The sequence below is a fragment of the Ornithorhynchus anatinus genome, chromosome 2 (genome assembly GCF_004115215.2).
Source record: "Ornithorhynchus anatinus isolate Pmale09 chromosome 2, mOrnAna1.pri.v4, whole genome shotgun sequence".
NCBI classification, from domain to species: Eukaryota; Metazoa; Chordata; class Mammalia; order Monotremata; family Ornithorhynchidae; genus Ornithorhynchus; species Ornithorhynchus anatinus.
Window position 1 is genome coordinate 140,706,920 of NC_041729.1, and position 560,494 is coordinate 141,267,413.

The 560,494-nt window shown below is 51.8% G+C and overlaps 7 protein-coding genes, 2 long non-coding RNA genes, 1 other non-coding gene and 2 pseudogenes across 19 annotated transcripts; 3 read left to right on the top strand and 9 right to left on the bottom strand.

The window, feature by feature from the left end:
- Nucleotides 1-545: 545 nt before the first annotated feature.
- On the bottom strand, nt 546-79,991 carry LOC114805667 (annotated as a pseudogene).
- On the bottom strand, nt 64,562-66,812 carry LOC114808837. Its single transcript, XR_003756605.1, has 2 exons — nt 66,706-66,812; nt 64,562-66,059 (listed from the first exon to the last, which is right to left on the bottom strand). It is a non-coding gene; the product is annotated as an uncharacterized LOC114808837 (long non-coding RNA).
- Nucleotides 79,992-84,140: 4,149 nt separating the features above from the next.
- LOC114808838 lies at nt 84,141-101,103 on the top strand. The gene is made up of 5 exons (XR_003756606.1): nt 84,141-84,269; nt 84,859-84,970; nt 98,442-98,468; nt 99,302-99,328; nt 100,482-101,103. It is a non-coding gene; the product is annotated as an uncharacterized LOC114808838 (long non-coding RNA).
- A 731-nt stretch (nt 101,104-101,834) lies between these two features.
- On the bottom strand, nt 101,835-241,244 carry LOC100085552 (cGMP-dependent 3',5'-cyclic phosphodiesterase). Its single transcript, XM_029056895.2, has 31 exons — nt 240,967-241,244; nt 198,845-198,905; nt 154,629-154,718; nt 150,965-151,053; nt 134,573-134,682; nt 133,649-133,704; nt 127,293-127,352; nt 126,913-127,087; nt 126,097-126,149; nt 125,773-125,847; nt 125,244-125,285; nt 124,686-124,754; nt 123,947-124,077; nt 122,928-123,039; nt 120,398-120,437; nt 119,965-120,028; nt 119,423-119,501; nt 118,835-119,012; nt 116,874-116,986; nt 114,698-114,775; nt 114,008-114,130; nt 113,388-113,458; nt 112,539-112,661; nt 110,613-110,700; nt 109,806-109,853; nt 109,206-109,280; nt 108,272-108,371; nt 106,970-107,082; nt 105,695-105,733; nt 103,456-103,562; nt 101,835-103,318 (listed from the first exon to the last, which is right to left on the bottom strand). Exons 1-31 carry the CDS (start codon nt 241,032-241,034, stop codon nt 103,117-103,119), a joined length of 2,832 nt encoding a protein of 943 aa, XP_028912728.1. The 5' UTR covers nt 241,035-241,244; the 3' UTR covers nt 101,835-103,116.
- On the bottom strand, nt 165,817-165,903 carry MIR139 (microRNA mir-139). Its single transcript, NR_034683.1, has one exon. It is a non-coding gene; the product is annotated as a microRNA mir-139 (primary transcript).
- Nucleotides 241,245-251,240: 9,996 nt separating the features above from the next.
- ARAP1 (ArfGAP with RhoGAP domain, ankyrin repeat and PH domain 1) lies at nt 251,241-341,389 on the bottom strand. Of its 8 annotated transcripts, none has more exons than XM_029057470.2 (36): nt 341,300-341,389; nt 306,210-306,322; nt 304,628-305,462; nt 282,414-282,541; nt 281,673-281,749; nt 280,916-281,031; nt 280,366-280,524; nt 279,921-279,990; nt 278,930-279,050; nt 278,288-278,487; nt 277,922-278,028; nt 277,555-277,754; nt 277,047-277,132; nt 275,323-275,505; nt 273,213-273,387; nt 267,471-267,602; nt 266,609-266,744; nt 266,037-266,139; nt 265,535-265,730; nt 265,110-265,155; nt 264,585-264,748; nt 264,221-264,433; nt 263,763-263,868; nt 263,300-263,447; nt 262,805-262,891; nt 260,979-261,047; nt 260,685-260,802; nt 260,081-260,194; nt 259,473-259,648; nt 257,757-257,789; nt 255,330-255,412; nt 253,675-253,725; nt 253,096-253,159; nt 252,618-252,773; nt 251,787-251,821; nt 251,241-251,580 (listed from the first exon to the last, which is right to left on the bottom strand). In XM_029057470.2, exons 3-35 carry the CDS (start codon nt 305,332-305,334, stop codon nt 251,804-251,806), a joined length of 4,542 nt encoding a protein of 1,513 aa, XP_028913303.1. In that variant the 5' UTR covers nt 305,335-305,462; nt 306,210-306,322; nt 341,300-341,389; the 3' UTR covers nt 251,241-251,580; nt 251,787-251,803. The 8 variants fall into 8 exon arrangements, with proteins under 8 accessions (XP_028913303.1, XP_028913305.1, XP_028913306.1 ...); XM_029057472.2 differs by lacking the exon at nt 341,300-341,389 and adding an exon at nt 322,787-322,865; XM_029057473.1 differs by lacking the exon at nt 341,300-341,389 and adding an exon at nt 314,917-315,007 and having other exon boundaries at nt 304,628-305,422.
- A 6,408-nt stretch (nt 341,390-347,797) lies between these two features.
- STARD10 (StAR related lipid transfer domain containing 10) lies at nt 347,798-360,212 on the bottom strand. The gene is made up of 7 exons (XM_029048595.2): nt 359,880-360,212; nt 357,961-358,240; nt 350,041-350,188; nt 349,668-349,771; nt 349,383-349,500; nt 348,538-348,590; nt 347,798-348,336 (listed from the first exon to the last, which is right to left on the bottom strand). Exons 2-7 carry the CDS (start codon nt 358,162-358,164, stop codon nt 348,091-348,093), a joined length of 873 nt encoding a protein of 290 aa, XP_028904428.1. The 5' UTR covers nt 358,165-358,240; nt 359,880-360,212; the 3' UTR covers nt 347,798-348,090.
- A 14,477-nt stretch (nt 360,213-374,689) lies between these two features.
- LOC100082682 lies at nt 374,690-384,714 on the bottom strand (annotated as a pseudogene).
- A 3,642-nt stretch (nt 384,715-388,356) lies between these two features.
- ATG16L2 (autophagy related 16 like 2) lies at nt 388,357-407,197 on the top strand. Of its 3 annotated transcripts, XM_029058474.2 has the most exons (18): nt 388,358-388,533; nt 392,133-392,226; nt 392,939-393,041; nt 393,828-393,901; nt 394,262-394,513; nt 395,260-395,325; nt 395,800-395,889; nt 396,506-396,571; nt 401,566-401,674; nt 402,160-402,265; nt 402,740-402,810; nt 403,395-403,466; nt 403,571-403,691; nt 404,047-404,152; nt 405,186-405,335; nt 405,753-405,800; nt 406,434-406,535; nt 406,853-407,197. In XM_029058474.2, exons 1-18 carry the CDS (start codon nt 388,413-388,415, stop codon nt 406,938-406,940), a joined length of 1,839 nt encoding a protein of 612 aa, XP_028914307.1. In that variant the 5' UTR covers nt 388,358-388,412; the 3' UTR covers nt 406,941-407,197. The 3 variants fall into 3 exon arrangements, with proteins under 3 accessions (XP_028914309.1, XP_028914308.1, XP_028914307.1); XM_029058476.2 differs by lacking the exon at nt 406,434-406,535 and having other exon boundaries at nt 388,357-388,533; XM_029058475.2 differs by lacking the exon at nt 396,506-396,571 and having other exon boundaries at nt 388,357-388,533.
- Nucleotides 407,198-412,857: 5,660 nt separating this feature from the next.
- ARRB1 (arrestin beta 1) lies at nt 412,858-467,845 on the top strand. The gene is made up of 16 exons (XM_029056687.2): nt 412,858-413,286; nt 434,123-434,153; nt 435,136-435,196; nt 438,227-438,271; nt 438,895-439,091; nt 442,865-442,924; nt 450,459-450,526; nt 451,805-451,940; nt 452,944-453,028; nt 453,348-453,420; nt 454,009-454,146; nt 454,634-454,717; nt 455,342-455,365; nt 463,186-463,256; nt 463,959-464,010; nt 464,705-467,845. The coding sequence occupies exons 1-16, from the start codon at nt 413,267-413,269 to the stop codon at nt 464,817-464,819; spliced, it is 1,260 nt and encodes a 419-aa protein (XP_028912520.1). The 5' UTR covers nt 412,858-413,266; the 3' UTR covers nt 464,820-467,845.
- Nucleotides 467,846-472,163: 4,318 nt separating this feature from the next.
- Nucleotides 472,164-486,905, bottom strand: TPBGL (trophoblast glycoprotein like). Its single transcript, XM_029047187.1, is given in 4 exon segments — nt 472,164-472,406; nt 472,905-473,945; nt 485,336-485,393; nt 486,775-486,905. Coding segments are annotated over 4 exon segments (1,473 nt in total).
- SLCO2B1 (solute carrier organic anion transporter family member 2B1) lies at nt 486,328-517,144 on the bottom strand. Its single transcript, XM_029058508.1, has 15 exons — nt 517,031-517,144; nt 504,952-505,058; nt 503,576-503,713; nt 501,932-502,094; nt 501,224-501,451; nt 499,898-499,996; nt 498,125-498,300; nt 492,627-492,717; nt 491,966-492,130; nt 491,215-491,407; nt 489,539-489,683; nt 489,146-489,315; nt 488,370-488,434; nt 487,996-488,116; nt 486,328-487,835 (listed from the first exon to the last, which is right to left on the bottom strand). Exons 2-15 carry the CDS (start codon nt 505,033-505,035, stop codon nt 487,658-487,660), a joined length of 2,016 nt encoding a protein of 671 aa, XP_028914341.1. The 5' UTR covers nt 505,036-505,058; nt 517,031-517,144; the 3' UTR covers nt 486,328-487,657.
- Nucleotides 517,145-560,494: the final 43,350 nt, after the last annotated feature.

Below are 560,494 nucleotides of genomic sequence, written 5' to 3' on the forward strand. Positions count from 1 at the left end.
AGAGATGCTTGGGGGGGGTGGGGCAGTGAGTGCCAAATTTCTGAGCGTATTGGGAGTTCTGGATGTAGACTTTTAAGATCGTCGTGGGGGGTGGGGGTGCCATGTTTCTGGGTGCTCTGAACACCCTGGCATACAGACATCTAAGTCCTTCCTTTGGCGCCCCCTATGGAGCCCAACTCTGCCTCCTCCACCCTTTTGTGTTCTCCCTCGACCCTCCCCATCTGGATCTCTAGCCTATCTCTAGGTGTGACATCCCATCACTCAGAAAACCCAGGAAGGAGGGGAGTGGGGGCACACGAAGGAACTACTGGGAAACACCTGGAATAGATTCCAACAGATTTCAAGATATCCACAAGCCGGTCTAGGAAGAGGAGGGGAGGGAGCCCTAGGACACTGGCCCCCACCCGCCTCCCCATGCCGTTTTTTTTGGAACAGAGAGGGTAGGGGGAGAAAGGGAAGGGGGATGTGGAGCTGGAGTCCTTTCCCTGGAGAGCCCAGAGGGGACGTGCGTGTAGGCATAACCCGTAAGGGGTCCCGGGGGGTGGTCAGGCTGTGTCCAGGCTGCAGTAGATATTGAACCGGCCGCGCCCATCCTGGAGGTCATACTCTGCATCCAGGAAGTCCAGAGAGTTGTTGCTGGGCAGTCCACACAGCATGAACCTGTATGACACTTTGGTCCACTGCTTGCGTTTAGTTGGTGGCCACCCGCTCGTCCAGCTCAGCAGACTTGGGGAACAGGTCCTGGAGCAATCTGGGGGTCAGCCCGAGGGATGGAGGAGGCTGTCACTCTGGCCCTGGCCTTTCCCATCCCTGTCCTCTCCTCCCTCCACCCCATCCCCAGTGGGAACAGGTGGGTCCTGCCTGGAGCTGGCGGGCGTGCACGCATACCTGTAGTTGAGCACGGCGATGTGCTCCATGAAGCTGATCTGCAGCTCGGGGAGGTAGGCTTTCTCCTGGTCCATCATCTCCATGGGCCTTCTCCGGTGGGGCAGCGGTTGACACCAGAGGGCAGGGTCAGAGATCAGGGCCAGCGTTCCCCCACCACCACCTTAACCTAGAGGCCCACGTGCATAAGACCTTCCCCACCGTAGCTCTCTGCCCGGGTATCACGAGATCATGGCCACTCGCCCCAGGCCCACCCGGAGGGGCTTGCAGGTCTCTGGAGGGATGGGGGACAGGGACTCGGGCTGGGCTGATCATGTCCTCTGTGAGTCTTCTGCTGCCTGATGGAGCAGGTGACTGGCTCCTCTTGTCCAAAATCCCCTCCCACCAATCAGGAGCAGGTGGGAGAAAGAAATAGACCCAGCCCATGAGGATAGACTGTCTGCCCTCAGAAGCAAAGCACTGGAACAACCAGTGCAGGTCACTGCCCCTCAAACAACTAATGGTATTTATTGAGCACCTAGTGTGGGCAGACCACTTTACTAAGCGCTCGGGATAGAACAGTATAACGTAGTTGGTAGACTAGATCCTTGTCCACAAAGAGCTTATAGTCTAAAGGGGAAAAGGCTTTAAAATAAAATAGGGGAAATAAATCATAGAGTTTAAGCTTACGTACATACGTAAGTGCTGTGCTCCTGTGCCCTCCCCCTTCCATCTCTACTTCATCCACTTCTCAGCTGCCTACGGCAGTCGACCACCCCCTTCTCCTGGAAACATTATCTAGCCTCAGCTTCATTGACACTGTCTGTCTCTTTTGGTTCTCCTATCTCTCTGGCTGCTCACCCAAATCTACATCTCCAGCCCTGATCTCTCTCCCACTCTCCAGTCTCATGGTAGCTCCTGCCTTCAAGGCATCTCTACTTGGATGTCCTCCTGTCACCTCAAACTTAACATGTACAAAACAGAACTCCTTATCTTCCCACCCAAACCCTGTCCTCCTCCTGACTTTCCCATCACTGTAGAAGACACTGCCATCCTTCCTGTCTCAAAAGCCTATAACCTTGGCATTATCCTTGAGTTCTCTCTCTAACTCAACCTACATGTTAAATCCTGTCAGTCCCACCTTCACAACACAGCTAAAATCTGCCCTTATGTTTCCATTCAAACTGTTACCACGTTAATTCAATCACTCATTTTATCCTGCCTGGATTACTGCATCAGCCTCCTTGCTGACCTCTCAGCCTCCTGTCTCTCCCCATTCCAGTCCATACTTCACTCTGCTGCTCAGATCATTTTGCTGCAAAAACTTTCAGGCCATGCTTCCCCACTCTTCAAAAGCCTCCACTGCATCAAACAGAAACTCCTTACCCCTGGTTTTAAAGGACTAGATCACCTTGCCCCCTCCAAACCGCCCTCACTACTCTCCTATTACAACCCAGCCCACACACTTCACTCCTCTGACACCCATCCGCCTCTCCCCTCCCCCCACCAACCCTCTCCCCTACTTTCCCATCCTTCCCTGCAGTATCCTCAGAGGAGATCTCCTCCCTCCTCGCAAGTGCCACCCCCTCCACCTGTGCCTCGGACCCAATTCCCTCTCACCTTATTAAAACCATCGCCCCTGCCCTCCTCCCTTCCTTAACTTCTATTTTTAACCACTCAGTCTCCAAGGGCTCCTTCCCCTCTGCCTTCAAACATGCCCACGTCTCCCCCATCCTAAAAAAACCCACTCTTGACCCCTCTTCCCCCTCCAGTTATCACCCTATCTCCCTACTACCCTTCCTTTCCAAAATCCTAGAACGAGTCGTCTACAATCGCTGCTTAGAATTCCTTAACTCCCATTCTCTCCTGGACCCTCTCCAATCTGGCTTCCGTCCCCTCCACTCTACCGAGACCGCTTTCTCTAAGGTCGCCTGTGACCTCCTTCTTGCCAAATCCAATGGCTCCTACTCCATTCTAATCCTCCTTGACCTCTCTGCTGCCTTTGACACTGTCGACCATCCCCTCCTCCTCCATACCTTATCTCAACTTCGGCTTCACAGACTCCGTCCTCTCCCGGTTCTCCTCTTACCTCTCTGGCCTGTCATTCTCGGTCTCCTTCGCTGGCGCCTCCTCCCCCTCCCATCCTTTAACTGTTGGAGTTCCTCAAGGGTCAGTTCTTGGCCCTCTTCCGTTCTCCATTTACACTCACTCCCTCGGTGAACTCATTCGCTCTCACGGCTTTGACTACCATCTCTACGCAGATGACACGCAGATCTACATCTCCGCCCCTGTCCTCTCCCCCTCCCTTCAGGCTTGCATTTCCTCCTGCCTCCAGGATGTCTCCACCTGGATGTCAGCCCGCCACCTAAAACTCAACATGACCAAGATTGAGCTCCTCATCTTCCCTCCCAAACCCGGTCCTCTCCCAGACTTCCCTATCACCGTGGATGGCACGACCATCCTTCCCGTCTCTTGGGCCCACAATCTCGGAGTCATCCTTGACTCATCTCTCTCGTTCACCCCACGCATCCTATCCGTTACCAAGACCTTCCGGTTTCACCTTTACAATATCGCCAAGATCCGTCCTTTCCTCTCCACCCAAACGGCTACCTTACTGCTACGGGCTCTCGTTATATCCCGGCTAGACTACTGTGTCAGCCTTCTCTCTGACCTCCCTTCCTCCTCTCTCGCCCCGCTCCAGTCTATTCTTCACTCCGCTGCCCGGCTGATCTTACTGCAGAAACGATCTGGGCATGTCACTCCCCTTCTTAAACAACTCCAGTGGTTGCCTATCGACCTCCGCTCCTAACAAAAACTCCTCACTCTAGGCTTCAAGGCTCTACATCACCTTGCCCCTTCCTACCTCTCCTCCCTCCTCTCTTTCCACCGTTCACCCCGCACACTCCGCTCCTCTGCCGCCCACCTCCTCACCGTCCCTCGGTCTCGCCCATCCCGCCGTCGACCCCTGGGCCACGTCCTCCCACGGTCCTGGAACGCCCTCCCTCCTCACCTCCGCCAAACTGATTCTCTTCCCCTCTTCAAAATCCTACTTAAAACTCACCTCCTCCAAGAGGCCTTCCCAGACTGAGCTCCTCTTCTCCCTCTATTCCCTCTACCACCCCCCCTTCACCTCTCCGCAGCTTAACCCTCTTTTCCCCCCATTTCCCTCTGCTCCTCCCCCTCTCCCTTCCCATCCCCTCAGCACTGTACTCTTTCGTTCAACTGTATATATTTTCATTACCCTATTTATTTTGTTAATGAAATGTACATCGCCTTGATTCTATTTAGTTGCCGTTGTTTTTACAAGATGTTCTTCCCCTTGACTCTATTTATTGCCATTGTTCTTGTTTGTCCGTCTCCCCTGATTAGACCGTAAGCCCGTCAAACAGCAGGGCCTGTCTCTGTCTGTTGCTGACTTGTTCATTCCAAGCGCTTAGTACAGTGCTCTGCACATAGTAAGCACTCAATAAATACTATTGAATAAATACTATTGAATGAATAACCTTCACACTGTACCTCAGTCTTGTCTATCACACCGCTGACCTCTTGCCTACATCCCGTCTCTGGCCTGGAACATCCGCCCCCGTCCCTCCGTTCATATCTGACAATTACTCTTCCCACCTTCAAAGCCTTATTTAAGGCATATCTCCTCCAAGAGGCCTTTCCTGACTAAGCCTTCCTTTCCTCTTCTCCCATCCCTTCTGAGTTGCCTTGACTTGCTCCCTTTACTCATTCCCCTGCCCAAGCACCACCCCCACCCAACCACTCCAGCGCGACAGTCAGTCAACTCAGTTTGTATTTCTTAAGCACGTACTCTGTGTAGAGCTGTACTAAGTGCTTTGGAGAGTACAGAACAACAATACGACAGACACATTCCACACTCACATTGAGCTTACAGTCTAGAAACCTACAGACTATAAATTCCATATATATAGCTGTAATTTTATTGTATTTGTTGTATTTATTTAATGTATATTAATATCTGTCTTCCTCTCTAGACTAAGCTCATTGTGTGTAGGAAATGTGCCTGGTTATATTGTTATACTATTCTCTCCCAATTGCTTAGTACAATGATCTGCACACAGTAAGCACTCAATAAGCACTCACTGACTGGCTGACTTCTATCTCCTCCAGGCCTTTCAGAGCCCAGACCATCCCTCCATTTCTCCCTCAAGGACCTAGGACCCCAGGCCTACCCATTTCCAGGCTGTCCAGTGCTCTCACTGGTACCCAGTCCCCATATAGCCCTTGCCCATCCAGATTTCAAGGTGAGATGGGAAAGAAGAGCTTTCCCATGCCCACCCCCAGCCTGACACATACCAAGTCTCCCTGGGAGAAGAACTCCTTGTAGATCAGCTCCTGGAAGGAAACAAAGCCAGTCTTGCATGACAAAGACTCCCCAGTCCTCCTAGTGGGAAATGGCCTAAGACACCCCACTAGATCATGGAACTGGGGAACACCCCAAACCTTCACCCTGGCTTTGACCAGAAAAGCAGCATAACCTAGTAGAAAGAGCACAGACCTGGAAGTCAGAGGACCTGGGTTCCAATCCTGTCTCTGCCACTTCCCTGTTGCGTGACCTTGGACAAGTCGATTAACTTCTCTGTGCCTCAGCAGCGTGGCTGAGAAGCAGCGTGGCTCAGTGGAAAGAGCACGGGCTTTGGAGTCAGGGCTCATGAGTTCGAATCCCAGCTCTGCCACTTGTCGGCTGTGTGACTGTGGGCAAGTCACTTAACTTCTCTGTGCCTCAATTCCCTCATCTGTAAAATGGGGATTAAGACTGTGAGCCCCACGTGGGACAACCTGATTCCCCTATGTCTACCCCAGCGCTTAGAACAGTGCTCGGCACATAGTAAGCGCTTAACAAATACCAACATTATTATTATTATTATCTGTCAAATGGGGATTAAGACTGTGACCTCCATGTTTAACAGGGACTGTGTCCAACCTGATTAATTTCTATCCAATCAACAGCTTAGTATAGTGTTTGGCACATAGTAAGTACTTACATTATTACCTAGCTCTTGCCTTTTTTTCAATGGTATTTGTTAAATGCTTATTATGTGCCAGCCACTGTACCAGGTGCTGGGGAAGATACAAGCTAATCAGGTTGGACACAGTCCCTGTCCCATATGGAGATCACAGGCTTAATCCCATTTTACAGATGAGGGAACCAAAGCACAAAGAAGTTAAGCGACTTGCCCAAGTTCACACAGCAGGCAAGTGGCAGGGCTGGGATTAGAATCCAGATCCTTCTGACTCCCAGACCTGTGCTCTATCCAGTAGACCATGCTGCTTCACCCCTTGGGTGGAGCAAGGGAAGGAAAGGACATCCTGGCTGTCAGAGGGGTCAGGCACTGGAACAGAGGAGTAAGGGAGAGGGTGAACTCTTGAGCAGAGGCAAGGAGTTGGAATGGATGATCCTAGGGTTGTAGAATCATCCTCCCTGTTTTACAGGTGGGGAAACAGATAGGGGTCCAAAACCTGACTGGAATGCTAAGGGTAGGAACCTGAAGACTGGGCCTCCAACCCTCCTTTCCCCACCCAGAACCTCAGCCCTCCCCACTGTTGACAAGTGTGCCCACGTGGGTGGGGAGAGGGTGCAGGTGTGGTCCCTCTCCTAACCCATCTAGGGACTCACCACAGTAATAATAATAATGATGGTATCTGTTAAGCGCTTACTATGTACAAAGGACTTTTCTAAGCGTTAGGGGGATACAGAGTGATCAGGTTGTCCCACGTGGGGCTCACGGTCTTAATCCCCATTTTACAGGTGAGGTAACTGAGGCACAGAGAAGTGAAGTGACTTGCCCAAAGTCACAGGGCTGACAAGTAGCTGAACCGGGATTTGAACCCATGACCTCTGACTTCCAAGCCCGGGCTCCTTCCACTGAGCCATGCTGCTTCTCTATAATAATGATGGTATTTGTTCAGTGCTTACTATGTGTAAAGTACTGCTCTAAACGCTGGGGCGGGGGAGGGGGGACGGTACAGGGTGATCAGGTTGTCCCACGTGGGGCCCATTTTACAGATGAGGTAACTAAGGCATAGATAAGTTAAGTGACTTGCCCAAAATCACACAGCTGACAAGTGGTGGACTTGGGATTAGAACCCACAGCTTTTGACTCCAAAGCCCACGCTCTTTCCACTGAGCCACGCGCAATCTTCCGTGTGTAGTCTTCCATCCCTTGGTCTGGTCGGAAAGGTCGCAGGAGGTCATGGGGTGGCAGTTAGCAGGAGGCCGTGGTGCTGCTTGTTTTTCGGATCGCAGTCCACTGGACACGGGGGAACAGATCGGGACGTCGAGGGGGAGGGATGATTGGAGCATTCCTGCCACCTAGTGGGCACGACGGAGAACTGCACGGGACCCATGGCTCCGGTCGGTGAGAACTGGACCCTGAGCAGAGTGGGACGGGGGACAAGAAGGTGCGGGGGCCGAGGGAGAGGGAGGGGGGAAAAGATTGGACGCCCAGGGACCGGACTGTCCTCAGATGATGCCCAAGCCCCTTGCCCCCTTCATCCTGATAAATGCCCCCCGGCACAATTCCCTTCCTCTCCCAGGTCCCCAAGAGTGACGTGGGTGGCTGGGAACTACCCATTGCTTGCCCAGCCTTGGAGAACAGCGCCTCGGGCAGACCAACAGGCAGGACACTCAGTCCCTGGGGATAGGGTTAATTGCCTCTCCTCAACGCCCCCCAATATTACAGTGCTGTTGCTGCGGCATGTGCAAATCATCGGTGAATATGTGACACATGAGGGCCATGTGTGCCCCCCGTGGGCTGGGTTGTACCATGAGCCGATTGGGTGCCCACAGCGGTCTGGGTACCATCAGCAGCCTCAATGCCACTGAGGGCTGAACCAGCAAGGGCCCAGTCTCTTCCAGCATCTTGAGGCCCTGAGCCCCCATCAGGGTCATAAACGGTTCTGGTCATCAGTGACAGTCTGCTCACATAAGCCATTTGGGTACCATCGAGGATCCAAGATCCCCCAAGGGTTTGGGGACCACCAGCAGGAAAGCCTGCCTGCCAGCAGGAAAGTCTGCCTGTCTAGAATGGTGAAAGAGCCTGGATTTCCAACCCAGAGGTTAAGGAATGGAGAAGATGAGCCAGACTGGGGGTCCCCCCTCCCTTTCCTGCTCCCTCCTCCCTCCTAGACCCCACCTTCCACCTCCCAGTTATAGGGACATTGCAGGTCTGCATCCATGCCAGGCTGATCCTGGATCACAGGTTGGGGACCCTCGGGCCGGGCTGGCCGTACCTTCAGCCATCCTCAGCAAGTCCTTGAAGATCCTCAGGTGGTGGGCCAGGTCGGTGGCCAGAATGATATCTCTCATCAACTCCAGCATTCTCTGGTAGTCCTGGGTGTGGGGAGGGCAATCAGGGGCCAGACTACTGCTCCTTGCCCCAGGGAGGTCCTTGCCATTCATGGGATTTGGTGAGCTGCGGTGTAGAGACCTCCGGGAGACTTCTGGGCATATCAGCCAGTCCAATGCTAGGGGCTGTCTGCTATCCTTCGTGGGTGGCCATACCCCCTCCCCCACAGATTGACCCAGTGGACCCCGATATCTGGTCCAGGATGTGTCAGGCTGGATGTGGCTGCTGAGGTCTGTGGGCCTGAGCTGTCTCTGACCCTTTTCTGTCCACAAGAGGAAGCAGAAGTTGAAACTGGCTAATTCAGGCAGCAGCTAGGGCACTGAGGCCATGACCCCTCATTCCCCCCCACCCTCCATTTGGATCCTAGGCTGGGAGCTGTGACTTGTCATGACCAAGCCCTCTCCACACACCATGAGAAGCAGCATGATCTAGTGGAAAGAACATGGGCCTGGAAGTCAGAGGACCTGGGTTCTAATCCTTGATCCACCTAGGTCTTCTGTGTGACCTTGGGCAAGTCGCTTAGTTTCTCCATGTCTCAGTTTCCCCAACTGTTAAATGAGGATTAAATCCTACTCCCTCATACTTAGATTGAGAGCCCCTTGTGGGACAGGAACTGTGTCCAACCTGGTTAACTTGTATCTACTCCCATGCTTGTACCTCAGTATCCCACTTGATACATAAATAAATTGTGGTATTTGTTAAGCGCTTACTATGTGCAAAGCACTGTTCTAAGCGCTGGGGGATACAAGGTGATCAGTTTGTCCCACGTGGGGCTCACAATTTTAATCCCCATTTGACAGATGAGGTAACTGAGGCACAGAGAAGCTAAGTGACTTGCCCAAGGTCACACAGCTGACTAGCGGCGAAGCTGGGATTAGAACCCGTGACCTCTGACTCCCAAGCCCACGCTCTTTCCACTGAGCCACGCTGCTTCTGTACATAGTAAGCATTTAACAAATATACTACTACTAATATTAATAATGATGATGAAACCCTAGTCCCCCAGCCCAAGAGGGCTCCCTTCCACCTCAACCCCGTTTACCTTCCTGGAGAAGTGGTCAAAGATATTGCAGCCCTGGGTGCTAAGGATGGCTATGGCCTGAGTGAAAGTGATGTCTCATGGAGAGGCCAGCCCAGAGAGCCCCCGGGCTCCATAACAGTCACTGCACCCATCTCTCCACCACCCTCACTCCCAGGGCAAGTTCTGAAAATGGGACGGGTAAGAGAAAATGAGATCGTACTGGAAAGGGAGGGATGCAGTTTAGTTCACAGATAGAACCATGAGTGCAGGATGCATGACAGTGGATCAAGGGGCCAGGTGGAGACCTCTTGAACCAAGGAGGGAATTTGCATAGGGCCAGAAGGCAGGTGGGATGAGCAAGAAGATTCCTCAAGGTCCCTCCCATCCCAGGGATTTTATTGAATCCATGCCCTATGCTGGGGAGGGAAGGGGCAGGACAGGGATGGGGCTGCCCTGACAGTGACCACCACTGGGCTGGCATGGGATCCCTTTCCGTGACCCCACTCCTTGCCAGGGCAGTCCACAGTGCTTCCTCAGGAAAAGTGGAGAGGGGTTGTTGGGAGCTCAGGATGCTCCTAATCCAATATTTCCATGACAGAGCTCTCTGAGCTGTACAGTGGTGCCAGCAAGGATTTCTGAAAGAGAACAAACACCTGACAGTCACCCGGGCTGGGGGTGGAGAGCAGAATATGCCAGGTCCTGCTTATACTGCGGGGTGGGAGGGGGAACATGAAGCTGAGGTGGGTGCTGTAGGCAGCAGGCATTGGGGTGTCTGAGCTCAGGTCTGAGTGAGCCAAATATAGGAGAAGTTCAGGTGATGCAGATCCCAACAGTTTGTAGAGACTGGTGGCCAGGGGAAGGGGCTGAGGGGGGCTTCTAGGAGGAGAAGCAGTGCTCAAACACAGTAGTCGGGTTCCAGTGCCCACCTGGGGTCTTTGCAGCCCCTCTCAGAAAATCCCATGCCTTGTCAGAGGCCTGGGGTGAGTGAAGCTGGAAGCCCCAGTAGCTGGGAGGAACAATGGCTTCTCCCCAGAGCAAGAAGTCCACGGGGGACGGTGGGCACCATTCTGCCTAGCAAGGGCAAGATGGGCACCTTCATGCCCAGGGAGCTGGTGGCTCTGCAGGAGGGAGGAACATGGGGGAAAGAGGCAGGCAGACCCTCCTGTGGCTTGCTGTCCCTTGCCCAGCTGGTCAGCCCACCCCCAGGCACAAAGGGCAGAAACTGGAAAAAATTAAGGTTCAGAGAGGCTGGAGTCCACAGAATCTGAGAGGAAGCAGTGGCAGCCTTGGCTCAGGTATTTGGTCCCCAGATTCCAGGTACATCCCGGCCCTGACCAGAACTGGCTTGCCCCTTCCCTCCTGGATGTCTGGATCCCAATTCCCAGCCCTGGAGAGGCCAGCGGGGGCCAAGTCTCACCAAGGCCACCTGGAAGCTGTTGTTGGTGCCTCTGTGGTCCAGCTCATGGCACATGCAGATGAACAAGGCAAAGATCTCGATGTTCCTGGAATGTGTGTGAGGAACAGAGGGGAGGGGTGCTGGGGTCAGAGAGGAGGATGTTCAAGCCACCCCCCCAGCCACCAGCCTGGACTTCTGCCATCTCTCTGGAGATGGCAGGGTCCAGTCTCAGTAAGTGGGAGGAGGACGGGACTGCTGGTCTCCCTTCCATCTAGAGCAGAGGAACTGGACGTGGGTTCCAACTCCTTTCACTGCAGGAACAACTTCCTGGGTTCATTCATTCATTCTTTCCTTCTTTCAATCATATTTATTTAGCGTTTACTATGTGCAGAGCACTGTACTAGGGGCTTGGAATGTACAATTTGGCAACAGATAGAGATAATCCCTGCACAACAACGGGCTCACAGTCTAAAACAGGGAGACAGACAGCAAAACAAAACAAAGCAAGTAGTCAGGCATCAATACCATCAAGATAAATAGAATCATAGATATACACACATCATTAACAAAACAAAGAGTAATAAATAATATATACCAATATGCACAAGTGCTGTGGGGAGGAGAAGGGGGAAGAGCAGAGGGAGGGAGGGAGGAAGCGAGGGGAGGAGGAGCAGAGGGAAAGGGAGGGTTCAGACTGGGAAGGCCTCCTGGAGAAGGTGAGCTTTCAGTAAGGTTTTGAAGAGGGGAAGAGAGTTAAGTTTGGTGGATGTGAGGAGGGAGGGCATTCCAGGTCAGAGGGAGGACGTGGGCCAGAGGTTGACGGCGGGCCAGGCGAGAAGGAGGGACTGTGAAGAGGTTAGTGGCAGAGGAGTGGAGTGTACCGGGTGGGCTGTAGAAGGAGAGAAGGGAGGTGAGGCAGCAGGGGACAAGGTGATGGAGAGCTTTGAAGCCAAGAGTAAGGAGGTTTTGCTTCATGCGAAGGTTGATAGGCAACCTCTGGAGGTTTTTGAGGAAGGGAATGACATGCTCAGAGCATTTCTGTAGAAAGATAATCCGGACAGCAGAATGAAGTGTAGACTGGAGCGGGGAGAGACAGGAGAATAGGAGATCAGAGGGGAAGGTGATGCAGTAATCCAGTTGGGAAATTATGAGAGCTTGTACCAGCAAGGTAGCAGTTTGGCTGGAGAGGAAAGGGAGGATCTTGGTGATGTGAAGGTGAAACCAGCAGGTTTTGGTGATGGATTGGATGTGTGGGTGAAAGAAAGAGCAGAGTCAAGGATGATCCCGAGGTTGCAGGCTTGTGAGACGGGAAGGATGGTAGTTCCGTCCACAGTGACAGGGAAGTCAGGGACAGGACAGGTTTGGGAGGGAAGATAAGGAGATCAGTTTTAGACATGTTGAGTTTTAGGTGGTGGGCAGACATCTAGGTGGAGATGCCTTAGAGGCAGGAGGAGCTATGAGCCTGGAGGGAGGGGGAGAGAACAGGGGAGGAGATGTAGATTTGGGTGTCATCTGCGTAGAGATGATAGTTGAAACCATGGGACCAAGGGAGTGAGTATAGATGGAGAACAGAAGGGGGCCAAGAACTGACCCTTGAGAAACCCCTACAGTTAGTGGATGGAAGGGGGAGGAAGAGCCTGTGAAGGAGACCGAGAATGAACGGCCAGAGAGATAAGAGGAGAACCAGGAGAGGACGGAGTCCATGAAGCCAAGGTTGGATAAAGTGTTGAGGAGAAGGGGATGGTCGTCAGTGTCAAAGGCAGCAGAGAGGTCCAGGAGGATTAGAGTAGAGTAGGAGCCGTTGGATTTGGCAAGAAGGGGGTCACTGGTGACCTTTGAGAGGGCAGTTTGGATGGAGTGGAAGGGACGGGAGCCAGATTGGAGGGGGTCCAGGAGAGAGTTGGAGTTGAGGAATTCAAGGCAGTGATTGTAAATGACTCAATCCAGGAGTTTGGACAGGAAGGGCAGGAGGGAGAAAGGACAATAACTGGAAGGGGAAGTGGGGTCGAGAGAGGGTTTTTTTAGGGTGGGGGAAACATGGGCATGTTTGAAGACAGAGGGGAAGAAGCCATTGGAGATTGAGTGCTTAAAGGTGGAAGTTAAGGAGGGGAGGAGGGAAGGGGGCGATAGTTTTTATAAGATGGGGGGATGAGAGGCGGAGAGATCATGGGGGTCTTTAAACTCAGGACAAACCCTTCATTCCCCACCAAGACTGTCAGGGGGAGTGGGTCTTCTGAGAGGCAGGGGGATGGTGATCCTCAACTCCTCCCTCTCTTTCAGCGTCCATAGTCAGTCTGGCCCCTGGTTCCTCCTCTGCGACATCTCCAGAATTTGTCCCTCCCTCTTCGCAGGTCCAGGAACTTGTCATTTCCCTCCCCACTACTGAATCAGCCTCCTCACTGCCCTCTCTGCCTCCAGTGTCTCCCCTCTCCAGTCGATCTTTCACCCTTCTGCCTGGATCATTTTTCTAAAACAGTGTTCTATGAACATCTCCCCACCCTTCCATCTGTCTCCACAACAAGTAGGAACTGCTGACCATTGGCTTAGCTCCCTCACTCCTAATTATCCTCACTATTCTCCCAATACACCCCAGTTCTCATGCTCAACCCAACCTACTCAATCTTCCTCTTGAGTCACCTGTTCTTCAGTCTTTTCTCTCTCTCGCCACCACCCTCTTGCTCATATCCTCCCTACATTCCCTTTCACAACTGACAAATCATTGCTCTTCCCATTTTCAAGGTCCTTCTGAAATTACATCTCTTCCAGGAGTCCTTCTCCCGTTAATCTCTCATCTCCCCACTCTATTTCTGTCCCATCTGACACTTCAGCAGTTCCTTGTCACATAGACAGTGTGACTTAGTGGATAGAGCACGGGTCTGGGAGTCAGAAGGACCTAGATTCTTATCCTGACTGCTGTTTGACCTTGGGCAAGTCACTTAACTTTTCTGGGTCTCAGTTACCTCATCTGGAAAATGGGATTAAAAGTATGAGCCCTATGTGGGACAGGGATTGCGTCCAACCTGATGAACTTGTATCTACCCCAGCGCTTAGAACAGAGCTTGGCATATAGTAAGCACTTAACAAGTACTATTATCATTGTTGTTGTTAATAATAATAATAACAATCATTATTAATATTGAGCACTTGGTAGCAACCTGAACTGTGGGTAGAGAATGTGTCTACCTACTCTGTTGTATTTTATACTCCCAAGCACTTAGTATAGTGCTCTGCACAGAGTCAGTGCTCCATAAATAAGAATGAATGAAGTGCTCAATATATACCATTGATTGACTGACAGTTTCACCCCCACTTTAGCACTTATGTAAATATTCCTATACTCCATTGCTTCCACCTACCTGAAATTTATTTTATTATCTGTCTTTCCTCCTAGACTGCAAGCTCCTTGAGGGGAAGGGATCGTGTTTACTAAACTCTACTGTACTCTTCCAAGTGCTTAGTTGAGTGCTCAATAAATACCGTTGGCCGAATGATTGATGGACAAAACCACCTTTGTACTGGTGGGCTCAGACTGCAGCATGGGCTAGGGAGACCGCAAACATAATAATGTTGGTATTTGTTAAGTACTCACTATGTGCAGAGCACTGTTCTAAGCGCTGGGGGAGATACAGGGTCATCAGGTTGTCCCACGTGAGGCTCACAGTTAATCCCCATTTTACAGATGAGGTAACTGAGGCACAGAGAAGTTAAATGACTTGCCCACAGTAATAATAATAATGTTGGTATTTGTTAAGCGCTTACTATGTGCCGAGCATTGTTCTAAGCGCTGGGTAGACATAGGGGAAGCAGGTTGTCCCACGTGGGGCTCACAGTCTTAATCCCCATTTTACAGGTGAGGGAACTGAGGCACAGAGAAGTTAAGTGACTTGCCCACAGTCACACAGCCGACAAGTGGCAGAGCTGGGATTCGAACTCATGAGTCCTGATTCCAGGGCCCGTGCTCTTTCCACTGAGCCACGCTGCTTCTCATCACACAGCTGACAAGTGGCAGAGCCGGGATTTGAACCCATGACCTCTGACTCCCAAGCCCGTGCTCTTTCCACTGAGATACGCTGCTTCTCCGCATTCTGGGGACACTGCTTAACCCTGCCCTGCCCCCACCTTCTATTCTTCTAGAGCTTTGGGTTGGGGACACTGGAGAGTCTCTCTCAGAACAAGATCCCTTTCCCATTTTGCCCACAGAGCTGGGATCCAGTCTCCTGTCTCCCTCTCCACCCCTACCCAAATCTCCCCAGGGGCGGGGCTTACTTCCCCCTCAGCTGGATGCCCGGCTTGGTGGGAAGGGGCTCCCTAGAGACACTTGGCCAGCTCCAGGTTCTTGTAGAGCAGGTAGCAGAAGTGGGAGACAGAGAAGGTGTGCATCCAGTTGTGGAAGTGGGAGCTGCGGAAACTCTTCTTCATCATTAAGCAGAAGCTGCAAGGGACACTACCCTCTAGAGCCGGACTTCTAGACTGCCTGCCCGCTCCCCTTCCAGAGGCTCACCCCCTCCAGAAGCCCACCCTGGATGACAACACCTCACTCCAAAGATCGCAGTCATTCTGTACCCCACCATGAGTGGTGTGGTTAGCCTGGTGTCTCTGCCTCCGAGGATCAGAGGTTGGGGGAGGGTGCTGTGGTTTCTAGAGGTGTTTCTGTTTCTTTAATGTGCCTTCTTGGATGCTTTTTTCAAGACCGGTGTTGCTGTGGCGCCGGGCTGTCCCATCAGACTGTCAGCCCCACAAGGACAGGGACGGTATCTTTTCCTCAGCCCTTAGCCAGTGCCCCAGTTAGCATCTGATGGGGCAGATAGAGTGGACACACACACGGACTGTCAGCTTCTTGGGGGTGGATCAGTCTGAGGTGGAGGTGGTCCTGAAGTATGGGGGAGGCTGGAGTAAGGTTGGGGGAGTGGTCCTTAAATCCAGCCCACCTGCAATGAGCATCTAGGAGGAGAGACTAGGTCTACCCTAAGAAAATGAAGTTTGGGGATTACCCCTGGCTTTCCATCTTCCAGGTCACCATGCCATTGATAATGGAGACTTGGCTTGACTGTGTGCTCAAGGGCACAGAGGGGGCACTGGGGAGGACAGGTGGGACCAGGACATGGAGGTGGGACATCGGGGGTGAGAGTCAAGGGGGAGCACTATGCCAATGTCTGCCGGTCAATTTTGTAATTGTTGATGAAGTTTATGTGCTGCTGCATGCTCAAGGTGGCCTGAGGGAAGAGGGAGGGGCCAATGCATCCGTCACTCATCACTGCCCTCAGCTGCCTTCCCCCTTCCTCCCTTGGTGGGACAAGAAAGGGGCTTTGACTGCCCTAAAATCACCCTGACTCCAGCCCCGGGGTTCCTCAAGGATCTCCCCCTGTCAGGCCTTTGGTCTCCAGGCCCCACCCCAGTAAGAATGTCTCTTACCCTTCTCTCTTCCCCTCCGTGAGTGGACAGAAGCTCCCCGAAGTGTGGGAGGCATCTGTTTCCAGAGCTCCAATCTGAGGGGACCCCCATCCTCTAGGCACAACTGACCCGCCTTCCCACATCTCTTGATCATCCATTCTGAGCATCTCTGTCTGACAGCTGGGAAGTCTCTGTGAGGTCTAACCCTAAACCCTCCTACTGCACCCCCTCTTGCTTCCACAAAGTCAGGTTTCCCTCAAGAGTATCTGCTTTCAGCCTAACCCTGGAGATGTTATGAAAGAGGGAGGAGGTTGGCAGGGAGAGAGGAGAAAGGATGGGGAAGAAGAGGGGCTGAGGCGAAAATGGGAAGGGGAACTAGGAGGCTTCCTCACCATGGAGGTGTCATCCTCGGGGAGAGAGCGGGGGGTGTAGGTGAAGCAGGAGAAGTTGGAGTCAATGTTGGCCACGGCTGGATTCCATCCCGGAGCAGGTTGGTGTATTCGTCGTCAGAGACCTGGAGGGGAGAGTGGTTAAGACAGGATGGGGTGTTTTTTACAGGCCAATATTCTCTTCCCCGTCCGCTCCACCCTATCTGAGCTGCCCCATCTGTTCAGCCCCACTTGCTCCTCCCCAAACTCTCCACCCCATCCCTTCCTCCCCACCCTATCTGAGCTGCCCCATCTGTTGAGCCCCATTTGCTCCTCCCCAAACTCTCCACCCCATCCCTTCCTCCGCATCCCATCCACCCTATCCCTTCTGTTCCGGCTGAGCTGCCCCATCCATTCAGATCTGTCCCCTCTGCCCTATTCGCACTGCCCCATCTATTCAGCTCCATATGTTCAGCCTCATCCCCTCTGCCCTAGCCACACTGTCCCATTCATTCAGCCCCATCCATACAGTCCCACCCTGTCTGCCTCATCCATTCAGCCCCATCTGTTCATCCTCGCCTCTGGCCCCTCAGCTTCATCCCCTCAGCCTCTCCATTCAGCCCAGTCTATTCATCTTTGCCTCCGGCCCCTAGCTTCTTCCCTTCAACCTCTGCAGCCCAGGGTTGCAGCCCTGGCTTGGCTCACTCCCTGGGCCTGTGGGAGGGGCTGGCTCCCCCAGCCACTCTCAACCCCTTCCTCCATGACTCAGGCCGGAGCCATAGCAGTGCCTGGGGGTGAGTAGGTCAAGCTGAAGCCCAGGCCCCCCTGCCCTGCTGAAGGGTCACCTTCATGAGGTACATCATCATCTCGTTCGCCAGGTGGCTGTGGTGCTGGGCCTCATTCACCTTCTTGTAAAGCAGGGACTGCCAGGGAGAGAAGGGATCGTGAGCCAGGGACCTCCGACCTGTCCCATTATATCTCAATCTTCTCACCCGTGCCTCTGTTTCCCTACCAAAGTCTCCACCTTCCCATCAAGGTCTCCATTTGCCCACTAATGTCTCTTTCTTCTCTCCAGTGTCTCCTTTCCCACCAATGTCTCCACCTTCCCACCAGTGTCTTCACCTTTCCATCAATGTCTTTGCCTTCCTGGCAGGATCTCCATTTACTTGACAATGTCTCTTCCATCCCTGCGCTATCTCTACTTCTGCCAGTGTCTCTACCTTCCTGCTAGTGTCTTACCTTTCCCATCAATGACTCCACCTCCCTCCACAGTCTCCACTTTCCTACCAATGTCTCTTCTTTCCTACCAGTGTTTCTATCTTTCTGATAGACACCATTTTTCTATCAATGCCTTTACCTTCCCTCCAATGTCTCTACCACCCTGCCAATATCTCCACCCTCCACCATTGTCTCCACCTTCCTGCCAGTTTCTCCACCTTCCTGGTAGTGTCTCCCCTTTCCTGACAGTATCTCCATTTTCCTACCAAATTTCCTGGCTTCCCGCTAATGTGTCTATCTTCCCACCAATATCTCTACCTTCTTGTTAGTCTCTCCACCTTCCCACCAAGTGTGGGCAGATCCTGTGTGTGACAATGACCAGACTCCTATTGGAGATGGAACTGAAGTCAAAGAAACTTGCAAGGCCTGCTGCCTATTAACTACATTTTCCAGAGGCCCAAGGCCTTCATTTCCCAGAATTATCTTGATATATGAGCCAATGAACAAGCCAGGCAGTCTTTAAATTCAGGAGCAGAATTTTTGCTCCCTCTCTTCCTGGATCCTGGGGTACACTCTGGTGTCTTGCCGGACATCCTGTTCCATGTGTTGACCTAGGGGTACCCATAATAATGATGATGATGATGATAATAATAATAATGATATTTGCTGAGCACTCACTTTGTGCCAAGCACTGTATTAGCGCTGGGGTCGATACCATAGGGTAATCAAGTCCCACTTAGGGATCACAGTCCAAGTAAGAGAGAGAACAGGCATTAAATCCCCATTTTACAGATGAGAAAATTGAGACTCAGAGAAGTCAAGTGACTTGCTCAAGATCACAGAGCAAAGACAGGATTAGAACCTAGGTCCTCTGACTTCCAGGCCCATGCTCTTTGCAGGGCCATGCTGTTTCTACCCATGCTTGGAACTTGGGGCATCACAGAGAGTATATCCTTTGATATATCTTTGGATATACTGAGACCTGAATAGCTAATACAGTGTAAACAGTGGTTTAGCTTTCCTCTTTCCCTGTGACTGGGTCTTAAATGAAACGGTATCAGAACTTTGAACGTTTATTAGATGTCTGGAGAGTAGAGTGGGGAGGTGCCATGGATTTCCTTCTGCTTCCTTCACATGGGCCTGGTAGCATCTGGTAGCCCATGGCTCCCTGTTTGCCACATGCCCAGTGATGTGAGTCCCGAGGCTTGGATTCTGGAGTTGAGACCCCCTTAAGGGACTCCGCTAACTTCCCCCCAGTCGTTTCCCTCCATTACCAATCACAACTTTCTGAATCTCAAGTAGCACAGGCTCCCTTCCTCAACTACAGCCCAGCCCTGGGTGGAGCATGGGGCTATTGTGACTGGAGGGTATGGGAAGGGAAGGGGCAGGAGGAGATGGTGGGCTGGGAGTGGGAGCAGAGGATTGTGGTGGTGGTGCAGAAGGAGGGGATAGGGGATAAAGGATAGGGATAGGAGGTAGGGGAAATAAGAGTCAGAAGGTAAGAGGCCATAGATGAAGAGATAAGGGACAGAGGACCTAGGAAAAGGTCAGGGATAGAGGTCAGGGACAAGAGAAAGGCGATGAGGAGAGAGGATAGAGGATATGAGAGAGGGGAAAGGGAAAAGAGAATGGGACAAGGGAAAGGGGAAAGAGTGCATGAGTTGGAGGATGGAGAAAGGGGATAGAGGATGGGTATGGGGAGAAGGGATGGGGACAAGGGAGAAAGGACAGAGGAGAGGGGCAGAGAGTGGGGATAGGGAAGAATGGATAGAAGAGAAGAGATAGGGGCTAGGGGTCAGGGGAGGCACTGGGGACGGAGCCCAGCCAGGGTTGTTCACGTGAGCGATGCTGATGCCACAGTAGATAGAGAAGGCTGTCAAACTCGCTGATCCAGAGTCCGTTGATCTTGTTCACCAGCTTGGCCACCCCGATGACTTCTGAGGGAGTCACAGAGTGGGAGCGGGAGGAGGATGAAGAGGGGTGAGTTTTTTTCTTTTTTTCATGCCGTTTGTTAAATGCTTACTATGAGTCAGGCACTGTCACTAAGCGCTGGTGTAGATACAAGCTAATCAGATTGGACACAGTCCATGTCCCATGTGGGGCTGGCAGTTTTAATCTCCATTTTACAGAATGGGAAACTGAGGCAAAGATAGGTTAAACAACTTGCCCCAGGTCACACAGCAAGCAAGTGCCCGAGCAGGGATTCGAACCCAGGTCCATGCTCTTTTCACTAGGCCACATTGCTTCAGGATCAGCAAAAGCCACTTCCAAAGTCTGCCTAGACTCTAACCAACTTGTGGGCAGGGAAAGTGTCTGTTATGATGTCCCAAATACTTAGTACAGTGCTCTGCACACAGTAAGCAATCAGTAAATAAGATTTAATGAATGAATGAATGAATGAATGAATGCTCCACTTACAGTAAGCGCTCAATAAATATGATTGACTGACTGCCCCTACTGGCTCAGTGATCCCCCGGCCGGCAACCAGGCAGGAGGGCCTAACCCACTGGACAACACTTTAGGGGTCAAGGGTTGTCTGAGCCTGGTGGGCACTGCCTGGCCTCTCGTGAGAGGGCTCTCACCTATGAGTCAATAAGGGCACGTGCCTCCTGGTCAGGTCGATCTCACATCCAGGCTAATCAACCTCTGGCCTCCCATCCCTAGCCCCCAGCACCCATCCTCCCCTCTTCCTCACCCCCAAATCCTGGTCCACCTCACCCCATGCCCTTGTCTTCCACCTGAGTAAAGCAACCTTGATAATTGCTACCTTTCCTCCCACAAGCAAGGGCCCCCGCTCCCAACATTCTCTGGACCTGCTGGGCCGCTCTAGTAAAAGCTGCTATTGTGTGCCAGCCCCACTGCCTCCTCGAGAAGCTGGCACTGGCTCTCCACCATGCCATCAAGGAGACCCTGTCTCATCCAGCCTCCCACTGGAGGGAAAGAGAAAAACACTCCCAGAATGAGGCACATCGTGAAGCCTTCATAAAACCCCAGCAAGTCTGGTGGCTGCTGTAGTGGTCGCAGTGGCTGTGGGTGTGTGCTGAACTGAGTCCCCAGGACCTTGAAATTCTGCTCCTGTAGCCGCAGGAAGCAACATGGCTCAATGGAAAGAGCACGGGTTTGGGAGGCCAAGGTCATGGGTTTGAATTTGCCACTTGTCAGCTGTGTGACTGTGGCCTCAATTACCTTATCTGTAAAGTGGGGATTAAGACTGTGAGTCTCACATGGGACAACCTCATAATAATAATAATGTTGGTATTTGTTAAGCACTTACTATGTGCCGATCACTGTTCTAAGCGCTGGGGTAGACATAGGGGAATCAGGTTGTCCCACGTGGGGCTCACAGTCTTAATCCCCATTTTACAGATGAGGGAACTGAGGCACAGAGAAGTTAAGTGACTTGCCCACAGTCACACAGCTGACAAGTGGCAGAGCTGGGATTCGAACTCATGAGCCCTGACTCCAAAGCCCGCGCTCTTTCCACTGAGCCACGCTGCTTCTCAACCCCTGTATCTACCCCAACGCCTAGAACAGTGCTCGGCACATAGTAAGCGCTTAACAAATGCCACCAGTATTATTATTATTACTGATTTTGTTTCTATTTTGCTTATCTGTGTCTGTGTTTTAGGCTGTTTGGGTCTTTTATTGTTTCATTAGTCATGCATGATGTGTCTGTCTCCAGTTCCTTCTCTCCCATTTCTGGTCACAGACTGTGAGCCCCAGAGTGAAGGGAACCATGGCCAATTCCACCTCCGCACACTTTTCCAGCACTTAGGACAGTGCTCTGTACACAGTAAGAGCTTAATAAATACTAAATTCTACTCTCTCCTATTAAGACTGTGAGCCCCATGTGAGAAAGGGACTGTGTCCAACCAGTTAACCTATTTCGACCCCAGCACTTAGAAAAATAGTTGACATATAGTAAGTGCTTAACAAATATAATAATAAGAATGACGGACATTATTCTTATTATTCTAATACTCCTCTGCAGACTTTGGCCGCCACCAAGTTCCTTGGCAGCTCCCTGCAGTTCCTCCAGTCCTCTCTGCCTTGGCCGGCCCTGTGGCTTTCCCTGCTGAGGCTCTCCCCCATTCTTCTCTGCCCTTCAAGCTCTGCAGCTCCCCCGGCCCTGGCCATCCCCCAGTCCTCCGCTCCCTGTCCCCTGTCATCAGAGTTCCCCTGTCCCCTGCCATCAACCAGTCCTCTCCACCCCCGCGGTCCACGCAGCCTCACAGCCCCACAGCCCTCTGCCCTTGCCCCAGTCCTGTCCTCCCCGACAGGCCCTGCAGCTCCCCCAGCCGAGCGCCCCACCATGGTTCTCGTCCTTTCTCCCCTTCTCCATTGTCACCTCCATTGTCACCAAGACAAAGGCCTTGTTTGAGAAGTTGGTATTGTCTCTAGCGCCACCCAGTGGACAAAGTCAATGTATGAGAAGCTAGGATCGTCCACCAGGTGGCGAGAGAGAGGCCGGGTCCCTGGGTGAGAAGGTGGGATTGCCTCTCTATCGCCATCTTGCGGATAAAAGTTACTCCTGAGGATCCGGGATGGCCTCTCGATCCCCAAGTGGTAGATAAAGACCTTGTACGGGAAGATCTTATGGCCTGTTTATCGCCACCCGATGGACAAAGATCTTGTATGAGAAATTGAGCACCTGGGAGGTTGGGTCTCTGGCTGAAGCAGTGATCATCAATCGCACCCTTTTCTCTCCATCCAAACTGCTCTCATGTTAATCCGAGCACCTATCCTATCGCATCTTGGTCCCTGTATTAGTCTCCTTGCTGACCTCCCTGCCTCCTGTCTTTCCCCTTTCCAAGCCTGCTTCACTCTGCTGCTAGAGTTATTTTTCTACAGAAAAGTTCAATACCGGTTTCCCCACTACTTCAAGAACCTCGAGTGGTTGCCCATCAACCTCCACATCAGAGACTCCTTACCACCAGCTTTAAAGGACTCAGTCACCTTGCCCTTTCCTATCTCACCTTACTACTCTCCTTCTACAACCCAGCCCGCACACTCTGCTCCTCCAGTGCCAACCTACTCGCTATATCTCATACTCGTCTATCTCATGGCTGCCCTCTCGCCCACATCCTGCCTCTGGCCTGGAATGCCTTCCCTTTTCGTGTGTGACAGACAATTACTCTGCCCCCTTCAAAGCCTTAATGAAGGCACATCTCCTTCAAGAGGCCTTTCCTGACTAAGCCAACAGTATGTGCTTCATAATCAAACTTATTTATTGAAGTTATGTGCAGAACACTGTACTAAGTGCTTGGGAATGTACAACTGTCCTTGAAAAATACCGTGAAAATGTCAGGGTGAAGATCGGCAATTCCGATCATAGGGTTCGATTAACCCAGGTGGTGATATAAATAGAAAGATTCAGAGACAGGAGTCGGGATAGCGCAGAAAGGAGGAAAGTGCTACACCTCCATTCGTCCCGGTGGAATACAAGTGGCGTGTAGCACTGAGCCTCCCTCAGAACATTGCCTTTACTGAAGCATACAGCCTCACAAGGAAGGGAGGAATGGGGAGTTCACAATCAGTTCCTGGGTTCAGTTCATATTTTCTGGAGATAAGCATATGTGCAGTTGACAATTAGCAGCTGCAGTCAGAGTTAACAACATGATAACGTTGGTATTTTTTAAGCGCTTACTATGTGCCAAGCACTGTTCTAAGCACTGGGGTAGACACAGGGGAATCAGGTTGTCCCACGTGGGGCTCACAGTCTTAATCCCCATTTTACAGATGAGGTAACCGAGGCACTGAGAAGTTAAGTGACTTGCCCAAAGTCACACAGCTGACGTGGCCAAGCAGGGATTCGAACCCATGACCTCTTGACTCCAAAGCCCGTGCTCTTTCCACTGAGCCACGCTGCTTCTCTAATGGATTCTTCACATGGGAGTCAAAGGAATGTTGTGGTTATCTTGTTCATTCATTCATTCAATAGTATTTATTGAGCGCTTACTATGTGCAGAGCACTGTACTAAGCGCTTGGGATGAACAAGTCGGCAACAGATAGAGACAGTCCCTGCCATTTGACGGGCTTACAGTCTAATCGGGGGAGACGGACAGACAAGAACAATGGCACTAAACAGCGTCAAGGGGAAGAACATCTCGTAAAAACAATGGCAACTAAATAGAATCAAGGCGATGTACAATTCATTAACAAAATAAATAGGGTAACGAAAATATATACAGTTGAGCGGACGGGTACAGTGCTGTGGGGATGGGAAGGGAGAGGTGGAGGAGCAGAGGGAAAAGGGGAAAATGAGGCTTTAGCTGCGGAGAGGTAAAGGGGGGATGGCAGAGGGAGTAGAGGGGGAAGAGGAGCTCAGTCTGGGAAGGCCTCTTGGAGGAGGTGATTTTTAAGTAAGGTTTTGAAGAGGGAAAGAGAATCAGTTTGGCGGAGGTGAGGAGGGAGGGCGTTCCAGGACCGCGGGAGGACGTGACCCAGGGGTCGACGGCGGGATAGGCGAGACCGAGGGACGGCGAGGAGGTGGGTGGCGGAGGAGCGGAGCGTGCGGGGTGGGCGGTAGAAAGAGAGAAGGGAGGAGAGGTAGGAAGGGGCAAGGTGATGGAGAGCCTTGAAGCCTAGAGTGAGGAGTTTTTGTTTGGAGCGGAGGTCGATAGGCAACCACTGAGTTGTTTAAGAAGGGGAGTGACATGCCCAGATCGTTTCTGCAGGAAGATGAGCCGGGCAGCGGAGTGAAGAATAGACCGGAGCGGGGCGAGAGAGGAGGAAGGGAGGTCAGAGAGAAGGCTGACACAGTAGTCTAGCCGGGATATAACGAGAGCCCATAATAGTAAGGTAGCCGTTTGGGTGGAGAGGAAAGGGCAGATCTTGGCGATATTGTAGAGGTGAAACCGGCAGGTCTTGGTAACGGATAGGATGTGTGGGGTGAACGAGAGGGACGAGTCAAGGATGACACCGAGATTGCGGGCCTGCGGGACGGGAAGGATGGTCGTGCCATCCACGGTGATGGAGAAGTCTGGGAGCGGACGGGGCTTGGGAGGGAAGATGAGGAGCTCAGTCTTGCTCATGTTGAGTTTTAGGTGGCGGGCCGACATCCAGGTGGAGACGTCCCGGAGGCAGGAGGAGATGCGAGCCTGAAGGGAGGGGGAGAGGACAGGGGCGGAGATGTAGATCTGCGTGTCATCTGCGTAGAGATGGTAGTCAAAGCCGTGAGAGCGGATGAGTTCACCGAGGGAGTGAGTGTAAATGGAGAACAGAAGAGGGCCAAGAACTGACCCTTGAGGAACTCCAACAGTTAAAGGATGGGAGGGGGAGGAGGCTCCAGCGTAGGAGACCGAGAATGATCGGCCAGAGAGGTAAGAGGAGAACCAGGAGAGGACAGAGTCCGTGAAGCCAAGGTGAGATAAGGTATGGAGGAGGAGGGGATGGTCGACAGTGTCAAAGGCAGCAGAGAGGTCAAGGAGGATCAGAATGGAGTAGGAGCCATTGGATTTGGCAAGAAGGAGGTCATGGGTGACCTTAGAGAGAGCAGTCTCGGTAGAGTGGAGGGGACGGAAGCCAGATTGGAGGGGGTCTAGGAGAGAATGGGAGTTAAGGAATTCTAGGCATCGATTGTAGACGACTCGTTCTAAGATTTTGGAAAGGAAGGGTAGTAGGGAGATAGGACGATAACTGGAGGGGGAAGTGGGGTCAAGAGCGGGTTTTTTTAGGATGGGGGAGACGTGGGCGTGTTTGAAGGCAGAGGGGAAGGAGCCCTTGGAGATTGAGTGGTTAAAAATAGAAGTTAAGGAAGGGAGGAGGGCAGGGGCGATGGTTTTAAGAAGGTGAGAGGGAATGGGGTCCGAGGCGCAGGTGGAGGGGGTGGCACTTGCGAGGAGGGAGGAGATCTCCTCTGAGGATACTGCAGGGAAGGATGGGAAGGTAGGGGAGGGGGTTGTTGGGGGGGGAGGGGAGAGGCGGAGGGGTGACTTTGGGGAGCTCAGACCTGATCGTGTTGATTTTCGTGAGGAAATAGGTGGCCAGATCATTAGGGGTGAGAGATGGGGGAGGGGGAGGAACAGGGGGCCTAAGGAGAGAGTTAAAGGTCCGGAACAATCGGCGGGGGTGACGGGCATGGGTGTCGATGAGGGAGGAGAAGAAGCTTTGCCTGGCGGAGGAGAGGGCAGAGTTAAGGCAGGAAAGGATAAATTTGAAGTGTGTGAGGTCGGCTTGGTGCTTGGACTTTCGCCAGCAGCGCTCAGCAGCTCGAGCATAGGAGCGTAGGAGGCGGACGGAGGAGGTGATCCAGGGCTGTGGGTTAGTGGCGCGAGAGCGGCGGAGGGAAAGGGGGGCGAGAGAGTCGAGATGAGTAGAGAGGGTGGAGTTGAGAGCGGAGACCTGATCGTCGAGAGTGGGAAGAGAGGACAGGGCGGCAAGGTGAGGCGAGATGCTATTGGAAAGACGGATGGGATCGAGAGAGCGGAGGTCTCTGTGGGGCAGTAGCGAAGATTTGCAGGGGGAGGGAGTGTGAGAGATGAGGCAGGTGAGAAGGTTATGGTCCGAGAGAGGGATTTCAGAGTTGGTGAGTGAGGAGATAGTGCAGCGGTAGGAGATGACAAGATCGAGGGTGTGACCGAGTCGGTGAGTGGGCGCGGTATGGTGGAGGAGGAGGTCGGCAGAGTCGAGGAGGGATAGCAGGCGGGCGGCAGAGGAGTCGTCGGGTACATCCGTATGGATGTTGAAGTCTCCAAGGATCAGAGTGGGCAGAGAGAAGGAGAGGAGGAAGGTGAGAAAGGGGTCAAGGTGGTTGAAGAAGTCGGAGGTGGGACCGGGAGGGCGGTAGATGACGGCGACAAGTAACTGCTTATCTGGGGGGTCAACCATTTCTTAAACTGAAGGGGTTCATAAAACAAACTGATAAGGGAGTCATAAAACAAACTGGAGGGGATCATAAAATGAAAGGAAGTCCTGGATTCACTAAAATGGAGTCACTCTTGTCCTCTCAGTTCTGCTCCATAGGCCTGGCTGCCAGTCAGGCAGTTCTTGTGGACAACAAGGACTAGTTGGTAGATACATTTCCTGCTCACAATCTAGAGGAAGAGACAGACATTAATATGAAGAAATTACAGACATGTACAGATATGTACATAAGTGTTTTGGGGCTGTGGGAGGGGTGAAGAAAGGGAGGAGATCAGGGTGAGCCAAGAGGGGTGGGAAAAGGGGAAATGAGGGCATAGTTAGGGAAGGCCTCTTGGAGGAGATGTGTCTTCAATAAGGCTTTGAAGGTGGGAAGAGTAATTTTCTGTTGGATCTGAGGAAGGCAGGACTTCCTGGCCAGAGGCAGGACAACGGCAAGGGGTTGGCAGTGAGATAGATGAGACTGAGGCGTAGTGAGTAGGTAGGCTTTAGAGGAGTGAAATGTGGTTGGGTTTTGTAGGAGAGCAGAGAAGAGAGGTAGCAGGGTATGTATTGAGCACTTACTAAATGCAGAGCACTGTACTAAGCTCTTGGGAGAGTGCAATACAACAGATTGTGTTCAGAACCCCTCCCTGTCCACTCAGTCTAACCCCACCCAATCCCCTTCATGCTCATTAAGAGGAGACAGACCAGTTGCACTGCCCCTTTAAGGCCCAGTGGCCTTTCAGCTCCTCTTTCCCCCTACAGAAGGCTCCTGCTGGGAAAATTAGGGCAGTTTGCATATGAAAGGGAAGACAGAGCATAGTTTGGGCAGGATTCTGTGAGTAGGGACTGTGGGCTCCTCTTGCTTTCCCCCTCCCTCTCCATCTCTACCCCAGTGGGATAGAGGCAGCTGATGGCTATTCTACTGATGTTATTGCTGCTGCTCAGGTGGGTAGTCTATGGGGCTGGCTTGGAGCAAGGATAGAGTGCTGGGGAGAATGTGGGCTGGCTGGTGGGGGCAGTATGTAGAGGGTCAGAACCGATTTTATTGGATGCGTGACTGAGCTGTGGGTGACTGGAGTTGGGCTCTCTGGACAAGAGGAACTTGTTTGTGCTGAGAGGTAGGCCATAGAGGTCAGAGGCTTGGGAGGGGCTCCCTTGGTTGGGGAGGCTGGGATGGTGTTGGCTTTTCCTGATAGTGCTGCTGGGTGGGTGGTGTTTGGGGGTTGGGTCTGAGAAGGGAGATGCTGGATTGAGGCTACACTTGTGACCATATTTATCAAGCACTTACTGTGTGCAGAGCACTGTACTAAGCATGGGGAATTAGATACCTGGTCCTTGAGGGGTTAACAATCTATGACTATAAGTGGGGGAAGTTGCATATATTAATTTCTTTTTCTTTCATTCATGCATTCAATTGTATTTATTGAGTGCTTACTGTGTGCAGACCACTGTATTAAGCACTTGGACTGTACAACTGGGCAATAGATAGAGACAATCCCTGCCCAACAACGGGCTCACAATCTGAAAGGTGGAGAGAGAAAGCAAAACAAAGAAAGTAGTCGGACATCAATACCATCAATAGATCAACAGAATCATGGATATATATACATCGTTAATAAAATACATGCAGTAATAAATAATATATACAAATATACACAAGTGCTCGTGGCTCAGTGGAAAGAGCACGGGCTTTGGAGTCAGAGGTCATGGGTTTGAATCCAGGCTCTGCCACTTGTCAGCTGTGTGACTGTGGGCAAGTCACTTAACTTCTCTGGGCCTCAGTTACCTCATCTGTAAAATGGGGATGAAGACTGTGAGCCCCACGTGGGACAACCTGATTCCCCTGTGTCTACCCCAGCGCTTAGAACAGTGCTCTGCACATAGTAAGCGCTTAACAAATACCAACATTATTATTATTAAGTGCTGTGGGGAGGAGAAGGGGGTAGAGCAGAGGGAGGAATTGGGGCAATGGGGAGAGGAGGAGGGGCAGAAGGAAAGGGAGAGCTCAGTCTGAGAGGGCCTCCTGCAGGAGGTGAGCTCTCAGGCAGCATGGCTCAGTGGCAAGAGCCAGGGCTTGAGAGTCAGAGGTCATGGGTTCTAATCCCTGTTCTGCCACTTGTCAGCTGTGTGACCTTGGGCAAGTCACTTCACTTCTCTGTGCCTCAGTTACCTCATCTGTAAAAGGGGGATGAAGACCGAGAGCCCCATGTGGGACAACCTGATGACCTTGTATCTACCCCAGCGCTTAAAACAGTGCTTGGCACATAGTAAGCGCTTAAATACCAACATTATTATTATTAGGGTTTTGAAGAGGGGAAGAGAGTTAAGTTGGCAGATGTGAGGAGTGAGGGAGTTCCTGGCCAGAGGTAGGACGTGGGACAGGGGTCGACGGCGAGGGGGACAGGAGGCAGAGAATGAGGCCCAGTGAGGAGGTTAGCACTGGCAGAGGAGCGGAGCATGTGGGCTGGGCTGTAGGAGGAGAGAAGGGAAGTGAGGTAGGAGGGGGCAAGGGGTTGGAGAGCTTTAAAGCCAAGAGTGAGAAGGTTTTGGTTCATGCGAAAGTTAATAGGCAACTACTGGAGGTTTTTGAGGAGTGGAGTGACATGCTTAGAGCGTTTCTGTAGAAAGATAATTCGGGCAGCAGAGCGAAGTATAGACTGAAGCGGAGAGAAACAGGAGGATGGGAGATCAGAAAGGAGGCTGAAGCAATAATCCATTTGGGATATTATGAGAGATTATACCAGCAAGGTAGCAGTTTGGATGGAGAGGAAAGGGCAGATTTTGGCAAGGTTGTGAAGGTGAGATCGGCAGGTTTTGATGAAGGAATGGATGTGTGGGGTGAACGAGAGAGCAGAGTCAAGGACGACATCAAGATTGCTGGCTTGTGAGAAGGGAAAGATACTTTTCGAGACTCTTCCTCTCAACAACCGTAATATGTGTGCACCTGGTCTGTCACATTTCCCCTCCCCAAATGGCACTGAAGCTTCTCGTGGTCAGGGTCTAAGTCTTCTCCTCAGACTGCTTCCTATTTCTTCCTCCTCACAATACTCATGAATAATTCTCACCTCTGACCATACCCTTAAGACGCAAGTGTCTTTCCCAGGTGCCTAACACTGTGCTGTACTAATAGCCTTGATGATATAGTGTACTCCCCCAGGTGCTCAACACAGTGTTTTGATACTCAGTAAATACTAGTAAATGCTTAAGTGACTGAAGCTCGGTCCTCCTCTCGCATGTTTCAGGAACATAGAACTTATGTTCTGGTGTCTGTCCTGTCTGGGTGATTTATCAGTCAATAGTATTGATTGAATGTTTAATACTTATTGATGCTTATTGATTGAATCATATTTATTGAGTTCTTATGTGAGGAGCACTGTTCTAAGCACTTGGGAAAGTATAATATAATGATAGACACATTCCCTGCCCACAACAAGCTTTTAGTCTAAAGGCACAGGCATAGATTGATATAAATAAGTTACAGATAAGTACATAAATGCTGTGGGGCTGGTAGGGGGGATGAATAAAAGAAGAAAGTCAGGGCAGTGGCGCAGAAGGGAGTGGGAGAAGAGGAAAGGATTAAGGCTTAGAAGGTGGGGAAAAAGGTGGGGGGTCTGTTGGAGATGAATTGGGTGGGAGTTCCAGGACAAAGGGAGGATTTTTTGTCTCTCACCTTCCTCTTATCCCTCCTTTATGTCACAGCTCAGGGGCACCTCTTCCAGGAAACTCTCTCCAGTGAGCCATGCCCCCTCTCCATCTTGTCCTCAATCACTGATTCATTCAATAATATTTATTGAGTGCTGGCTATGTGCAGAGCGCTGTACTAACCGCTTGGAATGTACAATTCAGCAACAGTTAGAGACAATGCCTGCCCAATGATGGGCTCACAGTCTAAACGGGTCCTCACCTTCCCTCCCAAACTCCCCCTGGGGATGTTTTTTAGGTTGGAGGGAACAGGATGGTGGGGGCTGAGTGGCACTTGAGGGGTTTGCACCAAAATCTGGATAGAGAAGCTCATGACGATGACCAAGAGGGAAGACTCCATGTCTCAGCCCTGGAAGAAGATTCAGAACAGTGAGGGTTGGGGGAAGGAGACACCAATTTAGCCCCATTTAATTTTCCCTTTTGGGAATGCCTATAACTGGCCCTTCTATTCTCCATATGCATCAACTCTCTTGGAGAAATCATTCACCCCATGGCTTCACTACTATTTCTCTGCAGATGACTCCCAAATCTAACTCTCCTCCTCTGTAGTCTCATATTTCCTCCTGCCTTCAGACATCTCAAGTTGGATCTCCTGCTGACAACTCAACCTTCATACTATGCCTTGATCTTGTCTCTCTCTTGCTGACAGCCCTTCTTCCTGCCTGAAATACCCTCCCACCTCATATCCAACAGACCACCACACTCTCCACTTCCCAAAGCCTTATTAAAATAATATCTCCTCCAAGAAACCTACCCTAACCAGACATCCTTCTAACCTGTTCTCCGTCACTTTTGCTTCATCTGTGCACTTGGTTTATACCCTTTAAGCATTTGGATAGTTAACCCACCCCCACAGCACTTATTTGCATGTGCTTATTCACTGGTGCTCCTGTAATTTGTTTTAAGTTCTGAAACCCCACTTGATTATAAATTCCTTGAGAACAGAGATTAGGCCTACCAATGCAATCATGCTGTCCCAAGAGATTAGTACAGTGCTCTGTCCACAGTTAATGCTCAGTAAGTAGCCTTGATTGGGAAGATGCAAGATAATTGGCTAAAACACAAGGAGAGATGCTGTCTTGCACACTGAGCCATGATAATGCAGTGAGGCAACTTTTCTGTCCCCATGGCATGGGAGATCCTCTCTTCAGCCCTTCCTCTTTTGCTGCCTCCTATTCCTATCCTATTCCTGAGCTCACCCCAGTTCTGCTCCAAAGCCTCAAACCATTTAACCTGCTGGAGAGCCCCAGCATCTGGGACTTGATTCTGTTACGGCTTTTGCACAGGAGAACCCCATTTCTCTGGGGCTAGGACTTTTCTTTCCCCCAGCTCACCTGCTCCTAAGGTGTCCTGCTCACTACTGCAAATTGGGCTCAGGACCAGTGGTCTGTTTCACAGATAAGGGTAGGGAGGAGGAGGATGGCAGGAACAAACCAATTGCGCTTTTGCTTTTAACAGGAAGAAGTGATAAATTCAGTGCCTGACCGCTTTCCATTTCCTGGCTAAGCAGTGAGATAACTTAAGCCCAGACTCAGCATTCTCCTCACCCTTTCTTGGGACTTGGGCTGAGCCAGCCAGTCCCATACAGGCCTCTCTGCAGACTTGCTCTTGCCATAAGGTCACATTGCTTCCCATCCACAATCACGATTAGAATTGCATCACCCATTATAATAATAATAATGTTGTTTATCACTTACTATGTGTCAAACACTTCCTGAGTGCTGGGTAGAAACACTATAAGAAAACCGGACACAGTCCCTCCATGACATGGGGCTCCAAATCAATAGGGGAGGGAGAGCAGATATGTTATCCCAATCAATCAGTCAATCAATGGTATTTATTGAACATTTACTTTGTGCAGACCACTGTACTAAGTTCTTGGGATAGTACAATGTAACAATGTAACAGAGTTGGCAGATGCATTCCTTGCCCACAATGAGTTTATAGTCTAGAGGGATCTTGTATGGGTTGTGGGGAGGGATAGTGATGAGGAAACTGAGGCACAAGGAAGTTAAGTAAAGATGCCCAAAATCATACAGCAAACCAGAGGTAGTATTGGGACTGAAATCCAGGTTTCCTGACTCCCAGATCTCTGCACTTTTCATTAGGTCACAGCAGTGGAAAGGAAACAGAGACCTGGGAGAGAGAAAGCAAGGGTAGCCAGTGGCCACCAAGCCACAAATCTCCCTGTTGACACAGTGTGTTGGCTCAATCTGGTTGTAGAAATAAATATTTAGGCTCCTCTTGTAGGCAGAGTCCTTCTTAAAGGGAGAGAGAAGCTTATAATTGATTTCCTCCTCTCTGAACTATTCTACCCAACACCAAGGTGGACTTGGTCTCCTAGCATGCTCTGGGAGACTGATCAAATGAGCCTCAAGTAGAAAATGCTCACCACTAAATTTAAGGCACTCATCATTTCTCTCCCCCTCCTACGCTGAGAAGCAGCGTGGCCCAGTGGAAAGAGCATGGGCTTTGGAGTCAGGGCTCATGAGTTCGAATCCCAGCTCTGCCACTTGTCAGCTGTGTGACTTTGGGCAAGTCACTTAACTTCTCTGTGCCTCAGTTCCCTCATCTGTAAAATGGGGATTAAGACTGTGAGCCCCACGTGGGACAACCTGATTCCCCTATGTCTACCCCAGTGCTTAGAACAGTGCTCGGCACATAGTAAGCGCTTAACAAATACCAACATTATTATTATTATTATTACCTAATCTCCCTCAACTTCCAATATGTCCCAGCCTACACCCTTTGCTCCTTTGACACCAACCTATTCACCATATCTGTCTCACTGATGACACTTGCTCACACCCTCCCTCTGGCCTGGAATTCTCTCACCCTTCATATCTGACAGACCAACACTATCCCCACCTTCAAAATCATACTAAAATCATAACTCCTCCAAGAGGCCTTCCCTCACTAACTTCTTATCCCGCCCCCCCACTTATTCCCCTCTCTGTTGCCTATACACTTTGGTCTGTTCCCCTTATACATGTTGATAATCACCCTACTCTCAGCCCAACAGCATGTATGTACAGAGAAGCTGCATGGCCTAATGGTTAGAGCACAGGCCTGGGACTCAGAAGAACCTGATTTCTAATTTTGGCTCTGCCACCTGTTTGCTGTGTGACCTTTGGCAAGTCACTTCACTTTTCTGTATCTCAGTTACCTCATCTGTAAAATGGAGGTTAAGTCTATGAGCCCCATTTGGGACAGGGACTATGTCCATCTTAATTTGCTTGTATCTACACCAGCTTTCGGTACAGGGCCTGGCCCATAGTAAGTTCTTAAAAATACTACTATTACTATCACTACTGTTAATAGTATTTTCATAATTCCTATTGATATGAATAATAAGAAAGCCAGAAGAATATTTCCATTCAGGAATGGAGGACATTCAGTTCCCTCTCTTCTCCTGTCTCCTCCACCCCTGAAGGCCCTATAGCTCCCCTGCCCCTCATCCCCCTTGCTCCATTTCTCCCTTTGGACCTTCCAGCTCCCCTTGCTTAGTGATGCCCATAGCCCCCTTCTCATTTTCCCCAAATGAGCAGTAGGTGCCAATTCCAGGGAACAAAGTCTCAGGGAACAGGTCTACCAACTCTGCTGTACTGTACTCTCTCCCAAGCACTTAATACAGTGTTCTGCATATAGTAAGCACTCAGTAAATATCATTGATTGACTGATTTGTCATCCACCACCCAGTGTGTTTTTGAAGGGTTTTCGATAGAAGCACAGAGCAGCCTTGTCCTGCCTCAACTGTGTCCTCCAGGAGGGTGAGAGAAAGTGAGAATATCAGGGGGTGGTGTCCTGGGAGTACCCAGGAGGCAGGACTGACCAAGGGGCTCTGCTCTGGAGATGGACACTTTTTTTTGTTGGTATTTGTTAAGCGCTTACTATGTGCAGAGCACTGTTCTAAGCGCTGGGGTAGATACAAGATAATCAGGTTGTCCCAAGTGAGGCTCACAGTCTTCATCCCCATTTTACAGATGAGGTAACTGAGGCACAGAGAAGTTAAGTGACTTGCCCACAGTCACACAGCTGACAAGTGGCAGAGCTAGGATTTGAACCCATGACCTCTGACTCCCAAGCCCAGGCTCTTTCCACTGAGCCACGCTGCTTCCCCTGACACTTGGGATCCTGGACAATGGAGACTAGGCTGTGTCCATCAGGAACTCTCCTCTCTAGGGCCTAGAGGAGAAGGATGAGGCAGACTGGGTGAATCAGGAGGAAGAGGCTATGGGGGAACAGGCGGGGAGGGGATTTTCTCCAAAACAGGTATAGAAGGTCCATCTTTTTTTAGTCTGTTTCAGATTTTAAAAAAGCCCAATAACCTAAGTTTCATCCAGATAAGATAAAACATCATCCCATCAACTTCCTTCCATAGTCACCTCTCCCTGACCCACTTCTGGAGAAAGGACTGTCCACTCTGCATGACCTCTGAGCCGGTTTTCTGAACTCTAAGTGGCTGGGAATTGCTTTTTTTTTTTTTCCAGATCGGGGAATGAGATGACATGGACACAGACTCTTTACTGTTGATTCTGAGCTGGTGCAGAGGAGGGACCGTCTCCCTGCAGAAAGCAGCAGTGTGTTTTTTTTATCTGCTGTGGGTGTTTCTTACTTTCACCCTTCGATTTTCTTCTCAGGACCATGGTGACTCAGAATGCATGTAACTCTTTGCCCCATCTCTGCTGACCTTCCTGGTGCTTAGTTTGGCTCTGCTCACTGAAAAGCAAATACCACTGATGATGAACTGTACTCGCTCATGAACTCAGCACAACAGTTGGTTGGGAAACAGTGTGGCATACTGGATAGAACCCAGCCTGGCAATCAGAAGGATTTGGGTTCTAATCCCTGCTTTGCCACTTTTCTGCTGTGTAACCTTGGTCAAGTCACAACTTCTCTGGGCCTCCCTTCCCTCATCTGGAAAATGGGGATTAAGACTGAGCCCCATGTGGTACACAGACTATGTTCAATCGGAATAATTTATATCCACTCTAGTGTTTAGAAAAGAGTCTGGCACATAGTAAACGCTTAGGAAATACCATAAAAACCGGGGTAAATACCACTGATTTTTTTTCTTTTTATGGTATTTGTTAAGTGCTTACTATGAGTCAGGCACTGTTTTAAGCACTGGGATAGGTACAAGGTGATTAGGTCAGACACAATAATCCCACATGGGATTTACAGTCTAAGTAGGAGGGAGAATGGTATCTCCATTTTACAGTTGAGGAAACTGAGGTTCAGAGAAGTGAAGTGACTTGCCCAGGATTGCACAGCAAGCACCCGCAGAGCCGGGATTAGAGAGTAGGTCCTTCTGACTCCCAGGCCTGTGCTCTCCCAGTTGATAGATTGGAAGCTGTTCCTCTCCCCCTGCTTTGACTCATCACTTGTTTCAGGCATGTTGAACATGAGTCTGGAGGCCTGTCCTGTGAATGCCACCTGTATGATGATTAGGTTCGATCCTGAGCCCTCTGGAGGGGATCGCTGTGCCAAAGTGATGCTGCCAGTCTCAGTCCCCGAGAGCAGTGGCAGCATCAACCTTTCATGTGTCTGACCAAGACTGCCCCTGAGAACAAGGACATGAGAATCTGTCTAGCAACAGAGCAGCTGTAGTTGGGGGTGGTGGGACAGGATGTGGTGATCAGGCAGCTGTTAAACTGAAAACCCACAGAGAATGGGGACTGTGCTTCTTGTCTCACCCCAGAGCATAAACAGGGGCTATACAGCACTCTCTTGTCACTGTCAACTGTCTGGGTGCTGTGATCAGTTGTAGGTGACAGTACTTTCACACCCCCTGTCCATCGAATAATTAACCAGCGGTGCTAATTTGGCACTTTCTATGTGCAGAGCACTGGCTGACAACTTGGAAGAGTACATTGTAATAGAGTTGGTAGACACAACTGTTGCTCATAGGGAACTGATAGCCTAATGGGGGAGGAATGTAATTTCTGTCAGCCTGCCTCTCCCATTAGGTAGAAACCCCCTGAAGGGTAGAGAGCCTGGCTTCTTCTCTATTGGATGGCACTGAATCTATGAAAAACTTTTAAGCCCTAAGGTTAAGAATTCAGTAAACTCTTACATATTACATATTCAACCATTTAGGATGAAAAAAAGGAACAGCTTCTGTAAATCCTTAGAGTTGCCTAAAGACACCTTCCTAGTAATAATAATAATAATGTTGGTATTTGGTAAGCACTTACTTTATGCCAAGCACTGTTCTATGCGCTGGGGTAGAAACAGGGTAATCAGGTTGTCCCACGTGAGGCTCACAGTCTTAATCCCCATCTTACAGATGAGGTAACTGAGGCACCAAGAAGTGAAGTGATTTGCCCAAAGACACACAGCTTACAGGTGGCGGAGTAGGGACTAGAACCCATGACCTCTGACTCCTAAGGCTGTATTCTCTCATACTGAGCCACGCTGCTTCTCACTGAGCCATGCTGCTTTCAAGTGTCTCAGCTCCTGGATGGTGAAAGAAGTTTCATTGAAAATTGGCATTTAAGTGCTCATTCTATGCTAATTTTTAAAGTTCAGATATAGGTTACCACTTTAGGCAAATTCTGCCACTTGTCTGTTGTGTGACCTTGAGCAAGGCACTTTCACTTCTTTGGGCCTCAGTTTCTTCATCTGTAAAATGGGGATCCAAGACCTGTTCTTCTTCCTTCTTAGAGAAGCGGCATGGCTCAGTGGAAAGAGCCCGGGTTTGGGAGTCAGAGGTCATGGGTTTGTATCCCGACTCTACCCCTTGTCAGCTGTGTGACTTTGGGCAAGTCATTTCACTTCTCTGGGCCTCAGTTTCCTCATCTGTAAAATAGGGATGAAAACTGTGAGCCTCACATGGGACAACCTTGTTTCCCTGTATCTACCTCAGTGCTTAGAACAGTGCTCTGCAAGTAGTAAGCACTTAAAAAATACCAACATTATTATTATTAGTCTATGGGCTCCATATGGGACAGGGACTGTGTCCAACCTGATTGTACTGTATAATAATAATAATGATGGTATTTGTTAAGTGCTTACTATGTGCTGAGCACTGTTCTAAGCACCAGGGTAGGTAATCAGATTGTCTCACGTAAGGCTCACATTTTTTAACCCCCATTTTTAAAGATGAGGAAACTGAGGCCCAGAGAATAATAATAATGTTGGTATTTGTTAAGCGCTTACTATGCGCAGAGCACTCTTCTAAGCTCTGGGGTAGATACACGATAATCAGGTTGTCCCACATGAGGCTCACAGTCTTCATCCCCATTTGACAGATGAGGGAACTGAGTCATAGAGAAGCAAAGTGACTTGCCCACAGTCACACAGCTGACAGGTGGCAGAGTGGGAATTCGAACCCATGATCTCTGGCTCCCAAGCCCGTGCTCTTTCCACTGAGCCACGCTGCTTCTCTGTGAAGTGAAGTGACCTGCCCAAGGTCACACAGCAGACAAGTGGCAGAGCCAGGATTAGAACCCACGACCTCTGACTCCCAAGCCCATGCTCTTTCCACTAAGCAATGCTGCTTCTCTATCTACCCCGGTGCTTAATAATAATCGTTGTATTCATTAAGTACTTATTTCATGCCAAGCATTGTCCTGAGCATGGTGGTAGATACAAGTTAATCAGTTCACACATGGGGCTTACATTCTAGGTAGGTGGGAGAACAGATATTGAATCTCCATTTTGCAGATGAGTAAACTGAGGCAGAGATAAGTTATGAGTTGCCCAGGGTAGGTAACAGAGCTGGGACATGTACGAAACTGAGCTCTTTATCTTCCCTCCCAAACTCTGTCCTCTTCCTGACTTCCCTGTCACTGTGGATGGCACAGGTCACTCAGCTCTTTCATTCACCCCACACATCCAATCCGTCACCAACACCTGGTGGTCTCACCTTTACAGTATCACCGAGATCCACCCTTTCCTCTCCATCCAAACGGCTATCGTGCTGGTACAAGCTCTCATAATATCCCAGCTGGATTACTGTGTCAGCCTTCTCTCTGATCTCCCTTCCTCCTGTCTTTCCCCAATCCAGTCTATTCTTCATTCCGCTGCGCAGATCATCTTCCTACAGAAATGCTCTGGGCATGTCACTCCCCTCCTTAACAACCTCCAGTAGTTGCCTATCAACCTTCGCATGAACCAAAACCTCCTCACTCTTGGCTTCAAAGATCTCCATCACCTTGCCCCTCCTACCTCACCGCCCTTCTCTCCTTCTACAGCCCACCCCGGACACTCCACTCTTCTGCCGCTCACCTCCTCACTATCCCCTGTTCACACCTATCCCGCTGTTGACCTCTGGCCCACATCCTACCGCTGTCCTGGAATGCCCTCCCTCCTCACCTCTGCCAAACTAAACTCTCTTCCCTTCTTCAAAGCCCTACTGAGAGCTCACCTCCTCCAAGAGGCCTTTCCAGACTGAGCTACCTTCTTTTCCCTCTGCTCCCTCTCTGCCCTCTGCTCCTCCCCCTTCCCCCTTTACCTCCCCTCAGCTAGACCATCTTTCCCTCTGCTCCTCCCCTTCCCCCTTCCCCTCAGCACTGTGCTCATTTGTATATAGTTTTTATTACCCTATTTATTTTGTTAATGAGGTGAACATCCCCTTGATTCTATTTATCGTGACAATGTTGTCTTGTTTTTTTTTCGTTCTGTTTTACTCTGCCATCTGTCTCCCCCGATTAGGCTGTGAGCCTGTCATTGAGCAGGATTGTCTCTATCTGTTGCCGAATTGTACATTCTACAATGTACAGTGTACAATGCATTTAGTACAGTGTTCTGCACATAGTAAGCGCTCAATAAATACTATTGAATGAATGAATGAATGAGTGAAAGGTCTTCTGCCTCCTAGGCCCATGCTCCTTCCCAGTATGGTGTAGAGTGTAATGAACCGAGAATGAATGGCCAGAGAGATAAGAGGAGAACCAGGAGAGGACCGAGTCCATGAAGCCAAGGTGAGATAAGGTGTGGAGGAGAAGGGGATGGTCATCAGTGCCAAAGGCAGCTGAGAGGTCAAGGAAGATTAGGATAGAGAAGGAGCCATTGGATTTGGCAAGAAGGAGGTCATGGGTGACCTTAGAGAGAGCAGTCTCGGTAGAGTGGAGGGGACGGAAGCCAGATTGGAGGGGGTCCAGGAGAGAATGGGAGTTAAGGAATTCTAGGCAGTGAGTGTAGTCAACTCGTTCTAGGAGCTTGGAAAGGAAGGGTAGTAGGGAGATAGGGCGATAACTGGAAGGGGAAGTAGGGTCGAGAGAGGGTTTTTTTTAGAATGGGGGAGACATGGGCATGTTTGAAGGCAGAGGGGAAGAAGCCATTGGAGAGTGAGCAGTTAAAGATAGTTAAGGAGGGGAGGAGGGCAGGGGGGATGGTTTTTATAAGGTGAGCGGGAATAGGATCCGAGGCACAGGTGGAGGAGGTGGCACTTGCGAGGAGGGAGGAGATCTCCTCTGAGGATACTGCAGTGAAGGATGAGAAAGTAGGGGAGAGGGTTGTCGGGGGGGAGGCAAGAGGGGGAGGGGTGACTTGGGGAGCTCAGACCTGATTGTGTTAATTTTCGTGATGAAGTAGGTGGCCAGATCATTGGGGATGAGGGATGGGAGAAGGGGGGGAATGGGGGCCTAAGGAGAGAATTAAAGGTCCGGAACAATTGGCAGAGGTGACGGGCATGGGTGTCAATGAGGGAAGAAAAGAAGTTTTGCCTGGCAGAGGAGAGGGCAGAGTTCAGGCAAGAAAGGATAAAGTTGCAATGGATAAGGTCGGCTTGGTGCTTGGACCTTCGCCAGCAGCGCTCAGCAGCTTGAGCATAGGAGTGTAGGAGGCAGACAGAGGCAGTGACCCAGGGCTGTGAGTTAGTGGAGCGAGAGCGGCAAACGGAAAGGGGGGCGAGAGAGTTGAGATGAGTAGAGAGGGTGGAGTTGAGAGTGGTGACCTGATCATTGAGAGTGGGAAGAGAGGAAATGGGGGCAAGGTGGGGAGAGATGCTTTTGGAGAGATGGATGGGATCAAGAGAGCGGAGGTGTAGTACTACTCCATGGGGGAGTATTATAGGTTTGCAGGGGGAGAGAGTGTGAGAGATGAGGCAGGTGAGAAGGTTATGGTCTGAGAGAGGGATTTCAGAGTTGGTGAGGGAGGAGATAGTGCAGAGGTAGGAGATGACGAGATCGAGGGTGTGACTGAGTTGGTGAGTGGGCGAGGTATGGTGGAGCAGGAGGTCAGCAGAGTCAAGGAGCGATAGCAAGTGGGCGGCAGAGGAGTCACCGGGTACATCCATGTGGATGTTGAAGTCTCTGAGGATCAGAGTGGGCAGAGAGGAAAGAAGAAAGGTGAGAAAGGTGTCTAGGTGGTTGAAGAAGTCGGTGGTGGGACCAGGAGGGCGGTAGATGACGGCTATAAGTATCTGGAGGGGGTGGTAGAGGCGAATGATATGGGCTTCAAAGGAGGGGAAGGAGAGGGAAGGGGGAGAAGGGATAGTGCGGAAGCGGCAACGGGGTGAGAGGAGGAAGCTGACGCCTCCTCCCTTTCCGGTGAGTGTGGGGGAGTGGGAGGAGAGGCCTCCGCTGAAAAGAGCAGCGGTGGAGACCATGTCTTCAGGAGTGAGCCAGGTTTCCGTAAGGGTGAGGAGGAGGAGAGAGTGGGAAAGGAAAAGGTCAAGGATGAAAGGTAGTTTACTTGTAATGGAGCGGGTGTTCCAGAGGCCACACTTGAAAGTAGCTGTGGGTGCAAGGTGGGGGGGAATCGAGGGGAGGGGAGGGGAGGGTTTGGATGGGAACGAGGTGGCGGGGCCCTGGACGGGGAGAGGGGGCGGAAGGGTAGCAGTGGGACTGGAGGACTGGGATAGGGCGTGGGTGGGGAAGAGGGAAGGGGGCAGGAGGGGAGGAGGGGGTTAGGTGGGGAAGAGCGTGGGGGGAGGGGGAAGAGGGGTTGTGTTGGTATAGTGGGGTTCTAGGGCGGGGGGGCGAGGAGGCAGAAGAGAGAGCGGGAAAGAGCTGGGTGAGAGAGGGGAAGGGGAAGGAGAGGATTGGGAGGGGCAGATGGGAGGAGGGGGGTGGAAGAACATGGTGAGGCCAGAGAGGTAGGCGGCAGCACTGAGAACAATTAACGATAACATGCAAAAGCAGTAATATAGTAACATGATACAATAAAATAGTATTAATAAGCGGGTGATGACCAGGGTCGGGGGTTGACTTGACTAAGGGTCGACCTGATCAAAATCAAAGTCAAAAGGCCAGCAGCAAGGAGAGTCTCGGGGCTCATGTCCAAATGTCTCTGAGGCGGCGACGGGAGCCCTGAGGATGTCCGGGGTGGGTTGCGGGCGTAGGTGATGGCTAAGGTAAGGTAACACAGTGGGAACAAAGACATCGTTGCCTGGGGCGGGGGAGATCAATCACCTCACAGGGGAAGAGGGAGTGAGGGCTTCCCAAAATGGCCGCTTTGGGCAGAGTAGGGGGAGGGTGGTTGGGGACCGCAATGTCCCCAGGCCCGAGCAGGGGAGCACAATGTCTCCAGGCTCGAGCAGGGGAGCACAATGGGAGCTGGTGGCTGGGGAGTCTGCGGGGCCGTGGGGGGGGAGATCCTTAGTGTTGGAGCCCTTGAGCGGGGGTGCAGAGGTCCGAGTTGCAGGGGCCTGGGGGCAGGTCATAGAGGACTGATAGTGCGGCTCCAAGGAAGCAGAGGTCTCGAGTCGACGTGGCGGCGATGCCTGGAGGAGAAAGGCTCAGCCGGGCGTGGGGTCGGGCGGTCCAAGGCTCAGCTCCTCGGGAGAAGGGGTCCCGGCACAGATGAGTCAGCGATCGGCAGCCAAAGGGCTTGCCAAGAATAGGGGCCGGGCAGTCCAAGGCTCTGCTGCAAGGGGGAGGAGCTCCCGAGTCCATGTGGCAGCCAGTTCAGTCGGGAATAAGGGGACCGGCGGTCCAAATCTCAGCCCCAAGGTAGCAGAGATCCCGAGTCCACGTGGCGATGGATCCAAGGGGCCGGGCGGTCCCAAGGCTCAGCCATCCCAGCTGAGACCATCTGAGACCTTTCAGCTGCTTTCCTTGGGAGCTTCACAGCTGGGCATCCGCACCTCACACCTGGGGCTCCTCGATAAGCGACCTCCAGGCAGGGGGGCGAGACGCCTGAATCTTGGTCCTGTGATGGGCGGGTTCTCTAGCTCTCTCTGTCTCTGCCCCAGGACAGAGTGGGGTGACAGGATGCAGGTAACTCCCCGTTATCTGAGGTCAAGGGGACAGGGAAAGTCTGCACAGCTGGAATCACAGATATCCCCTGTTATCCAAAAGCTTCGACTCCTTCCCCCAATCCTCCTCAATCGCTCAAGCTGCTATCAGCGAAGAGTATTGTCCCCACATCTTTGGTTCCTTCTCCACTGACTTTCTTGTGGTATCTGCTAAGTGCTTACTGTGCACCAAGCACTGTACTAAGCACTGGGGTAGATTCAAGCTAATCGGGTTGGACCCAATCCATGTCCCAAGTGGGGCTCATAATTGTAATCCCCATTTTACAGATGAAGAAACTGAGACACAGAGAAGTAAAGTGACTTGCCCAAAGTCACACAACGACCAAGGGGTGGAGCCAGGATTAGAACCCTGTCCTTCTGATCCCAGGCCAATGCTCTATCCACTAGGCCATGTTGCTTCTCCTGCTTTGTTATGCAGGGAGGGGATTCGTTTCGTTATGCATGGATGGTGGGCCCTTGGATAATGGGGAGCTGAATATCTCTGGACCTGCTGTGCCAGAGGAGGTGGCGTGTATTTTCAGGGAAACAGAGATCCAGGTTATTGGTCTGTGACCCTCTGAGTCCCCAGGTGGATCAGGGCAGGAGGTACCAAGTCGACTTGTTAGCTCCCTGATTGCCTCCATGGGAATCCTGGGGACCAGGCCCATCTGGGTCATTCTCCCTCAGACCCAGTTCCTGGGAACATGACCCCTGGAAGTCCCTTCTCCACCCTGGGGGAACCTTCCACTCCCATCCAATGGTGAGGGGAAAACTTCATCCCATCAGTCAAGGCTTGGGGGCAGGAGGATGTCCCCAGTGACCTCGGGGCTGCTCTGTCCTGCCTGAAGGGTCTGGGTCTTCTGTCTCCTAACGGCTCTTCTGCAAGTGGCCAAGAACCTCTTCACTCACCTGGGTGAGTGTCCTTGCTGCTGTGTCCAGCACACTGGGAGGCTGGGGAGGGCAGGGAAACTGAGGAGGCATTGTGGGGTCCCCCAAGAGCCTCACCCTCATAACATCCTACCTGCTGGACTAGGCCTCACCCATACCCCATTCCAGGAGCCAGGTTGGTTGTACTGATACCTTTGCCCTTCGCCTGGGAAAAACGACCTGAATGACTTACAGAGAGACTGTCTGTGCCTCTAAAGTGTCCTCCAGGCCATTCGGTCCCTCCTCCTCCTCCTCCTCCTTCTCCGCCTCCCCTGCCTACTGCTGCCCTTCCATCCCAGCCTCTCACTTTCCTCTCTCCGCTCCACAGATATGTCAGTGCTGCTGCAGGAGAACATCACTGAGGCCAGAAACCTCAGCAATACAGAGATGTGAGTTGCAGAATTCTCCATGAAAGATCCCCCAGCCCCATACCCCCGTCCTCCCTGGTGCCTCTGACCCTGTCCCCCTCCTCCCAGAATGCCTCCACCCCTAACTCCTTCTCCTCCCTAATAGCTCCGGCCCTGCCCCCCTCCTCCCAAAACCCCTGCTCCTCTCCTCCCTGTTGCCTCAACCTTTGCCCCTCTTCCGTTGCTTGCCCCTCCAGTTCTGCCCCTTCCCCAGGTCCCCTCAGTAGATTTCCCTAGGATGGTCCAGTTCAGTCTTAGGCCTCAAGTGCCATAGGTCAGATCCAGAGGCCTCTAGCTCCCTCTTTGCTCAGATCTGGGCCCCATTCCTCCCCTTCCACCCCCACGGACCTCTTAGAGGAGGAATTCCCTGCCTGTGGGGAGTGGCCTTGTTCTGGGAGGTGTTATTGTTCTGGGAGGTGTTATTCCCATCCCACCCGATCCCCTGACTCCCACCATCTCTCCTAGATGCTCTTTGTTTCTGTTGAACAGACTCAATCATGAACTGGTGGACAAAGTGTTTGATGGAGGCATGGTGGACGATGAGGTGGGGGCCACTGGGAAGGGAGGGAAGTGGGTGTTCTATCATGAGAGAGGGCAACAGAGGTAGGGGCTTCTGGGGATAAGGGACTGGGCACTCTGTGAGGAGGGAGGAGAGGAGGTGGTGGGGGCTACTGGGGGGAAAAGGACTGGACACTCTGGGGAGGGAGAAGAGGGTGAGGAGGGTGGTGTTTGGGGGAGGGGTCCCTGGGTGGGTGAGGGAAGAGGATGGGGTAGGACACTACAAGATGGGAGCAGAGGAGAGGGGCCACAAGCAGGAGGTATTAAGGGTCTGCTTGGGTAGAAGGGTAAATTGAAGAGGCTGGGGTTGTGGGCTGGATTCAACCTTAACCCTGGGGTGATCAGCCACCCGTGACTGCTCCCACTCCCTTGCCTGCCCTACCCCACCCCTCACTGTGCACTCAGAGCCAGGGGTTCCGCATCCCCGCTGACCAGGGCATCGCTGGCCATGTGGCCACCAGGAGCACCATCCTCAACATCGAGGATGCCTACTCCCACCCACTATTCTACCGTGGGGTGGACGACAGCACTGGCTTCCGCACCCACAACATCCTCTGCTTCCCCAACAAGGACGAGAACCATGGTGGGCGGCTCGGCTGGGGGAGTTTCAGGGCCTGTCGGGGAGGACGGGACTGGGGCAGTGGCAGAGGGCTGTGGGGCTGTGGGGACTGTGGGGGTGGAGAGGACTGGGTGATTGCAGGGGACAGGGGAACTCTGATGACAGGGGACAGGGTGGGGAGGCCTGGGAGTAGGCCAGGGCCGGGGGAGCTGCAGAGCTTGAAGGGCAGAGAAGAATGGGGGAGGGCAGGGGCCGGGAAAGCCGCAGGGCCTGCCAGGGCAGAGAGGACTGGAGGAACTGCAGGTCTGCTGCCAAGGAGCTTGGTAGTGGCCAAAGCCTGCAGAGGAGTATTATAATGATAATAATGACTATTATCATTATTATAATAGTCATTATTATTATTATATTTGTTAAGCACTTACTATATGTCAACCATTTTTCTAAGTGCTGGGGTAGAAACAAGTTAACAGGTTGGACACAGTCCCTTTCTCAGATGGGGCTCACACACTTAGTAGGAGGGAGTAGGATTTTGTATTTATTAAGCACTTACTGTGTACAGAGCACTGTACCAAATGCTGGAAAAGTGTGCGGAGGTGGAATTGGCCATGGTTCCCTTCATGCTGGGACTCATAGTCTGTGATCATAAGTGGGAGAGAAGGAACTGGAGACAGATACATCATGAGTGATGAAACAAACACCCAAACAACCTAAAACAGACACAAATAAGCAAAATAAAAACAAAATCAGTAGAATGCTGTGGCTACAGGAGCAGAATTTCAGGCTCCCGGGGTCTCAGTTCAGTGCACACCCACAGCCAGGGCGAACATTACGGCAGCCACCAGACTTGCTGGGTTTTTATGGAGGCTTCACAATGTGCCTCATTCTGGGAGTGTTTTTCTCTTTCCCACCAGTGGGAGGCTGGATGAGACAGGGTCTCCTTGATGGCATGGTGGAGAGCCAGTGCCAGCTTCCCAGTATGGCAGTGGAGCTGGCACACAATAGCGGCTTTTATTTCAGCGGCCCAGCAGGCCCAGAGAATGGTGGGAGCCGGGGCTCTTGGTCGTGGGAGGAAAGGTAGCCGTTATCATGCTTGATTTGCTCAGGTGGAAGACGGGCATGGGATGAGGTGGACCAGGATTTGGGGGTGAGGAAGAGGGGAGGATGGGCGCTGGGGGCTAGGGATGGGAGGCCAGGGGTTGGTTAGCCCAGATGTGAGATGGACCTGACCAGGAGGCATGTGCCCTTATTGACTCATAGGTAAGAGCCCTCTCACGAGAGGCCAGGCTATGCCTGTCAGGCTCAGACAACTTTTGCCCCCTAAAGTGTTGACCAGGGGGCCGGCCCTTCCTGCCTGGTGCCAGGCCTAGGGGAATCACTGGGCCCGTAGGGGCAATCAGATAATCATATTTATTGAGTGCTTACTGTGTGCAAAGCACTGTACTAAGTATTTGGGAGAGTACAGCACAACATCATAACGGACACATTCCCTGCCCACAATGAGTTTATAGTCTAGGGGACTTTAGGAGTGGTTTTTGCTGATCCTGAAGCACCGTAGCCTAGTGAAAAGAGCATGGACCTGGATTCAAATCCCTGCTCGGGCACTTGCTTACTATGTGACTGGGGGCAAGTTGCTTAACTTTTCTTTCCCTCAGTTTCCCATTCTGTAAAATGGAGATTTAAACTGCCAGCCCCACATGGGACATGGACTGTGTCCAATCTAATTAGAATGTGTCTATACCAGCGCTTAGTGACAGTGCCTGACTCATAGTAAGCATATAACAAACGTCATGAAAAAAAGAAAAAAACTCACCCCTCTTTATCCTCCTCCCGCCCCCACTCTGTGACCCCCTCAGAAGTCATCGGGGTGGCCGAGCTGGTGAACAAGATCAACAGACCCTGGTTCAGCAAGTTCGACGAGGACTTGGCCACAGGCTTCTCCATAAACTGCGGCATCAGCATCGCTCATGTGAGCACCAACCCTGGCTGGGCTCCGTTCCCATTGCCAGCCCCTGACTCCTAGCCCCTGACCCCTAGCCCACGTTTCCTCTCTTCTATCCCTTCTTCCCTATCCCTGCCCTCTGTCCCTCTCCTCTATCCTTTGTTCCTCATCCCCTATCCCTTCTCCTTGTACCCATCCTCTACCCCCTTTCTCCCTCCTCCAACTCCTGCACTCTCCCCTTTCCCTTGTCCCATTCATTCGTTCATTCAGTAGTATTTATTGAGTGCTTACTATGTGCAGAGCACTGTACCAAGTGCTTGGAATATACACAGCAACAGATAGAGACAATCCCTGCCCAGTGACGGGCTCACAGGCTAATCGGGGGAGACAGATGCACAAAAATAAGACAACATAATCATGATAAATAGAATCAAGGAGATGTACACCTCATTAACAAAATAAATAGGGTAATTAAAATATATAGAAATGAGCACAGTGCTGAGGGGAGGGGAAGGGATGTGGCGCAGTGGAAAGAGCACGGGCTTTGGAGTCAGGGCTCATGAGTTCGAATCCCAGCTCTGCCACTTGTCAGCTGTGCGACTGTGGGCAAGTCACTTAACTTCTCTGTGCCTCAGTTCCCTCATCTGTAAAATGGGGATTAAGACTGTGAGCCCCACGTGGGACAACCTGATTCTCCTGTGTTTACCCCAGCGCTTAGAACAGTGCTCTGCACATAGTAAGCGCTTAACAAATACCAACATTATTATTATTAAGGGAGAGGGGGAGGAGCAGAGGGAAAGGGGACTTAGCTGAGGGGAAGTGAAAGGGGGAAGGGGGAGGGAGCAGAGTGCAGAGGGGGAGCAGAGAGGAAGCAGAGGGAGCAGAGGGAAAAGGGGAAGCTCAGTCTGGGAAGGCCTCTTGGAGGAGGTGAGCTCTCAGTAGGCCTTTGAAATGGGGAAGAGAGTTAGTTTGGCAGAGGTGAGGAGGGAGGGCATTCCAGGACAGCAGGAGGACGTGGGCCAGAGGTCGACAGCGGGATAGGAGTGAACAGGGGAGAGTGAGGAGGTGAGTGGCAGAGGAGTGGAGCATGCAGGGTGGGCAGTAGAAAGAGAGAAGGGATGTGAGGTAGGAGGGTGCAAGGTGATGGAAAGCCTTGAAGCCCAGAGTGAGAAGTTTTTGTTTCGTGCAGAGGTTGATGGGCAACCACTGGAGGTTTTTAAGGAGGGGAGTGACATGCCCAGAACGTTTCTGCAGGAAGATGATCCGGGCAGCAAAATGAAGAGTAGACTGGAGTGGGGAGAGACAGGAGGAAGGGAGGTCAGAGATAAGGCTGACACAATAATCCAGCCAGGATATTATGAGGGCTTGTACCAGAATGGTGACCGTTTGGGTGGAGAGGAAAGGGCGGATATTGGCAATATTGTAAAGGTGAGACCGGCCGGCATTGGTGACAGATTGGATGTGTGGGATGACTGAGAGAATAGGTAGACACATTACCTACCCACAGTTCAGGTTGCTACCAAGTGCTCAATAATAATAAAAAACCCTCTCTCGAACCCACTTCCCCTTTCAGTTATCACCCTATCTCCCTATTACCCTTCCTTTCCAAGCTCCTAGAATGAGTTATCTACACTCGCTGCCTAGAATTCCTTAACTCCAATTCTCTGCTGGACCCCCTCCAATCCGGCTTCCGTCCCCTCCACTCTATCGAGACTGCTCTCTAAAAGGTCACCCATGACCTCCTTCTTGCCAAATCCAATGGCTCCTACTCTATCCTAATCCTCCTTGACCTCTCAGCTGCCTTTGACACTGTCGACCATCCGCTTCTCCTCCACACCTTATCTCACCTTGGCTTCACAGACTCCATCCTCTGCTGGTTCTCATCTTTCTGGCCATTTATTTTCAGTCTCCTTCGCAGGCTCCTCCTCCCCCTCCCATCCTCTAACTGTAGGAGTTCCTCAATGGTCAGTTCTTGGCCCTCTTCTGTTCTCCATATGCACTCACTCCCTCAGTGAACTCATTCGCTCCCACGGCTTCAACTATCATCTCTATGCAGATGACACACAGATATACATCTCTGCCCTTCTCCTCTCCCCCTCCCTTTGGGCTCATATCTCCTCCTGCCCCCGGGACGTGTCTACCTGGATGTCTGTCTGCCACCTAAAACTCAACATGGCCAAAACTGAGCTCCTTATTTTCCCTCCCAAGCCCTGTCCTCTTCTTGACTTCCCTATCACCGTGGATGGTACAACCATCCTTCCTGTCTCTCAAGCCCGCAACCTTGGTGTCATCCTTGACTCGGTTCTCTAATTCACCCACACATCCAATCCATCACCAACATCTGCCGGTCTCACCTTTATAATATCGCCAAGATCCGCCCTTTCCTCTCCACCCAAATGGCTATTTTACTGATACAGGCTCTCATAATATCCTGGCTGGATTATTGTGTCAGCCTTCTCTCTGATCTCCCTTCCTTCTGTCTCTCCCCACTCCAGTCTATTCTTCATTCCGCTGCCCAGCTCATCTTCCTGCAGAAACGCTCTGGGCATGTCACTCCCCTTCTTAAAAACCTCCAGTGGTTGCCTATCGACCTCTGCACGAAACAAAAACTTCTCACTCTAGGCCACAAAGCTCTCCATCACCTTGCCCCCTCCTACCTCTCCTCCCTTCTCTCTTTCTACTGTGCACCCTGTAGGCTCAGCTCCTCTGCAACCCACTTCCTCACCGTCCGCCGTTCTCGCCTATCCCGCCGTCGACCCTTGGACCACGTCCTCCCACTGTCCTGGAATGCCCTCCCTCCTCACCTCTGCCAAACTAACTCTCTTCCCCTCTTCAAAGCCCTACTGAGAGCTCACCTCCTCCAAGAGGCCTTCCCAGACTGAGCTTCCCCTTTTCTCTCTGCTCTCTCTGCTGCCTCTCTGCCCCCCTTTCACCTTCCTTCAGCTAAGCCCCCTTTGCCCCCTACTTTCCCTCTGCTCCTCCCCCTCTCCCTTCCCCTCCCCTCAGCACTGTGCTCATCTGCTCATTTGTATATATTTTTATTACCCTATTTATTTTGTTAATGAGATGTACATCTCCTTGATTCTATTTATTGCTATTGTCTTTGTCCATCTGTCTTCTCCGATTAGACTGTAAGCCCATCAATGGGCAGGGATTGTCGCTATCTGTTGCTGAATTGTACATTCCATGTGCTTAGTACAGTGCTCTGCACATTGTAAGTGCTCAATAAATACTATTCAATGAATGGAGAGTTGCTCACTCTGACTTTGTTTTTCACTCATTTCTTTCCCTCGAAAGTGAAAATGCTGCTCTCTCTCTCCCCACCCCTCAAAAAACAGAAATCAGGTCCTGGAGGCAGTTTACAGACTCCCCACCTCCAACCCGGGGCCTGAGGTGCTAGCCAGGCAGGGAGCCGAAGAAGGTTGGTTGTTGGTTGGGAGGGTGGGGGAACTTTCTGCCTTCAAGAGGTGGGGGTCTCTTGGGCATGGCAGGGCTGGGCCCAGACCCCGATTCTAGTGCTTCCCAATGGGTCGGGGTTTTGAAGAAGAGTTGGGGCTGTGCCCAGCAGAAGAGATGAAGGTAGCATAATGGGAGAGTGTTTTCCTAGCCCCCACTCTGTGGGGTGGTCCCCCCTCCCATCCTTGGGGAGAGTATATGTGGGGAGGGATCATAGGGAGCAGGATCCTGCACCAGGCTTGCGAGTGGAGGTTCAGCATGGGGGAAATGACTAGGAGGTTCCCAGGGTTGGGGGCAGGCCCTGGACTTTGAAGCCAGAGGTCACTTCCCTTTATCCCCTCAGCTCCCTGCCCGCCCGCCCCCCAAAAATAAAAGCACTCTCATTGTCTTGCCGGGTTTCTTTGCAGGGCACTGGCACCGCAAAGCTAGGAGATGGGGCAGGCTCACGTGGTCATGATCGCTGCCCTCTGGGTCCAGATCCTGTTGCAAACACCTCAGGTACTCACTCTCCCCCATCTTCCTGTACAAACAATCACTAAAAGATGAGGTGTTTTTTTTAATCAATCAATCAATCAGTGGTAGTTATTGAGCACTTAATATGTGCAAAGCACTGTTCTAAGTGCTGGGAGGGTATGATACAAGAGAATTAGCAGACATGTTCCTGGCCCTTAATGTGCTTACAGAGTATTTGGTAAGAGCTTTTTTTATGGTATTAGTTAAGCTCTTACTATGTGCCAGGCACTGTTCTCAGCACTCTGGTAGATACTAGGTAATCGGAATGGATATAGTCTCTGACCTACATGAGGCTCACCATTTTAATCCCCATTTTTCAGATGAGAGAACTGAGACACAGAGAAGTTTAGGATTTGCCCAAGGTGTCAGAGCAGACAAGTGGAGGAGGTGGGAGAAGAACCCAGGTCCTTTTGACTCCCAGACCCGAGGTCTATCCAATAGGCCATACTGCCTCTCAGTCATTGTACTAAGTTCTAGGGTACATGCAAGCTAATCAGGTTGGACACAGTCCCTATCCCACATGGTACTCGAAGTCTTAAACTACATTTTAAAGATGAGTTAACTTAGGTACAGAGGAAGCTCTCCGTCACCTTGCCCCCACATCTCACCTCCCTTCTCTGTTGCTACTGCCCACCCCATACACTCCGCTCCTCTGCTGCTTACCTCCTCACTGTCCCCCGTTCACGCCTATCCCACCATTGACCCCTGGCCCATGTCCTACAGCTGTCCTGGAATGCCCTCCCTCCTCACCTCCGCCAAACTAATTCTCTTCCCCTCTTCAAAACCCTTCTGAGAGCTCACCTCCTCCAAGAGACCTTCCCAGCCTGAGATCCCCCCTTTTCCCTCTGGTCCCCCTCCACCCTCTGCTCTTCCCCCTTGCTCCTTCCCCTTCCCTCAGCACTGTGCTCATTTATATATATTATTTATTACCCTATGTATTTTGCTAATGAGGTGTACATCCTCTTGATTCTATTTATCATGATAATGTCATCTTGTTTTTGTTTCATTCTGTTTTGCTCTGCCCTCTGTCTCCCCCGATTAGACTGTGAGTCCATCATTGGGCAGGGGTTGTCTCTATCTGTTGCCGAACTGTACATTCCAAGCGCTTAGTACAGTGCTGTGAACATAGTAAGCACTCAATAAATATTATTGAATGATAGTGAAGTGACGTACTCCAGGTCACACCAGTTCCTGAGATGTGCATATCCCTGTTGCTCTTGGGGCAGGGGCAAATGGGGCCAGGGGCGGGAGGGAGCTTTGGGTGGAGTTGAAAGTCCGGGAGATGGTGGCAAGTTGGAGAGTGGGTGGGCTTAATGAGGGAAGACTTCACAGTTGTGGTGGTCTGTGTTGTGCTATAAAGGAAGGGAGAGCGATGTGGAACTAGGAAAAGAGTTTTCTGGTTTCTGCAATTTCTGTAAGGTTAACAATATTATTATTATGATCATCATCATCATCATTATTGTTATCATTATATTCGTTAAAGGCTTACTATGTGCCAAGCATTGTTCTAAGTTCAGGGGTAGATACAAGCTAAACAGGTCAGACACAGTCGTTGTTCCATATGGGGCTCACAGGAGGAGCAACAGGCATTGAATTTCCATTTTATAGATGAGGAAACTGAGGCACTAAAAGTGAAGTGACTTACCCAAGGTCACATAGCAAGCAACTGGCAGAACCAGGATTAGAACACTGGCCCTCTGTCTCCCAGGCCTGTGCTCTTTCCACTAGACCACGCTGCTCCCCAAAAGGATCACCCCCGATTCAGAATCTCTGCTCCCAGAATCAGCTTTCCAAAGCTGAGGTTCTCCCTGGCCCCCTGGACCTCAAATCCACTGGCATCTGGTATGCTGGATCCAGGGCATTGCCCTCAGGAAATGTGTTGCACCAGCCCCTATCACACTACTCTCCACCTTCAAATATATTTCAGAGATGTCAGCAAACCAGGAACAATGGTGGATAGCAAGGGAGTCCAGAGTGGGCCAGGGAGGGGTCAACGGCATTGTCCCACTTGTGCTTTCCATCTCTTCCCCAACCTCAGCTATTCTCTCTTCCCACACAAGCTTCTTTACTGTCCTTTGGTTGTGTTCCCCCCTCCACTCGCCACCTGGAAACCCATCCCTGCTCAGATCTGCTAAACTACATTGCTCCCCAATTCTAGGCCTTCCTGGAAAGTCACCTCCAGGAAGCCATCCCAGAAGGCTCTTAACTTTTCAGCTACCTCAGAACTCATGTGTGTCTGTTTATTGATTAGTTAATCACTGATTTATTAATTCACTTTATGAGTCCTTTCTATCTAGTCTCATGTTTAAGGTCTTATTTTCATTATTTCAACTCAGATTCTCATCCTTCTGCCCCTTGGCTGCCCTAAAGTGCTTCTCCCACCTAATCCTAGGCTTCTGAATGGCCCTAATCACTAACCATCCGAGGATTTGACAACCTTGCCTGGCCCCCAGATCTCTGCCCCTGCTCCATCTCTGACAGGGGGAGAGGAAGGGTCTAGGCTTGGTGCCCAGGAGGCCCATGTCTCCCCTCAGGTGCCAGCCCCATAATCCTCTTTGCCCAGGTGGGAGGCCAGCAGATCGAGATGACCATGGAATATGGTGCTTTTGATGACCAGTATAAAGGATGTGAAAATGACGTGGATTCTATAGCCCCCCAACTCCTGCAGGACGAAATGAGAAACAATGCATTGCTCGAAGAAGTGGAAGAATGAGACCAAGCAGAAGGTGTCTCCCCTCCCCTCAGGCTTCAAGGATGAGTATGGCATAGCGGTCATGATGTACACCAATCACCGCCTTTATCTAGACTTCAACAAGGCTGTGAGGAGAAACGGGATGTCTCTGGAGTACTACAAGAATAACTTTTGGTACAAAGCCTTCCACTTCTACCTGACCAGGGCCCTGCAGCTCCTGCCAAAGGTCAAACGCACCATGCAGCTTTTTCGGGGCTCTAAGAAAAAGTTCTATCACAGAGGGATGGGCCTCATGCGCTTTGGGCACTTCGGCTCCACATCCCAGAATTCGGTAAGTGAGATGTTCGGTACGAGCACCTTCTACACCATCAATACCTCCTTGAGAGTGGATATCCAAAACTTCTCCTTTTATGAATATCAACGAGAAGTGCTGAGCCCTGTGAATGAAGTCTTCAACATCACTCCAGGGAAGGAGGGAGTCCACTTCATCCTCAACTCAAGGAAGACTTTAGCCTGTTTCAACTGTGCCTACAAAGGAAGTGATTTAGTGGGTAATATCTCGGGGTTAATCCTTGAAGGGAATTCCTTGGGGTGAGGGGAAGAGGGTCCTCTTTGATGTCTTCTCTCTAATTCAAAACCATCCAAATAAACATTTTTTTAGAGAAGGCCTTTCCTGACTAATCCTCTCTCATTGCAAACTAAGTGTAGTTATTTCTTCAGTTCATTCAATCGTATTTATTAAGCACTTACTATGTATAGAGTACTGTACTGAGTGCTTGAGAAAGTACAATAAAACAACAAACAGTGACATTAGCAGCATGGTTTAGTGGATAGAGCATGGGCCCAGAATTCAGAAGGACCTGGGTTCTAATCGCTGCTCCGCCACTGGTCTGCTGTGTGCCTAAGTTCCCTTATTTGTATAATGGGGCTTAAGACTGTGAGCCTCATGTGGGACAGGGGCTATATCCAACCTCATTTTGCTTGTATCCACCACAGCACTTAATACAGTGTGTGGTGCACAGTAAGTGCTGAATAAATGCCACAGTTATTATTATAAACAGTGATAGAGATCAGGGCTGGCGATGTAGATTTGGGAATCATCCGCAGAGAGGTGGTAGTTGAAGTTATGTGAGTGAATGAGTTCCTCAAGGGAGTAGGTGTAGATGGAGAATAGAAGGGGACCCAGAACTGAACCTTAAAGGACTTCCAGAGTTAGGGGGTGGGGGGCAGAGGAGGAGACCTCGAAAGAGACTGACCATGAGCGGCCTGAGAGCTAGGAGGAGAACCAGGAGAGGACAATGTTGGTAAAGTTGAGGTTGGATAATGTTTCCAGGAGAAGGGGGTGGTTGACAATGTTGAAGGTAGCTGAGGGTTCGAGGAGGATGAGGATGGAGTAGAGGCAGTTGGATTTGTCAAGGAGATCATTGGTGACCTTTGAGAGGGGCTTTTCTATGGAATGAAGGGAATGGAAGCCAGCTTGGAGAGGATCAAGGAGAGAATTGGAGGAGAGGAACTTGAGACAGCGGGTGTAGACAAGTGGTTCAAGGCATTTGGAGAGGAATGGTATGGGGCAATAACTGGAGGGAGACATGGAGTCAAGAGAGGGTTTTTTGAAGATGGGCATGGGCAAGTTTGAAAGCAGTGGGGAAGAAGCTATAGAAGTGAGAACAGTTGAAGATGACAGGGAGGAAAGAAAAAAGGGGACAAGTGTTCTGATAGGGTGTGAAGGAATGGGGTTGTATGGGCAGGTGTAGGGAGTGAGGTTTGAGAGAAGACAGGAGATCTCTAGAGATACTACTGGGAAAGATGGGAGAGTTGAAGGAAATGCAGCAGGGAAGAGGGACTGCGGGAGGAGCAGGGGCGATTTTAGGGAGATCATGCCTGAGAGTATCAATTTTCTCAATAAAGTAGGTGGTCAGGTCATTATGGGCAAGTTACTGGGGAGGCGGGGGGGATGGGGTTTTGAGAAGGGAAATGTCTGGAACAACTGGTGACGGTGAGGGGCATGGGTGTCAATAAAGATGGAGAGATAATTTTGCTGGATAGAGGAGAGGGAAGAGTTAAAGTACAGAAGGATAAACATGAAGTGGATGAAGAGTCAACCTGATACCTAGATTTCTGCCCACAGTGCTCTGTGGCTCATGCACAAGAGCGAAGGAGGTGGATCGCGCAGGTGATTCAGGGCTGTAGGTTAGCGATACAAAATCGATGAAGGGATTAGGGGGCAAGTGAGTTAAATAGAGAGTGTGGAGTTGAGAGCGTCAATTTGTTCATCAAGGGATGGTTGTTTGGGTACAGAAACTAAGCGGGGCATGATGAGTTGAGAAAATTGGATGGAGTCAAAAGATTGGAAGTCTCTATCGGGGAACAGTACAGATTTGCGGAGAGGCTTATGAAAGAGAAGGCAGGTGAGGAGGTTGTGGTCAGATAGAGGGATTTCAGGGTTGGTTAGAGTAGAGACTATGCAGTTGCTAGAGATAATGAGATGGAGTACGTTTCTAAATTAGTAAGTGGGCTAGATGGGGTGAAACAGGAGGTCAGTGGAGTTGAGTGATGGAAGGCAGGTGACAGAAAGGTCATCAGGCACATCTGTGTGGATACTGAAGTCCCCAAGGATCAATGTAGGCAAAGAGAAAGAGGGAAGGAATGTGAGAAAGGGATCAAAATGGTTAAATTTGGAGGTGGGACCTGGGGGGGAGGTAGGTGACCATTATTAGAATCTGGAGTGAGTCATAGAGGCAAATGACATGGGCTTTGAATGAAGGGAAAGAAAGGGATGGGGTAGGTGGAATGGTGTGAAAGCGACATTGTGGTGCGAGAAGGAAGTCAACACTTCTTCCAAACTCTTTTGCATTGTGCTCATTCATTCATTCATTCAGTAGTATTTATTGAACACTCACTATGTGCAGAGCACTGGGCTAATTGCTTGGAATGTACAATTCGGGAACAGATAGAGACAATCCCTGCCCAGTGACGGGCTCATAGTTTAATCAGGAGACACCGATAGCAGAGCCAAACAAAACGAAAAAAAACAAGACATTATCACGGTAAATAGAATCAAGGGGATGTACACCTCATTAACAAAATAGGGTAATAAATAATATATACAAATGAGCAGAGTGCTGAGGGGAGGGGAAGGAGGGAGGGGGAGGAGCAGGGGGTGGGGTGGGGACGGAAAAGGAGGGGGAGCAGAGGGAAAGGGGGCTCAGCTGAAGGGAGGTGAAGGAGGAAGGGGGAGGAGCAGGGGATGGAGGTGGAGCAGAGGGAAAAGGTGGGAGGTGATTCTGGGAAGGTCTCTTGGAGAAGGTGAGCTCTCAGTAGGACTTAGAAGAGGGGAAGAGAGTTAGTTTGGCAGAGGTGAGGAGGGAGGGCATTCCAGGACAGCAGGAGGACGTGGGCCAAGGGTCGATGGGGGGATAAGCGTGAATGGGGGACAGTGAGGAGGTGAGCGGCAGAGGAGCAGAGTGTACGGGGTGGGCAGTAGAAAGAGAGAAGGGAGGTGAGGTAGGAAGGGGCAAGGGGATGGAGAGCTTTGAAGCCAAGAGTGAGGAGTTTTTGTTTTTTGTGGAGGTTGACAGGCAACTACTGGAGGTTTTTAAGGAGGGGAGTGACATGCCCTGAGCGTTTCTGCAGGAAGATGATCCGGGCAGTGGAATGAAGAATAGACTGGAGTGGGAAGAGACAGGAGGAAGGGAAATCAGAGAGAAGGCTGACACAGTAATCCAGCCAGGATATTATGAGAGCTTGTGCCAGCAAGATAGCCGTTTGGACGGAGAGGAAAGAGTGGATCTTGGCGATATTGTAAAAGTGAGACTGGCAGGTGTTGGTGACGGATTGGATGTGTGGGGTGAATGAGAGAGCCGAGTCAAGGATGACACCAAGGTTGTGGCCTTGAGAGATGGGAAGGATGGTCGTACCATCCATGGTGATAGGGAAGTCAGAAAGAGGACAGGACTTGGGAGGGAAGATAAGGAGCTCAGTTTTGGACATGTTGAGTTTTAGGTGGCGGGCAGACATCCAGGTGGAGACGTCCTGGAGGCAGGAGGAGATACGAGCCTGAAGGGACGGAGAGAGAACAGGGGAGGAGATGTAGATTTGGGTGTCATCTGCGTAGAGATGATAGTTGAAGCTATGGGAGCGAATGAGGTCACCAAGGGAGTGAGTATAGATGGAGAACAGAAGAGGGCCAAGAACTGACCCTTGAGGAACCCCTACAGTTATTCATTCAATAGTATTTATTGAGCGCTTACTATGTACAGAGCACTGTACTAAGCACTTGGAATGTACAAATAGGCAACAGATAGTTGCCTGCCCATTGATAGGCTTACAGTCTAATCAGTTAGTGGATGGGAGGGGGAGGGAGAGCCCGCGAAGGAGACCGAGAATGAACAGCCAGAAAGAGGAGAACCAGGAGGGGACGGAGTCCATGAAGCCAAGGTGAGATAAGCTGTGGAGAAGGGGATGGTCGACAATGTCAAAGGTAGCTGAGAGGTCGAGGAGGATTAGGATAGAATAGGAGTCATTGGATTTGGTGAGAAGGAGGTCATGAGTGACCTTTGAAAGAGCAGTCTCAGTGGAGTGAAGGGGATGGAAGCCAGATTGGAGGGGGTCTAGGATTGGATTTGGTGAGAAGGAGGTCATGGGTGACCTTTGAAAGAGCAGTCTCAGTGGAGTGAAGGGGACGGAAGCCAGATTGGAGGGGGTCTAGGAGAGACTATTCTCCGAAGCATTTGCTTGACACACAGTAAATAATAAATAGCACTGATTGATTGATTGATTGATTGATCAAAGGCCTCGGAATCAGAGGGCCTGGGTTCGCCCCATCAACGTGGCCTTGGCAAAGCCACTTTAATTTTTCTGTGCTTCAATTTCCTCAACTATAAAATGGGGATTCACTATCTGCTCCTCTGCCTACTTAGACTATGAGCCTATTATAGGTCAGGGACTGTGGTCTGCCCAGATTTTCCATTATCTTTCCCAATCAATCAATCAATCTATCAATCCTATTTATCGTGCACTTAGCATGTGTAGTTCACTTTACTAAGCACTTGGGAGAGTACAATATAACAGAGTTGTTAGACAAGCTTCCTGCCCACAATGTTGCTTTGAGAAGCAGCATGGCCTAGTGGACAGAGCATGGTCCTGGCAGTTAGAAGAACCTGAGTTCTAATCCTGGCTCCATCACTTGTCTGCTGTGTGACCTTGGAAAAATCACTTCACTTCTCAGTGCCTCAGTTACCTCATCAATTAAATGGGGATAAAGATTATGAGTCCCATGTGGGACATAGACTCTGTCCAACCTACTTAGCTTGAATCTACCCCAGTGCTTACTACAGTGCCCCGCACATAGTAAGCACTTAACAAATATCATTTAAAAATATGAGCTAACAGTCTAGAGGGGGAAACAGATATTAATATAAACTACAGATTTGTACATAAATGTAGTGGGGATGAGGAAAGGGTGAATGAAGAGTGCATTACCAAGGGTAAAGGAGACACTGAAGGGAATGAGAGAAGAGTCACTTCAGTTCTCTGGGCCTCAGTTACCTCATCTGTAAAATGGGGATTAAGACTGTGAACTCCATGTGGGACAGGGACTGAGTCCAACCTGATTAGCTTGCATTTGCCCTAGTGTTTAGAACAATACTTGAGTCATACCAAATGCTTAACAAATATCATTATTATGATTACTATTATTGATCATAATAATAATGAGGAAATGAAGGGTGAGTCAGAGAAGACATGTTGGAGGAGATGTGCTTTCAATAAGGTTTAGAAGGTGGGGAGAGAGATTGTAGGATATGAAGAGGGAGGGTGTTCCAAGCCAGAGGCAGAACATGGGCAAGAGGCCAGCAGCCACTTAGGTGAGACTGAAGTACAGTGAGTAGGTTGGCAGTAGTGGAGCGAAGTGTGAGGCCTGAGTAGTGGTAGCAAATCGAGGAGGTAAAGTAGGAGGGGGCTAAGTGATTGAGTGCTTTAAAACTGATGGTAAGGAGTTTCTGTTTGATTCAGAGATGGATGGGCAAACAAATGGGCATTCTTGATAAGGTGTGCTTAGTACAGTGCTTGGCACATAGTAAGGCAGTTATCACATTCCACCATAATAATAATATTTAGTAATATTATTGTTGTTATTTCCGGGCACTGCACAAAACAGATGCTCAGTACACAGTCATGACTGACTGACATGAAAGTGCTTAGTACAGTGCCTGGCATGTAGTAAACACTCTAATTCACCCCACATATCCAATCTGTCACCAAATCCTGCCAGCCTCACCTTCACAACATCTCCAAGATCATCCTTCCCTCTCCATCCAGACTGCTTTCTCTTTAGTATAATCACTCATCCTATCCTGTCTGGATTACTGCATCAGCTTCCTTTCTGACCTTCCAACCTCCTGCTTCTCCCCACTTCAGTCCATACCTCACTTGGCTGCTTAGATTATCTTTCTACACAAAGGTTCAGGGCATGTCACCCACCTCCTCAAAACTCTCCAGTGATTGTCTATCAACCTCCATAACACCAAAAACTCCTCACTATTGGCTTCAAAGCTCTCCATCACCTTGCCCCTTACCTCACCTCCCTTCTCTCCTTCTAGATCCCAGCCCGCACACTCCGTTCCTCTGACGCTAACCTTCTCACTGTGCCTCGATCTCACCTGTCTCACTGTCTGTCTGTCTCGCCTTTGGCCCATGTCCTACCTCTGGCCTGGAATACCCTCCCTCCTCTAATCTGCCAAACAATCACTATTCACCCCTTCAAAGCCCTACTGAAGGTGCACCTCCTCCAAAAAGTCTTCCCAGACTAAGCCCCCTTCTCCTCACCTCCCCCCTCCCTTCCGTTTCACCTCAACTCGCTCCTTTTGCTCTCCATCCCCCACCCCACAGCACTTATGTATATATGTATATATCTATAATTCTATTTATTTATACTGATACCTGTTTACTTGTTCTGATGTCTGTCTGCCCCTCCTCTAGACTGTACAGATGGTGTGGGCTGGGATTGTCTCTATTGCTGAACTATACTAAGTGCTTAGTACAGTGCTCTCCACACAATAAGTGCTCAATAAATATGATTGAATGAATGAATACCATAATTATGATTATTATTGTATCATGGGGAAAGGGGTGGAGAGTCTTGTACTAGATGGGAAGCAGCATGGTGTAGTGGGTAGAACATGGGTCTGGTATTCAGAAGGTCATGGGTTCTACTCATGGCTCTGCCACTTGTCTCCTGTGGGAACTTGGGCAAGTCCTCTCACTTCTCTGTGCCTCAATTACCTTATGCGTAAAATGGGAATTGAGACTGTGAGCACCACATGGAACAGGGACTGTGTCTAACCTGATTTGCTTGTATCCACCCCAGCACTTAGTACAGTTTCTGGCACATAGTATAAGCACTTAAATACCACAATTATTATTATTATTATGGATACCAGGGCAGTGTCCATCAGGAATTCACTCCCTCACCACAACCCCATGTTTCTGTGGGAGATTTGTAGGCGCTGATGGAATGCTGTTGGAGTGGAGTGTGGAGGACCAGAAGAGGGGAGGAGGAGCCAGAGTAGCCAGGTGGGGACTGACCTTCTATTTTCTTTGTGTTTCAGATGAGAAAAATGCCACTTGCAGTTCAGGTGAGGGGCCATCTCTTTTCCCATCCCTGCCCCTCCCTCGTCAAGGTCCCTGACTCCCAGCCCTGTGCTCTATCCAGTACGCAAAGGACCGTGGACTGGAGGGAGACCAGGGCTGTGTCCACCGAAAACACAGGAGAGAGGACAGAGGGGATGTTGCTGTGGTGTTTTTGGCAGGGGGAGGGGTTAGGGTTGAATATTGTTTTGAAGGTGGGGAGGGTGATTGCCTGTTGGATATGAAAAGGGAGGGTGTTCCAGACCAGAGGCAGGGTGTGGGCAAGAGGTCGGCAGCAAGATAATTGAGATTGAGATATAGTGAGTAGGTTGGCATTAGAAGAGTGAAGAGTGCAGTCTGGGTTGTAGTAGCAAGTCAAGGAGGTAAGGTAGGAGGGGGCTAGGAGATTGAATGCTATAAAGCCGGTGTGGTAAGGAGTTTGATGCAGAGGTGATGGGCAACCCACTGGAAGTACTTGAGAAATGGTGCTGAGTACAGTGCTTGGCACATAGTAAAGCACTTACCACATTCTACCATAACAACAATATTATTATATTATAATATTATAATTATATTATATTATATTATTGCACAACAATATTATTATTGTATTACAGGGCATGACACTGAACAGATGCTCAGTAGACATTCATGACTGACCTATAAGGGGCTTGTGCCAAGGGGAAGGGGACCAAGGGTCCTGAACTCGATGGAGACCAGGGCTGTGTCTATCAGGAATTCATATCGCCACTCAAACCCCATGTGGCTGGAGAAGATTTGAGGGACTGATGGGGTGCGTTGGAGTGGAGTGTGGAGGGCCGGGAGAGGGGAGGAGGTGCCAGAGCAGGCAGGAGGGGTCTGACCATCTACTCTTTTTGTGTTTCAGATGGGAAAAGTGCCCCTTGGAGTTCAGGTGAGGGGCCACCTCTTCTCCCATCCTACCCCTCTCTACCAAATTTCCTGACTCTCTGGCCTATGCTTCATCCAGTACGCCAAGGACCCTGGATTGGAGGGACATCAGGGCTGTGTCCATCGAAAACACAGGAGAGAGGACAGATAGGGTGTTGCTGTGGTTTTTTTGGTGGGGGGAAGAGTTAGGCTTGAATACTGTTTTGAAGGTGGGGAGAGTGATTGCCTGTTAGAAACGAAAATGACAGCGGTGTTCCAGGCCAGAGTCAGGACGCAGAAGAGTAAAGTGAGCAAGATGGACATGAATGAGATACAGTGAGTACGTTGGCATTAGAAGAGTGAAGAGTGTAGGCTGGGTTGTAGTAGTAAGTCAAGGAGGTAAGGTAGGAGGGGCCTAGGCGATTGAGTACTTTAAAACTGGTGGTAAGGAGTTTGATACAGACACAGATGGGCAACCCTTTGGAAGTTCTTGAGAAATGGCTCTGAGTACAGTGCTTGGCACATAGTAGAATGTTTATCACATTCTACCATAATAATAATATATTTAATATTATTATTACAGGGCACTGCACTAAACAGATGCTCAGTAGACACTGATGAATAACTGACTTATAAGAGGCTTGTACCATGGGGAAGGGGACCAAGGGTTCTGCACTAGATGGATGCCAGGGCTGTGTTCATCAGGAATTTGCACCCTACCCCACCCCTTGTGGCTGGGGGAGATTTGAAGGGGCAGATGGGGTGCTGCTGGAGTGAAATATGGAGGGCCAGGAGCGGGGAGGAGGAGCCAGAGCAGGTAGGAGGGGACTGACCTTCTATTCTGTTTGTGTTTCAGATGAGAAAGATGCCCTTTGCAGTTCAGGTGAGGGGCCATCTTGTCGCCCATCCCTGCCCTTGGCTGCAGCCCCCGAGGCCCTGGTTACCCCGCTGGCTGAGACAGACAGTCACCTCTCTGCTCTGCCTATCCCATCCACCTCCTGTCCTGGTAAGTGGGTGTGGGGAAGGGCCCAGGGGTCATGACCAGAGAGACTGCCAAGGCTCTGTCTCTCCCTGGGTCTTTGAGGCTTCAGAACTCTACCTGGGCTGTTGGGGACCTCGCTCTGACCCGATACATGAGGGCGGTGCGGTGCGGTGTTGGGCAGGACTCCAGAGGTCCCTTGTTTCCTGGTTTCTAAATAACAGAAGTGTGGGGGTGGTGGTGGGAGGGACTTCTGTTTCCGGTTGGTTTCCCCTGTGGCCCCAGTATAACCCCTTCCCTCCTCTCTCTGCACAGCACCCAGCATGGTGGCTCCCAGCTGTCTGACCCTGCTGCTGTTGCTCTCCGGCCTCCTCATCCTGCTCCCCAGCTCTGGGCTGGATCTCCCGACCCCCCATCTGTGACAGCCCAGAGTCTTTCAGTTCAGGCACATTCCCCCCCAGCACTGTCACCCACCAGGATGGCTCTAAACCACCTGCTGCCCACCCAATCCCTCATTGCCCCTGCAGTCTCCCTCCTCTCTCTAAGCACCAGCTCCCTGCCTTCACACTCACCCCCACCTCCCCTGCCCACCTCGACCCCTGCAACTCCCACTCCTCTCTTCCTTGTCCCAGTCCAGCATCTGCCTTCCCAAACCACCAGAGAAACCCTGGGGTGTCTTCTCAAATCTCCCCCAGCTTCTTCTTTATGCAGTCTCCTCAATTATTCACCTATAAGAGTGCCTTATACACTGTAGACTCCTCAGCAGCCACCAGTTATAAAATGTATTTTTAGATAGATGAAAGAGGTGGTTTTCCAAGCCTCCCTGAAGGAGAGAGACTCTAATTCCCCACCCCTACACCTTAATTCTCGCCCAGCACTTAATGGAGTTTACTGCACACAGTAACTACTACTACTACTCAGTTATTACTACTACTTGTTCCATTGTTCTTGGCAATTTATTTTTCTGTTTGCTTTTTCTAAATGAGAGGGAGTGTCACTCTAGACTCAGGACAGAGGCAAAGGGCAAGGAGATAGTGGGGTAGGGGAACAGGGGCAGAGAGACAGAAGATCCCTGGCAGGCTCAGGATGTGGCTCCTGGCTGGGTGGGGAGAGAGGGGAGGTCGGTGCTTTTGGGACCGAGTCCAGTCCCAGGGCAGGGCCGATGCGGGGTCAGAGGTTGGGAGTGTGGTTGGTCTTTACTGTTGGAGTGATGAGTGGGTAGAATTGTGGAGATCCTGGATGGGGAGGGGAGGGGGCGATAGGCGGACAGACGATCATCAGGATTGGGATTGCAAATTTTTCCTCTCAGGGTGTTGGAGACCACAGTGCCACCAGAGAGACAGGGGAGGGCGCCGGGTTCCCGGGTCCACGGAGGGAAGTGCTCCTGGCCCGGGGCCGGAGTCGGGTGGGGGGAGTGAGGGAGACCACCTGCACTCTGGCTCACGTGGACTATCACCCCTTCGGTCCTTCTGTGATAGGGGCTGTTCTGGGTGACCCCTGCTCCAACCCTATATACACCCAGAAAGATCAAGTTCGTGCCATGCTTCTCCAATCCCCCGCTGAGTGCATAGCTGGGAATTTCCCTCCCCAAGAGTGGACCTCTCGGCTGAGCAGCCCCTTCCCCTTCCCCATGCTGCTCGAGCCCCGTGGGATCCATTAGAAAGAAAAAGATTTATTCTCATGTACAAAGCCAGCAGTCCACAGGACCATGGATACGGCGGTGAGGGGCTCAGTGGAGTTGGGACCAAAAAATGTCTCCATGCAAAGGCCACGCGAGTGGGTAAGACAAGGCCCTTAGCCCAGTCTCCCAGGCCAGCCCCATGCACAGCCTCCCTCCCTGCCCCTCACCCCCCCATTGAGGTGGACTCAGAGACACGGATGAGGGAAACACTAAGGGAAGGGTTGGCAGCTCCCAGCTCCTGTTCTCTGGCCAGTCCAGGGAATTCAGGGGCCTGGGGTACAATGACCTGAGAGCAGGGGTTCAGAGGAATGGGGAGATGGGGAACTGGGGCCAGCAGGACCCGTGGTTTCTGCCCGACAAGCATTGTTCTGCTTCCTCTCCTGGACTTGGCTGAAAGGTGGACAATGAGGCATAGACCCCACTGGCCCAAGCTGGGATGGCCTGGGGATGGGTGGGGGGAGCTGACCTAAATCCCCCTCTGCACTTTTGTCCTTCCCAGAGATTGGGGTGTCTGGGCTCCACCTGGAGGGGTTCAGGGGCTTGGGTGCCAGGGTGGTCTCTGGGAGTCCTAGGGGCTCCAATAAACCTTGTCCCTCCTCTCTACCCCAACAAATGTGGCCCTGATCCCTGCACCTCCACCCTCTGCTCCCTTCCCAGCTCTGTGGGGGATGGTTATGGGGGCTTGCTTGGGGGGCAGGGGCAGTGAGTGCCGAATATCTGAGCGTAGTGGGAGTCCTGGATGTAGGCTTCTAAATCCTTCCTGGGGGGTGGGGGTGCATATTTCTGGGTGCTCTAAGTCCTTCCTTCAGCGCCCCCTGTGGAACCCAACTCTGCCTCCTTCACCCTTTTGTGGTCTCCCTCTCCCTTCCCCATCTGGATCTCTGGCCTATCTCTAGGTGTGACATCCCATCATGCAGAAAACTCAGGAAGGAGGGGGGTGGGGGCACACGAGGGAACAATTGGGACACACCTGGAATAGATTCCACAAGATTCCATGGTATCCACAAGCCTGTTTGGCTGTTTGGTAGCCAAAGACCTGAGGATGAATCCATCCTTATATTTCCCGCTGGTCCCGCTTCCCTAGGTGATGCAGTGCCAAGTCCCTCCCTCTAGTCTGATCCCTCTCCTCAAGTCCCATTTGTTCGTGTGTTGGATTGGCATATCACATGCCTCTCCGCCCCGATTGTTGTTGTCTTCATTAGCCTCTCATTATACAGCAAGTTCCTTCATTATCGGCTTTGGGTCATCCAGCGGACACTCTGTGGCTGAAGAATTCTTCTGCAAGAAGTCTTCAGCAAACGTAGGTGTTGAAGGAAACACTAGCCAGGAATTCACTGTTGCCAGGGTTGCTGATAATTTGGGGTCTCAAGCCTGTGGGCGACGGTCAGTGATTGGTTGTTGCTAAGGATGCTGATAAGGTGGATCTTGGCCTTATCAGTCACCATTTTCCTCGGGAGAACTCAATACAGCTAATAAGTATACATATTCAGTGACAGTATTGCATATACATGAGCTAATTACTATACATAGTGACAGTAATACTATTACTATTACCAATAATAATAATGGTATTTGCTAAGCACCTATCCACATGAACAGGGTTAAGCCTTGACCACAAGGGAACCAAAGCACAGAGAAGTTAAAGTGATTTGCTCGAGGTCACATAGCGGGCAAGTGGCAGGGCTGGGATTAGAATCCAGATTCTTCTGACTCCCAGGCCTGTGCTCTTCCCAGTTGACCATGCTTGCTGTTTCACTCCATGGGTGGGGCAAGGGAAGGAAAGGACATCCTGGCTATCAGTGGGGTCAGGCACTGGCAAAGGGGAGTTAGGGAGGGGGTGTCTCCTGACCAGAGGTGAGGAGTTGGAATGGAAGATCCTAGGGTTGCAAAATCATCCTCCCTGTTCTACAGGTGAGGAAACTGAGGGATGGGGGCAGGGCTAGAGGAGGAGGCCAAAACCTGGCTGGAATGCTAAAGGTAGGAACCTGGAGTCCAGGCCTCCTGCCCTGCTTTCCCACCCAGAACCTCAGCCTTCCCCACTGTTTACAGGTGTGCCCATGTGAGTGGGGAGAGTGTGCAGCTGTGTTCCCTCCCCTAACCCATCTAGGGACTCACCGCAATCTTCCGTGTGGTCTTCCATCCCTTAGTCTGGTCGGAAAGGTCGCAGGAGGTCATGAGGAGGCAGAACAGCAGGCCGTGGTGCTGCTTGTTTTTCGGATCGTAGCCCACTGGACACTGGGGAACAGGTCGGGACGTCGAGGGGGAGGGATGATTTGAGCATTCCTGCCACCTACTGGGCACGGTGGAGAACTGCACGGGACCCATAGTCCTGTCCGGAGAGAACTGGACCCTGAGCTGAGTGGGGCGGGCGACAAGAGGGTGCGAGGGGCCGAGGGAAGATTGGACGCCTGGAGACCGCACTGTCCTCAGATGATGCCCAAGCCCCTTGTCCTTCTCATCCTGTTAATTGCCCCCCGGCACAATTCCCCTCCTCTCCTTGATCCCCAGGAGTGGCATGGGTGTTTGGGAACAGCCCATTGCTTTCCCAGCCTTGCAGAACAGCGCCTCGGGCAGACCAACGGGCAGGACACTCAGTCCCTGGGGAGAGGGTTAGTTGCCTCCTCCCAACCCCCCAATAATGACAGTGCTGTTGCTGTGGCATGTGCAAATCATCCGTGAATAAGTGACACATGAGGGCTGCGTGTGGCCCCCGTGGGCTGGGTTGTACCATTAGCCGATTGGGTGCCCACAGCAGGCTAGGTACCACCAACAGCCTCAATGCCACTGAGGGCTGAACCAGCAAGGGCCCAGGCTCTTCCAGCATCCTGAGGCCCTGAGCCCCCATCAGGGCCATGAGCGGTTCTGGTCATCAGTGACGGTCTGCTCACATCAGTCATTTGGGTACCATCGAGGATCCAAGATCCCCCAAGGGCCTGGGCACCACCAGCAGGAAAGCCTGCCTGTCTAGGATGGTGAAAGAGCCTGGATTTCCATCCCAGAGGTTAAGGAATGGAGAGGATGAGCCAGACTGGGGGTCTGCCCTCCCTTCCCTGCTCCCTCCTCCCTCCTAGATCCCACCTTGTACTTGTGCTTGTACTTCAGTACCTCACTGTACCCCAGTACTGTGCTTGATACATAGAAAGTGTTTAACAAATATAATACTACTAAAATTTATAATGATGATGATACCCCAATCCCCCAGCCCCAGAAGGCTCCCCTCCACCTCAGCCCTTGTTAACCTTCCTGGAGAAGTGGTCAAAGATTTTGCAGCCCTGGGTGTTGAGGATGGCTATGGCCTGAGCAAAGTAGTGTCTCTGGGGGAGGGAAGCAGAGAGCCCCTGGACTCCATATCAGTCACTGCACCCATCTCCCCACCACCCTCACTCCCAGGGCAAGTCCTGAAATGGTTCAGGTAAGAGAAAATGAGATTGTACTGCAATGGGAGGGATGCAGTTTAGTTCACAGATAGAACCATGAGTGCAGGATGCATGACAGTGGATCAAAGGGCCAGGTGGAGGCCTCTTGAACCCAGAAGGGAATTTGCATAGGGCCAGAAGGCAGGGGGATGAACAAGAAGATTCCTCAAGATCCCTCCCATCCCCGGGATTTTATTGAGTCCATGGTGACTGCCCATGCTGGGTAGGGAAGGGGTGGGACAGGGAGTGTGGTTGTGCTGCCAGAGACCACCACTGGGCTGGCATGGGATAACAAAGGTCCACTGCTCCATTTCCCTACCTCTACTCCTTGCCAGGGCAGGGCAGGGGTCAGGGATAGGCCACAGGGCTTCCTCAGGAAAAGTGGAGAGTGGGTTATGGGAGTTCAGGATGCTCCTAATCCAATACTTTCATGACAGAGCCCTCTGAGCTGTACAGTGCTGCCAGCAAGGATTTCTGAAAGAGAACAAACACGGGACAGTCACTAGGGCTGGGGGTGGAAAGCAGGACATGCCAGCTCCTGCTTAAACTGGGGGGTTGGATGAGGAACATGAAGCTGAGGTGGGTGCTGGAGGCAGCAGGCACTGGGGTCTCTGAGCTCAGGTCTGAGTGGGCATAGCACTGGGGTCTCTGAGCTTAGGTCTGAGTGGGCATAGAACTGTAGAAAGTCAGGGGATGTGAATCTTGACAGTTTGTAAAGAATGGCAGCTGGGGTGGGGGCTGAGGGGAGCTTCCAGGAGGAGAAGCAGTGCTCAAACTCAGTAGTTGGGATCCAGAGCCCACCTGGGGCTTCTGCAGCCCCTCTCAGAAAATCCCATGCCTGTCAGAGGCCTGGGGTGAGTGAAGCTGTGAGTTCTAATACCTGGGAGGAATAATGAGCTTCTCCCCAGAGCAGGAATAACAATAATAATAATAATAATGATAATTATGGTATTTGTTAAGCACTTACTAAGTGCAGAGCACTGTTCTAAGCACTGGGGTAGATACAGGGTAATCAGATTGTCCCACATGGGGCTCACATTTTTTTAATCCCCATTTTTACAGATGTGGTAACTGAGGCACAGAGAAATGAAGTGACTTGCCCAAGGTCACACAGCAGACAAGTGGTGGAGCCAGGATTAGAACCCACGACCTCTGACTTCCAAGCCCTTACTCTTTCCACTAAGCCACGCTGCTTCTCTAGAAGAAGTCCAGGGCGACAGTCGGCACCATTGTGCCTGGCTAGGGGAAGATGGGCACCAACATGCCTGGGGAGCTGGTGGCGCTGCAGGAGGGAAGAACACGGAGGAAAGGGGCAGGCATCCCATCCTGTGGGTTGCTGTCCCTTGCCCAGAAGGTCAGCCCAGTCCCAGGCACAAAGGGCAGAATCTGGAAAGAAATTAGGGTTCAGAGAGGCTGGAGTCCACAGAATCTGAGAGGAAGCAGTGGCAGACTTGGCTCAGATGTTTGGTCCCCAGACTTCAGGTACGTCCCGGGCCTGGCCAGGATTGGCTCACCGTTGGCTCGCCCCTTCCCTATTGAATGCCTGGATCCCAATCCCCAGCCCTGGAGAGGTCAGTGGGGGCCAACCCTCACCGAGGCCACCTGGAAGCTGTTGTTGGTGCCTCTGTGGTCCAGGTCATGGCACTTGAAGGAGATAAACAATGTGAAGAGCTCGTTGTCCCTGGAAGGTATGTGAGGAACAGAGGGGAGGGGTGCTGGGGGTCAGAGGGGAGGATGTCCAAGCCACCCACCAGTCACCAGCCTGGACTTCTGTCATCTCTCTGGCAAAAGATGATTCATTCATTCATGATTCGTTCATTCAGTTTTATTTATTGAGCCCTTACTATGTGCAGAGCACTGTACCAGGGGCTTGTACAATTCGACAACAGATAGAGACAATCCCTGCCCAACAATGGACTCACAGTCTAAATAGGGGAGATAGAAAACAAAACAAAACAAGTACTCGGGCATCAATACCATCAAGATAAATAGAATCATAAATACATACATATCATTAACAAAATAAATAGAGTAATAAATAATATATACAAATATGCACAAGTGCTGTAGGGAGGGGAAGGGGGAAGAGCAGAGGGAGGGAGTAGGGGGAATGGGGAGGGGAGGAGTAGCAGAAGGAAAGGGAGAGTTCAGTCTGGGAAGGCCTCCTGGAGGAGGTGAGCTTTCAATAGGGCTTTGAAGAGGACAAGAGAGTTAGTTTGGCAGATGTGAGGAGGGCATTCCAGGTCAGCGGTAGGATGTGCCAAGGGTCAGTGGCAGGACAGATGAGAACGAGGGACTATGAAGAGGTAAGCAACAGAGGAGCGGATTGTACAGGGTAGGCTGTAGAAGGAGAGAAGGAAGGTGAGGCAGGAGGAGGCAAGGTGATGGAGATCTTTGAAAGCCAAGAGTGAGGAGGTTTTGGTTCATGCGAAGGTTGATAGGTAATCACTGGAGGTTTTTGAGGAGGGGAGTGACATGCCCAGAGCTTTTCTGTAGAAAGATAATCTGGGCAGTGGAGTGAAGTATAGACTAAAGGGGGGAGATACCGGAGGATGGAAGATCAGAGGAGGTGATTCAATAGTAGTATTTATTTCATTCATTTAATAGTATTTATTGAGCGCTTACTATGTGCAGAGCACTGTACTAAGCGCTTGGGATGAACAAGTCGGCAACAGATAGAGACGGTCCCTGCCGTTTGACGGGCTTACAGTCTAATCGGGGGAGATGGACAGACAAGAACAATAGCAATAAATAGAGTCAAGGGGAAGAACATCTCGTAAAAACAATGGCAACTAAATAGAATCAAGGCGATGTACAATTCATTAACAAAATAAATAGGGTAATGAAAATATATACAGTTGAGTGGACGAGTACAGTGCTGTGGGGATGGGAAGGGAGAGGTGGAGGAGCAGAGGGAAAGGGGGAAAAAGAGGGTTTAGCTGTGGAGAGGTAAAGGGGGGGTGGCAGAGGGAGTAGAGGGAGAAGAAGAGCTCAGTCTGGGAAGGCCTCTTGGAGGAGGTGAGTTTTAAGTAGGGTTTTGAAGAGGGAAAGAGATGCAATAATCCAGTTGGGATGTTATGAGTGCTTGTACCAGTAAGGTAGCAGTTTGGATGGAGAGGAAAGGGCAGATCTTGGCAATGTTGTGAAAGTGAGACTGGCAGGTTTTGGTGACAGATTGGATGTGTGGGTGAAAGAGAGAGCAGAGTCAAGGATGACACCAAGGTTGCGGACTTGCGAGAAGGGAAGGACGGCAGTGCCATCCACAGTAAGGGGAAAGTCAGAGAGAGGACAGGGTTTGGGAGGGTAGATAAGGAGCTCAGTCTTGGACATGTTGAGTTTTAGGTGGCAGGCAGACATCCAGGTGGAGATGCCTGAAGGCAGGAGGAGATACAAGCCTGGAGGTAGGGTGAGAGAACAGGGGAGAAGATGTAGATATTGGGTGTCATCTGCATGGAGATGATAACTGAAGCCGTGGGATCGAATGAGTTCACCAAGGGAGCGAGTATAGATGGAGAACAGAAGGGGGCCAAGAACTCACCCTTGAGGAACCCCTACAGTTAGTGGATGGAAGGGGGAAGGAGGAGCGCGCAAAAGAGACCGAGAATGAACGGCCAGAGAGATAAGAGGAGAGCCAGGAGAGGATGGAGTCCATGAAGCCAAGGTTGGATAAAGTGTTGAGGATAAGGGGATGGTCGTCAGTGACAAAGGTAGCTGAGAGATCGAGGAGGATTAGGGTAGAGTAGGAGTCATTGGATTTGGCAAGAAGTGGGTCATTGGTGACTTTTGATAGGGCAGTTTCACTGGAGTGGAAGGGACAGGAGCCAGATTGGAGGGGGTCCAGGAGAGAGTTGGAGTTGAGTAATTCAAGGCAGCGAGTGTAAATGACTCGTTTAGGAGTTTGGAAAGGAAGGGCAGGAGGGAGATAGGATGATAACTGGAAGGGGAAGTGGGGTCAAAAGAGGGTTTTTTTAGGATGGGGGAGACATGGGCATGTTTGAAGGCAGAGGGGAAGAACCCATTTGAGAGTGAGTGGTTAAAGATGGAGGTTAAAGAGGGGAAGAGGGAAGGGGTGATTATTTTTATAAGATGGGGGGACAAGAGGCAGAGAGATCATGGGGGTCTTTAAACTCAGGACAAATCTTTCATTCCCCACCAAGAGGGTCAGGAGGAGTGGCTCTGCTGAGAGGCAGGGGGATGGTGATCCTCAACTCCTCCGTCTCTTTCAATCTCCATAGTTAGTCTGGCCCCAGGTTCTTCCTCTGTGACATCTCCTGAATCTGCCCCTTCCTGTTTGCAGGAATAGGAACTTGTCATATACCTTCTCGACTACTGAGTCGGCCTCCTTGCTGCCCTCTCTGCCTCCAGTCTCTCCCTTCTCCAGTCGATACTTCACTCTTATGCCTGGATCATTTTTCCAAGACATTGTTCTGTGTACATCTCCCCACCCTTCAAAAACCGCCAATGGTTTTCCATTTCTCTCTGCAACAAGTAGGAACTTTTGACCAGTTTAGCTCCCTTACTCCTAATTATCCTCACTCTTCTCCCAGTACATCCCATTTCTCATGCTCAATCCAACCTACTCAATCCTCCTCTTGAGTCACCTATTCTTCCTTCTTCTCTCTCTGGCCACTACACTCTTGCTCACATCCTCCCGCCATCCCCTTTCACATCCGACATATCAGTGTTCTTCCCATTTTCAAGGTCCTTCTGAAATTACAACTTCTCCAGGAGTCCTTCTCTGGTTAATCTCTCATCTCCCCACTCTATTTCTCTCCCATCTGACACTTCATCAGTTCCTTGTCACCTAAACAGTGTGGCTTAGTGGATAGAGCATGGGTCTGGGAGTCAGAAGGACCTAGGTTCTAATCCTGACTGCTGTGTGACCTTGGGCAAGTCATTAAACTTCTCTGGGTTTCAGTTACCTCATCTGGAAAATGGAGATTAAAAGTATGAGCCCTATGTGGGACAGAGATTGCGTCCAAACTGATTAACTTGTATCTACTCCAGAATTTAGAACAGAGCTCAGCATATAGTAAGCACTTAACAAGTACTATTATTATTGTTGTTGTTATTAATAATAATTACAATTATTATTCATTCAATAGTATTTATTGAGCACTTACTATGTGCAGAGCACTGTACTAAGCGCTTGGAATGTACAATTCGGCAACAGATAGACACTATCCATGCCCATTGACGGGCTTACAGTCTAAACAGCGGAGACAGACAAAAACAATAGCAATAAATAGAATCAAGGGGATGTTCATCTCATTAACAAAAAAATAAATAGGGTAATAAAAATATATACAAATGAGCAGACGAGCGCAGTGCTGAGGGGAGGGGAAGGGAGAGGGGGAGGAGCAGAGGGAAAGTAGGGGGGAAGAGGGCTTAGCTGAGGGGAGGTGAAGCGGGGGCAGAGAGGCAGCAGAGGGAGCAGAGAGAAAAGGGGAAGCTCAGTCTGGGAAGGCCTCTTGGAGGAGGTGAGCTCTCAGGCTTAGAAGAGGGGAAGAGAGTTAGTTTGGCGGAGGTGAGGAGGGAGGGCATTCCAGGACAGCAGGAGGATGTAGGCCAGGGGTCGACAGCGGGATAGGTGAGAATGGGGGATGGTGAAGAAGTGGGCTGCAGTGGAGCTGAGCCTATGGAGTGGGCAGTAGAAAGAGAGAAGGGAGGAGAGGTAGGAGGGGGCAAGGTGATGGAGAGCCTTGAAGCCTAGAGTGAGAAGTTTTTGTTTCGTGTGGAGGTCGATAGGCAACCACTGGAGGTTTTTAAGAAGGGGAGTGACATGCCCAGAGCGTTTCTTCAGGAAGATGAGCCAGGCAGCAGAATGAAGAATAGACTGGAGCGGGGCAAGAGACAGGAGGAAGGGAGATCAGAGAGAAGGCTGACACAATAATCCAGCCGGGATATTATGAGAGCCCGTATCAGTAAGATAGCCGTTTGGGTGGAGAGGAAAGGGCGGATCTTGGCGATATTATAAAGGTGAGACCGGCAGGTGTTGGTGATGGATTGGATGTGTGTGGTGAATGAGAGAGCCGAGTCCAGGATGACACCAAGGTTGCGGGCTTGAGAGACAGGAAGGATGGTTGTACCATCCACGGTGATAGGGAAGTCAGGAAGAGAACAGGGCTTGGGAGGGAAGATAAGGAGCTCAGTTTTGGCCATGTTGAGTTTTAGGTGGCGGACAGACATCCAGGTAGAGACGTCCTGGGGGCGGGAGGAGATACGAGCCTGAAGTGAGGGGGAGAGGAGAAGGGCAGAGATGTATATCTGTGTGTCATCTGCATAGAGATGATAGTTGAAGCCGTGGGAGTGAATGAGTTCACCGAGGGAGTGAGTGTATATGGAGAACAGAAGAGGGCCGAGAACTGACCATTGAGGAACTCCTACAGTTAGAGGATGGGAGGGGGAGGAGGAGCCTGCGAAGGAGACCGAGAATAAATGGCCAGAAAGATGAGAACCAGCAAAGGATGGAGTCCGTGAAGCCAAGGTGAGATAAGGTGTGGAGGAGAGCAGATGGTCGACAGTGTCAAAGGCAGCTGAGAGGTCAAGGAGGATTAGGATAGAGTAGGAGCCATTGGATTTGGCAAGAAGGAGGTCACGGGTGACCTTTGAGAGAGCAGTCTTGGTAGACTGGAGGGGACGGAAGCCGGATTGGAGGGGGTCCAGCAGAGAATTGGAGTTAAGGAATTCTAGGCAGTGAGTGTAGATGACTCATTCTAGGAGCTTGGAAAGGAAGGGTAGTAGGGAGATAGGGCGATAACTGGAAGGTGAAGTGGGGTCGAGAGAGGGTTTTTTATTATTATTGAGCACTTGGTAGCAACCTGAACTGTGGGTAGGTAATGTGTCTACCTATTCTCTCAGTCACCCCACACATCCAATCTGTCACCAATGCCGGCCGGTCTCACCTTTACAATATTGCCAATATCCGCCCTTTCCTCTCCACCCAAACGGCCATCGTACTGGTACAAGCCCTCATAATATCCTGGCTGGATTATTGTGTCAGCCTTATCTCTGACCTCCCTTCCTCCTGTCTTTCCCCACTACAGTCTATTCTCCATTTTGCTGCCCGGATCATCTTCCTGCAGAAACGTTCTGGGCATGTCACTCCCCTCCTTAAAAACCTCCAGTGGTTGCCCATCAACCTCCGCACGAAACAAAAACTTCTCACTCTGGGCTTCAAGACTTTCCATCACCTTGCACCCTCCTACCTCACATCCCTTCTCTCTTTCTACTGCCCACCCTGCACCCTCCACTCCTCTGCCGTTCACCTTCTCACTCTCCCCTGTTCACGCCTATCCCGCCGTCGACCTCTGGCCCAAGTCCACCCGCTGTCCTGAAATGCCCTCCCTCCTCACCTCTGCCAAACTAACTCTCTTCCCCATTTCAAAGGCCTATTGAGAGCTCACCTCCTCCAAGAGGCCTTCCCAGACTGAGCTTCCCCTTTTCCCTCTGCTCCCTCTGCTTCCTTTCTGCTCCCCCTTCGCACTCTGCTCCCTCCTCCTTCCCCCCTTTCGCTTCCCCTCAGCTAAAGTCCCCTTTCCCTCTGCTCCTCCCCCTCTCCCTTCCCCTCCCCTCAGCACTGTGCTCATTTCTATATATTTTTATTACCCTATTTATTTTGTTAATGCGGTGTACATCCTCTTGATTCTATTTATCATGATTATGTTGTCTTGTTTTTGTCCATCTGTCTTCCCCAATTTGCCTGTGAGCCCGTCATTGGGCAGGGATTGTCTCTATCTGTTGCCGTGTATATTCCAAGTACTTGGTACAGTGCTCTGCACATAGTAAGCGCTCAATAAATACTATTGAATGAACGAATGAATGGGACAAGGGAAAGGGGAGAGTGCAGGAGTTGGAGGAGGGAGAAAGGGGGTAGAGGACGGGTACAAGGAGAAGGGATAGGGGACAAGGAACAAAGGATAGAGGAGAGGGACAGAGGGCAGGGATAGGGAAGAAGGGATAGAAGAGAGGAAACGTGGGCTAGGGGTCAGGGGCTGGCAATGGGAACGGAGACCAGCCAGGGTTGGTGCTCACATGAGCGATGCTGTTGCCACAGTCAATGGAGAAGCCTGTGGCCAAGTCCTCGTCGAACTTGCTGAACCAGGGTCTGTTGATCTTGTTCACCAGCTCGGCCACCCCGATGACTTCTGAGGGAGTCACAGAGTGGGAGCGGGAGGATAAAGAGGGGTGAGTTTTTTCTTTTTTTCGTGACATTTGTTAAATGCTTACTATGAGTCAGGCACTGTCACTAAGCGCTGGTGTAAATACAAGCTAATCAGATTGGACACAGTCCATGTCCCATGTGGGGCTGGCAGTTTTAATCTCCATTTTACAGAATGGGAAACTGAGGGAAAGAAAAGTTAAGCAACTTGCCCCCAGTCACACAGCAAGAAAGTGCCCGAGCAGGGATTCGAATCCGGGTCCATGTTCTTTTCACTAGCCTACGCTGCTTCAGGATCAGCAAAAGCCACTTCTAAAGTCCCCCTAGACTATAAACTCATTGTGGGCTGGGAATGTGCCTGTTATGATGTTGTGCTGTACTCTCCCAAATACTTAGTACAGTGCTCTGCACACAGTAAGCAATCAGTAAATAAGATTGAATGAATGAATGAATGAATGAATGAATGAATGAATGAATGAATGCTCCGCTTACAGTAAGCACTCAATAAATATGATTGACTGACTGCCCCTACCGGCACAGTGATGCCCCAGGCCGGGAACCAGGCAGGAGGGCCTGGCCCACTGGACAACTCTTTAGGGCTCAAGGGTTGTCTGAGCCTGGTGGGCACAGCCTGGCCTCTCGAGAGAGGGCTCTCACCTATGAGTCAATAAGAGCACGTGCCTCCTGGTCAGGTCGATCTCACAACCAGGCTAATCAACATCTGGCCTCCCATCCCTAGCCCCCAGCGCCCATCCTCCCCTCTTCCTCACCCCCAAATCCTGGTCCACCTCACCCCATGCCCTTGTTCATTCATTCATTCAATAGTATTTATTGAGCGCTTACTATGTGCAGAGCACTGTACTAAGTGCTTGGAATGAACAAGTCCCTGCCATTTGATGGGGTTACAGTCTAATCGGGGGAGACAGACAGACAAGAACAATGGCAATAAATAGAGTCAAGGGGAAGAACATCTCGTAAAAACAATGGCAACTAAATAGAATCGAGGCGATGTACAATTCATTAACAAAATAAATAGGGTAATGAAAATATATACAGTTGAGTGGACAAGTACAGTGCTGAGGAGATGGGAAGGGAGAGGGGGAGGAGCAGAGGGAAATGGGGGGAAAAGAGGGTTAAGCTGCGGAGAGATGAAGGGGGGTGGTAGAGGGAGTAGAGGGAGAAGGGGAGCTCAGTCTGGGAAGGCCTCTTGGAGGAGGTGAGTTTTAAGTAGGGTTTTGAAGAGGGGAAGAGAATTAGTTGGCGAAGGTGAGGAGGGAGGGCGTTCCAGGACCGCGGGAGGACGTGGCCCGGGGGTCGACGGCGGGATAGGCGAGACCGAGGGACGGTAAGGAGGTGGCGGCAGAGGAGCAGAGCATGCGGGGTGGGCGGTAGAAAGCGAGAAGGGAGGAGAGGTAGGAAGGGGCAAAGTGATGTAGAGCCTTGAAGCCTAGAGTGAGGAGTTTTTGTTTGGAGCGGAGGTTGATAGGCAACCACTGGAGGTGTTTAAGAAGGGGAGTGACATGCCCAGATCGTTTCTGCAGGAAGATGAGCCGGGCAGCGGAGTGAAGAATAGACTGGAGCGGGGCGAGAGAGGAGGAAGGGAGATCGGAGAGAAGGCTGACACAGTAGTCTAGCCAGGAAATAACGAGAGCCCGTAGCAGTAAGGTAGCCGTTTGGGTGGAGAGGAAAGGGCGGATCTTGGCGATATCATAAAGGTGAAACCGGCAGGTCTTGGTAACAGATATGATGTGTGGGGTGAATGAGAGAGACGAGTCAAGGATGACACAGAGATCGCGGGCCCGAGAGACGGGAAGGACGGTCGTGCCATCCACAGTGATAGGGAAGTCTGGGAGAGGACCGGGTTTGGGAGGGAAGATGAGGAGCTCAGTCTTGCTCATGTTGAGTTTTAGGTGGCGGGCCGACATCCAGGTGGAGACATCCCGGAGGCAGGAGAAGATGCGAGCCTGAAGGGAGGGGGAGAGGACAGGGGCGGAGATGTAGAACTGCGTGTCATCTGCATAGAGATGGTAGTCAAAGCCGTCAGAGCAAATGAGTTCACCAAGGGAGTGAGTGTAAATGGAGAACAGAAGAGGGCCAAGAACTGACCCTTGAGAAACTCCTTGTCTTCCACCTGAGTAAAGCAACCTTGATAACTGCTACCTTTCCTCCCACGACCAAGGGTCCCCACTTCCACCATTCTCTGGGCCTGCTGGGCCACTCTAATAAAAGCTGCTATTGTGTGCCAGCCCCATTGCCTCCTCGAGAAGCTGGCACTGGCTCTCCACCATGCCAATGAGGAGACCCTATCTCATCCAGCTTCCCACTGCTGGGAAAGAGAAAAACACTCCCAGAATGAGGAACATCATGAAGCCTCCATAAAACCCCAGGAAGTCTGGTGGCTGCTATAGTGGTCGCAGTGGCTGTGGGTGTGCGCTGAACTGAGTCCCCAGGAGCCTGAAATTCTGTTCCTGTAGCCGCAGGAAGCAGCATGGCTCAGTGGAGAGAGCACGGGCTTGGGAGGCTGAGGTTATGGGTTCAAATTTACCACTTGTCAGCTGTGTGACTGTGGTCTCAGTTACCTTATCAGTAAAATGGGGATTAAGACTGTGAGCCTCACGTGGGACAACCTCATGACCCCGTATCTACCCCAGCGCTTAGAACAGTGCTCGGCACATAGTAAGCGCTTAACAAATGCCACCAGTATTATTATTATTATTACTGATTTTGTTTCTATTTTGCTTATCTGTGTCTGTGTTTTAGGCTATTTGGGTCTTTTATTGTTTCATCAGTCATGATGTGTCTGTCTCCAGTTCCTTCTCCCCCACTTCTGGTCACAGCCTGTGAGCCCCAGAGTGAAGGGAACCATGGCCAATTCCACCTCTGCACACTTTTCCAGCACTTAGGACAGTGTTCTATACACACGTAAGAGCTTAATAAATACTAAATCCTACTCTCTCCTATTAAGACTGTGAGCCCCATGTGAGAAAGGGACTGTGTCCAACCAGTTAACTTATTTCGACCCCAGCACTTAGAAAAATAGTTGACATATAGTAAGTGCTTAACAAATATAATAATAAGAATGACGGTCATTATTCTTATTATTCTAATACTACTCTGCAGACTTTGGCCACCACCAAGCTCCTTGGCAGCTCCCTGCAGTTTCTCCAGTCCTCTCTGCCCTGGCCGGCCCCGTGGCTTTTCCGGCTGAGGCTCTCCCCACTTCTTCTCTGCCCTTCAAGCTCTTGCAGCTCCCCCGGCCCTGGCCATCCCCCGGTCCTCCGCTCCCTGTCCCCTGTCATTACAGTTCCCCTGTTCCCTGCCATCAGCCAGTCTTCTCCACCCCCGCGGTCCCCGCAGCCCCACAGCCCTCTGCCCTTGCCCCAGTCCTGTCCTCCACGACAGGTCCTGCAGCTCCCCCAGCCGAGCCGCCTACCACGGTTCTCGTTCTTTCTCCCCTTCTCCATTGTCACCTCTTGGACAAAGGCCTTGTTTGAAAAGTTGGTATTGTCTCTAGCGCCATCCAGTGGACAAAGTCAATGTATAAGAAGATAGGATCGTCCACCAGGTGGCGAGAGAGAGTCCAAGGCCCTGGGTGAGAAGGCGGGATTGCCTCTCTATCGCCATCTTCCGGATACAAGTTACTCCTGACAAGCCGGGATGGCCTCTCGATCCCCAAGTGGTAGACAAAGACCCTGTACGGGAAGATCGTATAGCCTGTTTATCGCCACCCGATGGACAAAGATCTTGTATGAGAAATTGAGCACCTGGGAGGTTGGGTCTCTGGCTGAAGCGGTGATCATCAATGGCACCCTTTTCTCTCCATCCAAACTGCTCTCATGTTAGTTGGAGCACTTATCCTATCGCATCTTGGTCCCTGTATTAGCCTCCTTGCTGACCTCCCTGCCTCCTGTCTCTCCAACCTCCAAGCCTGCTTCACTCTGCTGCTAGAGTTATTTTTCTACAGAAAAGTTCAATATCGGTTTCCCCACTACTTCAAGAACCTCGAGTGGTTGCCCATCAACCTCCACATCAGAGACTCTTTACCACCAGTTTTAAAGGACTCAATCCCCTTGCCCTTTCCTATCTCACCTCACTACTCTCCTTCTACAACCAGGCCTGCACACTTTGCTCCTCTAGTGCCATCCTACTCACTGTATCTCATACTCGTCTATCTTGTAGCTGCCCTGTCGCCCACATCTTGCCTCTGGCCTGGAATGCCCTCCTTTTTCATGTCTGACAGACAATTACTCTGCCCCTTCAAAGCCTTAATGAAGGCACATCTCCTCCAAGAGGCCTTTCCTGACTAAGCCAACAGTGTGTGCTTCATAATCAAACCTATTTATTGAAGTTATGTGCAGAGCACTGTACTAAGTGCTTGGGAGTGTACAACTGTCTTCGAAAAATAAACCTGAAAATGTCAGGGTGAAGATCGGCAATTCATTCATTCATTCATTCAATAGTATTTATTGAGCGCTTACTATGTGCAGAGCACTGTACTAAGCACTTGGAATGAACAAGTCAGCAACAGATAAAGACAGTCCCTGCCGTTTGACGGGCTTACGGTCTAATCGGGGGAGACGGACAGACGAGAACAATGGCAATAAATAGAGTCAAGGGGAAGAACATCTCGTAAAAACAATGGCAACTAAATAGAAACGAGGCGATGTACATTTCATTAGCAAAATAAATAGGGTAATGTAAATATATACAGTTGAGCAGACGAGTACAGTGCTGAGGGGATGGGAAGGGAGAGGGGGAGGAACAGTGGGAGATGAGGGGAAAAGAGGGTTAAGCTGCGGAGAGGTGAAGGGGGCCGGTAGAGGGAGTAGAGGGAGAAGGGGAGCTCAGTCTGGGAAGGCCTCTTGGTGGAGGTGAGTTTTAAGTAGGGTTTTGAAGAGGGGAAGAGAATTAGCCTGGCGGAGGTGAGGAGGGAGGGTATTCTAGGACCGCGGGAGGACGTGACCCAGGGGTCGACGGCGGGATAGGCGAGACCGAGGGACGGTGAGGAGGTGGGCGGCAGAGGAGCGGAGCGTGCGGGGTGGGCAGTGGAAAGTGAGAAGGGAGGAGAGGTAGGAAGGGGCAAGGTGATGTAGAGCCTTGAAGCCTAGAGTGAGGAGTTTTTGTTTGGAGCGGAGGTTGATAGGTGGTGAGCCCCAGAGAACCATGGCCAATTCCACCTCCGCCCACCTCCCACTTCCAGAGGTGTTTAAGAAGGGGAGTGACATGCCCAGATCGTTTCTGCAGGAAGATGAGCCGGGCAGCGGAGTGAAGAATAGACTGGAGCGGGGCGAGAGAGGAGGAAGGGAGATCAGAGAGAAGGCTGACACAGTAGTCTAGCCAGGATATAACGAGAGCCCGTAGCAGTAAGGTAGCTGTTTGGGTGGAGAGGAAAGGGCGGATCTTGGCAATATTGTAAAGTTGAAACCGACAGGTCTCGGTAACGGATAGGATGTGTGGGGTGAACGAGAGAGACGAGCCAAAGATGACACCGAGATTGTGGGCCCGAGAGACGGAAAGGATGGTCGTGCCATCCACGGTGATAGGGAAATCTGGGAGAGGACCGGGCTTGGGAGGGAAGATGAGGAGCTCAGTCTTGCTCATGTTGAGTTTTAGGTGGCGGGCCGACATCCAGGTGGAGACATCCTGGAGGCAGGAGGAAATGCAAGCCTGAAGGGAGGGGGAGAGGACAGGGGCGGAGATGTAGATCTGCGTGTCATCTGCGTAGAGATGGTAGTCAAAGCCGTGAGAGCGAATGAGTTCACCGAGGGAGTGAGTGTAAATGGAGAACAGAAGAGGGCCAAGAACTGACCCTTGAGGAACTCCAACAGTTAAAGGATGGGAGGGGGAGGAGGCGCCAGCGAAGGAGACCGAGAATGACAGGCCAGAGAGGTAAGAGGAGAACCGGGGGAGGACGGAGTCCGTGAAGCCGAGGTTGAGATAAGGTATGGAGGAGGAGGGGATGGTCGACAGTGTCAAAGGCAGCAGAGAGGTCAAGGAGGATTAGAATGGAGTAGGAGCCATTGGATTTGGCAAGAAGGAGGTCACAGGCGACCTTAGAGAAAGCGGTCTCGGTAGAGTGGAGGGGACGGAAGCCAGATTGGAGAGGGTCCAGGAGAGAATGGGAGTTAAGGAATTCTAAGCAGCGATTGTAGACGACTCGTTCTAGGATTTTGGAAAGGAAGGGTAGTAGGGAGATAGGGTGATAACTGGAGGGGGAAGAGGGGTCAAGAGCGGGTTTTTTTAGGATGGGGGAGACGTGGGCATGTTTGAAGGCAGAGGGGAAGGAGCCATTGGAGATTGAGTGGTTAAAAATAGAAGTTAAGGAAGGGAGGAGGGCAGGGGCGATGGTTTTAATAAGGTGAGAGGGAATGGGGTCCGAGGCGCAGGTGGAGGGGGTGGCACTTGCGAGGAGGGAGGAGATCTCCTCTGAGGATACTGCAGGGAAGGATGGGAAAGTAGGGGAGAGGGTTGGTGGGGGGAGGGGAGAGGCGGATGAGACATCCTGGAGGTAGGAGGGGATGGGAGCCTGAAGGGAGGGGGAGAGGAGAAGGGCAGAGATGTAGATCTGCGTGTCATCTGCGTAGAGATAGTAGTCAAAGCCTCATAGGGCTCGATTAACCCAGGTGGTGATATAAATAGAAAGACTCAGAGACAGGAGTCGGGAAAGCGCAGAAAGGAGGAAAGTGGCTACACGTTCATCCGTTCATCCCGGTGGGATACGAGTGGTGTGTAGGCACCCAGCCTCCTTCAGAACATTGTCTTTACTGAAGCATACAGCCAATTAGCGAGGAAGGGAGGAATGGGGAGTTCACAATCAGTACCTGGGTTCAGTTCCTATTTTCTGGAGATAAGCAGATGTGCAGTTGACAATTAGCAGCTGCAGTCAGGGTTAACAACACGATGGATTCTTGACATGGGAGTCAAAGGGATGTTGTGGTTATCTTGCTTCTCTGGGGAGTCGACCATTTCTCAAACTGGAGGGGATCATAAAACAAACTGATAAGGGAGTCATAAAACAAACTGGAGGATATCATAAAATGAAAGGAAGTCCTGGATTCACTAAAATGGAGTCACTCTTGTCCTCTCAGTTCTGCTCCATAGGCCTGGCTGCCAATCGGGCAGTTCTTGTGGACAACAATGACCAGTTGGTAGATACATTTCCTGCTCACAATCTAGAGGAAGAGACAGACATTAATATGAAGAAATTACAGACATGTACAGATATTTACATAAATGTTTTGGGGCTGTGGGAAGGGTGAAGAAAGGGAGGAGATCAGGGTGAGCCAGGAGGGGGTGGAAAAAGGGGAAATGGGGGCATAGTTGGGGAAGGTCTCTTGGAGGAGATGTGTCCTTAATAAGGCTGCTTTGAAGGTGGGGAGAGTAATTTTCCGTTGGATCTGAGGAAGGCGGGACTTCCTGGCCAGAGGCAGGACAACGGCGAGGGGTTGGCAGTGAGATATGAGACAGAGGCGTAGTGAGTAGGTAGGCTTCAGAGGAGTAAAATGTGCAGGTTGGGTTTTGTAGGAGAGCAGAGAAGAGAGGTAGCAGGGTATGTATTGAGCACTTACTAAGTGCAGAGCACTGTACTAAGCACTTGGGAGAGTGCAATACAACAGATGTTCAGAGCCCCTCCCTGTCCACTCAGTCTAATCCCACCCAATCCCCTTCATGCTCACTAAGAGGAGACAGACAAGTTGCACTGCCGCTTTAAGGCCCAGGGGTCTTTCAGGTCCTCTTTCCCCCTACAAAAGGCTCCTGCTGGGAAAATTAGGGGAGTTTGCATATGAAAGGGAAGACACAGCATAGTTTGGGCAGGATTCTGTGAGTAGGGGCTGTGAGCTCCTCTTGCTTCCCCCTCCCTCTCCATCTCTACCCCAGTGGGATAGAGGCAGCTGATAGCTATTCTACTGATGTTATTGCTGCTGCTCAGGTGGGTGGTCTATGGGGCTGGCTTGGGTCAAGGAGAGGGTGCTGGAGAGAATGCGGGCTGCTAGTGGGGGCGGTATGCAGAGGGTCAGAACTGATTTTATTGGATGTGGGACTGAGCTGTGGGTGACTGGAGTTGGGCTCTCAGGCCAAGAGGAAGGTGTTTGTGCTGAGAGGTAGGCCATAGAGGTCAGAGGCTTGGGAGGGGCTCCCTTGGTTGGGGAGGCTGGGATGGTGTTGGCTTTTTTATTTTCCTGATAGTGCTGCTGGGTGGGTGGTGTTTGGGGTTGGGTCTGAGGAGGGAGATGCTGGATTGAGGCTACACTTGTGACCATATTTATCAAGCACTTACTGTGTGCAGAGCACTGTACTAAGCATGGGGAATTAGATATGTGAAAATACTGTTTTCTCTTTCCCCTCCCCTCAAAAAACCCGAAAGGGTGTAATAATGTTGGTATTTGTTAAGTGCTTACTATGTGCAGAGCACTGTTTTAAGCGCTGGGGTAGATACAGGATAATCAGGTTGTCCCACGTGAGGCTCACAGTCTTAATCCCCATTTTATAGATGAGGTAACAGAGGCACAGAGTGGTTAAGTGACTTGCCCACAGTCACACGTGTATGTGGGGAGGGGCCATGGGGAGCAGGACCTGGCACCAAGCTTGGGGGTAGAGGCTCAGTATGGGGGAATATGACTAGGAGGTTCCCAGGGCTGGGGGCAGGACCCAGCCTTTTAAGCCAGGGGGCACTTCTCTTTATCCCCTTAGCTCCCTGCCTGCCTCACATGGTCATGATCTCTGCCCTCTGCATCCAGTTCCTCTTGCGAACACCTCAGGTACTCACCCTCCCCCATATTCCTGTACCAACAATCACTAAAAGGTGAGTTTTCTTTTATTTTCTTTTTATCAATCAATGAATGGTATTTATTGAGCATTTATATGTGCAAAGCACTGTTCTAAGTGCTTTGGAGAGTACGATACAAGAGAATTAGCAAACACATTCCTGGGCCTTAATATGCTTACAAAGCATCTGGAAGGGGGTTTATTTTATGGTATTTGTAAAGCTCTTACTATGTGCCAGGCACTGTTCTAGGCACTGTAGTAGATATATTAGTACATACACCTTGACTCTGTTCTCTCATTTACCCCACGCAACCAATCCGTCACTAAAAGCCGCCGGTCTCACCTTCACTACATCACCAAGATCCACCCCTTCCTCTCCACCCAAACTGCTATGTTGCTGGTACAATCTCTCATAATATCCCGACTGGACTATTGCATCTGCCTCCTTTCTTATCTCCCATCCTCCTGTCTCTCCCCGCTTCAATCTATTCTTCACTCTGCTGCCCGGACTATCTTTCTGCAGAAACGCTCTGGGCATGTCACTCCGCTCCTCAAAAATCTCCAGTGGTTGCCTATCAACCTTCGCATGAAGCAAAAAATTCCTCACTATTGGCTTCAAAGCAGTCCATCACCTTGCCCACTACTACCTCACCTTCCTTCTCTCTTCCTGCAGCCCAGCCCACACACTCCTTTCTTCTGCCGCTTAACCTCCTCTCTCTGCCTCATTCCAACCTGTCCTGCCCTTGACCCCTGGCCCATGTCCTATCTCTGACCTGGAATGCCCTCCCTCCTCATAGCTAGATCTCTTCCCTACTGAGTTCAAAGTAGTACAGTAGGTTCAAAGCCCCACCGAGAACTCACCTCCTCCAGGAGACCTTCCCAGACTGAGCCCAGCCTTTCCCTCTATTCCTCCTCCCCTCCCCATTGCCCCTGCTCCCTCCCTCTGCTTTACCCCCATTCCTCTCCCTACAGCATTTGTATATATTTGTACATATTTGTCACTATACTTATTCTGTTAATGATACACATTTATCTACGGTTCTATTCATCTATTTTGATGGTAGTGATGCCTGTCTACTTATTTTATTTTGTTATCTGTCTCCCCATTCTAGACTGTGAGCCTGTTGTTGGGTAGGGATTGTCTTGTTGGGTAGGGATTGTCTCTATCTGTTACTGATTTGTACTTCCCAAGCACTTAGTACAGTGTTCTGCACACAGTAAGCACTCAATAAATACGACTGAATGAATGAATTAATACAAGTTAATCAGATTGGACACAGTCCCTGCCCTATATGAGGCTCACCATCTTAATCCCCACTTTACAGATGAGGCAACTGAGGACTAGAGAAATTTAGGACTTGCCTAGGGTCCCACAGCAGACAAGTGGAGGATATGGGATTAGAACCCAGGTCCTTCTGACTCCCAGACCTGTGGACTATCCAATAGGCCATGCTGCTTCTCAGTTATTGTACTAAGTTCTAGGGTAGATGAGAGCTGATCAGGTTGGATACAGTCTGTGTCCCACATGGGGCTCGCAGTCTTAGTCTCCATTTTACAGATGAGTTAACTTAGAGACAGAAGAAGTTAAGTGACTTGCTGGAGCTAACACCAGTTTCTGAGCTGTGCATATCCAAGTTTCTCTTAGGGTAGGGGCAAATGGGGCTGGGATGGGATGGAGCTTTGGGTGGAGGTGAAAGTCAGGGATAGGGTGGCAAGTTCGAGAGTGGGTAGGTTTAATGAGGAAAGACGTCTCAGTGATGGTGGTCTGGAGCTGTGCCATAAAGGAAGGAGAGAGGGGTGTGGAAATAGGAAAAGGGGGTTTTGCAATTTCTGGGAAAGTTAACATTATTATTATTATACTAATGGTATTAGCTAAGTGCTTACTATGTGCCAAGCACTGTTCTAAGCACTGGGAGAGATACAAGATAATCAGGTTGTTGTCCCACGTGGGGCTCACAGTCTTAATCTCCATTTTGCAGATGAGGGAACTGAGGCACAGAGAAGTTAAGTGACTTACCCAAAGTCACACAGCTGACAAGTGACAGAGATGGGATTAGAGTCCATGACCTTTGACTCCCAAGCCTGTGCTCTTTCCACTGAGCCATGCTGCTTCTCTACTGCTTATTGTCATCATCATTATTGTTTTTATCATTATATTCGTTAAGGGCTTACTATGTACCAAGCATTGTTCTAGGTGCAGGGGTAGATACAAGCTAATCAGGTCAGACACATCCTTGTTCCATATGGGCCTCATAAGAGGAGCAACAGGCATTGATTGAATCCCCATTTTATGGATGAGGAAACTGAGGCAGCAAAAGTGAAGTTACTTGTCCAAGGTCACATAGCAAGCAATTGGAAGAACCAGGATTAGAACCCTGGTCCTCTATCCCAGGCCTGTGCTCTTTCCACTAGACCACGCTGCTCCACAAATGGATTCCCCCTCAGAATCCTTGCTCCCCAAATGACTTTTCCAAAGCTGTGGTTTGCCCTGGTCCCCTAGACCTCGAATCCACTGGAACCTGGTATGCCTGGATCCAGGGCACTGCCCCCAGGAGATGTGGTGCACCAGCCCTTATCACACTACTCTCCATCTTCAGATATTCTACAGAGATGTCAGCGATCCAGGAACAGTGGTGGGCAGCAAGGGAGTCCAGAGTGGGCTGGGGGGGGCCAACAGCATTGTCCCACTTGTGCTTTCCATCCTCTCCCCTAACCCCAGCTTTTTTTCATCCCTTCACAATCTTCTTTACTGTCCTTTGTTTGGTTGTGTTCCCCCGTCCCCTTGCCATCTGAAATCTCATCCTTGCTCAGATCTGCTGAACTACATCACTTCCCAATTCTAGGCCTTCCTGAAAAGTCACCCCTCCAGGAAGCCCTCCCTGAAGGAGCCACCACCCTCTCACCCCTTCAGTTACCACAGAACTCATGTGTAAAACTGTTTATTAATTAGTTAATCCTTGATTGATTAATTCATTTTATGAGTCCTTTCCATCTAGTCCCATGTTTTTGGTCTTATTTTCATTATATCAACCCAGATTCTGATTCCTTCTGCCCCCAAGATGCCCTGAAGTGCTTCCCCCACCCAATCCTAGGCTCCAGATTGGCCCTGATCACTGGCCATCTGTGGATTGGACATCCTTGCCCAGGCCCCAGGTCCCTGCTCCTGCTTCATCTCTGAAAGGGGGAGAGGGAGGGTCTAGGCTTAGTGCCCAAGAGGCCCCTGTCCCTCCTCTGGTGTCAGTCCCATAATCTTCTCTGTCCAGGTGGGAGGCAAGCAGAATGAGATAACCATGGAGTACGATGCTTTTGATGACCAGTATAAAGGATGTGAAAAAGAAATGGAATCTGTAGCCCCCCAACTCCTGGAGGATGAAATGAAAAGCAATGAATCCCTCCATGATGCCTGGGCCAAAGCAACAAACAAGTGGCAGAAAGAGACCAGGGAGAAGGTGTGTCCCCTTCCCTCAGGCTTCAGGGATGAGTACGGCATAGCGGTCATGCTGTACACCGATCCCGGCTATTATCTAGACTTCAACCAGGCTGTGAAGAAAAATGGCAGGTCTCTGGAGGACTAGAAGAATAATTTTTGGTACAAAGCCTTCCACTTCTACCTGACCAGGGCTCTGCTGCTCCTGCCAAAGGTCAAATGCACCTTTATCGGGGCTCTAGGGAAGAGTTCATTCACAGAGGGACGGGCCCCATGCGCTTTGGGCATTTTGGCTCAACATCCCAGAATAGTTTGCTAGGTGAGTCATTCGGTAATCGCACCTTCCACACCATCTATACCTCCTTGGGGGTGGATATCCAAAACTTCTCCTTTTATGAATATCAACGAGAAGTGCTGATCCCTGTGAATGAAGTCTTCAACATCACTCCAGGGAAGGAGAGAGGCCACTTCATCCTCAACTCAAAGAAGACTTTAGGCTGTTTCAGCTGTGCCTATAAAGGAAGTGAGTTAATGGGTAATATCCCGGGGTTAATCCTTGAAGGGAATTCCTTGGGATGAGGGGAGGGAGGTCCTCTCTGGTGTCTTCTCTCTAATTCAAAACCATCCTAATAAACATCTTCTAGAGAAGGCCTTTCCTGACTAATCCTCTCTCATTGCAAACATATGTAGTTATTCATTCAGTTCATTCAATCGTATGTATTAAGCACTTACTATGTGCAGAGTACTGTACTAAGCTCGTGGGAAAGTACAATACAACAGTAAACCATGACATTAGCAGCATGGCTTAGTGGATAGAGCATGATCCAGAATTCAGAATGACCTGGGTTCTAATCGCTGCTCCGCCACTTGTCTGCTGTGTACCTAAGTTCCCTCACCTGTAAAATGGGCTTAAGACTGTGAACCTCAAGTGGGACAGGAGCTGTATCCAACCTCATTTTGCTTGTATCCACCACAGCGTGATACATAGTAAGTGCTGAATAAGTGCCACCATTATTATTATAAACAGTGACAGAGATCAGGGCTGGAGATGTAGATTTGGGAATCATCTGCAGAGAGGTGGTAGTTGAAGTCATGTGAGTGAATGAGTTCTCCAAGGGAGTGGGTATAGATGGAGAATAAAAGGGGACCCAGAAGGGGACTCGGAACTGAACCTTAAGGGACTCCCAGAGTTAGGGAGTGTGGGGCAGAGGAGGAGCCCTCGAAAGAGACTGACAATGAGCAACCAGAGAGCTAGGAGGAGAACAGGAGAGGACAATGTCAGTGAGGTTGAGGTTGGATAATGTTTCCAGGAGAAAGGTGTGGTTGACGGTGTCGAAGGTAGCTGAGGGTTCGAGGAAAATGAGGATGGAGTAGAGGCCGTTGGATTTGTCAAGAAGGAGATCATTGGTGACCTTTGAGAGGGACTTTTCTGTGGAATGAAGGGAATGGGAGACAGTTTGGGGAGGGTCAAGGAGAGAACTGGAGGAGAGGAACTTGAGACAGTGGATGGAAACAACATTTGGAGAGGAATGGTATGGGGCAATAACTGGAGGGACACATGGAGTCAAGGGTGGGTTTTTTGAGGATAGGGCATGGGCATGTTTGAAAACAGTGGGGAAGAAGCTACACGAGAGAAAACAGTTGAAAATGGCAGTTAGGGAGGAAAGGAAAGAAGGGACAAATGTTTTAAGGTGTGAAGGAATGGGGTTGGATGGGCAACTGTAGGGAGTGGGGTTTGAAAGAAGGCAGGAGAACTCCTTTATAGATACTACTGGGAAAGATGGGAGAGTTGAAGGAGTTGCAGCAGGGAAAAAGGACTGTGGGAGGAGCAGGGGCGATTTTAGGGAGATTGCGCCTCCTAGTGTCACTTTTCTCAAAAAAGTAGGTGGCCACGTCATTAGGGGCAAGTGAAAGGGGAAGCGGGGGAATGGGGGTTTGAGGAAGGTAAAATCTGGAACAACTAGTGAGAGCGAGGGGCATGGATGTCAATAAAGATGGAGAAATAATTTTGTTGGGCAGAGGAGAGGGAAGAGTTAAAGCACAGAAGAATAAACCTCAAGTGAAAGAAGTCTACCTGATATCTAGATTTCTGCCCACAGTGCTCTGCAGGTCATGGTCAAGAGTGAAGGAGGTGGACTGTGCAGTTGATTCAGGGTTGTAGGTTAGTGGTACAAGATTGACGAAGGGATTAGGGGAGCATGGTGTTGAGAACATCAGTTTGGTCCTCAAGAGATGGAAGTTTGCATTATGGAAGCTAAATAAAGTATGATGAGTTGAGAAAATTGAGAAAAGAAAATTGAGAAAAGAAAACTTCTTTTCTTCCTTCATTGACATCCATGCCCGTCACCGCCGCCAATTGTTCCAGACCTTTAATTCTCTCCTCAGGCCCCCTGTTCCTCCCCGTTCCCCATCCCTCACCCCCAATGATCTGGCCATTCATCACAAAAATTAACACAATCAGGTCAGAGCTCCCCAAAGTCACCCCTCCCCATCCTGCCTTCCCCCCCAACCCTCTCCCCTACTTTTCCATCCTTCCCTGCAGTATCCTCAGAGGAGATCTCCTCCCTCCTCGCAAGTGCCACCCCCTCCACCTGTGTTTCGGACCCCATTCCTGCTCACCTTATAAAAAACCATCGCCCCTTCCCTCCTCCCCTCCTTAACTTCTATTTTTAAGCGCTCACTCTCCAATGACTTCTTCCCCTCTGCCTTCAAACATGCCCATGTCTTCCCCATCCTAAAAAAACCCTCTCTCAACCCCACTTCTCCTTCCAGTTATCACCCTAACTCCCTACTACCCTTCCTTTCCAAGCTCCTAGAACGAGTCATTTACACTCGCTCCCTAGAATTCCTTAACTCCAATTCTCTCCTAGACCCCCTCCAATCTGGCTTCCGTCCCCTCCTCTCTACCGAGACTGCTCTCTCTAAGGTCACCCATGACCTCCTTCTTGCCAGATCCAATGGCTCCTACTCTATCCTAATCCTCCTTGACCTCTCAGCTGCCTTTGACACTGCTGACCATCCCCTTCTCCTCCATACCTTATCTCACCTTGGCTTCACGGACTCCATCCTCTCCCGGTTCTCCTCTTATCTTTCTGGCCGTTCATTCTCAGTCTCCTTCGCAGGCTCCTCCTCCCCCTCCCATCCTCCAGCTGTTGGGGTTCCTCAAGGGTCAGTTCTTGGCCCTCTTCTGTTCTCCATATACACTCACTCCCTTGGTGAACTCATTCGCTCTCACGGCTTCAACTATCATCTCTATGCAGATGACACACAGATCTACATCTCTGCCCCTGTCCTCTCCCCCTCCCTTCGGGTTTGTATCTCCTCCTGCCTCCAGGACGTCTCTACCTGGGTGTCTGCCCACCACCTAAAACTCAACATGGCCAAAACTGAACTCCTTATCTTCCCTCCCAAGCCCTGTCCTCTTCCTGACTTCCCCATCACTGTGGATGGTACGACCACCCTTCCCGTCTCTCAAGCCCGCAACCTCGGTGTCATCTTTGACTCAGCTCTCTCATTCACCCCACACGTCCAATCCGTCACTGAGACCTGCCCGTCTCACTTCTCACATCCTCTCCACCCAAACGGCTATCTTACTGGTACAGGCTCTAATAATATCCCGGCTGGATTATTGTGTCAGTCTTCTCTCTGATCTCTCTTCCTCCTCTATCTCCCCACTCTAGTCTATTCTTCATTCAACTGCCCAGCTCATCTTCCTGCAGAAACGCTCTGGGCATGTCACTCCCCTTCTTAAAAACCTCCAGTGCCTATTAACCTCTGCACGAAACAAAAACTTCTCACTCTAGGCTACAAGGCTCTCCATCCCCTTGCCCCCTCCTACCTCTCCTCCTTTCTTTCTACTGCCCACCCCGCACGCTCCGCTCCTCTACCACCCACCTCCTCACCGTCCCCCGTTCTCGCCTATCCTGCCGTCGACCCCTGGGCCACGTCCTCCCGCTGTCCTGGAATGCCCTCCCTCCTCACTTCTGCCAAACTAACTCTCTTTCCCTCTTCAAAACCCTACTTAAAGCTCACCTCCTCCAAGAGGCCTTCCCAGACAGAGCTTCCACTTTTCCCTCTGCTCCCTCTGCTGCCTCTCTACCTCCCCCTTCACCGCCCCTCAGCTAAGCCCCCTTTCCCCCCCTTTCCCTCTGCTCCTCCCCCTCTCCCTTCCCCTCCCCTCAGCACTGTGCTCATCCGCTCATTTGTATATATTTTTATTACCCTATTTATTTTGTTAATGAGATGTTCATCCCCTTGATTCTATTTATTGCTATTGTTTTAATGAGATGTACATCCCCTTGATTCTCTTTATTGCTATTGTTTTTGTCTGTCTGTCTCCCCCGATTAGACTGTAAGCCCGTCAATGTGCGGGGACTGTCTCTATCTGTTGCCGATTTGTACATTCCAAGTGCTTAGTACAGTGCTCTGTCGGCTGTGTGACTGTGGGCGAGTCACTTCACTTCTCTGTGCCTCAGTTCCCTCATCTGTAAAATGGGGATTAAGACTGTGAGCCCCACGTGGGACAACCTGATTCCCCTATGTCTACCCCAGCGCTTAGAACAGTGCTCGGCACATAGTAAGCGCTTAACAAATACCAACATCATCATAGTAAGCACTTAATAAAATGAATGAAAATTGGATGGGGTCAAAAGATTGGAGTTCTCTGTCGGGTAACAGTACAGATTTGCAGAGAGATGTGAGAAAGAGAAGGCAGGTGAGGAGGTTGTGGTCAGATAGAGGGATTTCAGGGTTGGTTAGAGTAGAGAATGTGCAGTCGCTAGAGATAATGAGATCTAGTATGTGTCTAAATTAGTGAGTGGGCTAGATGGGGTGGAACAGGAGGTCAGTGGAGTTGGGTGATGGTTCTCCTCTTATCTCTCTGGCCTTCATTCTCAGTCTCCTTCGCAGGCTCCTCCTCCCCCTCCCGTCCTCTAACTGTTGGGGTTCCTCAAGGGTCAATTCTTGGCCCTCTTCTGTTCTCCATTTACACTCACTCCCTTGGTGAACTCATTTGCTCTCCCGGCTTCAACTATCTTCTCTATGCAGATGACACACAAATCTACATCTCTGCCCCTGTCCTTTTATTGCCATTGTTCCTGTCTGTCTGTCTCACCCGATTAGACTGTAAGCCTATCAAACGGCAGGGACTGTCTCTATCTGTTGCCGACTTGTTCATTCCAAGCGCTTAGTACAGTGCTCTGCACATAGTAAGCGCTCAATAAATACTATTGAATTGAATGTCCTCTCCCCCTCCCTTCAGGCTCGTATCTCCTCCTGCCTCCAAGACGTCTCTACCTGGATGTCTGCCCACCACCTAAAACTCAACATGGCCAAAACTGAGCTCCTCATCTTCCCTCCCAAGCCCTGTCCTTTTCCTGACTTCCCTATCACTGTGGATGATATGACCATCCTTCCCGTCTCTCAGGCCCGCAACCTCGGTGTCATCTTTGACTCAGGTCTCTTGTTCACCCCACACATCTGATCCGTCACCCAAACCTGCCAGCCTCACCTTTATAATATCACCAAGATCCGCCCTTTCCTCTCCACCTAAATGGCTATCTTACTGTTACAGGCCCTTGTAATATCCCGGCTGGATTATGTCAGCCTTCTCTCTGATCTCCCTTCCTCCTGTCTCTCCCTGCTCCAGTCTATTCTTCATTCCGCTGCCCAGCTCATCTTCCTGCAGAAACGCTCTGGGCATGTCACTCCCCTTCTTAAAAACCTCCAGTGGTTGCCTATAAACCTCCGCATGAAAAAAAACTTCTCATTTGAGGCTTCAAGGCTCTCCATCACCTTGCCCCCTCCTTCCTCTCCTCCCTTCTCTCTTTCTACTGCCCACCCGCACTCTCCACTCCTTTGCCACCCACCTCCTCACCAACCCCCATTCTCACCTATCCCGCCGTCGACCACGGGGCCACGTCCTCCCACTGTCCTGGAATGTCCTCCCTCCTCACCTCCGCCAAACTAATTCTCTTCCCCTCTGCAAAGCCCTACTGAGAGCTCACCTCCTCCAAGAGGCCTTCCCAGACTGAGCTTCCCCTTTTCCCTCTGCTCCCTCTGCTGCCTCTCTACCCCCCTTCTTCACCTCCCCTCAGCTAAGCCCTCTTCCCCCCCCTTCCCTCTGCTCCTCCCCCTCTCCCTTCCCCTCCCCTCAGCACTGTGCTCATCCGCTCATTTGTATATATTGTCATTACCCTATTTATTTTGTTAATGAGATGTTCATCCCCTTGATTCTATTTATTGCTATTCTTTTTGTCTATCTTCCCTGATAAGACTATAAGCCCGTCATTGGGCAGGGCCTGTATCTATCTGTTGCCGATTTGTACATTCCAAGCACTTAGTACAGTGCTCTGCACATAGTAAGCACTCAATAAATACTATTGAATGAATGAATGAAAAGGCAGGTGGCAAAAAGGTCATCAGGCACATCTGTGTGGATATTGAAGTCCCCAAGGATCAATGTAGGCAAAGAGAAAGAGAGATGAAATGGGAGAAAGGGATCAAAAATGGTTAAAGAAGTTAGAGGGGGAGACCTGGGGAAGGTCGGGGGTAGATGATCGTTCTTAGAACCTGGAGTGGGTGAGTATATTTTACAAAATACTTGCTTGGCACTCAGTAAATAATAAATAACACTGATTAAATCATTAATTGATTGATCAAAGGCCTTAGAATCAGAGGACCTGGGTTCTAATGCCTGCTCCATCAATGTAGCCTTGGCCAAGCCACTTAAATTTTCTGTTGCTTCAATTTCTTCAACTGTATAATAGGGATTCAATATCATCTCCTCTGCCTACTTAGACTATGAACCTCTTAAAGGTCAGGGATTGTGTCTGACCTGATTATCCTGTATCTTTCCCAATCAGTCAATCAATCATAGTTATTGTGCATTTAGCACATGTAGTTCACTGTAATAAACACTTGGGAGACTACAATATAAACAGAGTTGGTAGACATGTTCCCTGCCCACAATGCTGCTTTGAGAAGCAGCATGGCTTAATGGATAGTGCATGGTCCTGGCAGTCAGAAGAACCTGGGTTCTAATCCTGGCTCTGTCACCTGTCTTCTGTGTGACCTTGGAAAAATCACTTCACTTCTCAATGTCTCAATTACCTCATCTGTCAAATGGGGATTAAGACTGTGAGCCCCATGTGGGACATAGACTCAGTCCAACCTGTTTAGCTTGTATCTACCCCAGTGCTTAGTATAGTGCCTGGCACATACTAAGCACTTAACAAATATCATTTAAAAATATGAGCTAACAGTGTAGAGGGGGAAACAGATAGTAATATAAACAAACTACAGATTTGTACATAAGTGAGGTGGGGGTGAGGAAAGGTGAATGAAGAGTGCATAACCCAGGGTAAAGGAGACATTGAAGGGAATGGAAGAAGAGTCACTTCATTTCTCTGGGCCTCAGTTACCTCATCTGTAAAATGGGGATTTTAATCTTAATCCTCATTAAGACTGTGAACTCCATGTGGGACAGGGACTGAGCCCAACCTGATTAGCTTGCATTTGCCCTAGTGTTAAGAACAATGCTTGAGTCATACCAAATGCTTAACAAATACCATTATTATTATGATTACTATTATTGATCATAATAATAATGAGGAAATGAAGGGTTAGCAGGGAAGACATGTTGGAGGAGATGTGCTTTCAGTAAGGTTTAGAAGGTGGGGAGAGAGATTGTAGGATATGAAGAGGGAGGGTGTTCCAGGCCAGAGGCAGGACACAGGCAATAGGTCAGCAGCCAGTTAGGCGAGATTGAAGTACAATGAGTAGGTTGGTAGTAGTGGAGCGAAGTGAGAGGCCTGAGTAGTGGTAGTACAACAAGGAGGTAAGGTATGAGAAGCAGCGTGGCTCAGTGGAAAGAGCGCAGGCTTGGGAGCCAGAGTTCACAGGTTCTAATCCCAGCTCTGCTGCTGGTCAGCTGTGTGACCTTGGGCAAGTCACTTAACTTCTCTGTGCCTCAGTTACCTCATCTATCAAATGGGGATTAAAACTGTGAGCCCCATGTGGGACAACCTGATCACCTTGTATCCCCCAGTGCTTTGAACAGTGCTTTGCACATGGTAAGTGCTTAACAAATACCGCAATTTACTTTTGAGAAGCAGCGTGGCTCAGTGGAAAGAGCCAGGGCTTGGGAGTCAGAGGTCATGAGTTCGAATCCCGGCTCTACCACTTGTCAGCTGGGTGACTGTGGGCAAATCACTTAACTTCTCTGTGCCTCAGTTACCTCATCTGTAAAATGGGGATTAACTGTGAGCCTCACGTGGGACAACCTGATTACCCTGTATCTACCCCAGGGCTTAGAACAGTGCTCGGCACATAGTAAGCGCTTAACAAATACCAACATCATTATTATTATTATTATTATTAGGAGGGGGTTAGGTGACAGTGCTTTAAAACTGATGGTAAGGAGTTTCTGTTTGATGCAGAGATGGATGGGCAAACCGATGGGCATTCTTGATAAGGTGTGCTTAGTACAGTGCTTGGCATGTAGTAAAGCAATTATCACATTCCACCATAATATTAATATTTAGTAATATTATTGTTGCTATTACAGGGTACTGCACAAAACAGATGCTCAGTACACAGTCATGACTGACATGAAAGTGCTTAGTACAGTGCCTGGCATGTAGTAAGCACTCTAATTCACCCCACATATCCAATTCATCACCAAATCCTGACCTTCACAACATCTCCAAGATCCGTCCTTCCCTCTCTGTCCAAACCACTTTCACTTTAGTACAATCACTCATCCTATCCCGACTGGATTACTGCCTCAGCCTCCTTTCTGACCTTCCAACCTCCTGCTTCTCCCACTTCAGTCCATTCTTCACTCTGCTACCCAGATTATCTTTCTACAGAAAGGTTCAAGGCATGTCACCCACCTCCTCAAAACTCTCCAGTGATTGTCTATCAACCTCCTTAACACCAAAAACTCCTCACTATTGGCTTCAAAGCTCTCCCTCTCCTTGCCCCTTACCTCACCTCCCTTCTCTCCTACATCCCAGCCTGAACACTCCGCTCCTGTGACGCTAACTTTCTCACTGTGCCTCGATTTTGCCTGTCTCTTTGTTCGTCTGTCTTGCCCCTGGCCCATGTCCTACCTCTGGCCTGGAATGCCCTCCCTCTTCTTATCTGCCAATCTGTCTTGCCCCTGGCCCATGTCCTACCTCTGGCCTGGAATGCCCTCCCTCTTCTTATCTGCCAATCACTCTTCACCCCTTCAAAGCCCTACTGAAGGTGCACCTCCTCCAAAAAGCCTTCCCAAACTAAGCCCCCTTTTCCTCACCTCCCCCTCCCTTCCATGTCACTTCAACTTGCTCCCTATACTCTCACCTGCTCCACAGCGCTTATGTATATATGTATATATCTACAATTCTATTTATTTCTACTGATACCCCTTTACTTGTTCTGATATCTGTCTCCCTCGGTCTAGACTATAAGGCTAGTGTGGGCTGGGATTGTCTCTATTGCTGAATTATGCTTTCCAAGTACTCAGTACAGTGCTCTCCACATAGTAAATGCTCAATAAATATGATTGAATGAATGAATATCATAATTACTATTGTTATTGTGCCATGGGGAAGGGGGCGGAGAGTCCTGAACTAGATGGAGAAGCAGCATGGTGTAGTGGATAGAGCAAGGGCCTGGGAGTCAGAAGGTCATGGATTCTACTCCTGGCTCTGTCACTTGTCTGCTATGGGTCTCTGGGCAAGTCATTTCACTTCTCTATGCTTCAGTTACCTGATCTGTAAAATGGGGATTGAGACTGTGAGCGCCACGTGGAATAGGGTCTGTGTCTAACCCAATTTGCTTGTAACCACCCTGGTACTTAGTACCTGGCACATAGTAAGCACTTAGCAAATATCACAATTATTATTGTTATTATTATTATGGATACCAGGGCTGAATCCATCAGGAATTCTCACCCCCGACCCCAACCCAAAATGGCTAGGGGAGATTTGTAGAGACTGAGGAAGTTCTTTAGAGTGGAGTGTGGAGGGCCAGGAGAGGGGAGGAGGAGCCAGAGCAGGCAGGTGGGGACTGACCTACTATTCTCTTTGTGTTTCAGATGAAAAAGATGCCACTTGCAGTGCAGGTGAGGGACCATCTCTTCTTCCATCCCCACCCCTCCTTCCCAAGATCCCTGACTACCAGCCCTGTGCTCTATCCAGTACACCAAGGACCCTGGACTGGAGGGAAACCAGGGCTATGTCCATCAAAAACACAGGAGAGAGGACAGATGGGGTGTTACTGTGGTGTTTTTGGCAGCGGGGAGAGGTCAGGGTTGGAGATTGTTTTAAAAGTGGGGAGAGTGCCCGTTGGATATGAAAAAGGAGAGCATTCCAGGTCAGAGGCAGGATGTGGGCAAGAGGTAAGCAGCAAGATAGCAGAGACTGAGATATAGGGAGTAGGTTGGCATTAGAAGAGTGAAGAGTGCAGTCTGGGCTGTAGTAGCAAGTCAAGGAGGTAAGGTAGGAGGGGTTTAGGCAATTGAATGCTTTAAAGCCAGTGGTAAGGAGTTTGATGTGGAGGTCACTGGGCAACCCATTGGAATTTCTTGAGACATGGTTCTGAGTACAGTGCTTGGCACATAGTAAAGTGCTTATCACATTCTACCATAACACTAATAATAATATTATTATTGTTATTACAGGGCACGGCACTAAACAGACGCTCAGTAGACACTCATGACTAACTGACTTATAACGGGCTTGTGCCATGGGGATGGGGACCAAGGGTCCTGAACTAGATGCAGACCAGGGCTGTGTCTATCAGGAATTCACACCCCCACCCAATCCCTATGTGACTGGGGAAGATTTGTAGGGACTCATGGGGTGATGTTGGAGTGGAGTGTGGAGGGCCAGGAGAGGGGAGGAGGTGCCAGAGCAGGCAAGAGGGGACTGACCTTCTATTTTCTTTGTGTTTCAGATGGGAAAGATGCCACTTGGAGTTCAGGTGAGTAGCCATCTCTTCTCCTATCCTGTCCCTATATACGAAATTCCCTGACTCCCAGGCCCGTGCTCCATCCAGTACGCCAAGGACCCTGGACCCGAGAGAGACCAGGGCTGTGTCCATCGAAAACATGGGAGAGAGGACAAATGGGGTGTTGCTGTGGTGTTTTTGGTGGGGGGAGGCTGTTAGGGTTGGATACTGTTTTGAAGGTGAGGAGACTGATTGCCTGTTGGATACGAAAAGGTCAGAGGTGTTCCAGGCCAGAGGCAGGATGCAGAAGAGTAAAGAGAGCAAGATAGACAAGAATGATATATAGTGTGTACGTTGGCATTAGAAGAGTGAAGAGTGTAGGCTGGGTTTTAACCAGTCAATGAGGTAAGGTACGAGAGGGCTAGGTGATTGAGTGCTTTAAAGCTGGCGGTAAAGAGTTTGGTGCGGACATGGATGGGCAGTCCATTGAAAAACCTTGAGAAATGGTGCTGAGTACAGTGCTTGGCACATCATAAAGTGCTTATCACATTCTACCATAATAATACATTTAGTATTATTATTATAGGGCACTGCACTAAACAGATGCAGATGTAGTTCGTCAATAATTCGCAACCTACCCCCAACCCCTTGTGACTGGGGGAGATTTGTAGGGGCAGATGGGGATGCTTTTGAAGTGGAATGTAGAGGGCCAGGAGAGGGGAGGAGGAGCCTGTGTTTCAGATGAGAAAGATGCCCCTTGCAGTTCAGGTGAGGGGCTGTCTTGTCTCCCATCCCTGCCCCTGGCTGCAGCCCCCAAGGCCCTGGTTACCCTGCTGGCTGACACAAATAGTCACCTCTCTGCTCTGCCTATCCCATCTACCTCCTGTCCTGGGAAGTGTGTGCAGGGAGCGGCCCAAGGGTCATGGTCAGAGAGACTGCCCAGGCTCGGTCTTTACCTGGTTCTGTGAGGCTTCAGAACTCTACCGGTTCTGACCGGTACATGAGGGCGGGGCAGCATGATGCAGGGCAGAGCTGGATTCTGTGTGGAAATATCCCTCCGTCCCGAGGTCCCTTATTTCATGGTTTGAAATAGCAGCAGGGTGGGGGTAGAGGTGGAAGGGACTTCTGTTTCCAGTTGACTTCCTCTGTGGCCCAGTGTAACCCCTTCCCCCATCTCTCCGCACAGCACCCAGCATGGTGGCTCCCAGCCATCTGACCCTGAAGCTGATGCACTCGGCTTTCTCATCTTGCTCCCTGGCTCCGGGATGGATCCCCTGACCCCAGTCTGTGACAGCCCAGGGTTTCTCAGCTCAGACACATTCACCCCCGCACTGTCACCCACCAGGATGGCTCTAACCCACCTGCGGCCCACCCTTTCCCTCACTGCCCCTGCTGTCTCCTTCCTCTTGGCACAAGTTCCTTGCCTCCACTCTCATCCCCACTTCCCCAACCGGTCCCTCACCTATTGAATGAATGCACCTCCCACTCCTCTCCTGTTGTCCTAGTCCAGCATCTGCCTCCCCAAACCATCAGAGAAACCCTGAGGCTTTGGAGCTTCTTCTTTATGCAGTCTTCTCAATTATCCACCTCTGAGAGTGGCTTATCCACTGAAGACTTCTCAGCAGCCTCCAGTTATGAAATGAAATTTTAGATTGAAAGAGGTGGTTTTCCAAGCCTCCCTGAAAGAGAGACTCTGTTTCATTCCCCACCCCTGCACCTTAATTCTCACCCAGCACTTAATGGAGTTTACTGCATTAAACAGTATGGTAGTTGTTAGTACAGTAACTACTACTACACAGTTACTATTACTACTTGTTCCATTATTCTTGACTATTTATTTTCCTGTTTGCTTTTTCTAATTAAGAGGGAGCGTCTCTCTAGACTCAGGGCAGAGGCAAAAGGGCAAGGAGATAGTGGGACGGGCGATGGGGCAGACTGATGGAAGGTCCCAGGGAGGCTCAGGATGTGGCCCCAGGCTGGCTGGGGAGAGAGGGTGAGGCAGTGCCTGTGAGACCCAGTCCAGCCCCAGGACAGGGCCAGTGTGGGGTCAGAGGTCGGGGGTGAGGTTGGTCTTTGCTGTTGAAGTGAGGAGTGGGTGGAATTATAGAGGTACTGGATATGGAAAGGATGGGTCGATAGACGGACAGACAATAACCAGGGATGGGATGAATAATTTTTCCTCTTGGAGTGCTGGAGGCCAAGGTTCTGTCAGAGAGGTGAGGGAAGGCCCCGGGTCCCCGGGTCCCCGAGCCCGTGGAGGGCGATGCTCCTGGCCTGGAGCCGGAGTGGGGAGGCGGGGAGCAGTGGAGAGCGCTCCTACTCTGGCCCGCTTGGACCCTTGCCCATTTGGCCCTGCCATGATAGAGGCTGTTCTGGCTGGCTCCTCCTCCAACCCAAAATACACCTGGAAAGATGAAGTTCATGCCGACCCTCTCCCATCCTCAGCTGAGTGCATCGTTGGAAATTTCCCTCCCCAAGAGTAGACCTTTTGGCCTGAGCAGCCCCTTCCCCTTCCCCATGCAGCTTGAACTACGTAGGGTCCATTAGAAAGAAATAGATTTATTCTCATGTACAAAGCGACCAGCCCACAGGACCACGGACACAGAGGCGAGGGGTCTGTGGAGTTGGGACCAAAAACGCCTCCGTGCAAAGGCCACTCGAGTGGGTAAGGCAAGGCCCTCAGCCCAGCCCCCCAGCCCAGCCCCACCCACAGCCTCCCACCCTGCCCCCCCCAACCCCCATGACATGGACTCATAGACACGGACGAGGGAAACGTGAAGGTTAGGGCCGGCGGCTCCCAGCTCCTTTTCTCTGGCCAGTCCAGGGAATTCGGGGGCCGGAGGTCCGATGACCTGAGAGACCGGAGGAATGGGGGATGGGGGACTGGGGCCAGCAGGACCAAGGGTTTCTGTCCGACAAGCATCGTCCTGCTTCCTCTCCCGGTCTTGGCCAAAGGGTGGACAAGAAGGCGCAGACTCTGCTGGTCCAAGCTGCGATGGCTTGGGGGCTGGGGTGGAAAGGGGACTGGGGATGCACGGTGGGAGATGGCCTAAATCCCCCTCTGCACTTTCGTCCTTCCTGGAGATTGGGGTGTCTAGGATCCACCTGGAAGGGTTCAGGAGCTTGGGCCCCAGGGTCATCTCTGGGAGTCCTGTGGGCTCCAATAAACCTCGACCCCCCTCTCTACTCCAACAAATGTGCCTCTGATCCCTGCACCTCCACCTTCTGCTCCCTTCCTAGATCTGTGGGGGGTAGTGATGGGAGGGATGTTTGGGAAGAGGGGGGCAGTGAGTGCTGGATTTCTGGGCATACTGAGGGTCCTGGATGTAGACTTCCAAGTCCTTCTTGGGGGGTGGGGGTGCCATATTTCTCAGCACTCTGAGCAACCCGGGATATAGACATCTAAGCCCTTCCTTCAGTGCCCCCTGTGGAACCTAACTCTGCCTGAACCCAACTCTGCCTCCTTCACCCTTTTGTGGTCTCCCTCTCCCTTCCCCATCTGGATCTCTGGCCTATCTCTAGGTGTGACATCCCATCACTCAGAAAACCGGGAGGGAAGGGGGTCGGGGGCACACGAGGGCACAATTGGGAAACACCTGGAATAGATTCCATGAGCTTCCACAGTATCCACAAGCTGGTCTAGGTGGAGGAGGGGAAGGAGCCCCAGGACACTGGTCCCCACCCACCTCCCTGTGCAGTTCCCTGGAGCTGAGAGGGTGGGGGAGAAGGGGAAGGGAGACATGGAGCTGGAGCACTTTCCCTGGAGAGCCCACAGGGGATGTGCCTGTGGGCGCAACCCCGTGAGGGGTCCTGAGGGGCAGTCATGCCGTATCTAGGCTGCAGCAGCCATTGAGCCGGCCGCCCCCATCCTGGAGGTCGTACTCCTCATCCAGGAAGTCCAGAGAGTTGTTGCTGGGCAGCCCGCGGAGCGTGAACTTGTGTGACACCTTGGTCCACTGCTCACGGTTGGTGGCCACCCGCTCGTACAGCTCGGCAGACTTGGGGAACAGGTCCTGGAGCAATCTGGGAGATGGCCCGAGGGGTGGGAGAGGCTGTGACTTTGGCCCCAGTCTTTCCCATCCCCGTCTTCTCCTCCCTCTGCCCCCTCCCCAGCAGGAACAGGCCAGTCCTGCCCAGAGTCGGCAGGCATGCGTGCGCACCTGTAGATGGGCATGGCAATGTGCTCCATGAAGCTGATCTGCAGCTCGGGGATGTAGGCTTTCTCCCGGTCCATCATCTCCATGGGCCGGTTCCCCATCGCCTTCTCCTGTGGGGTAGCGGTCAGGGCCGGAGGGCAGGGTCAGAGGTCAGAGCCAGCATTCCCCCCTCCACCACCTTACCTAGAGGCCCACGTGTATAACCCCCCTCACCCCCTGCAGCTCCCTGCCCAGGTGTCACGAGACTGTGGCCACTCGCCCCAGGTCCACCCGGAGGAGCTTGCAGCTCTCCGGAGGGATGGGGGAGAGAGACTCGGTCTAGGCTGATCACGCCCTCTGTGAGTCTTCTGCTGCCTGATGCAGGAGGTGACTGGCTCCTCTTGTCCAAAATCCCCTCCCACCAATCAGGAGCAGGTGGGAGAAAGAAATAGACCCAGCCCATGGGGATAACCTGTCTGCCCTCAGACGCGAAGCACTGGAACAACCAATGCAGGTCACTCCCCCTCAAACAACCAATTTATTGAGTGCCTAGTGTGGGCAGACCACTTTACTAAGCGCTTGGGATACAGCACAATGCAGTTGGTAGACTAAATCCTTGTCCACAAAGAACAGTCTAAACGGGAAAGGGCTTTAAAATAAAATGTATAAGGGAAATAAATCGTAGAGTATAAGCCTATGTACACAAGTGCTGTGCTCCTAGGCACTCCCCTTCCATCTCTACTTCATCCACTTCTCAGCTGCCTACAACACTATCACCCCCTTCTCCTGGAAACATTATCTAACCTCAGCTTCACTGGCAATGTCCTCTTTTGGTTCTATTTCTCCGGCTGCTCACCTGAATCTACATCTCCAGCTCTGATCTCTCTCCCTCTCTCCAGTCTTGTGGTTCCACCTGCCTTCTACTTGGATATCCTCCTGTCACCTCAAACTTAACATGTACAAAACAGAACTCCTTATTTTCCCACCCAAACCCTGTCCTCCCCCTGACTTTCCCATCACTGTAGAAGGCACTGTCATCCTTCCTGTTTCAAAAGCCTATAACCTTGAGTTCTCTCTCTCATTCAACCCCCCATTCAATCCATCATTAAATCCTGTCGGTCCCACCTTCACAACATAGCTAAAATCTGCCCTTACCTCTCTATCCAACTGCTACCACATTAATATAATCACTCATTTCATCCTGCCTGGATTACTGCATCAGCCTCCTTGCTGACCTCTCAGCCTCCTGTCTCTCCCCATTCCAGTCCATACTTCACTCTGTTGCCCAGATTGTTTTTCTGCAAAAACTTTCAGGCCATGTTTCCTCATTCTTCAAAAACCTCCAGTGGTTACCCATCCACCTCTGCATCAGACAGAAACTCCTTACCACCGGCTTTAAAGGAATCAATCACCTTGCTCCCTACAAACTCCCTCCACTATTCTCCTATTACAACCCAGCCCATACACTTTGCTCTTCTGATGCTAACCTTCCCTCAGTCTTGTCTATCTCACCACTGATCTCTTGCCTACATCCTGTTTCTGGCCTGGAACACCCTCCCTCCCTCCTATCTGACAGTTACCTGTCCCACCTTCAAAGCCTTCTTTAAGGCACATCTCCTCCAAGAGGCCTTCCCTGACTAAGCCTTCCTTTCCTCTTCTCCCATCCCTCTGAGTTGCCCTGACTTGCTCCTGTTACTCACCCGCCCCCTCCCCCCCCCCAGCCCCACAGTCAGTCAGTTATTCAATTGTATTTCTTATGCACTTACTGTGTGCAGAGCACTGCACTAACTGCTTTGGAGAGTACAACAATACTAATACTACAGACACATTCCCCACCCACAATGAGCTTACAGTCATAGACTATAAATTACATATATGTCTATAATTTTATCGTATTTATTTATTGTATATTAATATCTGTCTCCCCCTCTAGGCTAGGCTCATTATGCACAGGAAATGTGTCTGGTTATATTGTTTTATTTTACTCTCCCACTTGCTTAGTACAGTGATCTGCACACAGTAAGCACTCAATAAACATAACGGACTGAATGACCAACTGACCTCCCCTCTCCCCCAGGCCTTTCAGAGCCCAGACCATCCCTCCATCGCTCCCTCGAGGACCTAGGACCCCAGCCCCCACCATCCCCAGGCTGTCCAGGGCTCTCACTGGTACCCAGGCCCCATCTGGCTCTTGCCCATCCAGATTTCAAGGTGAGGTGGGAAAGAAGAGATTTCCCATGCCCATCCCCAGCCTGACACGTACCAAGTCTCCCTGGGAGAAGAACTCCTTGTAGATCAGCTCCTGGAGGGAAACAAAGGCAGCCTTGCATGACAGGCCTCCCCAATCCTCCCAATGGGAAATGACTTAAGACGCCCAATAGATCATGGAACTGGGGAACTCCTCAGCATTCCACCCCTGCTTCTCCCAGAGAAGCAGCATTTCCTAGTGGAAAGAGCACAGACCTGGTAGTCAGAGACCCTGGGTTCTAATCCTGACTCTGCCACTTCCCTGCTATGTGACCTTGGGCAAGTCAATTTGTTTCTCTGTGCCTTAGTTACCACATCTGTAAAATGGGGATTAAGATTGTATCCTCCATGTAGGACAGGGACTGTATCCAACTTGATTAATTTGTAACTAATCCACTGCTTAGTATTTTGCTTGGCACATAGTAAGTACTCACATTATTACCTAGCACTTGTCTTCTTTTCAACGGCATTTGTTAAATGTTTATTATGTGCCAGCCACTGTATTAAGCATTGGGGTAGATACAAGCTAAGGTTGGACACAGTCCCTGTCGCACATGGAGGTCATAGTCTTAATCCCCATTTTACAGATGAAGGAACCAAAACACAGAGAAGTTGAGTGATTTGCTTGAGGTCACACAGCAGGCAAGTGGCAGGGCTGGGATTAGAATCCAGATCCTTCTGACTCCCAGGTCTGTGCTCTATCCAGTAGACCATGCTGCTTCATTCCTTGGTTGGGACAAGGGAAGGAAAGGACATCTGGCTGTCAGAGGGGCCAGGCACTGACAAAAGGGAGTAAGGGGGCGGGGGGTGGGGTGTCTCCTGAGCAGAGGCAAGGAGTTGGAATGAATGATCCTAGGGTTGCAGAATCATCCTCCCTGTCCTACAGGTGGGGAAACTGAGGGATAAGGGGCAGGATTAGAGGAGGGGGCCAAAACCTGGCTGGAATGCTAAAGGTAATAATAATGTTGGTATTTGTAAAGCGCTTACTATGTGCACAGCACTGTTTTAAGCGCTGGGGTAGATACAGGGTCATCAGGTTGTCCCACATGAGGTTCACAGTTAATCCCCATTTTACAGATGAGGGAACTGAGGCAGAGAAGTGAAGTGACTTGCCCACAGTCACCCAGCTGACAAGTGGCAGAGCTGGGAGAGAGGTAGGAACCCGGAGTCCAGGAATCCAGCCCTGCTTTCCCACCCAGAACCTCAGCCCTCCCCACTGTTACAGGTGTGCCCATTGGGATGGGGAGAGTGTGCTGGTGTGTTCCCTCCCCTAACCCATCTAGGGACTCACCGCAATCTTCCGAGTGGTCTTCCATCCCTTGGTCTGGTCGGAAAGGTCGCAGGAGGTCATGAGGAGGCAGAGCAGCAGGCCGTGGTGCTGCTTGTTTTTCGGATCGTAGCCCACTGGACACAGAGGAACAGATCGGGAAGTCGAGGGGGAGGGATGATTTGAGCATTCCTGCCACCTAGTGGGCACAGCGGAGAATTGCACGAGGCCCTTGGCCCCGGTCGGTGAGAACTGGACCCTGAGCTGAGTGGGGCGGGGGACAAGAAGGTGCGGGGGTCCGAGGTCGGGGGAGGGGAGGAAGGATTGGGCGCCCAGGGACCGGACTGTCCTCAGATGATGCCCAAGCCCCTTGCCCCCTTCATCCTGATAAATGCCCCCCGGCACAATTCCCTTCCTCTCCCAGGTCCCCAAGAGTGATATAGGTGGCTGGGAACTGCCCATTGCTTGCCCAACCTTGCAGAACAGTGCCTGGGACAGACCAACAGGCAGGACACTCAGTCCCTGGGGATAGGGTTAATTGCCTCTCCTCAACACCCCAGCAATGACTGTGCTGTTGCTGCGGCATGTGCAAATCATCGGTGAATATGTGACGCATGAGGGCAGTGTGTGTCCCCCGTGGGCTGGGTTGTACCATGAGCCGATTGGGTGCCCACAGCAGTCTGGGTACCATCAGCCGCCTCAATGCCACTGAGGACTGAACCAGCAAGGTCCCAGTCTCTTCCAGCATCCTGAGGCCCTGAGCCCCCATCAGGGCCATGAGCGGTTCTGGTCATCAGTGACGGTCTGCTCACATCAGCCATTTGGGTACCATCGAGGATCCAAGACCCACAAGGGTCTGGGCACCACCAGCAGGAAAGCCTGCCTGTCTAGAATGGTGAAAGAGCCTGAATTTCCATCCCAGAGGTGAGGGAATGGAGAAGATGAGCCAGATTGGCTCAGTGGAAAGAGCCAGGGCTTGGGAGTCATAGTTCATGGGTTCGAATCCTGGCTCTGCCACTTGTCAGCTGTGTGACTGTGGGCAAGTCACTTCACTTCTCTGTGGCTCAGTTGCCTCATCTGTAAAATGGGGATTAACTGTGAGCCTCACGTGGGACAACCTGATTACCCTGTATGTCCCCTAGCGCTTAGAACAGTGCTCTGCACATAGTAAGCGCTTAACAAATACCAGCATTATTATTCCCTGCTCCCTCCTCCCTCCTACACCCCACCTCCCACCTCCCAGCTACAGGGACATTGCAGGTCTGCATCCATGCCAGGCTGATCCTGGGTCACAGGTTGGGAACGCTTGCGCCAGACTGGCCATACCTTCCGCCATCCTCTGCAGGTCCTTGAAGATCCTCAGGTGGTGGGCCAGGTCGGTAGCCAGGATGATGTCTCTCATCAAGTCCAGCATCCTCTGGTAGTCCTAGGTGTGGGGAGGGCAATCAGGGGCCAGACTACTGCTCCTTGCCTCAGGGAGGTCTGTGCCATTTGTGGGATTAGGTCAGCTGGGTGTAGATAGCCCCGAGGGGCTTCTGGGCATAGCATTCATTCGTCGAATGTTAGGGGCTGGCTGCTGTCCTTCGTGGGTGGCCATACCCCCTCCCCCACAGATTGACCCAATGCAGCCCAATATCTGGTCCAGGTTGTGTCAGCCTGGATGTGGCTGCTGATCTCTGTTGTCTATGGGTCTGACCTGTCTCTGACCCTTTTCTGCCCTCAAAAGGAAGCAGAAGTTGAAACTGCAGGCAGCAGGCAGTTTCAGGCAGCAGCTAGGGCACTGAGGCCATGGCCCCTCATTCCCCCCCCATCCCCCATTTGGATCCTGGGCTGGGAGCTGTGACATCATGACCACACCCTCTCCACCCACCATGAGAAAAAGCATGGCCTAGTGGAAAGAACATGGGCCTGGAAGTCAGATGACCTAGGTTCTAATCCTTGATCCACCAAAGTCTGCTGTGTGACCTTGGACAAATCTTTTAGTTTCTCTGTGCCTCAGTTTCTTCAACTGTTAAATGAGGATTAAATCCTACTCCCTCATACCTAGACTGGGAGCCCCTTGTGGGAAAGGGACTGTGTTCAACCTGGTTAACTTTTGTCTACTCCAGTGCTTGTACTTCAGTACCCCACTGAACCCCAGTACCGTGCTTGATACATAGTAAGTGTTTAACAAATATCATACTACTAAAATTAATAATGATGATGATAACCCTAATCCCTCAGCCCTAGAGGGCTCCCCTCCACCTCAGCCCCTATTTACCTTCCTGGAGAAGTGGTCAAAGATGTTGCAGCCCTGGGTGTTGAGGATGGCTATGGCCTGAGCGAAGTGATGTCTCTGGGGTAGGCAAGCAGAGAGAGCCCCCGGACTCCATATCGGTCACTGAACCCATCTCCCCACCACCCTCACTCCCAGGGCAAGTCCTGAAAATGGGATGGGTAAGAGAAAATGAGATCATACTGCAATGGGAGGGATGCAGTTTAGACCACAGCTAGAACCATGAGGGCAGAATGCATGACAATGGATCAAGGGGCCAGGTAGAAGCCTCTTGAACCCAGAAGGGAATTTGCATGGGGCCAGGAGGTAGGGGGATGAGCAAGAAGACTCCTCAAGGTCCCCAGGATTTTATTGAGACCATGGTGACTTCCCACACTGGGTAGGGAAGGGGAGGGACAGGGAGTGTGGCTGTTGTGCTGATGGAGACCACCAGTGGGCTGGCATGGGATAATAGAGGTGCACTGATCCCTTTCTGAGACCCCACTCCTTGCCAGGGCAGGGCAGAGGTCAGGGGCAGTCCACAGGGCTCCCTGAGGAACAGTGGAGAGGGGTTGTTGGGGGCTCTGGATGCTCTTAATCCAATACCTCCATGACGGAGCCCTCTGAGCTGTACAGTGCTGCCAGCACGGATTTCTGAAAGAGAACAAACAACTGACAGTCACCAGATCTGGGGGTAGAGAGCAGGATATGCCAACTCCTGCTTAGACCGGGGGTGGGAGGGGGAACATGAAGCTGAGATGGGTGATGTAGGCAGCAGGCAATGGGGTCTCTGAACGAATACAGAAGGTCAGGGGATGCAGATCCCGACAGTTTGTAGAGAATGGTGGCCAGGGGTGGGGATTGAAGGGGGCTTCTAGGAGGAGAAGCAGTGCTCAAATAAGAGTAGTCAGGATCCAGAGCCCATCTGGGATCTTTGCGGGCCCTCTCAGCAAATCCCATGCCTTGTCAGAGGCCTGGGGTGAGTGAGGCTGGGAGACCCAACAGCTGGGAGAAACAATGGCTTCTCCCCAGAGAAAGAATTCCAGGGGGACGGTGGGCATCATTGTGCTGGGGGGGGGGGCACCATCTTGCCCGGGGAGCCCGTGGCTCTGCAGGAGGGAGGAGCTTGGGGGAAAGGGGCAGGCAGTCCCTCCTGTGGCTTTCTGTCCCCCACCCGGCTTGTCTGCCCACCCCCAGACACAAAGTGCAGAATCTGGAGAGAAATTAGGGTTCAGAGAGGCTGGAGTCCACAGAATCTGAGAGGAAGCAGTGGCAGGCTTGGCTCAGATGTTTGGTCCCCGGACTCCAGGTGTGTCCTGCCTGGCCCAAGCCAGAACCGGCTAGCCCTTTCCTTACTGGATTCCTGGATCCCAATCCCCAGCCCTGGAGAGGCCAGCAGGGGCCAAGCCTCACCGAGGCCACCTGGAAGCTGTTGTTGGTGCCTCTGTGGTCCAAGTCGTGGCACATGCAGGAGATGAACAAGGCGAAGATCTCGATGTCCCTGGAAGGTGTGTGAGGAACAGAGGGGAAGGGTGCTGGGGGTCTGAGGGGAGGAAGTCCAAGCCACCCCCAAGCCACCAGCCTGGACATCTGCCATCTCTCTGGAGATGGTAGGGTCCAGTCCCAGGGAGTGGGAGGAGGATTGGACTGCTGGACTCCCTTCCACCCAGAGCAGAGGAAATGGACATAGGTTAAAGCCCCTTTCACTACAGGAACAACTTCCTCGGATTGGGGGTGAGGGGGGAACAAGGCGGGGGAGATCAAGGGGGATCTTTAAACTCAGGACAAACCCTTCATTCCCAAGAGGGTCAGGGGGAGTGGCTCTGCTGATAGGCATGGGATGTTGATCCTCAACTCCTCCCTCTCTTTCAACCTCTATAATCAATCTGGTCCCAGGTTCTTCCTCTGCGACATCTCCAGAATCTGTCCTTTCCTGTTTGCAGGTACAGGAACTTGTCATATCCCTTCTCGACTACTGAATCGGGCTCCTCGCTGCCCTCTCTGCCTCCAGTCTGTCCCCTCTCCAGTCCATACTTCACTCTTCTGCCTGGATCATTTTTCTAAAACAATGTTCTATGCACACCTCCCCACTCTTCAAAAACCTCCAATGGTTTCCCACCTGTCTCTGCAACAAGTAGGAACTGATGACCATCAGCTTAGCTCCCTCACTCCTAATTATCCTCACTTCACCCACTACACCCCAGTTCTCATGCTCAACCCAACCTTCTCACTCTTCCTCTCGAGTCACCTGTTCTTCATTCTTGTCTCTCTCACCACCACTCTCTTGCTCACATCCTTCCTCACATCAGACAAACAACTGCTCTTCCCATTTTCAAGGTCCTTCTGAAATTGCATCTCCTCCAGGAGACTTTTGCTGGTTAATCTCTTATATTCCCACTCTATTTCTTTCACATCTGTCACTTCAGCAGTTCCTTATCACCTAAACAGTGTGGCTTAGTGGATAGACCACCAGTCTGGAAGGCAGAAGGACCTAGGTTCTAATCCTAACTGCTGTGTGACCTTGGGCAAGTCACTTAACTTCTTTGGGTCTCAGTTACCTCATCTGGAAAATGGGGATTAAGAGTATGAACCCAATGTGGGACAGGGATTGTGTTCAAACTGATTAATTTGTATCTACCCCAGAGCTTAAAACAGTGCTTGGCACATAGTAAGTGCTTAACAAGTACTATTATTATTAATAATAATGATTATTATTGAGCACTTGCTAGCAACCTAAACTGTGGGTAGGGAATGTGTCTACCTACTTTGTTGTATTTTATACTCCAAAGCACTTAGTACAGTGCTCTGCAGACAGTAAATGCTCGATATATATTTGACAGACTGACAGTTTCACCCCTACTTTACCACTTATGTAAATATTCCTATACTCCACTGCTCCCCTACCTGAACTGTATTTTTAATATCTGTCTTTCCTCTTAGGTTTTAAGTTCTTGGAGGGGAAGGTCACATGTCTACCAAACTCTATTGTATTCTTCCAAGTGCTTAGTTGAGTGTTCAATAAATACTGTTGGCTGAATGATTGATGGACAAAAACACCTTGTACTGGTGGGCTCAGACCACAGCATGGGCTAGGGAGACCCCAAACATGAGCATTCTGGAGAAACTGCTTAACCCTTCCCTGCCCACCACCCCCATTCTTCCAGAGCTTTGGGTTGGGGGCACTGGAGAGTCTCTCTCAGAACAAGATCCCTTTCCCATTTTGCCCACAGAGCTGGGATCCAGTTTCCTGTCTCCCTCTCCACCCCTACCCAAATCTCCCCAGGGGCTGGGCCTACTTCCCCCTCAGCTGGATGCCCGGCCACATGGGAAGGGACTCACTCGAGATACTTGGCCAGCTCCAGGTTCTTGTAGAGGAGGTAGCAGAAGTGGGAGACGGAGAAGGCGTGCATCCAGTTGTGGTAGGGGGGGTCGCGGTAACCCTTCTTCACCATTAAGCAGAAGCTGCAGGGGAGACCACCCTCTAGAGCCGAACTTCCAGACTGCCTGCCCACTCCCCTCCCTGAGGCCCACCCCCTCCAGAAGCTCACCCTGGATGACAGCACCTCACTCCAAAGCTCACAATCACTCTAGACCCCACTGCAACCTTTGTGTTTAGCCTGGTGCCTCTGTCTCCGAGAGTCAGGGGTTGGAGAAGGGAGCTGTGGTTTCTAGAGATGCTTCTGTTTCTTTAATTGGCCTCCTTAGATGCTTTTTTCAAGACTGGTGTTGCTGTGGCTCCGGGCTCTCCCATCAGACTGCCAGCCCCTCTAGGGGAGGGACTGTATCTTTTCCTCAGCCCCTACCCAGGGCCCTAGCTAGCATCTAATGGGGCAGATAGGGTGGACACACTCATGGACTGTCAACTTCTTGGGGGTAGATCAGGCTGAGATGGAGGTGGTCCTGAGGTGGGGGAAGGCTGGAGTAAGGTTGGGGGAGGGGTGCTCAAATCCAGCCCACCTGCAATGAGCATCTAGGAGGAGAGACTAGGTTGACCCTAAGAAAATGAAGTTTGTGGATTATCTCTGGCTTTCCATCTCCCAGGTCGCCATGCCATGGATAATGGAGACTTGACTTGACTGTGTGCTCAAGAGCAGAGAAAGGGCATTGGGGAGGACAGGTGGGACCAGGACAAGGAGGTGGTGGTGGGACGTCAGGGGATGAGAAGCAGGGGGTGAGGGGGACGCGCACCGTGCCAATGTCTGCCGGTCAATCTTGTAATTGTTGATGAAGTTCATGTCCTGCAGCATGCTCAAGATGGCCTGAGGGAATGGGGAGGGGCACAATGCATCCGTCACTCATCACCGCCCTCAACTGCCTTCCCCCTTCCTCCCTTGATGGGCCCAGAAAGGGGTTCTGGCTCCACTAAAATCGCCTCTGGCTCCAGCCCAGGGGTTCCTTAAGGGTCTCCTCCTGTCAGGCCTTTGGCCTCCAGGTCCCACCCCAGTCAGAGGATCTCTTGCCCTGCTCCTTTCTCCTCCATGCATGAACAGAAGCTCCCCAAAGTGTGGGAGGCATCAGTCTCCAGAGCTCCAGTCTGAGGGGACCCCCATCCTCTGGGCACAACTGACCCACCTCCCCCACAACTCTTGATCATCCATTCTGAGCATCTCTGTCTGACAGTTGGGAAGTCTCTTTGAGGTCTAACCTTAATCCCTCCTATTGCAGCCCAAAGGTCAGGTTTCCCTCAAGTGTATCTGCTTTTGGCCTAAGCAAAGGGAAGTTATGAGGTTGGCAGGGAGAGAGGAGAAAGGATGGGAAGAAGAGGGGCTGAGGCGAAAATGGAAAGGGGGACTAGGAGGGTTCCTCACCATGGAGGTGTCATCCTCGGGGAGAGAGCGGGGGGTGTAGGTGAAGCAGGCGAAGTTGGAGTCGATGGCGGCCACAGGCTGGATTCCATCCCTTAGCAGCTTGGTGTATTCGTCGTCGGAGACCTGGAGGAGAGGGTGAATAAGACAGGATGGGGTGTTTTTTTACAGGCCAAAATTTTCTTCCCTGTTCCCTCCATCCTGTTTGAGCTGCCCCATCCATTCAGCCCCATCTGCTCCTCCCCAAACCATCCGCCCCATCCCTTCCTCCCCATCCCATCCACCCTAATCCCTTCTGCTTTGGCTGAGCTGCCCCATCCATTCAGACCTGTCCCCTCTGCCCTATCCGCACTGCTCCATCTATTCAGCTCCATATGTTCAGCCCCAACCCCTCTGCTCTAGCCACACCGTCCCATTCATTCAGCCCCATCCATACAGTCCCATCCCATCTGCCTCATCCATTCAGCCCTGCCTGTTCATCTTTGCTTCCGGCCCCTCAGCTTCTTCCCCTCAGCCTCTGCAGCCCAGTGGTGCAGCCCTGGTTTGGCCCACCCCCTGGGCCTGTGGGAAGGGCTGGGTCCCCCAGCCACTCTCAACCCCTTCCTCCACGACTCAGGAGGGAGCCATGGCATTGCCTGGGGGTGAGTGGATCAAGCCTGAAACCCAGGCCCCCCCGCCCTGCTGAAGGGTCACCTTCATGTGGTACATCATCATCTCGTTTGCCAGGTGGCTGCGGTACTGGGCCTCGTTCACCTTCTTGTAAAGCAGGGACTGCCAAGGAGAGAGGTAATTGTAAGCCAGGGACCTCTGGCCTTCCCCATTATGTCTCTGTCTTCTCGCCCGTGCCTCTGTTTTCCTACCAAAGTCTCCACCTTCCCAACAGGGTCTCCACTTGCCCACTAATGTCTCTTTCTTCCCTCCAATGTCTCCTCTTTCCCATGAATGTCTCTACCTTCCCACCAGTGTCTCCACCTTTCCATCAATGTCTCTACCTTCCTGGCAGGATCTCCATTTTCCTGACAATGTCTCTTCCTTCCCTCTAGTATCTCTACTTCCCAACAATGTCTCTATCTTCCTGCTACTGTCTCCACTTTCCCACCAATATCTCCACCTCCCTCCAAAGTCTCCACTTTCCTACCAATGTCTCTTCTTTCCTACCTATGTTTCTATCTTTCTGATAGTGTCACCACTTTTCTGCCAATGCCTTTACCTACCCACCAATGTCTCTACCTCCCTGCCAATGTCTCCACCTTCCTGGTAGTGTCTCCACATTCCTGCCAGTGTCTCCATTTTCCTGACAAAGTTTCTGGCTTCCTACTAATGTGTCTATCTTCCCACCAATATCTCCACCTTCTCATTAGTATGTCCACCTTCCTGCCAAGTGTGGGCAGATCCTGTGTGTGACAAAGTCCAGACTCCTTTTGGAGATGGAACTGAAGTCCAAGAAACTTGTAAGGCCTGCTGCCTAGTAACCACATTTTCCAGAGGCATAAGGCCTTCATTTCCCAGAATTCTCTTGATAGACGAGCCAATGACCAAACAGGCGGTTTTTAAATTCAGAAGCAGAATTTTTGCTCCCTCTCTTCCTGATTCCTAGGTCACACTCTGGTGTCTTGCCAGACATACGGTTCCATGTGCTGACCTAGGGGTACCCATAATAATGATGATGATAATAATAATAATAAAGATGATATTTGTTGAGCACTTACTTTGTGCCAAGCACTGTACTAAGCACTGGGGTAGATACCACAAGATAATCAGGTCCCACTTGGGGATCACAGTCTAAGTAAGAGGGAGAACAAGCATTAAATCCCCATTTTACAGATGAGAAAATTGAGGCTCAGAGAAGTTAAGTGACTTGCCCAAGATCACAGAGCAGGTCCAGGATTAGAACCCAGGTCTTCTGACTTCCAGAGCCATGCTGCTTCTACTCAGGCTTGGAACTTTGGGTGTCACAGGAAGTATGGTTGTCTTTGCATATATTGAAGCCTGAATAGCTAATGCAGTGTAAACACTGGTTTAGCTTTCCCCTTTTTCTGTGCCTGGGCCTTAAATGAAACTGTATCAGAACTTGGAACGTTTGTTAGATGTCTGGAGAGTAGAGTGGGGAAGTGCCATGGATTTCCCACTGGTTCCTTCACCTGGGCCCAGTAGCATCTGGTAGCCCTTGGCTCCCTGATTCCCACATGCCAAGCGATGTGAGTGCTGAGGTTTGGATTCTGGAGTTGAGACCCCCTTAAGGGACTATGCTAACTGCCCCACAATCCTTTCCCTCCATTACCATCACAACTTTCTGAATCTCAAGTAGCACAGGTCCCCTTCCTCAACTACTCCCCAGCCCCGGGTGGAGTGTGGGGCTGTTGTGACTGGAGGATAGGGGAAGAGAAGAAGCAGGAGGGGATGGTGGGATGGGGAATGGGAGCTGAGGACTGTGGTGGTTGTAGAGAAGGAGGGGATAGGGGATTAAAGGATAGGGATAGGAGGTAGGGGAGATAAGAGACAGAAGGTAAGAGGTCATAGATGAAGAGATAAAGGGACAGATGACTGAGGAAAAGGTCAGGGATAGAGGTCAGGGATAAGAGAAAGGAGATGGGGATATGGGACAGGAAGAGAGGATAGAAGACATGGGAGAGGGGAAAGGAAATAGAGAATGGGACAAGGGAAAGGGGATAGAGTGCAGGAGTTGGAGGATGGAGAAAGGGGGTAGAGGATGGGTACAAGGAGAAGGGATAGGGGACAAGGGACAAAGGACAGAGGAGAGGGCAGGGATAGGGAAGAAGGGATAGAAGAGAGGAAACGGGGGCTAGGGGTCAGGAGCTAGGGGTCAGTGCCAGCCTGGGGACGGAGCCCAGCCAGGGTTTGTACTCACGTGAGCGATGCTGATGCCGCAGTAGATGGAGAAGGCTGTGGCCAAGTCTTCATCAAACTTGCTGAACCAGGGTCCATTGATCTTGTTCACCAGCTCGGCCACCCCGATGACTTCTGAGGGGGTCACAGAGTAGGGGTGGGAGGAGGATAAAGAGGGGTGAGTTTTTTTCTTTTTTTCATGGTGTTTGTTAAATGCTTACTATGAGTCAGGCACTGTCACTAAGCGCTGGTGTAGATACAAGTTAATCAGAATGGATACAGTCCATGTCCCATGTGGGGCTGGCAGTTTTAAAACCCATTTTACAGATGAGGAAACTGAGCCAAAGAAAAGTTAAGCAACTTTAACCAAGTCGCACAGCAAGCAAGTGCCTGGGCAGGGATTCGAACCCAGGTCCATGCTCTTTTCACTAGGCTATGTTGCTTCAGGATCAGCAAAAGCCACTTCTCAAATTCCCCTAGACTATAAACTCATTGTGGGCAGGGAATGTGTCCGTTATGATGTTGTGCTGTACTCTCCCACGTACTTAGTACAGTGCTCTGCACACAATAAGCACTCAGTAAATACGATTGAATGAATGAATTAATGAAAATGCTCTGCTTACAGTAAGCGCTCAATAAATATGATTGACTGACTGCCCCTACCGGCTCAGTGATCCCCCAGGCCAGGAACCAAGCAGGAGGGCCTGGCCCACTGGACAACACTTTAGGGGTCAAGGATTGTCTGAGCCTGGCAGGCACAGCCTGTCCTCTCGTGAGAGGGCTCTCACCTATGAGTCAATAAGGGCACGTGACTCCTGGTCAGGTCGATCTCACATCCAGGCTAATCAACCTCTAGCCTCCCATCCCTAGCACCCAGCACCCATCCTCCCCTCTTCCTCACCCCCAAATCCTGGTCCACCTCACCCCATGCCCCTGTCTTCCACCTGAGCAAATCAAGCATGATAACGGCTACCTTTCCTCCCACGACCAAGAACCTCCGCTCCCAGCATTCTCTGGATCTGCTGGGCCGCTCTAATAAAAGCTGTTATTGTGTGCCAGCCCCACTGCCTCCTCGAGAAGCTGGCACTGGCTCTCCACCATGCCAACGAGGAGACCCTATCTCATCCAGCTTCCCACTGGTGGGAAAGAGAAAAACACTCCCAGAATGAGGCACATCGTGAAGGCTCCATAAAACCCCAGGAAGACTGGTGGCTGCTGTAGTGGTCGCCATGACTGTGGGTGTGCACTGAACAGAGTGCCCAGGAGCCTGAAATTCTGCTCCTATAGCCGCAGCATTCTTCTGATTTTGTTTTTATTTTGCTTATTTGTGTCTGTGTTTTAGGCTGTTTGCACTCATGATGTGTCTGTCTCCAGTTCCTTCTCTCCCACTTATGACTGTGAGCCCCAGAGTGAAGGGAACCATGTCCAATTCCACCTCCGCACACTTTTCCAGCACTTAGTACAGTGCTATGTACACAGTAAGTGCTTAATAAATACTAAATCCTATTCTCTCCTACTAGGACTGTAAGCCCCATGTGACAAAGGGACTGTGTCCAACCTGTTAAATTGCTTCTACCCTAGTGCTTAGAAAAATGGTTGATATATAGTAAGTGCTTAATAAATATAATAATAAGAATAATGGTCATTATTCTTATTATTACAATACTCCTCTGCAGGCTTTGGCCACTACCAAGCTCCTTGGCAGCTCCCTGCAGTTCCTCCAGTTCTCTCTGACCCGGCCGGCCCTGCGGCTTTCCGGGCCCCTGCTCTCCCCCATTCTTCTCTGCCTTTCAAACTCTGCAGCTCCCCCGGCCCTGGCCATCCCCCCAAGTCCTCCCCTACCCTTGCAGGAATTCCCCTGTCCCCTGCCATCACCCAGTCCTCTCCACCCCCGCGGTCCCCTCAGCCCCACAGCCCTCTGCCATTGCCCCAGTCCTGTCCTCCCCGACAGGCCCTGCAGCTCCCCCCAGCCAAGTCACCCACCATGGTTTTCATCTTTGATGGGGAAGCAGAGGATGTTGCGGGTGCGGAAGCCAGTGCTGTCGTCCACCCCACGGTAGAACAGTGGGTGGGAGTAGGCATCCTTGATGTTGAGGATGGTGCCCGTGGTGGCCACATGGCCAGCGATGCCCTGGTCAGCCGGGATGCGAAACTCCTGGCTCTGAGGGCATAATGAGGGGTGGGGAAGGGCAGGCAAGTGGGTGGAAGCAGTCACAGGTGGCTGGTCACCCCTGGGTTAAGGTTGAATCCAGCACCATCCCCAGACTCTTCGATTTACCCTTCTAGCCAAGCAGACCCTTAATAACCCCCTCTTGTGGCCCTTCACCCCTACTCCCATCTAGTAGTTTCGTTACCCTATCCTTTTTCCTCACCCACCCAGGGACCCCTCCCCCACATACCACCCTCTTCTCCCTCCCCAGACTATCCAGTCCTTTTCCCCTCAGATGCCCCCACCCCCTCCTCCCCTCCCTCCTCACAGAGTGCCCAGTCCCTTATCCCCAGCAGCCCCTACCTCAGTTCCCCTCCCTCACAATAGAACACCCACTTCCCTCCCTGCCCATTGGCCCCCACCTCATCGTCCACCACGCCTCCGTCAAACACTTTGGCCACCAGCTCATGATTGAGTCTGTCCAACAGGAATACAGAGCATCTAGGAGAGATGGAGGGAGTCAGGGGATCGGGTGGGATGAGAGTAACACTTCCCAGAACAAGGCCCCTCCCCACAGGCAGGGAATTCCTCCTCTAAGAGGTCCATGGAGATGGAAGGGGTGGACTGGGGTCCAGATCTGAGCATAGAAGGAGTTAGAGGCTCCTGGATCTGATCTAGGCACTTGAGGCCCAAGACTGAACTGGACCATCCTAGGGAAATCTACTGTGGGGACCTGGGGAAGGGGCAGGACTGGAGGGGCAAGCAACGGGAGAGGGGCAAGGGTCGAGACAACAGGGAGGAGAGGAGCAGGGGTTCTGGGAGGAGGGGGGCAGGGCCAAAGCTATTAGGGAGGAGAAGGAGGTAGGGGTGGAGGCATTCTGGGAGGAGGGGGATGGGCCAGAGGCACCAGGGAGGAGGGAGGTAAGGGGCCCGGGGCACTTTCGTGGAGAATCCTGCAACTCACATCTCCGCATTGCTGAGGTTTCTGGCCTCAGAGATGATCTCCTGCAGCAGCACTGACACATCATCTGTGGAGCAGAGAGAGGAAAGTGAGAAAGGAAAGTGAGAGACTGGGATGGAGTGGCAGGAATGGACAGAGGAGGAGGAGAAGAAGAAGGAAGAGGAGAAGGACAGGGAAGGGGAGGAGGAGGGACCGAATGGCCTGGAGGACACTTTGGAGGCACAGATAAGTCATTCAGCCCCAGTTTTTCCCAGGCAAAGGGCAAAGGTGTCAGTTCAACCAACCTGGCTCCTGGAATGGGGAATGGGGGCAGCCCTAGTCTGGCAGGTAGGATGCTATGAGGGTGAGGCTCTTGGAGGGACCCCACAATGCCTCCTCATTTTCTCTGTCCTCCCCAACCTGCCAGTGTGCTGGACACAGCAGCAAGGACACTCACCCAGGTGAGTGAAGAGGTTCTTGGCCACTTGCAGAAGAGCCTGTGGGAGACAGAAGACCCAGACCCTTCAGGCAGGACTGAGCAGCCCAGAGGACACTGGGGACATCCTCCTGCCCCCAAGCCCTGACCGATGGGCTGAAATTTTCCCCTCACCATTGGATGGCAGTGGAAAATTCCCCCAGGGTGGGGAAGGGGACTTCCCGGGATCATGTTCCAGGAACTGGGTCTGGGGGGGAGTGACCCAGATGGACCTGGTCCTCAGAATTCCCTTGGAGGCAATCAGGGCTCCAACAAGATGACCTGGTGCCTCCTGCCCTGATCCACCTGGGGACCCAGAGGGCCACAGACAAATAACCCTGATCTCTGTTTCCCTGAAAAAATACTCCATTTTCCAAGGGCCCATCATCCATGCCTTCCCCTCCTTGCGCAAAGAAGCAGAAGCAAGTAGCATAGCCTAGTGGATAGAGCATTGGCCTGGGAGTCAGAAGAACAGGGTTCTAATCCTGGCTCCACCACTTGGGCGTTGTGTGACTTTGGTCAAGTCACTTTACTTCTCTGTGCCTCAGTTTCTTCATCTGTAAAATGGGGATTAAGACTGTAAGCCCCTCTTGGGACATGGACTGTGTTCAACCTGATTAGCTTGTATCTACCCCAGCACTTATTACAGAGGCTGGTGCATAGTAAGAACAAATACCATAAAAAGGTCAGTGGAGAAGGAACCAACGGGGTGGGGACAATACTCTACACTGATAGCAGCTTAGGCAGTTGAGGAGGATTGGGGGAAGGAGTCGAAGCTTTTAGATAACAGGAGGGCTTCTGCCCTATCTGTGATTCCAGCTGTGCAGACTCTCCTTGTCCCCTTGACCTCAGATAATGGGGTCAACCTGCAACCTGTCACCCCACTCTGTCCTGGGACACAGACAGAGCCAGAGAACCCGCCCTTGACAGGACCAAGATTCAGGCGTCTCGTCCCCCTGCCTGGGGGTCGCTTATTAAGGAGCCCGAGGTGTGAGGTGCGCATGCCCAGGTGTGAAGCTCCCAAGGAAAGCAGCCGAAAGGTCTCAGGTGGTCTCAGCTGGGATTTTCCCACGCTTCCCTCCTCTGCTCTCACATAGGGACTGGCGCTCGTCTTTCCTGTAGTGCACAATATGACCACTAGAGGGAGGGCAGACCCCGCTGGAGGGCAAAGCCGGCGGCGCGAAGGGGGCTGGTGGGGAAGGATTTCAACCCCGGAAAACATTTTTTTATGGCATTTGTTAGGCGCTTATTAGGTGCCAGACACTACCCTAAGCGCGGAGGTCGATATAAGCTAATCAGGTTGGGCACAGTCCCCGACCCAGATGGGGGTCAGTCTTAATCCCCATTTTACAGGTGGGGTAATTAAGTGAAGTGACTAGCCCAAGGTCACCCAGCAGACAAGTGGCAGAGCCGGGATTAGAACCCAAGTTCTCTGACTCCTAGGCTCGTGCTCTTTCCATTAGGCCACGCTGCTTCTCATGGAATTTCAGTTCTTGCAGGACTTTACAGTGGGGTACTGGACTCAGGATGCCTGGACTCCTTGAGAGGTCATCTAATCAATCCTTCTGCCTCTGGGCAGCCCCATACCATGACCAACTCGGCCAGAGAGCAGTAATGTGCAATTTTCAAGCCCCTGTGTCTTATCTATGTCGTTCTAAAGTGATTAGCCTTGGACCGAATTTGAGTCTGTATCAGCCCTGCTCCAGGCTAAGACCGTGGCTCCTTTCTTCTTTTCTGGATCCTAGGGAGCCCAGGAGGGTAGAACAAAGATGGAGGTGCTCAGGAGGGCCAATGTGGGAGCTCAGTGCTGGGCAGGAATCCCAGTTTCACCCCTGCTCTTGAGCCAAGCTGGCAGTGGCCTCAGCGTAGAAGGAGGTGGAGTGGACATTTGGGTTAGGGCATGTTCCTGGAGCTCAGAGCTCAGGGAGGCAGAGGGGCATGACAAGACTGAGGTGGATGTAGTCAACACTGGGGTCAGGGAGAGGTTGGGGCCGCAATGAAAGCTGGGGTTCTCCAGGAGGCAAACCATCTTTTGGCTCTACTGCTGGACCCAGAGTTCTAGATCGGCTGGGCTCTGAGGCTAAGGAGGGTGTCGCTTAGGGTCTGATGGCCTCATGCTTCTAGTTTCCATTGAAGTTAGGGTGAAGTCAACAGTTAGACTTAAGGCTAGGAGAGCGTCAGGGTTGGGGTCAGAGATTGAGTAAGGTGCCTGTTCTAACTGGGGAGAGGGGTGTGGGAGAACGTCAAGGTTTGGTTTCAGTTCGAAGAAGTTTGACCTGTCCAGACCCAACAGGTCACTGGGGCAGAGGAATTTGGGGGGTTTGGGTGTCCCAGGCTGCCTTCCCGCCCAGGCCCCGATTGAACCAGTAAGGCAAGGAGTCAGCCAAAACTGCTTGGATGGGGAAGCTGAGAAGCTGAGAGAGGGGCTTGCTGAGGGGATTAGGGTGCTGAATTTAGGAAGTAGCAAGGAGCAGGGGACAGGGAGGGCAGGCAAGGGCAGGATCTTGCTTACCTGGCATTCGCACTTGAGCTTTTGTTCCTTTTGGAAGGCCAGAGTGCTCGTGAGCACTGTGGATGTGTAGCAGAAGCAGTGGAGGATTTTGTGTTCATCCTCATCTGTGTACCTGGCAAAGGAAGAAAGGGACTGGGGCCAAGGACTTGGGCATAGTCCCTGGGGAAGCCAGCTGGGCATAAGGCTGCTTCTCATCCAGGGAGGGAGAGGGCCTGCTCTGTGACCTGGAGCAAGTTGCTTAACCTCTCTGGGCCAAACTTGCCTCATCTGCTCCAAAGCAAGAATCCTCCAGCCCCTCCTGGACCCTGGGGGGAAAGAAAAACCTTGCCTCCCCCTGCCCTTTGCTCATGAGCACCAGGGCTGCTTGGTGGGGTGGCAGGTGTCTGGACTTGGAGGTGAGGGGGTTTCCACCCCAGGCCTTCAGGGGGCTTGATTGTCCCACAGCCCCAGCACTAATGGAACACTGGCCAGGTGAGTTCTCCCCTATAGTCCTGAGGTTAGAGTGTCTTTTTCTGGTCATTTCCTGATTTCAGCCCCTAAACTCTTCTGCCCTTCATGCTACTTCCTTCCTTAGATGCTGTTCCTGGGTCTCACAGACTCTTACCCCCAGAAAGCGTTCCCTTCTACTTCATCTCAATCCCCCTTACTACAGTTCCAGCCCATTTCTGCCCTTACTGGAGATTCTCTTTCTCTTTCACCCTGGTAGCTGGGTTTCCAAGAGGCCCTGAGGTGGATGGGCTCAAACACAACCACACAGGATTGTCTCTGGGCCCATCCTACCTCCTTACTAGGCCCCTGACACCCCCACTATCTGCTATCTGGCAACAATAATATCACACTATGGATGGACTGACTGCAAGCTTTTTTTGAGCAAGGAATGTGTCTTGCGCTTTTTCAAGCGCACAAGCAGCAAATGTGTGCTCAATAAATATCATTACTACCACCACCACACATCCCCTCAGTCCTACCTCCCCCCCTACATGCTGCCATTTTGGTGCCACCCCAGCCCCTTAACTCACATTTCTCCTCCCTCTTTGTTGAAGACGCAGGCCAAGGCCACCACCTGGGATGTGGCTCGGCTGATGACCGGCACACATAGCATGGAGAGGACCTCACATCCCAGCATGCTTTGCAGCTGCCTCAGCTCCTCCTGCGGAGAAAGCAGGAAGACAGAACTCAGGGGAGACAGAGATGGAGAGAGACAGAGGGCAGGGAAGGTGGGTGTTTCTGCCAAGCCCTACTCTCCATCTAGACTGTAAGCTCGATGTGGGCAGGCAAAGTGTCTACCCAACTGTTACATTGTACTCTCCCAAGCACTTGTTCACTGCTATACACACAATAAGCACTCAATAAATATGACTGGTTGATTCAGAAGAGGCTTGCTGAGACCTAGGGGGCTGGGGAGATTAGAACCCAGGCCTCCTCCGAATCCTTGTGGCCAAATCCTGAGGAACCCAGGGCTAGTTAACCAGGCTCATATGCTTTTCTCCTGACAAGTGACCTGGCTCCGTGACATCTCTCCAAGGAAGGGGGAGGGGGAAGAGGAGGTCGAGATACATTTTGGATTCGAGATACATTTTGGATTATCGGTGGGTTTTCTTTATCCAGGTCTTCTCTCAGCAATCACAGACAATTGAGCACCAGCTGCCACACACACAGATGTGCTGTCCCAGGCTGCTCTGTGTCCACTGGGCATCTCCCCATGGGCAGCCCAAAGGACTCCAAGCTGACTCGGGCATGGGGGATAGTGGAACTCACAGAGCTGATGTCCTTCAGTGTGATGGATTTCTTCTTCTCCACTACGTCCCCAAGGCGTCCAAATGTTAGCTGGAGAAGGGCAAGATGGGGTTTGGAAGGGATATAGGCATCCGGCCCAGCACCTCCAAGGAAAAGGCTCAGCTCTGGGAAGGGGCCTGGACCAGAGTTCCAAAATTCCATATCCCCTTGTATCCCCATGTTGAATCCCTCGGCTTCTTCTGCCCACAACGTCCCCCACCCAGTTCCAGCATCTCCCTGCCTCCCCCGAGGACAACCAGTGGGTGGGAAGAGGGTAACATCAGAGGCCCGTCATCTCTGCATTTCCATGGCAGCAGGGTCTCTGGTGATATAGAGGATGAGGGATGAGGAACGGATAGAGTGTGCTGGGAAAATCCCACCATGGAAGCCTCAAGCTGTGGTAGAGGGGGATGGAGGGGAAGAGGGGAGGGGGAAGAGAAGGAAGGGAAGGAGTAGACCGGCTCCTCTCCCCAGTTCTTCTCTCCCCCAGCCATCCCTCCCTTCCCCCTACCCCTCCATGGTCAGGGGGCAGATTCTCACAGGAAAGCTGATCTCCTCTTCCAGCACTTTGTCCCCGATAACCTAATAATAATAATAGTAATAATAGTGACATTTGTTAACCCATGGCAAAAAGAAGATGAAGAATATGAGAATAGTGCATGGATAGAATGGATAGATCATGGATCTGGGAGTCAGATGTGTGACCTTGGGCAAATCACTTAACTTCTCAGGGCCTCAGTTATCTCATCTGTAAAATGGGGATTTAAACTGTGAGCCCCATATGGAAAATGAAGCTTGTATCTATCCCAGAACTTAGCACAGTGCCTGGCACATAATAAGTACTTAACAGGTAATATAAAAAAAAGGAGATAGGGAGGAAGGGAGTGGCAGTCTGAATGATTCTGAATGACCCCCTCTGGACTAAACTAGTGGTGGACAGGGAGGTCAATAAGTGCTATGCAGGATTGACTGACTGACCACCCTATCTGCCCAAGAACCCATCCCCTCGCAAAATCCCTCCCGCTCTCTCTCCCTCCTACTCTGTCCGGAGGGGTCTCCTAGTGCCCACCTGGCAGGAGAGTTGATGGTTATCCTCTGACACCAGCAGGAGGCAACAGCATGGCGACTGGGTTTCCTGCTGCAGCTGGGAGGGCAGAGGACGTGGAATTGTTGGGGGGGGGGTGTCAGATTCTGTTTGTCTCTCTTCCCCCCGCCTCACAACCTCCTACGCCATCGTGGTCTAGCTGGTCCCTGAGGCCGAACCCAGGATGGTTGGCACCTAACTTGGGGGGCGGGGGCCTGCAGCGGCCCTATTGCTGGGGGGCAGAAAATGGGGGATTGCATAGGGGTAGAGGTTGCAGAGATCCTGTAGGGGGCCAGGGCGGGTCCTTACATGATTGATGACTTTGAGCTGCAGGGAGGAGGCATCCAGGTCATAGAGTTCACCTGTGGGAGTCAGGCACAGTGAGAGCAGAGAGAGAAAGGGAAGGGGAGGGAGAGGGCCATCCTCTACCTGGCGCAAGGACCTACACACTCCCCATCCCCCTGTCTGCCCCCCACCCCACCATCCGCTCCCCACCCCAAGAGCTAGGAGCCCACAATTTTCTCTTGCCTAGCTCAGAGAGAGATGAGTGATATAGGGAGCCACTATTCTCTGACCGGGGATGAGGGTGAGGCCAACCCTCAAGAGGTCATTACAGCCAACCCTCGGCCTCTGGGCAGAATGGACAGGGAACTGAGGATGCGATAGACTCTCTTTCCCCAAGAAGCAGCATGGCATGGGCCTGGGAGCCAGAAGAACCTGGGTTCTAATCCTGGCTCCACCACCTGTCTGCTGTGTGAACTTGGACAAATCACTTCACTTCTCGGGGACCTCAGTTACCTTGACTGTAAAATGGGGATAAAGGCTGTGAGCCCCATGTGGGATAGGGACTTTCATTCATTTATTCAATAGCATTTATTGAGCGCTTATTGTGTGCAGAACACTGTACTAAGCACTTGGGAGAGTACACTATAACAATAGACACATTCCCTGCCCACAATGAGTTTATGGTCTACAATCCAACCTAATTAGCTTGTACCTACCCCAGCTCTTAGTACTGTGCCTGGAACATAGTAAGCGCTTAACAAATGCCATTTTTTAAAAAAAGGGGTTGCAGGACGGGGTGGACAACAGTTCCCTGCTGATCCGCAGCCCCGCCCCGTGTACCGCACAGCTGCAGGATCTTCCGGTCCAAGTCGCTGTAGGATCCACTGTCTCCGGGGGGGTCCAGCAGAACAAGCGACGTCCGAGAAGGGCTCAGGGCTGGGCTGGCCTGGGGGCTGGGGCGGGAGGTCGGCTGGGGCTTCTGCAGGGCCCTGACCCGCCGCAAGGCCACCAGGATCTGCAAGGCAGGTGGAGAGGGGTACCTCAGGGGCTGGGGGGGGGGTCTGTCTGTGGGTCTCTCCTGTTTCCCCCATCAGAGTGTTGGCAGGGATATAGGTGGGGCAGCAGAGGCAACGACGACACTGGTAGTGAAGGAGATGACCCACCTCCTTCCCTGCCCTTTCAGATACTTTATCCAGCCCCGGCCCCAGGTCCTGACTCACGTGCTTCTCCAGCGCCTGCAAGCTCCGTTCATCCGCATCCCCCAGCTGTCCACTGCGCACCTGGAAGACATGGATAAAGGTGCTGAAGGACAGAGTGGCATGGCTTTGGTCTTCAAGACATCTAGGAACCAAGGGGAGCAGCAAAGGAATCTATGACCCATGAAATCTCCCATTGCATCCCCTTCCATCTGGCCAGCACCATCCCCAGCTCCCTCAGCCCCCAGCCCAGCCTGAGACCTCACCCTGCAGCTCCCCAGGCTACCTCCATCCCCACCCTACTGACAAACAACCTACAAATGCCTCTCCTCTAGCAAGGCCAGAAACTGGCAGTTCAACAATCCTCAAAGATGGCTCCTGCACAGCATTCTGGGGCCTCAGAGCTACTGGAGGTTATCCACATCCCCATCTTCTTGTCCCCCATCGCTGACCCCACCCACTGCCTGCCCATCCCCTTCTCAGCCAGCTGCCGGGTGCGACTGCAGCCAGCTGGAAGGGAGCCCAGTCCGAGGTCTGGAAGGCGAGATGGCAGCTCCAGGTCCCAGAAACAGAGAGAAGGCTGCCACTGCTGGGAGCAGAGGGTGGAGAGAAGCAGGGGGTGGGGGGGTCGTTGAGGAATCTAAGAGGGGACAGCTCTAGGGTCTGCTGGCTCCAGTAGAAACCACAGAGATCTGAGTCTCGTGGTCAAAGCTGGTGGTGAAGGGAAGGAGAAGGGGTCCTTCTCAAGTGGGCAGGCCCATGTCCCAGCATTTCCCCAGCATGTCCCAGCATGACCTAGCATGCCTGCAGCATGCCCCTAGCTGGCAACAGGGAATTCACTAGGGACAGGGGAACTTAATGTTGGCTAGACTGAAGGAATATGAGGGCATTCTGTTGACTGGTGAGCTTTCTTTAAATTCCCATCTGATCTGTTTCCTAGAGAGGGTGCTTTAGCTGCAAAGTTTTCTGTCCTCCTGAAAGTATTGTTATAGTTCTCCATTCTGGCTTTGTCAGCTGTTTCCCCATCTCTTCTGGCTGAGGGAGCTTTTCGGGGGTGAGCTGGTGGTTCAGGAGCACAGAGGCAAGTGAGATTCATCATCAAAGCCTCAATCTGGAGTGATGGTTTTCCCTTCACTATCTCCTCCTCACTCCCCCATTTTATAGATGATGAATTTGAGCACTAGAGAGGGTGAGTGACTTGCCCCAAATCATCCAGCAGGAAATGGGCGCAGTCAGAACTAGAACCCAGGTCTCTTGCCTCTCAGCCCCATCCTCTCCCTACTAAGCCTCACTGCCTCTCATGCTCGGAGGCTCCATGCCTCTATCCTTGTATTTTGGAAGGGGGATGGGGAGACCAATCAGGGAGGGTTGACAGTAGGATGTGGAATGAAGCCTCTGTGCATTTGACCAGGAGTCCCACTAGCCTGTAAACTCATTATGGACAGGGAGCATGTCTACCAACTCCGTTATATTGTACTCTCTTAGTCACTTAGTACACTTCTCTGCACACTGTAAGCACTCAATAAACACAATTAACTGACTGACTGAGAGAAGCTGAATGAGCAGTCCAGCCCAGGCTTTCCCCACCTGCTAGACCCTGGCACTGTGTATGTACATTTGTCTGTCATTTGCAAACACTTCTAGGCTGTGTGGCCTCTACGACCTGCACTTGTGCATGTCTGAGTGTCTGTGCGCGTGGGTTTGTATTTGTTGCACTCGTCTGCATCCACTTCTACCTCTCTAGCTCCATCTTTGTCTCTCTCAGTCTGGTCTCTCTCAGTCCTGTCTTCCTCCCTTCCCAACCAACCAGCTTACTGTGCTTTTATCTCCAGTCTCCCCATCTCTCCCCCACCCCATACCACTTGGAGTTATAGAAATTCTGGCCAGTTTATCCATTCAAGAGCCCCAGGGCATCAGGAATTCCATTCCAGAGCCCTGTGGTGATGGACACTCTACTATAGCCCCATTCTGTTCAGATGCTACTGAACAGAAATCCAAAGTGGAAAACACTCCAGCCTATTACCTTTCCCGGGCACACTCTCTAGTCTAGAACTTTTCCAATGTTGTCACTCCAAACTACAACCTTGCCAGGGCAGGCATTCCAGTCTAGAACCACACCAGGGCAGACGTCCTGGTTTAAACCTTGTCAGGTCAGGCACTCCGGTCTACAACTTCTGTTGAGGTAGGCACACTGACTGATCCTAGAACCTTGCCAAGGCAGGCACTCCAGTCTAGAATCCTGTTAGAATAGACATTTTAATCTAGAACCTTGCTAGGACAGGCACGCCAGTCTAGAACCTTGTCAGAGCAGAAAGTCAGCCTCGAACTCTGGTCTGCAAACCTAACTGGAAGCCCCCAGACAGCATTATCTTTTCCATTTGAAGTAGGAGTCATCTTGGAGCAAGCAGGTTTCAAACAGACACTTCTGAATTCCCTTTTGTGGTTAAAGTACCACACAAGGGGTTAAAAAACTCAGTCTCTGCTGCTGGGGAGAGGAAATTTGTGAGGTGCACAGAAAAAAGGGGGGGATAGAGGGCCTGGGGTCCTGAGGAGGAAAAGTGACCCCAGCCAGGCTGGTGATGAGCAGGGAAAGGAGGGAACAAGCTGGAGCTCTGCCAGAGGTCAAGACCCCAGAAGAAGATTTGGGGTTAGGGCAGGGGCTGTAGCTTACAGAGCTTCAGGTCTGCCAGAGGAAGCAACAGTTAGAGGAGAAGCAGTGGAGGAGGGAAAGAATTTGGGGAGAAGGGGGACAGTGAACCAGGCTTGGGTTGAGCCTTTGGGGAGATGCTGAGCTTCGTTGGAATCTTGAAACTACTCTGCCTTGAGAACTGTGGATTGGAAGCAACATCGCCACGATCCAGGGATAGAGGTTGCAGGGGAAGTGGGGCAAGAGTAGGAAAACTGCAATAAATCATGGGGAACCTTGGGGCTGTCCTGACTCGGGCTGCCCCTGCCCTTGCCTATTAGTGGCTTTGGTCCCAGAGCCAGCTGAACCAGACGAGGACTTGACTTGGGGCCAATTGTAAACTTTTCACATCCTTTCTTAGGGTATTCCCAGGCACTGGTTCTAGGGCTACAGAGTGTCATCTGGTACCAGAATTTAGACACCTCTACTTTCATGCAGCAATGGATCACATAGCTGATCTGACCCCTCACCCAAACTCCTGGTCAAGAAATGCCTAGTTCCCCTTCTTGCTTCCAGGTTCAGGACTGAGCTTCTGGGGAGGATTCCTAATTAACACCCAGGAGTTTCACCTTTGCTCCTACCCTGCACCAGAGATGAATAACCCAGCCCCATCTTATGAGGTGGGTCTCTTTCTGCTCTGCTCTTTCCCCCTTGGAAATGGGGAATAATAATAATTGTAGTATTTCTTAAGCACTTATTATGTGCCAGGCACTGTATCAAGTGCTGCAGTGGATACAAGCAAATAGGGTTTGCAAATAGAGACATAGTCCCTGTTCCAGATGGGGCTCATTAGTCTCAATCCCCATTTTACAGATGAAGTAACTGAGGCACAGAGAAGTAAAGTGACTTGCCCAAGGCCACACAGCAGACAAGTGGCAGAGCTGGGATTAGAACTCATGACCTTCTGACTCCCAGGCACGTCTCTATCCATGGTGCCATGCTGCTTCTCAGTCTTAGGGGTAGTGGGAAGAGAGGCCAGGGCAAGAGAGACATCTCCAGCCTTGGAGAGACGTGATTCAGGCCTGGATACTTTGACTTGAGAAGAATTGGAAGCAGAATAGCCTAGTGGAAAGACCACTGGCTTGTGAGTCAGAGGATCACCTGTCTGCTGTGGCAAATCACAGCAAATCACTTCACTTATCTGGGCCTCAGTGACCTCATCTGTCAAATGGAGGATTGAGACTGTGAGCCCCATGTGGGACAGGGACTGTGTCCAACCTGATTAGCTTGTATCTAAGGTCTAAGGACAGTGTTTGACACATAGTAAATGCTTAACAAATACCTGCCACCCATCGCTAGAGCATTTTGCCAAGAATGGGATTCTGGGAGGGGCCAAGAACATAAGATCCATCATTTCAGAGCTCTGGAATGGAACTCCCTAAATGGTCAATGATCTAGAATGAAAGTCTAAGGCCTGAGGTTTGCAAACCTCTATAATCCTCTCCCTGGGAGATGCTGTCCCAACTGGCTTTTAATCCCCCTGTCACCTGGGTCAGAGATCCAAGAGAACCTCCATGTTGATTTATGGAGTTGAATAGATGGGAAAAATATTTCACTCCTGCTCTTATCCCAACACCATTAGAAAAAACAGTTTTTCTCCTGGAAAAGGAGATTCCCAGAGGAGAAAGGGATGCAGTGGAGAAGGGGGAGCCTTAGGATCCTAGAATTCCTGGCTCACTGAGCAGAAAGAGACCTTGGAGTCCATCTGGCACATCCCCCCATGGCGGGCAGGGCCACCGTCAATGGCCAAGGAGAAGGTCAGAGCTGAAAGTTGGGGGGGTGGGGACGCCTGCCATTTACAGAAGAACTGAAGCTTCTGGCTGACTGATTGCTGTTTGACTTGCAGAACAGAGTGACCTACTTAGAGGAAGAGAACAAGAACATTGTGCATGCACGCACACACACACACACACAGAAACATAAAAACACACCAGACACAAATATAGCCAAAAAATAGGCCTTAACACACTTGCACATTCACATGCGTGCATGCACACACATATTTGCCCACACTCACTTGCACACTCACACCCTTTCATTCTTGAAAAGTGTTTAGGATTCAGGTCCCTGACAGGGAGAAGGAGACAGTTCCTATCCAAGATGGATAGAGACTTTCCCACACTCCAGGGTGGGAATGGTCTGGGTTGGTGAAGGAACCAGAACACAGGCCCTAGTGCAAAAGAGCAAGGAGTTAGCTGGGATAACTGGGTGGGAGAAGAGAAGGTTAAAGGCTTCCAAAAGGGTCATCACCTGAGGAGAGGAGCTGGCCCATAGGGTTTCCTGACAGACAGTGAGTGGGCCCACAGGACCAGGACTAAAGCAGGGGGATAGAGGTGATGGCCTCTGGCAGACCATGGCCAGGGGCTTTTAAAACCTAGAAAAACTGGAGGGGGTGAGGGTTAGGGGGCCAAGGCAGGCTTTCAGGTGCTGTTTCTAACCCTCCTAGTCGGGAGAGCCACTGGGTGTGGGGTACCATGGGAGGAGGGGGTACAGAGGACTAACTTTCCCAGCCAGAAATTAATCCTGCTGTTGGAGTGCCTGAAAGGAGGGTGTTGGTATAATCTAGGGGCCCAAAGATGGTTAGGAGGAGGATGAGAGGGGAGAGGGGAAAACTATCTTGGCTCCTTCTCTCCAAGGAGATGCAGGCCCCTCGAGGCACCACCTGGAATTCCCCAGGGCAGGGCTCTAAGCAGGGCTTCAATTTCATTCACTTGGATTTGTATTTATTTGCATGGGGTTGCCAGGGCAGGGTGTGCATGGGGGCAAGAGAAGCAGGTCATGGCTCCTCCTGGGGAGACTTCCTGCCTTGGGACCCCCCCAAACCCTTCTCTCAGTTTCCCTCAACCCCCAGCCTTAGTCCTGGCCCAGATCCACTCTCCCCACTCTCACAGTCCAGGTGGAAAGTCTGGGAGAGGGAACAGCATCTGGGAGCTGGAGAGGAGGTCTGGGACTGAGAATCTGTGGGGTTCAAAGGCAGGTGGATGAATGCAAAGACCTTTGACATAGCCCCTCCAGGACGGGTTCAGTTCTACATGATAGAGATTGGTTGGAGGAGGGAAATGGCTGGCGGGGGTGTTGTTTAGGAGGAGAGTTACCACCCTGGCTGGTGGAGGCCGGACACCAGGGTTCTTGCATTTCTCCCATCCCTTAGACTCTGACCCAGGATGGATTTTTCAGACCAGATTGAGATGGCCCCAGTTGGTCCAGGAGCTTAGTCCAGATAGGCTGAAGCCTGTCCAATAAGGAAGGAATCTGGACATCCCTTGGGGAGGGAGCATGGCAGGGGCTAGGGGCGGGTGGGAAAATGGTGAAATGTTATGAATGGGATCCAGGGCCAACCTCAATCCAGGGCAGGTTACAGAGAGAAGTGTAGGCTGGACTCAGGTCATTCAGGACTCATTCATTCAATCATATTTACTGAGTGCTTACTTTGTGCAGAGCACTGTACTAAGCACTTGGAAAGTACAGTTCAGCAACAAATAGAGACAGTCCCTGCCCACAACGGCTCACCACTGGGTCTTCCTCAGGCCCCCCACCCAGGGGGAACTCAGGGAGAGGAAAGCAGCTGGGAACTATGGGTGGTGAGGGTTCCCTGAAATCCATCACTCCCCTCCCGCCTCCCCATCTCTCCTTCCCTCCTTTGTCCACCCCCATCCCACCACAACATAGGGCACCCCTCCCCGCCAGCTCTTACCAGGATCACGGCCACCACGGATGCCTCGTCCTTGTCCACCAGTGGAAGGATCAGCACTGGGGGAAGGGGAGAGAAGAATCAGTGGGAGGGGGAAGGGGCAGAAAGGAGTTAGTGTAGAAAGGGAGAGGGGAAAGAAGAGTTGATAGGGAGGGGGAGAGGAGAGTTGGTGGGGAGGAGGAGGGAGTAGGTGAGGGCAGAGGAGTACGGTCCTGGAATTGAACAGGGCGAAGACACATTCTAATCTTGTTGGCAGGGACTCTCTCAAGTGACTGCACACAGTAGGCGTTGGATAAATGCTATTCCTATTGAATGAATACATGAATCTCAGGATCCTTACTGCCCTAGCTTCTCCCCACAGGGGGCCCTGCTCCCAGGCTCAGATTGCCAGAGTGGCTTGGAGCCAGGCCCCAAGAAGTCACAGACATTTGCTATGCCAGGCTGTGGGAAAGAGACCCCATGGGGAGAAAAGGGGGTAGGTGGGGCAAGGGGAAGTCTAGGAGCAGGCAACCCTCTTCCTCTCAGGGCCTGGAGATCCCGCGGTACTAGAGAGGCCGGGAGCCTGGTGAGGGAGGGAGAGAACAGGGGTGGGTGTTTGGAACAGGAGATTATATTTGAGGCAGGGATGGGGAGAAGAAAGAAAGGAGGCTTTTCCAGGTGGTGTGAGCAAGAGGCAGACCCTGCACTTAGATTGGCTCCCTTTTGTCACCTCTCCCTCAGCCCCACAGCACTTATGTCCATATCAGTAATTTATTTCTTTATATTAATGTTGGGCTCCCCCACCTAGACTGAAAGCTCATTGTGGGCAGGGAATGAGTCTACCAACTCTGTTATACTGTATTCTCCCAAGAGCTTAATACAATGCGATTGATATGATTGACTGAGGGACACAGAGAGCCACCTCCCTGCCCACCCCTCCGCCCCTACCTTGTCTATCGGCAGGCAGTGGTGCGGTCAAGACCCCCATCTGCTTCTCCTGCAGCTCGGTGGGGGCCAGCCCATTGCAGGCCAGACGTTTCTGGGTAAGGACAGCATCTCTGGAAGATCAGATCATTCACAGTCACAAGCCAAGACCCATCAGGGTCATTCCCAGGGGAGAGAAGTTCAGAAGAGCATGGGGTCATGGGCCCATCCCAACACAGCAAGGACAAGAACAAGGACAGGGTAAAAGGGGGCCAGGTCCCAGGAATCAGGTTCCCCAGTTTAGGGGGACCATCCCTCCACCACACACAAAGATACATGTGCAGTTGTGCTCGGGCCAGAACAGGGGAAGGTGTGACATGACATGGAAGACACTGACCCATCCTTCCTGATGGGAATCAGAGCAGGAAAAAGCCAAGTCAGAAGCAAGTGAAAATTTCCAATCAGTCTGGATACTTAGATTGGGAAGGTGGGGGGGGGGGGGGGGGGGGGGGGGCGGTGTTTGTTCATTCATTCAACAGTATTTAGTGAGCACTTACTATGTGCAGAGCACTGTACTAAGTGCTTGGAATGTACAATTCGGCAACAGATAGAGACAATCCCTGCCCATTGACAGGCTTACAGTCTAATCGGGGGAGACAGACAGACAAAAACAATAGCAATAAATAGAATCAAGGGGATGTACTTCTCATTAACAAAATAAATAGGGTAATAAAAATATATACAAAGAGCAGACATGCACAGTGCAGAGGGGAGGGGAAGGGAGAGGGGGAGGAGCAGAGGGAAAGGGAGGGAAAAGGGGGCTTAGCTGAGGGGAGGTGAAGGGGAGCAGAGAGGCAGCAGAGGGAGCAGAGGGCAAAGGGGAAGCTCAGTCTGGGAAGGCCTCTTGGAGAAGGCGAGCTCTCAGTAGAAGGAAGTGAGGTGTTTGTGTGTGTGTGAATAATAACTGTGGTGTGTAGCCATGTGTGTCCCTGGGTCTGTGTATTGGAGGAGGGGAAGGGCCGAGATTTGGAATTAGAAACTACAGTATTATTACTGGGGAAGCAGCATGGCATAGTGGATAGAGCACAGGCCCGGGAGTCAGAGGACGTGGGTTCTAATCCCAGCTCTGCCACTTCTTTGCTGTGGGACCTCAGGCAAATCACTTCACTTCTATGTGCCTGATTTACTTCATCTGTAAAATGGGGATTGAGACTGTGAGCCCCATGTGGGAAAGGGACTTTGTCCAACCCAATTTGCTTGTCTCCCCGCCAAGCTTAGTGCAGTGCCTGGCATAATAGTAAGCACTCAGTGAATACCATAATTATTATCATTACAGGATGACTCCAGCTGTCAGAGAGTCTAGAGGCTGTTGGTTCCCCTGCAGATCCCAGGACTGCTGAAAACCAGGGCCCAAAGCAGGGAGTGGGGTCTTCTTTGGCTTATATGCCTGGTTTTTACTGGTGGGCAACTCTGTCACCTGGGTCGCTTTCAGGGATGCCAACAAGTGATAAACTTTCCCCCGTCAGCCCACCCTTGCCCCTAACAGCCCTCTGCCAGCACCTTCTGGCAGACAGACGGGAACCCAGGCCCAGCAGCGGGGCAGGAGTCGACCAGGGGTCACACAGCAGACTGGGCAAGGGGGTTAGGCCCCTGGGGGACCTGTTGAACGTCTGGAAGAAGATGGTTTTTGTCAAGTGCTTACTATGTGTCAAACACTGTTCTAAGCATTAAGGGGGATGCAAACTAATCAGGTGGAGTACAGTCCATGTCCTACATGGGGCTCACAGTCTTAATCCCCATTTTATAATCATTGCGGTCTTTGTTAAGCGCTTACTCTGTGCCAGGCACTGTACTAAGCTCTGGGGTGGATACAAGCAAATTGGGTTGGACACAGTCCCTGTCCCAGATGGAGTTCACAGTCTCAATCCCCATTTTACAGATGAGGTAACTGAGGTGCAGAAAAGTTAAGGGAGTTGCCCAAGATCCACAGCCAAGTGGCGGAGCTGGGATTAGAACGCAGTTCCATCCTTACATGGCTTCCCTCCCAGACTCTCAGCCTTGTGAAGGAAGGGCCATGACCACTTCTCATCAGTGCCAACTGTTTGTGGTGAGGAGGACTCGGGCATACTCTCACTCTGTCTGCAGGGAAAGGTCTTGATAGGAGAGGGACCAGCTGTTTCTGGGCCCAAGGTCTTTGTTCCTTGCCAGGATGGAGAATGTCTATCTCTTTCGCTCCAGGATCCCCGGGCCCCAGCTGTGGGCCAGCCTGCCTGGGGCTAATTACCCAGCTGGCACCTTGATGGAAATGTCACTCTTGCATGATTAATTGTCCTGGGGCTGCTTGCTCCCCACCCTCGGCTTAGTGATGGGTCTGAAACCACCTGGGTTGAGCTGATTGAAGTGGCAGGATTCTGCAGGAAGGAGGAGTGGACCAGGGGATACAAGGTGCGGGAAGTACTTTGCAGGGATCAAACAGGAAGACAGGAGGAACTCAGGGACTGGAAAGAGCCAGTTGTGTGAGGAGGGGAAGTAGAAGAAAGAGTTTTTCTGGAATGTTTCGGCCATGTGACCTCTACCTTTCTCCCAGTTCCTCATTTGGGAGATGGGGAAGCCAAGGCACAGATAATAAATCATTATTATTATTATTACCGAGAGGACAAGAGACCTGTCTGGCATCAGACAGCATTTCAGTGTGGAATGAGAATTTGAACTCAGGAGTCCTGGTCTCCAGGACTTTAAAGCTACCTTATAAAGACAGTGGAATAGGGGAGCAGTGGAATTACCTTCCCTGGGGGCAAGGAGTTCCCGCTGTTGGAAAGACTTTGTAGCAGACCTCCCTAGAGGCAGTAGAGGGATGGACAGCATGACCTCTGGGATTGCCCTACAGTTAAGGCACACCAACTAGGATACAAACCAAGATAGGATATGCTGCTCAAAAGCCTCACCTGCAAAATTCTCATTATCAGCATCACCATGATTACTAACCACACAGTACTGGACACCTTAAGCATGCTGAGTACTGTACTGTGCTCCTATTGGAGGCCAAGTACCGAACAGTATGCTTGGGGCCCCCCCCAAAAAAAACAACCTTCCCTTGACCCCATGACTCCTTCCAGTTTTCACCCCATATCCCTCCTACCCTTCCTCTCCAAACTCCTTGAGCAAGTTGTCTGCACCTGCTGTCTCAAACTCCTCTCCTCTAATTCTCTCCTTGACCCCCTCCAATCTGGCTTCTGTCCCCTTCACTCCATAGAAACTGCCCTCTCAAAGGTCACCAATTATCTCCTTTCTTGCCAAATCCAACAGCCTCTACTCCATCCTAATCCTCCTCAAACTCTCAGCTGCCTTCAACACTGTGGACCACCCCCTTCTCCTGGAAACATTATCCAACCTCGGCTTCACTGACACCATCCTCTCCTGGTTCTTCTATCACTCTGACTGCTCATTCTCAGTATCTTTCACAGGCTTCTCCTCACCCCCCTAAGTGTGGGTGTCCCTCAAGGTTCAGTTCTGGGTCTCCTGTTCTCCAACTACACCCACTCCCTCACAGAACTTATTCACTCACATGGTTTCAGCTACCACATCTATGCAAATGATCCCCAAATCTACATCTATAGCATTACTTCTCTCTCTCTGCAGTCTTGCATTTCCTCCTGACTTCAAGACATCTCTACTTAGGTGTCCTGCTGTCACCTTAAATGTAGCATATCAAAAACAGAACTCCTCCTCTTCCTACCCAAAATCTGTCCTTCCCCTGCCTTTACCCACCACTGTAGACGGCACCACCATCCTTTCTGTCTCACAAGCCTGTAACCTTGACAATATCCTTGACTCTGCTCTCTCATTCAACCCACATATTTAATCTATCACTAAATCCTGTTAACCTTCACAACATCACTAAAATCAGTCCTTTCCTCTCCATCCAAACTACTTCTGCATCAATCCAATCACTTACCCTATTCCACCTTGATTACTCGATCAGACTCCTGGCCGACCTCCCTGCCTCCAGTCTCTCTCTACACAGTCTATACTTCACTTTGTTGTCCGGATCATTTTTCTACAAAAACATTCAGTCCACATTTCCCCACTCCTCAAGAACCTCCACTGGTTGCCCACTCACCTCCACATCAAACAGAAACTCCTTACCATTGACTTTAAAGCACTCAATCACCTTGCCCGCTCCTACTTCACCTCCCTCCTCCTACAACACAGCCCATATACTTCACTCCTCTAACGTTAGCCATCTCACTCTACCTTGACCTCATTTACTTCACTGCTGACCTCTCACCCAAGTCACACACAATGCTTGTACCACAAGGGGATAACAGTCTAAGTAGGAGGGAGAACAGTATCCCCATTTTACAGTTGAGGAAACAGGCATGGAGAAGTTAAGCAACTTGCCCAAGGTCACCCAGCAAGCAATTGGCAGAGCCGGAATTAGAACCCAAGTCCTTCTGACTCCCAGGCCTATGTTCTCTCCACTAGGCCATGCTGCTTCTGCTGCCGTTCTAAAACACTGCAGTAAAAGCTCCTCCCCATTGCTCCATGAGCCCAAAGAAAGGAAGCAAAACCAGGCCCTCCATTCTGTCCACATTTGTTCTCAAAAGACCATAATTATCATCAGCCACTGAGCTCTGGCAGCTACAGGGCACGGGTGGAGGATTAGTACCATCAGGGCAAATTGGGTTCTGGCACCTCCTCCCAAGCACTTAGTACAGAGTACAGTGCTCAGTGAATAACACTGATCCACTGGAAAGTCATCTAGTGCTGTCAAGGTGTGCACTCTCTGTCGTCATATACAGGAAGCAGCATGGCTCAGTGGAAAGAGCACGGGCTTGAGAGTCAGAGGACATAGGTTCTAATTCCAGCTCTGCCACTTGTCTTCTGTGTGACCTTGGGCAAGCCGGTTAACTTCTCTGTGCCTCAGTTACCTCATCTGTAGAACTGGGGATTAAGACTGTGAGCTCCATGTGGGACAATGTGATTACCTTCTATCTACCCCAGTGCTTAGAACAGTGCTCGGCATATAGTAAGCACTTAGCAAATACCATAATTATTATATCCGACAAAGAGTTACTATCCCCACCTTCAAAGCCTTATTGAAGGCACATCGCCTCCAAGAGGCCTTCTCAGACAAAGCTCTCCTTTCCTCTTCTCTCTCTCCCTTCTGCATCACCCAGTTGCTCCTTTTATTCATCCTCCATCTGTGCCCCACAGCACTTCATTCATTCAATTGTATTTACTGCGCGCTTACTGTGTGCAGAGCACTGTATTAAGTGCTTAGAAAGTATAATTTGGCAACAAATAGAGACAATTCCTGTCCAACAACAGGATCAAAGTCTAAATGGGGGAGACAGACAACAAAACAAGTAGTTCACTTCTCTGTGCCTCAGTTACCCCATCTATAAAATGAGGACTGGAACACTTATGTACACACTTGATTTATATTAATGTCTGTCTCCCCACTCCTAGACTGTAAGCTCATTGTGGGCAGGGAAGGTGTCTGTTATGGTGTAATAATAATAACAATGTTGATATTTGTTAAGCACTTACTATGTGCGGAGCACTGTTCTAAGCGCTGGGATGGAACAGGGTAATCAGGTTATCCCACGTGAGGCTCACAGTTATTCCCCATTTTACAGATGAGGTAACTGAGGCACAGAGAAGGGAAGTGACTTGCCCACAGTCACACAGCTGACAAGTGGCCAGGTAGGGATTCAAACCCATGACGTCTGACTCCCAAGCCTGTGCTCTTTCCACTGAGCCATGCTGCTTCTCCCAAGCGCTTAGTATAGCCCCAAGTGGGACAACCTGATTACCCTGTATCTACCCCAGCGCTTAGAACAGTGCTCGGCACATAGTAAACGCTTAACAAATACCAACATTATTATTATTACAGTGCTCTGCACTCAGTAAGCGCTCAATAACTACGATGGACTGAATACAGCTGGCGTGGCAGGGCCAAAAGACAACAGCAGGGGGCGCTGCTGGCCGCAGCCTGGGAAGCGCGCTGGCGATGTTTGGAAATAAACAGGAGCTTGTTGACTGTGGTCCGGTGAAGTTCCGAGCAGGGGCGTGGGGAGCTAGGGCCTGCCAGAGTTATCTCGTCCATCCCATCTCTCCTCTCACTGAGGCCAGAATCAGCATTCACTTTTCCCCTTCCTGCGGAATCTCCAGTACGGGGGAAAAGAGCCAGAGCCGATAGCTGTTCCAATCAGATCCAAATCCTGAGCCTGGCTGTCCCCCAGCCTTTCCCACCCCGCTCCATTCACACCCAACCCTCGCTTAACTCCAACCTGTTCTCTGTTCTCCAACACTTTCTAACCTCTGAATCTATTGCCTCCTCTCTTCTTTCTGTAAAGACCTAATAAAGCCCCTCCTCTCCGACAAAATCTTCCCGGTGGGGCTCCTCTTAACTCCAATTCCAGCCTCTGCTCCAGCTGCCCCCAATAATCTTGGGAATGTGCTATATTCCCTTTGTTCACCCTGACCTTGTGCTTTATGATTAATTTTTTGACTCTGTGTGGATGAGTGGGTGTGTTATGTCTCCCCATCACACTGTCAACCCCCAAAGAGCAATGACCATGCCTTCTCCCTCTGATCCTCTGTCCCTGGACTTTGAATGACTCTAGAAGTAACTGCTTTAGGTCCTGCCCCACGCTATGGGGAGGCCATCTGGGAGGGAAGTGGGGATGGAACCCAGGTATCCTTGGTCCCAGGCCCCTGCCCACTGAGTTTTGGAATTGCAGGTTCTAGAAGAGCTACTAGGCCCGACCCACTCCAGATAGGAGAAGCAGCATGGCTCAGTGGAAAGAGTCTGGGCTTGGGAGTCAGAGGTCATGGTTTCAAATCCCAGCTCTGCCACTTGTCAGCTGTGTGACTGTGGGCAAGTCACTTCACTTCTCTGGGCCTCAGTTACCTCATCTGTAAAATGGGGATTAACTGTGAGCCTCACGTGGGACAACCTGATTACCCTGTATCTACCCCAGAGCTTAGAACAGTGTTCTGCGCATAGTAAGCACTTAAATTCCAACATTATTATTATTATTATTATACCCCCAGCAGCGAATGTGAAGGGGGAGAGGTGAACAGAGAGGGAACTAACGTTGGGGGCAGAGAGATGGAATAAGCACCACATGGGGGTGTAGAGGAGGCAAAGGTGCACCCTCACTCCCTGAAACTGGAAACTAAGATGGCAAAGTAATAGAGAGAGGGAGAGAGAGTGAAAGAGTGAGAGAGAGAGAGACTGGAGGAGAAACTGCAATCTGACACCTTTAACAGGAAAACTCTATCTGATCCTCTCTCTGCTATCCACAGGAAATTACAGTAATCCAGTCTGCGGACATTCACTGGGGATTGGAAGCCAGTGAAGAGGGAATAGTGCTGGCAGCAGAGACTTTCTCTGTTGGGAAGGGAAGGTTTAAGGTTATCTTGTTCATACCCTGCCTTATGGCAGACTTCATTTTTTAATGATATTTGTAAGCACTTACTATGTGTGCAACACTGTATTGAGTAGGGGTTGGTACAAAGAAATCAGGTTAGACACAGTCCCTGCCCCACATGGGGCTCACAGTCTAAGAACAAGGGAGAGCAGGAGAAGCAAGGCACAGAAAAGTGAAATGGCTTACCCAAGGTCACACAGAAAGCAGTTGATAGAGCCAGCATTACAACCCATGTCCTCTTACTCCCAGGCCTTTTGTCTTTCCATTAGGCAATACTGCTTTTCACTAGATCATGCTGCTTCTAATTTACGTCATTGAGGCCAGCTGAGACTCCCCATGTGGAAGACACCCTCCCCAACCTCAGTAGCTTTTCCAGGGCCTAAAAGTGCTCCCAGTCAAAAAATCATTCTTGCAGTCTAACCTCAATCTCTCCTGCTGCCATCATAGCCTGTCTGCTTTTGCCTTGCCACCAGAAGAGTTGGAGTCACATCAGGCCCTCCTCTGTTGTGGTCCTGTTTCCCTCTCCAAGTGGCACCCCCACCCAAAAGTCCCATAAAGGAGCATTCCAGAGGGGTGCCCCAGCAAGGTCACCCCCAAACCGAGCAGGTCCCTCCCCTTCTGGCCCTCCAAGCTGGTCCAGCCCTCCAAACACCAGCACTTCACCAGCGACAACCTGCTTCTGCTGATGGGTGTAGTGGGTGGAACAGGCACAGTGAGCATGCAGGCTTCCATTTTACAGATGGAGAAATGAGGGGCTAGGGGTTGGGGTGAGGGAGGAGCTGGGGGAGCCCTGCTCTATGGAGAGGCCCAGATAGGACCGGCATCAGGCTCCCCACCTCACCCAGCTGGAGAGTTGAGCTTCTCGGGGAGGGAGATTGGCTTCCAGGAAAGGAGAGGTGGGGCGTGCAGGGAAGGAGGGGGTGTGGTGGGGGTGGCCCCTCTCTCCCTGCCTTGTGGCAGCTGGCCTGGTGGGAGTCTGAGCACTGTTTATGGCTCCTCGTGGGCCGGGCAGTAGGTAAATCCAGGTGTCTCCTGCCGGGGCTGGAGAGGGAAGTCTGGGATTTATCACGGCTCTGCCCTGCACTTGGCTATTTGTTCAAGAGCTGGGGAGCCAGGGCCCAAGGCACCACTGAGAAGGCTTTTCTCAACACCTCTGATCCAGGGGGCCGAGGCAGGGGCTGGGTTGGTGTGTGGGTGGGGGGCCAAGGGAGGATCGACACCCCCCATTTAGCAGGCCCACATATAGAGTTGTCAGCCCAAGGCACAAGAGGGACTGGACATGTAGAACACACATCCCCAGCACTCAGTGTCCTGAAGGTTCTTTGAGCCTTCATCTTCCTCCTCCTCTGGCCAGGGCCAGCTTGGACACCCTCCCAGTGGACAATCTTGGACAGAAGGAGATGCCACAGCCTCTGCCTTAGGTCTTACTTTAAATCCCTACTGCTGCATTTGCCACCCATTGTAGTGTGATCTCCCAAGCACTTAGCACAGTGCTCTGCACATAATAGGCTCTCGATAAATACTATTCAATGATCGATTTCCTCCAGGTGTGCCGTTAATGCACGGGGAAACTGTCAGATCTTTCTCAGACTCATGCCCATCACAGATAAGCCACTCCAATTGCTTGTGTGTTAGGCCCATTGTCAAAGCTCTGCACTCCACACACAGATGACACAAATGCGTACAATACTAACACACACAATGCATGTGTCTGCTCTCAATACACAAACACAGACCAATGCATGTATGCTCTTACAAAAACACATACACACACATTTACATGCAGATATACACACTCATATGCACAAGAACTTTCATTCGTTCATTTGTATTTATTGAGCACTTACTGTGTGCAGAGGACTGTACTAAGTGCTTGGGAAGTTCAATTCGGCAACAGATAGAGACAATCCCTACCCAACAACAGGCTCACAGTCTAGAAGGGAGTGAAGCACACCCACTCATATGCACACATGATGATGATGATGAAGATGGTATTTGTTAAGCACTTACTATGTGCCAAGCACTGTTCTAAGCACTGGGGAAGATACAAGGTTACTAGTTTGTCCCAGGTGGGGTTGACAGTCTTAATCCCCATTTTACAGATGAGGTAACTGAGGCATAGAGAAGTAAAGTGACTTGCCCTAAGTCACACAGCTAACAAGTGGTAGAGCTGGGGTTAGAACCTACAACCTCTGACTCCCAAGCCCGGTCTCTTGCCACTAAAGCCACACTGTTTCTAATATGGCATATGCATATGGCACACATATAGACCCACTCATGCACATGTAGGCACAGTTCCACACCTACACATGCATCCACTCTCCGTGAACATACATACACACACACACCCCCCCCCTCCCCTGCAGTGACTGGCCTCAGTGTACTTGCTGGCTGGTTGGTCCTGCCCTGGCAGTGACCCTACCACAGGCTGGGCAGCACCTGGTGACCATCCCTCGCATCACACAATTGATTTATCTGCAGCCCCTGGGTGGCAGCCAAGCCCCTCAGCTACATGGCCAGGACCAAGGATGGTGCCAGTGTGGGATTGTGCCCAGGTCTGGGCGCTGCTGGGAAAATGTCCTGAAAAAGATCCTACCCTCATCTCTGTCCCTGTCTTCTCTAATAATAATAACTGTGGTATTTGTTAAGCACTTACTTTGTGTCAGGGGTAATACAAAGTAGGTAGGTTGCACACAGTCCCTGTCCCACATGGGACCACAGTCTTAGTCTTAGTCCCTATTTTACAGATGAGGGAACTGAGGTACAGAGAAGTAAAGTGACTTGCCCACAGTCACAAAGCAGGAAAGTGCCAGAGCCGGTATTAGAACACAGTCCTTCTGATTCCCAGGCCTGTGTTCTATTCACTAGGTCACGCTGCTTCTCTATCCTGCCCCATTCAATTAATCAATGATATTTTTTAAACGCTTACTATGTGCAGAGCATCATACTTGGGAGAGCACAATACAAAAGATTTAGCAAAAATGTTCCCTGCCCATAATGAGTTTACAGGCTAGAGATTACATCCTCACCCCTGCTCCTGCCCTGTCCCTGTCTCTGCCACCTTCTCTGGAGTCACAGACAAACTCAAGCCACCTGCAAGCATGGGTAGGGGAAGGTTCAGAGACAGAGAACACTCTACTCTCCAAGCATCTCTTGGGTTCAAATTCCTTCACTTCCTAGACTCTGGTTGACTTCTATGCAGTCCCCCTGCAGCCCGATTTCCATCGAGGTGGTGAAGCAGCATAGCCTAGTGGATAGAGAACAGGCCTTGAGGGCAGAGGATATGGCTTCTAATCCCTGCTCCCCTACTTGCCTGCTGTATGACCTTGGGATAGTCACTTCAATTCTCTGTACCTCCATTAACTACTTGGAAAATGGGATTAAATGCCTGTTCTCCTTCCTAACTAGACTGTGAGACCCACATGGGACAGGGACTGTGTCTGACCTGATTATCTTGAACCCTTCCTAGTGCTTAGCACATAGTAAATCCTTAAAAGTGCCATAATTTTTATTATTTTAATCAAACACCACTCCAAAATCCATCTCCTGCAGGAAATTTCATTGAGTAAAACACTTGGGTTGTGAGCCCCACGTGGGACAGGGAATGAGTCTGACCCTTTTTTATTTTATTTTTATGGTATTTGTTAAACACTTACTATATGCCATGCCCTGTACTAAGTGCTGGGGCAGCTACAAGGTAAACAGGTTGGACACAGTCCATGTCCCACAGAGGCTCACAGTCTTAATCCCCATTTTACAGATGAGGTAACTGAGACACGGAGAAGTTGTAATAATAATAATAATACTGTTGGATCTGTTAAGTGCTTACTATGTGCAGAGCACTGTTCTAAGTGCTGGGGTAGATACAGGGTCATCAGGTTGTCCCACGTGAGGTTCACAGTCTTAATCCCCATTTTAGAGATGAGGGAACTGAGGCACAGAGAAGTGAAGTGACTTGCCCACAGTCACACAGCTGACAAGTGGCAGAGATGGGGTTCAAACCCATGACCTCTGACTCCCAAGCCCGTGCTCTTTCTACTGAGCCATGCTGCTTCTCTGTGACTTGCCCAAGGTCATACAGCAGACAAGTGATAGTGACCTGATTAACTTGTATCTACCCCTTAGTACAGTCTTGGCACTTAGTAAGCACTAACAAGTACTGTAGTAATGATTACTATTTTAAGTAACCTAGGCACCTCCATCCTACATAGACCTCCCCAAGTGGCACACTTTGAGGCAGAGCTGGACTACCCCTGAAGAGAGGGAAGGAGCACAGCTCTCCCCTGCCCCACACTCCTCCAGCCATTTTCTGCCATTAGGCTCCATTGGATGAACTGCTTTCCTCCATCTAGGGCCCTGTGTTCCTTAAGCACCTTGGTTCTGTGTTTTGTCTATTCTAACTCCCCTATGGGACTAGAGCCTCTCTGAGGGTGGGGACCATGTTTATCAATCAATCAATAATATTTTATCAGTGCTTGCTGGGTGCAGAGCATTGCACTTGGGAGAGTGCAATACAAGGGAATTAGCAGACATATTTCCTGGGAGAGTACAATATAACAGAGTTGGTAGACACATTCCCTTACCAAAGTGAGCTTACAGTCTAGAGGGATCCCATCTCCCCTGCTGGAATGGGGGCTACCCAAAGGTGAATGTCTATCCCATCTCAATTGCTTCTCAATGCGGCTTAGAGGATAGAGCACGCGCCTGGTAGTCAGAAGGACCTGGGTCTAATCCTGGCTCCACCACTTGTCTGCTGTGTGACCTTGGTCATGTCACTTCACTTTTCTAGGTCTCAGTTATCTCATCTGGAAAATGGGGATTAAGAGTGTGAGCCCCAGGTGGGACAGGGACTATGTTCAACCCATTGTAACTATCCCAGTGCTTAGAAAAGTGCTTGGCACATAGTAAGAGCTTAACTACTATTGTTATTATTATCATTATTATTATTATCATTATCCTATCTCCTCTACCTGAATGGGGGCTCCCTGAGCACAGGAAACAGGTCTGCCCTCCCACAGCACCCTCAGGGGTCTGGGGAATTCAAGCAGCGCTGAGCTGCAATGAGATTCCTAGCATTGCAGAGCCAAACATCCAGTCCAGACCCCCGCCTCCAGGAGGGTGTGAGGCTCTAACATCCAGGACAGATGGCCAACTATTCATTTTTCAAGGGGACAATGATGTTGATGAAGATCAGATTTTCGGGATCGGGGAAGTGAAATGTGATTACGGGAGCCCAGACCTCGCAGCCGGGTGGGTTGATTCGATTTGCCGTTTGGTTTTCTGGAATGTCTCCCGCCCCCCAGCGGGGGCCGGTCCAGCTCCCCGCCTGTCTCAGTCCCAATATCCGGTGGCTCCGGCCGTGGCCTCCCTATCTCCCATCGGCGCGGGTGTAATTGCATTTGAACAGTCGCTTTTAATTACTCGTTCTGTGCTGTTTCCAAATGGCAGGGAATCGGAGAAATGCACTGAAAATGGACCAAGAAGAACAAGCATCTACAACAGAGGAACCACATGATGAATGTTTGCTGGCAGAGTCTGGTCCCGGGCACATCGAAACCCCAGGGCTGGGAAGGAATGGAGCTTTCAAGCGGGGGCAGAGGGGAAGCTGCCAGGACATTCGCAGCCATTGTTTGGCAGAGAGTCAGCCGGCAGTGCCATGTCCTGGGCTCTGATGAGGACTTCTTGACGGGCACAGCATTGCCCGTAGAGGATGCTATCGGCTAGGGTGGGCCAGGAAGGAGGAAGTAGCTACTGCCAGTGGCTGGGTTTTCCATAATTCTGCCCACCTGAAGCAGCATGGCCTAGTGGAAAGAGCTTGGGCCTAGAAGTCAGAGGACCTGGGTTCTAACCCCAGCCTCACCACTTTCTGCTCTGTGACCTTGGGCAACTCATTTCACTTGCCTCTTACCCTATCTGTATAATGGGGCTTAAAATCCTAAACCCTATTAGGGGCAGAGATTGTATTTGACTTGACTGGAGAAGCAGCATGGTATAGTGGATAGGTTCTTGTCTCAGCTCTTGTCTTGTCACTTGTCTGCTGGGTGACCTTGTCACACAGTCATTTCACTTCTCTGCGCCTCAGTTACTTCATCTGTAAAATGGGGATTGAGACTGTCAGTCCCATTTGGGACAGGGACTGTGTCCAACCTGATTTGTTTGTATCCACCCCAGCACTTAGTACAGTGCCTGGCACAAAGTAAGTGCTTAACAAATACCATAATTAGTTAATTAATTAGTACAGTACAATGCCAGACATAGTTAGAGTTTAGCAAATGCTATTTAAAAAAAACCCAAACCCCACTGGCTTAACAAGCTTTTTTCTGCCTGTTGTAGCTAGCACCAAATACAGCTTCCTTCCCTGGCAGAGAAGAGGTATAGTAGGTTCACACCACCTGAGTCAGTTTAAGAGTCAGACCTGTTCCTGGGTTTGTGGAATATTTAGGCTGCCCCTGAGGGGAAGTCTGGAGCAAGCCTCAGGGGATTCCTAGCCAGGCTGTGAGTCAGAGCAACAACGCAACTCTGCCCTTGGCCTGTTTTGTGACCTCAGGAAAATCAATTACCCACTCTGAGCCTTTATTTCTCCCCGTGAACAATAGGGCTGTTTGTCCCTGACCCTCCCTCTCATCCTGGGTTGGAGGCGAATGCCCCGCACTGCTTGACAGACACTGTGGAAGTGGAGTTCACTGCCCATTCTCCTGCCCGAGCTGGATACTGACTGGATAGAGGAGACCAGGCCAGGGAGTCAGAAAGTGATGGTTTCTAACCTCAGCTCTGCCACTTGTCTCCTGTATGGTCTTGAGCAAGTCACTTCACTTCTCTGTGCCACAGTTACCTCATCTATAAAATGGGGATTGTGAGACATTGTGAGACAGGGACTGTGTCCAACCTGATTACTTTATATCTACCCCAGTGCTTAGAACAGTGTTTGGCACATAGTAAGCACTTAACAAATGTAATTATTATTAATAATAATACATAGGTGGGAATTAGACCTAGCGTGTCCCAAGGTTCAGGAATGGGCTCCCCTCGGGGTTTACTGTGAGTAGTTGTAGCCTATGGTTGGGGGTTGGTTTGAACCTGGGTTTCTTTTAGATTGTGAGCCCCATGATGGGCAGTGACCATGTTTAATTCCCACCTATGTGTTTTCTAACAGAGCTTAGTACAGTGCTCTGCACACAGTAAGCACTTAATAAATACTATTGCTACTACCTGGGAGGTGTTGGAGGCCTAACTCCATTTCTCTCTTTGCTTGATCAGGAGCCTGAAAATCCCAGTTACCTTCCCCCCAACTCCACCTCCAACCCCCCTTCCTCCTCACAATCCCATCTTCTTCCTAAATACAGAAGAGGGCCAAGTGAGGGGGTGTCGGGTGACTGATTGAAATCACGACTTTTAATTAAGCTCCCGCTGTCACAGCTCCATTGACAATAATAGAGTTGGGGATGAGGGGCTGGGGGAGGGGTCAAGGGAGGAAAAGAGATTTCCCCCACTGGGCCCCACTTGAGAAAGTGTGGGAATGTATCCACGTGTGTGTATGTGTGTGTGTGAGTGGGAGAGAGAGAGAGAGAGAGAAAGAGAATGTACGTCTGTGTGTGTGAATGTGAAGTGGGCTGGCTAGGTCAGCATTCTGTGTACATTGTGCTGATGTGTCCTGACTTTGGGAAAGATAAGATATGACCATGTGCTCTGTTCTGGGGCTGGGGAACAGCCTCTTGGAAGAACAGTAGGGAAACGGCATTTCCCATCTCCCAGCAGCCCCCCTGGTTTTGGCAGGTTTGAATCAGACCAAATGGACAGGCAGCCTGGGTGCAACTGGGGGTCTTGGGGCCTGAGGAAGCTCCACTGGGTCTCTGAGCCAGGAAATGGAAACAGGGGACTGGGGGCAAGTGAAGGGGAAGACCAAGGAGGAGGAAGGAAAGGCTTTGGCCATGACGGGAGACTCCAAGGTGAGGCCAGGGGCTCCTACAGAGAAGGTCCAGTAGCCAAGGATGCTGCCTGCCACATGACTGCAGCCCCTGGGTGGGTGGAAACGCTGAAGGTAGAACCTCGGGGAGATTTGCATCTGGGGCTGGATTCGATTTTCTGCTTTGTACATCTGGTGCTGCCTGGTTATCTGCAGCAAGCATGTTCAGAATGACTGCTGTTTGTGATTTAACTTGATCTTCAAACACCTTCCCTTTAGCTTGAGCAAAATAGCATTGATCATTTCCTATAAAATGCAGCAAACCTGTGTGTGTCTGGGGTCCTGGGGCCTCTCACCTGTCCATTTGATCCTTTGCCCTTTCCCTGCCCTGGGATTCTGCCTGCTCTTCACATTTCTTCTCAATGCTGAGCCATCAAGAGGCCTGACTTTCTTCCAGTCCCATCCTCAAGCTATCGAGGAGCCCGAGGTCCAGGCTGGAGGGGGATGGGGGGCAGGGGGTCCGGAGGAAAGGAGCAGCAGTAGGGAATTCAAGTTACTGGCAGAGGAGGGTGTGTCCATTGAGATGCAGCGTGGTCTAGTGGCAAGAGCACGGGCTGGAGTCAGAGGATGTGAGTTCTAATTCCGCTTTGCCACTTGTCCGCTGTGTGACCTTGGGCAAGTCATTTCACTTCTCTGTGCCTCAATTACCACATCTGTAAAATGGGGATTAAGACTGTAAGCCCCACATGGGGCAATCTGATTACCTTGTATCTACCCCAGCACTTAGAAGAGTGTTTGGCATGTAGTAAGCACTTAACAAATACCATAATTATTATTATTATGGACTGGACTCTCTGGCAGCTATGGGGTTGTTGATGGCAGAGAAGAGCTAGGACATATGTGGCTTTCACTCATTAGACCCTCCCCTCCTTCACCAATCAGCCCCAAGAAGCAGCACCTAGTGTCAACAAATGACTACAAGATTCAGAAACAAACCCAGGAGCAGGTGACCATTTCTCCCTCCTCTATGGGCACCCAGCTCTTCCTCCTGCCCCCACCCCACCTACTCACCTGAGTCTCCCTTCCTGAGGCAACTCATGGGGGGGATCATGGCACACCAGCCTGGCATTTCCATCCAGCAAGTAGGTGTAGACATTCTCCTGCCAGAGAGGAAGTGACATTAGTGTACGGAGGAAGTGGGCCTCTATCTCACCTCATAGCCCTCTCCAGTTCCCGCATCTCCCTTTGGGAAAGGCTCATCCCAGAGTCACTTCATCCCTGATCAGTACCCCCTCAGCTAGAACAATGGGCCCAAGATTCCTCCACCCAGTGTACAGATAGGACAACTGAGGCCTGAGACTGGCCATTCTAACTAAAGCATAAACAAAGTTGATGCCAGAACTGGACACTTGGATTGGAATATTAGGGCAGCAACTCCAGGAAGCTTTCCCTGATTACTTCCTCCAAATTGGCATCAAAATGAGTAATCTCCTTCTCTTTCGCACCCTCAACTCTCCTGAGATGACTGTATCTGTCTGTCTGTTCAGCTGTCCCTCCAGAACCAGGGCCTCCTCGGAACTGGAATCTTAGAGAAGCAGCATGGCTTAGTGGAAAGAGCACAGGCTTGGTAGTCAGACGATGTGAATTCTAATCCCACCTCAGCCTCTCGTCTGCTGTCTGACCTCGGGCATATCACTTCACTTCTCTGTGCCTCAGTTACCTCATCTGTAAAATGGGGATTAGGACTGTGAGACTCACACAGGACAACCTGATTACCTTGTATCTAACCCAGCACTTAGAACAGTGCTTGGCACCTAGAAAGTGCTTTACAAATACCATTATTATTATTATTATCTACACCCTAACACATCCATGAGGCAACAAACTCACAATCATACAGCCCCCCAGAGGCAGGGTCAGTCGGGCAGCTTGGGATCCAACAGATCTTTTCTGTAGGCACAGGGAATTGCAGGGCTAACCCAGGCTGTTTCAGTCCGGGGTGAGGCGACCCAGTATTAGGGGAGCAGGAGTTGGGCAGAGTGGGGGTTGGGGGCACGTCCCACCCAGACAGGGGCTCTCCCGGATAGCACCCTGATAAATTCCTCCCAGAATCTGCAACAGCAACAGGGGTGTGTGCGTGTGTTTTTTTGGGGGGGTGAAGGGGGTTCCCTCCATCCACCCCTCCCCGTGCCCAGCATCCCCCTCCCCCAACACCCCTTGCCCAGCCCCCACTCGCGAGCCGGAAGGAAGGAATTTCGTTCTGTTCCATATGGAAAGCGGCGATTTGCATTCACGTGGCGCGGGCTATGTCGTCCAGGACAATGGGCCCTAATGAAGCTGCGAGGGCGGACGGCGCCTGGCTCCCTTCTCCTCCCCGTTCCCCCGCTCCCCCACCTCCCCTTCCTCTCTCCTCCGCATCCTTGCCCCCCACCCGAGCTCGGCTCCCTGCCGCCACTGCTGCTGTAGTGGATAGAGCGAGGGCCTGGGGGTCATGGGTTCTAATTCCGCCTCCGCCACTCGTCTGCTATGTGACCTCGGACAAGCCACTTCACTTCTCCGTGCCTCATCTATAAAATAGGGATTAAGACTATGAGCCCCACGTGGGGCAACATGACCACCTTGTACCTACCCCAGCGCTTAGAACAGTGCTTGACACACAGTAAGCACTTTAACAAATACCATCATCATTATTATTATTCATTATTGTCTTTCCTACCGGCAGTTCACCATACCCCGCTCCCTCTCCAGACCAATTTCTGGGCCCCTAACTTCTGCGCCCAGTGAATTTAGGGAGTGGGGATGGAGAGGGCTGGGGTGGGGTACCGTGTCCCAAATTGACCTACAGAGAACAGATGGGGTGTGCCCTCTTTCCTCGCCAACTCTCTTGGTCCCCACCTTCACCCCTGGCGCCCCAGACTGTTCAGGAAGTGACCCCTACGACCTGCCTCAACTCAGTTGCAGTTTAATCCCACTAGTCCATGAGAGGGGCCCATTTGGATGGACCCCAACTCCCTTCTTCCCCCACTCCAACAACCACTCTGGAAGGACTCAGCCTGCTGGCCCACGCCCAGCTCCCATAACTCCTCGAGGTGGGACTTCAAATGGGATGAAGTTGGCAGGGGGGGCGGTGGAGGGGGTTGGGTCCTGCTCCCACCCTCACAGACAGGACTGACTTTAGATTTCATTCCCGTTCTGCCCCACTCCTGTCTCCCAGCCAGCCATGGCCCACACCTTCCCTACCTGGAATGCCCCCACCCACTTCTTACCAAACTAACTCCCTTCCCTCCTTCGGAAGGCTTCTACTGAGAGGCTTTTTAGATTGACTTTGCCCGACTCCCAGCCTCTCCGATCTGAGAATATATTTTCGTTTCCACCGGAACTTCTAGTCTCCATCTCTGAGCCTATGGTCCTTAGATTTCTTCTTCCTCATTGGCCGGTGTCTGAGTCTGAGCCGCTTCCCCTCCACCCCAAGACCAGTCAACATCACCGACCAGGGTCAGCGGGGGGAAGGGAGGACACTGGAGCTAGGCCCTGTGTCTTCCTGGGACATGGTGCCGGGGGAAAGTGGGTGTCTCAGAAGTAGGGGACAGAGAAGGCTCTCACTTCCTCCCGCCTGGACTCCACTCTTTCAGAATCTGTCAGAATCTTTCCAGCAAACAGCCCCAGATCAGATGTGATCCAGCTGCCAGCACCATTAATAATAGTAATAAATAATAATAATGATGGCATTTGTTAAGTGCTTACTATGCGCCAAGCACTGTTCTAAGCTCTGAGGTAGATACAAGGTAATCAGGTTGTCCCATGTGGGGCTCAGTCTTTAACCCCATTTTACCGATGAGGTAACTGAGGCACAGAGCAGTTAAGTAGCTTGCCCAAAGTCATACAGCAGGCAGGTGGCAGAGGTGGGATTAGAACCCACATACTCTGACTCCTAAGCCCGTGCTCTTTCCTCTATGCCATGCTGCTTCCCTGATTCACTTCCACCGAAGCTCTTTCTAAGAGCAATGCTGCCCCAGTAGGGGTGAAGAAGAAGGGGGGCAGGGTGGGGAGTAGTAGGGGTTGGGACCCATATAAATCTTCGCAGGATAGCTTAACTGAGGCCCCTCCTGGCATCTGGGGGAAGGGGGTAGGACTCCTGGGTCCTCATCCCAGCTCCACCCTGACACACTGCGTGACCTTGAGAGAGTCGTTTCCCTCTCTGGGCCTCAGGATCTCCATCCATCACACCCACAGACACTGAGCCCTGATCTCTGGGGAAGGGGGAGGGGAGTTACACTTCGTGTTTGCAGTATTGTTTCACTAAGGATCTGCCTTCAAGAAACCACCCTGACCCAGGCTCCTTGCTTTAACGAGCTTTTTGGGGTATGGCAGGGCAGAGCCGGGTCTCATTCTCTTCTCCTTCGTTATTCCACACAAGGTCTGGCCCAGTGCCCTGCACTCGATGTGCCCTCCTTATTCCTCAAACTTGACTTGCCATGGACCAAGAGTGTTTTGGGGCTGGGGGTCTGAGGCCAGCATGGGGGCTTTCTGGAGGGGAGGAGTGGGCTTACAGAGTGGAAACGTGGTGGCTTCTGACTCCACCAGGGTGCTTCCCTCCCTCTGAAGCTGCTACAGGTCTGGGCTATTTCAGACTCCTTCCCATCTCTGGGGCAGGCCTCTGGGCAGGGGAGGAGGTGGGGGGAGACAGCACTAGAGACCCCTCATGATGAGACGAGGACCCACAGCTGCTACTTACCACTTTGGGGAGCACAGCCGACACAGCATCCTTGATGACGTCCCTCAGGCCGGCGACATCAATGACGGAGCCCAGGGTCAGGAGCGCATCCTGTGAAGGACAGACAGCAAAGCCTCATTAGGGACGGTTGTCTAAAGGGTCCCAAGCACTAGAGGGGAACCTGTCTGCACCTCCTAGTCCCATGCAAACAGGTGCTCAGCACCCCAGGACCCCAACATGGGACTGGTACCCTAGTTAAGTGTTTTTTCCTCAAAACTGTTGACATCCCACGGGGGCAGTGGGTCCCTGAATGGGAACTTTCTGTGGTTCTGAGAAAGGAGCTGTGACTCGGGTCAGAGTGCCCTTCTGCCCCGTGACCAGCCTGAGAGGTCCAATTGGGCAGAGTCAGAGACCCAGGGTCGGAGAGAACACATGGGGAAGAGAGCATGTACTGGGCATATCAGAAACCCAGGACCTAAGGGAGCACACGGGGAGAGAGCGTCTGCCCTGAAGGAAGATGAGAATCTAGGAAAAAATTTAAAGTTGAAATGGAAGGCTTCTCCTATCTCCCCAGCTGGTAGGAGAGAAGGGGAACAAAGCACCTCTGCCCAACCATCCAAAGCAGGACTGGCTCAACATCAAGGAGGTTGTAGGGGTTTTTTAGGGATGGAAATAATAATAATTGTTGTGGTATTTATTAAGCACATACTATGGGCCAACCACTATACTAAGTGAGCATTGGAGTAGATAGGAGATAATCAGTTTGGAAACATTCCTTGTCTCACACGGGGCTCACAGTCCAAGTAGGAAGGAGAACAGGCATCGAAACCTCAGTTTGTAGATGAGAAAACTGAGGCACAGAGAAGTGAAGTGGCTTCCCGATCAGGCAAGTGGAGGAGCCTGTTCTAGAACTGGACTTTCCTGGCTCCCAGGTCTGTGCCCAGCAGACTCCAGTTCTGCTGCCACGGCTGTATCAATCAATCAATCAATCAATCAGTCATAGTCACTGAGTACTGAGTGCAGTGCACTGTATTAAGCGCTTGGGAGAGTACAATACAACAGAGCTGGTAGACAAAATCCCTGCCCACAACGAGCTTACAAGTCTGAGTCTGAAATGAATCTGAACACCAGAACAGTTTTGGTGTCAGTTCATCAGAAAGAGAGCCAGAGTTCCGAGTGGACTTTGATTATGCGGCAGCAAGGCAAAATCATTATTAGAATAGTCCACGTGAAGCTGAAGCATGACTGTAAGAGGGGGACACACGGAGTGGACTACTGGGAGCCTGCTGGGTGCAGAACAACGTATTAGCCAGTTGGGAAAATGCCCTAGAGCACGGGCCCGGGAGCCAGGGAACCTGGGTTCTAATTCTAACTCTTCTCACTAACCCTCCTCTTTGGAGGTGAGGCCTTTGTGAGTCGGAGACAGTACCTGACCTGATGATCTTGTATCTACTGCAGCACTCGGTACAGGGCTCAGCACATAGTAAGCACTTAACAAATACAATAATGATAAAAATAATAAAGTGCTTAACAAATATCACAATTATTAGTATTTGTAGAAGTAAACATTCAACTTTCCCTGCCCTTGAGGATGTTACAAGCCAATGAGGAAGACACAAATCGGTGTATACACCTCAGTTCAAAGGACAGGAACCAGACAAGATAGAATAAACCAGGAACAAATAGGCAAGTGCCCAAAGAAACTGGTCCAAGGTGTCTTTGGCCAGGATCCCAAGGACTTTGCAGGGACGGAGCCCAAGACTCATCAGGCTGACTGGCCGCTGTCAGTGGCAACTGCTGAGGCTACTGGACCAAACCCACCTTACTGTTGCTTTGCCTAAGGACGGGCGACTTGTCCACACCTCCATCCATCCTGCAAGCCCTCAGCGTCCCTTGGCCCCTCTCCCTCCTTCCACCCCCGCTCCTCTACGCTGCTCTAAATGCCCCCAGATAACAGCAAAGCCAGCTGTCCCCAACGTGGACCGGGACACACCTTTAGTGTCAGGGCTGGGGGGTGGGGAAAAGGGACTGAGCAGAGCAGGGAATCGATAAGAAGCTAGCTGCTGGGGGGTTGGGTGGATGCAGGGGCATGGAAGGACCTAGAGAGGACTTATAAACATAGCTGAAATTTTATTTATTTATTCATATTAGTATCTGTCTCCTTCTCTAGCTGTAAGCTCATTGTGGACAGGGAATGCGTCCGTTAATTGCTATATTGTACTCTCCCAAGCACTAAGTACAGTGTTTTACATGTTGTAAGCACTCACTAAATATGACTGAATGAATGAAAGAACAAGAGGATGCAACAGGGCCAGCTCCAGGCTAAACAGGGACCCTAAGCTTTGTCTTCCAACTCGGCAGAGGTAGGGACGGGTCATTCAGAGCCACGGGGCTGGTGGGGGGAAGATTTAGGTCTATTGGCTCGGACTCCGGTGGCCCCCTCCCCTAGCCTGCCCGGATGTATTAACCTGCAAGCGATCCAGACTACATGCTATGGTTTAGCCACAGGACTTCGCCTTCTCTCTCCAGCGGGCTGGCCAATTTTCAAATGGATTATCTACTCAGTGAATAGTCTGTAGGAGCTTCCTAAAAACCGTGCAGTGACGGACAAGTCTCCCCCCGACCTGCTCCCCTACAGTGGCAACCTCAGCCCACATCTCTGACTAGGCCTAGGCCCCCACACCCACTGTCGCCTGTCCATCTGACATCCAACTAATCAACCTATGGTATTTCTTGAGCGTTTAATGTGTGCAGAGCAGTGTACTAAGCGCTTGGGGGAGTACAATACAAGGGAGTTAGTAAATGCGATCCCTGCCCTCTAGGACCCCAGCTGGGGTGCAACCAGCCCTTCCCGTCTGATCACCTGCCTCCCTTTTCCCCTCCATCCATTCAGATAGTCGTAAATGAACAGCCCTTGGGTGGGCAGGGGAGGGGTACAGATTGGATCCCTGGCCCTGGTGCAGGGGGCGGGGGCTGGCCTCAGCAAACTGGCCATTTCCCCCGGCAACCCCTCGGGAAACTCCAGTAGCACACCATTGCTTCAGCAGAAGATTGCGGGCAGGGGGACACTAACTCCAGGGTGGTTTGGGATTATCTGTGGATTTCCATTTCCCAGCACCCTCTCCCCCCGCCACCAACCACGCCCTGGAAAACCGTGAGCCAGCTGAACACATCCAAACCCAATTCCAAACTACTAATTCTCTTCCTCTCTTCAAAACCCTACTTAAAGCTCACCTCCTCCAAGAGGCCTTTCCAGACTGAGCTCCCCTTTCTCCTCTGCTCCCCCTCTACCCCCCCTTCACCTCTCCTCAGCTAAGCCCTCTTTTCCCCCCTTTCCCTCTTCTCTTCCCCCTCTCCCTTCCCCTCCCCTCAGCACTGTACTCATCCGCTCAACGGAATATATTTTCATTACCCTATTTATTTTGTTAATGAGATGTACATCACTTTGATTCTATTTATTGCTATTGTTCTTGTCTATCTGTCTCCCCCGATTAGACTGCAAGCCCGTCAAAGGGCAGGGACTGTCTCTATCCGTTACCGACATAGTAAGCGCTCAATAAATACTACTGAATGAATGAATTCCTCCTGGAGCAGCGCCCTGACCCATGGCCGAGTCCGGCCGGGCCGAGCCCGGGGCCCAGGAGATCCCAACGGTGACTCCCTTTGCCCGGGGGCAGGAGTAGGGTGGAGGCGGTGGACCCGGAGGGAGAGAGGTCCCTGTGGATGGCGACTGTGAGGAATGGGCAAAGTTTCGGGGAAGAGTCTGCTACCAAGAGACTGAAGCCAAAACACAAGAGGGAGCTGCATCCAGCGAATTTAACGGCCCGACAGCGGGAGATCGGCACGTGGAGAAAGGATGTCGGTAATCAACGTCATTGTCTCCGACTCAAAGGACAGCACGTCCTCTCCCTACCCCTCGCCGTCCTGGCTGCCTTCTGCCTCCCACTCAGTCTCTCAGTCTCTCTCCCTGCATCTCTGTTTCTCTCCTTGTCTCTCTCTCTGCTGCTCTATCTCTGACTTTCTTCAGGCTTTCTCTTCTAATCTCTTCATCTGTCTTTGAATGCCTCCTGGCCGCTTCTGCCTCCCACTCGGTCTCTCTCCCTGCATCTCTCTCTCTCTCCCTGCATCTCTGTCTCTGCCTCTCTGTCTCTAACTTTCTTCAGACTTTCTTTACTCATCTCTTCATCTGTCATTGAATGCCTCTATCTCTTGCTTCTGTCTCTAGTTTGTTCTCTGTGTCTCTGTCTCTGTCTCTCTCTGTGCACCCACGCGGACATAACGAGAAGCAGCGTGGCTCAGTGGGGAGTCAGAGGTCATGGGTTCAAATCCCGGCTCAGCCACTTGTCAGCTGTTTGACTTTGGGCAAGTCACTTCACTTCTTTGTGCCTCAGTTACCCCATCTGTAAAATGGGGATTGACTGTGAGCCCCAAGTGGGACAACCTGATCACTTTGTATCCTACCCAGCGCTTAGAACAGTGCTTTGCACATAGTAAGCGCTTAACAGATGCCATCACTTTATACTGAGAGGTGACACAGCCTTCCGCATCAGAAGCAGTGTGGCCTAGTGGAAAGAGAACAAGCCTGGAGTCAGAGGACCTGGGTTCTAATCCCGACTTCTCCACTTGTCTGCTGTGTGACCTTGGGCAAGTCACTTCACTTCTCTGTGCCTCAGTTAACTCGTCTGTAAAATGGGGATTGAGGCTGTGAGCCCCACGTGGGACAGTATCCAACCCGATTTGCTTGTATCTACCCCAGCGCTTAATACAGTGACTGGTACCTAGTAATCGCTTTACGAATACCAAAATTATTATTATTATTTGTTATACTTTACTCTCCCAAGCGCCCAGTGCAGTGCTCTGCACACAGTAAGCGCTCAATATAACCGATTGAATGAATCATTGAACGAATACAGTGTCTGGCATATAATAAGCGCTTAACATATAACATTTAAAAAGGCAGGGGCGTTAGGGACCCTGATTCTGACAGCTCCCATGTGGGACTCCCCACCTGCTAAGGTTACTTCAAAACTGTAGAGGGATTTAGGCCCCAGACTCCTCCCAGCATTCTCTACACTTCCAGGAATCTCTGCTCGAGCCCACGGCACCATCTCTCCTCCTCCTTCCCATCTGGAGTCTGTGCTCCTGGCATCACCATCACTGCCGTTCTTGCTGTGTGGGGAGAAGACCAACTCTGGTGGGGGGGGAGAGGAGGGGAGGGGGGGAGGACAGGGTACAGCCAAGCTCTGGGAGTCAAAGGACTTGTACTCTAATCTCAGCTCCACCACATACCTGCTGTGGGAACTTGGGCAAATCTACTAACTTCTCCTTGCCTCAGTTCCCTTATCTGCAAAATGGAGATTCAATACCCGTCACCTTCCTACTTAAACTGTGAGCCCCATATGGGATTTGATTAACTTGTATCTACACCAGAGCTTAGAACAGTGATTGGGACATAGTCAATGCTTAACAAATACCACGAATACCTCAGCGCTAGGCTGGGACCAGATTAATGACCTGGGTCTTCTGGAGCCTTAAAAGGAGTATGAGGGCACCCAAGAATCTGGCAAGGTTGGAGAGACTGAGCAGAGAACTGAAGGCTGGATGACACCTCAGTGTTTTACTCTCCCAGTGGGTAGGGAGGGAGAGAGAGACAGCAGAAAGCAGGACCCCACCCACCCCACCCCTATTCCTTTTTCCTCCAAAACCCATGTCCTTTTTTCTCAATTTGCACTCACTCCCTGCAAGCTTGTTGTGGGCAAGGAACGTGTCTACCAATTCTGTTATATTGTACTCTCCCGAGCGCTTAGTACAGTGCTCTGCATTCATAAATGCCTGTTGTTTGGTGGGGATTGTCTCTGTTGCCGAATTGTACTTTCCAAGCACTTAGTACAGTGCTCTGCACACAGTAAGCACTCAATAAATATGATTGAATGAATGAATAATAAAAATAAATTGTGATATTGGTTAAGCACTTACTATGTGTCAGACATGGTACTAACCACCGTGATAAATACAAATACATTGGATTGGATTCAGTCGCTGTAATAATTATGGTACTTGTTAAGTGCCTACTATATGCCAAGCACTGTTATAAACACTGGGATAGATACAAGTTAACAATAATAATAATAATAATGTTGGTATTTCTTAAGCACTTACTATGTGCAGAGCGCTGTTCTAAGCGCTGGGGTAGATACAGGGTCATCAGGTTGTCCCACGTGAGGCTCACAGTTAATCTCCATTTTACAGATGAGGGAACTGAGGCACAGAGAAGTGAAGTGACTTGCCCACAGTCACACAGCTGACAAGTGGCAGAGCCGGGATTCGAACCCATGAACAGATTGGACACAGTCCCTGACCCACATGGGGCTCATGCTCTTATCCCCATTTTACAGATGAGGTAACTGAGGCACAGATAAGTTATAAGTGGCATGCCCAAGATCACATAGGTAAGTAGAACACCCGGGATTAGAATCCAGGTCCTTCTGACTTCTAGGCCCATGCACTATTCACTAGTCTTCTCTAAGTGCTTAATAAATACCATTGATTAATTGATTGATTCTCTGCCATCTTGCATTTCCTCCTGTCACCAGGACAGCTCTATATGGATGCCCTGCTGGCATCTCAGGTTCAACGTGTCTAAAACTAAAACTCCTCTCTTTCAACCGCTATCCTTCAGTCTGTCTCCAAATCCTGTCTATTCTCCTCCACAACATTTCCAGAATCCATCCCTTTCTCTCCATCCAAACAGTCACCACATTAGTCCAGACATCTCGTCATAACCAGATGACTATTGCCTCAGCCTTTTCGCTGACCTCCCTGACTCCAGCCTCTCCCTTCTCCATTCTATATCTCACTCTGCTGCCCAGATCATTTTTCAAACTCTTAATACACTGCTCACCTCAGCACGGAGTAAGTGTTCAATAAATACTACTGATTGACTGAGCATACTGCCCATTTCTCCCCCGTCCTCAAAAGCCTCCAAGGGTTACCCATTCCTCTTCGCTTAAAACAGAAACTCCTGACTGCAGACTTTAAGGCACTCAATCATCTCTCCCTCCTCCACTTACCCTTTCTTTTCTCCCACTCCATCCCCGCTCACAATTTTCATCCCTCTCCAGCCAACCTACTCACTGTGCTCGCTGTCCTCTTTCTCACCATCAATCTCTTGTTCACGCCCTCCCTTCTCCTGAAGTTCTCTCCTCCTTCACATCAGACCGCAAATCTCCCCACTTTCAAAGCTCTTCTGGAATCGCATTTCCTCCAAAAGGCTTTCTCCAGCTAATCTCTCTGTCTCTCCACTTTTTATCCCCACAACTGCCACTTCAGTTCCTGTGCATCACCTGTGCTTCTAAATGACCACAATCCTGATAACCTTTACATACGTATCATAAAAACTCCATTATTTAATCATAATAATAACAATAATGGTATTTGTTAAGCACTTACTATGTGCCAAGCACTGTTGCTAAGCTTTCGGATAGATACAATATAAGTGAATCACAGTCCCTATCCCACATGAGGCTCACGGTCTAAGGATGAGAGAGTTTCATCCCTATTTGTACAGATGAGGAAATAGAGGCATGGAAGGTGTATGGCAGATCAAAGTTTAGAATCCACATCTCCTGATTCGCAGGCCCAGACTCTTTCCATTAAGCCATGCTGCTTCTCTATTTCCTCATCTACTCTCTCCTACATTTACTTCCTCCTTTATGTAATTTATTCATTCATTCATTCATTAGTATTTATTGAGCGCTTACTATGTGCAGAGCACTGTACTAAGCGCTTGGAATGTACAAATCGATAACAGAGACAGTCCCTGCCCTTTGAAGGGCTTACAGTCTAATCGGGGGAGATAGACAGACAAAAACAATAGCAATAAATAGAATCAAGGGGATGAACATCTCATTAAAACAATAGCAAATAAATAGAATCAAGGTGATGTATATCTCATTAACAAAATAATAGAATCAAGGTGATGTACGTCTCACTAACAAAATAAATAGGGTAATGAAAATATATACAGTTGAGCGGACGAGTACAGTGCTGAAGGGAGGGGAAGAGAGAGGGGGAGGAGCAGAGGGAAAGGGGAAAAGAGGGTTTAGCTGAGGGATTAAGTGTTTTAATTTAAGTGTCTACTGATGCCACTTCCCTACCCTAGTTGTAAGCTCCTTGAGGGTAGGGATCATGCCTTCTAACTCTTTTGTAGTGTCCCAAACAATTAGTACAGTACTCTGCAAATAGAAGGGTCTTCATAAATGTTATTGATTGATTGATTGATTGATTGGGCTTGATAGATCAAGACCACGGACAGATCTCAGCTCTGGGCAACACTGTCTGGGTGTTGGTTACACCCAGGCCACCAACTCTACCAACTCTATTGTAGGCTCCCTAGTGCTTAGCACAGAGTTCTACATACGGTAAGTGCTTAGTGAGGGTGATTAATTGATTGATTCTCTTCCAATGGAAGAGTCCACTCCTTTGTGAGAGAGAAAGGAGGGAAAGGCATCAGTTGACATCTCACACCCTCCATCTCCCCGGTCTCATCTTCCTTTCTGGAACAGTACACCCCCCCCCACACACACACACCCGCCCCACATCCACTTGGATAACTCAGCCAACTGACCATCTCCCACAGGCCTCCCCTATTGACGGGCGAATTCAGGTCCCAGCATGGTGGGTGAGGCAGCTGCTGTTCCTAACCGGATTAGACTGGAATTCTGCCTGGTGACCAGCAGAAATCATATCATCGCCACAGCCACCAGAAATAGAGAGAGCCCAAGTCCCAGAGACACACACAGGCTCACACAAGGGCCCAGGCACTCACGTGGATACGCACAGACCCATGGAATTCTAGGCTCCCTCCTGTTCCTTACCCTAACCCTAACCCCTCTAGCTCTTTGTGGGCAGGGGATGTCTCTATCAATTCTGTTATATTGTACTTTCCCAAGTGCTTAGTACGGTGCTCTGCACATAGTAAGCATTCAATAAATATGATCTAATCCCAGCTCGGCCATTTATCTGCTGTGCGACCTTGGGCAAGTCACTGGGCCTCAGTTACCTCATCTGTAAAATGGGGATTGAGACTGTGAGCCCCAAGTGGGACAGGGACTTTGTCCAACCCAATTTGCTTGTAACCACCTCAGCGTTTAGTACAGTGCCTGGTACATAGTAAATGCTTAACAAATGCCACAATTATTATTATTGCTTGATTGATTGTTTGATTGCAAGGAATGGGACTAGGACAGGACCCTAGTGACCACATTACTAAGATTTTGAGCGAAAGCCTCAGAAGGAAAAGGAAATGAAACATGTGAAGTCAGCTTTAACCACAGGAAACACAGCTGGAAGAGAAATCAACAAAAATGTGAAAAAGCCATAATTTTTTTTTAAATTTCTGTGGTATTTGTTAAGGGCTTACTATGTGCCAGCCACTGTATTAAGCACTGAGGTAAGTGCAAGCTAATCAGGTTGGATACAGTCCATGTCCCACATGGGGCTCACAATCTTAATCCTTATTTTATAGATGAGGGAACCGAGGCACAGAGAAGTAATGTGACTTGCCCAGTGTCACACAGCAGGAAAATAGAAGAGCTAGGACTAATCCATCTGAGTGCCAAGTTCATGCTCTATCCACTAGGCCATGGTGCTGCTCCTGCAAATTCTAAGAATGGGGTCACAGAGTCCTAACGACCCCTGTGAGCTCAGCACCTCCCTCTGTCTCAGTTCCAGGACCCCCACCCTGCCTGCTGACTCTCATCAGTCCTGGGGGCTAGTGGCAGTCTCAGATGGGGCCTTGAGTGCCTTGAGAGAGGGGAAAGAGCAGAGATTTGAGGGGAGACAAAGCCTGAGAGGGGACAGCCTCCTAAGAGTCAACAGTACATAAAGCTACCATTTTGGGTCATTCAGCCCTGACTGGAAACTCTCAGGTTGCATCCCAGAGAGCCGTGATGAGAAAGGGTGGGAGTTAAGCTCCCAAATCTGCGGTGGGTTGTCGACCTCACTGTCCTCACAGAGTTTGCCCCTCTGCCTGGAGAGGTGAGAAAGTTGTCTTGGATGACAAGTTATGAAGGGAACCAGTGGAGCCCTCTAGAGCTGAGCCCCTCCCTCCCACACCACTTAGCCCTGGCAGCCCACTGCCAAATGCCCTCTCAGAGAAAGGAGTCCAGAAGATATTTACATATCTAGCCTGGAAATGCACTGTGAACAGGGACTGTGTCTGTCATATTGTCATAGTGTACTCTGTACGGCGTTCTGCACACAGTAAGCACTCAATAAATATGATAGACTGACTGATATCATTAGAAGGGCCCAGTCCCCTGTAGACTGTCAGCTCCATGTGGGCAGGAATTGTTTCTACCAACTCTATAGTATTGTACTTTCCCAGACCCTTAGCACAGTGCTCTGCACATGGTAAGCACTCAGTAAATCCACTGATTGATTGCTTATCAATGTACCCCCAGCCCTGGCCCTGAAACACCAAACAGGCCCAACAGGGAAGAGTGGGCAACCCATTTACATCAAGGCCTGTACAGTTTTCCCTCCCACCCCACCCCTGCCACACACAAACACACACAAAAACACCTCAACTGCTTGCTCTCCTCTTCACCCCATCCTTCCCTGCCCCCGTCTCCCCCTCCCATACCTCATGACACAAGACTGCCACCCAAAGGAAACGTTCTTCCATAATTAGCTCCTCTCTTTTCCCGCTGTGATAACTGCCTGTAACCATCTCCCTTCCCTGCACATCACTTCTACTTGGTTGTCCTGTCCGTCTGTCAGTCCCTGTGGCTCTTAGCTGACCTCTGTGTCTCTCCTGTCTTCCCCTCCCAATCGATTCGCAGAAATCAGAAAAGACACACGATGTACCGGGCTGCGGGGGAGAGAGAAAAAGGGAGGAGGTGTCATGGTCTCTGTGCCGAAGGAGCTGAAAGTCTGATGGAGAGACAGGGAACACACACACACACTCCCCCACACATGCACACACACGCACATCCACGCACTCCTAAAACAGCACCAGCAAGAAGCAGCAGTCACATCAGATCCCATGAGCACAGGCCACAGAGACACAGACGCGTGACTTCCCCGTGCTGGAAGACTGGAGGGTAGTTGAGGTAACCTAAGTTGCAAGGAGTCCCCACCTGATGAATCCCAGTTTTAATCGACATCGATCTCCCTGCCGCCCCAGTCCACCCTTCTCCTGAAGCCAGTGGCTTCGGTTGTATCCAACAGAGCTGTGTCTCCAGCTGTCTAGTGTCCCTGGAGACACATGCACTGTAGACTACACCCGGGCCCCCCGACAGCCTGATCCGGTCCCTGCCCCTACTCCCCCTCCCTATACGTCCCATCCATTCCATATATGCATGCACACACACCCATGCACATATACCCTGCCTCACCCCCCACTGCACACACATATACACATCCAGCTCCTCATTCCCCATGCCTTGTTCCCCAGCCTTTTGCTCTTCCAGAGTCATTCGGCCTGGCTCACCCATCCCACCCTCTTTATCTCACTCCAGCCCCCTGCAAGTCCCTGATGTCCTCCTACCCTCAGATCCAGGCAGCAGAGGGGCCAGAGAAGAAAGCTGGGGAGACAGTGAGGGGGTAAATACCGAGAAGGGGGTTGACAGAGACAGGAGGAGGGGAGGACAAGGGGAGATGAAGGAAGAAATCTCTGATCTGCAGATCAGAGTTAGTGAGGACCCAGAGGGTCTCCATGGCACTAGGTTCTGATGATGCCCTAGCAGCATAACTGTGCCCAACCTGCCCTTCATGCCCAGCACTCAGCCACTATGGCAACCTGGAGCCACGCTGAGCCACTTGAGCATGAAATGTCTGAAGTGGCAGAGATGGTGAAAGCAGGTGGAGCCAAGTCTGCTCCCAGCCCCCAGCCAAAGCCTTCAATCAATCAATCAATCAATATCAATCAACCAATCAATCAAATTTAATGAACACTTACATGTGCGGAGCACTGTACTAAGCCCTTGGGAGAGTACAATATAAAAATATAAGAGACACATTCCCTGCCCACAAGAAGTTTACAATCCAGAGGGGGAGATCAACATTTATGTAAATAAGTAAATTGCAGATATGTACAAAAGTGATGAGGAGCTGGGGGATGGTGAATAAAAGGAGATGCAATAGGGAATAGGAGAAAAGAAAATGAAGGCTTAGTCAGGGAAGGCCTCTTGGAGGTCTTCAGTAAGGCTTTAAAGGTGTTGAGAGTAATTGTCCGTTGGATATGAAGAGGGAGGATGTTCCAGGTCAGAGACAGGATGTGAGAGTTTGGCAGTGAGATAAACAAAATCGAGGTACAGTAAGTAGGTTGGCATTAGAGGAGTGGAATGTGCAGACTGAGCAGTAGTAGGAGAATAGAAAGGTGAGTTGGGAGTGGGGAGTCCATGGGGACCTGGGGCCTTCCTTCACCCAGACATTTGATGTCACCTCTTGAGGATTCCTTGTGGGATGCCTCATCTCAAAAGGGCAAGGAATCAGCCTGGCTGGCGGCAGGGGAATGGATGAGATGATCCCCAAGGATGCATTGAGCTAGAGTAGTTCAGGGGTTTGGGTTTTTTTTTCATAAACCAAGGCTGGGGGAGGGTAGGACAGTTGGAGAGAATGCTATTTGGTTTCACAACCTGCACCTCTTCCCTCTTCCCCCATCCACCTCCCTTCCAACTCTTCATTATCAACATCAGGGCAGGGCCTAGTAGGCAGAGGGTCCTGGCTCTGACTCAGACCTGCTGGATGACCAGAGGGAAGTGGCTCACCCTCTCTAGGTCTTGCTACCCCCCGAGCCATGGATGGAAGCTTCCCCGACTTTCCTGGGGTGTGAGATGGGAGAGGGGGAGGATGGTGAGGAAGGGCTCTGGTTGAGGGGTGGACAGAGGGAGATATTTTCACGGAAGCAATGGGGAACAGAGCTTCTAGGGGTCCCACACGTGCAAAAAGATGGACGTGATATCTACCCTCAGAGAGCCCCAAGACCCTAGAGGGGAGCAGGATGGACAGACCCAAAGACACTCCACATCCACAGTCTACAACAATAATAACAATGGCAATAATATTTGTTCAGTGCTCAAGATAATTAGGTTGAATGCAGTTCCTGTCCTACATGAGACTCACAGACTAAGTAGGAGGGGAACAGAGATTTAATCCCCATTTTACAGGTGAAGAAACTGAGGCACTGAGAGGAAAAGTGACTTGCCTAAGGTCACACAGCAGACAAATGGTGGAACTATTTGACTCCCGGACCCCAGCTCTTTCAGCTAGGCCATGCTGCTTCTCTGAACCACTGAATGCTTAAAGACTCCAAATCAGTCTGTTCCTCTCTCTCCACCTTTCTGCTAACCCCTCTCGCAAGTCATAGCGACTCCCGTGTCACTCCTGCTGCCTGGGCAAGGAGGGAGCAGGACGTCAAAGCAGGAGACCCCGTCCTCCACCTCTCCCCATCAGAAGTGGCTTCCCTGGATTGGGGAGGGGTCCTGCTCTCTCTGCCTCTGCCTCTTCCCTTCCACCTCCTGTCTGTCCGCCTCTGCCTCCACCTCTGTTCGGTCTCCCGGACTTCCCATCTTTCTGAGCCGCCGCCTCCCCAGCCTCTGACCCATAAACCTGGTCGACTCGCTCCACAGCCCGTGTTTGCTCGAGGGGCCCGGCCCCACGCCTGCCACTCGCCGCTCGCCACCCGCCGCCCGCCTGGCCTAGGCCGCTGTTTGTCTTTGGTGGAGCCGGCGGCGTCCCAGAGCAAACACCAACATCCTGCGGAGATCCGGCCAGCTGGGAGTGTCTTCGACGGCCGAGGGGCAGACCGGGGAGAAGGAGGGGGAAGGAAGGTGGAAGAGGAGGAGAAGGACGAGGGAAGGAGGAGGAAGGGAAGGAGGAGGAGGAAGAGAAAGAGCAGGAGGAGGAAGAGAAGCAGCAGGAGGAAGAAGAGAAAGGAGGAGGAGGAGAAGAAAGGAGAAGGAGGAAGAAGGAAGGCAGAAAAGGAGGAGGAGGAAGAGGGAAGGAGCAGCAGGAGAAAAGAGGAAGAGGAGAAAGGAGGAGGAGGAGGAAGAAGAAGAGAAGAAGCAGGAAGAGGAAGGGAAAGGAGGAGGAGAAAGGAGGAGGAGGAGAAGAAAGGAGGAGGAGGAAAAGGGAGGGAAGCAAGGAGGGAGAGGGAAAGGGGGAGTGGCGGGGCTGGTTGGGGAGGGGAGGATGGGGGAGGTGAAACAGGGCGGGATAGGGATGGGGACGGCACAGGAGATGGGGACGGCACAGGTGATGGGGACGGCACAGGTGAAGGGGAAGGCCAGGCATAGCGGGGAATGTGAGCAGAGCCAGGCTTTCCAGTGAAGATAATGACCGGCTCTTTAGAAACTAATCCCATCTTTGTCTTATTTCCCAGCCCTTAGTACTGCACACTAATAATAATAATAATAATTGTGGTATTTGTAAAGTGCTTACTATGTGCCAAACACTGTACTATGTGCTGGGGTAGATACAAGCAAATCCAGTCCATGTCCCAAATGGGACTCATAGTCTTAATCCCCATTTTCCAGATGAGGTAATTGAGGCACAGAGAAGTTAAGTGACTTGCCCAAGGTCACACAGCAGACAAGTGGCAGAGCTGGGACTAGAATCCAATTCCTTTTGACTCCTGGGCCCATGTTCTAACTCACATAATAAGTATTTAATACATACCATTTCCACTAATCTCCTCTAGGAAGCCAGACCAGATTTAATAATAATAATAATGTTGGTATTTGTTAAGCACTTACTATGTGCAGAGCACTGTTCTAAGTACTGGGGTAGATACAGGTAATCAGGTTGTCCCACGTGAGGCTCACAGTTAATCCCCATTTTACAGATGAGGTAACTGAGGCACAGAGAAGTTAAGTGACTTGCCCACAGTCACACAGCTGACAAGTGGCAGAGTCGGGATACCCTTCCTGCCTCCCTCCCTCCTTCTTCTCTTTGGTTTATCTTGATTCTTGATTATCTTGATTCTATTTATTGCCTTGATTCTATTTATTGCCATTGTTCTTGTCTGTCTGTCTCCCCCGATAAGACTGTAAGCCCGTCAAAGGGCAGGGACTGTCTCTATCTGTTACCGATTTGTCCATTCCAAGCGCTTAGTACAGTGCTCTGCACATAGTAAGGGCTCAATAAATACTATTGAATGAATGAATGAATGAATGAATGAATGAATGAATGAATCAGGTTCGGGGGCTTCCCAGCAGCTGGCTGGGTCCATCCTGCATTCATTCCCCCAGAAACCAGGTGTGGAGGGGTGGAGGGACGAATGGAAGGAAGAAGGGAGTGATGGACAGACAGATGCATGGATTCTCACCATGGCATCGGGGAAGCAAAGCCAAGATCACTAGAGTTCTTAGCTGTACTGGCTGCCTGCTCACAGGAAAAGCTTTGCCCCCATCCTTACCTAGGCCTGACCTGGGACTCCCAGCTGGTCTGGGAGAGGTCATCCTGCCTATCCTTCTGCCTTCAGGGTGCTGAATGACTTCTCTCTCCAGCGGCCTTGGGTCTTAGGTCTAGGGTCAGTGGGTCTTGGGTCAGTCTCCAAAACCACAATGGACAGCCCTTACAAACAGCCTTCTTCCTGGCATCTCCCTTCTCTGCCCCCACTTCTCTGACTGGTCCTGCCCCCGCTTCTCTGACTGGTCCTGCCCCCGCTTCTCTGACTGGTCCTGCCCCCGCCTCTCTGCCTGATCTTGCTCCCTTTCACTGCCTGGTGCTGCCTCCCCTTCTGTGCCTGGTCCTGGTTGGTTCATCCCTTGCCAACCCCTCCTCCAGGACAAAGTGGACCCCCAGGTTCTCCCCGACCCAAATCCTCCCTCCTTTCCAGATCTCCCTCCTTACCCTTCCCCACCAGACTCCCTCCTTCCTCCAGACCCCTCAGCCCCATTCATCTGCCTGCCCCCCAACAGGAACCACTCCAATAGATCCAGCTTTTCTTGGAGCTGAGAAAGGGCAGGGCCATGACCGAGGGACCGTCGGCCCAGTAACCCGCCCCCCTCACTGGCTGACCCCCTCCCTCCCCCACATACCCACCCCTCAGCCAGATTAGGTCAGAATCCCACAATCAGCCATTAAACAAATGAACTTGTCTCTCCCTGGAAGATTGCAGTGGGACTAATCTAATCAAGTAGCAGAAGTGGGATGGAGAGGTCCCAGTCTCCAATTACCTGCAGAGCACAGCAGGGAGACTGAGACCTAGAGAGAAAGATAGAGAGATGACAGACAGAGACTGAGAGAGAGGCTGCTGGGAGCCCACTGCCCCCATGACTCTGGCCCTGCCCAGCAGAGCAATCAGTCCCCATCCCCCACCCCAAGGTAGTCTGAGCCATTAGGCTAGAGCTGGTCAGAGGCAGGGCCATGGCTCTGGGTGACCCCGTGCCCCCTGGGCTCAGCACTGCTCTCCAGTGGGGAGGGGTCCCGGCCACTCCTCTCCAGGTGTGGGCATGGGCGTGGGTGCAGCTAGGCTCTGGATGGGGGCCTTGGCCGTCAGGGTCTCCCCAGGCAGGAAGCTGCTGGGCGACTTCTGCCCCTGTGATCCAAGAGAGTGGCCATGGGGCTGGGAGAGAGCTGGGACAGAGATCAGCTGGACTTGGAGCCAAGGTGACCCACGTGTGCCCGCACACCCACACACACACACACACACACACAAACACAGGCACACCTCATATCAGCATATGTCCCCTGCACTTGTGTATAGTCATGCACCTTGTGGGCACACACATCCCCTGAACACACTTATGTATACACTTTCTCCACTTAGAGCTGCGAGCCCAGAATCATGCACTTTGACACATGTATTTTCCATTGCATTTGTATAAGTTGTCCAACAGATCCCCCGACACTACTCTAACACCACAGTCACACACACACACTCTCTCTCTCACATTCAAGGACCCATTCTCAGTACATGATCACTCATAACTTTGACAAAACCAAACGAAGGCCTAAAAACACACTCATACACCTTGATTTGCACCTGGAACCCCTCAGCGGCACTCTGAAACTGCACACAAACACAAGCACACAAGGGGACATACACACACACACACAAACCCTCACACATGCATTCAGTGACCGATTCTCAATACATACTCTTAATTTTGATACACCCCAAAACAGGGCTAAAAGCACTCACTTACACCCTAATTTGCACCCAGACCTCCAGCCACAACCTGAAACACTCCCACAGACACAAGCAGATCCACAAACACACAAACACACACAAACACACTGCATTCGATGACCCATTCTCAATATGTACTCACTCATGACTTTGACACACATCAAAACAAATGCCTATAAGCACACACACTCATACACCTTAATTTGTATCCAGACCTCCACCCACTCCCTGAAACATGCACACAATCACAAGCACAGAAGCAGATGATCACACATGCACATAAGCACACCAGTAGCATGGCTGCTGGCTCAATCTCTTCTCTGTCTCCCCTCCTCAGTCCCCCACCTTCTCCCCTCCCCCAGGCTGACCCTGGTGTCAAGGGCTCTTCCTGTTGTTCCTGTGGATTGGCCCAGGACAGACTGTGGCAGGGCGCTGAGCTGTTCCCTCCAAGGATTTCCTGTCACAGCTCAGGACACACTGGGCCCTCTCCCCCACCCCCACCCCTCCACCCCATTCCCCAGTCCCACACCTCTGGCCCTGAAACTCAGAGTCCCCTGGAGCAAGGCTGAGGAGGAGAAAGCAAACAGGGCCTGAATTTCCCATTCTGTTCTCACTCTCTCCTGACCAGAGCCCAGCCAAAGAGACTCGTGCCCACGTGCCAGAGACTGAAAAGAAATCAGGCAGAGAGCCAAAGGGAAACCAGGCAGCGAGTCAAAGGGAAACCAGGCAGCAGGCCAAAGGGAAATCAGGCAGCTGGCCTAAACAAATCCAAGTTCAGCATCAAAACGGGTCAATCTTACACGTTTCAGCCTGTGAGCTTGAGTGTGCACTAAGGGGGGATGGTCTTGTGTAAGGGTGGGCACGGGCTGGCGTGAGTGTGTCTTGGGGGAGTATGGGTTGGTTGAGTGTATGCTGCAGGAATGTGGGCTTGAGGGTCCACTAGGGTGCCTGTGCAAGCTTGAATGTGGGTTTGGGTGAATGTTGGTTTGCATTATGTGTTTTCATTGTGTGCTTGTGTTGTGTCCACTTGGAAGGGCGTAACTTCCCATCAGGTGTGGAGCCAGGGATGAGGGATTGGGCAGGGAAGGGTTGGGATAACAATCATACACACTCAAGTAGTCACGGTTCATGAATCTGGCTTTGGACTTGAGCAGGGCTCTCAGGGGTCAGGGGAAGGGGGAAGGGGACTCAGGAGCCCCCAGCCTGATCTGGCTCCGTGTGTGTGTGTGTGCGTGCGTGCGTGCGTAGGGGTTTGGAGGGGGAAATAGGTTCACAGAGTGGGAAATGGGATGGGCCATAGGATGATTCTCATTTTAAATTAAAAGTGCTTTGTAAATAGAGTTCAATCCTTCCCTGACTAAGCCCTCCTTTCTTCTTTTCCCTCTCCTTTCTGCATTGCCCTGACTTGCTCCCTTTCATAGCACTCATATACGAATCTGTAATTTATTTATTTATATTAGTGGTTGTCTCCCTCTTCAGACTGTAAGCTCCTTGTGATCAGGGAATGTGTCAGTTTACTGTTATATTGTACCCCCCCACCAAGCACTTACTAAAGTGCTTTGCACACAGTAAGCACTCAATAAATACAATTGAATGAATGAAGGAAGGAATGCTGGAGCCCACAAATGGCATGTAAATGATATATAAATGAACACAAGCACACCTGCTGATGATCTTCGCATCTCACCCACCTGGATGGGGTCCTAGTGGAGGTGGAGAAGCTCGGAGCCCAGTTACCCCAGTCCCCCTGGGCCACTGATTCCGTATTTCCCTCCCCAGCCCCTGCTCTTCCCCCAGCCCTCCTCCTCCCTGCAGCCTGGTTTTCCAAGGCCCCATCTTCTGCCCCTTCCGCACAGACCTCAGCTCTTTTCCCTGCCTATGGAAGCCCCCGGGCCCTGGGCCCACCCTTGTAGCCCGGCACCAACCCTTTCCCCAGGGCAGTGGCCCTTGCCTCCCCAGGCTGCAAAGGAACCCAGCTGCCAGCCTGCAGAGCCTTCCCCTCTCTACTGCACTGCCTCCCCTCTCCCCTTCCCTGTCCTCTCCTCTCCCTTGGCTTGCCCTTTCCTCTTCACTATTCTGTCTTTTCCTCTCCTCTCCCCTGCCTTAACCTCTCCGTTCCCTTGCCCTCTCCTCTCCCTGGTTCTGTTCTGCTCTTTCTCCTTCCCTCTCCACCCTACCACTCCCTCAGGACCGGCCACCTAGACCCAGTGCTCCAGATCAGGCCAATGCCAGATAGACAGGTTCAGGGAAACGGAAGTTGCTCCGGCAGTTTGCGACTGAACGTTCTCAGGAGACGGGCTCACAGTGCCATCCTGCTGCTGCTGCCTCTACCAGGGAAAGGAAGGGCTGGGAAGAGGCTTTGAAGGTCCCCGAGTCCAGACCCCCAGCCTTCTGGATGGACTTTGCACCGGGCTCCAGCCCCACTGTGCCCACCAGCTTTCCCCTTTCCCCGGAAACAGTGGGGTGGCGGGGGCAGAGAGGAGGTGTGTGTGTGTGTCCGTCCTCTTCAGACTTCCAGCTCCTCGAGAACAGGATCTCTGTCTCTTCCCCTCTCTCAATCCCTCCCCGAGAGCTCGGCCCAGGGCTCTGCAGGCAGTGGGCAATCGGGATACACTGTTCATTGATTGATTAACTGAGGGCCGCTTGGTTAAGTCATCCAGAACAGTTGCTGTTTCTTCCTTTTTGAAAAGATTCCCAGGATTGGAGATTCCACTGTTTCCCCCAGCCACTGTTTTAGCTCCTCATTAACCTGACAGTCAGGAAGTTCTTCTTTATGTCTACCTGTACTCTGTCTTTCAGAACCGGCGACCCACCAAACTGAATGACGTTAACCCCAAGCTCACCCTCTCTCCATTCCCCATCCCTCAGCACTTATGTACAAACCACAGCCCTTGTGTACATATCCATAATTCATTTATTTATTTGAATAAATAAAATTTATTAATTTCATTTATTTATATCAATGTCTCTCTTCCCCTCTAGACTGTATCTTTATTGTGGGCTGGGAACCTGTCTGCCAATTCTGTTGTATTGCATTCTCCCAAGCGCTTAGTACAGTGCTCTGCACATAGTAAGTGCTCAATAAATACCATAGATGGATTGATTGATTATTGATTCCCAGCTCCCCCACAACTGGCTTCCACTTTTCCTGGAAGTGTCTATGCCAGACCTTGGTCAGTGCAGTTGCTTGGTCCTGGGCACCTCCTCTTTGCTGCCTCACCTCTGAGCCCACTAAGTTCCTTGAAGTCATCCTGACTGTGTGTCTGACACAGATTTGTGTACTGCAGGGAGTTTCTAGGTCCAGCTCCTTTAGGGTCCCCAGAGCAGAACTGGAACTCAGGCAGACTGGAGACAGGTTAGAGCGGGGAGTGCGAGGCAGTCAATACTCCAGGCAGCAGCTGCCAATCAGCCAAACTCCCAGCCCTTCATGGAGCAACAAACACCAGCACCTTGTCATCCGACCCTGAATCCCTGCCTGTCCAGACACACAGACTCCAGGCCTACCTTGGGCATTTCTATGTGAAGGTCTACTGAACCCCTTTCTGAGAAATCACAAATGAGGAGCAGGGAAGTCCATTTCCTCTTACTTCCTCCCTTGTGGGTGGCTCCTTTCCAGCTCACCATTCAACAGCTGCTTGGGTACCCTGCTGTCATCCATGCTCCTCCCCAGTCCCTCCCAGTGGAGCTATGCTGCTGTGATCATTGCCCCCAGACTAGGTCACTGCCCAACTTCCAGGTCCTGGCTGTGGGGGACTGAACCTGACAAGCCCTTTGGGATGATGGTGACATATAGGCAGCGCTGATGGACCCAATGGTTACAAGAGTGTGTGTGTGTGTGCATGTCTGTGTGCGCGCGCGTATGTGTGTGCAAGTAGGTGTGGGTGTGTGTTCATGTGTCCATTTGTGTGGAGGTGTGGTGTCCAGGTACATATCTAATCATCAAAATGCAATCACTAGTAAGTCAAAACACTTCCAATATCCATTTAATCAACAATATTAATAATAATTATTATATTCATAGTATTTGTTAAGTGCTTACTATGCACCAGGCACTGTACTAAGCACTGGGGTAGATACAAGATAATTGGGTTGGACACAGTCCCTGTCCCATGTAGGGCTCCCAGTCTCAATCCCCATTTTACAGGTAAGGTAACTGAGGCACAAAGAAGTGAAGTGGCTTGCCTAAGGTCACACAGCAGACAAGTGGCAGAGCAAGGATTAGAACCCAGGTCCTTCTAACTCCTGGGCCCATACTCTATCCACTAGACCAATTCATTCATTGAAAAAAAAAAATCAATCCCCAAATATGTCTTGTGGGCTATGGCTGAGGTTGTGGTTAGGTCTGGGGATAGGGGTTGATCATTCATTTGTTGATAGGATGAATCTATCCTCAGCCATCCAGTGTTTGATACTCAGGAACTCACTTCACTGTTGGTCACACACCAACACACAGTGTGCAGTCTCATTCAAAAGTCATACATTCACACACACCCCACACACAATCACACACAGTATTCATAGTCACACACAGCATTAATACAGACACATACACTCATCATAAATACAAACACATACACACACATTCATACACAATCATATACATCACCAGCACAGTCCCACCCACCAACATGGTCACACATACACGAGTCATGCTGACCACACTGTCACATTCAGCCACCCAATCACCTGCAAATGCATATGCTTGTGTGCATGCTTGCGCAAACACACACACACACACACACAATCACTTTACTCCCAAGGATGCAGAGAGTTCCCTGAGATTTGGGATAAAGGGCAGGCCGGTTCAGATCCTGTCTCACCTTGCAGGTCTCCTGGCCTGGGCTGCAAGAGGAGCCTGGCAGAGTGGGCAACCGCTGCCAGCTGAATGTCAAGGAAGTGTTTTGGGGTCTGCATGTGGGGAAGGAGAACAAGGTTTAGGTGAGAGCTTCAAGCTCAGATTCCTGCTCTCTCTACCAAGAGCCAATGGACCAGAGAGAGAGAGGAAACTGCTGCCCTGTTAATCCAAACCCTTAATTTATCCCGCTTGATTACCATATCAGTTTCCTTGCTGACCTCCCTGCCTCCTGTCTCTCCCCATTCCAGTCCATACTTCACTCTGCTGCCTGGATTAATTTTTCTATAAAAATGTTCAGGTCAAATTTCCCCACTCCTCAAGAACCTCCAGTGGTTGCCTATCCATCTCCACATCAAACAGTAACTCCTTACCATCAGCTTTAAAGCACTCAATCACCTTGCCTTCTCCTATCCTACCTCCCTACTCTCTTACTACAATGCAGCCTGCACCTTCTCGCTGTATGTCAATCTTGTCTATCTTGCTGCATACCTCTCACCCACGTCCTGCTTCTGGCCTGGAATGCCCTCCTCTTCATATCTACCAATTACTCTCCCCCTCTTCAAAGCCTGATTAAAAGCTCATCTCCTCCAAGAGGCCTTACCTGACTAAGCCCTCTTTTCCTCTTCTTCCACTCCCTTCTGCATCTCCCTGACCTACTCTCTGTATTCATTCCCCTTTCCAGCTCCACACCACTTATGTCCATATATGTAATTTTATTTATTTATATTAATATCTGTTTCCTCCTCTAGACTGTAAGTTCATTGTGGGCAGGGAATATGTCTGTTACATTGTTATACTGTATTCTCTCTAGTGCTTAGTACACGCTCAATAAATATAATTGACTGACTGATTGAGGGAGGAAGGGCTGGGGTGCCAGCTAAGCTGGTGTCACCAATTTTGGCCACCAAGTGACAAATCAGCTTCAGGTGACCATGCCCATCTGGTCTGGCCACTCTGTAAGGGTGGGATCATTTGGGCCACGGGGTGGGGGGCAGATAAAGGACAGGGCACACAGATAGGCAGCATTCACCCCCATTGCCAGTTCAATGTGGAGTCTGGAGCCAATGCCCACCTTCCCAGATCTCCGAACTGCCTTACCCCCCCAGCTGCCTACAACCCTCCAGCCCCCCTTCACCATCTCCAGTGTCCTCAGGCTGACAAGCCCTCCAAGCCCCTCCTCCCCTTGCCCCATCCGCTGAGTCCCAGGCTCCCTCCCACGCTGCCACCTCATCTTCCCACCAGAACCAGCATGCTGCGGGCAATGGCACCAGCTGCCGGGGGCGTGAAGAGCGGGGGAGGGGCTGGGGGGAGGCGATGAGGGACTCTGTCATCGCAGGCAGGAGAGGCAGGTGACTCATGAATTAAAAATATCCACGGAAATACACCCCCTCCCCCCCCAGCCCCCGGACTACATTGCCAGTGGGGCGAAGCTGGAATCCAACTACTTCAGCTTCAGCCGGCTTCGGCTTCTGTGGTAATCCCACTCCCTTCATTCCCTTCGACCCTTCGCCCCCACCTCAACCGGCATGGCCAATTGGGAGCTCGGGGTAGGAGGGAGGAGAGCTCCTCTGAGCCTGTGCCATGTGATTCCCCACATAGGGAGAGGAGCCCAAACCCTCCACAGCCTCCAACCCCCGCATAAGTAGCAGACCTATGACAGGCACCCATAACCCAAGTGAGTCTAGGATAACAAAGGAGAGCGTGATTCTGGAAAAGTCAAGATAGCCTGTAATCACACGAGGCAGTAAATAAAGCCACCTTCAATAATAGAGTGGGTCGGGCAAAAACAATGGGGCCTGTATGTTCGGGAGGGTGGGCGGAGGGGGAGGCTGGGTACATGAAAAAGGAACATTTCAGATTGAGCAGTAATAAATCTCCAGAATAAACTCCACCAGTCTTCCCTACCACACCCTAAAAGTCATTCTACAGGAAAGTCCCTCAGGATCAGAGTGACTACAGCGCCAAAGTGAGTTTTTCTGCAGTCCCCTGGACTATAAACTCTCTGTGGGCAAGGAACAGGCCTACCAACTCCGGTATATATTATGCTCTTCCAAGCTCTTAGTACAGGGCTCTGCACACCCTAAACCCTCAATAAATACGACTGACTGATTGATAATACAACCAGATGGGGCAAAGTCAGATTGCTGCAGGTGGAGGTACCAATTTGTCTCACCTTGAGCCTTCTGTGTCATTTACGGTGTACACAGGAAGCTGGTTAACTGAACCTCATGGACTCAAGTGGAGTGGATGGGGAGGGGAAATAGCCCTGGCAGTCTGAAGTGTAGACCTCTCCCTGAGCTCTGTAGACAACGGGCTGGGGTCTTAGCTGGAGGGAGATGAAGGCAGCTCGGGGGAGGAGTGGTCAGCACTCACCTTGACCCGGGAAAGGTCGAGATGTGGAACAGGGTGTTGGAGGCAGATGGCTGAGCCAAGGGTGGGGGGCTCATTGGAAATCAAAGGGAGATGGAGGGGGAATAAGGTAGGGCCTTTAAAATAATAATGATAATAATAATAATGGTATTCGTTAAGTGTTTACCACGTGCCAGGCACTGTACTAAGCACTGGGGCAGATACAAACAAAGAGGGTTGGACACAGTCCCTGTCCCACATAGGGCTCACAGTCTCAATCCCCATTTTACAGATGAGGTAACTGAGGCACCAAGAAGTGAAGTGACTCGCCCAAGGTTAGAGAGCAGACAAGAGCAGACAAACCATGTCCTTCTGACTCCATAATGACATTTGTTAAGCTCTTACTATACGCACAGCACTCTACTAAGCGCTGGGGTTAGATTCAAGATAATTAGCTCCAGACTCCCCTGTAGACTTGGATTACAGTCTATGGCCTTCTTAGGGTGTGTGAGGCAGGAGGAGGGTAATGAAAAAGCCCCTTTTCCCCTTTTCCCCTGGGGGGAGCTTCCCATCACCCCCAACCCCGCCAAGCCCTGTGCTTGTGTGAGCCTTGGGAGAAATGGAGGGCAGCAGGCTGCCGGAATTTCTGCAGGAATATGGGGTCTGCTGGAAGGAGGCTGGGACCTCCGAGGTGAGGAATACCAGAGTGCGGGTCGGGAGGTGGGACCATGGGGAAGGGTCTGTCTGCATCACCGCCCTAGGCCCAGCTCTGCTACTCTATGGGAAGCAGAGTGCCCTAGTGGCAAGAGCACAGGTTTGGGAGTCAGAGGTCATGAGTTCTAATCCCAGCTCTGCCACTTGTGTGACCTTGGGTTAGTCACTTCACTTATCTGGGCCTCAGTTACCTCAACTGTAAAATGGGGATTAAGAGTGTAAGCCTCATGTGTCCAACCTGATTACCTTGTATCTATCCCAGTGTTTAGAATAGTGCTTGGCACATAGTAAGCACTTAACAAATACCATCATTATTATTATTATTATTACCCTGGCCACCACAAGAGAGGGAGGGAAGAACAGGGAGGGGGGCCCGTCTCAACCAGTACAGCCGCTGTTTGACCTTCAGGCCAGGGAATAGCTGCTCATGCTGTTGGATGCTTTCTTTATCCTGAGGGACAGGGGGTTAGACCCCTGGAAGCTAGGGACCCCGAGACAGCGGACTGGGATTTGGATGGACTCAGGACTCCCTCCTGCCAAGTCCTGAGCAAACGTCTTCTGACAAACCTAACTCCCAACTGGATCTGGACAACTGCCCCAAACCCATTCATGCAGCTGTCCTGGGGTCCCAACAGGTGAGGCCCCAAAATAGATCCAGGGGAGAGCAGGGGCATCAGGGGCCGCCCCCTCCCCTCTTACAGCCCTCTCCCAACAGGGATAGGGACCCTCTTCTCCCCCCAGGATTGACCACAGCTTGAAGAGGAGGGGAAACCTAGCTTCTGTGAACTGGGGGACAGGGAGAGGAGGAAAAAGAAGGGGAAAAGGGGAGTTGGGGGAGTGAGGAGGGAAACGACCCCCCTCTCTCCCTCTTCCCTGCCTGGATGCCAAAGCCCAGCTCACAGGCCCGGCGCCTCGTCCGTGCCTTCGCGCTGATTAAAAATAATACGGGCCCGCAGGCAGCAGGGCGCCGGCCCAGGCCCGGGTTGCTAGGCTCCCCATCTGCTCTCGGGGTGGGGGCGGTGGGTGCAGGAAGAAAGGAACGAGGAAAATGTTTTCAGTGCTGCTTCCTTAGAAGGGGCCGAAGGCTCAGTCCTGGACCTGGGCACCCTCCCTGCACAGCCCTGGATCTTTCTCCAGGACTCCCAGACCCTGCCCGGGTGAAATGGAGCAGTCCGTACTGGTCTCTGCCCTCCAGACCCAGGCAGAGCCTCTCAGAACTCTGCCTCTAGATTGTAAGCTCGTTGAGAGCAGGGAATGTGTCTGCTTATTGTTGTATTGTACTCTCCCAAGCGCTTAGTGCTCTGCAAACAGTAAGTGCTTGATAAATATAATTGAATGAATGAATACTTCCCCACAAGGGTAATGAGCCCGGAATACAGAGATCCACCTTCTAATCCCAACTCTGCCACTTTTTCTCTATGGACTTGGGCAAGTCTCTTATCTGCTCTGGGCCTCAGTTACCTTATCTGTAAAATGGGGATTAAATCTTCATCTCTCCTACTTAGACTGAGAGCCCTATAATTATCATTATTATTATATTGTTGTATTGTACTCTGTCCAGGGCTTAGTATAGTGTTCTGCGCATAGAAAGCACCCAATAAATACCACTGATTGATCGATTGATCAGACGTTATCCAGGAGTTTCCAGGCTGTTGGGAATTTCTGCAGCCAGAGCTGGGTGGAGACAGGGCCTGGGGCCTCCAGGCACAGCTCAGGACTGGCCCTTTCAGATGCCCTAATAGTGGGCAAGATTTCTCAGGTTTCATCTGCCAGGGACTTGGCCAGACTTAGCTTTGTCTTCAAGAAGGGCTTGAACCAGGTAGTAAAGGTGGAAAGAATGGGGAGAATCCAGGAAATAGTGTGGATGAATTACAGGCAGAAATACGATTGAATGAATGAATCCTTCCCTGCAAGGGCACAAGCCTGGCATTCAGAGATACACCTTCTAATCCCAGCTCTGCCATTTGCCCTCTATGAGCAGATACAACAATGGACAATGAGGACCTGGGAATCAGAAGGAGCTGGGTTCTGGCCCTGGTTCCACCACTTGCCTGCTGTGTGGACTTGGGCAAGTCACTTCGCTTCTGTGCCTCAGTTGCTTCATCTATAGAATGGGGATTAAGACTGGGAGCCCCCTGGGGGACATGGACAGCATCCAACCTGATTGGCTTATATCTACCCCAATGCTTGGTATAGTGCCTGGCATATAGTAAGTGTTCAATGAATACCTTTTTTTTTTTAAAAAAAAAAGGACTTAGAGACAAACAATGTGTAAGGTGAAAGAAAAGGACTAAATGGCACCAAGGCTGTAAAATTTCTAGGACAGGGAGAACAGTGGAGTAATCAACTGTGACAGCACAATTAGGAAAGGGGAGTGGGTTTAGAAGAGAAAAAAGTCATATTGAGTTAAGATATTCAAGGGTGATCCTCTAGACTGTAAGATCATTGTGGTCAGGGAATGTGTCTGTTATATTGTTGTGTTGTACTCTCCCAAGCATTTAGTATGATGCTCTGCATGCAGTAGACACTCAATAAATATGATTGATTATGGTATTTTTTCAGCACTTCCTCTGTGTCCAGGACTGTTCTACACACTGGGGTAGATACAAGTTAATCAGGTTGGACACAGTTTCTGTCTCACATAGTGCTCATGATTGAAGGAGGAGAGAGAAAGGTACTTAATCCCCATTTTACAGTTGAGGAAACTGAGGCAGAGAAAAGTAAAATGACTTGCTCAAAGTCATACAACAGACATATGGCAGAGCCAGGATTGGTATGCACGTCTCACGACTCTCAGTCCTGTGCCAAAAATGAGCAGGGATTAGAACCCAGATCCTCAGACTCCCAGATCCTTGCTCTTTCACCTAGACCATGCTGTCCTATATGAGACAGAGATTGTGTTTGGCCTAACTATCTTGTGTCCACCCCAGTGCTTAGCACAGTGCTTGGCACATAGTAAGTTCATTCATTCAGTCAGTCATATATACTAAGCACTTGCTATATGCAGAGCACTGTACTAAGCACTTGAGAAAGTACAATATAGCAATAAAGAGTGAAAATCCCTGCCCACAAGGAGCTCACGGTCTTAAGGGGTGGAGACAGACATCAATACAAATAGACATCAGTAGCAAGTCTTTTACTATTATTATTACAATCATTATAAGAGTGATTATCATCTTTACATAACAATAATCATTATTGTTATTGCCCTCAGGCTTCTCAGACCTTGAAGCTTTGGGCCTCAAGACCTCCTGGGCCCCCCAGGTTGCAATACACTGACTGCAGGGAAAAGATTCTCTCGAGTCTCTCCCCACCACCCTCACCAGTTCCTACTGAGCTTATTAACATGGCACTGGGCCCCCCCTTCCCACTGGGAGCAGAGACAGCCAGGCCAGAAACCTCTGAGAGAATCCCCCAGGCCCCAGCCCCCTCACTGAGCTCTGCGCATGTGTACAGAGCCTCTCCCACCAGACGCCAGAGACCAACCTGACCAGCTGCAGGTGGAGGAGGAAAGGAGAGCAGCCTCCTGGGAGGCCCGGTTGGCCCATCTCCCCTGTGTCCTTCCCTGCTGGCTGTCTCCTTCTAGGAAGTCCTCGGGGTTTCAGACTCCGTCTTTCTCGGCTGTAGCTGGAGGGGTGCCCCTGCCATGTTCATCTCCCACTAGGTCAGGGAAACCTCCCCTGCCAGATTCTTAGAATGTAGGAAGGTTTTCTGTGGGAACAGGTGCTCCTTATATACTGGCAATATAAGTCTCTGCCCAGCCTGAGGATGCCCAGCCTGCAATAATAATAATAATGATGTATTTGTTAAAAACTTACTTTGTGCCAGGCACTATACTAAGTGCTGGGGTGGATACAAGCAAATGGGGTTGGACACAGTCCCTGTCCCACGTGGGGCTCACTGTCTCAATCCCCAGTTTACAGATGAGGTCTCAGAGGCACAGAGAAGTGAAGGGACTTGCCTAAGGTTCCACAGTAGACAAGTGGTGGATTCAGGATTAGAAATCACGACCTGCTGACGCCCAAGCCCATGCTCTATCCGCTACACCATGTTCAGTCCAGGGCTCATGGAGGGAGAAGGCAGGGGGCACAGGCGGCCAGGTTGTGCCCTCCTCCAAGTCTCCAGCCTGTCATCTCCCAGTCTTCCCAGCCCCCCGGGACGTGCCCACCACCCATCACAAGCTGGAAGATAATAACAATGATAATAATTATGGTATTTGTTAAGTGCTTACTATGTGCCAAGCACTGTTCTAAGCCCTGGGATACATACAAGGTAATCAGGCTGTCCCCTGTGGGGCTCACAGTGTTAATCCCCATTTTACAGATGAGGTAACTGAGGCACAGAGAAGTTAATTGGCTTGCCCAAGGTCACACAGCAGACAAGTGGCAGAGCTGGAATTAGAACCCACATCCTCTGACTCCCAAACCCACGCTCTTTCCACTAAGCCACACTGCTTCTCTATGCTCTCTTCTCTCTGCTTCTCTGCATTTCTTGAGAGTGCAGCAGCCAGCTCTGCCTGCGCCACCAGGCTGGCATCGCCCAGGCCAGGCAACAAAACCCATTTTGTGGGTGGGGAGGGGGGCAGTCATGGGACCCGCCCAGCCGGGACAACTCAGGGAGCAGGAAGAGCCGTCCAGGACAGACGACCAGGCTGGAGTTCGTCCAGAGTCTGGGCAGGAGGACTCCCCATTCCCAGAGCACCTCCAGGGAAGCAGAATGGAGTAGTGGATAGAGCATGGGCCTGGGATTCAGAAGATCATGGGTTCTAATCCCGCCTCCCACATATGTCTGCTGCGTGACCTTGGGCAAGTCCCTTCACTTCTCTGGGCCTCAGTTACCTCATCTGTAAAATGGGGATTGAGACTTTGAGCCCCAAGTGGGACAAGGACTATGTCCAACATTTTGCTTCTAACCACCCCAGTGTTTAGTACAGTGCTGGCACAGAGTAAGTGCTTAACAAATACCACAATTATTATTATTATTATTATTATTATTATTAAGTATTTTCAGAAGAGGATTCAAAGACAGAGAGGGGCAGGGGCAGGAACAGTGGCTACCACCCCTCCCTCTCACAAGAGGGAGGGTCAGGCCAATGGAACTTCATGATGAACAGGGGCGGAGGCAGGTGGGCACAGACGAGAACATGAGGGAGTGGAGTCAGGGGCTCCAGCCTGGCTCAGCGCTCAGTCGTGATAGCGGACACCCTGCCAGACCTCTCAGGAAACGGCTTCCCCAGCAGCCTGGAACAGAGGTCAGGGGTCTCTCAGCAGAGCCGAAGGGGTGGGGCCAGGCCACCCTATCCTCCCTTATCTCTCTGGGCAGGAAGAAGGACTGTGAGGTGGAGAAGGAGGTGGGAACCAAGGGTCATCCGGTCTTATCCCCATCTCTGGGAGCAATGACTAACCTCCCCCAGGGTCAGAGCCAACTAGCCTGATGCAACCACGTGCCCAGGCCCTTAAAGATCGAGAAGTCTAGCCTCACTGCCTCCTGCTGCAGAGGTGGGAGGCTGGCCCCTCCTTCTCAGTCTCTTCCACGGGCTCCTCCTCTCCCTCCCACCCACTAAGTGTAGGGGTTCCTCAAGGGTCAATTCTTAGCCCTCTTCTGTTTTCCATCTATACTCACTCCCTTGGTGAACTCATTCGCTCCTACAGCTTCAACTATATCATCTCTAGGCAGATGACACCCAATTCTACATCTCCTTTCCTGTTCTCTCCCCATCCCTCCAGGCTCGTAGCTCCTCCTGCCTCCAAGATATCTCCACCTGGATGTCTGCCTGCCACCTAAAACTCAACATGTCTAAAACTGAGCTCCTTATTTTCCCTCCCAAATCCTGTCCTCTCCCTGACTTCCCTGTCACTGTGGATGGCACAACCATCCTTCCGGTCTCACAGGCCCACAACCTTGGTGTCATCCCATGGCTCAGCGGAAAGAGCAAGGGCTTGGGAGTCAGAAGTCATGGGTTTTAATCCTGGCTCCGCTGCTTTTCAGCTGTGTGACTTTGGGCAAGTCACTTAAATTCTCTGTGCCTCAGTTACCTCATCTGTAAAATGGGGATTAAGACTGTGAGCCCCATGTGGGACAACCTGATCACCTTGTATTCCCCCATTGCTTAGAACAGTGCTTTGCACATAGTAAGCACTTAAGAAATGCCGTCATTATTATTATTATCCTTGACTCAGCTCTCTCATTCACCCCACTCATCCAATCCGTCACCAACGCCTGCCGGTCTCACCTTCACAATATCACCAAGATCCGCCTTTCCTCTCCATCCAAACAGCTATCGTGCTGCTTCAGCTCTCATAATATTGTGGCTGGATCATTGTGTCAGCCTCCTCTCAGATCTCCCTTTCTCCTGTCTCTCCCCACTCCAGTCTATTCTTCATTCCGCTGCCTGGATCATCTTCCTACAGAAACACTCTGGACATATGACTCCCCTCCTCAAAAACCTCCAGTGGTTTCCTATCAACCTTCGTACGAAACAAAAACTCCTCACTCTTGGCTTCAAAGCTCTCCATCATCTTGCCCCCTCCTACCTCACCTCCCTTCTCTCTTTCTACTGCCCACTCCGTACGCTCCACTCCTCTGCCGCTCACCTCCTCACGGTCCCCTATTCACGCCTATCCTGCCATCGACCCCTGGCCCACGTCCTACCACTGACCTGGAATGCCCTCCCTCCTCTCCTCCACCAAACTAACTCTCTTCCACTCTTCAAAGCCCTACTGAGAGCTCACCTACTCCAGGAGGCCTTCCCAAACTGCGCCCCCCTTTCCCTCTGCTCCTCTTCCCCTCCCCATTCTCCCCTCTCCCACCCTCTGCTCTTCCCCCTTCCCTTCCCCTCAGCACTGTGCCTATTAGTATATATTATTTTATTACCCTATTTATTTTGTTAATGTCGTGTATATCGCTATGATTCTCTGCTCTCCCCCTCTCCCTTCCCCTCCCCTCAGCACTGTGCTTGTCCGCTCATTTGTATATATTTTTATTACCCTATTTATTTTGTTAATGAGATGTACATCCCCTTGATTCTATTTATTGCTATTGTTTTTGTCTATCTGTCTCCCCTGATTAGACTGTAAGCCTGTCAATGGGCAGGGACTGACTCTATCTGTTGCCGAATTGTACATTCCAAGCACTTAGTACAGTGCTCTGCACATAGTAAGTGCTCAGTAAATACTATCGAATGAGTGAATGAATGAATTTATCTTGATGATGTTGTTTTGTTTTGTTTTGCTTTGCTGTCCATCTCCCCCGTTTAGACTGTAAGCCCATCACTGGGCAGGGATTGTCTCTATCTGTTGCCGAACTGTACATTCCAAGTGCTTAGTACAGTGCTCTGCACATAGTAAGAGCTCAATAAATGCTATTAATGAATGAATGAATTCAGGCTCTCCCGTTGTAAGCTCATTATGGGCAGAGAACTTGTCTGCTAATTCTGTTGTACTGTGCTCTCCCAAGCATTTAGTACAGTGCTCTGCACACAGTAGCATGGTTTAGTGGAAAGAACACAGGCATAGGGTTCAGAGGATGTGGGTTCTAATCCCAGCTCCACAACTTGTCTCTGTGACCTTGGGAAAGACACTTAATTTCTCTGTGCCTCAGTTACCTCAACTGCAAAATGGGAATTAAGACTGTGAGCCCTACGTGGGACAATCTGATTACCTCGTATCTACCCCAGCCCTTAGAACAGTGCTTGGCACATAGTAAGCACTTAACAAATAATAAGCGCTCAATAAATACATTTGTTTGATTGATCGATAGATGACTGACGGACCTTGTGGGGTCCGAGGAGTGGAATGTGGGGAGGTTTGTGCTGCTCACCTCCCCCTCTCTCCTCTTTAGGGGCACCACGAGAGTCCAGAGTCCCTCCGGCGCTCTGACCCAGCCGAACGGGGGGGCATGGCGGAGGGCAGGAAACGCATCCATGTCCGCTGCTGCCGCCCCCAGGGTCATCTCCACAGGCACATTGTGTGCGTTTCCTTCCACACCACCCCTGGGACACGGGCGGAGGGTGGAGGGTCATGCCCAGGCCCAGCCTCTGCCCCGGCTCCTGGGCCGCAACCGGGCGGTGTCTGCCAAGACCCCAGAGACCCCCATTCCCACTGGGACCTCGCCCCAACACAATCTTGGCCCCGCAACAGTTGGTCTCCCCAGGGTCACCGTCCTGGCCCAGCACGACCCCTCCCGCTAGGCGGAAGGGGAGGGACTGATGTTGATAATGTTATTTGTTTAAGCACTTACTGTGTGCCAGGCACTGTACTAAATGCTGGGGGTAGATACAAGCAAATCAGGTTAGACACAATCCCTGTTCCACGTGGGGCTCAAAGACTCAATCCCCATTTTACAGATGAGGTAACTGAGGCACAGAGAAGTGAAGTGACTTGTCCCAGGTCACACAGCAGACAAGTGGCAGAACCAGGATTAGAACCCATGACCTTCTGACTCCCAAGCCCATGCTCTATCCACTACGCCATGCAGTGGCAGGATGTACTGAGCACCCCAGGGGTGCTAGGCTTACTGTACTGAACCCTAGGGAAAGGGCAAACCAAAAGAGAGAGCCATTTTTGCTGTGCTCAAGAAGCTGTCAGTTTAACGGGGAAACTGACATAAAAGTATTAATCAAAATAAGAATTTACAATTGAATCAACATATATACAAATGTCAAGGGCGAAAATAAATGGAAGCACAAGAGGAATGTTTAATGGGTTTCTAGAGCCTGTAGCGTTGGGGGTGAAGCAGGGAAGTCTTGTTAAAAGAAGTGGAATTTGAGGAGGGTTTTGGAGATGGGATGAGCTGTGGCCTGGTGGATTTGCCCGAGGAGGGTGTTCCAGGCCGGGGAAACAGGGTGAGCCAGGATATGGGGGTGGGCAAGTGGGGAGCCAGGAACAGTGGGAGAGATTGAAAAAGTGAGCTGGAAAATGGCAGGGGAAGAAGGCAGGCGTGACAAGAGGTCTATCTGCCACATCAAACCCACAGCCCAGTCCCGTGAAGCTCAGCTTCCACAGAGGGGCTACCCACACCATCCCACACCATCCACCTCTAAACTGTAAGCTCGTTGTGGGCAGGAAATGCATCTGTTACATTAGTATACTGCATTCTCCCAAGCACTTTGTACAGTGCTCTGCACACAGTAAGCTCTCAATAAATGAGAAGCAGAGTGGCTTAGTGGAAAGACTACAGGCCTTGGAGTCAGAAGGTCATGTGTTCGAATCCCAGCTCCACCACTTGTCTGCTGGGTGACCTTGGGCATGCCACTTAACTTCTCTGTGTCTCAGTTCCTTCATCTGTAAAATGGGGATTAAGACTGTAAGCCCCACATGGGATGACCTGATTACCTTGAATCTACCCCAGTGCTTAGAACAGTGCTTGGCACATAGTAAACGCTTAACAAGTACCACTATTATTGGTATTGACTGACTGGCTGACCATCTCCCAAACTGAAATGCCCTTCCTGTTTCTCTTTGCCAAATCCTCTTCCTCTTTCTGGGCTCCCAGAGTTTGCTTGCACCAGGCCGGCTGCCCCTTGGGGGGCACAAAGACCAAGTCCCTCCACCCTCTGTCCCCACTCCCCAGCACCCACAGTATCCAGGGTGGTCTCCGGCATCGGCTGGCTCAGTCAGGGAAGGATGGATGGGACAGACACTCAGGCAGACCAGTTCCAGGATGGGTGCTCTGTGCCGCGGGGCGGAGGCGGCTGGCATTGCGGAGGCTTGAATCAGCCATGAAAGCGGTGGTAAACAAGGGATTAATCACTATCCTCCTGGGAGGGCTAGCTGGGTGGGCAGTGTGATGCTGCTTTAGGGGATCCAGCCAACCCACTGAAAGTACAGAAGTTCCCAGGCCCACCAACCCCCACCCCTCCAAGGGACAGATGAACCAAGCCCTTGGGTATCACCATCATTGTGGATTGGACCTGGACATGAACCCCTCCTGGCCCCTTCCTGGACTCTCTAAGAGGTTGTGGGACAGAGACTGCATCCAACCCAATTTTCTTGTATCTACCCCAGTGTTTAGTACTGTGCCTGGCACAAAGTAAGCACTTAACAAATACCACAATTATTATTATTATTATTCATGCCCTTGCCCCGAGTCAGGAGAATGTTTTCACCACCCAAGGCGGGTGGATGTTCTTTCCGTCTGTCTAAGTCTTCAAATCTGACACCCTGCTGACTGTCAGGAAAGTCCTTCCATGTGTCTAACTCAAATCCTTCCTCCTGCAGTTTGTTTTGTTCCAGGAGCCTCCCAAGGAGAAGGGCTGGGTTAGTGTTTATCTGCAGGGGTGAGTTACAGTGCCTTCTGATGGGGAAGGAAGGTTAGAGATGACAACAATGAAGATTTCCCTATCAAGAGGGGTCAGCCTCCTTGAGGGACTACCACACCCCCACACATAATAATAATAATCATAATAGCGGTATTTGTTAAGCACTTACATGTGCCAAGCACTGCTCTAAGCACTACACAAACACATACACCTACATGCATGCACACACATAAAATCTGAAAAATTAAAGTGGAAGCAGTTGGGGGGGAGAGAAAGGGCGGATGGGCAGGACACTAGCATCAGGCCCAGAGAAGACGAACAGAAGGCTGCAAACTCATCTCACTTGTTTTCAAAAGAGAGGCCCTTAGCTGCAATGATGAGGGCAATTTTCTAACCTGGATGGCCATCAGCATCAAACAGGACCTTCCAGGCCCCGCTCGGAGGCAAAGGTGGGCAAGGGGCACAAGATCCAGAGTTGACTCCCCCTGCCCACCATCAGTTTTGACAACCCCAATAAATAACTGGAGCCCTGAGGGCAGTAATTGCAGCAAGAAGGATTAGGGCAAGCCTAAAGGAAGGATTTACAGGCCAGGAGGAGCACACCCTAGGGAGTTGGAGGAGTTTTCCCTCACTGAAGAGAAGAGGACAGGCTCCCATGGGCAGTGGGATGGACCAGATGACTAGTGAGTGGGGGAAGTGGGGATAGGGGAGGAAGGGACCCTGGCTTTCAGTCAGCCTCCATCGGGTCTCTCTGCTTAGCCTGAGTCACAAAGTCATTTTGTATCTTTAAAGCTCTGTTCTGCTGCTGGTTCTCATTTTTTATGATAAAAATGGACATTAATAGGGCAGCTGGTCCAGTGGCTGCAGCAGCGAATGACCCTGATGAAACGTGCTCACTGGCCAACACTGACAGAATTCAGGGAGGCTGGGCCCAACCCCCTCTTAGCACTCCCTCACCAGCCCTCCACCAACTGGGGTAAGAGGGGAAATGGGCTGAAATGGCAACAGGAGGGATTGAGGAAGAACTTCCTGACACTGGACCTGCTGTGAGATAGTTGCCCAAGATCTTCCCCTGAAGCCCCGAATATGCCTCGGTCTTGGGGAGTCCAGTTTGGGAGCAGGGGGAAGGATGAGATAATCTTTGCCCTTACTTGGGAAAGGAAGATGCTAGGAAAGAGTCAGGGTGCCAGTGGTTAAGCTAGTCCCTGAGGTTCTAGGGACTCCACCCTGGGCATGGAGCTGGGCCTGGAGGGTGACCTAGAACCATTCGCTATTAACAGTGGCTGCATAGACCCCTTCCCCATTACAACTTCTATGCCCCCCAGCACATGAGGGAAGGAGTCTATTCAGTCCTGAGGCCAGTGGGGGGGTGGGGCATACTCCCACCCAAGATTGACTCCTACCCCAGCCTATCCCTACTGTTTGCGGTCATCCCCAGGCAGAAGAGGAGGGAATAGGTTGAAACTGCAGTAAGATGGATTTTTGGCACATCTGAGTCTGCCCAGAGCAGGGGGGTGCGGTGGCGAGGAAGGAGGTGGGAGTCTTTTCCCTGGACCAATACAATGGGAAGAAGCTGGGGGTGCCTGGCAGCAGGGGTATAGCCTAGCTGACCTCATTGTGACTCCCTTCTAAATCCCAAGCCAGGCTGGGCCTGATCCAGCCTCTCCTACAGTTGCTGCCACCAAGTTTTCTCCTTGCCTGAAAAGAAGTTTCCCTGTCTATCTTCTTGGCTGTCTGCTTCTCCATCCTCCCATCTGTCTCTGCTCCCTCACCAGCCCCCTATGCCACACTCACTCTTTCCACTCCCAATCATGGCCCCTACCTAAAACCTCAAAGGCTGGACCTCAAGGGACCTGGACCTCTCAAGGGGTTAGCAGGGAAGAAGGGAGAGTCCTTAAATGTTCAACCACAACCTCTCTTCCCTTCTTGCCTTCACACCTACATTTGACCATCTGGATGCCCCATGGGGGCCGGCTGCCATCTGACTTGGGGAAGGAAAGAGAAAATGGGGACACAGAGAAAGAGACCTAAGCAGAGAGAGGCAGAGAGACATAGACAAAGTGTAAGCAAGGAGGAGAAACTGAGGAGACTGCAGGGAGGGGAAGGGACACAGAGCCTCTCTGCCACTTCCCTCATGGGTGAGGGGTGAGAGAGAGGTTGTCAGGTAGTTGTGGGTCCAGACCCCTCCCAGATTTACCTCAATAACTCCCAACCTCTCCCTTGCCCTCTCTGAGTCCATAGTCCCCACCCCTCTTCCACAACCCCTGAGGCAGTCAGAAACTTTTAAGTTTCTAACTTATAAGTCAGAGATCTTATAAGTCAGAGTTTCTTATAAGAAGCTAACTTATAAGTCAGAGATCTTATACCTCTGACACCCTCAAGATACAAAACCATGAACTCACAACGATGACCCCTGATTGACCCTAATATGCCCATACAGCCAGACCCTGGCTCCAAGGGAGGCATTAAGAGGACACCAAGAGGAGGGGTGGGGGTGGTACCCTGCTGAACAACCCTGCCTCCATTTTACAGGATCAGACCCTGCATCCAGTAGGTCCTTGAATCTTAGGAAGACATTGGCCCACTGCTGGAGTTCTAGCCCCAAAACCACACTCTATGGCCCCTTCCCCCAGCCTGCCTCCCCTGTCCTGTGGGCTTCACTTACCACTCCTGCCAGTTCTAAACGCTGTATATACTCTAGCCAAGGCATTCAGGGACTTGGGGGCTCTAGACAGGGAGAACATCAGATGGACATTTTGGGCACAAGGCTCAGGTCTGAGGCAGGAGGGACACCCTTGAGAGGGGCCACATGTTATCACCACACACACAAACACACACACACACACACACACACTTTCCCAGGAGGCAGCTCCTCAGCAGTCTGAAGCTGGGATGGACAAACCATTTACTTGTGAAGGAGATGCTGAGGGGAGGTATGGCCTCAGTATCTCCTGCTGGCCAGCTCCTCCCCACCGCCCATCCCAGCCTGGGGAAGCAGGGAAGTCACTGGGGATGAGAAGGAAGAAAAGGGGAAACAGAGTTTGCCCTGACCCCACTTTTCTCATTATCGGTCACTTGACCCCTTCAGCCTGGCATGGGCAGGGAGAGGGACCTAAGGCCCACATAGGCAGAGAGACCAGTACACATACTCTCCCCTGAGAAAGGTCATTTGACCCATGGTAACTCCAGGCTGAGTGGAGTGAACCGCCCTCCAGGCTGAAGGATCCCACTCTCCCTACAATTTTTTATGATATTTGCTAACCACTTAGTATGTGTCAGGCAATGTACTGAGTCCTGAAGTAGATACTAGACTGAACACAGTTCATGTCCCACATGGGGCTCACAGTCATAAATCCCCATTTTACAGATGAAGCAACTGTGCACAAAGAAGTGAAATGACTTGCCCAAGGTCACACAGCAGACAAGCAGCTGGGATTAGAACCTAGGGCCTCTGACTCTCAATTCTGTGTTCGTTCCATTAGGCCACACTACTTCCTTTCTCCTGAGCCCTTCAGTGGTGAGAGAAGGCATCAGAGAGAGGGAGAAAGGAGGAGACCAGAGAAGGTGGGACAGCCTCTGGTCAGTGAATCAATCAATCAAGGGTAACAACAGAATAAATTGACAGGATCCCTGCCCTCTAGGAGCCTGCAATCTGCCCTTCTTCTCTTAAGGCATCTAAATCAATTATACTTACTGAGTGCTTACTGTGTGCAGAGCACCGTATTAAATCTTTGGGTGAGTACAATTACAACAATATAGCAGAGTTGGAAGAAGCACTCCCTGCCTACAACAAACTTACAATCTAGAGTGGGAGATAGTGGCGGGTCTGGGATTAGAACCCAGGTCTTTCTGACTCCTGGGCCTGAGCTCTATCCACTAGGCCACACTGTTGCTCCCATGAGTGTATGCATTCTCCCACAGGTGCCCTTACATGTTCACATGTGTTTTGGGGCATGTATTGTTATTATTTTTGTTGTTGTGATGATGGTGGTGGTTGACATTATTATTAGTTCTGCCCTGGCCTGCTCCTTGATCTCGGATTCACCCTCTTGATACCTCAGAGTAAATCATAGACTTATTCCTGGCCTCCCAGGAACAGTGTGAAGGTGTGACGGACTCCATGGGGACTAAGCAAGGGGAAATGGACTTTAGGTAGCAGGAGAAAGTTGGATTAGACACTAGGAAGAACTTCCCAAAAGTTGGGAATTCAGCACTGGAACAGTTGACTGAAAGACGGGGGAAAGGTCACCATCCTTAGTGATAGTTAAAAGTCAAAAATAGAGCTGGGTTTAGATGGAGCTGGGACATGATGGGAACAGCAGAGTTGATTGGGCTGCATCTTAAGTTGAAACTGAATTGGGTCTACACCTGAATTGAGCTTGGCTGGGCTGGGTTTGGGGGTAGGACTGGGGTTGAAATTTGCCTGGGGCTAAGGGGTGGGGGTGGAACTGGAGCTGGGGCCATCCAAGGGCTGGGGCTGGGCTGGGGTTTGGGAGCTGGGGGTGGGACTGGTTTTCAGCTGTGAGCGGGTCTGGGAGTTGTCTGGGATTTGGGAGTTCAAGCAAGAGCTTGGATTGGGGCTGGGGGTGGGATTGGGACTGGGGTTTAGACTGGGACTGGAATTTGGGGCTGGGATTGGGATTGGAGATAGAGCTTGGACTGGGAGTTTGGGCTGGAGCTGGGATTTGGGGCTAGGGGGGGAATTTGAGGCTGGGACTGGGTCAAGGGTTTGGGCTGGGGGTTCGCTTTGGGATTGGGGGGACTGGGGCTAGAGTCTGAACTGGGGCTGGGGTTCAGACTTGGACAGCGGTTTTGGCTGGGGGTAGGATTTGGGGTGGGGGGGTTGGGGCTAGAGCTTTGACTGAAGCTGGGATTTGGACAGGGGTAGAGACTTGGGCTGGAACTGTGTTTGGGGTTGAAGCTGGGATTTGGGGCTGATGTTGGGGCAGAAGATTGGACTGGGAGTAGGAACTGGACACATCACTTCACTTATCTGTGCCTCAAATACCTCATCTGTCAAATGAGAATTGAGATTGAGCCCCATGTGGGACAAGAGACTGTGTCCACCCAGATTTGCTTGTATCCACCCCCGCCCTTAGTACAGTGCCTGGCACATAGTAAGTGCTTAACAAATACCAGCGTGGCTCACTGGAAAGAGCACGGGCTTTGGAGTCAGAGGTCATGGGTTCGAACCCCGGCTCTACCACTTGTCAGCTGTGTGACTTTGGGCAAGTCACTTAACTTCTCGGTGCCTCAGTTACCTTATCTGTAAAATGGGGATTAAGACTGTGAGCCCCACGTGGGACAACCTGATTCCCCTGTGTCTACCCCAGCGCTTAGAACAGTGCTCGGCACATAGTAAGCGCTTAACAAATACCAACATTATTATTATTAAATACCACAGTTATGATTATCATTATTATTATTATTATCATTTGGGGCTGGGACTAGGATTTGAGGTTGGGGCTGGGGTAGAGGTTTGGGCTGGGAGTGGAGTTTGGATTTGAGCTAGTGTTAATAGTTACCTGGGGCAGGGGCTTGAGCTGGGGCCGGGGCTGGAAATCAATCAGTGGTATCTATTGAGCACTTACTATGTGCAGAGCACTGTACTAAGCACTTGGGAAACTGCATTTTTAAAGTCGGTAGATGCAATCCATGCCCATAAGGACCTTAACAGTCTACAGCTAATCAATCAATCAATTATATTTATTGAGTGTTTTCTGTGTGCAGTGCACTGTACTAAGCACTTGGGAGAGGATGATATAATAGCATTGGTAGACATGTTCCCTACCCACAGCGAACTTATAGTCTAGAGGGGGAGACAGATATGAATATAAACAAATACAGGGAAGAAATATTCATTCATTCACTCGTGTTTATTGAACACTTACTCTGTGCAAAGCACTGAACCAAGTGTTTGGCACTGTACTAAGTGCTTCAGTAGGGATAGTGGATCAATGTGGCCGATGGAATTGAGCAAGACTAGCTGGTATTTGGTTGTTTAGCATCACATAGACCCACATCTTGAGCAGACACATAAAACACCCACCCCACAAAAACTCACAACGCATCCAAAGCCCCTTTACCACCCATCACACATCCATCCAGGAACATTCCAATAAACATTGCATACCCCACCTGTAACCTCTGCACAGAATCATCGTATCTCTCCCGCCATACATAGGCCCAAAGCAAATACCCAAACATGGAAATACAAACCACACCCTCACACAACACATAGCATCCAATACCAGACACACCCAGTTATGCTTAGCCTTCAGAGACACACACGCACTTTCTACCACCATGAGACTGAAGGCCTAAACTCGCTACATAGATTCATACATTGATCATACCCTCTCCCATCTACACACACACAGACACGCACACACATACACACACACTGACACACACACGCACATGCCATATGCTTATTTTACACCCCACCCATCCCTAAAATTCACCAACGTCTTCACTGCAGACATGCAATCACGTAACACAAGCTTCTCCACTCTCCCAGATGCATAAGCTGACAGTCGGGACAGAACACGGATCACCAACTCCACCCCGCTATCAACTAACACCCACCACTGACCCACTCGACCAACACCCACAGCAGCACACATACACACACACACACACACCCCCGACAGAGCACACTGCATACTCTGTTGGCTTCCTGCTCACCATCTGCCCTCGCCTCCAATCCGGACAAACTCACTATCAATACAGGAACGCACATTCACAAAAGACACGTGGCCAAGCACCTGCAAAGTACGCATTCAGTGTCTCACATATAGACACACGCAGTCTAGACTAACCAACTGTGCAGAGATCACCCTCTCCCCTCCATTCTCTCCCCCACGCTCCCAGCAACCCTATTTACCTGAGGCTCTTTGCATGCTTATGAACACATTATACATGCATGCGTGCGTGCACACATACACACACATCCTTCTTAGGTCTTTACACCACACTCCCTCCACACTTACATCCTTTTCTGGACCCTTATTTGGACCACCACATACAACACAATCTCCACACATCTACACGAGCACAGCAAGCAAACATAAATCACAGGCACAAACCCCAAAACACAGGGCCATGCACAAATACACTCTCCTGCCCAAACTCTCTCTCTCTCTCTCTCTAGATATATACCTATATACATATATATATATACCTATATATATACGTATATATGTACATATATATTATATATATGTGGGTATGTGTCTTTCTCTCACACACACTGACACACGCAAAACAGAGACACCCAGAGATGCGGTTGATCTCTGTCCTTTCCTCCCTCGCTCCCCCTACAGCCACGTATTTCTCTACCCTGGTCCTGCGGGATCGGGCCCCTCCGCCGTTGGGGCAGGGAGGCCGGGGCTGGACCCCCTCGCCTCTTCCAGAGGAATCTCCGAGCTTCTCGGCCGCAGCAGACAGGGGGCCGGGCTAGGGGAGATTGGTCCTGGAGCCTCGCTGGCCAGCCCCCCTCTCCCTTCGGCCTCGCCTCCCCTTCCCCGCCGGACCACGGCACCAACTTGAGCGGCTCCTTCTCCTCCTCCTCCTCTTCCTCCTCATCCCCTCCTCCCAGGGGCTGCCGGGCAGGACCGACGCGGAGCCGAGATGCAGAGAGCTAGTCGCTCCCCCCGCACATTCTCGCATCCCTCCATCTCCCTGCAAAGCCCACGGCTCCGGGGCTCTTTCCTCTCTCTGTCTCTGTCCCTCTTGTCCCTGGCTCATTCCAGATCCCTGTCCCTCTATCCCTATCCTATCCCGGGCCCCGTACTGCCTTGGGCCTGCCCCCGGCCAGCCTCTGGCCCCTTTGTCCTGTCCCTGTCCTTTAGTCCTTCCCCTGTCCTCCTGTCCAGCTCATGTCCTCCTTGCCATCCCATGTCCTCTTGTCCGGCCCCTTGTCCTCCTATTCTGACCCGTCCCCCTGTCCTGACCCTCTTCCCCTCTAGTCCCTGTCCTCCTGTCCTGCCTCTGCCATCCTGCCCCGTCCCTGTCCCCATCCTATCTCTGTCCCCCCGTCCTGCTTCTTTTTCCCCCGTCCCTGTCCATCCCCTCTGTCTTCTTCCCCATCCCTCGTCTGCCTCTGTCATCCTGCCCCGTCCTTGTCCCCGTCCTGCTTTTGCCATCCTGCCCCTGTCCCCTGTCCTGCCTCTGCCATCCTGTCCTGCCTTGCCCCCTTGTCCTGCTTCTTTCCCCCTGCCCCGTCCCAGTCCCCGTCTTCCTCCCCCCGTCCCCCTGTCCCGCCTCTGTCCCTCTGCCCTGTTTCCATCCCCTTGTTCTCTCGTTGTCCCCCGTCCTGCCCCTGCCCTTCTGCCCTGTCCCTGTCCTCTTGTCCCGCCCCTGAACCCCGTCCTCCCCATCTAGGCTGTCAGCTCGTATGCTCAGGGAATGTGTCTATTATATTGTTCTCGTGTACTCTCCCAAGCGCTTAGTACAGTGTTCTGCACACAGTAAGCATCAATAAATAGGATTGACTGACTGACTGACCGTCCCCCTGCCCTGTCCTGCCCCTGACCCCCTGTCCTGCCTCTGTCCCCCTGTCCCGTTTCCCTGTCGTCCCGCCGGTCCCTGTCCAGTGCCTATCCCCCTGCCCGGTCCCTGTCTCCCCCGCCCTGTCCCTGACCTCCCTTCCTACCTGTCCCCCTGCCTCGCCACTGCCCCCCGTCCCGGTCTCCCGTTCCCAGCCCGGCTGGGGCCGGGCCGTAGAGCAGGGACCCTTGAGGTGGACCCGGCTCCCGCCAGGTCCCCGCTCCCTGCCCATCGGGGGCAAAGCAGGGATTCCCCTGTGCCCGCCGCCCTGCCTGGGGTCAATGCCGGGGGCGAAGGTCCGCGCCGGGAGGGAAGGACCCAGCGAGCCCGGGGGACCCCCCGCGCTCCCTCCCCGCCCGGGACCCCCTTACCTGCAGGCTGTCCGCGCCGGGCAGCGGCTCGTCGGGTTTCAGGAAGCCCTGCTGCCCCCGCCTGAAAAATTGAACGGCGGCGATGAGGATGTGGTGCAGAACCAGGACCATGCTGCCGCACGCCGCACGCCGCACGCCGACTCCCCTGGCCTTCCCTGGCCTCCCCTCCTTCCCTCCCCTTACCCCTTCTCCCCTCCCTCCCCCTGCCCCCTCCCTCCGGCCATTTCCCCTCCCCGCGCGCGCGTGCGCGCACACACACCCCCCACACACCCCACACACACCCCACACAGACACACACACACACACGCGCGCGCGCAACTCCCAGCTGGGCCTCCCCAGACCTCCCGGCCCGCTCATGTCAAGGGTCTCTGCCCCGGCCCAGCCCTCTCCCCTTCCCCCCAGTCCAGCCCTCTCCCCTTCCACCCGACCCAGCCCCCTCCCCTTCCTCCCCCGGCTCAGCCCCCTTCCCTTCCCCCCCAGGTCCAGCCCCCTCCCCTTCCCACCCCCTGCCCAGGCCCCTTCCCTTCCCCCCCAGGTCCAGCCCCCTCCCCTTTCCCCCCCAGGGTCCAGCCCCATCCCTTCCCCCGCCGCCCAGCCCCCTCCCCTTCCCCGCCCGCCCCCTCCCCTCTGACTCTCACCTCCCCCTCTCCCCCCCTGCATTCACACCTGCTCCTCGCGGAGTGGAGGCCGGGGCGGTTCGGCCCCCGGAGGTCAGAGGCAGGGGGCGGGGGGGGGGGGGCAGGGGACGGGGTCCCCGGGGATGTGGGGAGGGGGGCGGGAGCCGTGGGAGGGGGAGATGGGGGTCGGAGGCGCGCGGCTGTCGGTTCTCCCTCCTGCAGCAGGGAGACACACACCAGGCTCGGATCAGGACCTGCTGGGTCCTAGAGCCCCGGGTCGCTGGACGGGAGGCAACTGAGGAACGAGAAGGAGAAGACCCCCCGGACACCTGAGTTCCGTCCGGAGGGCTAAAATGGGGGAGCGGAACCCAGGGAGGGACAAGGGTCGGCGCTGAAAGCCCCGTCCAGCCCCGTCCACCCAACCCGCAGTCCTACCCAAAGCCACTCAGTCCGTCAGTCGTATTTATTCAGCACTTACTGTGTGCAGAGCACTGTACTAAGCGCTTGGGAGAGTACAATACAACAACAGACACGTTCCCTGCCCACGACGAGGTGCCCGGGCCAGGCCCACGCCCAGCATTTGTGCCCATCACCAGGCCCAGGCCCAGCACTTGTGCCCATCACCAGGCCCAGGCCCAGCACTTGTGCCCATCACCGAACCCAGCACCAGGGCCAGCGCTCAGTTCAGAGCCCCCGGGTCGCCCCCGCTGCCCCCGCCCAGAGTCCCTGGAGCTGCGAAGGGCGCTGGGTAGAGGTTGGGTCAACCTTTCGGCGCCCCTGCGGCAGGGGAGAGGGCGAGGGCCGAGCCTTCTATGATCAGCTGGAGACTGGAGAATCCTCGAGGCCTTCAGAGCTGAGGGTCTCCAATCCCCTGCCTCTGAACCAGACCACTGCTTCTCCAACCTGCAGATTCCCCGTCCGGGCTCCCCAGCCCGAGCAGGGAAGGGGCTGACGGCTGCAACGTGGATGAGCAATGACCTGAAGGGTGAGACTCCACCGGTCAACATGGGGTGTCGACCTATCTGCAGGCCTTGCAGACCATCCCGGTCGTCCCTCCACCCACTCCCCCTGCGTGCGAAACTCCTTCTTCTGCCTTTTTAAAGGACACTTTTATGTTATTTGTTAAACGCTTACTATGTGCCAGGCACTGCACTAAGCACTGGAGTAGATACAAGCTAATCAGTCCCTACCCCGCATACGGCTCACGGTCCCAATCCCCGTTTTTATAATTGAAGTAAATGAGACCCAGAGAAGTGAAACGATTTGCCCAAGGTCACACGGCAGAGAAGCGGCAGATCTGGGATTAGAACTCCCCACCCTCCACCCCCCACCTCCGAGCAGATTATGAGCCCATTGTGGGCGGGGATTGTTTCTATTGCTGTATTGCACACAGTAAGCATTCAATAAATTCGATTGAATGAATGAACCCAGGTTCTTCTGACTCCCAAGTCCATGTTCTATCCATTAATCGGTACTGCTTCTTTTATTCATCTTCCACTCCCCTACCTTGGGAGAAGTTCTGTATGTCTCTGTGCTTCAGTTTCCTCATCTGTATAATGTTCTCCCTCTCTGTAGACTGGGAGACCCAGGGACTGTGTTACCCTGGCTCATAGAGGAGTTAACAATTATCGCAATGATGATAATTAATTATTACTATTATTATCAGGATGGTGGTGAGGGTGAAATGAGGACCAGGGAAAGGCACATACATACCACAGCACTATCCTGTCTCCCACTTTCAGTCCCAGAGTCCAAGAAGAGCTAATGTTGGTATTTGTTAAGCACTTACTATGTGCAGAGCACTGTTCTAAGCGCTGAGGTAAACAGAAGGGAATCAGGTTGTCCCACATGGGGCTCACAGTCTTAATCCCCATTTTATAGATGAGGTAACTGAGGCACAGAGAATTTAAGTGACTTGCGCACAGTCACACAGCTGACAAGTGGCAGTGCTGGGAGTGGGAGGCTAAGACCTAAAGTCACCTGACCCCATGGTGTAGTGGACAGAGCACGGGCCTGGGAGTCAGAAAGTCATGGGCTCTCATCCCGACTCTACCGCTTGTCTGCTGTGTGACCTTGGACAAGTCACTTCACTTCTCTGTGCTTCAGTTCCCTCATCTGTAAAACGGGGATTAAGACTGTGAGCCCCTTGTGGGACAGGGACTGTGTCCAACCCGATTTGCTTATATCGACCCCGGTTCTTAGTACACTACCTGGCACATAGTAAGCACTTAACAAATACCATAATAATAATAATTATTATTATTATTATCCAGCCTCCTTTCTCCAGGTGGTTGGGCCTAAGGAACCGAGCGGGAAGGGGGCGTGCCTGGGGTCACAGGGTGAAGCCACAGGGTGAAGCCGCAGCAGACTAGAAGAGGGGACTCAGTCTCCTTGGCTGCCCCTCATCTCAGGGCTCACACCACCGGGGCCCAGAGCTAACCTCACAGTCTGCTCGCTGCTGCCCGCTCCTGACCAGGTGTCACAGTCAGAGGGCGGAAAGACAGGGTGTTGGCCCTCCCTCCGAAACCCCCTACTCGCATACCTCCTTTCCAGGCACTCTCCCCCCTACATCTGCCATCATGGACTGTGTCCAACCTGATTATCTTGCATCTAGAACAGTGCTTGGCACTTAGTAAGCACTTAACAACGAGAATTACTATTTTTATTATTGCTTGCTCTTGCCCTAACCAAGTCGGGTGAAGAAGACACTGCAATCTCTCTGGCTCATATATGCCCACCTATGGGGGTTTCACACCCTTCTCCCATAGAGAAGGTGATTTTCTTTTTTTCTTTTCTTTTTTGAGGGCAGGGGTCATTATTGTATTTGTCAAGTCCTTCTATGTACAGGCACTGTACTAAGCCCTGGAGTAGATATTCATTCATTCATTCATTCATTCATTCATTCAATCATATTTATTGAGCACTTACAGTGTGCAGAGCACTGTACTAAGCACTTGGAAAGTACAACTCAGCAACAGATAGAGACAATCCCTACCCAACAATGGGCTCACAGTCTAGAAGGGGAACAACATAATAATACTAGACAATAATAATGATAATAATAGATACAACTTAATCAGGTTGGACACAGTCCCAATCCCACATGGCGCATGCAGTTTTCATCCCCATTTTACACATGAGGCAACTGAGGCTCAGAAAACTGTGTATGTGTGTTTGTGTGTGTGATCCATCTTCCCAAAGCCCTTGAAACCAGAACTGTACCAGATCTTCTAGCCAGGGACGACTTTGAGGTCTTTCCTGAGCCAGAAAGGCAGTCGGAGGAGAGGGAAACTGAGGTCCAGAGCTAGTGGCCACTACCCTGGCATCATACCGCAGACCGGAGGCAGAGCCGGAAGCAGAACCCAGGCCGTAGGCTGGTTGGACCCAGGCTGTCACCCCCAATTCCTAGAGCCCTCTGACTCCTACCCCTCCATTTTCCCAGAATTTCCCTCTCCTGTCAGCTTCAGAAGACCGAACATCACCGTCCTCCATTGCAAGCAAGTACTGTAACACCCGAAAACGCCCCACCTGCCTTCTCCCCTCCCCAATCCGGAATCCCCCACCCCCACCTCACTCTTCTCCCCTGTCTGCCAGAAGGGTGGGGGCTGGGGAATGCAGAAGATCCGCCCCCCCCCCCCACCCCCAGGAGGAATCCACCCTCCCCGGCCTCCAGCCGAACTAAAATAGCCCAGTGATTCTGATCCCACCCTGCCCAGGGGATAATTCAGCCCCGCCACCCCACCACCCCTCCTCGGGGTGGCTTTTTGTCTCTTTCCATTTATTGCCATCTGGCAGGGACTTCTTGGGGTCTTCTGGAATGGCCCCCTGAGCCCAGAACAAAGACTGTGGATTCAGCCACTTTCTCCATCTCACCAACAGCACACAAACAGTTTTGGTGGCTAACTGAAATTCTTCCTACTGCAGCTCCAAGCTCTTATCCCCAGCTCCTGGACATAACAGTGACCTTAGGAGGGACCTGCAGAGTCCCTTCCTCCCCCAACCCCTCTTCCTACCCCATGCCCTGCCCCAGTCCCTCATCCTTCCCCTGCCCCTGCCCTCAGCCTAGTTGGCAGGGAATGTGTCTGTTATATTGTACTCTCCCAACTGCTTAGTACAGTGCTCTGCACACAGTAAACACCCAATAAATAACAATAATAATAATAATAATTAGGGTATTTGTTAAGTGCTTAATATGTGCCAGACACTCTACTAAGCACTGGGTAGATACGAGAAAATCAGTTGGACACGTGGGGCTCACAGCCTCAATCCCCATTTGAGAATTGAGGTAACTGAAACCCAGAGAAGTTAAGTGACCTCCCAAGGTCACATAGCAGACAAGTGGCAGAGCCGGAATTAGAACCCATGACCTTCTGACTCCCAGGCCCGTGCTTTATCCACTACACCATGCTACGATTGATTGAAGGTGAGAGGAGCTTCTGGCTGGCTATTCAAGTTTCTGACCATTTCAGTAAGAATTTTAGCACTGCAGGGTGGTTTTCTGGCTTCTGGGGACCGTCACTGAGTTCTGCCGATCCCAGAACCCTTAGGCTGCCCTGACACAGAATGGGACCTGAACTTTTCAGGCAGCACAGGCTTGGGCATCAGCAGGCTGCAGCCTGGGAGGCTGGCAGACTATGTCCTGGGGGGCAGAGGGCAATAGACTGAGTCCTGAGGTGGGCAATCAATCAATAATATTTATTGGTGTTTTCTGTGTGCAGAGCACTCTACTAAGCACTTAGGATAGTACAATATCACAGAGTAAGAAGACATATTCCTTGCTCACAATGAGTTTACACTCTAGAAGGGGAGACAGACATTAATATAAATAAATTAATTACAGATATGGACAGGAGTGCTGTGGGGCTGAGAGGGTGGGGTGAATAAAGGGTGCAAGGGTGACCCAAAAGGGAAAAGAGGAAATGAATGCTTAGTCTGGGAAAGCCACTTAGGGGATCACTTAACTAGCAGACTGCATCCTGGAGGGACCAGAGAGTTGTATCCTGGGGGCCAGTAAGTTGTGTTCTGGCTAAGACAGAAGGCTGTGTCCTTGGGGGGACCAGCAGGCTGCATCCTGGGGGCTTGCAAGCTGTGTTCTGGAGAAGCCAGAAGGCTATGTCCTGGGGGGACGAGCAGGCTGCAAAGTGAGTTGGTGGTTGGGGCGGGGGGAAGGGGGGAACCAGAAGGTTACATCCCAGGGGCCAGCAAGCTGTGTCCTGGGGGGAACTAGTAGGCTGCATCCCAGTGACCAGCAAGTTGTATGCTGGGGGAGCCAGCAAGCAGTGTCATGGGGGAGCCAGAAGATTGTGTCCTGGGGAGACCAGCAAGCCGTCTTGGGGGAGCCAGAAGGCTGTGTGTCCTGGGGGAGACAGCAGGCTGTGTCCTGGCAGGACCAGCAGGCTGTATCCTTGGGGTGGACCAGTAGGCTGTGCCTTTAGGGAGATTAGCAGGTTGCAATCCAGGGGCCAGCAAGCTGGGTCCTGGGGGAGCCAGCAGGCTATCTCCTGGGGAGACCAGCAGGCTGTGTTCTGGGGGAGTCAGAAGGCTGGATCCTTGGGATGCTAGCTGGCATCTGGGTGGCTCTGAGCTCCTGGAGGACCAGGCCTGTCCCTTTCCTGCCCCTCCCTCCCAGGGTCACCAGCCTGAACGACTGGGGCACCTCATTGCCACGGGAAATATCCTGCACTCTGGTGGGACTCAAGGGTGACCATAGCCTGATGGGTCCTTTGCCGCTGCCCTGCACATAAGGGAGTGGCCACAGGGAGAACCCCTCCCATCCTCGACTCCCCGCAAGGGCTGGGGGGCGGGGGCAGAGGGGGGCCGCAGGTGTTCTGGGAGGTGGGGGTGGGGCTGGCATCTGGTGAGGACTTCCCTTAGTACTAATGAGGCGGTGCCAGGACATGCCTGGCCCGCGGGAACCCACCAGGACTCCAGTCACAGCGGTAGAATTGCCAAGAGGGAGAGAGGGTGATACCGGAGCAACAGTGTGCTCCCGGACTTTTTAAAATAGTATTTATTAATAATAATTATGGTATTTGTTAAGCGCTTACTATGTGCCAGGCACTGAACTAAGAGCTGGAATCGATGCAAGCAAATGGGGTTGGACACAGTCCCTATCCCACGTGGGTCTTACAGTCTCAAACTCCATTTTCCAAATGAGGTCACTGAGGCATACAGAAGTGAAGTGATTTGCCCAGGGTCGCACAGCAGCCCCAGGCCTGGCTCTCCAGACGCACCTCCAACAGGGAATCCTCCCAGACTGATTCCTGCTCTTCAACTCACAAGACTCCCCCCGATAACGACTCCCCTCTTTCACACAGTCACCGACCTCCACACCCACCCTTCCTCCTGTAGACTGTGAATTCCTTGTGGATAGGGAACGTGTCTATCATCTCTGTTATACTGTATTCTCCCAACTACTTAGTATAGTGCTCTGTACACCGTAAGCACTCAATAAATAAGATTGATTGATTGATTGATTGATTGATTCTGGCTTCCAGCCCCCACCGTTCCCGCCCCCGTTCCTGGACCTCCTTCTGCCACTCTTTCCTAAATCACATTCCACCACTCCATCTCGTCCATCTCTTCCCGGAAACCTCCGCGTTGATCCAAACCAACTTTAGTCATTCTGTAGTCCTCTGTTAAGCACAAATCCTTGTGTTCTTCTTGTTTGTGTTCTCTGTTATCACAGCTATGAGCACTGAGTTGTTTTTTCACATACTTTTTGCTTGTCCGTCTATGAGTCTGTCGGAGCTTTTGTCAGAATGTGGGGTTTTCGGAGGCTCTAACCCTCACCCGGCATCCAGTACAACCGTGTGTGCGTGTATGTGTGTGATTTCAGCAATGTGCAGCGCCGAGTCCGCTACTAATTCAGCAGGCTGTAGCCTTCCCCCTCCTTCCCCCCGCGGGAACGGCCGAGAAGCCGCACTTGGATCCTAATTGGGTTTCCAGCCCCCGGCTCCTGTGACCGGCCAAGTGGCTCCTGAGACAGAGACACCCAACCTCCGCCCCCTCCCTTTCTCCCGGGACCCGCCCAGCCCATGGACGCGCCCTTGTCATTCCAGCCATCCCTCTGCCTCCGATCAGATCTGCCCCCTCAGCCAACCGGCTGAACGGGACCTGCGAATCCGACACTCCCACCCGTCGTGGTTGGAACTCTCTTCTTTCTTTTTATTGTATTTGTATTTGCTAAGCGCTTACTATGTGGCAGGCACTGTACTAAACGCTGGGGGTAGATACAAGCTATTCAGGTGGGACACAGTCCATGTCCCCCTTGAGGCCCACAGTCTCGATCCCCATTTTACAGATGAAGTAACTGAGGCACAGAGAATTATTATTATGGTATTTAATAATAATAATAATAATGGTATTTATTAAGCGCTTACTACTTGCCAGGCACTGCACTAAGCCCTGCGGTGGATACAAGCAAATCGAGTTGGACACGGTCCCTGTCCCACAAGGGGCTCACAATCTCAATCCCCATTTCACCGATAAGGTAACTGAGGCCCAGAGAAATAAGGTGATTTGCCCAAGGTCACACAGCAGACAAGTGTCTGAGCCGGGTTTAGAAGCCACGTCCTCCTGACTCCCAGGCCCACTAGGCCATGCTGCCTCTCAATCTAATCTTGTAATTTAACCTCGATCTTTCTCACTGCAGGGAAGAAAGCAGAGGCCAGGGTTGCAGGATGCTCTTATTTGCATGGATTTGCTTACTCCCCACCTTCTGGATGAAGGCGGAACTCTGCTATGGATCCATCTGCGGTGCAGACAGCCCAACTCCCAGGGAGATGGGCTCCCCTTTTCCATACCCTTCCCGTCCTCCTCCTTCTACCACCCCCTTCCTCACACCTTCCTCCCACTCTCCTGGAACCCAAGAATGCTCTGGGTGTGTGTGTGCTGGGGGGAGGGGAGGGCGTCTGGGGTCCAATTGGAGCCCAGAGAGGCACCCTGTGATCCATAGGTGATAGAGCATAGGCCTGGGAGTTAGAAGGTCATGGGTTCTAATCTCAGCTCTGCCATTTGTTTACTGTGTGACCTTGGGCAAGCCTCATGTGTCTCAGTTCCCTATCGGTAAAATGGGGGTTGAGACTGTGAGCCCCATGTGGGACAGGGACTGCGTCAAACCTGATTAGCTTGTATTTCTCCACCCCTGCCCGGCATTTAGTACAGTGCCTGGCACATAACAAATACAGTGATACCCCTAAATGTGTGTTGGGGGACGGGGGTGTCTCAGAGAGGCATCCCGTGATCCTCGACCAACCCTGGGTATGTGTGGTGGTGGGGGGCGGGGGGGGGAGGCCTTAGAGTGGGATCACATGATCCTGGACCAACCTGCTGCCTCCCTGCCTTGGGCATTCACCATCACGGGCCGGTTCCTCTGGCCATTCAGCAACATGCCCAAGCCCACTCTCAATCTCGAACCCAGCCCTGTACCCATCGCCAAGCCCAGAAAGATGCCCAGCCCCAAGCCTGAGGCCAAGTCTAGCCCGGTTTCCAATCCCTGCCCAGCCCTGTGCCAAACGCCAAACCCAATCCCATACCCAGTCCTGTGCCCGATCCTCGTCCAACTCCGTTCCTGGGGCCAAATCCAATCCCATGCCCAGCCCCGTGCCCAATCCCGTCCAGGTCCAGTCCTGTGCCTGTCACAAAGCCTAATCCCTGTCCAGCCCTGTGCCCGGAGCCAAGCACTGTCCCATGTCCAGGCCCGGGCCCAATCCCCGTCCAGCCCTGTGTCAGGAGCCAAGCCCTATCCCATGCCCAGGCCCGTGCTCAATCCCCGTCCAGCCCTGTGCAGGCACCAAGTCCTGTGTCCCATGCCCAGCCCCGTGCCGGCGCCGCGGGTTCTGGGTGCAACAACACTGCCCCCAGGTGGACACCCACCCAACTCGGTCCTGTTCCCCGGGAAATCCCCTCTCCCCTGCGACCCCCGGGTCTTCTGGACCCAGGCTTCCCCGCCTGCCGCTCAATAGCCCGGGGCTCTTTTAGTCATCTCCTTCCCTCCTCTGGATCCGGACTGGTGGCGCGAATGCGAGGGGAGTCCACAGAGCCATTTCGGGTGAGCTAGACCTGCTTCCTGGGCGTGGGGGGTGGGGGTGAGGGGGGACTTTCCTGGGGCATCGGGGAAGGGGGGCTTCCCCGCTCCCTGAGTCCGCAGGTCCTGGGCTTGTCCTAAGGGGAACCCAGAGAAAGCAGCACCGCCCTCCACTCCGGTTCGGGACTCCGACAGTTTTTATGGCATTTCTTAAGCGCTTACTATGTGCTAAGCACTGTTCTGAGCGCTGGGGTAGATACGAGATAATTAGGTTAGACACCATCCCTGTCCCACTTAGGACCCACGGCTAAATAGGAAAGAGAAGGATTTAATCCCCATTTTACAGATGAAATAACTGAGGCACAGAGAAGTGAAGTGACTTGCCCAAGGTCACACGGCAGACAAGTGGCGGTGTCGGGATTAGAACCCAGGTCCTCTGAATCCCGGGCCCGTGATCTGCACCTCGGTTCCCAGATCCCAGCAAGCGAAGATCCGTAGAGGTCATCCTGGGTAGCTTCTGCTTTCGGCAGAAAATACAGAAGGGGGTCATTTGTCCTTAAAAAACCCAGGGACGGAATCTCTCCCTCCCTCGATCGCCCGTTCCAAGACTGTAAGCCCGTCAGTGGGCAGAGACTGTCTCTATCTGTTGCCGATTTGTACATTCCAAGCGCTTAGTACAGTGCTCTGCACATGGTAAGCGCTCAATAAATACCATTGAATGAATTGTCTGAACGCCACCGCTCCTGTGCCCACAACATTCAGGAAGTGCTTTCTCGTGCCTAACTGAAAACTGTCCTGCTGTTTAGCCCGGTTTTCCCCGTCCAGTCCTCAGTAGACAGGGAGACCAGCTGATCAGGGAAGCAGCGTGGCTCAGTGGAAAGAGCCCGGGCATGGGAGTCAAGAGATCATCTCACTCTAGGCTTCAAGACTCTCCATCACCTTGCCCCTTCTTACCTGTCCTCCCTTCTCTCTTTCTACCGCCCACCCCGCACGCCCCGCTCCTCTGCCGCCCACCTCCTCGCCGTCCCCCGTTCTCGCCTGTCCCGCCGTCGACCCCCAGGCCACGTCCTCCCGCGGTCCTGGAACGCCCTCCCTCCTCACCTCCGCCAAACTCATTCTCTTCCCCTCTTCAAAACCCTACTTAAAGCTCACCTCCTCCAAGAGGCCTTCCCAGACTGAGCTCCCCTTTTCCCTCTGCTCCTTCTACCCGCCCCCCCCCCCCGCCACCTCTTCGCCTCTCCGCAGCTAAACCCTCTTCTCCCCCCTTTCCCTCTGCTCCTCCCCCTCTCCCGTCCCATCCCCTCAGCACTGTACTCGTCCGCTCAACTGTACATATCTTCATTACCCTATTTATTTTGTTAATGAGATGTATATTACCTTGATTCTATTTATTTGCTATTGTCTTAATGAGATGTTCTTCCCCTTGATTCTATTTATTGCCATTGTTTTTGTCTGTCTGTCTCCCCCGATTAGAATGTAAGCCCGTCAAAGGACAGGAACTCTCTCTCTGTCTGTTACCGATTTGTACATTCCAAGCGCTTAGTACAGTGCTCTGCACATAGTAAGCGCTCAATAAATATTATTGAATGAATGAATGAGTGAATCATGGGTTCGAATTCCGGCTTGGCCACTTGTCAGCTGTGTGACTGTGGGCAAGTCACTTCACTTCTCTGTGCCTCAGCTAACTCATCTGTAAAATGGGGATGAAGACTGTGAGCCTCACGTGGGACAACCTGATTACCCTGTATCTACTCCAGCACTTAGAACAGTGCTCTGCATCTAGTAAGCACTTAACAAATACCAACATCATCATCATCATTATTATTATTATTATCTCCACAATCTAGGAGACAGACACTCAATTAGCTCTCCAGGCCAGACACACAAGCACCACGGCCTAGTGGATAGAGAACAGTCCTGAGGGTCGGAAAGTCTTGGGTTCTAATCCCGGCTCTGCCACTTGTCTGCTGTGTGACATTGGGCAAGTCACCTCACTTCTCTGTGCTTCAGTCTGTTCAACCAACCAACTGTGCTTCAGTCTGTTCAACCAAAGTACCTAGCACATAGTAAGCACTTATCAAATAGAGTGACTCAGTGGAAAGAACACGGGCATAGGAGTCAGGCGATGTGGGTTTTAATCCCGGCTCCGCCACTTGTCTGCTGTGTGACCTTGGGTAAGTCACTTCACTTCCTCTGTGCCTCATTCCCTCATCTGTAAAATGGGTATTAAGACTGTGAGCCCCACGTGGGACAACCTGATTATCTTGTATCTACCCAAAGTTTAGAACAGAGCTTGGCACATAATAAACGCTTAACAAATACCATCGTTATTATTACCACAATCATCATCATCAGAGTTGGGCCCCTCCGCATTTCTGGGTCCCACGGGCTGAGGGGGCGAGGCAGGGAGGGGCAGGTTCCAGCTTCGTAAGGAACTTCCGTGGAGCCTTGCGTTTTGCACACCTCCCACCCCTCTCCAGCGAGAGACAGCCCCCGCCCCCCACCGCTGGCCCGCTGGTAGCCTGGGGGACGCGAGTCAACGTTGCTACGGCTCCTGTTGTCATGGTAGCTGAGTTCCCTCACTGCAGCGTCCTAGCAACGGGAAGAAGGGAGGGAAACTCCGCCCTCGGCCCCAGGAGCTGGAACGGGGCCAATCGGGGGCGAGGGAGGAGATAGTGGGAAAGTGGGGGAAGGGAAGAGAAGGAGGAGTGGACTGGGCTGACCGTTGGCACCGGGGCCTAAGAATGGGATGGAAGTGAGAGGGGGCTGGGACAGTCACACCTGGATATTTGCCCCACGGCCTGGGTTGGGGGAGTAGTCCTGCCCCGGGAGAGACACACCTCCATAGAGTCGGAGTAGCTTCGGGACAAAAAAAGACACCGAAAGAGTCCCAGAGAGAAAGAGACAGGTTCACACACCAGTGACAGAAAGCAGAGATACACAGAGAAAAAAGGAGAAGGATGCACGTTTAGCAATCAGAGACAAAAAAGAGGCAAAGACAAGCAGAGATAAGAAGCGAGAGGATGAAGTCTAAGACACAGCGAGGACAGGCAAGAGAAAGCAACAGATGGAGAGAGATAGACAAAGAAGACCGAGGGACAGATAAATGGGGGAAAGAGAGAGAGGGAGAGAAGGACAATGAGAATGTCTACTCAACTTTAAACTGTGAGCTCGTTGGACAGGGAATGTCATGGTTTGTTGTTGTATTGTACTTTCCGAAGCACTTAGTACAGTGCTCTGCACACAGTAAGCGCTCAATAAATACAATTGAATGAATGAATGAATGAATGAATGAATGAATGAAAGAGAGGGACAGAAAAGTGATGGTCCAATGATCAGACCCTAAGAAAATATTTGCTATTTGTGTTGTAATTCAGTCTCTGTCTCTCCTTCCAGTCCCCACTCCTACCCCAGGTTTGGGCAAGTCACTTTACTTCTCTGGACCTCAGTTACCTCATCTGTAAAATGGAGATTAAGAGTGTGAGCCCTATGTGGGCCAAGGACTGTGTCCAACCTGACTACCTTGAATCTACCCTAATGCTTAGAACAGTGCTTGTCACATAGCAAGTACTTAACAGGTACCTTAACAGGTACCATATTATAATTATAATTACTATTATTATTATTATTAAGAGAAGTGACTTGCCCAAGATCACACAGCAGACAAGTGTCAGAGTTGGGATTAGAACCCAAATCCTCTGACTCATTTGCTCATTCAATCATATTTATTCAGCGCTTACTGTGTACAGAACACTGTACTAAGTGCTTCGGAAAGTACAATACAACAACAAACCATGACATTCCCTGTCCAACGAGCTCACAGTTTAAAGTTGAGTAGACATTCTCATTGTCCTTCTCTCCCTCTCTCTCTCACTTAAGAGAGTCCAATACAACAATAACGGACACATACATTGCCTACAACGAGCTTACAGTCTAGAGGGGGGAGACAGACATCAATACAGATAAATGAATTATAGATAGGTACATAAGTGCTGTGGGGCTGAGAAGGGGGAAGAACAAAGGGAGCAAGTCAGGACAACACAGAAGGGAGTGGGAGAAAAGGAAGGGTGGGGGCCTAGTCTGGGAAGGCCTGTTGGAGGAGACGTGTTTTCAATAAGATTTTGAATGGGGTGGGCCTATGTGCTCTCCACTAGGCCATGCAGCTTCCTGTTGTTCCTTCTAGGAGCAATTTGTAGGCTAGCCTCAATCCCTCTTTCTGCAAGAGTGTGTGTGTGTATGTATCCTGCCTCCCCCTTTGAACTGTCAGTCTACAGTCCTACAAGGGTCCAGAGAAGTGGAGGGGTCTCCAGAGGCCACCTGAGGCCCCTGCCTGTGGGAGTGTCTTCACTCCTCTTTGTCTTTGCCTTCTCAGCAGAAGAAATGTCTCTGTTCTCTCTGGGGGGAAAGCTTCTCCCTGCTCACTGCCTGCCACGCTCCATTTCATTCACCTTTCCTTTCTGACTTTCCATCCCAGCAGAAATGGGGAGAAACCCTGTCCACCCCAAGGCAAGACGACTCCCTGTGCTATCCGCCCCACCCCCACCCCCTTGCCTTTGAAGGCTCCAAGGGATCCTGTCCTTTCCTCCCCAAACAGGAGGAGTGCCCTGGGCAGCTAGTTGGAGAAGTAGGTAAGGACACCCTTTCTGGATACCTTTTTGTGAAGGAGACACTGAGACCCAAACCCAGCAAGAGCCCCCAGAGACAGGGAGATAATAATGGGATTTGTTAAGCGCTTACTGTGTGCCAGCCACTGTACTAAGCACTGAGGTAGATTTAAGCAAATCATGTGGGACATGGGGCTCCACGTGGCTCACAGTCTCAATCTCCATTTTTTACAGATGAGGTAACTGAGGCACAGGGAAGTGAAGCGACTTGCCCAAGGTCACAGAGCAGAAAATGACATAACGAATTAGAACACATGACCTCCCCTCTAGACCATGAGCTCATTGCGGGCAGGAATGTGTCTGTTGCTATATTGTACTCTCCCAAGCACTTAATTCAGTGCTTTGCATATAGTAAGCACTCAATGAATATGAATGAATGAATGAATGAATGAATGAATGAATGACCTTCTGACTCCCAGGCCCATCCACTATTCACCATCCTATGCTGTGACAAAGTAGATTTGGAGGGGGGCCCTGAGAGGGAAAAAAGGAGCTTGAGGGGGTCACACAGTCACACATATGCATGCATGCATGCAATTATACACATACACACACCAGAGCCTTAGATGGTGACATACCAATACAATCATATTGACACACATCCTTGAAAAAATCGACACAAGCATTGATACCCACATGTACTAAAACTAACCCACCTACACTCAGGAACACTTTCACACAGACATTTACACACATGGACACAGTGACACAGATGTACTAATACACACATGCCCGCCCACTAACATAGATACTCATGCATACACATGGTCTTACAGACCCACTAGCACACTCATACCCATCCACACCTACCATAATCTGGGAGACGAAGTAGTTGCCAGGGAGCAGGGGATGGGGATGGTCTACAGGGAATTGGTCAAGTGGAAATAAGCTTAAACTGCAGCAGAAAAGACTACAGTGAAACATAAAGGAGAACTTCCTGGTTGTAGAGGATGATAAATATTGGTGAGTGGGAAGGGGTGTCACCTCTGTCTTCCAACTACTAAGGACAGAACCTTCTCTTGGAACCACCTGGCTTGTCCAGTGGCCTCAGGCTGGAATCTGATGCATCCTCTTGTATTCTGCAGCTTCTGGGCTCAGTCAATGCGGTCAAAATCCCATCAGTTCACTAGCTCCCATACCCCAAGCCCCACCTCCTGCTAAATGAAGCGCGGTCTCCCTCAGTCTCAGACAATCTGATAAACTACAGAGTGGGGGGTTTCCAGGCAGGAGAAGGTCTGTCAGTCACCATCTCCATAGTCCTTATCCTACAGCTGCTCAGAGCCCTGCAGCTGTCCCCACTGCATAGCTGCTCAGAACCCCACAGCTGCCTCCTCTGCACAGCTGCTCGAACTCCACAGGTGCTCCTATTGCTCAGCTACTTAGAACCCCACACGTTTACCCACTGCACAGCTGCTCTGAGCCCTCCAGCTGTCCCCACTGCACAGCTGCTCAAAATCTCACCCATAAATAATGGGGATTAAGACTGTAAACCCAATATGGGACCGGGACTGTATCCAACCTGGTTAACTTGTATCTATCTCAGCACTTAGAACAGTCTTGGCTCATAGTAAGCACTTAACAAGTACCATTATTATTATTATTATTATCATTAATCCAGAAGCTGCCCCTATTGCACAGCTGCCCAGAACCCTACAACTGCCCCAACTGCACAGCACCTCAGAGCACAGCTGCTCAAAACCCTGCAGCTGCCCATATTTCATGGCTGCTCAGAGCCCTGCAGTTGCCCCCACTGCACAGAGGCTCAGAACTTGCAGTTCTGGCTCCGGGATTCCCATAGGACCCCCTCAGTTGGGGAACGTCATGAGGAGGGAGGGGAGTTAGGGTCACTAATGCCAGGACAGGGATATGCTGAAGGATTTTTGGGGTCCCAGGACCCCACCTCCTGACTAGGAGGCCTTGGGGAGAACAGGGTACCCCGGTGGCCAAAGAGGGGCAGAAAGGGCAAGGGATCCTGGAGGGGTAGGGAGAGCTCCCCTTCTCTTCCTGCTATTCCCCCATTTTCTACCCCGGGGCGGGAGGCCGGCACCATGCTCTGCCTGGGAAATCGACCACGTCCTACCCCGAGGGGACAAGTTCCTGGAAGGAACGAAGGGCTGAGAGCACAATCAATACCCCTCCTGTTTGGCCTAATGCGGCCACGGTCCCGGCCCCAGCTTCGGCCCCAGCCCGCCCCCAGCCCGTCCCCAGCCCCTACTCCTGGACCTGAATAATGAGGCCCCTCCTGTGCTACTGCAGAGTTCAGGGGCACAGGAGGGGAGACAAAACTAGGCTGGGGGGTCAGGATCAAGATATCGGGGGAGGGGCATGTAAAAGCTCAGAGGAGGGGCAGGACCAGACCCCAATCCTCAAGACAGAGAATCATCAGGACGTCTCCAAGGGCCCTCAGACCAGACAGCGGAACTCAGATCCAGTGGAGGTCAAATTCTCACAGGAGCCGATCCCTCTCTCACATCCTTCTGGTCTGGAACTCCCTCCCCCTTCCTATCCGACAGACCATCACTCTCCCCACCTTCAAAACCTTGTTAAAATCACATCTTCTCCAAGAGGCCTTCCCACTAAGCACATTTCCCCTCCTCCCTCTCCCTTCTGAATCACCCTTGCACTGGATTTGCACCCTTTGAACACTTGATGTTCCCTCTACCCACAGCCCCGCAGCATTTATGTCCATATAAATACAATTGAATGAATGAATGAGTGAACAGATGAATCCGTAGTGCATTTTAATGTTTGTCTCCCCCTTTATACTATAAGTTCCTTATGGACAGGGAACATGTCTACCAAGTCTTGTATAATAATGATGGCATTTGTTAAGCACTTACTATGTGCAAAGCACTGTTCTAAGCACTGGGGAGGATACAAGGTGATCAGGTTGTCTCATGTGGGGCTCACAGTCTTAATCTCTATTTTACAGTTGGGGTAACTGAGGCACAGAGAAGTTAAGTGGTTTGCCCAAAGTCACACAGCTGACAAGTGGCTGAGCTGGGATTTGCACCCATGACTTCTGACTCCCAAGCCCGTGCTCTTTCCACTGAGCCATGCTGCTTCTCTTTTAAAACAGTAGTACAGTGCTCTTCACACAGTAAATGCCTAATAAATACCATTGATGAATTAACTGATTGATTGATTGATTGAGGACTCCCTCTGCCCAAACAGACTGGGAGAGGTCCCCATGCCTAGCCCCCTGCCTTCAATCTGATCCCTTGGGTGTAAATATTAGAGTGGAATGTCTCCGGGGAATGCCTCACTGCCTGCTGCCCCTCCATCCAGTCTCCTTCCGGGGAAGTCAGCCAATTGGTGCAGCACTTCTGGGATGAGTGCTGGAAGGTAGTCTTCTGGGAAAGGTGCTTAGTGATCCAAGGGATTGTGATGAAATATGGGTTGGGGTCCTGGGTTCTATCCTCATGGCTGCCACCTGGCCCCAGATTTCCCCCAGGACTCAGTTTCCCAATCAATCAATCAATCAGTGGCATTTATTGAGCACTTATTAAGTGCAGAACACTGTACCAAGCACTTGGAAGAGTACAAGAGAATTAGTGGACATGTTTCCTGTCCACAACGAGTCAGAAGGCCATGGGTTCTAATCCTGTCTATGCCACCTGTCTGCTGTGTGACCTTGGGCAAATCACTTAACTTCTCTGTGCCTCAGTTCCCTCATCTGTAAAATGGCGATTAAGAGTGTGAGTTCCACTTGGGGCAGGGACTGTGTCCAACCCAATTATCTCGCATCTGCTCCAGTGCTTAGAACAGTGTCTGGCACATAGTAAATGCTTTAAAATACCATCATTATTATTATTATTATCATCATTAACGAGCTTCCTTTCCCATCTCTGACCAGAGAAATGGTTCACTTGTCCAGATATTCCCCTGAGCTATGGACCAGCAGAGCAACAGTGTTATAGCTGTTCCTCTGCTGGAATCCCTTTAAGTGTTGGGCCCGGGGAGGCTAAAAGCCCCTCAGCCACTCTCTCTGCCCCACGAGCAGGGTGTGCCCAACTGCCCCAAAGTGCCCTCTGCCAGGGGTGAAGCCTGCTTGGAGCCCCTGTGGAAGGGGAGGCAGGATGGATTGGGACACCCCTACCCCAGGTACAGGAAGAAAATGTAAACTCTTTCAACATCACTGCTGGCAAAAGCCATGGGGTCTTCTCCCCCATTAGAACCTGAGTTCCTCGTATGGAGAGAATGTGTGTCTCACTTCTGTATCAATTTATTGAGCACTTACTGTGTGCAGAGCACAGTACGAAGCACTTGGGAGAGTACAAGACAACAGAGTTGCTAAACCCAAGTCTAAAGAGGGAGAAAGGATTCAATAGAAATAAATAATGGATAATAAAATTGATAAATAATTCTTAAATAATTTAATAATTATTAAATAAATAATATTTGATGTAATTTATGTGCATATGTAAGCTTGTTACGGGCAGGAAACAAGCCTGCTAATTCTGTCGTACTCCCCCAAGGGCTTAGTACAGTACTCTGCACATAGGAAGAGCTCAATAAAAATGATTGGTTGATTGATTGATGAACAGGTTGGCAGATAACTGTGTCCAACCTGAATATCATACTTCTAAGCCATCCCTTTGCATAGCGCTTAACACAGTTATTATTATTCTCGCTTAGACTGTAAGCCCCATATAGGATAGGAATTATGTCTGACCTGATTACCTTATATCTATCCCAGCGGTTAGTACAATGTTTGGCCAGTAGCGAATGCTTAACAAACACCATCATAGAAGCAGTTCGGTTTAGTAGAGAGGATACGGGCCTGGGAGACCGAAGGACCTGGGTTCTGATCCCGGCTCCACTACATGTGTCCTGTGTGACCTTGGGCAAGTCAACTTCTCTGTGCCTCAGCTACCTCTTCTGTAAAATGGGGATAAGCGTGTGAGCCCCATGTGGGACAGGGACTGGGTCCAACCTGATTAACTTCTAACTACCTCTGGGCTAGAACAGTGCTTGGCACGAAGTGAGTGCTTAACAAATAGCATAATTATTATGATTATGATTACCAGGATTCTTATAATTCTGTAGCTCCCAAACAGTCAGTCAGGCGATCGTATTCACTGAGCACTTACTGTGTACGGAATACTGTACTAAAGGACTGGACGTATACAACACTAAGCAGACACATTCCCTGCCCACAGCGAGCTTAAAGTACAATGTACTGGTCAAGAAATAGCATTAGTGGATCGATTGATTCTGTCCAGCCTTCTGCTTCCACTCAGAAAGAACGTCCTTTCCCCTCCGACTCCCCCAAAGCCCAACCGCCCCCCAGAAACAGGACAGGGGAGGGAAGGACGCGAGCCGGGGAGAGAAGCAGGCATGAGGGGCGCTCTCCGAGGTGCTGAAGGGGCTGGGCTGAGGCTAAGGTTGTTCGGCCGGTGGCTTCAGGCAGGGAGAAGCAGAATGGCTTAGTGGTTAGAGCACGGGCCTGGGAGCCCGAAGGACCTGGGTTCTGATCCCGACTCCGCCACGTGCCTTCTGTGTGACCTGGGGCAAGTCACTTCACTGGGCCTCAGTTCCCTCATCTGGAAAATGGAGATTAAGAGTGTGATCAGGGGCTGTGTCCAACCTGATCGACTTGTCCGAAAACTGTCCCCAGTGCTCGGCACATAGTAGACGCTTAACAAGAACGATTAGTTTTGTTAGTATTAATGAGGAGCAGTTGGGGCGTTTCTGGGGAAATCGTGCGCTCGTGTGTGGGTTGGGGGACCCAAAATTTCCAGAATCCCATGGGGCAAGACATGGTCCCCGAGATTTGGTCAGATTTCAGACAGGGCAGGGATTTAGCTCCAACAAGGCCAGGGCAGAAAGGGTAGGGATCTCATGCACCGACTCTATTGTACCACACTTTCCTAGAGCTCAGTCCAGGGTTCTCCACACAGCAAACGCTCAGATAAGACTGTCGATAGATTGTTTTTGATCCTCTGGTCTTCCTCGGGTCATCTCCTCCATTATCCTGTCCCGAGGAGACGCGCTACTCTTCTTTTCAAAGCCTCCAGGTAAGGGTACAACACACTCTCCCTCAGCTGATGATTTCCACGCCTTAGCCTCACCCTAGATTTGGGAATCTTCGTTCATTTATTCATTCGTACTTATTGAGAGCTTACCGTGGGCAGAGCCCTGTGCTAAGCGTTTGGGAGAGGACAATATAACAATAAACAGATAAATTCCCTCCCCACAGCGATCCTACAGTCTACCGAGGGAGAGAGATATTAATACAAGTAAATAATTACAGATAATAATAATGACATTTGTTAAGCTCTTATTATGTGCCAAACACTAAGTGGTGGAGTAGATATGAGGCAATCAGGTTGGACACAGTCCCTGTCCCACAAGGGGCTCACAGTCTCAATCCCCATTTAGTACAAATGAGGTAACTGAGTCACAGAGAAATTAATTGACTTGCCTAAGATCACAAAGCAATCAAGTGGCGGGGTTGGGTTTAGAATCCACGACCTCTGACTCCCAAACCCATGTTCTTGCCACTATATGTACATAAAAGCGCTTAGTACAGTGCTCTGCACATAGTAAGCACACAATGAATGAATAAATTACAGATATGTCCATAAATGACAGAAGGTCTTTCTGGGATCTAACCTAAATCCCTTCTGCTGCCGACGAAGTCCATTTCCCTAAATGTCCCAACCTCTACGTGGCCCTTTTCCCCTATAGAACATCCTCTAAGAAGAGTCGTCATGACCCTCCTTCTTCCCCTCCGCCGCCTTCCAGCCCCTCATCTGCCAACAGCGACATCTTTCCTGCCTCCACAGGCAATGATCAATATCGCCCACTGGGAGCCCCTCTAGCCAGAGAACAGGTAAAGTCTATAAATACTCTGATCCTCCCGCTCGCTCACTCTGTTCTCATTCTAATTAAGCTGAATGAGTCACCCTCTTTAAGTAATTTATTGCTCGTTACATAATTGCTTTAATATTTAGTTCTAGAACTGAAAGAGAAGACATTCCCACCCTCGAAACCTTTTCCTCGCCTTCTTGTCAAAAACCCAACACCTCACAAGATGGGGGGGGGGGGGGGGGAGAGAGGGATTGGGTCTCAAAACTCATCTAATCCAGGCTCCAGGCAGGAGGACTCCAAGGTAAAGTTGAGGTGTTTAAGGAGAAGAGAAAGAGAGGTAGGGATCGGCGAAGGAAAAATCTCAAATTCTCAGCCCCTCCTGTTCTTCAGGCTAACCCAAATCCTTCCAGCTGTCGTTCAAGCCTGTGCTGGCTTCAGGGCGTTGGGGGAAGAGCTGGCCAGAAGTTTCACTGACTCATTGCAGACCTGGCGACCCTAACCACTTTCCGCATAAAACTTCTGTTGACTTTTTTTAGTGGTATGTGTTAAGAGCTTACTATGTGCCAGGCACTGTTATAAGCACTTGGAGTAGTCACAAGCTAATCAGGTTGGGCACAGTCCCTGTCCTACATGAGGCTTACGGTTTTAAACCCCATTTTACATGAGGTAACTGAAGTACAGAGAAGTTGTGACTTGCCTAAGATCACACAAAGTGGTAGAACCAGAATTAGAACCCAGATCCTTCTGATTCCCAGACCCATGCCCTATCCACCGAGCCACCCTGCTTCTCTTAAGTCTCTACGAGCTCCTTAGGTTTAGTTTGTCAACAGTTATCTATCCACCTATAGTCAAGACACAGAGACATACACTCACATGCACACAGAGATGATGACGCTTAATAGTTGCACACATAGGAAGATGGAGATGAAGATGATGATGATGAAGATGAGGACATCTCCCATTGGGAACAATGGCTGAGCTTGGATCAAGACACTGTGTGGAAAAATCGATTGCACAGCACTACTCTCCCTCTCTGGTCTCTGCCAGCTATGATCCCGCTGAGGCAGAGGATGCAACAAGGAAGTAGGCAGGCAGGGGTGCAGCCCATTGTGAAGTGCACATGATATTTTTCCTCCAGAACCCAATTAATAATAATTTATTATTATTATTATTATGGCACTTAAGTGCTTACTATTTGCCAAGCACTGTTCTAAGCCCTGGGGTAGGTACAAGTTAATCAGGTTAGACACAGCCCCTATCCCCCATGGGGCCTGCACTCTTAATCTGCATATTCCAGATGAGGTAACTGAGGCCCAGAGAAGTGAAGTGACTTGCCCGAGGTCACACAGCAGACATGTGGCGAAAACCAGAGGCACAGTGCCGATGCTAGGCTGTAGCCCCACAAAACTGATGGTTGCCTAGGTAGGTGTTCCCGCTTGGGTCATGGTTTACAATCCCAGCTCCGCCACTTGTCAGCTGTGCAACTTTGGGCAAGTCACTTAACTTCTCTGTGCCTCAGTTACCTCATCTGTAAAATGGGGATGAAGACTGGAAGCCCCAACCTCATTACCTGGGATCTCCCCCAACGCTTAGAAGAGTGCTTGGCACATAGTGAGCACTTATAAAATACCATTATTATTATTATTATTATTGGGTTGCCTACCCCGGCCAGCTGTTTTTCAGGATTCCTGCTGGTTCTGTCCATCCCTCAGAATGCCTTAGTGTAGTGGATAGAGCACGGGTTTGGGATTCAGAAGTTTATGGATTCTAATTCTGGCTCTGCTACTTGTCTGCTATTTGATCTTGAGCAAGTAACTTTACTTAGACACCTCCTCCCTTGATCTTTTCCCCTCTCCAGGCTCACGTTTCCTCCCGCCTGCAAGACATCTCTACTTGGATGTCCTCTCGTCACCTCAAACTTCACGTGTCCAAAACAGAGCTCCTTATCTTCCCACCCAAACCCTGTCCTCTCTCAGACTTTCCCGTCACTGTAGATGGCACCACCATCCTCACCGTCTCAAAATCCTATAACCTTGGTATTATTCTTGAGTTCTCTCTCTCATTCAACCCCCATATTCAATCCATCATTAAATCCTATCGGTCCCACCTTCACAACATCGCTAAAACCAGCCCTTTCCTCTCTATCCAAACTGCTACCACATTAATACAGTCACAACCTATCTCGCCTAGATTACTGCATCAGCCTCCTTGCTGACCTCTCAACCTCCTGCCTCTCCCTATTATTAACCATATTTATTGAGCACTTACTGTGTGCGGAGCACTCCCTTAAGGTCCACTCCAATCCGTATTTCACTCTGCTGCCTGGATCATCTTTCTAAAGAAACATTCAGGACGTGTCACCCCCCTCCTCAGAATCTCCAGTGGTTGCTTATCCATCTCCTTATCAGACACTCCTTACCAACCATTGGCTTTAAAGCAACCTCTTACCTTGCCCCCTCCTACCTCACCTCGCTTCTCTCCTTCTACAACCCAGCCCACACACTTGGCTCCTCTGGTGCTAACCTTCTCATTGTGTCTCCATCTTGCCTGTCTCACCGCAGACCCTGACCCACCTCCAGCCTCTGGCCTAGAATGCCCTCCCTCTTCAAATCCACCAGACAGTTACTCTCACCCCCTTTAAAGCCTTACTGAAGGTACATCTTCTCCAAGAAGCCTTCTCAGACTAAGCCCCACTTTTCCTCATCTCCCACTCCCTTCTGCATCACCCTGATTTGCTCCCTTTGGTCTTCCCCTTCTCCCAGCCCCCCAGCACTTATGTATTTATCTGTAATTTTATTTATTTATATCGAGGTGTGTCTATTTGTATTGATGTCTGTTTCCCGTCTCTAGACTGTAAGCTCATTATGGGCAGGGAATATTTTCATTTATTGTTAAATTGTACTTTCCCAAGTGCTTAGTACAGTGTTCTACACACAGTAAGCACTTAATACATTTGATTGAATGAATTATCTGTGCCTCAGTTATCTCATCTGTAAATTGGGTAGTCAGACTGTGAGTCCCATGTAGAACAGGGACTGTGTCCAACCCTATTTGTTTATATACACCCCAGCTTTTGGTACAGTGCCTGGCACATAGTAAGTGCTTAACTAAAACCACAACTATTGTTGTTCATTCATTCAATTATTATTATTATTATTATTGGACAGAAACTGACCTATCCTGGTAAAGTTCCAGCAGGTAGAACAAGAACTAGAACCCAGGTAGTCTGATTCCCAGAGAAGGGCATTTCCCACTGGACCCATAGCAGTGCTGACAAACACATATAGACACACTCAGACATACTATCATCACACATACACACATGGCTTCAGACAACCACACATATGCACACACATGTATAAACACCAAAGCAGTCACATACATAAAGACTCATGAAGTCACACACATAGACACAAATAAAGACGCACTCAAAAACATTCAGATATACACATACACACATAAGGATTCACGCAAATATACATATGCATGTCCAAAAGGACACATGCACATATGGCCTAATGGAAAGAGCACAGGCCTGGGAGTCAGGAAATCTGAGTTCTAATCCCAACTCTGCCACTTGTTTGCTGGGTAACCTTGGGCAATTCACTTAGCTTCCCTAGACCTCATTATCTCATCTGTAAAACGAGGATTCAATAGCTGTTCTCCCTCCATTTTTTAAAAATGGTATTTGTTAAGCCCATACTATGTGCCAGGCAATTCACTTAGCTTCCCTAGACCTCGTTATCTCATCTGTAAAATGAGGATTCAATAGCTGTTCTCCCTCCATTTTTAAAAAATGGTACTTGTTAAGCACATACTATGTGCCAGACACTGTTCTAAGGGCTGGGGTAGATACAAGGTAGTCAAGTTGGATACAGTCCATGTCCCACATGGGGCTCACAGTCTTAATCCTCATTTTACAGATGAGGTCACAGAGGCACAGATAAGTTAAATGACTTCCCCAGTGTCACTCAGCAGCCATGTGGAGGAGCCAGGATTAGAACGCTGGTCCTCTGACTCCCAGGCTCGTGCTCTATCCACTAGTCCATGCTGCTTCTCAACTGCTTCTCACTGCTACTTACTCCTGTGAGACCTTGTATCTACCTCAGTGCTTAGTACAGTGCTTGATTCATAATAAGCGCTTATCAAATATAGTGAGCGCTTGTCAAATGTCACTGTTATCACACACTAGGACATACAGTACACACACACACACACTCGCACACACACATTGACATATCTGACATCCACATTCTCCTATACACAGTCAGCCATAGAGGCACATGAATACACAAATAAATACAGATCCCTATCCATTCATATAGATGTACTCATATAGAAAGAAAATTTTTATACCCATCTCAACATAAGCACACATGCACAATGTGTATAGTACACAAGCACATATGCACCCTCACCCCCTTTACGCAAACACAAAAAAAACCCACTGCCTTGGGGGAGGTGCATTGGAGGAGGGTGTCTGGAGGCAGAAGAATAGAGGAGTTCATCTTGCCAAATCCCTGCTAGATTGTAAACTCCTTGATGACAGGAATCAAGCCAATTTACTCTATTGGATTATTATTGTTATTACATTTGTTAAACAGTGATTAAACTGTTGTTAATATTTATGAACATTTGTTATACACTTTGTTAAACAGTGTTAAGCACTGTTTCAAGTACTGGGGGAGATACAAGTTATCAAGTTGGACACAGTCCCTGTTATACACGGGGCTCACAGTCCATGTCCTACTCTACTCTCCCACGCTTTTTGTACAGTTCTCTACACATAGAAAGCGTTCAGTAAATGCCATTGATTGCTCGATATCTGCGATTTAATGTCTGTGCTAGGGGCTTGGTTGGGTCGCTGCTCGTTCTAGGGCTTCTGGGACCGCTATCTTGTAGTCCAAATGTTTCCTCTTCCCACCTTTTCTTTCCTTTCGGTGCCCCTGGGAGGCAGCAGTGAGGATTCTCCCCGTTGAGCAGATAGAGAAACTGAGGCCCAGAGAGGCCCAGTGATTTCCCTAAGCCATACAGCCTTTCCGTTTTCAAGCCACGAATAGTCCAAGGTCCCATCTCCTAATCCACCTGTCCCAGATGCCCGGGTCCTCCTGAACCATGGGCTTCTCCTCCTTTGAGAGGCGAGGTTCTCTCCCTCTACTGGCCCAGAGGCCTGGTTGGAAGACTCTTCAGTGGCTCCCAACCCCCCTCCTCCCCCATCTCACACCCAACAGCCCAGGGAGGGCAGGGAAACTGGTTCTGGGGTAACGGAGAGCCACCAATTAGCACAAATGCCACCATCCCTTAACGAACAAACCAGGAGAAATGACTTCTCTTTCAATTAGCAGCTCAGTTCTAAAAATGGGAACTGCTGAGAAGTGACAATTCTTGCTCAGTGGGTGGGTGGGGGTGGGGGGGAGAAACGGGTAAGGGAGAAGATGATGCCTTTCTCCTCCGCCCATCCCTGTCAAGTCAGTACGGAGGTCGGGAGGAGCCAAACTTTCTCGTGAGTCAGCGGGGGTTGGGAGGGGGGTGGGGGAGAAGCCAAAAAGCGGCTAGGACCAAATTGTCCAAATTTCTGCAACAGCCCCCACTGCAAGCCCAGCCTCCACTCTCCCCACACACACACTTGGCTGCATAATGGTCCTTCCCTGAGCTGGTTCCCATGGAGATGATGATGGTGGTGGTATTTGTTGAGCTCTTACTATGTGACAGGCACTGTACTAAGCTCTGGGGTGGATACAAGCAAATCGGGTTGGATATAGTCCCTGTCCCATGTGGGGCTCACAGTCTCAATCCCCATTTTACAGATGAGGGAACTGAGGCACAAAGAAGTGAAGTGACTTGCCCAAGGTCACACAGCAGACAAGTGGCTGAGCTGGGATTAGATCCCATCATCTTCTGACTCCCAAGCCCATGCTAGAGGAGCAGGACCACCTGCAGGGAGCATCCCATCCAGAAGGGAGATGGACCTGATTCTTTGTGTGTGCAAATGTCTCCAGGGGGTAAATGTAAGTTTCTGAATCTAGGTAGCATCGTGGCCTAGTGGAAAAAAGCACAGGACTGGGAGTCAGAGGACCAAGAGAAGAAGCAGGGTGTAGAGAAAGAGCAGGATGTGGTCGATAGAGAACGGGCCCAGGAGTCAGAAGGTCATGGGTTCCAATTACAGCTCTGCCACTTCTGTGTGATCTGGGCAAGTCACTTCACTTCTCTGTGCCTCAGTTACTTCACCTGTAAAATGGGGATCGAGGTTCTGTAAGCCCCACATGAGACAGGGACTATGTCCAACCCTATTTGCTTGAATCCAGTCTAGTGCTTAGTACAGGGGCTGGCACATAGTAAGTGCTTAATGCACATCATAATTATTATTATTATTATTATTACCTGGATTCAAATCCCAGCTCTGCCACTTGCCTGCAGTATGATCTCAGACAAGTCACTTAACTTCTCTATGCCATAGTTTCCTCATCTATAAAATGGGATTTCAATACCTGTTCTCCCTCCTACTTAGACTGTGGGGCCCGATTACCATTTATCTACTCCAATGCTTGAACTTGCATAGTAAGTGCTTAAAAAACCTAATTGTTCATTATTATTAATTAATAATAATAATAATAATGTTAGTATTTGTTAAGCGCTTACTATGTGCCGAGCACTGTTCTAAGCGCTGGGGTAGACATAGGGGAATCAGGTTGTCCCACGTGGGGCTCACAGTCTTAATCCCCATTTTACAGATGAGGGAACTGAGGCACAGAGAAGTTGAGTGACTTGCCTACAGTCACACAGCTGACAAGTGGCAGAGCTGGGATTTGAACTCATGAGCTCTGACTCCAAAGCCCATGCTTTTTCCACTGAGCCACGCTGCTTCTCATATTATTATTACCTAATTATTATTAGGTGTGTGATCCTTTCAAGTGTACTGGTGGGTACCAACTCTGCTCCCTTGGCTGAGTAATGCTAAGAACCAGAGCACTGCCCCGGAGAAGATGCTGCCCTTTGACCTGAAGGAGAAGGCAATGAGGGTTGCTAAAAGGGGACTTAGACTCGACCCAGGGGACAACTCTCAGCCCGAGTTGATAGATGATGGAAAAGATGCTGAGGTTGACTCAGAATCTATCTCAGGAACAAGAGAGAGTCCCCATAGGTCATCCTATCCATACCCTGGCCTCCAGGCAGCTTGAACTCCAGACAATCCCCAGCCAGTTGGGAATCCTCACTAAGAACCGGCCTGGTAGCAGCTGTTGGCTGGGGAGCGGCTGTCCATTAGGGCCCGTATAGAACCTAGAGAAGAGAGGAGAAGGAAGAGAGGAGGATTTGGGCTGGTAGGAGTGGGGAGTGGCATGGTTTTTCTCCCCAGGATGTGAAGCGGAAGGGGACGCCTGGAAGACAGGCAGCAGGCAGGACACCATAAGGAGAAGTATCATGACCTAGAGGGTAGATCATGGGACTGGGAGTCAAAAGAACCTGGGTTCTAATTCCAGCTCTGCCGCTTATGTGACGTGTAAACTTGGGAAAATCACTTCACTTCCCTGGGCCTCAGTTACCTCATCTTTTAAATGGAGATTAAAATTGTGAGCCCTAAGTGGGACAGGGACTGTGTTCAACCCGATTTGCTTGAAGCCACCCTAGCATTTAGTATAGTATCTGGCACATAGTAACTGCTTAACAAATATCACAAAAAAGTCAGTCAGTCAATTGTATTTACTGAGCACATACTCTGTGTGGAGCTCTGTAGTAATAATAATAATGATGATGATGGTTTTGTTAAGGGCTTAACTGTTCTAAGCACTGGGGTGGATACAAGCCAATGGGGTTAGACACTGCCCTGCCCCATGTCAGGTTCACAGTCTCAATCCCCATTTTCTAGATGAGGTTACTGAGGCCCAGAGAAATGAAGTGACTTGCCCAAGGTTACACAGCAGACAAATGGCAGAGCCAGAATTAGAACCCGTGACCTGACTCTGAGGCCCGTGCTCTATCCACTAAGCCATGCTGCTTCTCTGTGCACATTGTACTTGGGAGAGAACAATACACAGCCTCTGCCCACAATGATCTTACAGTCCAGAGTGGGAGACAGACATTAATAGCAATTAATAAGTTGTTCAATCATATTTATTGACTGCTTACTGTGTGCAGAACACTGTACTAAGTGCTTGGAAAGTACAATTCAGCAATAAAGAGACAATCCCTGCCCACATTGGACTTACAGTTTAGAAGGGGGGAGATAGACATCAAAACAAGTATGTACATAAGTGCTGTGGGACTGGGTGAAGGGGATGAATAAAGAGAGCAAGTCAGGATGTCACAAAAGGGAGTAGGAGAAGAGAAAAGAAGTGCTTAGTCAGAGAAGGCCTCTTGGAGGAGATGTGCCTTCAATAAGCCTTTCAAGGGGAGGTTCTCAGAGCCAAGGCTCCAGCAGTGAAGAGAGCAGTGGCAAGAATTTGTACTAAATCATGGGATATACAATCCAGGGGAAGATGGGAGCAGGGAAGTCAGACTTCCCTGGACCTACAGGGGCAGAGCCCATGACCTTAGACCCCAGAGGCTCCGACCCTGCCCTCCACCTGGCCCCACAGGTGGGAGCCCTTTAAGGCAGGGCATCCTGGACAAGCCACTGCCATTAGGATAACCCCGTTTCCCCCTGCCCCCAACCCAGTAGGGTTCCTGGTCTTACAACCCTCAGGGAAAGGAGCTCTGTGAGCTTCCAGGGAGATCCTTTTCCAACCCTCCCTGTCAGGAAGTTCTTTCTAACAATAATAATTGCAGTAGCTGTTAAGCAGTCTTTTTTTTAAGCCTTTACTATGTACCAGGCACTGCACATAAACACTGGCTACATACAAGCTTATCAGGTTGGACAAAGTACCTGTCCCACAGGGTCTCACAGTCTTAACCCCCATTTTACAGATGAAGTAACTGAGGCACAGAGAAATGAAGTGACTTGCCCAAAGTCACACAGCTGACATGTGGCACAGCTGGCATTAGAACCCAGGTGCCTCTAACTCCCAGGCCTGTGATCTACCCACTAGGCCATGCTGCTTCTCAAGCACTATATACCAAGAACTGTACTAAACCCTGGGATCTTTACACTGTGAGCCCCATGTGGGACAGGAATTGTGCCTGATCTTCATATACTGTACCTACTCCAGCACTTAGTACAGTGCTTGGCACACAGTAAACAATAAATATCATGATGATGAAGATTAGAAATACAAAATAATCAGATTGGGCACAGTCCTTGTACCTCTTGGGACTCACAGTGTAATGGGGAAGAAAGGCAAATTTTTAATCCCCATTTTACAGATGAGTAAACTGAGGCATTGAGAAGTTGAGTGTGACTTGCACAAAGTCATGCAATAGACAAGTGGCAGAGCCAGGTTTAGAACCCAGGTCCTCTGACTCCCTGCCCTGGGCTTTTTCCACTGGTCAATCAGTCTATCATATTGATTGAGCACTTACTTTGTGCAGTGCACTGAACTAAACATTTAGAAGGGTACAATAAAACAGAGTTGGTAGGCACATTCCCTGCCACAAGGAATTTACAGTCTACAGAGGGAAACAAACATTAAATTGAATTATGAATATGTGGTGCTGAGGGTGATGTGAATAAAGGGTACATATCTAAGTGCAAGGGTGATGCAGAAGGGGGAGAGAGTAGGGGAAATGAGGGCTTAATCAGGAAAGGCCTTTTGGAGGACTTGGGATTTTGAATGTCTTCAACTCTTAAAATCTAACTCAGCCCCAATTTGCTGCCATGGTGATGCAGAAGAGAGGACCAACAGTTTGTCTGTCTAACCAGGGACATGTGAGAGGTTATTCTGTCCATCCCCTGGCCTCTGGCAGCCCCACCTCCACCCTCCACTATGATCCAATCATTCCTTTCCCCTTGGGTTAAGGATCCCAGAGTGGGGAGATTCTGCAAAGAACAGCCAGAAAGTCCTGTCTTTCAATAATAGTAAAAATAATGACTGTGGTATTTGTTAGGCACTTACTATGCATCAGGCACTGTAATAAGTAAGGAGTTGGATACAAACAAATTAGGTTGGACACAGTCCCTGTCCCTCCTGGAGCTTACAGTTTTAATCCCCATTTTACAGATGAGGTAACTGAAGCCCAGAGAACTGAAGCGACTTGCCCAGGGTCACACAGCAAACAAATGGCAGAGTTGGAATTAGAAGCCGCGTCCTTCTGATTCCCAGGCCGGTGCTCTATCCAGTAGGCCAAGCCGTTTCTCTATTTTTGCCTTTTGTCTATCTTAAATCCCTCCTGTGGTAGCGCAGTAGCGCACCCCCCACCCCCTCGATAAAGACCCCGAGCCACCAGCCCGGGAGGTCAACGGGTCCAGTCCTCTGCCTCCAGCCCAGCGCCCGCGCCAGCTGCTCATGGAACCTGGATGTCTGTTTCCCTGGAGCAGCTCCGCCGCTGCCGGATCCCGAACAATAGGAGGTTCGTGCGAGAAAACGTGCCGGGGGGCTAAATATACCTTCCTGGGGCGGGGGGCGGGGGGCGGGGGCGGCAGGAGGTGACACGGAAGGAACTCGTCGCCCCTTCCCCCCCCCCCCCCCCCCCCGGTAAAGCGCCCGGCTGCGGCGGCCGGGCTGCCTGGGACCGGACGGGGCGTGGGGTCCGGGCAAGCGAGACTGGTAAGGGGCAGGGGAGAAAGGGCAGGGGAACAGGGGCAGGGGGACGAGGGACAGGAGGTACGGTATTTGTTAAGTGCTTACTATGTGCCAGGCACTGTACTAAGGGGCAGGGGGAGGAAGGTCAGGAAGGGAGGAGGGGAGGAGGGGAGCAGGGGCAGGAGGGGAGGGGCAGGAAGGGAGGGCCAGAGGGAGGAGGGATAGGAGGAGAAGAGGGGAGGAGAGGAGCAGGGAGTCGAGGAAGAGGTGGGGAGAAGGGGAGGGCCAGGGAGAGCAGGGGTAAGAGGGGAGGGTTGGGGGAGGAAAGGAAGGAGGAGGACAGGGCCAGAAGAGGAGAGGAGGGGAACAGGGGAGGGAGGGCATAAGGAAAAGAGGAAGGAAGGAAGGAGGGGAACAGGGGCAGGAGGGGAGGAGCAGGGGGTCAAGGGAAAGGAGGGGAGGAGGGAAGGGGCAGGAGTAGAAGAGGGAGAGGAGGGGAGCAGGGGCACGAGGGGAGGGGTAGGGGGGTCAAGGGAAAGGAGAGTAGGAGGAAAATAGGGCTAGGAGAGGAGGGGAACAGGGGCAGCAGGAGGGGAGCAGGGGAAGGAGGGGAGGAAAGGAATAAGGATAGGAGGGAAGGGACAGGAGAGGAGGAACCCGAGAAGAAGAGCAGGAGAAGGGAAGATTAGGACCGAGGAGTAGATCCACACCATCCATGGGCCGGAAGCGACCGAGGCTTAAAGGCTGTAGATTTGCCGTTGTTTTTCATCTCCTTTAACGAGGTTTGTTTCCTGTCACAACAACGCGGGCCCTGGCCCTCTCCCGGCCTCTGGCCCTCCCCCTCCCCCGGCCTCTGGCCCTCCCCCTCCCCGACCCTAGGCCTCTCCCTTCCTCCCCGCACCCGGGCCCCTTCTTCCCTGCGACCCCAACCCTCTCTTCACCCTCATAGTCTCTGCCAAACTAGGCCGTCTGCGAGAGGTATTAGGTTAGACACCGGAAAGGACTTCCTGGCCGGGAGGGGTTGGGAGACCCGGAAGGCAGCCCCTGAGAGAGGCTCAGGGGGCCCCTGGAGTTCTGAACTGGAACTCTTCCCTCCTCCTTCCTCCCCACTGCCCTAGTTCCTTCCCTTCCCTCTCTCCTCCCCCTTACCACCCCCCACCCCCATCTGCCCTCTTTCCCCCACACTTGACCTGGACGAGGGAGGAGTCCATCTGTCTGCCAACAGTGGGATGACTTCAATGACCTCCGGCCCGGGCTGGGTCCCACCCCTCCCAGCCCTGTTTCCACCGGATGATGAAGGCGCCGGCCTCCGGATTGGCCCTGGAGGAAGTGGGCCCTTTGGCCTGGGTTGTATCTGACCCCACCAACTCCTCCAGACCCCGGGAAAATACATCCCATTGATCTGCAACCCAGTGGCAGGCGGGTAGGGAATTCTTTGATGGAATGTGGGCTCTTAACCTAGGGTCAGACGGGGATGCAGGATACGCGTTTGGGGAAGGCCCCCCGCCCGCTCTGATGCAGTTTTTCCTCCCCTTCCTCCCACTCTGGTAGCATATCCATAGAGGTTTCTTGGTAAAAATTCAGAAGTGGTTTACCATTGCCGCGCAGTAAACGAGTCTCTACCCTCCACTCCCTTCCATGTGGCTGCTGCCCAGCACAGGTATCCAGAACGATTGCAGATGGAAGTGGGGCGTGCTGGGAGAGATGTGTCTATGGCATCACTATGGATCAGACGAGACTCGACAGCATAAGACAACAACAACAACCTCCCAACCTATTGCATGGTCTCTTTCCCCTCCCCACTGCAGGGGTTGGTAGCAACAACTCTGCTATTTCTTAAGCATTTACTATGTCCTCAGCACTGTACTAAGTGCTGGGGTAAGTACAAGATAATCAGGTGAGGCCCAGTCCCTGTTGTCCCATATGGGGCTGAGTCTAAATGGGAGGACTGGTGTTTGACCCCCATTTTACATAAGAGGAAACTGAGGCACAGACAGATTAAGTAACTGGCCCAAGGTCTCTCGGGAGGCAAGTGGCAAAGACAAGATTAGAACCAGGTCGGTGTGGGTGACATGCCAGCTCCCTCACTGCTATGGCTAGCTCGCTGCTCACTTGGTAGCCTTTCTTCCCCAGCAGTTTGAGTGTGCTCGTTCAGCGGATGTAGCTGGCACAGGGCAGAAATTGATGGTTTGACCTCTGACATCTGGGCCTGGAGGATATGTGTGAGCCAAAAGGGTCCTGATTCAGCTCCCCCTTCCCAGGGCCCAGTGAGTGCCTGGAGTCTGTTCAGCTTCACTGGTGGTGATGGTTGGGTTAATAAAGATGGTGGTGGTGGTAGTGGTGCTGGAAGTGATTACAGTGGTGACAGTGATGACGATTTGTGGTGTCCTCTTTGTCTAAACTAAATCTATCTTAGTAATAATTATAAATAATAATAATTATGATACTTGTTAAGCACTATGTGCTAGGCACTGTACTAACCGCTGGGGTGGATACGAGCAAATTGGGTTGGACGCAGTCTCTGTTCCGCATAGGGCTCACAGTCTTAAACTCCATTTCACCGATGAGGCACAGATGAAGTCAAGTGACTTGCCTAAGGCCACACAACAGAAAAATGATGGAACTGGCATTAGAATCCACAACCTTCTGACTCCCAGGCCCATGCGCTATTCACCAAGCCATGAGTACTTGTAGTGACTATCCCATTTCCTGAGCACACACTGAATGCAACGCAAAGTACTCAATGCTTGAAAAGGTTCACCAGGAGCCCATGACAGGTACCCTGCCCACAAAGAGCTTGTACTGTAATGGAGGAGATGGACATACCAATCTTCACAGAGTGGAGTCAGAATACAGAATCAAATCTGCCAAAAAACACGAGTGCTGAGGATGGGCATAAATAACAAAGCGAGTGGTAAACTGGACTGGCGGGTGGCCACCACTTAGTCCGCTGGGATTTAAGGGAAGAGGTGTTAGAGGCAGAGAAGGAGGGGCTGTCATTCAAAATCTATTCCCCCCAGTCCAGGGTCTGCAGAAGAGAACTCCAAAGGGAACCAAGGAGTCCTAATCCCAGCCTCTAGATATCATCCAGTGCCTCACTTCATCCCTCTCTTCCAAACCCACCTTCTTTATTTCTCCCTTAGAGGAGAAATTCCAAGGTTTATTTCACTAAGCATTAGATCCTTAGAGAGAGAACTGATGTGGATAGTTCCGCCGGTCACCCACAGGGATCACTGCTACTCCTCCCATTTGTAGACCCTCGATGGAAGGAAGAAGTAGCATGGCCTAGTAGCAAGAGCACCACCCTGGAAGTTAGAGGCTGTGGGTTCGAATCCCAGTTCTGCCCCTTGCCTTCTGTGTGACCTTGGGCAGGTTATTTAACTTCTCGGTGCCTCAGCTGCCTCATCTGCAAAGTGAGGATTCAATATCTGGTCTCCTTCCTACTTTCCCCCTCCAGACTGTAAACTTGTTGGGGGTAGGGAATGTGTCTGTTATATTGTGTTCTCCCAATTGCTTAATGCAGTGCTCTGCACTCTGTAAGTGCTCAATAAATACAATTGATTGATACTTAGAATGTGAGCCCCAGGTGGGGCCTAATTATCTTCTATCTATCCCAGTGCTTAGTACAGTGCTTCATGTGTAACAGAAATCAATATTATTAAATAACCTCATCTGTGGAGATACAGGTTCCATCATAAGGACCAACTGACAAATTCAGCAACTGTTAATGGAAAAAATTAGAGAAGCAGTGTGGCCTAGTGGAAAACACAGCCTGGGATTCAGACGACCAAGGCTCTAAGCCTGGCTCTGTCCCTTGTCTGCTATGTGATCTTGGACAAGTCACTTCACTTCTTTGTGCCTCACTTCCTTCATCATCTAAATGGAGATTAAGACTGTGAGCCCTATGCAGGACAGGCACTGTATCCAACCTGATTACCTCGTAGCTACCCCAGCGCTTAGCACATAGTAAGTGCTTAATAAATATAAAGTGCTGTCTAGTCATTTCCAATTCATAGCAACTCCATAGATATACTTTTTCCAGAATGTCTTGTCCTCTGCCATAATCCACAACCTTTGTAATGGTTCTTCTGTGGTCTTTGTTACAGTCTCTGTCCATCTAGCTGCCGGTCTGCCTCTTCCTCATTTTCCCTGGACTTTCCCTAGCATTAGTATCTTCTCCAGAGAATTAGTCCTCCTGATTATGTGTCCAAAATGTGTTACTCCAAGTGGAGTTATTTGGCCTTCCAAAGACCACTTTGGCTTAATTTGCTTAATAAATACCATTTAAAAAAGATTCTCCCCTGGTTTCTCTGGCTAGCTTTATCCACGACCCTGCTCAGTTTCTGCTCTACAGAAGATGCTGCAGAGGGGATTTACAGTCTCAAGGTCTGTGACCGGCAGCTGTCCATCTTCACCCAGAGCAAGACAAGAGGACAGGTGTGGAAACTACAGTGGGAGGGATTGAAATTGGACAGGAGGAAGCACTGCCTGTGGGTGAGGGGAGAAAGACTTTAGAACTCCATCTCCAACAGCACAAGAGTCCCTGTCTCCCCCTCTACACTGTGAGTTCGCTGTAGGCAGGGAATATGCCTGCCAACAACAGTGCTTAGTACGGTGCTCTGCACACAGTAAACACTCTACAAGTACAGTTGATTGATGGATTGGGTAAAGGGAGCCCTGCCTGGAGGCAGGGTGATGATAGGATGACCCCTGAGATGGGAGAAGCTTGGGGAGGAGACTCCATCTGGGGCTGACTAGGAGAGTGACTCAGTCACACAGCTGGAGGAGACCAGGGGCTTAAAGGTTAGGGTCTCTCCGCGTTCATCTTGCGGGAGATGGGGCTAGATTGACACCTCCCAGCTGGCCACAGAAAGCCGTCTGTCCCGGGAGCCCATGGGCAAACAGTGGAAGGGTGAAAGGGCCTTAGTGTCCCCGAAATTCAACCCTTGGGGGCTGGGCCATTCCCAGAAACTCTTGCATCTGATGGTTGTGTAATATACGTCTCAGGCACTTCCGTCTCTGGGAGGGGTGGAGGGAAGAGAGAAAGAGACACATGGAGAGAGAGAGAGACATGGGAGGGGCCATAATCCTGTGATCGTCCTTCTGTCCAGAGCAGGAAGAGTTAATACAAAGAAGGGTGGAGAGAACCCCGTGAAACAGAGACAGAGAGGGAAAAAGAGGAAGAGAGGGACAGTGGAACTGAGAGACAGCGAGACCGAGGGAGAAGGCGAAACAGGGAGGGGGACAAAGGTGGGCTTGGGGAGAGTGCGCGTGTGCGCTCAAAAGCAGCGTGGCTTAGTGGCAAAAGCACGGGCTTGGGAGTCAGAGGGCGTGGGTTCTAATCCCGGCTCAGCCACTTGTCTGTGGTGTGACCTTGGGCAAGCCACTTAACTTCTTTCTACCTCAGTTCCCTCATCTGTAAAAAGGGGATGAAGACTGTGAGTCCCATGTGGAGCATGGACTTTGTCCAACCTGATTTTATACTACTAATAATAATGTTGGTATCTGTTAAGTGCTTACAGTGTGCCGAGCACTGTTCTAAGCGCTGGGGTAGATACAGAGTAATCAGGTTGTCCCATGTGAGGCTCGGTCTCAATTCCCATTTTACAGATGAGGGAGCTGAGGCGCCGAGAAGTGAAGTGACTTGCCCAAAGTCACACAGCCAGCAGGTGGTGGAGCCGGGATTAGAACCCATGACCCCTGACTCCTAAGCCCGTGCTCTTTCCACTGAGCCAAGCTGCTTCTCTAATATATCCACCCCAGCGCTTAGTACAGTGTCTGGTACATCGTCAGCGCTTAACAAATACCGTAATTGTTATTATGAGGAGACAGCGGAGGTCCTTGGAGAGGCGTGCTCGTGGAGCCTCGTAGACCTCATGTCCCGATGCTGAAGCGGGGTTCAGGGGTCGGGGGGGACGCCGCGGGCCATTAAGGGGAGGGGATCGCGGGGGAGGAGAGGGGCCTGGGGCCGGCTGGAGAGCGCCGGTCCCGCTTCCTCCGCCGGCGAGAAACCACGTGTCTGGCCGGAGCCCAGAAGAGCCATCAGAGGCCCTCGGAGACGGTGGGCGGGGGAGGAAGGGAAAGCGGCAGAAATGTCGCCCGGGGGGGAGGGGGCTGGGGAGGGGCGGGGGTAGGACCCACACCGGGAACTTAACCCTCTCCAGGCCGGACAGGAGCCCTGGGCCGGCGCTGGTCAACGTGGAAAGTCGTTCTTCCAAACTGGGAGGAGAGGGGATGGGGTCGGGGGTGACCGAGGGAAGGGGTTTGTTCAATCCATAGACCCAAGTCAGGTCCCCGACCTGGCATGCCCTCCTCCCTCCCTCTTCATCTGCTTTTTGCTAAAAGCTAAAAAAAAAAAGCAACCAAACAAAAAACCTCCTCCCCTACGAAAGCTTCCCGGATTAACCCCATTTGACCCCGCTCACTCCGGATCTTCCCATTCCCCCGCGGGACTCTACTATGAAGAGTGGTAAGAAGGGCCTAAATGCTTCTGCTCTTAGTCTTGGGTACGTCTTAAAGGAGCCTAAATTTCTGCCACGTGTTTTAGGAATAAACTGTGAGCCGATGTAGAACCTTAATCCTAGGCTTTACACTGGCCGTCCAGTCCGGACCCCTGTTTTAGAGCTAGAGTGATTGGTTTCTCGCTGGGCCTGTTAGTGTCCTCTCTCTCCTTAAGGGTCCCCAAAGACAGACACCTCCTTTGATCGGCCACCCATTTCAATGTCCGATTCCCCTGACAGTCAGGAAATCCAACCACGATATCTTCGGCTTCATTTGGAGGCTTGATTCTCACACCAGACCTTCCTTGAGGGCAGGAACCGTGGGTTTCTGTAAAGAAGTCTGTCTGTAATCCCATCTTCAACGAGCTTTATCTGGATGTGTGCACCATGCGTGTGTGTGTGTGTGTGTGTGTGTGTGAACCAGTGAGTTAGTTTATGGACTGAACACCACCTGTGCAGATGAGGAGGGATATTTTGGGCCTGTGCATGTGGATTTGCAGGTCTGCATTCCCATAATAATAATAATAATGGTATTTGTAATGGTATTAAGCGCTTACTATGTGGCAGGCACTGTACTAAGCACTGGGGTGGATACAAGCAAATCTGTTGGACATAGTCCCTGTTCCATGTGGGGCTCACAGTCTCAATTCCCATTTAACAGATGAGGTAACTGAGGCCCAGAGAAGTGAAGTGACTTGCCCAAGGTCACGCAGCAGGGAAGAGGCAGAGCTAGGACTAGAATCCATGACCTTCTGACTCCTAGCTTCTTGGTCTATCCACTGGGCCATGCTGCTTCTCATTTGTGTGGATTTGTGTGCTATGTTGGGTCTGAATTGTGTGTTTAAATTGTATGACTGTTGATATCCACCTATGCTTTTGTGTGTCAGACTAGGTTTGTGGGAGTGGTGGTGATGAAGATGATGATGATAATCATTGTAGTAGAAGTGGTATTTGCTAAGTGTTTATTATGGGTCAAGCACTGTACTAAGTGCTGGAGTAGATACAAGATAATCAGGTCAGAAAGTCCCTGTTTCTCATCAGGCTCACAATCTAAGGGAGAATCCTCATTTTACAGACAAGGAAACTGAGACACAGAGGGACTTGCCCAAGGTTCCACAGCAAGCAAATGGTGGATCCTGAATCCACCAATCAGTAGTCAGTCAATCGTATTTCTTGAGAGCTTACTGTGTGCAGAGCACTGTACTAAGTGCTTGGGAGAGTACCATAGAATAGTTTAACAGACACATTCCCTGCCCCCAACAAGATTACAGTCGAGTGGAGGCAGTTCCTAATATATGTGTGCATATGTGAGTGTCTGAGTTAGAGTGTCTTTATGTGTTTATATGTATCTGATAATGATAAAAATGTTATTTGTTAAGTGCTTACTATGTCTCAAGCACTGTTCTAAGCACTGGGGTGAGATGAGAAGCAGCGTGGCTCAGCGGAAAGAGCTCGGGCTTGGGAGTCAGAGGTCATGTGTTCGAATCCCGGCTTTGCCACTTGTCAGCTGTGTGACTGTGGGCAAGTCACTTCACTTCTCTGTGCCTCAGTTACCTCATCTGTAAAATGGGGATTAACTGTGAGCCTTACGTGGGGCAACCTGATGACCCTGTGTCTTCCCCAGTGCTTAGAACAGTGCTCTGCACATACTAAGCGCTTAACAAATACCAACATTATTATTGTTATTATATAAACTAATCAGGTTGGACAGAGTTCCTGCCATACATGGGACTCACCGCCTTAATCCCCGTTTCACACATGAGGTAACCGAGGCCCAGAGAAGTGAAGTGACTGATGGTTATATTTTTTAAGCGTTTACCATATACTAAGCACTGTTCTAAGCACTGAGGTAGATATAAGCTAATCAGGTTAGACGCAATCCCTGTCCTACATGGGGCTCCCAGACCCCCATTTTACAGATGAGGTAACTGAGGCCCAGAAAAATGAAGTGACTCAGCCAAGGTCACACAGCAGACAAGTGGCGGAGCTGGGATTAGAACGTAGGTCCTTCTGACTCCCAGGCCCAGGCTCTATCCTTTAGGAGGCATGTGTGTATATATATGCCTGCCCTTCTGAGAGTGGACACACACCCAGATATACATACACAGAGACAATACACACATGCACTGGTGTGCTCACACACAAGCATATACCAAGACACACATGGACACACAAACACACACAGTCACAGAGGAACAAGGGGGTAGGACCCAGCGCTAGAGAACACGATGGAGACAGAAGGACTCAGGGTTCAGTCATCCTTCCCCCCGCCTCCAACCCTGCACCACCCCAGTACATGGCACCACCCCCACTCCCAGCCCTTGAACAAACAGCTCTGCCCCCAACTCCATTTCCACCCCCCACAAACACTTTGACCCTGCCAACACCCACCATGGTCCAACAGTACATGACGGTTCTGTTCCCACTCCCATGCCCCATCTCCACCTCTCTGCCCCCAACCTAGCTTCTCCACCAGAGTCTGCCCCGCTATCCTCCCCCAACACCCCCAGGTGAGCCAGGGCCCAGTGGGCAGAGACGGGGCAAAGGGATGGCTTTCTTGGGGCCTATCAAGCAAAAGCCCCAGGTGGCAGACCATGGGTTAGGACTTGGCGGCCATAGGGAAGCTTTCCCAGTCATTCTGGCAGCTTTAGTGGAACCCTCTCCCCCCTCCCCTGGTTCTCTGCTCTTGTCTCCCTGCCCCTGAACTCAGTGGTCCGGGCTGGGGACAACCCAGAGCAGCAGCAGCAGCTCGGGTCAGGCCCTGGAGGCAGGAGGACTCCACACTAGTTTGGGATTATCCGGCGCTTTGCTTTATCCGGGTTCCAAGCTGCATGGGCCACGGTGAGTCAGGTGGTCTGGCCCTCCACCTTGACCCTTCTCCCTTCCCCCTACCATCCGGTGGGACAGGGGATAGGAAGCCCAATCCACCCTCCCCCACAAATGGCCCCTGCCAAAGCAGAAACACACAAGCCTGCACACACACACGTGGCTCTCTCTCATCTCTTTGCCCTCTCTGAAGCGGGAGACCCCCGGGGAGGAAAGCAGGCAGGCTGTGGTCTGGTATGCCAAGCCACGGCGTCCCCACTTCCTCCCCCCTGGAAGTGGTGATCATCCACACGCTCCAGCAAAGCCCCCACAGCACAAGTACAGGCACGTGTACACACACGCACAAGCACACACACATACACGCATACACACCCTGGCATACATCAGACCGACTCTCGTTGATTCCTGCAGGGACACAAGAAACACACAGACCCAGACGACCACCCACCCCATCACACACAGAGCCTCACATGGGTACTGGCACTTAGAGGAGACATGGACTCGTGCTTTTACAGATGCCCCCCCCACACACACACACGCCCTGAGGGGGACCATGCAGTCACCCCGCAGGGTCCAGCCTGCTCTTGCTCCTGTCTTCAGCCATCAGCCCCCTCCCCAGCCCCTCCCGGCAACCACCGAACCTCAGCTCCCCACCCTCCAACCCCACCCGACCCCCGCCCGAGGCCTCGTGGAATCAGTCCCCCCCGATTCCCTTTCCTGGGTGCGAAGATCTCAAACCACCCACCCACCCCCTACACACACACACACACACACACACACACCCCAAGTCCCTCTCCCAGTTCGAGGTGCAGAGTGGTGGACCGTAGCCGGAGAACCAAGGGTCCGGGAGACGAACCACCCTCCCCCTCCCACAAGCAGCTCCAAAATCCCCCACTCCCCTCACACACCCAGGACCCCCTTCCCGGGACCCCTCTCCGGGACCCCGTCCCTGACCACTGCCCTTCCCGACGCCCTGCCCGCTCTCCGGGTGGTCTCCCGGGGCCAAGTTGGGAAGCCCCCCGGCCCCCCCCAGGACACCCGTCCCTCGGGTCACTCACAGGTCAGACGCGGCCGGCTGATACTGCTGACTCCGGCAGAGGATGGAGTGACCGCACGCCTGCCCCATCCCTGCTCATGGTCTGGCCGGCCGGACACTGGGCGCCGCCGCTCCGGGCATCAGACGGACCCCGAGAGCGAGAGCCGGTCCGGCCGGGAAGCCCGGAGCCAGGCGGAGAGCGTGGGCTCAGTCCGCTCGCCCACCCGCTCGCCCACTCGCCCTCTCCGGCGCCCAGCCCGAATGCGGCAGCAGCAGAGAGCGCGAGAGCGAGCCGAGGGAGGGAGAGGGGGAGGGACGGAGAGCACACGTGGGGGGGAGTGTGGGTGTGTGTGGTGTGAGTCTGGTGTGTGTGTGTGTGGAGGGGGGCACGTGAGTTTATGGGTGTGAGAGCGGGGAGTGGGTGACTGTGAGTGGATGGCGGCGTGCGCCTGTGTGTGTGGACGAGAAGCAGCGTGGCCCAGGGGACAGAGGTCATCGGTTGTCGGCCACTTGTCAACTGTGTGACTTTAGGCAAGTCGCTTCACTTCTCTGGGCCTCGGTGACCTCATCTAGAAAATGGGGAGTAAGGCTGGGAGCCCCACGTGGGACAACCTCGTTACCTTCTGTCTAAGAAGAGTGCTTGGCACATAGTAAGCGCTTGACAGATGTTATTACTATCATTATCATTACGAGATCGGGTGTGAGAGCCTCCGAGTTGTGTAAAGTGGATATTTGTGTGACTATGGAGTGGGTTTGTGGAGGTTTGCGTGTGTGTGTATTTGTACACGAGGAAAACAGGAAGGGAGTGTTCACACATTTTGCACACAGTAATCGCTCAATGAGCAGCGTGGTGTAATGAACAGACCACGGGCCTGGGAGTCAGAAGATCAAGAGTTCTAATCCCGACTCTGTTATCTGTCTGCTGTGTGACTTTAAGCAAGTCACTTTGCTTCTCTGGCCCTCAGTTACCTCATTTGTAAAATGGGAATGGAGACTGTGAACTCCATGTGGGACAGGGACTGTGTCCGACCCGATTTGCTTGTATTCACCCCAGTGCTTAGTTCAGTGCCTGGCACGTAGTAAGCGCTTAACAAATACCATCATTTTTATTATTAAAAACGATTGAATGAATAAATGGGACTGTGAGCCGGGAACCGAAATCAGGGAAGGCATCTGGAGAGATGGTTTCTAGGGGAGAAAACAACAACAATAGTAATAGTATTTGCATTTTCTATGTGCCAAGCACTGTACTAAGCCCTGTACAAGATAATCAGGTCGGGCACAGTCCCTGACCCATATAGGGTTCACAGTCTAAGGAGGGGGAAGATAGATATTGGATCACTTCTGTAGATATGTATATATTTATAATTATGATTCAATTTATTTTTATTAATGGTGTGTATATATCTATTATTCTCTTTATTTATAATGATGCTACTGATGCCTGTTTACTTGTTCTGATGTCCGTTGTGAGCAGGGATTGCCTCTATTTGTTGCTGAATTGTACTTCCCAAGTGCTTAGTACAGTGCTCTGCACACAGTAAGTGCCCAATAAATGATTGGATGACTGAATGAATGCATCCCTATTTTACAGATGAGGAAACTGAAGAACACTGAGTGAAGTGACTTGCCCAAAGTCACACAGGAGACAAATGGCAGAGCTGGGATTAGAACCCAGATTCCCTGACTCCCAAGCCCCTGCTCTTTCCACTAGGCCCAGCTGCTTTCAATCCTGAGTGTGAGGATGAAATGTTTTCAGTCATTCGTATTTTCTCAGCGCTGTGTGCAGAGCACTGCACTAAGCGGTTGGGAGAGTACAGTAGAACAATATGACACATTCCCTGCCCACAGTGAATTTACAGTCTAGAGACAAAGGAATTTACGGTCTAGAGATGAGCTTGGACTGACTGGGTTTGGGTCTAGGGTTAAGGAACTAATAAGGCGAAAGAGGCTGATGATTGGAGGCCCTCCAGTGGGTCTGGATTATCACAACCCATGGATAATCCTCAAATACATTTTAGCCAAGAATTCCAACCTCCCTTTTTCTGCCCATTCTGGAGGTGTTTCCAAGAAGCCCGAGGGCTGGGCCTTTGTCCTTCTCCTAGTCCCTGGGCCTTGCCCCTCTACCTTTCTCAGGGGCGGAGAGGTTGATAAGGATCTTGAAGGGGGCTGCAGGGCGGGGCAGCTGTAGAGTTAAGAGTTGAATAATCCACAGCCATCGGATAAATAAGAGGGAGAGAGCCCTGCTAACGGGGAGAGGAGCAATGGAGGCAGGGGAGAAGGAGAGGAGCAGGGGACTTCTGCACATCTTCTGGGTTAGGGGAGCTGTGGGCTGGGGGCCGGGGAGCCGGGAGGACCTGGATTCTAATCCCGATTTTGCCACTTGTCTGCTGTGTGACCTAGGGCAAATCGCTTCACTTCTCCATGCCGCAGTTACCTCATCTGTTAAATGGGGATGAAGATTGTGAGCCCCATGTGGGCCGGGGACCGTGTCCAACCGGATTAATTACTATCTACCCCAGGGCTTAGAACAGTGCTTGGCACATAGTAAGCACTTAAGTATCATCATGTGCATTAGGCCAGGGGCGGGGGGCCGAGGAGCTGGGGAGCCGGGGCTGGAGGATCGGAGGACTGGGGGCTAGGGGCTGAGGGGCTAGGAGCTAGGAGACCCAAGGCCCGGCTCTTCCACTTGTGTGCTGTGTGGCCTTGGGCAAGTCACTTTACTACTCTGTGCCTCATTACCTCATGGGTAAAATGGGGACAAGGGATGGTATCCAACCCGATTTGCTTACCTCAGAGCTTTGTACAGTGCCTGGCACATAGTAAGGGCTTAACCAATACAGTAATCATTATTATTATTGTTGTTATTAGGGGCCGGAGAGGCGGGAGCCAGGGGCAGCTGGTCAGAGACAATAGCCGAGCTGGCGGCAGCAGGGAAGAGCTTCCTGACGCTGAGAATCCGGGCGGCCGTCAGGGGACCGGGCGGAGCCCCTGCCCCGGAATCGTCCGGAACGGGAAAGAGACAGCGGATTCTCAACCGGCTCCCGGGAGACCCGCACGGGGTCGAAGCGGACGGGCAGGGGGGCTCGACGGGAGTGGGGGCGTTAACGCTGCTGGAGCTGTGCGGGGCAGAAGGAGACGGGGGGGGGGGGACGGGGGGGGACAGCCCAATTCTTTGCCTCCTAATCACTGGGGTTCTTGAAAAGCGCTTACTGAGTGTCAAGCACTGTTCTAAGCACTGGGGAAGATACAAGATAAGCAGGTCAGACACTGTCTTTGGCCCATACGGGGCTCCCAATCTAAGGGAGAGGGAGAACAGGTATTTAATCTCCATTTGACAGATAAGGGAACTGAAGAACCAAGAATAATAATGAAAATGGTATTTGTTAAGCGCTTACTACATGTCAGGCACTGAACCAAGTGCTGGGGTGGATTCAAGCAAATAGGGTTGGACACAGTCCCTGTCTCACTTAGGACTCACGGTCTCAATCCCCATTTTCCAGATGAGGTCACTGAGGTCCAGAGAAGTGAAGTGACTTGCCCAAGGTCACACAGCAGACAGTGGTGGATCTGGGATTAGAACCTCTGACTCCCAAGCCTGTTCTCTAACCACTACACCACGCTGCTTCTGCAAGTCAAGTGACTTGCCCAGAGTCACACAGCAGGCAAGAGGTCGAGCAGGGTTTAAATCCAGATCCTGTTCTCAGCTTGTCTGGTTGAGTTTCCCAGGGCAACAGCTGATGTTCTGACCTCAACTTCCAGGATGTGTTGTTATTGTGTTTCCAACCCCGGGTGGGTATGCTAGGTTGGATGGCTGGTGCTGAGCTCTACTTTACCTCACTGCTACTAGGGTGAGGATCTGATCGGCTTGTCTTCTCCCCTCCCCATCCTTGCTGTGGCCAATCACACCACCCCAAACTAGCCCACCGGCCCAGGGTGTGGAGAGCTGGAGGAAGAAGCAGGAAGAGGAAATGGAGGGCCACGGGAGAGGCTGGGGAAGGAGGGAAGGGTGATGAGCCAAGAGAGACCGGTCCCAAGAACATGGAGAAGGTCAGGGGACTCACACCGGAGATAGAGGTTGGGCAGAGAGAGCCTGGGAGTTGCTGAGGCCAGCATGGCCTAATGGCAGGATCACGGGCTTGGGAGTCAGAGAATGGGGGTTTGAATCCCGGCTTCGCCAAGTGTCTGCTGTGTGACCTTGGGCAAGTCACTTAACTTCCCTGTGCCTCAGTGACCTTATCTGGAAAATGGGGATTGAGACGGTGAGCCCTACGTAGGACAGGGACAGTGTACAACCCAATTTGCCTTGATATAACCTAAGTTATATCTTAGGGGAGGGGAGGAGAGAAAGAGGGAGTGGGGCAAAGTCTATGTCTAGAGATAACTGGTCAGTTAGGGCTCTTGGAAGGCTGGGCACCTCTGCAGCACCAGATCATCTTCTTAGATAATAATAATAATTATGGTATTCATTAAATGCTTACTATGTGCCAAGCACTGTTCTAAGCGGTGAGGTAGAGACAATGTAATCAGGTGGTCCCATACGGGGCTCATAGTCTTAATCCCCATTTTACAGATGAGGTAACTGAGGCACAGAGAAGTTGAGTGACTTGCCCAAGGTCACACAGCAGAAAAGTGGAGGAGCCGGGATTAGAACCCATGTCTTCTGACTCCCAAGCCCGTACTCTTGCCACTGGGCCAGGCTGCTTAGATGCCCAGGTCCCGGGGTAAAGTCGGGGCCAAGACCCCGAGTTGGGACTTCAAGAGATGATGTGATCCAGGCCCCAGTCTTCAGAAGCAGCATGGGGTAGTGGAAAGAGCACGGTCTGGGAGTCAGACGTTCATGGGTTCTAACCCAGCTCCGCCACTCGTCTGCTGTGTGTCTTTGGGCAAGTCACTTCACTTCTCTGTGCCTCGGTTACCTCATCTGTAAAATAGGGATTGAGACTGTGAGCCCCAAGTGGAGCAGGAACTGTGTCCAACCCCTTTTGCTTGTATCCACCCCAGCATTCAGTACAGTGCCTGGAACATAGTAAGTGCTTAACAAATGCCATAATTATTATCATTATTATTCTGGCTGATGGGCCCTGAGACTGCAGGCGTTGAGGTAGGGAACAAGTCCAGGTCAGAAAGTTCTTCGTAAAGTCTAAGGTAAGGCCCTCCTGCTGCAGTTTAAGCTCTTTTTCTGTCCTCCTGCTTGACCCCTTTAGGAGGGAAAGTGCAGGCAGACACGAACTCCCTGCCCCGCCTCGCCTCCAAGCCCATACTCGCCCTCAGTGCCTTGGGCGAGCTGAAGCGACAAGGAAGGTAGCTAAGGGAGAGATGCTTAGAGTTCTCAGTCGAGGCTCCAGGAGGAATCCAATAAAGAAGGTATGAGGAATTGGGAAGGAGCCGGCAATGCAGCTGGAGGCATTCAAGCTAGGCAGATTCAAGCTACCTCTGGCCTGGAATGCTCTCCCTCCTCAAATCCGCCAATCACACTTTCCCTCTTCAAAGCCCTACGAAGGCTCACTTCCTCAGGAGGCCTTCCCAGACTAAGCCCCCCTTTTCCTCAGCTCCCCCCCACCCGACCTCGCCCCGACTCGTCCCCATTGCTCTCTACCCCCCCACCCCACAAGTGTATATCTATGTTATATATATTTATATATATATATATCTATAATTCTATTTATATTAATGCCTGTTTTACTGGTTCTGATTTGTATATATATACATCTCTAATTTTATTTATTTATAATATGCTATTGATGCGTGTTTACTTGTTTTGATGTCTATCTCCTCCCTTCTAGACTGTGAGCCCGTTGCGGGCAGGGATTGTCTCTCTTGGTTGCAGAATAGTACCTTCCAAGCGCTTAGTACAGTGCTCTACACGGTAAGAGCTCAATAAATACGATTGAATGAATGACAGAGGGGAGGGCTGGATCCTTGGGACACAGGTGGAGGCCGGGGGTCGCCGGTCCCTTGGCTCGGGCTGAATCCGAGAGGGTTTGAAGCCCCCTCCCATCTCCCCCGCCCAGGGAGTCGCTACGGCAGGACCCTGGAGAACACCTTTCCTCCCGGCCCGGCCGCGGCGGGGCAGGACGAAAGAGTGGGGGGTGGGGGGTAGGGCGGGGGTTGGGGGCTGGGGCTGAGCTGCTTCTCTAACCGAAGGTTGCTATGACGCCGGTCGCCATAGCACCGGCACTCAGAGCGGTGCTCCTTATCCCTGAGCTGAGCCCCTTGACCCCAAGCAATCCAGGCCCCTGCCTCCGGTTGGGAAAGACAGCCGGGGTCAACTCTATCCTTAGAGGTCCCCAGTGACTAGCGCAGATGCCACACTCCTCATCTCTGGCTCGTTCTGGCATCTGACACCCGTCGTTCCAGTTAGGAAGTCCCTCCTCGGGTCCAACCACAATCCCTCTTGCTTCAGGCCCTGCTCATTCCTCAGCGGTTACAGAGAATAACCCCGGATCTTGGGCCAAGCCTACGGTTCCAGATATCTGCCCGGAGACTTCAGTCTAGAAATAGGTTCTTGCAAAGCAGCCGGAAGACGGTACGAAGTGGATTTTTTTGGTGTGGTGGTGGTGATGGGGGGAGGGTTATGGGACAAATTATCCGAATGAATTGCCATTGTAGACCCAACCTCTGCTTCGAGCCAGAACACAGGCATGGGGTTCCCTCTTTCCTCCTCCCTCTGGCCCGTGTCCCCTAATTGCCCTTTCCTCAAACCAGACCTCGACCTTCCACCGGCCAAGAAGTAATCAGGGAGAGCGGCCTGGAGGCTGAGGGAGGATACCCAGGTTCCCCCCCGCCCCAAACCCTAGCTGTGTGACCTGGGGCGACCCTTTAGCCCTTTCCAAGCCCCATTTCCCTTTCCTGTTCAATGGGGCATGGGCTGGAAAGCTGTGCCGGGCGGCCCCACCCTAGAAGCAGCTGCATTTTCAGGAAGGAAAAAACAGCCGTTAGACCCATCCCGCCTCGGCAACTCAAAGCCCCTCTCCTGGACTCTCTCCCACCTCGGTCTCTCCTCCCCCCCACCCACCCCCACCCCCTCCATGGCTTTTTTTTGCTAAAGGCTGCAGGGTTGCCACGGCAACGAATCGCCAGGCTGGGGCGCTGCAGGAAAGGCGCGTCTTCCCACTTCTTTTCCCACCTCCTCGCGGGCGGTTCTCGGGCCCAAATCGCATCCCTCTGGCCCCAGCCGGCGGACAGTTTGGAAGAGGTCAGCTCAACCTGAGCTACTTTCGTATCAGACGCGAAGACACCGCAAGAGCGAGCTAGAAGCGGAGCCAGACAGAAACAGAGACAGTGACAGAGGCGGACAGACATGGGACCGGATTCCCGCCACTTCGGTTACCAGGGAGAGGGAGCTGAGTTGGTGCAGGAGGGAGGGTGATTTTTCTGATTTAGCGATTTTTTTTAAATTTGGGCTTTTTAATGGAATTTGTTAAGCGCTTACTATGTGTCAGGCACTGGTGTACGTATCAATGAATCAGGTTGGACACAGTCCATGCCTTACATGGGGGCTCACAGTCTTAATCCCCATTTTACAGATGAGGTAACTGAGGCACAGAGAAGTTGAGTGACTTGCCCAAGGTCACACAGTAGACGATTGGCAGAGGTGGGATTCGAACCCCGGTGCTTCTGGGTCCCGGGCCCATGCTCTTTCCACTAGGCCGCGCTGCTTCTGCGTGAGAGGGCACACCTGGGTGCACTGTGTCTGCTTGTACTTACACTGGGTGCGCTCTTATACTCAGATCCTCGGTCTGGTTGAAAAATAATAATAATAATAATGTTGGTATTTGTGAAGCGCTATGTGCAGAGCACTGTTCTAAGCGCTGGGGTAGATACAGAGTAATCAGGTTGTCCCACGTGAGGCTCACAGTTAATCCCCATTTTACAGATGAGGGAACTGAGGCAGAGAGAAGTGACTTGTCCACGGTCACACAGCTGACAAGTGGCAGAGCCAGGATTCAAACCCATGACCCCTGACTCCCAAACCCGGGCTCTTTCCATAGTGATATTTGCTAAGCGCTTACTATGTGTCAGGCACTCTACTAGGGCTGGGGTGGATAAAAGCAAAAAGAGTTGGACGTAATCCCCGTCTCAGGTGGGGCTCACAGTCTCAATCCTCATTTTACAGATGAGGGAACTGAGGCTCAGAGAGTTGAAGAGACTTGCCCTAGGTCACACAGCCGACAGATGGCGGATGCATGATTAGAATCCATAACCTTCTGACTCCCAGGCCACTACACCACACGTTCCCGTGTGCACAACTGCGGACGTCTGCGTGAATGTGAAAATCGATCCCGAGGTGGAACACAGGAGACAAGGAGAGGCAGATGTGTTGGGGAGGTGAAGCAGCGTGGCTCAGTGGCAAGAACCCGGGCTTGGGAGTCAGAGGTCATGGGTTCGAATCTGCCACTTGTCAGCTGTGTGACTGTGGGCGTCACTTCGCTTCTCTGTGCTTCAGTTCCCTCATCTGTAAAACGGGAGTGAAGACTGTGAGCCTCATGTGGGACACCTGATTACCCTGTATCTCCCCCAGCACTTGGAACAGTGTTCTGCACATAGTAAGTGCTTAACAAATACCAACATTATTATTATGAGAAGCAGCGTGGCTCAGTGGAGCCTGGGCTTGGGAGTCAGAGGTCATAGGTTCGAATCCCGACTCTGCCATTTGGCAGCTGACTGTGGGCAAATCACTTCACTTCTCTGTGCCCCAGTTCCCTCATCTGTAAAATGGGGATGAAGACTGTGAGCCTCACGTGGGACAATCTGATTACCCTGTATCTCCCCCAGCGCTTAGAACAGTGCTCTGCACATACCAACATTATTATTAAACAGGGCCGGAGGGGCTGAAGTCCCCTGGAACTGGTGTCCCCAGGGTCTGGTCCCGCCTCCTCCAGGCAGCCTCCTGGATTGACAGCCCCGTCCCGATCTCGACCCCCGCGGAAGAGCTTTTCCGCCCCTGCCCGGCCGCGAGTCCTCGATGGGACTGGTGTCTCCAACCTCCATCACTTCGGGGACGGTGGCCTGCTGCCACCTTGTGGACCCAACGCGACACTGAGCGGTGACCCAGGCTACCTCAAAGGGCAGGCAGCAAGAGGGGTTCAGGTTAGGCACCGGGCAGCGCGGAGAGTGTGGCACGGGCCGCCCTTTGCATCTTTTGGACTTCGTGGTCAGCAACCCCAAGGAGCAGGGCGCCCTATCCTTCTGGCCGGGTAACCTGACCAGTGCAGCATGGCTTAGTGGAAAGAGCACGGGCTTGGGAGTCAGAGGTCGTGGGTTTTAATCCCAGCTCTGCCACTTATCAGCTGTGTGACTTTGGGCAAGTCACTTCACTTCTCTGTGCCTCAGTGACCTCATTAGTAAAACGGGGATTAAAACTGTGAGCTCCACGTAGGGCACTCTGTTGACCCTGTATCTACCTCAGTGCTTAGAACAGTGCTTGGCACACTAAGCGCTTAACAAATAACATCATTATTATCTTTCATTTGGCGATGGTCGAATGGACGTTGCCGCTGACTGCGGGGAGAAGGTGAAGGGGGCCTGGGCTCTGACATCCAGGCCAATGAAGGGGTGCTAGGGAGCGTTCTTGAACTCAAGCTAGAACCCTCAACCTAGAACTAGGCCCACCACAGCCGAATGCGGGGGAGGAGGAAGTACGCCTGTGCAACTTGGAGCCGGAGCAGGGGGCTCCCTGGCCGAACGTTCATGCAAAAAAAACCTTTGTGGACCCCATTTCCTTGAGGAGGGGGCTTGGGAGACGGGATTCCCCTGGGAGGGGCGGCGGGGGACGATGACCTAATGTGAGAGAGGTGAAGCCAGACCCAGACGGACCCCTCTTGACTGTAAGCTCTGTGGGCAGGGAATCAGTCTGTTGTTGAACTCTCCCAAGTGCTTACTACAGTGTTCTGCACAGAGTAAGCATTCAATAAATACAACTGACTGTCCGGTAATGGATGCCTGCAGCCCTTTAACACATACGTGCTTACTTGTGGCCTGGAGCTCCTACCTCAGGTCCCGCAAGAGGGCTTCTGCTTCCACTCCACGCTGCTGCTGGGGAGACTGGCCCTGCCCCTCGCCCCCTCCTCCCCAGGACACAACGATCTTCCATCTCGAGTGAGGGGCCATCTCATCTCTCTCCTCCCCATCTCCACTTACCTCCCCACCCTGATCCCATTACCAAAATGCAGCTACTGCTGAGGGAGCAAAAAGCAATGGTGCAAATTAAAAGTGGCCCCTGGAGGAAGCCTAATCCCACCCAAGCCCCCCAGCCCCATTTGGGAACCAGCGATCACCAGGCTCAAGCTGGTGTAAAATATACAGATCTATTTATATTATCAAAACACCGATGTCATCCCCCTTCCTGCCTCCTGCTCCAGGGCTGTGTTGCTTTGTGCGGATTGGGGGTTGGGAGTGAGAGGACGGCCAGGGAAGGGAATGACGAGGGGCATCTCTACGGTCCCCACAGGCCTGGCTTCCGGTGTTCAGAGTCCTTGGGGAGAGAAGCCCCCGGCTGCTCCAGCGCCCACTCCGGAGCCGGGAAAGATCACTGCTTGCTCGGCCTTGTGCTGACCAGGTCCGTGGGGCGGGGTGAAGGTGCGAGGGAAGTTGGTCCCTTCTTGCTGACGCCATTGGGTCTCAGGATCACGCTCTATGGGAGGGAGAGAGATTTGTTGGTTGGGGGGGAGAGGGGTTGGAACCTCCAAAGTTACGTTCCAATGATCCAAACCACCACCCCTGCCCCAGAGAGCCACCCACCCCCACTGAAATGGGCCCGCGAGTCTTTGACAAGATGGGAGCAGAAGAGGCTTGGAGAGGGTGGGTGTGGATTGGGCGGTGCGGGTGGAGGGTTCTCACCTGCTCAGATTCCTCTCTCACGTGTTTCGGAAAAGCTGCAAAGACAGGTTGGGGTCAGGATGGGAAGAGGGTTAGAAACGAGTAACGGGGTTAGCTCCAGGCCTACTCTGATTGATTGCCTTCTGGCCTCCTCCTCCTGCTAAATCTCCCTGGACCTGCCCAGCCCCACCCCACAGGGGTCCCAAGCAGAGGCAGAAGCCAGAGTACCCTGGCATTTTGGAAGAGGGGGAGAACTTTCAAAATGGGCTCAGCTGGGAATCATCTGGATGGGAAGTCAACACTGCGGCATTCGGCCTCGGGGCACCCTACTGGGCTGCACTAGCAGGAGGGAGGGAGTGCCAAATGATAATAATTATAGTATTCGTTAAGCACTTACTATGTGCCAAGCACTGTACTAAGCGCTGGAGTAGATACAAGGTAAACAGGTTGTCCCTCATGGGTGGGGCTCACAGTTTTAATCCCTATTTTACAGATGAGGTGACTGAGGAACAAAGAGTTAAGTGACTTGCCCAAGGTCACACAGCAGACACATGGCGGAGCCAAGATCAAAGTGGAGGGGCCAAGTCTGGCCAGCTTTGGGGGGCTCCTTTGACCCCTTCTAATCTCAGATCACCACTGGCAAAACCTCCAAAGCTAACCGGAGCTTATTTTGGACACTTCATGCCTTGAGTCACGGAAAGGCCCTCCTCGTGTCCTCCTTAAGCCTCTCGCTGCAGTCTCAGTCCCTTACCACCCGCACAAGCACCCGTCAACCTGCTCTTCCCCCGGCCCCTTTGCTGGTTCTGGGCTCGCTGAGCCGAGCAGAGGTCCTGGCTGGTGGTGATCACTCACGGTGAGAGGGTCAGCCGAGAAGGCAGCCACACTCCTTCTCATCTCATTCTCACTGCCTCTGAGGGGAATGAGGGAGACGCTGCCCAGCTTGGCATCCTGTTGCCCCCGGGACGCCCGGTTGGGAGACGGGTCCGCCGGCCACACGTCGCCATCGTGCTTGGTGGGGGGACACAAGAGGGGACACAGGGGTACGGAGGAGAAGGGGGTGGTGAATTAATAGTTGCTAAGGGCCTCAACTTCGCATCTAGTCTAATGTCCCTTCACCTCCTGATGGTGGTTTGGGGCACAGAGTGGGTGTGTTGAGCTGGTGCAATAGGATCAGGGAGAAGGAATGGGGAGCTACTGAGGTAGAAGGGGAATGGGAGAGCTGTTGAGGTGGAGAGGGCAGGGAGCTGCTCTATACCTCGCCCCGGGGACAGCACTGTCGGTTCCTGGGCGGCGGTCCCACCCGCCGAATAACCCGGTGAGCCCCTGCTACCTGCACAAAGAGGAATGTAGCAAACCACTCGCGCAGCTCCATCTGCGTGTCACAGCACAGGTACCTGGCCAGGGGAGAGGGACAGGGTATGGGGTGAGCCTTCATGGAGGGGTGGGGCCCAGGCCCTGGGCTGGCTCACTTAGCAGAAGGCAGGGAGGCGGCTTGGCTCATGGTCTCCCTGGCGGGGGAGGAGGGGAACCACCCCTTCTTTTCCCCAACCATGGGCCCAGTCCTGCACCCTCCTCAGGAGGGGGGGGGGGTCTCAGGACCCCGGCCCCAGCCGATCCGAACTCCTGACCCAGCCCCCAACCGAAAACCTGTTTCACGGACATCGGGACCACAATGAGGAGACCACCCTGGGGGGAATCACCCTGAGATCACACTGTGGAAAACACTTGGGGAGACCACTCTGGGAGAGTACCCTGGAGGAACCAACCTGGGAAGACCACCCTGGGAGGCCCACCAGGGGAGACCACTCTGGGAGACCAACTTGGGGAGACCACCCAAAAGGGACCAACCTGGGAAGACCACCCTGGGAGACCACCCTGGGGATGGGCAGAGCCCTAGGAGGCTCCTCACCATTGCTGTTTCTCGTGTTTCTCATTCTCATGCACCACTGTGAAACCCCAGCTGCAAAGTGACCCAGAGATGGAGACAAAGAAACAGACCAGGATGGGGACATGAAGGTAGAGCCACAGAGAGAACAGGGGAGACAGGAAGACAGACACACAGTTAGGAAAGTGGCAAACAGGGTCAAGGCCCCGAGCCAGGATCCTCCACGCAAGCCAAGGGTGGAAAGCTGCAGCCTTGGAGACGGCCAAGCTAGCCTGCGTTGCTTGGCAACCGGGGAAACATCTTGAGGTCACCATGGCGACCACTGGCGTCGCCACCTTTCCTGGACTCTAGGCCGAGAGGGAGAGGTGAGCCGGCTCTGAGCCGAAGGGAGGCGACACAGGCTGCTGCTAGTGGCCAAGTAGGAGGGGCTGGGCCTGCCATGATCTGGTTCTAAACTGAAAATCAGAGCTCAGCGATTTCCCGGGAAACGAACAATGTAGTTGGTGGGATTTCCTTTGAACAGCACAGCGCTGTTACTCCTCCAGAGGGCTTCCACAGCCAAAATCTCATTTCAGCCTTCTCACAGTCCTGTGAAGCCCGGGATGCTCATCCCGGTTATGCAGAGGGGGCAACTGAGGTGCAAGGGGTGCCTTGCTAGGGGTCACAGAGCAGGCCATGGGCAGAGCCAGGCCCTCCCACCCTCAAGCTGCCTCCTCCAGCATCAGCACTATCTCCAATCAGTCAATCGATCAATCAATCACTGGAACCCTCACTATAGGAGGGGAAACAAGGCCTTGGAAGCCTCCTGTTGGGCTCTGAAAGGATACAGTTACAGGCACAGGTGGGCATGATGAGCTGGGGGGGGGATCTAGGTGTAGGTGTATTGTGCGGCTCCTCTGGAGAGGAGCTGGCTTTTATGGAGCCTCCTCTCCTGTAGGGGCCTTCTGGCTCAGACCTACCCCTCCTTGTCCCTGTGGTGACCCCCTGAACTTTAAGGGGACTCAGACATTCTGCCCTAGGAGTTTAGGTCAGTGCTCTCCACACTGTAAGCGCCCCTAAAATACCACCGATTGACTCCCAGCAATGATGAATGAAGACCAGAGTTTTGGTGGGACTGGCTGGTAAGGCTGGCTGGAGGGTGGGAAATGGAAGTTCTGGTTTCAGCTCCACCTCTAACTTGCTTGGTGATTCTAAGGGCATCATCCTACTCTTGGGCCTCGGTCTCCTGATCACAGGCCCCCAACCCAATTGAGGGGTGGGCATCGAGGGAGATGCCATTGGCTCTGCCAGCTGCTTTTCACATAGGAAAAGTAGCGCAATCACTCCATCCCACCCTGTGGATTTGGGAAAGGTTCAGAGGAGCCAAGATAGTGTCTTCCTCTCGCCCCTACTGGAGCCAGATTCCTGGTGGGGACTGTGGGGGCTGGGAGTGGGCTGGGGTCTCTGTGGCATGAGTCAGGGTGGGCAGTGCTTCGCAGAGTGAGTGATTAACAAATATCATCCCTATTACCATTCTCTTTCTCCCTCTTTCATTCCCTCCCTCTTCCTCTCGGCCCCCCTCAACACCAGCCTCCACTGCCATCTCAAAGCTGCGTTCCCCCAAGCTCATCACTCCCACGCTCAAAAGGAATATGTGGCTCCCGCCCCAGAGGTCACCCCTTAAGGTCATCCCAGCTCACCAAGTCGGGGGGCGGAGCTTCCTCTTGACGCCCAGGTAGATGGTGAGGCTCTTGACTGGCCACTCCTTCTCCGGCTTGTGGCTCTATGGGGAAGGGGTGGGGAGATGGATTTGATTGATCCAGGGAAGTTAAGGAGGGAAGGGATAGGGCCCCATGTTGGCTGCCCCAAGGGACCCGTTCTTGCCTATCCCGCCGTCGACCCCTGGGCCACGTCCTCCCGCGGTCCTGGAATGCCCTCCCTCCTCACCTCTGCCAAACTAATTCTCTTCCCCTCTTCAAAAACCCTATTTAAAGCTCACCTCCTCCAAGAGGCCTTCCCAGACTGAGCTCCCCTTTTCCCTCTGCTCCCTCTAGCACCCCTTCACCTCTCCTCAGATAAGCCCTCTTTTCCCCCCTTTCCCTCTGCTCCTCCTCCTCTCCCTTCCCATCCCCTCAGTACTCATCCGCTCAACTGTATATATTTTCATTACCCTATTTATTTTGTTAATGAGATGTACATCACCCTGATTCTATTTATTTGCTATTGTTTTAATGAGATGTTCATCCCCTTGATCCTATTTATTGCTATTGTTCTTGTCTGTCTGTCTCCCCCGATTAGACTGTAAGCCCGTCAAAGGGCAGGGACTGTTTCTATCTGTTACCGATTTGTACATATTTCAGGCGCTTAGTACAGTGCTCTGCACATAGTAAGCGTTCAATAAATACTATTGAATGAATGAATGAATGAACCCCTGCCCCTCCTACCATCAGCTCACTGCACCCACCCAGATGCCCAGCGTCCTAAAATGACCGACGGGACTCAGGCCAGGCGGCTGACCAATGCCTCTCCCGTCTTCCCCAGGTACTCCATGTGGACCAGCCCGGAAGGGCAGAGTCCTGGGCATGGCCACAGAGGGCACAATGGGGAGACAACCAAGTCCCAGACACTGAGAGCTCAGCAGCCTGATGGGGGAGACAACATACATATGTACCTATGTGCATACATAAGCACACATGCATGCAACACACTCTTCAGAGCCTGGCCACAGAGGCCAGAATGGTGAGATGACCCAGTCTTGCAGCCTGAAGGAGGACACATGCACACAAACACACATACACACACACACACACACACACACACACACACACTCAGGAGCACTTTACTAGGCTTGGCCATGGGTAGGCAGAGTTGGTTAGATGACCCAGTCCTGGCCCCTGAGGGTTAAGGCAGCCTGATGAGGGAAGCTGGAAGGATATGCTCACGTATGCACCCCCCGCCCCTCCCCCTGGCCTCCCCCCAAATGAACACACTGTACTGGGAGCTAAGCAAGGGCAGGGGGAGCAGATATGCAGACAGTGCAGCACCTCCCGGCCCCCAGTGACTGGATCTGGGGGACCAAAAGGTTACCCTCAGTCCAAGCCCAGGGAAGAGCAGCCCCCTGCAGGCAGAAGGTCAACTAGACCCCCATAACCAGAAGGTTCGTGGAGAGTCATATGTGGCCTGAGGGTTTGGCCCAGGTCCCCCCTCCCCCACGCTCCTGCCCTCCACACACAAGTGGGAGGGCAGACGGTGGCGTGAGCAGTGGGCACGGCTGGCACAGCCCGCGGGCCAGGGAACCACTTACAACCCGGGTCAGATCCTGAGTCCATCTTCCCCACCTCCACCCTCCTTACCCTTGGTCACGGCTTCCCTGGAACTACTGGCAGGGAGGACTGGGCTCGAGCCCCGGATGGAGCTGAAGCCCATGAGAGGAAGGGCGGGACCACATGGACCACCGACCTCTCTGAGCTGTGGGAAAGTGGCCATCAAGAAAGGGGAAGGCCAAGCCTGGGAAGAGTTAGGCAGTTAGACAGAGGAGGATTCGGGGGTCAGAGTGGACCCAAAGCACAGTGGCCTTGTTCAAAACAGCCCAAGAAAGCGGGTTGCGGGTCTGGAGCCTGCAGGGTCGCCTGCGCTGTGGGGCTGGTTAGAGTCTGGTCAGAGTGTTGGGGGCATCCAGAGGCAAAGAACCCAGAAGTCTGGGAGGGGGGTTTTCTCAGAGGAGGGAGCCCTGAATAAAGAGAGGGGAAAGAGCTGGGGACAATCCAGTCTGAAGGATAGACAGCTCCAGGGGGTAGAAAACAGGCAAGGCCACAGAGGAGCCGAAAGGACAGAAATGGGCTGAATGAAAGCAGGAGGGCCTATGGGGTGACAAGAGCAGAACTTTCTGCTGCCATAGGGATCCAGACAAACAGAAACAGTCTACTGGCCTGTCGGTCTGAGCTAGTCTGGATGAGGGAGGAAGGGGAGAGGGAAGCCGTGCCATGAGTTTCAGCCTGGTGGAAGGTCTTGAGGGAGCCTATCCACCCCTGTGCCCCCCTGGCTTGGACTCAGCTCTGCCCTGACAGGTGTGTAAGGTAGCAGTGGAGCGGGCAGGCTGGGCCGAGCTCCTCGCACCCACTACTCACGTTCTCGGGAGCTGCGCTGCGCTGCTTCAGGCTCTGTTTTGATAGAGGTCATGGAGGTCATGGGGGTCGCAGGGTCACCAGGGGGAGGGAGATGGCGGTGTGGGGGAGCCATAGGGTCCCCCCAGGTGGTGGGAGAGGAAAAGCAGGTGTTGGCAGAACTGAAGACAAAACACTCAACCTTCTGTGGTTGGCGGAGGGAAGGGACTAAGGGGTAGTAGGAAAGCCTCTCTGAAGGAACAACATTTCCCAGGATCCCCTTTGGAAAGGACCTCTAAACGGTCAGGAGGCGAGGCCACTGGCTCTCTTTAGCCTGCCTCTGGATCCTGGGGCTGGCAACATCCCATGGGACAGAAACCTGGGGAATACCCTTCCAGGACCTGGTAGTTGGCCCTCTTTGGAACCTTGTGGATCCAAAATGTCACATCTGTGTTTTCCAAAGAAACTTGCATGTAAGAGGAGAAGGTTTCGGGTGCTTGGATCTTCTATTTGTGCTTCAGATTTCATAGCCGCTGTCCTCCCCGCCACCCCACCATTGCACTTTGGGATGAAATTCCTATGTGTGCTTGAGGGCTGATGATCAGGAAACACACAGTGGGTGGGACCAGGAATTTCAGGACCCTGCTCACACAGAGGTGGTGAGGGCGTGGCTGTGAGTCTGGGGGGACATTTTAAAAGTGTCATAGCAGGGAAAGGTCACCCAGGGAGGGACAGAACTGGTCTGTGGTGGGAGATGGGGTCACTGAGGGAGAGAAGGGGGGCAGGGGAAGGGCGGAAAGAGTAAGGAGAGGTTAAGACGGAGGGAAGAGGGAAGGAAGAGGAGGAAGAGGGGGATGATTTAGGGTTACGGAGGGAAAGGAGGAAATGGGAAGGAAGGACCAAGGGGAGGAGAAATGAAGAAAGAGAGGAAGTGGGGAAGGGAGAAAGGAAGAAGGAAGGGAGGGAAGGAGAAGACAGGGCAGGCCAAGAGGGGAGGTAGGAAGGGGTGAGGGAAGAAGGGAGGAAAGGGAAGTAACAGGGATTTAGGTGGTCTCCCTGTGATCCAGCCTCAGCCCTACATCAGGCAGGGAGTGACTAGGCTCAAGGTCACTACTGGGTCAGTGTCTAGCCCAACCCATATGGACGGCCACCTGGACTTGGCCCCCAGGCAGGCAGTAGCCCACCTAGAGGTGGGGGGTAGGGTGGTGGTGAGGCACGTGCCGATCCCAGGGAGGGCCAAGGGTTGGGGGTGTTGGGGGCAAGCATGTATGTGTCATGCAGGAGATGGGGAGGCCACAGACAGGGTGGTGTGTATGGATGTGGGCCAGCACGTGAATAAGCCCGTACCATGACGAAGCATGTGCTGAGGTGATGCGTGTACAGATGGGTGACATGTCACGGCAGGGGTGGGAGGCAGGCACGGGTGGGTGGGCGTCTCATGTGCACTGGTGTGCTGTGAGAAAGTATGTACATGGGTTGGGGTGAAGTCCCAGGGCCAATTCCCGCAATCCGGCTCCCTCCAACCCTTCTCCGTATCGTACAGTAGACTCTAAGAAAACAAACAGGCCTGCAGCAGCGGAGAGCCCCAGGGGCGGCGTTGAAGAGGGAGGCAGGGACTCTTTCCAGAGAGTCTCTCCAGAGACCTGGCCAGAGGGTCTCTCCATCGTAAGGTGGCGGTCAGTGGGGGTTGGAAGCAGGGGAGGGCAGAGGAAGGGTGGGGAGGGGGAGGTCAGGGCTCACCCGCACTTCCTTGTAGAGCCGGAGGCAGCGGCTGTTGAGGATGAAGTAGCGATCGTGGAAGCCGCCACCTGAGGAGGGCAGCCCCAGCCCCAGCCCCAGGCCCAGCCCCAGCCCCAGCAGGCTTCGGTCCTCCCGGAACTTCATCATCCCGTGCTTGCTGTCACCCACCTTGCTGGCTGCAGGGGGGAAGGCCGGTGGGCAGGGGGACGCAGCAGGGGGACGGGGGAGGTGGTGGGCCCGGGGGAGGCAGGTGGGTTGGGGGTAGGGCGTGACAATGGAGGCAGGGAGGGCGGGGGAGGCAGGCGGAGCAGAGGGCCAGAGGAGGAGGGCAAAGCAGGGGTGGGAGAGAGGGTGTCAGCCTAGAAAACCCCCAGCACCCCCACCCGGACCCTGCCCTCAGTCCTCGCCCCCTTCCCTCCCCGGTGGACGTGTGATCAAGGCTACCTCCTCCAGGAAGCCTTCCCAGATCCCCACTACCACCTCCACCACCTCCCCAACTCTCTGGGGCCTCTCTGCATCCATCACATCCCTATGGCAGGAAGGAGAAGCCTGCCCTCGGTGTCCGCCACCCCATTAACCGCCACCCAGGGTGCCCGGCCCCGACATACCCAGGTAGACGAGCATGGCCTCCATGGACAGATGCTTCTTGACCACCAGGTGGCTGTCGGTGCCAAGCCCATGCACGATGGGGAGCACCTTCTCCGAATGGTGCAGGGGCCGCTCTGGGCAGGGGGGGAGGGACAGGGGCATTAGGCCTGGGGGTGCCTGCGGGCACCTGTGGGTGCGAGGCGAGACCTCGTATCGCTGAGAGAAATGGGGCTTAGACTGCAGCAGGAAAGAGTGGGGTGAGACCCAGGGAGGAACTTCCTGGAATTGGGAGGACATGGGAGGAAGAGGGGAGGAGAAGAAGGGGAGAAAGAGGTAGGAGGGGGAGAAAGGTGAAAGGGGAGGGAGAAAAGAGGATGGAGAGAGGGCAGAACAGAGGAGGGAAAGAGAGAAGGGGGCAGGGCAGGGGAAAAGGCAGACACCAGTTGGTCAGGGTTTTCTGCCAAAAGGTTTTTCCCGGGAGGAACTTGAGACAGGGGAAAGGGTGGTGGTAATCCTGAGGGACACCAAGGTGGCCCCCAGCCTCCCACAGGCACCAGAGACACTGACACCCCATCTCCGCTGGCTGGTTGGGGCCTCCTGGCCGGCAGGGCTCCCGATACTTACCGGCTTCCTCTCGCTCGCTGACCTCAAAACAGCTCCAGTAATCTTTGTCCTTCATCCCCACTTTCCGCCGGTCTAGGATCTCCCAGACCAGCTCCCCCGCCGTCATGGCCGCCGGGATCTGGTGTCAGGTAGGGTTCGGGGGGAGGAGAGGAGGTGGTCACAGACAGCCATACCCTGAGGCACTGCACCCCCACCCCAGCCAAGCTGATTCCCTCCCCGCCGCCCAGGAACAGAATTAGGGGATCTGTCTGCTAGGGAAGGGTCTCTTCTAGGCAGAGCTGGGCTGCACCTCACCTTAACATGCTGCTCAGCCTCTGTCTTCTTCTCCTCCAGGTACACGGTGCAGATGAAATCCCCAGCATGCTGTGGGGCAGGAGAGGGAGAAGAAAGAGAATTACTGACTGGAGGACTCAGGCTTCCTGATTTCCAGACAAAAAATTTCCCAGCACCTGGGAACAGAGATAATAATAATGGTATCTGTTAAGTGCTTACTAAACTCTTTGAGGGCAGAGATCCTATCTACCAACTCTTGAATTGTATTCTCCCAGTGCTCTGCGCTCCAAAGGGCTCAATATATATCACTGATTGAGTGAAACAAGATAATCAGGGTAGACACAGTCCCTATCCCACACAGGGCTCTCAGACTAAGGTGGGGTTGAATCCTCATTTTACAGATAAAGAAAATAAGGCAACAGGGAAGTGACTTGACCAGGGTCACACAGCAGGCAAGTTGGGGAACTGGAATTAGAACCCAGGTCCCTTGAACCCCAGGCCTGTGCTCTGCTTCTTGGATGGCCTTTGGGAGGGATGGTGTCAGGTGGGGAGGTTAAGATGAGTCCCTCAGAAACCTCAACTGGAAACCTCTACCCCTCTTGGAGGTTTATCGGTGTGGTGAGAAGGGACACATCAAAGAACCTCTCAAAGACCCTATGGAAGAAGAGCCCAGATTGACCTGGCCTTAGTCATTCATTCATTCAATCGTATTTATTGAGCGCTTACTGTGTGCAGAGCACTATACTAAGCGCTTGGAAAGTACCATTCGGCAACAGATAGACAATCCCTATCCAACAATGGGCTCACAGTCTAGAAGTGGGGAGACAGACAACAAAACAAAACAAGTAGTCAGGCAACAATACTATCAAAATAGATATATGGAATTATAGATTTATACACATCATTAATAATATAGAGTAATAAATATGTACAAATATACACAAGTGCTGTGGGGAGCAGAAGGGGATAGAGGAGAGGGAGGGATTAGGCGTGATGGGGAGGAGAGGAGGAGCAGCGAAGGTCCCCATGGTAGCATGACCAGTGGCAAGAGCACGGGCCTGGGAGTCAGAGGTCATGAGTTCTAATCCTGCCTCGGTCACTCGTCTGCTTTGTGACCTTGGGCAAGTCACTTAACTTCTCTATGCCTCAGTTACCTCATCTGTAAAATGGGGATTGAGACTGTGAGCCATACGTGGGACAACCTAATCACCTTGTATCCTCCCCAGCACTTAGAACATAGTAAGCACTTAACAAATACCACAATTATTATTACTTATTATTACTATGAGGCAATGGAGAAGGAAAAGGTCTCAGTCCCTGAAAGGTCATGGAGAGGAGAAGGGGGCTCGGTCCCCATGGGGGATGTAAAGGAGAAGGGGGCTCAGTCCCTGAGGGGAAGGGGCCTTGGTGCTCACTGGGTGATGGAAAGGAGAAGGGGGCTTGGCCCCTGCAAGGTAATTGTGAGGGAAGGGGGCTCGGTCCCTGTGGGATGACAGATGAGATGGAGAAGGGAAGAAGGATTCTGGGCTGAGTCTAAATATTGTGGGGGGGGGCGTGGGGGTGAAAGAGTCTGTCAGGTGCTTTGGGGTGGCCCTAACGGAGGTAGAGGTCCCTCAGCTGCTTCTCAGCCTGACTCCCTGCCTCCCTCCTCCCTCGTCTCTGACCAGATCAAGCAGTTTCTAGTCAAGATTTGGAAAGGCTGATAGTGGTGGCTTTCTGGCCCGCTCACTTTTGGAAGTCTATCCTCTCCCAAACTTGAATGGGAAAGTGGGGAGATTAGCAGGAAGGGGGGGGCAAGGTGGGAGGCTGAGAGGGTTACTAGGGATGGGGAGGGGGTGGGGAGTCACCTGGGTCCCACTGGATGAACCGGCCACACGCATCTTGATGATGGCAGCGATTTCCTCTCGCTGCTTCCGCAGCTCCCGCTCATCCACCTGCTCCAGCATCACGCGGGCACAAGTGAGGGAGAAGCCCTTGTCCCCCCGAACCCAACCACAGGGTGCTGAACAACTGCCCCTGGGGAGGGGGGCAACTGATACGAATCCACGTACCCCATCTTGCACACAAAGGATCACACACCAAAGTGACCCCACACAGCCATGCACACAACTGCATCTGTACCACTCCATGCTTGCAGACCTGACAGCCACAGCCCATTCAGGCCACCCCCTCCTCCATCCCACCGGTCAGCCTGGTGCTCCCTTCTGCCTCCATGGGGCAGTCTCAGAGGTTGGTGAGATCCGAGAGCAGAGATGGGGAGGAGGAGCAGAGGATAGAATACAGGGGGTAGATTTAAAGGGGTAGAGAGGAAGGGCAGATGGGCGAGGAGGGTATTTTCGTACATTGAAGACCACCACGTAGTGGCTAATAAGGTCTTCCACCACCAGCCCAGCCTTGTAGTCCTGCCCATCGGTCTGAAATAGCGTTGGTCCAAACACAATGGCCAGGTTGTGTGTGGTCATCTGGTTGCTATCCGAGAAGCACTGGACGCTGTGGGGAACAAGGCCGACTCTGGATTGGAGGGGGCTCTCTCCACCCTGGTCTCCTGCCTGTCCCAAGTGCCACCACTGGCCCATGTCCTTCCCAGAACCCTCTGCTCAATAGCTCCCCCTCCGGGAAGGCTTCCCCAATTGATCCACCCATTCAATCTAACCCACCACCATGTTCCACCTGTCTCCCTCAAGTCCACTTCATCATGGCTAGGTGACCGTCTCTGTGATGTGTCTACCCCATCTCTTCGGTCAGGAATTCCCCAAAAGGGATAGGACTGAGAAAGATCCTGGGGTCTTCGTGGACCCCACTCACCAGTAGAGGTGGTTGATCAGCGCCTTCACAGTGGCACGGTTCACAGGGGGCAGCTGTGCCAGGAGGTTCTGGTACCTTGAGATCTTCCTTTGTTCATCCTCAATCGCTGAGGTCAGGAGGGGTCGGGGGAGGAGACAGAATCAGGGTATCCCCCAGCTTCAATTAAATCTCGGTGCCCAGGGGGCTGGGGATCTGGGTCCCAGCAAACCAAGGAGCTCCGGTTACTGGATGGGGACCACCAGGAGTTGCTGACACTGGTCTCCCCAAGTCCAGGACATGGGGGAGCTGATGAGCAGGGAGCAATTTGTGCTAAAAGCAGCCCCCACCCTGTCACGCCCGGCAGACTCGGATCCCAGGAGGAGCCTCCTGTGTAGGGGTGAGGGAGAAGAAGGAGGAGGGGAGAGAGGGTTGTAGGGGCAAGGTAGGGGGCAGTCTGTTGGGGGACACGTCCTCCCTACCTGTGGCATCCAGCCAGACCCTGCCCAAGTCCCGGGTGAAGAGCCCATCCGGCAGTTCCCGGAAGAAGCGTTTGAGGGCCGATGAGACGTCATCCACGTGCTGCTCTCCCTCTTTGAGTCGAACGCTGCGGGCGTCCTGTCTCAGGGCATTCAACAGCTGCTGGGTCTTCGATGTCTGCCCGCACTTCCGGTAGAGCCCCTCGGAGGTCAGCCCTGGGATCAGCGACCGGGGGTGGGCAATGATTGGGGCAGTTAGAATGAGGCGAGAAGGAGGAGGAAGGATGGAGTTAGGTGATCTCCCCCACGGCCCGCCTGACCCTGTAGCTCCCCCCACCCCCATCGGCCACCCTCGGCCCCCGCTGACCACACTGGGTGAGGTAGTCCACGCAGCGGTACACGATGACTGGGATGTCGGAGTCGCCCAGCTGCTGCTGGGACAAGGTGTCCCCCGAACTGCCTGCTGCCTTCTGGATGGCGCTGACCCAGCCAGCAAAGTCCAGCTTCCGCTCCCCCTGAATGTACAGTGTCCTGGAACGCAAAGGGGTGGGGTCTTTGGCTGATGGACCTCCCCGGCCTGGATCCTTTCTGCCTGGGGCTCCTTCCCACCCTGGGGTCACCGATCCCCAAGTCTGAGCCGGTGTGGCCAGATCCTGGGCCCTCCGGTACCTGCTCCTCTCCCCGATCTCGGTTAGGACCTGGGCTGGGGGATGCGACTGAGGATCTGGGGACCCTCACCCCAAAAAGGAGATGCCCAGCCCTTCCCATCCCTACACTACCCCTAGTGCTGCCCCTTCCCACACTTGTCTCACCTCCCCCCGAAAATTTCCCTGCCTCTCTCCACCGCCACCTTGTCTCTCCCCACCCCTGCTCCCACATTGCCCTTTCTCACCTCCGCCGCTCCACCAGCACCAGCTCTTCCCCCTCCCCCTGGATCGCTGCAGGCAGAAGGAAGTTAGGTGGGGGGATTGTCCAGAGGAACCCTCCCCACAGGACGGCCATCCCCTGAGCCAGAGCCTCTTGGTGGAAGGGGGTGCAGTCCCTGGGCACACAACTCAAGCGCTTATTACAGTGTAATAAATACGACAGAACACCTCAGTGACCTGCACAGACATGAGCCTAGAGACCCCAGTCTGGGTCCGGTGGGAAGGATAGGGAGGTGTGGAAGCAGGATCTGCCAGGGGGAGGGCAAAGGACCCAGTGACCTGCCACACACATGGGGCCAGAGACCCAGACTGGGGCTGGGAGGACAGGGGGAGGCAGTAGGTAGACGAATCGGGGAAAGGGGCAGGGTTTCCGGCAGGGGTGGCCACCTACACAGTTCCTGGAGCTTCTGGAGGTGCAGGGCTTCCTCTTGGCCGCTGTCTGGGAAGACGGCGTAAAGCAGGGAGCCGGCCAGGGCAAACCAGCCTTCCTGTGGTCGCTCCAAGCTCAGCCCCCCCTTGCAGGGCAGGCGACCAAGACGTTCAAAGTCGTGCTGCAGCAGCCTCTCCGCCCACAGGGGCACGAACAGCTGCGGGAGCAGGGAACAGAGCCGGGTCTGTCTGCCTGTCTGTCTGTCCGTCTGAGTGTGAGTGTCCACATGCCTGTCCGTGTACATGTGCCCGTTGCCCTGGTCAGACGGTCAGTCCCCGGCAGGGGGGAATTGCGTCCTTCTCTCCCTCCCGCCAGCAGCTAGTTTGCCTGTCCCGTGGGGCTGGACCAGAAATTTCAGCCACTGTCCCTCTAGAACAGGGCCCTCCTGCCATGCACATCTGAAACCACCACAGTTCGGTGACCGGCCATCATCTGGAGCCCTGCCAAGGTCCCACCTACTGACCTTTGCGATGCATTTCACCCACTCATGGGCCTGCTCGGCGTTGTCCACCCCGAACAGGTAGAGACGCTCCCCCTCAGTGTAGACCTCAAAGGTGTGTTCCAGGCTGCGGGGGCCAACAGCTTCTCAGTCCACCTGCCCTCCCGACCTTCTCTACCTGTGCCCCTGCCCACCTCCTCCCCAGGGTCAGCTCCCCCTACCATTTGCCCTCCCATCCTGCCTGCCTCCAGCGCCTGGGGGCCACACCGATGTGAGGCCAAACCCACCTCCCCACACGCCAACCCCAAAACCCCTTGCCCCATCTGCCCCCAACTCCAAAACTAAACTTTCCCCTTCCCTTTGTAGTACCCAGCTCAGCTGTGGGGGAGGGGGCCACAGGGGCTGGGAGGGTCACTCACCAATTTTGCTGAGGTTGGGGATGGGAGATAGAGAGAGAAAGAGGGGATGGGGAAAAGTAAAAGAAACAAGGGGGAGAGGGGGAAGGCTATGGAGGCTGCAGCTCTCCTGCCAGGGCAGGGCTGGCTGGCTAGCCCCAGGGCTAGTTCCGTGGCTGGAAGTGTGGGGTCCAGGCTCACCCATGGGTGTCGGGGGGATGGAACACCAGGCAGACAATCTCGCCGGCCCGGATCTCCCCGCTGGGGGTGGCTACCCGTTCATTCTCGTAGTAGTTGAGGGACCCATCGCTGAGAGTGCACCAGCGGCGGCTGAATTCTGTGGAGAGAGTATGGGGGGGAGGAATGGCTCTGAACCTCAAGGCTGCTCCCTCCCTGTTAGCCAATTCCAAGCTGCGGGGCCCTGGGGGGATGGGGGTAGATGGAGAGGGAGATGGGACCCAGATGGACCAACTGAGGAGGAGGGAGGTGTCCGCTAAGTGATCAGAGAAGGGACTTGGGGGAGGGGGACAGGGACAGGATGGAGGTTTAGGGGAGGACAGCTGGGTGGGTGGGTGGGGACTTGCAGGGGATGGGACAAGGGTCTGGGGGAGGATGGCTGCAGGGTGGGAGATTTGAGAGGGACGAGTCGGAAATCTGAGGGAGGACTACTGCGTGGAGGTGGGGACAAAGATCTAGGGGAGGAACTCCTGGGGAAGGGTTGGAGTGGGGGGGACTGGCAGGAAGGGTGGAGGTAGGGGCTGGGATGGAGATGTGAGGGCCAGGATACAGAGGCAACTGAGGGGCCTGAGGTGTGGGAGAGGGTGGGATGGGGAGACCCTAGATGGGTGTGTAGAGATAAGAGAATGACGATGGAGAGGGGGGGTGGATGTGGGGTGGGTGCAGGGCTCTGTCCCAAGAGCCAGACCATAAAACTGCCCCTCCTTTCCTCCCTGCTTCCATCTGCCCCCCACACACACACCAACCTCCCCAGCAGCAGAAATTTCTCCCCATCTCCAGGGCATGGATGGATTCCCCTTGACCTCCCTCTGGCCCCAGCACCCACCTTCCCGGGACCGACGCTCGCTCTGGGGTCTGGCCACCGAGGCGGTCTTGTAGAGGAAGCCGGAGTGGTTGACTGACGGCACAGTGACCGAATAATGCTTGTCCAGGCCACCCGTGTTCAGACGCGGGGTCTCTGTTGGTGGTGGTTTTGGGAGGTTGGTCAGAGCAGGCCCAGACCATCAGCCTCCTCATTCATTCAGTCATATTTGTTGAGCGATTAATATGTACAGAGCACTGTACTAAGCACTTGGAAAGCACAATACAGCAATAAAGAGAGACAATCTCTGCTCACAACGAGCATACAGTCTGGGGGGAGACACACATCAAAACAAGTAAACAGGCATTAAAATAAATAGAACTACAGATACAAAGGCAGCAATATACACGAATAGAATTATAGATATATGCATAAGTGCTGTGGGGCAGGGTGGGGATGGGAGGAGAGCAAAGGGAGCGAGTGGAAGTGACGTGGAAGGGAGGGGAAGCTGAGGAAGAGGGGGCTTAGTCTGTACCCTGGGCCAAGGTTCAAATTTCAGCCACAGTGGTATTCAACCCTGGTGCTGACACTCCCATTAACCGACCAGAGGAAGTTGGGGCTCCCTCTTCCAAAGGGGCAGGACATCCCCTCTGTCCTGCACCCCTGGGGGAGGAGGGGCAGGGGCTCTGGGGAGAATCGATACATATGGGGTCCCCTCTCCTGCTCCACTGCCCTGTGTCCGCCCCTCTGCCACGGGCCTGCCTGACCTGAGAGCCTCGATGGTTGCGGGGATCCCCGCACAGCAGCCAGTCAAGCTTGAGCTCCAGGATGCGGGCCATGACGCCCTTCAGGGAGAGCAGATCGTTGATGGAGCCGAAGAACTCCTCAAGCTTCCCCACTACTCAAGGGCTGGGCAGTGGGACTGCCTTGTGCCAGATCTCCCACCCTTCTCCAACCTCCTGAGCCCAGATCTAGTTGGGACACTTGAATGGCTTTCCATAGCCCCCCATCCAACACCGTACACTCCATCCAACCCTCAATATTGAGGGACGGTGTGGTCTAGTGGAAAGACCCCGGGTCTGGGAGACAGATAACTCGGATTCTAATCTGGGCTGAGGGACTGGACTGCTCTCTGACCTTGAGCAAGGCACTTAACTTCTCTGTTCCTGTTTCTTCATCTGTAAAATCAGGCTTAAAAACCTGCCCTTCCTTCCCTCTTCAACTATAAGCCCAGTGTGAAGCAAGGACTTTATCTGACCTGATGATCTTGTTCCTACTCTAGTACTTAGTACAGTGCTTGGCACATAAAAGGCAATAATCATTATTATTACCAACTCCCCAACCCTCCACCCTATATCTTTTACATTCCCTTATAGCATACATCCACACACACAAAACACCTAAATATATCAGACCATGAGCAGTGTCTCTGGGTCAAAGGTCACCCCATCCTCTCCACTATTCCAACTTGAATGGGGCACCAGGAGACTTGGAGGCACTGTACAACGGTTGCCCTCTCGGCCCCACCAGAACCCATGGCACACTGGCATCCCTGGCCCCACCAAGACCACCAGCACTCCTATGCCACATCAGAATCATCATTCTCACCAAACCCCCATCCCCACCAAACCCCCACCACAATCCCCGTTCCCACTGAACCCTCATCCCTACCAAACTCCTGTCCCCACCAAAACCCCCTGTCACACAAGCACTCCCACGCCACACCAGAACTCACGCTCAACCAGGACCCTAGGCCCCACTGAAACCCTAGCTTCATGGGCACTCCGGCCCCACTGACACTTCCTACCCTACCGAATCCCCATCCCTGTCTCCACCAAAACCCCATCCACCCCGAAACTCATCCCCACCAAAATCCCATCCCCACCAGACCCATCCCCCAGGACCCAGTCCCACAGGTATTCACATGCCACACCAGAACCCTGGCCCAACCGTCACCGCTGGCTCCACCAAACTCCCATCTCCACCAAAACTTTGCCCCCACCAGAACTGCAAATTCCACTGACATCCCCATCCACAGTGAACCCCTATCCCCACTGAAGCCTCATCCCCTGTCCCCTCCAGAACCCTTGTCCTCACCAAATCCATCTCCACAAGAACTGCAAGTCCCACTGGCACCCTGGCCCCACAGGACGTATCTGATCTCTGCTCACACACACCCTGGCACATCCACAGACCCACCTGCTTATGTGTGTGTGTGTCTCTCTCTCTCTCTCACACACACACACACAATTATAGACTTACCCGAGGGGTGCTGTTACTCAGAAACACTCATACAGACACACGGATACCAATTACAGCTGGTTGTTCTGAAAGACAGCCACGACTGAGAGGCAAAAACATACCCACACAGAGACACACACACACACACACTCTCTCTCTCACACACACACACACATACACACACAGTCACTCTGAGGCAAGTGCTTTTCAGGAATAGCATGGCACAGTGGATGGAGCACAAGACCTGGGAGTCAGAAGGACCTGGGTTCTAATCCCTTTCTGCCACTGTCTGTTGTGGGGGCTTGGGCAAGTTAATTCACTTCTCTGTGTCTCAGTTTCCTTATCTGTAACATGGGGACTGAGACTGTGAGCCCCATGTGGGAGAGGGATAGTGACCAACCCAATTTGCTTGTACCCACCCCAGTGCTTAATACAGTGACTGGCACTTCACAAATACTATTTGTGTCAGCCTCGTCTCTGATCTCCCATGCTCCTGCCTCTCCCTGTTCCAGTCTATTCTTCATTCCGCTGCCCGGATCATCTTTCTACAGAAACGCTCTGGGCATGTCACTCGCCTCCTCAAAAACCTCCAGTGGTTGCCTACCAACCTTCGCATAAAACAAAAACTCCTCACTCTTGGCTTCAAAGCTCTCCATCCCCTTGCCCCCTCCTACCTCATCTCCCTTCTCTCCTTCTACAGCCCACCCCATACACTCCACTCCTCTACCCTGAACCTCCTCATGGTCCCTCACTCACACCTGTCCTGCCGTCAACCCCTGGCCCACGTCCTACCACTGACCTTGAATGCCCTCCCTCCTCACATCCACCAAACTCTCTTCCCCTCTTCAAAGCACTACTGAGAGCTCACCTCCTCCAAGAGGTCTTCCCAGACTGAGCCCTCCCTTTCCCTCTGCTCCTCCTCCCCTCCCCATCCCCCCTACTCCCTCCCTCTGCTTTTCCCCCTTCCCCTCCCCACGGCACTTGTGCATATTTGTATATATTATTTATCACTCTATTTTGTTAATGATGTGTATAAATCTATGATTCTATTTATCTTGATGATATTGACGCCAGACTACTTGTTTTGTTTTGTTGTCTGTCTCCCCCGTTTAGACTGTGAGCCCGTTGTTGGGCAGGGATTGTCTCTATCTGTTGCCAAATTGTACATTCCAAGCACTTAGTACAGTGCTCTGCACATAGTAAGCGCTCAATAAATATGACTGAATGAAATGCCACAATTATTATATTATTATTACTAGTTATAATAATAATAATACAAACATGCACTTATTTGCACACCCAGGCACCCTCACACACATGGCTTTACTTGAACCACAATGGTGGTTGTTCCTTGGGAAGATACGAACATCCGCCGCACCTCTTTGTGCGCTCATGCATATGTGCACCCCCCCGCCACATGCATACACAGAAATACTGTGGGTGTTTCTTAGAAACACACATGAGCTTGCACATGCACATGCATGCGCGCACACACACACACACACACACAGCTATACCAGATTTGCAGTTCTCGGGTTCCCATGCATGTGTACCCAAAGACCCACATGTACACACAACTAAACCTGATGTGTAGGTATTATTCACGAGAAGCAGCATGGCTCAGTGGAAAGAGCCCGGGCTTGGGAGTTAGAGGTCATGGGTTCGAATCCCAGATCTGCCACTTGGCAGCTGTGTGACTGTGGGCAAGTCATTTAACTTCTCTGTGCCTCAGTTACCTCATCATTAAAATGAGGATTAACTGTGAGCTTCATGTGGGACAACCTGATTACCCTATATCTACCCCAGTGCTTAGAACAGTGCTCTGCACATACTAAGCGCTTAACAAATACCAACATTATTATTATTATTCAGGAATGCAGACATGCGCATGCATGCACATGCACACACTCACACAGAGCTGCACCCGAGCGCCTGTTTCTCAAGAACATGCATACACGGACAGGCACACAGTGTGGGGGTTCTTCGGCATGCACACACATACACACACGCTGAAGACAGCGTGCCCATTCATGGAGGGGAGGGGAGTCCCGGACCCCCCGATATCTGGCCCCCAGCTTTAGTGCCTGACAAGCAGTTGCAGCTAGCCTGCCCAGTGTCCCTGGGGGTTGGAAAGGGACCAGAGATGGAGCTGAGATGCTGGCTTTACGTCTGACCTCTGCTGGCAGGAAGCAGCCCCCCTACCGCCGCTGGTCTCTGGGCCTCCCTTCGCTGCCCGCCCTGGAGCCCCGGCCGGACAGGACGGGACCACTGTCGTCCCTGCCGGGCCACTGCTCTCCCCACGGGGCCGCTTCCCTCCAGGTGGCGGCCACCAGCCGGGAGGTGGCTCAGAGACTCACTGTCTCCACCGCAGCCGCTCTCAGCCGGTCCGGGCGGCCCGGGATGGAGCGGGGAGAGGCGGGAGGCCTGGCCAGGGGGAGGGGGAGGTGGGCGGCCCGGGCTGCGAGGGGTGAGCTGGGTGGACAGCTTGTCTTCCTGGGGCTCACGCTGAGGCCGGGGAAAAGGTGAGAGCAGCGTGACTTAGAGGAAAGAGTATGGCCTTGGGAGTCAGAGGTCATGGGTTCTAATCCCGGATCCGCCACTTGTCAGCTGTGTGACCTTGGGCAATTCACTTAACTTCCCTGTGCCTCAGTTCCTTCATCTGTAAAATGGGGATGAAGACTGTGAGCCCCACGTGGGACAACCTGATAACCTTGTATCTACCCCAGTGCTTAGAACAGTGCTTGGCACATAGTAAGGCCTTAGTAAATGCCATTATTATCATTATTATTATTACGGACCCAGGCCCGGGGACAGTGAGAGAAATGACAGTGGTGGCTGTACAGCTGGGAGGTGACAGCCCTTACCTGTTCTTCCCTTCACCTGTCTCTTGTCACCTATCTCCTCCTCTCCGCTCCCCATCAACAACCTCAGCCTCTCCTGCTCACCACTTTTCCTTCTGCCAAGGTCCCTGATGCTCTGAGAAGTTAGCACCCCTGTCTTTTGTGCTACTTTCCTCAGGAACATGCACAAGGGCACAAATAGGAACCTATCAGCCGTCCTCAAAATACACTTGTTTCTCTGGAGCATGCACTGTACATGCATGCGCGCGCACACACACACACACACACACACACACACACACACACACAGAGGCACCCTTACAGCCATACCCAAAGTGCGGTTGTTTCTCAGGAACACACACATATGCGCGGCCCTCCCCGGGCAAGAACAGCCATACCTAAAGTTGAGTTATTTCTCTGGATCTCTGTCTCTGTCTCTCTCACACACACACTCATGAACAAAGTAGAGTTGTTTTTCTGGTGTGTACACACATGCACACACACACACACACACACACACAAATATCCACACAGTCAAACCTGAAATGCAGTTGCTTCTCAGGAACACACAGACCTGCACATACCCATGCCCGAGGTACAGTTACAGTTGCTTCTCAGGACCGTGGGTGCACATGGACAGACACACATACACACACTCTCACAGCAGACCCCCGCACAGACATACCCGAAGTGCGGTTGTTTCTCAGGAACTCCATCTGCAGTCTCTGGCCGGCCTGCTCGGCGAGGTCCAGAGGGGTGGGGGCGGCCGGGTCCCCAGAGAAGCAGCTGACCTCGGCCCCGCAGAAGATGAGGGCCTGCGTCTCGGCCAGGTCCGAGGTGGTGACGGCGGCACACAGGGCCTGCGGACAGTGGTGGGCCAGGCCGGGTGTGACTCCCTCGGCCCGGGCAGCCGCAGCTTCAGATTTGGGGCCCGGCCCTCCGCTGGGAGATCAGGCCCAGCCCCAATCCGAAGCGCAGAAGGATCTGCATCTCCGACCACCCTGCCTGACCAGGCCGCCTGCCCACCCACCCACCTCCCTATTTACCTGCCTGTCCGCCCACCCGTCTGTCTCTTCGCCCGCCTGCCCGCCGTCAGTGACAGAAAAAACAACATAAATCGAGACAGGCGGGAAGACCCGGAGCAGGCGGGGAGATGGAACAGGGAATGGGAGGGGTGGAGAGGGACAGAGGGGGAAGAGAGGAGCAGAAGAGGAGGAGCGGTGGGTAAGGGGAACTTTGTCGGTTACCTGGTCTGGGACGTGTCCACCAGCCTCAGTCCAGAGGGGCTGGGGTTGGGGCAGGGGCTGTGTCTCCTACCCGCCGGGACTCAAGACTCAGGACCTGCCTGGTCTCTCCCTTCCCTGTCTCTTTCTCTCTGGATGGGGGACGGAGGACGGGAGGAGAGGGGAGGGAAAGGGAGAGAGGGGGCGGGCGGCGGGCAGCGGCTCCCACATGTGAATTCCTCGCCGCCGCGTGAGCCAATGGGAGCGGCCGGCTGGGAGGGGCTGTGACTTTCTCACCCCAACCCCAGGGCGGGCAGGACTGCCGGGGAGCCGGATGCCTGGGTCCCCCTTGGCTGAAAGGGGAGGGGGCAGGAAGCAGCTGCCCCCCACCCCCCCGATCAGCTTTGGAGCCAAAACAAAGACTCCAAGGGATGGGGGAGAGGGAGGAGGGAAGGGGGGAAGGGGTGAGGGAGGAGAGAAGGGAGAAGAAGAAAGGATCAGTGGAAGAGGGGGAGGATTGCCCCGTCTGCCTAGGGGTACGCAGCCAGACATCAGAGGGGATCCAGGAATCTCCAAGCCCCCGAAGCTCAACCCAGTGGCCATTTCAAGACTCCACTTGCCCCTCAGAGCTGGCCAAGGTGCAGCTTCTGTGGGTGACCCCAGATGGGGTCTGAGGAATACGGGTTGGAGAGGCAAGTTGGAGTCTAGCCTGGGCTCAAGATAGAGACCAGGCCCTCGTTCCCATATCCTGGATTCCCCGAACTCCAGGATCCCATTGGCAAGCCCCTCACCGCTAGCAATCTGGCCTGGGCCAGAGAGGGCAGGAGAGGCGGAGGGAGGGAGGGAGGAAAAGAGAGAGGAAGGGAGGGCGGGACACAGCCCAGGCCCCAAGCCCCAACCCAACATCCTCCACACAAACATCCCCAACCTCTAGAGAGCATCTTGGCCATTCCCCTGCCTTCAAGGGAAGCCCAGTCCAGCTGGATTGTATTCAAGTTGCCTGGCAGGGACCCGTGGGAGGGGGGAGGGGGGTCATGAGGTCAGAGGGGGTCAGGGGCTTGTCCAAGACCCCAGGGCTGCCTCCATCTGGGGCAAGGAGGAGAGACTATTTTTAGCCCCGTCTGGCCTCAGTTTTGTTGCCTGTGGCCAGGAGCCTCGGCCCTACGCCCAAACCCCTCCCCCGGCCGCCGGGGAAGGGGGCGGGAAAGCCCACCCTAGACGTCCCCCTCAGCCCCAGTTCTGGCTGGGAGGGTAGAGGCTGGAGGAATGGCCAAGGGGGGAGGAGGAGAAGGAGGGAGAAAGGAGCTGGGGGAGAGGGAGGTGGTCCCTGACAGGGAAACCGGGGCCCAGCTGGTATCCATGATCCGGCAGGAAATAGCAGCCGGCGGGCGGCTCCCCACTTTGGCAGCACAAGGGGATGGGGAGGGGTGGAGAGAGGAGACGAGGCAGAGACAAGAGACAGAACAGAGAGACGGGGGACGCAGGACACCGGAGGCGAAGATGAGAGATGGTGGTCAGGGGCCAGGGAGGGGGCCGGGAAGGGGCCGTCCACCCGGGCCTCCCCTCACTCACCCGGTTGAGCTCCTCCTGGTGGCCGAAGAGCGGGTGAAAGCGCCGGTACTTGCCCTCGCGGTATTTGGATTCCAGGTGGTGCCGCCGCTCCCGGCTGCTGCTGGTAGGCTCCAGGGCCTCACTGGGGGGCACGTTGGCAGCCCAGAAGCGGTTGCCCACTTCGTTACCCAGATGGTGGAAGAGCTGGGGGGTGGGGAACTGTTGACATCACACCTTCATCTCCACAACCTCTCCCTCCATTCTCTACCCCCTCCTCGGACCAGGAAGCCATGAGCCGGGGCGACCAGGGATCATACTCCCTCCCCTATCACGGCCCTTCACGATGATCCAATGCTGTGGTTGCTGAGAGGGAGGAAGAGACCTGAGAACAGGGAAACCTGGGGAAACTGAGGCAGAGAAACCTGGCTACAGATACAGAGAAAGCTCCAGTGCGTATGAGGGCCCATCTGGGCTTGGCCCAGCCCTTGCCGGCACCTCAGTCCTTCAGATGGCGACAGAGAAGGAGAGTAGAGGGAGTGATGGGACTGGGAGGTGAGCGATGGAGTTGGAGGTGTGGGGAGACACTATGGAGTAAGTGTAGACAAATGGTTAGAGTGCTGGGAGTGAAAGAGTAACTGGCTTTGCCCAGAGACTAATCCCGCCCCAGTCTAACATCTGGCCCAAGGCGTTCTGGAGGGAGTGGGGATGGGGGGAGGGAGGAGCGGAAAATCCTGGAGAGGGGCGGGAACTTGTAAGGTCCCTTGGCTCGGGGAGGGGGAGAGGGAAAGGGGGAGAGTGGAGAAGGGAGAGGGAGATTAGGAGGAGGAGAGGGGAGGGCAGTGAGAGGAGTAGGGGAAGGGCGGGGAGAAAGGGACTAGTGTGAAGAAGGGGAAAGGGAGAAGAGGGATGAAGCTATGAGAAGTAAAAAGGTCGGCTTTGCTCCCTCCTCTGAAAACAACACAGTTCCCTCAAGTGGAGAGCCTCCACTGCAAGCGGGAGGTTTCAGTTCTGGGCCAGGGGCTTTGGCCTCAGGCGGGGGACTTCAACTTTAGGTAGGGAGCCACCACGCAGGCAGGGGGTTTCAGTTTTAGGTGGGAGGCCTCTGCCTCAGACAGGGGACTTCAGCTTTGGGTGGGGGGGCCTATGCGTTGGGTGGGGACAACAGCCAGACCGCCGTACCTACCCTTGTCCCAATCCTGTCCTGGCCCTGGCCCCTAGCCTCTTCCTCCACTGACCAGAGTGCATTGGAACCTGGCCATGAGCGCCCAAGTGGCCCAAAAGGGAGTCAGTCAGGATGGGACCAATGGGATTGACGGGAATTGTGGTCCCAGCAGCCGGCCAAGATAGAGAACTTGCACCTGCCAGCAGGAGCTCTTGGTTATGACCGCCATGGGGTCCCCCAGCCTGAAACTCAAGGGAAAGAGGAGCGAGGGGAAACCAGAGTGGGGGCTTCTGGGACAGAGGATGAGGTGGGAGTGTGCAGGTCCCAGTTCAGAACAAGGACTGAAAGATGTTATCAGTTCTTCCCCACTCCCACAACCCAAGACTACCTGTCCCGCTCCCCTTCTCACTATCCCAAAGGCCCATAACTCCAGAAACACATGGAAGATGGGAGGGGAGGAAAGTGGAGGAAAAAAGGGGGCAAGAGGAGTGGAAAAGGAGGTAAGTAGAAAGGAGGGGTGGGATGAGGAAAGAAGGGGGGACAGAGAGGGAAGGGCGGGGGGAGGGAGAAGAAGACCTCCTACCTCTATCAGCTCTTCCGTCCACACCTTCCGGTCCATCTTAAGGCTGCGGACTTTGGAGATGCTGGGGCCCAGCCCCCGGTGCTCCCCTGGGACAGACGGACAGATGATAATAATAATAATAAAAGTACAGATGGGTGAGAGGCTCTAGGAGGGAGGGACCAGTGATAAGGTAGTGGGGGGCTGGGCTGGGTCTATTTTTCCATGGGGTTTGGGGTAAGGTGGGCCTCTTAGATGGAGCCTGCCAGGCTGTCCATTGCCCAGTCCTACTCACCCTGGGATGGGGCAGAAGACCACGATGGAGACAAGGAGAACAGGGATGATGGAGGAGGAGGAGGAGGCATTGGGAATGGGGGCAGGGGATGGGAATGGAAGGAATGGAGGATATGGAGTGAGTCTGCCTGCCTGACTCCCTCCACAGGGAAGGGATTGGCTGCTCACAGCTCCTGGGGCTCCCGGTGAGTCCCAGGACTCCCCACCCCAGCCCAAGCAGACCCTGCACCCCGCTCACCGGCACAGCGCTTGCAGATGGCCACACAGAGGTTGATGGACGCCCAGTCAGGCTGAGTGGCCCCACAGTCAGCACAGTACCGATTGGCAGGTGACGCCCAGACCTGCTCGGCCACCTCAGAGGTGGACAAGGCCTCAGCTATAGCCGTCCTCATGGCCTCCAGCCACTCATCCTTCTCTGCCTCCGACTCTGCCGAGAAGCTGGATGGATGGTGGGGAGGTGGGGGGTGAGTGGAGGCTGGGGGATGGGGTGAGGGGAAAGTGGGGCAGGGCAGTGGCAGGGGAAACAGTCTGTGTGTTGGGGGGGAAGCGCGGGGGGGTTGTGAGGGGCAGGTCCCATCCCCCAAGCAGCCCACCCAAGCCCGGACCTGAAGATGCGGTATGGGGTCGTGAGGTCAAAACCACGGCGCTCGCCATCCTTCACATTGCCGACATTCATCTCAATGGCTGTGATGCCGATGCCCTGGTGGTAGTCCTGAGAGTTGGGTGGGTGAGAGGGCAGAGGGTCAGTCCAAGGCAGGGGAGCACCAGCCGTTCGACCCCTCCCTTACCCATCCCAGTACTCCAAGATCTCCTCATGGCACCCCCAGGACCTTTCCCAACTCCCAGATCCGGATACCCCAAAACCTCCCAGTATCACCAGACCTCCTTCAGGAACCACCAGTCCTCCTCCTGGCCCCTCCAAGCCCCCTTCAGGCAATGGCAGGCTCCCCTTTCCGCATCCCCAGACACACCTCGAGATTCTTGTAGAGCAGCACCTTGTCCGCCAACACCACAACGTACAGCTTGGGCTTGACCCCGCGCAGCTCCAGGCTACCCGCCTTGTCGGGGTTCCCAGGGGCTCGGACCCCCAGGTGGCACAGAGACATTCGGCTCCGTGCCCGCTGCTCGTCAACCACCTGCTGTAACGCCTGCATCCACTCCTTCCGTTCGGCTGGGGGTGATGCAAAGGTGGGCAGAATCACTCCCTGTCCCCTCCCGCCAGGGCATTATGCCCCATCCCCACCCCACCTCCCCCAGTCTGAGATAGGCTGCTCCCTGGGGGGAGTAGGGCCAGGTGGTACCTGGCCTGAGGAGGCCACAGTGACCTGGTCATGACAGGGGTCAAGCCTCAGAAGGCCCTTGTCTTCCCCTTGCTCCCCTCCTACATCCTGCCAAGAGGCATCTGATTATCCTGCAACTACCCCAGTGCTGAGCACAGAGCTTGGTACCTAGAAAGTGCCAAACAAATGCCAACAAGTGTCCATAGCAAGCCAGGGCAGGGGAGGGGATGGAGAGAGATATGGAAAGCCTTTGGGGGACCAGGCGGGGACAGCACAATCCCCTTCTGTTGCCCTTACGGTGGGATCCCCCAAATATACCCCCATTATCCTCACCGTCGCTCTCAGCCCGGAAGGCGAATGTCCGGTTGTGTGTGATGACTTCGAACTTCTGGTCCCCAGTGGTGGCCACGCGAGAGATGGAGGACACGGGGATGAACCGTTTCGAGTAAGCATCCTAGGACCAGAGGGGACAGGGTTACTGTGCCCGGTGACAACCCGGCGACAAAAAATGGCCCGGGGGGTGGTGCCAGAGAGAGGGGAGGAGAGAAGGGAGAGCATGAACCCCAGGTCCTCCTGCCTCCCTTCACTCCTGCTCTATCACCCCCTCATAGAAGGACAATGCAGAGAAAATGATCACAAAACTTCTCGTACTCCATCCTCCACCTCACGACCCTACCTGCCTCAAACAGATGGAGGTCCTTGCTCAACAAGTGCTACCCCATCCATGGTCTCACTGCCCATGGCCACAATGCCCATTGGTTTTGTTTGTTTTTTAAAAGGCATTTGTTAAGCTCTTAGTATGTGTCAAACACTGCTCTAAGCTCTGGGATAGGTACAGGCTAATTAGGTTAGATACAATTTCCACACACACTGGTTTCCAAACCAAAGCCGGGAGTTCACGAAAAGCTCCGTCAACCAAACAGAACAGACCACCAGTTGGGTATACTCTGTGGTGGCCGGCTCTCCCTCCTCACTCGAGATGGACTGATCGAACCTTGGCCCGAGGAACACAGAAGGCCCCCCCCATCCCCTTGACAGGTTATTTGAATTGAGTCCCGCTGGGTAGTGGGGACCAGACAGATGGCTCGGGCAGATACCAGGACATTTAGGGAACTTCCTTTCGAATGCCAACTGGATCATGTCCTCAACCAAATCATGACCTGCATCCTACCCCTAGCAGGCTGCCTACAGGCCCCTCACCTCTCACAAGAATGATCACGAACTCCTCGGGCTCCAGCAGGTTGGCCGTGAACTCCTACACTCAGTGGACTGACCGTGCCCTCCCCCGGCCCCCAGAAGGTCAGACAGTGACCCCAGGACTCACCTTGTCACTGTCAAAGTAGCGGAGGTAATCCGAGTCCAGCTTCACCCAGCGCTTCTGGTAGATGTATGTCCTGGCTCCCACAGCCGGGGGAATGGGTTAGCTCGGGAAGGGTCCTCATATCCCCCCATCGCCCTTTCACCTCAGGCCCAGGGAACTGGCAGTCTGGCTCTGAGATTGGAAGACTAGACACCTGGCTCCCATCTCCCTGTCAGGCTGACAGGAAGACAGGGAACCCTATGCCGCGATTGCTGGGAAAAAGATAGACACCAGCTGCCTGCAATTGTTGGGTGACCTGGAGACAGGGGAATGGATCAGCTGACCCTCCCATCTCCCTTTACCCGACTTGCCACACCAAGGATTCTGGGAGGAATCTCTGACTAGGAACTCTTTGCCTAGGACAGATGGGGCAGTCAGGAAGAGGGCCAGGAGCCCAATGGATACTCACCCCTGGGGGGGGTTCTTATCCAGCCAGCCGGCCTTGATGATGGGTGTTGGGGGGGCGGGGGTCCCGGCCATGCCCTCTGGGCAGTGGGGCGGGGGTCCCCCAGGGGCAGGGGCAGAGCTCGGCTGTGGTGGGCTCAGGGTAGGGACATTCACATTGTCACTGTGGGGAGAAAGGCAGAAAATGGCATTCAAACTCTTCTCCCATTATATATAAATAATTTGTGTCTGTCAGGGTCCCTATTAGAGTGTAAGCTCCTTGAGGGCTGGGAATGGTACTCTCCCAGGTTCTCAGTACAGTGCTCTGCACACAGTGGGCACTGAATAGATAGCACTGACTGGCTGAGAAGGGCAGTGAGAGCTCCCCACGCTCCACCCGGCCACCTCTCCCTCTCCCAGGACAGACCCCCTCCAGTGTCAGCAGGGCCCACCCCTCTCCTCTCCCCCATCCCAGATCCGGGGGTGGGACTGGGGACTGTTCCGAAGCAGTGGGTGTCCATTTGGAAGGGCCTGGGATGGGGCTGAGGGGGGCGGGGGGGGGCGCTTGGCCGTACTTGGCCACGTCCTCATAGGCGTGGTCGTCTTCACCAGACAACTCGCCGTCTTCACTCAGCAGACTGAAAAAGCGCACAGTCCGGGGACCCCCTCCTCCTTGCGGCTCCTCCCCCTGCTGGACACAGACATGGACATGGACATCGTCCCATCAGTCTCTCCCTCTCCCATCTCTCTCCCAGCCTGTGGCTGGGAAGCTATAGTCTCCTCTTGAGACCTAACTGCATAAAATGCACATTCACACTCAGACATAGAGGAAATAAAGACAGAGACATGAAGACATAAAAACACAGAGAGAGAGACATGGAGCAAAAGAGAGAAATGTGCTTACACCCTGCACACTGCCGCCGTCCCCCCGTCTTGCCTCCCCTCTCTTTTGGGTAGTACTGAGTTGCTGGGGCTCCGGGGAGGGATGGGGAGTGGGTGCTTATTTCTCCCAAGTTGGACAGACCAGCCCCCATCCCCACTAGCCGGAAAGACAGACCAGCTCCTGTATCCACCAGCCGGACAGACAGACCAACCCCCGTCCCCACAAACTGGACAGACAGACCAGTCCTCGTCCTCACAGGCTGGACAGACCAGCCCCCGTCTCCACAGACCGGACAGACAGACCGGGCCCCATCCCCACAGGCCAGACAGACAGACAAGCTCTGGTCCCCACTGGTCAGCCAGACAGAGCAGCTCCCGTCCCCGCCAGTGGGACAGACAGACAGACCAGCTTCCGCCAGAGCCCCGGGAGAGACCAGTGTCCCAACCAACCTGGTCAGTCATCGCGCTTGCCGGGGCTGCTGCCCCACTCTGCTCCTGCTCCAGCAGGTCATCGTAGTCGGAGTCGTCTGCGGCGGGGAGGGAGAGTGGGGAGGGATAGAGGGAGGGAGAAGGGAGAGAGATGTCAGGGCCGAGGCCCGGGAGACCCAAAGCGCCAGACCCGGCATGTAATTGTACAAAGACCAGAATCTGGCCGGGCTGTGGGGCATAGGTCAGGCTTGGGGCCAGGCTCGGGTCTGGCGGGGATTTTAAGACTGGGCCTACCTGTCCCAGGCCACGCCTCTCCCTCTTTCAAAATAAAAGCTCTGGGGACAGGAAGTGCTATTTATAACCCGGGCTTAGACCGCAGCACACAGGCCAGACTGACAGTCATAGGAGCCGTAATGTCGGGTGGTCTGGGAGGAAGGGGCTGGCGCAGGCACCCCCCCACACACCCCAAGAGGTAAGGAGGGTAGTCGGGGGTCTCCAACACGAGCAGAGGCTGCGATGTGTCCCAGTGGGGCTACAGCTCAGTTCCAAAATGCCATGGAGGCTTGGGACTGAGTCTAATTCTCACTTGGGTGCTTTTCCCAGCACTCGGTACAGTGATCTGCACCCGGTAGGTGTGTAGTACATAGCATTACTACTACTACCGCCACTATCACTAGAGATAATTCTACCACTACCACCGGCCCCACTCCCGCTCGAGACTGACCAGCTGCCTGGACAAGGCCCACTTCCACCGCCACTCACCAAACTCGGGGGTCAGAAGCAAGACCTTCGGAAGGGGCTGCGGGGCTCCCACCGGTGGGGGCGGGGGCGGGGGCTTCCCCCAGGGGCCACTGAGTTCTGGTGTCTGTGGCCCAACCTCCGTGGGGAAGCTGCAAGAGATAAGGACATTCTGAAAGCTGCCTGGACCCTCCCAGTCCAGTTGTCCATCCCTCCCAAGCCCCCCACCAGACCTTTCTTATCTCCCAGCTATGAATGTGTCTGTCTCCTACACTAGACTGCAATCACCTTAAGGGAATTAGTATGATTGTTATTATTATTATTATGGTATTTGTTAAGCGCTTACTGTGGGCTAGGCACTGTATTAAGCGCTGGGGTGGATACAAGCGAAACAAGTTGGACACAGTCCCTGTCCCACATGGGGCTCACAGTCTCAATCCCCATTTTACAGAGGAGGTAACTGAGGCACAGAGAAATGAAGTGACTTGCCTAAGGTCACACAGCAGACAAGGGGCAGGGGCAGGATTAGAACCCACAACCTACTGACTCCCAGGCCCATGCTCTTCACTAAACTAAGCCATGCTGCTTCTCACTAAGCCATGCTGCTTCCCATAATAATTATGGTACTTGTTAAGCGCTTACTATGTGACAAGCACTGTTCTAAGTGCTGGGGTAGATACAAGCTAACGAGGTTGGACAGAATCCCTGTCCCCCATGGGGCTCACACTCTTAATCCCCATTTTACAGATGAGGTTACTGATGCCCAGAGACTTATCTAAGGTCACACAGCAGGACATGTGGCAGAGCAGGAATTAGAACCCAGGTCCTTCTGACTCACAAATCCGGACTCTAGCCACTAAGCCACAGTGAGCCAAGGGGAGCCGAACTTCTCCCTTCCCAAATGCTTAGAATGTTTTCTGTCCCCAGGAGGGTTTTAATCTTGGCTTTGCCACATGTCTGCTGTGAGACCTTGGGCACGTCAGTTAACTTCTCTATGCCTCAGTAAAATGGGAATTAAGACTTTGAGCAGTGTCCAACCTTAGTACAGTGCCTGGCACCTCACTTCTCTGTGCCTCAGTTACCTCACCGGTAAAATGGGATTTACACTGTGAGCCCCATGGGGGACAGGGACTGCGTCCAACCTGATTAGCTCATATCTATCCCAGTGGTAAGTACGGTGTCTAGCTCATAGTAAGCACTTAACTACCACTAAAAAAATACCATTTTTTTTAAAAAAGGGAAACAGTATAACCTAGTGTAAAGAGTACAGGCCTGGAAGTCAGAGGACCTGGGTTCTAATCTCAGCTCTGCCACTTGTCTGCTGTGTGACCTCAGGTCACACATAGTAAGCACTTAGTAAATCCATACATTCATTCATTCAATCACATTTATTGAGCGCTTACTGTGTGCAGAGCACTGTACTAAGCACTTAGACTGATGTGTTTAGCACTTAATACATGCCTTAACTTCTCTGTGCCTCAGTCACCTCATTTGTAAAATGAAGATTAAGACGGTGAGCCCCATGTGGGATACGGACTGTGTCCAACCTGATCAACTTGTATCTATCCTAGAGCTTAGTACAATGTACTACGTGCTTAACAAATACTATAAAAAAGAGGCACTTATATCTGTTGCTGAACTGTACTTTCCAAGCACTTAGTACAGTGCTCTGCACACAATAAGCGCTCAATAAATACGACTGAATGAATATACTACTGCCAAAGAGAAAGATCGAATCTAGGGGTCATCTCATCTATCCTGAGTCCCTCCTTATATCCTTTCTAACTGGAAGTTCTTCAAGGTGAATCTCCTAAAATTTCTCTCTGACCTCCCTTCCTCCTCTCTCGCCCCGCTCCGGTCTATTCTTCACTCCGCTGCCCGGCTCATCTTCCTGCAGAAACGATCTGGGCATGTCACTCCCCTTCTTAAACAACTCCAGTGGTTGCCTATCGACCTCCGCTCCAAACAAAAACTCCTCACTCTAGGCTTCGAGGCTCTACATCACCTTGCCCCTTCCTACCTCTCCTCCCTTCTCTCTTTCTACCGCCCACCCCGCACGCTCCGCTCCTCTGCCGCCCACCTCCTCGCCGTCCCTCGGTCTTGCCTAGCCCGCCGTCGACCCCCGGGTCACGTCCTCCCGCGGTCCTGGAACGCCCTTCCTCCTCACCTCCGCCAAACTGATTCTCTTTCCCTCTGCAAAACCTTACTTAAAAATCACCTCCTCCAAGAGGCCTTCCCAGACTGAGCTCCTCTTCCCCCTCTACTCCCTCTGCCATCCCCCCTTTACCTCTCCGCAGCTAAAGCCTCATTTTCCCCTTTTCCCTCTGCTCCTCCACCTCTCCCTTCCCATCCCCACAGCACCGTACTCGTCCGCTCAACTGTATATATTTTCGTTACCCTATTTATTTTGTTAATGAATTGTACATCGCCTTGATTCTATTTAGTTGCCATTGTTTTTACGAGATGTTCTTCCCCTTGACGCTGTTTAGTGCCATTGTTCTTGTCTGTCCGTCTCCCCCGATTAGACCGTAAGCCCGTCAAACGGCAGGGACTGTCTCTATCTGTTGCCGACTTGTTCATCCCAAGCGCTTAGTACAGTGCTCTGCACATAGTAAGCACTCAATAAATACTATTGAATGAATGAATGAATAAAATATCTCATGCAAACCCCTGGCAGCCTCCCTCTTAGCTCCTCTGGGAGGAAGGCCCATTCAAAAAGGGCTCCTTGAAGACCTCACCTCCCAGGACAGGGGCAGATTTACGTGGACAACCCTTGTGCCAGCTAAGGAACTGGTTTTAGGGGAAGGGGTGGGGAGACTGAGGCCAGGTGCAGGCAATGCTGAACTCAAGACCTAGTGGAAAGAGCATGGGCCTTGGAGTCAGAAGACCTGGGTTCTAGAGAAGCAGCGTGGCTCAGTGGAAAGAGCACAGGCTTGGGAGTCAGAGGTCATGGGTTTGAATCCCAGCTCTGCCACTTGTCAGCTGTGTGACTGTGGGGGCAAGTCACTTAACTTCTCAGTGCCTCAGTTACCTCATCTGTAAAATGGGAATTAACTGTGAGCCTCACGTGGGACAACCTGATTATCCTGTATCATTCAATAGTATTTATTGAGCACTTACTATGTGCAGAGCACTGTACTAAGCGCTTGGAATGAACAAGTCGGCAACAGATAGAGACGGTCCCTGCCGTTTGACGGGCTTACGGTCTAATCGGGGGAGACGGACAGACGAGAACGATGGCAATAAACAGAGTCGAGGGGAAGAACGTCTCGTAAAAACAATGGCAACTAAATAGAATCGAGGCGATGTACATTTCATTAACAAAATAAATAGGGTAATGAAAATATATACAGTTGAGCGGACGAGTACAGTGCTGAGGAGATGGGAAGGGAGAGGGGGAGGAGCAGAGGGAAATGGGAGGAAAAGAGGGTTAAGCTGCGGAGAGGTGAAGGGGGGGGTGGTAGAGGGAGTAGAGGGAGAAGAGGAGCTCAGTCTGGGAAAGCCTCTTGGAGGAGGTGAGTTTTAAGGAGGGTTTTGAAGAGGGGAAGAGAATCAGATTGGCGGAGGTGAGGAGGGAGGGCATTCCGGGACCGCGGGAGGACGTGGCCCGGGGGTTGACGGCGGGCTAGGCGAGACCGAGGGACGGCGAGGAGGGGGGCGGCGGAGGAGCGGAGCGTGCGGGGTGGGCGGTAGAAAGAGAGAAGGGAGGAGAGGTGGGAAGGGGCAAGGTGATGGAGAGCCTCGAAGCCTAGAGTGAGGAGTTTTTGTTTGGAGCGGAGGTCGATAGGCAACCACTGGAGTTGTTTAAGAAGGGGAGTGACAGGCCCAGATCGTTTCTGCCGGAAGATGAGCCGGGCAGCGGAGTGAAGAATAGACCGGAGCGGGGCGAGAGAGGAGGAAGGGAGGTCAGAGAGAAGGCTGACACAGTAGTCTAGCCGGGATATAACGAGAGCCCGTAGCAGTAAGGTAGCCGTCTGGGTGGAGAGGAAAGGGCGGATCTTGGCGATATTGTAAAGGTGAAACCGGCAGGTCTCGGTAACGGATAGGATGCGTGGGGTGAACGAGAGAGACGAGTCAAGGATCACACCGAGATCGCGGGCCCGAGAGACGGGAAGGATGGTCATGCCATCCACGGTGATAGAGAAGTCTGGGAGAGGACCGGGTTCGGGAGGGAAGATGAGGAGCTCAGTCTCGCTCGTGTTGAGTTTTAGGTGGCGGGCCGACATCCAGGTGGAGACGTCCCGGAGGCGGGAGGAGATGCGAGCCTGAAGGGAGGGGGAGAGGACGGGGCGAAGATGTAGATCTGCGTGTCATCTGCGTAGAGATGGTAGTCAAAGCCGTGAGAGCGGATGAGTTCACCGAGGGAGTGAGTGTAAATGGAGAACGGAAGAGGGCCGAGAACTGACCCTTGAGGAACTCCAACAGTTAAAGGATGGGAGGGGGAGGAGGCGCCAGCGAAGGAGACCGAGAATGACCGGCCAGAGAGGTAAGAGGAGAACTGGGAGAGGACAGAGTCCGTGAAGCCAAGGTGAGATAAGGTATGGAGGAGGAGGGGATGGTCGACAGTGTCAAAGGCAGCAGAGAGGTCAAGGAGGATTAGAATGGAGTAGGAGCCATTGGATTTGGCAGGAAGGAGGTCACGGGTGACCTTAGAGAGAGCAGTCTCGGTAGAGTGGAGGGGACGGAAGCCAGATCGGAGGGGGTCCATGAGAGAATGGGAGTTAAGGAATTCTAAGCATCGATTGTAGACGACCCGTTCTAGGATTTTGGAAGGAAGGGTAGTAGGGAGATAAGGCGATAACTGGAGGGGGAAGTGGGGTCAAGAGCGGGTTTTTTTAGGATGGGGGAGACGTGGGCATGTTTGAAGGCAGAGGGGAAGGAGTCATTGGAGATTGAGTGGTTAAAAATAGAATGTATCCAGCGCTTAGAACAGCGCTCTGCACATAGTAAGTGCTTAACAAATACCAACATTATTGTTATTATTAATTCCAGTTCTACTACTGGCCTAATAATAATAATTATGGTGTTTGTTAAGCGCTTACTATGTGCAGACCACTGTTCTAAGCATTGGGGTAGATACAGGGTAAACAGATTGTCCCACATGGGGCTCACATTTTTTAATCCCTATTTTCACAGATGAGGTAACTGGGGCCCAGAGACGTTAAGTGACTTGCCCAAGGTCACCTAGCAGACAAGTGGCGAAGTCAGGATTAGAACCCACGACCACTGACTCCCAAGCCCGTGCTCATTCCACTAAGCTAGGCTGGTGTGTGACCTTGGGCAAATCACTTAACTTCTCTGGGCCTCAATTCCCATATTTGCAAAATGGGGATTCAACATCTGTTCTCCCTCCACCTTAGACTATGAATCATATGTGGGACCTGATTACCTTTTACCTTACCCCCAGAGCATAGTACAATACTTGGTACGTAGTAAATGTTTAACAAACACCACTATTATCATTTACTATTAACTCTTGGGTTTCTGGAAGAGTCTCTCTGGCTATTCTTGGTCCTGAAGGGTCAGTTTTGGTCCCCTTCTGTTCTCCATCTATACTCACTCCCTCGGTGAACTCATTCGCTCTACCATCACTATGCAGATGACACCCAAATCTACATCTCCTCCCCTGTTTTCTCTCCCTCCAGGCTCGCATCTCCTCCTGCCTTCAGGACATCTCCACCTGGATGTCTGCCTGCCACCTAAAATTCAACATGTCCAAGACTGAGCTCCTTATCTTCCCTCCCAAACCCTGTCCTCTCCCTGACTTTCCCATCACTGTGGATGGCACTACCATCCTTTCCGTCGCAGAAGCCCACAAACTTGGTGTCATCCTTCACTTCTTTCTTCATTCACCCCACATATCCAATCCATAACCAAAACCTGCCGGTCTCTCTTTCACAACATCGTCAAGATCCGCCCTCTCCTCTCCATCCAAACTGCTACCTTGTTAGTACAATCACTCATCATATCCTAGATGGATTACTGCATCAGCACCTTTCTGATCTCCCAACCTCCTGTCTCTTCCCACTTCACTTTGCTGCCCAGACTATCTTTCTACAGAAACGCTCTGGGCATGTCACTCCCCTCCTCAAAAACCTCCAGTGGTTGCCTATCAACCTTCGGATGAAGCAAAAACTCCTCACTCTTGGCTTCAAAACTCTCCATCACTTTGCCCCCTCCTACCTCACCTCCCTTCTCTCTTTCTCCATCTCAGCCCACACACTCCGCTCCTCTGGTGCTCACCTCCTTAATAATAATAATAATAATGGTATTTGTTAACTGCTTACTACTGTGCCTGTCTCGCCATCGACCTCTGGGTCATGTCCTATCTCTGGTCTGGAATGTCCTCCCTTCTCACAACTGCCAAACTAACTCTCTTCCCCACTTCTGAAAGCTCATCTCCTCCAGGAAGCCTTCCCAGACTGAGCCCCCTTTTCCTCTGCTCCTTCTCCCCTCTCCATCACCCGACTCCCTCCCTCTGCTCTACCCCCCGCCCCGGCACTTGTGTATATATGTACATATTTATTATTCCATTTATTTTAATAGTGCATATATATCTCTAATTCTATTTATTTATATTGACGCTACTGATGCCTGGCTACTTGTTTTGTTTTGTTGTCTGTCTCCCCCCTTCTAGACTGCGAGCCCTCTGTTGGGGAGGGACTGTCTCTATATGTTGATGAATTGTACTTTCCAAGCACTTAGTACACTGCTCTGTACACAGTAAGCACTCAATAAATGTGATTGAATGCATGAATTAATGAATGATGGCTACACCTCTATCTCTCCAAACCCTGAATGGCTCCAGGAAGTCCAGAGAAGGGGGTTCACTACCAGTCACTGGGTAACTAATTTATTGTGGTATTTGTGGGCAGGGAAAATGTCTGCCAACTCAGCTGTATTGTACTCTCCTGAGCACTTAGTACAGTGCTCTGCACATACTAAGCACTCAATAAATCCATATATTGATATATTTAGCACTTAATACGTGCCGAGCTCTGTGACAAGTGCTGGTGAAGATGCAGGATAATCAGATGAGCATTTCTGGTCCCACATGGGGCTCATGGTCTGGAGGTGGGAGGGAGAACAGGTTTCAAATCTCCATGGTACAGAGGAGGAAATGGAAGTAAAGAGCAGCTAAGTGGCAGGATCCCATTACTGCATCTCCTTTGGCAGCTCCCTCTCCCCCAAATCCCTGCCCTGTCTAAGGAAGACTCCCCACCTCTTCTATACTGAGAAATTGAATAGAATTCATCTTTGATCAGTCCTCTAGACTGTAAGCTTGTCCTCTAGGCTATAAACTCATTATGGGCAGGGAATGTGTCTACCAACTCCATTATATTGTTATAATAATAATGGTATTTGTTAATTGCTTACCAAGTACTGTACCGAGGTAGAAACGAGATAATCAGGTTGGACAGAGTCCCTGTCCCCCATAGGCCTCAGTCTCAATCCTCATTTTACAGATGAGGGAACTGAGGCACAGATAAGTTAAGTCACCTGCCCAAGGACACATAGTAGACAAGTAGCAGAGGAAGGATTAGAACTCAGGTCCTTCTGACTCCCAGGCCCGTGCTCTATCCACTGGGCCATGGTGCTTCTCACAGTACTTTCCCAAGCACTTAGAACAGTGCTCTGTACACAGTAAATGCTCAGTAAACATAATTGACTGTTTCAATCCTAAAGCCCTGAGCCATTAGATGACTACCTGATCATCAGCCTCTAAATGACACCCCAAGGCCACCCCAGCCAGCCAGAACAATCTCCGGCAGCAGGGGTTGAGTGGACTCAATCAGTCCACTCAACCAGTCAGTGGTATTTAATTGAGCCCTTACTGTGTGCAGAACACTGTACTAAGCATTTGGGAAAGTACAATTCAACAGAGTTAGTGGGTAAACACAATCCCTTCCCAAATGGAACTTACAGTCTGCAGGAGGAGACAGGCATTAAAATAAATTACGGACAGAGGAAATAGTAGAGTAGAAGGATATTTACACATTTACATGTGCTGTGGGCTGGGGTGGGTATCAAAGTGCTTAAGGGGCACACAGATAACTGCACAGTTGACACAGAGGGGAGGATGGATAGACAAAATGAGGGCTTAGTCAGGGAAGACCTCTTGGAGGAGATGTGATTTTACATGGATTTTGTAGGTGGGGAGAGTGGTGGACTGTCAAACACGAAAAGAGAGGGAGCTCCAGGCCAAGCAATGAGTCAACGGTGTGATAGGCGAGATCTAAGTTACAGTGGTTAGGCTGGCATAAGGATAGCAGAGTGTGTGGACTGGTTTCGAGTAGATCAGTGAGATAAGGTAGGAGGGACAGAGTCGTCCCTGCCCTTAAAGCCTATGACAAGGAGTTTCTGCTTGATGTAGAGGTGGATGGGCAAACACTGGAGATTTTGAGGAGTGGGGAGAGCTGGATTGAATGATTTTTCAGAAAAATGATCCATGCAGCAGAATGAAGTAATGGTCTGGAGAGGGGAGAAACAGGAGGCAGGGAGGTCAGCGAGGAGGATGATGTAGTAGTCAAGGTGGGAAATAAGAGCTTGGATCAGCAGAGCAGCTGTTTGGATGGAGAATAAAGGGCAGATTCTAGAGATGATGTGAAGGTAGAACCGACAGGATTTGGTGACTGACAGAATGCCCTCCTGTGCTCTCCTTAAGATTGGCCTTCCAACACCTGCAAAGTTTTCCTCTCCATCCTCTGCATTCTTTCTTGTGGACCACTGGGGACCATTTCTCCATGGATTTTGCCAAACCCCTCTGGAACTTGCTATGTTTGCTCTCCAGCTCTCGTTGGTAGTGAATTCTTTGGCCTGATTCGCTGGCTAGGTAAGGGGAAGAAGTGTTTTGTTTTGAACCTGCCTCTCAAACTGCAGTGGGGGCCCCTCTCTCCCCTCCTCCACCACGGTGTTCCACGTTTTCCCATCAGCAGTCTTGTATGAATCCCTGTCCCACATTCCTGTGTCATTCCATAGTGGAATTCTAAGCCTTTCGGTCTGCCCTCGAACAGGAGCTCCTCCAACTTCCTGATCATCCCTGTTGCCATCCTCGTCCCTATTCTAGCTTTGTCCTGTCCTTTCTGAAAGAGGGATACCAGAATCACAAGCAGAGGCCCAGGGACCGGCAGACCTGGCCTCCTGCAGAAGCAGAGAGGGAGACCAGAACTGCAAGCAAAGGTCCAAAGATTGGCAGACCTGGCCTCCTGCAGAGGCAGAAAAGGAGAACAGAACCATGAACAGAGGCCCAGGAACCAGCAGATCCGGGCTCCAGCAAGGGCAGAGAGAGAGACCAGAACTGCAAGCAGAGATCCAGGGACCAGCAGACACAGCCTCCTGAAAGGGCAGAATTCCACCTTTAGCTTTGATTTCTCCTGCTCCCTGCTGCATGATCTCCAGGCTGCTGCCCCCACTAGAGGATGGGTGCCCCCTGATTCCAAGGGACAAGGGGAAGGATTTCCCTGCCACATCAGCCAGGGGCCCTCTGTCTACCTTCCCAAGCTCCCTTCAACTTAAAAGGGACAGACCTCCCCCACGCTGGGGAGCCATACTCTCACCCTTCCCACTAAGCAGCATTGCTTAGTGGATAAAGCACAGGCCTGGGAGTCAGAAGGACCTGGATTCTAATACCGGCTCCACCACGCCTGCTGTGTGACCTTGGGCAAATCACTTCACTTCTCTGGGCCTCAGTTATCTCATCTGGAAAATGAAGATTAAGAGTGGAAGCCTCATGTGGGGCAGGGACTGGAACCACCTGATTAATTTGTATCTACTCCAGTGCTTAGTACAGGGCTTCGCACATAGTAAGAGCTTAACAAGTATCATTATTATTATTATTATTCCTTGCGACCCTGATCACAGGTGCAATCATTCAATTTACTGAGCACTTCCTGTGGGCAAAACACTGTACTAAGCACTCGGGAGAGTCGAGAAGCAGCCTAGCTTAATCAAAAGAGCATGGGCCTGATAGAGGACCTGGATTACAATCCTTGCTCTGCCACTAGTCTGCTGTTTGACACCTTGGATAAGTCACTTCACTTTGTGCCTCAGTTCCCTCACCTCTAAAATGGGGATTAAGATTGTGAGCCCCATGTGGGACCTGGTCTGTGTCCAACATGATTATCTTGTATCTACCCCTTCGATTAGTACTTTGCCTGGCACATACTAAGTGCTTCACAAATACCATTTTTAAAAAATCATTCATTCAATCATATTTATTGAGCACTTAATGTGTGCAAATCACTGTATTAAGCACTTGGGAGAGCACAATATAACAAGAGGCACATTCCCTGTCTACATTGAGCTCACAACCAATTGATTACTGAGCACTCAGTGTATGAAGAGCACTGTACTAAACGTTTGAAAAGTACAATAGAACTGAGTAGGGAGATGCGATCCCTCCCAGCAAGGAACTTACAGTTCATAGTGCATACAGTAGATAGATGTAATCCCTGCCTACAAGGAATTTACAGTCTAGAGTATAATAGGTAGACATGATCCCTACTCAACAAGGATAATACATATTGGAGAGAGGAGCTTACAGAAACCAGAGGGTCAAACACTCTCCCAACCCCACCTCTCAGAGGTCATTTCATTTTTCCCCAACCTTTGAGCGTGACTATCTGCTCATTCCCAGCCATACCCATACCTGTATCCAGCCCCCAACTGGATATGAATGGGCCCCAGGAGAAGTAGTATTCACAATCTCTCTGTCACCATCTCCTTCCTCAAATCACAAGTGATTCCTGCTAACCTAAATTTCTCTTGCTGTTGCATAGTCTCTACTCCATCCTAACGTGCCTCAACTTTTCCACTACCTTTGACACTGTGTATCAGTGTCGCCTTCTCTTGGAAACATTATCTAACACTGGCTTCACTGTCCTCTCCTGGTTCCCCTCCTATCTCTCTGGCAGCTGCTCTTCAGTCTCCTTCTCTGCCTTCCACACTCTATGGGGGTTCCTTCAGGCTCAGTTCTGGGTGCCCCTCCATTCTCCTTCTGCACCCACTCCACTCCTTTCACTCCCACAGCTTCAACTACCACCTCCACATGAATGATTTCCAAATTCACCACTCAGTTCTGTCCTCTCTCCTTTTCTACAGTGACATATTTCCTTTTGCCTTCGGGATACCTCTGCTTGACTGTCCCATCATTCATTCATTCATTCAATAGTATTTATTGAGCGCTTACTATGTGCAGAGCACTGTACTAAGCGCTTGGAATGTACAAATCGGTAACTGATAGAGACACCTCAAACTTAACAAAATAGAACGTTGCATCTTCCCACCCAAATCCTGCCCTCCCCTGATTTTCCTACAGAACACCACCATCCTCCCTGTCTCAAAAGCCTGCAACTTTGACCATTAGTCTTAATTCATATCTTTCATTCAATCAGTGGTATTTATTGAATGCTTACTCTGTGCAGGGCACTGTACTAAGCATTTGGGAAAGTACAACACAACTGAGTTTGTAGACATATTCCCTGCCCACAAGGAGTTTGCAAACCACATAATCAATCGGTCACCAAATCCTGTTAATTCTGCCTTCACGACATCTCTAGAATCCTCCCTTTCCTCTCCATCCAAACAACTACCACGCTGATCCAAGCACTTATCATTTACTGCCTTGACTATTGCACCTTCGCTGACCTCCTTGCCTCCTGTCTCTCAGCTCTCCAGTCTATATTTCACTCTGCTGTCCGGATCATTTTTTTAAAAAGCCATTCAGTCCACATCACCCCTCTCTTCAAAAACCTGTCAATCAATCATTCATTCATTTAATCATATTTATTGAGTGCTTACTGAGTGCAGAGCACTGTATTACGTGTTTGCAAAGTACCATTCGGCAACAAATAGAGACAATCCCTACCCAACAACGGGATCACAGTCTAGAAGTGGGGAGACACAACAAAAGAAAACAAGTAGACATGCATCAATAGCATCAATATAAATAAGTAGAATTATATATACACTTCATTAATAAAATAGAATAATAAATATGTACAAATATACACAAGTGCTGTGGGGGAGGGTAGAGGAGAGGGAGTCGGGGCAATAGGGAAGGGAAGAGGAGCAGAGGAAAAGGGGGACTCAATCTGGGAAGGTCTCCTGGAGGAAGTGAGCTTTCAGTAGGGTTTTGAAGTGGGGGGGGGGAGTGTGCTAGTTTGGAGGGTGTGAGGAGGGAGAGCATCCCAGGCCAGAGGTAGGACGTGGGCCAGAGGTTGACAACAGGACAGGATAGAATGAGGCACAGTGAGGAGGCTAGCAGCAGAGAAGCTGAGTGTGCGGGGTGGGCTGGAGAAGGAGAGAAGGGAGGTGAGGTAGGCGGGGCAAGGTGACGGAGAGCTATGAAGCCAAGAGTGAGGAGTTTTTGTTTCGTTCGAAGGTTGATAGGCAACCACTGAAGATTTTTGAGGAGAGGGGTGACATGCCCAGAGCATTTCTGTAGAAAGATAATCTGGGCAGCAGAGTGAAGTATAGACTTCAGTGGGGAGAGATAGGAGGTTGGGAGATCAGTTCTGCATCAGCCAGAAACTCCTTACGATGGGAAGCTTTAAGGCACTTAGTCAGCTCTCCCCTTCCTACTTTACCTCCCTGATTTCCTACTACAACCCAACCTGCCCCTTCCACTGCTCTAATGCAAACCTATTCGCTGTACCTCAATCTCGGTTATCTCGCCATTGAATCCTTGTCCTCGTCTCCCTTGGGCTTGGGATTCCCTCCCTCTTCATATGTGACAGACTTCTACTCTCCCTACCTTCAAAACCCTCCCAAAATCACAACTCCTCCAAGAGGCCTTCCCTGACTAAACCCTTGGTTTTCCTACTTGCCCTCCTCTCTGTGTTGCCTGCTTACTTGTATCTCCACCCCTTAAGCACTTGATATTTACCCTGAGAACAGGAACCATTTCTACTTGCCACTTGTATATTTTCTCCTAGAACTTAGTACAGTGCTCTACATGTACTAAGCACTCAATAAATATCATTGATTGATGGATAGCTAGATGAGCATTTTATCCCTCATTTGCTCCCCTTGTATAGTTGCAAACCCTAATGACTGGTCCCTTAGCCTCCTCTTCTGACCTTAGATTAATCCTGGTTTGACCTGACTTCCCTCTGAGGGGGACGGACCCCCAGCTATTCTATTTGCCCATATTCGTATATCTCCCCTGATGGGGAAACAAGATCCCAGGGAGCAGCTAATATATCACTTTTATCTCTTTTACTTTTCCAAGTGCTGAGTACAGTGTATTGCACTAATGGGCACCCAACAAATACCATTTCTACTACTATCTGAGGTCTGTTGTCTCCCTAAAGACTTATGGACCTACAATCTTGGGAAAGTGAGGAGAAGAGGGGAAGGAGAGAGAGTAAGGGGAGGGGAACAGAACTGTAAAATGAGAGAGGAGAAAGGGGAGGGAAGGGGAGCATGGTCTAGTGGAGAAAGCCCAAATCTGGGTTCTAATTCCATCTCTGCCACTTGTATATTGTGTAATAATGTTGGTATTTGTTAAGTGCTTACTATGTGCAGAGCACTGTTCTAAGCACTGGGGGAGATACAGGGTCATCAGGTTGCCCCACGTGAGGCTCACAGTTAATCCCCATTTTACAGATGAGGTAACTGAGGCGCAGAGAAGTTAAGTGACTTGCCCACAGTCACAAAGCTGACAAGTGGCAGAGCTGGGAGTCAAACCCATGACCTCTGACTCCGAAGGCCAGGCTCTTTCCACTGAACCACGCTGCTTCCCACGCTGTTGTGTGACCTTGGGCAAGCCACTTAAGTTTTCATTAGCAGTAGTAGTCATGATATTTAATATGGGTATATTGTGTGCACAGTGCTGTATTAGGTACTGGGAGAAAATAGAAATTAGAAATCAAAATTTAGTAGAAATTAAACACAGTCCCTCACTCTCTCGGGGCTCACAATATAAAAATTCTCTGTGCACAATTCTTTCAGTGCCTGCAGTTTCCTCATCTAGCCCGTTATTGGGAAGGGACTGTATTTGTTGCTGAATTGTACTTTTCAAGCACTTAGTACACTGCTCTGCACTCGGTAAGCGCTCCACAAATACGACTGAATGAATAAAATGGGGACTCAATATCTGTTCTCCCTGCTCAGACTGTGAGCCCCCCTTGGGACGGGGACTTTGTCCATTCTGCTTATCTTATGTCTACCGTAATGCTAGTGCAGTGCTTAGCACACAGTAAGCACTTAACAAATACCACAATTACGTGGGGGAAGGATGGGGGGTAGTGAGGGAGTGAGAAAGGGAGGGAAAAGGAAGGGAAAGGTGGGGGGACCAAGGAGGAGAAATTGGAAGGTGGACAGGAAGGGGGTGGGGGAGGCAGAAGGAAGAGGGTGGTCCCTGAGCTCCATTCCTGGCACCCACTGAAACCCTGCCACCTAAATTCTTTCCCCGGACCCCTCAGCCCCTCCACTACTGGTAGCCGGGCAGCTGCATGGACCTCTCCACCAGCTTTCCTTAAAGGGTAGGACCTGCACCAAAGAAAGACCCCCCTGGCTTCCTCTCCCCACCCCCCCTTCGGCCTCTCCGGCCTTGCAGGCCCCCCTTCCAGGGGGCCTGACCCCTGCGGATTCCCGTGCCCCCAAACTCCCCCTCCCAGCTGCCCCCAAGGTCAACCCGGGGAAAACTTTGAGTTAATGTCTAATGTTCGGAGTCCCGGGCCCGGGTGGGGAGGAGAGGGTCACTCCCCTCCACCCCCGCAGGCCCCGCGCCCCCCGGCCCTCCCCTACCTGGGCAGGGGTGAGCAGCCCCTGCCCTTCTGCGGCTGGCTGGCTCCCTGGCTCGGCCGGTCCTTCCGCGCCCCCCAGGCTGGGGTGGGAGGGCAACCGGGGCGGGAGGTGGGGCTACAGGCCAGGGGGCGGAGAGGGAAGGTGGTGGTGCAGCTGGGGGGGAGGGGGCCCAACTCCGGGCGAGGGGGTGGGCAAGGCCGAGAGGGGGTGTGTCTGTAGGTGCATGTGCCAGTGTACTATAGTGCACGCCGGGGCGTCCAAATGGTGGTCCGGCCGGGGTGGAGGGGGTCATTTTTGAGACTGCTTCCTGGCCCCCCCACCCCATCAACACTTCCTGAACGGTTGACCTCCCAATGGCCACCCACAATCCTCCGGGGCGCAGGCCCTCCCTCCCTCCCCGGCTATTACGCTCCCCGGCTATACCGCTCCCCGGCCAAGGGACCGGACCCCTGCCCAATCCTTCCACCCCCACCCCCCCGGGGTCGGACAAGAGTTTTTCTCCCCTTGAGGGGGGAAGGGGCTTCCCCCCTGTGGTCCCCCACCCCGAGGCAGTTCGGTTGGGGGGGATGGATGGGCGGGGAGGACTCGAAACGCCAATCATCCGGCCAGGCCAAGGAACGCCTCTTCCCCGCCCCGGTAACAAGTGACGCGGCTCCGAGCCGGGAGCTGATTGGCTGGCGCCGACCGGCCGCCGGCTGTCACTCCATGGCGGGGAGGGTCATTCCTCGAGGACGGCTCTCCGAGACTCCTTTTAATAATAATAATGTTGGTATTTGTTAAGCGCTTACTATGTGCAGAGCACTGCTCTAAGCGCTGGGGGGATACAGGGTCATCAGGTTGTCCCACGTGAGGCTCACAGATAATCCCCATTTTACAGATAATAATAATGTTGGTATTTGTTAAGCATTTACTATGTGCAGAGCACTGTTCTAAGCGCTGGGGTAGACACAGGGGAATCAAGTTGTCCCACGTGAGGCTCACAGTCTTCAACCCCATTTTACAGATGAGGTAAGTGAGGCACAGAGAAGTTAAGTGACTTGCCCACAGTCACACAGCTGACAAGTGGTAAAGCGGGATTCGATCCCATGATCTCTGACTCCCAAGCCTGGGCTCTTTCCACTGAGCCACGCTGCTTCCCTGATAATGTTGGTATTTGTTAAGCGCTTACTATGTGCAGAGCACTGTTCTAAGTGCTGGGGGAGATACGGGGTCATCAGGTTGTCCCACGTGAGGCTCACGGTCTTCATCCCCATTTTCCAGATGAGGGAACTGAGGCCCAGAGAAGTGACTTGCCCACAGTCACACAGCTGACAGGTGGCAGAGCTGGGATTCAAACCCGTGACCTCTGACTCCCAAGCCCGGGCTCTTTCCACTGAGCCATTCTTCTCTCTCCTAGCCTCCATTTATTAATAATAATGATGGTATTTCTTAAGTGCTCACTATGTGCCAAGCACTGTTCTAAGCACTGGGGTAGGTACAAGATAGACACAGAGAAGCAGCATAGCTTAGTAGAAAGAGCCCGGGCTTAGGAGTCAGAGGTCGCGGGTTCTAATCCCAGCTCCACCACCTACCTATCAGCTGGGTGGCCTCGGGCGAGTCACTTCCCTTCTCGGTGCCTCAGTGACCTCATCTGTAAAATGTGGGTTAAGACTGTGAGCCCCTTGTGGCTGATTACCCTGTATAATAATTACGGTATTTGTTAAGCACTTACTATGTGCAAAGCATTGTTCTAAGTGCTGGGGTTGATACAAGGTAATCAGGTTGTCCCCCGTGGGGCTCACAGTCTCCATCCCCATTTTCCAGATGAGGTAACTGAGGCACAGAGAAGTTAAGTGAGTTACCCAAAGTCACACAGCTGATAAGTGGCAGAGCCAAGATTAGAACTCACGACCTCTGACTCCCAAGCCCAGGTTCTTTCCACTAAGCCACGCACAGTGCTCAGCACATAGTAAGCCACTTAACAAATACCAAAATTACTATTACTACAAGCTAATCAAGTTGTCCCATGTGGGGCTCACAGTCTTCATCCCCATCTTCCCGATGAGGGAACTGAGGCCCAGAGGAAGTGAAGTGACTTGCGCCAGGTCACACGCAGCAGACAAGAGGCGGAGGCGGTGATTCGAACTCACGACCTCTGATTCCCAAGCCCGGGCTCTTGCCACTAAGCCACACTGCTTCCCCCGGCACGGGAGAAAAGAGGAGCAGCCAATCGGGGTGGAGGAAGGTCGGAAACCCGCCCCCACCGGGTCCGGATAATCGTTATCCCGAGACCCTTCCCTGTGCCATCTCCTAAGGGGAAGGGTCTTTACGCGGGGAGAGGGGGATCCTTGGCCTCTGGCCGAGGCTTCCCCCCAACCTTCTGAGTCTCAATTCTCCTCTCTGGCTGGTGGCAGAATAATAATAATGGTATTTCTTAAGCACTCACTATTTGCCAAGCACTGCTCTAAGCGCTGGGGGAGACAGAAGGCAATCAGATTGTCCCACGTGGAGCTCACAGACTTAATCTCCATTTTACAGATGAGGGAACTGCGGTACCGAGAAGTGAAGTGACTTGCCCAAAGTCATGCAGCTGGTAAGGGGTGGAGCCGGATTAGAACCCACGACTTCTGACTCCCAAGCCCGGGCTCTTTCCACTAAGCCACGCTGCTTCTCTGATAAGCCCTGGGTTGTTGTTATCAGGGGTGTTGCCGATTTGTATCTTCCAAGAGCTTAGTACAGTGCTCTGCACACAGTAAGCGCTCAATAAATACAATTGAAAGAATGAAAGGTAATAATTGTTAATAATAATTGTGGTTTTCAACTGCTTACTATGTGCCAAGCACTGGGGGTAGATAGAAGATCATCAGGTTGTGCACAGTCCCTGTCCCACATGGGGCTCACAGTCTACTTAGGAGGGAGAACTGGTCTAAAAACCCCATTTTGCAGGTGAGGCAATGGAGGCACAAAGAAGGTAAGTCACTTGCCCAAGATCACCCAGCAGACGAATGGCAGAGCTGTAATTAGAACCGAGATCCTCAGACTCCCAGGCCTGTGCTCTTTCCACTAAGCCACGGGCCTTCCCAGTGGTCCCTGACTTGCTCCCTTTGCTCTTCCTGAAGCAGCGTGGCTCAGTGGAAAGAGCATGGGCTTTGGAGTCAGGGCTCATGCGTTCGAATCCCAGCTCTGCCACTTGTCGGCTGTGTGACTGTGGGCGAGTCACTTCACTTCTCTGTGCCTCAGTTCCCTCATCTGTAAAATGGGGATTAAGACTGTGAGCCCCACGTGGGACAACCTGATTCCCCTATGTCTACCCCAGCGCTTAGAACAGTGCTCGGCACATAGTAAGCGCTTAACAAATACCAACATTATTAGCTCTTATGTATCTGTCATGTTATTTATTTGTATTGATGTCTGTCTCCCTCCACCAGACCGTAAGCTCGCTGTGGGCAGGGAATATCACTGTTTATTGTTGTATTGTACTCTCCCAAGTGCTTAGTACAGTGCTCTGCACACAGTAAGCACAAAATACGATTGAATGAGTGAATGAATGGTGGGGCCTCTCCCCCTTCACAGTTCCCTTCCATCCTGGCCCAGGGCCAGAGTTCCTTTTTTGTAAAAAAAAATTATATTTGTTAAGCACTTACTATGTGCCAGACACTGTAGTAAGCGCTGGTGTAGATACAAGCCAATCAGGTTGGACGAAGTCCAAGTCCCACCTGGGGTCCACAGTATTAAATCCCCATTTAACAGATGAGAAGCAGCGCGGTGTAACGGATAGAGCTTGGGCCTTGGAGCCAGAGAAACTGGGTTTGAATCCCAGCTCCGCCGTTTGTCTGCTGTGTCACCTTGGACAAGTCACTTCACTTCTCTGGGCCTCAGTTACCTCATCTGGAAAATGGGGATTAAGACTCTGAGCCCCACGCAGGACAGGGACTGTGTCCAACCTGATTACCTTATATCTTCCTCAGTGCTTAGAACATTGCTTGGCACATAGTAAGCACTTAACAAATACCATCATCATTACAGATGAGGTAACTGAGGAACAGAGATGTTAAGTGACTTACCCAAGGTCACACAGCAGACAAGTACATTCCAAGCGCTTAGTACAGTGCTCTGCACATAGTAAGCGCTCAATAAATACTCCTGAATGAATGACAAGTGGCAGAGCAGGGATTAGAACCCAGGTCCTTCTGACTCCTAGGCCCGTGCTTTATCCAACAGGCCTTGCTGCTTCCCATCGAGGGTCCTTTCCTCAAAGAACATAGCATCTAACACACTACCAAGATGGGGCCCACTCTCATCCGGCAGAGAAGAAAACCGAGTCCTAGGGGAGTTACATGACTTTCCCAGGATGGCACAGCAAAGCCAGTTGAGAACCCTTTTCTATCTTCCAGAAATAGTGGGCTATGTCCCCCAAACTTCTCTGTCCTCCTATCAGAAACAGACAAAAAAAGATCCTGGAGTCCCTAGTCATAGCTCCAACTCCGCCCTGCCCCCAGCCTGCCATGTGACCTTTCTGGGCCTGAATTTAGTCCTTCGCAAAATGAGGATAATAAGCCCTGCGGTAAAGATTTGATGAATCACTGATGGGAAAAGCTTTGAGAACATCGAGCACCAGACAGTTTCACTGTGTTGATTAACCCCATAGCACCTCTACCCAGGGGCGGGACCGAAGATGGTACAATTCATGCGTAGGTATTATCACATTTGGTCAGCCACACCCGCCTTCCCTGCCTCCTAAATCTGATGTCAGTGATGGAACTAACATCAGGCAAGCTGTCTGCATTCTCTGGTCTGTAGCTTGCTATCTCATGGTTTTGGGGGGGTTTTCGGTATTTCCTAATCAATCATACTTACTGAGTGCTTGGGAAAATGCTAAAGCCTCATTTTCCCCTTTTCCCTCTGCTCCTCCACCTCTCCCTTCCCATCCCCACAGCACTGTACTCGTCCGCTCAACTGTATATATTTTCGTTACCCTATTTATTTTGTTAATGAATTGTACATCGCCTTGATTCTATTTAATTGCCATCGGTTTTTACGAGATGTTCTTCCCCTTGACGCTGTTTATTGCCATTGTTCTTGTCTGTCCGTCTCCCCCGATTAGACTGTAAGCCCGTCAAACGGCAGGGACTGTCTCTATCTGTTGCCGACTTGTTCATCCCAAGCGCTTAGTACAGTGCTCTGCACATAGTAAGTGCTCAATAAATACTATTGAAAATACAATATAACAGAGTTAACAGACACATTCCCTGCCCACAACAAGTTTAAATCCCTACTATGTGCCAGGCACTGTACTAAGCACCGGGAGAGATACAATGTTGTCAGGATGGACAGTCTCTATCCCACAAAGGGCTACCAGTCTTCATCTCCAATTTACAGATGAGGTAACTGAGGCACAGAGAAGTTAAGAGACTTGCCTAAAGTCACATAGCAGACAAGTGGTGGAGCCGGGATTAGAACCCAGGTCCTAGGCCCGAGCTCTATCTACTAGCCATGCAGCTTCTAAAAATAATAATGGTACTTGTTAAGCGCTTACTTAGGCACTATACTAAGTGCTGGGGTGAACACAAGCAAATCGGGTTGGATACAGTCCCTGTCCCAGTTGGGGCTCATAGTCTCAATCCTCATTTAACAGATGAGCGAAATGAGGCTCAGAGAAGTGAAGTGACGTGCCCTGACTCCCAGGCCCATATCCATTACGCCATGCTGCTTCTCGCCATAAGTAAGATTTAGCGCAAGTGCTTAGTATAGTGCTCTGCATTCAGTAAGCACTCAATAAATACCGTGGATTGATGGATTGAATCCAGTGCCCAGCCTCCTTCCTGCCCCCTACCCTGACCCCAATTTGTCTCACCAGCCCACCAGTGCCCAGGAGCCTCTGCTGCAACTCCGCTCCTCAGGCTCCTGAGATTGAGGCTTCCTCGCCCCGGCCTCTGGGGACCACCTGTGTGCCATGGAGTAACAGAGGGTGAGGCCGGGTCCCCAGGGAACATCTACTGTAACAGTAATAATAACTGGGCTATCTGTTAAGCACTTACTACATGCCAAGCACTGTACCATGCACAGGGATAGATACCAGGTAATCAGGCTGGACACGGTCCCTGTCCCACATGAGGCTCACAGTCTAAGGAGAAAAAAACAGTGTTGAATCCCCATTTTTCCATTGAGGAAACTGAGGCCCAGAGAAGTTAAGTGACTTGCCCATGGTCACTCAGCAGATGAGAGAGAGAGACAGTGCATGTGGTGGGGGGCAGGGTAGGGGGGAGGTTAGGATTAGAACCCAGGTCCTCTGACTCCCAGGCCTATGCTCTTTTCCCTAGGCCATGCTACCTTTTGTGAAACTCACCTTGGCCTTATGTCTCCTTATGACCACCCTTCTCTCCGCCCCGTCACTTAGTGTGAATAGTGTCACCTCCAGGAAGAATTCCCATACATTGCTCTGATCCCCCAGCAGTCTCTGAGGGCCATTCCCCTTTCTCTTTTCAGTCCCCTGGGAAACCTTCCCTCTCAGCATTCCTTCCCCGGGCTGACGGACTCGAACAATACTTAAGTCTGTGAACAGGCCCTAATCCTCAAAACCCTCCAATGATTGTCCATTCAGTGCATCAAGAAGAAATTCCTCACCATCGACTTTGAGACACTCAGTCAGCTCTTTCTCCCCCAACCTACCTACCCTCACTCCTCTCCCATTATACCCAGCTTGCATGCTTTAGTCTTCTAATACTGACCTAAGTACTGTGCCTCACTCTCATCACTCTCACTGTCGACCCCTTGTTCACGTCATCCCTCAGCCTGGAACCTCCTCCCCCTACATAACCAACTGACCAGCACTCTGCCCATTTTCTAAGCCCTACTAAAATCTCATCTCCTCAGGAAGCCTTCCCTAACATCATCATCATAATAATGGTATTTGTTAAGCATTTACTATGTGCCAGGCCACTGTACTAAGCTCTGGGGTGGATACAAGCAAATCGGGTTGGACGCGGTCCCTTTTATCCCATCGGGCTCATAGTCTCAATCCCTGTTTTTCAAATGAGGTCACTGAGGCCCAGAAAAGTGAAGTGACTTGCTTAAGGTCACACAGCAGACGAGTAGCGGAGCCAGGATTAGAACCCACGATCAACTCTGTCATCCTATTTCCCCCCTTTTCACCTATTTACTTAGTCCATCCTCCCTAAGCACTTACGTACTCACCCCACTCTCATCCTTAAAATACTTATGCCCATACCTTACACTTGGTTGCTTCTACCTGTAATCTAGTTTAATGTCTGTCTTCATTGTAAGCTCCTTGAGGGCTTGAGCTAGAGTACTAGACTACCGTACTCTTCCCAGTGCCCTATGCACAATGAGTGCTCAATAAATGCCACTGATTAATTAATTGATAATCTCCAGAGTGGCCTAGCTCCAGAAGTGTTGTGTGTGTACGTGTATGTATAAACTTGAGCAGGAAGGACAAGACACAGGGAGACATGGTCTCAAACCATCCCCTCCCTCCACAGCTTCCTTACCTGGCCAGTTCTTTTGGGGGGAGCCCCCTGGGTGGCAGGTGGGGCGGGCGGCTTGGCACAGGAGGGGCCAGCGGTGGGGGCACCTTATTCTCCACTTGGTGCCGCTTGGCTGGCAGTGGGGGAAGCGATGGCCGCGGCCTGGCTGGGACACTTGGCTCCCTGGGCTCCTCCGGAGGCAGGACGACAGGTGGACCCGATGGATCCTCGGCCTGAAAGGTGGCCGGGCCTGGCTCCGAGGCAGACGACGGGCACGAGAACTTGACCGGAGGTTGACAGCTCTTCCGGGGCGGGATGGGCGGGGGGCCCGGGGTGGTTCCCGGGGCTGGAGGGAGGCTAGGGCCCAGGCAGGGGTCAGGGTTGCAGGCAGGGGAGGGAGCCGGCCCAGCCCGGCGGAAGATATTACGTTTCATGGGCACCGGCCTCTGGGGGGCTTCGGGGCATGGCAGGGCGGGCCCTGAGGGCAGGGCAGGTCCCGGGGGCAGGGCAGGCCCAGGGGGTGGCTCACTGGAGGAGGCCTTCTGGAGGCCAGAGAGGATGCGCTTGCGGTGTCCGGGCAGCAGCACGCCCATCCGGAGCAGCTGCCCGTCGTCCAGGCTCTGGCACTCGGCCACCAGCTCCAGGCCCTGCTCCTCGAACTGGCTGGCATACTGTTCCAGGTGCAGCGCCCGCAGCCAGTCCACCACGGTCAGTGTCTCCCCCTCTGCCATGCCAGGCTGGGAGCCGGGGCACCCGCTGCTCTGCCTGCTTCAGATCATCTCCCCCTCTGGGGTGGGGGGCCTCGCTCTGCCTTCGAAGCTGGAACACACGAGGAGCCTTCACGGCTCGTGTCCGGGGCCTAGCAGAGCCAGTCAGAACTGCTGTTCCTCCAGCCTCCGCCCCCAGCCCAGCCCCCAACCCCCACTCCCTACTCTATGCTCAGCCAAACCAAACGGACCTCCCTCCTCAACCCATGGCTCTCCTGGCTTCACACTCACACTCCCCTCCGCCCCGAATGCTCTCCCTGCTTCCTGCTCACCTTAAGTGCTTAGTAAAGTGCTTTGCACACAGTAAGCACTCAATAAATATGGCTGAATTCCCTCCCCTCCCACCACCCAAAGGGTGATGAGATGGGACCAGGCCAAGGGTCAGGTGAGGGAGGCTTGGCACAGTCCAGGCAAGGGTAAAGGACTCTGGAGGAAGAGTGGTGTGTAGGGGTGTGTCAGCTTGTGGGAGTTACCAGGGCAAGAAGGGCAGAGGAGGGAAGCTTGGGGGGCACTGGCCCAGCAAGGGGCAGGAGGGAAGGTGCAGCCAGTCTTGGGGGGGCTGGAGTGGAAGGGGAAGAGGAGATCCAGGATGAGTCTGAGATGTGAGTCCACTCAGTTTCACTGACTAGGGTAAGCTATAGGACTGGGGGAGGGAGGGAGGGAAGAACGGAGGGAGGGAAGGATGGAGGAAGGGAAGGATGAAGGGAGGAGGGAGGGAAGACCTGCTGGAAGCTCTCTGCTTTAGACCTCCCTGGCACCAAGGACACAGCTCCTCCAGGACAGAGGAGTCCCTCCGCAGTCCCTGCCCCCCAGTGCCACCCCATGGCCCTAGCTCCTACCTGGTGGGCAGAGTCCTGGAAGGGCTCACAAGGCAGCCGCTGACTCCTTCCCTGGTTCCTGCCCAAGACGTCCAGCAAGCCTGGCTACACAGCTACTTCCTCGTCATAAGATGCTGCGGGGGAAAGTCCAGGGGTCAGGGTCAGGGCCAGGGCAAGTGTGGACGGGGGCCTGTAGGAGAATACTTAGCTTGAAAGTATCTCCTCTGCCTCCCGGGCCAGTGAGGCTGGGTGGGAAGAAGAGCATTAAAACTGCAAGAGGGAGCAGGACTAGACACCAGGGAGGACTTCCCAGGTGTCCGGAGGCCGTGTTGGAGCAAGAGGACCACCTGGAGAGAGTCAATGGAGGGGGAGACGATCCTGGCAGAGGGCATTGGAACCTGACTTGGAGGGAGGGACTCAACCGGGATGAACAGGTGGCTACGGGGCCCTCTGGGGCTGGGGATGCGGCTGCCCAGACCTGAGAGCAGAGCTTGGTGGGGAACCCTGGCCCTTATTTGAGGATCAAGACTTTACCAACCCTGGCCCTCATTTGAGGATCAAGACTTTACCCAGGGTAGGGAGCAGGGGAAGGGAGAGGAAGGAGATGGGGCAGACCAGCAAGCACTAACCAAGCCTCATAGCCTCTGGACCTAAAGCACAAAGTTTATTTGACCAGCAGTGTTGGCCGAATGTCAGCCCCTGTTCTGATGTGCGTTATGGGACAAATGCCTGGGGCAGGACCCAGCAGAGGAAGCCTCCGTCACGCCGGGTCCGGGCAGACGTTGGTGGGGGCAGGGCAGGAAGGGATGTTGCCCCACAACTGACCGTCTCGCAACAGGAAGTGGTGGAGGCTTGGGGCCCTGGATGAGAAGGGATAGGATGAGGAGCTACGTCAGAGACTTGGACCAAGAGATGAGGATGGGGGAGAGGGACACCAATGCAGAGAGAGACATCCCCCAAGACAGAGAGGGAGGCAGGGTGGGGGACCGGGGAAGCCACGGGGACAGAGTCGGGGGTAGCACCAGCTCTGGGCTTTGGCAGAGAGATGGGATCGGGAGGGGCACAACTCCATGGTCCCTCTCTCTCTCTGCCCATCTCGGCCAGGGAGAAAGCCCTCTTTGACTCTTTGGGATCAGCCCAGGACTCACATTGCCATGGATGCTCACTGTGTGGCCAGACAGGATGGATAGCCCGGTTCCTGGATCCCAATCCAACCAATGCTCCCAACCCCAACAGGGGGAGGTGCCAGTCTCTTAGGGGAGCGGGCACTGCCCTCCACCTCTGCCCACCAATGGGATTCACCAATATCTCCTCATCCTATCCCTATCCCACCAGTGGGACTCAAGGAGCTCCAGATCATAATTATATGAGAAGACCTGCCATCTGAGAAAGAGACTACTCAGGTCTCCCTCAGGATGAGAGGCTCTTCCAGTGGTCTAACCATGAGCCCTTTCACCGCAGGGAGAGCTTGTTCCCTTGTGTCTGGGCCCCGGGAGTCCTGGACAACAGCCAGTGGGCCTGCCCTGTTGAATGGCCTTTGGGAGGTTTGGGGATGGTCATTCTTTCCTCCCCATCCTGCCCACCCCCAGCTTTCAGAGAAGCAGCATGGCTCATTGGAAAGAGCATGGGTTTAGAAGTCAGAGGTCATGGTTTCTAATCCCGGCTCCGCCACCTGTCAGCTGTGTGACTTTGGGCAAGTCACTTAACTTCTGGGTGCCTCAGTTACCTCATCTGTAAAAGGGGATTAGCCTCACAAGGGACCTGATTACCCTGAATCTACCCCAGCGCTAGAATAATGCTCAGCACATAGTAAGCGCTTAACAAATATCAACATTATTATTCTCTTCTCCAGGATGGATATCTCAGCTCTTCTCCCCATCTTCACAACCTTCCTGAAACAACCAACCTTCATACCTCCCACAAGGGGGCTTCCCCAATGAATTTCTAATTTTTTAAAAATGGGATTTATTAAGCACTATGTGCCAGGCATTGAACTAAGGGCTGGGGTAGATATAAGATAATCAGGTTGGACACAGTCCACATCCCATAGGGGTGCTCACGGTCTTAATCCCACTTTACAGATGAGGTAACTGAGGTACAGAGAAGTGAAGTGACTTCCCTAAGGTCACTCAGCAAACAAGTGGAGTCCGGATTAGAACCCAGGCCCTCCTGACTCCCAGGGCCATGCTCTATCTACTAGGCCATGCTGCTTCTAGAGATGGCAAGTCCTTAGGGCAGGGATCATGCCTATGTCTAATTCTACTGTACTCTTCCAACCGCTTAATCCAGTCCTCTGCATTGTGTGGGTGTTCAATAAATTCAACTGATTGACTACTTATCTTTACCTCTCCCCCAACCCTCCTCTGATCCATCCCAGGTCTTTCTGCCTTCAGCAACAGAGGAGCTTCTTTTATTTCCTATGGTGTTGGTTAAGTGCTTACTATGTGCCAAGCACCGTACTAAGTGTTGGGGTACTGTACTAAGTGCCAGAGCTCCCAGTCTGGTCTAGAGGGACAGATTCACAGGTAGTATCCATTTGAGAAAACTTCTTGGAGGAGGCAGCATGGAATGGCGATCAGAAATGTCTGAGGGCAAGCCAGCAGAACCTTCATTTCACACAAATGAGACTGTCCATTCGATTGGCAGCAGCGATAGACTGCCCAGGTAGCAGAACTCCACGATGGCATTCTACTAGATACTTATCTTTACACATTACTTTCCTCCATCTGTGGTTTATTTCCCAACTAGAGTGTAAGCTTCTTGAAGGCAGGAATCATGTTTACTATCTCTACTATACTCTCCCAAGTGCTTAGGGCAGAGCATGTTGAGTGCAGTGCTCTGCACTATACAGACTGTAAGCTCATTGCAGGCAAGCAATGTGCTTACCAACTCTATTGTACTCTCCCAAGCACTTAGTACAATAGACACAGTGTGTGTTCAATAAATGCCACTGAATGATTGATTATGTACTATTGATTGATGGATTGCTGCCAATGACAACCTTGGATTGTGAATAGGGTTCTCAACTAAATCACTTATGTTTTTCTGAGAGGCTTTTCTGTGGGAATGTGGGTTGTGTGTGTGTATGTGTGTGTGTGGGGGGGGGGGGGGGGTATCTGGAGAAAGCCCCTCCAGAAAGGGAGTGGGGGAAATCTGAGGAGGGAGAAAAATCTCTGTGGTTCAGACAGCGGGCCTATGGGTACGAGTATGGGACTGAGAGTCAGGACATCTGGGTTCCAATCTCAGCTCTGTCAGTGGCCTGCTATGTGACTTTGGGCAAGTCACTTAACCTCGCTTATTTATTTTTGATCCGAGTTGTATGTATTTTTAAGTTTGTCTCCCCCAATCGAGTGTAAGCTCCTTGTGGCAGGAAATGCGTCTCTTCATTATTCTGCACTTCCTATGCATCTAATACAGTACATTGCACTAAATCTGTAATCAATGCTAATGCTATTACTCTCTGGGCCTTGTTTTTTACCTACTGCTAAGTGGAAATAAGATATCTGCTCTCCCTACCTCTTAGACAGTTGGCCCTGTGTTAATTGGGGACTGTGATGATATGATCAACTATTCCAGTGCTTAGCCCATAGTAAGCACTTTACAAAGGCCATAAATAAGAGCTGCAAGGTCTAGGGCCGGGGAGAGGCAATTAGAGTTTTCCCAGTGTTACAAACAGGCCTGATCCCAAAGCCGCCCTGAGTGGGGTCAGTGGAAAAGTTGGAGGCAACAAATCCCACTTCCCTGCTCCAGTGGAGCTAATCCCCGGATCAATCCCCAAACTCCTTCAGCTGCTCACTTAGCCAAAAGAGCAGGATTCTGCAGCAGCCTCCAACCACTTACATCCAAGCCTCAGGATCAACTTGCCAGAGGGAAGTCCTTCTGCGAGTCTACCCCAGGTCCCTTCTGCTGCAGGTGTACTTCCAGCCTCGGTCACATACAACTCCAAAATTGGAAGCCCCCAGTCTTCTCTTCTCCAGGCTGCACTATCCCCAGATTTGCCTGTTGGTTTGCTTAAACCTACTCACCGCCCCTCAAGGCTGGAAAGGTGAGTGGATACCAGAGACCCGGACACCTGGACTCCAGTTCCAATCTCCTGCTCTGTACAGCCCTATGGGGCTGGACTGCTAAGCAGCAGGTCTGCTCATTTGGGGGTTCCATCGGGTCAGTCCCTCTGTGACATGAGACCCAGCGGCCTGAAAGAGGACAGCGGCAGGAAGGGGGTCAGCTGGGCTGGGCAGGGTGAAGTACCTGGATGGTGTCCGTCAGGATATGGGTGAGTGGAGCTGGAGGTGTGACAGTGCTCAGCCAAAATCTATGCAGGGAGCCTTGGGAGGGCTGAGGCTGGGGGCTAGAGACACCGGGGAGTTACGCCCACCAGGCGTAGGGACATTAAGGGCTGGGGAGATTGACAGACCTAAGGTTAAGCTAAAGCGACCAGATATTTGGTGCCCCAGGGAGATGGTGGGACAGAGGGGAGAGAAGGGGAAAAGAGTGGGGAGAGTTTTTTTGGCTAGATAGCCTCCTTCCTCTTCCCATCCAGGAAGTTCCCTGGCCCCTGCTCCCTTTTCCCCCCTGCATCAGCCTACTCCTTCAACGGTTGATGGGAGAAGAGGAAGAGGCCGGGTTCCCTCTGTGGCAGGAGGGAGAGGGAAGGGATGGGGGTCTGGCAGTCTCTGACCTGCTTGCTGACTTTTGGTTCCTCATCCGGGCCTCTGACAAAATCGGGAAGCGACCCCCAACCCCCAAAAGGCTGTATCTGGCAGCCGGACACACCCCCTTGGGGCCTGGGACGCCCTGGGGATTTCCCTGGAAGTGACCTCATGGGTCCCTCCAGTTCCCCCAACCCCCTCCCTGCCTTGGCCAGAAAAGCCATTGCAGGTTCCCAGAAGGGATGCGCAGAGGTGGGGAATGATGACGACTGGGGACTGAGTTCTAGTTCCCAGGCTGCCTCCTCCAGGAAGCTAGCCTAAATCCCCTCCCCAGAACCTCTCCCTTCTAGCCTCTCCCATTCTGTTCTCCCTGGTCAGCTGTGACCAGTGGATATGAGGCATTCAGATGCAGGGGAGTTAGACTCCCTTGGCTCCCTCCTGGGTCCCTAAGCCCACCTTCTGGGCCATTTTAAAGCAGTCGATTACCTTGGCCCCTCCTACCTTACCTCGCTTCTCTCCTTCTACAACCCAGGCCACACATTTAGCTCCTCTAATGCTAACCTTCTCACTGTGCCTTGATCTCACCTATCTCACCGCTGACCCCTAGCCCACGTCCTGCCTCTGGCCTGGAACATCCTCCCTCCTCAAATCTGACATTTACTCTCCCCTGCTTCAAACCTTACTGAAGGCACATCTCCTTCAGGAGGCCTTCTCTGATTAAGCCCCACCTTCCCTCTTCTCCCACTCATTTATGCAACGCCCTGACTTGCTCCCTTTGTTCTTCCCCCCTCCAGTCCCAGAGCATTTATTTACATTTCTGGGATTTATTTATATTAATGTCTGTTTCCCTCCCTCTAGACTGTAAGCTTGTTGTGGGCAACGAATGTAACCTACTTATTGTTGTACTGTACTCTCCCAAGCGCTCTGTACAGTGCTCTGCACACAGTAAGTCCTCAATAAATACAACTGAATGAATGGGCCCAGAACTTGCCGGTGCCCAGAATTTAGTTGGCTTTTGGGGGTGGGGGGTGGGAGGGGGGGTTATGGTATCTGTTAAGTGCTTACTATGTGCAAGACACTGTTCCAAGCACTGGGATAGATACCAGCTAATCAGATTGGACCCAATCCCTGTCCCACATGGAGCTCACAGTCTTAATAGTCTTGGGAGTCAGAGGTCACGGGTTCTAATCCTGGCTCCGCCGCTAGTCAGCTGTGTGACTTTGGGCAAGTCACTTAACTTCTCTGTGCCTCAGTTACCTCATCTGGAAAATGGGGATTAAAACTGTGAGCCCCACGTGGGACAACCTGATCATCTTGTATCCCCCAGCGCTTAGAACAGTGCTTTGCACATAGTAAGCACTTAACAAATACCACAATTTTTATTTTATTTATTTTTAATACCCATTTTACAGACGAGGTAACATCAGGCACACAGAAATAAAGTTGTTGTTATGGTATTTGTTAAGCGCTTACTATGTGCAGAGCTCTGTTCCAAGCATTGGGGTAGATACAGAATAATCAGATTGTCCCACGTGGGGCTCACATTTTTTTTAATCCCCATTTTTGCAGATGAGGTAACTGAGGCACAGAGAAGTTAAGTGACTTGCCCAAGGTCACACAGCAGACAAGTAGCAGAGCCAGGATTAGAACCACGACTTCTGACTCCCAAGCCCAGACTCCTTCCACTAAGCCACACTGCTTCTCTTAAGAACTGCAGGAGAGGTGGGTGAGGAGGGAGGAAGGCAGCAGAGATGGCTGGGGGGGCCACAGGAACGGAGGCCTTGGGAAGCAGGGAGCCACAAGCTGTCCCAAGCAGATGGTCACAGACTGGCAAGTGGCATTTAACCCAGGACCGAGTGTTTCCAGGTGTTTGGATCCCCCGCTGCAGCTGTGAGGTAACTGGTCACACCCTGGTCATTCTGCCAGAGGCCGCCCTGAAATGCTAACCCCTGTGGCAACCCTGGTCAACTCTGGTCAGTGGATATGAAGCACTTAGACCTGGGAGGAGTAGAGAAGACTTCATTTTCTTTAGTCGCACAGTAAGTGGGTCACCTCTTCCCTGGGCACGTGACAACTTCAGTAATAATAGCAGCATGGCCTAGTGGAAAGAGCATCGGCCTGGGAGTCAGAGGACCTGGGTTCTAACCCCAGATCTGCCACTTGTCTACTGTGTGACCTTAGGCAAGTCACTTAGCTTCTCTTTGCCTCAGTTACCTCATCTGTAAAATGAGGATTGAGACGGTGAGCCCCAGGTGGGACAGGGACCATGTCCAACCCAATTTGCTTGTATCCACCCCAGCGCTTAGTACAGCGACTGGTACAGTCAGTGCTTAACAAATACCATAATTATTATTATGATTACCTCATCTTTAAAATGGGATTGAGAATGTGAATGTGGGACATGGACTGTGTCCAACATAATTATCTTGTATCTATCCCGGAGTACAGTGCTTGGCACATATTAAGTGCTTAACAAATACCATTAAAATAATAATAATAATAATACCACTAAAATAATGGTATTATTTAATGGTATATCATTAAAAACAACATTATTAATAATAATAATAATAATAATAATAATGTGATGTTTGTTAAGTGCTTCCTATTGTGCCGAGCCCTGTGATAAACACTAGGGTAGATACAATACAACCAGATCAAACACAGCTCCCGTCCCACGTGGGGTTCAGAGTCTAAGGAGAACAGGTATCAAATCCCCATTTAACAGATGAGGTAAATGAGGCACAGAGGATTTGTCACAGCAGGCAAATGGCACAGTCAGAATTAGAACTCAGGTCCTCTGACTTCCAGCCCTTTGACCTTTCAACTAGGCCATACTCCTCTGTTTCCCCTCTCCCCTCACAGCCCCCATGGCCCTCCCCAGGCCCCTGAACCCTGTAAGTAACCCCAACGTGCTGATTACAGGGATGATAGAGGTGGGTCTGATCAGGGTTGGAGACAGGCCAGCCTCTCGACCCCTCCAAGATCTCAAAGTACACTGGTGGGACCATCAGGCCCTTCCCTAAGGAGTCAGGGGAAGTGGGAAGGTGCATGTGGTAAGGAGAAAGAGGCCAGGGTCACTCTGGCCTGCACATAGGAAATTTGGTCATGGCTCTTCCTAGCCAGAACCCCAAAAATAGCAAAGCACGAGACCCTGATTTCAATCTGTAATCTACAGCTCATGGCAAAGGGGTGCGATTCGCCCAACCTCCCACTCACACACAGATTCAGAGAATGATCATGTTGGTGATAATGGTATTTTTTAACCACTTACTATGTGCTGGGCACTGTACTTAGCCCTGGGAGGGATACAAGCTAATCGGGTTGGATGCAGTCCCTGTCATATATGAGGCTCACAGTCCTAATCCCCATTTTCCAGATGAGGCAACTGAAGCAGCACGGCCTAGTGGATAGAGGACAAGTCTGGGAGTCAGAGGACCTGGGTTCTCATCCCAGCTCCACCGCTTGTCTGCTCTGTAACCTTGAGTGAGTCACTTCACTCCTCAGTGGCCCACTTACCTCATCTGGAAAATGGGGATTCAATACCTCTTCTCCCACCTACTCAGATCGTGAGCCCTATGTGGGCCCTGATTATGTTGTATCTACCCCAGGGCTTACTACAGTGCTTGGCACATAGTAAGTGCTTAAATACCACAATTATGATTCACCACACCCTACATGAACTCCGGGCGTTCAAACACGTCACCCTTCACATGCGACCCAACTGCCACAAATCCAAACCTGGGTATCCAAACACCCTCAACCCAGACCCACGACACACACACCCCAAACACATCCCCCCCCACCATGACACACACAACCACACACACACACACACAGACACCCTCTAAACTCACACACCACACAGGGACAACCACACTTTCAGTACTCCACAGCCCACCTCTGACTCCTTTCCAAACCCAGAGAAGCGAACCAGTAAAGCCCCACCTGGGGGTTCCCCAGTGGTCAGGGCCGTCCCCCTTCCCCGCAAGCCTCACGGCCACCCATCCCTGGAGTCCCCGCTCAGCCCCGTCACGCCCCAATCCTCGAGGACCCACGGCCCTGGGCTGACTCAGTACCTTCGGGGGAGGCCAGGGCATCTGGCTCCCAGCCACCTGTCCGCTTCTGGGAATTCTGGACCCCCCCGCCTACCGCTTAGCTCGCGGGCTGAGGCAGGACTTCCTGATCGCAGCAGCCGTGCTGGGGATGAGGAACTCGCTGGGGAGGGAGGAGCAGAGCCAGCACTGTGGCTGGGGGGGACCTGGCCAGGGCGGGGCTTCTGCGGCCCTTGACCAGTTACCCAGGCGTTCTCGGTAGGGTGGGGCCTGATCTCCAGGAGGGGTCATCAGGGGTCTCCACCCCTGCAGGTCAAAGGTGGGGGGAACTGTGGAAAGATCCCCACTGGGAAGCTCCTTGTGGGCAGGGAACAGATCTTCCGACTCAGTTGTATTGTAATAATAATGATAATGATGGTATTTAAGCGCTTACTTTGTGCCAGGCACTGCGCTAAGTGCTGGGGTAGAGACAAGTAAATCAAGTTGGACACAATCCCCATCCCATGTGGGACTCACTGCTTCAATCACCATTTTACAAATGAGGTAACCGAGGCACAGAGAAGCAAAGTGACTTGTCCACGGTCACACAGCAGACAAGTGGCGGACCTGGGATTAGAACCCATAACCTACTGACTCCCAGGCCAGTGCTCAACCCATTACGTGCTGCTTGTACTTTCCCAAGTGCTTAGTACAGTGCTCTGCACACATTAAGTGCTCAATAAAGACAAGTGACTGATGATTACGCTCCCTCAGCCCACCCCTCTAATCACACAACTCTCTCCCTCTTGCTCAATCCCCGGAGCCCAAGACGATTCCCAGGCAAGGACCCCGAGGGGCAGGTGAGCAGAGGAGGAGCCACCCCCATCCCCACCCCCGCGCCCAGCCTGTACAGTAGGACATGGCCTCTCTCCCCAGAGGAAGGGCCCGGCAGAGAGGGGCAATGGAGCTCAGTACAGCTCAGTACAGTCACCACTTGATAAATAGGACTGATTGATTGACTGATTGATGGTCAGAGAGCCTGTCCCCCAGGCTGTGAAGGGTTTGTGCACCAGCTGATCTCCCCATCCCCTGAGGTTGGGACAGGAGGAAATGGGATTAAGCAGCAGCAGGAGAGACTGTGGTTGCACAAGAAGGAGCAAGAAGGAGCACTTCCTGACCATTAAGGGATGGACATATCCATAGAACCAGCCCCACTCACAGGCGCACAGTTTTTCCCCATTCCCTGCCCCACCACCACCAGCATGCTCAGGCCTCCGTCCCTGCTCTCCTACTGGCATGCTCAGCTCCCTTGCTCCCCGCAACAGCCTGCTCACCCTCTTGTTCCCCCACCATAATAATAATAATAATGGTATTTGTTAAAGGCTTACTACATCTCAAGCACTGTTCTAAGCACTGAGGTAGATACTAAGCAATCAGGTTGTCCCATGAGGGGCTCAGAGTCTTCATCCCCATTTTACAGATGGAGTAACTGAGGCACAGAGAAGTGAAGTGACTTGCCCAAGGTCACACAGCTGACAAGTGGAAGAGAGGAATTAGAACTCACGCCCTCTGAGTCCCAAGCCTGTGTTCTTGCCACTAGGCCATGCTGTCTCTCTAGGCCATGTTCATTCATTCATTCATTCAATCTTATATATTGAGGCTTATCGTGTGCAGAGCACTGTACTAAGTGCTTGGAAAGTACAATTCAGAAATAAAGAGAGACAATCCCTGCCCACACTGGGCTTAAAACCACCATCTCTGCAACACATTCAGTAGTTTCTAGGCTGAGTTGATCCTCTCAAGTCAGCAGCTCAGTCCAAGCAAGTGAAAGGAGAATGGGGAGGCTTGGAGGGTGGAAGTGGAAAGGAGCAGAGAAAGGGGGAGTCAGCGTATCCCTGCGAATTGCCTTTTAAAGCACTCAGTCAGCTCCAACTTATCAATCGAGCTATTTATTGAGCGCTGACTGGGGGCAGAGCACTGGACTAAGCACTTGGGAGAGAACAATACTTCTTATCCACTCGCTTCTCCCCCCACACCCCAGCTCACACTCTTTATTTCGCTCAAGCCAACCTATTCACTGCACCTCAGTCTCACATCCCTTACTGCCTGCTGACCTCTTGCTCACTCCTTTTCTGCCTGGAACTCCCTCCCGCCTCACAGCAGATAGACCACAGATCTCATCTCCTCCAGGAGGTCTTAATTTCTAACCTCCTCTGTTTATACCCTCAACAACTGTCACTTCCGTGTCACTTCAGCATATATAACCACTCACAGCCTCCCATAGCACTTATTTACATCTCTTACATAAGCTATTACTTAAGCATTGACTCATGTACATATATCCCCTTTTCCTTCTTCCTCCTCTCTGTAATTTATTTTTAGGTCTATTCCCTTGTTAGACTAGAGAAGATCCCTGAAGGCAGGAATCACGTATTCTCATCCTATTGTATTTTCCCAAGTGCTTAGTACAGCGCACTGCTATCAAGAAGGGAGGCCTTCTTTTCGAGCAAAAGTTTGGTAAGGAACGAGAGACCAGAAAGCAGAAGCAGCGTGGCCTAGTGGAAAGAGCACGGGCGGAGTCAGAGGACCTGGGTTCTAATCCCAGTTCCACCACCTGTCTCCTGGGCGACCTTGGGCAAGTCACTTCATTTCTCAGTGCCTCAATTAACTCATCTGAAAAATGGAGGTTATGACTGGGAGCCCCATGTGGGATATGAACTATGTCCCACCTGATTAGCTTGAATCTACCTCAGCACTTAATACAGTGCCTGGAGTATGATAAGCACTTAACAAATACCATTAAAAAAAAGAGAAAAAAGCACCAGAGGCCTCAAACATTAAGCACTACAGTATGACAAGGGACAGCTTTTTTCTGTGTACAGTGTGGCCGGGACTGTGGATCTCGCTTTGGCCTTTTCAACCTCACACTCGCTCACTCTCCGGTGAACTTCAAAGATGAAGGAGTCTGTTACAGTGCTCTGCACACAGTAGGCCTCAATGAATACTGCTGATTGATGGGCGGATTGATTGCAAGTCCTGTCAGCTGGTCCTCACGCCCCCCCACCCCCCCCTTCTCCCCCCTCCAGGCCACTTCCCCAAGGAGAAACCAAAAGTGAAACATGTCCCTGGGGAAGAGCAGTCCGCCAGCAGCAGTCTAAAAGGGGAAACTCTAGAGGGGGAGGGGAGAGGCAGAGCGGGAGGGGGGAAGAGAGGGCAGGGGACTGTGACCCCCCAGGATGGGAGAGGACAGATGCTGGTGGTGGAAGGCCTCTGGCCTGTAAAATCTAGATTCCGGTCCTGGCTCGGCAGCAGCTCCAACTAACTGCTGTGAGCCTGTTTTCCCATCTGGGGAATGGGCAGGATTGCCTCACTGCCTTCCTTGAGAAAGATCTTGGGGAGGAGGGGCAGAATGGTGGGGAGGAAGAGGGGATCCAAAAGGGAGGAGGACTGCTTGCCTGACCAAATCCTGCAGCTGCCTCCACCCCACAGCTCCAAATAAAAGTAATAATAATAATGATGGTATTTGCTAAGCACTTACTATATGATAAGCACTGTTCTAAGCACTAGGGTAGATACAAGCTAATCAGGCTGGACACAGTCCCTTTCCTGCATGGGGCTCATAGTCTTAATCCCCCATTTTACAGATGAGGTAACTGAGGTACAGGGAAGTGAAGTGACCTACCCAAGGTCACACAGGAGGCAGGTGGCAGAGCAGAATTTAAACCCAGGTCCTTCTGACTCCCTGGCCTGTGCTTTATCCACCAGCCCATGTTGCTGCAAGCTGCTCCCACTCCACAGCTGCTCAGACCCTGCAGCTGCTCACAGACACAACGGCTCAGACCCTGTAGCTGCTCCCACCCCATAGTTCCTCAGACTCTGCAGCTGATTCCACTCCACACCTGCTCAGACCCTGCAGTTGCCCCCACCCTACAGCTGCTCAGACCCTGCAGCTGTCCCCTCCTCACAGCTCCTCAAACCCTACAGCTGCCTCTGCTCCACAGCTGATCAGACTCTGAAGCTGTCCGGTCCCAGCTGACTGGATCCTGCAGCTGCTCCCAGCCACAGCTGCTCAGTCCCTGCAGCTGCCCCCTCCTCACAGCTCCTCAGACTTTGCTGCTGCCCCCTCCCCCCATCTCCTCAGAGCTTGCAGCTGCCCCAGCCTCACAACTGACCAGACCCTGCAGCTGCCCCCAGCCACAGGTGACCAGACCCTGCAGTTGCCCCCTCCCCACAGATGCTCAGAGCTTGCAACTGCCCCCTCTTCTCAGCTGCTCAGATCCTGCAGTTGCCCCCTCCCCACAGCTGCTCAGAGCTTGCAACTGCCCCCTCCTCACAGTTGCTCAGGCCCTGCAGCTGCCCCATCCCATAGCTGACCAGATCCTGCAGCTGCCCCTGCCCCACAGCTGCTCAGACTCTGCAGTTGCCCCCACCCCACAGCTGCTCAGACCCTGCAGTTGTCCCCAGTCAGCTGAACAGACCGGGCAGCTGTCTCCACCCCATAGCTGATCCTGCCCTGACCCCACAGCTCCTGAGGACCTGCAGCCAGCGCCTCCCCGTCTGCAGGAAGGGGCTTGGAGTCAGGGCTTCGGAGTTCCCACTATGTCTGGCTCTGTCCTCCCACCTCACCTTCTCCCTTTGACTCCCCACCCCCATACCCGTCTCTCCTTCCCCATTCCAGCAGGGATGAACTCTACCTAGAGAAGAGGGTGGCCATTTTGTCCACCCCCCACCCAGGGCAGCAGACCCTCTCCCCAGTCTTTGCAGAAGAACAACACAGTTCAGCATTCCTCTCTCAAGACCTCTGGGAGAAGAGACACATCCCTGTACTCTCTCTTCCTGGATCCAAACCTTTGGGTGTGGGGGCGGGGGGGGGGGGGGGGGGGGAGAGTGGAGAGTGGACCTATTCAAATGAAAGAGCTGTGATGACCCTGCCCCAGTGTCGTTTTGGCAGGGGAGGGGCTGGCTATGGGGTAGACATTACCCTCCTCTGCCCCTTTTAGCTCTGTCACTTCCTGTGACTCTCCTCAGCTTAGCATCTGCAGGCCGATAAGCTCTTGGGAAATCCCAGCGATAAGGTGGCAGCGGGGAGGAGGAGAGAGGAGGCAAGAGGGAGGAGGAGAGAAGGGGAAAAGGGTGAAGAAAGGGCGAGGAGCAAGGCTGCTGGGGGCTGCTAGTTTGACCCCACAGAGGTCAAACAATGGTCCCAAGTCTTGATCCCAGGCCCAGACTGTCTTACTCCCACCCTCTAGCTCTGGGGCGTTTATAATATTTGTTACGTACTTACTAAGTGCCAGGCACTGTACTGAGCACTGGGGTAGATACAAGCTAATCAGGTTGGACATAGTCCATGTTCCATATGCGGACTCACACTCTCAATCCCTATTTTACAGATGGGGTAACTGAAGCTGAAAGAAGTGAAGTGACTTGTCCGAGGTCACACAGCAGACAAGTGGCAAAGCGGGGATTAGAACCCAAGTCCTTCTGACTCCCCAGCCCTTGCACTATCCACTAGGCCACATCGCTTCAACTTGGCCCTAAGCATAGTGCTGGGGACCCAGGCAGAGCCATCCCTCTCTGGGAGGGTTGGGGTCCCAGTCCCTTCTTTGCCTATTACAGGACAGCTTTTGGGGGCAGCAAGGGTTGACAAGCCTCATCTTAGGGGCCTGGGTCTGGGCTCAGGAACAACACACTGGGAGGGAGTGATTCTCCTTCCGACCCTTGCCCTAACACACTGTACAATTTAGACAAGTAATGAAATCTCTCTAAGCCCCAGATCACCCACTGTAATGACCCTCTGCGGGTGGACATAGCGGTGGTCTTGATGTTAGGACACAGGCAGCATGGCCTAGTGGCGAACTGTACTTTCCAAGCGCTTAGTACAGTTCTCTGAAAACAGTAAGCACTCAATAAATAAAATTGAATGAATTATGAGCCTGGGAGTCTGAGAACCTGGGTTCTAATCCTGACTCTGCCTCTGGCCCGCTGTGGAACCTTGGGCAAATCACTTCTGTTCTCTATACCTCTTTCCTCATCTGTAAAATGGGGATTCAATACCGGTTCTCCCTCCTACTTCAACTGTCAGCCCCAAGTGAGACAGGGACTGTGTCTGACCTGATTGCCTTGTATCTACCCCAGTGCTTGACACAGTACTTGGCACATAGTAAGCCCTTAACAAAGACCACAATTATTATTAAAATTATTCATTCATAAGGCTCAGTCCCACATGTCTAAGGGGAAGGGAAACAGGTATTAAATCCCCATTTTACAGATGAGGAAACTGAGGCCCTGAGAAATGAACTAACTTGCCCAAGGTTCCACAGCAGGCAAGTGGCAGAGTGGGGATTGGAAACCAGGTCCTATGAATCCCAGGCCCTGAATCTTTCCACTAGGCCATGCTGCTCCTCAATTAAGCACCGGTCCCACAGGGAGAGGGACAGGAATGAATTAATTGGTGTCAGGGTTTAGCCTAGTGTAGAGTCCCACCATCTCTTGGCTTGGCTGTTCGACATCTTAGCACACTTTCAGTTAAGAATGAAAATGCAAATCTCAATTTTCTGCCTTAAACCTTGTGATCTTTCATGTCTCCCCACTCCTCAAAAACCACTTGCTTTCCATTGCCTTCAAAGCACTCAAACAGCTCGCCTCCTCCTCTTACCTCACAGCTTTCCTTCTATAACCCAATCCACACGCTTCACCTCTCCAACGCCAACACACCATGCTTCAATCTCATCTATCTCACCACCTTCCCCTCGTCCATGTCCTCCCTCTGGCCTGGAACTCCCTCCCTTTCATATCTGACCATCACTCTCCTCAACTTCAAAGCCTTATTAAAACCACATCTCCTCCAAGAGGCCTTCCCCAACAAAACCTGTCACTTCCCTTACTCTCTCTCCCCTCTGCATTGCCCTTACACTTGGCTCTGTACCCTTTAAGCACTTGATATTCACCCCATCCTCATCCCCTCAGCACTTACAAACATACCCATAATTTATTTTAATGCCTGTCTTCCCCGCTAAGCTTCTGCTGGGCAGGGAATATGTCTATCAAAGCTGTTGTATGATCTCAAGTGCTTAGCACAGTGTTGTTCCACACACTGTAAGCACCGACTGATTGATTGATCATTCTAAGCGTCTAATGCTGGTACAACACTGATTTAGAGCCGCAGTTCCCAGCAGCCTGTGTGGCAAAAGTCCCCAGAAACCTCTGTGGCAGCAGTTCCCAACACCTCAGGTGCTCTAGGGTGGTGGGGTCTGGGTCCTCCAGTGAGAGGGAGAAAAATGCTGACACTCAGGCCATGTCTGCCCTTCGGCTGCCTGGAGCCCTATCGCTGTCCCTGACTGACCCTGCTCGGGCTAGCCCCTTCCCGACCCCAGCCCTCTTGCCCAGGCTAGGAAACCTCCCTCCCCACGACGGCCCCCTCCTCCCCCTGGGCTGGCCCCCTCCCCCAGCTTCAACTCTGAGGCGGTGAGATCGAGGCCAGGAGAGTCTGACGAGTCTGAGGGAGGCCCCATGGTCTCTTGGGATCAGCGTCATAGCCAGAACAGAACCGGTTTCTGGGTCACCGAGTGACCGGGGGCCCCGAGGGGGAGCTTTGAGCCTAGAGAAGCCTCCTGAAAAAGGGGCTGGGGGCTGCTCCAGAACGCAGGGACAGAGCAGCTGTCACAGAGGTGCTAGGACAGTGGACCCCCAGGCCTCTTCCCGCACTGTGCCTCACCTGCAGGACTAAGACAACAACCTGCCTCTCTGCACACCCCTTCCCCACCCCGTGCCTTCCCATTTCCCTCTCCCGCTTGGTGCCACTCCAACTTTCTTACCCAGATATCCTTCAGCACCTCCCTACCCGTCAGGGTCCCAACTATATCTACCCCCCGGAACACCCCTTCCCTCCAGTCCAGCCACAGTCCCCAAATCTCACCTGTGAGGCCACTGGGGCTCCGGAGAGGGGAGAACTGGAGCTATATCAGCTCAGGCGGGACAGGGGGCTCTCCCCACTCTCAGGCCAGTAGCCTGGGACTGAGAGTGTGTGCAGGGAGGGCCCAGGCTGCCAGATCTTGCATAAGAAGAACTACTGAGATCTCTGGAGGCTGATTACCCAGATTACTTAGTTGGGGGTGGGAGAGTGGGGCGTGGCTCCGGGCCTGGTTGGTGCAACCCTTTGCCCTCTGAGGCCGCCTTCCTCCCTCCCTCTCCAGGAGGCCCAGATTCGATGCCATCAAGTTAATCAATTAATCCTGGAGTCTAAGTCAAATCCCCAGTACTGCAATTTCAGCCCATTTTATGTGGTTTCATCCCTCTAAAAGGTTGGAAGCAGGCTAATGTACCAGGGACAGCCATAGCTTCCTGGGACCTGGGCAAGAGGAGGTAGGTTGGAACTGGGACGGGGCAGTGAGACCCCTTTGGTAAATCCAGCACAGGAAGACATGCCTGGCCCATCTAGGCAAAGAATGACAGAGCTGATTTCGTTCTTTTGCAGGGGACCAAGAAGGAGTTGAGCCAGAGGACCGGAGCTGGTCTGGGCCGGTGACCTTAGCCAAGGGCCTGTTGTTCTCACCATGTTACCTTACCTTAGCCGCCGCCCACGGCCGCCACCCACCCTGGACAACCTCAGGGCCCCCCCGCCGCCACAGGGTTATTTGGTCATGAGCTCTGGGACTCTCTCGGCCGCTGGCCGCTTGACTTTGAGTCTGATCGGGTAGGGTCGGCTCGTCCCCCGACCCTGGTCATCGCCTGCTTATTAACACTATTGTAGTGTGCCTTACTGTAGCATGTTGCTATATTAGCGATCTCGCTTGTCATTGTTTATTGTCGTCAGACTTTGAATTTGATCAGGTCGCCCCTTAATCGAGTCTACCCCCGACCCTGATCATCACCCCTTTTATTAACACGACTATATTGTATCATACTGTATCATGTTGCTATATTAGCACTACTTTATTGTATCATACTGTATCATGTTGCTATATTACCGATTTCGTTTATTACTGTTTATTGTTGTCAGTGCTGCCACCCACCTCTCTGGCCTCGCCATGTCCCTCCTCCCCCCCTCCCCCCTCCCGCCCCTTCCTATCCTCCCCTTCCCCTTCCCCTCTCTCGCTCAGCTCTTTCCCGCTCTCTCCTCTGTCTCCTCCCCCCCTCCCCTCTCCCGCCCTAGAACCCCACTTTACCAGCGCTACCCCTCTTCCCCCTCCCCCTACTCTTCCCCCCACCAAACCCCCTCTTCACCCCCTCCCCCCTTCTCTCTTCCCCACCCACGCCCCATCCCAGTCCTCTTGTCCCACCGCCACCCCTCATCCCCCTCTCCCCGTCCAGGGCCCCGCCACCTCCTTCCCATCCAAACCCTCCCCTCCCCCCGCCCTTCCCCCCCTCCTCCCCTTGCACCCACAGCTACTTTCAAGTGTGGCCTCTGGAACCCCCGCTCTATTACAGGCAAGCTACCTTTCATCCATGACCTTTTCCTCTCCCGCTCTCTCCTCCTCCTCGCCCTTTCGGAAACGTGGCTCTCTCCCGAAGACACGGTCTCCGCCGCCGCTCTCTCCGGCGGAGGCCTCTCCTTCTCCCACTCCCCCAGACTCACCGGTAAGGGAGGAGGCGTCGGCTTCCTCCTCTCGCCCCGTTGCCGCTTCCGCACTATCCCTCCTCCCCCCGCCCTCTCCTTCCCCTCCTTCGAAGCCCATATCGTTCGCCTCTACCACCCCCTCCGGTTACTTGTCGCCGTCATCTACCGCCCTCCCGGTCCCACCTCCGACTTCTTCGACCACCTTGACCCCTTTCTCACCTTCCTTCTCTCCTTCTCTCTGCCCACTCTGATCCTCGGAGACTTCAACATCCATACGGATGTACCCGACGACTCCTCTGCCGCCCGCCTGCTATCCCTCCTCGACTCTGCCGACCTCCTCCTCCACCCTACCGCGCCCACTCACCGACTCGGTCACACCCTCGATCTCGTCATCTCCTACCGCTGCACTATCTCCTCCCTCGCCGACTCTGAAATCCCTCTCTCGGACCATAACCTTCTCACCTGCCTCATCTCTCACACTCCCTCCCCCTGCAAATCTTCACTACTGCCCCACAGAGACCTCCGCTCTCTCGATCCCATCCGTCTTTCCAATAGCATCTCGCCTCACCTCGCCGCCCTGTCCTCTCTTCCCACTCTCGACGATCAGGTCTCCGCTCTCAACTCCACCCTCTCTACTCATCTCGACTCTCTCGCCCCCCTTTCCCTCCGCCGCTCTCGCTCCACTAACCCACGGCCCCGGATCACCTCCTCCGTCCGCCTCCTACGCTCCTATGCTCGAGCTGCCGAGCGCCGCTGGCGAAAGTCCAAGCACCGAGCCGACCTCACACATTTCAAATTTATCCTTTCCTGCCTTAACTCTGCCCTCTCCTCCGCCAGACAAAGCTTCTTCTCCTCCCTCATCGACACCCATGCCCGTCACCCCCGCCGATTGTTCCGGACCTTTAACTCTCTCCTTAGGCCCCCTGTTCCTCCCCCTCCCCCATCTCTCACCCCCAATGATCTGGCCACCGATTTCCTCACGAAAATCAACACGATCAGGTCTGAGCTCCCCAAAGTCACCCCTCCGTCTCTCCCCTCCCCCCCACCGAACCCCCTCCCCTACTTTCCCATCCTTCCCTGCAGTATCCTCAGAGGAGATCTCCTCCCTCCTCGCAAGCGCCACCCCCTCCACCTGCGCCTCGGACCCCATTCCCTCTCACCTTCTTAAAACCATCGCCCCTGCCCTCCTCCCTTCCTTAACTTCTATTTTTAACCACTCAATCTCCAAGGGCTCCTTCCCCTCTGCCTTCAAACATGCCCACGTCTCCCCCATCCTAAAAAAACCCGCTCTCGACCCCACTTCCCCCTCCAGTTATCGTCCTATCTCCCTACTACCCTTCCTTTCCAAAATCCTAGAACGAGTCGTCTACAGTCGATGCCTAGAATTCCTTAACTCCCATTCTCTCCTAGACCCCCTCCAATCTGGCTTCCGTCCCCTCCACTCTACCGAGACTACTCTCTCTAAGGTCACCCATGACCTCCTTCTTGCCAAATCCAATGGCTCCTACTCCATTCTGATCCTCCTTGACCTCTCTGCTGCCTTTGACACTGTCGACCATCCCCTCCTCCTCCATACCTTATCTCACCTTGGCTTCACGGACTCTGTCCTCTCCCGGTTCTCCTCTTACCTCTCTGGCCGATCATTCTCGGTCTCCTTCACTGGAGCCTCCTCCCCCTCCCATCCTTTAACTGTTGGAGTTCCTCAAGGGTCAGTTCTTGGCCCTCTTCCGTTCTCCATTTACACTCACTCCCTCGGTGAACTCATCCGCTCTCACGGCTTTGACTACCATCTCTACGCAGATGACACGCAGATCTACATCTCCGCCCCTGTCCTCTCCCCCTCCCTTCGGGCTCGCATCTCCTCCCGCCTCCGGGACGTCTCCACCTGGATGTCGGCCCGCCACCTAAAACTCAACATGAGCGAGACTGAGCTCCTCATCTTCCCTCCCAAACCCGGTCCTCTCCCAGACTTCTCTATCACCGTCGATGGCACGACCATCCTTCCCGTCTCTCAGGCCCACAATCTCGGCGTCATCCTTGACTCGTCCCTCTTGTTCACCACACACATCCTATCCGTTACCAAGACCTGCCGGTTTCACCTCTACAATATCACCAAGATCCGCCCTTTCCTCTCCACCCAAACGGCTACCTTACTATTACGGGCTCTCGTTATATCCCGGCTAGACTACTGTGTCAGCCTTCTCTCTGACCTCCCTTCCTCCTCTCTCGCCCCGCTCCGGTCTATTCTTCACTCCGCTGCCCGGCTCATCTTCCCGCAGAAACGATCTGGGCATGTCACTCCCCTTCTTAAACAACTCCAGTGGTTGCCTATCGACCTCTGCTCCAAACAAAAACTCCTCACTCTAGGCTTCGAGGCTCTCCATCACCTTGCCCCTTCCTACCTCTCCTCCCTTCTCTCTTTCTACCGCCCACCCCACACGCTCTGCTCCTCTGCCGCCCACCTCCTCACCGTCCCTCGGTCTCGCCTATCCCGCCGTCGACCCCCGGGTCACGTCCTCCCGCGGTCCTGGAACGCCCTCCCTCCTCACCTCCGCCAAACTGATTCTCTTTCCCTCTTCAAAACCCTACTTAAAAATCACCTCCTCCAAGAGGCGTTCCCAGACTGAGCTCCTCTTCCCCCTCTACTCCCTCTGCCATCCCCCCTTTACCTCTCCGCAGCTAAAGCCTCATTTTCCCCTTTTCCCTCTGCTCCTCCACCTCTCCCTTCCCATCCCCACAGCACCGTACTCGTCCGCTCAACTGTATATATTTTCGTTACCCTATTTATTTTGTTAATGAATTGTACATCGCCTCGATTCTATTTAGTTGCCATCGTTTTTACGAGATGTTCTTCCCCTTGACGCTGTTTATTGCCATTGTTCTCGTCTGTCCGTCTCCCCCGATTAGACTGTAAGCCCGTCAAACGGCAGGGACTGTCTCTATCTGTTGCCGACTTGTTCATCCCAAGCGCTTAGTACAGTGCTCTGCACATAGTAAGCGCTCAATAAATACTATTGAATAAATATTCAAATGCCCATACAGGGTGCAGCCATGTGGAGAGAGGAAGTCAGCGGGGGCTGGGATTCCCCAGGCTGGCAGGACAAGAAAGGAGCAGTATTCCCCCCTCCACACCTTCTCTGGGCCTCACCAAGGCTCATCCTGCTACTTTCCACTGAGGGCCACCAGGACAGGGTGGGGTGGAAGTGGAGAAGGGCAAAGGCCAGGGAGCAGGGGAACCTTAAGGGCTAGAAATCCTGGAGCAGCTCACACCTCACTGTGTTCTTCCTCGTGGCTAACCTAAATCCCTCCTATTGCAAGTGAAGTTGGATCCCTTTGCTCCCACCCCAGCTAGGTCAGGAGGGGCAGTGGGAGCAAATGAGACAAGAGACTCCCCTCTAGACCCAGGTCCTCAACTCTCCAATCCCCTGGATCCCTCTGCTCCCGGCCTAGCTAGGGCCAGAAGGTGCAATGGGAGCAAATGAGGCAGCATGGCCTAGTGGATAGAGCATGGGCCTGGGCATCAGAGGACCTGGGTTCTAATCCCAGTTCTGCCATGTCTCAGCTGTGTGACCTTGGATAAGTCATTTCATTTCCTCTGTGCCTCAGTTCATCTGTAAAACTGGATAATAATAATAATAATAATAGTAATGATGATGGTATTTTTAAGCACTTACTTTGTGCTAAGCACTGTTCTAAGCACTGGGGAAGATACAAGGTAATCAGGTTGTGTCACGTGGGGGTCCCAGTCTTAATATCCATTTTACAGAGGAGGGAACTGAGGCACAGAGAATAATAATGATGGCATTTGTTAAGTGCTTACTATGCGCAAAGCACTGTTCTAAGCACTGGGGGGGATACAAGGTCATCAGATTGTCCCATGTGGGGCTCACAGTTTTAACTCCCATTTTACAGACGAGGTAACTGAGGCACAGAGATGTGAAGTAACTTGCCCAAAGTCACACAGCTGAGAAGCTGAGAAGAAGCTGAGAAACAGAGCCAGGATTAGGACCCCCATGACCTCTGACTTTCAAGCCCGGGCTCTTTCCACTGAGCCATGTTGCTTCTGGGTATTGAGACTGGGAGCCCCATGTGGGACATGATTAAGAGAAGCAAACAGCATGGCTTAATGGAAATAGCACGGGCTTAGGAGTCAGAGGATGTGGGTTCTCATCCCAGCTCCGCCACTTGTCTGCTGTGTCCTTGGGAAGCCACTTAACTTCTCTGTGCCTCAGTTACCTCATATGTAAAATGGGAATTAAGACTGTGAGCCCCATATGGGACAACCTGATTACCTTGTATCTACCCTAGCACTTAGAACAGTGCTTGGCACGTAGTAAGTGCTTAACAAACACAATAATTATTATTATTATTACCTTGTATCTACCCCAGGGCTTAGAACAGTGCCTGGCATATAGCAAGCACTTAACAAATACCAACATTATTATTGTATTATTATTATTAACAAATACCATTTAAAAAAAAGAACAGACTCCCATCTAGACCCTGCTCCTCAATTCTCCAATCCCCTGGATCCTTCTCTTCCCTGCCCAGCTAGGGTCAGGAGGTTCAGCAGGAGGAAATGAGGCAACAGACTCCCCTCCAGACCTAGCTCCCCAACTCTCTAATCTCCCAGGGATTTGTCCAGGCCACTGGGTCCCTGAAAGTGGGGACCCTCTACCAGACTGGAGATAGACATGCCTGCTGAAGTTGGAGATCTTGCTGGCAAGGTGGGGGGGGGAGGGTGAAAAGGAGAAGGTGGTTGGGGGCGGGGGAGAGGGTGCCCCAGGCCAGAACTGCGAGGGTTAAGGCTGCCCTGGTCAGCAGCAGGAAGGGGCCAGTTGCCAAGCCTCCCATCCCCCCCGCGCCATCCTGGGGCCTGGGGAACAGAGACGGCTTGTTCACTGCAGCTCCTGCGCTGGACTCTGAATACATGAATGGGGGCTCGGGGTTGGGGGTTGGGGGGAGCAGTCCAGGGGACTCCCAGCCCTGGGGGAGGCCACAGGGAGCCCCACCCCCACCCCAAACCAAACAACCAGGCTTGGACACTGCCCCATCCCATCTCCACCCAGGCTTAACACAATCAGCCGTCACCAACCACGAGAACGCCAAGGACAAGCAGCACCGGCCCCGGCCTGCTCCCACTGCCCCCTTCCACCCCTGCCCTGGGACCCTGGGGCTTTTGAGGGGCCAAGGGGCTCCCACAGGCCAGGTCCAGCTGCTGGGGAAGCCCCCTGGTGGGGGAGGGGCCCGCTGTGGAGGCAGAACAGGTACTCAACCTCATTAGTGGCAGGGGCTACCGAATCAGCCGGACCATGACGGGCAGCAGGGGCAGCTCAAGGACATGGAATATCTCCGTGGGGAGAACCATTTCCCCGCCCCAATGCCAGGCTCATAGGGGATCTATCTGTCTGCCTCCATTTAAACGAGCACCATCCCAATCAGAGTTATCATGGCACAGAAGGATCAATCAATCAATGTCATATATTGAGTGCTTACTGTGTGCAAAGCGCTGTACTACATGCTTGGGAAAGTCCAACTTAGCAGAATAGGTAGACAAGTTCCCTGCTCACAAGGAGTCCTGCAGAGACAGAGGCAGAGGACAAAGAGATGCGGTCCCTGCCCTCAAGGGGCTGGAAGTGGGATATTGGGTGGGTGGTCAGGGAACCAGGCAGGAACTGCTCCCCTGACAATGACTTTCCCCCAAATTCAAAGCCTTACTAAAGGCCCACCTCCTCCAAGAGGCCTTCCCTGACTAAACCCTCCTTTCCTCTTCTCCCACTCCCTTCTGTCAACCGTTATTCATCCCCTCTCTCAGCCCCACAGCACTTATGAACATATCTGTAATTTATTTATTTGTATTAATGTCTGTCTCCCACTCTAAACTGTAAGCTCGTTGTGGACAGGGAATGTAGCTGCTATATTTACTCTCCCAAGCATTTAGTATGGTGCTTTGCACACAGTGAGGGCTCAGTAAATATGATTGACTGACTCCCCAAACCTAAAAAAACACAGAGGCCAGGCACATGGTAAAAATAATAACTGTGGTATGTGTTACATGCTTACTATGTGTCACGCATTATGCTGTGCACTAGAATTTGTACAAGATTATCAGGCCTGGCACAGTCTCTGTCCCACATGGGACTCTCAGGCAAAGTAGGAGGGAGAATTGGTATTCAATATCCATTTTACAGATGAGGAAACTGAGGCCCAGAGATGCTAAGTGACTGGCTCAAGATCACAGAGCAGAAAAATAGCAGAAGCAGGGTTAAAACCCAGGTGAGGACCTGGGGTACTAAACTCATTATAGGCAGGGAACATGCCTACTAATTCCATTATGGGGTACTCTCCCAAGTGCTTAGTTACAGTGCTCTGCACAGAGTAAGCACTCAAGAAATATGACTGACTGGGTACATTCAGAGCAGTCTCTGTCCCACATGAGGCTCACAATCTAAAGGGGAGAGAAAACAGATATTCCTTCCAGTCACCTAGCCTCACTTTCAGAGATGGACCATCCATCATCCTTAACTTTTCTTCTAGTGACCCAGCATGCACTGCTCATCCCCAGATCTAGCTAAACCTCAGTTTCACCTGCAGATATTTTTGGCTGTACAGCTTCCTGTTCATTCAATATAATTTACTAAATACCTCCTGTGTGCAAAGCCCTTGTACTAGGCAGAGTCGGGGAGTTCAAGAAGTAAAAGTGGTCCCTGCCCTCGAGAAGTTTATAATTTAATGGAGGAGAATGAATCCCCTGCACTTATTTCCTGGTAAAGACACTGTTTCTTTCGATTAATTTGGAGCTCGCTCCCTTAATGCTTCACTTCAACCCATCTTTCCCTTACTGCAAGACCCATAGCCCACCACCACCTCCTCCACCAAACTCAACTCCCTCGCGTCACCAATCCTCCATTGGTCTCACCCCAGCGATCACCACGGCCACCGCTGTCGACTTCCTTCACCCCTTCGCTCGTGCAGCTGAGCCCTACGGGCACCGGGCCAACTTCTGTTACTTCAAATTCACCCTCCCCTGCTACAATTCTGCCCTCTGCCTTCTCTATCCAGGAACACTCAGGCTCCCACTCTCACAGTCCCCCCACCAGTTACCCTAAACCTTAAACTCCTCCCTGAAGCACCCAAGTGACTCCAGTTGCTTTGTTAGTAAAAGAGAAACCACTGAAAGATGCCTTTCTTAATCCCTGCCCTTAACACCTCAATGCTTCCTGAAGCACCCAAATTACTCCAGTTGCTTTGTTAGTAAGAGAGAAACTACTGAAAAATGCCTTTCTTAATCCCTGCTCTTACCACCCTAGTCAGTCAATCGTATTTACTGAGTGCTTACTGTGTGCAGAGCACTGTACTAAGTGCTTGGGAGAGTACAATACAACAGTCACATTCCCTGTCCACAACTCGCTTACAACCTAGAGGGGGAGACAGACCTTAATATTAATAAACAAAATTACAGCTATGAACATAAGTGCTGTGGGGCTGTGAGTGGGAATGAATAGAGGGAGCAAGGCAAGGTGATGCAGAAGGGGGCAGAAGAGGAAGAAAGGAGGGTTTAGTCAAGAAAGGTCTCCTCTCAAAATCCACTCCACTCTGTTCATGCCCTGGGCCCCAAGCCCCCTCTTAAAACAGCTGCTCCCACCCTCCTCCTCACCCGTCATTGCCATCTTCAACATCTCACTCTCCATTGGTTCCTTTCCTGTCATCTTCAAACATGCTGCAATCTCTCCCATATATTCGGTTTAATCAGTCAATCAATCTTATTTATTGAATGCCTATGTGCAGAACACTGTACTGAGTGCTTGGGAGAGGACACTCCAACAGAATTAGCAGACACATCCCCTGCCCATATCAAGTTTACAGTCTAGAGATTCAGCCCAATCACTATGCATTTTGGATAGAAGGAGATAGAGGAATTAGCGGAATTGGGTCTTCTGACAACACCGTCCAGATACAGCCATGACGCAAGGTTGGAAGAAATTTGTGTGTGTGTGTGTGTGTGTGTGTGTGTCTGCGTGTATGCACCCAGTGTAGGACCTGGGTGAGCAATGTAAATTTTCCTTAATGTGGTTTATGTTAATATTTCAAGAAAAAAACACCCATGTTACAGGGGAACTGCATGTCTTAATTATAATAATAATGGCATTTGTTAAGCACTTACTAAATGCTGGGCACTGTATTAAGCACTGCCCTCTGCCTGTTGTCCTATCTCTTTTTTTTTAATGGTATTTTTTTAAGCGCTTACTGTGTGTCAGGCACTATTGTAAGCACTGGGATAAAAGGTAATTTGGTTGGACACAGTTCCTGTCTCACATGGGGTTCACAGTCTTAATCCCTATTTTATAGACGAGGTAGCTGAGGCACAGAGAAGTTAAGTAATAATAATGTTGGTATTTGTTAAGCGCTTACTATGTGCAGAGCACTGTTCTAAGCGCTGGGGTAGACACAGGGGAATCAGGTTGTCCCACACGGGGCTCACAGTCTTAATCCCCATTTTACAGATGAGGGAACTGAGGCACACAGAAGTTAAGTGAGTTGCCCACAGTCACACAGCTGACAAGTGGCAGAGCTGGGATTCGAACTCATGAGCCCTGACTCCAAAGCCCGTGCTCTTTCCACTGCGCCACGCTGCTTCTCACCCAAGGTCACACAACAAAAAAATGGCAGAGGCAGGATTAGAATCCAGGTCCTTCTGACTCCCAGGCCCATGCTTTAACCACTAGGCACACTACTTCTCCCATTCTTATCCAAATTCTAACCTATCCTATGCAATCACCCACTGTCTTCACCTCCTCTCTTTCTCCATCTTTATTCTTGGCCCACTTCAATCTGGTTTTCACCTTCCTCCTTCATCAGTCAATTAATTAATGAATGTTTACTGTGTGCAGAATAATCAATCATATTTGTTGAGCACTTACTGTGTGCAGGGCACTATATTAAGTGCTTGGGGGAGTACAATATAACAAGAGTTTTTTGTTTGGGGGTGCTTTGGGGGGGGGAGGTATTGTTTTATGGTATTTGTTAAGCACTTAGTATGTGGCAAAAACTGTTCTAAACCCTGGGGTAGATACAAGTTAATTAGGTTGAACATAGTCCCTATCCCACATGGGGCTCACAGTCTAAGTAGGAGACAGAACAGGAGAACTGAGGGAGAGAGAATAACAATAATAATAATAATGGCATTTGTAAAGTGCTTACTATGGGCCAAGCACTGTTCTAAGTGCTGGGGTAGATATAGGGTAATCAAGTTGCCCCACCTGGGGCAGTCTTAATTCCCATTTTACACATGCGGGAACTGAGGCACAGAAAAGTGAAATGACTTGACCAAGGTCACCCAGCAGACAAGTGGCAGAACCAGGATTAGGACCTATGTCCTCAGAATCCCAAGGCCTTGCTCTTTCCACTAAACCACATTGTTTCTCTAAGTTAAGTGACTTACCCAAGATCACACAGCAAGCAATTGGCAGAGCTGGGATTAGAACGCAGGTCTTCTGACTTTAGGGCCAGTTTTCTTTCCACTAGGCCACGCTACTTCTCACAGTAGACATGTTCCCTGCCAGCAATGAACTAAGCACTTAGGAAAGTACAATACAATAGAGTTGGTAACCACGATCCCCACCTCATTCAGTCAGTCAGTCGTATTTATTGAGCCCTTACTGTGCGCAAAGCACTGTACAAAGTGCTTGGGAGAATATATTATAGCAATAAACAGACACATTCCCTAACCACAGTGAGCTTACAGTCTAGAGGGGGAGAGGCTTAAGAAGCTTCTCAAGTAGCTTACAGTCTACAGGGGGAGACAGCTACCAAAAAAAAAAATTATTTCATTCTCCTAAGACTGTTCCTACCTCCTGTTCCCTTGTGGGCTCTTCCTAGCCAGGCCTAACAAATGTTGCTCTGTCCTTCTCTTCCTTGACCTCTCAGCTCCTTATGACACTACTGACCACTTCCTACTCCTAGAACTACCATCCAAACATCATCATCATAATGATACTGAGAATTGTGGTACTTGTTAAGCATTCATTATGTGCCAAGCACTGTTCTAAGCACTGGGATAGATATGAGTTAATCAGGTTGGTCACAGTCCCTGCCCAATATGGGGCTCATGGTTAAAATAGAAGGATTTAATCCTCTTTTGACAAATGGGGTAAATGAAGCACAGAGAAGTGAAGTGACTCCCCCAAGGTCACACAGCAGACATGTGGCAGAGCCAGGATTAGAATCCAGGTCTTCTGTCTCCCAGGCCCAGGCTTTTTTCATAGGACTCATTAGGATCTCCTCAGACCTCTCGGACCACTCTCTCTCTCTGTCCCATTCACTGACACATCTTCTGCCATTCATCCTCTCCCTGGACATCTCACCAAACTCAGTTCTGTGTCCCTTACTCTTGTCACCCTTCATTCATCCTCCCAGAGACCTCATCTGCTCACATGGCCTCAGATGCCACCTTTCCAACAATATCTCCCAAATCGACCTCTCCAGGCAACCTCTCCTTTGCCCGTCAATCTCAGCCTTAACCTCCTTTTCCATCAATCTAATAATAATAATAACCATGGCATCTGTTTAACGCTTACTATGTGGCAAGCACTGAACTAAGCACTGAGGAGGATATAAGATAATCAGGTTCTACATAGGGCTTACAGCCTAATTAATAATGTTGGTATTTGTTAAGCGCTTACTATGTGCCGAGCACTGTTCTAAGCGTTGGGGTAGACACAGGGGAATCAGGATGTCCCACGTGGGGTTCACAGTCTTAATCCCCATTTTACAGATGAGGTAACTGAGGCACAGAGAAGTTAAGTGACTTGCCCACAGTCACACAGCTGACAAGTGGCAGAGCTGGGATTCGAACTAGGAGGAAGAGGTATTGAATCCACATTTTACAGAAGAGGCACACAGAAGTGAAATGATTGGCCCAAGGTCATGCAGCAGACCTGAGCCAGATCCTATGACTTCCAGGCCCGTTCTCTTTCCACTACGCCACACTGCTTCTCACCTTCTTTGGTCTCCAGGACACCTCCACATGAATGTCTTACCATTACCTCAAACTCAACATGTTCCAAACCACACCCAACATCTTCACCCCTGCCCTTTCCTCTGAATTTTTTCTACATACCGCTGACCCCACCACCATTCTCCCTGTTCCAGAAGCCTACAACCTTGGTGTCCTCGTCAAACACCTCACTGTCGTTTAATGTTCATTCATTCATTCATTCAATAGTATTTATTGAGCGCTTACTATGTGCAGAGCACTGTACTAAGCGCTTGGAATGAACAATTCAGCAACAGATAGAGACAGTCCCTGCCGTTTGACGGGCTTACGCAGTTCTAAATTCTGCTGCTGCTTCTTCATTATCATTATTATCAATGGTATTTACTGAGTGCTTACTGTGGGCAGAGCACTGTACTAAGCTCTTGAGAGGGCTCAATATAACAGAGTTGGCAGATAACAGAGTTGGCAAATTCCCCGCCCACAAAGAGCTTACAGTCTCAATGCGGAGACATATTTCTGAAAACATAGTTTATAATATTTAATTTATAAATTCATTCATTCAATCATATTTATTGAACTCTTATTGGGTGCAGAGCACTGTACTAGGCGCTTGGGAGAGTACAATACAACAATAAAGAGACACCTTCCCTGCCCACAACGAGCTCACAGTCTAGAGGGGGAGAGACAGATATCAATACAAATAAATAAAATGACAAACATGAATGTAAGTGCTATGGGGCTGGGACGGGGGGAAGAGCAAAGAGAGCAAGTCAGGGTGATGTCGCGGGAGATGAGGAAAGGTGGGGCTTAGTCTGGGAAGGTCTCTTGGAGGAGATGTGCCTTCAATAAGTCTTTGAAAGTGGGGACTATAATAGTTTGTTGGATTTGAGGAGAGAGGGCCTTCCAGGCCAGAGGCAGGACGTGGGCCAAGGGTCGGCTGCTAGACAGGCAAGATCGAGGCACAGTGAGAAGATCAGCACTAGAGGAGCAAAGTGTGCGGGCTGGGATGTAGAAGGAGAGATGTGAGGTAAAGTAGGAGGGGGTAGGAGTGCTTTAAAAAGCCACTGTGAGGTGTTTTTGTTTGATATGGAGGTAGATGGGCAACGACTGGAGTTTTTTGACATGTCCTGAACATTTTTGTAGAAAAACAATCTGACCAGCAGGGCGTAGCTTGAACTAGAGTGGGGAGAGACAGGAGGTGGGGAGGTCAGCAGGGAGGCTGATGCTGTAATCCAGGGGAGGATAGGATGAGTGATTGTATTAACGTGGTAGCAGTTTGGATGCAGAGGAAAGGATGGATTTTAGCAATGCTATGAAGGTGGGACCGACAGGATTTAGTGATGGACTGAATGTGTGGGTTGAAAATAATAATAATAAAAATAATAATAATAAATATGGTATTTGTAAAGCACTCATTATGTGCCAAACACTGTTCTAAGCACTGGGGTAGATACAAGGTAATCAGGTTGTTCCACATGGGGCTCACAGTCTTAATCCCCATTTTACAGATGAGGTAATTTAGGCACAGAGAAGTTAAATGACTTGCCCAAAGTCACACAACTAAGTGGCGCAGTCAGGATTAGAAACCATTACCCTGCCAAGCCTGTGCTCTTTCCACTAAGCCACACTGCTTAGTCAAGGATAACGCCAAGGTTGCGAGCTTCTGAGACAGGAAGATTCTTCCACAATATTACACGCATAAAGATCCTTCCTCTCTGTCAAAAGGCCACCACCATCACTCAAGTGCTCATCATTTCTCCTCTAGACTACTGACTCAGTCTTCTTATCAATGAGCCGACCGATATTTATTTAGTATTTCTGCCTGCAGGGAACTGTACTAAAATTTTGCAGGAGTACCTTACGATAGGGCTGGTAGATGAGATCCCTGCCCTCAGGGAGTTTACAATCTACTGGATTTCTCCTCAACCAACCTTCAGTCTATACCGCATTCTGAATCTGAATCTTGTTTCTAAAATGTCATTGAGCACAGGTCTCTCCACTCCTCAAAAACCTCAGATGGCTACCCATTTCCCTCCACGTTAACCTGAAACTCATGACCATTGACTTTGAAGTTCTTTGCCTTTCCTTCTGCATATCTGCTTTCACCACCTCCTACTCCCCAGCCTAATAATTGTGGTGTTTGTTAAAGTGCTTACTACGTGCCAAGCACTGTACTAAGTGCTTGGGGTGGATACAAGCAAATCATACTGGACACAGTCCCTGTCCTGCAAAGGGCTCACAGTCTTAATCCCCATTTTACAGATGAGGTAACTGAGGCACAGAGAAACGAAGTGACTTGCCCAAAGCCACAGAGCAGATAAGTGGTAGAGACAGGATTACAACCCCAGACCTTCTAATTCCTAGGCCTGCTCTATCCATTAAGCCATGCTGCATCCCAAGCGTAGGCACTTTGCTTCTCCCTAATTTCTTTTTTTTTTTTTTTAACCATGCCTGGCTTTCTACTCACCTGGTGCTCATCTCTTCATATTCTGGCTATTACTAACTGTATCTATTTCTTCTCCTGATAATATGTGTTTACCAACTCTGTTGTATTGCACTCTCCTAAGCACTTAGGACAGTGCTCTGCACACAGTAAGTGCTCAATAAATGTAAACTGACAATGATGACAATGTAGCAGCACAATTTAGCACCACATTTGAACATTAAAGCTCAGCGAGGTCAGCACCATAAACCACTTGGAAGGGTACAATACAACAGAATTTGTAGACACGTTCTCTGCCCACAACCAGCTCACAGTCTAGAGGGGGAGACAAACATTGATATGAGTAAATTATAATATATAATTTATAGATACATAAGTGCTGTGGGATTGAGGGTGAGGTGAGTACCAAATGTCCTAAAGACACAGATCCAAGTTCGAAAATGACACAGAAGGGAGAGGGAACGGGGAAAGGAGGGCTTCACTGGGTAAGCTATCTTGGAGGAGATGTGAAGTCCACACCAGCAGGCAAGTGGTGCACTCAGAATTCATTCATTCAATAGTATTTATTGAGTGCTTACTATGTGCAGAGCACTGTACTAAGCGCTTGGAATGTACAATTCGGCAACAGACAGAGGCAATCCCTGCCCAATGACGAGGTTACAGTCTAATCGGGGGAGACGGACAAAAACAAGACAACATAATCATAATAAATAGAATCAAGGGGATGTACAGCTCATTAACAAAATAAATAGGGTAATAAAAATATATACAGATGAGCACAGTGCTGAGGGGAGGGGAAGGGAGAGGGGGAGGAACAGAGGGAAAGGGGGCTTAGCTGAGGGGAGGTGAAAGGGGGAGGGGGAAGGAGCAGAGGGAGGAGGGGGAGCAGAGAGGGAGCAGAGGGAAAAGGGAAAGCTCAGTCTGGGAAGGCCTCTTGGAGGAGGTGAGCTCTCAGAAGGGCTTTGAAGAGGGGAAGAGAGTTAGTTTGGCGGAGGTGAGGAGGGAGGGCATTCCGGGACAGCGGGAGGACGTGGGCCAGAGGTCGACGGCGGGATAAGCATGAACGAGGGACAGTGAGGAGGTGGGCGGCAGAGGAGCGGCGCATGCAGGGTGGGCGGTAGAAAGAGATGAGGGAGGTGAAGTAGGAGGGGGCAAGGTGATGGAGTGCCTTGAAGCCCAGAGTGAGAAGTTTTTATTTCGTGCAGAGGTTGATGGGCAACCACTGGAGGTTTTTAAGGAGGGGAGTGACATGCCCAGAGCGTTTCTGCAGGAAGATGATCCAGGCAGCGGAATGAAGAATAGACTGGAGTGGGGAGAGACAGGAGGAAGGGAGATCAGAGAGAAGGCTGACACAATAATCCAGCCAGGATTTAAAACCCAGGGTTTGGGGGGAGGGGATGTTAATGGAATTTAAAGCACTTACTTTGTGCCAGGCACTGAGCTAAGCAATGGAATAGATACAAGCTAATAACTGGTATTTGTAAAGCACTTACTAAGTGACAGGCACTGGGGTGGATACAAGCATATCAAGTTGGATGCAGTCCCTGTCCCACATGGGGTTCACAGTCTTAATCTCCATTTTACAAATGAGGTATCTGAGGCACAGAGAAGTGAAGTGACTTGTCAGAGCCACAGAGCAAACAAGTGGTGGCATCAGGATTAGAACACATAACCTTCTGCCTCCCAGGCCCGTGATCTGTCCGCTAGGCCAACAGGTTGGACGTAATCATCCAAGGTCACAAAGCAGACTAGTGGGCCACATCCTTCTGACTCCCAGGCCCGCACTTTATCCACTAGGCCATGCTGCTTCCCAGCTCCCAGTAAGTCACGTAACTTCTCTGTGCCTCAATTACCTCATGGCTAAAATGGGGATTAAGACTATGAGTCCTATGTGGGACAGAGACTGTCCAATCTTGATTCTATTTATTGCTACTGTTTTTGTCTGTCTCCCCCGATTAGACTGTAAGCCTATCAAAGGGCAGGGACTATCTCTGTTACTGATTTGTACATTCCAAGTGCTTAGTACAGTGCTCTGCACATAGTAAGCGCTCAATAAATACTATTGAATGAATGAATCTGATTATCCTGTATCTACCCTAGCACTTAGTACAGTGCCTGGCACATAGTAAATGCTTAATAAATACCACCTAAAAAACAAACACAAAAAAAACCCTCTACAAGGAAGGCCCCCCAGCCTTTCTGGTTGCCGTTCTCTAACAGTGTTTGACACATAGTAAGCACAAAACAAGTCATTACTGATAGTTCTAATACAGACAGAAAAAGAGGCACTTGTACAAACAGGGAATACACTCACTCCCTCACACACACACACACACACACACACAGGTGTCCCCTCAGCACTCCTGGATTTATCTGTTTGATAAACTCATTGTGAGCAGGGAATGTGTTATATTGTTATATTGTACTCTCCCAATTGCTCAGTACAGTGCTCTACACACAGTAAGTGCTCAATAAATACCACTGATTGATTTGTCAATACTTTCTTCAACTGTGTGTTAGATCTGTTCCCTTCCTCTTAACCTTGGCCCAGCCATCAATTTAGGCCTACAGTGTCCCTTATTGGACTGGAGGGCAGGCGTCTGTCACCTTTGACCCTTGGGGCACTCGGTACAGACCCAGGTTCCTCAGCCCCCATCTCTCTCAGAGGGGCAGGCGGCCCTGGTCTCTGCTCCCTGCCCCGTCCAGCTAACCGCTCATTCTCTCACCTCAGACCCCATGGCTGCATCCTTCAAGGGCAACGCTGGGTCATCGCTTCCAGGAAGCCCTCCCGGACATGGGGAAAGGAGGCCGTGGTCAATTTCCTGGCCCTCGCCAGACTCCAATAACCGAATGGGGTCTGCTCTGCAGACGAGGTGCTGACCAAATTGACCTTAACTGTCCGACCCCTCCGCCACCCCCCACATTCAAGCACTCAGTACAGTGTTCTGCACCCAGTAACCACTCAATAAATACGATTGAATGAATGAACATACAAGACATCTCCCCCCTCCCCACATCCATCTCAGCCCTGGCCACCAGAATAAGTAGCCCTACAAAGCCGCTATTTCTCCATCCACGAAATGGGGACATCCACTAATGCAGCGCTTAGATCAGTGCTTGACACATAGTAAGCTCTTAACCAAATGCCTTAAAAAGAAAGGGGGCGGGAGGGTGTCAACCCTCAGGATGAAGATGGAAGTGGCTAGCGGAGGAGGAAGGTGGGGGTGGGGTGGGTAGAGAGTTGTCAGTTCCGGAGCTGGGGAGGAGACTGGAGGAAAGGCATCGCAGGGGAAGGGGGTCTCACTGCGGGTGGGGGGCTGGGGAGTTTGCAGCTGGGGAAGGGGCTGGGAGTTTATTCCAGCCTCTAGGTGGGGTCCCCGGGAGACCCTTGGGGCTGGGAGGGGGCTGCCGCACCCAGCTCCAGGGCACTGACCTGGCTCCACCGAGCGCGGACTCCGGTGTCCGAGCAGCCCAGCTGCACGCACGGGCAACTCCTCTGCGAACGGCTGCACGGGCCCGGTCGGGAGCTTCCGCCCATCACGTGACCCCAGGGACCCGGCCCACCCCCTTCCCGGGCCCCTCCCCAAATCCCCGCCCCCCACCCCCTCCTGCTCCTTGGGGTCAGCTCTCTGGGGACTCTCTGCCCTCTTTTTCCGTGCACGCTCCATTCCCTCCAGTCCTATTTCTTGAGCGCTCCACTCTGCGCAGGGCACTGGACTAAGCGCCTGGGGAAGTGCAGGGAGAAGGAGAGACCATCCCTGACCGCAGCGAGCTCAGGGCCTGGAGGAGGGGGAGGCAGACATCAATAGGAGTAGAGAGGCAGCCAGATTATGAAATAAAATTATACCTGGTGGTGCCCTAGGCCTGGCTGTAAGATTCGAAGTTAGGGTGGGGGAGTTGGGATCCTGGGTCCCGGGGTGTTGGGGGGGAGGGTATGCCAGGGGAGGGGCACTGCCCTGAAGGCAGGAGAGGGGAGCCGGGCAGGCCTGGGCAGGGCAGGCCTGGGCAGGACGGGGCGCCGCTGGAGTTGCAGCTTGGACAGGTGGGCGGGAAAGGGGCCGAAGCTGACTGGGGGCATTTTGGGGGGTCTTAATAATAATAATAATATTTGTTAAGCGCTTACTATGTGCCGGGCACCGTACTAAGCGCTGGAGTGGATACAAGCAAATCGGTCTGGACACAGTCCCCGCCCCACATAGGGCTCACAGTCTCAATGCCCATTTTACAGATGAGGTCGTTGAGGCCTAGTGAAATGACTTGCCCAAGGTCACACAGGGTCATCTAACAGTCGGTAGGTCGACTGGTTTCCACCGCTTCTTCCCCACCCCTCGCCCCAGCACAAGCAAGGGAGGGCATCCCCGCAACTGAAATGACTTCCTGGCCAGCCCCCCACCTCTGAAGCAAACACTGCCGGGCCCCGGAAGCGGGGCACGTGGGTCCTCAAGGGAGGGGGGAGAGAGAGAGTGTGTGTGTGTGTGTGTGTGTGTGTTTGTGTGTGTCTTTATGTGTATGGTGGTGGTGGGGTCCAGATCCCAAATTTCATTCAGTAGTATTTACTGAGCATTTATGTGCAGAGCACTGTACTAAGTGCTTGGAATTTATAATTCGGCAACAGAGTCCCTGCCCAATAACTGGCTTACAGTCCAAACTTCTTCTTTCCCAGCCCCTAGCTCCCCTGGGAACTGGGAGGATTTAGCTGGGGAAGGGAAGAAGAAGGGGGATAGGGAATGTACTCCGAGACCTACACAGCAGCCAGAGGGACTAAGGTTATCCTAAAGAAGAAACTTAGGATCCTTATCCTAAGGACTAAGGTAGAAACATGCTGATGGTTGCCAGGCACTAGAGGGGTGAGTAGATCAGGTGGGAACTTTAAAGGAAGGGGTGAGATTTGAGTGGTTCCCAGTGTACCCTGGGGGGAAGATTGCTCTCTGACCTGACCCAATTGCTTTTTTTCTTATGGTATTTGTTAAGCACTAACTATGTGCCAGGCACTGTAGTAAGCCCTGAGGTAGATACAGACTCATTCATTCAATAGTATTTATTGAGCGCTTACTATGTGCAGAGCACTGTACTAAACGCTTGGAATGTACAGTTCGGCAACAGACAGAGACAATCCCTGCCCAATGATGTTACAGTCTAATCGGGGGAGACAAATCAGGTTGAACACAGTCCCTGTCCCTCATAGAGGTCACAGTCATAATCCCCATTTTACAGGTGAGGTAATTGAGACAAGTGGGGTGGAGACAGGATTGGAACCCAGGTCTTTCTGACTTCCCAGACCTGTGCGCTATCCACTAGGCAATGCTGCATCTCCTCTGCATTCTCTTTCTCCAGTTCCCTGCTGGTTCATTCACTTAGTCATCCAGTGGTAATAATAATGGCATTTGTTAAGCGCTTACTATGTGCAAAGCATTGTTCTAAGCGGTGGGGAGGATACAAGGTGATCGGGTTGTCCCACGTGGGGCTCACAGTCTTAATGCACATTTTACAGATGAGGCAAATTAGGCACAGAGAAGTTAAGTGATGCTCAAATCCATACAGCTGACAAGCAGGGGAGCCAGGATTTGAACCCATGATCTCTGACTCCCCAGCCCATGATCTTTTCACTGAGCCACGCTACTCTTGTCTTCTGTGCCTGCCGGGTGAGTCCGACCCATCAGAGGCAGAGGCATGACCCAGATGACTTGGTCCCTGCACACTTTGCTCCTCTAATGCTGACCTTCTCACTGTACCTCAATCTCATCTATAGCTCCACTGACCTCTCGCCCACATCCTGCCTCTGGCCTGGAACGCCCTCCCTTCTCATATCCAAGAGATAATGACTCTCCCATCTTGAAAGCCTTATTGAAGGCCCATCTCCTCCAAGAGGCCTTCCTTGACTTAAGCCCTCTTTTCCTCTTCTCCCACTCCCTTCTTCATCACCCTGACTTGCTCACTTTATTCATTCCTCACCCCCGCAGCCCCACAGCACTTATGTCCACATCTGTCATTTATTGATTTCTATTAATGTCTGTCTCTCCCTCTAATAATAATAATAATGTGACATTTGTTAAACGCTTACTATGGGCAAAGGACTGTTCTAAGTGCTGGAGAAGATACAGGGTAATCAGGTTGTCCTACGTGAGCTCACAGTCTTAATCCCCATTTTACAGATGAGGTAACTCAGGCACAGAGAAGTGAAGTGACTTGCCCACAGTCACCCAGCTGACAAGTGGCAGAGCCAGCATTCGAACCCATGACCTCTGACTCCCAAGCCCGGGATCTTTCCACTGAGCCATGCTGCTTCCGTAAGCTCGTTGTGAGCAGGGAATGGTTTATTGTTATTGTACTCTCCCAAGCGCGTAGTCCACTGCTCTGCACACAGTAAGAGCTCAGTAAATACGCCTGACAAGAGAAGCAGCATGGTGTAGAGGATAGAGCATGGGCCTGGGAGCCAGAAGGTCGTGGGTTCTAATCCTGACTCAGCAACTTGTCTGCTGGATGATCTTGGGCAAGACTCTTCACTTTTCTGGTTCTCTGTTACTTCATCTGTAAAATGGGTTTGAGTTTGTGAGTCCCACGTGGAAGGAGGGATTGTGTCCAACCTGATTTGCTCGTATCCACCCCAGCATTTAGTACAGGGCCTAGCACAAATACCATTATTATTATTGTTGTTAATAAAACTGACCCACCGACCAAAGTAGTCAGGAGACTGGTCCAGGGTGCAGCTTGAGCCCACTGAGGACTCTTACTCTTTCTAGGCTATTTTATTATTCTAATTACACTATCTACGCCACTCTGCTGCCTGGATGATTTTTCTAAAAAAATTTAATACCTGTCTCCCCACTCCTCAAGAACCTCCAGTGATTGCCCATTCACCTCCTCATCAAATGATGATGGTGAGGATAGTATTCATGGCTCAGTGGAAAGAGCCCAGGCTTGGGAGTCAGAGGTCATGGGTTCGAATCTCAAATCCGCCACTTGTCAGCTGTATGACTGTAGGCAAGTCACTTCACTTCTCTGTGCCTCAGTTACCTCATCTCTAAAATGAGGATTAACTGTGAGCCTCACATGGGACAACCTGATTACCCTGTAACTACCCCAGTGCTTAGAACAGTGCTCTGCACATAGTAAGCACTTAACAAATATCGACATTATTATTAATCCCCATTTTACAGATGAGGTAACTGAGGCACAGAGAAGTTAAGTGACTTGCCCAAAGTCATACAGCTGTTAGGTGGCAGAGCTGGGATTGAACTTTTAACTGTTGGCTGTAAAGCACTCAATCATCTGTCCCTTCCTACCTTATCTCCCTGATTTCCTCCTCCTCCTACTACTACTAATAATGGTATTTATTAAGTGCTTAGAGTTTTCCAGGCGCTGTACTAAGCGCTGGGGTGGATACGAGCATAATGGATTGGACACAGCCCTTGTCTACTTGTCTTGATGCCTGTCTACTTCTTTTGTTTTGTTGTCTGTCTCCCCCCTTTTAGACTGCAAGCCCGTTGTTGGGAAGGGATTGTCTCTATCTGTTGCCGAATTGTACTTTCCAAGCGCTTGGTACAGTGCTCTGCACTCAGTAAGCGCTCAATAAATATGATGGAATGAATGAATTATGAGAAGCAGTGTGGTTCAGTGGAAAGAGCACGGGCATGGGAGTCAGAAGTCATAGGTTCAAATTCCGGTTCACCCTCTTGTCAGCTGTGTGACCTTGGGCAAGTCACTTAATAATAATAATATTGATATTTATTAAGCGCTTACTATGTGCAGAGCACTGTTCTACGCACTGGGGTATACAGGGTAAGGAGGTTGTCCCACATGAGGCTCAGAGTCTTAATCCCCATTTTACAGATGAGGGAACTGAGGCACAGAGCAGTGAAGTGACTTGCCCACAGTCACACAGCTGCCAAGTGGCAGAGCTGGGATTGGAACCCATGGCCTCTGACTCCCAAGCCCGGGATCTTTCCACTGAGCCACGCTGCCTCTTCTCTGTGCCTCAGTTATCTCATCTGTAAAATGGGGATTAAGACTGTGAGCCCCACGTGGGACCACCCGACCACCCGAGCGCTCAGAACAGTGCTTGGCACAGAGTAAGCGCTTAACAAATATCATTATTATTAATGAATGACAAGAGTCCAGTGGAGCACCAGGGGGCGCCCTAAGACCGCAGGAAGCCAAGCATTGGGGGGCCAGAGATTCGTGGCCGCCGAGTGACTTTCTCTTGAGAAATCCCTCCTAAACCTCCACCCCTCCAGCCTGAATCCCAAGCCCTCTGAGCCCCGGACCTCTGCTGCACGCTACCTGGAAATAATTGGCAGAGCCGTGAAAGGGAGGTGGGGTGCAGGTACGGGACGAGGAGGATTAGGGGTCTCCCAGGCTCTTTCAGCTGGAGGAAGCAGAAGGCTTCAGGCTGCTGGGTGGGCGAGGGGAGGGCCACAGATCCAAAGAGGCTGGGCCCTGGCCGAATGGCAGACCCTGGACCCTCGGTTTAGGGGGGGCCTCTAGAGCAAACATGGAGGTGAACCAGCGCCCCGAATCCCCCCGGGATGGTTGGCCAGGAGAGAAGGGCACCAAGGTGCTCTGGGGGTGGAAATGGGTCTCCGGGCTGCTGGATGACAGGATGAACCACAGCACAACGGCGTGGAGGCAGCGGTCCCCATCTTCGGCCCAGGTCTTAGCCCTGGTCTGCTGCCCCGTACCCGAGTGTTCATCCGGGTAGGTGGGCAATGCCATGAAAGAGTCCTGTGTCTCTTGCTTCTTCTGTTCCTCCCCCAGCAGCTCCCCTCCCAGACCCAGGGCCCCTCCTGAAGCCCCCCCTCCGCCAGAACCCCCTCCATTCAGGCTTTGGCCCACCCAGCAGGCCTCCCCTTCACAGGTCTGTCCTCCAGCAGCAGGCTCTGTGCCCCTTCAAAGGCTGAGCCCACTATAGCAGGCCTTCCCCTTATAGACCAGGGTCCCTCCCAGCAGCCCCCATGCCCAAGCCGACCCCTTAGCACAGGACCAGGCTCACGGCCCCCCCCCCCAATTTAGGCCCTCCCTTCACATGCCTAGTCCCCCCATCCCCCAGCAGACCCTCCCCTCCCAGACCCCTCCCCCACAACAGGCCCCCCTCACAGGACTGGTCCCCTCCCCAGCAGGCCCTTTCTCACAGGCCCAGTCCCATCCCATCACAGGCCCAGCCCCCCACCCCTAGGCCCTTCCTCACAGGGCTGATCCCTTCTCAAAGGCCCAACCCCCCAACAGGCCTACCCCCTCCCATAGACCGAGGCCCGCTCCTCCAGGACCCCAGTAGACCCCTCTGACAGACCCTCCCCTCACAGGCCTGGGCCCCTTCCAGTAGACCCATTCTGATAGACCCACAGCATTCCCCTCCCTCACACGTCCCTGTAATCTGTCTCAACGCTGACCACGTCATGCCTCCGGCCTGGAATGCCCTCCCTCCTCATATCCGACAAACCATTACTCTCCACACCTAATCATTACTCTCACCACCTTCAAAGCTTTATTGAAGGCATATCTCCTCCAAGAGGCCTTCCCTGACTAAGCCCTCTTTTCCTCTTCTCCCACTCCCTTCTGCATCACCCTTTATTCATTCCCTTCCTAGCCCCACAGCACTTATTTCTATATCAGTAATTTACATATATTCAGGTCTGTCTGACCCTCTAGACTGTAAGCTCATGGTGGGCAGGGAATGCACCTGTTTATTGTTATATTGTACTCTCCCTAGTGCTTACTACAGTGCCCGGCCCACAATAAGTGTTTAATAAATATTATTGGCTGACTGAGATCCTGGCCCTCCCCTCCCTCAGCAGGTCCTCCCTTCATAGGCCTGGATCCCACCTAGCAACTCCTCTCCCTCTCCCCCGCCCCGCTCCCCCACTTTAGAGGCTGAGCTGTCAGTGCAAGGCTGGGGGAGGGGAAGGAAAGATGGAGGGACGGATGGACCGAGGGGTGTGGACGGGCCAACGGCTCAGAGGTTTATTCGGGGCTTTCCCAGGTCCAGGTGCAGGCACTTCCTCCCCGCATTTTTCTCGCGTGGACCCGGAAATGCCAGGCCCGGGGATGGGGTGGCCTGGAGGGCCCCCCAGGGGTCTCCTCTCTCGCCCCCCTCCTTCCCTCCCACTGGTCCTGCCCCGCTGCCCCTATCCGGGTCCCCACGGCACCCCCGGTCAGTGATGCCCTCCCCAGCAAGGGCTGCTTTGGCCCTCCACCCCCAAGAAGGGGGCAGGCCGGGAGCGGGGCGGCTCAATTGACGGAGTCCTCGTCGCTGCCCTCGGCGGCGCGGCCCTCTCCCCCACGCTCCTCGCGGCCCTCGGCCAGGCCGCTCTCGTCGATGTTCTCCAGGGAGTCCGCGTGCTGCACGGCCAACGCCGACAGGGGCAGACTGGGCAGGGGGCTCTGCTCCGGGTGCAGCCACGGTTTAAAGTGCGGCCGGTGCTTCTCCTTCCACGACGGGTACTTCACGCCGGCTTTGTACATCTTCTTCATGGCCTAAAGGGAGAGGAGGACAAGGAGGGGAACGGGCAAGGACTCTGCACCCATGGTCCCAGGCACTGCCCCTCTCTGCCCGCGGCCCATCCCCCCATCCCATCCCCCTCCCCTTGCACCTAGAGCCCCTCTCTCATTTCTGCCCCCGAAACACTCCTCCCCATGCTTGCTACCCGCCTAAACCACGACCCGCGAATCGCTGACCTTGGGTGCCAGAAACTGGGACGATTTGTTGACCACCCATCTGGGCAAGGAACCTGGCCAGGGAGGGAAGGGGAAGAGGAGAACAGGGGCAGGAGTCAGTTGGGGATGGGGGGGAAACTGTTCCCGCCTGCCCTCTCCCCTAAAGACCGGCAGGCACCAGCTGGGCCCGGGGCTCCCTTCTCTTACAGTACCCGCAGGGTGCAACCCCCAAGCTTTTATTTTTTATGGGATTTGTTAAGCATTTACTATGCATCAAGAACTGTTCTAAGCACTCGGGTAGATACAAGTTAATCAGGCTAGATACAGTCCCTATCCCACCACATGGGGCTCACAGTCTAAGTAGGAGGGAAACTATTGAACGTCTATGTTGCATTTGAGGAAACAGGCACAGAGAAGTGACTTGCCCAAGGTGACACAGCAGGCAAGTGGCAGAACTGGGATTAGTACCCAGGTCCACTGACTCGGAGGCCCGTCCTTTTTCCACCAGGCTGCACTGCTCCAACCTGAAAAGCAGCCACCCCTATTTCCAGAAATATTCTAGGTTGGTGGGGGATGGATAGGCCACGAGGCCTTTTTTTTAATGATAACTGTGAAGCACTTACTATGTGCCAGGCACTATACTAAGCGCTGGGGAGGATACCTAGCTAATCATGTTGGACACAGTCCTTATCCCACATAGGGCTCACAATCTTAATCCCCATTTTACAGATGAGGTAACTGAAGCACAGACAAATTAAGTGACTTGCCCAAGATCACATAGCAGACAAGTGGCTTGTCCAGGGGAGTGGCCTACCTGGGTTCTCGGGGGCCTGGGACCTTTATCGGGGGTGGGGGTGGGGGTTCACCTTTGGGGTCCACCTGTGCCAGGTAGGTGATGGTGCAGCTCCGGCCCCCCGTGCTCTGGATCAAGTAACCCGTCTGGATGGACACCGCTCGGACCAGGTCCTTCCGCGGAGGGTATTTCTGGAGGAGGGAGGGAAGGAGAAGGGAGCCACGATGACACGGAACTGGAGAGGTCAGGGCCGATTTCCTCGGGGAGCCGTGGCAGGTGGTGCAGTAGGAGGGACTCGGGTTAGACTGAAGGAGGGCGGACGCCACCCTCCCCAACCCCCACGGCCGGCCCCACTCACAGGGTGCTTGACCGAGTAGTTCATGATGATGTAATCGGGCCCCATGGGCAGCCAGGAGCGCAGGGTGATCACGTCACGGTTCTTGAGGGGTTTGGGGCACCTCCCTGGGGGCGGGAGAGGAAGCAGAGGGGGACACAAAGCAGCAGCTTGATCAGTCCTGAGCCCCCTCGGCCCCAGCCCCCCCAACCCCGAGACCTGTCGGCGCAGAGGCGGAGCAGGGGTGTCGGTTTGGGGACTGGGGGGCCAGGGAGGAAGGAGAGAAAGCAGGGGTGGGGGTTGCTGGGGAGGGGGCAGCACCAGGGTTGAAGTGAGGGGGAGGCGGGTGACGCTGACTGCAGGCCGCAGAGCCCTCGGGCCCGGCCGGTCGCCTTACACGAGTAGTAGCCAACGTCGGCGTTGACCGTGAGCCGGGCGATGTCGAAGGTCTCGATGACGTTCGTGTCCCATTTCCGACGATAATCGGTGTCGTGGAGAACATCGTACAGCGTTTCGGCCGCCACGTCCGCGCATTCCATCCGGCACTGGGGAACGGGCCACGGGCCTGGGTCAGCACCAAGAATCTCCATCTCCCCCTCTAGATTGTAAGCTCCTTGTGGGCAGGGAACGTGTCTACCAACACTGTTGTACTATACTCTGCCGAGTGCTTAGTACAATGCTCTGCACACAGAACTGCTCGATAAATACCACTGACTGACCAAACATTTTGTATTACTCTTCCAAGTGCTTAGTACCATGGTCTGCACACAGAGGTGTTCAATAAATACCAGATTGACTCGACTGTTGTACTGTACTCTCCCAAGTGCTTAGTACAGTGCTCGGCACACAAAACTGCTCAATAAATACCACTGATTGACTCAACACTGTTGTAGTGTATTCTCCCAAGTGGTTAGTAATAATAATGATGGTATTTGTTAAGCGCTTACTATGTGCCAAGCACTGTTCTAAGCACTGGGATAGATACAAGGTAATCAGGTTGTCCCACGTTGGGCTCACAGTCATTTACAGATGAGGTAACTGAGGCACAGTGAAGTTAAGTGACTTGCCCGAAGTTACAAATGATATATGATAGAGCCAGGATTAGAACCCATGACCTCTGACTCTCAAACCCGTGCTCTTTCCACTAAGCCATGCTGCTTCCCTAAGAGTACTGTGTTCTGCACAGTAACTGACCAAACACTTTGTATTACTCTTCCAAGTGCTTAGTACCATGCTCTGCACACAGAGGTGCTCAATAAATACCATTGATTGGCTCAACACTATTGCACTGTACTCTCCCAAGCACTTAGCACAGTGTTCTGCACATAGAACTGCTCAATAAATACCACTGATTGGCTCAACATTCTTGTAATGTACTCTCCAAGCACTTAGCATTGTGCTCTGCACCTTGAAGTGCTAAATAAATTCATTCATTCAATCCTATCTACTGAGTACTTACTGTGTGCAGAGCACTGAATAAATATCTCTCTTTCTACCACCCACCCCGCACGCTCCGCTCCTCTGCCGCCCACCTCGTCACCGTCCCTCGGTCTCGCCTATCCCGCCGTCGACCCCCGGGTCACGCCCTCCCTCCTCACCTCCGCCAAACTGATTCTCTTTCCCTCTGCAAAACCCTACTTAAAACTCACCTCCTCCAAGAGGTGAGACTGAGCTCCTCTTCTCCCTCTACTCCCTCTGCCATCCCCCCTTGACCTCTCCGCAGCTAAACCCTCTTTTTCCCCTTTTCCCTCTGCTCCTCCACCTCTCCCTTCCCATCCCCGCAGCACTGTACTTGTCCGCTCAACTGTATATATTTTCATTACCCTATTTATTTTGTTAATGAATTGTACATCGCCTCGATTCTATTTAGTTGCCATTGTTTTTACGAGATGTTCTTCCCCTCGACTCTATTTATCGCCATTGTTCTTGTCTGTCCGTCTCCCCCGATTAGACTGTAAGCCCGTCAGACGGCAGGGACTGTCTCTATCTGTTGCCGACTTGTTCATCCCAAGCGCTTAGTACAGTGCTCTGCACATAGTAAGCGCTCAATAAATACTATTGAATGAATATCACTGATGGACTGAGATCCCGGCTCTGCCACTTGTCAGCTGTGTGACTGTGGGCAAGTTACTTCACTTCTCTGTGCTTCAGTTCCCTCATCTGTAAAATGGGGATGGAGACTGTGAGCCCCACGTGGGACAACCTGATTCCCCTGTGTCTACCCCAGCGCTTAGAACAGTGCTCGGCACATAGTAAGCACTTAACAAATATCAACATTATTATAATAATCTAGGGCTCAGTATTCACCAAAAATTCTCAAGCTTGTTGTGGGCAGGGAATGAATCTACTCACTGTGTTGTATTGTACTCTCCCAAATGCTTAGTAAAGTGCTCCGCACACAGTAAGCACTTAATAAATACCATTGAATGAGAGCCATGACCGGCAGGGTGGGAGGGAGGGGTCTGGGACCCCCGCCATCCAGCCAAAAATCCCGTAAGTCCAGAGCTAGAAAGGAACCAGAAGCCATCTTGTCCATCCCCCTGCCTCCTGCCAGGGGAGTTGGACTGACCTAGATTCTGTAAAATGAGGATGAAGAATGTGAGCCCTTTATGGATTTGCTTATATCCACCCCAGTGCTTAGTATAGAGCCTGGCACATAGTAAGCCCTTAACAAATAATATAATTAGTATTATTATTACCCCTCTCGGCTCATCCTGCCCCCTGCCTAGGCCGTGCCGATTCCATGACAGGTGGCCAAGTCCTCCCTGAGCCCGACGCGGATCTCCCCTGTTCCCTAAGGAGCCGCGGGGAAACCGGAGGAGACGAGGAATTTGGATATATGTGGGCAAAGAAACCAATGATTTGAAACTCTGGGAGGCCCGTCCGTCGCCCGTCCCCTTCCTTCCCCCCTGAGCCTGCCCCCTGCGCTCACACAACACGGGGGCGGACAGCTGTTGTCAGAAAGCTGGGAAGTTGCGGAGGTGGGTGTGCATGTGTGTGTATGTACATGCACCTGTCCGTGGGTCCTTCTATGTCTGTGTGTGATTGTGTGCATAGATGTGAATGTGTGCCCTTAATGTGTGCGAGTGTGTGTGTAGTTGGTAGGTGTGGGTGCCTGTGTGAGAGCTCATGTGTTTGTGTACCTCCCTTCTGCATCACCCTGACTTGCTCCCTTTGCTCTTCCCCTCTTCCCCGCCCCACAGCACTTATCTGTATATATCTGTAATTTTATTTATTTCTACTGCTGTCTGTTTATTTGCACTGATGTCTGTCTCCCCCCTTCTAGGCTGTGAGCTCGTTGTGGGCAGGGATTGTTCCTCTTTGTTGCTGTACTGTTCTTTCCCAAGTGCTTAATACAGTGCTCTGCACACAGTAAGTGCTCAATAAATATGACTGACAATGAATGAATGAATGAAAGGGGTGGCTAGGGCAGGATGGGGAGGTGGGGGTGACCAGGACAGGAAGGAGGGCGATGATAAGGCCGGGGAAAAGAGTGGAAACGGAAGGAGGGCCTTTCCAGGTTTGATCTGCTCCGTCTACTTGCTGGCAGCCGGACCTCAGGAAACGTCCGTCCACCCACACAGGTTAGCCTCATGCGGGCTGTGGGGGTGGGTCCCTGGCCGCCTCCACCCGACCCGTCCCCATCCGAGGAGACACCCGGTCTGCCAGGCCGCAACTGGCACACACGCAAACACACACAGATCCAGACGTGGATCTGTACACACACAGAAGTGCATAGTTATCCACACAGGCCCACTCACACTCTGTCAGCTTGGCTAGAGGCTAGGTCGGGCGCGGGCAGCCCTGGAAGCTGCAGGGGAAGTGGGGAGCCGGTGTGGTCTGGAGAAGGTGCGACGGAGGGAGGATGGACTCACTGTCTGGGGGACGGTGACCGCTGGTCTCCGTCGCCTCCACGGGGGAGCCAAGATCAGAACCACAGCAGGAGGGATTTAAGTTAGACAACAGCTTTCCTGACCGTGACGACTGTGAGAAGTTGGGAGCCAAGGAGTGGGTGGGTCTGGCCTGGCTCACCTCACCCTCTCCTCCGAGCAGCCCACTCAACCTGCACATGCATTAACCCCAGACTTAGGGTGGCAGAGGCCAGATCATTCCCCTTCCACCCCTCCTGCCGGGAAATGGCTGTGTGGGGCTCAAACTCCAAATCCCTGCACCTGCTCAGAACCAACGGAACCAACCTGCTCAGAAACACCACGCTCAGGCCTGCAAGGTAAGGGTCCAATAGGCTGGCTAGGTTCCAGGTAGGGTGGTGGGTGGTGGGAGGGTCTTTAGTGTGGAGGGAGCTGGGGCAAGCCCTGGTCCCTGGTGTCTAATAATAATAATAATAATTGTGGCATTTGTTAAGCACCTTCTATGTGCCAGGCACTGTTCTAGGGGCTGGGGTGGATACAAAGCAAATCGGGTTGGCCACAGAGGGCTCACAGTCTTAATCCCCATTTTACAGCTGAGGACACGGAGGCCCGTTCATTCATTCAATAGTATTTATTGAGCGCTTACTATGTGCAGAACACTGTATTAAGCACTTGCAATATACAATTCGTCAACAGATAGAGATAATCCCTGCCCAATGACGGGCCCAGATAAGTGAAGTGACTTGCCCAAGGTCACACAGCAGACAAGTGGCACAGCGGAGGTTAGAACCCAGGTACTTCTGACTTCCAGGCCGGTGGTCTGTCCACTAGGCCATGCTGCTTCTCTGTCTGTCATAAGGCCGGTCCTGAGGGGACCCCGAATCTCCCCGCTCTTCCTCCCACACCTCCATCCCCTCCCACCCACCTCCCCCACCCCAATCATGCCTTGCATGCATTGTCTGCTCCATCCGGGGGCAAAGTCTGCTGGCCTGCTCCTGCTCCCGGCCAAACACCGTCACCGCCCCATGCGGCTAGTCCTGGGGTGGAGCCGATGCTACCTGCTCCTCCCCCACCCCCGGCAGAGTGAGGGCTTGTTGCTGGGACCCAGGCTGAACCCACCCTCCAGCCCGGTCTGCCCCCTAGCAGAAAAGGCCACATCTCCAGGGAAGGGGGCCTGGAGAGGGTGAAACTCCCCCATGAAAGGGCCCAGGACACCCCCTTTAGCTGACCCTCCCCATCTTGACCCTTCCCCTCCTTGGGCAAATATTAGTTCAGTAGCCACAGAAGGAAGGAGGGAGGGAGGCAGAAGGGAGCGGTCTGCTCCTCCGCTCAGGGTTGGAGCAGCCTGGGACTCCTTCAAAATGCCCCCCACCCTCTACCCCCAACCCAGCACAAAGGCTGCACAATCGACCAGAGTTGGGCTTGGGGGAAAGGCCAGAGTTGGGCCTCAAGGGCGGGGTGGGCTACTAACCCAGCAGCTTCCTCTTGGGGTGGGGGGCAATGGGGGACAGCGGAACCGGAAGCTGCGGGGTAGGGAGGGGGAAGAACACGTAAGGTTATTTCCTGGCTGAAGCAACATGGGCTACCAGCTGGTCTTGAGCAGGCTGCCTGACCCAAGAACGCAGCTGGCTCTGGGGTAGAGTTTTGTCAGAAACCGAAAGGAGACAGACACCCAAGCCCAAACTTCGGCACTTCACAGAGACACATGGGACACCCCTGACAGAGAGCATCTAGGACTGGGAGAATTTTATGAGCTCAATAGGTCCATACTTCGGCACTTCACAGAGACACATGGGACACCCCTGACAGAGAGCATCTAGGACTGGGAGAATTTTATGAGCTCAATAGGTCCATCCTTCTGCCTCCAGGCTTCTCCACTAATCATGGAGCACTGGGGTAGATACAAAGTAATCAGGTTGGACACAGTCCCTGTCACACATGGGGCTCATAGCCTTCGTCCCCATTCTACAGGTGAGGTAACAGGTATGGAGAAGTGAAGTGACTTGCCCAAGGTCACGCAGCTGACAAGTGGCAGAGCCGGAATTAGAACCCATGTCCTCTGACTCCCAAGCCCATGCTCTTGCCACTAGCCCAGCAGGGAGGCATTTCCACCCAGAGGTACTTTGAGGAGGGGAGGAGAAGGCTTCCCAACTCCCTGTCTCTTGTCCCCATCCTCAGCCAAGAAGCTCTTCCTGCTGTCTAGCCTAAATGTAGACTTTAAGCTCCTTGTGGGCAGGGAACAAAATTACCAACTCTGTTATACTGTACTCTCCCAAGTGCTTAGCAGAGTGCTCTGCACACAGTAAGTACTCAATAAATGCCACTGGTTGATTGATTTTTTCCCCCCGCTATGGTTTTAGGCCATTCCTCTCACTCCGGACTCAGAGAATGGAATATATAAGCATCCTCAGTCTTCCCTTATCCAAAGTTCCCTTCCCCTGCCGCTGGGAAGACGGGGATTGGACCCACAACTCTGTTCAGCGGGGGGAGGGGGTGCCCAAGCAGGGTCAGGGAACGCAAAATTAGGGAAGGAGATGGTCAGAGATGAAAAGATGGGTCCCTGCAGGAAGCCTGGGGTTGTACAATGCCTGGCACATAGTAAGCGCTTAACAAATACCACAATTCGATTCTTCTAATCTAGCTCAGTGGAGGGAGGCCGGATGGATGTCAGATCAGCCAGATGTGCAGGGGGCAGGTGAAGGGCAGAGATCAGCCTTCCCGACACCTCCTCGGCACTGACCTTTCAGCAAGTTTACCTGCTCATGGCACCCGGAATTGCACCCGGATGTAGGGGGGTGGGGGCAGTGGTGACGGTGGAGAGGAGGCTTGGGTCAGCGAAGGGACGGGATGGGGCGGGGCCAGAATAGAGGAAAAAGAGCCAGGAAAAGCCAGTGGTCCAGCCCCTGGTCCTGCCCTCGGCTCCATCTCCTATCTCCATCTCCAAGCGTATCGCCCTACCCCTCTCCACACGGAGGGGCACAAAGATGCATCTGCACACAGACCGTAAAGCGCACACACTCGTAACATGAGCCCTCCAGATTGTCACAGGCAGGAGAGAAAGGAGACCAGTGCCTGCATAATCCAGGCCACAGCAGGCAAGCGGGGGAGGAGGCTCTTTGACTAAATTACCCGAGTAATTGGGTCAATTGTATCTTGCCTCAGAGGTACAGAGGGCCGATGACCCCAAACCCTGCTCCCAGCCCCGAGGACCCTGCTTGACTTCAGGAGATGAAGAAGCAGCCTGCTGGACTGAGGCCTTGGAATCGGCCCCCAGCCCCTCCTCGGCAGCCCCAGAGGGTAGGCACGACTTTCACTAAGGAAACGGGCTGCAGTCATAGCAAGGGAAGATTCAGCTTGGATGTCAGGAAGAACTCCCCAGAAAAGATCTGGTGGTTGGTGGGTTGGGTGGGTTGGTTGGGGGGAGGTGGAGGGTGAAGTGAAATCTCTTTCCCCTCAGGCCCAGTCTGAAGGAGACAAGGTGATGGACGGGGACACTCAGTGAAACTTCTCAGTCTGCCCCAGGTCCAACACCACTCAAAGCAGAGGGCGGGGAGTAGCGTGGCCTATGGAAAAAACACAGGCCCGAGTGTCAGAGGACTTGACTTCTAATCCCAACGGGTCTGCTTTGTGACCTTGGGCAAGTCATTTCACTTCTCTATTCCTAATTCCCTCACCTGTAAAATGGGGATTAAGACTGTGAACCCCACGTGGGACATGGACTAGGTCGAACCTGATTAGCTTGTATTTACCTCAGGCCCTAGTATGGTCCCTGACACATAGTAAGTAGTTAAATACTATTTAAAAAAAAAGAAAAGCAAAAGGTTCCCCCCACCCCACCGGTAGGTTGGAAACAGCCGCCTCCTCTCCAGGGATTTGGTGGGACCTTAATTTCGAGCCAAAGTGCTCAGCAGGCTGGTGAGGGGGTGGAAAGCAGGCCTGGAAAGTCATGGAGGGGGTGGTGAGGCAGGATATGCACCCTATAAGAAGGTAGTTACAGCACAGAGGAGCCTGGGAAAGACCTGGACCCAAAGATTTCCCCATCTGGGAGATAGACCTGGGGTGGTGAGGCAGGATATGCACCCTATAAGAAGGTAGTTACAGCACAGAGGAGCCTGGGAAAGACCTGGACCCAAAGATTTCCCCATCTGGGAGATAGACCTGGGGCAGAACAGCAGGGACTGGTGAGGGGCAGTCTCAAGGTGGGGGGAAAGGAAACCCAGAGAGCTGAAGGAGAAACTGAGGTGCCAGGTTGCAGGGTAGACTTAGATGACCTAAGCATAACCTCCCGCTTTAGGGCCAGGAAAGGAGGCAGAGGGCAGAGGGCAGGGAACCGGAGAAGGGGGCAGAAGGTGGGGGAGAGGGGGCTAGAGAAGGGGGTCAGAGGGCGGGGGGTCAGAGGGCAGATCCATCCCCCCCATGGTCTTAATCCATCGCCCCCTAGGTCTTACCTTGATTTTGTGCAGGGCTCGCTCGGGCTCCCCGGCCTGCACCCAGACCCCGAGGCCGGCCTTGCTGTAGCTCAGCACCCAGCCTTCGCCGGCTTCACATTCGGCCCGGAAGCTCTGGAAGTCGTGGTCATCAGGGACCTGGACGCTATCCCGGCCGGACCCGGGCCCGGGGGTAGAGGGGGCACCGGGGCCTGGCGGCTCCATGGGACCCGAGAGGCTTCGGAGCTGGCGGACAGACGCTGCTGCAGGCGGCCGGCACCGGGCCCGCTCCCCCAGGGACCTGAAAGACCGGTTTGGCCATGGGGCGGGGGGGCGAGAGGGACAAGGGGTGGGGCATGGGGCCCCCCCCACCCCCATTCCTCTGGGAGAGCCGAAAGGGCAGGTGGAGTTTCCTTCCCAAAGCCAACCCTCCGTTCCGCCCCCCTGGCACACAGGGACTCTAACAGGAAGGGGAAATGTTTCTGGAGCAGGTGGACACTTGTCCGGGTGGAAGGAAGGATGGGCTCACCTGCTGCCCCGGGAGAGAAGCGGTCACTCACGGTGCGGGGAGAGGGAGAACCGTCGGGGAATGGGGCACAGGCCGCAGAAAGGGAGCACTGCCAGGGGGATGGGGCATGGTCCGGGGAAGAGGGTCAGTCGGTCAGTCGGTCAGTCAGTCATATTGATTGAGCCCGTACTCTGTGCAGAGCACTGTACTAAGCGCTTGAGAGAGTACAATATAACACTGTCGGGGATGGGGCCTGGGCCAGAGAGAAGGAGCACTGGCGGGGGAAGGAGCATGGCCCGGCGAAGAGTGAGTACTCTCAGAGGGGATGGGGCACAGTCCAGGGAAGAGAGAGCACTGTCAGGGGAATGGGACACGGTCTGGGAAAGAGGGAGCTCTGTTGGATGGATGGGACACATTCCAAGGAATATGAAGCAGCGTCTGGGGGAGAGGCATGGTCAGGGAGAGGGAAAATTGTTGGAGGGATGAGCACAGCCCAGGGAAGAGGAAGCACTGTCCGGGAGCGGGGGGGGGGGGTGGGCAATCCAGGGAAGAGGGAGCACTTTTGGGAGGACGAGGCATCTTGCGGGAAGAAGAAGCACTGTTGGGGTAATGGGGCACAGCTTAGGGAAGAGGGAAGACTGTAAGGGAGATGGGGCACGGTTGGGAAGGAGAAACGTTGGAAGGATGAGGTGCAAGTCCAGGGAAGCGGGGCACTGTCCGGGGAATGGGGCATGTCAAGTTAGAGTCAGTGGTATTTACTGAGTGCTTACTGTGTACAAAGCACTGTACTAAGCGCTGGGGGGAGTAGAGTACAACAATAAACAAACACAAACACATTCACTGTTGGGGGTATGAGGCATGAAACATGAGGTTGGGGAAACAGGTGCATCAGTTGGGGACTGGTGCACAGCCTGGGGAGGATGGAGCACTGTCAGGGGCATGGGCACAGTCTGGGGACTAGGGAGCACTGATGGGGGGATGAGGAGTTATCCAAGGAGAGGAAACACTGTTGGGGAGGGCTGTTCAGGGAGAAGGAGCACTTGGGGCACAGTCCAGGGTGAGCACTGATGGAAGGGGGGATGGAGGACAGTCTGGGAAAAGGGAGCAGTGACAGAAGGGGGGACGGAGCACAGTCAGGGGAGAGGGAGCATAGACAGAAGGGGGGACGGAGCACAGTTTGGGGAAAGGGAGCACTAACGCGGGGGGGGGGGATGGAGCACAATCCGGGGAGAGAGAGCACTAACAGAAAGGGGGTCGGAGCACAGTTTGGGGAGAGGGAGCATAGTCCGGGGAGAGGGAGCAATGCCATGGGGGGATGGAGCACAGTCTGGGGAGAGGGAGCACGGAGAGAGGGGGAAGAGGGTTTAGGGAGCGCGGTCGGGGAATCCCCCCACCCCCCTCTGGGGGACTCGCTCCCCCCGACCCCCCTCACCTGCGTCGGAGGCTCCGGCCTGATGGCGCTCCCCCCCACACCCCCGGGCCGGGTCCTGGGTGCGAAACCCGAGGCCTCGGAGGGTCGAGGCCGGGCGCCGGAGGAGAGAAGAGGGGGAGGGGGTGTGGCTATGGGGAGGGGGCGGGGGGCTCGGCTGCCCCGGCCGGAGCCGGACCTCGGTGCCCCGGTGTCCCGGCGTCCGTCTGTCCCGGCGTCCCGGTCCCCCGGTAAGGACAGTCCTCTTGTCCGGTGATTTTCCAGGCTGCGGCGGGGAGAGGCCGCTGAGAGCCACAGCCGGGCCTTCCCCGCAGGGTCCTAGAGACCCACGGCCGGCCAGGGGGCGGGCCCGGGCCCTGGGCTAGACGCCCTCCCGGGCCAAGGCACAAGGGACAAGGGACGAGGACCGGCGGGGGCGACCCGGGCCTGCGGACCCAATAGGGCTGCAGAAACCTCCCCCCTACACACACAACCTCTCTCTCCCCATCCCTCTCCGTGGCCTAGTGGATGGAGCTCAGGCCTGGGACTCAGAGGTCCTGGGTTCTAATCCCCGTCTCCCCCACCCTGTATGTTCTCTGACCTTGGGTGAGACACTTCACTTCTCTGGGCCTCAGTTCCCTCATCTGGACAATGGGGATGGGGACTGGGAGCTCCACGTGGGGCAATCGGATTACCTTGGATTTACCCCAGTCATTACGACAGTGCTTAGCACGTAATAGGCGCCCAACAGATACCATCATGACTATTATTATTATTATTGTTATTATCTCTGTCTCTCTGGGCCACTGGTGCGGACCCAGGAAGGCTGCAGTAAACCACACACATACATATACACACTCTCTCTCTCTCTTTCTCTCTCTTTCCATGACCTAGTAGATAGAGCACAGGCCCGGGACCCAGAGGTCATGGGTTCTAATTCCACATCCACCACTTGTCTGCTGGGTGACCTTGGGCAAGCCACTTCACTTCTTGGGCCTCAGTTCCCTCATCTGGAAAACGTGGTACAATCTGATTACCTTGTATTTACCCCAGTGTTTAGGACAGTGCTTGGCACATAGCAAGTGCTTAACAAATACCATAATAAGAATTATTATTATTATTGTTATTATCTCTCTCTCCCTCTCTCTCTCTTCATGGCCTACTGGCAAGAGCACAGCCTTGGGAATCAGAGGTCGTTGCCTCCACCACTAGTCTGCTGTGTGACCGTGGGCAAGTCACTTCACTTCTCCGGGCCTCAGTTACCTCATCTGTAAAATAGGGATTGAGACTGTGAGCCCCACGTAGTACAATCTGATTACCTTGTATTTACCCCAGTGCTTAGGAGAATGCTTGACACATAGTAAGCGTTTAACAAATACCATAATTATTATTATTATTAATTATTATTATTACCATTCTCTCTCTCAGGCTTGCATACACTTCGGCACAGAAATCCAGGTTGGCACATAAAAATGTAGAAAGCCACAAATACGGAGAACCACACCTTCCTGGGCACACCCGAGGTACACACTCGCACCCCACATCTATTCATTTATTCATTCATTCGATCGTCTCTATTGAGCGCTTACTGTGTGCCAAGCACTGTACTAAGTGCTTGGAAAGTACAATTCAGCAACAAATAGAGACAATCCCTCCCCACAGCGGGCTCACAGTCTAAAAGTGAGGAGACAGATATCAAAACAAGTAAACAGGCATCAATACTGCATACTTAAGCTGATGCTTTTTTAATAGTATTTGTTATAAGCATTTACTATGTGCCAGGCAATATACTGAGCACTGGGGGTAGACACAAGATAAAAGGTTGGACACAATCCATGACCCGCACAGTCCATGACCCGCATGAAGCTTCTAGTCTTTATCTCCATTTAGAGATAAGGTAACTAAGACACAGAGAAGTGAAGTTACTTGCCCAAGGTCAAACAGACAAGTGAAGGAGCTGTGTGGCCCATTTAATCAAAATTGCACATGAAGCCACATAGGAAAGCACAAGCTATCTCTATGATTCTATTTATCTTGATGATGTCTGCTCTAGGCTGCTTGTTTTGTTTTGTTCTGTTTTGCTCTGCTGTCTGTCTCCCATGATTAGACTGTGAGCCCGTCAATAGGCAGGGATTGTCTTTATCTGTTGCCGAATTGTACATTCCAAGTGCTTAGTACAGTGCTCTGCACATAGTAAGTGCTCAATAAATACTATTGAATGAATGAAGCAGGAATTTTCCCAGAGGCAGCGGGATCTTTGTCCAGAAGGGCCAGTAGATCAGGGGTTCTACATCAGCTTCCTGCCAGGGGAAATGCCAGGAGAGCTGGAAGAGGGAGCTCAAATAGCCCAGGAAAGTGGATGGTGTCTACCCAGAGCGAGAGGGAGTACATGTGTGTGGATAAACTGTGTGCGTCCTCTAGACTGTAAACTCCTTGTGAGCAGGGAATGAATCTATTTATTGCTGTATTATACTCTCCGAGAGCTGAATACAGTGCTCTGCATACACATCTCCTCCAAGAGGCCTTCCCAGACTAAGCCCCACTTTTCCTCATCTCCCACTCCCTTCTGTGTCACCCTGACTTGCTCCCTTTGTTCGCCCCCCGCCAGCCCCACAGCACTTATTTTAGCTGAAATTTTATTTATTTGTATTGATGTCTTTCTCCCCCTCTCTAGACTGTAAGCTCACTGTGGGCAGGGAGTGTCACTGTTTATTGTTGTATTATACTTTCCCAAGCGCTCAGTACAGTGCTTAGTAAGCGCTTAATAAATATGATTGAATGGTACTTGTTAAACGCTTACTATGTGCAAGGCACTGTTCTAAGTGCTGGGGTAAATACAAGTTAATCAGGTTGGACACAGAGCCTGTCCCATGCAGGGCCGCAGTCTTAATCCCCATTTTACAGATGAGGTAACTAAAGCCCAGAGAAGTGAAGTGACTTTCCCAAGGTCACACAACAGACAACAGAGCATGGATGGAGCACGGGCCTGAGAGTTGGACACTGGTTCTAATCCCTGCTTCGCCACTTGTTTGCTGTATGACCTCAGGCAAGCCACTTCACTTCTCTATGCCTCGGTGACCTCAACTGTAAAAACAGAGATTAAGAAACTGCTTCTCATAATAATAACTGTGGTATTTGTTAAGCACTTACTATGTGCCAGGCACTGTACTAACCAGTAAATCATGTTGGACACAGTCCCTGTCTCACAATGGGGTTCACAGTCTCAATTCCCATTTTACAAATGAGGTAACTGAAGCACAGAGAAGTGAAGTGACTTGCCCAAGGTCACAGAGCAGATAAGTGGCAGACTCGGGATATGAACCCATGACCTTGTAACTCCCAGGCCTGTGCTCTATCCACTATGCCATGCTGCACGTGGACTGATTCCAACCTGATTACCTTGTATCTACCCCAGTGCTTAGTACAGTACCTGGTACATAATAAGTGCTTAACAAATACTATAAAAAAAGGGCGGGAAGGGAGTACCAGGCAGGCGGGAGGAGGTGAGCAAGAGGTTGGCAATGAGAGCCATGAGAACACAGCATGGTGAAGAGGACCACTTGAGAGGAGAAAAGCCTGTGAGCTGGGATGTAGTGAAAGAAGAGTGAGAATAAGTAGGGGGAGGGAGCTGATTGAGTGAGAAGCTTCTGTTTGATGTGGAGAAGGATGAGCGGGCCCTTGGAGGTGTTTGAAGAGTAAAGAGACAGGCTCAGAATGGTGTTTTAGAAAAATAATCCAGGCAGCAAAATCATGAATGGATTAAAAGAGCAGAGGCTGGATGCAGGGGAGGTCAGCTAGGAGGTTGATCATAATGTTGGTATTTGTTAAGTGCTTATTATATGCAGAGCACTTTTCTAAGCGCTGGGGTAGATACAGGGTAATCAGGTTGTCTCACATGAGGCTCACAGTCTTAATCCCCATTTTACAGATGAGGGAACTGAGGCAAAGAGAAGTTAAGTGACTTGCCCACAGTCACACAGCTGACAAGTGGCAGAGCCAGGATTCAAACCCATGTCAAAGCCAGATATGGCAAACACCTGGATCAGTGTGGTCCATTTAGAAGAATTGGAAGGTGAGCCCATCATTGGGCAGGGATTATCTCCATCTGTTGCAGAATTGTACATTCCAAGCACTTAGTACAGTGCTCTGCACATAGTAAGTGCTCAATAAATACTATTGCATGAATGAAGGGAAGGATTCTAGAGATGTTGTGGAGAAAGAACCTACGGGATTTGGTGGCCCATCTCCTCCAAGAGGCCTTTCCTGACTAAACCCTCATTTCCTCTTCTCCCACTCCCTTCTGCATCACTCTTACTCTTGGATTTGTACCCTTTATTCATCCCTCCCTCTGCCCCATAGCACTTATGTACCTATCTCTCATTTACTCATTTATATTAATGTCTGTCTCTCCCTCTAGACTGTAAGCTCCGTGGGCAGGTAACATGTCATACTCTCCTAAATGCTTAGTGCAGTGCTCTGCACATGGTAAGCACTTAATAAATAATAATAATAATAATGTTGGAATTTGTTAAGCGCTTACTATGTGCAGAGCATTGTTCTAAGCGCTGGGGTAGATACAGGGTAATCAGGTTGTCCCACGTGAGGCTCACAAGCTTAATCTCCATTTTACAGATGAGGTAACTGAGGCACAGAGAAGTTAAGTGGCTTGCCCACAGTCACACAGCTGACGTGGCAGAGCCGGCATTCAAACCCATGACCTCTGACTCCCAAGCCCGGGCTCTTTCCACTGAGCCACGCAGGGAGGCGGATGCTATTGATAAGAATGATGGGAAAGTTACAGGGGGAGAGGATTAGGGAGGAAGGATGAAGAGTTTAGTTTGGGACTCCTGGAGAAGATGGGCTTTCAGAAGGGCCTTAATAATAATAATAATAATAATGATATTTGTTGTGTTTACTATGTGTCAGGCACTGTTCTAAACCCTGGGTTAGACACAAATTAATCCTGATTGGACACAGTCCCTGTCCCACATGGGGCTCACACTCTTAATCCCCATTTTACAGATGAGGGAACTGAGGGGCAGAGAAGTGAAGTGACTTCCCCAGCATCACACAGGAGACATGTGGCAGAGCTGGGATTAGAACCCAGGTCCTCGTGACTCCCAAGTCCATGCTCTATACACTAAGCCACGTTTCTTCTCTTGATGAAGGGGATCTGTCAGAAGGGAAGGGAGTTCCAGGCAGGAGGGAGGATGTGAGCGAGAGGTCGATGACCGAAAAACAAGAACAAAGACAGAAATAATCTCATCCATTCCCCAGCCTCTGGCCCTTATCTAGCTCTCCTGTCGCACAGACTTCAGAGTGTAAATTTTCATTTCATTCATTCAATTCAATCCTATTTGTTGAGCGCTTACTATACTAAGCACTGTACTAAGCACTTCGGCAAGTACGATACAGCACTAAAAAGAGAGAATCCCTGCCCACAACAGAGCTCACAGTCTTCGCCATGGGGTCGTCCCAGAGGGTCCTGATGGGGGAGGTGGGAAGGGAGCTGGACTGTTAGGATGGGAACTTCTTTCTCCCTCCTAGATCCCCCATCCCTAACCCTCCATCCTTCCTCTTCCTGCCCCAGGAGAGCCCCTGAGTAGGTGGCGCTGCCGAGAAAGACCCAAGAGGACAAGGATGGATAGATAGAAAGTGGTATGGCTTAGTGGCTAGAGCATGGGCCTGGGAGTCAGAATGTCATGGGTTCTAATCCCGCCTCCCCTAGTTGTCTGCTGTTTGACATTAGGCAAGTTACTTCACTTCTCCGTGCCTCAATTGCCTCATCTGTAAAATGTGAATTAAGATTGTGAGCCCCATGTGGGACAGGGACTACGTCCAACTCAATTTGCTTGTATCCACCCCAGTGGTTAGTACAGTGCCTGGCATGCAATAAGCACTTAAATACCATAATCTGTGTGGCTTAGTGGAAAGAGCAAGGGCTTGGGAAGGAGAGGATATGGGTTCTGATCCCGGCTCCGCCACTTGTCTGCTGTGAGACTTCTCTGTGCCTCAGTTCCCTCATCTGGAAAATAGAGAAGCAGCATGGCACAGTGGAAAGAGCACGGGCTTTGGAGTCAGGGCTCATGAGTTCGAATCCCAGCTCTGCCACTTGTCGGCTGTGTGACTGTGGGCAAGTCACTTCACTTCTCTGTGCCTCAGTTCCCTCATCTGTAAAATGGGGAGTAAGACTGTGAGCCCACGTGGGACAACCTGATTCCCCTATGTCTACCCCAGCGCTTAGAACAGTGCTCGGCACATAGTAAGCGCTTAACAAATACTAACATTATAAAATAGGGATGAGGACTGGGAGCCCCACGTGGGACAACCTGATTACCCTGTATCTACCCCCAGCGCTTAGAACGGTGCTTGGCACATAGTAAGCACTTAACAGATACCATAATTTTTATGATCATTATCATCATCATACGCAGGACCCCCAGACCCCTGGTGCCGAGAGCTGCTGGGGGAGGGGCGGGTGTGTAGTTGGGGGGGGGGAGGGGTCCGGACCCCTCCTCCTCTCCTCCTCGCCCCCTCCCCCCACCCCGCGGAGGTGACTCAGCAGTAGCGGGTCCAGGCGGGAGCATCGAGGTTGCCGCCGCCGCTGCTCTGTCTCCATAGCAACCCGCATCCCCCGAGGCCCGGCTCAGGGATGGCCGGGGGTTGCGGGGTGGGGGTGGGGAATGGAGAGCAGGGCTGAGCGGGAAGGCTGGCCTCCCGCCATCCTCACTCCCTGCCTTGGCCCCAGGGGGTGGGAGGCAAATGGGGCTTCTGATTCGGGGGCCGGGAAGAGGCCCGGAGGAGTTACTGCCGTTGCAGATATCAACCTCCCGGGAGATGAAGCTGGGGTCGACCCCACTGGGCCGACGTGGGGGCTGGGACCGGGCCTGAGATGGGGTGGGGGCAGATGGGGCTAGGGTGTGGGCCTGGGTTGGGGCGGGGGGAGATGGGATGAGGGTGATATGGGGCTGGGGGTGGGCCTGGGATGGGGGTGAGCCTGGTAGGCCTGGGATAGTGGGGGGAGATGGGGTTGGGGGGCAGCCTGGGGTGAGGGTGGGCCTGGGATGGGGGGAGATGGGGCTGGGGGGGAGCCTGGGGTGAGGGTGGGCCTGGGATGGTGGGGGAGATGGGGCTAAGGGGGAGATGGGGCTGGGGGGGGAGATGGGGATGGGGGTGATTTATTGAGTGCTTACTGTGTGCAGAGCACTGTACTAAGCTGCTTGGAAAGTACAATTCGACAACACATAGAGACAACCCCTAACCAACAACGGGCTGTAGATGGGGGTGGGCCTAGGATATGGGGGAGATGGGGCTGGGGCTGAAGCTGGGCTGGGGCCTGAGGTGGGGGGAGATAGGGATAGGGCCGAGGCTGGGCTGGGGTGAGGGGAAGATGGGGATGGGAGTGAGATGGGGGTGGGCCTGGGATGGGGGGGAAGATGGGGGTGGGGGTGGGACTGATCTGGGGGCTGTGGCAGCTCCTCGTAGCTAGAGCCCGGGCTCGATACGCCCCCACATATGCAACGTGTACATACCAATGATGCTGTACACACGGACAGGCGCACAAGGACACGCATTTGCACGGGGAGCTGAGTTCCTCCTCTCTCCCCCTCTCCCGCATCCCGCCTCCATTTCTGATCGCTACCAGTTAAGGGGGTCTCCCACGCAGCTCCCAGCAAGGGATGCCACTGCGAGGGAGGGAGGAATTGGAGAAGCAGAGGAAGGAAAGAGAAATTCACAGCAGAAATTCTGCATGGCGGTGTGTGTGTGTGTGTGAGAAAGACAGAGTGTGTGTGTAACTGTCCACACACAACCAGAGAGATAGTGACATTTGTTTAGAGCCAACTATTGTGGCCTTGCACTGTATTGTACTCTCCCAACTGCTTAGTTCAGGGATCTGTCCCACAGTTAGTGCTCAATAAATACCAATGATTGATTGATTGATTGATTACACTCCTTGACACTCAGTTTCTCAGTAGGTTGCTTTGACCCCCCTGGAACACTCTAGGATTCCTCATGGGCACAGGGGGCTGGGAGCAGTGTTTCTGTTTGGAGCCTAATGGATAATAATAATAATATTAGTGGTTTCTGTTAAACATTTATTATGCACCAAACACTTTACTGAGTGCTGAATCAGAGAATCCCCATGAAAGTCATCCAATGCTGAAGTTGGGGATCAAGCCCCCACACTCAACCTTCCTAGGGGTGGCACAAGGGGGTTCATTCAATTGTATCTGTTGCGTGCTTACTGTGTGCAGAGCACTGTACTAAACACTTGGGAGAGTACAATGTAACAATAAACAGATACATTACCTGCCCACAGTGAGCTTACAGTCTGGAAGGATTCAGTGCAGGAAAGATCCCACTAGACTGGGCTAGGGGTCTCGGGGGTGGGGGGGGAACCAGGTGGGGGGGGGGGGCCTCTAATTAGTTTCAGGAGTCCAGAACCACTAGCTTGATCCAAAAGGGGTGTTTCTGCCATGTGATGTCTGGGCCCTTGTGGGCAGAGGGTTCAGGAGGGCAGCTGGTGGTGAGCAGTGGACCTCAGGGCTCCTATGGGCAGAGGGTCCTGGTAAGAATCTGGGGGGGAGGAGCAATGCCCACCACCCCCTGCCTGGACTGAGCCCATGTGAGGATAAACAGGCATATGGGCAGAAGTGTCAGCTGTCTGCCTGGCATAGACTCAAACATCCTTGCCTGCCCTTCCCCTTCCCTCCTACCCTTCCCTTTTCCTCTTACCCACCCCTTCTACCCAGTCCTCAGTACCATTTCCTCTCTTCCCAGTTCATCCAGATTCTCCAGGGATCATCTTGTCCAAGCCCCTGCCACCGGGTAGAACAGGACAAATTTGGCCTAAGAGGTATTTTTTTTTTAATGGTATTTGTTAAGCACTTACTATGTGTCAGGCATTTTACTAGGCACTCAATAGACATGAGCTAGTCCAGGTCTTAGATGGGGCTCCTGCGCTTAATCCCCGTTTTTACAGATGAGGTCGCTGAGGCCCAGAGAAGTGAAGTGACTTGCCCAAGGTCACACGGCAGGCAAGAGTCAGAGCCGGGTTTAGAACCCAGGGCCTTCTGACTCTCAGGTTCATGGTCTATCCACAAGCCTGGGAGGGACAGGACTCTGGACCAGATCACCTCTGCCCTGCTCCCTATTCCTGAGCACGCCATTCCCCTTGCCCTTGCCCTGCTCCTGCCCCTGCCCCATTTGTCCATCTTTTTATGCCTAACATAAGCCTATTTCTCCCATTAAAGTAACAGCTTCTTATGAGCAGGGAAAATGCCTTATGGCTCTTCTGAACTTTCCCAGGACCTTTGTACACTGCTCCCAGTGGACACTCAACAAATACAATAATAATGATAAGAATAATAATAATAACATTTGTTTAGCACCTATTTTAAGTCCTTGTTAAGACCTTCTGACTCTCAGGCCCATGCTATAGCCACCATATCATGCTGCTGCTGTTAATAATAATAATAATAATAATGTTGGTATTTGTTAAGCACTTACTATGTGCCAAGCACTGTTCTAAGTGCTGGAGTTGATGCAGGGTAATCAGGTTGTCCCACGTGAGGCTCACAGTCTTCATCCCCATTTTACAGATGACGGAACTGAGGCTCAGTGCCCAAAATCACACAACTGAGAGGTGGCGGAGCCAGGATTAGAGCTCATGACCTCTGACTCCTAAACCTGTGCTCTTTCCACTGAGCCATGCTGCTGTTGCTGCGCTGCTGCTATTACTCCTACTGTTCATTCTTTCATTCAGTCGTACTTATCGAGCACTTACTGTGTGCAGAGCGCTCTACTAAGCACTTGGAAAGCATAATTCAGCAACAGAGACAATCCCTGCCCACACTGGGTTTACAGTCTAGAAGGGGGAAGACAGACATCAAATCAAGTAAACAGGCATCAATATAAATAAATGGATTTATAGATATGTGCATATATACACAAGTGCTGTGGGGCAGCAAGAGGGGCACAGAGCAAAGGGAGTGAATCAGGGTGATGCAGAGGGGAAGGGGAGTATTGTTTTTACCACTACTATCTTTCTTAGTCCCTACCTCTACCCCTGTTCCTGACCTGTTTCTGCTTTTGCCCTGCCCTTTGTTCCAGCCCTGGCATCCAAAACAGAGCTCCTTATCTTCCCACTCAAACCCTGCCCTCCCCCTGACTTTCCCATCACTGTAGATGGCACCACCATCCTTCCTGTCTCCCAAGACCATAACCTTGGCCTTATCCTTGACTCCTCCCTCTCATTCAACCCACGTATTCAATCCGTCACCAAAACCTATGGGTCCCACCTTCTCAAATCACTAAAATTTGCCCTTTCCTCACCATCCAAAATGCTAGCACGTTAATACAATCACTCATCCTAACCCGCCTGGATTACTGCAGCAGCCTCCCTGCTGACCTCCCAGCCTCCTCTCTTTCCCCACTCCAGTCCATACTTCACTCTGCTGCCTGGATCATTGTTCTACAAAAACATTCTGGACACGTCACCCCACTCCTCAAAAAACTCCAATTGTTGCCCACCACCTCCGTATCAAACAAAACTCCATTCCAGTTTAAAGCAGTCCATCACCTTGCTTCCTCCTACCACACCTAGCTTCTCTCCTTGTACAACCTAGCCCGCACACTTCGCTCCTCTGGTGCTAATCTTCTTACTGTGCCTCGATCTCACCTGTCTTGCTGCTGACCCCTAGCCCACAACTTGCCTTTGGCCTGGAACAACCTCCCTCCTCTAATATGATAGACAACCACTCTCCCCCATTTCAAAGCATTATTGAAGGCACAAGAGGGCTTCCCAGAATAAACCCCACTTTTCCTCTCCACTCCCTTCTGCGTAGCCCTGACTCGCTCCCTTTGCTCCTCCCCCCTTCCAGCCCCAAAGCACTTATGTACATATCTGTAAATTTATCTATTTGTATTGATGTCTGTTTCCCCCAATCTAAACTGTGAGGTCATTGTGAATGTCACTGTTTATTCTTGTATTCTACTTTCCCCGGGGCTTAATACAGTGCTCTCACACAGTCAGCACCCAATAACTACGATCGAATGAATGAATGAATGAATGAATGAATGAATGAATGAATGGTCCTGTCTGTATCCTGAAGGAGACACTACAAAAGAGCCAGAAATAACCCTTTCCCAAGTCAGGGAGCAATGGAAAGGGGAGATAAGAGAGGCAGGAGAAGACAGAGTGGTAGACAGTGTTGCCTCCCGGAAGGCAGGATGAAATCAAAAACTTTGTCCCAGAATCACAGACGGTGGGATTGTAGGGTTGAAATTTGGACAGATTTGAAGATTGCGTATTTATGTTAATCTTGTCGGTCCCTTAGAGGGCAGGGACTCTCTCCAAAAGCCTGTGTGCGTGTGTGTGTGTGTGTGTGTGTGTGTGTCCCACCCATTCCCCCTCCTTTATTTCCATCAATCCCCCCCAGGCAGATCTGTTCTGTACTTTCTAGCTGGGCAGGGAGAGCCGAGGTCAGGTGTCCCCGTTCTCCCATTACGACGGGCCTCTGCTCCCTTCCCAGATTCTTCCGACAACACTTTAGGACTCCCAAGGGCTGCCCACTTTTGGGAGGTCCGGAGTCCGGGTGAGCCCTGACTGCTGTATCCCTTCCTCCCTCCCTCCCTCCTGCAGCCAGGCCCCGGCCCCCTCCTCTCATGACTAGGGTAGCCCAAGAGTCCCCAAGGGGGGTGAGAACAGGATGGGAAATGGATGGCATTATCTGCCGAGGTTGTCCCCGTCACCCAGGATCCCTCCGGACGAAGAGCATGGCGGCGTGGATAGAGAAAGAGACTGGGCGTCAAGAGGTCCGACTCTGCCACTTCTATGTACATATCCATAATTTATTTATTTTATTGACATCTGTCTCCCCTCCTAGACTGTCGGCTCATTGTGGATGGGACAGGGCCTACCGACTGTGTTATAGCGCTTAGTAAAGTGATCTGCACACGCTAAGTGCTCAATAGATACAATTGATTGATTGAGGTGGTGAGAGAAAGATCAAAGCTCTGTCCTCGCAAGCATTCCTGCCAACAGCCTTTCTCCCAGCTTCAGACTATACTCTAGTATTAACAGTCATAGTAAAAATGATGATAATAATAGAGTATAAGCTGAAGTTATTATTGTTGTTGTTATTGTTATTGTGGTGTTTGTAAGTGCTTCCTATGTGCCAAGCACTGCATTAAGTGCTGGGTGGATACAAGGTAAACAGGTCAGACAGGTTTGACTCCAAACTGCTGCACGAATCCTCTCCTTGCAACATCGCCTGGCACAGGTCTCTCCACGCCTCAAAACCCCCCATGGGTAGGGATTGATGCTATTGAAGCCTGTTTACTTGTAATAATAATGTTGGTATGTTGGTATTTGTTAAGCGCTTACTATGTGCAGAGCACTGTTCTAAGCGCTGGGGGAGATATAGGGTAATCAGGTTGTCCCACGTGAGGCTCACAGTCTTAATCCCCATTTTACAGATGAGGTATCTTAGGCACAGAGAAGTGAAGTGACTTGCCCAAGGTCACACAGCTGACAAGTGGCAGAGGCGGGATTCGAACCCATGACCTCTGACTCCCAACCACGGGTTCTTTCCACAGAGCCACGTTGTACTGATATCTGTCTCCCTCCTTCAAGACTGTGAGCCCGTCATGGGCATGGATTGTCTTTCTTTGTTGCTAAATTGTTCTTTCCAAGTGCTTAGTACAGTGCTTTGCACACAGTAAGGGCTCAATAAATACTATTGGATGAATGAACGACTGAATGATGACTACCGGGTCCCCGCTGCATCGAGCAGAAACCCCTCACCATTGGCTTTAAGCCTTCATTTGACTGTCTACCCCTTGAGCACAGGAGGGTGTCTACTTGCTCTATTGTATGCTCCCAAAAGCTTAGGACAGTGTAGAGATTTTGTCTACTCATTCTACTGTACTGTCTCAAGGGCTTGCTTAGTACTGTGTTCTGCACAGAGTAAGCACTCAAAAAATTCCATTAATTAAAGGATCTCCAGCAGGTCTCCCCACCTCCCCTTCTCACTTGCTATTCCCCATGTCCCTCCTTTTAATAATAATTATGGTATTTGTTAAGCGCTTACTATGTGCTAAGGAGCTTTTGCTCCTTTTAAACACAATTTATAGCTGCACCTCCTTCTAGACTTTCCTACCCTCATTTCCTAGCTCACGCTTCTCCCCCAGCCTGGAGTTCCCTCCCCTACCCCCACTCACAATCTCTCAGATGACAGATATCTCCAATTTTAATAATGTTGGTATTTGTTAAGCGCTTACTATGTGCCGAGCACTGTTCTAAGCGCTGGGGTAGACATAGGGGAATCAGGTTGTTCCACGTGGGGCTCACAGTCTTAATCCCCATTTTACAGATGAGGGAACTGAGGCGCAGAGAAGTGAAGTGACTTGCCCACAGTCACACAGCCAAGTGGCAGAGCTGGGATTCGAACTCATGAGCCCTGACTCCAAAGCCCGTGCTCTTTCCACTGAGCCACGCTGCTTCTCAGCAGCTTCTCAATTTTAAAGCCCCCCCCCCCCCCCAAAATACCCCTTCCTTCAGGAGACCTTCCTGGATTAATTCACAACACCCGTTGGTGTCGTAACAACATTCACCCATAGAATTTCTGTGCTTTAATGGAATCTACAGCACTCTTGTACATTTGTATATTTTTGTTTATATATTATCTAAGTATTTATCTTTCCACTATTTATCTGTTCTGCAGTGTGCTTGCACTGCTTCTTGCTACATGCGTGTTCTTCCTCTGGCTTTTGCTGTCTATAAATAATTTTTTCCAGCTTCTGCATGAGATTACAAGCTCTTTTCAGGCAGGGAATGCTTATCTTGCTTCTGTTGCTCTCTCTCGCAAACACTTAGCACAGTACCTAGTACTCACCAGGTCTCAATTAATGGCTCTGATTGATTGCCCCGGATGGGAACAGGGAGATCTCTGGCCTAAAAACACCCTGGATTCCAGATCAACTCAACCAGTCCCCTGTCCCCACCCTGCCCCTGCCCACTCAAACCTAGTCCTGAGGGTCGGGGTGGGAACTGGGGCCGGGGACATAGATAGGGACAGGGTTAGGGCCAGGGCCAGAGCCGGGGCAGGGGCAGAGACAGGGGCAGGGGCAGGAATGGAGACAGAGATGGAGGCAGGGAAGGAGACAGGGACAGAGATAGAGGCAGGAGTGGGGACAGGGGCAGGGGCATGGACAGGGCAGTGACAGGAACAGGCTGTACATAGACATAAGCAGGGATGGGGCTGAAGACAGAGACAGAGACAGGGATGGGGCAGAGACAGGGCAGAGGCAGAGACGGAAGAGACAGGGGCAGGAATGGAGCCAGAGACAGAGATGGGTCAGGGGCAAAGACGGGAGCAGGGATGGAGCCGGAGACAGAGACAGCGGCAGGGGCAGAGACAGGGGTGACAGTGGGGCCAGATGCAGAGACAAGAGCAGAGATAGGGACAGGGATGAGGCCGGGGACAGAGACAGTGATCGGGGCAGGGAAGGGAATGATAATAACAATAATAATAATGGTATTTGTTAAGTGCTTACTATGTGCTAGGTACTGTACTAAATGCTGGGGTAGATACAAGCAAATTGGACTGATTGGACACAGTCCCTGAGCCATGGGGGGCTCACAGGCTCGATCCCCATTTTCCAGATGAGGTAACAGGCACAGAGAAGTGAAGTGACTTGCCCAAAGTCCCACAACAGACAAGGGGCAGAGCTGAGATTAGAACCCATGACCTTCTGACGCCTAGGCCCATGCCATGCTGCTTCAGATGTGACCTCTGAGCTCCCGTGGCCACAGCGGTGTCTGTGGCGATCTAGGAGGGAGCGGTCGCAGCAGTGGGGCTCCCACAGTCCGAGTCGGGGCCCCGGGGATCTTCTCCTGGCCCAGGTGCCAACCCACATCCATGGCCGACATGGGGAGGTCGGCCTGATGTGGGCTGTAGCCCTAGGCCTGGGGAGGTTGTGCAACCCTCCCGGGTCTCTGTGTCCAGGACCGCCTCCCAGGTCTTCAGTAGCTCCTCCTCCACGTGACACTTGGCCTCCTGGCTGGAATCCTGAACACTGCACAGATCCCACTGCATCCTCAGGAGGGTATCATCCATGGCGAAGGCCCCATCTTGGGTGTGACGCATCTGGGTTGACTTCAGCTCCAGCCTGATCTCACGAACCACCCGGCAGAGCTGCTGTTGGGTCTCGTTCGTGCACTAGATCTCTAACTGGAACTCAGGAGGTGAAAGCCGGAGACATCGGAGCCTCAAGATGAGCCTCGGCGTCTTGTCGATGGACCGGATCGATCCTTTCACGGCCAACCCGCAGGCCTCTTGGGTCTTCGGATCCAGTCTGGAGTGCATCACCAGTGCTTTCTCATGAGAGCCCTGGATGACCGCCAAGATGCTGTCCAGCTTCTCCTGGGTCACGTGATTATAGGCTATCCTCTCCACCAGTCTGTCCAAGTCAGAAAAGTCATCTGTCGCCTTCCCTAGAAGGCCATGCACTGTGTAATCCTAGGTTTTCTCTTTTAGGGATTCTCCTCTCCCTTCCCCTCTTTCCAACCCAGAGAAGCAGAGAGGGGACCCTGTCGGGCCGGTAACTGTTCTGAATGCCGGGGAGACTGCCCTACACACAAGGTGCTTGGAAATCCTCCTTCCCAACTGGTTAGGCCCCTCAAGAAGCAGCATGACGTAGTGGATAGAGCACAGGCCTGGGCATCCGAAGGTTGTGAGCTCTAATCTTGGCTCTGCCACTTGTCTGCTGTGTGACCTCGGGCATGTCACTTCACTTCTCTGAGCCTCATTTACCTCATTTTTTAAATGGGGATTGAGACGTTGAGCATGGGACAGGGGCTGTGTCCAACCCAATTTGCTTGTATCCTCTCCAGTGCTTAGTACAGTGCCTGGCACATAGTAAGCACTGAAAAATACCACAATTATTATAGAGATTGGAGCAGGTGTGGGGCCAGGGACAGAGATAGAGACAGAGCAGAGACAGAGACAGAGATGGGGCAGGAACAGAGACAGGACTAGGGACAGAGATGGGGATGAGAGAAGGGGTTGGGGAAGGGTCAAGGACACAGCTAGAGGCAGGGCAGGTGACATTGGTGGGAAGCTTTCTCACTCATCATTCCGCTCCAGACTTTTTTCCTTTTCTGAAACACAAATCCTTCAGCTCAGACGGTTTGGCCTCAAGGGATCAATAATTACGTTATTTGTCAAGTGCTCACTATGTGCCAGGCACTGTAGTAAGCACTGAGGTGGAAACAAATCAGGTGGGACACAGTCCATGTCACAGTCTTAATCCCCATTTTACTGATGAGCTGAGGCACAGGGAAGTTAAGTGACTTGCCCAAGGTCACACGACAGATGAGAGGAGGAATGGGGATTAGAACCCATGACCTTCTGACTCCCAGACCCGTGCTCTATCCACTACGCCATGCTGCTTCCCAACTGACCTATCTTTCCGTACTCCCTGCCCTCAGTCACTAGTCCTTTACTTCCCCAACGCCCCCACTTCCCCAGCAGAACAGATCACTGTACTAAGTGCTTGAGAAAGTCCCTGCCCACAATGAGATTACAGTCTAGATGGGGGAGATAGATGTCAATTCAAAGAAGTAAATTAAGTTATATACGTAAGTGCTGTGGGGTTGGAAGGGGGGAAAGAACAAAGGGAGCAAGTCAGGGCGATGTGAAAGGGAATGGGAGAAGGAGAAACTTGGGAGCCTTGTCTGGGAAGGCCTCTTGGAGGAGACGTGTGTTCAATAAGGCTTTGAAGATGGGGGAAGTAGTCACTGTCTGTCATATTTGAAGAGGGAGGGCGTTCCAGGCCATAGGCAGGATAATAATAATAATAATAATTTTGGTATTTGTTAAGCACTTACTATGTGCAGAACACTGTTCTAAGTGCTGGGGTAGATACAGGGTCATCATGGGCCAGGGATCAGCGGGAAGACAGGCGAGTCCGAGGTACAGTGAGGAGGTTAGCACTAGAGGAGCCGAGTGGGTTGTAGAAGGGGACTAGCTGAGATCAGTGCACATGCTCACCCAGAAGCAGCATGGCTCAGTGGAAAGAGCCCGGACTTGGGAGTCAGAGGTCATGAGTTCGAATTCCCACTCTGCCACTTGTCAGCTGTGTGACTGTGGGCAAGTCATAACTTCTCTGTGCCTCAGTTACCTCATCTGTAAAATGGGGATTAACTGTGAGCCTCACGTGGGACAACCTGATGACCCTGTATCTATCCCAGCTCTTAGAACAGTGCTCTGCATGTAGTAAGTGCTTAACAAATACCAACATTATTATTATTATTATTACTCTGGTCCAGAACTAGGATCAGTGTACATACACACGTCAACTGGGCCAGAGGTTCTTTCATTCAGTCGTATTTATTGAGCGCTCACCGTGTACAAAGCATTGTACTAAGCTCTTGGGAGAGTACTATAAACAACAGACACATTCCTGACCACAACGAGCTCACAGTCTAGGGGGGAGACAGGAATTGATATAAACAATCAAATAAATACATAAATTACAGATACATATATATATATATATATACATACACAGATAAATACATATGTGCTGTGTTGTGGGGATGGGAGGGAGGATAAATCGAATCCAGGCTCTGCCACTTGGCAGCTATGTGACTGTGGGCAAGTCACTTAACTTCTCTGTGCTTCAGTTACCTCATCTGTAAAATGGGGATGAAGACGGTGAGCCTCATGTGGGACAACCTGATGACCCTGTATCTACCCCAGCACTTAGAGCAGTGCTCTGCACATAGTAAGCGCTTAACAAATACCAACATTATCATTAAGAATGAAGGAGCAAGTAAGAGTGGGGTAGAAGGGAGGGGGAGAAGAGGTGAGATCATTATACATGTTCATTCATGCGCACATACACACACGGTCCAGAACCAAGACGAGCACCCTCGCACCCAAACCCACGAGCAAAGAGAGTCAGAGTTGCCTTGGGGAAGCGTCGCGGGGCTTGGGGTGGTTGGGGCAGGGTCTGGCCAGAAAGGGCCACCCATGGAAGCAGCGTGGCTTAATGGAAAGAGCACGGGCTTGGGAGTCAGAGGTCAGGGGTTCGAATCCCAGCTCTTCCGCTTGTCAGCTGTGTGAATGTGGGCAGGTCACTTAACTTTTCAGTGCCTCAGTTATTATTTATACTATATTAATATAATATAGTATACATAACATATATCAATATATTGATATAATATATTGTTATTCTTCATCTTCTTTATTATTATTATTATGGATGGACTCAAATCCAGGCTGCAGGGACCGCTTGGACTGGACAACCCTCCCCTCTGCTGGACACCTCAGGGCTTGCAAAGGATGGATAAAGGGAAGAAGGACAATCTCCTTTCCCTGCCCATTTCTAATCATTCCTTGATTCACTCAGCATTCATTCGTATTTATTAAGTACCTACTGTATGCAGAGCACTGGACGAAGCGCTCGGGAGAGTACAATGCAACAATAAAGAGCTCACGGTCTAGAGGCGGGGGAGACAGACATCAATACAAATAAACATACATTAATACAAATAAATAAAATGACAGATAAGTGCTGTGGGGCTGGGGTGGGGGAGAGCAAAGGGAGCAAGTCAGGGTGATGCAGAAGGGGGTGGGAGATGAAAAGGGGGGCTTAGGCTGGGAAGCCCTCTTGGAGGAGATGGGCCTTCAATAATAATAATAATGGTATTTCTTAAATGCTTACCATGTGCTAGGCACCGTTCTAATCACTGGGGTAAGTAAAAGATCATCAGGTTGGCCCACATGGGGCTCATTCTTCACCCCCATTTTACAGATTAGGGAACCGAGGCACAGAGAAGTCAGGTGGCTTGCCCAAGGCTCTGAAGTCGGGGGGAAAGTAATTGTCTGTCGGATTTGAGGCAGGAAGGCATTCCAGGCCAGAGGCAGGACCTTAACTTGAACCTTAGCTCCCTTAATAATAATTGTAAGATTTGTTAAGCGCTTACTGTGTGCCAAGCACTTTTCTAAGTGCTGGGCTAAATACAAAGAAATCAGGTTGGACACAGTCCATGTCCCTCATGGGGCTCACAATCTTGACCCCTATTTTACAGACGAGGTAAATGAGGCACAGAGAAGTTAAAGTGACTCACCCAAGGTCACGCAGCAGACATGTGGCAGAGCCGGGGTTAGAACCCACGACCTTCCGATCCCTCCGCGTAGATACTGGACTCCTCCCTGGCTGGCTTCAGCAGTTTTTACTGAGCATCTCCTGTGTATTTCTCCTACTCCCGCTCCCTTTGGCATTGACTGGCACTTACACTTGTATTCTTTATTCACCCCACCCTCAGCCTCAAAGCACTTAAGTGCTTATCCGTAATTTATTGGAAGCAGCATAGTCTAGTGGATAAAGCATGGGCCTGGGAGCCAGAGGACCTAGGTTCTATCCTGACTCTGCCACTTACCTGCAGGGTGATCTTGGGCAAGTCAATTAACTTCTCTGGGCCTCAGTTTCCATAACTGTAAAATGAGGATTCAATATCCTACTTGACTGTGAGCCCCGTGTGGGATAGGGACCGTGTCGCACTTGATTAACTTGTATCTATCCCAGTGCCGAGAACTGCGCTGGAAACATAATAAGCGTCTCACAGATATCATTGAAAAATGAAAAGTTTGTCTCCCCATCTATACTTAAACCCCTTTGTCGCAGGGAATGTTTCTGCCAGCTCTGTTGTATTCTCCCCAGCACTTAATACGGTGCTCTGCGCACAGTAAGCTCTCAATAAATGCAATTGATTCATTGCAGCATTTGACAGTTTCTGCCAGATGCAGGGCACTGTACTGGGTGTCTCTTGTATGCGGGGCACTGTATTAAGCGTATGTAAAAGTAATAGAAGGAGTAGAAGCAGCATGGCCTAGAGGATAGAGTTATTTATTGCCAAACTAGGGGGTGCAGTACTATTTATTGCTATTGTTTTGTCCGTCTGTCTCCCTCAATTCAACTGTAAGCCAGTCAGTGGGCAGGGACTGTCTCTATCTGTTGCCGAATTGTACATTCCAAGCGCTTAGTACAGTGCTCTGCACATAGTAAGCACTTAATAAATACTATTGAATGAACGAATTAATGTACTTGGGAAAGTAAAACATATGGTTCCTTGCTTACAACAATCTTCACTCTAATAAGGGAGACAGACACAAAAAATATTGACAAATGGCAGAATCATAATAAATAGTCAAATGTATGATGGGCTCTACATACCGATTCAAGGGCTAAGGAAATAGACTAATGAATACTTAAGTGCTAGAAATGACCTGAAGTTGACGCCGCCTAGAATGATGGGAATTAGAAGCAGCGTGGCTCAGCGGAAAGAGCCCGGGCTTGGGAGTCAGAGGTCGTGGGTTCGAACCCTGACTCTGCCACTTGTCAGCTGTGTGACTGTGGGCAAGTCACTTAACTTCTCTGTGCCTCAGTGACCTCATCTGTAAAATGGGGATTAAGACTGTGCGTCTCATGTGGGACAACCTGATTACCCTGTAAATCTACCCCAGTGCTTAGAACAATGCTCTGCACATAGTAAACGCTTAACAAATACCAACATTATTATTATTATTAATTAATCTGTGACGGACTTTGGAAAAGGAATGAATGAGAAGCAACGTGGCCTAGTGGATAGAGCACGGCCTTAGTGTCAGAAAGATCTGGGTTCTAATCCTGCCTCTGCCTCTTGTCTGCTCTGTGACCTTGGTCAAGTCACTTAACTTCTCTATTCCTCAGTTCCCTCATCCGTAAAATGGGGATTAAGACTGTGAGTCCCATTTGGGACAGGGGCTGTGTCCAACTTGATTAGCTTATATCTAACCCAACACTTAGTACAGTGCCTGGCATGTAGTAAGCACTTAAGAAATGTCATGTTTAAAAAAATTAGGAAGGCTTTGATGATTAGGGGAGCTGTGATTTGGCAGATCTACTGAAAGGAAGGAGTTCCAGGCCAGGGAACAATGTGAGTAAGAGGATGGAGGGGTGAGCCAGGAGCGAGGTACAGTTAGAAAGTAGCTTAGGAGGAACAAATAGTAATAAATAAAGGCACTTACTACGTGCCATGCACCGTACTAATCGGTGGAGTCGATACAAGCAAATCAGGTTTGACACAGTCCCTGTCCCGCATAGGGCTCATAGTCTTAATCTCCATTTTACAGATGAGGTAAGTGAGGTACAGAGAAATTGAAGCACGTATTAAGTGCTAAATATAAGAGTCAGTGTATGGATTTGTTGAGTGCTACTATGTGTGACTTGAGGTCACACAGCAGACAAGTGGCGGAGCTAGGATCAGACCCATGACCTTCTGACTCGCAGGCATGTGCTTTATCCACTATGCCATGCCGCTTCCCCTAAACAGAAAAAATGAGCAGGATGTAATCTGTGACTAAAGCCCATATATAAGATGGGGCGAGTTGGTACAGCCTTAAAGTCAACGGTGAGGAGTTCTTGCTTGATGATGAAATGGGAAGCCAGTGGGAGCTTTGGAGTTTTGAGTGATGCTGAATAATAATTGTGGTTTTTGTTATGTGCCACACTATGAGGAAAGAAGGTCAGGGATCTTATCCCCATTTTACAGATGAGGAAACTGAGGCACTGCGCGGTTGAGTGACTTACCCAAGGTCGCACAGCAGGCAAGTGGCAGAGCTGGGACGAGAAAGCAGGTCAACTGGTTTACAGCCTTGTGTGCTTCCCACTAAGCAACACTACCAGCAGACCCCAGGTCTCCCCATCTTCAAAGCCCTCTGAAATCACACCTCCTCCTGGAGGTCATCCCTGATTAATTTTGTCTCCCCCCTCTATATCAACCCAACTGCCATCTCAACACTTTCACACAACCTAAGCATTTAAGTACTCATGGCCTCCAGTAGCACTGATAGATATAGTTTGTGTACTCCTCCTGTTTTATATATATATATATTACTCATATTTTATATATTTCTTCCACCTATCTGCTTTAGCGTCGGTCTCCCCTCTAGCTGGCAAGATCCTTGAAGGCGGGGAACAGGTCTACTAACTCTATTGTACTTTGCCAGACATTTGATAGAGTGCTCTACAGGGAAGCAGCCTGGCCTAGTGCATAGATCACAGACCTGGGAGTCAGAAGGTCATGAGTTCTAATCCCAGCTCCGCCACTTGGCTGCTATGTGACCTTGAGCAAGTCACTTTACTTCTCCTGCCTCGGTTACCTCATCTGTAAAATGGGGATTGAGACTCTGAACCCCGTGTGGGACAGGGACTATGTCCAACCCGAGTTGCTTGTATCTACCCCAGTGCTTAGTACAGTGCCTGGCTCATAGTAAGCATTTAACAAATACCATAATAATAAATATTATTTTTATTATTACTCACAGTAGGTGCTCAAAAAAAACAATTGATTGACCAGCAGGGAGGACTGGAGACGGCAGCTCTTGGGGGTAGGGTCTTGGGCTGAAAGAGTCACAATTATTCCAGATCGTTATATTCAGTAGGTCCAGTTGAATGGCAGTTGGTTGACCGCCCAGGTTTGGCAGTTTGGCTACCCCTCATTGACACAAATTGGCCAAACTCTCTCTGTCCTATAGAGGCAACTCGTGGCTCAGTGGAAAGAAGCTGGGCTTCGGAGTCAGAGGTCATGGGTTCGATTCCCCGCTCTGCCACTTGTCAGCTGTATGACTGTGGGCAAGTCACTTCACTTCTCTGTGCCTCAGTTACCTCATCTGTAAAATGGGGATTAACTGTGAGCCTCACGTGGGACAAACTGATGACCCTGTCTCTCCCCCAGCGCTTAGAACAGTGCTCTGCACATAGTAGTGCTTAACAAATACCAACATTATTATTATATTTTCATCAATAATAAAAAATATTCACTGTGATATTCCTTAAGTGTTTGCTATGTGCTAAGCTTTACTCTAGATACACTATAATCAGATCAGACACAGTTCCCCTATTAATCAGTCAGTCAGTGGTATTAATTGAGCACTTAGTATGCGCAGAGCACTGTACTAAGCACTTGGGAGAGTATAATACCACAGAATTAGCACTTTCCCTGCCCATAATGAGTTTACAGTCTAGAGGGGGAGGAAAACACATGAATTTACAGTCTAAGTGGGAAGACCGGTACTCAATCCACATTCTACAGTGAGGGAACTGAGGCACAGAGATATTTGTTTTATGGTATTTGTTAAGGGCTTTTTAGACTCCTCCTCTAGACTGTAGCTCATTGTGGGCAGAGATTGTCACTTTATTATTGTATTATACTTTCCCAAGCATCTAGTACAGTGCTCTGCATACAGAAAGCACTTAATAAATACGATTGATTGAATGAATGAACATGCACCAGGCACTGTACTAAATGCTGGAGTAGATACAAGTTGGACATCTCTGTCCCTCACTGTCTTAATCCCCATTTTACAGAGGAGGAAACTAAAGCCTGGACAAATGAGAAGCATCGTGGCTTAGTGGAAAGAGCATGGGCTTGGCAGTCAGAGGTCAAGGGTTCTAATCCCTGCTCTGCTGCTTGTCAGCTGTGTGACTGTGGGCAAGTCACTTAACTTCTCTGTGCCTCAGTTACCTCATCTGTAAAGTGGAGATTAAGAGCGTGAGCCCCACATGGGACAACCTGATTAGCTTGTATCTACTCCAGCGCTTAGAACAGTGCTTGGGGCATAGTGAGCACTTAACAAATACCATCATCATTATTAGAGGAGGAAACTGAGGCACAGAGAAGTGAAGCCCCCCCTTTCCTCAGCTCCCCCTCCCTTCCCCATCGCCCCGACTTGATCCCTTTGCTCTATACCCCCTGCCTGCCCCACAGCACTTGTGTTGGATGTACATATCTATAGTTCTATTTATATTAACACCTGCTTACTTGTTTTGATGTGTATATATCTATAATTCTCTTTATTTATATTGATGCTATTGATGCCTGATATCTGTCTCCCCGCTTCTAGACTGTAAATCTGGTTTGGACAGGGATTTTCTCTCTTTATTGCTAATTCCAAGCGCTTAGTGCAGTGCTCTGCACTCAGTAAGCGCTCAATACATACGATCTAATAAATGAATAAATGAAACGTACTTGCCCAAGGTCACATAGCAGACAAGTGGCAGAGGTGGGATTAAAACCCAGGTCCCTGCCTCCTGCCAGCGTGGCTTCGTGGAAAGACCCCGGGCTTGGGAGTCAGAGGTCGTGGGTTCTAATCCCAGCTCCGCCACTTATCAGCTATGTGACTGTGGGCAAATCACCTCACTTCTCTTTGCCTCAGTTCCCTCATCTGTAAAATGGGGATGAAGACTGTGAGCCCCACGTGGGATACCCCGATTGCCTTGGGCTTTGCACACAGTAAGCGCTTAAGAAATGCCATCATTATTATTACCACAGGGCGCACGGCCTAGTGGCAAGACCACGATCTTGGGAGTCTGAGGTCGTGGATTCTAATCCCTGTTTGGCCCCTTGTCTGCTGTGTGACCTTGGGCAGGTCACTTCACTTCTCTGGGCCTCAGTTCCCTCATCTGGAAAATGGGGATGAAGACTGTAAGCCGCACGTGGGATAACCTGATTTCCCTGTATCTACCCCAGCGCTTAGAACTGTGCTCTGCACAAAGCCCTTAACAAATACCAACATTATTATTATTATTCACTTCTCTGGGCTTGAGACCGTGAGCCCCAAGTGGGACAATCTGATTACCTTGTGTCTACCCCAGCGCTTAGAACAGGCCTTGGCACATAGTAAGTGCTTAACAAATACCATTATGATTATTATTATCATTATTATTGTTAATGCGGTCTTTCCACTGGACCCGGAAGAGTTGGATGAGTCAATACCGTTTTGAGTAGAGTGCAGTTTTTCCGCATGATCAGGGTGGGGGTGGGTGGGGTGGAAAGTTGGGGGGGGAACTGGTAGGAAGGTTTCCTGGGGCCCGGGGGGGGGGGGTGGGGCCGGTGCGGGGATTCCCCATCACGAGTTCACGTGACCACACGGAGGGGATCCTCGACACGCCCCCTCCTCTAACCACGCCCAAACAATCATTCATTCAGTAGTATTTATTGAGCGCTTCCTGTGTGCAGAGCACCGGACTAAGCGCTTGGAATGGACAATTCGGCAACAGATAGAGACAGCCCCTGCCCATTGATGGGCTCACAGTCTAATCGTGGCTCAGTAGAAAGAGCCCGGGCTTAGGAGTCGGAGGTCACGGGTTCGAATCCCAGGCTCTGCCACTTGGCAGCTGGATGACTGTGGGCAAGTCACTTCACTTCTCTGGGCCTCAGTCACCTCATCTGGAAAATGGGGATTAACTGTGAGCCCCACGTGGGGCAACCTGATGACCCCGTATCTACCCCAGCGCTTAGAACAGTGCTCTGCATATAGTAAGCGCTTAACAAATACCAACATTATCATTATTATTCTTATTATTGGCAGCTGTGTGACTGTGGGCAAGTCACTTCACTGCTCTGGGCCTCAGTGACCTCATCCGGAAAATGGGGATTAACTGTGAGCCTCCGTGGGACAACCTGATGACCCTGTATCTACCCCAACGCTTAGAACAGTGCTCTGCACATAGCGCTTAACAAATATCAACATTATTATTGGCAGCTGTGTGACTGTGGGCAAGTCACTTCACTTCTCTGGGCCTCAGTTCCCTCATCTGGAAAATGGGGATGAACTGTGAGCCTCACGTGGGACAACCTGATTACCCTGTATCTCCCCCAGCGCTTAGAACGGTGCTCTGCACAAAGTAAGCACTGAACAAATACCAACATTATTATTATTATTATTATCAGCACCACGCCCCTCCTCTAGCCACGCCCCTTCCTCGCGAGAAGCCGCGTGGCTCAGTGGAGAGACCCCCGGGTTTGGGAGTTCATTCCATCCTATTTATTGAGCGCTTACTGTGTGCAGAGCACTGCACTAAGCGCTTGGAATATACAATTCGGTAACAGAGACGATCGCTGCCCAGTGACGGGTTCACAGTCCAATCGGGGGAGACGGCAGAGCAAAACAGAACAAAACAAAAACAAGACATCATCATCAAGATAAATAGAATCAAGGAGATATACACCTCATTAACAAAATAAATAGAGTAATAAGTAATATATACAAATGAGCACAGTCCTGAGGGGAGGGGAAGGGGAAGAGCATCAGCTGGGTGACTTTGGGTAAATCACTTACCTTCTTTTCACTTTACTTTAGAGAAGCAGCGTGGCTCAGTGGAAAGAGCCTGGGCTTGGGAGTCAGAGGTCATGGGTTCGAATCCCAGCTCTTCCACTTGTCAGCTGTGTGACTGTGGACAAGTTACTTAACTTCCCTGTGCCTCAGCTACCTCATCTGTAAAATGGGGATGAACACTGTGAGCCTCACGTGGGACCACCTGATTACCCTATATCTCCCCCATTGCTTAGAACAGTGCTCTGCACATAGTAAGCACTTAACAAGTACCAACATTATTATGGGTTCAAATCCCGGCTCCACCATTTTATCAGCTGTGTGATTTTGGGCAGGCCACTTACCTTCTCTGTGCCTCAGTGACCTCATGTGTAAAAGGGGGATGAAGACGGTGAGCCCCACGTGGGACACCCCGATGGCCTTGTATCCCCTCTCTAGCTTGGCACATAGCGCTTCACAAATGCCAGCATTATTATTATTAAGTAAGATTAGAGCCCATGACCTCCGGCTCCCAAGCCCGGGCCCCTTCCAAGGGAAGCAGCGTGGCTCAGTGGAAAAAGCCTGGGTTTGGGAGTCAGAGATCATGGGTTCGAATCCCGGCTCTGCCACTTGGCAGCTTTGTGATTGTGGGCAAGTCACTTCACTTCTCTATGCCTCAGTTCTCTCATCTTCAAAGCCCTACTGAGAGCTCACCTCCTCCAAGAGGCCTTCCAGACTGAGCTTCCCCTTTTCCCTCTGCTCCCTCTCTGCCCCCCCTTCACCTCCCCGCAGCTAAGCCCCCTTTTCCCCCACTGTCCCTCTGCTCCTCCCCCTCTCCCTTCCCCTCCCCTCAACACTGCCGCTCCTCCGCTCATTTGTATTTATCTTTATTACCTTATTTATTTTGTTAATGAGATGTACATCCCCTTGATTCTATTTATTGCTATTGTTTTTGTCTGTCTCCGATTAGACTGTAAGCCCGTCAGTGGGCAGAGATGTCTCCATCTGTTGCCGAATTGTCCATTCCAAGCTCTTAGTACAGTGCCTGCCCATAATAATAATAATGTTGGTATTTGTTAAGCGCTTACTATGTGCACAGCACTGTTCTAAGTGCTGGGGTAGACACAGGTTAATCAGGTTGTCCCACGTGAGGCTCACAATTAATCCCCATTTTCCAGTTGAGGTGACTGAGGCCCAGAGAAGTGAAGTTCATTCAAGAGTATTTATTGAGCGCTTACTATGTGCAGAGCACTGTACTAAGCGCTTGGAATGTACAAATCGGTAATAGACAGAGTCCCTGCCCTTTGACGGGCTTACAGTCTAATCTGGGGAGACGGACAGACAAGAACAATAGCAAAATTATGTCTGAAAAGCTAGAGCTAAGTGACTTGCCTACAGTCACACAGCTGCCAAGTTGCAGAGCCGGGAATTCGAACCCATGACCTCTGACTCCCAAGCCCGGACTCTTTCCACTGAGCCGCGCTGCTTCCCCTAAGCGCTCAATAAATACTAGCAGCGTGGCTCAGTGGAAAAAGCCCGGGCTTGGGAGTCAGAGGTCATGGGTTCGAATACCGACTCCGCCACTTGTCAGTTGTGTGACTGTGGGCAAGTCGCTTCACTTCTCTGTGCCTCAGTGACCTCATCTGGAAAATGGGGATTAAAATTGAGAGCCCCACGTGGGACAACCTGATTACCCTGTATCTCCCCCAGCGCTTAGAATAATAATAATAATAATAATAATAATGGTGGTATTTGTTAAGCGCTTACTATGTGCAGAGAACACTGCTCTGCACATAGTAAGCGCTTAACAAATACCAACATTATTATACTGTCGAATGCATAAAATGGGGATGAAGACTGTGAGCCTCACGTGGAACAACCTCATTGCCCTGTATAATAATGTTGGTATTTGTTAAGCGCTTACTATGTGCAGAGCACCGTTCTAAGCGCTGGGGGTAGACACAGGGTCATCAGATTGTCCACATGAGGCTCCCAGTCTTCATCCCCATTTTATTCATTCAATAGTATAATAATGTTGGTATTTGTTAAGCGCTTACTATGTGCAGAGCGCCGTTCTAAACGCTGGGGGTAGACATAGGGTCATCAGCTTGTCCTACATGAGGCTCACAGTCAATCCCCATTTTGCAGAAGAGATAACTGAGGCACAGAGAAGTTAAGTGACTTGCCCACAGTGCCACAGCTGACAAGCAGCGGGATCGGGGTCTCCCCCAGCGCTTAGAACAGCGCTCTGCGCATAATGAACACTTAACAAATCCCGACATTATTCTTCGCAGCGAGTCCCGCCCCTTCCCGAGTAGATCCCGCCCCCGGTCCCGCCCGGGGCCGGGCCGGGCCGGGCCGGGCCTCCGCCTTGCCCCGGGCCTGTGGCCGGGCCGGGCTCCTCGCCGCTATGGCCGGTCCCGGTCCCGAGGGCCGGCCGGCCTCCTGCCGCTGGAAACGCCACATTATCCGGCAGCTCCGCCAGCGGGACCTGGCGCAGAAGGGGCTGTTCTCCGACCTGGTGCAGGCCTGTGAGTGACGGAGCCCAAGAGCCGGAGGGGACGGGGACCGGGACCGGGACCGGGGGGCTGCGCTCCGCAAGGGGGGGAAGAGGTCACCAGCCGCCCCCCGCCGGAGTTGGCCAGCTGGGGCTCAGGCCGGCGTGGACCCTCTGGTCACCCCCGACCGCCCAGGCGCCTCGAGGACAGCCCCCACTTATCGGTTGCGTTGTTCTGCTCTGCTGTCCCGAGCGCTTAGCACAGTGCTCGGCACCCAGGAACCGCTCCGTAAATGCCATGGACTGACTAATCAGCGAGGAGGGGGAAGCAGCGACATAACGCCTGCCCATCCCCAGGCCCTGTTCTCGGAAATGGTTTTGAAATCCCCCTTTCCGGGGGAAATGGGAGGAGGAGTCGGCGGGGGCGCTGGTCGCAAGGGGGCTGGGCGGGGGGCGTCCTGAGCTCCCCGAGTCTAACTCCACTCCCCCTCGCTGTAGTTGGAGCCCGTGCCTCGTTTCCAGGGGACAACCGGGCCCCCAGAACGTGGTTGCTTGGTTCCTGTTGGGGAGGAGAACAGTCGAGGGTCATCTCCGGCAGCCCCCTGCCTCCGGGGAACCACGTCCTTCAAATCCGAGGGATTTCTCCACTCCCTGGGATGGTGATTTTGCCCCCTCTGGTTCGAGCGGCCAGGAATCTCTGCCTTCTCCCTATCCCCAGGCCCTCCCACTGCACCGAAGTCCTATTTCTTCTTATCCCTCCGCCCAACTTCGCTTGAGAAAACGGGAAACGGGGATGTCCCCTGATACCGGCTTGCGGCCGCACTGTGGCCGATCCGAGTGTCACAAGAGGGGAGGACACAAGAACTAGGTCCGGTGTCGGCCCCAAATCCAGCCGAGTCACTTAACATCTCCGTGCCTCAGTTTCCTCAGCTGTAAAATGGGGATTCAGTACCCGTTCTGCATCAAGTCCCCATTGTCCCTCCCTCTTAGCCTGTGAGTCCCAAATGGGACAGGGTCTATGTCTGGCCGGACTATCTTAGCCTGAAATAAGTAATGATCAAATCCCATAATAGATTAAAAACAGTAAGTGAGAAGCAGCATGGCCTAGTGGAAAGGGTACAGGCTTGGGAGTCAGAAGGCCCTGGGTTTAAATCCCAGATTTGCCACATGTCTGCTGTGTGACCTAGGGCGGGTCACTTAACATCTCTGTGCCGCAGTTACCTCATCTGCAAAATGGGGATTAAGGTTGTGAGCCCTACGTGGGAAAAGGACCTTGTCGAATCTTATCTTGTATCTACCCCAGTGCGGTGCCAGGCACGACGTAAGTGCTTAATAGATACCAAAATTATTGGTAGGGTGCGGGGAGTCAGCCCCTGGTCTAGCTCAGTAACAATTATTATAATAATTGTGACTTTCGTTAAGCGCTTACCTTATGCCGGGGACTACTCTAAGTGCTGGGGTGGATCTGACCAAAGTGCGCTGGGCACAGGCCCTGCCCCACTTTGGGCTCACCATCTTAATCCCCATTTTACAGTGGAGGTAACTGAGGCACAGAGAAGTGAAGTGACTTGCCTAAGGTCACAGAGCAGACAAGTGGCAGAGCTGGGATTAGAGTCAGGGATACTTCTGACTCCCAGACCTATAGGTGATGGGTTGGGGACCGAGACCCCTCCAGACACGGGTAGTGCGAAGAAGCTGCAAACATTCCAGCTCTCTGGGCTAGGAAGGCCCTTCTGTGGCCTCAGTCCCGGCCTCCTGGTCAAGAAAACTGAAGCCTCCATGGCCGGCGGGGAGAGACAGGATGGACAAAGTCCTCGCAGTTGCCCACAGGAAGTCCCTTGTGGTGGAGTCAGCGACTAGACTGGGAGGACGCCTGTCGGACCCAGAATGGGGTGATTGTGGTCTAATGATGATAATTTTGGTACTTGTTAAGAATAACAATGAATAATTATGATACTTGTTAAGCGCTTACTATGTGCCAAACACTGTTCTAAGTGCTCAGTTAGATACATGCTCTGCTCACAGTAAGTGCTCAGTAAATATGATTAATTGAGAAGCTGGGAGGATGATGATGCTGTTAAGAGTGTTGGAAAGTTGGGGGAGGAGAGGATTAGGAAGCAAGGATGAAGAGTTTAGTTTTGGACTCCTGGAGAAGATGGGATTTCAGAAGGGCCATAATAATAATAATAATAATAGCTATTATTACTGTGGTACTGGCTCAGTGGAAAGAGCCCGGGCTTGGGAGTCAGAGGTCACGGGTTCTAATCCCAACTCTGCCCCTTGTCAGCTGTGTGACTTTGGGCAAGTCACTTCACTTCTCTGGGCCTCAGTGACCTCATCTGTAAAATGGGGATTAAAACTGTGAGCCCCACATGGGACAACCTGATCACCTTGTATCTCCCAGCGCTTAGTACAGTGCCTTGCATATAGTAAGTGCTTAACAAATACCACCATTATTATAAGTGCTTACTCTGTGCCAAGCACTGTTATAAGAAATGGGGTAGATACAAATTACTTCGGTTGGACACAGTCCCTGTCCCACATGGGGCTCACTCTTATCCCCATTTTACAGGTGAGGTCACTGAGGCACAGAGAAGTGAAGCGACTGACCCAAGGTCACACTCACTGTAGTTGGAGTCTTCACTGTAGTGAAGAACTCAGCAGACGTGTAGAACCCAGGTTCTTCTGACTCCCCGGCCGGTGCTCTATCCATTAAGCTACGCTGCTTATTTTCAAGCTCCTACTAGGAGTCGAGCACCGGGCTAAGCATTGGGACAAATACAGGATAATCAGGTCGGACACAATCCCTGCCTCACTTGGGGATAACAGTCTAAGGGGGAGAAAGGACAGGTATTGAATCCCCATTTTACAGGTGAAGACACCGAGGCATAGAGAAGTGAAGTGGCTTGCCGATGAGCACACGGCAGGCAGGGGTCAGTGGATTGAAATCCATGAACTCTCATTTGGCTACATTTAGCTGGACTCTGATTTCATTCCTCCATCCCAGAGCTGTGACTATCTCTAGCCTGAGACATCCCCACTCTCAACCTGCCAGGTTCTCCTCTCCACCTCCAGATCAGGCTGCAGGACATCTCCCTATTGTCTGCTGGGAAGACCTTGGAGGTTGGGAGCATATTAGATCTTGAGAGACCTTGCTCATGCCTGACCCTGGGCCCAAAGCCTGCTTCTCTCCTCCCACCCTGCAGCCTGCTCCCCTCAATCCCTCTGGGTCTCCATCTTGCCTGGTTCCACTAGGGCTGGCCATGGTCTGAATCCCTCCAACTTTCCCCATCCGCCTGTTCCCTCATCTCTCTCCCACAGCTGGTCCATCCCAGATGCTCCACAAGTCAGTCCCCAGAACCCCCTGCTCTTTTTCTGGCTGACCTTGACACCCCCCACCCCCCCCCCAGCCCACCTTCCCAATCAATCAATCAATGGTATTTATTGAGCGCTTACTTGGAGCAGAGGACTATACTAAACACTTGGGAGAGCGCAATACTATAGAGGTGGTAATGGTAGGCCCGAAGGCCTACCTGAAGGCTGTGATATTTCCCCCCGGGTGCCGAGGTTCACCTCTGCCTGGAAAACCCCTTACTGACTACTCTCTTACCCATCCTCTCCCCCTCCCCCTAGACACCAAGCTGTTGGACAAGTCAGATCTGCTGGGCCGTGTCACGAGGAAGCTGCAGGCCGAGTCTGGGGAGGTCTCTCCCGGCTACCCCATCAGGTGGGTGAAGAGCAGGGGGAGGGGCTGCTGGGGTGGAGTTTCATAATTGCAGGATTAACCCCCCTCCTAACCTTCTCTGCTCCAGTCTTGCTGGTCCACAAGGCTCCTCAGGTTCCCTTCTCTTCTCCCATCTGACCACAGCCTTCTCTGCAGCCCGGGTAGCCGTAGGCCTGTCTGGGGGATGAGGGGGTGGCCACGAGGGGCCGGAGGGGGGAGGGTGGGCAGTGGCCTCATGGGGCGTGCACACTAGATGTTTAAACTAGATATAGGGCCGATAGGTGGGAGGGTGAATCTGAGAAGGCTTCCTGGAGATGGCCACATACAACGCTATTCAGGAGAGAAGGAAGGGGGAACGAGACAGGAAGGTGTGAGGGAGGCATGATGGGTGGAGAGGATGAGCTTATGTTCTGGATTTGAGCTGGGATGCGTCAGGTTCTTTCTAACCTGTGTGGCTGGCTGAACACTTATATACACACCTGTAATTTACTTATTTATATTAATGTTGATTTTCCCCTCTAGACTGTAAGCTCAATGTGGGCAGGGAATGTATCTGTTAATTGTTCTATTGTACTCTCCAAGGCGCTTAGTACAGTGCTCTGCACATAATAAGTGCTCGATAAATACGATCGAATGAATGGTAGGTCGGTGCCGGCTCTGTCAGGAGAACAGGATACCTGGGCTACTTGAGACTTACTCTCTGATTGGTTGCCAGAATCATACCCACGTCCCCCGTGCTGGATCCTGCCTCAACGGTGGAGGCCCTGAGGGAGAGGTGGCAAGAGGAAATCGCCGAGATAAAGTTGACGAGCGGGGAGGTAGGCTGGTATCCGAAGGCTGGGTCCCGTGCTACCGAGGGGCAGGGAGGGTGGGGTCGTGGAGACTTGGGATGGGGATTGAAGTTATTCAGCCAGGAGAAGAGAAGGTTTTGGGAGGCTGAGGAATGGTCTCCGAACCTCAGTCACTGTCTGGTCATTCCTGTCCACAGCAGGTGGGCTGAAAGCAGGAGGGACTCGGGTGAGATCTGAGGAAGACTGCTGACAGTGAAGCTGGAAGTGGGTGACAGGTTGGGCTTAGTCCATCATGAGAAGCAGCATAGTTTAGTGGATAGAGCATGGGCCTGGGAATCAGAAGGTCGTGGGGTCTAATCCTGGCCTTGCCCCTTGTCAGCTGTGTGACCTTGGGCAAGTCGCTTTACGTTTCTGGGCCTCAGTTACCTCATCTGTAAAGTGGGCATTAAGACTGTCGAGCCCCATGTGGGACAGGGATTGTGTCCAACCCAATTACCTTGTATCTACCCCAGCGCTTAGTGCCTTCACATAGTATGCACTTAACAAATACCATAATTATTATTATCATCTCACCAGGGGATGGGTTTGGCTATCTCCCGCTTGGAGGCAGGGTAAAGGATGAAATGAACCCCTTACTGCCCTCCGGTTTGCCAAGAAAAGTTGCAGCCTGATGGTGGGCAGGGAAGGGGATGGTGGTAGGAAAGTTGACTGTGGGGAGAGAACCCGATCTACCTTGGGATTGGAACTCACCACCCCCTGGGGGCGAGGGGGCGTCCTTTCCATCCCCCACCGTTCCCGGACACCTTCCTGCAGCTGGCTTACCGGGTCATCAAGCACAGAGAAGACCTAGAGGCCAAGGAGCAGGAGCTGGAGAATCAGAGGGAAAGGTAAGATGGAGGAAAGAGGAAGAACAAAGAGTGAGGATGCTGGGGATGGGGGCTTTGGAAAATCGGTCAGTGTGGGGACTCTGTGGAGGAGTGAGCCCACTCTGGGATGTGTCAGGAGGGGCCCAGGGTAGGGCCTCCATCCTGGAAGGATGCCGGGCCCTGGGGCTGCCCCAACGTGATTGTGTAGAGGAAATGGGGATCAAGGCCCAATCCACCGGCAAACACCCTGGTGGGGGGCAGCCCGGACCCACAATCCCTACCTGGCTCTGTGGACAGGGCAGGGTCAAGAGTGCCGAGGATGGGGCTCCCACTGGCGTCCCCTGGCTCCCTGGTTCCCAGTTCCTTAAACTCTCTGTCCAGGCTCTCGGCCCTGGATGCCCAGCTGGCGGGGCTGCAGGAGGAGCATCGGGGCCTACAGGAGCAAGTGGCGAGTCGGAGCCAGGCGAACACGACCCTGAAGTTGGGGTACGACCTGCTGCGGGCCCGCGCCCGGCGCCAAGACAGAGAGCTGCAGCGACTGGAGGAGGAGGGACGGGAGCTCCTGCAGCGGCTGCTCCGCGGGAAGGCCCAGGCGGCTGCCCGTCAGAACCACCACAACGAGCGGGGAGAGAGGTAGGGGTCGCCTGCCCCTGGCTCCCTCACACCCAGCCCTCACTGGGGACTGATTGAGGGCCTGCCCATGGCATGAGGTCAGGGGTGGTGGTTCCCCTCAGGGCTGCAGGGTCCCAAGCTTTCCGAATTCAATCCTCTGGCTCCCAACTCCTCCCAAGTTCCACCTCTAAGGGGTCTCCCTCTGTACTTGGGGGCAGAAGGAGAAGGCCTGTCAGTGTCCCCCTGAGCTGAGCCCCCTTGACAGCAGTACGTGGGGGGTGAGAAGGAGGAGGTTGGGGAAGGAGAGAGAAGAGAAAAAGACAGGTGAGGAGAGAGAGAGAGAAAAAGAGGGAGTGAGAGAGAGAAAAAAGGGGGAAGGAGATGGAGGAGGGAGGGAGAGAGGAAAAAAGAGAGAGGGAGAGCGGGAAAGAGAAAAAAGAGGGAAGAGAGAGAGAAAAAGAGAGGGCGGGAGAGAGAAAAAGGGAAGAGGAGAGAGAGAGACCACAGACCATTGATCCTTGGCCCCTCTGTTGACCTGTTTGCTTCAGGTCAACCCCCACTCATGTAGCAAAGCAGACACCATAGTCGATTCCTCTCACCTGGAGGGCAGTGCTACCACAGGGGCCAAGGTGGTCTGACTCTCCAGTCAGCTGCCAGGGGCCTGTCCGTTTGGTGTGAGGCTGGGGCCCTTTGAGGGATGGGGGTCTCCTGGGAAGGGGGGGCTGGCCCCTCCTCACTGATGTCCCCTCCCACCGTGGCATTCCCAGGGCCAAGCAAGCCAGATTGACCCAGGAGCTACAAAAGGCAGGAAAGAGAACCATCAGCATCGATGAGTAAGTGACCGGTCTGAATTCCCACTCTTGCTGTGGTCAGCCCCTGGTCTGTAACCCCCTAGTGCTGACCACCCACTGGCCACCTCTCCGATCCTCTCATCTCACTTTGGGAGTCTCCCCGTGCTACAGATGGGGAAACTGAGTCCTCCCTGCCCACCCAGGTCCCATCCTCCACTCTGGATGTCACTCAGACTTCTCCTTCCCCCTCCCCAATACCCCAAGGGTGACTGCAACTCTCTCTACAGTTTCCAGGTGTGTACTGCTGGTGGGGGGGGAGGAGGGCAGGGAGGGATTGAGATACAGAGAGGGGATGCAGTTAGCCTGGGATCACACAGCATGGCCATGATGGGGACATCAGCACCACAGATCTGGGTGACACGGTGAGTTTCAGGGGTTCATCCTTTCCTACCCCCAGCCAGGGATGGAAGCAGCAATGGAGAGCTGGACCCAGCTGACTCTTGTCTCCTGCCCCAGGTCCACAAAGCCACTGGCCCCAGCCGCCCAGGAGACGTGTGAACTAGCTGTGCCCGAGGTCCCCAGGAAGCAGTGGAAGCGGCCCTTCAGGTAGGAAGGGTGGCCGGGCTCCAGGGCGGCTGGGTCGAGGGCAGCTGGTCTGGGCTGGGCAATGGGTGACTGGGTCCTCATTGGCTGTTTCCCAAGGCCAGGGGGGCAGTTTGGCTGGAGAGGGCAGGTTTGTGGGGCTCCTGGAAGAGCCTGGTGTGGGCAGGAGTTGAGGTGAGGCCGAGCTCAGGAACTACGGGGATGGGTGTATGTGCTGAGTAGTGACTCCCCCTCCCTGCCTTGACCAGGTGTGCTTTGCTATGGCTCTGTGGAGGCCCTGCAGTGACTTGTCTGTTCCCCCCTCCACCATCCTCCCACTCACCTGCTTCTCCATCACAACCTTGTTGGTCCGGGATGTGTGTGCCGGTGGGGGGCAGCTAGGATTTGGGCAGAGAGAGGTCTAGAGCTCAAGCAGCCATCTTGGGCCAAAGGAGATCCAAGTGAGCTGGGTGAGGAGATGGAGCCCCAGAGGGAGCGAAGGAGACCGGTGAGGGTCCGTGGTATCCAAGAAGGTCTCCCCAACCTGAGCTCCCCTCCCCCGGAGCATCCAGAACTGGCTCCGGCGAGGTGCTCCCTTGTGGATTGATGTGTTTGTCTCTCCTGTTCGGTTCTGCCTCAGGTCAGCCTCCGCCACTTCCTTGACTCTGGCACGATGTGTGGATGCTGTGATGATGGGGCTGATGGCGTAAGTGGAGGGGGAGGGGACGCGTCTGGCCCTTCAGCTTCTCCCCGCAGTTCTTTTGTTCCTTGCAGGGTCCGGACCAGGGATCCCAACCTCCCTGTCTCAGGAATACTGTCCCTCCCACCCCCGTCTGTAGTCTCCCTGGCTGCGAGAGAGGGAGGGGCAGGAGGAACTGCTGCCCTAGGACCTGGCCTTGAGAGGGACCCCAGCCCCAGATCCCTGACATGATTCTCTTAATAATAATTATAGGTATTTGTTAAGTGCCTACTGTGTGCCAGGTACGGTTCTAAGCTCTGGGGTGGATATAAGCAAATCGGGTTGGACACACTCCCTGTCCCACATGGGGCTCACAATCTCAGTCCCCATTTTACAGATGAGGTCACTGAGGTGCAAAGAAGTGATATGACTTGCCCAAAGTCACAAAGCAGACAAATGGTGGACCTGGGATTAGAGCCCATGACTTTCTGACTCCCAGGCCCGTGCCGTAGCTACTACACCGTGCTGCTTCTCCAGAATGGAGAAGCTCTGCTGACAACCCCTCCGCCCCACCCTGCACAGAGGTCAGGCCTGAGGGGCTGGGGTGGACATCTCGGAACGTCCTTGGCCCGGGGTCCTGCCGGGACCATTTGTCTCCCAAGGGAATAGTAGCCTCATTTTCCCGTACCCAGTTGCAGAGGGGGAAGAGGTCCAGGGGAGGCCAGCCAGCCCCTGTGGGAGCTCTACTGGGGCCTGAGGCGAGCCCAACATCTGGACCTAGACTGCTTCCCGCCCTGACCCTGCCTGTCCCCCATCCCACCCCACAGTGAGGGAGGGGGTAACAGAGCCCACCTAGCCCTCACTCTGGCAGTGGGGGGCAGGGTGCTGGGCTGTGCCTGCTGGGCTGTGCCCGTGTCAGCAGCACCAACTTTCTCTCTGTCCACTGTGCTTTGTTCAGGGTCCCCTGTGTCCATCTCTGCACATTGTGGTGTGCCCAGAACCCCTGGGCCTGTCCTGCCTAATGTGATGTTCCCCCTGTGCCCATCTATGCCTGCTGTGATCTGCAAAGGGTCCCCCATGCCCATCTCTGCCCACTGGAATCTGCAAGAGGGTCTTCCAAGTCCGTCTCTGTTCGTTGTGGTGTGCACAGAGACCTCGTGCCTGTTTCTTCCTACTGTAACCTGCAGAGGGTCCCCTGTATCCATCTGCCCACTGATTCATTCATTCATTCAATAGTATTTATTGAGCACTTACTATGTGCAGAGCACTGTACTAAGTGCTTGGAATGTACAAATAGGTAACAGAGACAGTCCCTGCCCTTTGATGGGTTTACAGTCTAATCGGGGGAGATGGACAGACAAGAACAATGGCAATCAATAGAATCGAGGGGAAGAACATCTCATTAAAACAATAGCAAATAAATAGAATCAGGGTGATGTACATCTCATTAACAAAATAAATAGGGTAATGAAGATATATACAGTTGAGTGGACAAGTATAGTGCTGAGGGGATGGGATGGAAGAGGGGGAGGAGCAGAGGGAAAGGGGGAGAAGAGGGTTTAGCTGCGGAGAGGTGAAGGGGGTGGTTGAGGGAACAGAGGGAAAAGGGGAGCTTAGTCTGGGAAGGCCTCTTGGAGGAGGTGAGCTTTAAGTTGGGTTTTGATCTGATATGCAGATGGACTCATTTCTATACTCATTTCTGCCCATTGTGATGTGCACAGGGCACCAGTGCTCATCTCTGCCCACTGTGATGTGCACAGGGTCCCTGTGTCCATTCTGTCCATTGTGTCATGTTCAGGGCCCTCATGCCCCTCTCTTCCCGCTGTGATGTGCACAAGGTCCCCTGCGCCCATCTTTACCCGCTGAAATGAGCCCGCTCGCCTGTCTGCCCTGCTTGATCAGGCATCGGAGCCTGGTTCACTTACATATCCAGCTATGTCGCCATAGTGTATTGGACCCACTTCCTGCTCTATCCTTGTTTCCCTCTAGCTCTCACTCTTTGTACACACTTTGTGTCTGACTGGCCATCTTCCCCCACCTGTGTCCAACCTGATTAACTCCTATCTACACTAGCGCTTAGTTCAGTGCCTGACATATAGTAAGCACTTAACAAATACCATAAAAAATCTCCAGAAAACAAAACCTCCCTGTTAGATTAGGAACTCCTTGTGGGCAGGGAGTATATGCCTTGCTTCTGTTGAACTCTCCTAAAGTGCTTAGTATAGTATTTAGCACTCAGTAGGTGTTAAGTAAATGCTATTGATTAGTTGATTGATCAGATAGATCCCTTTCAGTGGGGGCTGTGGCTGCTTCTCGGGTTTGATGGGGAGGGATGGGAGTCTTATAAACTTCTATGCCAAACTGCCTGCATTTCCTTCCCCACCCGACGCCTGCTGTCTGCTCCAACCACATCAGCTGGTCAGTATGTCCTTTCACAGCTCTACCTTCTCCCTGTCAGCTTCCCAGCGGTCTGTTGATCAGTGGTATTTATTGAGCACTTTCTGTGTGCAAAGCACTGTACTAAGCACTTAAGGAGACTACAGTACAGCAGGGGTCCTTCCCCCAACTGTAATAAAAATGACAGTGGTATTTAAGTCCTTATTGTGTGCCAAGGAGTGTACTGATCCCTGGGGTAGATACAAGATGATCTCATTGGACACCATCCCTGTCCAAATGAGACTCACAAGCTAAGCAGGAGGGAGAACGGGTTTTGAATCCCACTCCTTGCATGCAGGGATCCTATCTACTGACTCTATTGTACTTTCCCAAATGCTTAGTACAGTATTCTGCACACTGTAAATGCTCAGTAAATACCATTGATTGATTTACAGATGAGGCAACTGAGGCACAGGGAAGTGAAGTGACTTGCTCCAGGTCACATAGGCAAGTGGTAGAGCCAGAATTAGAGCCCAGGTCCTCTGGTACCCTTTTTTAATGTTATTTGTTAAGTGCTTACTATGTGTCAGACACAATTCTAGTGCTTTGGTGGATACAAGATAATCAGTTGGACACACTAAGCGTTCACAGTGTAAGGCAGAAGGAGGATTTAAAACCCATTTTCCAGATGAGGTAATTGAGGCCCAGAGAAGCTTAGTGACTTGCCCAAGGTTACACGGCAAACAGGTGGCGGAGCCGGCATGAGAACCCAGGTCCTCTGATTCCCAGGCCTGGGCTTTTTCCACTAGGTCGCATTGCTTCTTCCTACTCTGTTTGCCCCACCAGTATCCAACAGTGACAGCAAGTGTCCCGTCTTCCCTTTAAGAGTAAAACTAATAATGGTATTCAGTGCTTATTATATGCCAGGCACTGTACAAACGCTGAGGTGGTTACAACCAGTTTGGGTTGGACACAGTCCTTTGTTCCATGTGGGGCTCACAGTCTCATTTTACAGGTGAGGTAACTGAGGCCCCGAGAAGTTAAGTGACTTACACAGCAGACAGATGGCGGAGCCGGGATGAGAACCCATGACCTCTGTCTCCCAGGCCCGTGCTCTATTCAGTCGAATTTATTGAGTGCTTACTGTGTGCAAAGCAGCTTACTAAGCACATCCACTATGCCATGCTGCTTCTTAAAACTACCAACCCCTCCAGGATGGGGACCATGTCACTTCCGTGTTGACCTCAGGATGCTATCCACAGAACTGGCTGGGCTAGAATGGCAGCTCTTTCGGTCTGGAGCATAGAATGAATTGGCAGCTGGGCTCCACCCCAGATTCAGTTGCGTTTGGACCTCCCTTACTCCTTCCTTTCTGGCTCTCAGTGTCCTCTAGCTCTTCTGCTTGCTCTCAGTTGCTCTGCCTTCTCTCTTGTCAGTGGGAACTACTTGGGGGCTAGGCCAGGTGGGGAATCCTTCTTGGGGAAGAGAGATTGAGTTGCATCACCCCATTCCCGACTAAAGGGCTGGTCCCAAACCTCCCGTCTTCCCACCCCACTCCCCTTTCAGAAAAGATAAACCCGTGGCTTAGTGGACAGAGCACGGGCCTGGGAGTCAGAAGGAGCTGGGTTCTAATTCTGGCTCTGCCTCTTGTCTGCCGTGTGAACTTGGGCAAGCCACTTCACTTCTCTGGGCCTCAGTCACCTCATCTGTAAAATGGGGATTAAGACTGTGAGCCTCACGTGGGAAAGGGACTGTGTCCAATATGATTAGATTGCATTTACCCCAGTGCTAGTACAGTGCCTGGCACCTAGCAAGTGGTTAATAAATGCCATAAATAAAAACCTTAGAAATTAGTGGAGGCGGAAGACTGTAAACTCATTGTGGGCAGAGAGTGTGTCTGCTTATTGTTGTACTCTCCCAAGTGCTTTACACACAGTAAGCACTCAATAAATACAATTGACTGACTGACTGATCTATCCCAGTGCTTAGAACAGTGCTTGGCACATAGTAACTGCTTAGCAAGTACAGCGTGGCTCAGTGGAAAGTGTCCGGGCTTGGGAGTCAGAGGTCATGGGTTCGAATACAGGCTCTGCCACTTGTCAGCTGTGTGAATGTGGGCAAGTCACTTAACTTCTCTGTGCCTCAGTTACCTCATCTGTAAAATGGGGATTAACTATGAGCCTCACGTGGGACAACCCGATTACCCTATATCTACCTCAGCGCTTAGAACAGTGCTCTGCACATAGTAAGTGCTTAACAAATACCAACATTATTATTAATATCATTTGGGACATAGACTGTGTCCAACCTGATTAGCTTGTATCTACCCCAGTGTTTTATATAGTGTCTAGCATGTAGTAAGCACTTAACAAGTACCATTTAAAAAAAATGGGGGCAGGGGGAGTATGCTGGATCAGGGATCCTGGGGGAAAACTTGGGTTCCTGCCATCCAGCCCATTCTTTTCCGGTTGGCTCTGTCCCCCGTCTGATGGCGGGAGCGCTGCCCCATCCCCAGGACTGTGGGTGGAAGGAGCCGGTGCCCCCCAGGGCTGTGGGAGTGATGCTTGGGGGTCTCTGCACATGGACCGCCCGGGTCCTGGGACACAGCCCCGCCTGTGGCATCCCCAGACTCGACGTCCTCTCAGTTTCAGGAAGAAGCGAGGACACTCGGCCAGCGGGGTGGCCGAGCCTCAGTATCGCAGCATTGCCCTTTGCGTAGCCTCTCACCTGCCGTCCAGAGTCTGCGACACCCAGGTGAGCGTGGTATGGGGGAGCCAGGGGCGGTGGGTGCCTGGCCGGCGTCAGTGGGGACAGGGGACGGGTGCCCATCTGCAGGACTGGACTAGGGAATCTACTTTGCTTCTATTCATTACTGTAACTTTCCCTGCCTCTCCCCTTCTTTATCGATCAATCGTATTCTCTCTCCCCCCTTCCCCCACTTCTCCCCACTTCTCTTCTTCCCACTTCCCCTCCACCCCCTTCTGCTTTCTCCTCCCCTCTTCCCTTTTACCCTCCCCTGCTCCCTCTCCCCCACCCTTTTCTTCTGCTTCCACCCACACCTTTCTTCTCCTTCCTCCTCTCGCCACCCTCGTCTTTCTCTCTCTCCTCCTGCCTTCTCCTTCCTGCTCCCCTTCCCCTTTTGCTTCTCTTCTCTCCATCCTTCCTCTCCCCTTTCCCCGTCCCATCCTCCTGCTTCTCACCCCTCTCCGCTCCCCTCCTCTCCCTCCTCGGCCCGGCAGGAGGCTCACCATTCGGAGGTTAACGCAGCCGTGTTCAGTCCTCTTGGCAGTCAGCTGGCCACCGGTGGGGCTGATCGGGTCATCAAGCTCTGGAACGTGGTGGGAGGTGAGTCCTTGTCCTACCCACCCCTGTCCCAGCCAGCCATTGATCCTGCTTCTCCTATCTTTTTTTAAATGGCATTTGTTAGTAGTAATAATAATAATAACTTTTGTTAAGCACCTACTATGTGCAGGGCCCTGTTCTAAATGCTGGGATAGACACAAGATAATCAGGTTGGACACAGTCCATGTCCCACATGGGGCTCACAGTCTTAATCCCCATTTTACAGATGATGTAAATGAGGCCCAGAGAAGTGAAGTGACTTGCCTGAGGTCACACAGCAGACATGTGGCAGACCCTGGTTTAGAACCTAGGTCCTTCTGACTCGCAGGCCTGTGCTCTATCCACTAGACCATCCTGCTTCTCTTGCTCCCTCCTTCCATCCCTGGGTGGGTTCCTCCATTGGCCTCCCCCGGGGGGAGTGGAACATGCATTCGGGCTGAGTCCCCTCACCACCTTCCCCCCTCCTTTGGACCCCAGGTCGCCTATTGCTGGATCAACGGCTGGAAGGAGTCAGCGGGACCATCACCAGCATCGAGTTTGACCCCTCGGTGAGCAGGTCACTCGCTGTTGCAGCAGGAGGGATTTGGGCTAGACCCGGGGAAGAAGCGTGAGGCCTTCAGGGTGGGAAGTTTCAATCGCTTGACCGAGAGATGGCGTTTTGGGCCGCATACCCTGCCTTTTCATTCAATCGTATTTATTGAGCTCTTACTGTGTGCAGAACACTGTACTAAGCGCTTGGAAAGTATAATTTGGCAACAAATAGAGATAATCCCTACCCAACAACAGGTTCATGGTCTAGAAGGCAGGAGACAGACAACAAAATGAAACAAAACAAGTATACAGGCATCAATCCTCCCCCACTGCCCCAGCCCTGGCAGAGAGGAACTCTCTTGAGTCTGTTGAGGGACTAGATAGGAGAGGACGAGGACATACAAGTCCTAGCAGCGCTGCCTGGATTCAAAGAGGCCCAGTTTCTGTTCTGTCACGGACAGGGGTCTAGAGGTCCCTAGACATCAGGATTAGAACCCAGGGCTTGGATGTGGGGAGAGTGCTCTGCGGGGCAGAGCTGGGAGAGGGGGCTTCAATCCCACCCCACCATAGCCCAGACACTCAGCCCTATCTCCTTCCCCAGGGGATGCAGGTCTTAGCTGCCTGCTACAATAACGCTGCCCAGCTCTGGAAAGTGGGCGAGAGCCAATCCAAGGTAAGTTAGGGGGGCAAGGGGGTCGTGGGTGTAGAGCTGGGGCTGGTGGAGGGCAGTGTGGGCTGGGGTCTGCAGCTCCAGGTGACTCTGGGATCCCGTTGTAGGAAACGTTGTCGGGACACAAGGACAAAGTCACAGCCGCCAAGTTCAGATCCAACCAGTTCCAGGCCGTGACGGGGAGCCGAGACCGAACTGTGAAGGAGTGGGACCTGGGGAAATTGCTATGTGAGCTCGGCGGGCCCACACTCCATTCTGCGTCCAGCCCCTTGACCCCATGCCATTTGAAGCCCGTCCCCGGCGCCCTCCCTCCCCGGAAGCCCCCAGAGGCCCACTGGCCACCGCCCCCATCTGGTTTGGACGTGGTCGGGGGAGCAGGACAGAGAAGACACCTGGGCTAGAGACTGGCATCCAGCCCAACCCACAGTGGGAGCGGCAGGGAGCTGGTCCGGGGAGTCGTGGGCCGGGAGTGGGGAGTTGAGGGGTCTCTGAGCCCCCTTGGCATGGATGGGGACGGGTTGACAGCGGGGCGGAGACTCACTGGTCCTCATGGGATGTCCTGCCTGACCCGCCCCACCTCCAGGCTCCCGCACCATTAACGTGGTCTCCTACTGCAATGACGTGGTCTGCGGGGAAAACGTGATCATCAGCGGTCACTACGATCAGAAGATTCGTTTCTGGGACAGCAGGTAACCCCCTTACCCAGACCTCAGGCAGCGGGCCAAAGGAAACTCGGGCAACCTCATTCTTTTTTTTTTTTTAATGGTATTTGTTAAGCGCTTACTCTGCCAGGCACTGTACTAAGCGCTGGGATAGATACAAGTTAATCAGGTTGGACACAGTCCCTGTCCCACATTAGGCTCACAGTCTTAATCTCCATTTTACAGATGAGGAACTGAGGCACAGAGAATTTAAGTCACTCGCTCAAGGTCACAGAGCAGACGAGTAGAAGAGCTGGGATTAGAACCCAGATCCTTCTGACTCCCAGGCCTGTGTGTATCCACTAGGCCACACTGCTTCTCTGCCCACCATGTACTGGCTCGGGCACATGAGGGTGTGGCTGGTGTCTCTCCGGTCACTTCTTCCCACTTAAACTTGTGAAGCCCCCTGAGGGACAGGGCCCATGTTTAGTTTCCACTGCTGTATTCTTTCCCAACACTTAGTACAGTGCACTGCACACAGGAAGCACTTAATAAATACTGTTATTGCTTCTACAACCACCACCAACTATGCCCTCAGCCCCTGGGTGAAGGCAGCCAATGGACCTGGACAGTCTAATCTCTGGCTCTGGGTGCCCCTCACCTAAGCTTTGCCTGCCCCCCCTCTCCCCACAGTCGTGAGAAGCAGTGTGGGAGAGCACTTTCTTAGGAGTCAGAAGGACCTGGGTTCTGATCCTGGCTCTGTCACTTGTTTGCTTGTGTGACCATGGGCAAGTGACTTCACTTCTCTGCGCCTCAGTTCCCTCATCTGTAAAATGGGGATTAAGACTGTGAGCTCCATGTGGGACAGGGACTATGTCCAACCTGATAGGCTTTTATCTACCTCAGCACTAAGTACAGTGCCTAGCACATAGTAAACACCATTTTAAAAAACAAAAGATTGTGACTTCACTCAGGCAGTGCTTGTGAGACTTTGGTAGGGTTAGTAGTGGGTGGGGATTGGGTGCTGCACCCTCACCAAGCCTGTACTCCCCTTGACTCTTCCCCCTCCCACCCCGCACAGGGTCCCCCGCTGCACAGATGTGATCCCAGTGGCTGGTAGAGTGACCTCCCTCAGCATCAGCCCCGACCAGCTGCACCTTCTCAGCTGCTCCCGGGACGACACCCTCAAGGTCATTGACCTCCGTGCCAACAACATCCGTCAGGTGTACAGGTACCCGGCTGGGGGAGGCAGTGGGGACTGTCAGGGGGCAGCCCTTGGGGGCAGATTTGGGAAGGGGGTCCTGAGGTGCTGGCTGTGAGCTGGGGGAGATGCTTGCACCGGACCTTACTGCTTTCTCCCAGCCCCATATGCCTACCCCTATCCTTCCCTTCCTGTCCCCACAAAAGCCCCATCCTGCCTTCCCTCAGCCTGACTGTTCCTTCCCTACTCCAGTTTGAGTGGGGGATGCTCATGAGCTCTTGAGAGGAGGAGCTGGGGCTGGCAGGGCCCTCTCCTACAGACTCAGAGCATGGCCCCTGGGCAGGAGAACCACCTCTTGTCGGGGCAGAATGGGGCTGAGGTTCGGGCCGGGGTCCGGACTGGCCAGCGCCGGTCCTATTCACGCCCATGACGGGTCTGTGTCTGCAGGGCCGACGGGTTCAAGTGTGGGTCAGACTGGACCAAAGCCACGTTCAGGTGGGTTGGGGAGCAAGGATCTCCCTGGGATGCTGGGGGCACACCTGCCTGAGCTCTGGTCGGGGCGGGGGCAACCTTGTCTTAGCCCTGGGGTGTTGTCCCTGCTTGAGCTCTTGGGGGTACCCCACCTCAGCCCCGGGGGACACCCTTTCATGTGTTCTGGGAGATACTCCTGGTGGCTTGGGCCCTAGGGGTTACCTCTGCATGGGCCCTTGGCAAGGGAGTTATTCTGCATGGGCCTGGGGCGGGTGGGAGTTACCTCTGCACGGGCCCCAGAAGCACCCTGCCTGGTCTCTGGGGGCACCCCTGCCTGGGCAAGGGGGTGGTTACTTCTACATGGGCCTGGGATGGGGGTTACCTATGTGTGGGCACTAGGGGCACCCCTGCCTAAGCCTGGGGGGTTACCTCTGCATGAGCCTTGGAGGTACCCTGCCCGGGTTTCAGGGAGGCAGGGGGGGAGGGTCTGGGAGCCCATCCTCCTGCTCTGCCCTCCATGTGGATGGAGCAGGGGTGCTGGAGAGCGACACTGGGGGGGCCTGAGCAGCTGGCCCTCCTGGACAGTCTGGGGCCGACCTTGGCTCCAGGACCATAATGGAGGTTGACCAGATGGCCCTTTCCCTCCCCGGCCCCAAGCCCAGATAAGCGTTTCGCCATCGCCGGTTCTGTGAACGGGGCCTTGTTTATCTGGGACGTGGAGACGGGCCTGCTGGAGGCGAGTCTGGAGGGGCCTCACAGGTGATCGGTCAACTCCTGGCCCTGCCCAGTCTAAACCCCTGCTTCCTCATTCCCCAGCCCAAAGCCCCCTCCCCCCAGCCTCCTTGTTCCTCACCCCCCAAGCCCCTGTCCCCCCAAACCCTCTAGTTCCTCACTCCCAAGCCCCCTGGTTTCCACTCCCCCATCCTTTGAGGGGCTGCAGATCAGTGATCTGCCCACCCGGAGCTCTGGTTTGGTCTGGAAAATGCCTCCCTCACCCCTCTCCTCCCCCCCCCCCCCAGCAACAGCACAGACCCCTGAGCTCTCTCTCTCTTCCCTTCCCCAACCCTGGCCAGCAGGGCCCCAGTCAACGCTGTGGCCTGGTGCTTCTCTGGGAACTGCGTGGTCAGCGTGGACCAGGAGAGGAAGGCGGTGCTGTGGACCTAACCATGATAATCTCACGCATATACATCCCTGAACTCGGCACCCTCTGGCTTCCTCCAGCCCCCTCCTCTGCCCGGCACCTCAGCCCCAGGAGTGGGCATGGCAGGGCCTGCCCAGCTCAGTGGGCATGGGACAGTGGGAAAGGCCATAGTGACTGTGGGCCAACACAGTGGAGAGGCAGGAGCTGTGGGACTCATCTCTGCCACAAAAGAGGTATGCAGCCTCAAAATAATAATAAAAAAAAGTTTTGCAGCAGAATCTGAGTGACCTCCTGGATACTGGGCAAAGGGATGGGGAAGGGGAGGAAAAATGAGGGGAAGATAAGACACTGAGGGATTGAAGGTGGGTTAATTGGAGACAGACTTTCTCTTTGTGTACACACACACACCCACCCCGTCAGACAGGTATGTGTTGGGAGGTCAGCTGATGCTCCATGCAGAAATCGAAGCTCAGAATTCCTCTCACCACCAGAGGGAGCCTTAAGCCTACTGCCCAACTGGTTGCCGTCCCAACCCGGCCCCACTGACCACTTTGACTACCCCAACTGCCCCTTCCCCAGCCCCTTTTCATGGAACTGAACCTGGGCTGATTGCTCTTCCAAAGGTCAGAGCCCTCCAAGCCCTCTTCCCGCTGGATGAAAGGGCCAGAGTCGCTCAGGCACTGACTGTCCAGCTGGACTGGCACCGGACTTCCTCCGTCCCTGTCCCGTCAGAGCCTAGGACTGAGGAGGAAGAGAAGATAGGAAAGGAGGGCTCACAGACATTAATGTCCAGCTGCAAATGGACATGCTCCTCAAACAGCCCATGCCCCTATTGGTTCAGTTTCTCTGTTCCCAAACCACCTCCCTAAACTGGAGTGGTGGGGGCTGTGTGTGTGGAGGGGCCAATGGAGAGTCGGGACTGGCTTTAAAGCATTGAAGCACCTTGCCCCCTCCTACCTCACCTCGCTATTCTACTACAACCTAGCGTGCCCTTCACCCCTCTAAATGCCGACTTTTTTACTTTTTTCTCTCGCCACCGACCCCTTGCCCACATCATGCCTCTGGCCTGGAATGCCCTCCCTCCATGAAGTAATAGAGTACGGGCCTGGGAGTCAGAAGATCATAGGTTCTAATCTTGGGCCTGCCGCTTGTCTGCTATGTAACTTTGGCACGTCACTTCACTTCCTTGTGCCTCAGTTACCTCATCTGTAAAATGGGGATTGAAACTGTGAGCCCCACTTGGGACAGGGATTGTTTCAACTCAGTTTGCCTGTATCTACCTCAGTGCTTAGTACAGTGCCCGGCACATAGAAGCGGCATAACAAAAAAACATTATTATATCTGACAGACAATTAGTCTCTCCTCCTTCAAAGCCTTATTAAAGGCACATCTCCAAGAGGTCTTCCCTGACTAAGCCCTCTTTTCCTTTACTTCAACTCCCTCCTGCATCGCCCTGACTTGCTCCCTTTATTCACCCCCCCCCCAGCATTTATGTCCCCATCTGTAATTTCTTTATATTAATTTCCATCTCCCCCTCTAGACTGTAAGCTCATTGTGGGCAGGAAATGTGTCTGTTATATTGTTATATTGTACTCTCCCAAGTGCATAGTATAGTACTCTTCGCCAAGTAAGCACTCAGTAAAATATGATTGACAGAAGCATGAGGGCTAGTGGGTGAGGGGGTGGGGAGAGTGGGGGGCTGGTAATGGAGGAGGGGGATGGAATACCAGTGACTGATGAAAGATGGGGAGCTGGTGAGTGATGGGAGTGTTGGTGGGAAATGGGAGGTTGGCGAGCTGGTAATAATAATAATGATGATGGTAGTTAAGTGCTTACTATGTGCCAAGCACTGTACTAAGCACTGGGGTGGATACAAGCAAATCGGGTTGGGCACAGTCCCTGTCCCACATGGGGTTCTTAATCCCCATTTTACAGATGAGGGAACTGAGGCCCAGAGAAGTGAAGTGACTTGCCCAAGGTCTCGCAGCAGAAAAGTGGCAGAGTGGAAATTAGAGCCCAAGACCTTCTGACACCCAAGCCCCTCCTCTAGCCACTATGCCATGCTATGGGGATGGGGACTTAGGGGCTGGTGGGGGGAGGTAGTGACTATCCAGCTAGTGGGTGGACACGGTCCTCAAACGGCCCCTGTCCTTACCGTCTCAGTTTCGCTGTTCTCAGAGATGGGGAACTGGGGGAGTAAAGGGCAGATGGAACAGTGTGTAAGACTTGGCCATTTCCTGGTGACTCAGCGTTTCCCTCTGTAGCTGAAATTTGAGGGTGACTCCCCTCAGAACCCCCAGAGACCAGTTCCTCACTCTGCCTCTCCTACCAGGGTCTGGGAAATCACTGGCCAGTGGTCGAATCACCTGGAAAACCTTATGGGATTTGGCCACCTTGGCCCCTTCTTTTTCCTCCCTGCTGAAACAGGAAACCCTGCCCCCCGCCCCCTTCCCCCCCAGCACGACTCTAAGATAGTGCTTTGAATTGTACTTTCTAAGTGCTTAGTACAGTGCTCTGCATACAGTAAGTGCTCAATAAATATGATTGAATGAATAGTGACTGGGAATAGAAGACCTCAACCCTCACCTCTAGCCCTGCCCCAGCCCTATCCCAGTTAAGTGCTATCTTCGAGGAGAAGACTGTACTAAGAACTGGGAGAGTATACAGAATAAAACACAGTCCCTGTCTCTTGGGGGGTTACCAACATAAGAGTCCTAGCCTCATCCCACCCCCACCCTTCAGCTCTAGCCCAGCCCCATCCCCATCTCCATCCCAGCCCAGCCCAGCCCAGCACCAGGCCCGCAGGGATTTCGGGTCCATCCCTTTCCAGCAGGAGTATCCACAGATGATCATCTGACTTTTCTTCTGAGTGACCAGGGCCACCCTTCCCTCCCCTCCACATTCTCCCTCTTTCTCTTTCAGTCTGGACCCATGAAGGGCAGCTCCCTTTGCCCCCCGGATAGTCAGAGCTAGTGGCCAAGAGCAGCTGGCCTGAGGAAAGGAGGGGGGACGAGCGTCCAGCTCCAGGACGCAGGAAATGAGGCAGATTCCGCCTCCCCCCTTTCTCCCTGGCTCCGGCTTCAGCTCCGACTCCTTGTTGCTATAGCTACTGGGCTCTGTTTGCCTGTGTTTCCCTACGGAAACTAAACACAAACAACACATAGGCAGTGGGGAACAGGGGCTGCTGACAGGCTGGGCTGCTGGGACCTCCTGAGCTTGAAGTGGCCATGGGAAGTCATTTTTGTCCACCCTTCTGCCTCCACCTCCCCGGCCCAGGCCTCCAGGATGTGTCTCTTTCCTCTGGGGACCTTGGTGGGGTAGGGGGCTGGGGTGTTTGTGTGTGTGTGTCTGACTGTGTGTCCATCCTTGAAGTTTGGTCCAGCTACCCTCAGGGGTCAGACCCAAGTCCTGGCGTCCAGCTTCCACCCAGGCCAGACTGAGCCTGGCGTCTCCCTCCAGAGGCTGACCCACACTCTGTTTGAGCTTTGTATCCTGTGTTGGGGTGACCCGGACTCCCATCTAAAGCACAAGGGAGAAGCTGCAGCTGGAGGGATTGAGGGCAGACACCAGGAAGAACTTCGAGGCAGCGTTGTGAATTCTCCTCCCCACCCCCGAGATGGATGTGGGAGAGAAGGTGTTAGAGAAGACCTTGAGGTTCCTGGTAACTCACTCCTGTCTTTGCCCCTCTGTCCCCGTCCCTGACACCTCAGGGTTGCTTCTTTGTGCCACTGCCCACACTGGATTCTCCCACCCCTTCCCTCCCCCAAGGGGATGGTGCTTACAGAATTAATTGTTAATTATTATAATTAATAATAATAATGGTATTTGTTAAAGTGCTTACTATGTGCCAAGGACTATACTAAGCGCTGGGGTAGAGGCAGGGTAATCAGGTTGTCCCATGTGGGGCTCATAGTTTTAATCCCCATTTTACAGATGAGGTAACTGAGGCACAGAGAAGTTAAGTGGCTTACCCAAGGTCACACAGCAGACAAATGGCAGAACGGGATTAGAACCCATGTCCTCTGACTCCCAAGCCCATGCTCTGTCCACTAAGCCACACACAGAACCCATCACTGAGCTCCAGGTGAGAGGGCAGGTTCGCTTACCCGCAAAATGTCCTGGGCAGTGGATGGGTGGTCCCTGGGGGAGCAGCATCAGTTCTGGTTTAGGCCTTGGGGAGAGCAGCACCAGGCCGGTTGGGCCCCGGGGGGAGCGGTGCCTGTTTGGGCTGGGCCCTGGAGGTGCTGTGCTGGGCAACTCTGGGCCCTGGGGGGAGCAGTGTCTGTCTGGGCAGGGCCCTGGGGCAGTAACACTTGGACAGTTTGGCCCCGGGGGAGCAGCAATGGGAGGGTTGGGCCTGGGGCAAGCAGCACTGGGCTGGTCCAGGGCCCCTGGGGGGAGCAGTGCCCCATAAGTGGGGACCGGAGGGAGCAGTACTGGACCAGTTTGGGTCCCCCGGGGCGGGGGGAAGTGTCAGGCCAATCTGGGCCCCTGGGGGAGCAGCACCCAGGTGGTCTGGGGACGGGGGTCTGGGGGAGTAGTGTCAGGCTGATCTGAATCCCAGGAGGGGGGGGCAGTGCCAGGCCAGCCTGGGCCCCAGGGATTAGCAGCACCAGGCTGGTCTAAGTACCCAGGGGAGCAATTTGGGCCAGTCTAGGCCTTGGGCCTAGCTTCTTTGGGTCGGGGGAGTGAGAGGAGATCCACCCTTAGCAATTCGGGGAGTCCACAGAAAGGAAGGAAGCCAGAGCTCAAACTAATTTACAGGGTGAGATTTTATTGACCTGCAGATAATTCACTTGGGTGGATAATCAAGCACCGACTGTCCTCTTTCCCTTTAATGGATGGGAAAATCTGAAGGCCAGGAGGGTCCCTGTCCTCCATCCCTCAGTCAGCGAGGAGTCCAGCCCCAGGCTCCCCAGATCTCTGCTCTGACCCCTGGACCACCCTCGCCGTCTAAATGAAATTACTCTAATTACGGTAATTACATCCCAGCCATAACCCCAGCTTGGGTGGGCCTCCATGGCGGCTGGAGAATGTAATTATAGAGGAGGTTGATCACATCTCTAATCGCATCATCAAAACTGATAACTCCCTCCCTCTGGGACACACACCAATCCCCGGATTACAGCCCTCTGGTCAACCTCTCCCTGCCCTCTCTTTCCCTCTCCCCACTCTCCTCCTCCTCCTCTCTCCCCCCACCTTCACCTCTGCCTTTCTCTCCCTCTTCCTCCCCATTTCTCCTTCTCCTATCTCCTTCCCCCTCTCCACTTTCCTCCTCCTCCTATCTCCTTCCCCCTCCCCACTCTCCTCCTCCTCTCTCCCCACCTTCACCTCTGCCTTTCTCTCCCTCTTCCTCCCCACTTCTCCTCCTCCTCCTATCTCCTTCCCCCTCCCCACTCTCCTCCTCCTCCATCCTCTCCCCCCACCTTCATCTCTGCCTTTCTCTCCCTCTTCCTTCCCACTTCTCCTCCTATCTCCATTCCCCTCCCCACTCTCCTCTTCCTCCTCCTCTCTCCCCCGACCTTCACCTCTGCCTTTCTCTCGCTCTTCCTCCCCACTTCTCCTCCTCCTCCTATCTCCTTCCCCCTCCCCATTCTCCCCACTCTCCTTCTCCTCCCCTCTTCCCTCCTCCTCCTCTCTCCCTCTCCAATCTCCTCTCCCTCCTCCTCCCCTGCCACTCTCCTTCTCATCCTGTCTCCCTCCCCACTCTCCTCCTCTTTTCCCCCCTCCCCACTCTCCTCCTCTTTCCCCCCCCCCTCCTCCTCTCCCTCCTCTCCCCCCCCAACTCTCCTCCTCCTCCTCTCTCCCTCCCCCTTCCTTCACCTCTGCCTCCCCCCCCCCCCCCCGCCCAATTCCCCGTCTCCCTCCCCCCTGTCCCCCGCCCCCGGCTGGGGCCGTGCTGGGCCGGGCCAGGCCGGGCCGGGCCGTGCCGGGCCGGGCCGGGCCGGGCCGGGGTCTCCTGTCCCCGCCCCCCACCCCACCCCGCAGGGCCGGGCCGCTGGATCCCGACGCTCCCAGCCGGGAAGAGGCGGACACTAAGGTGTCTCCTCTAGCTGGTGGCCCGGCTCCGGCCCGGCCCGGCCCGGACAAAGGGCAGCTGCGGGAGAGGCGGGGCGGAGCTGAGCTGAGCGGAGGAGGAGGAAGGAGAGGAGCTGAGCTGAGCGCCCCCGAGCCTCGCCTCGCCTCGCCTCGCCCCCGCAGCTTGTCCCGCGCGGCCCCCGCCTTGCAGCCCCCCGGCGGGCGGCTGGACGGGGGGTCCGTGGAGGGGGGTGGGGGGCGGCTGGACGTCCGGCGGGAGCGCCCGCTGGGCTGCACCGACGTCGCCGAGGACCGCCCGGCCCCGGCCACCATGGGCGACAAAGGGACCAGGTGAGAGGGGGGCCATCGGGGGGTTCTGGCCGTCCGTCCGTCCGTCTGTGTGTCGGGGGGTTGGGGGGGGGAGGGATGGCTGGGCCCGGCCCGGGGCCCAGAGGGATGCGGTTCCCCGGGCCCTCGGGCCCTGACACTGCCCACCCCGGCGGCCCCCTCATCGAGGCAGGCACCCACTCCCACTCCGGGACACCCACACCCACACACCCACCTCCGGGACACACACATTCCCTGGCACACTAACCCTAACACACACACTCCCCGATACACTAACAGTGACACACACTCTGACCCTGACACACTAACCTTAACGCACACACTCCTGCCAGGACACACACATTCCCTGGACCGGTAACATACACACACCCTGACCCTGACACACACCTTGGCCAGCTAACCCTAATACACACACACACACACACTAACTGCAACACACACTCTGACCCTAATACATACTAACCCTACACACACACACACCCTGACATAATAACTGTAACACGCGCTCTGACCCTAATACACGCCATGACATACCCTAACACACATACCCCAGGACAGACACCCTGACGCCCCCATGCCCTCTCCCCGCCCCCCACCCCCCCCACCCACACACCCTGGGCCACAAAGCAGCATGGCTTAGTGGCAAGATCTTGGGCTTGGGAGTCAGAGGACATGGCTCTGCCACTTGTCTGCTGTGTGACCTTGGGCAAATCACTTCACTTTTCTGTGCCTCTGTGATCTCATCTGTAAAATGGGGATTGAGACTGTGAGCCCTACATGGGACAACTTGATTACCTTGTATTTACCCCAGAGCTTAGAACAGTGCTTGGCACATAGTAAGTGCTTAACAAATACCATTATTATTATTATTAATAAACCCCTGGCACACTAAACTGAACACATACACCTTGGCACACTAACCCTAACACATTTACACATTCCAAGACAGTACACTCCCCAGGACCCCCTACCCATCCCCAAAACATTCACCCACCCTGAAGACATTCTTACCCATCCTGAAGACATTCTTACCCACCCCAGGACACCTACAGCTTCCAGGACACATGCATTGTATAAACAAACACCCCCCCCCCCCCCCCCCGACACACTTACATACCCCCAAAACGCTCACAACCCTGACCAAAACCCTGGGCCACTCCCATACACCAACAAACCCTGACACCCCTCAAGGCATGAGTCGGGGCAGGGGGCCGGGAATGGTGGCAGTGGGTGAGTCTGAACCAGGCCCTGCAAGCAGGGTACATAGCTGCCTCACTGCCCTGCCCTTGCTGTCCTGCCTTCTCTTGACCTCATGTGACCTTTTCCTGCTCCTGATCTGCCCGGATCAACTGGCCACCTTGAAGGCTAGTAGAAGTGAGATTGTCTTGTCTTTCTCTGCTGGGAATCCCAAGCAGGCGGCCATAGAAGCCCCCCTACCCTCCCCGCCACTCTTTAAAATGTTGTGGCCCACAGTCCCCTGCCCCCATCCTCAGCAGCCTTTAAGTTTTTTCCTTGTGTCCCCTCAGCTCCCATGGCCCCTTCCTCTCCCTTCCTCATCCAGCACAGATAGGGGTCTGGCTAGCCCCTTTCCTAGCTGGAAGCCCCCTCCTCTGGGACTGTCAAAGTCCCACGTTCCCGCCGGAGCTGGAGCCCGATGGGACGAAGTCTGGGAGGGGGGCAACTCTCCCATTCCACGTCCCCCCACCCCCTCACCTCCACTATCCGAGCCTGCTTGGTAATCCTGGGGTGGATGGGTGGGGTCTGCAAGGTGGGAAAGGGGACAGGTGTGGCAATGACCAGGAAAAGTAAAAAAGAAAAAAAATCCCGGTTGGTTGGGAGATGAGAGATGGGGAAACAATTCATTCGTTCGTATTTATTGACCACTTCAAGAGCACTGTCCTAAGTGCTTGGAAAGTACGGTACAGTAAATAGAGACAATCCCTGCCCACAATGGGCTCACAGTATAGAGCCGGAGGATACAGACATCAATGGGAGTGGGGACAGATTTAGGGGTGCAGGGAGGGAGGGGGCCACAGGGAAGCCGTGGGGAAAGGGAGGAAAATGCAAAGTAAAAAGTGAGTAAGGGGAGAATGCAACAGTAATTTTGATACCCCAGCCCCACAGTACTAAGATCAATATCCTTATTCTCTACTGTAACGCATTTTAATGTCTTATTATCCCAAGAGGCTGAAAACTCCTTTTGGGCACGAATTGTGTCTACTAACGCTATTATAATATTATTTTCCCAAGTGCTTAGTACAATATTCTGCACATGGTAGGCACTCGATAAATGTCATTGATTGATTGAATGGTAGGGAGCATTGGGGGTTGAGAGTCAGTCAGTCAGTTGTACTTTCTGAGCCATTTCTGTGTGCAGAGCACTGTGCTAAGCACTTGTGAGAGTACAATATAATGATAAACAGATACTTTCCCTGCCCCAAACGAGTGGCCCAGTCAGAGTCAGGGCCGGTTGAGAAGGGCGTTTCTGGTCACTAGCCGGAGTGGTCAGCATGGGCTGATAGGCCCGATTTCATGCTGGTGGGAGTTCAAATGGTCTTGCTCTCTGAACCTTCGGATCCACCTCCTCATCTGATTCAGTAGCCAAATCTACAGCTGCATCCATAGCTCCTCCATGTCTAGATTGGTACCCATACTCTTGTCCACATCTGTGACCCCATCTGTGTCCACATCCTGGTGTGTGGTCTTGTCTGTGTCCTTGTCAGTCAATCAGTTGTAATTAGTCATTCATTCAAACCGTATTTATTGAGCATCTACTGTGTGCAGAGCACCGCATGAAGTCCTTGGGAGAGCACAACACTACAGTATAACAGCAATGGTTGACGCATTCCCTGCCCAAAACGAGCTTGCAGTCTGTCCTGGTCTATGTCCAAGTCCACGTCCTGGATTGTGGCCATGTCTGTGTCAGCATCTGTGTCACAAACACAACCTCTATCCACGTCTGTGGCCACGGCCACATCTTAGTCTGTGGTCATTTCCTTATCCACATCTTGGACCATGTCCAGGTCTGGGTCTAGGTCTACATGCTGGTCTCTGTCCATATTTGTATCCACAATTGTCTGTATCTAATTCCCACCTGTCTACTCTTTTCCCAGTTCAGTATTATGCTCTGCTCCTTTATTATTATCATTAATAACAGTAATCATTATTTTAATTGTATTATAATATATGCAGTGCATATACTATATATACTGTATATATAAATATATACTATATCAATAATATAATTATATAATATATATTATAATTATGATTATAATCATGGTATTCTTCATAGTGCTTACTATGTGCCAGGTACTGTACTAAGTACTGGGGTAGATACAAGCAAATCGAGTTGGACATAGTCCCTGTCCCACATGGGGCTCACTGTCTTAGTCCCCATTTTACAGATGAGGTAGCCAAGGCCCAGAGAAGTGAAGAGACTAGCCCAGAGTCACACAGCAGACATGTGGCAGAGCTAGGGTTTGAACCCAGGTCCTTCTGACTCCCAGGCCCATGCTCTATCTCCATGTGGGTTAGGGACTCTGTCCAACCTGATTATCTTGTATCTGCCCCAGTGCTTACTATAGTACTTGGCACATAGGACTTAACAAATACCCATGTCATCATCATCATCCGTATCATGCCCATAATACTGTCTGTGCCCAGGGCTATGTCCAAGCCAGTGCTGGTGCTAGCATCTGTGCCCGTATTAATGCCAGTGGCCAGGTCTGTGTCTACATCCTGAACCAATTCCACATTCATATTCATACCCTGCACATATCTGTATCCATAACTGTGAATTTATCCCTGCCCATCTCTGTGTCTTTATCCATGCCCATGTCCATATCTTTTCTCTTATCCTTTTCTGTGCCCATATCTGTGTCTATATCTGTCCCCATCTATGCCCACCCCTGCACCTGTGTTCACATCTGCATCTCTGTCCGTGCCCATATCTGTATCCGCATCTATGTTCATATCTATGCCCACGTCTGTGTCCCTATCCATGTCCGTATCTGTGCCCATGTCTGGGTCCGGGCCTACATCTGCGTCTACATCCGTCCCCATCCATGCCCACTTCTGCATCTGTGTTCATGTTCAAGTTGCTCTCCGTGCCCCTATCTGCGCTCACATCCCTATTCGGACTTATGCCCCTGTCTGCATCTGTCACCGTCCTGCCCCCTCCTCTCTCCATGTTCATGACTGCATCCACATCTTTATCTGTGTCCTGATCCGTATTCTAATCCGTATTGAAAGCAACATGGCCTAGTGAAGCAGTGTGGCTCAGTGGAAAGAGTCCGGGCTTGGGAGTCAGAGGTCATGAGTTTGAATCCCAGATCCATCGCTTGCCAGCTGTGTGACTTTGGGCAAGTCACTTAACTTCTCTGTGTCTCAGTTCCCTAATCTGTTTTAATGGGGATTAAAACTGTGAGCCCCACGTGGGACAACCTGATCACCTTGTATCCCCCAGTGCTTAGAACAGTGCTCTGCACATAGTAAGTGCTTAACAAATACCACCATTATTATTAGTGGGAAGAGCCAAGGCTTCAGAGTCAGGAGACCTAGGTTCTAATCCTAGCTCTGCTACTTCCTTGCTCTGAGTGAATATGGGCAAATCACTTGACTTCCCCGTGTCTGTTTCCCCATCAGTAAAATGGGGATTCAATGCCTGTTCTCCCTCCCCTTTAGACTGTGAGCCTCATGTGGGACAGGGACTGTATCTAACCTGCTTGACTTGCATCTACCTCAGTGCTTAGCACACCGATCCAATGCACTATTGTTATGATCGTTCACAGCCACATCCAGATGTTCTCACTCTCCACATCTGTGCCCAAACCATTCTCTTCCCTGGTTGGCGCTTTCTCCCTGAGGCTGTGACTTAAGCCTCAATGAGGGATGGGCTCCTCAGGAATGGGCTCCTCAGAGATTTCCTGAAGCGGATTGGGGTGAAGAGCAGGTTTTTTGAGGGGGAGGTACTGGTTCCCAGAGAGAGTGTTAGTGTGGAGTGATTGGATTTAGAGAAGGTATAAGGTATAGGCTCCTACAGGCCAGTGCACTCTGTCGTGTGACCTAGGGCAAATAGTACACTTTCTCTGATGTTCTTTTTGCCACTGGTATCTGTCCAGCACAGGCTGTGGATCTTGGTCTGTGGGGGTGCCGGTTCACTCAATCATATTTACTGATCACTTACTGTGTGCAGAGCACCGTACTAAGCTCTTGTACAGTCTGTCAATATAAAAGATACATTCCTTGTCCACAATGAGCTTACAATCTAGAGGGGGAGACAGACATAAATAAATAAATGACAGATATGAGCATAAAGTGCTGTGGGGCTGGGAAGGAGGATGAATAAAAGGAGCAAGTCAGAGTGACGCAAAAGGGAGTGGGAGAAGAGGAAAGGAGGGCTTAGTCAGGGAAGGCCTCTTGGAAGAGATGTGCCTTCAGTAAGGCTTTGAAGTGGGGGAGAGTCATTGTCTGTGGATATGAGAAGGGAGGGCGTTCCAGGCCAGAGGCAGGATGTGGGCGAGAGGTCGACAGCGAGATAGATGAGACTGAGGTACAGTGAGGAGTTTAGCATTAGAGGAGTGAAGTGTGTGGGCCGGGCTGTAGAAGGAGAGTAACGAGGTCCCAGTCCTGCCCATGTGGAGGCGGTGGGTACCGACCTGTGAGGGGCAGCGGATCCCAGCCTGATGGGGGCTGTTGGTCAGTCAGTCGGTCATTTGTATTTATTGAGTGCTTACTGTGTGCAGAGTACTGTTACGGAGCACTGTGTGTAGAGCGCTTGCAAGAATACAATATAACACTATAACAGTCACATTCCTTGCCCACGACAAGCTTACAGTCTAGAGGGGGAGACGTTAATATAAATAAATAAAATTACAGATATGTACATAAGTGCTGTGGGACTGGGAGGGGGGATGAATAAAGTGAGCAAGTCAGGGCGATGCAGAGGGAGTGGGAGAAAAGGAAAGGAGGGCTTACTCAGGGAAGGCCCTTTGGAGGAGATAGGCCTTCAATAAGGCTTTGAGGAGGAGAGAGTAATTGCCTGTCAGATATGAGGAGGAAGGATGTTCCAGGCCAGAGGCAGGATGTGGGCAAGAGGTCAGCAACGAGATAACGAGATCGAGGTACAGTGAGAAAGTTAACATTAGGGGAGCGAAGTGTGCCGGCTAGGTTGTAGTAGGAGAGTAGTGAGATCCCAGTCCCAGCCAGGTTGGGACAGTGGGCCCCAGTCTGTGTCTCTGCCTCTCTCTGTCCAACTCTGACTGTCTGTCTCTATCTGCCTTTCTCTGTCCATCCACCTCTTTCTGTCCATTTGTTCTTCTTTCTGCCCCTGCTTCCGCTAGTTCGTCTCTTTGTCTTTCCATCTCTCTGTCTGAATCTGTCTATGTCGCTATCACCCAGCCATCTCTGCTTTTGCCCATTCATCTCTCTGTCCATCTCTGTTTTTCTTTGTCCCTCTACGTCTCTGACTGGCCACTTCTTTGTCTGTTTTCACTCAGTCTCTTTGTCCTTCTTTGCCTGTTTGTCTGTTGGGGCAATAATAGTAGGAAGGAAAGGGATGTAATTTTGCCACTCCCCATTTGCTCTCAAGGGGACTTGGAAGCAGAACTAATGGAGATGTCTCTGTATCTCAGCATGGAGGTGGGTCTCTGGGGGCCTCTCCCTCTGTCTGCCTACCTCTGTCTCCATCTCTCTGGACCTCATTTCTGCCTCCGTCTCTCCCTCTCTCCATCTCTTCCCCGATCTGTCCCTCCCCATGTAAATGAGCTTGCAATCTAGAGGGGGAGACAGGCATTAATATAAATAAATAAATTACAGATATGGACATAAAATGCTGTGGGGCTGGGAAGGGGGATGAATAAAGGGAGCAAGTCAGAGCGAAACACAAAAGGGAGTGGGAGAAGAGGAAAGGAGGGCTTAGTCAGGGAAGGCCTCTTGGAAGAGATGTACCTTCAGTAAGGTTTTGAAGTGGGAGAGAGTCAAAAGTTTTCGGTGTTTGAATTTTTATTAGTAGAGCCGGCCTGGTGGTGCGGTGGGTCCTAGGGGTTAGAGTCAGGGCTGGGGGGCCCGGGGAGGCCGTTGGGGGATTACAGGGGGGATTTGGGTTCAGGCTTGAGTGTCTGTCTCCCGTCTTCCCCCGGATCCAGCGTATCACTAGAGCCGTTTCTAGATCCCAACTCTGACCACCGGGGCCTGTTTCTTCAGGGTCCGCCGGAACCGGCCGGGCTGCACAACGGAGGGCACAGAGCTTGGGGCTGGGGGCTGGCCAAGGAGGCTCCAGTCCCAGCTACGCCCTGTCTTGCTATGTGATTTCGGGAAAATCGCCTCATCTTTCTGGGCCTCTGTCTCCCCTTCTTTTGTGAGCATGAAATACTTCATTCGTTCATTCAATAGTATTTATTGAGTGCTTACTATTTTGTCACCTGTTGAAGTTTTCAAAAGTTTCTGGTGAAGTTAGAGAAGTGGCAACTTTGCTGAATGATGAGTAGAGGGCATCAAGGCAGGGGTGGTGGGTTGAGGAGGATACCTTCTGCTCCAGTTCCTGGAAACTTCCAAGAAATAGGCCTGTCTCTCCGGGGGTGGAGGGGGGTTATCTCATTCACTCGTTCGTTCAATCATATTTATTGAGCGCTTACTGGGTTCAGAACACTGTAGTAAGTGTTTGGAGTGTAGAGTTCGGTGCTTGGAGTGTACAGTTCGGCTCCTGCCCCACCTGCAGGCGGGGGATAGGCAAGATGATCTTAGAGAACCCCTTAGTTTGGGGTTGGTTGGTGGGAGTAGAGTCAGAGATCGCTTGAGGGTCTTGATGTGGGCGGGGAAGGCAAGGGGTCTTGGGGCTCCAGAGCCCCATAGGACCACTGTTCCTGCTGCTGTTGACTACACTGCCCTTCCCTCCCTCAGGCTGTCTGATGAGCCCAAGCTTCTCACTTCAGTCTCTCACCTCAGGCCCAGAGAGGGGTGGTGATTCACCCTGCTGTCACCCAGCAGACCAGGGGCTAGCAACACCCCAAATCTCCCTCCAGCCCCACCCCCTCAGATGTAGGCGAGGTGAATCCCTTCTCTGCCCCAGCACACGCTCCCTCCCCCCCTCCCCTCCTGCCTTGCAAACCCTCCCTGCTGCCCCTTCACCCTCCTTGTGTGGAGGCAGCAGGAAAATGGATCAGCAGTTCCAACGGCATTGCATCCACCCACTTCCTGCTCCCTTGACCTGGCTCTTCTGGAGCCCATGGGGGCACTTCCTGCGGCGCTCTCCTGATACCCCAAGGAAGCTTCTGTTGCAGCCAGGGGACTTAGGGTAGAACAGAATTTCCTTAGTCCACACTGGTGCCGAGAGGCTCTGAATTCTCCTCAGAAGGATCATGAGAGACGGATAAAATGGCCTGTCTTGGGGAGGGTAGGGACCGGCCACCAGTGATTTGGAGGCAGTGGGCTGGCCTGGATGGCCTAGGAGAAGGAGCGGGAGGAGGAGGAGGGAGATGAGGACAATGAAGGAACATTCCATCCTCCCCTCCCCTGTCCTCCCCTGCCCCCAATTAGGAGTCTCCCACAAATTGTTTACACAGTTCTGAAGAATTTCTGGCCCTGCCTGTTCCTCCTGCCATGAATTAGGGGCTGAGCACAACAGCACTTCACAAGAGCAGCAGCAGCACCAGCAGTCTCCTCCCAGTCAGTACATCCGCCCCTGTGGGAATCCGCCCCTGTGGGAAGGGAGAACCCTTGACCCTCACTCCGAGAGAAATTAGACTGAACCTAAAAGAAGTCAGGCTGTGGGGCGGGGTGATCGGTGGGGCGGGTAGGGAGGAAGTGAGAATTTGAGGAAGTCAGTTTTTACCCTTTCCCTGTGCAGGCCCTGAAGTTTGGGGAAATTATCTCTGCTTCCTGTCGGAGGGAAGTCGGGCTCAGAGAGGGTGAGTGACCATTTTAAAGTCACTCAGCGTGGGTTGGAGCTGGAACCCAGACCGCCTATGTTTGTACCACCCAGCGCAGAAGGAATGGGAGACTGGGATTCCTGCACTTGGTGGGGCGGAGGGGCTCTCTGTCTAAGGTTGTTTAGGGGAGAGGAGCAGGAAGGGCATTTCTGAAGGGGAGGTGGCAAGTGGGGGCCTTAAATGGAAGAGAAAGAGGCATGGAAGGAGTTGACTGGGGAGTTAGTAATAATAATAATTATTATTATTGCACTTATTAAGCACTTACTATGTGCCAAGCACTGTACTAAGCGCTGGGATGGCTACAAGCAAATCGGGTTAAACACAGTCCCTGTCCCACATAGGGCTCACAGTCTCAATGCCCAATTTACAGATGAGGGAACTGAGGCCCAGAGAAACGACGTGACTTGCCCAAGATCACACAGCAGGCAAGTGGCAGAGCCGGGATTAGAACCCATGACCTCCTGACTCCCAGGCCCGTGCTCTATCCACTACACCGTGCTGCTTCTCGTACCCCATGAAAATAAATAATGATGTTACTTGTTAAGCGCTTATTATGCGCCAATCACTGTCCTAAGCATTGGAGTAGATACAAGTTAATCAGGTTCTTGATTCTTGATTCTATTTATTGCTATTGTTATTGGCTTTCTCCCCTGATTAGACTGTAAGCCCGTCAAAGGGCAGGGACTGTCTCTATCTGTTACCGATTTGTACATTCCAAGCGCTTAGTACAGTGCTCTGCACATAGTAAGCGCTCAGTAAATACTATTGAATGAATGAATGAATAAAGGTTGGACACGGTTGAGATTGCAGGCCCCTTTTCCCTACTACTCCCTCCTCAGCCGCCCAAGCATCTTCATAGGGGAAATAAATCCATTATCCCTACTGGTGTGGGGCCAGGCCCCATGGCCCCTGCTGGCCACTGGTCTCTCCGGACTGAGCCCTCCCTCCCCCAGGAAACCGGGGTGGGAGGAGGAGAGTTGGAGAGTCTGGATCCAGTTTGGAGTTTGGTTGAAGAAGCTCCTTGCCCCCCATCCTCATTCTCCATCCCCTGCTCCAGACAGCTGCACTGCATGGGATGTAATAATAATAATAATAATGATGATAGTGGTGGTATTTGTTAAGCATATACTGTGTGTCAAGCACTGTTCTAAATGCTGCAGCAGATAGAAACTAATTTGGCTGGACAAAGTCCATGTCCTGCACGTGACTCCCAACCTTAATCTCCATTTTACAGTTGAGATAGCTGAGGCTGAGAGAAGTGAAATGACTTGCCCAAGGTCACACAGCACACAAGTGCCAGAGCCGGGATTAGAATCCAGATCCTTCTGACTCCCAAACCCGTGCTTTATCCACTAGGCCATGCTCCTTCTCTAAGGTGACATTAGAGGAAGCTCCGTTCAGCAAACCAGATGAAGCAGCCTGGCAGAGTAGAAAGAACACAGGCCTGGGAGTCAGAGGACCTGGGTTTAATAATAATAATGATGGCATTTGTGAAGCGCTCACTATGTGCCTAGCACTGTTCTAAGTGCTGGGGTAGATACAAGGTGATCAGGTTGTCCCACGTGAGGCTCCCAGTCTTAATCTCCATTTTACAGATGAGGTAACTGAGGCAAAGAGAAGTCAAGTGACTTGCCCAGAGTCACAAAGCTGATCAGTGGTGGAGCCGAGATTAGAATCCATGACCTCCGACTCCCAAACCAGTGCTCCTTCCACTAAGCCACTCTGTTTCTCTGCATTTCAGTCCAAAATGTTCAAGTAATGCCAATGATTGATTGACTGGCTCCTCCACTTGCTTGCTATGTGACTTTGGACAAGTCACTTAACTTTGCTTTAGTTTCCTATCTATCATGGAATATCTGTTCTCTCTACTCTTTAGATTGTGAGCCCCATGTGGGATAGGAAATGTGTCCGACCTGATTATCTTGTATCTATCTGAGTGCTTAGTACAGTTCTTGGTACATAGTGAGTACTTCAGGTATACAATAACTGTCATTATTGATAGGTGGTTAGATGGAGGGGCCAGGGACTCTGTCTTCTGTCGCTGTGGGGGAGAAAGGCACCTGTGGAGGTGGACAGGAAGACAAGGTGGACAGGAAGACGAGAAGGTTTAGGATTTTCCCGGGGGAGGGCCACTTCATACTCATTTCCTGTTAGCAGGGACACAGAGGTCCAGGGGCAATCACCTGCAGGGTCTCTTATCCCTCGTATTTCAGTTCTGGGGATGTTAACCTCAGGCCACCTGCTAGATATTGGTCATCGCAGTGCATCACAGTAATATAGTGCTCCTCTATATTAATAATAACAATAATGTTGGTATTTGTTAAGCGCTTACTACGTGCAGAGCACTGTTCTAAGCGCTGGGGGAGATACAGGGGAATGAGGTTGTCCCACGTGTGGCTCACAGTCTTCATCCCCATTTTACAGATGAGGGAACTGAGGCACAGAGAAGTGAAGTGACTTGCCCACAGTCACACAGCTGACAAGGGGCAGAGTTGGGAATCGAACCCATGACCTCTGACTCCCAGGCCTGGGCTCTTTCCACTGAGCCACGCTGCTTCTCTAGACCTTAAGCTTGTTGTGGGCAGGGAATGTGTCTGTTTATGTTGTATTGTACTCTTCCAAGCTCTGGCAGAGTGGAAAGGGGAGTACACAGTAGGCGATAAATACGATTGACTGACTGACTGACTGGCTCCAGCCCAGCCAGCTCTAGCCTCTGGCCATGTTTCTCAGACTCCTGGGGGTCTGCACAGCTGTTGCTTCTCCCTGCACACTATGGACACTTCAAATAAGAGCAAACCCATCCCCATTCCCTCTTTCTCATGGAGGGCCCAAGCAGCCGCATTTGGGCCCCCGGGCCTGGGGTTGAGAGTGCAGAGGGATTCTGTTTGTGTCAGCATCTCTTTTTTTTTTTTCCCATGGCATTTGTTAAGTACTTATTACGTGCTAGGCACTGTTCTAAGCTCTGGGGTGGATACAAACCAATCAGATTAGACACAGTCCTTGTCCTACATGGGGCTCACAGCCTTAATCCCCATTTTACAGATGAGGTAGCTGAGGCCCAGATAAGGGAAGTAACTTGCCCAAGGTCACACAGCAGACAAGTGGCAGAGATGGGATTAGAACACAGGTCCTTCTGACGCTCAGGTCCGTGCTCTATCCACCAGCCCAGGCAGCAGCTTGGCCCAGTGGATAGAGGATGGGCCTGGGAGGGCCTGGATTCTAATCCCGGCTCCGCCAAGCACCTGTTGTGTGACTTTGGGTAGGTCACTTAGCTTCTCTTGCCTCGGTTACCTCTTCTGTACAAAGGGGATTCGATTGTACCCCCTCTTACTGAGACTGTTGAGCCTTCTGTGGGATAGGAACTGTGTCCAATCTGATTATCTTGTATCTGTCCCAGCACTTAGTACATTGCTTGGCACATAAGTAAGCACTAAACCACTACCATTTAAAAAAAAATCCCTCTGCCCAGCCCTTCTGGCTGGGTGTTCCAGGCTAAGTTACTACCCTCTCTGAGCCAGCTTCCTCCTCTCTCTTCTTACACCCTGCCCATTGGGCACTAGCTGGGAGGTGCCTCCGAGTAAGATGATGTCGGTAAACTGCACGCCCCACCACTTCCCATCCCAAGGCCCCAGGGATCAGAATCAGTGAATTCTTAATTCTTCCACATTTCTTTAACCCTGCAGAGACCAGCTAACTTCTGTGGCGGTAATGCGCTTTTGGAGCAGAAATTGCGGCAGACAAATGGAGATTTTCCCTGTCCTATCCCATGAGACCCTTCTGCTGCAGTGGCCCCAGAGAGCTGTCCACCGGCCCGAGATGGGGGCTAGGCTGGCCGGTTGCCATTCGTGGCTCGGAGTGCTGGGAACAGGGCATGGTGGCCGACTGGTTTGGGTTTTGGATGTGGGGCTCATTGTGTTCCCATACTATGGACCGAGCCAGAAGGGCGCTGGTGGACAGAGGTCCCAAGGGTGAGGTCGGGTGTCAGCTTGGCTCCTGTGGGCTAGCAGGGACTGGGGGTTTCATTCCACCTGCTCCCACCCCAAATGGCCCTCTTCCCACCTGCCCTCCGTCATCATCATCATCGTTATGAAACTAGCAATAAGATATCTGTTATGCATTTACTATGTGCCAAGCACTATACTAAACACTGGCATAGCTAATGTACTGATGTAGATAACAAGATAATCAGGATGGTCCCACTTCCTGTCCCACAGTGGAGTTCACGGTCTAAGTTGGAGGGAGAACAGATGCTGAATGGGCAGGCTGCAGCGTACCCACCAGAGCGCTGCCCACTGAACACTGTCCATCCCCCCCCAGAACTCTACCCATCGGAGGGCTGCCCACTGGGGAACTCATCTTAAAGCTGTCCCCTCCTCCAGCGAGCTTGGTGGGGGGCGTCCCTGAGGACTGAAACAATGCTATCCTCTATTGTACTGATTTACCAAGACCAGGAAATAATAATAATGACGGTGTTTGTTAAATGCTTCCTATGTGCCAAGCACTGTTCTAAGCACTGGGGTGGAGACAAGGTAATCAGGTTGGCCCAAGTGGGGCTCACAGTCTTAATCCCCATTTTACAGATGAGGTAACTGAGGCATCGAGAAGTGAAGTGACTTGCCCAAAGTCACACAGCTGACAAGTGGCAGAGCAGGGATTAGAACCCACGACCTCTGACTCGCAAGCCCGGACTCTTTCCACGCACACTGCTCTCCTGGGCACTGGGAGAGAGACAAAGGGAGGACTAGTGGAGGTCTCTGCCCCTCAGGGGTTGAGCTTTTGATGGGGGAGACAGGACATGGGAACACACACACCCACAAAAGCACACACCCTTCCAGATACAAAGGGATGAGTGATGCAGATGTGTGTCTGCTCTCGGAGTATGAAAAATGAAAGCAGGCTTTCCACCAAACATTCCCAGTTATCCCCATTGTAGATTATCCATGGGGATCTGCCGTCTCCCCTGTTTCCTGGAAACTGGGTCCTAGGATTGTCACCCTCCATGCACGGCTCATAGGCTGGCACAATTCATAGGGACTAGTTTTGTGGGGGAAGGATAGTGGGGATTTTTATTCATTGTTTTGGATTTTCTGCATTGCCGCCTCACTTCAGTAACACGGATTGTGATGGTTGACCGTCAGTGGGGGATGGGCCCATTTCTTTTCCACAAGGGGATCTCTTCCCATTTGCATTTGCGTATTGATGATGGTATTCATTAAGCGCTTACTCCGTGCCATGCACTGTGCTGAGTACTGGGGTAGACATGAGAAAATTAGGTTGGACACAGTCTGTCCCACACGGGGTTCGCTTTCTAGCGGGGAGGAAGCACAGGTATTTTATCCCTATTTTACAGATGAGGAAACCGAGATTTGGAGAATTGAAGTGATTTGCCCAAGGTCACATGGGTAGGCAAGTGGCAGGGATTAGAACCCAAGTCCCCCGACTCCCAGCCCCATTAGCTACGATCCCTCCCCGGAGCTGCGACATGCCAGCTTTTCCGCAGTCCTCCAGTCGCGGCGTTTCTATGGGAAAGCCGCGGGTTTCGGGTTTTGCCTCTGACTCCTAGCTGACTCCGGGCCCTCCTGCCGGTTCGCTCATCTCGGCTCGCTCATCTCCGTTCATCATTTATTCATCTCTCTCTGCCGAGAGGGAAGCATCCCAGCGAGCGTGCAGTGCTCGGTAATTCTTTTTGGGAAGGCATCCTCTGCGTCTGGAGTGCCAGAGACACGAATCCACTGGCCCAGCCCCGCCAGCGGGGTTGCCAGCCCAGGGCCGGCGGCTCTCCTCTCTGCCCTCACGGTGCCAGGCCGTTGGACCTAGCAATGGAGCCCAGGGTGGGGCAGAGTCCAGAGATGGTACCGCCCCTCCCTCCATGGGCTGGTAGACCCCCAGCAGCATGGCATAATAATAATCATGGTATTTGTTAAGCGCTTACTGTTTGCCAGGCACTGCAATAAACGCTGGGGTGGATGCAAATCGGTTCGGACGCAGTCCCTGTCCCATGTGGGGCTCAAGTGGCAAACAAGTGGCAGAGCCTGGGCCTGGGAGTCAGAAGGTCATGGGTTCTAATGTCTCCCCTGTCACTTGTCTGCTGTGGGACCTTGGGCAAAACACTTCACTTCTCTGGGCCTCAATTCCCTCATCTGTAAAATGGGGATTAAGACCGTGAGCCCCACGTGGGACAGGGACTGTGGCTGACCCGATTTGTTTGTATCCACCCCAAGTCTTCGTACAGTTCCTGGCACACAGTAAGCGATTAATAAATACCGCAATTATTATTATTATTATTGTTCCTGCTCCTTTGACCAGTGGGTCAGCGTAAGTGGGGACTGTGTCACGACTCTTATCGTCCCCCGAGCGGGTCTTGTCTGGCTGGCAGAGGGAGTTGAGGGTGGGAAGGAGGGGTCAGGCCGGGGAATTTGAGGTTTGTAACTGGGGTGACTGGCTTCAACTGGGTCAGCGAGATTCCGGCAACCTCGCGTATGTTTTCCTGTTGTAGGCAGAGCTCCAGGGAAACAGAGCGGGTGTTTCCTGTCAATTACTGTCCCGCTCCTTCCCCCTCTCCCACAATGCCTGACTTCCTCCCCCACCATCTCCGCATGCGTCTCCATCGTCATCCTCCCTCCAGTTCTCGCCTGTGGCCTCTTGCTTGGGAGGGGCAGGGACAGGGGCACCAATGGGTTGGTCAGTCAGTCGGTTGTACTTGTTGAACACTTACTGTGTGCAGAGCACTGTACTAAGCACCTGGAAGAGTGTGCGGACGGGTGTGTTGGAGTTGAACCCCTTACACATATTTGACCAGTGCCACCCTTCGGGTCTTCCCTTAACCCCCAGACTTGCCTTTCTTCCCCTGGCCTAGTTCTGAGGAACTTCCCTTGTGAACAGTGTGCGTGTGAGCATGTGCGTGTGTGTGGGAGGTGGGTGGGGGGAAAGAGGCAGGGAGAAGGAATAGGAATGAGGAAGCCATTCCCCCATCCCCACACCCTGCAGGGGCTCAGAACCCGCTGCCTTCCCTGGCCACAGCTGGCCAGAGCCATCAGAGTCATCGCGGTGACTCCTGCTTCCCATTCACGCCCCAGCCCCTGGTCGCTGGACTCCAGGACTCCCAGGGCCCTGAGAATAGAGTCCAGCGGCTCCTTGGTGCTAGCTAATAAGTCCTTTCATTTCATTCATTCAATCATATTTACTGAGTGCGTACTCTGTGCAAAGCACTGTACTATGCACTTGGGAGAGTGCAATATAGCAATAGGCAGACACACTCCCTGCCCTCAATGAGCTTACAGTCTCAAGGACCCGAGACCTCCCTGCAGGCCGGAGAAGCACCATGGCCTAGTGAAAAGAGTACAGGCCTGAGAGTCAGAGGACCCGGGTTCTAATCCTGGCTCTGCCACTTGTCTGCTGTGTGACCAAGGGCCAGTCACTTAACATCTCTGTGCCTCAGCTCCCTCATCTGTAAAATGGGGATTAAGACTGACTAGCCCCATGTGGGTCATGGCCTGTGTCCTACCCGATTACCTTGGTACAGTGGCTGGTGCACAGTAAGTGCTTAACAAATATCATTTAAAATTTTTTTAAAAAAGGCAGGGGAAACCTAGCCTGCTCCGGCCCAGCAGTGCTGATGGACGGTTCCTTGGATGGAACATTTCCTCTCGGCTCCCTTGGGGCTACAGCGGCCGAATTGATGGTGTGGCTGCTGGACAACCAGCAGGGGCTAAGGTTTGGAATTGGGGGGGGCACACCAGATAGCAACCTCTCTCTCCTCTCCCCACCCCCCAACTCATCAGCCAGGCTGAGCTAGCGGTACAGCGTTGCATGGTGAACCAATCAAGTCTGTGCATGCAGCCCAGGGGCAGAGTTTGGCCACTGCTGGACTTAGCATCAGTGAGGTGGGTAGGTCAGTCAATTTGGTATTTATTGAGTGCTTACTGTGTGCAGAACACTGGATTAAGCACTTGGGAGAAGACAATGCAACAATAAACAGACAAATTTCCTACCCACAAGAGCAATAATTAATAATAATTGTGGAATTTGTTAAGAGCTTACTCTGTGCCAGGTGCTGTTCTAGGCGGTGGGGTGTATACAAGAAAATCAGGTTGGGCGCAATTCCTGTCCCACATGGGGCTCACAGTCTCTTAATCCCCATTTTACGGATGAGGTAATTGAGACAGAGAAATTAAGAGACTTGTCCAATGCCGCACGGCAGACAAGTGACAGAGTCGGTATTAGAACCCAGGTCCTTCTGACTCTCAGGCCCGTGCTCTATCCACTAAGCCAAGCTACTTCTCAGACCAGCCCACCATGAGCCCTGGTCCCACCCTCTCTGCATGGTCCCACGTGGCCCATTACGGCCTTGTGCTTAAGTGGGAGGGAGAACAGATATTGTATCCCCTCATCTTCCTGCAGAAACGATCTGGGCATGTCACTCCCCTTCTTAAACACCTCCAGTGGTTGCCTATCAACCTCCGCCCCAAACAAAAACTCCTCACTCTAGGCTTCGAGGCTCTACGTCACCTTGCCCCTTCCTACCTCTCCTCCCTTCTCTCTTTCTACCGCCCACCCCGCACGCTCCGCTCCTCCGCCGCCCACCTCCTCACCGTCCCTCGGTCTCGCCTATCCCGCGCCGTCGACCCCCGGGCCACATCCTCCCGCGGTCCTGGAACGCCCTCCCTCCTCACCTCCGCCAGGCTAATTCTCTTCCCCTCTTCAAAACCCTACTTAAAACTCACCTCCTCCAAGAGGCCTTCCCAGACTGAGCTCCCCTTCTCCCTCTACTCCCTCTACCGCCCCCCCCCTTCACTTCTCTGCAGCTTAACCCTCTTTTCCCCCCATTTCCCTCTGCTCCTCCCCCTCTCCCTTCCCATCCCCTCAGTACTGTACTCGTCCGCTCGACTGTATATATTTTCATCACCCTATTTATTTTGTTAATGAACTGTACATCGCCTCGATTCTATTTAGTTGCCATTGTTTTTACAAGATGTTCTTCCCCTTGATCTATTTATTGCCACTCTTCTCGTCTGTCCGTCTCCCCCGATTAGACTGTAAGCCCGTCAAACGGCAGGGACCGTCTCTATCTGTTGCCGACTTGTTCATTCCAAGCACTTAGTACAGTGCTCTGCACATAGTAAGCGCTCAATAAATACTATTGAATGAATGAATATCCCCATTTTGCAGGTGAGGCATCTCTAGACTGTAAACTCGTTATGGAAAGGGGTTGTGTCTGTTATATTGTCCTCTTCCAAGTGCTCTGTACAGTGCTTTGCACACAGTGAGTTTTCAATAAATGCGACTGAATGAATGAATGAATGCTCCCCATTGGGCTTGGAGACCTAGCTGGTCTTGATTTCTCAAGGCATGGGGATTATCTAGGGACCCCCTGGATTTCTCCTCCTACCCGACGGTCCGGCCGGATACCCTGGGCCAGGCTGCCCAGCCATCTCTGTGCCACGGGCATCTCCTTGGGTCCCAGCAGTGGTGACCCTTGAGGCTGACAGGTTCTGAGGCTATACCTTGCTGGCCCAGCATGGCTTAGTGAGAAGCAGCATGATCTAGTGGACAGAGCACGGGCCTGGGAGTCAGAGGACCTGGATTCTAATCCTGACTTCAGCACTTGTCTGCTGTATGACTTTGGACAAGTCACTTCACTTCTCTGTGTCTCAGTTTCCTTATCTGTAAAATGGAGATTAAGACTGGGAACCCCTCACGAAACAGGGACTGTGTCAAACCTAATTATCCTGTGTCTACCCCAGCGCTCAGTACAGCACCTGGTGCATAGTAAGCCCTTAACAAATACTACTATTATTATTATTAATTTTAGTCAGAGCTCGAGCTACCTCTCTTGTTCTGTGTTATCTGTGGTTTTGTAATATCCACTCCGTTTGTGTGGTTAATGGAGAGCCAGCAGAGGCTCTGTGGGGCCGCAGAGGCTGCAACTCTGAGATAGGCACGGGCTTCTCCTGCCCTGCCTGGTTCTTTAGGGGGAAAGGTTTAGGACCTGGACTGGCCCTCTTTAGCTAATCATCTGATTTGTTTCTGGTGACCCGGATGTTTGCTCGGTCTGTTTACTGCCAGCCCTGCTCCTGCCTGCCTGCCCCCGTCCCCGCCCTCCCCGCCCAGGAGCACTGCGCTGAGAAGATATTAATCTCCGAGCTCACAGACTGAGGGCTTGGCCGCCATATACGGTTGCAGCCGAAACACTTAACGTAGTGGGGAGGGGCAGGAGGAAGGGAGACTGCCTGTCCAGGAATCCTGAGATGTCTAGTCCACCCAACCTGGCAGACCAACGATCCCAGCCTCCATAATCCCCCTCCTCAGGCAGGAAGAGCCCTCCATGGGTCATCCTGGTGCAGTGAAGCAGCATGGTGTAGTAGATACAGCACAAGCCTGGGAGGTTGAAGGTCATGGTTTTATTCATTCAATCATATTTATTGAGCACTTACTGTGTGCAGAGCACTGTACTAAGCGCTTGAGAAACTTCAATACAGAAATAAAGAGTGACTTCCCTACCCATAATGACCTCACAGTCCAGACTGGGGGTGACAGACACGAATACAAAAAAAACAAAATTACAGATATGTACATCAATGCTTTGGGGCTGGGATGGGGGAAGAGCAAAGGGAGTAAATCAGGGAGACGCAGAAGGGAGTGGGAGATGAGGAAAAATGGGGCATAGTCTGGGAAGGCCTCTTGGAGGAGATGTGCCTTCGATAAGCTTTTGAAGCTGGGGAGAGGGGTTGTCTGTCAGATTAGAGGAGGGAGGGGGTGTTCCAGGCCAGAGGCAGGATGTGGGCGAGGGGTCGGTGGCGAGACAAGTGAGATCGAGGCACAGAGAGGAGGTAAGCACTAGAGGAGCGGAGTGTGCGGGCTGGGTTGCCGAAGGAGAGAAGTGAGATAGGAGGGGGCAAGGGGATGAAAAGCTATAAAGACAATGGAGAGGGGTTTTTGTTTGATACAGAGGTAGATGGGCAACCACTGGAGTTTTTTGAGGAGTGGGGCATGGGTTCTAATTCTGGCTCCGCCGCTTGTCTGCCTTGTGACCTTGGGTAAGTCACTTCACTTTTCTGGTCCTCACTTCCCTCATCTGTAAAATGGGGATTGAGACTGTGAGCCCCACGTGGGACAGGGACTGTGTCCAACCCGATTTGCTTGTATCCACCCCAGTGCTTAGTACAGTGCCTGGCATATAATAAGGGCTTAACAAGTACCAGAATTATTGTTGCTATCTTGTCTCTTCCTCTGTCTCTGCCCTGGATCCCCCTTGATCTCCCCTCCCCTCAGACCCAGAAGACTGCCAGCAGTCGCCCCCACTCACCTGGCCCAGAGTCCCTTTCTCTGTGCTGTCAGGAGGTCCTTCCATACATCTCTCTAAACTCCTTCCCGTTGTGATTGGTTCACGGTGCTCTCCTCAGAGGGCTGGCCTGCCCGTGGCCTTGTGTGTCGGGAGCATGGGATGGGGAGCCGGGGTTGGGGGTGCTGCCCTTCAGCAGCTGCTAGTGGGTCGGGGTGGCTCAGAGGTCAGGGCGATGAGGGAGGGAGGAGGTCCTGGGTTCTAATCTCTCTTCCTCCTGTGATGTGCTAGGTGTCCTTGGGCCAACTGCCTGCCCTCTCTGTTCAGACTGCTCCTGGAGAAAACACATCAAGTGTGGGGCTCTGCTGTCCATTGGTTAATCCACTTTCCCTCCCCTGGCTAGGAAGGGGTTAGGGGAAAGAGAGAGTTGGGAAGGCTCCCAATTCCTTTCCTTCCTCCACCATCTGTTGGGAGGAGGATCGGGGTTGGACAGGGACACAACCCTTAGGGTGGGAGACACAGGATCAGGGGTTGGACAGGGACACAACCCTTAGGGTGGGAGACACCATTTCCCAGCTACCATCCTGCTGACCTCTTCTCTCTCTCCTCACCTTCCACTGTCTTGCAGGGTGTTTAAGAAGGCAAGCCCTAATGGCAAGGTGAGTGCGTGCGGGAGCCGGGGTGGGGGGGGAAGGGTCCAAAACCATCTCTGGGCTCTGTTCAGCCCATTTCCAGCTTTGAGAGGAGAGGAGACTCCCTGGCCCTCTGCCTTGGTCTAGCCCCCTGACAAAGACCCCACCCCGGAGCCAGGCAGTGAAGGATGAAGGCCTGATGTAATCCCCCTGCTTCTGCCCAGGGATTCATGGCAGACCCACCTGGGACCTCTGAGGTTTGCTGCTTTGGTCTGCTCCACCCCAAAACTCCGACAGCCCCCTCCTCACGCATGGATTCAGGCAGATGTACTCACTGACACAAAGCCTTACTAAAATCACATCTCCTTCCCCAATTAACTTTTCCTGTCCCGACCATATTCCTTCTCCCTCATGCATTGCCTATGCACTTAAATCCATATCCTCTGAGCACTTATATACTTATCCTTATACCCTGTTGCTTCCCTTGCCTGTAATTTATTTTAATGTATGCCTCCCCCCTAGCTTGTTAGCTCCTTGAGGCCAGTGATGGTACCCTATTTTACTCTCCCATATGCTTAGCAGAGTGCTCTGGACATAGTAAGGGCTCAGTAGTTGCCAATGATTGACTGAGACACATGTACACACAGACACACCTGTCTCTCACCCCAAACTCAAGCTCAGAGCTCAATTCCCCCTCCTCTGCCCCAAACCCCCCGCCCCTCACACCAAGTCAGGGGAGGGAGGCTCTGGGGGGGAAGAGGGGTCGTCAAACCTCTTTCTGAGATCAGAATCCCCCCATCCTATCCCCACTCCCCGGGCTCAGCTGGGACAGGTGAGCAGATGGATGGACAGACAGATGGATAGACGGGGGTCTGGGAGAGATCGCCCTTGTTCCTCCAGGCCCAATGGGGAACCCAGGAGTCCGAGTGGATCGATCCAGTGGGAGTGGCCCTTTCCTGACCTTAGGGAGATGTCCCCACCCTTGACCCTTCTCACCTCTCCTCCACAGCTCACGGTCTACCTGGGGAAGAGGGACTTTGTGGACCACGTAGATATGGTGGACCCTGTCGGTAAGTGGCTGGAGAGGCCTCTGAGGGGCTGGGGTATGTGACTTCTCCCCCTCCTCTTCTTCCCCCTTTTCTTCCTCCTTCTCCTCACATCCCTCTTGTTGTCCTCCTCCTCTCCTTTCCCCTCTTCTTTATCCCTCTCCCTGCTTCTGGTCCGAATTTGTATCCACCTTCCCCCACGTGTGGGCTCCCAATCCTCCATCACAAGGGAGGGAGCAGGGGAGGCTCAGTTCCCACAGAGCTGTAGCTCATACTGAATCAGGCATGAGAAGCAACGTGGCGTAGGGGATAGAGCCAGGGCTGGGAGTCAGAAGGTCATGGGTTCTAATTAATTAAGTAATGTTGGTATTTGTTAAGCGCTTACTATGTGCAGAGTACTGTTCTAAGCGCTGGGGAGATATAGGGTAATCAGGTTGTCCCACGTGGGGCTCACAGTTTTAATCCACATTTTACAGATGAGGTAACTGAAGCACAGAGAAGTGAAGTGACTTACCCAAAGTCACACAGCTGACAAGGGGCAGAGCTGGGATTCGAACCCATGACATCTGACTCCCAAGCCCATGCTCTTTCCACCGAGCCCCGCTCCTTCCTCAGCGCTTAGTCCAGTCCTCTGCCTGCAGGAAGCTCTCAATAAATGCTCTGACTCATTGCATGAATATAATAATGTTGGTGTCTGTTAAGCACTTACTAGGTGCCAAGCACTGTTCTGAGCGCTGGGGGGGATACAAGGCGATGAAGTTGTCCCCCGTAGGGCTCCCAATCTTCGTCCCCATTTTCCAGATGAGGTCACTGAGGCCCCGAGAATAATAATAGTGTTGGCATTTGTTAAGTGCTTACTGTATGCAGAGCACTGTTCTAAGTGCTGGAGTTGATACAGGGTCATCAGGTTGGTCCAAGTGGGGCTCACAGTCTTAATCCCCATTTTCCAGATGAGGTAACTGAGGCCCCAAGAATAATAATAATAATAATGTTGGTATTTGCTAAGTGCTTACTATGTGCAGAGCACTGTTCTAAGCGCTGGGGTAGACACAAGGGAATCAAGTTGTCCCATGTGGGGCTCACAGTCTTAATCCCCATTTTACAGATGAGGGAACTGAGGCACCGAGAAGTTAAGTGACTTGCCCCAAGTCACACAGCTGACAAGTGGCCGATCTAGGATTCGAACCCATGACCTCTGCCTCCCAAGTCCGGGCTCTTTCCCCTGAGCCACGCTGCTTCTCTTAATAATAATGTTGGTATTTGTTAAGCGCTTACTAGGTGCCAAGCACTGTTCTAAGTGCTGGGGGGATACAAGGCATTGAGGTTGTCCCGTGTGGGGCTCCCAGCCATCGTCCCCATTTTCCAGGTGAGGTCACTGAGGCCCCGAGAATAATAATAATATTGCTATTTGTTAGGTGCTCACTATGTGCCAAGCACTTTTCTAAGCACTGGAGGGATACAAGGCGTTGAGGTTGTCCCGCGTGGGGCTCCCAGCCTTCGTCCCCATTTTCCAGATGAGATCACTGAGGCCCCGAGAATAATAATAATAATAATGTTGGTATCTGTTAAGCGCTTACTAGGTGCCAAGCACTGTTCTAAGCCCTGGGGGCGATACAAGGCGTTGAGGTTTTCCCGCGTGGGGCTCCCAGCCTTCGTCCCCATTTTCCCGATGCGGTCACCGAGGCCCGGAGAAGGGAGGCGACTGTCCCCGAGTCCCCCGGCCGACGAGGGGCGGAGGCGGGATTCGAACCCATGACCCCCGGCTCCCCAGCCGGCCGGGCCCCGGGCGCCCAGCCCCGCTCCTCCGCCCGCGGGAAGGGCTCAGACCCCGCGGGGCGGGGTGGGGTGGGCCGCACGGCTTGGGCACTTGTCTGCTCTGTAGCCTTGGGCAAATCTCTCATTCACTTCTCTGTACCTCAGTTACCTCGTCTGTAAAATGGGGATTAAGATCGTGAGCCCTTTGTGGAACAGGGATTGTGTCCAACCTCATTTGTTTGTATCCACCCCCGCGTTTAGTACAGTGCCTGGTGCATAATAAGTGCTCAACAAATACCATTAGTATTAATAATAATTAGTATTATACTTTATACTCATACTAATAATAGTAAAGTATAATAATAATTATAATAATAATTATACTTTATTATTATTATTAGTATGAGGCTGCCCTGCCCGGTAGGGGGATTTGATGTGGGGGGTTCCTTTGGCCGCCTAGGACCGAAGCCAGGAGCCAGGAAGTCAGGGAATGGCAGACAGACATATTGCTGGAGCAGGAAAGGTGGTGTTTTCCACAGTCTATGTCCATGGTGGATAATTGAGGGTTTATCCCTAGATCATCAACCTTTTGGCTTTTCTTACCAAAACCACAGAACATTTGCACCTTGGTGATTTCAACGTCCTCGTCCATATTGGGGAGTGTATGGGGAAACTGAGGCCATAGTGGGACAGGGGATGAAAGGGATGGAGTGGGGGTGAGGAGCAGCGTGGCTCAGTGGAAAGAGCCTGGGCTTTGGAGTCAGAGGTCATGAGTTCGAATCCCAGCTCTGCCACTTGTCAGCTGTGTGACTGTGGGCAAGTCGCATCTTCTCTGGGCCTCAGTTACCTCATCTGTAAAATGGGGATGAAGACTGTGAGCCCCACGTGGGACAACCTGATTCCCCTGTGTCTACCCCAGCGCTCAGAACAGTGCTCTGCACATAGTAAGCGCTTAACAAATACCAACATTATTATTAACTGCCCCCTCCAGGAAATGCAAAGATTGAAAGGGAACAGGACAGTGGGGCCGGGAGTTTGGGTGGCAGAGAGGCTCCTTGGTTGGGAGCTGGGCTAAGGGGGCTCAAGGAGAGACAACAGGAAGGACTTCCTGGCAGCGAGGGGCTGGAGGCCGGCCGAGGAGGCTCCTTCCCCCGAGAGGCGTTCGCTGTCCCGGATGGATGAGGGAGGGGTAGAGAGAGGGGCCTGGACAAGATGACCTCTGGAGGTTCCGTCCGGTGGGGGCTGGATGGATGGGGAGGGATCTCATTCCGATTCCTCGTTCTGCTCGCTCCCCTGCAGATGGTGTCGTGCTGGTGGCTCCTGAGTACCTGAAGGAGAGGAAAGGTGATGAGGGGAGTCGGGCGGTGGGGTCGGAACCCGATTCCCCTCCCATCCTCAGCCCCGGGCAGCCTCCCGAGCCGTCCGTGCCTTCCCCTGCCCCTGTCTCCGGCCACCCCTTGGACCCTTGTCTTCCCCTCCCCCCGCGGCCTTGCTCTATCCCCGTCCCCTCAGCTCTGCTCCAGCTGGCCGGGGCCAGGCTGGCTAGCGGCAGCAGGTTCAGTGCCCTCCTGCTAGTCAGCTGCAGTTGGGGGGGATGGGCCCTTGCCTGGGTGTGGCCCCCGCCTCAAGGATTTATGGATGTAACACTGCCAGGGGCCAAGGGCCGATTGGGTGGGGTTGGCAGGGAGTCTGGCTGGCCTGGTATGGTCTCCCCTACCTTCAAGAATGCCAACTGACAGTGGCTTCTAACCTGGGGTCCCCGGAGGGCTCTTAGAGGACCTGGACTCCTCGGCCCTCCCCTGCTGGAAGGGTCCGGTTGTCCCGGACATTGAGGGGACTCGGAGAGGGCAGGCTGGGGAGGGGACTAGGAAGGGTCCTGAGGGCCTGGGACACAGCTCCCTCGTCCACCTGGGTGACCCCCCGCCCCCGGTCGGCCCCCTCCCTCCCCTCTGCTGCCCCTGCTGCAGTCTTTGTCACGCTGACCTGCGCCTTCCGTTACGGCCGCGAGGACCTGGACGTGCTGGGCTTGACCTTCCGCAAGGACCTGTTTGTGGCCAACGCCCAGGCCTTCCCGCCGGCCCCCGAGGACCGGCCTCCGCTCACCCGCCTGCAGGAGCGCCTTATCAAGAAACTAGGGGAGCACGCTCACCCCTTCACTTTCCAGGTATGCCCTTCCCCCCACACTACCCCCTCTCCACTCCACATCTCCCCTCACCAGCTGGCTGGCTTGGGCCTCCATCCAGTTGTGTGGCCTAATCAATTAATTAGACATATTTATTGAGTGCTTACTGTGTGCAGAGCACTGTACTAAGCACTCGGGAGAGTACAATATAATAGAACTGTGGATTCGTTCCCTGCCTGCAATGAGATTAATGGAAGGCCTGGGAGTTGGGAGACCTGGGTTCTAAATCCTCACTGCCACTTGCCTGCTGTGAGACCTTGGATGGTCAGTTTAGATGTGGCACCGTCTGTGTTTGGAATTGTATTTTCAGTGCCTGTGAGCAGGGAATATGTTTACCAATTCTGTTATATTGTACTCTTCCAAGCACTTAATACAGTTGCACATAGTAAATGCTCAATAAATATTATGGTTTGATTGATTGGTTGATCGCCCTCCCTCCGCTGTGGGGCCTGCCAGCTCAGAAGCAGCTCTGGGTTCAGGGACCCCCAGAATAATAGTAATGATGGTATTTGTTAAGAGCCTACTATGTGCCAAGCACTGTACTAAGCTCTGGGGGGGATACAAGCAAAATCCTATGTAGGACTCACAGTCGCGTGGCTCAGTGGCAAGAGGCCGGGCTTTGGGAGTCAGAGGTCATGGGCTCTAATCCCGGCTTTATAATTTATCAGCTGTGTGACTTTGGGCAAGTCACTAAACTTCTCTGTGCCTCAGTTACCCCATCGGTAAAATGGGGATTAAGACTATGAGTCCCACATGGGACAACCTGATTACCTTGTATCCCCCCCAGAGTTTAGAACAGTGCTTGGCACATCATAAGTGTTTAACAAATACCATTATTATTATTATCATTGTTATTATTTTACAGAAGAGGTAACTGAGGCCCAGATAAGTGATGTGACATACCCAGGGTCACACAGCAGACAAGCAGCAGAGCCGGGTTTAGAACCCATGACCTTCTGACTCCCTGGCCCTTGCTGTAGCCACTTCCCCCTGAACCAAAGAGGCTCCGGAGCAAATGTGGGTCATGAGTTCCCTCCGCCCCCGAAGAAAACTCAGTCAGGGTTTGGAGGGGACTCCATATTTATTACTGGTGCAGCCTGTAGGTGCAGGGTGTCAAACGTGATGCCGGGCAGGAGGATGAGGTGATGATGTTACAGGCTGGATGGACCGGAGACCAGACAGCCCTCTGCCGCCTCCAGGCATCGGGCAGGGGACAGGAACCCCCAGAAAGGGGCCCCCATCCTACCACCTGCCCTGACCCACCCAGAAAGCCCGTCTCCCTCCCCTCCATCCAGCGGGAGCCTGGCCACAGTTCAATCACCGCAGAGCAGTAGGGAGGAGCTTCTCTCCCTTTCTGATTGCCTCTTCCCCTGGACCCCCACCCACTCCCGCCCGGCCCTCTGGAGAGAGGGAGATAGGGGGGCAGGGGAAGGTGTGGAATGAATGAGCCGGACCTCCCCTTCGCAATAAATCACCCCTCCTCCAGAGACCTTCCCAGACTAAGCCCTTTATTTCCCTTATCTGTCAACGATGTACTTGGCTGTGCATCCTTTAAGCACTCTGATATACGACCCAGCTCCGCAGCACTTACATAAATATTTTTATACTCTAGAACAGTGCTTGGCACATAGTAAGTGCTTAACAAATACCATCATTATCATCATTATTACTAGGAAAGCAGCATGGCGTAGTGGATAGAGCATGGGGCAGGGAGTCGGAAGGTCATGGGTTCTAGTCCCGGCTCCGCCACATGTCGGCTGTGTGGCCTTGGGCAAGTTACTTAACTTCTCAGTGCCTCAGTTACCTTATCTGTAGAATGGGGATCGAGACTGTGAGCCCCATGTGGGACAGGGACTGTGTCCAACTTGATTCACTTGTATCCACCCCACCGCTTAATAAAGTGCCTGGCACATAGTAAATGCTTAACAAATATAATAATAATATTTTTGAATGCTGTCAGTGTCCACCTCTACTGCAGGGTCCAGCAGGGGATCACCTGCAGGGCCAAGTTCCCTACTGGGGCAGGGCTGGAGTTTCTGATTCCAGAGATTGAGGGTCCCGGGGGCTGGGGGAAGAGGGGAGGGAGCCAGCTGGACCAGTCTGACTTTGTGACCGTTGCCCGTTCGCTCTGTGAGAACAAGGGTCTCCCCTTCCTCTCCGGCGCCTTCCCCCAGCTGCCCTCCCTGCTCTCCACCCTCCACAGTGGGAGTCCACAGTCACAGTGAGTCAGTTGGTCACTCTGACGTGGCAGAGGCCCTCCATCGCGTCCCTCCCGGGGATTGCCCAGAGATAAACAAGACCAAGGAGGAGAGCGGTGACTCCCCCATCCTAGCTCTCTGGGACGCTCTGGAAGGAATGGGTAGAATACAGGCCCAGGAGTCAGAAAGACCTGGGTTCTAACCCAGCTCAGCCACTTGTCAGCTGTGTGACTTCGTGGGCAAGTCGCTTCACTTCTCTGTGCCTCAGTTATCTCATCTGTAAAATGGGAAAGCAGCATGGCTCAGTGGAAAGAGCACGGGCTTTGGAGTCAGAGGTCATGGGTTCGAATCCCCGCTCGGCCACTTGTCAGCTGTGTGACTTTGGGCAAGTCACTTAACTTCTCAGTGCCTCAGTTACCTCATCTGTAAAATGGGGATTAAGACTGTGAGCCCCACGTGGGACAACCTGATTCCCCTGTGTCTACCCCAGCGCTTAGAACAGTGCTCGGCACATAGCGCTTAACAAATACCAACATTATTATTATTATTATTAGATAGAGCAAAGGCCCGGGAGTCAGAAGGACCTGGGTTCTAACCCAGTTCTCCACTTCTCCGCTGTGTGACCTTGGGCAACTCACTTCACTTCTCTGTTGTGCTTCAGTCACCTCATCTGTAAAACAGAGATTAAAACGGTGAGCCCCATGAGGACAGGAACTGTGTCCAACCCTATTTGCTTGTATCTATTCCAGTATTTAGTACAGTGCCTGGTACATAGTAAGCACTTAACGTACCATCTTTATTATTATCACTACTGTACAATAATGATAATATAATAATGATAGTATTTGTTAAGCGCTTACTATGTGCCAAGCACTATTCTAAGCACTAGGGTAGATATAAGGTAATCAGGTTGTCCCACGTGGGGCTCACAATCTTAACTCCCATTTTACAGATGAGGTAACTGAGGCACAGAGAAATTAAAGTGATTTGCCTAAAGTCACACAGCTGACAGGTGGCAGAGTTGGGATTAGAACCCAGGACCTCTGACTCCCCAAGCGCATGCTCTTTCCACTAAGCCTTGCTGCTTCTCATACAATACAATAGTAATAGTAGTAATAATGGTAATAATAAAATGGGGATTAAGATCGTGAACCTCATGTGGGACATGGACAACGGCCAACGCGATGACCTTGTATCTACCCCAGTGCTTAGTGCGATGCCCAGCACATAGTAAGCGCTTAACAAATACCATAAAAAAAAGCAAAATGAAAAGAACAGGACTTCCTGCCCTCTCCGATCGGTCTCTACCTTGCCCCAGCCTCCTGCAGCTCAGCGTCACTTGGTCCAGGCCTGACAGAGCCTCTGGCACTATGCCCCACTTGCCAGGCAGAGGGAGTTAACCTAGAAAGGCTTCCTGGAGGAGGTGATTGCGGGCTTTTCTGAATACCTGGAAGTTGGGGAGGAGCTGGGTGATTAGGGAGATGAAGGGCATGGGAATGGGGTGGATTGTGAGGATGCCTGGAGGGGAACCCTAACTAGGTGTCGCTGTCTCCACAGATTCCCCCCAACCTCCCCTGCTCCGTCACGCTGCAGCCTGGACCCGAGGACACAGGGAAGGTAGGTGTCGGTGGCCCTGCCTCTCCCGGAGCTGGGCCATGGGGCCTTGGCCGTGTCTGACACTGGATATTCCTGGCAGTTTCACCAGTGCCCCTGGGGCAAGAAACCGTGAGGGTTCTGGCTGAAGGAGACCAGCCCCATGGCACCCCCTGTCCCCAGTGTCGGGGCAAGGAACCGTATCTGCGGGGGTGGGCAACTCCTAGATCTACCCTCCCACCTCCAGTGCTGGGATGAGGAACAGTACCCCTTGGGGTTCCCATGAGACCCTCTGTCCCCAGTGCCGGGGCAAGGAACCATACCTGTGGGCATTCCGGCTGAGGGGAGACCAACCCCTAAGTCCTCACCCCCACCCACAGTGGTGGGGTGAGGAATTGTACCCATGGGGGTGCCAGCTGAGGGGAGATCAGTCTTTAGGTTCCCCCTCCCCACCTACCCCCGGTCCTGGGACGAGGAACCGGTGCAGAGAGACCAGCCCCCGGTGCTGGGGCAGGGCCAGCGGAAGCAGGTTGCAGACAGGGCTTAGGACATCTTCCTCCCAGAGCACCCATCATGGAGCTCCTCCCCTCAGCCTCCCCCTCACCTGGGTCCTTGAAGCTCTTTTCTCCCACCAATCACAGCACCTGACCCTTATCTGGATCCTGTCTCTCTCTCTCTCTCTCTCTCTCTCTCACACACACACACACACACACACACACACGCACATACACACAATCTCTCTCTCTCTCTCTCTCTCTCACTCACTCAAACACGAGTAATGGCAATTCAGACCAGGCTCCCCTGGCCAGGCTCAACCTCTCCCCTGCCTGCATCAGCCTGGATTCTCCCATCCTGAACCCTCTTGAGCTTCCCAGCATCCCTCTCTCTGGCAGAGATGTTCCCAGCTGGAGCCCCGGAGATTGCTCCAGGAGTCCCGGCGCTATGGAATTTGGCAACATCCCTGGCAGGCTCGGGACTCGGTTGGATTCCGGGTCCGGCCCTGCTCCGAGCCGGGGCCGGTAGCCACGCTTGAGAGAATGGGCGGTTCTGGGTCCTCACCCTTTCCTCGGGAACCTCATCCCGCCCTGAGCTGGGGGCCCCAGGACACCAGACTCACACCGGCTTTCCGCTTTTTACTGGACAAGATCGACGCTATTTTGCTCAAGCTAAAGGGTGGGGGTTTGAGGATCGGGTTAAACCATAAACAGCCATCGGGATGAACCAGTTTGCCACAGATAACCAAGTTGAGGTGACTTGTCAGACCTCTGAGGGTTAATATTTCTGCAGATAACCAGGTTGGGGTGGTTATCCAGAGGCTGAGCGTTCTCTAATGAGGGAACCGAAAGATACGAACGTTGATTTTAAGCGGTCCTTCAATCCCCCAAGCAGGGCAGACAGGCCGTCTCCAGTCAGTGCCAGTAGCCAGGTGGCACAAGGAAGCGGGCTGGAAGCTGGCCTCTAGGTGCCCCACTTCCCTCCTCGACTCTTCCAAAGTGGCCGTCTTTCACAGTTCACTCTTGTGGCTTCCAACTCTGGGGTCAAACATGCCTCACTTCCTGTCCCCAATGTACCACATCCTTACCAGCCCCAAATTGACCTCCTCAATTCCCTCACTTACCTCCGTCATCTCCCCATCTTCCCCCTTCACCCATTTCAATCATTCAATTATGTTTATTGAGCACTTACTATGTGCAGAACACTGTACTAAGTGCTAGAGAGAGTACAGTATAACAGTGTTAGTTTTCTTCCCTTTTTAAGCCAGGCAGTGGCGTGGGAGCTGGGATTGTGTGATTATGAACCCTCCCCTTTGCCATCCAACTAGATATAATAAAATAATGATAATGACTTAGCAAAAACCATAATAATAATGACATTATTTTTGCTAAGCATTTACTATGTGTCAAGCACTGTTAGAAGCAGTGTGGCTTATTAGTGTGGCTTAGGAGAGTGGCCTGGGAGTCAGAAGATCATGGGTTTTAATCTGGCTCTGCCACATGTCTGCTGTGTGACCTCGGGCAAGTCATTTAACTTCTCTGGGCCTCAGTTACCTCAACAGTAAAATGGAGATTAAGAGTTTGAGCCCCAAATGGAACAGGGACTGTGTCCAAATTGATTAACTTGTATTTACCCCAGTGTTTAGAACAGTACTTGGCACATAGTAAGTGCTTAACAAGCACCGTAATTATTATTATCATTATCCTAGGCACTGGAGTAGATTCAAGTTAATCAGGTCAAACACAGTTCCTGTCCCATGTGCGGCTCACAGTCAGTGTGGAAGGAGAACAGGTATTATTGCCAGCTGTGTGACCTTGGGCAAGTCACTTCACTTCTCTGTGCCTCAGTGACCTCATCTGTAAAATGGGGATTAAACCCATGAGCCCTGTGTGGGACAGGACCATTTCCAACCTGATTATATCTACCCCAATGTTTAGTACTGGGTTGGGAACATAGTAAGTGCTTAACAAATATAATAATAACAATAAAAGCAGGCCTTTGAATCAGGCTGGGCTAGAGTTTGGCAGGATAGTTTACATGTTCAGCTCTTTCAGTTTCCAGAATATACTAGGGGCATTAGTACACAGAATAGACTATTAGCCCAAAAAGAGCTGATCAGCTGGCCACAGGGACATGGTGACATAGGCCTGCACACACATGCACACATGTGCAGCATACTCATACACACACACACACACACACCAAGGTCCTAGTTTGGTTCCCATCTCCTTCCCCCATTCACCCTTCCCACAGATGGTATCACCATGACCCTGATGTTAAATCAGAGGACCTGTTAAGAGGCAGAGAAAGGCAAGAAATATCGTGGCCTAGTGGAGAGAGCACAGGCCTGGGAGTCATAAAGACCTGGGTTCTAATCCCGACTCTGCCAGTTGCTTGCTGTGTGACCTTCGACAAGTCATTTCACTTCTCCGTGTCCTCAACTGTAAAATGGGGGTATGTGTTTTTCTTCCGATTTAGACGGTGGGCCCCATGTGGGACGCGGACTGTGTCTGACCTAATTGACTTGTACCTGTCCCAGTATGGTTAGAATAGTGTTTGTCACAAAATAAGCACTTAAAAAACAAAATAAAGAAAGGGACTTCCCTCACTGGCAGAGATGGGGAGGGCAAATTATGCACTCTCTGGCTAGAACGGTGCTCTATCTCAGCCTCTGCTGACTGGAATCATGGCATCTCCATCACTGGACATCTGGAGACAGGCAGCTGGGAATGGGGCAGTCAGTATTTGTAGTGATCATTATTTATAGGGTGCCTATTGCAGGTGGAGCACTGTACTGAGCACTTGGGAGAATACAGTAGAGTATGTATAGAAGTACTTTGGGAGAAGCAGCCTGGCCTAGTGGATAGAGCCTGGGCCTGGGAGTCAAAGGCCATGGGTTCTAACTCCGGCTTCATCACCGTTCTGTTACGTGACCTGGGCACTTCCCCTATCTGTGCCTCAGTGACCTCATCGGTAAAATGGGGATTAAGACTGTGAGCCCCATGTGGGCTCCCTGTAAAATGTATAGGGATTAGCTTGTATCATCTGCCCGGATCATCTTCTTGCAGAAACGCTATGGGCATGTCACTCCCCTCCTTAAAATAATAATAATAATGTTGGTATTTGTTAAGCGCTTACTATGTGCAGAGCACTGTTCTAAGCACTGGGGTAGGTACAGGGTAATCAGGTTGTACCATGTGAGGCTCACAGTCTTAATCCCCATTTTACAGATGAGGTAACTGAAGCACAGAGAAGTGAAGTGACTTGCCCACAGTCACACAGCTGACAAGTGGCAGAGCCGGGATTCAAACCCATGACCTCTGACTCCCAAGCCCGGGCTCTTTCCACTGAGCCACGCTGCTTCTCTAAAAACCTCCAGTGGTTGCCTATCAACCGCGGCACCAAACAAAAACTCCTCACTCTTGGCTTCAAGGCTCTCCATCCACTTGTCCCCTCCTACCTCACCTCCCTTCTCTCTTTCTACTGCCTGCTGCGCTCCTCCTCTGCCGCCCGCCTCCTCACCGTCCCCCATTCTTGCCTCTCCCACCGTCGACCCCTGGGCCACGTCCTCCCGCGGTCCTGGAACGCCCTCCCTTCTCACCTCCGCCAAACTAATTCTCTTCCCCTCTTCAAAACCCTACTGAGAGCTCACCTCCTCCAAGAGGCCTTCCCAGACTGAGCTACCCTTTTCCCTCTGCTCCCTCTGCTCCCTCTGCTCCCTCTCTGCTCCCTCCCCCTTCCCCACCTTCACCTCCCCTCAGCTAAGCCCCCTTTCCCTCTGCTCCTCCCCCTTTCCCTTCCCTTCCCCTCAGCACTGTGCTCATCTCTCTATATTTTTATTACCCTATTTATTTTGTTGATGAGGTGTCCATCCCCTTGATTCTATTTATCGTGACTATGTTGTCTTGTTTTTGTCTGTCCGTCTCCCCCGATTAGACTGTGAGCCCATCATTGGGCAGGGATTGTCTCTCTGTTGCCGAATTGTACATTCCAAGTGCTTAGTACAGTGCTCTGCACATAGTAAGCACTCAATAAATACCATTAAATGAATGAATGAATCTACCCCAATGCATAGTACAATGCCTGGTACATAGTAAACTCGTAACAAATACCATTAAAAAAAAAAAGATCCCTGCAGGGGTGGGGGGAATTTATCTAGCAGGAAGGCAGATGTGGAAAAATTTACAGCTAAGTGGAAGAAGAGAATGGGAAGATGGATCTACAGATGAGAAAGTGCTTAAATAATAGAGGATGTAAGTGTTGTTCCTCTGGATGTAGCAGCCAGGGGCCCCGTGGGATTTATTGGCCTGTCCGCTTAATTGGCCCGAAAGCCAGCCCTCATCTAAGGGCCTGGGGCCGTGGGACAGCACCGAGGGAATCTAGCTGGAGGTCTTCCTGGAAGCAGTGGTCCTTCTTCATTGCCCACTCCCTGCTACAGAGCAGAGCTGGGATGAGCGCCCCGAGCCTCAGATGCCCCCCCAATTCCTAGAGCTCCCCCAGACCAAGAAGCCCTCGCTAGCCAGGAGGGAATGTCCCTGTCAGCCAAGTTCCGCAGGTAGGTGAGGGTCAGGAAGAATGATTTGCCCTCCTCTAGACTGTAAGCGCCTAGTGGGTGGGGAACAAGTCTGCTCTCTCTGTTGTATTGTACTGTACTCTCCCAAGCACTTAGTACAGTGCTCTGGCCCCAGTAAGAGCTCAGTAAATGCCATTGTTTGATTGATTGATTCACTGACAGGGCGGCCCTCAGAACAAGCTCTAGCTCGCTCTCTCCCCACCTCCCTCCTATATGTGTACACACAAACACACACACAGACCCACCCCCGCACCCCACCCCCCAGGATCGTGTCCCCTTTCTGCCCGGAGTCCCAGTCTAGTGAAGCAGCATGGTCTAGTGGGTAGAACACGGGCCTGGATGTCAGCAGGTCATGGGTTCTTATCCTGGCTCTGCCACTTCTCTGCTGTGTGACCTTGGGCAAGTCACTCCATTCCTCTGTGCCAGGGTTACCTCATCTGTAAAATGGGGATTAAGACTGTGAGCCCCATGTGGGACAGGGGACTGAATCCAACCTGATTTGCTTGTATTTTCTCCCCAGCATGTAGTACAGTGCCCGACAAATAGTAAGCACTTAAATACCGTTATTATTATTATTATTATTAATAAATATCCTAGCCAGGGTCCCTTTGACCACAGGGAGGCCCCCAGCTTGCACAGGGCTGTGCACACAGTAATCACTTATGAGATAGTGTTCCCCTGTCTCTCTCCCAGCTGACTGTCTCATCTCTAAGTGTCTCTGCATTTGCCTTCCATGGTCTTTCTTTCATGTGGGCCACCGGTGATGGGGCTTTGTCCTGAGGGTCGGGGGCCCCTCTGGGGGCGGTGAAGGGGATCCTTGGTCCCCTCACGGCACGTTCAGGAGGCAGTTGGGCCACTGACTTGCCCATATGCCCGACTCCGACTTGATCCCGCTTCTCCTGGCCCCGGGCCCGCTGACCTCACTGTTCACACCACCTTCCTAGGGAGCATCGCCACATGGCAACTGAAGGTTTTCCGGGTGCACTGTGCACATGCATTGTGTGCAAATTGTGTGCTGGGTGCATTGTGCCCAAATTGTGCGCTAGGTGTGTTGTGTGCCAAGTCATGCACCGGGTGTGTTGTGAACCAAGTTGAGCACTGGGTGTGTTATGTTCTGAGTTGTGCATTGGGTATTAATAATAATGATGGTATTTATTAAGTGTTTACTATATGCCAGGCACTGTTCTAAGCGCTAGGGTAGATACAAGGTAATCAGGTTGTCCTACATGGGGCTTACAGTCTTAATCCCCATTTTCCAGATGAGGTAACTGAGTCACAGAGAAGTTAAACGGCTTGCCCAAAGTCACACAGCTGACAAGTGGCGGAGCCGGGATTAGAACCCACGACCCCCGACTCCCAAGCTCATGCTGCTTCTCTACGTGTCTTGTGCCGAGTTATTCATTCATTTGGTCATACTTATTGAGCGCTAACTGTCTGCAGAACACTGTACTAAGCGCTTGGAATGTGGGCCAAGTTGTGCACTGGGTGTATTATGTGCTGAGCTGTGCCCTGGCTATGTTGTGTGCTGAACCGTGCACTGGATGTGTTGTGCACTCAGTTGCATGCTGAGTTGTGTACTGGGTATGTTGTGTGCCGAGTCATGCGGTGGGTGCGTTGTGTGCCGAGCTATGCGCTGGCTGGGTTGTTGTGCCCTGGGTGTGTTGTGCTGTGAGATACGCACTGGGTGTGTTGCATGCCAAGCTGTGTGCTTGGTGTGTTGTGTGCCAAGTTATGCGCTCGGTGTATTGCGCACCAAGTTATGCCCTGGGTTTGTTGTGCCATGAGTTGTGGATTAGTTGCATTCGTGCACCAAATTGGGCCTTGGGTGTGATGTGTGCTGAGTTATATGCTGGGCATGTTGTGTGCACTGGATGCAGTGAGTTTCAGAGCCTCTAGCCAGTGAACTGTAGTGTGGCGCAGTGGAAAGAGCCCGGGCTTGGGAGTCAGAGGTCGTGGCTTCGAATCCCAGCTCTGCCACTTGTCAGCTGTGTGACTTTGGCCAAGTCACTTAACTTCTCTGTGCCTGAGTTACCTCATCTGTAAAATGGGGATGAAGACTGTGAGCCTCATGTGGGACACCTGATTACCCTGTATCTACCCCAGCGCTTAGAACAGTGCTCTGCACATAGTAAGCACTTAACAAATACCAACATTATTATTATTATTGTTATCTCTTTATTGTCCCCTGCTTCCCCGCTCCGGCCTCCCACCCGCCTGCCCTGCCCCCTGGGCATTCACATACATACACACACACACAATCTCAGTTTCTCCCCTCTGCCCCCCATCCCTCCATCCCTGGGGCATACACACACACACACACACAGGCACACACACACACTCAGCTTCCCACCATGCGCCTCCAGGTGGTGCGGGCCAGGTGCTGGGCCGGGCACGGGGCATCGGGAGAAAGATGCCTCAGGCGGGTGTTCCTAGCTGTGCTCTCTGTCTCTTTCCCGGCCCCCTCGCCCCTCGCCCCCCTGACCTATCCAGGCCTGCGGTGTGGACTATGAGGTGAAGGCCTTCTGTGCTGAGAACCTGGAGGAGAAAATTCACAAAAGGTAGGCCGGCCCCACGGGAGGGACTGGGGTGGTGGGGAAGGAGGTGCCAGAGGAACACAGTGGGTGTGCGTGTGAGACGGTGTTGGGGGGGTTTGGGGACAGAGGTGCCCGGCACACCCACAGAGGGAGCAGTCCATCAGTAGGACCCGGGAGGGGGAGAGAGCAAAGGTGTTGAGCACCCACCCACAGAGGGGGAGTCCGTTGGAGGGGTTAAGGAGGGGGGGGATGGAGAAATCGGACACACAGTCTCCGGCCAGAGAGATGTCCAGGTGCAGGGGCAGTCAAGAGGGAGCAGAGTCACATGGGGACAATCTGGGAAAGCTTCTGGGAGGAAGCGGATTTTCCGTACAGTTTAAGTAACTCGTCTACCAGCTCTATTGGCTTGTACTCTCCCTAGCGCTTATTACAGGAAGTGCTCAGTAAGGACCATTAATTATAGTAATTATTAATGAGGATGAAGGGGTGTGGTTTTGTCCAGTGGGGGAAGTGCACTCTCTGGGCTGGGGTTCCTGAACCCAGGAGGTGGGAGAGCTGCCAGGGTGGTGGAGAACATCACATTCCACTCAATCAACAGTATTCTAGAGCACTGCACAGAGCACTGGGCTAAGCACTAGGAGTAATAAGAGTCTGTGGTGTGATCTTGGGCAAATCATGTAACTACTCTGGGCCTCAGTTACCTCATCTGGAAAATGGGGATTAAGAGTGTGAGCCCCAGGTGGTACAGGGACTGTGTCCAATCTGAATAACTTGTCTCTATTTCAGTACTTAGAACAGTGCTTGGCACATAGTAAACGCTTAACAAGTACCATTATTATTCTTTTTTTTACAGAGTAGAGAGCACTGTCCTAAGCTCTGGGAAGGAGTGTACAAGTGGGAATTTATTCAGTCGTATTTATCGAGTACTTACTCTATGCAGAGCACTGTACGCTTGGGAGAGTTCAGTATAACCAGTACACAGACACATTCCTTGCCCACAGCGAGTTTACAGTCTAGAGGGAGAGACAGAAACTAATATAAATAGATAACAGATATGTACATAGAAACAGATCTTGTCCAGTCAATCAGTGGTATTTGTTGGGTGCTTACTGTGTGCAGAGCACTGTATTAAGTGCTTGGGAGAGTACAGTAGAACAGAATTGGTAGACACATTCTCTGCCCACAACAATCTTACAGCCTAGAAGGGCTTCTTGGAAGAGTACAGTACAACGGAGTTAGGAGATATGATTGCAACCTCCGGTGGAAATTCATCCGGGAATGTCTCTCCCGTTACCCCATCAGGAATTCCGTGCGACTGGTGATCCGGAAAGTGCAGTATGCTCCGGAGCGCCCGGGCCCCCAGCCCATGGCAGAGACCACCAGGCAATTCCTCATGTCTGACAAGCCTCTGCACCTGGAGGCATCTCTGGACAAAGAGGTGAGGCAGCAGGGCCCTTTGGTAGAGTCCTGCCAGGGGTTGGTAGCACTCAAACTCAGAACATGGCGGGGGCTAGGGGTGGGGAGGGGTGCTGGGGCACCTCTGCTGCAGGGAAGATGGGGAGATGCTCAAGGGAGGAGGGTGATTTCTGGGTTGTCAGTGAGATCCATAGTCAATCGCATTTACTTAGAACTTACTGTATGCAAAGCACTGTACCAAGTGCTTGAGAGAGCAGTGTGGCTTAGTGGATAGATCACAGGCCTGGGAGTCAGAAGAATGTGGGTTCTGGTCCCAGCTCCATCATTTTTCTGCTGTGTGACCCTGGGCATGTCAGTTCACTTCTCTGGGCCTCAGTTCTCTCATCTGTAAAATGGGAATTAAGAGTGTCAGCCCCATGTGGGACAGGGACTGGGTCCAACCTGATTAACTTGTCTCTACCCCAGTGTATATAAAACAATGCTTGGCACATAGTACCATTAATGAGTACAATTACCATTATTATTATTATTGTTACTGCACTAAAACTGCCATTTTTTAGTTTTAGTAAATGAATGAATGAATCTACCCCAATGCATAGTACATCAGACACATTCCCTGCCCACAACGAGCTTACAGTCTTGAGGGTGGTGAACTCTGGAGTCTCTGTTACAAGATGAGATTTTTCTTTCGTTCACCCGCTCCTCCACTCCTCCTTCTCCCTGCCTCAAGCCGCTCTCTCCTCGCCATACTATATACCCAACTAGAGGACGCCGCCTCCTCCGGGAAGCCTTCCCTGATCCACCCACCCCATTCACCGCCTGACCACCGGCACCCACCCTAACCCCCGAATCCCTCCAGCTCCCGCCAGCTGTCTGACCATTCACACTTGTCAGGGCGCCTGTGCGTCCTTCCCATCTCCCCTGAAGGCCGAGGGCTCCCCGGTGGAGGCAGGACGGGGCAGCTGCCCTGGGGTCCTGAGGCTCTGCTGCCCCACCCAGCCTGGTCCCTCTCCCCCTGGGCTCAGATCTACTACCACGGAGAACCCATCAACGTCAACGTCCACGTCACCAACAACACCAACAAGACCGTGAAGAAGATCAAGATTTCAGGTAAGCGGGGAGCTCCTTTGAGCATCCCCCTGCTCCATCTCCACCCCCATCTCTCTCCTCAGCGCCCTGGGAATGGGCAGGGGTGGGCTGGGGATGGGGTCTGGTAACATCTCCCCCCGGGTCAACCTGGTACCAGCCACGGAGCAGGCATCCCTGCGGCTGCCCATTCATCTGGACGTCTCCTAGGGGAGGACTGGTCAGTGGTTGGAAATGGCCACTTAGCCCCTCTCCTGCCTCTGGTGCCCGGTGGCCTCTGGACATCAGCCCTGGCCTGGGGGTCCCGGGGTCCGGCTGAGCCCTCACTTCCTGTCTCCCCCAGTACGCCAGTATGCGGATATCTGTCTCTTCAACACGGCTCAGTACAAGTGTGCGGTGGCGGTGGAGGAGGCTGAGTGAGTGCCTGGGGGGCCCCTCCGGCTGGTGGGCATAGCTCTCTCTCCTCCCCCATCTCTCCGGGCTTCCTGGGGGCATCCAGGATGCCCCCCAGCACTTCCGCTCCCCTAGTCCAGTCCCCGTCGAAGACATGTCGGCCTGAATCAGGCCAGGCTCTACCCGTCCCCGCACTGGGGTCTCCTCCGGCTGGTGGGCGTTGGCTCTCTTTCCCCCATCTCCCTGGTCTCCTCAGGGTCACCCTGGATGACCTCCCCCGCCTTCCCACTCTCCTAGTGTGGTTCCTCCCAAAACTTGCCAGTCTGAATCAGGCCAGACTCTGCTCGCCCTCCTGCTGGGGTCCCCTCTGCCGCCTCCAACTGAAAGGCACGACGGCCATTCCGGAGCAGTCAACCAGAGGCCAGATCTGGACCTCCATCGCCTGAGCTACTAGCCACAAAGTGGTGGAGCAGGGCGCCCTTTGACCCTGGAGCAGAGTGGGGCTCTCTGCTGCAGGCTGGGTGGTGGGGTGACCCGGGATGGACACGGACCCTGCCCTCAGGGCCCCATATCTGTGGTCCATGCTGGACCTGGCTGTTCTCTGCCCCCAGCGACGTGGTGGCTCCGAGTTCTACATTTTGTAAGGTATACACGCTGACCCCCTTCCTTGCCAACAACCGGGAGAAGCGAGGTCTGGCCCTGGATGGGAAACTCAAGCACGAGGACACGAACCTAGCTTCCAGCACCTTGTAAGTAGTAATAATGTTTCTTATTAAGCACTTACTGTCTGCGGAGCGCTGTACTGAGCGCCGGGAGGGAATGCACAGGTGGGAATTAGACATGGTACCCGGCCCTCGGGAGACTCACAGTGTAATAGGGCAGGAGCCGGGCCTGGGCTGGAAGGAGGGGTGGTGGGAGGATGAGCGGAAGGTGCCATCTTTGCTCCCTGGGGGTGGGGCTGACAGTCCCGGACCACCCAGACCACCCAGACAGAAACAGGACTGCACCAAGAGTGAGGAGGAAGCGATGACGGCGATGGTGGATTGTGCCGGTGGGTTGGAAAGCAGATGAGGCTGGTGGGGAGTTAGTTGGAGGAGGCTTCCTGGAGGAGGTGGCCTTGAACTGTGAGGTACCCGAGGACAAGGAGGATGAGGGGGCCGGCAATGGGGCCGGAGCAGGCTGAAGCTTGGAGGTGGGAGGGTCCCCTCCTAATTCCCCCAATCCCTCTGCCCGCAGGCTAAGAGATGGTGCCAACAAGGAGGTCCTGGGCATCATTGTGTCTTACAAGGTCAAGGTGAAGCTGGTGGTGTCTCGGGGAGGGTGAGTCCTACTTCGGCCAGCCGATATTGGAGCCTCCCCTCCTCCCCCGCACCCCGCCCCTGGACCCTCCTTGGGGCGGGGACCGCCTCCCCCCCAGCCTCAGGAAACCCTTGTTCAGAACCCTCTCGTTCATTTAATCGAATTTATTGAGCACTTACTGTGTGCAGAGCACTGTATTAAGCACTCTCCCCACGGCTTAGAATACACAGCAGGGTCCTGAGTCCAGAGAGGAACAGTGACTGGCCCAGGTGTCCCAGCTGGCTGGGGGAGGGCTAGGGTTGGTGCCCGGGGACCTGCCTCCCAGCCCCAGGTGCTCTCTTGGCCCTGGGGGACGGGGTGTATATTGGGGGCTATCAGGCCAAACACCCTACAAATCACTTGTGCCAAGGGGGCAGGAGGGGTGGTGCCCCCGGGGAGGCTAGGGCAGGCTTAGGTCTGCGGGGAAGCCCAGGTGCTGAGCCGCTGACCTCTGACTCCAGCCGGTAGCCCCAGTTCTTCCCCTCCATCCAAACTAGTCCTGGCCCCAGACGAGGCGGTGGGAGGTTCTCAGACCCAGTGAATGTGCCTTATCCCTCTCTTCTCTCCTCTCGGCCTTCTGCTCTGACCCGCTTTGACCTCCGCCAGCCTCTTGGGAGATCTAGCCTCCAGGTACGCATCCGGGATCCATGTCTCCACCCTCATCCCCGGCGCCCTCCGCAGCCCCTTGGGCAGACGGGGGTCGGTGCCATATGGGGGTTCCGAGCAGTGGCAGTGTTGGGAGGGATGGGAGTGAGCTGGGATGGGAGGAGGCATCTGCAGTCAGATAGCAAGCCTGAAACCCTCTCTTTAGGGTCTTTCCACCCAGGGAGGGAAGCAGGTCTCGGGTCTGGTTGGAAGCCCAGGGTGAGAGGGTCTGGGAGTCACCCAGACCATCCTGAAGGGAACAATGGCATCACCTCAGAGCAGGATGCCCAAGGGCTCGGGTCCCTCTACATCCCCAAACCTGCCCCGCCGAGCAGGTGGGGAGGAAGCAGGGATCGGGGGGATGGGTGGAGTTTTCTGATCTTTGGCACAGCAGCCCTGATTTGGCCATTTCAATTCCCCTCTGGGACAGGGCCCAGCCAGAGGGCAAGAGGCACAGCTGCCCGTGGCTGTGGCCGTGGGCAGCAGGTGACCCTCAGCGTCATCATTCAGGGGTTGGAGGGATGGGCAGGAGGGCCACCCGGGTGAGGAAGGGTTAAATGGGCTGAGTCTGGGTGTCCACTAGCATTGAGTCAGAGGAGGAGTGGGATCTGCCCTGGGGACCCAGGGGCTACACTTCTCTCTCTCTCTCTCTCTCTCTCTCTCTCTCTCTCTCTCTCTCACACACACACACACACACACATTGACACACAAGCAAAATCATATGGACACACAGACAACTCACCTAGGTGTTTGTGTGCGTGAGTGGCTGTTCTTCATACTCAAAGAAGATGTCACTGAGATTGAAGCAGTGTGGCTTAGTGGAAAGAGCACGGGCCTGGGAGTCGGAAGGGCCTGGATTCTAAACTTGGCTCTGCCACTTGTCAACTGGGTGACCTTGGGCAAGTCACTTCTCTGTGCTTCAGTTACTTTGTCTATAAAATGGGCATTAAGATTGTGAGCCCCAAGTGGGACAGGGACTTTGTCCAAATTGATTTTCTGGTAATTGATCATCAATCAGTCACATTTGTTGAGGGCTTACTTTGTGCAAAGCACTGTACTAAGGGCTTGGGAGAGTATTCTATAGCAGAGTCGGTAGACGTGGTCCTTGCCTATAACAAGTTTACAGGCTAGAAGGGGAGACAGACATTCACATAAATAAATTATGGATATGTACATAAGTGCTGTGGGGCTAAGTGAGGGGTGAATAAAGGGTGCAAATCCAAGTTCCAGGGCAATGCAGAAGGGAGTGGGGGAAGAGGAATTGTGGATTAAGGAAAGATCTCTTGGAGGAGATCTGCCTTCACTAAGGCTTAGAAGGTTGGGAGAGTGGTCGTCTGTCGAATATGAAGAAGGAGGTTATTCTAGGTCAGAGGTAGGACATGGGCAAGGGCTTAGTAGAGTGCCTGGCACATAGTAAGTGCTTAACAAATGTCATAAAAAAAAATCCTCCTAGAAGCGAGTGTGAACAAAAAGGACATTGCAGAACCCAGAGTCGCATTGACACTGTCCACACAAAAATTGTCCTTGGCTCTGAGGTCCTGTTCATTGTTTACAACACCTGGCACTATTTCTGCTTTGGCCTCTTTGTCTCCCGATCCTTCTGAAGCTTCTGTGATGCATCATGCCAGTCTAACTGTGATAATTGAATTCCAGTTTTCAGAGGCCCCTGGCTTTCTGGAATGTGTGGTTGTCTGAGTCTTTGTTTTATGGATTTTCAGCAATAATAACTGTGAGATATGTTAAGCAATGTGCCAAGCACTGTGAGCAATGCAGGATGAAGAGGTTGGATACAGTCCCTATCCCACATGGGGCTCACAGTCTAAGTAGCAGAGAGAACTGGTACTGCAAATAAGGAAACTGAGGCTAAGAAAAGTGAAGTGACTTGTCCCAGATCCTCTGAGTCCCAGGCCCGTGTTCTCTTCACTGGGCCACACTGCTTCTTAAATTGTAAGCTTGCCCTCTAGACTTTAAGCTTGTTGTGGATAGGGAATGTGTCTGTTATATTGCTGTGTTGTTCTCTCATTCATTCATTCAGTCATATTTATTGAGCACTTACTGTGTGCAGAGCACTGTACTAAGCGCTTGGAAAGTACAATACAACAATAAAGAGAGAGAATCCCTGCCCATGACAGGCTTAATCAAAATAATAATAATAATAATCTTGGTATTTGTTAAGCGCTTACTATGTGCAGAGCACTGTTCTAAGTGCTGGGGTAGATACAGGGTGATCAGGTTGTCCCATGTGGGGTTCACAGTCTTAATCCCCATTTTACAGATGAGGTAACTGATGCACGGAGAAGTTGTGACTTGCCCACAGTCACACAGCTGACAAGTGGCAGATCCGGGATTCAAACCCATGACCTCTGACTCCCAAGCCCGGGCTCTTTCCACTGAGTCACGTTTAGAGGTGGGGAGACAGACATCAAAACAAGTAAACAAGCATCAATATAAATAAATAGAATTGTTTATATATATATAAGTGCTGTAGGGCGGGGAGGTGGGGAAGAGCAAAGAGAGTGAGTCGAGGTGACACGGAAGGGAGGGGGAACTGAGGAAAAGGGGATTTAGTCTGGGAAGGCCTCTTGGAGGAGGTGTGTCTTCAGTAGGGCTTTGAAGAGGGGAAGAATGATTGGAGGATTGGAGGAGAGAGGGTGTTCCAGGTCAGAGGTAGGACGTGGGCAAGGGATTGATGGGGGGACAGGCACGAATGATGCCCAGTGAGAAGGCTAGCACCAGAGGAGTGAAAGGTGCGGGCTAGGTTGTAGAAGGAGACAGGTGAGGTGAGGTAGGAGGGGGAAAGGTGGTGGAGGGCTTTAAAGACAATAGTGAGAAGTTTTTTGTCTGATGTAGAGGTGGATGGGGCAACCACTGGATTATTTTGAAGAGAGGGTTGATGGGCCCTGAACATTTTTTTAAGAAAATGATCCGGCCAGTAGAATGAAGTATGGACTGGAGCGGGTAGAGACAGGAGGCTAGAGGTCAGCAAGGAGGCTGATGCAGTAATTCAGGCGGAATAGGATAAGAGCTTGTATTAACATGGTAGCAATTTGGATGGAGAGGAGAGGGCAGATTTATCTCTGTTATAAAGGTCAAACTGACAGGATTTAACGATAGATTGAATATGTGGGCTGAATGAGAGAGAGGAGTCACGGATAACGCCAAGATTATGGGCTCGTGAGACAGGAAGGATGGTGGTGCCATCTACAGCGATGGGAAAATCAGGAGAACAGGGGGCCGGCCAACACCTCACCTGAATTGTCCTTAGACATTTCGTCAGCCCATGGCTGATTTGGGAAAGGGATTTACAGTTATTTTAAATTCTTTTTGGGTGTGAGTCTCTAGGGTGTGGTCCCTTGCATATCGCAGTTTTAGAGGGGCAGTTTCTAGGACTTTGGTTAATAATCAGTCAATCAATGGTATTTATTGAGTACTCGCTGTATGCCGAGCACTTGGGACTGAGCACTTGGGAGCGTATAGTACAACAGAGTTGGTAGACATGTTTCCCACCTACATCAATCTTACAATCTCCCCACTCTATTCTTCTTCCTTTCCGTAGAGTCTATGCACTTTAGCCCATATCCACTCTGTATTTTGATACTCACCCCAGGTCCACTCCATGGCCTAGTGGGTAGAGCCTGGGCCTGGAAGTTAGTATCTGTAAAATGGGGATTAAGAGTGTGAGCCCCATGTGGGATAGGGACATTATCCAACCTGATTAGCTTGGATCTACCCCCATGCTTAGAATAGTGCTTGACACATAGTAAATGCTTAACATATAGCACTTAGAAAAGTGCTTGACACATAGTAAGTGCTAAACAAATACCATTATTATTATTATTATTGTTATTATTATTACATAGCCTTATTCTCTGCAGCTTCCTCTCTCAATCCCAATGCTTATCAATCAATCGATCAATCAATGGTATTTGTTGAGCGCTTACTGTGTATAGAGCATTGCTTGGGAGAGTATAATAATAATTTGGTATTTGTTAAGCGCTTACTATGTGCCAAGCACTGTTCTAAGTGCCGGGTAGATACAGTGTAATCAGGTTGTCCCACGTGGGGCTCACAGTTTTAATCCCCATTTTCCAGATGAGGGAACTGAGGCACAGAGAAGTTAAGTGACTTGCCCAAAGTCACACAGCTGATAAGTGGCAGAGCTGGGATTAGAACCCACGACCTCTGACTCCCAAGCCCGTGCTCTTTCCACTGAGCCACGCTGCTTCATAATACAACAGAGTTGGTAGACTGGTTCCCTGCCTACAAGAAGATTGCAGACTATAAGGGGAGACAAAATATTAAAATAAATTACAGATATGGGCCTAAGTGCTGTGGGGCTGAGGGTGAAGTAAATAGCAAGTGCTTAAGGGTACAGAGCTAAGTGCATAAGTGATGGAGAAGGGAGAGAGAGTAGGAGAAAAGAGAGGAAATGCTCAAAGACTGCTGAGTTGAAAGAGTTTTCCAGAGGCTTATTTTTGTTGCTTCTCCCAGCATGGCTGCTTAGAACAGTGCTCTGCACATAGTAAGCGCTCAATAAATATCACTGATTGATCGATCGATCGATTCCTACTTTGTCTCAATGGCAACAGGAATTGGATCGAAGAGGTCTCGCTCAGCTCTGATCCGGCCAGCTGTGCCATTGTAAAGCAGCCTCCTAATCTTAATGAATTTTTCAGGGCAGCCAAACATGCTAGATAATTCCCAGAGCCCAGCTTGACTGAGGGTGTCGAGTGCTTTCTGAAGGATTGTGAAAACCACTTAGAGATTTCGATGCTGTTCCCCGCGCTCGGCTCGTACCAGATGCCCAGCATCGGCCCGCCTTGTGCCTGGAAGTCAGTCATTTATTCATTCAATCATATTTATTGAGCGCTTCCCATGTGCAGACCACTGTACTAAGTGCTTGGGAGAGTACAACGGACATATTCCCTGCCCACAACGAGCTTATAGTCTAGGGGACCCTGGCAGGGAGCAGTTGGTCAATGACGTTCCTTATTAGCCAATCCAGTAGGGCTCTGACTGGGCTCTTGCCGACAATAGAGGGTGATGAGGCGCCGTGATAACTGCCACCCTTCAACCTTTCACCTTTCCCTGTGGCCTAGTGGGTAGAGCCCAGGCCTGGGCGTCAAAGGACCTAGGTTCTAATAATAATAATAATAATTATGGTATTTAAGCGCTTACTTTGTGCCAAGCACTGTTCTAAGCACTGGGGTAGATACAAAGTAATCAGGTTTTCCCACATGGGGCTCGCAGTCTTAATCCTCATTTTATAGATGAGGAACTGAGGCAAAGGGAAGTTAAGTGACTTGCCTAAAGTCACAAAGCTGACAAGTAGTGGAGCCGGGATTAGAACCCATGACCTCTGACTCCCAAGTCTGTGCTCTTTCCACTGAGCCACGTTGCAGATAATCCGGGCAGCAGAGTGAAATATAGACTGAGGTGGGGAGAGACAGGAGGTTGGGAGGTCAGAAAAGATGCTGATGCAGTAATCCAGTCGGGTTAGGATGAGTGACTGTACTAACGTGGTAGCGGTTTGGATGGAGAAGAAAGGGCGGATCTTGGCGATGTTGTGAAGGTGAGACTGGAAGGCTTTGGTGACGGATTGGATGTGTGGGGTGAATGAGAGAGCAGAGTCAAGGATGACACCAAGATTGTGGGCTTGTGAGATGGGAAGGATGTTAGTGCCGCCCACAGTGACGGGAGAGTCAGGGAGAGGACAGGGTTTGGGAGGGAAGATAAGAAGCTCTGTCTTGGACATGTTGAGTTTTAGGTGGCAGGAGGACATTCAAGTAGAATGTCCTGAAGGCAGGAGGAGATGCAAGCCTCAAGGGAGGGAGAGAGAACAGGGGAGGAGATATAGATTTGGGTGTCATCTGCATAGAGATGATAGTTGAAGCCATGGGAGTGAATGAGTTCACCAAGGGAGTGAGTGTCGATGGAGAATAGAAGGGACCAAGAACTGACTCTTGAGTAACCTCTACGGTTAGGGGCTGGGGGAGGAGGAGCCCACGAAGGAGACTGAGAATGAACGGACAGAGAGATGAGAGGAGAACCAGGAGAGTTCATGTAGCACGTATTATAGGGCCAAATGATGTCTTTATTTCAGGGCAGTTTCAAAGTGACCCATATAGCCCTGGATCTCCACCATTCATTCATTCAATCGTATTTATTAATAATAATAATAATAATAATGTTGGTATTTGTTAAGCGCTTACTATGTGCCGAGCACTGTTCTAAGCGCTGGGGTAGACATAGGGGAATCAGGTTGTCCCACGTGGGGCTCACAGTCTTAATCCCCATTTTACAGATGAGGGAACTGAGGCACAGAGAAGTTAAGTGACTTGCCCACAGTCATTTATTGAGCACCTACTAGGTGCAGAGCACAGTACTAAGTGCTTGGCACCCCCCTCCTCATCAGAAATATTCCTTAACTTGATTTGAATGTCTGGATGCAGATTTCTGTAAGCCTCACCCGACTGAGTCCTGGGGGACACAAGGTGCTATAGATTCAGTCTCCTTGCTGAGAGGAGACTGCTTATTATTTTATTTATGGTTTTTATTTAATGGAATTTGTTAAGTGGTTACTAGGTGGCAGGCACTGTACTAAGCTCTGGGGTAGATACAAGCTAATCAGTTTAGACACAGTCCGTGTCCCACATGGGGCTCACAGTCTCAACCCCATTTTACAGATGAGGTAACTGAGACACCGAGAAATGAAGTGAATTGCCAAGGTCACACAGCAGACAAGTAGCAGGGCCGGGATTAGAACCCAGGTCCCCTGACTCACAGGCCCGTAGTCTTTCCACTAGGCTGTGTCATTTATCTCTGAGACCTATGTGTTGAACCAGTCTTGGTGGCCTCTCTTGGCCTTACCCAATTTTGCCAGCTTCCACGGGTGACAGCCTCACAGTCAGGCCGTCAGTGGTATTTATTGAGTGCTTACTGTGTGTAGAGCACTGTTCTAAGTGCTCAAGAAAGTACAATATAATAATAAACAGGCACTTTCCCCACCCACAATGAGCTTATGGTAGAGAGGACTGTAAGCTCGTCGCAGAGAAATGCCCACTTAGTGTTTATGGTGGGAGTTGTGGTTTGAGTCTCCTGCCCGCACAGGAGACCGCCCGCACATAATACTACCGAGCTCCTCTTGGGCGCTGTCATTTTCCAGGGACTTAAAACTAGCTGCCTTGGAGGTTTCAAGGTCATTTTTGATGCAAAAGTTGAAGTGGTCAGTGTGAATATAGGAACTTTCAGATGGTGATCCGGCCAGAATTCCATCCGTGCCGAGCTGCTGCCATCGATGGCTTTCTACACTCAACTGCGCACCCACACAATGCACAATGAGACACCTACACAGTGTCCCACATTCCTGGACACATATGTGTGCAGGATGTTAATAGCAATAATAATAATAATGGTATTTGTTAAGCACTTACTATGTGCCAAGCCCCGTTTTAAGCACTAGGATAGATACAAGGTAATCAGGTTGGACGAAGTCCCTTATCCCATTTGGGTCTCACCGTCTGAATCCCCATTTTACAGATGAGATAACTGAGGCACAGAGAAGTGAAGTGACTTGCCCAAGGTCCACCCAGAAGATAAGTGGTGGAGCCGGAGTTTGAATCCATGACATTCTGGCTCCCAGGCCACGCTGCTTCTCAACATTCAAAAACATAGACACACATGCTTACCTGAGCTGTGGACCATGATGGGGGAGGGGGTGACCCCCTCCTGTCTGGAGCCATGCTGGAGGTGGGGCCAGCAGGTTGCAGGCCACCATCGGCATGACTATGTCTGATCCGTTTCAGCGACGTGGCCGTGGAGCTGCCTTTCACTCTGATGCACCCCAAGCCGAAGGAGGAACCGCTTCACCAGGGTGGTAAGACTGAGCACCGCTCCCCTCTCGTCACCCTCCCTTGCCCCATCAGGGGAGCCTCCTGGAGGAAGGGGAGGTTGGGATAGAAAGGGGCGTAAACAAGGGGTTGTCCTTCTTCCTTCCCTCCCTGGGCCCAGGCCACCCTACTTGGGGTGGATGATGATAATAATTATGGTATTTTTAAACACTTACTGTGTGCCAAACACTGCTGTAAGCACTGGGGTAGATACGAGGTAATCAGGTCGGACACAGTCCCTGTCCCATATGGGGCTCACTGTCTCAATTCCCATTTGACAGATGAGATAACCAAGGCCCAGAGAAGTGAAGGTCACCCAGCAGACAAGTGGCGGATCTAGGATTAGAACCCATGTCCACTGACTCCCAAGTCTGGGTTCTTGCCACTAAACAATGCTAGGCCAGGGAGGCCAGGGGTGCTGGGTGGCCAGGAGGACTTTCACAGGGCCTGACTTGGGTCATCCCCTTCCTGACCGAAAAAGCCATGGCCGAACCTCATTTTGTCAGCCACTCTCAGGCTTTGGCCAGCCAGGGTGGGATGCAAGCTGAACCACCCGGGCTCTTCAGAAATGGGTGCCCTCCAAGTTCAAGCGCCCACTCCAGGGCCCAGGCCCTTGTCAGTGCGGTGACCGGGTTCACGGCTTGTGCCCGGCCCCAAGGCGTGGAACAAACACCCTTTCCTGTGTTCAGTTCCAGAGCACGAGGCTCCAATTGACACCAACCTCATAGAGCTGGACACCAAGTAAGTGCAGGCCGGGACCAGGGGGGCAAGGGGGCATGCTCACCGGTGCCGCCACACTGCTCATGGGTCAGGTCAAAGGTTAACCCCCTAGCCCATCCAGCCCAGACCTGCGTCTTCTAGGCACTTGGATCTGTGACCTTTGGGCAATTGCTATTCACCCTACCCCCAGACGCACAGCACTTACGTACGTATCTTTAAATTATATATTAGAAATTATTTATATTAATGTCCGGTTCCCCTTCTAGACTGTAAGCTTGTAATGGGCAGGGAGCACATGTGCTAATTCGGTCTTACTCTCCCAAGCACTTAGCGCAGTGCTCTGCCCATAGCAAGTGCTCAATAAATACCACTGATTGAAGAACACCTCAATGTTCTTCTGAACACCCATCCTCACAGCTAGTGACAGAACTAGCAGTGACCCTCTGATGTCTTCTCAATCAATCGATGGTAATTTATTAAGGGCTGACTATGAGCAAAGCACTGTACCGAGTGCTTGGGAGAGTACAATAGAGTTGACAGACACGTTCCTGCTCACGATGAGCTTAAAGTCTCCTGACCACTGGGCCATGGATGTGTCCAGCTCCTCTCAACATAGCCCACCCCCCCAGCCCCGCTCCCCCATCTCCCTGCCCAATCCCGACCCCAGGCCAGCCACCTGAGCCACATTGACGGGCCCCTGCTTGGGTCTCTCCAGCGACGACGACATCGTATTCGAGGATTTCGCCAGGCAGAGGCTGAAGGGGATGAAAGATGACAAGGAGGAGGAGGAGGAGGGAGGCACCGACTCTCCACAGCTCAACGACAGATAAACGCTCCCCCCCCCCCGCCCCTGGCAGTAACGCACCCACGGGCGTTGGCCTTTCCGTCGTCCGTCGTGTTTCTGTTTCTGTCTGGGGCCTTTAGGGTGCATCCACACTGTTCCTCTGTGCTCCCGCCCCCACCCTCCCCACCCCATCCCAGGAAGTCCCCCTCCCACTCAACCCACGGCGCAAAGGAGGTTTCAGGAAAACACCCCTCATGCTACCCCCTCCCAGACTCCTGGACCAGATCCTTGCCCCCTCCCCACGTCGGACACTGTTGAGCCCCTCCTCCCATCCCTCTCCCCCTGTCCCGCGGCAGGGTAACAAGCCGCGGGCCCTGCCTCAGGCCCGAGGAGCGAACCCCCCTGCAGCCTGAAAGTTGGGTGGGGGGTGGGGGCACCTTGAATTCTGGATGAACCCCCCCCAGCCCATGTTGCCTTCGCAGACCCCACAGTCTGCTCACATGCACGTCCCTCCAACACGTCCCTCCCACCCATCTCCATCGCCCTTGCAGGTTTGCTCTACCCCAGCCCAAGCAAGAGACTGCAGTCCCACCACCACCAAACTGGGCTGGACTCTAGCCTGGAATAATTCATTATTCTGTCCCAGATCTTGATCATGTGGGTCCTGCCTTAGTCCCCGGGGTGGGAGGCAGAGGCCTTTCAGGCTGGGGTCCCCAAAGCCCCCCCAGATCCTTGCCAGTTCATCCCAGCTCAGTTTGGGATGAGGGCAGGGGTGGCTACTAAGCATACACATGTGGACTTACGGGGTTCTGTGTGGGGGGAAGTGTAGGGGAAGTGGAAAAGTGGAGGAATTTCAACAGATAATGTCCTTCTTGAGACATCAGGAACTGCTAGATTCCTGCAGAGTCAAGGCTGTGCTTGGCCACCTCCCCCCAGCTGCTCAAGGCCCAGCCACCTGCCCCCGGCCGCTCTGGGCCCGGCCACCTACCCCAGGCCCCTCAAGGCCCAGCCACTTGCCTCCGGCTACCAACCCCCAGCCGTTTTGGGCCTAGCCACCTGCCCACATTGCTCTGGGCCTGGCCACCGGCTCCGGTCACCAACTCCCAGTCGCTCGAGGCCCAGCCACCTGCCCTTGTCCGATCTGGGCCTGGCCAGCTGCCCACATTGCTTTGGGCCTGGCCACCTAACCCCGACCACCTACCCCTCACCGGTCTGGGGTCTAGCCACCTGCCTCTGACCACTAGAGCCCAGCCACCCACCCCTAACTGCTCTGGGCCTGGCCACCTGCCCCCGAACGGTCTGGGGTGTGGCCACCTGTCCTTGGCCACACTGAGGCCAGTCACCTGGCTCGGGCCCCTCTTGGCCAAGCCCCCTGCCCTGGGCTGGTCTGAAGTCCAGCCATTTGCCCCAACCTGGATCAGTGGGGGTAACAGAGGGCAGAGTGCAGCCCAGTCCGAGTAGTTCCGGCACACAACTCCATTTTACCCAAATTGCTGTGGACTTGGGGCAGGGAAGGCTCAAGGGGATGGGCAGAGAAGGGAAGCGGGGCAGCCCACCAGGGTCCAGGCCTGGTTACCCAGCAGCTCGGCAGTGAGGAGGTGCAGGACTTACCCTTAAGGGAAAGGCCAGGGTAGTCTTCACGTTTGGGAGCTTCTTTGAGGGAAATTTCTTGGAGGCTCAGAGGCCTTTGGCTCAGGGTGGGGGGAGGAGGGCCTGGCCAGGATCAGCCCAGGGAGCGGGGTCACACCTTCTCCAGGGGTGTCGGCCAGAGGCGACGAGGACAGCATTGAGAGATCCCAAGATCTGGATCATTCAAACTCCTACCACTCACCTACCCTGGAAGAAAATGGGTTTGGTTGTTGAAAAGAGCGGGTTGGGTGTTGAGATTTAGGGCATGCTTTAGGTCCCGGTCAGCCCACGATGGGGACAGAGCACCCCGGTGAGGGACAGAGGGAGGAGGGAGACCTCAACCCAGTCAGATTGGGTGGGTTTGGGACCCCACCCTGGGGACGCCTGCCTAAGCACGAGTAGGGAGGCAGAAATTTCCACGATTTGGGATTTCTTGTCTCCTATGGTCCATGGAGGAATGTCTGCCCATGGCAGGGTGAGGGTGGGAGTAGCCCCATGGATCAGAAGGCCAGTCACGTGTTCCTCCACCTTCTCCAAAGCTTAAATTCTGATCTAGCTGGGTCAAGCGGGGCAGCAGGCCTTCCACCAGTCACATGTGACTCTCGTTAGGTCCAGCAGGGCCAACGAGAAAAGCCACCAAATTCAAAGGGATGCTGGGGGATGCCCCTGAGTTTCTGACGATGGGTTGGGCGGGGTGGGGAATTGGCTGTGTCCCTGCTTCTACACTTCGAAGGGGGTCTCCCCCACCCCAGCACAGTGGGTCTGTCCAGGCCAGAATTTGGGGGTTTGCCAGCCCAGACACCCAGGTCCCAGTTTCCCCAGGGAAGTAGGCCGGGTAGAGTTGAGTTCTGGGAAAATTGGTTCCGCCTGAGGGGGAGAGATTGAGCCTGGGGCCTGGAGAAAGAAGGGGTCAGCATTACCCGATTTGAGGTCTTCCCAGACTGCTCAGAAGCGTTTACGTCTGTCCGCCGACTTGAGGGAGGAAAGCTGGGAGTCTGGCCCACGCGGGTGAGGGGTAACAATGTCTTTGCCCACTGTGAGGGCCCAAGAGTAGGAAGGGGCCTGAGTACCCCCAGCAGCCCCACACTTCCCTGCCTCATCCCACCTACTCCCACCCGCGCAGACGCAAAATAAACACAGCCCCAGTGGATTTGCTTGTTTGGAAAACACGGTTTATCCGGCCCCAGCGTGGGGAGACCCCGGGGCCAGCCAGTGGCCCGGTGTCCATTATGGGATGAGCGTCCTGCCCAGGCCTACTCAAAGCCATGCTGAGCCCATTGGCACCGCGGGCCAGTGGACAGGCCTCCGGCTGCCTGGCCCGGCCCTGCCGGGGAGGGGCATTGTGGCCCGTTGGGTGCCACGCTGCTCGCCCTTGTCCCCGCCGCGCTGTGCCGCCTACCCCGTGTTTCTGTCCAATAAATTATTCGAGTTCGTTCCATTCGAGTTGGGTCCGAGCCGGGTCCCTTGGTGTTTCTGGAGCCGATTGGCTTAGTCTTTTCTTTCCAGGCCCAAGGGAAGGGAATCTGAATCCAAGCACTCCAACCCCCCTCCCACCAGTAGGCTCAGGGGAGTCGAACTAGGGAGGCCCTCCTGGGCTCGCTCCCCATGGTTTGGAACGGACCATCCAAACCCTCTCACTTGCCCCTTTCCTAGCAGGGTGGAGGGCTGCTTCTCCAGCCTGAAGTCACCGGCCCAGCTCGGTCCCCAGCTGGCTTCCCACCCTCGTGGGGCTGGGGCTGCTTAGGGGGTCCGTCCGCCCTGAGGCCTGCCTCCCATACACCCTGTTGAGACCCTCGAGGCCTTGAACTAGTCTTTGGCCACCTCAGCTAAGTTCTCCCAACCCTCCCCTGTGTCCAGGGTGCAAGGGTGTGGCAGGACTCCTCCTCAGCCTTCTTGAGCATGACCTGGTAGGACTTGGGGCAGGCATGACCAGCAGCTTCCCCCGGCTAATATGCCCATCCTTAAATGGAGAGCGGCCCTGGGCAGAGCTGCGTTGGCAGGCAGGGAGGGCTGGTGCCAGTGGAGACCAGGGGAAGTGATTGGTGGTTTCTGACAGCAGGGGACATGCGATACAAATCTCGCCCAAATCCATCGTCCTCAGGACAGGGGTCGGACCAAGCCTCCTATGTGGGTGCCACGGATAATAATACTACTAATAATATAACAATAAATAATTGTACTATTTGTTAAGAGCAGCATGGCTTAGTGGCCAGAGCACAGGCCTGGTTGTCAGAAGGTCATGGATTCTAATTCCGGCTCTGCCACCTGTCCACTATGTGACCTTGGGCAAATCACTTCACTTCTCTGTACCTCAGTTACCTCATCTGTAAAATGAGGATGGAGACTGAGCCCCACGTGGGACAGGGACTGTGTCCAACCCAATTTGCTTGTAATCATCCCAGCGCTTAGTACAGTGCTTTTCAACATAGGAAGCGCTTAACAAACACCATCATTATTATTATTATTACGAGTCAGGCATTGTACTAAGCACTGGAGTAGATGCGATATAATTGGGTAGGATGCAGTCCCTGTCCCACATGGGACTCACAGATCCCCATTATAGAGGTGAGGAAACTGAGGCCCAGAGAAGTGAAGTGACTTAATTATTATGGTATTTGTTAAGCGCTTCCTATGTGCCAGACACTGTACTAAGCACTGGGGTAGATATAAGCAAATCGGGTTGGACACAGTCCCTATCCCACGTGGAGCTCACAATCTCAATCCCCATTTTACAGACTTGCCCAGGGTCCAGCAGACAAGTGTGCAGTAAGCGCTCAATAAATAAGATTGAATGAAGTGGTGGAGTGGGAATTAGAACCCAAGCCCTCTGACTCCCAGGCCCCGGGGTCTATCCACTAGGCCACGCTGCTTCTCAGCACATGGGGTTCATTCGCTGTGAGCGCTGCGCCCGTGTAGGTGGCATAGAGAAATTAACTCATTCAGGACATGTCTTTTCCACTGATTCTGGGGCGATGGCAGGGAGGTGGCAGTGACCCTGAGGGCACCGGGCAAGGCCGGATGCGAGGAAGGGCACTGCCCTGCCCACCTGGAGGTGGTTCTGTGGGCAGGGGGATAATGTGTGCGTTTGGGCCGGCAGATCTCCATCTGGCACTGTACCCTGAATTTAAAAGCCCGGCAAGGTCGTCGGATTCATCTAGCACTGCTTTTGAACTAGCCTTTTTTTCTTTGTTTAAATGGTATTTGTTTAGCACTTACTCTGCGCCAGGCACTGGACTAAGTGCTGGGGTAAGTGTAAGATAATCGATTTGGACACAGTCCCTGTCCCACATGGGATTCACAGACTTAATCCCCATTTTACGGGTGAGGGAATTGAGGTACGAAGTTCAGTGACTCGCCCAAGGTCACACAGCAGACAAGTGGCGGAGCCGGGAATAGAAGCCAGGTCTTCTGACTCCCAGGCCCAGGCTCTAGCCACGAGGCCACGCTGCCTTTTAGTCCCCTGATCTTCCCGCAGCCTCTTTACATGGACAACACCCCCTTCTCCTGACCGCTTCCTCCACCAGGTGCTGCTTTTATCTCCTGGCATCTCTCACGGTTCTTGGCTTTGACTTCAGGATGTCAATTAGTCGAAGCTAGGCCCCCCCTTCCACTCGACCACCACCGAGTGGAATCCTTTGGCATCATCCCCTGGCAAAGACCACACACGGCTCAAGCTGATTTTCGAGTAGTTGGGATGTTGCGACTGGGGTGATCCCTTGACCCTTGACGATCCCTTGACCCTTGACCCCTCTCTGCCCCTCAGTCTTAGTTCCTTCACTCTCCAGAGACTTGGAACACGTGAGGGCTCTTTCTCCGACATCCCCGAAGACCCCTACCACCGCATTTTCTCCCACCCCCCGCCAGCGGTCTCTGACCCCTCTCAGTAGCAAGGACCCTTGATAGAACCCGACCCATTGAGGACAGCATGTTAGAGGGTGCCCGGAGTTCTGGCGATGCCCCTCCAGCTTCCAGGCCTCGGCGCTCTCCGGGATGGCGAGGCAACGAGGTCTTGGGAATTTCCCGGGAAAGGGATACAATGATGGGGTGGGGAATTTCCGGGGGTCGGGGGGCAGTGCCCTTCTCCAGTAGTGGGGTACAGACAGGACAAGAGGCAGGGAGAAGGAGGAAGCCACAACCACCGGGTACTGGGGGAGACCTAATCTACAACCTTTCGCAGCAAGACCAATCGCGACCCCTCGCGACCCCTCAGCCAGGCAGGAAAGGGGGTTGTCGGGGGCCCGGCCTAGACGAGGGGTCATCTTGTGCAGGCCCCGCTCTCCAGCCAGGCCTGCACTTATCAATTTGGAGGATCAAGGATAATAATAATAATAATAATAATGGTATTTGTTAAGCGCTTACTATGTGCCAAGTACTGTTCTAAGCTCTGGGTACTGTTCTAAGCATTGGATCGATCCCCCTCCCTTCCTTCTCCCGCTCTCGTGCTTCAGCGAGAACTGAACTGACGGCAGTTCTTCCTTGGGTTGGGCCTAGATCCTTCCTGCTGAAGCTCCAGCGCGGTCCTCCGAAGGGACCAGACCCCCTCCCTCCCTCCCTGGCTTCTGTTCTCCCGCAATGACATCCAGACAGTGGGAGAGATAGGGGAGAGGGTGAAGGGTCCGGGGGGGAGGGCGGGGAAGACCAGAGTGGGGGAGAGGTCCAACAGTGAGACTCTCCTCCCCGCCTTTCCTCAGCCCCCCGAGCTCTCAGGTCCTTTTTTTTTTTTTACGGGGGGGGGGGGTCAGTCCATCGGGGTCTGTCCAGAGAGAAGCTACGTGGCTTAGTGGCAAAAGCCCCGGTTGGGGGCCAGAGGACTTGGGTTCTCATCCCGGCTCTGCCACTTGTCTGCTGTGTGTGAACTTGGGTAAGCCACTTCACTTCTCTATTCCTCAGTTACCTCATCTGTAAGCCCGGAGTGGGCAGGGATTGTCTCTCTTTATTGCTGAATTGTACCTTCCAAGCGCTTGGTACAGTGCTCTGCACACAGTAAGCACTCAATAAATACAACTGAATGAATGGGGATGAAGACTGTGAGCCCCACATGAGACAACCTGATAAGCTCATATCAGAGGTCATGGGTTCCAATCCCGGCTCTGCCACTTATCAGCTATGTGACTTTAGGCAAGTCACTTCACTTCTCTGTGCCTCAGTAACCTCATTTTAAAATTGGGATTAAAGACTGTGAGCTCCACGTGGGACAACCTGATGACCTTCTTTCTACCCCAGCACCTAGAATGGTGTTTTTTGCATAGTAAGTGCCTTAGTACAATCATTATTATTATGATTGTTACCTTGTATCTACCCCAGCACTTAGAGCAGTGCTTGACACATAATAAGCGCTTAACAAATACCATAATAATAATAATAATAACAATGATAGTTGTTATGTTCATTACCTTGTATCTGCCCCAGCGCTTACAGCAGTGCTTGGCACATAGTAAGCGCTTAACAAATACCATAATAATAATAATTATGATAGTGGTTAGGATTGTTACCTCCTATCTACCCCAGCGCTTAGAACAGTGCTCTTCATATAGTAAGCACTTAACAAATACCATAATGATAATAATAATGATAATGGTTAGGATTGTTACCTCCTATCTACTCCAGTGCTTAGAACAGTGCTCAGCACATAGTAAGCCCTTAACAAATACCATAATGATAATAATAATGATAGTGGTTAGAATCGTTACCTCGTATCTACCCCAGCGCTTAGAAGAGTGCTCGGCACATGGTGAGCGCTCGACCAATACCACTGTTATCACTAAGCTTCTAGTTTGAGGCCGTTGGGAGGGCGGAGAGCGTGTGCGGGCTAGGGCCGGCCGGGCTCTCCGTCCTGCCCGTAGCGGTAGTGGTAGCCCTCCATCTGGTCCCTGCAGGCGGCCCGGACGGTGGCCAGCCAGCGCTGCAGGCCGCGGCGGTTGAGGTAGAGCACGAGCATGAAGACGCCGCCGATGAGGGCCAGGACGAGGCCGAAGAAGACGTAGGAGGCCTCCAGGTCTTGGGCCTCCGGGTCATGGGCCTCCGGGTCATGGGCCTCCGGGTCTTGGGCCTTCAGGTCTTGGGCCTCCGGGTCTTGGGCCTTCAGGTTTTGGGACTCTAGGTCTTGGGCCTCCAGGTCTTCGTCCTCCCCGTCTTGGACCTTGAGCCCTTGGGCCTTCGGGTCTTGGGCCTCCGGGTCTTGGGCCTCCAGGTCTTCGTCCTCCAGGTCTCGGACCTTGAGCTCTTGGGCCTCCGGATCTTGGACCTCCAGGTCTTGGTCCTCCAGGTCTCGGACCTTGAGCTCTAGGGCCTTCAGGTCTTGGGCCTCCGGGTCTTCGTCCTCCGGGTCTCGGACCTTGAGCTCTTGGGCCTCCGGGTCATAGGCCTCCAACTCTTGGGCCTCCGGGTCTCGGACCTTGAGCTCTTGGGCCTCCGGGTCATAGGCCTCCAGCTGTCGGGCCTCGAGGTCTTCGGCCTCCAGGTCGTCTTCGGCCTCCGGGCCTCGGGCCTCCCCGTCTCCGACCTCCGGGTCTCGGTCCTCCCTCTCGGGGGCGCCCTCGTCCGGGCAGCTCAGGCGTCCGTCCGGCAGGGCCAGCAGGGCGGCGCCACTGAGCGCCCGCGGGGCGGCGCAGCGCAGCGCCGAGGCGTCGGGCACCCGCCAGGGGGCGCGGCGGAGCCAGGCCAGCAGCGCCCTCGTGCGGCAGTCGCAGCGCAGCGGGTTGGCGGCCAGCACCAGGGTGAGCGGCGGCCTCCCGCCCGGCGGTGACACCTCGTCCCTCGACGCCCGGACCCCGGGCTCCCCGCCGGCCCCGTCCCGGGCCCGCAGCAGCTCCAGCTCCACGGCGTCCAGCCCCGGCAGGGCGTTGGCCCGAGCGTCCAGCCTCTCCAGCCTCTGCAGGCGCAGGGCGGCCGGGGGCAGGCGGGCCAGTCCGTTCTGCGCCAGGTCCAGCCGGCGCAGACGGCTCAGGGGCCGCAGGGCGTCGTCCAGCTGTCCGGCCAGCTCCGGCCCGCCGCGGTGCAGGGCGCGGCTGAGATGCAGGGAGCGCAGGGCCGGGAGCTCCCCGAAGGCCCCCGAGGCCAGGGTGCGCAACGGGTTGTGGCTGAGGTCCAGCGTGGCCAGGGAGGGCAGGCCCAGGAAGGCCCCGTCCTCCACCGCCTCGATGAGGTCGTGGGTCAGCCGCAGGGTCCGCAGGAGGGGCAGGGCCGGAGCCGGGGGGGACGTCGAGGCGAAGAAGGCGCGGTGCAGCACGCTTAGGTTCCCGCCCACGATGGTGAGGTTGCGGGCGTCCGGGGGCAGGGCCGGGGGCGGCCCCCGCAGGGTGGCGGGGCTGCAGCGGAGCCGGCCGGGGGTCCCCACGCAGAAGCCCCGGAAGGGACAGGGACCGGCCGGCGGGACCAGCAGACACAGCAGACACAGCAGCGACCACGGCGGAGGAGACCCCCCGCGCCTGGGGACTGTCCGGACTCCCGCCCGGACTCCCTTCCCGCTCCCGGCCATGGCCGAGGCCGCAGGGGGGCGGGGCGGTGCCGGGCCCGGGGGTCCGGGGGGTCGGGGGATCGGCGGCTGGAAGGGGCCGGAGAAAAACCCGGAGACCGGGGGGGATCTCCCCCACTCTCCGCCGTCGCGTCTGGTCCCGGCCGGACCGGGGACCGGGAACTCACTGTCGGCCCGGTCCCGCCCCTCGTCGGTAGGCCCCGCCTCCTCCCCCCATCCCGACTCCCCCCCATCCCATGTCCCCCCCATCCCATCCCCCATCCCATTTTCCCCCATCCCATCTCCCCCATCCCATCCCATCCCCCCATCCCATCTCCCCTCATCCCATCCCCCAACCCATCTCCCCCCCATCCCATCCCCCATCCTATCTCCCCCCATCCCATTCCCCCATCCCATTCCCCCATCCCATCTCCCCCATCCCATTCCCCATCTCATATCCCCCCATTCCATCCCATCCCCCCATTCCATCTCCCCCTCCCAACCAATCCCATCCATCCCCCATCTCATCTCCCTCACCTCATCTCCCTCCAACCCATCCCATCCCCCATCCCATCGCCCCCCATCCCATCTCCCCACTGTCCCATCCCATCCCATCTCCCTCCCATCTCATCCCCCCGCCCCCCGGGTTCCAACCCGGTCCCGGAGGATTCCGGGATTCGATTCTAAGCCTTTGAACCCAGCGCCCGTCCCATCGAGGGATCCTTTCTCTCTCGCTCAAAACACCTCCCCCTAGCCCCTACCTCCCCCTACCTAGAGAAGCAGTGTGGCTCAGTGGAAAGAGCCCGGGCTTTGGAGTCAGAGGGCATGGGTTCGAATCCCGGCTCGGCCACTTGCCAGCTGTGTGACTGTGGGCAAGGCACTTCACTTCTCGGTGCCTCAGTTCCCTCATCTGTAAAATGGGGATGAAGACTGTGACCCCCCCCCCCACGTGGGATAACCTGATTCCCCTGTGTCTACCCCAGCGCTTAGAACAGTGCTCGGCACATAGTAAGCGCTTAACAAATACCAACATTATTATCATTACCCCCGATCCCTGACCCCAGCTGGTTCTAGCGCTTAGAACGGTGCTTGGCACATAGTAAGCGCTTAACAAATACCATTATCATTATTATTATCGTTATTATGATGGTCCCGTCCTCTCTCTCCCGTCCTCCCTCCCATTGCCCCCCTCATCTAGAGAAGCAGCGTGGCTTAGTGGAAAGATCCCGATCCCGCCTCTGCCACTTGTCAGCCGGTTGACTTGGGGCAGGTCGCTTCACTTCTCTGTGCCTCAGTTCCCTCCTCTCTAAAATGGGGATTAAAACTGTGAGCCCCACGCGGGGCAACCTCGTTGCCTTGTATCTCCCCCAGCGCTTAGAACGGTGCTTGGCACATAGTAAGCGCTTAACAGCGTGTCACTCCCCTCCTCAAAACCCTCCAGTGGTTGCCTATCAACCTTCGCACGAAACAAAAAACTTCTCACTCTTGACTTCAAAGCTGTCCATCCCCTTGCCCCTTCCTACCTCTCCTCCCTTCTCTCTTTCCACCGCCCACCCCGCACGCTCCGCTCCTCTGCCGCCCACCTCCTCACCGTCCCCCGTTCTCGCCCATCCCGCCGTCGATTCCTGGGCCACGTCCACCCGCTGTCCCGGAACGCCCTCCCTCCTCACCTCCGCCAAACTAACTCTCTTCCCCTTTTCAAAGCCCTACTGAGCGCTCACCTCCTCCAGGAGGCCTTCCCACACTGAGCCCCCCCTTTCCCTCTGCTCCCCCTCCCCTCGCTCCCCACCCTCTGCTCTTCTCCCTTCCCCTCCCCTCAGCACTGTGCTCATTTGTATATGCTATTTATTACCCTATTTATTTTGTTAATGAGGTGTACATCCCCTTGATTCTATTCATCGTGATAATGCCTTGTTTTTGTTTTGTTCTGTTTTGCTCTGCCGTCTGTCTCCCCCGATCAGACTGTGAGCCCGTCATTGGGCGGGGACTGTCTCTATCTGTTGCCGAATTGCCCATTCCAAGCGCTTAGTACAGTGCTCTGCACATAGTAAGCGCTCAATAAATATGATTGAATGAGCTCAATGACGGGCTTACGGTCTAATCGGGGGAGAAATGATGGGATTTATTAAGCGCTTATTATGTGCAAAACACTGTTCTAAGCGCTGGGGAGGATACAAGGTGATCAGGTTGTCCCACGTGAGGCTCATAGTTTTAATTCCCATTTTACAGATGAGGTAACTGAGGCACGGAGAAGTGAAGTGACTTGCCCAAAGTCACACAGCTGACAGGTGGCGGAGCTGGGATTAGAACCCAAGACCTCTGACTCCTAAACCCGGGCTCTTTCCACTGAGCCACACTGCAGTTCTCATTATTATTATGATGGTCCCTTCCTCTCCCCTCCCACCCCACCCATCTAGAGAAGCAGCGTGGCTTAGTGAAAAGATCCCGATCCTGCCTCTGCCACTCGTCATCTGGGTGACCTAGGGCAAGTCGCTTCCCTTCTCCGTGCCTCAATTCCTTCATCTCTAAAATGGGGATTAAGACTGTGAGCCCCACGTGGGACAACCTCATTACCCTGTATCTTCCCCAGCGTTTAAAACAGTGCTTGACACATAGTAAGCGCTTAACAAATACCTTTATCCTTATTATTATTATTGTCCCGTCCTCTCCCCTCTCCCTTCCCCCACCCCATGTAGCTGGAGAAGCAGCGTGGCTTAGTAGAAAGATCCCGGTCCCAACTCTGCCACTTGTCAGATGGGTGACTTTGGGCAAGTCGCTTGACTTCTCTGTGCCTCAGTTCCCTCATCTGTAAAATGGGAATTAATAATAATGTTGGTATTTGTTAAGCGCTTATTATGTGCCAAGCACCGTTCTAAGCGCTGGGGTAGATACAAGGTCATCACATCGTCCCACGCGGAGCTCACAGTCTTAATCCCCATTTTACAGATGAGGTAACTGAGGCCCAGAGAAGTTAAGTGACTTGCCCAAAGTCACACAGCTGTGAGCCTCACGTGGGCCAACCTCATTGCCTTGTATCACCCCTAGCGATTGGAACAGTGCTTGGCACATGGTAAGCGCTTAACAAATCCCATTATTATTATTATTATTATTATTATTATTAGTGGGTTGGCGTGCGCACCTGGACACAGACTCTCCTCTTCCTTTCTCCGGTCTCTCTCCGGTCTCTGTCCCTCTCTCTTTGAGCCCCCAAACTGGGGTCACGCCATCCAGCCCCCTACCCACGGGCGGACAAATGCCAACTCTCCAAGGCAGGATTTGATCCGATTCTTTCTATCCCGGGAAGAGGACGACGCCATCCGGACCATCCCTAGCCTGGACCCCTTTTCCCATCCTGTCAATAACAATAATTATAAATACCAACATTATTATTTATCATTAATGATGATGGGGATATTTGTTAAACGCTTACTACGTGCCAAGCACCGTTCTAAGCACTGGGAGTGGGGGGGATACAAGGTCATCAGGTTGTGCCAAGTGGGGCTCACCATCTTCATCCCCATTTTACAGACAACTGAGGCACAGAGAAGCAAAGTGACTTGCCCGAGGTCACACGGCAGAGAAGTGACGGACCCGGGATTAGAACTCACGTCCTCTGACTCCGGGCTTTTGCCACTAGGCCATGCTGCTTTTCCCTGGGGACGTGGGATGCTGTCTTCTCCCCAAACTCTCAGGATCCCCCCAATTTTTCTCCCCTTATTTCTCCTTATCCAGAACCCGCCTCCGCCCCTGTCCTGCAGGGAGCCGGTCGGTAGCCTCCCTCGCTTCCCTCGTCCTCCATCCCGCTGTCCCTCTCTGCAGTCCTGAATAACAATAATAAGAAGAAGAATGACATTTGTTCAGCGCTTACTATGTGCAAAGCACTGTTCTAAGCAACGGAGTGGGGAGATACAAGGTGATCAGTTTGTCCCATGTGGGGCTCACGGTTTTAACCCCCATTTTACAGACGAGGTATCTGAGGCCCAGAGAAGTTAAGTGACTTCCCCAAAGTCACACAGCTGACAAGTGGCGGAGCCGGTTGGCACCGGTTCGATACCTGGGGCTGCAAGAACCAGTCAACCCCGAGGGCTCTTCTGAGGCAGGGAGGGGAGCCAAGACCCTCGGAATAAGACCCGGTGTGTGTGGGGGGGGGTGGGGGGGGGTGTGCCCACGACTCTCCGGAACCGGACTTTCCTGTGCCCATTTCCCCGGTCCCTGCCCCTGCCCCCAGGGCCCGCCTGGTAGCTATTTTTAACGGCTCGATAGCACTTAAGAGGGAACGGGGCTTGCGCTGTGGCTTTCCTGGGAGGAGATGCCATCCGGAGGATGAGGAGGTGGGGGAGGTGGGCATCCGGGGGGTGGGGTTGCTGCCGGGCCACGCTGGGGCCCGGTGAGGGAGGGGAGGTCCAGGCCTAAGGCCTGCTCCACCTTAGAGCAGGGTGCACAGGGGGGCACCTATGCACACGCTTGGACCCGCATGCACGCACCTAACCTCCCACGCTCATCGCTCATCTGGCTTCGGACCTGGAAGGCGGTTAAATGGTCCACCCAGTACTAATAATGATGGTATTTATTAAGCGCTTACTATGTGCCAAGCGCTGGTCTAAGCGCAGGGGTAGATACAAGTCATCAGGTTGTCCCACATGGGACTCACCGTCTTAATCCTCGTTTTATAGGTAACGGAGGCACAGAGAAGCGAAGTGGCTTTCCCAAGGCCACACAGCAGACAAGTGGGGGCGCCGGGATTAGAACCCATGCCCTCTGACTCCCAAACCCGGGCTCTTTCCACCAAGAAACGCTGCTTCCCCCAGTAGTCGGGGAAGGTGGGGGCGGGGAAGGGGGTTGGGGGCATAAAATCTCTTGAAGGGGTCCCAAGCCGTCGAGGGGACCCCGAGGTGAGAGCAGTTCCTAGGGCCCCACCACTTGCCAGCTGTGTGACTTTGGGCAAGTCATCTAACTTCTCTGTGCCTCAGTTACCTCATCTGTAAAATGGGGATAAAAAACTGTGAGCCCCACGTGGGGCAACCTGATCACTTTGTATCCCCCCCAGCGCTTAGAACAGTGCTTTGCACATAGTAAGTGCTTAACAAATACCGCCATTATTATTATTATTATTATTGTACTCTCCCAAGTGCTTAGTACAGTGGTCTGCCCACATTAAGTGCTCAATAAATACCACTGATGAAGATGATACGATATAATCGGATCTCTGTCCCACAGTGGGGGCAGGGAGAAAGAACAGAAAATGAATCCCCATTTGACAGATGAGGAAACTGAAACACAGAGAAGTAGCTTGCCCAAGGTCACATGGCAGGCAGGTGGCAAAGCTGGCATTATCTCCCCCTACACTGTAAGTCCTTTATGGGCAGGGTGTGTGTCGAAGCAGCGTGGCTCAGTGGAAAGAGCCCGGGCTTGGGAGTCAGAGGTCATGGGTTCGAATTCCGACTCTGCCACTTGTCAGCTGTATGACTGTGGGAAAGTCACTTCACTACTCTGGGCCTCAGTTACCTCATCTTTAAAATGGTATTTGTTAAGCGCTTACTATGTGCAGAACACTGTTCTAAATGCTGGGAGAGAGACAGGTTAATCAGGTTGTCCCACGTGGGGCTCACAGTCTTAATCCCCATTTTACAGATGAAGTAACTGAGGCACAGAGAAGTTAAGTGACTTGCCTACAGCCACACAGCTGACAAGTGGCAGAGCAGGGAATCGAACTCATGACCCGACTCCGAAGCCCAGGCTCTTTCCACTGAGCCAAGGATGAACACTGTAAGCCCCACGTGGGTTAACCTTATTACCCTGTATCTACCCCAGTGCTTAGAACAGTGCTCCGCACATAGTAAGCGCTTAACAAATACCAACATTATTATTAATATTTATTGCTAGATTACACTTTCCCGAGCGCCAAGTACAGTGCTCTGCACACAGTAAGTGCTCAATAAAAACGATTGAATGACTGATTTGAACAGCGTGGCTCAGTGGAAACAGCATGGGCTGGGGAGTGAGGAGTCAAGCGCTTAGTACAGTGCTCTGCACATAGTAAGCGCTCAATAAATACTATTGAATTGAATGAGTCATGGGTTCAAATACCGCTCTGCCGCTTGTCACCTGTGTAACTTTGGGCGAGTCAACTTCTCTGTGCCTCGGTTACCTCATCTGTAAAATGGGGATTAAAACTGTGAGCCCCACGTGGGACAACCCGATCAACCTGTATCCTCTCCAGTGCTTAGAACAGTGCTGGGCACATAGTAAGCGTTTAACAAGTGCCATCATTATTATCATTTATTGAACCCAGGTCTCTATCCACCCGTTCATCCACCAGGCATTCCCGGTAATTCCCACGGTGGCCGCCAGGTGGCAGGGCACCGGCGAGCTACCGTTCAGTTGGGAGGTCGATCTGAGACAGGGGGATTCCTGCAAAGAAAAGCGTTGCCGTCAGGGCTCATGCGCAAAGGCGGCTGGTCCCTTTTATTATTATTAATAATAATAATGAATAATGGCATTTGTTAAGCTTACTATGGGCCACGCACTGTTGCTCCCCTGCTCCCTTGCTCAGCCTGGTCTTGGAGGCTGGCGAAAGGGACTGAACGAGGGGACTGTGCTAGAACTTCAGTTTAGGTCTGGGAGGAAGCAGACCGGGCAGCGAGATGGTTTGCTTCTCTAGGGAAGGTTTTACCCTGAACCATCCGCACCCCCTTGTCAGGACCTGGTGCCAGCAGTGTGCAAAGGAAGGGTGTCCACCAGGAAATCTCTGGGACGCTGCAGCGATTCCCGCGTGTCTGTGTCCTTATCAGCTTCAGTACCACCTTAGTCGAAGGTTGGAGCTCAGGGGTCAGGGCTGTGTGTGTCTGTGTGTGTGTGTGTCCTGTCTTCCCCACTAGACTGCCAGTCTCTTGAGGAGTGGGGTCATGGCCTCTCTTCCCTCCGGGCCCTCTCCCAATGTCCAAGTTGGCTATTGCTCTCATTGGCTCTGCCCAGGTTGGGGACAGATTCCAGGGCTGGGAGGAGCTGTATTTCCCCTGTCCAACAATTTCAGCTCTCTCCTTGGAGCCAAGGTTGAAAAAGTAGGTCTCTGTGGGACTCTGGTATGGAGGATGCCTCCTCTTTGCACCCATTCCCAACCATGAAAGAGAACACTTATTCTGGCTCCTGCTGGGCCTGGGGACAATTAGAGGGAAAATCCATTAGCAGGAAACTCGCTGTTCCTCTCACCTCTGGATGTGTGATGTTTCTGCTGCAGAATCAATTGTGGGAGAGGATGTAGAGGGATATTTTTCTGCCTTAAAGAAACAGGACAAATTCCACTGAGATGGGCACCTCTGCCTTTTGAACTATGGGGGAGAACCCGCCTGGAGGCAGGGGGTTGGACCCAGTGACCTCTCATAGCTCTGGGATTCTAAGATTCATATCTGAATGGGCCAATGTGTCCGTGAGTGCTGATCACTCCAGAGTTCAGGAGCTGGCCTGAGCAGCTTAGCCTAGTGGATAGACCAAGAGCCTGGGAGTAAGAAAGACCTGGGTTCTAATCCCAGCTCCCAACTTGTCCGCTGTGTGACATTGGGCAAGTCATTTAACTTCTCTGTGTCTCAGTTACCTCATCTGTAAAATGAGGATTAAGACTGGGAGCCCCATGTGGGACAGGGACTCTGTCCAACTTGATTAACTTTTATCTACCCCAGTACTTAGAACAGTGCCCGGCACAGAGTAAGTGCTTAAGAAGTTCCAACGGTCCCATCAGGCATGTCCGGGGAGTCAGAGGACTTGAGTTCTAATCCTGATTCTGCAACTTACCTCCTGTGTGACCTTGGGCAAGTCACTTCACTTCTCTGTGCCTCAGTTCCATCATCTGCAAAATGAGGATTCAAAATCTATTCTCCTTCCTACTTAGACTGTGACCCCCATGTGAGACCTGATTATCTTATACATACCCCTGCGCTTAGTACAGTGCTTGGCACATAGAATGCCCTTAACAAATACCATTATTATTATTATAATTATTATTTCCATGGTGGTTCTTGGCATATCGAGAAGCAGCGTGGCTCAGTGGAAAGAGCCTGGGCTTTGGAGTCAGAGGTCATGAGTTCAACTCCCGGCTCTGCTACTTAGCTCTGTGACTGTGGGCAAGTCACTTAACTTCTCTGTGCCTCAGTTCCCTCTTCTGTAAAATGGGGATTAAAAGTGTGTGAGCCCCACGTGGGACAATCTGATTACCCTGTATCTCCCCCTGCGCTTAGAACAGTGCTCGGCACCTAGTAAGGACTTAACAAATACCAACATTATTATATCCACTGGGGAAGAGGTGCCTGAATGTTAACACTCCTGCTGTCTGTGGCTTCTGGAGCATGATAGTAGTAACAGTATTTATTAAGCATTTACTGAATGCAAAGCACTGTACGAAGCACCAAGAAAAAATACACAGGGAGGAATTAGACACGGTCCTTGCCCCTTGGGGGAATAGCATCCTTGTTGCCATTCCCAGACCAGGCAGCCATCTTCTCTCCACACGCAGTCTTCCCTCCCCGATCCATCCCTTCACAGCCACAGGTCAGGGCCATTCAGGGATAGGGTGTCATTAGATGGAAGGTCATCCTGGACACCGGCTGAGGTGCAGTTTAGTGGAGTCTAGACATCTGGGTCCCCTTTGTTGCAATCATCCTGGATTTCACCTTCACTGGTTGCTGGCTGGGACAGGCCCACGGGGGTCGGGTTCAAAGTGGTATCGGAACTGTTTCCCAGCAGTACCATGTGGCCAATTCTCCGTGTATTTGACCTGTCCAGACAGGGAGAGCTTTAACTCTTCCCTTGGGGATTGTTCAGAGCCAGGACTCCTGGGAAATTCCCAGAAGCTCAGGGGGAAGGAGGCTTGGCCTTACTTGGCCCTAAAAGGCAGAAGTGGGAGGGTGATGTGGCAGGGCAGGAGGCACAAGAGGGAAAACTCAATCAGGGAGACTGCTGTGCCCTCAGCCTGGGGTCCGTAGGGCTGGAGGGACAGCTGGGCAGAGGCTTTGATCCACCCTTGGCCACAGACTCCAGTGGCTGTGGTCCAGGAGAGGCTGAAGGCCTCATTTCCTTTGCAGCTTAGCTGTGGGGGAGGGGGCTGGAATGATTTAGCTTCACCACCAACATCCAGAGACACTACCCCTGGCAGCGGGTACTTCTGATTTCACCGACCCCCACGGCCCACAGCACAACATAGCTAGGACTGGGCAGGGTGAGAGATCGGAGTCATCCAGTCATCCCCCTGCCTCCAGGCAGAAATGACCCTCCCCTGGCCCAGACAGGTAGAGTCGTCAGTCCTTCAGACCCCGACGATGGAGACCTCCCGGCCTCACTGCCTCACTCATCCACTCCTGTATCTAATGCCACGGATGTGAAGCAGAATCTTCTGCCTGTCAAACTACAGTGTCTCCTGATAGTTTAAACCCAGAAACTGAAAGAGAATGCCACCCTTCACTGGCCCCTCATGCCCGCCCTACCATCAATGGCCTGCTGGCATCAGGACCCCTACTCTGCCCCCTGTGAGACTTGGGGCCTGCATGTACTACAGGGCAGCCTTAATCTGGGTTACATAACAGAGTGGTTCCCTGCTTCCCAACTCTCCAGGGCCTAGAAGTCTCCCTTCTACCCCCCTGGTGTGATTGCCCAGCAAGAGGAGTCCTTTGTAACACCATCCTAGGTCAGGCCGTGGGCAATGCCACCCTGGATCAGCCCCCGGATCATCCAGTCCCGGACTCCCCAGCATTTAGGACGGCGCTACACATGCAGCATTCAACAAATACGATTGGATTGACTTATTCTCTGGCAGGGACCTCAGGGTATTTAGAGGTCAACAGAGGCAGGGTGGGAGCAGCCTGAAGGAGCACCATAAGGAGTTGGGGGGTGTTTTAAAGGTGAGCTAAGTAATGGTTGGGGTGGGGGGCGTGGGGAAGATGGAGAGGGTGGGTCTGATGACATTTTATTTGCACCCCTGTGAGGGTGGAGGGGAAGGGGAAGGATGATGAAGGATTCAGGTATTCAGTCATGTGAGGGGCTCAGGGAGTTCTTCCTCTGGTCTAATCCAATTCCATCTTGCTGCAACTACTGTCTGTTTCCCCCACTTCCCTGTCCTAGGTGGTAACAGAACAAAAAAGAACTTATGGATTGTTCTTCCCTCGGTGTCATCGCTTGCCAAGGGGCTCTGTCTCGGATGGGAAGACTGGGGGGCTCCTCAAGGCCAGGGTTGGCATCATGCATAGGCCAGAAAGGAGGAGGAGGAGGAGCAGGAGGTGTTCCTGCCCGGTGTGGGTCAGCATTGCTGAGGCCAGATACACCCCATTTCCTAGGAAGGTCTCCAGGGGTCACTCATCTCACAATCCTGTCTCGTGCTCTCACCTTCAAATGACATAATTAACCCACTGTGGGCCTCTGGAAGGAGAAAGAAGTCATAGTCCATAGAGGAGCTGGCAGTCTGATTGCGGAAATGAGACAACACACACACACACACACGCATATACGAACCCACACATGGACACTTTGGGGAATCTACCTCCTCAAGTTTCATGTTAATCTTGTTTATTGTTCTTTTGCACTCTCCCAAGTGCTTAGTACAGTGCTCTGCACAAAGTAAGTGCTCAACAAACAGGATTGAGTGAATGAATGAATCTGGCTGATTCCCTGTGCCTGTCCTCCCTGATGAGGACCAGGTTTGTATCTACCTTCTCTATTGCATGTTACTCCACCAAGCGCTGATTACAGCACTCTTTGTCTTGTCTTGTCTTGTCTTCTGCCATCTGCACACGGTAAATTCATACCACTGAATGATCAGTTCCTAGATCTACCTCTCCAGCCCTGACTTTTCTCCTTCTCTGCAGTCTCATATTTCCTCATGTCTTTAGGACATCTCTACTTGGATGATCCCCCAATACCTCAAACTAAACATGTCCAAAGCAGAACTCCTCACCTCCCCACACAAAACACACATATATAGACATTCCCACACTTGAATCTGTATACTCACACACCCATACACAAACACACACACGCACAGTACTATTGGACTCTGGGGGAAGGACAGAGGGAGGAAGAGGGGATGTGGTCTCCGCCCTCTGGGAGCTGACATTGTGTTACCGGGAGAAAGGACACACAAAACACATACATGTGCATGTGCATGCAATGGCAGTTCAGACCAGGCTCCCCTGACCGGGCTCAGCCTCTCCTCTGCCTGCGTCAGCCTAGTTTTCCCCATCCTGAACCATCTCGAGCTTCCCGGCCTCCCACTCTCCAGATAGGATGTTCCCAGATGAAGGCCCCGAGATTCCTCCGGAAAAGAGCCCCGGAGTTCTGGGCCTCGGCGACAGCCCCCGGCAGGCTTGGGACTCGGTTGGGTTCCGGGTCCTGCCCCGCTCCCTTTCGGGGCCGATAGCCGCGCTTGAGAGAACGGGGGGTTCTGGGTCCTCACCCTTCCCTCGGAACATGGTCCCACCCTGGGGGACCCAGGAGGATACCAGATGCACACCAGCTTTCCGCTCTTTATAGGACAAGATCGATGCTATTTTGCTGAAGCTAAAGGGAGAGGGTTTGAGGATCGGGTTAAATCACGAACAGCTGTTGCGCTGAATACTCTCATTGAAGATAACCAGGCTGCACCAGTACCAGGTATACAGACTAGAAAATTGAATAGAGCCCCAAACACAAATCTCCCTCGGGTTCTGTGGGACTCGGAGCTAGAATCTCGGTCCCCAACACTCTTGGCATCTCTACCCATCCAGAGACCGCAGCGGGCCCTCCTCGCCTGTCCTCCCCGGCCGCCTCACCCACCCCAGTGCCCCGGGCCCCAGTCTTTGCCTGCCCATTTGAAAATCCCATCCGCCAGCGAGCCACAAATTGGCCAGCAGCTCTCCCTCCGCCGTGGGGTCTGGCGCCGTCAGGACAGCTGGCTTGCCTTTCCCCGGACTGTAAAAAGGACAATTTGGTTCTCCCCTTGAACAGAGTCCAGTGGTGTGGTGGTAGAGATGAAAGGCACAGTGGCCCTGAGCGCTCGGTCTGAGGACCAGCCTGGCAGGGGGAGAGGGAGTGGGTTGCGGCACCGAGCTCTGCTTCTCCCTCCCCGCTCCACTGCCCCAGAGAGTCGGGGGGTACCGAAGGCTATATGTGAGTCGTCGGCCCTCCACCATCTGTCGGGGCCATCTCTGCCACGGGGGCCTGCATCTAGGGCTCAAGCTTGTTGTGGGCAGGGAATGTGTCCATTTATTGTTCATTCAGTATTTGTTAAGTGCTTACTATGTGCTTACTAGAACTTACTGTTCTAAGCGCTGGGGTAGATACAGAGTAATCAGGTTGTCCCACGTGAGGCTCACAGTCTTAATCCCCATTTTACAGATGAGGGAACTGAGGCACAAAGAAGTTAAGTGACTTGCCCACAGTCACACAGCTGACAAATGGCATTGAGTGCTTATTATATGCAGAGCACTGTACTAAGCGCTTGGAATTTGGCAACAGAGACAATCCATGCTCCAGTGCTTAGTAAAGTGCTCTGCACACAGGAAGCATTCAATAAATGCAATTGAATTAATATCGGAGTGTGGCAGGGCCACATTGCAGAAGAGGCTGCTGGGAACTTTCTCCACTGCCCGGCCAGTGGAGATGGTAAGTGCCCCAGCCGCTCCAGGAAAAGAGAGGCAGCGTGGTCTACGTCCTGAGACACCCTTCAACCCCCACCCCAGCCTCAGCTTTTTCACCTGACGAATGGGGGTTGGCAAGGCAAGACCCAGTGGAAGCTGCAAGCGGTGCCGGCCCCGACACTGCATGGACATTGCCCAGGTGTCTCTAGTGTCGTCAGTGGGTTGGGGTTGGGGTCCTCTCCAGGGATGGGAAGATGCTCAGGGGACTCAGTTTGGGCGTGGGGGAATTCCAGGGGACTGGGAGTGAGGCAACAACCACCCACCTCGTAGCGTGACCGCTGCAACCGTCGTACAAGTGAAGTCTCGTTCGGGGCCGAGGCAGCAGGGCATCTAGGATCTGGGATCTGTGTGGAGCCCTGCGGGGACCCCCACCACGGCGGGGCAGGGTTGCCATGGTTCACCCTCAGCCGACCTGTCGCTCTCTCTCTTTCCTGATTGTTTCTTCACGTCCCTCATGGACCTTGTCCTGTTCGCTGGCCCCAGTCTTCCGTTAGCTCCCAGAAATGGGGTACCTCGGGACTGGGGAATCGTGCGACAAGAGTAGGCCACAAGTTGAGCCAGCGGAGACCTAGGGTGACTTGGGAGATAAGTACCAATGTGACCATCGTAAATTCTGAGAGGAGAGTGTGGGGAGGGGCACGTCGAGGAGCTAACAATTCCCAAAAAGCCAATTTAAAGTCTTTCCAGCCCCTCCCAGAAGCCGTCGGGTCAGGCCAGAGCCCCTGGGGTGAGTGAGTCCAGGAGTCCAGTCCAGACAACGGTGGGGAAACAATAGTGTCACTCCCACATCTGTGGCCCCCGCTCATCCTTCCTCCAGGCTTCTCCCGTCCCAGCTCATTCTGGGGTGCCGGGTTGAGGTCCGGGAGGGCACAGACCTCGCCTCTGGAGGGCATTTCTGGTGTGCAGCCAGGGCTGGGGTTGGGCGTGGGGGCGGAAAGGAGGCTCTGTCTGGCGAGGCCATACAGCCAGTCCACTTCCCGCAAGGGTCCGTCCTCCTCCCCACTGGTGGTTGGGCAAGGATGGGTGGGGGAGGCATAGAATCTTGGTGTGAGCCCTAGGTTGGCGAGGTCTGTCCCGGGCGGGTCCAGGGCGCCTACTACCCCAGCTGATGGGGGGTCCGCCCCGGGATGCCCTCTGACCCCTCTATCACGCGTGGGATTCCAGCAGCCCCTTCTGGGAGATGGGGGTCAGAGGCTCCTGCTTGGGTCCGAGGCCGGTCTGCGGGACCTCGACCGTGCCATCCTCCTGTCTTCGGAGGATGAAGTACACGAACAGGAAGGACAGGAAAGCGCCGACCTTGAAGAACATCTGGATGCCCATGAACCTAGGAAGGGACGAGGAGGGGAGACACGGCGGGGTGGGGAGGCATTCAGACTATCTGATGAGGTCATAAGGTCCGCGGGCACCACCTCCCACTTCAGGGGAGGGGTTCCCACAGGGTGCTGGGGCTCCAGGAAGCTCCCGTCCAGCATCCCTCTGGTTACCTGTGGCGGAAGAAGTCGTGGTCATAGTACTGGCAGCTGGCCCTCTGACCGCATTTCCAGCCCCAGCGGACGCAGGTGGTGTCGATGGCGCTTCCGTGGATCACCGGGCTGGGCATCCAGGCTGGCGGCAGACGGCTCAAGTTAGCATCCAGTGGGTCCCCGGCCCTCCCCTGCCCTGAACCCAACAGGGGAGATGGGATCCGAACACCGCCCCCCAAACACCACCCTCTGCCAATCGTCGCCAGTATGCCTCCCCGGGGAATAAATGAGGAATTGCGGAAGTTGAGTCCCTCCCGGAGGCAGAGGAATGGCTTAGGTGACCCCAGCAGGGCCCCGGGCCTAGGGAGGATACAGGTTCAGGAGAAACCTATTACCTAGTAGCCTCAGCAGGAGAAACTGGATCCCGATGGCAAAGGATTTCTCCTCCCGATTCACACTTCTGCAGAGTCAAAGGCCAGAGCTGGTGGCAGACCACTCATTCATTCATTCATTTATTCATTCATTCATTCATATTTATTGAGCACTTACTATGTGCAGAGCACTGTACTAAGTGCTTGGAATGTACAATTCGGCAACAGAGACAATCCCTGCCCAACAACGGGCTCACTAAATGGGGACTGAGTAAAATCTTCACCCCTCACCCCAGCATCATTTCCCCTCCCTTCAGCCTTCAGGAACAGAGTCTCCTCCCCTAGTATGTTCTAAGCACTGAGGGAGATACAAGGTAATAATAATAATAATAACTATGGTATTTGTTTAGCACTTACTATGTGCCAGGCACTGATCTAAGTGATCCCTTTTCCACTCCTCCTCCCAATGCCCTCCCACCCTCCACCTTCCATGAAGGCCACTGCCCCAGGCCCCTGCTTTGGCCCAGACCCCCACTGAGTATCTAGGATAGAGACCACGATGGAGACCATGATGGAGACTATGGGGGCTGCAGCTCCCTGAGGGTCCAACGCCTTCCCACCGCCTTCCCCTGGGCCCCTTCCTCTCTTCTTCCTTCATGAGGGACAAGAGCTAAGCCTCAGCCTGCCCAGGTGTACTCCACCTCTTCCCACACCTGCCGCTCGCAGCCCACCGCCCGGCCCAGGCCACAACCTGGGGCCAGCTGAGCCCAGCCACGCCCGGCCAACCGACCGGCCGGTACCTGAGAATAAGCATGAGCGACGGCGTGTGGGTGAGGCTGGCCACGGCACCACCTAGGCTGGCCAGGACGATGAACGGCAGCAGGAGATGACGGCAGGGGGATCCGCAGGACCCGGGGAGGGCAAAGCCGCCCCTTTCTTCCAGCTTAATGCAGCTGCACTGGGTGTAATTCTGAGGCGGGGAGAGATGGGATGCTGAGCCCCCTGCCCACCTCCACCCTGCCCCTGGCCCTCTGCCCCCAACCTGGCCCGGATGAACCCTCCGCCTCACACAGCCGGGTCTCCTAGAGCCTCCTCTCCTGACCAGGAAACCCATCCTGGGTTCTCACTTGCATCCCTCCCGCTACTCCAAAAACCCCATCGTGGCCCAGGGAGGCGGAGCCGGAAAGACTCACGACCACTTTCTGATTGTCGTCCAGGTTCATGAAGCGGCAGCCCGCCTGACACGGCGAGAGGTATTCGATGCCGTCTTGGCCGCAGATGGGGTCGAAGACGTCCGGGGGGCATTCGCAGGGCCTCTTGCAGGTCTTCAGCTGGCCACTGTGGGGACAGGGAGGACGGGGCTGGTCAGTACGCAGGGTCTGCTGTGTCGGGGGGAGGGAGAAAAAGGATGCCTGGGAGAGGACAGAGGATCAGAGAGAGTGGGTGGGGCAGAAGCAGCATGACGTAGTGGATAGAGCACGGGCCTGGGAGTCAGAAAGTCATGGGTTCTAATCCCGGATCTGCCAATTGTCTGCTATATGATCTTGGGCAAATCATTTTACTTTTCTAGGCCTCAGTTACCTCATCTGTAAAATGAGAACTGAGACTGTGAGCCCCATGTGGGACAGGGACTGGGTCCAACCTAAGTTGTTTCCTGGCACGTAGTAAGCATTTAACAGATACCATAACATTTTTGCGCACAGGGAGACAGATTCACTGACAATTTCTCTCAATTTTCAAAGCCTTATTAAAGGCCCAACTCCTCCAAGAGATCTTCCTTGACTAAGCCCTCTTTTCCTTTTCTCCCGCTCCCTTCTGTGTTACCCTGACTTGCTCCCTTTATTTAGAGAAGCAGCGTGGCTCAGTAGAAACAGCATGGGCTTGGGAGTCAGGAAGTGAGTTCTAATCCTGCCTCCGCCACTTATCAGCTGTGTGACTTTGGGCAAGTTACTTAACTTCTCTGGGCCTCAGTTACCTCATCTGTAAAATGGGGACTAAGACTATGAGCCCCATTGGGATAACCTGATCACCTTGTATCACGCCCCCAGCGCTTAGAACAGTGCTTCACACATAGTAAGCACTTAACAAATGTCATAATTATTATTTTTATTCATCTCCCCTCCCAGCTCCACAGCACTTATGTCCATATCTGTCATTTATTTATATATATTAATGTCTGTCTCCCCCTCTGGAATGTAAGCTCATTATGGGCAGGGAATGCATCTGTTATATTGTATCATATTCTCCCAAGCGCTTAGTACAGTGTTCTGCACAGAGTAAGCGTTCAATAAATATGATCGATTGACTGACTGACCGAGTAGTCCTCCCTCCCAGGTGTGAGGGCAGCGGGTGTGTGGCAGGGGTGGGCACTGAGGAGTGGGACGGGGGATGTCCTATGTCTGTTTATCGCTGTTCTGTACCCTCCCAAGCACTCCCGAGTGCTCTGCACACAGTGAGTGCTCAATAAATATGACTGAATGAATGTACTAGGCTCCCTAGTGTGCATGTGGGTTGTGGGGGAAGAGCTGGACTGGACAGCGGGGATGGAGTGGCTGGGAGAGGACCCCTAGGGACCCCAAGGGAGAAAAAAGAGTTTGGGTTCCCTTTCCCTAGAGCCCAGACCCCAGGGATCCATCACTGGGGGCTGAGGGAGAGAGGAGGGGGCACTAGTGGTGTGGGCGCCTGTGCTCCCCTGCTCTGCAGGCAGGAAGGGGTGGAGCTGAGCCCTATGGGTCCCTGGTGGCCCAGCGATGGCTGTGCCATGCGGCTCAGGCACGTACCCACCCACTCTGACTGGCAGAAGAACTAAGCACCTCCTGGGGACTCCCACCCCAACCTTCCCAGCCCGGGAGTCCGGGCCCACGGGCACCTCGCCCCAAAGCCGAGGTCCGCCACGGGGTTGGTGGAGCAGCCCAGGAAGAAGAGTGGGACACTGGCGAGGACGCAGAACAGTGTGCCCGCAACACCCAAGGCCCCACACTGCTTCAGGTTCAGCCGCAGTCCTTTCACCAGGGCTCCTCCTGCCACGATGCCCACCACGGCACTGGGGATGCTGAGGCCGCCTGTGGGAGGGAGAGGGGCATCTCAGCCATCCGCGGTCTCTTCCCTCCCTCCCCTGACCTCTCAGGAGGGAAACTGAGGCCAATGGGTGACTGGAGCCACCTGGTCCCGGACCTCTCCTAAATGCTGGGCTAAGCAGCTCATAGCATAGGGATAGAGCACGGGTCTGGGAGTCAGAGGGACTTGGGTTCTATTCCCGGCTCTGCTACGTGTCTGCCGTGTGACCTTGGGCAAGTCACTTCCCTTCTGCTTGCCTCAGTTACTTCATCTGTAAAATGGGGATAAGAGTGTGCACCCCATGTGGGACAGGGAATCCAACTTTAACTAAATCCAGGGCTTAGAACAGTGCTTGGCACATGGTAAGTGCTTAACAAATACCATAATAATAATAATAATAGTAATTATTTTTATTATTACCTCTTGCTCCAGCCTGGACCCTACTGCTTGGTCTCCTCCTCCTCCTCCCACCTGTGCCCCTAACCTCCATGGCTCTCCACTCTTTCCAGCCCGCCCCCGTGGCCCCCTGCCTCCTCCCCCATCCCAACTCCCACGACCCTCACCAATGAACATGTTGGCCAACGAGGCGGAGATGGAGAACTGGCGCTCCAGGAACTTGGGCAGGAAAGTCCCGACCCCGGCCACCGTGGCCGACAGGCACACCTGCCCCAGGACCACCAGGAGGAAAATGGGATGTCGCAGGATTCTCAACAAAACCTCTGGAAAGACTGTAGGGAGAGAGGGGAGCAATTGGAGGCAGGGGAGGAGACAGGATGATGTCTGGACTCTCCTGATCATCCCCTGGGGCCAGGCGAAGGGCTCAGGGAGGGTAATAGGGTCCAGAGAGGGCAAGGGCTCAGCTCAGGTAACCCAGCATGGGACAAGGGACTAAGAACTTCAGTTTTCCACAGACACTGGACTTCCATCTTCTCCCAGAAAAGTTCTGGCTCAAAGAGCAGCAGAAGAGATCGTGGTTGGACAGAAGGAAGGACTTCCTGGACAGAAGAGGAACACAGAAACAGGTGGAGACTCCATACCTGGGGACCATTAAGGACGGAGCAGAACTTGACTGCCAGGGGCTCTTGTCTGGAGACATGGAGTCGGAGCAGTTGACTTTTCATGGCCCTCTGAACCATGGGGTTCAGATAGATCTCAGGTTTGTCCCCCTGCAATGCTGCTCCCAGGCATAGGTTGTGGTTGGGGCTGAGGCCGTAAAGAACTTACCCTTGATGAACTGGATTACATTGAGGTTGCCACTGGGGTTCTGCTTGGAAGATGTTTCCAAGAGGTCCTGCTTTGAATCAATTTTGATATCCTGGGAAGAGTCAGAGAGGCATGGGCAAGTGGTCAGTTAGGTCCTCTTGCCCCATACCAGCCCGGTCCCTGGCCATCTTGGGATTTCCTGAGGGCAGAGGGAAAACAGAACTCCCATCTTCTCACCCTAACATTGTCCTCCCCTAACTTTCCCAACGCTATAGACGGCACCACCACCCTATTTCATAAACCCGTAACCTTGGCATCATCTTTGACTAATCTCTCTCATTCAATCTGCCACCAAATCCTGTCTGTTCTGCCTTTCCGACATCTCTAGAATCCACCCCTTCATCGCCATCTAAACTGCTACCAAAGTGATCCAAGAATTTGTCATATTCCACCTCGACTATCGCATCAACCTACCTGCTTCCTGTCTCTCCCTGCTCCAATCCTTACTACACTCTACTGCCTGGATCTTTTCACTCTTCAAAAATCTCCAATCCATCACTGCATCAGAGAGAAATTTCTCATCACTGGCTTTATGGCACTTAAGCAGCTCTCCGTCTCCCACCTTACCTTGCTGATCTCCTACAACCATCCAACCTCTATCCTTCACTCCTCTATCACCAACCTACTCACTGTATTTTGATCTCGGGTGCCTTGCCACTGACTACTTGCCCACGTCCTCCTTCTGGCCTGGAGCTCCTTCTCCCTTCATATCTGCCAGTCTACTGCTTTCACCATTTTCAAAACCCTTGAAAATCACACGTCCTCTTAGAGGCCTTCCCCCCCACCAAGCCCTTATTTCCCCTACTCCCTCTCCCTTCTGCATCACCTTTGTACTTGGCTCTGTTCCTCTTGGGTGTTTTGCTATTTACCCCACCTCCACAGCACTTATGTACAAATCCTTGCGTTTTCCCCTATCTGTAATTCATTTTGTCTGTCTCCTCATCTACTCTGCAAACATCTTATGAGCAGGGCTCAGGCCTACCAACTTTATTGTATTGTACTCTCCCAAGCGCTCAGGTCAATGATTTCAGCACAGTAAATGTTCATGACATACCACTAATTGATTGATTGATTGATGGAAAAAGTCAGATTACCAACCAGAATCCTCATACAATCCCCTTTGGACTTGATAATTTCATCTCCTCTTCCAATGGCCTTTTCCCAGACCCCATCTCTTCCCTCCTGTAAACTGTGCGCAGGGAATGTGCCTGTTATGTTGTTATATTGTACTCTCCCATTCATTCATTCATTCATTCATTCATTCATTCATTCAATAGTAGTTATTGAACGCTTACTATGTGCAGAGCACTGTACTAAGTGCTTGGAATGTACAAATCGGTAACAGAGACAGTCCCTGCCCTTTGACAGGCTTACAGTCTAATCGGGGGAGACGGACAGACAAAAACAATGGCAATAAATAGAATCAAGGGAAATAACATCTCATTAAAGCAATAGCAAATAAATAGAATCAGGGTGATGTACTTCTCATTAACAAAATAAATAGGGTAATGAAGATATATATAGTTGAGCGGACTAGTACGGTGCTGAGGGGATGGGACGGGAGAGGGGGAGGAGCAGAGGGAAAGTGGGGAGAAGAGGGTTTAGTTGCAGAGAGGTGAAGGGGGGGTGGAGGGAGCAGAGGGAAAAGGGGAGTTCAGTTTGGGAAGGCCTCTTGGAGGAGGTGAGCTTTAAGTAGGGTTTTGAAGAGGGGAAGAGAATTAGTTTGGTGGAGGTGAGGAGGGAGGGCGTTCCAGGACCGTGGGAGGACGTGGCCCAGGGGTTGATAGTAGGATAGGCGAGAAGGGGGGACGGTGAGGAGGTGGGCGGCAGAGGAGTGGAGCGTGCGGGGTGGGCAGTAGAAAGAGAGAAGGGAGGAGAGGTAGGAAGGGGCAAGGTGATGGAGAGCCTTGAAGCCTAGAGTGAGAAGATTTTGTTTTGTGTGGAGGTTGAAAGGCAACCACTGGAGGTTTTTAAGAAGGGGAGTGACATGCCCAGAGCACTTCTGCAGGAAGATGAGCCCTCAGTAAGCGCTCAATAAATACGACTGACTGACTGAGGAGTTAATAACTGAAAAGCCAAAATCTGGACTAGAAGTGGGAGTGTGGGAGAGGAAGAGAGGAAGCCAAGAGCCTGACTAACACACAGCCTGAATAATCAAAAGTGGATGGGAAGCAGGTAGGGCACTTCTTGGCATTCAGGATGATCCAGATGCCTTGCTGTGCCCCTGCCCTGTCCAGGGAGGTCACAGAAGCTCAGCCTCTTGGCTATTTTTGAGTCAGCCTTTTGGCCTCCTGATCTTCCTCTTATCTCTGTTCCAGGAGAGCCATCTCCTCTTCTGACTGCTACCCTCCAAGCTGGTCTCTCCACTGTTGTCTCCTGACACTGATACCCGTGGCCTTTTGCACATGGTTTGAGCCCGGGTTTCACTGCGACTTTAGAAATTTTGCTGTACCCATCCTAACGGTGGGTGCACCGTCTCAATTTAATCTTCGAGCGGCTGCTTGGTTATCCTGGTTTCATTCGTTCTCCCATGAAATGCCCAGTGAGACTGTGCTGCGATGAGCCTAGTGTCCCTGTTGCTGGTGACCGCCTTCCCAGTCCTCAATCTTGGTGACCCCATCTTGCTTGTCGGCGTTGAGAAGCACTTGCAGGAGAAGAACTGAACGTGGCACCCAGACTTGTCCCTGGTTTCATCCCCTCCGGAAAGGAGCAGATTGACGATCTGCCTCCTGCAAAGAGCTAGAGGGCCCCAGGGGTCATCGTCCCAGAATCTGAGAGCATTCCAGGATGGAGATGATGCCTGTTTACTTGTTTTGATGCCTGATACTTGTTTTGGGTGCGGATTGTCTCTATTTGTTGCTGAATTGTACTTTCCAAACGCTTAGTACAGTGCTCTGCACACAGTAAGCACTCAATAAATATGATTGAATGAATGAATGGGGTGACATCCCATCCTTCACGTCCAGCCTTGCTGCTCCCAGGGCTCTGATTGTGGGCCAAGGCGCCGGCTGAACCCAAACCACCCCAGCTCAAGGCTGCGCTCATGTTCTGGGGAAGTACAGCCCTGCTTCCCTCCCCGCCACATAAGCCCACTGGGCTCCCATGTCCCCCTGGCCCCAGTCACTGGCTGGGGGCTCTGCTACCTGAGTGTTGCCCTTGCTTCAAAGGGTAGAGCCAGATGCTGCGATGAGGAGCAGCATGGTCTAGTGGTTAGAGCACAGGCCTTCGAGTCAGAAGGACCTGGGTTCTAATCCCAGCTCCACCACTTGCCTGCCGTGTGACCTTGTGTAAATCACTTAACTTCTCTGTCCCTCAGTTTCCTCATCTACAAAATGAGGATTAAGACTGTGAGCCCCGTGTGGGACAGGGATCGTGTCCAACCTGATTATCTTGTATCAACCCCAAAGCTTAGTACACTGCCTGGGACACAGTAAGTGCTTAATAAATACCACTAAAAAAAAAGTCTAGCGAGGAGCTCCGCCCCTGGACACACTGCTGGGAGAAGACTAAAATGGAGGGGCCAGCTGTGACCGCCCCCGCCCTGGCCCCCGGCTAGCCAGGCTGGCCATGGGGAAGAAGCTTGCGGGAAGGGTTGGATTCCAACCAGCCAGCCTGTCAGCCAGTTCGCCTCAGCTGCCCTTTTGTGTCTACTTTGCTTAGCCCTGATCCCACGCACAGTGCTCGGGCAGGTTGAGCTTCTGGGCCACAGGGTCCCGTGGAACTCTGTTCTGCTGACCCTGGCACAGATCCGGAAACAGCCGCCGGCCTGTTCCCTGCAAGCCCATGGTGGAGGAAGAAGGGAAGTAGTTTTCCACTTCCCCTCCGGAGGGTAAGGCTGCTGACGGGGGTGGAATCCTTGCCAGGGGCCAGAGGGCTGGTGACTCTCCACGACATGGGATCAGCAATCTTTGGCCGACACTGAGGGTGAGGGTGAGGTCCATCCAGGCGATGGGGAGAGGAGAGGGGAGGCCGTGGGGGATGACTATTATCTTCAAAGCTGTCCATCACCTTGCCCTCTCCTACCTCACCTCCCTTCTCTCCTTCTCCAGCCCAGCCTCAACACTCCACTCCTCTGCTGCTCACCTCCTCACTGGGCCTCGTTCCCACCTGTCCCGCCATCGACCCCTGGCCCACATCCTACTTCTGACCTGGAATGCCCTCCCTCCTCACATCCGCCAAACTAGCTCTCTTCCCTTCAAAGCCTTACCAAGAGCTCACCTCCACCAGGAGCCTTCCTAGACTGAGCCCCCCTTTTCCTCTGATCTTCCTCCCCTTCCCATCGCCCCTACTCCCTCCCTCTGTTCTACCCCCTTCCCTGCCCCACAGCACTTGTGTATATTTGTACATATTTATTATTCTATTTATTTTATTAATGATGTGTATATATCTATAATTCTATTTATCCATTTTGATGCTATTGATGCCTGTCTACTTGTTTTGTTTTGTTGTCTGCTCCCCCTTCTAGACTGGGAGCCCATTGTCTCTTTATGTTGCTGAATTGTACTTTCCAAGCACTTAGTACAGTGCTCTGCACACAGTAAGCGCTCAATAAATATGATTAAATGAATGAACAAGCTGCCTGGGGCGCTGCCCCGCTCCAAGATCTAGTACTGGGCCATGGACCCAGCCATGGACTCACCCACACACCGCTTTAGGGGTCTTCCCTCCCCACAGGGCAGCCGACGAGCCAGGGCATCGATGACCCACCAGCAAATTGGGCCGACCTGATACCATGTGAAAACCAGAGCCGGCCCTAAGAGCTGGCTGTAGGGCCAGCCCTGGCTTTGTGGGTCAGCGAGCCCCTGGTTGGGGTCCACAGGGGGTGGTTGGGGTGGGGGGCGAGGTTGGAGAACACGTGCCTGAGGGCAGTCGGAGGGGGTGTGGGGAGGGAACTCAGGTGCTCCTGACCTGGAATTGGAACCGCTGAGGTAGAAGGGAACAAAAGCAGCGAGAGCCTGAGGAGGTGGGTGGGGATTGGGAGGGGAGGGTGCTCGAGAAGGAGGGAGAAGGAGCAGGAGGGGGAAGAGGATGATCCAGAGGATGAGGAGGAGGAAAAGGAGAAAAAGGAGGAGAGGGAGAGGAGGAGAGGAGGGAGAAGAGAAGGAGAGAGAGAGGAGGAGGAAAGGGATGAGGAGAGGAGGGAGGAAGTGGAGGGGAGAAGCTAGAGGAGAAGACGAGGGAGGAGGGGGTGAAAGGGTAGAGGGAAGAGGAGGAGGGAGAGAAGATGAGAAGGAGGAGAAGTGGGATGGGGGAGGAGTAGGAGAGGGAGGAAGAAAACAAAGAGGAAGAAGAGAGGGAAATCAGAGACAGAGCAATCCCCATGTTTCCCAGAATAGAAAGGGAGGGGATCAGGAGCACTGGTCACCTGCAGGGTGAGAGTCCAGGGGTAATGTCGGCAGGGAAGCACAGGGTAGGTGGGAGGGGCACCGGGGAGGCCCGCATCCTGGCTGGCATCTTACCCCATTGATCGGCCAGGGTGATGGGTGGAGGTCCCCCACAGGCTCCTCCTGAGGCATCTCCCGAGGAAAGAAGAAATACGGGATGGCGGACAGGGCCACGATTGAGGCCGAGATCAGGAATCCAAGCCACCAGGCGCCTACCCAGCGAGGATCAGTCAGGGTCAGGTCGACCCCCTCTGCAAAGACGAGATAGGCACTGAGCTACGATGGGGGGGCAGGAAGCCGGGGGGACAGGAAGCAGTCGAAGGGACACCAGGGACTGTGAGTTCTGATCCTGGCTGTCCTGGAGTGGTGCTGCTGTGACCCAGCACAAGCTGCCTCCCCACTCTGAACCTCATGCCTCTAGCCTGCAGAAATTTTTGCATTTGTTCCACCTGTTCCTCCTCCTCCTCCTCCTCTTCCTCCTCCTCTTCCTTTGCCCTCCAGAGCTTGGCATCCAAATGGGCATTGTGTGCTTGCAGCTGAGAAGTGCCTTACCCAGGACCAAAGGAGTCCCAATAGCCAGGGGAAGATTTTCAGGAAAAAGAAGGAAAGAGTGCTGGATGAGTGCTGGGATTCTAGCACCAGACAAACAAAAACAGACCAAATGGGAAGTGGGGTGTTCTAATGGAAAAAGCCTGGGTCTGGGTTTCAGAAAGCCTAGGAATCAGAGGAACTGAGTTCTAATCCTGGCTCCCCTACTTGTCTGCTGTGTGACCTAGGGCAAGTCACTTCACTTCTTCGTGCCTCATTTCTCTCACTGTAAAATGGGGATTAAGATCGTGAGCCCCATATAGAACAGGGACTGTGTCCAACTTGATCAGCACTAGTACATTGCCTGATACATAATAAGCCCTTAATAATAACAAGTACCATTAAAAAAATGACAAAAACAGATTTTTCAGCCTCCGAAATGTCTTCCCAGCCCTTTCATCAGAGGGGCAAATTCAGAGATGGCTGCATGGTGGACCGCTAGCTGGGCAAAAATCGCTACTTGTCACAGCTTTTAAGGGAGATCCATCCATACTCTTTGCCTCGGGGCCCAGCTCTGTGGCCAGACAGACCGCTGTCGAGGCTGCTCAGGACCAACTGACATTAACTGCCTCCGTTCATTCTTCTCCACCCAGCTACCCAGAATCATTCAGTGGACACAGGCACAGAGATAGGGAGATGGACGGGATGACCTCTGGAGATCCCTCGAGATCTCTGACGCGCGACTGCCGAGTCCCAAAACCCCTCCGTGAGGCCCCCTCCCTGCCAGCGTCGGTCCAGGGCTTCCCAACACAGGGTCTGTCATCCCGAGCCTGCGTAGCCGTGATGGCCACTCGGCGTGTCTGCAGATGGCCCCGTGCCAGGGGAGCCCGCTCTGCTGCTACCAGCTTGGCGTGGTGGGGCCTAGGCATGACTCATGGGATAGACCTGCTTTTGTACTCTGGCAGGACGCGACGCTATTGTTGGCTCTGCTCCGGGACCCGGGAAATCCCCCTATTTGTAGCCCTCCCCCCAGTGCTGGGAACCCCCCCAACCCCCAGCCAGAACCCCTCCCAGAGCTCCAGCTCTGCTCCCCTTTACGGTTCCCAGCCGGGGACTCTGGGGGCCCCGGATTGGCCACCGTAGGGGGGTTTGATCTCAGGCCTGAGGCTTTCCCGAGCTGGGAAGCAGGGGTGGGGGCGCTGGGGTCATTGATGTGGAGAAAACAGCCCAAAGGGCAAGAATAACCTCATAAGAAGGACCTTGGGAGGAAGGGAAAGCCCTGGCTGGGCTCAGGGGGAGTGGGCCTGCTGCCAGTCTCACCTGGAGGCATCCGGTCGATGTCCACGTAGAGGCTGAGCATGAAGGCGCCCAGCGTGTAGGCCACGGCCGGGCCGAGGAAAGTGGCAGCATAAAGGAAGCCTGCAGGAGGAACACGGTGCTGGTTCCAGAGGGGCCGTTCTCTGGGCCAGGCTGGGCCAGGGGCACCGGGCTCCCGGGATCTTCCAGCCCCGGAGCCTCCCCAAGCCAGAACCTCTGGAGCCTGGGGGCCACATCTCTGGCTTGATCCTGACTCAGCCTAGATGGAACCTCCAGAGACTCATTACTTGGCAGTCAGAGCCAGGACAAACAGGCTGGGAGATCCAGCCCATCTTTTCCCTCATTTTTGTCCCAAATAAAGGAGGCAGCACCCACTAGAGTCACCTCCATAAGGGTGGGGGGAGCAAAGCCCCCTCCTCCACTCTCCAGCTTTGGGAGAACCTCTGCTTCTCCACAGCTGGTGGGGCTGGATTTCCAGAATCCTAGAGCACAGGCCTGGGAGTCAGAAGTACCAGGATTCTAATCCCGGGTCCCCCACTTGTCTGTTGTGTGACCTTGGACAAGTCACTTCACTTCTCTGGGTCACAATTATCCCATCTGTAAAATGGGGATTTAGACCATGAGCCCCATGTGGGACATTCATTCAATAGTATTTATTGAGCATTTACTATGTGCAGAGCACTGTACTAAGCGCTTGGGACATAGACTGTAACCAACCTGATTACCTTGCATTTATCCCAGGGCTTAAAACGGTGACTGACACAAAGTCTGAGAGTACAGTATAATAATATAACAGACATATTCCCTTCCCACAGTGAAGTTACAGTCTAGAGGAGGAGAGATATTAATGTGGATGGGGGAATGAATGAGCATGGAGAAGACGTGTGTGAGTATACTGTGTGCGTATATGGGGGAGCGGTCCTAGATCCTTGACCGGATAGTCAGTAGCTGGACTGCCCCTGCCTTCCATGACCTCGTGGCAAGAGCACAGGCTTGAGAGTCAGAGGATGTGGGTTCTAATCCCAACCTCTCCACTTGTCTGCTTGGACAAGTCACTTCACTTCTCTGTCCCTCAGTTCCCTCATCTGTAAAATGGGGATTAAGACTTTGAGCCCCACGTGGGACGGGGACTGTGTCCAACCTGATTACTTTGTGCCAAGAACAGTGCTTGGCACATAGTAAGTGTTAACAAATACCATTATTATTAATATTTTTCCCCCGCCTCTCTCTCCCTCCCTTCCCGCTGCCTTTTCCTCCCTCCTCCCTGCCTGTTCTTCCCTCCCCCTGCCGCTCCCGCCCCCATCCCTCCCTGTCGGCAGCCCTCCATACCTAGGAAGAGCGGGGAGTCGTTGGAGCGGGCAAAATCGTCAATGTAGGAGATGCCGAAAGGCTGGATGGGGACGCTGCCGATGCCGAGCAGGGCCTGGCCCAGGAACATGCAGGCCAGGATCAGGCCCTGTCTGTCCTCCGTGTGTGGGGTGCAGCTGGCGTTGCCCGCGGCCTCCAGGGACTCCTGGTCCGGGCACAGGTGGGCACCGTGTGAGTTGTTCGGGGCCACTGCCGGACAGACGGGCTTTCAGAAGGGCATCAGGGGCATCCGAGGGAGGGGGTGGATGGGGGCCTGAGCTGCGCGGGTGGGGATGGGGAGGTCGACTTTAACTTGCCGGCACTCGGGTCAGCAGCTCCGGCCCTGACCCCGCTGATCCCACTCTTCTTCACTCCCTGTCAAACACCCAGCTACCCTGGGTCCCTGCCGCCCCCTCCCTCTCGCAGAACCGAGGAGAGTCTAGGACGATGTTTCTCGAGGGCCACTTCCACCCCCAGTTCCACTAGGGCCTTAGGCCAATCGCTTAGCCTTTTGGGGTCTCACTTTCCTCCTCTGAACAATGGGGAGACTTCTCATCATGTTTTCCTGTCTCCCAGGGCTACTGCGAGGAACCCAGAGAGAGTGAGGGCCCCCCTCCGCCCCCAACCCGGACTGCCGTGCCCGGACCCCCACTCCCGTCGCCGCGCCCCACTTGGGGCCGAGGCCCGTACCGGTCATGCTGTGGTCATAGCGGTACGGCTTGGCAATGAAGTGCGGCAGGCCCAGGAGCAGGGCGGCCAGGCTGACCAGGGCCGCTCCGCAGCCGATCAGCCGGGGCCGGTGCACGCGGCTCCCGAAGTAGCTGACGAACACGATCAGCAGCGTGTTGCCCACCTGCGGGGACCGGAGGGTGCGGGATGGAACAACGAGGATGGAGGGAACCAGGTAGGGTGGCGAGGGGGAAGGGTGGGGTGGACCGGATGGGGTCGGGAGAGGTGAGGAGAGGTAGAGTGGGATGGGGAAGGGTTGAGCAGAGCAGAATGGAGGGTTAGGAAAAGGGATCATCACAGCGTGTCGGGAGGACTTTCAGGAAACGGGCAGAGACCTGAACCTCCTCTCCCAGGGTGGGTACTATCCTCCATAAGCTGGGCTGGCTCTCTTCTCAGACCCAGGTGGACCTCAACCGTGGGATTGGGGCTGGGGCCGGGGGATGGCCCCAGAGTGACAGAAATGTTGGCAGGGTGGGAGTTTGTCCTGGGAAATGGGTAGGAAATGGGGTGCCTGGTGAGGGGCAAGTTAAGGAGGGGACTGAGTGTCGGCGTCAGGAGATAAGGGGATTAAACTGCAGCAGGAGAGACCGTGGTTGGACACAAGGAAGAACTTCCTGACAGTCAGAGACATCAGACCACGGAATGGACAAGCCCTGGAAGGAACTGGGTGGGAAGTCTCCATCTCTGGGGACCTTTAAGGGTAGAGCAGACCCCCCCCCCCCCCTGGGTGAGGGATCCCGGCCAGAGGCCAGGGCCTGGACCAGATGCTCTGCATACAGTAAGTGCTCGATAAATACGATCTGATTGATCTATCGATTGACTGATTGACTCTATCCCTCAAGCTGGAGGGGGCCACACAGGTGATTTCACGGGCATGCTGAGTATTCGGAATCCACAGTGCTTCGTTATGCAAATATATGTAAATGCACATCAATATTTATGCAAAGAGTGGGAGAGGGCAGAAAGGCCGAAGGAGGAGCTGTGTGCGTGTGGGCCGGGGGGACGGATAGTGGGTGGGGGCAGGGCCCCTTGAGTTCATGTGCTGGGAAGATGTTGGGGAGAGGGAGGTCGCCTGTCCTTCCTACTGGCCAGGAGCCCCCAGGGCCTCCCCCTGCAGCCTTGGATTGAGGAACATTTCCACTTTCTCTTCCACTTCTGCAAAGGAGGAGGAAGAGATTCATTCATTCATATTTATTGAGCACTTATTGTGTGCAGAGCACTGTACTAAGAGAAGGTCCGGGGAGGAGGCTGGGGGCCGGGGTGTTGGGGAGAGCTTGGGATCAGGGAGCAGGACGTGGAGGGCAGGACTTGGGGATCCAGAAGAGACTTATCCAGGTAGAGAGTCCAGCCTTGCTCACACGGGCCGGTGTGTCTCAGCTTGTGGGTTCCCCTGCCCACAGCACCGCCGTGAGAGGGTCGGGGGGCGATTTGGGCCGTGGAAGTGGAATTAGAGAGGGGCTTTCTCAGCGGACCCACAGGGGCTTCCAAATCCCAATCGGAAGTTCTTCTTCCTGTCTAACCTCCAGCAATCCTGCTGCTTTTGGTTCAGGCCTCAGCAGGTCTGGGGAAGGCCCAGAAGGGAGCTCGGGAGGGGGCAGGTCGTACCTCGTTGAAGGAGGCCAGCAGGCCCGAGAGTTGACTGGTCAGCCCAAAGCGCCTCTCGATGGTGGACACTGAGCTCTTCATGTAGCCGGACACCATGAGCTGGGAGAGCTGCAGAATCCCATGGCACAGGACGAAGAACTGCGGGCAAGAGAGAGATGTGGCAAAAGCAGTTTCCACACCCTGACCAACCCCTTCTTGGGTCGCCCCGCCACCTCCCGCCTGGTGTCAGAGCATCCTCCAGCCCTTGTGGTCACTTCACACATACTCATTGGAAAACCCTGCGCATGCTCCAACAGGTAATCCTGCCCATGCTCAGTGGTGCTCAGTGAGATCATACTCAGTGAGAAGCAACATGGCCTAGTGGATAGAGATTGGGCTTGGGAGTCAGAAGGACCTGGGTTCTAATCCCAGCTCTGCTCTTTGCCTGCTTTGTGGCCTTGGGTAAGTCACTTAACTTCTCTGTGCTTCAGTTCCCTCATCAGCAAAATGGGGATTCAATCAATACTCAGACTTAGACTGTGAGCCCTCTGTGGGACCTGATTATTTTGTATCTCCCCCAGCGCTTAGTACAGTGCCTGACACATAGTAAGTGCTTAACAAATACCACAGTCATTATTATTCAAGCATCTAGTTCATCCACAGATCGGTAGACTCTTGAGGACACCATTATGCACACATGGGGATAGGAAAGCGGGGCAGATGTTGATTTTAAATCAGTCAATATCTACTATTTATTGAGCCCCTCTTATCTACAGGGCACTCTGCTAACCACTTGGGAGAGTGCAATAGAATTATTAAAAATGACCCCTGCCCTCGAGAATTTTATAATCTAGAGGGGGACAGAGAGGAGGAAGTAATAGAGTAGGAAGATAAGCATTTAAGGGCCACGGAAGGGCCGGAGGGGGTATGAATATCCGAGTGCTTAGGTGACGTAGAAAACGTGGCAGTTAGTGGAGACGTAGAGTGGAGAGATTGATCAGGGGAAGCTTCTTGGGGAGACGTAATTTCAGAAGTGCTTTGAAAATGAGGAGATTGATGGTCTGGTGGTTGTGAAGAAGGAGGGAGCTCTAGGCAGGAGGGAGGGTGTGAGCGAGGGGTCAGTCGTAAAAGAGAGGGAAACGAGGCACAGTGAGTAGGTTGTAGAGGAATGAAGTCCGCGAGCTGGGGTGTGGTGGGAGAAGGGCGAGGATCAATATGGGGGAGAGAACTGATGGAGTGCCTCCATGCCAATTTTGCATCAACGAGTTAATGCGGCTGCCTGCTTCTCAGCTGGTGGCAGGGCTGTGCCCAGGCCCTGCTGCACTTTGAAACAGGATTGTGGGAGGCCCCACCCCCACCTGACCTCTTCGGCCCCAAGCCCCGAGGGTCCCCGGTACCTTGATGCTGCGGAAAGGGCTGTGGCATCCGGGGACTCGGCTGAGAGACGGGGCCATCCTCGCGGCTGCTTTCTTGTCGGCCATCTCGCCCCCTCCCCGGATGGTCCCTGTGCAGGGCGAGATCGTGCAGGGTGAGGATGGGATCGGGCTGGGGGCTGAGCAGGGGCCGGGAGTCGGGGTCGGGGGCCGGTGCAGGGGACGTGGTCCAGGCTTGGTTTAATCAATCAATCCATCGATCGATCGATCGGTTCTCGGGTGCAGGGGGTCAAGAGGCCGGGATTACGGTCCCAGCCCTCCCATGGTCCTGCTGTGTGACTTTGGGAAAGTCACTCGACCTCTCCGGGCCTCAGTTTCCCTATCTGTAAAATGGGGATAAAATAATGATAGTAATAATCACAAATAATAACAATAACAACAAACTGATGGGTCCTTGGTTCCCCCCATCTCAGCCCCACAGCACTTACATAATAATAATAATAATTATGGTATTTGTTAAGTGCTTACTATGTGCCAGGCACTGTTCTAAGCGCTTGGGGTGGATACAAGCAAATCGGGTTGGACACAGTCCCTGTCCCATTTGGGGCTCACAGTCTTAATCCCCATTTTATAGATGAGGCCCAAAGGCATGAAGTGACTAACCCAAAGTCACATAGCAGACAAGTGGTGGAGCCGGAAGCAGCGTGGCTCAGCGGAAAGAGCCTGGGCTTCGGAGTCAGAGGTCATGAGTTCGACTCCTGGCACTGCCACTTGTCAGCTGGGTGACCGTGGGCGAGTCACTTCACTTCTCGGTGCCTCAGTTCTCTCATCTGTAAAATGGGGATTAACTGTGAGCCTCCCGTGGGACAACCTGATGACCCTGTATCTCCCCCAGCGCTTAGAACAGTGCTCTGCACATAGTAAGCGCTTAACAAATACCAACATTATTATTATTAACCATAACCTTCTGACTCCCAGACCTGTGCTCTATCCACTATGTCAAGCTGCTTCATATCCATAATTCTTCTAGACCTTAAGCCCAGTGTGGGCAGGGATTGTCTCTCTTTATTGCTGAATTGTACTTTCCAGGAGCTTAGTACAGTGTTCTGCACACAGTAAGCACGCAGTAAATTTGATTGAATGAATGAATGGATGAATAATTTATATATATTAATATTTGCCTCAACCTCTAGGCTGTAAGCTCGCTGTGGGCAGGGAATGTGTCTGTTGTTATTGTTATAGTGCACTCTCCCAAGTGCGCTGTATAGTAAATGCTCAATAAATAAGATTGATTAGTTGATTGATTGATTGGACTCCAGGGTCCTGCTGCCCCAGCTTGGATAAAGGCTGTTTTGTTTAGCTTTCTGTCTCCCCCTTTTAGAACGTGAGCCCATTGTTGAGCAGAGATTGTCTCTATCTGTTGCTGAATAGTACATTTCAAGCGCTTAGTACTGTGCTCTGCACATAGTAAGTGCTCAATAAATACAACTGACTGAACAAATGAAAGTGTGACCCCTCGGGTGTGGATCCCTGCAGTGGTGGTCAGGCACTGTCATTCAATCATTCGATCGTATTTATTGAGCGCTTACTGTGTGTGGAGTACTGTCCTAAGCGATAGGGAGAGTCCAATCCAACAATAAACAGACACATGCCCTGCCCACGACGAAGGGATGCCGGGACAGGTCAGGTGGCAGGGGCCCTGAGCAGCAGGTCATCTGGTCCATCCCCCTGCCTCCATGGAAGGTCACCCAGCATCTGCCCTGGGGTGAAAAAGTCTCAGGGAAGGAGGTCCCCAATCTCCTTTAGTCCCCCCTTTCCCAGAACCCAAACTGCTCTGACCCCTAGGCCCAAGCCCAGAGACAGGAATGGCAGCTTCTGATTCAGCAACTCTCAAGAGTTTCCAAGCAGATTTCCATCTGGCTTCTGTCCCCTCCATCTCCTAGGGGCATGAGAATGTGGACACAGAGGCACTCACAAGCACACAAGGACACACATATACACAGTACGGGAACATGTACTATAATATTGGTATTTCCTAAGTGCTTACTATGTGTCAAGCCCCACTGTTCCAAGCCCTGGGGTAGATACATGGTAATCAAGTGGGACACCGTCCCTGTCCCACATGGGGCTCACAATCTTAGTCCCCCTTAAGAGAGGAAGGAACTGAGTTACAGAGAAGTGAAGCGCCTTGCCTGAGGTCACACAGCAGACAAGTGGCAGAGCCAGGGTTAGAACTCAGGTTCTTCTAACTCCATCCACTAGACAACACTGTTTCTCATGTGTGATGATGATGATGATGATGATGATGATGATGATGGTATTTGTTAAGTGCTTACTATGTGCCAAGCATTGTTCTAAGTGCTGGAGTAGATACAAGGTTATCAGGTTGTCCCACGTGGGGCTCACAGTCTTAATCCGCATTTTACAGATGAGGTAACTGAGGCACAGAGAAGTGATCTGTCCGAAGTCACACAGCTGACAAGTGGCAGAGCCTGAATTAGAACCTGCAACCTCTGACTCCCAAGCCGGTGCTCTTTCCACTAAGCCATGCTGTTTCTCTCTTTGTGTGGGGACACACACACAAACACACACACACATCCAAGACCAAACAAGGACATCGACACAGATGTGGGCAAACAGTGAAACACACTCAGAGGCTCTTATGCCATGCATACACACACTGAGGCGCCCATACAATCAAAGGCATTTATTGAGTGCTTAAAAGGTGCAGAGCACTGTGCTTAGCCTTTGGTAACAATTAGCAGACACGTGTCCTGCCTCCGAGGAGTTTACAGTCTAGAGGACACACAAACGGAGTTAGAAACAACATATCCAGATCCCAACCTGGGGTGGAGAGGGGCCAGCTCCCCCTTCCTTGGTCCCTCGAGGAGGCTGGTGGGCAGAGGTCTAGGAGTGTGGACCCCACAAGGGTTTGGGCTGATATTGGGGGGCAAGGGAGGGGCGTTAATTATCGGATGGGACTGTGGGAGGCAGAGCAGGAGGAAGAGGAGAAAAAGGAGGAGGAGGAGAAGGAGGAGGAGGAGGAATTCCTGGAAGCGGGGGAGGAATCCCTGGAAGCGGGGGAGGAATTCCTGGAAGCGGGGGAGGAAGGGAAAGGGAGAAGTGGGGGCGGAGGGGCAGGGGAGGTGAAGTTCAAGGAAACAGTGGGGGGAGGGGGGAAGCCGGGGCCAGAAAGCCAGGGCCAGAGCGTGGTGGAGAAAGAAACACAACCTTGACTGGTTGACTTGCATTCCTGGCGTCCCACTGTCCCCCAGCACACGCTTTAGCAGAGCAGCATGGCATAGTGGATAGAGCATTCATTCATTCATTCAATAGCATTTATTGAGTACTTACTATGTACAGAGCACTGCACTAAGTGCTTGGAATGAACAATTGGGCAACAGAAAGAGACAATCCCTGCCCAATAACGGGCTCACAGTCTAAAGGGAGTATGAGCATGAGACTGGCTGTCAGAGGTAATGGGTTCTAATCCTTGCTTTGCCACTTACCTGCTGTGTGATCTCGGGCAAGTCACTTTACTTCTCTGTGCCTCAGTTACCTCATCTGTAAAATGGCGGTTAAGTCCGTGAGCCCCAAATGGGACAGGAACTGTGTCCAACCCAATTTGCTTGTATCTATCCCAGCACTTAGTACAGTGCCTTGAACATAGTAAGTGCTTAACAAATGCCATAATTATTATTATTATTTAGGCCACAGGGATACCACCTGCCCTCTCCCAGGGTCCCACTAGCCCTGGAGCCCAGCTCAACACTTTTCCCCAGTCTAAGGAATGGCTCAGAGAAGCAGTGTGGCTTAGAGGATAGAGCATGGGCCTGGAAGTCAGAAGGACGTGGGTTCTAATCCAGGTCTGCCACTTATCTGCTGTGTAACCTCGGGCAAGTCACTTTACTTCTCTGTGCTTCAGTGACCTCATCTAGAAAATGGGGATTAAGATTGGGAGCCCCATGTGGGACATGGGCCATGCCAGCTTGATTTACTCAGTTCTACTCCAGCACTTAGTACAGTTCCCGGCACATAGTAAGTGCTTAACAAATGTCACAATTAATATTATCATAAATGGACATTATCCCCATTTCCATTGAGAAAGAGAGCCCCAAGCAGCTGGTGCCTGGCCCTAGGCTCTGCCTGCCTCAGCTGGGTCATTGGCTTAGAGTTACGGTAGGGTAGAAATACCTTTTCCTAAAGATTTTGGGTCAGCTCTCTGTTAGGGTGAGATTCACAGCAGAGGGGCAGAGGGATGCATGGGATGACCCCTGAAGAACGCTCCCCCACCCCAGGAATCTTTCTGCCCAGAAGAGGATAAGCAACGTGGCCTAATGGATAGAGCATAGTCCCAGGAGTTGGAAGGACCTGGATTCTAATCCTGGCTCTGCTGCTTGTCTTCCGTGTGACCTTGGGCAAGTCGCTTCACTTGCCTGGGCCTCAGTTCTCTTATCTGTAAAAGAGGGGGGAAGACTGGAAGACCCACATGGGACAGGGACTGTGTCCAACCTGATTACCTTGTATCTATCCCAGAGCTATAGAACAGACACTGGCACTTTCCAAATACCGTAAAAAGAAAAAAAGAGGTGTTGTGTGGTGACAGTCTTGGGCAGAATGGGGCAGAGGGGGGAGGGGAGGGGAGCTGAGCCGGGGGGGTGGCAGACTGGACATGTACTGCGGTTCAGCTGTCCACTTGCCACCCACTGCAGCATTGAGGGTTGCTGACCTGGCGGAGATGGGAAAACAAGCAGCCATCCAGCTGCAAGGGCTGTTTACAGCTGGCAGGCCATCAGGAGGAAGTCAAACAAAATTTGGTGGTTTCCGAATGGGGGTGAAAGGGCGGCCCCATTCCACTCCTTAGACCCCCTCGTCCGGCCCCTCTGGCCCAGAGGGGGGTCGAGTTCGCGGGGGCGTCCCACCCCAGTGAGCTCCCGGCCCAACTGGCTCCCAGCCCAGAAGTGGGGGCTCCTCTCTGGCTATTTCCTACCCAATTGTTCCCCCTTCCTCCCTCCCCACCACCGGCCCCTTCCTCCAGCCCAGAGCCTCGGCTCAGGGGCCCGGACGGATCATGAATTCTCCCTCACAGAGTTCAGGGAAATTTCGGTCCTCTGGGAGAGACGGATAAGAAACAAGGGAGAAACAGATAAGAAACCACGGAAACTTATTAGCGGAGACCGCGGCCTGTCTACTGGGCATTGTGGAAAGGAATGGTGGTAGAAGAAGAGGCTGTCTTCAGGAGGCTGAGGGTCTGATGGGGGAAATCTCACACACAAACACACAAACACACACACACAGTGTCTCTCTCTTTACTGGTCATTATGGGATGGTCATGGAAGTGAAAAGAATCGCAGGAAGGGGCTGATGGTCTGTGAGGAGAAAGGGTGTGCATACACATTCACAGCCCTCCCCCCGCCTCACAGACACACTGAGGTAGGTTACGTAGCCTAGTGGAAAGAGCCCAGGTGCCAAGACTCAAAAGGCCAGAGGAAGAGTTCCAGCACGCCAACCTCCTGCAATCCTGCTGTGTGATCTTGGGTAAGTCCCTCAACCTCTCTGTGGCTCAGTTTCCTTATCAAGAAAATGGGGTCAAGATGATGATAATAATAAGAATAATCTCATCTCTAGATGATGATGATAAGAATAATCTCGTCTCTGGACTGTCAGATCGTCTCTCGACTGTAAGCTCTTCGTGGGCAGGAAATCTGTCTCTTTATTGTTACATTGTACTCTCCTAAGTGTTCAGTATAGTGTGCTTCACACACAGGAAGTGCTCAATAAATATGACTGAATGAATAATAATAATGATGACATTTAAGTGCCTACTTCTTGCCAAACATTGTACTAAGAGTAGGGGTAGATATTGTATCAGGTTGGACGCAGTCCCTGACCCACATGGGACTCACAGTCTAAATAGGAGGAAGAACAGATATTGAATCCCCAATTTGTAGATGACAAAACTGAGGCATAGAGAAGTTAAGATAACTCATGAGGTCCGCGTGGGCCAGGGGCAAGGTCCTATCTCATAACCTTATACCTACCCCAGGGCCTAGCAATTAGCAAGCGCTTAATAAGTACCATCATTATTAGAGGGCTGAGCAATCTAGGAGGGATCATGGAGGAGGCAGCTTTCAGCATTCATCCAGGATGGTCCGTGGCGTTCAGAGGATTCATCCCAGGATGGTCCGTGTGAGATCCCTCTCCTGGGAAATGCTAGGAGCCAGGCCCCCTTCGCTGTGGATACCACAGCCCCATCCTGCCAGGCTGGGTGACTCCAGACAAACTCTTTAACCTCTCTGGCCCCCCGAGTTTCCCATTAGCGAAAGGGGAATTTGAGGCCTCGGCTTGCCAAGGCCACTGACTTCCTCCGCCTCCCTCTGCATTCCTGATGTGCTGTCCTAGAAGAAGGGGCAAGGAGCTTCCCGCAAGGATGACCTACAGTAATCATTATGTAGTATTTGTTAAGTGCTTACTATGTGCCAAGCATTGTACTAAGCACTGGGGTAGATAAAAGATCATCAGGTCAGACACAGTCCCTGTCCCACATGGGGCTCATGGACTAAGGGGGAGGGGAACCAGCTTCTCCCAAGTGACCCTCCCCATTCCATTTTCTCTTAAGGTTGCCAACCCAGAATAAGCCCCACTTTTCCTAATCTCCCACTCCCTTCTACATCGCCCTGATTTACTCCCTTTGCTTTTCCCCCCCACCCCCCCGACCCAGCCCCACAGCACTTATATCTATATCTGTCATTTTATTTATTTGTATTGATGTCTGCCTCCCCTCTCCAGACTGTGAGCTCGCTGTGGGCAGGGAATGTCACTGCTTATTGTTGTACTGTACTTTCCCAAGCGCTTAGTACAGTGCTCTGCACACAGTAAGCGCTTAATGAATATGACTGAATAAATACGATAGAATGAATGAACCTGCCTACAGAGGCCAGCCTCCCACTCATTCATTCATTTGTATTTATTGAGAGCTTACTGTGTGCAGAGCACTGTACTGAGCGCTTGGGAGAGTACGACTTAACAATATAATGGGCACATTCCCTGCACACAACGAGCTTACAGTCTAGCGGGGAAGACAGACTGTAATATAAATAAACTACACTCCCTCTCCCTCAGGGGTCTGAGGACTGGGACTTTGAGGATACTTTGGGGCTTGGGCCAGATTAGGCTATAAAATTCCTCCAGCACATCTTTGACTTGTATTATATGCTCCCGCTACTACAAGTGCTTTGTACACATTAATCGATCAATGCATCATTCAATCATATTGACTGAGCGCTTACTGTGTGCGGAGCACTGAGTTGAGCACCTGGGAGAGTACAAGGCAATAAGGGTTGGTAGACATGTTCCCTGCTCACAAGGAGCTTACAGTGCAGAGAGGGAGACAGGCATGAATATACATAAATTACAGATATGGACATAAATGCTGGGAAGCTGAGGGTGGAGTGAATAAAGGGTAAAAATCCAAGAGTAAGGCAGCACAGAAGGGAGTGGAAAAAGAGGAAATGAGGGCTTGGTCAAGGAAGATCTCTTGCAGATGTGATGTAAGCTGGTGGGAGAGCCCTGTGCACACCATAAGTAGGCAGTTAGTAGGTTATGGCCTTTTTACTGAACGTAAGATGCTGTTCTGTTCAGTAATAATAATAATAATGTTGCTATTTGTTAAGCACTTACTATGTGCGGAGCACTGTTCTAAGTACTGGGGTAGATACAGGGTAATCAGGTTGTCCCACGTGAGGCTCACAGTCTTCATCCCCATTTTACAGATGAGGGAACTGAGGCACAGAGAAGTTAAGTGACTTGCCCAAAGTCACACAGTGACAAGTAGAAGATCTGGGATTCGAACCCATGACCTCGGACTCCCAAGTCCAGGCTCTTTCCACTGAGCCACGCAGTACGGTGTTCTCTTCATTATGAAAGGCAACCAGTACAATGCACTCTCTAAATGGCAGGTGCTCAGTTAGTGCTGTTGATTGTGTGCGCAAGTGGAAGAGCACAGGCCTGGGAGTCAGAGGCCCTGGTTTCTAATCTCAGCTCTGGCACTTCTGTGCTGTGTGATCTGGGCAAGTCACTTCACTTCTCCGTGCCTCAGTTCTCTCATCTCTAAAATGGGATTCATACCTGTTCTCCCTCCTGATTACCTTGGGACCCGATTATCTTGTACCTCCCCCAGTGCTTTAGTACAGTGCTTGGCACAGAGTAAGCACTTTTCTCTAGTATCATTATTACGTCTACCGTGTGCAGAGAAACAACAATGAAGCAGTGTGGCCTAGTGGAAAAAGCACGGGCCTGGGTGTTTCAGAAGACCTGGGTTCTAATCCTGGCTCTGCTGATTGCTTTTTGGGTGACCCCGGGCAAGTCACTTAACTGTTCTGTGCCTCAGTCTCCTCATCTGTAAAATGGGGATTCATCTTCCTCCAATTTGGACTGTGAGCCCCATTTTGGGACAGGGACAGTGAGCAACCAACTTGTATCTAGCCCAGGGATCTCAACCTAGCATAGGGGTCTTTAGGGGGAAGACAGGGATTAGATCACCCACATCCTTCAGCACTTCTGCACACCCTGGATTGCCCCAAATACAACAAACAGCCTGACATCTGAGGAAGGTTCGGTTCTGTGTACTCTTCTGTGCAGGGTCCAATCCGGCATAATAATAATGGTGTTTGTTAAATAATAATGACGCTTGTTAAATGCATACTATGGGCTAGGCATTGTACTGAGCGCTGGGGTAGATACAAGCAAATCGAGTTGGACACAGTCACTCTCCCAGGTGGGGCTCGCAGTCTCAATCCCCATTTTACAGATGAGATAACTGAGGCCCAGATAAATCAAGTGACTTGCCCAAGGTGACACAGCAGACAAGTGGCAGAGCTGGGATTAGAGCACATGACCCTCTGATTCCCAGGCCCGGGCTCTAGCCATCTCTCTAGGAGGGGGAAGGGGCTGGGGGCATGAAGGCATTTGGAAAACAGACCCCCACCCACTGTTCCTCCTGAGAATTTGCTGCTCAGAGCCCAGATTCCTGAAGGGCAAATGGGAGTGTGTCTGGTGTGTGTGTGTGTGTGTGTGTGTGTGAGTAAAGGGAAGAGTGTACTTGTGTTGTGTTTATATTCATGCATCCATTCATTCAATCATATTTACTGAGCACTTACTGTGTGCAGAGCACACTGCGAAGCGCTTGGAAAGTACAATACAGCAATAAAGAGGGACAATCCCTGCCCACACCATGCTTAGAGTCTAGGAGGGTGAGTGCTTAGGTGTGAGGGAGTGTATGTCTGTATGAGATTTGAACAAGAAGCAGCAGCATGGCTTAGTGGTTAGAGCCTAAACCTGGGATTCAGAAGGACCTGGATTCTAATACCAGCTCTGCCACTTGACTGCTGTGTGACCTTGGGCAGGTGACTTTACTTCTCTGGCCCTCTGTTCCCTCAACTGGAAAATGGGGATTAAGACTGTGAGCCCCACGTAGGACAGGGACTGTCTAACCCAATTGCCTTGTATCTGCCTCAACGCTTAGTATAGTGCCTGGAACATAGCAAACGCTTAATAAATGCAATTATTATTATTGTTGGCCACAGTTACCTCACAGCTTTCAGTTAGGATGCAACATTGAGGATTTGTTTTACTACAAAATGCATACATGTATTATTAATTGCACATGTGCACCCCCACTTTGTAGAGTCATGTCCATGTAGATGCTCATGCCTCACACCATGTAGAAACAGACACCCACAGATGCATACACGCTCTCTCAGGCACCCCCTTCACAAGCGTTCTCCCTCGTAGGCATACAAACAGACACACACAAATCTTCCCATACACCAGTTCAGATGCACAACCCCCTTTTAGATGTAATAATAATAATAATAATAATAATAATTATGGTATTTGTTAAGCACTTACTATGTGCTGAGCACTGTTCTAACTGCTGGGGTAGATAAAGGGTAATCAGGTTGTCCCATGTGGGGGTCACATTTTTTAATCCCCATTTTTACAGATGAGGTAACTGAGACACAGAGAAGTTAAGTGACTTGCCCAACGTCACCCAGCAGACAAGTGGCAGAGGCAGGACTAGAACCCACAACCTCTGACTCCCAAGCCCGGGCTCCTTCCACTAAGCCACTAAGCCAGAAAGAGCATGAACCTGGGAGTCAGAAGGTCACGGGTTCTAATCCCGGCTCCGCCATTTGTCTGCTGTGTGAGCCTGGGCAAGTCATCTCACTTCTCTGAGCCTCAGTTACTTCATCTGTAAAGTGGGGAATGAGACTGTGAGCCCCAAGTGGGACAGAGACTTTGTCCAACCCGACTTGCTCGAATCCACCCCAGAGCTTAGTACAGTGCCTGGCACACAGTAAGTGCTTAATAAATACCACAATGATTATTATTATTATAGAAACTCAGAAACATACCTGCACACACGAGATCCATATACATTCACCCTCATAGACACATGCAAACACTCATACATATAGGTATATCACATATTCAAACACCTGTAAACAACTTTCTCGGAAATACACATGCAGTCCTGTCTATCTATTAGGCCTCACTGTTCCTCAGCTCCTCAGACCTACCAGCAAACGGCAAGAAGCGAAAGCTCCATCAGGGGTCATTGAACAAGGAGGCAAAAGTGAAAACAGCCCCAGAGCTACAAGCAGCAAACCCTACAGCACAAAAAGGGTCAATGTTTGTTTGTTTGTTTGCGGACAATCCATCAGGGTTGCGGGACCGGGGTTTATATTTTCAGGCACACATGCATCTGGGGTCAATTTCACTGTCAGTAGTGAGATGGACAACTATTTATACACATATAGGTGTGTACTAAATGTGTCTATCTGTAGTGTGGGTATCTGTATTCCGAGCCCACCACTTGTCTTTTGTGTGACCACCTTAAGCACATAACAAATACTAACATTATTAAGTACCATTTTTTTATAAAAGGTAGTAAGCGAGTGAGAAACAGCTGTGTGTGCCTGTGAGACAAACAGAGGATGTTTGTTTGTGTGTGGGTGTATATAATGATGATGGAATTTAAATGCCTACTATGTGTGAAGCACTGTTCTAAGCGCTGGGGGAGAAGCAAGCTAATCAGGTTGGACACAGTCCATGTCCCACATGGGGCTCACACTCTTAATCCTCATTTTACAGATGAGGTAATTGAGGCACAGAGAAGTGAAGTGACTTGCCCAAGGTCACGCAGCCAAGAGACAGGGCGGGGATTAGAACCCATGTCCTTCTGACTCCCAGACCCGTGCTCTATCCACTACGCGGTGCTACTTCTCATATATGTGGGCATTTAAAGAGGTATGTTTGTAGTGTGACTGTGAGGGAAGGTGTAAAGGCATGAGGAGACATATTTGTCCGCATGTTTATTTGGGGGTTTGTGTGTCTGTGTGTTTGTGTGTCCCCAGTGTCCGGGTCCCAGCAGGCAGCCTGGGACCAGACTATGGGCGAGGCTGGGAGGAACTGGAATCCAGGTCTCGCCTCTCACCCAGCCCTTTCTGACTGCAGGTTATTATTATTATTATTATTGTTGCTGTGGTATTTGTTAAGGGCTTACTACGTACCAGGCACTGTACTAAGCACTGGGGTGGACACAAGCAAAGCCACAGGCCAGAACCAATCCCAGCCCAGCCCCGGTCCCAACCCAGCCCCAGCCAGCCTCCAGCTTGTTGTGGACAGAGAACGTGTCTGTTTATTATTATGGCATATTCTCCCAAGCGCTTAGTACAGTGCTCTGCATACGGTAAGCGCTTAATAAATACGCTTGACTGACTCCAGCCAAGCCCAAGCCTCCAGCCCTAATCCGTTCCGACCCAGAGACTGATCCTGGCTCCAATCCCAGCCCTAGGCTCAGCCTCATCCCCAGCCATTCATTCAACTGTATTTACTGAGATCTCACAGTGTGCAAACCACTGCACTAAGCGCTTGGGAGAGTTCACTATAACAATAAACAGACACATTCCCCACCCACAGTGAGTTTACAGTTTAGAGGGGCAGACATAAATGACAGATATGGACAGAAATCCCCACCCAGCCCCAGGCCCAGCCGCCCAGTCCCCCAGCCCCCGGCCCAGGCCCCGACCTGGATACTCACTGCTTTCAGTCTCTTCAGGCTACATGGGAACCGAGTTCTGTTCAGGAGTTAGGATCACAAACTTCACTGCCTGACAGGGAAAATGCATGTGTGTGCTTGTGTCTGTGTCCACATGCCTCTGGGGGAGGGGGAGGGTGTGTCCAAGAAAGAAGGAAAAGGCGGAGTTCCTGAAAGGCCTGCCCCCACACCCCCCCTTGACACACACACACACATTCATTCATTCAATCGTATTTATTGAGTGCTTACTATGTGCAGATCACTGTACTAAGCGCTTAGAATGTACCGTTTGTCTTAGGAGCACTAAAGCTCTCCCTTATGATACTCCCCCGAGTGCCTAGTACAGTGCTCTGCTCAGAGTAAGGGTTCAATAAACACCAGTGATGGATTGATTGATTGAAACTCACTCCCGTCAGGTCCAGTCCGGACTAGTCCTTGTACTAACCAGGCCCAGCTCAGTCAATCAGTCAGTCGATCTATCAATTCATTCAATAGTATTTCTTGAGCGCTTACCATGTGCAGAACACTGTACTAAGCGATCGGAATGTACAATTCGGCAACAGATAGAGACAATCCCTGCCCATTGACGGGCTTACAATCGGCTCTTATTCTGTGTCCAGCATGGTAATGAGCACCTGGGAGAGTGGAATTGAATTAATAGACATGATCTCGACCCCCCAGGATTTTGCAATCTTGCGGAGGAGCCGAGAGCTGAAATAAATTATAGGTAAGGGGGTAGCGGCCGACCGAGGACGAGGATATATAAGTGCTGTGGGGGTGAGAGAGGGTGTGCTTAGAGGGCACTCAAGTCTCCTCGTGGCCCAGTAGGGAGGAAAGTAGGGTGGGGGTGGGATGAGAGATTAGTCAGGGAAGGCTTCCTAGAGGAGATGGAATATTAGCAAGGGTGGGAAGACGGGGAGAGAGGTGGCCTGTCAGATATGAAGGGGAAAGGCTTTCCAGCAGGAGAGAGGGTGTGGGAAAAGGGTGGATAAGAAAGAGAGACAGAGAGAGAGACAGAGAGAGGAAGGTAAATACGTTGCTGACAGTGAGGGAAGTGCATGAGCTGGTTTGTAGTGGGAGAGGAGCAAGGATAGATAAGACGGAGTGTTGACTGAGTGCCTTAAAGCAGATAGTGAGGAGCTTTTTGGTCAGGGGACAGTCTATAACTCTCTCCACCTTCAACCCCACCCTCCTTTAAGTCACATCTCCTCCAAGAGGGCTTCCAATCATCAATCAATGGCATTTATTGAGTGCCAACCATGTATAGAGCACTGTACTATGCGCTTGGGGGAGAAAAATACAACAGAATTAGTAGACATGTTCCCTGCCCCAAACTAGAGGTATGAGTTTTTAGGGTTGAATCCCTAAGTCCTCATTCATTCATTCAATCATATTTATTGAGTTAGACTGTAAGCCCGTCAAACGGCAGGGACTGTCTCTATCTGTTGCCGACTTGTTCATTCCAAGCGCTTAGTACAGTGCTCTGCACATAGTAAGCGCTCAATAAATACTATTGAATATGCACAGAGCACTATACTAAGTTCTTGGAAAGTACGGTTCAGCAACAAATCCCCACCCAGCATTTCCCCCATCTTTTAGTCAACTGTGTACTTGCTTGTGTACCCCTGAAATACTTTGATACTCTCCTAGGGGACAGCCCTAGCAGTTATTTTTATACTCTACTCTTTCCCCATCTGTAGTTTATTCTAATGTCTGTCTCCCTCTGTAGTCTATGAGAAGAGATTGCACCTACGGACTCGATTGTATTGCGTTTTTCCAAGCGATTAGTACAGTACTGTGACTGGCACGTAGTAAGCGCTTAACAAATGCTATAATAATAATTATTATTATTAAGCGCTCTGCGCCCAATAAATGCCACTGATGGATTGACTGGATGGGCGGCTTTGGAGCTCCAGCCCCAGTCAATCAATGGCATCGATTGAGTGCTGACTCTAGAGCACTGTACTTAGCGCTGGGCTGAATGGCAGCTCTGGCCCGTCGCTGGGTGTGCTCACTCCCGCGTACCTCCGGGCTGGCCCAGAAGGAGTGAGCCAGTCCCATTTTGGGAGTCAGAGGATATGGGTTCTAATCCCACCTCCGCCACTTTTTCTGCTGTGTGAGTGTGCTCTGTGCCTCAGCTACCTCATTTTAAAAATAGGGATTAAACCTGTGAGCCCCACGTGGGACAACCTGATTACCTTGGATCTACCCCAGTGCTTAGAACAGCTTGGTAACTGAGGCACAGAGAAGTTAAGTGATTTGCCCAAGGACATGCAGCAGACAAGTCGTGGATCCAGGAGTAGAACTCAGATTCCCCTAAATGGAAGGAGCAAGTGACGACTCAGGAGCAGTGTAGCCTGGGGCAGGTCTGGTTTGGACCTTCACCCCGAGGCAAGGGCGACAGGGCGGGATAAAAGAGGGCGGAAAGCCTGGGGTTTTCTCTGGGAACAGGAGGGATTTAGATTAGACTGCATAGACGCTTTAGGCCGTTCTTCCTTGTTCATTAAAGATTTTTTCAGGGAGGACCAAGTCCAGAGGGGGAAGGCGGGGGAAGCAGGTGGGGCGAGTGGAGGGGGCAGGGGTGGGAAGGGGAGGGAAGGAGTTAAAGGACAAGGACAGGGAAGGAGAAGGGGAGGGGAGTGAAACTGAAGGCTATTTTCAAAATTTAGACCTGGAAACCTCTGCGTCTCTTTCTTCCCCTGCCCTGCCATCCCACCCCCTGATTCCAGAGCAGAGACAGCAAGAACCTCACAGTCATCAGGGAGTCTCTGCTTGTTAACAGAGCGGGGGGAGGCCGGCTCATGTCCCAGAATGTTTCTGATTCCAGTCAGGGGCCTGGAGGGGCAGGGCCAATGGTTTGGAGTGAGGCTGGAGACCAGAGGCCAGGCCTTGAGTCCAGGGGCTCCCCATTCTTTCCCTCAGCTGCCACACTGGCTAGGAAATGGCTCCCCACTCTCTGGCCCAGAGCATCTGTGCTGTGCAGCACTTCCTGGCTTGGAGTCCGGGAAGCAAAATCCCCCAAAAGTGAAGCCAAGTCCAAACCGGAACAACGCGCCCAAGGGAGTGGACACTTGGAGCCCTTGGATCCCCTTACCCCCAAGGCTGCCAGGGCCTCCGCCACTGCCACAAAGTGCATCCAGACCTGGAAAAACACAGATTGGTCAGCACTGAAGCAAGCGGGACTTAGATTAGACTACAAGAAGGTCTAGTTCTGCACTAGAAAAATTGTGGAACCAACTTGGAAGGTGGGAAGCAGTGTAGCCTAGTGGAAAAAGTACGAGCTTGGGATTTAGGGGGCCTGGGAGTCAGGGGACCTGAGTTCTAATCCCAGCTCTGCCACTTTTCTGCTGTGTCAAGGCAAGTCACTTAACTTCTCTGTACCTCGGTTTCCTCATCGGCAAAATGGGGATTCGATATCTGTCAATCAATCAATCGATGGTATTTATTAAGTGCTTACTGGGTGCCAAGCACTATACTAAAAGCTTGGGAGACTACAGTACAACAGTGTTAGGAGACATGATCTCTATCTACAGTGCGCTTACACAGTCTAGAAAGGAAGACGGATATTAACATAAATTACAGATAGGGGAAATGGGAGAGAATAAACATAGGTACATAAGTGATATGGGACTGAGGGTGGGGTGAATATCAAGTGCTTAAAGGGTACAGAATCAAGTGCATAGATCAATTTATCAATCAATGTTTTTTACTGAGCATGTACTACGTGTATTGTACTAAGCCCTTGGGAGAGTACAGTGCAAAAGAATCAGTGGATCTGTTCCCAGCCCATAATGAGCTTATGGTCCAGAAGGGGAGACAGACATTAATGTAAATAAATAATTTATAAGTTAATAATTTATCACTGAAGGACAGGCAAGCAGAGGAAATGAGGGCTTATTTAGGGATGGTTTCTAGGAGATATGATTTTAGGAGGGCTTTGAAGGTAGGGAGAGCAGAGATCTGTCAGATAATCAGTCAATCAATCGATCAATTAATGGGATTTAGTGAGTGCTTACTGCATGTAGAGCACCATATTAAGCACTTGGGAGAGTACAACAGAGTAGGTTGACCTGCCTTTAAGGAGTTTTCAATCTAGTAGGGAGATAGACACATAGAAACTCTTTACCATAGACTTCAAAGCACTCAGGCGCCTTGCTCCCCTTCTACCTCACCTCCCTGCTCTCCTACTACAACCCAGCCCGCACACTTTGCTCCTCTAGTGCCAACCTTCTCACTTATAGCTAGATCTCGTCTATCTCGCCGCTGACCTTTTGCCCGTGTCCTGCCTCTGGCCTGGAATGCCCTCCCTCTTCATATCCGACGTCCATTACTCTCCTCACCTTCAGAGCTTTATTGAAGGCACATCTCTTCCAAGAGGCCTTCCTTGACTAAGCCCTCCTTTCCTCTTCTCCTATTCCCTTCTACATTGTCCTGACTTGCTCCCTTTGTTCATCCCCCATCCCAGCCCCACAGCACTTATGTATACATCTGTCATTTTATTTATTTGTATTGATATCTGTCTCCCTCCCACCCAGACTGTGAGCTCATTATGGGCAGGGAATGTCACTATTTATTGTTGTATTATATTTCCCAGGTGCTTAGTACAGTGCTCTGCACATAGTAAGCACTCAATAAATATGAATGAATGAATGAATATTGCTATATTGAACTCTCCCCAGCACTTAGTACAGTGCTCCACACACAGTAAGTGCTCAAGAAATACGATTGACTGACAGTAAAATACATTACAGAGTATTGGGTTATGTACATCCTTACGTCAGCTAAATATCAGTTGTGACGGGAGAGGGAGTAATAATAATTAAAAATTATGGTATTTGTTAAGTGATTACTGTGTGCCAGGCACCGTACTAAATGCTGGAAGGAAGTTGACAAAGGTTCGGCAGTGAGATAGAGGCACAAGTACAGATAATTGGCAGTAGAGGAGAAGATTACGTGGGTTGGGTTCAAGTAGGAGTTCTGGGAGGTAAGGGAGAGCTGATTAAGTGCTTTTAATCTGATGGTAAGGAGTTTCTTTTTGATGCAGTGAGGGATGGGCAACCACTGGGGGTTCTTGAGGAGTGGGGAGATCTGGCTTGAATGTTTTTTTAGAAAAATGAACCGGGCAGCAGAGCAAACTGTGGCCTGATGAGGGGAGAGATGGGAGGCAGGGAGGTCAGTGAGGAGCCTGAGGCAGTAGTATTGGTGAGATATAAGTGCTTGGATCAATGAGGTACAAGTTGATATGGAGAAGGAAAGGTGGATTCTAGAGATGTTGTGAAAGTAGAACTGACAGAACTGACTGTGTGGCCTTGGGCAAGTCACTTCTCTTCTTGGGCCTCAGTTACCTCACCTGTAAAATGGGAATTGAGACTGTGAGCCCCACATGGAACAGGGACTGTGTCCAACATGATTTGCTTGCATTCACCCCAGTGGTTAGTAAGGTCTCTGGCACATAGTAAGTGCTTAACAAATACCACATTTATTATCATTATTATGCACGCCAAGTCCCGCAGGCCATGGTGAAATGATGAGAACCCTCCCCTGCATCCACTCAAGATTCTTCCTAATTTTGAAGGCAGTTTCCGGCTCCAAAGTTTTCAAAGTCTCTCTCCCCCTGTTGACGTTCTGCTCCAGCGGCTACGTTGATTGTTTCAGGTGATACACCGACACCCGCACCCAATCTCTCTCCGTCTCCTCTCCACCACCCCAGGCTGTGCTCCGATGCCCACGTTTGACCTGGGGATGGGAAACAACAGAGAAGGAAGGCAGCATTCAATCTACGTTTGAACCTGATTAACCTTCCCTGTATCCGGGGAGGCTCAGCGTGAGACCCAGAGTTGATGTTTGCCAAAAAGATTTTGCAATGCTGCCGAAAATGGAATGAAGCAGGCCTAAGGCTCCCAAGATGGGGCGGGAGGAGGGCACCAGCTCTTGAGTTCTGCCACCCATGGCCAGCCTCAGGCCCCAGCTAGCCCAGGACTCTGCCACCAGGACTTAGAGGAACCATGCTCTGCTTGCCTTCCTGGAGTTCCAGAAGTAGTGGATAGGGCACAGGCCTGGGAATCATGGGTTCTAATTCTGACTCCACCACTTGTCTGCTGGGAGACCTTGGGCAAGTCACTTCACTTCTCTGTACCTCAGTTACCTCTTCTGGAAAAAGCTGGGACAGGGACTATGTCCAACCTGATTAACTTTTATCTACCCCAGTGCTTTAGAACAGTGCTGAACAAGTACCATAATTATTAATTTATTATTATCCTCATAGCTACGGATGGATCACTCTGCACACAGAAAGCACTCAATAAATATGATTGAATGAATGAATGAATCACCCAATTCTCCCTCTGCATAATCCATCCTTGCCCTCCGTCTCCCCCACTCCCTTAGCTTTCCTTTTAGTGACTCATTTCTTATGAGTTTCTTGTACACAAATCTCTTCAAACCAGTAATAATCCTTATTTAGCATTGGGAGACTGTTGGAAGTCGGGGGATAAATCAGTTCCAGTCCAAGCTGTTCCTAAGAAAGCTTATTATGTTGCCCTCCTGAATCTCTGGACTAGCACCGGGTTCCAAATAATCAATCTTATTTATTGAGCACTTACTGTTTGTGGAGGACTGTACTAAGTAATAATAATAATAATGATTATGGCATTTGTTAAGCGCTTACTATGTGTTGGGCATGGGCACCGTACTAAGAGCTGGGATGGATACAAGCAAATCGGGTTGGACACAGTCCCTGTCCTATATGGGGCTCACAGTCTCAATTCCCATTTTATAGATGAAGTAACTGAGGCCCAGAGAAGTAAAGTGACTTGCCCATGGTCACACAGCAGATCAGTGGAGGAGCTGGGATTAGAAGCCTGTCCTTCTGACTCCCAGACCTGTGCTCTATCCATTATGCCATGCTGGTTCCCCTAACATTATGGTATTTAAGCACTTTCTATGTGTCAGATTCTGTAACAATAATAATGATGGTACTTGTTAAGCATTTACTATGTGCCAGGCATAGTCCCTGTCCCAAAATGGGGCTCACAGTCTCAATCCTCATTTTATAGATGAGGTAACTGAGGTCCAGAGTAGCAAAGTGACTTCCCCAAGATCACACAGCAAAGTGCCAGAGCCGAGATTAAAACCCATGACCTTTTGACTCCCAGATCCATGCTCTCTCTACTACTCCATGCTGCTTCCTTGGGAGAGTGCAATATGACAGAGATGGTTAGACATGTTCTCATAGCCTAAATGGGGTGGAAGCCATTAAAATAAATTATGGTTATGGACATAAATGCTGTAGTGCTGAGGGTGAATAAAGGGTAATAATAATAATAATAACTAGTATTTAAGTGCTTACTATGTGCCAGACACTGTACTAACGCTAGGGCGGTTACAAGCAAATAGGGTTGGGCATGGTCCCTGTCACAGGTAGGGCTCACAGTCTCAATCCTCATTTTACAGATGAAGTAACTGAGGCACAGAGAAGTAAAGTGATTTGCCTAAGGTCACACAGCAGACAAGTGGCAGAGCTGCATACAAATCCAACTGCACAGGTGATGCAGAAGGGAGAGGAAGTAGAGGATTGGAGGGCTTAGTCGGGGATGGTCTTTTGGAGGAGATGTGATTTTGGTAAGGCTTTGAAGGTGGGGAGAGCAACCGTCTGTCTTATCAGATCAATCAATCAATCATATTTATTGGGTCTTTCTGCGCGCAGAGCACTCTGTACTAAACACTCCGGAGAGTACACTATAACAGAGTTGGTAGACATGTCCCCTGCCCACAAGGCACTTTCAGTCTAGAGGAGGAGCTTACAGTCAGGGAGCAGGATGCTAGGAGGAAGGATGCTGAAGGAAGGAAAAGGCTCTGGGGATTCACAGAAATCCGGATGTCAAGAGGTCAACTCATCCATCCCCCTGTTTCCAACCAGGATCTCCTCTATTTAGCCAATCTTCAGTCTTGATGATGATGGCACTTACAGGAAGCCTTGATCCACGTTTGTAGAAGAGACTGAAAAGAACAACCCTGTGCACTGGACACAGGCCCCAACTATGGTGGTATTTCCATCCTTTTTAATTTATTCTTCTCTCCCACGCGCCTCCCTATAATGGTATTTGCTAAGTTCTTACTACGTGCCAAGCACTGTAATGAGATAGATAGAAAGATAGTGAGGTCAGACACAGTCCCTTGTCCCACATTGTGTTCACCGTCTAAGTTGGAGGGAGAACGGATATCGAATCTCCATTTTACAGATGAGGAAACTGAGATGCAGAAAAGTTAAGTGACTTGCCCAAGGTCACATAGCAGAAAAGTGGCAGAGCTGCGATCAGAGCCCAGGTCCTCCGACTCCCAAGTTAGTGCTCTTCCCACTAGGCCACATCTCCCCTGCGAAACATCCTGGGCCCCTAAAGAGAACTGTGGTCTCCTGATCCTCCTTTACTTATCCCAGGCTATCATACCCCATTTGGACTCTTTACCCAGCTTCCTCTCTCTTCATACTCAATCCATGCCCTCAACTCCTTCCTCTCCTCTGCTCTCACACCACCAACCCACAGCCCTGGATCACCTTCGCAGTGCATTGTCTCTGCTCTTTTGCTCGAGTTGCAGAGTGCTACTGGTGGAAATCCAAATATCAAGCCGTCTCCATCCACCCGAAATTCACCTTTTGCTCTAACTCTACCCTCTCCTCTGTCCAGCCACACTACTTCTTTCATACTGATACCCCATGCCCATTTCCCACACCAACTGTTCCTGACTTTTAGTTCCCTCCTTAAGCCTCCAGTGCCTCCAACTCGCACATGTCTTGCCATCTATTTAATCTCCCCCTCACCTCTCTAGCCCCAGCCCCCTCTATCTTCCCACCCACTCTCTCATTCTTCCCAGCTGTCACTCAAGAGGAGCTCTCCCTCCTCCTTCTGGACTCTACCCCCTCTACCTGTACCTCTGATCTCAGGCAAAAACATGGGCTTGAGAGTCAGAATACATGGGTTCTAATCCCGGCTCTGCCACTTGTCTGCTGTGTGACCTTGACTTCTCTGTGCCTAAATTACCTCATTTGTAAAATGGCGATTAAGTCTCTGAACCCCATGTGGGACAACCTGATTATCTTGTGTCTACCCCAGCGCTTAGTACAGTGCCTGGCACATAGTAAGCACTTAACAAATACCATATTCATTATTATTATTCTTACCATCCTTTGAACATTATTAAAACACTCCCCCACTTTCTTCTTCCCTCCTAACTGCCATTTTCAACCACTCACTCTTCAATGCCTCCTTCCCCTCTGCTTTCAAATACCCATCTATGTCTCCCCCAGCCTAACAAAACCCTCCCTTGACCCCAAGACACCCTCCAGTTATCACCCCATCTCCCTCCTCTTCCTTTCCAAACTCCTTGAAGAAGTTGTTTACCCTCTCCTTGAACGAACTGTTTACATCAGCTGCTTTCATTTCTCCTCCTCCTCACTCCTTGACCCTCTGCAATCCAACTACCACGCCCTCCACTCCAGTGGCACTGTCCTCTCCAAGGTCGCCAATGACTTCCTTCCTTGCCAAATCCAATGACCTCTACTCCATCCTAACCCTCTTTGACCTCTCAGCTGCCTTCATCACTGTGGATCACCCCCTTCTCCTGGAAACATCTTCTAATCTTGGCTTCACTGACACTGTCATCTGTTGATTTTCCTCCTAACTCTCTGGCCGTTGGCCTATCTCTCTGGCTATTGGTCTCCTTCGCGGGCTCCTCCTCTACCTCCCGCTTCCTAACTGTGGGGAGTCCCTCAAGGCTCAGTTCTGAGTCCCTTTCTATTCCCCATCTACTCCCTTGGAGAACGCATTTACTCCCAAGGTTTAAACTACCATCTCTAGGCGGATGATTCCTAAATCTAATTCTCCACTCCACCTTGCTCTTTCTCTGCTATCTCACCCTTCCTCCTGTCTTCAGCTCATCCCTTCTTGCATGTCCTGCTGTCGCCTGAAGCTCAACCTGTCCAAAACTGAGTTCCTCATCTTTCCACCCAAACCCTCTCCTCTCAGTGACTTTCCTATCACTGTTGACAATACCACCATCCTCCCTGTTTCACAAACACTTGCCTCACCTCTCTTCCAACCTGCATTTTCGGTCAGTCTCCAAGCTCTGTCAGTTCTAACTTCACAACATCTTCTTCCCGTCTTCTCTGTCAAATCTGCTACCGTGCTGGTCTAAGCACTTGTTCATATCGTGCCTTGGCTACTGCCTCAGCCTCCTTGCTGACCTCCTTGCCTCTCCTCTTTAGTCCATATTTTATTCTGCTGCCAATATCATTGTTCTAAAACTTCATCTCCCCCTTCCTCAAAACCCTCCAATCAATCAATACTATTTACTGAGTGCTTACTGTGTGCTGAGTACCATACTAAGTGCTTGGGAAAGTAGAATAAAATAGGGCTGATAGATGTGATCCCCACCCTCGATCAATCAATTAATCGATCAATCAGTAAGAAGAAGCATGGCCTAGGGGAAAGATCACTGGCCTGCAGTCAGAGGACTTGGGTTCTAATACCAGCTCTGCTACTTGCCTGCTTTGTGACCTTGGGCAACTCACTTCACTTCTCCTGTACTTTAGTTACCTCATCTGTAAAATAGGGACTAAGACTGAGCACCAGGTGGGTCAGGAACTGTGTCCAATCCGATCTGGTATTTACCCAGGACTTAGTACAGTGCCTAGCATATAGTAAGCACTTGACAAATACCAGAAAAACATCAATGGTATTTATTGAGTGCTTACATTGTGCAGGAGCACCATACTAAGCAGTTGGCTTCCCATCCATCTCCACATCAAGCAGAAACTCCTCACCACTGCACTCAATCGGCTCCCTTTCCCACTCCTTATTCTCACTCTTCTCCCACTACAACCCAATCTGTCCACTTTATTCCTTTACTACTCACCGACTCACTCATCTCTCTCACCAACAACCCCTTGCTTGCACCCTTCCTCCTGCCTGAAACTTGCTCCTTCTTTTCACAACTTTGAAGCCCTATGAAAATCACATATCCAGGAAGCTTTCCCTAATCTCTCATCTTCCCAACCTCTTAACCTTCCAATTACATCCTCCATGCACTTCATCCCCTTCACAGGCCAGGGCAAGTAGTAAGTAGTGTGGATTAGTGGATAGAGCACCGGCCCAAGAAGCAGAAAGACCAGGGTTCCAATCCCAGCTCTGCCACACGTATGCCACGTCACCTTGGGCAAGTCATTTCACTTCCCTGTGCCTCAGTTACCTCATCTCTTAAAGGGGGATAAGAGTGTGAGCCCCAAGTGACACAGAGACTGTGTCCAACCTGTGATTAACCAGTATCTATCCCATGGTGAAGAGCAGTGCTTGGCACGTGGTAAGTGCTTAACTTATGCCGGGGAAGCAGCGTGGCTCAGTGAAAGAGCACGAGCTTGGGAGTCAGAGGTCATGGGTTCTAATTCCGGCTCTGCTGCTTGTCAGCTGTGTGACTTTGGGCGAGTCACTTAATTTCTCTGTGCCTCATTTCCCTCATCTGTAAAATGGGGATTAAGACTGTGAGCCCCACGTGGGTCAACCTGATCACCTTATATCCCTCCCAGCACTTAGAACAGTGCTTTGCACATAGTAAGCGCTTAATACCATCATCATCATCATCATTAACTAGTACCATAGTTATTATTAGTAGTAGTAGTAGTATTTCTGTATTCATACTTGGTTGCTTCCCCCATCTGTAATTTCTGTGTCTGCCTTGCATGCTTGACTGTAATGCTCTGTACACAGTAAGCGTTCGATAAACACTTTTGATCGATTGGTTCTCAGTGGTGTGACCTTATAAGGCCCTTTAATCTCAGAGAATCGCCCCAACTCTAGCTGCTGTAGACCAGGCTGGTGTGTCCAAGGCTGCGTTCTCCCAGCTGCCCTGTTCTTCCCCCACCTTGACTGAGGTATGGCTCCGGTCGATCCTCTGGATGCTAAGCTCAGTCAGTCAATCGTATTTATTGAGCGCTTACGGTGTACAGACTATTGTAGTAAGCACTTGGGAGAATTCGATACAACAGTAAACAGACACAATCTCTTCCCACACCGAGTTTATGCGAATATGTCTATGGTTGTACTGTATTCTCCCAAGTGCTTAGTACAGTGTTCTGCCCATAGTAAGTGCTCAATAAATACGACTGAGTGGCTGACTAAAATGTTTCTGGTGCTATTTGTTTGTAGTTTCCCTCCTTGTGCTCGGGAGCAGTTGTTTGCATTCTCCTCCGGGGGGGTTCTCCAACCAAGGCGTAATGAAATTTGCTTCCAGCTGGTGGACTGAGTGTGGTCAAAGATTGTACAGTATATGAACCTCTGTTGCTGTCCAGTGTTAAAAATGGAACATAAGTGGAGAGCATGGATCTGCTTTAGGCCCTGCTGGCTAGGTGGAGATGTCAGAAGGCTGACTTTTGAAGCAGTGTGGCCTAATGGATAGAGCATGGCCTTGGGAGTCAGAGGATCTGGGTTCTAATCCCGACTCCCCCACTTGCCAGCTGTGTGACCTTGGGCAAGTAACCTACTTTTTGTGTTTCATTCAACTCATATGTCAAATGGGGATTAAGATTGAGAGCCACATGTAGGACATGGATTGTAAACAACTTGATTACCTAGCATTTACCCCAGGGCTTAGGACAGTGCCTGGCACATAGTAAGCACTTAACAAATACAATGAAAAAGTCTGGTATTTGTTAAGCGCTTACTTAGTGCCAGACACTGCACTAAGCACCAGGGAAGATACAAGATAACCAGGTTGGACACAATGCTGACCCACATGGGGCTCACAGCCTTCATCCCCATTTGACAGATGAGGAAACTGAGGCCCATAGAAGTGAAATGACTTGCCCAAAGTTACAAAGCAGACAAACAGAAGAGTCAGGATTAGAAACCAGGTCTTCTGACTCCGAGGCCCATTCTCTTTCCACTAGACCGTGCTCAACAGGGGATCAGAGGACTGATCTGAGGTCCTGGGTAATCTGGGGGTGCAGAGGGATGGATGTTTGAGCTAGTTTTGTGCAGGTACTGTCACTAGAGACTCATTCCTCCCCACTCTCCATTCCGACCCCCCAAGAGTGGAGAGGAATGAGAGTCCCTAAGTGACAGTCATGGAGTCTCATCATCGTCATCATCAATGGCATTTATCGAGTGCTTATTGTGCACAGACCACTACACTGAGAGCTTGGGAGAGTAATAATAATAATAATAATTATGGTATTTGTTAAGCACTTACTATATGCCAAGCACTGTTCTAAGCGCTGGAGTAAATACACGGTAATCAGCTATCCCACATGGGGCTCACAATCTTAATCCCCATTTTATAGATGAGGTAACTGAGGCACAGAGAAGTTAAGTGGCTTGCCCAAGGTCACACAGCAGATAAGTGGCAGAGCTGGGATTAGAACCCATGTCCTCTGAGTCCCAAGCCCGTGCTCTTTCCACTACTCAATACAACATAGTTGGCAGACACCTTCTCTGTCCATAATGAGCTTACAGTCTAGTGGGGGAGACAGACATTAGTATGAATTAGTAATTTGTAATAAATAATTTAAAGATATGTGCATAAGTGCTGTGGGATTGAGGTGAATATCAAATGTCCATAGGGCATAGATCATTGTCTTATTTATTGAGTTCTTACTGGGTGCAGAACACTGTACTAATACACCCAACAATACCACTGCTGATGACTTGCCCAAGGTCACACAACAAAGCTGGGGTGAGAAGTGAGATCTCCTGAATGGCTGGCCTGTGCTCTTTCTATCAGGCCAGAGAGAGTGGTAGCCTGTCCTTCTTTTATGATATTTCATAAGCAGTTAGTGTGAGCCAGGCCCTGTTTTAAGTGCTGGGGTAGAATCAAGGTAATCAGGTTGGACACAGTGTCTGTTCCACATGGGGCTCACAGTCTTAATCCCCATTTTACAGATGAGGTAACTGAGGCCCAGAGAAATTAAGTGACTTGCCCGAGGTCACACAGCTGACAAATGGCAGATCCAAGATTAGAACCCAGGTCCTTCTGACTCTCAGGTCCATATGCTCTACACTAAGCCATTCCTTCTCTAAGAAGGACACCCTGTCTTATGCTCCAACCAAGGGCAGGCCCTCAGAGACCTGTGCCATAATAATAATAATAATAATAATAATGGTATTTGTTAAGCGCTTATTATGTGCCAAGCACTGCCATCTGTCTGGACTCCCATTACTCTGGGAAATGTACCCTGCCCAGCTAATCGGGGTTTGGAATCAGAGGATCTGGATTAATTCATTCATTTATTCAATCAAATTTATTGGGCACTTCCTGTGTGCAGAGCACTGTACTAAGTGCTTGGGAAAGTAAGATACAGCAATAAAGAGAGACAATCCCTGCCCACAATGGGATCACAATCTAGATGGGGGAGACAGACAGACATCAATACAAGTAAATAGATATCAATATAAATTAATAAAATTACAGATATAAACATAAGTGCTGTGGGGCGGAGAGATGGGGGAAGAGCAAAGGGAGCAAGTCAGGGTGATGGAGAAGGGAGTGGGAGATGAGGAAAAGTTGGGCTTAATCTGGGAAGGCCTCTTGGAGGAGACAGGCCTTCAGTAAGGCTTTGAAAGGTGGGAGAGTCATTGTCTGGCAGATTTGAGGAGGAAGGGCGTTCTGGGCCAGAGGTAGGATGTGGGCCAGGGTTCGGAGGGGAAACAGGTGAGATGGAGGCCCAATGAGAAGATTAGCATGAGAGGAGGGGAGTGTGCCGGCTGGGTTGTAGAAGGAGAGAAGGGAGGGGAGGTAGGAGGGGGAGAGGTGATGGACAGCTTTAAAGCCAATGGTGAGGAGTTTTGTTTGATATCCATAGGTGGATGGGCAACCACTGGAAATTTTTGAGGAAGGGGGTGACATGTCCTGAACGTTTCTCTAGAAAGATGATCCAGGCAGCAGAATGAAGTATGGACTGGAGTGGGGAGAGGCAGGAGGTTGAAAGGTCAGAAAGGAGGCTGATGCAGAAATCTAGGTGGGAGAGGATGAGTGATTGTATTATCGTGGTAATGGTTTGTATAGGGAGGAAAGGGCAGATTTTAGCGATGTTGTGAAGGTGGGACTGACAGGATTTGGTGACAGGTTGGATACGTAGGTTGAATGAGAGCCAGGAGTCAAAGATAACGCTGAGATTACGGGCTTGTGAAACAGGAAGGTTGGAGGTGCTGTCTACAGTGACGGGAAAGTTAGAGAGAGGACAGGTTTGGGTGGAAAGATAAGGAGCTCTGTTTTGGGAATGTTAAGTTGGAGATGATGGGAGGACATCCAAGTACAGATGTCTTGAAGGCAGGAGAAAATGTGAGACTGCAGAGAGGGAGAGAGCTCAGAGGAGGAGATGTAGATTTGGGTATCATCTGCTTAGAGATAGTAGTTGAAGCTGTGGGAAAGAATGAATTCTCTAAGGGGTAGATGGAGAATAGAAGGGGACTGAAAACTGAAACTTGAGGGACCCCCACAGTTAGGGGGTGGGAGGCAGAGGAGAAACCCATGAAGGAGAACGAGAATGAATGGCCAGAGAGATGAGGAGAACCAGGAGAGGACAGTATCAGTGAAACCAAGATTGAGTAATGAATTCAGGAGAAGGGGATAGTCCACAGTGTCGAAAGGTGGGGAGAGGTTGAGGAGTATTAGAATGGAGTTGGAGCTGTTGGATTTGGCAAGAAGGAGATCACTGGTGACCTTTGAGAGGGCAGTTTCAATGGAGTGAAGGGGACGGAAGCCAGATTGGAGGGGATCGGGGGGAATTGGAGGAGAGGAATTTGAGACAGCATGTGTAGGTGACTTGCTCAAGGAGTTTGGAGAGGAAAGGTAGGAGGCAAGTGGGGTGATAAATGGAGGGAGCTGTGAGGTCAAGTGAGGGGTTTTTTTAGGATGGGGGAGACATAGGCATGTTTGAAGGCACTGGGAAGAAGTCATTGAAGAGTGAATGGTTGAAGATGGCTGTTCAGGAGGGAAGGAGGGAAGGGGTGAGAGTTTTGATAAGGTGAGAAGGAATAGGGTCCAATGTGCATGTGGAGGAGGTGGCTTTTGAGTGGAGGCAGGAGATCTCCTCTGGAGATACTGCTGGGAAGGATGGGAAAGTTGAAGAAGGGGCTGGGAGGAGAGAGGACTGAGGAAGGGAGGGATGATTTTAGGGATGTTACACCTGATGGTTTTAATTTTCTTGATAAAATAGATGGCCAGGTCATTGGGGGCAAGGGGTGGGGGAGGTAGGGAGACAGGGGGCCTGAGGAGGGAATTAAATGTCTGAAACAACTGGCGAGGATGATAGGCATGGATGTCAATAAGGGAAGAGAAATAGTTTTGCCGGGCAGAGGAGAGGGCAGAGTTAAAACAAGAAAGGATAATCTTGAAGTGGACAAGGTATGCCTGATATTTCAATTTCTGCCAACAGCATTCTGTGGACAGTGCAGGTGATCCAGGGCTGTGGGTTAGTGGTACAAGAGCAGTGAAAGGATAGGGGAGCAAATGAGTTGAGTTGAGTAGAGAGGGTGGAGTTGAGACCATTAATTTGGTCATCAAGAGTGGGTAGAGTGGTTAGGGAGGCAAAGTGGGGTGGGATGTGCTGAGAGAGATGGATGGGGTCGAGAGATAGGAGGTCTTTGTGGGGGAATAGTATAGATTTACAGGGAGGAGGAGTGTGGAGAGGAAGCAAGTGAGAAGGTTGTGGTCAGAGAGCGGGATTTCAGAGTTGGTGAGGGCAGAGATTGTGCAGTGGTTAGAGACTATGAGATCGAGTGTGTGTCTAAATTGGTGGATGGGGGAGGTGGGGTGGAGCAGGAGGTAGGGGGATTTGAGGAGTGATACAAGGTGGGCGGCAGAGGGGTCATCAAGTACATCTAATCCTGGCTCTGCCACCTGCCTGTTGTATGATCCTGAGCAAGCACTTAACTTCTCTGAGCTTCAGTTTCCTCATCTCTAAAATGGGATTTAATACCTGTCTCCCTCCTCCATAGACTGTGGGTCAGAGACTATATCTTATTTGACTGTACTGTATCTATACCAGGTTTCAGCACAGTGCTTGACACATAGTGCTTAACAAATAACCACAGTGATCATCATCATTATTATTATCATTATTATTAGTGCTGCTATGACCAGCTCCTGTCCTCTCCAGACCATGGTGGATGAGTTTTGGCTTCTGATTTCGGATCTCAAGAGATCCCAGTCATTGTGAGCAGGGAATTTATTGTTATACTGTACTCTCTCCAGCTTCTAGTATAGTTCACTGCACACAGTAAGTGCTCAATAAAAACAATTAAATTTAGCTTGCGGAAAGAGCACAGACCTGCGAATTAGGAAATCTTGTTTCTCATCTGCAAAATGGGGATTCAGTAATCTGCTCTCCCTCCTATTTAGAATGTGAGCCCCATGTGGGACCTGATTATCTTGTATCTGCTCCAGTGCTAAGTGTTCTTGACACATAGTAGGAACTTAACAAACCCCTTAATTATTACTTTTGTTATTATTACTACTACTTTTCTGCCTCTGGGAATTGAGGATGGAAAAAACCACAAAGCTGGAGTTCCTGCTTCCAGGGACCATCAGCTCCACCCCTGGCTGACTGGTTGATGAGTCTGACGGTGGAAAAGATTTTCAACCTCCAAACTTTTCACCTTCACACCGGGGAGATGTTCTCGGCTCTCACCGGGCTCTAGCAAACACCTCCTCTCTGCCAAAGTACAAGCTAAACACAGTACATTCGTCAATGTTCGCAGCCTGCGGCGACTGAAGCCTAAAACAAATATTTTCCTTAGGAGCCTGGGAAAATTCTGGGATTTTAGGGGTTTTTTTCCAGAGGAGGAGATTGATGACCACGACATCTACCTCTACCAATAATAATATTAATAATAGTATTTGTTAAGCGTTTACTCTGTGTCAAGCATTGTTTTGAGTGCTGGGATTGATACAAGTTAATCAGGTTGGATGCAGTCCCTGTCCTACATGGGGCTCCCAGTTTTATCCCCATTTTACAGATGAGAAAATTAAGGCACAGTAGAAGTTAAGTGACTTGCCCGAGGTCACACAGCAGAACCCAGGTCCTTCTAACTCCCAGGCCCGCGCTCTATCCACTAGGCCATGCTACCTCTCACCACCCATTGCACTTACTTGTTCTTGCTATTTCCCAGCTGCCCATTCCCACCTCCAGCTTTTTGAGGGACTTTGATCTTTTCTCACCTTCTTTTTCTCCTGTCCCTCCCCTCCTCTTATTCATTCATTCAGTCATTTTTATTAAGCACTAAATGTGTACAGATCACTGTGCCAAGCACTTGGGAAAGTACAATACAACAATAAACAGTGAAATTCCCTCCCCACAATGAGCTCACAGTCTTGGGGTGGGGGAGATGGACATCAATACAAATAAATAAAATTACAGATATATACCTATACGTGGGAAGGGGGAAGAATGAAGGGAGCAAGTCAGGGTGATGCAGAAGGGAGTGAGAGATGAAGAAAAGTGGAGCATAGTTTGGGAATACTTCTTGGAAGAGATTTGCCTTCAATAAGGCTTTGAAAGGTGGGAGAGTCATTGTCTGTGGGATTTGAGGAAGGAGGGCATTCGAAGCCAGAGGCAGGACATGAGCCAGGGGTTGGCAGAGACAGGCAAGGTGGAGGCCCAGTGAGAAGGTTAGTACCAGAGAAGTGAAGAGTGCGGGCTGGGTTATAGAAGGAGAGAAGGAAGGTGAGATAGGAGGGGGCAAGGTAAAAGGCTGCTTTAAAGCAGGAGCGTTTGTTTGATAAGGAGGTGGTTAGGCAACCCCTGGAGATTTTTGAGGAAGGGGGTGACATGTCCTGAACGTTTTTGTAGAAAGATGATCTGGGCAGCAGAGTGAAGTATGGACTGGAGTGGGGAGAGGCAGGAGGTTGGGAAGTTAGCAAGGAGGCTGATGCAGTAATGTAGACAGGATAGGATGAGTAGATTGTATTAACTCGATAGTTTGGATGGAGAGGAAAGGGCAGATTTTAGAGATGTTGTGAAGGTGGGACTGATAGGATTTGGTGACAGATTGGATATGCGGGTTGAATGAGAGAGAGGAGTCAAGGTTAACAAGGAGTCAAGGAGTCAAGGTAACGGGCTTGTGAGATGGGAAGGTTGGAGGTGCCATCTACAGTGATGGAAAAGTCAGGGAGAGGACAGGGTTTGGGTGGGAAGATAAGGAGCTCTGCTTTGGGTACATTAAGTTTGAGATGATGGGAAGACATCCAAGTAGAGTTGTCCTGAAGGCAGAAGGAGATGCAAAACTGCAGAGAAGAAGAGAGCTCAGGAGAGGAGATGTAGATTTGGGTGTCATCTTCATAGAGATGGTAGTTGAAGCCATGGGAGTGAATGAGTTCTAGGGAATGAGTTTAAATGGAGAATAGAAGGAGACTGACAACTGAACCCTGAGGGACCCTCACAGTTAGGGGGTAGGAGGCAGAGGAGGAGGTAGAAGGAGTCTGAGAATGAATGTCCAGAGAGTTAAGAGAAACAAGAGAGGACAGTGTCAGTGAAGCCAAAGTTGGATAATGTTTCCAGGAGAAGGGAGCGGTCCACAGTGTCGAAGGCAGCTGAGGGGTTGAGGACGATCAAGATAGAGTAGAGGTTGTTGGATTTGGCAAGAAGGAGATCGTTGGTGACCTTTGAGAGGGCGGTTTCTGTAGAGTGAAGGGGATAGAAGCCAGATTGGAGGGGATCCAAGAGAGAATTGGAGAAGAGGAATTTGAAGGCCAGTGGATACCGCCCCCACAACCAAAACTGTTAGATTGACAGCCCAACCCGGGAATACAGAAGGTGTCCCTTGCCCCTGTGCCAATCAAATTAGGTATGGAGAAAGAGGGAGGGCAGAGATTGGATAAACTGGGGCCGGAAGCTGGAATGGCCTAGGAACACAGGTGATAAATAACCTGTGGCCTCTGACCTTCTGAGCAGCAGAGCAAGACTCGCAGCGGCCGACTGCAGGTCACTTCTGCCCAGAGCGTGAGAAGGCCACCCTGCCTGCACCAAATGAGGAGCCGTGGGATGGGTGAATGTCGTCCTACTGAACGCTCGTGGGGCTGGAAGCCAGGTGCTTCACCATGGATGGGTAATGCATAAAGTGGATTCTTCCTAAATGGGAAGTATTCGTGGGTGAGAGCTAGGTGCCTAGCTCTTTGCCATGGGTGTGTAACTTCTAAGTGGATTCCTCCCAAGTGGGAAGTGGTCGGGGTGGGAGGGAGCTGCTACATCACATGTGAACAAACTGTAAGTGAATTCTGCCTGGGTGGGACCTGGGTGTTTTGCCACGCGTGAATGACATATAAGTACATTCCTCCCGATAGAGAAGCTCTAATCCTATTAAATAATCATATTCTTCCCAAAAGGGAAGTTCAATTCGCCGCATCTAAAATAATAATAAAAATAATCAAATAATTCAATTTGACTCGTGGAATAAATTTTGTATAAAACTCAGGATATCTGCCCCATGTCTCTCTCTCTCTCTCTCTCTCTCTCTCTCTCTCGCCACGCCAATTCCCAAATGAACCTGTCCCCAGGCGACAGGTGACAAGAAGACATGGGCGTGTTCGAAGGCAGTGGGCAGAAGCCGTTGGAGAGTGAACAGTTGAAGATGGCAGTTAGGGAGGGAAAAAGGGAGGGGGTGAGAGTTTTTATAAGGTGTGAAGGAATGGGGTCCAATGAGCACAATAATAATAATGATGATGATGGTATTCGTTAAGCGCTTACTATGTGCCAAGCACCATTCTAAGCGCTGGGGTAGATACCAAGCTAATCAGGTTGCTCCCCATGGGGCTCACAGTCTTTAATCCCTATTTTACAGATGAGAGAACTGGGGCACAGAAAAGTTAAGTGACTTCCCCAAGATCACACAGCAGGCGAATACTTGTGGAGGGGGTGGCATTTGAGAGGGGGCAGAAATCTCCTCTGGAGACATTGCTGGGGAGGATGGGAAAATTGAAGAGGGACCCTGGAGGATGGGGGGGTGGGGAGGGTATTTTAGGGAGTGCATACCTGGTGGTTTTAATTTTCTTAATAAAGTAGATGGCCAGGTCAGAGAGGGTAAGGGATGGGGGAGGCAGGAGTGACAGGGGACTCAATAAATAACAATTGATGACGATATCTCAGCATCCCGCTTCCTCTCCACACCCACTCACCAACTTGGACACCCATGGTTCTCATCAACACCAGTCATTGTATCATGTTTAACGATAATAATCATCATCATAGTATTTGTTAAGTGCTTACTATATGCCAAGCTTGAACACCCATGGATCTCATCAACACCAGTCCTTGTATAATGTTTAACGATAATAATAATCATCATAGTATTTAAGTGCTTACTATATGCCAAGCACTGTACTAAGCACTATGGTAGATAAAAGATAATCACATCCCACATGAGGATCACTGCTTCTCATCCATGTCATCCATGACCTCCTTCTTGACTCCTACCATAAATCTCCCCCCTCCTCTCACTTATCTTCAACGCTTTGAACCACTCCCTTCTCCTGGAAACCCTAGCTCATAAGCTCTTTATGGGCAGGGAATATGCTGCTGTTATACTGTATTCTCCCAAGCGCTTTGAACAGTATTCTGCACGCAGTAAGTGCTCAATCAATACAACTGAATGACCTGGATGAATGAACGAACTTTGGTTTCTCTAACACCGTTCTCTCCTGTTTCTCTTCTTGCCTTTCTGGCTGCACCTTCTCAGTCTCTGTCTCTGACTCTTCCTCTGCCTCCCCAACACTTACATGGGTGCCTCTCGAGGTTCTCTTCTGGGTCTTCTTTTCTTCTCACTTTCCACTCGCTCCCGTGATGGCTCATCCCCTTCCACGGCTTCAACTATCATCTCTAAGCATGAAGGTGCCCAAATCCACCTCGTCAGCCCTGATCTCTTTTATTTTTTCCTCTCCCATCTTGCATTTCCTCCTGTCTCCAGCATATCTCTATTGGGTGGCCCCACTGGAGCCTTAAGCTCAACATTTCCAGATTTGAACTCTTTTACCTTCTGTCCCAAATCATCTCCACCCAACTTTCAGTGTTGCCTAGTAGACAGAGCACGAGCCTGGGAGTGATTAGGACCTGGGTTCTAACCCCTGCTCCACTGCTTGCTCTGCTGGGTGACCACTTCATTTCCCTTCCCTTTGCGTCAGTGACCTCCTCTGTAAAATGAAGATTAAGAATGTGAGCCCCTTGTGGGACAGGGACTGTGTCCAGCTTGATTAACATTTTCTACCCCAATGCTTAGAACAGTGCCTGGCACATAGTAAGTGCTAAACAAGTACCATAATTGTTATTATTAACTTTCCCATCACAGCTGCGTACACTATCACAATCGCCCCCCTCATCGTCCCTGTTTCTCAAGCCCATAATGTTGGCATTTTCCTTGATTTTCAACCCCCATATTCAGTCAGCCATCAAATCCTATCTGCTTTTCCTCCACAACATTTTCAGAAACTGCCCCATCCATCCGTATGGCCACCACGCTGATCCAGACTCTCGTCATATCTCCTAGATTATAAGCTCCTTGAGGGTAGGGAGTCATATCTATCAATTCTATTACATTGTAGTCTCTCAAAGGCTTATAGTACAGACCTCTATATGCAGTAAGCGCTCAATAAATACCATTGATTGATGGATATCCAGGCTTGACCTGTGCATCACAGCCTCCTTGTTGATCTTTCAGGCTTCAGTCTCTCCCCTTTCCAGTGCATACTTGACTCTGCTGCCCAGATCATTTTTCTAAAACATCATTCCGCACATCTTCCCTGCCTCAAAAGCCTCCCTCTTTGCATCAAGCAGAAACTCCTATCCATCGGTTTTAAGGCTCTTGAGCGTCTCTCTCCCTCCCACTGATGCATTCTCACTTTCATTACAACACAGCTTGCGCTCTTCATTTCTCTCAAAATGCAACTGTGATTCATTCTCATCTCTCCCCCTGCTGACCTCTTTCTTTGCTTTCGCCCTTCCTTCTACCTGGAACTCTGCCTTCATATCTTACAGATCAGTCCTCTCCTCATCTTCAAAGTCCTTCTGAAATAATAAATAATAATGATCATTATGGTACGTGCTAAGCGCTTACTATGTGCCAGGCACTGTACTAACCGCTGGGGTGGGTATAAGCAAATCGGGCTGGACGCAGTCCCTGTCCCACATGATGATGATGATGATGATGGTGTTTGTTGAGCGCTTAATATGTGCCAAGCACTGGGATAGGTACAAGGTAATGAGGTTGTCCCAAGTGGGGCTCACAGTCTTAATCCCCATTTTACAGATGAGGTAACTGAGGCACAGAGAAGTTAAGCGACTTGCCAAACGTCACATAGCCGATAAGTGACAGAGTTAGGAAACCTGCGACCTCTGACTCCCAAGCCCATGCTCTATCCATTATGCCATGCTGCTTCTCAATATGCTTCCCAGTGCTTCTCACATAGGGCTCACAGTCTCAATCTCTATTTACGAATGAGGTAACTGAGGCCCAGAGAAGGGAAGTGACTTGCTCTCGGTCACACAGCAGACAAGTCGCAGATCTGGGATTAGAACTCATGACCTTCTAACTCCCAGGCCCGTGCTCTATCCACTAGGTCATGCTGCTTCTCCCCCAGGAAGCCTTCCCCAATTGATTCTCTTCTCCCCACATTGTACTCCCAACTGCCATTCTGCATTTCTACATCACCTTTGCCCATAAGTACTCACATAACATTTTTATGTATCTTTATATCTTTGTTAATTTCTCTGTACTGGAATTTATTTTAGTGCCTGTCTTCCCTGATAGATTTTAAGTTCCTCCAGGACTGGGATCATTTTTACTCATTCTATTGCATTCTCCCAAAATGCTTAATAATGTGTTTTTCATTCATTTATTCAATTGTATTTATTGAGCACTTACTGTGTGCAGACCACCGTATTAAGTGCTTGGAATGGACAATTCGGCAACAGATAGAGACAATCCCTGCCCAACAATGGGCTCACAGTCCAAACGGGGGAGACAGACAGCAAAACAAAACAAAGAGACAGGCATCAATACCATCAAAATAGATAAATAGAATCATAGATATATATACACATCATTAACAAAATAAAGTAATAAATAATATATACAAATATACACAAGTGCTATGGGGAAGGGAAGGGGGTAGAGCAGAGAGAGGGAGGGCGATGGGGAGAAGAGGAGGAGCAGAGGGAAAGGGAGGGTTCAGTCTGGGAAGGCCTCCTGAGGGAGGTGAGCTCTCAGTAGGGCTTTGAAGAGGGAAAGAGAGTTATTTTGGCAGATGTGAGGAGGGAGGGCATTCCAGGACAGCAGTAGGACATGGGCCGGGGGTCGATGGTGGAACAGGAGAGAACAAGGGACCATGAGGAGGTGAGGAGGTGAGCGGCGGCAGAGGAGCGGAGTGTGTGGGCTGGGCTGTAGAAGGAGAGATGGGAGGTGGGGTCAAGGGGACAGAGAGCTCTGAAGCCAAGAGTGAGGAGTTTTTGCTTCATGTGAAGGTTGATAGGCAATCACTGGAGGTTTTTGAGGAGGGGAGTGACATGCCCAGAGCGTTTCTGTATTAGAGTCCTCTACACACAGTAATCACTTATTCAATACTCTTACTACTACTGGTTGACTTATATCTACCCCAGCACTTAGCACAGTTTTTTTTGTTATATACTAAGCACATAAAAATATTAGAATAATTATCATTATTGTTACTGGGATACTACTGCTTACAGGGCCCTGTCCTGAGCACCTATTGTGAGCACAGCTACGAATTAGATGATCGGGTGCAAACAGTAAAAGTAGAATCAATCAATCAATCAATCAAGTTTATTGAGTGTGATCTGTGTGCAGAGCACCGTACTAAGTGCTTGGGAGAGTCCAACACAACAATATAACAGACACATTCCCCGTCCACAATGAGCTTGTAGTCTAGAGGGGGAGACAGAGATTAATATAAATGAATAAGTTAGAGATGTGGACATTAAGTGTTGTGGGGCTGGGGCTGGGGCTGGAGCTGGGGTGGGTGACTTTGTCCTACCTGATTAGCTTGTATCTACCCCAGTGCTTAGAACAGTGCTTGGCACATAGTACATGCTTAACAAGTACTATTATTATTATTACCAAGTGCTCAAAGGGGACAGATGCCTCCACTTGGGGTCCAAAAACTCAGTCACCGTGAGCTTGGAGGCAGCTGCAGGGTTCCAAAATTCTGGGATTCTCTGGGACACTGTCTCCCCAGACAATGAATCCTCTGATATTAATGAGGAAAGCCTGATTTTCCAGGGTGATTGAACTCTTTTTTTCTTTATGATAGTTGTTAAGCACCTACTAGGTGCCACAGGCAGTCAATCATATTTATTGAATGCTTACTGTATGCAAAGCACTGTACTAAATGCTTGAAAGAGTACAATATAACAATAAACAGGCATATTCACTGCCCACGATGAGCTTACAGTCTAGAGGCACTGTTCTAGAGTCACTAGCACTGTACTAAGCGTTGACGTAGATACAAGATAATCAAGTTTCATTCGAAGTATTTATTGAGCACTTACTGTGTGCAGAGCACTGTACTAAGCACTTGGGAAGTACAATTCAGCAAGAAATAGAGGCAATCCCTGCACACAATGGGATACAGTCCCGTGTGTGGGGCTTACGGTCTTAATCCCCAATTTACAGAGGAGGTAACTGAGGAGAAGTTAAATGACTTGCCCACACAGCAGATGTGGTGGATCCGGGATTAGAACCCAGGTCCTCTAATTCCCAGGTCTGTACTTTAACTATAAGGGCACGCTACTTCTCAGGAGCTCCCTTCCTACAGTGTTGGATTCAGGCTCTGTCTGGCTTGCTAGGTGATCTTATGTTATAGATGAAGAATCTGAGGCTCAGAGAGGTTGAAACTTGCCCTGGGTTACACAGAGCATACTCTGGGCAAGCTGAAGGTGGAGGGTCCAGAGTCCAGAGAGCCTTACCTGCCCCTGACTGTCTCTATCCGGCACAAGCATGGCGTAGTGGATAGAGCACAGTCCTGGGAGTCATGGGTTCTATTCCGGACACTGCCACTTGTCTGCTGTGTGGAGTTGGGCAAGTCACTTCACTTTGCTGGGGCTCAGTGACCTCATCCGTAAAATGAGGATTAAGACTGTGAGCCCCATGCAGGACGGGGACTATGTCCAACCCAATTTATTTGTATCCACCCCAGCACATAGTACAGTGACTGGCACATATGAGTTTAACAAGCACCACAATTATTATTATTATTATTTCACTGTGGATGGGTGTGGGATCTTGCTCTTTCTCTCTTGGGGACTGTGTCTGTGGACCCCCATCTCCCCCAGACGTCAGGCTCAGGTCCCAGAGGCTCCTTGTGAAGGGATCTTGTCCACTCCAGGTTGTCCAGCCAGAACTCAGGAAATGGGTCCCTTGAGGGGAGGCGGGACACCGTCCCTGACTCTGCCAGGATAATTACGCTCTGGGGAGCACAACCCTGTAACTGTCTCCCCAGATTCTCCCTCCTGGGTCCACTCTCCCCTCAGGCTCTCACTTATCTCCACAAAGAGAGCCAAGTTCTACTGGAAAAAGGCCCAGGAGGCAGTGATTCAACACACAGAGTAACTGTGGCTGAAGCAGCCTGGAGCCTTCTTTCACCGTGGTCCACTCTGAGTCCTCTCAACCAGACACCTGCCTCCCACACTTAGATATCTAGCTTGGGCTAGTGGATGAAGCCTGAGCCTGGGAGCCAGAGGGCCTGGGTTCCAATCCCTACTCCACCACTTGCCTGCCTTGTGACCTTGGGCAAGTCACTTTGCTTCTCTGCAGCTCAGTTTCATCAACATGATGATGATGGTGATGGCACTTGTTAAGTGCTACTATGTGCAAAGTATGGTTCTAAGCGTTGGGGAGGATACAAGGTGATCAGGTTGTCCCAAGTGAGGCTCACAGTCTTCATCCCCATTTTACCAATGAAGGAACTGAGGCCCAAGAGAAGTTCATTCATTCATTCATTCAATAGTATTTATTGAGCACTTACTATGTGCAGAGCACTGTACTAAGTGCTTGGAATGTACAATTCTGGAACAGATAGAGACAATCCCTGCCGATTGATGGGCTTACAGTCTAGTCGGGGGAGACAGACAGACCAAAACAACAGCAATAAATAGAATCAAGGGGAAGTACACCTCATTAACAAAATAAACAGGGTAATAAAGATATATACAAATGAGCAAATGAGCACAGTGCTGGGGGGGGGAGCAGAGGGAAAGGGGGGAAAGGGGGCTTAGCAGTGGGGAGGTGGGGGGGCAGAGAGGCAGCAGAGGGAGCAGAGGCAGAAGTGATTTGCCCAAAGTCACACAGCTGACAAGGGGTGAAGCTGGGATTTGAACCCATGACCTCTGCCTCCCCAGCCCATGCTCTTTCCACTCAGCCACTCTATTCAACATTCAACATGGGGATCGAATACCTGTTCTCCCTCCTACTTTACTGTGAGCCCCTTGTGGAAAAGGACTATGTCCAACCTGATTATCTCGTATCCACACCAGTGTTTAGTACAGGGCTTAGCACACAGAAAGCACGTAACAAATACCATTATTATTATTTGTCCCCATCCTCCGTGCTTCAGAATATGGCATATGAATATTTCAACTGAACATTCCATTTATTTATAGGGCTACTCTGTGATACAGCCGTGATGTAGCCCCTTAAACACAGGGGTATCGTGAACGGCTGTATCGTTGGGTATATTTTCCCATAGACTTCCCCAATTTGTTAGGTTCTTTTCCAGAACCAGCCCTCGCATGACGACCGGACCCTAAAGGTGAGTAAAAAAATTCCCCCCATTCTCCCTCATTTATTTCCCTCTCTTGTTCCTAGGGACTCTTCTGCTCCCCTGGACCCCAAATAAATATGGCTCCCTTCTTCCATCTTCCTCACCCTACTCTGCAGTATGGGCATTTCTAGACTGTGAGCCTGTTCTGGGCAGGGTTTCTCTCTATCTGTTGCTGAATTGTACTTCCCAAGCACTTAGTATAGAGCTCTGCACACAGCAAGCTCTCAATAAATACGATCGAATGAATACCTCATGATAAAGCAGGATTCGTGAAAATGTCCCTGTATCATGAATAGATGTATCATAGGATACATTTTTCCCTTATGGTAACATGGGATATTGGGATCTGGTCCAAAATGTCTGGAAAAATAATATATCAATCGTATTTATTGAGAGCTTACTGTGTACAGAGAACTGTATGAAGTGCTTGGGAGAGTTCTATATAGCAATATAAGAGAGTTGGTAGACATGTTCCCTGGCCTCAATGAACTTTCAGTCTAACAATAATAATAATAATAATAATGGTATTTAAGTGCTTAACTGTGTGCTAATCTAGAGGATGAGCTTATGGTCTAGAGGTTTGTGCTCTATGCTGTTCCACTGAGCATCACTAAGTTATTGTTCCATCTTTATTGAAGTAATTCAGATCATCACATCACAACTTTAAAACGTGGACAGCAGAGTATGATTATGAATCTTTGCAGGAGATAGCAGAGTAGAAGGTTGTTTTGCTGTCTGTGGTAATGGTTTTTCAAATTTAGTGACGAATTTGACCACTTGAAGTGAACAGACTTTTTGCTTTCATAAAGTACCTTGTAACAGGCCAGTTGCTTCCTGGCCAGGTCTTTTTATAGCATTTGTTAAGTGCTTACTTTGTATCAAGCACTGTTCTAAGCACAGGATTAGATACAAGTAAATCAGGTCAGACACAGTCTGTCCCATGTGGGGCTCACAGTCTAAGTGGGAAGGAGGGTCTTCTTCAATCTTCTTCAAATTTATTAAAATCATCTGCTTTCTTTCCAAAGTTCAATTCCAGAATTTTCACTGGTGGTGGAGAGACAATAATTACATCCACTTTCGCATCAAACGGAAGCTCCTAAATATCAGTTGTGAGACACTCAATCAGCTTTCTCCCTCCAATGTTACTTCACTGATCTCATATTTCTCATGCTTCTCACTGAGAAGCAGCATGGCTCAGTGGAAAGAGCCCGGGCTTGGAAGTCAGAAGTCATGAGTTCGAATCCCAGCTCTGCCACTTGTCAGCTGTGTGACTGTGGGCAAGTCACTTAACTTCTCTGGGCCTCAGTTACCTAATCTGTAAAATGGGGACTAACTGTGAGCCTCACTTGGGACAACCTGAATACCCTGTATCTACCCCAGCGCTTAGAACAGTGCTCGGCACATAATAAGCGCTTAACAATTATCAACATTATTATACTACAATCCAGCAATTCATTCATTCAGTCACATTGATTGAGCACTTACCGTGTGCAGAGCATTGTATTAAGCCATCACACCCCACTCTAATGCCAACCTACTCACTGTACCTGAATCTCATTTATCTCACCACTGACCCCTCATCCACATTCTTCCTCTGGCCTGGAACTCCCTCCCCCTTCATATTTGACAGATCACCTCTCTCCCCACTTTCAAAGCCTTCCTAAAATTACATCTTCTTCAAGAGGCCTTCCCCAAAGAAGCCTTCATTTTCCTTCTTCCTTTTCCCTTCTGGGTTACCTACGCACGCAGATCTGAACCCTTTCAAGCACTCGATATTCATCCCGATCCCACCTCCACGGCACTTATCATCATTGTCATCAGTGGTATTTATTGAGTGTTTACTGGTTGCAGAGCACTATACTAAGCACTTAGGAGGGAACAATAGAACAGAGTTGGTAGTCACTTGCCCTGGCCACAATAAGCTTCCGGTCTAGAGCATTTATGTACGTATCCTTCGACCCTGCTATTTCCCCACTACTCCTTTAGACTGGAAACTCCCTGTGGGCAGGGATTGCCTCTACCAACTCTGTTGTATTATACTCTCATACCACCTACTGATCAATTTTTTTTAATGGTATTTGTTAAGCACTTACTTTGTGTCAAGCACTTTTCTAACCACTGGAGTAGTTACAAACTAATTAGACTGGATACAGTCCCTGTCCCAAGTGGGACAAGTCCCAAGTCCCAAGTCTAAGCAAGAGGGAGAACAGGTATTGAATCCCCATTTTGCAGTTGAGGAAACTGAGGCACCGAGAGGTTAGTAACTTGCCCAAGGTCACCCAGCAGGCATGGGGAAGAGTTGGGATTAGGATCCAGTTCTTCTGGCTCCCAGCCCCGTGCTTTATCCACTATGCCACCCTACTTCCCATCGTTCATCGGTTTGGGCATTTCACAGTGAAGCATTGAGATGTTGAGAGATCAAACAGTAACTTGTGCATCTCTGGGTTGCCTGTCATGTGGGGTGACTTGGGTACGACTGAATTCTGATTTCACTGCTGTGGGGGCTGACTCCCTGACTCCAGCAGGCAGAAAGAGGAATCCTACCCTCTGGCCACCCCACACCCAGGGCAGTTGGGCAGAGGCAGACACTTCACACTTGTCTTTCACAGACGAGCCTGGGAGTCATAGGACCTGCATTCTAATCCCCTCTCTACCAAATGCTTGCTGTATGACCTTGGGAGAGTCACTTCACTTCTCTGTTTGCCTCAGTTCTCCTGTTCTACCTCCTTCTTAGACTGTGAGCCCCATGAAGGACAGGGACTGTGCCCAACGTAATTCACTTAGAATAGTGTTTGACACATAATACCATGAAAAAAATCCTTTCAGCTGTAATTTCATCCCACGCCCTCTCGTCTGGTCCTCAGTTTACCTGGGGGCTGCTCCTCCCTCTCTGTCTCCCCTCACCCAACAAGCATTCCAAAGAACCACCTCTTAAACTCCAGTGAAGTAACTCAAAACTCAACAGGAGGATAAACATAAAAATAAAACGGGCTTAATTAGGATGCTTGAGGGCTGGTGAGGCCCTTGACATAACTGGCGTCTCTGAGACTCGGTGGAGGGAGAAACCCAATGGGATCCAGCCCTGTCAGGCTACAATCTCTAGTGGAAAGGCCAGGATGAGCTGACGGCAGGGATGTGACACTGCATGTGATGGGACAGGAGACACGGCAATCGCCTAGGCAACATGGTGGGTGAGAACAGTGACTTGGAATCCCTTCAGCTGGAAAGGTCACATTTAATCAGAAATACTTTAGTAGCAGTTTTCTGAACAGCATTTTTTAATGGTATTTGTTAATAATTATAATAATGATAAATGTGGCATTTGTTAAGCATTTACTATGTGCCAGGCACTGTACTAAAACCTGGGGTGGATATGAGCAAATCAGGTTGGACACAGTCCACCCCAGTGGTTGCAGTTCACAGTCTTCATCCCCATTTTACAGCTGAGGTAAATGAGGCCAAGAGAAGTTAAGTGACAGAGCCGGGATTAGAACCCAGGTCCTTCTGACTCCCAGGCCCGTGCTCTATCCACTAGATCACGCTGCTTCTCTTAAGCACTTGAGCACTTACTATGTGCCAGGCACTGTAACTGAGCGCTGGGGTGGACACAAGCTCATCGGGTTGGACGCAGTCCCTGTCCCGTATAGAGCTCAGAGTCTTAATCCCCATTTTACAGATGAGGGAATTGAGGCCCAGAGAAGCATCTGAACAGGAGGTGGAACTATGGGTAGAAAACAGGAAAGCTGTAAAACTAGAGCTTGTAGAAACAGAGGAAGATTTCAGTTTTTCCAGCATAGACAGTATGTTCCTTCTAGGCTGTAAGCTCTTGGAGGGCAGGGAACATGCCTACCAATTCTGTTGTATTACTCTCCTGAAGCACTCAGTACGTGGTCTGCACACACTAAACGCTCAATAAATACCATTGATCAGTTGATCTCCACTATGAGCCCCACGTGGGATGGGGTTGGTGTCCGACCTGATTATCTTGTTTCTACCCCAGTGCTCAGTACAATGCTTGGCACATACCAAGCATTTAATAAATAGTATTACTATTATTATTACTATTAATAGATGGGCTGAATAACTCATTAGCACGGGGAGTGGACCTTTCTCTCCATCCAAACTGCCATCCCACTGGTCCAAGCAGTTATCATATGCTACCTTGACTACTGCTTTAGCTTCCTCTCTGACCTTCCCGCCTCAGTCCTCTTCCCTCTCCAGCCCAAACTTCACTCTGTTGTCCTTTTTATTTCAATGATAAAATTGGAACCATCAAACATGATTTCTCTAAAATCTCCCCTATGTGTCTTCATCCTGCCCCTTCTTTGACTCTCCCATCCTTCCGTGCAGTATCTCAAGAGGAGATCTCCTGCCTCTTCTTAAAATTTACGGTCTCCACTTCTGTCCCCAATCCCATCCCTTTACCATTTATTATTTTACCCCTTCACTTCTTCCCTCCATGACCGTCACCTTCAAATGCTCATTCTCCAGTGTGGCTCCTTCCCCATGGCTTTCAAACATGCTCATGGCATCCCTTATCCTAAAATTCCTTCTTTGATGCCACAGCTCCCTCCAGCTACAGCCCTGCCTCCACTTAATTTTTTTTTGGATATTTGTTAAGCGCTTCCTATGTGCTAAGCACTGTTCTAAGCGCTGGAGTAGATACAAGCATGGCGCAGTGGAAAGAGCATGGGCTTTGGAGTCAGGGCTCATGAGTTCGAATCCCGGCTCTGCCACTTGTCAGCTGTGTGACTGTGGGCAAGTCACTTAACTTCTCTGTGCCTCAGTTCCCTCATCTGTAAAATGGGGATTAAGACTGTGAGCCCCACGTGGGACAACCTGATTCCCCTGTGTTTACCCCAGCGCTTAGAACAGTGCTCTGCACATAGTAAGCGCTTAACAAATACCAACATTATTATTATTATTACAAGGTAATCAGGTTGTCCCACGTGGGTACAGAGTCTTAATCCCCATTTTACAGATAAGGGAACTGAGGCACAGAGAAGTGAAGGGATTTGCCCAAGGTCACACAGCAGACAAGTGGAGGAGTTGGGATTAGAACCCACAACCTCTGACTCCCAAGCCCGGGCTCTTGCCACTAAACCACACTGCTTCTCTAATAATGATGGTATTTGTTAAGCACTTATTTTGTGTCAGGCACTGTACTAAACGCTGAGGTAGATACAAGCAAATCAGGTTGGACACAGTCTCTGTCCCCAGTGGGGCTCCCAATCACAATCCCCATTTTCAGATGAGGTAACTGTGGCACAGAGAAGTGAAGTGACTTGCCCAAGGTCACACAGAGCTCTCCCTTTCCCTTTGCCCCTCTTCCCCTCCCCATTGCCCCAGCTCCCTCCCTCTGCTCTACCTCCTTCCCCTCCCCACAGAAGTTGTATATATTTGTGTATATTATTTATTATTCTATTTTATTAATAATGTGTATATATCTATGATACTATTTATCTATTCTGATGGTATTGATACCTGACTGTTTTGTTTTGCTGTCCGTCTCCCCCTTTTAGACTGTGAGCCCGTTGTGGGGCAGGGATTGTCTCTATCTGTTGCCGAATGGTACCTTCCAAGCTCTTAGTACAGTGCTCCACACACAGTAAGCACTCAATAAATATGATTTATTTATCGTATTCATTTAATCATATTTAATAAATACGATTTATTTATCGTGGCAGAGTCAAGATTAGAACCCATGACTTTCTGACTCCCGTGCTCTATCCACTACGCCATGCTGCTTCTCTCACTTCCTCTCCTCCTATTCTTCCCTTGACCTCCTGCAATCTGGTGTCCATCCCCTTCATTCTGTGGGAAACTGCCCTCTCTAAGGTCACTAATGTCCCTTCTTCTAGCCAAATCCAACAGCCTTTCCTCCAGCCTAATCCTCCTCAGCTGGATTTCTCAGCTGGCTCTGATGCTTTGGCCCACTCTCTAAATTCCTGGAAACATTACCCAACCTTCGCTTCCCTGACTCTATCCTCTCCTAGCTGTTCTAACTCATTTCTCAGTCTTTTTTGTCTGCTCCTCTTCTGCCTCCCACCCTCTAACTGAGGGAATCCTTCGAGGCCCAGTTCTGGGTCCCCTTCTCATTCATTCATTTGATCATATTTATTAAGCGCTCACTGTGTGCAGAGCACTGTACTAAGCGCTTGGGAAAGTACAATACAATAATCAACAGTGACAATCCCTGCCCACAGTGATTTCACAATCTAGAAGGGGGGGAGGGAGACATCAACAGGAATAAATAGAATTACAGATATACACTTGAGTGCTCTGGGGTCGGGGTGGGGAAGAACAAAGGGAGCAGGTCAGGGCGACGCAGAAGGGAGTGGGAGATGAGGAAAAGTGGGGCTTAGTCTGAGAAGTCCTCTTGGAGGAGATGGGCCTTCTATAAGGCTCTGAAGAGTGGGGAGAATAATTTCCCTTGAAGTTCCACAGTTTCAATTACCATCTCCACGTGGATGACTTCCAATTCTACCTCACCATCCCTGACCTCTCTTTTCTGCAGTCTCGCTTTTCCTCCTGCCTCCAGGACACCTCTACTTGGTTGTCCCACCGACACCGCAAACTAAACGTGTCCAAACCAGAACTCCTCAGCTTCCAACCAAACCCTGTCCTCCCCTTAGACTTTCCCATCACTGTAGACAACACCACCATCCTCCCTGTCTCACAAGCTGTAACCTTGGTCTCGACTCATCTCTCTTATTCAACCTGCATATTCGATCTGTCACCAAATCCTGTCAGTTCTACCATCACAACACCTCTAGAATCTATCCCTCCCTCTACACCCGAACTGCTACCTTCCTAGTTCAAGCACTATCCTATAATGCTATAGACAATTAAATCCGTGAGGAACGATAATATTCTGGATTCAATTCTGAGAGGTGGACAGAATCTGGGGCAGGAGGCATATATGCACTGGTGACCAAGATTGGATAAAAGCAACATTCTCGCTGGAGGAAGAAGGGGTGAAGCCCCAAAGAACCAATTCAGACACTTCATTTTTTGAAGAGGAAACTGAAAAGATGGACCTTGGCTAGGAAAAAGTTAAAATGGCAAGGTAAAAAATGAATAACTTACTAGAAGTCTGGAAGGTATTAACAAAATGCCATCTTAGCGGTCCAAGCAAAGTGCTCTATTTCCTTGCATAATTGCCCCACTTTGGGGCATCTTTTTTGTAACTGTCAAACAGGGATGGGGCTATTATGTGGACCATATTAGAAGTAAGACTAGAAAAAGAGGAGTAGAAAGGAAGAGAAAATGAGGGGAGGAGGAAAAGAAAGGCGTTGAAAGGGAGATTTTTCCTTCTCCTTCACATCTCCCACTCCTCTTCTTCTTTTGCCTCCTCCACTCCTCTTCCCTTTAACACTGCAGTGAGCTCAGAGCTGAATAAAGTGAGTTAAACAGAGCCTGTCAACATCCAGCCAGGACCTTTCACCCCAACGAATTTACCTTCCGACTCCAGCTACGTCCCGTTAGCCAACCTCCCACCTAATCTCACCGCTAATTAATAATAGTAGTGAATAGAGCCCAGGCCTGGAAGTCAGAAGGACCCGGGTTCTAAACCTGACTCCTCCACTGGTCTACTATGTGACCTTGAACGAGTCACTTCACTTCTCTGTGCCTCAGTTACCTCATCTGGAAAATGAGGGACAGGGACTATATCCAACCTATTATCTTGTAAATATCCTTTATCCCAGCACTCGGTACAGTGCCTGGCATATAGTAAGCACTCAACAAATACCATAAATAATAATAATGATAATTATAATACTCATTAAACAATTACTATATGCCAAGCACTGTTCTAGGCTCTGGAGTAGATACAAGTTAATCAGTTTGGACAAAGTCCCCGTCCCACAGGCTAAGTAGGAGGGAGAAGGATTAAATTTCCATTTTCTAGATGAGGTAGCTGAGGTCGAGAAGTTAAACGACTTGCCCAAGGTCACACAGCAGACACGTGCCAGAGCCGGAATTAGAACCCAGGTCCTCTGACACGTAGGCCTGTACTCTTTCCACTGGGCTATATTGCACACCATTACCTCAGCTTTCAGCCTCTCCGTCCCTCCCTCCCATGCCCGGGGATGCCCCACTCAGAGAGCAGAGCCAGGAACTACGCCTACCTCGGCCTCTGGAGCTTTCAGACCGAGTTGGGACTTGGAACCAATCCTTTTTTTAAGCCCTAAAAAGAAAGGCATCTAAAGGCGTAAGGGCTGTGGGGGATGAAGGAGAGGGGAGGGCTGGGCCGCTGAGCTCTGTGTTCGGGAAGCCCAGGGGATCCTCAAACCTCAGACCCGGAGCAATGCCGTCCCGGGTCAGCGCCTCTCTGAGGAGCCCCATTTCGAAGTCGGCTGAGAGCTCGGCTCCGTGCCCCTTCCCTCCCCATACCCCCTACTAGGGGAACAGTCCTGTTGGGCTGAGGCGTGGAGTGGTGGGTGAGGTAGACCAGGAATCCATGAGCAACGAGCGCCCTGGGTGAGCCCCACGTTCCCTCTGGCCCAGGACTCTAATAATAATAATAATAATATTAGTAGTAATGGTATTTTTTAAGCACCAGGCACCGTACAAGGGCTGGGGTGGATACAAGCAAATTCATTCATTCATTCAATCGTATTTATTGAGCGCTTATTCTGTGCAGAGCACTGTACTAAGGGCTTGGAATGTACAATTCGGCAACAGATAGAGACCATCCCTGCCCAATAACGGGCTCACAGTGTAAATGGGGGAGACAGCAAAGCAAAGCAGAACAAAACAAAACAAGTAGTCTGGCAACAGAACAAGTAGTTTGGTGATATAACTAGTCTGGCGACAAAACAATCAGATTGGACACAGTGCCTGTCCCACGTGGGGCTCACAGTCTCTATCCCCATTTTACAGATGAGGTCACTGAGGCCCAGAGAAGTGAAGTAATAATAACAATAATTATTATTTCATTTGTTTAGCATCTACTATGTACCAGGCACTGTACTAAGCGCTGGGATGGATATGAGCAAATCAAGTTGGACACAGTCCCTGTCCCACGTGGGGCTCACATAATAAGGGCTTAACAAATTCCCAGGGAGCGGGACCAGGACTCCAGGGTCCTAACTGGGAGCTGGGCAGGGCAGGCTGCGCTTTCCCTGATGCCCCCAGTCCCCTCCCTCTTAGCCGACTTGGCCTTTCTTCTTGATTGCCAGGCTCCCGGGCAGCTCGCTAACCTAGCTAGCCTAACCTATATAATTGTCATTCATTCATTCAATCGTATTTATTGAGCGCGTACTATGTGCGGAGCATTGTATTAAGCACTGGGAATGTAACTTCTTGGTGCCTCAGTTACCTCATCTGTAAAATGGGACAGGGACTATATCCAAGACTGTGAGCCTCACGTGGGACAACCTGATTCCCCTGTGTCTACCCCAGCACTTAGAACAATGCTCGGCACATAGTAAGCGCTTAACAAATACCAACATTATTATTATTATTATTATTACAATTTGGCAACAGATAGAGACAATTTCTGCCCAATAACAGGCTCACATCACTGGCAGCATTTTAATGGGAAGCCAGCTGTGCAGAGCTTGGGGTCGGGGGGCGGGGGTTGAGGGGATAGGGGATTGAGGCTGTGAGCCCCACGTGGGACAACCTCATTACCTTGTGTCTACCCCAGTGCTTGGAACAGTGCTTGGCACAGAGTAAGCATTTAACAAATACCTTATTATTAAATACCATTATTATTATATATATACTCAAGTGCTGTGGGGCGGGGGGGGGGTAGAACAAAGAGAGCGAGTCGGGGCTATGTGGAGGGGATGGGGGACTGAGGGGACCCCTGTCCGGGAAAAGGAGAGAGCATCGGGTGGGAATGGGCAAGCTCACCTCCTCCAGGAGGCCTTCCCAGACCGAGCCCCCCTTTCCCTCTGCTCTCCTCCCCTCCCCATTGCCCCGACTCCCTCCCTCTGCTCTACCCCCTTCCCCTCCCCACAGAACTTGGGTATATTTGTACATATTTATTATTCTATTTACTTTATTAATGGTGTGTATAGATCTATAATTCTATTTATCTCTTTTGGTGCTATTGGTGCCTGTCTACTTGTTTGGTTGTCTGTCTCCCTCCTTCTAGACTGTGAGCCCATTGTTGGGTAGGGATTGTCTCTGTTGCTGAATTGTACTTTCCAAGTGCTTAGGACAGTGCTCTGCACACAGTAAGAGCTCAATAAATACGAATGGATGGATGGATGGATGGATGGATGGATGGATGGATGGATGGATGGATGGATGGCCAGAAGGAGGATAGGGCCATCGGGCCTGGACGGTCTCGCTTCCAGCTGGACCAGAGTTTGGCGGGAAAGACAACCCTCGGTCACCCCTGCCTGCCCCGACCTTCAAGGATAGTTCGGGACATGGACAATCATTCGATCGTTCGTTCATGTCCAACTTGATTTGCTTGTATCCATCTCAGCACTTAGTACAGTGCCTGGCACATAGTAAGTGCTTAACAAATACCATTATTATTATTACTACTACTTCACTTCTCTGGGCCTCAGTGACCTCATCTGTAAAAGGGGATTGAGACTGTGAGCCCCACATGGGACAGGGACTGTGTCCAACCCGATTTGCTTGTACCCACCCCAGCCCTTAGTACATGATGATGATGATGGTATTTGCTAAGCGCTTCCTATATGCCAAGCACCGTTCTAAGAACCGGGGCATATGCAAGGTGATCAGGTTGTCCCATGAGGGGCTCACAGTCTTGATCCCTATTTTACCAATGAGGTCACTGAGGCACCTCAGTTAGTGACTTGCTCAAAGTCACACAGCGGACAAGTGGTGGAGCCGGGATTAGAACCCACGACCTGGGCTCTTTCCACTAAGCCACCCTGCTTTTCCTGAGCTCTTACTATTACTACTACTACTAATAATAATTATGGTATTTCATTCATTCAGTTGTATTTATTGAGTGCTTACTGTGTGCAGAGCACTGTACTTGGTTCTTGGGAAAGTACAATGCGGCAATAAAGAGAGACAATCCCTGCCCACAATGAGCTAAGCTCTTACTCTATTTATGCTATTGTTTTAATGAGATGTTCATCCCCTTGATTCTATTTATTGCTATTGTTTTTGTCTGTCCGTCTCCCCCGATTAGACTGTAAGCCCGTCAAAGGGCAGGGACTGTCTCTATCTGTTACCGATTTGTACATTCCAAGAGCTTAGTACAGTGCTCTGCACACAGTAAGCGCTCAATAAATACTATTGAATGAATGAATGAATACTTTGTGCCAAGCACTGTTCTAAGCACTGGGGTAACAATAATAATTGTAGTATTTGTTAAGTGCTTACTGTGTGCCAAGCACTGTTCTAAGCACTAGGGTAGATACAAGATAATAGGGTCGGTCACAGTCCATGTCCCACATGGGTCTCCCATCAAAGTCACACAGCAGACATGTGTGATCAGGTTGTCTCACGTGGGGCTCACAGTCTCCACCCCCATTTTACAGAGGAGGTAAATGAGGCACCGGGAAGTGAAACGACTTGCCCAAGGTCACACAGCAGATATGTGGCGGGGTCAGAATTAAAACCCACAACCTCTGACTGCCAAGCCCATGCCCTTGCCACTAGGCCATGCTGCTATGCAGAATATTGTACTAAGCTCCTGGGAGAGTACAGTAGAGTAGGAACATGGCCTAGTGGATAGAGAATGGGCCTGGGAGTCAGAAGATCATGGGTTCTAACCTCCGCTCCGCCACATGTCCGCTGTGTGACTTCGGGCAGGTCAATTCTCTGTGCCTCAGTGACCTCATCGGTAAAATGGGGATTGCCACTGAATCCCAGGTGGCACAAGGACTGTGTCCAACCTGATTTGCTTGTATCCACCCCAGTGCTTAGCACATGTGCCTCGCACATAGTAAGCACTTAACAGATAGCATTATTATTATTATTATAATATAACAGCAAACAGACATTGCCCACAACAAGCTTACAGTCTAGACGGGGAGACAGACATGAATATAAACAAATAAATTAGAGATATGTGCATAAGTGCATTGGGGCTGGGAAGGGGGGTGAATAAGTGCAGCAAGTCAGGGAGATGCAGAAGGGAGAGGGAAAAGAAGAAAGGAGGGCTTAGTTGGGGATGCTGAAATCGTGGCTACAGTGAGCCTCTTCTGAAACACCTTCCCAGGCAGAATGTAAGCTCCTTTTATATAAATGGTATTTGTTAAGCGTTTACTATGTGCCGGGGCTGTACTAAGCACTGGAGTAACTGAGGCACAGAGAAGTGAAGTGACTTGCCCAAGGTCACACAGCAGATAAGCGGTGGAACGGTATTTGTTAAGCAGTTACTTTGTGTTGTTAACATTTAATGGTATCTGTAAAGTGCTTACTATGTGCCAGGCACTGTACTAAGCCCTGGGGTAGATAGAAGCAAACAAGCTAATCAGATCGGACACAGTCCATGTCCCACGTGGCGTTCACGGTCTTATTCCCCATTTCACAGATGAGGGATCTGAGGCCCAAAGAAGTGAAGTGACTTGTCCCCTCTGCCCTCTGCTCCCTCCCCCTTCGCCCCCTTTCACATCCCCTCAGCTAAGCCCCCTTTCCTCTGCTCCTCCTCCTCTCCCTTCCCCTCCCCTCAGCACTGTGCTCATTTGTATATATTTTTATTACCTTATTTATTTTGTAAATGAGGTGTACATCCCCTTGATTCTATTTATTGTTATTACGTTGTCTGTTTTTGTCCATCTCCCCCGATTAGACTGTAAGCCTGTCATTGGGCAGGGATTGTCTCTGTTGCCCAATTGTCCATTCCAAGCACTTAGTACAGTGCTCTGCACATAGTAAGAGCTCAATAAATACTATTGAATGAATGAATGAATGAACTTGTCCAAGATCACTCAGCAGACAAGTGGCAGAATGGGGATTGGAACCCAGATCCTTCTGACTCCCAGGCCCGGGCTCTCTCCACCAGGCCACGCTACTTCTGGCCTGTGCAGCACACAGCATACTGTGAGGATGTCATATGGGCTATTTGGGGGAAGGATGCTGAAATTTCCGACCAGCTGAAAACTACACCGTCTGGTCTAAAATCGGAAAAGGGGCCCCGGTCACCGTAGAGCAGGGAGGACGTGCCCGTAGGACAAAGTCTTCCGGGAAGCCTCCGGTGACACTGAAGATGCAGCAGCAAGTGGAAGGTGGGGAAGAAGTCCGAGGTGAAGCTGGCAAGAGCTTAGAAACCTGCCAAATAACCGGGGAACCAACGTGACCCAATTCAAAAAAGAGCACCTGCTTGAGAATCAGGATTCTAATCCCAGCTCTGCCACTTCCTTGCTGTGGAACGTGTGCAGATCGCTTCATTTCTCTCAGCCTTAGTTTCCTCATCTACAAAATGGGGATTCAGGACCTGTCCTTCCTCCTACTCAAACTGTGAGCCCCACACTCCCACCTGATTATATTGTATCTACGTCGGTGCCTGGCACACAGAGAAGCAGTGTGGTTTAGCGGATAGAGCACGGACCCGGAAGTCAGAAGGACCTGGGTTCTAATTCCAGCATTGCCACTTCTCTGCTGTGGGAGCTGGGGCAAGTTACTTCACTTCTCTGTGCCTCTCGATTCCCTCAGCTTAAAATGGGGATGAAAACTGTGAGCTCCACGGGAGACAGGGACTGACTCATTTTGCTTCTATCTACCCCAGGGCACATAGTAAGCACTTAATAGATACCATTAACTGTTAACAACACAAAGTAACCGCTTCACAAATACCGGTCCACCACTTGTCTGCTGTGTGACCTTGGGCAAGTCATTTCACATCTCTGTGCCTCAGTTACCTCATCTGTAAAATGGGGATTAAGACTGAACCCCATGTGGGACAGGGACTGTGTCCTACCTGATTAACCTATATCTACCCCAGCGGTTAGTACAGTGCCTGGCACACAGTAAGTGCTTTACAAATACCGTTAAAATAAATCTGTAAAGTGAATCACCCCCTCATAGAAAATTGAAGGCAACTCAATTTGCAGGGCTGGTTTAGAAAACCAAGTTTATGGATCTGGCCCACTCTAGTGTACTTCAGAGGGCAAGGATGGATCGCCCTTTCCAGGAAGCAGGAAGAGAACAAAATTACCCCCTCATCCCTTAGCTGCATCTTCAGAAATGACACTGGTTTGAAGATGAAAAATGACCAGTCCTGAATCCAATCCCACTTTCACCTCGAGATGAGTGGGGTGCAGAGGCGGAAGAAAGTCTAATTTCAGATCTTGCATTTATTAGCTCATAATTGAAGGCTGAACTGAGATATCCCGGTGAGTCTGAGAGAAGATAAATGGTGAACGAAAAACTAGGGCCACGAAAAAGTGCTTCCTTGCCCAGAATTCGGCAAAGGAAAATTTTCAGTCCAGAGTTTGGTGGAGAAAGGAGGGAGTTGACCCAGAAGGAACAGAACTATTCAAGCAAGGTGTCCTGGGTTTGTTTGCCTCATCTTTCTCTTTCAGGGTTGCCTAGTAAAACAGGCCTGGGACTGGGAGTCAGAGGAGCTGGGTTCTAATCCTGATTCCGCCACTCGTCACTTGCCACTTGTCGGCTGTGTGACCTTTGGTGAGCCACTGCACTTCTCTGTGCCCAGTTCCCTCAGCTGTCAAATGGGGATTCAATACTTGTTCACCTTCCTACTTAGACTGTGAGCCCCATGGGGAACAGGGACTGTGTCCAACCTATGTTGTATCTCTCATAATTCAGTGTCTGGAACACAGTAAGCGCTTAACAAATACCAGAGTTATTTTTATTACTATTATTTCAACTCACATTTTCAGTTTGTCATCTAATCATTTCGGCTTTTCCGTGCCCCCTCTCTCCCCACTGCTGCTCCTCCTCTTCATGACCGTGACTTTCTCAATACCCTGCCACGTTCCTGCTCCACAGCGGCAAAGACCCTCCCCTGGTCAGCCTGCTTCCTGCTGACGTACAGCCTCCACTGCCCAAGTGGGCCCAAGGCCTTTATCCTGGGCCTGGACTGTGCCTGCTAATAATAATAATAATGGTATTTGTTTAGTGCTTACTTTGTGCCAGGCACTGTTCTAAGCGCTGGGGCTGATACAAGATAATCTGGTTGGACACAGTCCCTGTCCCACATAAGGTTCACAGTCTTACTTCCCATTTTCAGATGAGGTAACTGAGGCACAGGAGAAGTGAAGTGACTCGCCCAAGATCACACAGCAGACAAGTGGCAGAGCCGGGATTAGAACCAGGCCACGTGCCCCGAATTGTGCCACCCCAGCTGGGTGACCCGGAGGACCTCTTCATAGCTGATAGACAGTTGACTCTCTCCAACCTTCAAAGCCTTATTGAAGGCACACCTCTTCCAAGAGGCCTTCCCTGACTAAGTCCTCCTTTCCTCTTCTCCCACTCCTTTCTGTATCACCCAACTTGCTCCCTTGATTCATCCATTCCTCCAAGCGCCACAGCACTTATACCCATATCTGTCTGGCTCAGTGGAAAGAGCACGGGCTTGGGAATCAGAGGTCATGAGTTCAAATCCCGGCTCTGCCGCTTGTCAGCTTTGTGACTTTGGGGAAGTCACTTAACTTCTCTGTGCCTCAGTTACCTCATCTGTAAAATGGGGATTAAGACTGTGAGCCTCATGAGGGACAACCTGATTACGCTGTATACCCCAGCGCTTAG

Excerpts from the sequence above, each read along its gene's own strand:
- ARAP1 (XM_029057470.2), bottom strand. The coding sequence starts at position 305,334 with ATGGCAGAGGGGGAGACACTGACCGTGGTGGACTGGCTGCGGGCGCTG. Across the intron at positions 278,029-278,287 it reads TGCTCTACAAGAATCTCGAG|GACTACCACCAGGGCATCGG; the intron begins GTGTGTCTGGGG and ends CCCAACTCTCAG. Across the intron at positions 260,803-260,978 it reads AGGCTGAGCAGCATGTTAAG|ATCCCGGCGGCCATGACGGC; the intron begins GTGAGGTGCAGC and ends ACCTGACACCAG.
- LOC100085552 (XM_029056895.2), bottom strand. The coding sequence starts at position 241,034 with ATGGGGCAGGCGTGCGGTCACTCCATCCTCTGCCGGAGTCAGCAGTAT. Across the intron at positions 127,353-133,648 it reads CCGTGGTGGCCGTGATCCTG|GTGCGCAGTGGACAGCTGGG; the intron begins GTAAGAGCTGGC and ends CATGTCTTCCAG. Across the intron at positions 119,013-119,422 it reads GAGGCGTGGTGGACGATGAG|AGCCAGGAGTTTCGCATCCC; the intron begins GTGGGGGCCAAT and ends TTATGCCCTCAG.
- ARRB1 (XM_029056687.2), top strand. The coding sequence starts at position 413,267 with ATGGGCGACAAAGGGACCAG. Across the intron at positions 442,925-450,458 it reads GACCCGAGGACACAGGGAAG|GCCTGCGGTGTGGACTATGA; the intron begins GTAGGTGTCGGT and ends TGACCTATCCAG. Across the intron at positions 463,257-463,958 it reads GGAACCGCTTCACCAGGGTG|TTCCAGAGCACGAGGCTCCA; the intron begins GTAAGACTGAGC and ends TCCTGTGTTCAG.
- SLCO2B1 (XM_029058508.1), bottom strand. The coding sequence starts at position 505,035 with ATGGCCGACAAGAAAGCAGCCGCGAGGATGGCCCCGTCTCTCAGCCGA. Across the intron at positions 492,718-498,124 it reads CACCCTGGCCGATCAATGGG|GATATCAAAATTGATTCAAA; the intron begins GTAAGATGCCAG and ends GACTCTTCCCAG. Across the intron at positions 487,836-487,995 it reads CACGACTTCTTCCGCCACAG|GTTCATGGGCATCCAGATGT; the intron begins GTAACCAGAGGG and ends GTCCCTTCCTAG.
- ATG16L2 (XM_029058474.2), top strand. The coding sequence starts at position 388,413 with ATGGCCGGTCCCGGTCCCGAGGGCCGGCCGGCCTCCTGCCGCTGGAAA. Across the intron at positions 401,675-402,159 it reads CCAGAGTCTGCGACACCCAG|GAGGCTCACCATTCGGAGGT; the intron begins GTGAGCGTGGTA and ends TCGGCCCGGCAG. Across the intron at positions 403,692-404,046 it reads GGACCTGGGGAAATTGCTAT|GCTCCCGCACCATTAACGTG; the intron begins GTGAGCTCGGCG and ends CCCCACCTCCAG.
- STARD10 (XM_029048595.2), bottom strand. The coding sequence starts at position 358,164 with ATGGAGCCGCCAGGCCCCGGTGCCCCCTCTACCCCCGGGCCCGGGTCC. Across the intron at positions 349,772-350,040 it reads CGACGTTGGCTACTACTCGT|GGAGGTGCCCCAAACCCCTC; the intron begins GTAAGGCGACCG and ends TCCCGCCCCCAG. Across the intron at positions 348,337-348,537 it reads CCCAGTTTCTGGCACCCAAG|GCCATGAAGAAGATGTACAA; the intron begins GTCAGCGATTCG and ends CTCTCCCTTTAG.